Source organism: Bactrocera dorsalis, chromosome 4, assembly GCF_023373825.1.
Source record: "Bactrocera dorsalis isolate Fly_Bdor chromosome 4, ASM2337382v1, whole genome shotgun sequence".
Taxonomy (NCBI): domain Eukaryota; kingdom Metazoa; phylum Arthropoda; class Insecta; order Diptera; family Tephritidae; genus Bactrocera; species Bactrocera dorsalis.
In genome coordinates this window covers 14,964,603-15,538,415 of record NC_064306.1, presented here as the reverse complement: position 1 = coordinate 15,538,415, position 573,813 = coordinate 14,964,603, and the positions used below count along the sequence as shown (strand labels likewise).

At 36.3% G+C, this 573,813-nt stretch overlaps 36 protein-coding genes and 3 long non-coding RNA genes across 54 annotated transcripts; 31 read left to right on the top strand and 8 right to left on the bottom strand.

The window, feature by feature from the left end:
* Nucleotides 1-7,593: 7,593 nt before the first annotated feature.
* On the bottom strand, nucleotides 7,594-10,577 carry LOC105233478 (zinc finger protein 91). Its single transcript, XM_011215576.4, has 5 exons — nucleotides 9,773-10,577; nucleotides 9,620-9,715; nucleotides 9,309-9,559; nucleotides 8,408-9,254; nucleotides 7,594-8,330 (listed from the first exon to the last, which is right to left on the bottom strand). The coding sequence occupies exons 1-5, from the start codon at nucleotides 10,420-10,422 to the stop codon at nucleotides 7,862-7,864; spliced, it is 2,313 nt and encodes a 770-aa protein (XP_011213878.2). The 5' UTR covers nucleotides 10,423-10,577; the 3' UTR covers nucleotides 7,594-7,861.
* A 205-nt stretch (nucleotides 10,578-10,782) lies between these two features.
* On the top strand, nucleotides 10,783-11,500 carry LOC105233472 (39S ribosomal protein L14, mitochondrial). The gene has a single exon (XM_011215569.4). The coding sequence runs from the start codon at nucleotides 10,934-10,936 to the stop codon at nucleotides 11,453-11,455; it is 522 nt and encodes a 173-aa protein (XP_011213871.2). The 5' UTR covers nucleotides 10,783-10,933; the 3' UTR covers nucleotides 11,456-11,500.
* Nucleotides 11,501-11,503: 3 nt separating this feature from the next.
* Nucleotides 11,504-12,473, bottom strand: LOC105233473 (DNA replication complex GINS protein PSF3). The gene is made up of 3 exons (XM_011215570.4): nucleotides 12,294-12,473; nucleotides 11,839-12,233; nucleotides 11,504-11,779 (listed from the first exon to the last, which is right to left on the bottom strand). Exons 1-3 carry the CDS (start codon nucleotides 12,394-12,396, stop codon nucleotides 11,633-11,635), a joined length of 645 nt encoding a protein of 214 aa, XP_011213872.2. The 5' UTR covers nucleotides 12,397-12,473; the 3' UTR covers nucleotides 11,504-11,632.
* LOC105233476 (uncharacterized) lies at nucleotides 12,409-41,552 on the top strand. Of its 6 annotated transcripts, none has more exons than XM_011215572.4 (5): nucleotides 12,409-12,536; nucleotides 18,559-19,012; nucleotides 34,221-34,332; nucleotides 35,162-38,634; nucleotides 38,699-41,552. In XM_011215572.4, exons 2-5 carry the CDS (start codon nucleotides 18,868-18,870, stop codon nucleotides 39,226-39,228), a joined length of 4,260 nt encoding a protein of 1,419 aa, XP_011213874.2. In that variant the 5' UTR covers nucleotides 12,409-12,536; nucleotides 18,559-18,867; the 3' UTR covers nucleotides 39,229-41,552. The 6 variants fall into 6 exon arrangements, with proteins under 6 accessions (XP_011213874.2, XP_049311628.1, XP_049311625.1 ...); XM_049455671.1 differs by lacking the exon at nucleotides 12,409-12,536 and adding an exon at nucleotides 17,871-18,076; XM_049455670.1 differs by lacking the exon at nucleotides 12,409-12,536 and adding an exon at nucleotides 17,872-18,035.
* A 25-nt stretch (nucleotides 41,553-41,577) lies between these two features.
* LOC125778391 (uncharacterized) lies at nucleotides 41,578-43,434 on the top strand. Its single transcript, XR_007422677.1, has 2 exons — nucleotides 41,578-42,703; nucleotides 42,968-43,434. It is a non-coding gene; the product is annotated as an uncharacterized LOC125778391 (long non-coding RNA).
* Nucleotides 43,435-62,746: 19,312 nt separating this feature from the next.
* LOC105233477 (uncharacterized) lies at nucleotides 62,747-75,367 on the top strand. Its single transcript, XM_011215575.3, has 5 exons — nucleotides 62,747-63,977; nucleotides 66,248-66,589; nucleotides 69,481-70,758; nucleotides 70,836-70,965; nucleotides 71,054-75,367. The coding sequence occupies exons 1-5, from the start codon at nucleotides 63,825-63,827 to the stop codon at nucleotides 71,413-71,415; spliced, it is 2,265 nt and encodes a 754-aa protein (XP_011213877.2). The 5' UTR covers nucleotides 62,747-63,824; the 3' UTR covers nucleotides 71,416-75,367.
* Nucleotides 75,368-91,451: 16,084 nt separating this feature from the next.
* LOC105233471 (alpha-tocopherol transfer protein-like) lies at nucleotides 91,452-99,004 on the top strand. The gene is made up of 6 exons (XM_049455707.1): nucleotides 91,452-91,719; nucleotides 95,174-95,333; nucleotides 96,319-96,400; nucleotides 96,462-96,842; nucleotides 98,430-98,566; nucleotides 98,633-99,004. Exons 1-6 carry the CDS (start codon nucleotides 91,638-91,640, stop codon nucleotides 98,703-98,705), a joined length of 915 nt encoding a protein of 304 aa, XP_049311664.1. The 5' UTR covers nucleotides 91,452-91,637; the 3' UTR covers nucleotides 98,706-99,004.
* Nucleotides 99,005-102,676: 3,672 nt separating this feature from the next.
* On the top strand, nucleotides 102,677-107,869 carry LOC105233470 (alpha-tocopherol transfer protein). The gene is made up of 6 exons (XM_011215567.4): nucleotides 102,677-103,007; nucleotides 105,624-105,783; nucleotides 106,588-106,669; nucleotides 106,739-107,053; nucleotides 107,126-107,262; nucleotides 107,339-107,869. The coding sequence occupies exons 1-6, from the start codon at nucleotides 102,923-102,925 to the stop codon at nucleotides 107,421-107,423; spliced, it is 864 nt and encodes a 287-aa protein (XP_011213869.2). The 5' UTR covers nucleotides 102,677-102,922; the 3' UTR covers nucleotides 107,424-107,869.
* Nucleotides 107,870-110,918: 3,049 nt separating this feature from the next.
* LOC125778380 (52 kDa repressor of the inhibitor of the protein kinase-like) lies at nucleotides 110,919-112,693 on the bottom strand. 2 transcript variants are annotated; one of them, XM_049455710.1, is made up of 4 exons: nucleotides 111,981-112,693; nucleotides 111,671-111,923; nucleotides 111,428-111,600; nucleotides 110,919-111,365 (listed from the first exon to the last, which is right to left on the bottom strand). In XM_049455710.1, exons 1-4 carry the CDS (start codon nucleotides 112,189-112,191, stop codon nucleotides 111,325-111,327), a joined length of 678 nt encoding a protein of 225 aa, XP_049311667.1. In that variant the 5' UTR covers nucleotides 112,192-112,693; the 3' UTR covers nucleotides 110,919-111,324. The 2 variants fall into 2 exon arrangements, with proteins under 2 accessions (XP_049311667.1, XP_049311666.1); XM_049455709.1 differs by having other exon boundaries at nucleotides 110,959-111,379; nucleotides 111,450-111,600.
* Nucleotides 112,694-112,832: 139 nt separating this feature from the next.
* LOC105233469 (NADH dehydrogenase [ubiquinone] 1 beta subcomplex subunit 8, mitochondrial) lies at nucleotides 112,833-113,827 on the top strand. Its single transcript, XM_011215566.4, has 3 exons — nucleotides 112,833-112,999; nucleotides 113,136-113,365; nucleotides 113,432-113,827. Exons 1-3 carry the CDS (start codon nucleotides 112,915-112,917, stop codon nucleotides 113,645-113,647), a joined length of 531 nt encoding a protein of 176 aa, XP_011213868.1. The 5' UTR covers nucleotides 112,833-112,914; the 3' UTR covers nucleotides 113,648-113,827.
* A 1,003-nt stretch (nucleotides 113,828-114,830) lies between these two features.
* On the bottom strand, nucleotides 114,831-131,984 carry LOC105233468 (CCR4-NOT transcription complex subunit 9). Of its 3 annotated transcripts, none has more exons than XM_011215563.4 (6): nucleotides 131,801-131,984; nucleotides 131,267-131,381; nucleotides 120,612-120,992; nucleotides 120,332-120,526; nucleotides 120,174-120,265; nucleotides 114,831-118,969 (listed from the first exon to the last, which is right to left on the bottom strand). In XM_011215563.4, the coding sequence occupies exons 2-6, from the start codon at nucleotides 131,318-131,320 to the stop codon at nucleotides 118,789-118,791; spliced, it is 903 nt and encodes a 300-aa protein (XP_011213865.1). In that variant the 5' UTR covers nucleotides 131,321-131,381; nucleotides 131,801-131,984; the 3' UTR covers nucleotides 114,831-118,788. The 3 variants fall into 3 exon arrangements, with proteins under 3 accessions (XP_011213865.1, XP_011213866.1, XP_011213867.1); XM_011215564.4 differs by lacking the exon at nucleotides 131,801-131,984 and adding an exon at nucleotides 131,584-131,770; XM_011215565.4 differs by lacking the exon at nucleotides 131,801-131,984 and adding an exon at nucleotides 131,596-131,770.
* A 1,608-nt stretch (nucleotides 131,985-133,592) lies between these two features.
* LOC105233467 (protein DDI1 homolog 2) lies at nucleotides 133,593-137,504 on the top strand. Its single transcript, XM_011215561.4, has 6 exons — nucleotides 133,593-134,213; nucleotides 134,982-135,411; nucleotides 135,473-135,595; nucleotides 136,150-136,312; nucleotides 136,382-136,583; nucleotides 136,652-137,504. The coding sequence occupies exons 1-6, from the start codon at nucleotides 133,952-133,954 to the stop codon at nucleotides 136,843-136,845; spliced, it is 1,374 nt and encodes a 457-aa protein (XP_011213863.2). The 5' UTR covers nucleotides 133,593-133,951; the 3' UTR covers nucleotides 136,846-137,504.
* Nucleotides 137,505-138,328: 824 nt separating this feature from the next.
* LOC105233466 (eukaryotic translation initiation factor 2 subunit 1) lies at nucleotides 138,329-139,770 on the bottom strand. Its single transcript, XM_011215560.4, has 2 exons — nucleotides 138,937-139,770; nucleotides 138,329-138,879 (listed from the first exon to the last, which is right to left on the bottom strand). The coding sequence occupies exons 1-2, from the start codon at nucleotides 139,629-139,631 to the stop codon at nucleotides 138,549-138,551; spliced, it is 1,026 nt and encodes a 341-aa protein (XP_011213862.1). The 5' UTR covers nucleotides 139,632-139,770; the 3' UTR covers nucleotides 138,329-138,548.
* A 74-nt stretch (nucleotides 139,771-139,844) lies between these two features.
* Nucleotides 139,845-140,383, top strand: LOC125778390 (uncharacterized). The gene is made up of 4 exons (XR_007422676.1): nucleotides 139,845-139,966; nucleotides 140,032-140,099; nucleotides 140,181-140,212; nucleotides 140,267-140,383. It is a non-coding gene; the product is annotated as an uncharacterized LOC125778390 (long non-coding RNA).
* Nucleotides 140,384-141,332: 949 nt separating this feature from the next.
* LOC105233464 (eukaryotic translation initiation factor 4H) lies at nucleotides 141,333-149,696 on the top strand. Of its 2 annotated transcripts, none has more exons than XM_011215558.4 (5): nucleotides 141,333-142,185; nucleotides 143,202-143,501; nucleotides 143,561-143,805; nucleotides 144,176-144,409; nucleotides 147,149-149,696. In XM_011215558.4, exons 1-5 carry the CDS (start codon nucleotides 142,154-142,156, stop codon nucleotides 147,319-147,321), a joined length of 984 nt encoding a protein of 327 aa, XP_011213860.1. In that variant the 5' UTR covers nucleotides 141,333-142,153; the 3' UTR covers nucleotides 147,322-149,696. The 2 variants fall into 2 exon arrangements, with proteins under 2 accessions (XP_011213860.1, XP_011213861.1); XM_011215559.4 differs by having other exon boundaries at nucleotides 141,365-142,185; nucleotides 143,561-143,706.
* Nucleotides 149,697-158,491: 8,795 nt separating this feature from the next.
* On the bottom strand, nucleotides 158,492-510,285 carry LOC105233463 (flotillin-2). 3 transcript variants are annotated; one of them, XM_049455699.1, is made up of 7 exons: nucleotides 510,126-510,285; nucleotides 509,226-509,446; nucleotides 209,060-209,247; nucleotides 199,871-199,979; nucleotides 163,269-163,836; nucleotides 163,015-163,198; nucleotides 158,492-162,236 (listed from the first exon to the last, which is right to left on the bottom strand). In XM_049455699.1, exons 2-7 carry the CDS (start codon nucleotides 509,272-509,274, stop codon nucleotides 162,057-162,059), a joined length of 1,278 nt encoding a protein of 425 aa, XP_049311656.1. In that variant the 5' UTR covers nucleotides 509,275-509,446; nucleotides 510,126-510,285; the 3' UTR covers nucleotides 158,492-162,056. The 3 variants fall into 3 exon arrangements, with proteins under 3 accessions (XP_049311656.1, XP_049311655.1, XP_049311657.1); XM_049455698.1 differs by having other exon boundaries at nucleotides 199,871-200,009; nucleotides 510,126-510,283; XM_049455700.1 differs by lacking the exons at nucleotides 199,871-199,979; nucleotides 209,060-209,247; nucleotides 509,226-509,446; nucleotides 510,126-510,285 and adding an exon at nucleotides 168,350-168,710.
* LOC125778385 (uncharacterized) lies at nucleotides 165,435-166,681 on the top strand. Its single transcript, XM_049455723.1, has 2 exons — nucleotides 165,435-165,840; nucleotides 165,900-166,681. Exons 1-2 carry the CDS (start codon nucleotides 165,807-165,809, stop codon nucleotides 166,250-166,252), a joined length of 387 nt encoding a protein of 128 aa, XP_049311680.1. The 5' UTR covers nucleotides 165,435-165,806; the 3' UTR covers nucleotides 166,253-166,681.
* On the top strand, nucleotides 211,060-226,395 carry LOC105233462 (glucose dehydrogenase [FAD, quinone]). The gene is made up of 3 exons (XM_011215556.4): nucleotides 211,060-212,589; nucleotides 224,087-224,535; nucleotides 224,599-226,395. Exons 2-3 carry the CDS (start codon nucleotides 224,157-224,159, stop codon nucleotides 226,095-226,097), a joined length of 1,878 nt encoding a protein of 625 aa, XP_011213858.2. The 5' UTR covers nucleotides 211,060-212,589; nucleotides 224,087-224,156; the 3' UTR covers nucleotides 226,098-226,395.
* LOC105233461 (glucose dehydrogenase [FAD, quinone]) lies at nucleotides 234,155-237,410 on the top strand. Of its 3 annotated transcripts, none has more exons than XM_011215555.3 (3): nucleotides 234,155-234,403; nucleotides 234,490-234,869; nucleotides 235,772-237,410. In XM_011215555.3, the coding sequence occupies exons 1-3, from the start codon at nucleotides 234,355-234,357 to the stop codon at nucleotides 237,335-237,337; spliced, it is 1,995 nt and encodes a 664-aa protein (XP_011213857.2). In that variant the 5' UTR covers nucleotides 234,155-234,354; the 3' UTR covers nucleotides 237,338-237,410. The 3 variants fall into 3 exon arrangements, with proteins under 3 accessions (XP_011213857.2, XP_019848461.2, XP_011213856.2); XM_019992902.3 differs by having other exon boundaries at nucleotides 234,466-234,869; XM_011215554.3 differs by having other exon boundaries at nucleotides 234,157-234,403; nucleotides 234,484-234,869.
* On the top strand, nucleotides 243,521-246,075 carry LOC105233460 (glucose dehydrogenase [FAD, quinone]). Its single transcript, XM_011215553.3, has 3 exons — nucleotides 243,521-244,615; nucleotides 244,673-245,515; nucleotides 245,583-246,075. Exons 1-3 carry the CDS (start codon nucleotides 243,938-243,940, stop codon nucleotides 245,961-245,963), a joined length of 1,902 nt encoding a protein of 633 aa, XP_011213855.2. The 5' UTR covers nucleotides 243,521-243,937; the 3' UTR covers nucleotides 245,964-246,075.
* LOC105233459 (uncharacterized) lies at nucleotides 251,850-252,946 on the top strand. Its single transcript, XM_011215552.4, has 2 exons — nucleotides 251,850-252,567; nucleotides 252,636-252,946. The coding sequence occupies exons 1-2, from the start codon at nucleotides 252,279-252,281 to the stop codon at nucleotides 252,740-252,742; spliced, it is 396 nt and encodes a 131-aa protein (XP_011213854.2). The 5' UTR covers nucleotides 251,850-252,278; the 3' UTR covers nucleotides 252,743-252,946.
* On the top strand, nucleotides 256,039-259,032 carry LOC105233458 (glucose dehydrogenase [FAD, quinone]). The gene is made up of 2 exons (XM_049455676.1): nucleotides 256,039-257,224; nucleotides 257,285-259,032. Exons 1-2 carry the CDS (start codon nucleotides 256,889-256,891, stop codon nucleotides 258,863-258,865), a joined length of 1,917 nt encoding a protein of 638 aa, XP_049311633.1. The 5' UTR covers nucleotides 256,039-256,888; the 3' UTR covers nucleotides 258,866-259,032.
* On the top strand, nucleotides 263,184-265,194 carry LOC105233487 (glucose dehydrogenase [FAD, quinone]). Its single transcript, XM_029553486.2, has 2 exons — nucleotides 263,184-263,480; nucleotides 263,538-265,194. The coding sequence occupies exons 1-2, from the start codon at nucleotides 263,184-263,186 to the stop codon at nucleotides 265,104-265,106; spliced, it is 1,866 nt and encodes a 621-aa protein (XP_029409346.2). The 3' UTR covers nucleotides 265,107-265,194.
* LOC105229646 (glucose dehydrogenase [FAD, quinone]) lies at nucleotides 274,205-280,380 on the top strand. The gene is made up of 4 exons (XM_049455685.1): nucleotides 274,205-274,420; nucleotides 278,409-278,542; nucleotides 278,621-279,299; nucleotides 279,367-280,380. Exons 1-4 carry the CDS (start codon nucleotides 274,267-274,269, stop codon nucleotides 280,260-280,262), a joined length of 1,863 nt encoding a protein of 620 aa, XP_049311642.1. The 5' UTR covers nucleotides 274,205-274,266; the 3' UTR covers nucleotides 280,263-280,380.
* Nucleotides 297,810-330,440, top strand: LOC105229638 (glucose dehydrogenase [FAD, quinone]). Its single transcript, XM_049455728.1, has 3 exons — nucleotides 297,810-299,174; nucleotides 328,194-328,444; nucleotides 328,510-330,440. Exons 1-3 carry the CDS (start codon nucleotides 298,729-298,731, stop codon nucleotides 329,880-329,882), a joined length of 2,070 nt encoding a protein of 689 aa, XP_049311685.1. The 5' UTR covers nucleotides 297,810-298,728; the 3' UTR covers nucleotides 329,883-330,440.
* Nucleotides 353,031-376,451, top strand: LOC105229615 (uncharacterized). Of its 2 annotated transcripts, none has more exons than XM_011210024.4 (2): nucleotides 353,031-353,637; nucleotides 375,562-376,451. In XM_011210024.4, exon 2 carries the CDS (start codon nucleotides 375,588-375,590, stop codon nucleotides 376,449-376,451), a length of 864 nt encoding a protein of 287 aa, XP_011208326.2. In that variant the 5' UTR covers nucleotides 353,031-353,637; nucleotides 375,562-375,587. The 2 variants fall into 2 exon arrangements, with proteins under 2 accessions (XP_011208326.2, XP_011208335.2); XM_011210033.4 differs by lacking the exon at nucleotides 353,031-353,637 and adding an exon at nucleotides 363,421-363,569.
* Nucleotides 376,441-378,770, top strand: LOC105229628 (glucose dehydrogenase [FAD, quinone]). Its single transcript, XM_011210045.4, has 2 exons — nucleotides 376,441-376,581; nucleotides 376,655-378,770. Exons 1-2 carry the CDS (start codon nucleotides 376,465-376,467, stop codon nucleotides 378,377-378,379), a joined length of 1,842 nt encoding a protein of 613 aa, XP_011208347.1. The 5' UTR covers nucleotides 376,441-376,464; the 3' UTR covers nucleotides 378,380-378,770.
* On the top strand, nucleotides 404,592-440,829 carry LOC105231591 (glucose dehydrogenase [FAD, quinone]). Its single transcript, XM_049455677.1, has 3 exons — nucleotides 404,592-405,616; nucleotides 408,640-409,064; nucleotides 437,963-440,829. The coding sequence occupies exon 3, from the start codon at nucleotides 438,154-438,156 to the stop codon at nucleotides 440,044-440,046; it is 1,893 nt and encodes a 630-aa protein (XP_049311634.1). The 5' UTR covers nucleotides 404,592-405,616; nucleotides 408,640-409,064; nucleotides 437,963-438,153; the 3' UTR covers nucleotides 440,047-440,829.
* On the bottom strand, nucleotides 418,466-422,004 carry LOC125778386 (glucose dehydrogenase [FAD, quinone]-like). The gene is made up of 2 exons (XM_049455729.1): nucleotides 421,571-422,004; nucleotides 418,466-420,581 (listed from the first exon to the last, which is right to left on the bottom strand). The coding sequence occupies exons 1-2, from the start codon at nucleotides 421,865-421,867 to the stop codon at nucleotides 419,013-419,015; spliced, it is 1,866 nt and encodes a 621-aa protein (XP_049311686.1). The 5' UTR covers nucleotides 421,868-422,004; the 3' UTR covers nucleotides 418,466-419,012.
* Nucleotides 434,111-484,530, bottom strand: LOC125778392 (uncharacterized). The gene is made up of 2 exons (XR_007422678.1): nucleotides 484,402-484,530; nucleotides 434,111-434,163 (listed from the first exon to the last, which is right to left on the bottom strand). It is a non-coding gene; the product is annotated as an uncharacterized LOC125778392 (long non-coding RNA).
* LOC105231600 (glucose dehydrogenase [FAD, quinone]) lies at nucleotides 459,834-461,675 on the top strand. Its single transcript, XM_011212996.4, has one exon. It carries the CDS (start codon nucleotides 459,834-459,836, stop codon nucleotides 461,673-461,675), a length of 1,842 nt encoding a protein of 613 aa, XP_011211298.2.
* On the top strand, nucleotides 461,932-465,109 carry LOC105231608 (glucose dehydrogenase [FAD, quinone]). The gene has a single exon (XM_011213008.4). The coding sequence runs from the start codon at nucleotides 462,903-462,905 to the stop codon at nucleotides 464,763-464,765; it is 1,863 nt and encodes a 620-aa protein (XP_011211310.1). The 5' UTR covers nucleotides 461,932-462,902; the 3' UTR covers nucleotides 464,766-465,109.
* Nucleotides 486,814-490,124, top strand: LOC105231617 (glucose dehydrogenase [FAD, quinone]). The gene is made up of 2 exons (XM_011213021.3): nucleotides 486,814-487,812; nucleotides 487,875-490,124. The coding sequence occupies exons 1-2, from the start codon at nucleotides 487,659-487,661 to the stop codon at nucleotides 489,593-489,595; spliced, it is 1,875 nt and encodes a 624-aa protein (XP_011211323.2). The 5' UTR covers nucleotides 486,814-487,658; the 3' UTR covers nucleotides 489,596-490,124.
* LOC105231670 (glucose dehydrogenase [FAD, quinone]) lies at nucleotides 493,591-496,774 on the top strand. The gene is made up of 2 exons (XM_011213094.4): nucleotides 493,591-494,442; nucleotides 494,504-496,774. The coding sequence occupies exons 1-2, from the start codon at nucleotides 494,316-494,318 to the stop codon at nucleotides 496,246-496,248; spliced, it is 1,872 nt and encodes a 623-aa protein (XP_011211396.2). The 5' UTR covers nucleotides 493,591-494,315; the 3' UTR covers nucleotides 496,249-496,774.
* Nucleotides 510,286-512,011: 1,726 nt separating the features above from the next.
* Nucleotides 512,012-515,048, top strand: LOC105231626 (serine/threonine-protein phosphatase 4 catalytic subunit). Of its 2 annotated transcripts, none has more exons than XM_029553172.2 (3): nucleotides 512,012-512,285; nucleotides 512,686-513,740; nucleotides 514,383-515,048. In XM_029553172.2, the coding sequence occupies exons 2-3, from the start codon at nucleotides 512,947-512,949 to the stop codon at nucleotides 514,510-514,512; spliced, it is 924 nt and encodes a 307-aa protein (XP_029409032.1). In that variant the 5' UTR covers nucleotides 512,012-512,285; nucleotides 512,686-512,946; the 3' UTR covers nucleotides 514,513-515,048. The 2 variants fall into 2 exon arrangements, with proteins under 2 accessions (XP_029409032.1, XP_011211335.1); XM_011213033.4 differs by having other exon boundaries at nucleotides 512,683-513,740.
* A 9,883-nt stretch (nucleotides 515,049-524,931) lies between these two features.
* On the top strand, nucleotides 524,932-527,211 carry LOC105231635 (general odorant-binding protein 19d). Its single transcript, XM_011213044.4, has 5 exons — nucleotides 524,932-525,207; nucleotides 526,533-526,602; nucleotides 526,661-526,749; nucleotides 526,811-526,947; nucleotides 527,012-527,211. Exons 1-5 carry the CDS (start codon nucleotides 525,151-525,153, stop codon nucleotides 527,091-527,093), a joined length of 435 nt encoding a protein of 144 aa, XP_011211346.2. The 5' UTR covers nucleotides 524,932-525,150; the 3' UTR covers nucleotides 527,094-527,211.
* A 3,756-nt stretch (nucleotides 527,212-530,967) lies between these two features.
* Nucleotides 530,968-532,670, top strand: LOC105231644 (general odorant-binding protein 19d). The gene is made up of 5 exons (XM_011213059.4): nucleotides 530,968-531,192; nucleotides 531,920-531,983; nucleotides 532,044-532,132; nucleotides 532,213-532,349; nucleotides 532,420-532,670. The coding sequence occupies exons 1-5, from the start codon at nucleotides 531,136-531,138 to the stop codon at nucleotides 532,496-532,498; spliced, it is 426 nt and encodes a 141-aa protein (XP_011211361.2). The 5' UTR covers nucleotides 530,968-531,135; the 3' UTR covers nucleotides 532,499-532,670.
* A 3,687-nt stretch (nucleotides 532,671-536,357) lies between these two features.
* Nucleotides 536,358-543,212, top strand: LOC105231649 (general odorant-binding protein 19d). Its single transcript, XM_011213071.3, has 5 exons — nucleotides 536,358-536,503; nucleotides 536,570-536,695; nucleotides 536,761-536,852; nucleotides 538,503-538,636; nucleotides 538,688-543,212. Exons 1-5 carry the CDS (start codon nucleotides 536,455-536,457, stop codon nucleotides 538,758-538,760), a joined length of 474 nt encoding a protein of 157 aa, XP_011211373.2. The 5' UTR covers nucleotides 536,358-536,454; the 3' UTR covers nucleotides 538,761-543,212.
* Nucleotides 543,213-568,645: 25,433 nt separating this feature from the next.
* On the top strand, nucleotides 568,646-570,728 carry LOC105231660 (uncharacterized). Its single transcript, XM_011213082.4, has 2 exons — nucleotides 568,646-568,795; nucleotides 568,901-570,728. Exons 1-2 carry the CDS (start codon nucleotides 568,778-568,780, stop codon nucleotides 570,323-570,325), a joined length of 1,443 nt encoding a protein of 480 aa, XP_011211384.2. The 5' UTR covers nucleotides 568,646-568,777; the 3' UTR covers nucleotides 570,326-570,728.
* The last annotated feature ends 3,085 nt before the right edge of the window (nucleotides 570,729-573,813 follow it).

Sequence of the window (573,813 nt, the reverse complement as noted above, 5' to 3'; positions counted from 1 at the left end):
CTTTGTTAGGTTCGTATCCTGGATTGACAAATAAAATCAACACTGTTTAATTTAATTCAACAACTCTTTATTTCACAAACTCGTCTACACTATAGCAGTTTACTCTTAGCACTGATCGATTACGTTGGCGCTGCCACGGCTTATATAGCCACGCAATTCTCGCTGATGCCGACGTGTCCTTCTAGAATATCGCGTCTGGAAATTACCAGAACATACGGCTATACGGCGCCAGACGCAAGCAGACAGTCGCTTCGCCAGACGCTGCAATTGTTCAAGCAGAAGGCTGTGGCGCCAGATGTCTATTGTTTCGACAAGCAGACAGTCGCGGCGCCAGATGTCTAGGTTTCTCAAGCAGACAGCCGTGGCGCCAGATGTCTACAACAAGACAAATGATATTCCATATACCTACAGCTATTGTTCATAATCAGGGATGCATATAGTAATACAAATACAACTTAATATATTTTAACACAACTTAATACTACTTTTGTAACACGGCCCTCCACTAAAGCCTAATATCCGGATTAGGCACAAATCCTCTTGAACCAAATGGGGCGAGCCTCTCCAAATGTACTACTTTCATTTTACATCGTGCTTTTCCCTTTCTTTGTATGCGGTATACAACGTCATTTAAGTAGTTTCATCACCATTATAGGGTCCTTCCCAGGCTGTCTGTAGATCGGGGAAAAGCCTTTCTTTGTAAGTGGATTGGTACAAACAGGGACCAGATATCACCTTCTTCGAAAAACTTTTGAATTTGCCGCTTGCTCGAACCGGTCCTTCATCCTATTGCTCATCAGATGCGTATGCTGTCTTACCATTAGATGCAATTCATTCATTTCTTCCTTTAAGGCAGAACAATAATCTCCATCATTTCTTACAGCTGTAGGATTCGTTCCATAATTAAGATCAGCAGGGAGTCGCAGATCAGATCCGAAAATAATCTTTGCTGGCGTGTAACCAGTTGTCTCGTGCTTCGCTGAACGATAACGCCAGCAGGAACATCTGGATGCAACTTGTCCCAATTCCGTTGATCTTTATCAACGATTTTCCGCAGATGTTCTTCGAGCGTCGTTGGAATCTCTCCACCATTCAATACTGATTGTGGATGTAACGCTGTTGTCCGTGTCTTGTGGATGCCCATAATGTACAGACTTCTTGGAAAATGGAAGATTCGAAATTCATGCCTTGATCTGAGTGTAATTCGACGGGCACTCCGAACCTTGGATCCAATCTTTCTACAAACGCTTCGGAATACTGTCTTCGCTTCTAGGTTTGGTAAAGGCATATACTTCTGGCCATTTACTGAGATAGTCCATGACAACCAAGTAGATACTTGTTTCCGGCCCCGTACTGGTGGGAACGGACCTGACAATATCACATTTGGCGAACTCGTTCAACTGGTGATCCCACGTTTGTACTGTTGATAGGGCCCCTACCGCGACTTTTGGCTTTAGGACCTTTAGCTGCAATGCAATCTACGCAATTACTTACCCATTCTTCTATTGAATCTCGACAAGCGATCCAGCGTATACCGTTTGTTTAATCTTCTCTATAGTTTTTGTAATCCCAAGGTGGCCCCTCCACTAGGTCCATTGTGATATTCTTTCAATTACTTTCGGGATCATGGACTTCGGTTACTATGATACAGCAGACGAGGACTGTTTGCCATCTTCACTTTCCCTGGTACGATGAATTGTATCCCTTAACGAGGTTTATGCTGTTTCCATTGGGGCCCAATATGCTTTTGCAGTTGGACTCTCGCTACAGTCTTTGTTCCTTTGGTGGTCGTACCCCATTTTCTTTGGCTATAATCAGCTTTGCAAGAATCAGGAAGTCCTCCAGCTGATTGATTCTGAGCGGGTGAGGAGTCCAAGTCATCTTCAGGTTCTCTATTCAGTGATCGCACGTCGATTATACCTTCTTTTCTCTCTGATTGTTAGAGACCAATGTTTAAATTCCAGTGGACAAGGGCGATGTGATAATGCATCCGCATTTTTTGTGGTGAATCCTCCATTCTGTGTTCTGTTGGTTTGTTTCACATTTTGATGTGTTTTACTTTTATCTTCGCAAATTCGGGCAAAGTGACCCGCTTTTCTACAGTTTGAAACATACTGCTTGTTGTATTTGACTCGCTGTGCAGCAAGTTGTCTTCAGAAGTCTTCAATATTTCTTCACCATCAGCGCCGGTGGTTCCCTTTCAATCCTTTGTACTAGTTTGTGTGGCTGGTTTACTTAGTAGGGAAGGCTGTTTCCCCTGTGTGAGGGCGTGCGAAACCGTTTCAGTCAAACGTTCTTTTTGGCATTGCATATGTGGCGGCGCGTTTTGGTGTCCACATCACGAATTCCATTTATGAAACATTGGAATTTTACCCTCTCAATGTAATCCACAGGTGCATTCTGCATTGTGCCAAATGAGCCAGGTCGTTCTATTTCCAGTTTGCGAAACTCTTTGCAATGACTCGTTTTCATCTTCTGACCCTATTTTGCAGGTTCGATCTAGGTATATGCTTGGTTTCCGGTGCCGCAACAATACCCAATATCGGTCCTTTCTATCGCACTCATCAATGCCTCATAGGTTTTGTCCCGTTCACCAAGTCTGGAATAGGTCTGAAGGATTTCTGCCGCAAGGTCCTTTCAATGATACAAACAAGGACGCAACTTTGTCCGCTGCATTCCAATTATTGGCCTGTTGCTGTCTTTTCAAACTGAAGTTTGCAAAATTTGAAATGGAATACTCCCATCGAATGTGGGTGCCTTTCAATCTTTGATTATTTGTTGATGGTGCAGGGCCATGTAGTTGCAGTTCTCGCACACGATTACTTAATTGCAGAACTTCTGATTTTTAGAATTTTCTTTCGCCATTTTTTTAAAGTGCTTAATTCGTCTTCAAATTTGAAAATGTCTCTCTGCACCTTGTGTATTGTAGTTGGTAGTGTAGTATTTTCCTAATCTGTTGCTGTAAGGCGAAGACTCTAACTGTGATGTATTTTCAAGCTATTTGCGTTATTTGCTGTCGCCAGAACTATTTTCTGTTTGCACTACAATTTTCTGCTATTTGCTGTGCCAGACGATTTTTCCTGTTTGCACTGCATTTTCTGCTATTTTCGCTATTTTGCTTAATAGCCCACTAACAGTATGTTCGTGTCTACGCTTGATGATGTTCGTTGTTCTTCTACTTTTTCTTCTACCTTTGTAGAAGTTTCTGGGCCATCAAATTCGAATTCGGTCGACATTAATTCCATCCGCTTCCCATTGCTTCACGTAATCGTGCCTGCCAGATCCGCCTTTTGCCCGCTTAATCGGCAAATTACGCTCCTCCAGTTCCTTTTTTAATTGCTGACTTCCTCAATTCCTCTGCGAATTTAACCATCTTGAATTTGGATTATTTGACAATCCCACTTCGGCCACCCAATTGTTACGAATTTAACTCGTAGCTAGCTGACTTTGTTAGGTTCGTTATCTCTGGCGATTGACAAATAAAATTAAACACTTGTTTAATTTAATTCAACAACTCTTTATTTTCACAACTCGTCTACACTATACGCAGTTTACCTCTTAGCACTGATCGATTTACGTTGGCGCTTTGCCAACGGCTTAATATTAGCCACGCACTTCTCGCTGATGCCGACGTGTCCTTCTAGAATATCGCGTCTGGAAATTACCAGAAACATACTGCTATACGGCGCCAGACCGCAAGCCAGGACAGTCCGCGGCGCCAGACTCTGCAAATTGTTCAAGCAGACGGCTTGTGGCGCCAGCAGATGTTCTATTGTTTCGACAAGCGGACAGTGCGGGCGCCAGATGTATATTGTTTCTCAAGCAGACAGACGTCATGGCGCCAGGATGGTCTTACAACAAGACAAATGCCTATATCCATATCCCTACAGCTATTGTTATGCATAAGACATAGGTAAGCTATGCACTAACAAAAGTATTTGTTACCCTGACTGTAAAGAGATTTGATAACAAATGTATGTAATTATGTTACAACAAGACAGCATACCATATTTGCCATTGGTTAGAGCGAGAAAATCATTGAACATCAAAAAAAGGGAAACAAGCGTATGCCTTAAAGGGCTTACGGATGGCTGTGCTGCCTCTGAACTACCGGCGGAGACACTGGGGGCAGAGGAGCTTACCGATCTGCAGGAGCTCCTCATGGAAGAGGTGGTTAGGGGGTGTGAGGATCCGGTATCCTTCCATGGGGTTACATAGCGCTTATGCACTACATGACGGTCTTCCTCCCAAGAAATGCGGGATAACCGAACGAGTTTGCTCTGGAGTTCGTTATAAATCAGAACAGAGGGATTAATACCTCGACCTGGCGTATGGTATAGAGCAAAGAGAGGAATTCCGGACGAAAAGATGCAGGTAGACGAGGTGGCTACTCGTTCCCTGCAAAAGTGCGGCTGAGCAGGCTGCAACTGCGGAGGCCACACGCAAGAGCTTCTAGAGGGACTTTAAGACCTGGATGTCGGTGCGAGGGCCGGTGCAGATGAGAACCAGTTCCTCATAGAACCGATCGCAAGTGAACCTGTATCATACGACGTCAGCATCCGCTTTCATCGCGAGCAGGTTCTCGTCGGAACCTGGGCGTCCTGATAATACAAAGCCATGGGTCCACAAAGGAGAGGTCAGGGGCCGAATCTTGGACTCCAATAAGGTAATCTGGAATCTCTCTAGTGGGAGGCCCCAAAGATCTATAGTAGTTAGAAAAAATATTTATTACTTCTGTATTTCAGAGTTCTCTGATCCTGGGGTGTGATGCCAACGGACTGCAATTCACGAGTTGAGTATCTAATAGATTTTATTTTTAGTATAATAATAATCAAAGTATTAAGAATGTAGGGTGCGAACCCACATTAGGAAGTGCTGTACATCACCCTGAGTAACGACTGACATCAATGTGGAGAGTGTCGTCAGAACCTTCATTGTCGAATCACAGGATCATGAGATTCGGACTAGGGGTAGAGGTGCACTGATGATGTGCAATTGGTGGGGTTAAATCCTGAGGGTGTAAGCCAAGGATTATCAGATGGTTGTACACCATGATAATGCAACCAATTCGAATCTGCAACTTACCCCGCTACACCTGGTTATCGGTCATGTCGCCAAACACATTCTGCTCTAAAATGACAGCAGAAAGGTTTGGCAAAGGTAAGGTAATGTCTTCTCAACGTTTGAATGAGCTAAATGGCGTAATAACATTGTCACCTCTCTCTAGGGATAGCATTACCAAAACGGTTAACTTCGCTAGGAAGTTTAAGATTACTCTCAGCAGTAAGGCCGAATGAAGCGATTTCGCTCTCGAGCCACTGCCTAGGGACAGTATAATCAAGTGATGTTGATTCGAAAATGTCGAATATTCCAAGGTCTATAAGTCGGTGTGTAGAGTTAAACCTCCGAAGCAATTATCGCAATGAACGTATAGCCAAGCGGCACTCAATATAGAACGACTGAATAGTCTATCAGAATGTAACTAAGTGCACGTCATTTAAGTGCCAGATCACAAAGGTATAGCTAGGAATGAAGCTTTCCCGCTCTACAGCATGCACTAAAATGGTAGGACCGGAACCTTTGTTTGCGGTTGGTCCTTCCACCTTAAAGGAGATGCTCCGCAATAATGAAGCAGAGGTAGTAATGGTTGGTTACAACCTCAAAAGGTTTAATATGTAATTGACCATTGTAGCCTTAAGAAGCACTTATTTAACATGGGCTTAGCTTCCGGTGCAAATTGTCGGTTCTGCGATTTAGAGTCTGAAACACCAGAACACCTACTAATGGAGTACACAGCATTGGAACTTATCAATTTGCTGGGGCTAGTTGAGACGTTGCGACACAATAGACCCTAGTTCGCGGTGCAATCCTCACTTACTTATCTAATCTAATTAGTGCAGGTAAGAGTGGTCCCTTGGGGAGCATACCAGCAGGTAAAGATAACTGCGAACGGAAAAGGTGGCGCGAATCCCTCAACAACTCCTTCCAGTTGGTAAACTAATCGGAATTGGAATTGAATCAATATTTTTATGTTTTAGTTATCGTTTTGGCTCTATGGCTAGATCATCCTGAAAATAAACATTTTGATGTGCTCAAATAGCTGCCTTTTTTTTTAAATCCCAATGTATTTTTCGAAAACTTTGCCCTTTTTTGAGACATTGAATTAAAATTCGTATAATTTTTAATTATATTGTGCCCACTTCAATAACTCATGCTCAATTTACAAGCTATTTGACGTTTGGATAATTTATTTTTATATAATTAAAGCTACGATTTCTGATTTCTTTTCTCGTGACAACACCATGTTCACTTTATTTTCTTCACGTTTTATTCAAAAGAAAACGGATGAAATCAAATGAAAACACCGCTCACTCCCCATATAACGGTACTATTAAAAACTACAAAAACGCGATTAATCAATAACTAAGAGCGCCAGAGATGGTATGAGTGGGTATTATATGGACCGCCCACTTTTTGGTGATATCCCATATCTCGGGACCCGACTGACTGATTTCGACAAAATTTGGTATATGGTATTTTTTTTCATATTTTTATGTCACATTGTTAAAATGGGCGAAGTCGGATAATAACCACACCTATTTCCTATATAGCTGAATTTTAAATTCCACTTGATTCGTTTAGTCTGCTGTACACAAATCAAGAAGCAATTACTATAACAAGATAAAACTTTGCACCAAAAATTGTTTAGATCCAACAAAAACCGTTCAAGCCCCTAGGTACCGAATATTTGGACCCCAGTACCTATAGTTGACTTTTGTTCGAAAATATCACTCAATATGTGATATATATAATTGAAATTCAGGAATAGTACTTCTATGACAATGGTATGTCAGTATGTCAAAAATTCGTTGAATCAGGCCAATACTTTACTTAGTCCCCATATACCTAATATAAAGATAATCGAACTTCATATATCGGCTAACGTGCAAGTTAGTGGTTGGATTTGGTTGGTTTTTGATTGGTTGAAAATTGCCAATTTGACATTAAAAAAACGACCATTTTTTAATTCAAAAAAAAAACGACCATTTTTTAATTCAAAAAAAAAAAAAACGATTTTTTTCTAAATAACGTCATTTTGATATTTTTCAAAGATCGTAGGTCATTGTATAGGAAATATGTTTAAGTTTAATAAACTTTTTAAATTTTTTTGTTTCAGCTACTCATTCGGCCGGAATCATGCCAACAGTTGGTGCACTTTTTTGGCACCTCCGAAGACAGCCCATAACTCCGTTATTTTCCAACATTTTTGTAAAAAAAAAAAAATCTTAAAATATACATAGCTGAAAATATACCTTATTACGTTCAAAGAAGTTCGAAATATTCAATCGCATACTTTCTCTTAAAAAAATTCACGCGAATCGCCTAATTTTTCATGCGTCACGCTGGTATAGTCCCTTAAGCCCTTGAAGTCGGTAAATTATGTTCGTTATTTCTAACTAGAATAGTAATAATATTGTTTGTAAATTTCAATGATGTGCAGAAGTAATCAACTGCATGCGAAGGCCTTACCATGAATAGTAACGCAGATAGTTAAAAATTTGTTGATCCGCTATGAATTAACATAATGTATAATAAAGATTAAGATAATTTCGAAATGTTTATTAGTCCATTCATTACAAATCTAAAGCCCAAGTTGGACCTATCCCTATTGCACTTAAAATTATATTTAAAGCAGTAATTATTAATTTTACGTATACACTACTTATGTTGTTTGTGTTTGTTTTAATAGCACGGAATGTGCTGACGTGACTATTCTACCGTTGGATCTGCTTTAAGATCCACATTTTTTGTAGTTTAACTTCTCAAAAATCATGGCTCGAGCGTGGTCAAAATATTGATCTTACTCTGATGATTGAACTGGTTGTAGAAGAGAACTACTTGCATTTTCTGCTTGCGCTATTTGCTGATGAGGTTGGTGTTGCATAATTTCTACATGATCACCAGTTGGTTCTACCAAATTGTTGGCAGGAATTCCTCCTACAACTAGTGCCGGCACTTCACTAGTAGCGAATCTCTGTAAACGACCCGTTGCAGGCTCCATGTATATACCATGAGCTGCAAGTGCATGTTGCCGAAGTGCATACATTTGTAGGAACCCTGCATCACATTCAGGGCATTTGAAACGTTCACCTGTATGTCGTCGTATATGTGCTTTTAAATCATTGCTTTGAGCAAATCCACGGCCACATTCCTCGCATTTGAAAGGTCGTTCTCCAGTATGAGTACGCATATGAATGGTGAGATTGTAAGCACGATGGAAACCCTTGCCACATAGGTTACATAAGTTTGGTTTGGTACCCGTATGATATCTAAAATGTATTCAATCAAAAGAATAAGCGAAAATATTAATAAATTTTCTAAAGTGATCAAAATATTTAAAAATTACCTTTCATGTATTTTAACATCAGTGGCACGTGGAAAACCTTTTCCACAATATTGACATTTATATGGCTTTTCGCCATTATGACGTCGCATATGTACACGCAGATAATCATTGCGTACAAAACTTTCGCCGCATACTGAACAAAGGAAATTTCTTCGATCACTATGATGACCCTTCTCATGTTCACGCAAAGCTTTACGTTCCTTAAAAGTGTCCTCGCAAAATTTGCAAGCAAATACGCGGTCCGTATGCATCAGTACATGTTTTCGAAGGTAAGTTCGGCTTGTAAATTTTTTTCCACAATATTCACAATTGTGAATCTTATGAGCCTGAGGATCGTTACCATGACGGGTTTCTATATGCTTCGCCAGATCTACAGAACGTGCAAATGCGCTGTTACATTGATCACATTTGAATTCTTTCGTATGATGCAAGTTTATAATATGTTTTTTTAAGTGATCACTACGCGCGAATCGCTTTGGACAATAGCTACATGCGTGCGCTTTTTCTTCGACATGGGTCAACATATGTCGTCGTAGATGACAATGACGCGAAAAAGTTCGCTGGCACTTGGTGCATCGATTTTCAGAATTTGCTGTTTGATCCACAGCAGAATTTTGGGCAAGAAATTCATCAACTACTTCTGTAATACGGCGTCGCTCTGCGACATCAGTTTCTGGCTCTTCACTTCTGTTTAACTTTCGTTTCCCGACACTCAAATTCTGCATATCTCCATCATTTGAAAATTCGGCTTCTTTTTTAATGCCATCTTGTGATCTGCTCTGGTCCCAATCAGGAGACATGCGTATAATGTCGAAATCATCCACTGATCCGTCTAGTTCACATTTTACTAAAAACAAAAATTATTCAATACAAATGTTTATAGTATTATATTCTTTCAAACCTTTGATACCAGCTTCATGTTCTAATTTCAATTGAGGTAATATATCTTCCGAAAATTCTCCACTATTCTGCGCTTCGTCATCACTTGATATAGGGTTGGTATCCATATTAATATCGCTTTCGATATCATCAGATGGATTTTGCCCACATTCCAAAAAATGAGATGGACCGACAAAGTTATCGTTGTCAATGGCATTAAACATTTTCTCGGACTTCAGGAAAATTTCAGGCTTCTGTGTATCTATAGGCGAACTATGTAAATTTAATTATAATAATTATTTTAAAGTGGTCATAACAGAAGAATAAAGTTACCTTTTTGTGTCAACATCTTTGAAATCGTTTTGTTCATTATTTTTGCCTACATGACTTGAAAGCTCTATTTCCGGTTCCTTTAGAGAAACCCTAGGACTGTTTAAGAAAAAATATTAATAACTTAAACCTAAAGTATCATAATAAAAATATTACCTTGACGATTCTTCAGGTTGATGGTGTACATTTCGCATATGACGATTTAAATGTTCTCTTCGAGAAAAACGCTTGCGACATATTGTGCATTGTATATCTAATGCAATTCCAACACTGGGGTGCTTGTGAACTAAATGACTTCGCAATTGCCTAATGCGTTCAAAGCGCACACCACATATACGACATTGTAATTTACTGTTGTGATGAACTTGCTTTCGATGCTGCCGCAGTTCCATCAAATCGAAAAATTTCATTTCGCACATTTCACATGGATGTAAACTCAGCTTATCAGTCTGTGTACCAAAATCCCTTCGTTCACTAAAAACAGTATTAGGGAGTTTTGTTTTGCCTTCACTTCGAAAAATACTATTTTCTAAGCCTTTTAGTGAAATATAAGCCTTTTCGACTCGTTGTTTAAAGTCATAAGCATCCCGAGCATTTTCCATGCAGAAGGAGCAAATTGTTTGTGGTAATATGTTATCAGTTGATATGACAGGAAATCGCGAACACTCGGATAATATATGCGCTATAGTTACACCACTTTTATGTGTTTCTTGAAAAATAGAAAACAATTCAATATTTTCTTGTAAACATATTCGACAAATATGGTTTGAGTTGACAGCAGTGTGCCATATATTTATAGTTTCCATTATATTTTATTATTATTTAAATCACAAGAGGTGGGATCATATTAATTCTCAACTATTTATTTCCTAAAAAATTAGTGCCGCTGATTAAATTTTAGTTTCATTTCGACTAATTATGTACTCAAGTGTAAATTAACAAAGTAAATTTTTATCGATAACTCTTTGCAAGTGATGTGTAATTATGAATTATCATTGTTTATTAAGGATTAAAACGTGAGGGTGTGATGTGGTAGATCACAATGCGACCTATTAAAATACTGTCATACTAAAAACTAAGCACTCGTCTTTTCAAGTTGTAAATTATAAATAATAAAACTGTCGGCAAAAACTTGAAATTATAATTTTAATAGCACGTAAAACTTCAATTGATGTAACCACTCTGTACACGAAAATGTTTTGTGGAACAAAACTCAGCTGTTTTGACATCTTCAATTAGACAATATTTTATTTTATAATAAATAGAGCAAATTTGTGAATTACTTGAATAACTAAATAAACTCTAATTTATTTCAAAATGTCGCGGTTATTGTTGACAAATTTGAAGACTTGCCCAACCACACATTTACTTTCTACGATAAGTACAAATACATCATACTTTACTCCAGGTCTGAATCATGTGGAGCGCCGGCAGGAGATTCATCTTACGTCAACATGTAGTGAAATACGAAAATTAGCACGGTTGCGTGTAGTAGATAATAGTGAAATTGGAAAACGGGCCATGGCAGAAGGAAAACCACCAAGATGTATTCATGTATATAATAAGCGCTCTGTGGGTTATATTGGTGACAAAGTGCTTGTAGCCATTAAAGGTCAAATGAAGAAGGGAATATTGGTTGGATTAAAGCAAAACCAGAAACTAAAGATCCCGAAGTTTGACAGCAACAATATTGTACTAATCGATGACAATGGCAGCCCTCTAGGTACACGCATTCATGTACCCATTCCAACAGTTCTTCGTACCATACTCAAAGAAAAAACACAAGCGAAAGGAGCGGATTATACAAAAGTTCTGGCTATAGCAAGCAGATTTGTTTAAAAATGTGTCAATAAATTTAACCTACCTTCTTGTTAATGAACAAAAGTCTTTGATTTAATTTAATAAAGAACTTAGGAATGTGTAGTTATATCTGGCACAATATTAAGTAACATTATCTATGGAAGTTTTAAGATCTAAGTCAATTGATCTATCTTCAAATTGTTTAATAGTGGGTAATTAAATAGTAGGTCTCTTTCGCAGTTGTTCTGGTGATATACTTCCTCCGTCAAAATGTATTTGATTACGTTTTCGTTTCTTGCTATGCTCATGTACTAATTCACTTACGCGTATTTTATTAGATTTCATTTGAAGCCAATTCGTGAACTACATAATAAAAAAATAGAACGTTAAGAAATGTTTTGAAATCGAATTTGTCAATTTACCATTGCATTTGTTTTCACACCAGAATCATATAGCTTTTGTTCAATGTCGTCCAAGCGATGTTCCGGTTTTCCATCCTCTGTTGTATGCTTAGAAATATCAAGTAAATGACGCACACGTTGCCGCATTGTTTCAAACACAATTCGACCAACGACATGATTGCGATCATAAGGAGTCAAGTAACGACCATATTCATAAAAATACGGATGCAATTTACCAAGTTCAATATGTGTGGTTTCCGCTTCACAGACAGCCTTATGTACATTTTTATAGATGTCTGGAACATTTACAGTAAAATATGGATTGTTAACCTTCAATTCTTTTATGTACCATAATGGCAGATTCACTGTGCGACCAGAATTTAAATCATCTGTCTCTGCACCTGGATCAAGGAAACCTTTGCAACAAAAGTCAAATGATAAAACTTTTCAATGCAGTCTACTTTGTATGAACTTACCCATTTTTAATAGTTTCGTGTTCACTTTGCATTCGACCTTCTCTTGTGTAACAAATATGTCTTCAACAGCATAGTAATTTGGAAAATAGCTTTGATTGTCCATTTCGGTTAATACTAATTTTGCTAATTGCCAAAACTTCGTACACTTTGCGCGCTTTAACTTAAATTATAGTAACTTCCAATTGTATTTGTGGAACTGAAACAGATGTTTAAACGAAATACATATTTGCGGACATTTTTAAGGTAAGTTATATATCGCATTGGAACGTATTTTTACAGTTATCGATTTTTGTATTCTAGAAATTTAAACTACTGTGTATAAAACTACTATTTATTATGGTTTTTACTACTGTTGTGCGCCCCATTTAGAAATTAATGTTTTTGATACAATTATTTTCCACTATTGGCATTGGAAATAAAATCCATGGATTAATTCGAAAAGTCACCCTTTTCAGAAAATAGAAGAGGCAGTACAAATAAGTCCCTGTATAATTAGCTGTAATATGATAAAGGGAAATTCCTTGTAGGGGTAAATTTTAAAATAGTATCCCCCGATTTCGATGTTAAAATGGGTATGTACGGATAGAGGAGGTCCTCCAGATCAAGAAAATATATATATTTATATATGTATATGTATACATATACGTATATATTTATATACATACTATATATACTGACTTATGGTTTTTGAGATATTTGCTTTTAAAGTTCAAGAATTTAACTATTTTAAATGCGTGTTTCTCCGATTTTAAACGTATTTTAAGCTTATATTTTTAACTTTTATATCCACTAGCACTTCACTAATTCGATTCTACCCATTTATTTTATATTAAATAGTGCAAAAATAACTTTAATTTAATGTTTAACTTTTGTTCAATTCTTTTTGTTTACACAATAACGAAAGGGTTGCTTACTAACCAATAATCAGTGTTACCTTATATACATATTTTACAAAAAAAAAACAAAAAAATAAAGAAAACAAATAATACCTCAATGGCAGGAAATAAATAATACAATAATAATTAATACAAACTCTGAAAGATTTTACATTGCTCATTACACGATAATGAATTTTGTATTTACGGCATAATCTGTATTTTTTTCCTTACTTTTATTTTTTTTTTTGCTTGCTGCAATCATTTTCTTATTGTATGAATAAGTGGGTTTCAAGGAAAGTTGAAAATGGAATCAGATTTATTTTTGCACTATTTAATACAAAACAAATGAGTAGAACCGAATTAGTGAAGTGTTAGTGTTAGTTAGTAGATATTAAAGTTTAAAATATAGGTGCAAAATTAATAATAAATTGAAGTAACACGCATTTTAAATAGTCCAATTTTTGAATTTTAAATGCAAATATCTCAAATATCATAAATCAGAGGCAACTATTTCCTTGAAAATCACAGCCCATCCCTCTAATAGGTTGAACGCACTTATCTAATTGGAGTTATTTAAATCAAATACTAAACTCTTTATTATAATACATAATATTAAACCTAACGGTTGTTCCCTTCTTCCCGCCACGAAACCCTTTCATATAACGGCATTTAACGGTACGTTAAAGAAAGATGTAAGAAACTAGAAGTTGTGATAGTCACAATTGAATGGAGATTTCTTTATTAAAACAAATCCTATCCTAATAAAAAATACTACAACTTTGAGGCTCTTTCATGGCAGTGTGGAAAATAAAAAACTCTATTATAATATGTTCTAATAAAATAATGTTTTCTTAAGATGTTCTATGGAGTTATGACTTAATGAAATTTAAAATTTTAGTACAACTGTTAAATAAATTTCTTCTCACTAAGGCTACATTTCCGATAAATTAATTCTTCATTTTTATACTCTTGAATATTGCTACAAAGTATAAAAGTTTTGTTCATCTAAGGGTTGGTTAGATCAACTAAAAATAATAATTAGATGTAGGGTTATATAAACATACATACATACTTATATAAATGATCAGGCTGATGAGGCCGACCGACCGACCTCTGTGTATGCTCGACACAATGGGTAAAGTGTACGAAAGTATAATACGAAACCGCCTGGAGTTAGCAATCCAGAAAGCCGGCGGATTATCAGAGAGACAATACGGCTTTATAAAGAAGAGATCCACTATTGACGCACTACGAGAAGTCGTCGATACTGCGAGATGTGCAGTAAGTGGCAAAGATGGTAAGGTGGCACAAAAAAGTACTGCGCACTGATTACCCTGGATGTCAAAAATGCGTTCAACTCAGCAAAATGGGCACACATAATCAAAGCCCTGGATGAAATACGGTTCCCTGAATACCTCATAAACATAATAACGAGTTATTTTAAAAACAGGAGGCTGATTTTTGAGACGGACGATGGCACCAAGAGCTATTCTATCTCGAGTGGTGTACCCCAAGGCTCAGTGTTAGGCCCACTATTATGGAATCTTATGCACGATGGGGTGCTAAAAAGACAGCAACCAACAGATATTAAACTAGTAGCTTATGCGGATGATCTCATGGTGGTAGCAGTAGCCAAACAATTAGCCGACCTGAGAAATAAATGTAATGAATGCATAAATGGTCTACGCCAATGGTTCTCTTCTGTGAGTCTGAAACTGGCGGAGGAAAAAACAGAAGTTTTACTCATAAGTACTAGGAAGATAGAAGAACGAATAGAGCTCACTATAGGGGAGTGCGAGATTACCTCGCAGCCGCAACTGAAGTATCTGGGAGTAATTAAATTACCAAATATCCAAATTAAAATTTAAAGAACACCTGGAGTATTCTTCCGCGAAGGCAAACAAAATCTATAATGCCCTATCGAGAATGATGACCAATAGAGGCTGTGTGCGTTCCAGCCGGCGATTCTTAATAGCGAAAGCAATGAGTTCCGTAATACTGTATGCGGCACCAGCTTGGATACAGGCAATGGATATAAAAGCGTATGCTAAACAAATAATTGCAGTGCATAGGCTTTCTGCAATTCGAGTAATAAGTGCTTTCCGGACTGTATCAACCGACGCTGCTGAAGTATTAGCCAGCATGCCGCCCATTGACATCCAGGGTGATGAACTCGAGTGTTTATATCATTTATCAGCGCCTAAAACAGTATCGGTAAAGACAGAGGAGAGGAACAATAGCATTAAAATGTGGCAGGAGCGGTGGAATTCCTCATCCAAAGGCTAAAAACCACACTCGGTGGTAGTTTTACAGTCGATAATTTAACGACACTCATGTGTCAGTCGACCGATAAATGGAAAGCTGTCAGCAAAGCGTCAGCATCCATAATGACAAAACTGAGACTTTTTGAACAATTTAGGCGTCCGTCAGTCCGCACGATAGAGGAGACTTAAATGTCTTGTCCCTCCCACGAAGTAATACTTAACCGGTGGTTCCGTGGGAGAGTTTTGAGGTGGGAGTAGGTTAGGTTTAGCGGATTAAAGTTCCGCACTCCGGCTTTCGATGCTTTCCCCTACTATAAAAAAAAGGCTGATGAGGCGAGTTGAAATCCGAGAGGCTGTTTGTCTGTCTGTGCAGGCGATAATTTGAGCAAAAAAATGAGGTCGAATTCGTAAATGGGTGTGATCGGACCACTGTCATGCCCACAAAACGCCACTAAACGAAAATCTGAAAACTAAGTATTTAATTAAGGTATAAAACATAGGGAATTGCAGTAGCTATGAGAACCTGTGGGCTTAAAATTAAACAATAAAAATGGGCGGGCCCCGCTCTCTAGAAGCTTTAATGTACATCTCCTAAGCTATAATATTACTTGATCACCCCAACTACACTGTAAAATTGGATGAAATCTGGTTATAACCCCGCCCCTTCCCACACTAAAAGAGCGATAAATCAATAACTAAATGGTTCATAGACAATAATTTTAATACCTGTGATTAATACAAGAGGGAACGTTTTTAAAGAAAAAACACGGAAACTTGAAATTTAATGGGAAATGTTTATTATCATACGAAACAAGATTTATTCGTATTTATTTTTCGAAGATTTGCCGCTGCTACGTCTCAGATGGCCCATTCGTTGAGTCCAATTTTCGATGACTCATTCAGCATTTCGACAGGTAACTGGCGAACGACACGCGTGATGGCCTGAACCGAAGCGGGGTTGTCCGCATAGACTTACATATCTCCTCAGGAAAAAGTTTTACGATGTGATATCACATGATCTTGGTGGCCAAAATTTGGCTCTAAAAGTCGGATCTTCTTGGAACTTTTCAATAGCCTATAGAGCGAAGCGATGTCGCTTGGGAAGGTCGAGTGGCTTCAGATCCTGCACAAGCTTTACGAGTATCTTATACGCTTTCAATTATACGCCGAATCGACTATCTACGGTCTTCGTGTACACTCTCAGCTACGATATTTCCTTCACTGCGTGCTGGACGTCGCCTATTCGGTCGAATATTATCCAATAAAGAATGCTCAGTCTCAAGATGGGTGAAGGTGTTGCGAATAGTACGCTCAGTACTAGTGGTCTGATTATATTGACCATTCTTTGGCGTTAATAATGCCAAACAATACTGAACAAATATAACATGGCAACAAAACGACTATTGGAAAACGTACTTCTACTTGGATTAACCGTTATTTTAGTAATGTGGAGAAACTCCTTTCTTAAGAATAGTAAGCCTGAATGTTAAAAATGGGTTAAATCGTATACGTAATAGAAAGATTTTCGAAATTCCAGTATATATATCGGCAAATGTGTAAGTTATTTTAATAAAATTGAGAGACAGGTTTTCTTAAAAATTATTTATATTAGTGTTTTTAATATAAGTAGTTTTAGCTGAAGCGAACTAAAATAAGTTTAATGCTTTCCCAACTATGTTAAAATTTTAACATAAAGTTTTACCACCACCGGAAGGATTTTAACGGACTTTGATTCCTGCAAGTTACAGGTTACACCCGAATTTAGCCCTTTCTAACTTGTTTATTATTAATTATAAAAAATTTTAACCTTTCACTAATTAATATTATTTTTTTTTGCAATAGCACTCAATACTAATTAAAATATCTTTTTACTCAAATTAATGCTTGCATAGGTGGACGTTTAGACAGTCACCCGGATTTGAATTCGGCTCGCCATCCTAATGATTTCTATGTATACCACCTTTATATCTACGTGCATTAGTGTTAAGAGATATTAACAACCTCTAGGTGAGCAAAGCTACTATATTCTGTTGGAACATTTTGCCAGAGTATAAAAAGCGTAATACAAGTGTAATGGTTAATCCATAAATTCCCAACTAGCGACTTTGCGGCTGCAGCCGAACCAATTAATATGTACGTTCGTATAACAACAAGCCTGTCAGTGTCGGCGCTTACATATTTACGTATGTTTGTATGTATGTATATAAGACTTTAATTTTAACTAAATCACTAGACAGCGATGTGAATGAAAACTGAATGAAAACAAAAATAGAGTCAAATGTAAAGAAAGGAAAACCATATGACTGCAAACGAATACAACCCTCACGAGACATGCGCAAAGCTTTCGACGAAAGGACGTTTTCGAAAATGTTTACATATATACAAGTGCACACATTTATGTATGTATATACCTTTATATTGACAGTGCTTTCTAATAGAAGAGTGAAAGCGGCTCAAACGATAATTGCACATTTTCGAAAAATCAGTATAGCTTAAGAGGTTTGAGAAGAATAGACGTTATTTCCAGAAAGCGGTGAAAATATTTCTTCGATTGAAAATTAAAGTTGACAGCAGTCAATGAAGTAATACTGAGTTTATAAGTAAAAATCTGTTGAAAATCATAAAAATTGTTTAAAATTATGTACATACGTGCTTAAATAATTTAGTGTGCCTAATAATATCAACTTTGAGTTAAGAAACCAAGCAGTCAAGTGTTGGGTTTTACGGAAAATCAATAACCGTTTTTAGCACATATTTCAAGGAATTTTAGCAGTTTTTCAAATATTATAGTAATTATTTTAAACATACATATGTTTTTGCATACATACAATTGCAAATAAAGTAAAATACAAATAATTAAAAAGTTTAAAGCATATTTACCAAAATTATTGTCAAGTGTGGGTGAAATTCTGTATCTCATATGTATATGCATTGATGTTCTTGTTTTTCTGGGGGTGTACAGTAGCTACCATAGCCCTTCCAATCACAACACAATTTGGGTAAAGCACACCGAGCAACAACGGTGACATTAACAACGTAAATGAACTAATGCATACATATGTACATATGTACACTCATAAATGCTCAATATTTCGTAACCACCCATTGTGCCCCCCTTTTTAGGTCATCGGTGCATTGTTCGTGACTCGTCTTCAAAATTCCAATACACTGGCAGACGTATGTATATATTGGCGAAGGTAAAGGCAAAGAAGGAATAAATGTAAGTGCATGGGAAAAGTCGCATAAAATCTATCCTCGAAACCTTCGCAACGATTAAGTTCTGGTACGTGCATATGCACTTGTGGTGCAGCATCATCATAAAAGTGTAATCTAAAAGTGTGCATAACTGAAGTTATAGTGAGAAAGTACAGTGAAAATCGATTTGCCATTCTGTTGTGGTTTGTGAACATTTAAAACGGATACTTAAACGCAATGGCGACATCAACATCGGTATCGGCATCAGGTTCGGCATCGGCATCCACATCAGCATCGACCTCTGGAAATACGGGCATCGGCTCCCCCTCTACATCGGTTATATGTGAAGAGGTCTTTGATGAGACTGAACCCAGTGCTGAAGGTAAGTTAAGAAATACACACATATCATCTATTTATATAATTTTTAATTCATATAGAAAATGTCTTATAATAGAGCTAACATCTCTGAACGGGTTTCAGACAGGTTTAACTTTAACACGTTACGTTTTACGATTTGTAAGCAACAAAAATCGAAAACAGTTTCTGGAAAGATTTATTATGGTAATAGAAGAAGAAAAAAGCAATAAAAATATTGTTGTAAAATAATTTTGAAGTGATGGTAAATATTTCATCAAAAATTTACAAAGAATAATCTTCATCGCCAGAGTGATTTAATCAGTCTTTAATGCTAGCTGCACTCACATGTTATCATCTTCTAATTTTGATTTACGAAAAATAAAAATTATCAAAATGTCTAAATAATAATAATTGAATATTACAGAAAAAATATCAATAACAACATTATTTAAAAATATTTTTTCACATAGTCGGTTCGCGAAGTCTAACTTGCTTTAGTCATTTACTTATGCTACATTTACATTTTCAAATTTTTTACAAGGAAAGTTTCGGTGCTAAGGTAGTTAAAAGAATGCAGAACAATTAAAGAATTCATGAAGAGATGGTAATGCTGCATTAAAAAGCCTAGGGTATTTATCAGATTTTACTCTGCCGAGCAATGAGAGATCTATCTAGGCTGAGTTTCAGCTTCATGAAACGTAAATGTCTAAGGCTGGAGCATCACTTGTAGAATCAGAGGCGGGTAAAATACAGTGGCTATATAGAAGTTCAAAAAGATGAAGTGTTGTAGTAGAGCCGCAAGACTATCGATAGTCGGACCGGGAAATTAATATTGAAGATAAGATTAGTAAAAGTCATTATCAGACATTACACTGCAGAGCAATGGGAGATCTATAAAGCTTGACGTATAGGATATAAAAAATAAATTATAAAGGATAACATCAGAGGCGGTGGAAATGCGGTGCCTATATAGAAATTCAAAAATATGAAGCGTTGTAGTCGAACCACTTGATAGTTTCGATAGTTTAAAAAATTAGCATGATAGTTTTTCCCCTTGAAATCTACTTTGGATCAATAAGTCCCGGGACTGACGCATAGCTGACGTTGCCAACAAAAGTTCCGTATGATTTTTCATAAGTACCAACCTTCAATAGTTACAGTGATTCAAGTGACGCTTGTCTTGAAATTCTCAAAACAATGGATTCGAAACAGATTCATGTGTTGATTTATCATTGCTTTTTGATAAAGAAAAACACAGTGCAAGCTCAGCAATGGCTTGAAAAGTGCTACGGGAAATCGGTATGCTGGCTTTAAACGTGGTCTTACAGACACTGAAGATGCTGAACACTCTGGCCGGCCAAATGAGGCAATCACACCGGACACCGAAAAAAATCCACCAATCATTTTTGAAAACCGTAAATTGAAATTGCGTGAAATAGCTGACACCTTAAAGATATTATACGGCAGTGTGTACACTATTTTGCATGAACATTTGTCTATGAGGAAGCTGTTGTCAAAGTGGGTGCCGCGTTTGCTCACTTCTTCTTCTTAATTGGCGTAGACACCGCTTACGCGATTATAGCCGAGTAAACAACAGCGCGCCAGTCGTTTCTTCTCTTCGCTACGTGGCGCCAATTGGATATTCCAAGCGAAGCCAGGTCCTTCTCCACTTGGTCCTTCCAACGGAGTGGAGGTCTTCCTCTTCCTCTGCTTCCCCCGGCGGGTACAGCGTCGAATACTTTCAGAGCTGGAGTGTTTTCGTCCATTCGGACAACATGACCTAGCCAGCGTAGCCGCTGTCTTTTAATTCGCTGAACTATGTCAATGTCGTCGTATATCTCGTACAGCTCATCGTTCCATCGAATGCGATATTCGCCGTGGCCAACGCGCAAAGGACCATAAATCTTTCGCAGAACTTTTCTCTCGAAAACTCGCAACGTCGGCTCATCAGATGTTGTCATCGTCCAAGCCTCTGCACCATATAGCAGGACGGGAATTATGAGTGACTTATAGAGTTTGGTTTTTGTTCGTCGAGAGAGGACTTTGCTTCTCAATTGCCTACTCAGTCCGAAGTAGCACCTGTTGGCAAGAGTTATCCTGCGTTGGATTTCTAAGCTGACATTGTTGGTGGTGTTTACGCTGGTTCCAAGATAGACGAAATTATCTACAACTTCAAAGTTATGACTGTCAACAGTGACGTGAGTGCCAAGTCGCGAGTGCGACGAGTGTTTGTTTTATGACAGGAGATATTTCGTCTTGCCCTCGTTCACTGCCAGACCCATTTGCGTTGCTTCCTTATTCAGTCTGGAGAAAGCAGAACTAACGGCGCGGGTGTTGAGACCGATGATATCAATATCATCGGCATACGCCAGCAGCTGTACACTCTTATAAAAGATTGTACCTGCTCGATTAAGTTCTGCAGCTCGAACTATTTTCTCCAGCAGCATATTGAAGAAATCGCACGATAGGGAGTCGCCTTGTCTGAAACCTCGTTTGGTATCGAACGGCTCGGAGAGGTCCTCCCCGATCCTGACGGAGCTTTTCGTGTTGCTCAACGTCAGTTTACACAGCCGTATTAGTTTTGCGGGGATACCAAATTCAGACATTGCGGCATAAAGGCAGCTCCTTTTCGTACTGTCGAAAGCAGCTTTGAAATCGACGAAGAGGTGATGTGTGTCGATTCTCCTTTCACGGGTCTTTTCCAAGATTTGGCGCATGGTGAATATCTGGTCAGTTGTTGATTTACCAGGTCTAAAGCCACACTGATAAGGTCCAATTAGTTTGTTGACAGTGGGCTTTAATCTTTCACACAATACGCTCGATAGAACCTTATACGCGATATTAAGGAGGCTAATCTCACGGTAGTTGGCGCAGATTGTGGGGTCTCCTTTTTTATGGATTGGGCATAGCACACTTAAATTCCAATCGTTGGGCATGCTTTCGTCCGACCATATTTTACAAAGAAGCTGATGCATGCTCCTTATCAGTTCTTCGCCGCCGTGTTTGAATAGCTCGGCTGGCAATCCATCCGCCCGGGTAATTGGTATTCGAACTTCTTCTTGGTCGAGCAATGGAGCGTCTTCTCCATCGTCATCGATTGGGGAATCGGGTTGGTCTTCTCCTGGCGTTGTGTGTTCACTGCCATTCAGCAGGCTGGAGAAGTGTTCCCTCCATAATTTAAGTATGCTCTGGGCATCCGGTCTTGAAACCTTCTGTAAGCCGTCGCATCTTTTCGTACAATTTTCGAGCATTACCCCTGTCGGCCAGCTTATCAAGCTCTTCGTACTCACGTATTTCGGCCTCTTTCTTTTTCTGTCTATAAATGCGTCTCGCTTCCCTCTTCAACTCTCGGTATCTATCCCATCCCGCACGTGTTGTGGTCGATCGTAACGTTGCGAGGTACGCAGCCTGTTTTCTCTCCGCTGAGACACGGCACTTCTCGTCGTATGAGCTGTTCTTTTGCACTTTCCGAAAACCAATGGTTTCGGTTGCAGCTGTACGTAAGGAGTTTGAAATGTCGTCCCACAGTTCCCTTATACCGAGTTGTTGACGAGTGCTCTCAGAGAGCGGGAGTGCAAGCCGAGTAGAAAATCGCTCGGTGATTGCAGCTTCTCGACGTCGAACCTTCCTTGTGTTTGTTGGCGTGCGTTTTTTGCTGTACCGAGGCGGGTGCGAATCTTAGCTGCAACAAGATAGTGGTCCGAGTCGATGTTAGGACCTCGGAGCGCACGCACATCTAAAACACTGGAGACGTGTCTTCCGTCTATCACAACATGATCGATCTGGTTGGTGGTTTTTCGATCCGGAGACAGCCAGGTAGCTTGATGAATCTTCTTATGCTGGAATCTAGTACTACAGATAACCATATTTCGGGCGAAGTCGATCAGCCTCAACCCACTTGGGGATGTTTCCTCGTGGAGGCTGAATTTACCGACCGTAGTGCCAAAGATACCTTCTTTGCCCACCCTGGCGTTGAAGTCGCCAAGCACGATTTTGACATAGTGGCGGGGGCATCTCTCATAAATGCGCTCCAAGCACTCATAAAAGGCATCTTTGGTCACATCGTCCTTCTTTTCCATCGGGGCGTGGGCGCAAATAGCGATATGTTGAAGAACCTCGCTTTGATGCGGATTGTGGCTAGACGTTCATTCTCCGGAGTGAATGATAGTACTCGGCGACGGAGTCTCTCTCCCACCACGAATCCCACACCAAACTTGCGCTCCTTTATATGGCCACTGTAGTAAATGCCACAAGGACCTACTCGTCTTTGTCCTTGTCCCGTCCATCGCTTTTCTTGGACGGCGGTGATGTCAGCCTTTATTTTCACGAGGACATCAACCAGCTGGGCAGCGGCACCTTCCCAATTAAGGGACCGGACATTCCAGGTGCATGCCCTCAATTCGTAGTCCTTATTTCGTTTTCCATGGCCGTCATCAAAAGGGGGGTATCTCATCCGAGGCTGGTTGTTACTATTCGCTGGGGTTGTTTTTTTACGTGGCGGGTCCCAAACCGAGCGCACAACCCTATGTAGGGGATATTTCGCCTTCTCACTTTAGCTCGCCTTCAAACGGATGTTCTTAGGCTACCCAGAGGATACTTGGTCAAAGACCGGAAGTCGTGAGCTGCTTGAGTCATATGTAAAAGAATCGTTTCTGGCCACTCCCAAGTGAATGGCAATCAGAGAACTTTCCTCACTTGCGTGAACTTCTACACATGACTCCATCCTGCTCACGGTGGATCAAAAACGACACCGTGTCGTTGATTCTGAGCGCTGTTTGAGGCTGTTTCGCCGAAACAAACCGACTTCGAATTGCTTCCGCACCCACCATATTAACGGAACTGGCTCCCAGCGACTACTACCAGTTTTCATACCTCAAAAAAATGCTCCAAGGAAAGAGATTCTACTTCTACGAGGAAGTCATCGCCGAAACGAACGCTTATTTCGAGGCCAAAGATAAATCGTTCTATAAGAAAGATATTGAAATGTTAGAGAAGCGCTGGACTGATTGTGTTGCTCTTAAAGGAGACTATGTTGATGAATAAAGTCAAGTTTTGCCAAAAAAATGTGTTTTTCTTATTTAGTCCCGGGACTTATTGTTATTTTATAGAGTGTCATTCACATATCTCCCTATTATAATCGATTGTGGATTTTTTGATGTTTTCATCTATAGAATCATCCGTTTGACATGTCAGTAGACATTATCGTTAAGGTCTTCGGTACAAAGAATGTATATACATATGTACATATTTCTGTAATTTATTTTTGAATAAATGTACTTACTCAAGTTACTAACAGGCATAAAATATTTGGGTGGTGGATACGAACTCGTTTCCAGAGTTTTTATTTAATTTGCGACTGGCCAAGCAGTAAAATTTTGTTTAGACTTCAATATGAACCTTAGGGTGGTCGTTGCCTTCCACCCTGATGTGTTGATATATATAAGAGCATATATGGATATGTATGGTATATAGATATATTTATACATATATAATTTATATTTACAGTTGCCTGGTGCTTACTTGTAGGTTAGTAACACTGCACATTTATGCTTATATGTACATAAATACATACTTGTATACTATATATTATACATTATAACATTAAGTACTCGGGCGCAAATACGATTATATGTGTACATATTCTACTTTTTGCCGCCTTTAATTTTATTAGTAACAATTTGCTAACAATTTTAAACTTCCTGCTTTTAACCTTAGTCTCTTTTGTTTCGTGTACTTTTTAACAACTAAGCCAAGCTGACTTTATGTAGCAGCGTCCAGTCCTTCACTTCTGCATGCTTAAGGGTCTGAAGTGGATCGATAGACGCGCCGAGTGTATTGTCAGGTGTTGAATCTTAAACAAGCAAAATTTTGTTTTCGTATCGACCGATGACACGGCGCATTATCGTGCAACAGGCGCCAGTACCCTGCCTCACGGTATTGTGGTCGAGCACGTCGAATGTGTGACAAAAGACGGTTCATAACACCAAGGTAAAACACAGCATTAATCGTTTGGCCAGGTGGGACGAACTCTCGGTGTAGAATACCCTCGGAATCGTAAAAACAAATCAGCATTGTCTTTATTTTTGACTTCTGAAGACGACTTTTTTTCGGTGATGGCTCTCATCCTCACGACCTTCTTGGAATCGCTTAAACCACTCATACACATTACTACGGGATAGGCACTGATCACCATAAACTTCTTTCATCATTTGAAATGTTTCAGTAAATGTTTTCCCAAGTTTAAAACAAAATTTAATATTTACTCTTTATTCAAAATGCATTTTACGACCGATGACCAAAAGCTGCTGTCACTTTTTGATCGATAACATCAATTGTCTTAAAATTTTTACGAAATGTCAACAAGAGATCAAACTTTTTATTTCATATGCCCACCAATAGGTGGCGCCACCAGAAACAGTTATATTTAAAAAGTTCTGTTTCTTTTGCGACAGACCTTGTATTTCAAAAACAGAGTGTGGGCCACAATTTCTTTGACCAACGAAATCATTATTTAATCATAAATTTTAAGTTATTCCAAGTTTTTTAAAAGTTATTTAAACTGACATAAAAAACAATTGACATTCAAATCGCTGACTGAGACTTGAAGCTGAAAATGTTAAAGAAAATATTAATTATTTTTTGTGCGAGATACGATTGACAACTTAGAAGAGAATATTCGGCGTGTTATTAACGATATACAATGCAAATTGCTGCAAAAAGTAGTTGACAATTGAGCCTCTCGACTGAAATTTGTTCGAGTCAGGCACGGCGGTCACTTGCCCTTTTTATTATTACTTTTTAAGATATAATGGCAAACGCTTATAATAGAGCTAAATATTGGGCCAGAGCGTAAAATTATAAGTGTTTGATTTCTTTTTGAAAATCTTAAAAAGTTGTTCGTTAAACCGAGTTCTGACAAATCCCCCCTGTTCGTTCTTTAAGATACTCAAGTAAAAAACTCAAACTCAAATAAAAAATTTATAAGCAGTTAGCAATATGCGACGGTGCATTGTCGTGGTGCAAAACCAAGAGTTCTCGACCCATAATTCCGACCTCTTTTACAAATAGCTTTGCGCAAAAGACACATAACACTCAAATAGTGTTCCTTCTTGACAGTTTGGCTGGCCGGAATTCGGAGTGCACCATACCCCGATAATCGAAGAAAACTGGCAACATAACCTTGTTTTTTGGCCTGCTTTAACTTGTTTTTTTCGGCTTCGCCTCAACTTTACCACGATATTCGGCTATTGATTATTTCTGGGTCGTAAGCATAGATCCAAGACGCATCGTCAGTAATAATACGTTCAATGACATCCTGGTAATCGGAAAGCAGACGTTAACGCGTCACAATTTTTCGAACAATTTAGTGATTTTGGAACCGCACGTATTTAACTTTCCTTTAGCCCAAAAATTAAAAAAAAACACTAATGATTGTTAAAAAAACTAGCAACACGTTCCGTTGAATGAAAAACGTTGGCCGGTAATGTTTTCAGGTTTAGTTATAAAAACATACCTATGTAACTATATAGCTGCAATAAGAAATGGACTTGTGAAGCTATAATTGTAGTTGTTATTGCTTCGGTAGAGCAAACGACATAGCATTAAATATTCTATTTGCGGAGTAAACATCTGTAAGGTGCAATGAAAGGAACAGTATCAGACAAAAAGTAAGTTATTAGCCGATTATGCGGTATAAAGTCACCTGGAAATTCGAAAATTGTACCACAAAGACATAGTGCTATCAGGATTATTATCTTTAAATTTCAATTATAAATCTCGACTGAAATTTGTCCGAGTCAGGCACGGCGGTCACTTGCCCTTTTTACTTTTTAAGACATAATGGCAAACCCTTATAATAGAGCTAAATATTGGGCCAGAACGTAAAATTATAAGTGTTTGGTTTCTTTTTGAAAATCTTAAAAAGTTGTTCGTTAAACCGAGTTCTGAAAACTCAAACTCAATAAAAAAATTTATAAGCAGTTTCCATTAAAATAAATATGCATTATTTCGGAATACTGCTGTTCATTTTGCTTAAATTTTTAATAGCTATCGTAATCTACACAAAACCGTGGAGTGCATATTTACGAGTATTATTCGATTCACCTCTCTTAAGCTCTCTAAACTTTTTGTACTCTGAACTTTGAAGTGAGCGTCGGAGACTTTACAAACAGTGTACCCTTGTTATAAATGATATCCTACTATGAGTAAAAAATTATTAGTCTTTGTTCATAATTTTAAAATTCTTATTTTATAATCCAAAAACTCTTTGAGAGCGACGACTCTCAAAGTAATATCCCTTGTCTATAATACACTTGTGCCAACGTTTTATCTAATCCTTGAAACAGTTAAGTCAGACGAATACTATGGTTGCAGCAATATGCGACGGTGCATTGTCGTGGTGCAAAACCAAGAGTTCTCGACCCATAATTCCGACCTCTTTTACGAAAACTTTGCGCAAAAGACACATAACACTCAAATAGTGTTCCTTCTTGACAGTTTATCTGGCCGGAATTCGGAGTGCACCACACCTCGATAATCGAAGAGAACTGTCAACATAACCTTAAGTTTTGACCTGCTTTAACTTGTTTTTTTTCAGTTCTGCCTCACCTTTTCCACGATATTCGGCTATTGATTATTTCCGTTGGCCGGTAATGTTTTTCAGGTTTTAATTATAAAAACATACCTATATATGTAACTGTATAGTTGCGTCATTTTTGCCGGGTATCTGATACCCGAGCGATTTTAAAATTGATTGATCTCAGAATAAATAGTTTTTAATTTAATTAAGTTTAATTATTATAAGTAATATGTATTATTAGCCAATTAGCATACTAGTATTGACATAACATTGATTCAGTGTTCAGCAATGTCCACGGGTAAAATACACCCGGCCCCAACGGACAAGTTCTATTTAGTAGCCACAATGACGCCGGGTTAAATATTCTATCTGCAGAGTAAACATCTGTAAGGTGTAATGAAAGGAACGGTATCAGACAAAAAGTCAGTAAATACTTATTAACCGATTATGAGGTATAAACTCACCTGGAAATTCGTGACGTGAGAGCCAAGTCGCGAGTGCGACTACTATTTGTTTGATGACAGGAGATATTTCGCCTTGCCCTCGTTCACTGCCAAACCCATCTGCTTCGCTTCCATTACCAGTTTGGAGAAAGCAGAACTAACGGCGAGGGTGTTGAGGCCAATGATATCAATATCAGCGGCGTACGCCAGCAGCTGTACGCTCATATAGAAGATTGTACATGCTCAATTAAGCTCTGCAGCACGAATTATTTTCTCCAGCAGCATTTGTATCGAAGGGCTCGGAGAGGTTCTTTCCGATCCTAATGGTGCTTTTGTTATTGCTCAACTTCAGTTTACATATCCATATTAGTTTTGCGGGGATACCAAATTTAGACATCGCAGCATAAAGGCAGCTCATTTTCGTGCTGTCAAAAGCAGCTTTGAAATAGACGAAGAACCTTTCGTGGGTTCCAAAATTTGGCGCATGGTGAAAATCTGATCGGTTGTTGATTTTCCAGGTCTAAAGCCACACTGATAACGTCCTATCAGTGTGTTGACGGTGGGATTTAATCTTTCACACAATACGCGCGATAGAACCTTATAAACGATGTTGAGGAGACCCACGGTAATTGGCGCAGATTGTGGGGTTTTCGTTTTTGTGGATTGGGCAGAGCATACTTAAATTCTAATCATCGTGCATGCTTTCGTCCGACCATATGCTGCAAAGAAGCTGATGCATGCTCCTTATCAGTTCTTCGCCGCCGTGTTTGAATAGCTCGGCTCGGCCGACAATCTATCGACTTCCGCCGCTTTGTTGTTCTTCAGACGGGTAATTGCTATTCGAATTTCTTCATGGTCGGGCGATGGAACGTTTGCTCCATCGCCATCGATTGGAGAATCGGGTTCGCCATCTCCTGCCGTTGTACCTTCCTTGCCATTCAGTAGGCTGGAGAAGTGTTCCCTCCACAATTTAAGTATGCTCTGGGCATCGTTTACTAGATCACCTCGTTGGGTTCTACAAGAGTATGCTCCGGTTTTGAAACCTTCTGTTAGTCGTTACATCTTTTCGTAAAGTTTTCGAGCATTATCCCTGTCGGCCAGCTTATCAAGTTCATCAAACTCACGCCCTTCGGCCTCTTTCTTTTCTCTCTGCAAATGCGTCTCGTTTCCCTCTTCAACTCTCGGCATCTATCCCATCCCGCACGTGTTGTGCTCGATCGTAACGTTCCGATGTAGGCAATCTGTTTTCTCTCCGCTGCGACACGGCACTCCTCGTCGTACCAGCTGTTTTGCATTTTCCGAAAATCAATGGTTTCGGTTGCAGCTGTACGTAAGGAGTTTGAAATGCCGTTCCACAGTTCCCTTATACCGAGTTGTTCACGAGTGGTCTCAGAGAGCAGGAGTGCTAGTCGAGTAGAAAATCGTTCGGCTGTCTGATATGTTTGCAGCTTCTCGTCGTCAAACCTTCCTTGCGTTTGTTTACGTGCCTTTTTTGCTGCGAATTTTGGCTGCAACAAGATAGTGGTTCGAGTCGATGTTAGGACCTCGGAGCGTACGCAAGTCTAAAACACTGGAGACGTGTCTTCCGTCTACCATGGTCGTCATCAAAAGGGGGGTCACTCATCCGATGCTTGTTGTTTCTTTTCATTGGTATGATTTTTTACGTGGCGGATCGCAAACCCAACGCACAACCCTGCGGTGGGGATGTTTCGCCTTCTCACTTTAGCTCGCCTTCAAACGGATGTTCTTAGGCTACCCAGAGGATACTTGGTCAAAGACCGGAAGTCGTGAGCTGCTTGAGTCATATGTAAAATAATCGTTTCTGGCCACTCCCAAGTGAATGGCGATCAGAGAACTTTCCTCACTTGCGTGAACTTCTACACATGACTCCATCCTCCATTTTATATATACATATACAAAATATACTGACAGACACATACGGTTTGTTAGAAAAACGAAAACCATTATGTTGCATCCCAATAGCATATACATCCCAATAGTATGTTTTTCCCAATACCACATACCATTAACATGTCACATACTAAAAATCTAATCATATAGAGTAAAGTTAGCCGGATGTTAGTTATGTGGGGGGTAAGTCAAGTTTTCGCTCAAATTTATTTAGTTTAGGCACTGTCATGAGTACAACACACTAGCTCATTTTCATTGCGATAACTCACATGTTGGCCGATACATGCGGTATAGAGTCACCCGGAAGTCCGATTATCTTTATATTAGGTACTAGCAGCCCGCCCTGGCTTGACACGGGTATTAAACAATCATTTCAAAAGTTATAATTTTGTACACACCCATCCATACTTTCTCTATTTTATGGCAGCAACATAAATTGATTTTAGAGACCTTCGTCCTGGGATAGACCAACATACAGTTGGCAATGAGTAAAACATTCTTTTCGTAGGTCAATCCCTTGGTCCTGGTCTGGCCTTGGGACTTGTTTGTAATTAGAGCGAAAGATGTTTTTACTGGCAATAGATGCCGTTTAAATGGTATTGGCAGATTACTTGGAATCATCGGATTCGTCGATAGATGAGCTAGTTGACCAGCTGCTGGGCCGGTGATAATGGTTGCGTCCCGTTGTACATGCTTGGACGACTTAAATTCCTCAAAAGCATAATTGGAATTCTAATTTCTTAAGCCAATTCATGTGGTGGCAATCTAGAAGGGTTTAATGAATTCAAAAACTCCTGAGGACAATGGACTGTGTTTTCGATATTAGCTAGGGTGTCTATCGATGGGTATTTTTCTATTTCTTTCTAATTAGATCGTTTATTTCGTTACACTATCATCTCTGGGTGACTCTATTGCCCTAGGACACAAGCACTGAAATTCCTGTTCGTCCAGTTTCTCGATGTCAGGGTATACTGCATCTATTAAAATTTCTAAAATATGGACTATTTGGCCTATAGACTCATCCAGAAGAATATTACAATTACTGCTTAAATTTGGAGTGGGAAAAATTCCTTCCCCAAGTTTTAGCAGCTGCTGTGGAAAATCACCATCAGTGATTCCATGAAGATAAGGTATGCTTTGATGATATCTGCTCGCGTACCTATGTTAATGGCATGAAGAATCTGTCGGAAATCTTCAGCAAATACAAAAGTTCTCGCCCATGAGAGCAGAGAAGTTTCTTTTAATAGTCTGTCCACGGCCTCTATATGTGCTTTATGGCTCATGGTGCATTCATCCCACATAATCAATGAGGCGTCTTGCAATAGTTAACCAAGAGACCCATTTTTGCAGATAGAACATATTGATTGTTGTTCAAGATTTATGGATAACGGAAGTTTAAAAGATAAATGAGCAGTTTTTCCATACGTCAGAAAAGTTGCATCAATTCCTGACGAAACAGCTGCTATTGCTATCTTTTCGGATTTTGTTATATTAGCAAGTTTTAAATTTGCAGGAAACTTCTTGTCAGTGCCTTGGCGCATCCAAAAATAAATGTTGTTTTTGTTATTATTCACGCTATAACTTGCCTCTTGTGCTTAGCTAAATGTTATATAACATTCTCTGTCTAAATTTAACATTCTCTGTTATAAATAGGTAATGATTTTTTTTTTATGAATTTACGCTTGTAAGTCGGTTAAAAATGAACACTTTCTGACAGCCGAAGGCCTCTGCTGCTAGTGCTGCTAGATATTTATTTGTAGAATATTAAGTATTGTACAAATAATTTATAAAATAAAAAAATAAAAAATAATAAAAATAATATTTTCTGAATTTTTTTTATAAACCATCCTCATTGGAACACCTTAAAAGTGGTTCAGGCTATTTTTCATTTCATGCAATGGTTTAGCGAGAGACAAAAGTCCAACTTATTTTTATATATAAGATATGTGGGCTAACATACAGACATACCATTGTTAGAGAAGTACTATCCCTTAATTTCAATTATAAAGTATATCTCACACATTGTCCGATAGTTTCGATCAAAAATCAACTATAGGTACTTGGGGTCCAAATATTTGGTACCTAGGGGCTTGAAAAGTTATTATTGGATTTGAACAATTTTTGTTCATAAAGTGGCATACACTAAAGCCATTATTCGTGCAAAGTTTAGTCCCGTTGTATTAATTGCTTTTTGATTTGTATACTGGAAAATTAAGAATCAAGTGGAATTTAAAATTGTGCTATATGGGAAATAGGCGTGGTTGTTGTCCGATTTCGTCCACTTTCACAATGTGACATAGGAATACAAAAAATATCACATACCCAATTTTATGGAAAGCGGTGAGTCGGGTCCCGAAATATGCGATTTCACCAAAAAGCGGTCGTGCCACGCTCATCGTCCAATTTTTATCCCAACCCCCTTAAAGCTTTGTCATCCCATCCCGGCGTAAAATTTTTGCGTCTCTGGCGCATTTAGTTATTGGTTTATCGCATTTTTAATAGTTTTCAGAAGTACCGTTATATGGGGAGTCAACGGAGTTTTTATCCGATTTTGTCCACACTATAGGTAGGAGTTATTGTAGTATTTGCGCTGGGCGAATTTTGTTGTTGTAGCTTTAGTGGATTAGGATATATATACATTATACTTATAAGAGAGCGGGGCCACGCCCATTTTTTCAAAAATTTTTCCCACAGATGCCGCTGGCTAAATTACAACTTTATATTTTAATTTAGCCCTTAGTTATGACACTTTACATGTTTTCGGTTAATGTTGAAGTTTTTTTGTACATACCAAGTTTCATCAATATTTCTCGGACAGACAGTCAACCGACTTTTCTCATCACCCTTATTATTCATATACACATAACTCTATATCTATCTCGATGAGTTTTGGTTGATACGTACAACCGTTAGGTGAACAAAACTAAAATACTCTGTAGCAACTGATTGTAAGAGTATAATAACAACACAAAGCTAATAAGGGAGAACACTAATTTTCGTATACATGCATACTTAGTATATGAGTTATATTGATTGTAGCTCCTGAACCAGGCAGTTTTTTTGGGGACGAACCCGTCAGATATTTATAATATCACAACAAAAAATGACATTGACATTTTCGTCCTCAAAGCATCGCGACAGGGAGCAGTGCAATATTTAAACTGATCCTTCGTCTAAAATAATTCAATTGCTAAATGTGGGGAATGATAGAATAGAACTGCAACCAAATACAAAGTGCAATGGATCATAAATGGCTCAGTAATCAGTCGATATTATAACAAAAGACTGATACCATAACCTTGCCAGCCGACTTTATGAGCTTGCGCGGCATCCAAATTGCACAGAGCTTTTGCTGCATTAGGGAGTCCGCTGCCTTCATTGTCCTTAGTGCTCATTTTGTCTCTTTCCAACTTGGCAAATCATTTTTCAACGGTTGATTTCCCTAGAGCCCAAATTTAACAGTATTTGTGACAGCATTTTTCCCCAAAAAGCAGTGCTTTGTTAACACTCGAAATGCTGGTCTTAAAAATAAGTCAAAAATTGCTTTAATTCTGTGGAAGAAAACAATTTCAGTTTATTTTGAGTCCTTCCTATTCCTATTTTGGATGATGAAAAATTGGTTAGTAATTTTTTAACTTTACATCTAACCCAAAGTTACTTTTCATTCATCTACATTAATGTTCAAAATAGCATTTGATATAATGGTCTAATTATGCCAGCGCTTCTTCCGATCGTCGAAACATTTCTTAAAATCGATTAGTGGAGCAAAAAATTCAGCGCAAAAATTCTGCACCGAAGCCGTGGTTGGTCGACATTTAGTTCAAATCATAAATGGCATAAAATTATCCGCATAACAAAAAAAAAAAACATTTTGATCAGATTTGAGTGTTTTATTTCTTTTTAATGTCGGCATTGTTGGTAGACCTTTTCTATCAAGACAATATAAAACAATTGGACTGCATATCCGAGAAATTTAAAAATTGTCGTTATTTTCTGAGCTTCATATTCATTCGATATTTCACTGTATTTAACGGATCTTTGATTAAGTATTTTGTCAACACATTTAAAGATTGTGTTAATTTATTTGAATGATAAATGTACGCAAGGGATCGCAAATTTTTTGAATTAAAGGTGTGAACCAGCCTTTAAGTTACTACTTTGCTCATCAGATATACGTATAACACAATACGCTTCAAAAAATTTGACTTTATATATGAGAATATATTATATGTATTCATATTACTACATTATCTAAGTTTTTGAATATAAAAATACAACAAATAAATATTTTTTCTTTCCAGAAATCCATGATTATGCTTTGATGGTTGGCATTGATCCAGTTAAAGAACCTCACTTACTATATTTGGCCAAAGAAGGCTTGATGCAGGCATTGCCAACCGATTGGAAAATATGGTATGTTTGTATGTACCCTCTGCGCTGAATTTAATTGCTATAAAATATATAACTATATAACAACGAAAGTACGAATCGTAACATAACTTATGAGCCGACTGTCATTATTCTAAACAAGCAACTGGTAATTTTACGTTATGTCAATTGTCAGATATCGACAGATACATATAAGCTAATTTCATTTTACTACAAAAAAGATACATAACAGTTTTTTCTCAATTTATAAGCTGAGGAACAATACTAATTTAGATTTTGTTCCGGTTGTCTGTAAAAAAATATAGATTCGTTGTTGTGACTATGCTCTCTTCCTGACCCAACTATTCAAAGCATTGGCGTAGTCCAGCAATGACCAACGTCAATGTTACAATTTTGTTTGTTCTAGACACGCGGCGTTGATACTTCGGCAGTAGTATTTTATAGTTACGTTTCGATTGTGAAAATAACTGTAAAATCCAAATAGAAATTGCCTGCCAGACTGTCCCATATTTTTTAATGAATTCCCACCAGAACAAAGTAAAAACATTTTATTTTCCTTTCATTGTTAAATGTTTTGAGCCTCGGTAGTAGCTCTGTGATTGGTGATCGCAAGAAGTGAGATCAGCGACAGCTGAACGATGTGTTACATGTGAAAGCAGAGAAGTTCGGTTTTAACGCAAGCTCATTGTGTAAAAAGATTAGATTATTAGTTAATGTTATATGTATATTTTCTTATTATACATATTTTCATTTAATACGAGTTCTCTTGTGCGAAGTTATGACGGTTGGCTCCTCTGCACAGTGTTATAATTTCATAAATTTTCCTAAAACCACTCAAGCTCATTTTTTTCAGTTATTCCGAGGAGAAATGTGGACACTATTATTACAATATTAAAACGAAACAATCACAATGGGACCACCCGCTCGATGCGGTCTACCGAGAATTAGTTGAACAGGCGCGGCAAAAGCACACAGCAATAGCGGCCACACCTGTCATCGACAACTCAGACGATGTGTCGCAACTGGACTCAGGCATACGCAGCCTACAAGGTAATGATGAATGCGACAACACCAACAATACAAATGAAATGTCTTCACCGGTAAGCAATGTAAATACCAATTGCACTGTAAGGTCTGTGAATAAAACAGTAGCTGCTGCAACTGGTATAGGAGCCAACGCTGCGGGTATTGCTGGCATTGGATTAACAAATAATTCAGGTTCGACTTCGAATAGTACAAGCACAAGTGGGTTTAGCGGTGGAGTTAGTCGTTTCTTAGAATCCAGAAGTAAAAATTTTGGTTTAAACTTTCAACCCGTGAAAGGATCTCGTTTCGAGGTATCGAAAACAAACCCTCAAATAACTTTAGCAATGAAATTTGGCGGAGAAGGTTTTTCTTCGAAGTTGGCAGCGAACAAAGTTGAAACCGACAGTGGTGCTACAGGTGGTGTAGATAAGCGAGCTTTTGTGTTGTCCGGTACTGGTGCGATGTTCCTAAAATCGCGCAAGCAAATGGAAACTGGGTTGAATCAAGCCACTACTTCTATGTTACTGAACTCCAACTCAAATAATATAATTATTGAGAGTACTGCTGGCACGCCACCTGGCGTTAAGGGCATATTGCGCGATTCAAGCTTAACAGATATGCGACGACGATTCGAAAAGGATGATGCAGAAAATCAGGTTATGGAGGATAAGAAAAGTGTACGTTTCAATTTAGACGAGACGAAAATACGAGGGTCTCCGGAGGAGGACCAAAGCAGTTCGCGTAAAATAACTCAAAGCCCAGAAGCATCAATGTATTCAGATGACGATGATGTAGAAGATGATGATCCTTGGGATGATGATAATGACGATGGCAATGAAGGCTGCGTTGGGTACGATGTACTTGGCGCTGAAGGTGGTCTTCCGCGTAGTCTTAACCCATTCCTAATGAATGATGAAGCAAAAAGAAAGGAAATACAAATTATATCGGTACCTAAGGCACAAACAATACAAATGCTAAAGGCACAAAGCTTTTCTATGGATCTGCCTGAACGTGATCGTGCCAAACTTTCAGAGTTAGCCCGCTCACAAAGTACTGAATCCGGGAGCATACCGCAACCAGTTTCTGTAGTAAGCTACCTCGAAAAATTGAAAGACAATTCTACAACGATTAAACCAATGTACGAGGACACAGATTCGGAATCAAAAGGCAGTTCCGTACGAAGTTTTATTATAAACAAATCCGAACAGGATTCTGTGAATTCAATTGTGCCTGCCGTTACTCCGTTTGAAAGTGATGAAAATGTTACTAAAAATAATCGTGAGCTGGAGCAAACCGAGACCAAACCCGGAACGGAGAAACCCGTTTTGCGTACATTAAAGGTGGCGTCTAAACTTGTTAGCTTCCTGAAAAAAGATACTGATAAAGCCGAGCAAGAAACTTGTGTTCAAACGCTAAATGACCGAGAAAATGACAAAGACTACGAAATTCAAAAACAAAAGGCTGAAAAAGAAAAGGAGGCATTACTTAAAGAGGAACGTGAACGTTTAGAGGACCAACTTCAAAGAGAAATCGATGCCATCAAGATTGACCATGAACACAAGCTTGAAAGTATTCGGCAAGAATATGATTCTCGTTTGACATCACACCGACAGGAAATGGAACAAACATTTCAAACACGCTTGAATGAGTATCGGGCGCAGTTGGAGGAAGAGTTGAACACAAAACGAAAAATGGTTGTAGATGAACATAAAGCTCATATGGTTACGCTACAAAAAAATCACACCGAAATTTTACAAGATCTAGAGAGAGACTTGAAAAGCGAAGAGGAAATCATCAAAAAGGAACATACACGTAAACATTCTGAGATGCGTGACAAATTGGGGCACGAATTAGAGTTGGAACGTCAGCGTATGCGTGAAACAGGTGAAGATAGATTGTATGAAAAGGTGCGTTGCGAAAAGCGTTTATTAGAAGATAAGTATCGCTGTTTAAAGGAGAAATATGTGCGTTTAAAAACTGATGTTAAACTATCATTGGAACGTCGCAATCGACGACGCGAGGCCCAAGCGCTACATCAACAAAGTCTCCATACAAATACTACTACTACAGGTTCAGAGACGGAAAGGTCTATATCAAACAAGCCATCTATCGGTAACAGCGAGAATCGTTCACTTTCTTTGTCGACTTCTTGCCAAGAGCACGGTGGTGTTGGTAGTATCAGTGCAGTCCCTCATACACTATTGGGCAGTAAAAGCCCAAAACCACCAGTGCCACCTAAAACTCATCTAACGCCTGTCACCGGCAGCAAAGAGCATTTAAATTCTGTGGTCCGTGAGCGTTCAAATGAACGTGGACAGCTATCAATAACACGGAAGCCGGGCATCGCTTCAAAATATATTAAGCACTTGCAAGTTCAAGATGACACAACTACTTCGATTAGCCAATCAGACACGACTATATCGAACAATTACAGCAAGGGGCGTTACCTACCAGCACCACTATTGAGCGATAATGGAAACTCCGATTCAGAGGCTGCTTTCCAATGCAATCAAGAGAACAATAATAACGGACGTGGTAATAGCCAACGTAAGAAAATATTTTCCCGTTTGAAGTCCGCTTCTACATCACGTTTAAATTCGGACAATTACAAAAACGACCGACCTTGCACACCGGTTGAGAATTTGCGTCATCAGCTACAGAAGCTAGAAGATTTAGAAGATCAATTCCCTGACAATACACTGGACACCACTTATCATTTACGCTACCCATTCTCCGATATATCCAACGATCGTGCCGGTGCTGGCAATAGTTCAGAGCTTGAGTTTTTTAAACACCGCATACATTTGGAGCGAGATAGTGTGCGACGTGCCAAGGAATCATTACGCACACAGCGTACTAATTTTCGTTCACGACAACGTGAGATCAAACAGCGTCATAAGGCTTCCACAACACGTCATTCATTGGACCAGCTTATACAAGAGGAAAAGGAATTGACTGAAATGGAAGTAAATTTGCACCGCACACGTGCGCTACTCGGCGAAAAGGTTATACGCTTACGTCACTTGGAACAAAGCCTTTTAAGAATTTACGAAAAGGAGAAACCCAACATGGATTTGCTGGGCATAGAGCAGAAAGACGATGCCACGCTAAGCGATCTTTCATCACATTCAAGCTCAGGTTTTAGCAGCACAGATTTCGCCAGTGGTGCCGATACACACAATTTGCACAAACGAAAAGAGAATTATCATCAGGAATCAACAGAATGTATACAAAATCTAGAAATTCTCAATGCGGAGATTCGGGAAATTCTCGATATACTTGGAAAAAGTCAACACGGAGGTAATAAAATTTAATTGACTTTACAATTGAGGGTTCTAATTTGTTTACGTTGAATTATTTATAGGAATACCCATGATTTCACCCTCCGAGTTGAATTGGTCACACATGCTATCAACCGGTATGAATTCAGCTCCCACACCACCAACAAATCTTCAAAATGCTGGCGCAACCGCTACGCTTATGCATGCACCACAATCCATACCAACACTAGCTGATCGCTTGGAGACATATCGTCAACTTGCTACTGGGCGCATGCAAAATTCAATGGGCGGCGCTATACTCGCGGCAAATACAATAGTTTCGCAAAGTCCACGTGCCGTCAACTATACGACCAGTCTAGTGGAGCGCACCAGAGATCTACGCAATTGGCTGCGACAAGCCAAAACAGAACATGAATTACTAACGGGCGGTAGCAATATTGTGCTACCAATGCAGCATAGTGGCTTAGGTTTAACAGGCAGTGCCTTGGGTGTGAATACGGTGAGCATTCTTAATGCTAGGGAATGTGGTGGCAATGTTAATGGCGCTGTCGGTGTTGGAACAACAGCCACAACTGGAGGAGGCGGCGGTACGGGTACACAGACTAATCTATAATTAGGATACAATGTTTTCTGCTGCTGGCGCAGTTAGGAACTCAAGGAATGAGATGTAGGCATGTGTGTCTGAGAATAGTGTGGTAGATGTACAGCTAAATATAGCTAAATTCGAGAATTTTCATGATTGTTCGGCCTGCTCTAGTTGCTCTAGAAATGTGAGTATAAGGAAAGTCTAGTTGCAAAGATCAAACTACTTTATTATAGAAACTATATAAAGTTTTATCGGATCTCTATTCAAAACCAAAGATAATCGTTATTGAAACTAAAAGATTGAATATAATAGTTGTATTTGTAATAAAATCATACTGAAGTTATATAATAAATAAAAAAGTATAGTTCTGGTGCCAAAGAAATGTATTTGCATGTGAAGGGAAAGATAATGTAGTGGACATATAGTTAAAGTTAGAGAATTTTGGCAGAAACTCATTTTATTTAGTAAATATTAGCGAAATTCCAATTTAAAAAAGTCATCACAACAATAATTAAATACTTATAAAATTTAAATATAAACGAGTGATGTTATTTTAGCTGTTAGTAAAGCCAAGCCATTTCTTTGCATATTATGTATATTAACTATTTATTTGAAGAAATAATCTAAATATCTGAATGTAATATTTATATACATAAATCCAACGACTTAATAGTTATAGTCAGAATTGATCATAAAGTAAAATCCACATGAATTTGAAAATTGTCCTTAAAACTAAACTATAAATTTGTTATACGTTACAATAACGATTTCTTTTATAACTATTGAAGATGGTTAGTACTTGTACTCAAAATATTTCGAATATGTAAACACAACATTTTCATTAACTCATAAATCGGTACTACTGATCTAGTCACAGATAGCACAAAATATTTGACTCTTCATATGATTAACGTTATGATTATTCTTAACCTTTTTTAAGTTATGCTGAATTTATATAAAGTGAGTAAAATAATATTGAATTTACACATCTGTTGCCGAATTTTACATTCCATATTTAAGGACCAACTTAATGTGCATACAAAAAGGCTAAATTTGTTATTGATAATCAGTCGTGGATTGCATCGTGCTTTTGCAAAGTAAATAAATTGATTGATATAAATATTGAATATATTTATTATTTGTATGTAAATAAAAAATTGTTTACTCCGAAGCTTTCGAAATCTATTACAAAATTTAAAATTTTCCTTTAGGGATCATACTAAAGTTGGACACTGTCTTTCGACTAAAGCAGCACTGAGTGGCTGATACTTATGAAATACTATAAGTTACAGAAACTCATTTTCTACATTTAAGGACCAAGTTAATGTGCAAGTAAAGTGCTTAATTTTTGAAATGCATTGAAAATATTACTTAATTATCTGCATAGGGAATTTGCTTTTTTTTGTTTGCCGAAGTAATAATAATTTTTATTGGTTCGTTTTCAAGGAAAATGCCATTTGATGATTTTAAAGACAATGGTTTCAAGCAAATTATTGTATGGAATCCCCGTGAACTGGTACCGGTTAGACTGATGCATGAAATTTATGTACGTACTCATACTTAATACTTTAACACTTTCAAGCTTTGAATATTAAGAAATAAAAATATATAACGTATGGGCAATATATGTCATATATTTGTATGTATATCTGATAAAATCTAATATCACACACAAATGTACTTCTTATACTCATTTTTAGTAACTACATACATCTAGATTGTATACATATTTATGTATATGCATGATACTTAAAAAAAACTAAACAAAGTCTTCTTAGAACCTATACAGATTGAGGGAATATTTTTTTCGTAAAAAATTATTACCACTTCTACGAAGCAGATCAAAATAACATATTCTTCAACAAAGAAGCGTAGTAAAATTTAAAAGCTGTGAAGCAACGAAGATCGAAATACAAAGGTGAAGCACAAATTTATTGTCGGCTTGTGGAGTTATATTTATAAATCAATAGTAAAATGAATTAGTAATAAGTGTAAGTTGGTGTTACAAATTACAAAAATTTAATATTTGAAATTATTAAATGTAAAAAAATAAAGCAGTTTGATGAAATCTTGCGAAAAACAATGTGGAATGGCAAGATATCCAAGTTAAGTACTATTACGTACCAGCAACAAATATTAAACAAAATATAAAGAATTCATCCTTATAACTTTTTATGATTATAAAACCTCAAACATTGTTTTAAAACAATAATTATAATTATATAATTTAATTTTAAAACTAACTTTAAGTTAAACAAAACGTACCAAATAACGGTTATAAAATATTTTAATCTCTATGGTAGCAGTATGATTAATATTATTTAAATAATATATTTAAATATATTATTTATTATAATATTAATATATTTAAATATATTTAAATATATTATTTATTATAATTAAATAAATTATTTATTGAATTTATATATAGTACTTATATACTCATATTAACAATACTAAAGCTTTCAGCAAATATATTTGAATACCTCATGTTTAACAGCGATACATATTTAACATAATAATTATACACAAAAATAAAAGCTTAATTAATTTATTTATGTCAGATTAGGTGAATTTGAAGTTGAAAACAGGTTTTACTGTTTTTAAATCTGTTTATTCAAATATTGTCTTACGAATCCCAGAAATTTATTTTATATCATGTTCGGCTTAAATTTATAACTATCTAACTCCTTGACTCTTCCAATTTTTATTTTAATTAAATTATAATATGTTTTATTGTGTACAAATATTAAGGATAGTAAATAATTTATAGCAAACATTATAGAAATATGACAGAAATGTACAATTTTGTATGTGTGATGAACGGAAGAAGACACCCTTATTTATAGTTACTATGAAAGCTTGATAGTTATCTCTAATATTATTGAAGTGTTATGGTATACTTCCTTTTATTTATAGGAGTTAATATTAAAAAAAATGTAAATTGGAAACCGGTGTCCTCGATTGTAATAATGAATTGGACGATAAAATGAAGACAATCTATTTTTTTGCTGTCATCTTCCATTCCACTTCATTTTGAATAATTTTAATACACCACAAAAAAAATGGCTTTGGGTCAGCTGATTAATTTTTTTAATGGATTTGGAATCCAATTTTTAACATTATGTCGATTTTTATATCTTTATATTGTTCTCAACTTATCCTTTTTGACTCATTCTAAAAATGTATATTGACAGCGATGTCTCGAGCATAATAACTACATATTTTTTATTATCGTTTACTATATTATTACGGAATTTCGCTGCTATGTACTTCTACATACATAAGAAACCGTTCAAAAACAACGAGTATGACGTATTAAGTACATGTGTGCGTAAAGCGATTATTCGCCGTCCTTTAAGGGGTAGCCTGCTTTTGAAGCTTCAAAAAACCGATTTTTTTTTGCTTAAATCTCTTTAAAAATAATCTAAGAATATTTCCCCAAAGTTATAGATGGGAATTCGAAATATTTTCGAAACTAGAGCGGAAATAGTGACCGAGCGTCTAGCAGATACATATATCGCTCATTTACTGCAAGACCGGCATAAGTCAAAAAAATCGATTCTCCAGAAAATGCGTTTAAAGTTTTCAACTGACTACACGGTGAATCCAACCTTACACCTCTTCTCAAGTGGAGCATATAAGAGGTATTCATATGAATTTTTCACTCAACATGAAGTGTGATATAACGAACAATTCTGCAGCATTAACTTAAAAATCACATTTTATGATTTATGCCGGTCTTGCAGCAAATGAGTGATATAAGCGCTTGGGCAGAAAGCGAAAACTTTGACGCGCGATTTCTCGGTTTTTAATTTTTACGATTTTTCTTAATTGGCGGGCAGGATAGGAAAAAAACTAAACATCGTATGGAATTGGGGCAAAGTTTATTATCTATGGTATTAAATTATATTTTATTTAAACTAAAAAAAAGAAAAGAAAAGTCAATTTTGAACATATTTTTAACAACATAAAGTCAAATTTTGTGGTCAAAACCCACTTTTTTCTATTTATAAAAAAAACGTAAAATTTTACAATTTTTGTGGAAATTTTTTTTAGTTTACCTAGAAGATAAATTATTAAATCTCTTGAATTTTTTGTTTCCGACAGAAATTGCGACCTGCATCCTGCCCGCCGTCCGACAAATGCACATACGAGATATATCGGACAATTGCTTCCCAAAGGCAAAATATCAAAGATTTCGTATCCAAAAAATTTATGAATGATGTTTAACACATTGTATAACTAAAAACCCTAGAAATTTCGTTTTATTCAATTATTTCTTTCCCTCCCAAAAAACTCCTCAAAAAAATAGAATTTTTTAAGCCTCTAAAGCAGGCTCCCCCTTTAAATCGCTGTTTCGTTTATGTTTTATAAGTATCTATAGTTATGTGTATGTGTTTATTGCTTAAAAATGTGATATTTCGAAAAAATTAAGTATGTCAGTAAGTACTTGTGGGTAAAATCTCGCGTCGTAATAAGTTTTCATTTTAACTGTCTATGTACAACAATTATTATAAGTATGTGCATAAATGTATGTATTTGTATAGTAGCAAAATGAAAAATTAACTCATAAAGATAAACTTTTCTTGCCTTATTTGTGCTGCACTGTTATTTTAAATATATATTTTAAATTATATAAATATGAACTTAGGAACTTTACAAAATATTGCTTTTCTGGCATGATGAAATTAAATTTGGAATGTATTGCGTAATACATTACGATAGATTAAAAGTAATGCATATTAAATATATTTAGAAATGAAGCCAATCAATCAAATTCCGATGGCCAGCAAAAATCACGTACACATATGCATACATATATATTCTACAATGAATTAAAATTATATTGAAGAATAATAGTTTTGAAAATCACACCTAGCATGAAATATATGTATGTGAATGTTTTTGCTGCAACAATATATACATACCAATACACAATATAAACATATGTGTATGTATTAGAAAATATTAAAACAAAAATATGTTAGTTTATATTAAAACACAGAACTTGAAGCAAGTATGTTACCCTAAAGAGTTTAGAGTGTTCGAGTTAAAGTCGAATTCGAATTCGTGTGGTCTCAAAAAAGTTCTGGTTAATAAAATAAATATTATTCTGAGCAGGCGTTTGAACAGTGTTCACAGACACAGATTGGTATGGCGAAAAGTGTATGGACAAGTCATACACATATTTTAATGTGAATTAGCAAATACACTATATAATAATGAAATATCGATAATTAAACCAATTAGTAAAAATTGATGAAAAATGTTTACTCAAATTAATAAAATTTAATAAAAATTCATGAGCACAAAACCATGTTGAGTTTTTAATAATTATATATTTCAGATATTAAATACCTATCTGCTACTATATTATAAATATTCAGAGATTATATAATTTCATTATAAATAATAACTTTTAACAGGTACAGGAATGCCTTTATAAACAAATATGGAAGGGATAGAACATTTCATACTTTCGTAAATTTGAAAAAAAAAAACAAAGGCGGCTACACCGAAGCTAAAGTACCCTTCACAGCTGCATCTTTTATAGCATAAAGAGGTATAAAAGATCTTTATCTTGTTTTTGATCGGTCAGTTTATATGGCAGCTAGATGCTACAGTCGTCCGATCTGAAGAAGTTTTTCGGAGATTACATATAGCGATGCAGAGAATATCAATCTGCGCCAAGATACGAGAGTGGTGAGTCAGTTTGGATGACATCTATATATTGTAGTTTTCCGATCCGAACGATTTGACTATTCCGAACACCATATATATATTATACGTTTAAAATAAATAGATTAGACCCTAAAAACTTTCAATTTTTGTCTTCAAGTAACGTACAACACAAAATGTAATTTCTAACACAAAAGCATTCATAATGACAAAAAAATTCTGCAGGGCTATTTCCCTTAGCGACATACATGAAGGTATACATATGTAAGTCGAGGTGCAACCGAAAATTTTATACTCTTGCAACTTTCAGGAGTCAAAGCCGGAAAATACCTTAAGGTGCAAAATTTCAATGGGAGCACCGGAATCCAAGGAATTTTATATTTATGTACATATACTATATATAACTCATAATCTGGCCGACAAATTCGGTATGAGGCAAAAAATTAATATTTTTCAAAAGTTATATTTTTTATTCAAAGTAATTTCCTTGTGCTTCGATACAGCGTTTAGCCCGGTCAATTAGCATTTCAAATTAGTGTTTAAGGTAATTTTTCGGAATGTTCTTGAGAATATCGGTCGTCGCCTTTTGGATAGCTGAAATGTCCTGAAACCAGTGTCCTTTCATGGGCAAATGAAGTTTTCCAAATAAGTAAAAATCACAGGGTGCCAGATCAGGTGAGTAGCGTGAGTGATTAATGGTTAATATGGAGATTTTTGTCAAAAAATCAGTGACAAGCGTCGACCGATGACACCGCGCATTATCGTGCAACAGGTGCCAGTACCCTGCCTCACGGTATTGTGGTCGAGCACGACGAATGCGTGACAAAAGGCGCTTCATAATACCAAGGTAAAACACAGCAATAATCGTTTGGCCAGGTGGGACGAACTCTCGGTGTACAATACCCTCGGAATCGTAAAAACAAATCAGCATTGTCTTTATTTTTGACTTCTGAAGACGACTTTTTTTGGCCCGACTTCTGATCGTCACAGAGGTCCTCACGACCTTCTTGGAATCGCTTAAACCACTCATGCACATTACTACGGGATAGGCACTGATCACCATAAACTTTTTTCATCATTTGAAAAGCTTCAGTAAACGTTTTCCCATGTTTAAAACAAAATTTAATATTTGCCTTTTGTTCAAAATGCATTTTACGGCCGATGACCAAAAGCTGCTGTCACTTTTTGATCGATAACATCGATTGCAGTTATCGAATTGTCTTATAATTTTTACGAAATGTCAACAAGAGATCAAACTTTTTATTTCATATACGCCAGCAGAAACAGTTATATTTAAAAAGTTCTGTTTCTTTTGCGACAGACCTTGTATGTAACATCGAGTATCGGGATGGTATCGACAAAACTATAGCTGTTAACTGTTACGTACAATAATCTTTTTAGAGGACGGGGCCAAGCCCACTTTTCAAAATTGTTTGCCCATAGGTGCCCGTTGTTACTGTGGCCTCCTGTGCGAAATTACAGTTCTATATCTTAATTTAGTGCTTAGTTGTGCATTTGTGTTAGTTATAGATTTTTGGTTAATGGCGTTTGATGGACGCGGCAGTGGTCCGATTACGATCATGTACGAACTCGTATATATACATATGTATATGTATTAGGGTGTTTAAAAAAATTTTTTTTCTCGTTTGGTACTTGGAAAAATAGGTTCCTAGACAGCTCTAAGAAAGTCTCTCCAAGCATGAGTTCTTATTTGTAACGGGAAGGTCCTCCTACATACAGTGTTCTATTTTTTCTTATTATCAGACAGAAAAATGTATATCTTGCTTCCAACTACTTTAAAAAATATCGTATTCCTTAGATTTTGTAGAAATTTGAATGCTCTACAAAAAAGGTCTGTTACGATTTTTTCGTAAACCCAACCGTTTAAAAGTTATTAACGGTTGAAGTTTGTTATTTTTGGGAAAATTTTTTATTTCTTATAAATTTTATAACTCCATGAAAAAATCATAATATATATGCTATAGTTACCGATATAACCTATTTCTTCATATATTACATTATTATCTAAGAAAATAAGCTGTGCCAACTTTTGTGAAGATACATTGTCAAATGTAAAAGTTTTCCATACAAGAACTTGAATCCGATTGTTCAGTTTATATGGCAGCTATATGTTATAGTGGTCCGATATCGGCAGTTCCGACAAATGAACAGCTTCTTGAAGAGAAAATGACTTTTGCAAAATTTCAAAACGATATCTTAAAAACTGAGGGACTAGTTCGTATATATACAGACGGACATGGCTAAATTGACTCAGCTCAACATACCGGTCTCCGACGCTTTCTTCTGGGTGTTACAAACTTCGTGGCAAACTTAATACACCCTGTTCAGGGTATAAAAAAGTTCGAGTTCGTAGATGGGCGTAATCGGATCACTGCCACGCCAACAAATAACTAAGCACAAAATTAACACATAAAACTCATATCACAGTACAACAGCTAATCTGACGGCTATAGACGCAAGTGTCCGTCAACGTGTTAAGATATAAAACTCATATTTGGCACAGGAAATCGCAGTAGCCAGGGGCACCTGTGAAAAAAAAATTTAAAAAGTGGGAGTGACCCCGCCCTCTAATAAGTTAATTGTATATAACTCCTAACCAATAAAGCTACAACAACCAAATTCGCTCAGCACGAATATTATAAGAACTCCTACCTATAGTGTGAAAATGGACGAAATCGGATGAAAACTCCATTCACTCCCTATATAAGTGTACTGTTCAAAACTACTAATAGTGCCATAAATCAATAACCAAATGCGCCAGAGACGTTAAAATATATCATTTTCGAAGAAAAATGGGCCGATGATTCCACCAGACCAAAATCCTCACCATAGTTATTCGTGCTGGGTGCATTGGCTTCTCGACGATTACGTGCGGTTTTCTGTGCCCCAAATGCGACAATTCTGCTTGTTAACGTAACCATCGAGGTGAAAATGAGCCTCGACCGAAAAGATGATTTTTCGGTAAAATTGACCATCCTCGGTCAAACGATCTTCTTCCTAATCTGCGAACTGTAGAATAGTGAATTGCGACCCATTTCTTAAATTTTAGACTTTTTACTGAATATCTTTCCGAATGGTATTTGACGTTTCCAATGTGGAAATATAGATAATTCAAATTTAAAACGTTGGATTGCCCACCCTATATATCGCCGGCCGATGATAAGACTTTATAGGAGCCGTGGTAAAAATTGGACATTGGGCGTGGCATCGCCTTCTTTTGGGTGAAATCCCATAACTCAGTACCCGACTGACCGATTTCGACATAATTTGGTATGTTGTATTCTTTTCATAATTCTATGTCAGGTATGGTATCAGCAAAATCGGCCAAATACTTCCCTTAGCTCCCATATACCTAATATAAAGACTTTCGAACTTCGTGGTGCCTTTTTACCGCATATATCGGGCAATATGTGAGTTATAAAAGATTGTATTTTATTCATAACAATGTATCTTTGTGCCAAAAATTGAAAAATTTTAGCGAAAATTGGCCTAGCCCCTATATAATTAATATCAGCATTTTCGAACATCCGGGTGACTTAACTCTATAAGATTAGTTTTACAACTTAAAGTATTTCCCTGGCTTTGGTTTTTGCAAGTTGCAAGAGTATAAAATGTTCCATTGCACCCGAACTTAGCCCTTCCTTACTTGTTTTTAACATGCAGTACCAAACATAGTGCACTATTTCAAAGAAATTATATGTATATGATGGCTAAGTCATAAAATGAAAAAAAAATCTCTGTTTAAATAAAAAGATAAAAGAGAAAAGAACACTCGTTTAAGAGAATTTATTGAGGAATACCTTGGAGTGGAAGAGAAATCTTTTGAGCTGTCGAGATTTTAATGAATGAATTTGGTCACCATGTTGCTGGGCGTCAAAAATGCAAGAACAAGCGTAAGTGGGGCAAATATAGAAAAACAGCTCTTAAGAGAGCTACAAACGAGATTTAATAATAATTATTTATGCCCTTCGTTTTTTATGATTTTATTCAATTACGATTGTGGCTATTGTTGTAAGTAAAAATTGGAGAAATCTTTTGATATCACAGGTTATCGCTATTTATTAGTACAAATCAGTGATGTAGCGTACAGCCTTATCTACAAGTATAATGTTAGATAAAATTGTTGAACCTTTGTGAACACTTTAATTATGGTGACATTTATTGTGATCGTTAATTTCAGCTATTCAGTTTTAAAAAGTTTTAATTTTTATTTAACAAGTCTTATTTTTGCAGGAATTGCATAGATTTGCAGTTGTCTTGATTATTTTTTTTTTTTTTACATTAGAATGACCTAAAGATAAAATTATTACAAATATTCCCATTAAAGTAGTTTGCTGTATGTCTATTAGTAACAGTCGTAAATTAATTAATTATAATAATATTTTATAAATATATACCTAATTACTGGATTCTACATCAGGCTTTTCCTGTGGCAACTACGATATACCACTCATACGCCTGCGCGTACTTATTTCATACAAACAGGAGAGTAATGCAAGGATATTTTCTTTGCTTTGTTGAGACATTTCAATTGAATCTGTTTCAGTTCGTTTTTTCAACCCGCCTACTTTATCACGGTCTGGACCAGTGAAGAAATAATTAATATAAATATGCAGTGCAATGTGGGAATGAAATGAGAAAAAAATTAATGTGTGTTAAAGTTTAGTGGACAAAGGTGAAAAGAAATTTAAAAGATAATACCATTAGAAAAAATTATACGGATTAATAAATGAAATTAATTAAATGCTTTTGCCTCACAGAAAAGTTAAGATGATTCTTCTTTACTGCGTTGTGCCAAATCCATAAAAAGAGTTCAATATACATACCTACATATATAGATAGGTATGTGAAAATCCATTAAGCTTATATTTAACTGAGAAACTTTTATATGATATTGGCTTAACATGAACTCGCTTGCAGACGGTCGCCAAAGGTCGCGACAGCATCAAATATCGACGGCTATTTTCGATGGCTATTTGCAATGTAAGACACAAAGAAATCTACTAGCCACATATATATTTGCTCTACACATACAATTTTATGTACATATGTAAGTATGTATTTACGTATTAACGAAAAGGGACATGTTGTGTGACTACTGTGGGTGCTCCCAGCCCCGCATGTTTGCTGTAATGTTTTTTGCGAGTCTGCACACCAGGGCGTCGTACGTAGAAAAATCAGGAGCAGGAACAGCCTTCACTGGATGGTGGTTGTGTTATAGTAGGATTATGAGTCTTTAAGATTTCATAGATGCACACAGACAATATATGATTGGGTGTAAAAGTCGTTTGCAATCTGGCGATAACTAAATAATTAAAAAGTAAACGAGAAGGTGAGAAACTAAATTGTAACAAAAGTGGTGGTGCAGATGAAAGATTTTATTATTGAGTAATTTTATTATATATGTGCTATATAAGATTGTAAATTCTATGAACATATCAAAATATAAAACAAATTTTCATCAATATCCAAAAGAACAAAAGCGTAAACAATTGTTTATGTAAATATTATATTATGTGCCACCCATAAAAATCCGATAGGAATTTTTGAATTCATGCAAGCAAAGTTCTTTCATTGCCATTCACTTGGGAGTGGCCAGAAAAAATATTTTACAAATAGCTCAAGAAGCTCCCGACTTTCGGTCTTTGACCAAGTATCCTCTGGGTAGCTGGAAAACATCCCTTTGAAGTGGAGCTAAAGTGAGAAGGCGAAACATCCCCTCCACAGAGTTGTGCCTGGTTTTGGAACCCGCCACGTAAAAAAACACCCCCAATGAAAAGAAACAACAAGCCTCGGATGAGCAACCCCCCATTTGATGGCGACCATGGCAAACCAATTATAGACTATGATTTGAGGGCATGCACCTGGAATGTCCGGTCCCTTAATTGGGAAGGTGCCGCTGCCCAGATGGTTGATGTCCTCGTGAAAATAAAGATTAACATCAGCATGATTCTAGAAATGCGATGGACGAGACAAGGACTGAGGCGAGTCGGGCCTTGTAGCATTTACTACAGTGTCCTAAATTGAAATGGAATTGTCAGCATAGACTTTATACTTTACATATCGCCACAGGAAAAAGTCTAACGGTGTGATAAAACACGATCTTGATAACCAGTAGACGGGTCCAAAATGTGAAAGTTTCTGCTCATCGAAGCGTTCTCTACATAAATCCATTGATTGCTGATGCGATGTGTGAGAAGTGGCGACGTTTTGATTTCAACAATTGACGCCTAGATCACGTAATGAATGTACGTATATGTATACATGCATATGTATATGTATATGCGTCAAAGATAATGTAGAGTTGGAGAATTCGGTTTATTTGTTATAAAGATATAACTTAAAGGAGACGAAACCCTACTAACTTTCCCCAAATTGTAAGATTCATGTTTGTAATGATTATCACTTTAAGGCTTCTTTTGGGTTTGCTTTTGTAGTTATGGTATACACATGTTTGTAACATGCGTTTATACAAAGTTCAAATGAATTTAACATTTCGTCCTATTCAGTAAACATATGCATGTGTGTATATACATACATATATACAAATACTTTCCCATTTATGTAAACGAAGCAGCGCATAATATAAATTACATGTTGCACCATTGTCATACTGTTTAATACTTATGACTAGTTCCAGATTTAAAAGTAAATCTGTGTTTGAAAAATCACCCAACAAAAAACAAATATTTGTCTGAAATGTATAGCATGAACTTTTGACTGAAATAGGGTAACATATAATTATCTCCACCAGTTCTTATCCCAGTTCCTAACTAGATGTACCGAATGTACAAACTGAAGGATTTATTTAGTATAGTTAGAATGATTCGGTATATATAAATGTAGGTCAAATATGTACCGTTCTGTTCGATAATTTCATAATGTCGAATTTCTATCGATTTGTGTGGCATTGTCCTGATGGAACACAATTCCTCTCCTATGAGTCAAAGATGGCCTCTGGATTATCGCTTACATCACATATTCTAATTGTTTACAGTACAGATTCGAGTTAAGAGTTTGGGGTTATGGGAGCTAAATAAGTAAGAAAGAGCTGAGTTCGGGTGTAGCTGTATATTTCGCACTCTTGCACCGGGGAGATAAGTATTTTCGTATATTTTAATTAAGATAACTTATGTATACATTGTCCGATAAATGGAATATAAACTCAGACGGAAGTTTATTTTAGGTATACGGGGACTAAGAGAAATATTAAACCGATTCAATCTATTTTTGGCATATAGACCTACTATGATCAGGAAGGGATTCTCTCCTAATTTCAATTATACTATGTATCTAAGTCAGTCTCATGGTTTGGGGTTCACATTTATAATATCTAGGGGGAGGAATAGTTTTGATCCGATTTGAACATTTTGTAGTCATAAGGTGGCACACCACAACGGCGCTATTTAGGGAAAGTTTTGTCCGGATATATTGGTTCGTTTTGGAACTTAAAATTATCCCTCCCTCTCGTACCATTTCGGTTGTAAAGCTTAATGTCTCTGACGAAGTTACTTATAGATTTGTCGTATTTTTAGTCGTTTTTAACAAACCATTATATAGGAAGTAAGCGCAATTATCATCCAATTTCACCTATTTCATGCTGTTGCAAGAAGTATTGATTTTATTGTCCCTGTCCGCTTTTCAAACATTTTCAAACCACGGGTGTCCCGAACCATTGAAATCTGCAGGACCAAATTATAATTGAATCTCAATTTGGAGCTTAGATTTAGCGCTTTATAAGTTCTCGGTTAATAAAATAAAATATATAAATGCGTCATAGAAAAAGCAGTGGAAGCAAATGTTACAGACTTTTTACATTCTTATAATTTAGAATGTGTATACTTCCAAAAAAATCACTCTTGTTGGCTTGACAAGTCAGATACTGTTAGGAAAGATCTTTATATGTACTTATATAAGAATCTGTTACACTACACAACTGCATATACGTAGGTTGCCTTTATATTTCGGAATTTGCCAGGCCTCGTTTTGCAATCTGGGAACTCACAACTTTATCGTCAAGTTTAACATTTTTGATTTTAAGTATGCGCGTTATTTGTGTTGTTTACGTGAACTTAAAATATTCCTCTGGACAAAAAAACCATTACGCGTGATTATTTTTTGGAACATTCGACATGGATTAACTCTGCAACAGTGCCACGATGAACTTAATCATATTTTTGACAATGAAGCTTCATCAAGAGCCAGTGTTTATCGGTGGTATGTTGAATTAATCGAGGGCGTTGGTCACTCCAAGACGATATTGCATAAACATTTGACTGTACCATAAAATATGTTCACATTATTTGTCAATCGCTCAAAACAGGCTTGTTTAGTTTTGTCGAGAAAAATTATTATTCCGATAGCAGTGCTTTGAAACCCATCTATATTTGACATTGTAACAGGTGATGAATCCTGTATTTACACGAATGAGAATGAAAGTAAACAGCAGTCAGCTATATTGGTGTTTTTAGATAAGCCGAATCCAGCAAAAGTTGTACGGGCATTAAGCATGGTTAATCAAAAATCGACTGAAACCACTGTATCTTTGAGCTCACAAAAAAATCGATTTGATTAGTCATACACCGAACAGTCCTGACTTGGCACCGAAAGAAATCATTTTATTCCCGTACGGAAAAAATAAACAAGAAGGTCAATATTAAAAATAATATTTTAAGCCTCAGTAGCTAGTGCTTCTTTCCAATCAAAATGTAAAATAATAATTGTATTACTATTTCACACAAAATAATAATAAATTTAATAAAAATAATATTTTTTGAAGAAATTTATCTTGATTTTGGGGAGTCAGTTTGAATGGTACCTATGTATTTGCTCTAGTGTTCCGATTTAAGCAATATGTTTGGTGATTGTAGCGACTCTTGAACAATAATTTATGAAATGGAAATGACTAAATTGACCCAGCTCGTCCCGCGGATCAGTTATACAAATGTTTTATAGAATCTCCTACATTTCCTACTAGGTGTTACAAACTTCGTGACAAACTTAATACCCCCCTGCCCAGGGTATAAAAATCTTTTTTAATTGGGTCGTTTATACCAGAAACCACTAAAAATATAGCTATGGTAGTGACTAATCGAGCCTGAAGAATTACAGAGATTGTAATAATACTATATAAGCTTTTATAGTAAAGTACATTAACATAGGCAATATATGAATATGTACATATTTACAAACACTATATTCCTACATATACCATATCTAAATTGATGTATGCATATGCATAATAAATACAAATTGTTGAACTACTTAAGTGTGTATGAATGCAATATTCATGCCATATATGTATATATGTACTCCTGTAGAGACATGTAATTTGCAGTCCTTTAAAACAAAATAATAAAATTTCGCGTTCCAGCTCTTCAGATACGTTAACAACAGGTCAAATAATATTATAGCGTATATGGAATGTCACAAATCCTGTAGAAACTTTTCATTTATGCTTGCGTCCACTGACCTTTTGTTTCTCCATGTCAATAGCAATCGCCTAAATAACTACTAACTAATTTCCATGAGAAATTGCAACAAATGCCAGGGACCATATTTTTAATGAGTTGAACTTTTAGGCACCAAAGCATATGAAAAATAGGCTACGTTATTGATATGTATGTATGAAGTTTGTGTCACGTTAATAAATTCGGCGATAGCGAGAAACCTCGTGCAGAGTTGGTCGAGAATAATGATTTCCATAAGACTTTTTAATAAGTATTGATGGCATTGCGCAAGAAATCGCGTACTAATAAATTTGAAATATTGGTGATTATGACAAAAACAATATTTTTTTTACCTTAATGCCTCTAAAAAGAACTTCCTTTATTTATGCATGAATAGAAAGAATGAAAATAACTCGAGGGTGGAATGAGTGGCAAACCGCGATGCAGAAAATTGCACTAATCATGCTATACTATGCTGTAACTTATATATACACATACATATATACCAATATAATATTATGTAATGTCATTCTGAGTTCTGGTATAAATAGTAGGTTTAACATATGCACAGCAACGCCCATCAGTTCACCATCGTTGCCGCTATTTTGTAAAACACATGCATATGTATGTAAGTATGTATGTATGTACGCAAATTATACCTTACTGATGCTGCTGCCACAGAACGTTTAAGTCAAACGAAAAACTCACGAGATAATCTACAAATGAAAATATGAGGCATTAAGCGCAGTTTGAGGGACCAATGTGTGCTAAACATGAATAACGACGTAAATACATACATATAAGAAATGGTTTATACGAACAAACTAATAGATATAAATATGTTAATATATGTATGTAAAACTCATATTTTCACAATCTGTATAAGATTTACTCAGAGGGTTGCGCGGTTACCATGGCATTCTAGTATTATAAGAGTCCTTCTGGTCTCTTTAGCTGTTTTGCTTCATTTGAATACATGCAAATATATTGCGTGCTTTGTATATGAAATAAAACTCGTTAACAGTTTGCGTACTGTAATTTATTTTCACTTACGACACAACACAACTCCTACAGTGATATAATTATGTTAAAAAACGGATTACAAAAATATTTAAATAACGAAATTAATTGTGCATCAAAAAGTGAACAAATATTAATAACAGTCTTTGAAGTCGGCAACGGTACTTGAAACACTAAGTTTTTGTTGCCCGAAACTCCTTAAACTGTGGAATATTTTAAATTTTCCATCCATAATGAACTTTAGCTAAGCTTTTCATTAAAAATAATTTTTAAATACAGTTTTCCTTACAGTCGTAAACCACTAAGCAGTTCCTTAAATCATAAATCTTTATTCATCAAAATTAAACTTACCATGTCCAACTTGGGACGCTTAAAATTGCGAAGAATATACAATCCGCAATTTCAGATTTATCATAGAATGATGAACACTGTTTATCGGATCGGATTCTATGCCTCAGAGAGGTTGCTGAGAGATTTGTTATATTTACGTAAAACCGACCGACACTTAATCACACGATTTCGGCTAGTGGTTTATCCCACTAAACTTATAAATTTATCAAGATTTCGCCATACAAAAATGATAGTTCAAAAGCACTTTATCGGAGTGATTTGAAACTGATCCACGCTAAATCTCTCTCTGCGACTCTGATTACTTACTGATACTTGTCAGCATTGCAAATCTATTACATTATCACAGCTTTTTTAGACATTACAAAGGGAAAAAAATGTAAACAAACAAATTTTTTTCCAGCAATGAATCTAATTTCACCTGAAAATCAACTTCCCAAATGAAAAAAATGCGTCCATTATTTCCATTATATGGAAAATATTTAAAAGAAGGCGGCTTTTATTTAAAAATACTATATGAAAATCCTTTCTTTTGATAAATATTAAGTGATGTGAATTCTTGAATGGCAAAAACAGCTGTTTTTTCATCTTTCCAACGGCAGTGAGAACGGGCTGATTAGTGAATGGAATTAAATGTAAGCTAATCCCCATAAATTTTCGGTCTGAACATGGTATAAGATTAAATGCATAGTTTCCTACTACTGTTTTAGAGCGTTTCATAGAAATTAGTATAAGATGCCAGAAACAAAATGAGGAGAAAACTTTGTTTGCAATTCCTATTTAAATTTGACTTGACTTTTCACAATCCTGCCTCTATTATTCTTGTTTACGAAATAACATATCCATCACAAACTTAATATTCGTAATAAAAATACATGCTATTAAATAACTTTTGTGTGGAAGACGATACACGATTGTTCATTGGTTTTTATAGAAAACTAGAGGACCCGCCCAAGTTTCAAGATACTGCGATGGTAGCGCCATCCATCGGTCAAACATTTAAAATTAGCAATTAATTACAAATGAAAAATTAATTTAAAAAAAACATATTCCAGTGGACCAAATTGTAAATCTAAACCATTCTCGAATCTCCTTGAACATACACACAAAATTTCATCAAAATCGGTCCATCCGTTTAGGAGCAGTTCAAATGCAAACACACGGTCAGAAGATTTATATATATAAAGATATAATGTACTAACTCTCGTGCTTGCTACACAATAAATTTGAGTAAAGTTTATGGTATGTCTCAAACCCCTTTTTTTAACGTTATTAAAGAGAACGTCAATTCCAAAGGAGTATTTTGGAAATAGCAGCGCTTCGGATAAAAACTATACGACTTAGGGTCTTTCATTTATGGAAAGATCGAAATACACGTACAAATCTCAGACATACTTGTAATATCAAATATTACATGCATATGGATATATGTATAAGTTTAATATTAGCTGTATTCGATAGAGAGCGTTGCTCTCTAGCGAACCGAATAAACTAAATGACCAAACAAACAGACAGGCAGAAAGCCTGCGGTATCTATAGTAACATACATATGTATGTACGTATGTAAATGCAAAAGTGTTATGATTTTTAAAAAGTGTTGTAGTCACTCTTTACTTTTTTATAAATGACTATAATTAATTTTAAGTCTTAAATTTAAAAATATACGAGATAAAAAAGAAGTTTGTCTTTTCATTCATATTCTGAACTATTTATAATAGTAAAACTGATCTAGAATATGAAAACAATACTTGGTATTGAAATAGCTTCTATACCACTTTAATAGAATATCCGTATACTCTCTTGCACTAATTTAACTTGTTAACTCTGTTGTTGCTTTTAAAAGTAACTTTTTTACAAAAGAGCAGAATCGGGCAGAGAAATGGCGAATCGATACGAATAAATATGATTTACTTTCAAGTTCAACCTTTTTTACACTGAAAACTAATCGAGAGTACTTCTACCTTCAAAGCCCGTAATTTTTAATTATATTTAGTAAAATGCAGATTTAAGCCTTTAAAATTAAATAATTTTTAATAATGGTTGCTCCACTGCAAGTGAGAGTATTTTGCATGTCAGCTATTTACTACTCAGCATCATTATCTGGCTAAAAGCTGTTTCTGCTTTCAATGGAGTTAAAGTAGAGAGAGTACCACACTTTGGTTTTGTAATTTTGATGACTGGTGATGCTCATATTACGAGTCAAAGTATAAGCTAAGACAAGTCAAGTTGGTTGCAATAATTGCGGGTTAAAACCTTTCCATTCTCTAATAATATTTCATTTCATTGTTGTGTAAGAGCAAATTAGTTTAAGTTTTGAAATACTTATGTATGTATGTATGTATTTATATCAAAAAATCATAATGATTTCTAAAACTAATATGAGAACCATACGCAAATGTTTTGTCCGTGGAAAGTACAATAAGTAATACTCGTATACGTATGTACATATAAGCATACGATTTATGATAAGAATGTTGGGTAATGTAAAGAACTTTCTGAAACTGTCAGGGTCTTTCGTTCCTTAAGCGAATATCTTTTTATAAGATCTTGACAGAGTGTCAAAGCTGCTTTAAGTTGGTATTCGAATTTCAGGAATTGTAAAATTTGCAGGGGACTCATTATAAATCAATCTACGGCTTTTTCATTTTATGAACTAAAGTACGTTTGGTTATTACCTATTTAAGTTTTTACATACACACATTCTACGTAGTATAAAGTAATATTAATTGATATAAAAGAAATTCGATGCCTAATTCATGAAATTTTGCTTTATAATATGCGGAATCGGTCGCCATCTTATCAGTATCACTTATCTGCCTTCAACTGCATTTTACGGGTATATAATTTTTTTTAATATCCAGTGTCTTTTAGGCGAACTTCTCATATGGCTGTTTGGAATCTAAAAAGCTATTTACTTACTTATAATACTCAAGCCCTCTATTGGTCAGAAATGTGTACCAATTTTCAATAGACTAAAACTTGCATCTCTCTATCATATCATATCTGACGAACATTTTGTTTAGCTCTGAAATTCGTAAATGTGTCTTTTGCAGATAAGGAGTGACTACTACTGACCATATGACTTCAATTCGGGGAGCTCCCTCCCATCTATAAATGGCACTTAAATAAATTTAGCATACGTTTTAATTATGTATAGTATGTTTGTAAATGGAATTTGTTTTAGTTTCGTTTGAAAAGTACTAAGTAAGTTTAAACTAAAATAAAAATAAACAAATAAGAAAGAGCTAAGTTCGGGTGCAACCGAACATTTTATACTCTTGCAAGAATGAAAGCCAGGGAAATACTTTAAGGTGTAAAACCCTTCTGACCAAATAGAGTAAAGTTAGCAGGATGTACGAAAATTTTTATATTGGGTATATTAGGGCTAAGGGAATTATTGGTCCAATTCAACCCGTTTTTGACAAACAGACATACCATTGTAAGAGAAGAATAATCCCTTAATTTCAGTTATATATATCTCACATTGACTGACATTTTCGATCAAAATTCTAGGGGCTTAAGTAGTTTTAATTGGATTTGAACAAGTTTTAGTCATGAGTTGGCACATTCTAAAGACATTATTCGAGCAAAGTTCAACAAAAAGTGGGCGTGCCACACCCAAAATACAATTTTCATACCAGCTCCCATAAAGCTCTCTCATACCATATGATGGTAAGATTTAATTTTACTGGCATATTTAGTTATTGATTTATCGCGCTTTTAGTAGTTTTTAAAAGTATCATTATAAGGGGAGTGAGTGGGGTTATCCTCCAATTTCTTCCATTTTCACACTGTTGCTAGTTCTTATAAGATTTGTACTTAGAATTTTTTGTTGTTGTAGATTAACAGATTAAACTTGTTAGAGAGCGTGGCTATGCCCACTTTTTCAAAAAAGTGTACCCACAAGTGCCCCTTGCTACTGTGAACTACAAGTACAAGTATGTACATACATAAGTATGTAAGCGTAGGCAGTAGTAGGCGTATTTCAGAAACTACTGATACTGTTTAAGAATGCCTTGAGGTAATATTAAAGTAATAACTGAATATTAGCAAAATGGCATTAACATACATATCATCAAAGCTTTACATTTCTTTTATTGAATTTTTCCATCAAAGCTATTGACTTGATAGTATATAGCATATAGAAGACTTTAAAGAGGGCTTTATGTTAAAAAAATAGTAAAAATGTATTTTTCCAACCTTTGGGTAGCTGAAAAAAGCTTTCATATTCAATATGACCTTAAATGTACGGAAAAGAACAACATTTTAATAATACGACAGGGAAAACAACAAAATTTCTAATAACAGCATTGACGAAAGATTTTAAAATTTTATTGCCTCATGATACAATGTCTCTTGTTTATATACGCTTCATTGCGTTCAACTTGAGCTTTTGTTATTAGATTGTCGGCATATGTGCGCCATATGCTGAACTTCAATTTGCGTATACATCAATACATACATACATATGTACACACAAAAACTCTAACATTTTAACATTCCTCACTGTTATTGCAAAAAAATTTGTGATTTCATCAAAAGCTGCCAACCAGAACATGTTGCTAAACATACTTTTAGGCACTTCGACTCCAAGTTTTTATGTGTTTTCTTAAGAAGGTTTAATTGGTTTTCGAACACATACTGGTGTTATTGTTTACATTTTTTCTGCCTTCTTTTGTTTTAAATTTAGGACCACTTTAGAAATGGTTGAGCTGAATTAGAAAGTTACTCTTATTCATTGGAAATATGTACATATACTATATATTGTTTATGGTTTGGTAATACTTTATTTTTATTAGCAACTACAGTAGAATCCCGATTATCCGAACATCGATTATCCGAATATCCGATTATCCGGACTCATTTGTCTCAGCTCTAGTTGTCAATCGGATCCCATTCAGTTGTTACAACTGAAACGCATCAGGGACTTGGCCGCAATGAAACGATGTGATTCTTTATGTCAAAGACCAATAACAAGTTATTTCCAACCAAAATTTTAAATTATATAGGCATTATGTAATACATTATTTATCGTTATAGCTCGGTTTATATATATTGTACATATTATCTAAACTACACTTGTAAAACTTATTACATAATAAAACTTTATTATATGTAATTTAAATATTGTTTGATTTGAAATCTATTATCCGGATTTTCGATTATGCGGAATACCCCTGGTTTTATTTGATCCGGATAATCGGGATTCTACTGTATACTTTATTTCAGTGGCGTAGCTAGGGAGGGAGCGAAGGGGTCGTCGCACCGGGCGCAACGTCTTGAGGGCGGCAAAATGATCTTCGCTGTTTTTTAATATTCAGAAAAATACTTTAACAAATTTTTAAAATCTCCAAATCGGGCAAAAATTTCTGCAAATTGTGTCAAAAGTGTACAAGATATAGGGCGAAAATGGTTTTTTTCTATGGCTTTTAAGAAGATGTCTTATAAATTTACTATCAATTTCAAAAACCGTATAGTGAGAATTTTGGAACTTCAGAATTTGTGTGGCTTCTAGTTCCTAAATTTTATATACTTAATACAGAAGATATTTTGTAAAAATTCACTTTTATTCGAACCAGGTTATATATTGCGTTATATAAATGTGTTTGGGGCTATATGATATGGGTCAAAGAGGAATACTTGCAAATGGTGAATACGGGCAAAGGGTAAAAATTTTCTAGTTTTTCTTCGATAGATGTGAAAACGCAAGCCAGATGGCTGAAATTTCCTTATATTATAATATCGGTTTCGTTGATTCCGTTCCTCTAATTTTGATGTCAAGCATGCACCATGCTTTGGGAGGTGAATGTCGAAAACATCGATATAATAATAGAAATCAGAAATCACAAAAAACTGTTCTGAACCACTCACTACAAAATGTGAACACAACAAAAAATCGTGGAGCGATTTTCATCTGTGAATCGTGAATAGAATTTTCATGGATGTATGTATTAAAAAAATTATGAAAATTGCATACAGCCTTACTTAAAAAGCCGAATATCTTGAGAAGTATTAATGATAGCGATTTTGACCACGAACCTTTTTTATAGCACATCAAATTTCCTACAAATTTGGCAGGTACATATTTTATAGCTCTTGTCATTTACAAGATATATACAAAAAAATCAAAAAAAAAATTTTATTTCCAAAATTATAGTTGTTTGTGTTAAACCTGTTCCAAAAAAGAGACTTGCGGTGACAACCATATATCCTTGGCAATTCACCACAAATCAATCGGACAAAAATAATTAGTTTTATAAATAGATAATCCTGGGCCTGATCGAAGAATTTTTTTTTTCAAAATTAACAAAATGGCGGCCTCAGGAAATTTTTTTCTAAATTTTTGCGACAAAATCAACAATCGAAATTTTTGAAAAAAAAATCCTTCGATCAGGCCCGAGTTTATTATGTATTCTAAAAGCTGTATAAAATTTCATTAAAATCTACTGAGCGGTTTTCGAGTTACAGTTGTCACCAGTTCAAAAAACATAGTTTTGAGAAAAACGCGGTTAAAGTTTCACGCTACCGCTTTGAAGTGAAGTGCCCGAGCAGAGAATATTTTTAAGATATTAACGAAAATGTAAAAAAAAAATTATTTTTTGAAAATTCTGACTACCCCTAACCCCTTAAATAATAATAATTGGATCAGAAAAGTTTATACAATTCATGAATATTTAATTGATGAAAACATATTAAAAACAAAACCAAAATAAATAAAATGTCATAAAGTTTGATATATATTAGGAAGTAATTACTTAATCATGTTAACAATAACCTCAGAAACGAAATAAAAATTCCGATCGCTAATGCAAAAGGGTAGACTTTTTTGGCACAATGCGAAAATGGGCGAAATCGAACTACTACCACTCCTACTTCCAATATAACAAAACTGAAAACTTTTTACATCAAAAACACTATGGTTTTTATTTGCTTTTTTCTTCTAATAATTTATCAAGTATTATTAAAAACATTGAAAATTCAATAAACTGTTACTTTTTAATAAAAAAAGAAATTATTTCCCCTAAATTATTGCATTAATATTTAAATTATTTAGTACTATGCCACATAACGATTATTAAAGCATACCACAATCGTAATAATGTTCTTTTTTGTGTTTCAGAAGCTCAACAAAAGACAAAACAGTAATATCGCGTAAATTTAAAGAATTCATAACGGGTATAAATAGGGCGACGCCTTGCGGCAGTACCTAATATCATTATGTATACTATCCACGAATGTTCTCATGACAATACCAACCGATAAAACGACAAGATTACCAATTAATGAATATAACTCTTACTATAACAACAAAGTGTGTACTGAGGACATATTTTGAATTCACATTAATTTAGACCCAACTAACCGCATCAACGGCACCCAGTCAAGCGCAACCACACGCGCCAAGAGTGTGCAGAGTGTCCGATGCAAAGCAGATTGTTGGCAAAAGCAATTGCAAACTAATAACTACTTAGATACATATGTATGTATGTACACACATAAGTACATACATTTGTGACATTCATATAAAATAAGTGCGGAAAAATAACAATAATACAATAATACATATTTACAAAGTTTAACATATAAAAATATTGAGTAAAGCTACAAAGAAATTTTTAAATGATGCACACGAAATGTGTAAAGTAAAAACCAAGTTATTATCCCAAATAGCCCAATTTTATGTGTATGTACCATTAGCGCCGCGAAGCTGAAGCCAGCTGGAATAACAGAATATACCGTAGCCACCATCGGCTGCTCTAGGCAACCAAAACAAGCTAGAAACATTTAATTAATTTTTTTTTACCTAACAGTAGCATAAATGCAAAATATGGAAAATACGCATACTGGATCCATGAAGCAGTAAATAAACAAATACAAAGAGCAAAACGCTATAATCTACAATTAAAAAAACTCTGCGCGTTTTCTGAACGTAAGTGTACAGTACCAATATTTACATAAAGTCGCGTATATACCGAGACACACACATGCTTAGTTGTATTGGTTAGCGTGCGTTTGGGGTCGTATTTGACGCTACGCTTCCCACAGCTGAGCAATAACGGTATATTAAGCATCCTTGGTCTTAATTTTTGAACGCCAGCCAACATGGGTAGCTTACCGAATTTGCACGAGTTGGAGGAAATAGAGCGCCGACGTGAAAAACGCCGTGAACGTGAGCAACGTGAGCAATTGCGAGAGCAACGAGCACGTGATTCAAGTCGTGAGCGTGAGCGAATGGCGTTATTTGCACAGCGCAAGGTAAATGAGATACACAGAGCTTACTCTTTCTTATAGAAATAAATTGTAAACAAATCATTTATTTCATAACATTCCATAACTAGATAACCAGAATATTATTAAATATTTGACAGTCATCCTTCGTCAAAATGACTACGAACTATTTTATTTTCATTGTAAATATGTTTTTAATTGTTCGTGTTGATCTCCGCTTTCGTACAGCGACATAAGTTTTCCTTTTTATTTTTCACTTGTATTTATTAATAATGAAATAAATAAATAAAAAAAAATAAAACGCGTTCATTATTTCGACTCACACCCTACTGAAAATGGATTTAAAATAAGTCGTCGTCATATTGACGAAGGATGACGTTAATGTACAAAAAATAAGGATGACCGTCCAGGGTTAAGATGTACATATATTTTAAGACAATTTACTTATGATGAGATCACTCAATTTAAACTGCTCCTTACCTAAAATTTATTAACCCTTTCAGCCCCGAAGTTGCTTATAAGCAACTTCTACATATGTTAGACATCGTTTAAAAAGTCCTTTGGGGCTGAAAGGGTTAAAATAAAGAATGCAAAGATTACTCAAACAAAAATGCGTTAAACAGTTTATATTCGACTTAGAGAAGAGAACTGTTAACTGTGTTCAGTTTATGAGCGGGTTTATATCAAAAGACTGAGAAATTGTAGCACCATGTAGATATCTAAAACGTAAATGAATTTATAATTGGATTATTTGAGCTCGGCATTATTCTAGTAAAAATACTCAGGATTTTTTAATTGTTTAGTATGGTAACGTTCTTTCAATATCATAGCTATCGGTAATATTGACTCAAATATATTTGTATAATTTGTGCCTGATTTGAAGAATGATAGCAAAAGTACAAGACAGCGTTATCCGGGAAGATGCGGATTACAATAATAATTTGATTGAGGCGGTTAATCTCAATCCAAACCTAGAGTTCGCCGAAACCGAAACCTAGAAAGTCCCTAGTTGATTTCACCTCCCAATACAGCTTTGATAAAAAAGAGACCTACTAAAAATTGTGAGTTTGTCAGTGTAATTTGACATGATCGGACACAGTTCATGTAGATGGGACCAACCAACTGCATGATACCTTTATCTCACGCTGAAACTGTGCAGTTATACAACAACTTGCTTTATCCAGCCGAAGACCCTGACACACTCATCAAATAGAAATTAATATTCAAGCCTTGAGCAGGATCGACCGGACGGGCTGATCGAAGCTTCTTGGCTGTTTGGTTATAAATTGGTTATACTTATATTGATTATCATACACTCACATTAAAAAAAATTTTGAGTTTTGGTTATAAAATGGTTTTATATTGGTTATTACTACTGCCACCAAATTGAAAGGTGAATTTAGTCTTCATCTACTTCAAAATAATCCCCTCCCGCTGCAATACACTTATGCCTACTAATTTTTAAGTCATCATAGCACTTCGAAAAATCCTCTGTCGTGATGGCCAAAGCCTTTCTTTGTTCAATAAATGCAGGCATAGTAAAAATCGAAGAATTCGCTTCGAAAAGGCTCTCGAAACTCACAAAACGACGCGTATCTCAAATACTAATGAATATTTTGACTTGAAATTTAAGATAGATGTCACTAACCCTACTACCAACTTACAGAAAAATTCGAATAACGCGCGAAGAATAAATTAAAAATTCACCTTTCAATTTGACATTCTACATTGTTTTGCATTTTAGGTGACAATATACTAAATCATAAGACTCTTACCCTAACCACAACATAAAATTAGAAAAAAACCAAAAATTCTGTGCTTTGAAAACAGTAATAAAAATTTCCTAAAGAGTCAAACTTGAAAACTACAAAAAAAAAAAAAATACTTTCTCAAAGTATGATAAAAGAAGTAAAGTTAATCTGATTATTAATAAATTATGGAAAACACTATAATATGTTTTGATGATATCACCAATTGTAACTAAGAATTTTCGTCTTTCGAAGCGGAAGGTATGACTTAAAGATAAGTAGTTGACACTAACTTTATGTGAAAATTTCTTTGCTGTCCGCATTTCACAATGTTACGCTCTTTCAACTTAGTTCAACATCAAAATTAAGAGAAATTATTTTTTGATTGTCCTTATATTGTTTCGCACCTCTTAAACTGCACCAAAGCTTCTCTCGTGTTCATTCATTCTTCATTTTTTAATATATTTCTGAATTCATATATTATATATGTATGTATGTACTTGCTCATACTTTTATATACATACATTTATGGTTTATTTACTTCTGCAGCAAAATTCCTACAATGCCTATCTAATGGCTGGTTTGGGAATGGGTGGTGGCACACTTGGTATGGCTGCAGCCGTCGGAGCTTCCCACATAACAGGCACAGCCGCAGCAACTGGTGTTCTCGGCGTTAGCGCCAATACCCCAGCCACGACGGCTACGACTACTTTGAGTGGGTTTGCTGTAGGCGGCGCAGCACTGCTCGGCTTAGGCACGCCGGCATTACTAACGAAACACCATCATCAACACCATCAACATCATCGACATTCGCTGACAACACGACATCGAGTGTTGCGCACAAGAAGTTCGGGAGCGACACACAATATTTGGGATGAACAATTTTTGGAGGTAAGGTCGTTTAGGCTGTACATATTTACATACATATGTGTGTAGGACCAGACAATATTACTCTATTACTTAAGTGACGGATTTAAAATTGTGTCGAAACCTACATTTTAACAATGACCACAGTAAACAGTAATTGATGCGAAATTGTGTCAATTTACGAGGGAGAGAATGCGAGATGATAATGCTAACACCCACTCTCCTACCTACAAAGTTTGCAATAACTTCTTCAAAAAACATAAATAAGCAAAGAACCTACCCTTATTTCCTTATTCCCACCCGCATAAACTCTGCACAATGAGCACCTTTGTTTTCGTTTCATCGTGTTTCTGGCTTTGCTTTGTTGCCATGGTAGCTTGCTGTTGAGGGCAGAGCACTGAGCAGTTGAGGCAATAACTAGCCGGCAATGATATGACGATAATTGAATGAAAATAAGAGCATTACTCAATTAATAAGATTATGATTTTGACCTTGAAATATAAGTATCCTTCAAGGAATTTTATGACTACTTTTGGTAGAGGAAATATCAGACGTCATTACTTTGTCAAATTAAAGGGTAACAAACACTTTTATTATAAGAGCTGTCTTTATATTTTGAAATTAGAGAACAACAACAAATATTAATCATCGAAAACCGCTTTCTTGTTGTTCAAAATATTCTTCTTTAAGATATATTCATTTTTGTATGCATTTGAATCAATTGTCGAACTACTTTTGCACTCTGGTTGAGGTTTTCCCAAAACGTATGTATGTATGTATGTACATACGTTCTGAGTGCATCAACCGCCTCTTCAGGTGTCGAAAAGCGTTGTATTCGATACCAAATCAGGACTATACGGAACAACATTGTTTGGATTCGGCTCATCTAGAAACAGTCATTATTGGTGGTTTTCACCTTGCGTTTGGTGATATACTCACATGCACTTTTCTTTGTAAAACCTTTTGTAAATTTTTGTAAAACCTTTTGATTCGCTTTATTTCGGATTTATAATTCGTACTTTACTTTTTGGTTTTTAATACTTTTATTAGCTTCACTTGTATGTTTGCTTGCATTTTGTTTATTATCAATAATTCACTTTATTTAATTAATCTCCTCCTCCGTGTCGTAAACCAGCTACCACAACGTGAGGACAGTCACAGAAGAAATCGAAACAGGGGTCCATCCCCGACGAAGTGATCCTTTTTGATCGGTTGGATGGTGGATAATCATGAGCTGGAGAGTTGGTGTCTAGTGTGGTTGTATTATATATTTGTATGATATGTTGTGTCTGTTTTTGATGGGTGATATGATCTGTTGTATTGTGCTATGTGGTTGTGAGTTGTGTGCGATGCGTGCTGCGTAGAGAAATGGTCGGGAAGTACCGTGTGATCAGAGGTCGCATGAACACTCATGTAATCGCGTAAATCCACGATTCATATGGCGATGCCATAGGCGTGTTTCAAAGCACCGTTATCGTATTTTTAATTTTTCTCGACTAAACGACGAGTTTTTTTGAGCGATTGACAAATTGATGGGGATCCAACGTGGACAACTTTTTTTACAATCAAACATTCATGCCATATTGATTGTGCTCTGGTCCCACTAATGCTTATAGTTGTCTTAATTCCCTAAACTTACGATAAAGTTGTGAGTTGCCAGTTTGCCACACTATGTAGTGTTGCCAAATCAAAAACAAAGAGATTAATTACATGACACCCAAACTAAAATAAAAACTTAGAAGTGGATGTTTTGTTTGCTGGGCTAGAGATATGACCACAATAAGGTATATAAAGTTTCCTTCGAAGTTTACAATACCCATCCTTATGGGACGCTTCCTTCAGAGTCGGAGACCATATTAAAAACATACATACTTGTATATGTATAAATGATCAACACGACCAGCTGAGTTGAAGTGCCGTACCCCTTTGTCTGCATAAACCCGAACTGAGGGACTAGTTTTTGAGATACCGACATGAAATTGTACTTACATCTTTTTCTCCCTAAGAAACTGCTCATTTGCCGGAATCGCCGATATCGGACCACTATAGTATATAACTGCCATAAAAACTGAACGATCGGAATTAAGTGCTTGTATTGAAAACTTTTTATTTGACGATATATCTTCAAGAAATTTTGCATGGGTTATTGTTTAATAACACTTTGCACACATTTTTCCCTTACACGAAATTTTCAAATAACACAGAGTCCAATCTCATATTCTTATTGAGATTACTAGCTGCACTCTGTAATATGCGTTTCTGTCGCATTTGTTCTCGCTTATCAATCCTTAGCATAGAGCTTTGTGTTTCACACTGAGACGCACGCAAATCTAACAGCATACTATATATATATCAAATTGTTGCATGGTATTCGTAGGATAACTGCATCTTTAAGCTTTACTTACCGAACTAGCCTCTGAATATGTTGGAGGCAAATTTAAGTTTAGATGATTGAAGGCTTCTACAACTGGTCCCATGAGGCTCTGGGCAATTTCGCAATTGGACAAAGATTGCCAGTGCAAGATATTAGCTTTACCGAGGACATAAATATGTGTGGCTGAATGAAATTTCAATAATATATTTAATGCTTTGTCTCCCAATTATTCAATTTTTTTCTGAAAATATTCTAATTAAAAAATTTTAATAAAATATTATAAACTTACTTACGCTCATAAAATGTCAAAACAAAAAGTTAGATATGGATATGTAGTAGTATAAGAGGAATAACCTTACAAATGTATTTGTGAATTTGTTACCTCCATCTTGCAGGGTTATTTGTTTACCTCCGTTCCTAAGACATTTTGTTCTACACCACCATTACGGAACCGTATTTTTTCGGACAATGACTAGCCGAATTTATGTTTCATACTACTAATTGAAAAAACATTTAACTTATTTATAATTTCTTCCAATAGCACCTTGCTGCATACTCACCAATTTCCACACGTTCACATCGTATCAATCCGGTCTCTTCATATCAGGTGCAAGCCGCATTGGCCGCCTCTCGTCGACGTGAGTCTATCAACAGTTCCATTGGTGCTGCATCGATACGACGCCTTATTACGCTTAATAACCGCAACTGCCGCCATAAGATACCGCCACACGTGCGACATAAGGTGTGTCAGAGCTTCATCTGCATAGCGGTGGCACACGGTTTAATTTGCGGTGTATTATTGCCGCTATTCGCGCTACAAGGTTCCAACTCCGTGTGGCATCAACGCGAACAGTGGTTACATGTGGGACCCAACATCGGCTCACTTCTATTAAGCGGTTGCTTTTTGATCTCCGCCATTATGTGCCTATTTACCAAACGCCTTATACAGAAATTTGGTCATACAACAGTGATTGGCGCCAGTTACGTAGCGGCGAGTATCTTTCTCCTATGTCATCTTTTTCCCTCCATCTTTACGCTACTGCCGGCATATATACTGCTCGGTGTCACATACAGCCCTTCATGGATTAGCAAAATAGCATTGGTGGTGCACTTTGGTAGCAAGTTGAGCTGTTCCCAGCATGAGTGCATGCTGAGTTCGTCGCATAATACGGATGTGATGGATGAGCATAAACTCTTCTGTAACCGCGATCAAAAGGTGCGCCGTTTGGCGCGCTGGTTTCAGGTGGCACAAGATCTGGGTATCATACTGGGCACACTATTGGCATCATTCACTTTGGCTTGTAGTTCTAGCGATTGGAATTGCTTCGATAGTAGCGAAACAGTGGCAATGGAGACACAAGCAACTTTACTGCCCAGTGAAAATCTGACAGAAAATATGGTGAAGGCAGTGGCACTGCGTTCACATTCTTACAGTATGACTGGTTTTTTACCCAATATACCGGGGTATTTCGATGATTTTTACTATCACAATGAGCATGGTGAAAGAATTTGTGGTGCCGATATGTGCCCCGTTTGGCATCAAGATAACACATTTGACGATACGAGCAACGGTACCAACGAAACGATTTACACGCAATTCATTAATGAGAGATCGACTGGCGGCGGTATTACGTTGATAAGCACCTATTTCTTATTCACATTAGCTGCGGCGGCTTTATCCTTCTTTGGTGGGCGCATTCAATGCACATTCCGTCGCGAGGTGCATATAAAAGGCGTAACGGACACGATATTGTTCGCCGGACCGATGGCGTATTTCGTGGGAACTGAACAGGCCTATATGTTGGGCGACTTTCTGCGGGTAAATAATCTGAGAAATCAGTGATCTGATATTTTGAGTAGCACATTAAAATAATCTTCTTTTTCTCGCATTTACAGGCATTCGTCTCTTGCTCCTTGGGTATTAGCATGGTGGCTGGTGCTTTAGTCGGCATGGGTCTTATGCAATGCATAGTTTCCTGCACATTAAGCATGCTACTACGTCACACCAAACGAATCGTGGTCATCTGTAAGTAAAGTTAACTTTAATTCATAGATTTCATAGATTCATTGGCAATCATTCATTGATTTCATATTTTCTCACTTTCTCCTGACAGTGGCCGGTTTCTTCTTCCAATCATGTCTACTACTTGCTTTATCCAGCTGGAAGCCATCGAGCGATGACATGGCACTTTTCTATGTGCTGGCTGCCTCATGGGGCGCATGTAACGGTATGTGGGAAACGCTTTTAATGGCCTTAATCACGCTGAATCACGCCAACCACGTTACGGATGTCACCAGTCCTTTGCAGGGACTACGTTTTCTCGGCCTAGGTATCACGTTCGCAGCGCATGGTTTGATGTGTGAAACGCCGAAGATTATCACCATGGTTATAATGCTAGTGTTGAGCTTGCCGGCGTATACAATGCTAGAAATAAGACTAGAGGCGCAACGTAAATCGCAATTGATCAATTTATGACGTAGCGTCTTTAGTTAGTCAAAAAGGCAAGACGCCATGGCACGAACTCATACAATGTAATCGAGTTCGGAAACATGTCATGGGGGTCAATGGATGTATAGCAAAAGTTAAACAGTATTATTTTTAAACCTGCAAAAGGTAAATAAACAAATATTTTATACAAGTTATATGCAGCACACGGAGTTTTGAGGTTATCGAGATAGCCTATACCGTTCGAAATATTAAAGTTAGAGTAATTAATAGTTAACTACATATGTATGTATATCTAGGTACATTGTATTTGGTTAAGACTCCGTCAGAAAAAAAACGCTCAGCAAACGGTCTTCCATCTCAGCTCCCATTATCATTATCGCAATATCTCAAGAACTATTAAAATCTCCATAAATGTTTTCAAATGCAAGGTGAACTTATAAGGAATTCATATTTGCTTAGTAGACTTAATTTTTTTTTCATAAATTGAGAGACCATTTGCAAATCGATTTTCTTCTAACGTAGTCTTACGCACATGAATTGTAGATAGGTAACCCCTAATATAAGTCATAAGCATATTTGTATCTGCCGTTTTATTATGAAACATGGCAACTCTTACTCGAAGATCAAGTTTGTAAGCCTGACTGTGTTGTTTGATTCGCCGAATAATCAGACAATTGTTTTTTATTCGTCAGATAGTATGTGTTAGCACATACCATTTATATATAAATTTACATACATACATACTACACACGCACATATACACTACATACATATGATATTGTATAATGTATGAATATTTACATTTTTATATTGGCTAATTAAATCGGACGTTAACAAACGTTTGCACAAAAATTAAAAATAATAAATGACAACATCAAAAAAGTACACTGAAAAAATAATTATTAAACAAAATAAAAATAACAATATAAATTCTACTGGACAACACTAATTTGGTGATTTTTATGCTTAAAGCAACACATCTAGTATATCAAGAGCGTATTATATTTCAAAGAACTTCTTACTTTTGAAAGTATCTTCATCAGATAGTCAAAAGTATCAGAAGTCTAAAAAGTTTTGTTTTTGAAATAAAGGGGAAATACTCGTTCCCCTGGGCAATTTGTCGCTAGGAGTAGGTGTGGACAGATTATAATTTTTTTTTATATTAAAGATAAGCCTACTCAAGAAAATATTTCAATCCAATTAATTTAAGGCGTTTTACGCATTGACCCCGAAAATATATAGTCCGATTTCGACCATCTTAAGGGGGTATTCTAGTCTAGAAATTAAAAAAAAAATTATTTTTTTTTTTCAAAGGGTAACTATTCCAGAATATGTGTACAAGAGGATTTTTCAAAATTCAAATTATTTTCGGAGATATAGGCATTTTTCTGACCCGGCATCCAAACTGGTTCGGCCAGAACGCGAAACTTTAAACCCGATTTTCTCAAAACCGACTTTTTCAGAACGATACCCACGATTTCTCAGGTTCTACTGGACCGATTTACTTGAATTTCTTATAGAATCTTCTTTATAGGCTTGTCTATTGTCCCCAAATTTTTATTTTTATTATTAAAAAAAAAAAATTGAAATAGTCAGAAAAAGTGATCCAAAAAAAAGTTTTTTTTAGGCAGTCGCCATTTTGGGAAATTTTTTTTCCCACTTTTCCGTAGTTCCGGCCATTGCGACATTATTCAAGATTAATAATCTTTTTTTCTTTTTGGTTTCAGATACCTAGGAGGGTTGAAATCATGGGTATGGTCATGTGGAAATTTTTAGAGACCCCCCCCCCCCCTTCGTCAGCTCATAACTTTTGAAATTTTTTACTTCTTTTAATTTTTTCTCTACTCTTCTAAAATTAACAAATAACTAATAAAAAAAATGGATAGTAAAAATGTTAATTGCCTTTTTTTACGACACTTTAAAAATTACTTGAAATTCATGCTTCTAGACTAGAATACCCCCTTAAGGTAAGAGGTTCAACATCTTTGAACTCTTATATTCGCTTTGGTATATTCAAATATTTCCATTGATATCCTCGTCACAGTGCTAAAAACTACATGAACCACGATCTTTTCAGATTTTTTAATTTTTTCTCGAAGTTATCGCTTGCATAGTTAGACAGACAGATAGACATTCAGAGAATGATTCGGAAAACGAAAAATCCGTGGAAATGCTTGTGCATAACCTTAAGACAAAGAGTTTTGTTTTTTTAAGATTTTTCAGTTACTTTTTACTACGGTACTTTTCACCCCATTGGTAGTTATCCATAAAATCCAGCTCTCAAGTAAATGCTCAAAAAAAAAATCCTTATTTCTGGAGCTGTAGTCAAGTAATTTTGACAGCAGGTTACCGCATTGTGAATGATGCACATTAGAAAAGCAAGAGAAAATAAACAAAGAAAATATACTTATGTGCGTAAGTATACAAATATTTTCATTGCGACTTAAGGAATGTGGTTGATGATTGGTAAGTTTTATACAACATTTCAAAATGAACTATAGCTCATAACAATGATTTTAACTAATTTACGATTAATTTAACGATTACTTTGAATTTCCTTCAAAAACAATTGTTGATTTCATGTTTCTTCGCAAAACCAGCGTATCCATATTCGCATTTTATTGAGAAAATGTATTAAAAATTAGTACTAGATGTCTTCAGAGCATACTAGCACTAGAAAATTTACCGCAGGAAAATTTATTGACCATTCCTTAACCGTTTTTTATATGAAGTTTTTACACTTCTTGAGAACTGGAAACTACCCTTTAGGATAAACACCTAAGTTCTGAACTTATGAAGATAAGTTCCCGAAAATGTCAGCCTTCTAACATAGACACCTAATAGGCATGCTGTCAATTAAAACGCTATATACCAAAATCTTTTAAATCATTATTAATTTGGCATGATAACAACGACATATCTATGTTGAGATTAACTAAACAATCGTAAAAAAAACGTTATAAAAATAATATATTAAACAAAATGGAATAATTAAGATTATATAAATTGTAGGAGCTATGGTAGCTTTACTGTAATTAATGTATTTAACATAAAAACCAATACTAAGATATCTCAAAGTTGCACTAAGATGTTATTAAAAAATTAAAATTATGAACTAAATATTATAAATGTCATAAAATGTTCAATAAAAAAAATAACTAAATGGATCCAGTAAATTAAAGCACATCCAACCGAAGAAATAATTAATAATTTTAAAATAATAGTATAAAACTCATTCGATTACATGACATTAGGTAATTAAACAATTATTTCTATAAGCATTTTTTAATAACATGTTTACACGCAATGATTTTAGGCATTCTGTATTATTTACTGAGACACATACATATGTACTCAGCACTCATACATATGTATATGTATTTGCGTCTATTCCACATTATAAATTTTTTCCATATCTTCCTCAAACGTTATTCCATTTAGATAATCCACAATGAAATGGAAATATTGTTCAACTTGAAAGTTTATAATTATTAAGAAGGGATAAAAACCCTTTCCCTAATATATAACAGATCAGTTGAAAAGTCCGGTCTGGCACATAGATGGCGCTACTAAAATTAAATCCTTATGATTTTTAGTTAGCCCTAACCTTCAATAGGCGCATTGACAGCTATCGGATCTTTAGTTTGTGAATTATAAATCATAACTATTTTGAGTGAAGCAGCTTTTGTTAGCATAAAAAATGGAAAAATGGAATTTAGCGTGTTGATAAAATATTGCTTTTTGAAGAGAAAAAATACAGTTGAAGCAAAAACTTGGCTTGATGTCGAATTACCGAACACTGCCCGAGGAAAAACAACTTATTGATTGGTATACTAAGTTTAGACGTGATGAAATAAGCACCAAAGACAGTGAACACAGTGGACTCTCAAAAGAGGTTGTTACCGATGAAAACATCAAAAAAGTCCCGAAAATAAATTTGGATGATCGTGAAGTAAAGTTGTTCAAGATAGCAAGCACTCTAACGAAATCAACTGAACGGCTACATCATATCATTCACGAATATTTGGGTATGAGAAAGCTCTGGGCAAAGTAGGTGACGAGCGAGCTAACTTTTTACTAAAATCAACTAACTATGTACAAGTTGATGATTCCAAACAGTATTTGAAGATGTTCAAGCGTAATAAATCACAGGCGGCAAGCTCATGGCGTATATATTTTGGGAGTAAGCATGGAATAATTTTTAAGTTTTACTATGGTAGGCCAGGGACTTCTTAATTGACCTGTTAGATTTTCAAGTTCGTCGAGTTCTTTTGATTTATTTTACTTTTACCTACTTGATCATTTTGCCTTAAAGCAGTTTACATATAGTAATAATTTTTTCTATGAAAGTAGGAAAGTAGGAAAGTAGTATATATAGATTTGAAATCTTCTAATTTTTACATATATCGGTAATTTATGTACATATATTATTCGAGGTTTTGGCGAAATTTCGATTATTTTCCGTTTTATTACAGCTGTGTCGTGACCATTTTGGGCGACGAAGTACATATTAAATGTATCTTTATCGAAACTACTTTTTTCCATGCGATCATTACGATATCTCAAATTCTAATCAGACGATTTACTTGAAATTCGACTTGCGTATTTTGTAAATATGTATGGTATATGTCTATAGATGAAGCAACAAAAAGTTATAATTTCTAATAAGTGAAAATTTCGACTATTTTTGTTGGTTCATACGATTCCAAATGTAATGGACATTGTTATATGTATGTTTTGGATAACGAGATGTGTACAAATTGTGACGACGAGGATGTGACCTTTCTTCACATCCACTTTAAGGTCGCATGAGTGTATGTAATTTTTATTTTTATTTTTTTAATTGTATGAAAGAATGTATAGTAAAAACGCCAATTGACAAAAACACCGAATTATTACTTTATATTTACATGTAAGTCAGTTTTCTCAGTTAACCATAGAGTAGTAATGATCGTTCATTATACGACTGCTACTCTCATTTTACTCAATTTTACTACACTGTGTGGTGCGGTGATTTACAGCCGTTTCTTACTGTTTGGACGAAAAAATCCTGTACATGCATTTTTGCTCGTCAAGTTCGTGGACCAACTCGTATTTCCAAAAATGGCACGGATCCCCTTCAGTGCTTCAACTTGTTCATAAGAGGTGAAATATTGAACGAACTCGTCAAATGGACTAATGCCGCGAAAGACATAATATCTCGATATAAGTAAGTTAATACAACAGAAAAAATATCGACTGAAAATGAAATAATAATAGTTCTCTCAGAAGAATTATTTCATAGCTCTTATTTTGGACCTCAATACGCTGCCGCTATGAGCAAAGAGCGGTTTCTTTTTTACAAACGAGTTTACAGTTTGATGATAAGTCACAGCGCCTTCGAAGAATAACTGACAAATCTTATGTTTAATATACTATACATACATTTATGAAAAGGCGACGGACTTCTAAACAATCCATTTCAAGGTTCCACACTTAAAAAAAACACAGAAATTTCAAATGTAATTACTATCTCTTTCAAATGTTTGATGCGGCTACATCTCAGATGGTCCATCCGTCGAGTCCAATTATCGATGACTCATTTGAGCATTTCGACCGGTACCTGGCGAATGACAAGGGTGATGCTTCGCTCTAAGGCTTGAATCGAAGCAGAATTGTTCGCATATAGTTTAGAATTTACTTATCTCCACAAGAACAATTCTAACGGTGGGATATCACACGATCTTGGTGGCTAATCGACCGACCCAAAAATTAAAATTAATTTCAGGCATCAAGTAGTTAGTTATTATGTCGCGATAAGGGTCGCCATTGACGGTTACGTTCTCACTGGCATCATCTGCGCACAAACATACCAACCGTTGTTTTTCTGGATGAAATGACAGCTCTTGAATCTCTTCAGATTGCATTCGTCCCAATTACGGAAACTTTGATTGTTTACATACCCATTGAGCGAAAAATGGGCCTGAACGCTGAACAAAATTTGGCTTGAAAATGTCGGATCTTCCCGGAACTTCTCGCTTGGGAAGGTCGAACGACTTCAGTATTTTGTACGCTTTCAATTTAAGATCTCCTTTCATACGTCAGTCTGAGTTGGTGCGGAAGGCGCTGAATCGATTCTCCACTGTCTTTATGTAAACTCTCAGCTACGGCCGCTATGTTTTCTGCACTACGTGTTGCACTTAGTCTATTCGGTCGAATATTATCCAATCATGAATGCTGGGTCTCATATGGGCGATAGTGTTGCAAATAGTACGCTCAGTAGGCCGATTATATTGACCATAAGTTGGGCGAAGCGTGAAAACGTGAATTTTCGTAATAAAGTTGAAGGCGTAAGTCGATCCATGATGAAATGTCAAACAAAAATAACGGGACAGCTTGACACGATCTGTCAAAACCAACTGTGTGAAAATAGGAGCTCTACTGGGATCACCCGTTATAAAAGCATTTACTATTTTCATTAAAATTTTAAATTTTTTGTAAACATATTTTTAAGAAATGTCTAAATTTGCCTTTTTACTTTGCGTTAACCAGTACAATTCACATTGCAATAAAATTAGTGTTTTAGTTATAACTGCAGTTTCAATTTTTTTTATATATGTATGTATGAATAATGTATGTATCTACATATGTAGATACATACATATACTATGTAATATGGCGGGTTTTCGTAAATGCAATTTTTGAATGATTCGTTATTTTGCATTTGAAGTGACGATATACTCATACACCCAACTCTTTTTTTACACGGTTCCTTTTTACACGGATTTAAAGTTACGCGGTTTTTTGTAAAAAAAATGTAATCTAGTACGGTTTTAAAATCACTGTTTGGTAATTATGTTTGTTTTTACCACACTTTTCAACATTGCTGAAATGAACATACATAATCGTAACTGGGAAATGCCCTTATTCGATAACTCTTACCTAAACATTTTGTTCGCACGATAATTATGTACATTGCTGAAATGGATATCTGCAGTGATGATACCGACTTTAGTCCAAAGAATTGCGCTTGTTATCAAGTAGCGACGAATAATTATGTAACTAAGTAAATATTTTTTCCATATTTCTGTTCCAATTTTTCTGTTTTTAATTCTGAATTAACAGATTTCTTTTGTTTTTTGCTTGCTCTACCCATTATTCACCTGTATGAATAATGTATTTTAAGTTTTAATGCTCAATAAAATGCCATTTGAACATACAATTTGTATTCATATCTGAAATTTTATAGTTTTCAACATTTTTTACACGATTTTTCGAAGTAAATATACAGTATGTCAACTATTTGATCACACCTGGGTATCAGAAAAAGGTTTTTGTTTGCAGCTTTATTATTTGTAATGGCAATCCAATTTTATTTTATATACAAAACAACTAAAAATAATAAAATATAATTAACACATTTGTTTTTCAAATACTTGCTAGATTTTATAGAATTTTAAAAAATGTCTCCGCTGCATATTTGATCAATTGGATGACATAAACGATTTTTTTGACTTAATATTTAATATGACCCCCTTTTGCTTTGATTACTGCCTCAATTTGTTTGGGCATGGACTCGGCCACCTTCCTACAGAAATCTCCGCTAATATTTTGCCAGGAATTGTTAGCCTTCTGCCATAAATCGTCAAGATTCTGACATTCACCTTGGACATCAGAAATCGCACGCTTAACCTCAACCCAAGCATGTTCGATTGGGTTGAGGTCTGTCGATTGAGGGGGCCAGTTGAGTACTTCAAAACTGTTGTTTTGAAGCCAAGCTTTAGCTACACAAGAAGTGTGTTTCGGATCATTATCTTGCTGGAAGATGACGTCCGACACATTCTTGCCCCACACTTCCAGACTCTTGCACAAACCTTGTTGAAGAATATCGACATATTGGCTGACATCAATTTGTCCGGCAACTCTTACGCACTCTCATACCTCCTCTATCCTCATACACTCCCACATCATTACATTACCGCCTCCAAACTTGACCGTTGGTTGAACAATACGGCTAGTCAAAGGTTCTCGGGGTTTCCTCCAAATTCATTGACGCCCATCTGTTCCCAGGCGGTTTATTTTTGCATCGTCGGACCATATGACTTGCATCCAGTCATTTTGGGTATAGGTTTTATATTTTTTTCAATTTACGGTGTCGTTTTGTCAAGAGTGGTTTTTTTACTTTGGTATGACCGTGGAATCCGTTTTTCCGCAATTTTTTCCTAATAGCTTCACTTGTTACACTTACTTCATCCCTATGGGAGAGATCCCGCATTCTCATGTACATCAAACTTTATCTGCCTAACAATGCGCCTTTCCAGGGTGGCATTCAAAATTGGCTTTCGTCCAGGAGTGTTTTTTACACATAAAGGGCTCATTGATTGTCTTATTTTTGAAATTACGCCTACTGAAACACCAACGAGCCTTGCAACTTCCCTATGCGTTGTGTTTAATGAATAAGCCTTTTGATTTCGTCCATTTTTGTTGCACTTAGTTTTTTCATCTATTTGACTTAAGAAAATAACAAAGAAAAACAATAAAAAAATACTCACCTTTTACTAAAAACAAGAATCTAACAATTCCACAACTATTAATTAAAGAGTCAAAAGAAATACTTGAATCTGAGAGCAATATTACGGCGATCATTAACCCTTTAGTTCACAAAGTCAACTAATCGATCACATGCCTTTGTCTACATTTGTAAATATTATCTGAAAAGTAACGGCATATTTTGGGTAATTCTCTCCTGTCCTTACATAGGCCTACTTAGTGAACTTTTCCCTTTTATTAAAAAGTGTATTTAAATAAAAAAGAACAAAATAGAATATTTTTGGAAATGTATGTGATCAAATAGTTGACATACTGAAGTACTTTATTTCATCTTACACGGTTTTCAGATAACATCGTGCGGATCGAACGTATCCCTCTTTTTACTATGGGAAACGTCTGTTTTTTACACGGTTTCTTTTTACACGGATTTCTGAGGAATGTATCTACCGTGTAAAAAAAGAGTTGGGTGTATATTTCTCTGAGTGAATTTGATCTCAATTTACACGGTGACTCAGACGCAGTAAAGAAAAAGTTCTTTGTGTAAAATTTTGAATACAAATATGTTACAGAAGATTTTACATTTTGCGCATGCATTTTGTTTATAACCATTTTCTTTGTCTTAATCTGTGGGTTTTTAATTCTTATCTTCAGACAAATTTACAAAAATAAAAATGCAAATTAAAGAGATATTTATGAATACATTTATAAATAAAATAGCCAGTTGGTGAAATAAAATAAAGATTTTAATACACACCCTTTACACGGATTACAGTAATGTACATTTATAGATATATAAGACTAAAGGAATTAGCATAATTTTTGTACACTTGGCCAAACGATTACACGTGTACACCAAAATAGCACAATAATTGTAAATGTTATTCCAATAATTTAAATGGAAATAAATAAAAAGTTATTTTAAGAATATTCAAAAAGTCTAATGGCAATGTTAACATTTTGTGCAAAAATTATAGCAAACAAATAAGTTTAACTAGTAAATAAGGTTATAGGCAGTTACTCATAAGAAATACATATGTACGTAATTGCGTAAGAATGTGCGCGTATTGCTGTAAATGTATTTAACGGGTGATTTTTTTGAGGTTAGGATTTTCATGCATTAGTATTTGACAGATCACGTGGGATTTCAGACATGGTGTCAAAGAGAAAGATGCTCAGTATGCTTTGACATTTCATCATGAATAGACTTACTAACGAGCAACGCTTGCAAATCATTGAATTTTATTACCAAAATCAGTGTTCGGTTCGAAATGTGTTTATCGACAAATTTTGTTCAGCGATGAGGCTCATTTCTGGTTGAATGGCTACGTAAATAAGCAAAATTGCCGCATTTGGGGTGAAGAGCAACCAGAAGCCGTTCAAGAACTGCCCATGCATCCCGAAAAATGCACTGTTTGGTGTGGTTTGTACGCTGGTGGAATCATTGGACCGTATTTTTTCAAAGATGCTGTTGGACGCAACGTTACGGTGAATGGCGATCGCTATCGTTCGATGCTAACAAACTTTTTGTTGCCAAAAATGGAAGAACTGAACTTGGTTGACATGTGGTTTCAACAAGATGGCGCTACATGCCACACAGCTCGCGATTCTATGGCCATTTTGAGGGAAAACTTCGGACAACAATTCATCTCAAGAAATGGACCCGTAAGTTGGCCACCAAGATCATGCGATTTAACGCCTTTAGACTATTTTTTGTGGGGCTACGTCAAGTCTAAAGTCTACAGAAATAAGCCAGCAACTATTCCAGCTTTGGAAGACAACATTTCCGAAGAAATTCGGGCTATTCCGGCCGAAATGCTCGAAAAAGTTGCCCAAAATTGGACTTTCCGAATGGACCACCTAAGACGCAGCCGCGGTCAACATTTAAATGAAATTATCTTCAAAAAGTAAATGTCATGAACCAATCTAACGTTTCAAATAAAGAACCGATGAGATTTTGCAAATTTTATGCGTTTTTTTTTTAAAAAAAAGTTATCGAGCTCTTAAAAAATCACCCTATACAATGACATATAAAAATATGTGTAGGAATTTTATAAACATTAAGTACTTATATATGTATGTATGTATATGCAGGTAATTTAATAGCCCGTCGTATGCATATGTATATACATATGTACATACATACATAGAATAGAATTGAAGCAAAACCACATTACATGCTATATATGTATGTATGTAAGTGCATAAGTGTGCTTGCAAGTAACTTGAAAAAGGCCACAAAAGCGTGTCTTTATTAAATTAATATATGCTAGTGAAATTCTGTTCTACCGCCACTGTTCCTTAGAGACTAATTGTAACACATACTATTACATATTATGTAATCAGTATATACCAATGTACTTGCATAGACTATTTAAAATCAAAAATAAAAGTCATAAAACAATAATAATCGTGAGTTTCTTTTTAAAGTCGAGCTCCAATTTTTGTATATAAGAGTGGCTTATATAAAGAAGAACTTTAATATAGTGTTATGTATAGTATAATTTCAGTATATAAACAGCGAATAACATTGACATCTGCTAAACCAGTAAATTTTAACTACAAATTCGAGTATACCGAAACAACATAGAGAAATTGAGAGCCTTTACATAAAAAATAACCGTACATAAGAATCAAAACTAGCGTATTTGAGCAAGATTCAGTAAACGCCTTTACATTTACCAGTGTGACACTTTCAAAAAAATTTTTTTTTCTTTTTCGATAGTTTATGTTTTCAAAAATATCCTGTGAAATCGGCAAGGTCGTATCTTGAATAGTTTTCGGATGGCAGCGTTCTAAAGGGCGCCCGCTCGCAGGTATAATCATATATGAGTGAAATTTTAAACGCGTTTTTTCTCGAAACGACATTTTTCAAAATTGCTGACATCATCACTCAACGAGAAATTAACCGATCGACTTGAAATTAAAACTGAGTAGTGTTGAATACATTTACTATATAATGACCTACGAAATTTTTGATTGCTTTAAAATTGTCAATTTGGCATTAAAAAACGATTTCTTTTTTTAATTACGCCATTTTGTTAATTTCTGGTATTTTGAAAAAGATCGAAGCTCATTGTATAGGAAATATCCTAAAGTTTAATAAACTTTTTGAATTTTTTTGTTTCAGCTACTCATTCGGCCGGAATCATGTCAGCAGTTGGGGCACTTTTTTTTTGCACCTCCGACAGCCCATAACTCCGTTATTTTTCAACATTTTTGTAAACAAAAATCTTAAAATATAGCTGAAATAATACCTTATTACGGTCGAAGAAGTTCCAAATATTCAATCGCGCACTTTCTTTTAAAAAAATTCACGAAAATCGCCTAATTTTTCATGCGTTACACTGGTATAGTCCCTTAAGGTGACCCTGGTCGTCTGATATTAAAAGAGGTGACATTGACTGATCATCGAGATTTCCAGATTTGTCTGATATGAAAAGAGCTGATATTGATTGATCGTCGAGATTTCCAAATTCGACTCCCTCATTATTTTTTTGGCAAGATTATTTCAAAAGCAAGAAGTCCCTGTTTCGATACGCTTCGCAATACTCGATATGCTTGAAAAAGCTAGAGAAAAGTCAAAGCAAAAGAACCATATTCAATAAATCTGCTAAGAATGCGATAACTTTAACTGCCCATATGCCTAAAGGAAAAATCAAGAAAGTCAACTTTTGTATAAACTTTTTTGGCCAATTTTTGTCATCGAAACTAGAAAATTATTTGCCGCTGATACATATCGTTTAACAACCATTATCACTCATACGTATTACATACATACATATTATTCAAAATTGCTAATATGACATATATAACTCGCTTAAGAATGCCAAAAACTTAGAATTCAATGGTAAGGTTGATATAATAGGCTCACACTTGCATTCGTTAGAAATGCGTAATGCTACCGCAATAATATACTACTGTGCCCAAAAAATAAGGACATTTGAATTTAAACTGCGCGCGTCGAGGGATTTGGAGATTTTTTTTTTAGGTTGGTAGTGCTGTCAGTCACATTTATGTCAAATTTCATGTCAAAATATTCATTAGTGTTTGAGATACGAGTACGTGTCGTTTTGTGAGCTGCTAAAAGTGAGTTTTTCGTTTTTTGCGATGTCGAAATTTGTTGAGCAAAAATTTTGCATTAAATTTTGTTTACGGAATCAATTTTCTGCTGCGGCTACGTTGAGGATGGTGCAGAAAGCCTTTGGTGATGAGGCTATGTCTAAAAAAAAATGTTTACAAGTGGTATAGTGAGTTCCAAGCCGGCCGTGAAAGTGTCGAAGGCGAAGAGCGTCCAGGGCGACCATCAACCTCAACCGACGAAGCTCACGTTCAACAAATCAAAAATTTGGTGTTGAAAAACTGTCGATTAACATTTAAAGACCTTGCTGATGAAGTTGTCATATCGAAAGGCTCAGCCAATACCATTTTGTAGGATGTTTTGGACCTCAAGCGCGTCAAATCTCGACTGGTACCGAAAACATTGAATTTTTTGGAAAAAAGACGTCGCGTTGAAGTATGTGAAACGATGCTTTCCGACTACCAGGGTGTCATGAAATGCATTATAACTGACGATGAGACTTGGATCTATGCTTACGACCTCGAAACAACCGATCAATCGAGCGAATATCGTGCCAAAAGAGAGCCGAGACCAAAAAAAATTGCGCCAAAGTCGCTCAAAAATCAAGTTTTCTTCGATTATCGTGGTGTTGTGCATTATGAATTCCTTCCAACCGGTCAAAGAGTCAACAAGGAATATTATTTGAACGTTATGCGTCATTTGCGTAACGCTATCCACCTAAAAAGGCCGGAATTGTCGAAAGACAGTTCTTGGTTTTTCACCACGATAATGCACCTTCCCACACTGTCCTCGTAATTCGTGATAATTTCGCCAAAAACTCAACCCATATCGTTCCGAAACCACCGTATTCACCTGATCTGGCGCAGTGCGATTTCTGGCTGTCCACCAAGCTCAAAAGACCACTCCGGGGACACCGTTTTTATACGATAGAGGAGATTCAAGCTGCAGCGAAGACGGAACTGAAGGCCATTCCGGAAAGTGACTACAACCAGTGTTTCGAAGATTGGAAAATTCGTTGGCATAAGTGCATTGCATCGGGAGGGGAATACTTTGAAGAGGATGAAATTGATTTGGAAGAATAAATAAAGAATTTTCAAAATAAATACAATGTCACCTTATTTTTTGGGCACAGTAGTATCACACAAACCACTTGACTGATTTAAGCCAAAAATGTCTCACATTCTTATAACACCCTCTTAAAGCTTGTACAATGCTGCGCAAATTAGTTTATAACTTAAAAGCAATATCGATACTATTGTAGAACCCCCAAAGGTGATCTAGTTACCGATGCCCAGAGCATACTTAAATTATGGAGGGAACACTTCTCCAGCCTGCTGAATGGCAGTGAAAGCACAACACCGGGAGAAGGCGAACCCGATTCCCCAATCGATGACAATGGAGCAGACGTTCCATTACCCGACCATGAAGAAGTTCGAATAGCAATTACCCGCCTGAAGAACAACAAAGCGGCAGGGGCCGATGGACTGCCGGCCGAGCTATTCAAACACGGCGGCAAAGAACTGATAAGGAGCATGCATCAGCTTCTTTGTAAAATATGGTCGAACGAAAGCATGCCCAACGACTGAAATTTAAGTGTGCTATGCCCAATCCATAAAAAAGGAGACCCCACAATCTGCGCCAACTACCGTGGGATTAGCCTCCTCAACATCGCATATAAGGTTCTATCGAGCGTATTGTGTGAAAGATTAAAGCCCACCGTCAACGAACTGATTGGACCTTATCAGAGTGGCTTTAGACCTGGCAAATCAACCAGCGACCAGATATTCACCATTCGCCAAATCTTGGAAAAGACCCGTGAAAGGAGAATCGACACACACCACCTCTTCGTCGATTTCAAAGCTGCTTTTGACAGCACGAAAAGGAGCTGCCTTTATGCCGCGATGTCTGAATTTGGTATCCCCGCAAAACTGATACGGCTGTGTAAACTGACGTTGAGCGGCACCAAAAGCTCCGTTAGGATCGGGAAGAACCTCTCCGAGCCGTTCGATACCAAACGAGGTTTCAGACAAGGCGACTCCCTATCGTGCGACTTTTTCAATCTGCTGCTGGAGAAAATAGTTCGAGCTGCAGAACTTAATCGAGCAGGTACAATCTTCTATAAGAGTGTACAGCTGCTGGCGTATGCCGATGATATTGATATCATCGGCCTCAACACCCGCGCCGTTAGTTCTGCTTTCTCCAGACTGGACAAGGAAGCAAAACGAATGGGTCTGGCAGTGAACGAGGGCAAGACGAAATATCTCCTGTCATCAAACAAACAGTCGTCGCACTCGCGACTTGGCACTCACGTCACTGTTGACAGTCATAACTTTGAAGTTGTAGATAATTTCGTCTATCTTGGAACCAGCGTAAACACCACCAACAATGTCAGCCTAGAAATCCAACGCAGGATAACTCTTGCCAACAGGTGCTACTTCGGACTGAGTAGGCAATTGAGAAGCAAAGTCCTCTCTCGACAGACAAAAACCAAACTCTATAAGTCACTCATAATTCCCGTCCTGCTATATGGTGCAGAGGCTTGGACGATGTCAACAGTGGATGAGTCGACGTTGCGAGTTTTCGAGAGAAAAATTCTGCGAAAGATTTATGGTCCTTTGCGCGTTGGCCACGGCGAATATCGCATTCGATGGAACGATGAGCTGTACGAGATATACGACGACATTGACATAGTTCAGCGAATTAAAAGACAGCGGCTACGCTGGCTAGGTTATGTTGTCCGGATGGATGAAAACACTCCAGCTCTGAAAGTATTCGACGCAGTACCCGCCGGGGGAAGCAGAGGAAGAGGAAGACCTCCACTCCGTTGGAAGGACCAAGTGGAGAAGGACCTGGCTTCGCTTGGAATATCCAATTGGCGCCACGTAGCGAAAAGAAGAAACGGCTGGCGCGGTTGTTAACTCGGCTATAATCGCGTAAGCGGTGTCTACGCCAATTAAGAAGAAGAAGAATATCGATTTTGATTATAGACGTTTATATATAGGCAGAATAAAGTGCATGAAACATGAAATTGATTAAGCCATATAGTATATTTTTGGATTTATGAATAATAATATAACTTAAATTTAATCTCTTGCGGAGAGCAGTAAAAACTGAAAACTGGTGATTTCACCTTTAAAATAATGTTTTTCTTTTGCCATAGGTCAATAAAGCTATGTATGTTTATTATAGCATTTTTAATTACATTAATTGTTTTATTTTGCAAATTACAATTTTAAATGTATGATAATTTGTTATTCTGCCCATACAGTCCAAAAAGTGCTGAAGTAAGAATGTAATGGTGTCTCGAAATTGGCTTTTGGATTATAATCACTCCAAATGCAAATAAGCAGTTTCTATAAGAGAAAATGGCATTTTTTGGGATAAAAAAAAACAAACTTAGTCAATCAATCGTTTTAAAATTTTGAGGGTATATTTTAAGAGTACACAAAAAAAAAGTTTGAAAGAAAATATTAAATATTTTTGAAATGACAAGCGATCTCCGGCGGCGCCAAAAAAAAACAAAGGTCCTCCACTGCTGCCATGATTGCAGCCTTCTCTGTTGATGAAACCTAAAAAAAAAATTCTCGTTAAACTAAAACATATTGTCTGTACGATGACTGTGCGAGCTAATAAAAAAATCAAAAATTGACAATATGGCGGCGTTTTAAAAATACTCGTAGACGAATTTTACCCAAAATTTTGGTCGTTTTTGGCCTACCAAAATTCGATTTTTTGATCAGATTAAAAAGCGATAGGTCATTGTACGGAGAACTATATATAGAACATGTCAAAAAAATTCAATAGTGATCGGATCATTTGTTTTTGAGTAATCACTGCAGCGAAAAATGCTGTTTCGAGAAAAACGCGTTTAAAGTTCCAATGCAACTATCTAACTGCCGAGCGGCTACTCTTTTAAATGGCTGTAACTCAAAAACTGTGTCAGATATCGATTTGAAATTTTATTATGTTATTTTTAAAGGTATAACCAATCGAAATATGAAAAAATTGAATTTTTGAGAATTTCACACTAGGTGTGCCCCTTAAAAACTGACAGACAGGCAGAGGGACATGGCTAAATCCACTCAGCTCAACATACTCATCATTTATATACATATATACTTTATAGGGTCTCCGACGTTTCTTTCTGGGTGTTACAAACTTCGTGGCAAACTTAATATACCCTGTACAGGGTATACAAAATTATTTTGCTAAGTAGGTAATTGCTATGCCAAATATAAGCGCGATCTGTCAACCAGTTTGTTTACGGGAGCTTGTCAACTCGGTACACCTCAGTGTTGCGATTTTTATACTGGATAAAAGTATCGAATAAAGAATTTGTCTCTTTTGTAACTCTAACCAAATTTCGTATGCGAAATCGTTGCGAATATTGGAAAAGGCTTACGGTGATTCAGTTTTATCAAAAACACAAGCTAGAAAGCCTTCAATGACAATCGATAGATCGTTGAAGACATACCTTATTCTGGAAGACCTCTTTAACTAATGAAAATATTAAAAAAGTGCTTGAGAATCGTCAAACAAATGTTAGAGAGATGGCTAGAGAGCTCGACATCTCGCGCGAGTTCATTCAAATCATTTTGATGTAAATTTTGAGTATGAAACGCGTTCTTGTTCGACTCGTCCAGGTAAAGCTGATAAAGCTCCAGATAAAGCTGATGTACCGTAAACAGGTCTCTTTATTCCAAAAACGCGATGAATACCGTCGACCATCCACCGTTTTCACGAGCTTTTGCTCCGTGTGATGTTTTCTTTGCCTTTAGGAAGCATTGTTTACCATAACATGAAATCACTACATTTCCATGTAAACTAGCAAAAATCGTCACTTTCAGAAAAATAACTTGAGAACGATTGAATGAAATAGCGAGAAACTTTGACAGTATTCTAGTTAGGGTTAGTACCCGAAGAAAGTTTAAGAGATTTTTTACTTTTCAGCCCATGTAGTACAAAAATAGAAATAATGTTATAATTGAAATTATATTAAAGATATTACATGCATACTATTCATTAAGTATAACGGCAGATTAGTTATAGTTTTTGAAAAATATTTTAAATATAGATTTGTCAATTGTTCTTATATCTATTTGGTTGTAGTTCCAAGTTATATGTTTTAATGTTTATCTAATAGAATTGTACTTGAAATACATTTATTGCAACAATCACTATCGTTTTATGGCTGTCATTACAGTCCTTTGCCATATATTCAGACGCAGCGACTGTGTACACTTTCTTCCGATGATGAACATTGAATGAAACAAATTTTCTCATCGGCTATGAAGAATATTTATTTGAGTTCATAACAATACATTTTTAAAAGAATATGTTTCAATTATAAAAATCGTAAATTTTTTGTGCAACCTCAATATTTGCCTTTAAGCAATCGACGAATTAATACTCGTTTAAATAACAGATAATCCACACAAACCGACCCTTTAAGACTAGACGTATGTACATTATCCACGGACACATCATCAGTCACCCGGATTTCACCTTACCTCGGCATCCCCCTCATTTATACACTTACATTTTAAAGGGTGATTTTTTAAGAGCTTGATAACTTTTTTAAAAAAAAAAACGCATAAAATTTGCAAAATCTCATCGGTTCTTTATTTGAAACGTTAGATTGGTTCATGACATTTACTTTTTGAAGATAATTTCATTTAAATGTTGACCGCGGCTGCGTCTTAGGTGGTCCATTCGGAAAGTCCAATTTTGGGCAACTTTTTCGAGCATTTCGGCCGGAATAGCCCGAATTTCTTCGGAAATGTTGTCTTCCAAAGCTGGAATAGTTGCTGGCTTATTTCTGTAGACTTTAGACTTGACGTAGCCCCACAAAAAATAGTCTAAAGGCGTTAAATCGCATGATCTTGGTGGCCAACTTACGGGTCCATTTCTTGAGATGAATTGTTGTCCGAAGTTTTCCCTCAAAATGGCCATAGAATCGCGAGCTGTGTGGCATGTAGCGCCATCTTGTTGAAACCACATGTCAACCAAGTTCAGTTCTTCCATTTTTGGCAGCAAAAAGTTTGTTAGCATCGAACGATAGCGATCGCCATTCACCGTAACGTTGCGTCCAACAGCATCTTTGAAAAAATACGGTCCAATGATTCCACCAGCGTACAAACCACACCAAACAGTGCATTTTTCGGGATGCATGGGCAGTTCTTGAACGGCTTCTGGTTGCTCTTCACCCCAAATGCGGCAATTTTGCTTATTTACGTAGCCATTCAACCAGAAATGAGCCTCATCGCTGAACAAAACACGCGCGCGAAACACATTTCGAACCGAACACTGATTTTGGTAATAAAATTCAATGATTTGCAAGCGTTGCTCGTTAGTAAGTCTATTCATGATGAAATGTCAAAGCATACTGAGCATCTTTCTCTTTGACACCATGTCTGAAATCCCACGTGATCTGTCAAATACTAATGCATGAAAATCCTAACCTCAAAAAAATCACCCGTTATTTATAACATCATATCTATATCGATTAGTTTTATGAGTTACGAACAATCATTGGGTGACCTGTGAAACAGCATATTGCAGGAGTGTAAACTTAAATAATACTCTTTGCTTGAAGATCCTATATAGTTTTGTTTATATTATTTTTAACATAAATGATGAATTTAAAAACATACATAAATTAAAAAAATAAATAAAATTTTAATTAAGCGAAACAGCGACGATAACTGGTTCTCTCTCAAAACATCTGTAGTTTTTCGTTTAAAGCTGAGAAAAGCTGTTTTCACTTTGCCAATCTTTTGAATTATGAACAGCTATCTTTTGAATTTTTTTATTTATACTTATTTATACATTGGGGTGGGTCAAAAAACGAATGTTGGTAGACACCTCTTAAAAAGTATGAGCTCTTAATTGTAATCGAAATGTTCGGCGTCTAACGGTTTTCTTTTTTTCTCATTATCGGATAGAAAAATTCATATCTCGCTTCCAACTATTTACATACTAGAAAACCCATCTTGCTTAATAGATTTTGTATGAAATTAAATGCCCTACAAAAGGGTGTCTTACGATTTTTTCGTAAACCTATCGGTTTAAAAGATATTAACGATTGGAGTTTGGCTATTTTAGGGCAAATTTATTTTTTTCTTTTTGCTTTTAAAAAAACATAATCAAAAATTATAAAGCTTATAATCACGTGGGGAATTTCCTGTTTTACATGGGGAATTTCCTGTTTAGCATAGAGCATAGTACTAGTACTCTAATATTTATACTAACACATGTAGATATTTGTGCATACTTTACATGTGATGTCAATAATAAGGCCGGCGACTGTATAAGTAACTCATACTACGTGGTTTAATGCGAATATGATTTCTCCTTACCTATAATTTATGAATGTATGTACATATGTATATACAATCGCATGCTTAATCACACCGCTGAGCGAACCGCATCGTGAATTTGAACGGTAGTTGGGAATCAGCGTAAAAATCAGCTGTAAATTCAAATGTGAGCGTTATCTGGTCAGTTGCAAAAGTGACAGCGTCCGAGAAAGTGGTCTTTGTGCAAGCTTTTAGCGCGGCGTAAATCTGTAAACATCTATTAAAAATATAATCCAAGTCTATAAATATAAAGAAAGCGATAGCGAGTGTTTGTAAAATAAAATATGGTTTCGCAGCAACTGAATAAAAAATTGGATGAATTGGAACAATGGTTCAAAGAAAATCCAAAATTACCGGAAGAAATTGGTATGTGTGTCAAAATAACATGATTGAAATATGGAAATAACGCAATGAACGTTAAAGATCGATATGCAAATATTAAAAAATGTAAAAACCAATATTGCAACCGTTTTAAAACAAATTATCAACAAATTATGATAATGAAATATTTTAAATGCATATATAGTATTATATATGTATATGTATGTATATATAACAGGTCGAGCGTCCAAGCTTTTGTGTTTTGAAAAAAAAGAGATATTAAGTAACTTGTAAGACATATCAATCAATTCAAAACCGGATTTTTTACAACGATTAATAGCTAGTGCGGTTGACATTTATCGGTGTAAATGAACTGAAACATGGAAAGATGGTAGTTAACTTTTACTCATAGTTACGTCTGATTCTGAAAGAAAGAATGGAAGTAGAACAAAGTGTTTCATTAAGCCAATGCATCGTATCGCAACTCAATGATAAACGATGGCAAAACTATTTGAATTTACTGCGAGTCACTACCGCATCCAATGCGTTCTCCCGATATTGCCCTCTGCGAGCTTTACTCCCTTCAATACCTCAAGAAAATATTCATTGGAAAAAAATTATATGATAATAAAGTGGTAATCGCTGAGATGGAGGACGATTTTGAAGCATATCACAATTCCTACCTCAGAAATGTTATCGAAAAGTTGATCGATTGCAACCACTAAATAGCAAAACAAATTTTGATAACAAAAACAAAACTTTCAACTTGCCTAGTATGTTCTTACATATGTATATGGAATCAACAAACATAACAAATCATAAATGCATGGCTGCAAAACTTGAGTGCAAACCGCAAAACGTAATCAAGCGGCGAAATAATTTTAAATTGTACGCATACATTTGTATGTTTGTATGTGATATAATCAAGAGTGTGGTGAAGCGTTTATAAATGCAAAAAATTAAGTCGTTATGATTATAATCGTGTACATATGTAATGCTATGTATAATCGAGAGATTTTTTATCAATTTCTAGATGGAATGCACGAGTAAGCAAGCACTTAAATATGATACGTAATTACGTTTTGAATATGTTCTTACGGAATTTTGTATTCAAAAATAAAAACTAATCTAAAATTAATCGATATAGATATAGAGTTATATAAATATATATAAATGCTCAATACAACGAGAATAATTGAAATCCCTGTGACTATCTGTCTGCAGGTCCGTCTGCCCGTGCAAGCCGTAATTTGAGTAAAAATTGAGATATTTTGATGGCACTTGGTACGCGCGTTCCATAGTATAAAAATTACTGTCCGTAGATTAGCATAATCGGAGCACTGCCACGCCCATAAAACGGCATTAACCGAAAACTTTTAAAGAAAGATGCAACTGTGGGCAATAACTTTTGAAAAAGTGGCCGTGATCCTGTCTCTAATAAGTTTAAAGTACATACATATCTCCTAAATCACTAAAGCTACAACAACCAAATTTACCCAGCCGAAATATTATAAAAATTTCTACCGACTCAATAATTAAATACACAGGAGACATTAAATATAGTACATATTACACCCGAGCTGGTGAGAAAAAAATTTATGGGAACCGTTTTGAAATTTGGGCGATTGGCGTGGCGCCATCCATTTTTTTGGTGAATTCATATATCCTGAGACCCGAGCTATTCCTTTGACATTTCAATGTCACAGTGCGAAAATGGACAAAATCGGACTGCAACTACGCCTACTTCTCATAAAACACAGTTTAAAATTCCACTGGAATCTTTCTCATTCCAGTGTACAAATCAATAAGTAATTAATATTATATAACGGGATAAAATTGGCACACATTTTTTTAAGTCAAAATTTCCCCAATCCAACCAAATCTGTTCAAGCCCCCAAATACCGGAAATGTGGTCTACAGAATCTAATGTTGACTTTTGACCAAAAATATTCGGTAAAAGTATGGGATATGCAATCGAAATTCAGTGAGAATCCTTTTCTCGCAATAGTGTCTATGTGTATCACAAATGGGTTGAATAGGGTCAATACTTCCCTGGCCCCCATTATACCTAATATTGTATATGATTCTCAACTTCCGGCCGCATATATCGGCCAATGTGTGCGTTATCTTAATGAAAATGAGAGCGTGTTTTATTCATATCCGTCAAAACTTATATAGGGTGATTTTTTAAGAGCTTGATAACTTTTTTTTAAAAAAAAACGCATAAAATTTGCAAAATCTCATCGGTTCTTTATTTGAAACGTTAGATTGGTTCATGACATTTACTTTTTGAAGATAATTTCATTTAAATGTTGACCGCGGCTGCGTCTTAGGTGGTCCATTCGGAAAGTCCAATTTTGGGCAACTTTTTCGAGCATTTCGGCCGGAATAGCCCGAATTTCTTCGGAAATGTTGTCTTCCAAAGCTGGAATAGTTGCTGGCTTATTTCTGTAGACTTTAGACTTGACGTAGCCCCACAAAAAATAGTCTAAAGGCGTTAAATCGCATGATCTTGGTGGCCAACTTACGGGTCCATTTCTTGAGATGAATTGTTGTCCGAAGTTTTCCCTCAAAATGGCCATAGAATCGCGAGCTGTGTGGCATGTAGCGCCATCTTGTTGAAACCACATGTCAACCAAGTTCAGTTCTTCCATTTTTGGCAACAAAAAGTTTGTTAGCATCGAACGATAGCGATCGCCATTCACCGTAACGTTGCGTCCAACAGCATCTTTGAAAAAATACGGTCCAATGATTCCACCAGCGTACAAACCACACCAAACAGTGCATTTTTCGGGATGCATGGGCAGTTCTTGAACGGCTTCTGGTTGCTCTTCACCCCAAATGCGGCAATTTTGCTTATTTACGTAGCCATTCAACCAGAAATGAGCCTCATCGCTGAACAAAACACGCGCGCGAAACACATTTCGAACCGAACACTGATTTTGGTAATAAAATTCAATGATTTGCAAGCGTTGCTCGTTAGTAAGTCTATTCATGATGAAATGTCAAAGCATACTGAGCATCTTTCTCTTTGACACCATGTCTGAAATCCCACGTGATCTGTCAAATACTAATGCATGAAAATCCTAACCTCAAAAAAATCACCCGTTATAAATAAAATTGGGCGAAAACTTAACCCACCCGCCATATAACTAATATCAGGTTTTCGAACATCCAGCTCACTTTACTTCATATGATTGGTGATTGTATGAACGGTATCTTAAAGAAGCCCAGGGTACATTTTTTAGTATTGTATAGAAAAGTGTATTTGTTTATTTCCTTTCTATAACTGAGCGGTGGGTTAAACCAAGCGGGAATAGTTTAAGCCAACAACTGTGTACCCGAACAGCTAAATCAACAGCAACGACGTGCAATTTTTCGCTTTCAATTTAATTGAACTCAAATATAAGCTTTAGATCCTTCTTTATTTACTAGTTAACAGTTTTAAGTCACATACATACATATATATGTATTTACAATATTTTTTATTATATTACAGATCGCATTCTTTTACGGCGCTTTCTTAAATGTATGTACAACAATGTGGAGGAAACCAAAAAAATTATTGAATTAAATTTTTCAATACGAAATAAGAACCAACATATATTTCTTCACCGTGATCCCGACGATGAAGCTGTCAAAGCCATACGAGATGTAGTGTAAGTAAATTTTTGTCCAATGAATGATGAGGATCAATAAGTAATTAACAACATGCCATTTTCGAGACACTTGGACATAGTTCTTCAAAGCTGAAAAGCGAATATATTGAAACTCGTTAAATGAATTTTAATCGGTCGCCATCAACGGAGAAGATTAACCGTAGAGATAGGCAAGCTCTTTCTAAAAACAAATTCTTTTTCGGTCGATATTACTCTCTTTCCATGGAGATGACCGCTTAAGATGTGGCCAAAACAAAACAGTTTCCAAGATAACGTACTACACGATCGCCTTTTCACATGGGATAATGCCTCCAATCAGCCATGGGACTTAGTACATATTGAACCGTTCCTGCAAAATTAAATTTAAAATTAAGGGTCTTTCATTAAGTGCTCAAATAGCAATTCGGCAGAAATGTTTTTAGCTTTTTTATTAGAGACCTAATTCTCAAAATGGTAATTCATAGTAGCATTTGGAGTGGCACAATTTGATAAATAGATAAAATGAGCATCGAATACGGAGAACAGCAGGTCAACGTGTATAGCCTTGAACTTACTGGCCCTATACCCGGGTTTTACGAGTGCTAGTTCGGTGACAGTCCGTAGTAGAATCATCATCAGAAACCCCAAGAATGTTAAGCTTGCAAATATACTTCAGTTTCAGTAGAATGGGAACAGAATATGGTACCATTATGTTCTTGCGATTTGCTACTAATGATTTGACTTCACGTGAATATCCTTCTGGCTCAAATTCACCTTTTCTTAGTTGTAGGGACACGAGGTTAGATAAAAACTCCAGTGGTAGAGGTGACTTTATGATCTCATGACAATGTTTACGATTACTACGACAATTTAATATGTTTCCTCGTACAATTGAATTATTGCAAATCTTTGAAATCCGACATTCTCTCTTTGGTAATAAAAATGTTTTTCTTTCTTTAATTATTTGTTAAAAAATTAACTACATTATATTCCCTGTTCTTTACAGAGAAATGGTACCACTACCGGGTCTGACACCAGAAGGTTATAAGTTATTATTATTTAGGCTAGCAGATATAGATCCGAAAAAGGTATCAAAAATGTAGATTAATACTTCGAATATTACTTTAACTCTAACTAATATAATTTTAGTTAAATAGCACCATCGAGTGTAAAGCCTTTTTCATGCTAGCTGACTGTCGTTATTCTGAGCTCGACATCGAGAAACCGCAAACACAAAAGACAGAGAAATCGAAAGATGATACTCAGACGGAGGAAACAAGTGAAATTGAAGATGACTCGCTGCAAGATGATTCAATATCAAATGGTGAAATACAGATATGTGATATAGGTGATTACACTTTATCGCACATGGCGCGCATTTCCTTTACGACATTGCGTATGTATATGAATTTTCTTCAAGAGGCGTATCCAGTACGTTTACGCGCAATGCATATCATAAATTGTCCGCCATTTTTAAACAAAATGGTGTCTATTGTAAAGCCTTTTATTCACGAGGATGTCTTTAAAATGGTAATTATATAATATTTGCCGTATCCGACTAAATAGGATTTTCTAATTTTTACACTCGCTAATAATGTACCTAACGGTTATTTGTAACACCAAGAACATTTGTACGAGGGCTGCTATATATATTTCTGGCCTAATAATGAAAATAGGCATATTTATCAACGAAAATGTTTTTTTTTCGTTGGATTTGTCTCGTCTTGAAAGACCCTCACGGTCGATTGCTGTTTTGTTTCGGGCTCATACGTATAGATCCATGATTCGTCACCTGTGACGATCTTATAAACGTCTTTTGAAGCACCGCGATCGTATTTTTTCAGCATTTCTTTACACCAATCCACACGAGCCTTTTTTTCAGCGATTGTCAAATTGTGCGGGATCCAACGAGAACAAACCTTTTTTACGGCCAGGTGTTCATGGAATATCGAATGTATGCTGGTGGGAGAAATGCATAGGCATGCCTCTATCTGAAGGTATGTTACATGACGGTCTTGCATTATTAGTTCACGTACGGCGTCGATGTTTTCTGGCACAACGGCTGTTTTTGAACGACCTTCACGGAATTCGTTTTTGAGCGAGCGTCGGCCACGATTGAATTCGTTGTACCAGTTTTTCACAGTGCTATAGGATGGTGCTTCATAGCCATACGAAGATTTTAGTTCATCGATGCACTCTTGTCGTGATAATCCACGTCGAAAGTTGTAAAAAATGATCGCACGAAAATGTTCACGAGTTAATTCCATTTTTTGGCCGAGATGAATTTTTTAATTCCCTGTAAATAAAACAATTCACGATTAAATGATAAAACGTTCTGAGTGATGTTATGCTAAAAGATGTCAAACTTTCCAATGGAAATGTCAGATTGCACCTGGCAACACTTAGTGTTGCCTAGTCCAGAAATATACATATATAGCAGCCTACGTAGTTTGGAAATGTTTTCAAAATTGGATATGAACCCACCGTCTATAATAAGTTAAATATATACAGAGCTATGTCAACTAAAGTCTTTCAGAATATTTCGTATGACCATTACATACCACAGTGCGAAAATTGAGAAAAATTCAAAAATTTGTACACATATTATGGTATCTTTCAACTATATTTTAAGACTTAGTATCTTCGGGAGCTCTTCTAAAAAAAAAAACGTTTTACTATGACACTATATCTCTGAACTGGATTCTCTGAAAAGCCAAAAAGATTTCCTTAAAGTAATGTTAAGGCTAGTAAATAATTTTTTTTTGACAAAATGGTGGTTTTAAAAAAAAAATCATTTTTGACCAACATTTCGGTGAGAAAAAGTCTTCGATTAATTACCAAAAATTATATTTAAGAAGCGCGGGTTACCAACTTTGAAAACACTATTCTGAGAAAAATGCGTTTAAAGTTTGGAATGCACTTCCAAGCACTCTGGAACACCTTTTCAAATTTGCATGTAACTTCGAAAATATTCACCAAAACGTTATGAAATTTTGTGTGTGTATTCTTAAATATATTCATATTAAAAACAAGTTCAATTTTTTGAAAATTCTAACTGTATATAACTTTATTTTTATGTACAAACTATATAAACTATTAAAATGCTTTAACCAACAGATACATTTTCACACCGAAGGCATGGACAGTTTGTATGAAAAAGTGCCGCGTCATATGTTACCGAACGAATATGGCGGCAATGCCGGTGATATAACGGATCTGAAGAAAATATGGACAGATAAATTAAAAGTTAAAAGGCAAGCTATTAATTATTAATAAGCTTCAAACGTCAATTCACTATTTATTTGTTAATCGTCTTACAGAGATTACCTAATGGATGAAAGGCATTGGAAAATGGATCCAGCACAGAATTCGCGACGTTGGTATTTGTTTTGAAAATTTTCAAATCCACAAAATCATTATTATCTAAAACTCTTTGGAGAGTGTTTTCCGATTTATAGCCATTTGGTGTGATATGTTGTAAAAATGGAAATGCTTAGGTAAATTTATATGGGAGAATGCAGAGTAAATTGTATAAGGACTTTTTTACTGTTGTATGTACATACAAATATAACCAATGTATATATCTATATATGTATATGTATAATTACGTGTCCGGGCTAAATTCCTAAACTATTGATCCAACTTAAAGATAGGATAGTTTACTTATGTGTATTAAAAATTATACTTTATATAAAAAGAATATGCTTAAAATCAATTAAATGAAAAGCATTTGTTAAAAATCAAATAAATAAATAAAATAAATAAGGAAGGTTAGCTTTATTAATATATTTTAGTTCGCGTCAGCTTAAATTATATAATATTAAACAAGTAAGTAAGTTGGCCGATATGTGCGGTACAAAGTCACACCGAATTTCGAAAATCTTTCTATTAAGTATACGGGGGCTAAGAATAGTATTTGTCCAATTCAACCCATTTTTAACATACAGATAAGAATTATCCCTTAATTTCAGTTATATATGTATATCACACATTGGCCGACATTTTCGATCAGAAGTCAACTATAAGTCAACTAGGGGCTCTATTGAATTTAAACAATTTATAGTCGTAAGGTGGCACACACTAAAGACATTATACGTGCAAAGTTTTATCGCGTTATATTAATTGCTTCTTGATTTGTATAGTGGAAACTGAACGAAACAAGTGGAACTTAAAATTGTGCTATACGGAAAGTAGGCGTTATTGTTGTCCGATTTCGTCCATTTTCACAAGTGACATAATAATGTCGAAATCGGTTGGACGGGTCTCGAGACAGTGTTTTAATCTTTCACACAATACGCTCGATAGAACCTCATATGCGATGTTTAGGAGACTTATCCCACGGTAGTTGGCGCAGATTGTGGGATCTCCCTTTTTGTGGATTGGGTAGAGCACACTTAAACTCCAATCGTTGGGCATGCTTTGTCCGACCATATTTTGCAAAGAAGCTGATGCATGCTCCTTATCAGTTCTTTTCCGCCGTGTTTGAAAAGCTCGCTCAACAATCCATCGGCCGCCGCCACTTTGTTGTTCTTCAGACGGGTAATTGCTATACGAACTTCTTCATTAAACCGATTACAAAAATATAATTTAATGGCGTGGCCGAAGTCTTCTATTACTTATAATAAATACCATAATATAGTATATAATATGTACTTTGTTTACGCATATGATATTATCGCAACTTTGTAACTGAGAGTGTATATTTGTTAGATTATGAAAAAAAAAATTTAAATGATATGTTGAAAAAATTTTAGCTTCGGTGCAGTCTTCACAGGTGAGCTTCTTTACCAACTATTTGTATAACTATTTTTGAAAATGTAATCGGCCAACGATTTCCATCCAAAAAAAAATTTTGCTAGTTCTTTCTACCCGACATTGAGGTTATCAGTCAGTTTGAATGACATCTATAGTATTTGCTATTGTGGTGATTAAGTTTCTATATTTCTATAAAATAACTTAATTGTAATGGATCAGTTTGTATGTACCTATACATATATTATAGTGGTCTTATCTAAACTATAAAGAAAAACGCTATGGACTAAATTGAGTCGAAATCGATCCAGCGAGTCCCGAAATATGAGATTTCACCATCGTCCAATTTTTACACCGGCTTCCATGAAGCCGTCTCATACCATTTTGGGTGCAAAATTTTATGTCTTTTACGTATTTAGTTATTGATTAATCAGAGTATAAAAAGAGTCTACAACCAAAAAAATGTCGTATTTTCCTTAATAACCCATTACTTTTCAAGCCAATTCCAACATTTTCCAAAAATCCGTCAAAAAAGTATTTAATTTACGTCATTAACGTCAGCTGCACCGAAGCTATAATACCCTTCACAGGTTCAAGTTTTCTTACAATAATTTGAATTTGGTCGGCCTGTTGTATGTTTGCAATATGGTATATTGATACGTTCTGAACAATTACTTCATATATTATACAGTTATCTTGAACAATATGCATGCCAAATTTCGTAAAGACACCCTGTCAAATAAAAAAGTCTTCCACACATGAACTTGATTTTAATCGATCAGTACGTATGACAGCTTTTTGTGTGCTTTTGTGGTCCGACGTCGACAGTTTAAACAAATGAGTAGTATGAGAAAATGTGTGCGAAATTTCGGATCGATATCTCAAAAACCGTAAAAAAGTAAAATCCAAAAGAACAAGAGATATAAAAAACTAGAGAAGCCTCAACAGAAGAATATCCTGCTTTTACTGTGAAATATATGTACATATATTTTATTTATATATACACACATACGTATTTTATTATCTAATATTTTGGTGGAATAATAATTACAAGGTCTGTCGCAAAAGAAATAGAACTTTTTAAATATAACTATTTCTGGTGGCGCCACCTATTGGTGGGTATATGAAATAAAAAGTTTGATCTCTTGTTGACATTTCATGAAAATTTTAAGACAATCAGATTACTACAATCGATGTTATCGATCAAAAAGTGACAGCAGCTTTTGGTCATCGGTCGTAAAATGCATTTTGAACAAATATTAAATTTTGTTTTAAACTTGGGAAAACGTTTACTGAAACATATCAAATGATGAAAAAAGTTTATGGTGATCAGTGCCTATCCCGTAGGAATGTGCATGAGTGGTTTAAGCGATTCCAAGAAGGTCGTGAGGACCTCTGTGACGATCAGAAGTCGGTCGTCTTCAGAAGTCAAAAATAAAGACAATGCTGATTTGTTTTTACGATTCCGAGGGTATTGTACACCGAGAGTACGTTCCACCTAGCCAAACGATTAATGCTGTGTTTTCCTTGGTGTTATGAAGCGTCTTTTGTCACGCATTCGTCGTGCTCGACCACAATACCGTGAGACAGGGTCCTGGCGCCTGTTGCACGATAATGCGCCGTGTCATCAGTCGATGCTTGTCACTGATTTTTTGACAAAAAACTCCATATTAACCATTAATCACCCTACTCACCTGATCTGGCACCCTGTGATTTTTACCTATTTGGAAAACTTCATTTGCTCATGAAAGGACACTGGTTTCAGGACATTTCAGCTATCCAAAAGGCGACGACCGATATTCTCAAGAGCATTCCGAAAAATTACCTTAAAGACTCATTTGAAATGCTAATTGACCGGGCTAAACGCTGTATCGAAGCACAAGGAAACTACTTTGAATGAAAAAATATAACTTTTGAAAAATATTAATTTTTTGTTGTTTTTTTAACAGTGTTTCTGTTTCCTGTTTCTTTTGCGACAAACCTTGTATATATATATAGTATTATTATGTGCTGTCGAACAGGATATATAATCAGAGAGAATTCTGGTAGAGATTCAAAACGATAGTTTGCAACTAGCAATGGGAAAATTCGAATTCGAAATTCTAAACTATCATGATTGAGAATAACTCTTAAAAATATATCTGAGAATTTATCTGGGGGACACTACAGAAATCTATTTTGCACAATCTATGTATATCTACTTGAGTGAAATTAGGATAATATGAAATAACGAATCGTAAAATAACATGTGTTCTAAAATACCTAATTTACTTTGTTTTGCTAAAATCTTAAAACTATTTAGGAATTTATACCGATATGCTTAATATATTGTATGTACCATAAAAATTCATTAGCTCAAAAGTTTAAGAAATACTGGCGCTGTATAACGGCCGTTGCACCGAATTTTACGCGCACAGCAACTCAAGCTGAACAACGCAAGCGTTTTTTTCGTAAAGCGCCAAGCATTGATTCCACAATTGTACCATGGAACGCAACAAACAAGCACAAAACGGAAAGGCGGCGTAGGTACATTGAAATTGCACACATTTATTTATAATCATATACAGGCGACTATAAATCAGTAGCGAGTAGCGAAAACATAAATAGAAAATAAACGCAAACGAATAATAATAATAATTTGCAGCTTGTGCAATCCAGCTCAGTAGGAGACTGACTTCACAGCTCTCCAATACAGCGAACGAAAGTGAAAATATTTACGCGGAACTGAAAGTTACAAAATCAAGGATTTTTGATATGCTATAAATGATAACTACATATATAAAGTATAAGAATTAAGCAATTTGTCTTAACTAAAGAAAATATTAATTTTTAAAGTTTGAAAATCAGTTATTAACAAAATGAAATTTGACGCGGCCGAAGAAGCTGAAATTGATGAATTGTATGAGTGGTTTAAACAAAATCCAAAATTACCTAAGGAAATTGGTGAGTGCTGGGGCTTACGGCAGAGCTAATTAATGTCCACCCATTAACAGATATACATATCTAAACATTCTTTTTTATTAAAGTTATATAAATTGTAATTTCTAACGCATACCTGAAAGTGAATTCCATAAATTCACAGAATTGTTTTCAGAAATTTTGTTAAAAAGTGGAAGTGATTTAAGTATTCTCGCTATTCGAACTGAATAACAAAATTCTTACGCATATCCGTCAATCGTAATAACATCATTACGAGTACGTTTACTATAGAACGTTCCATATTTGAAATTAACTGTTAACTACCGTTACGTGTTCTGTCAACGTAATTGCTATATTATTTTGACTTATCATTCACAGTTAAGCCGTATAAGGGGTGCCTAAGTCAAAGTAAATACATATTATGAGCATATTTTATTTCGGTTTTGAAAATAATAAAACGATCAATTTACATATGGACGTAAAGTAAAGAAAAAACCTCGCTACAATACCCTGCATAAAAAATAAATGAGTGCTTCTTGATGAGAAGAGGACGTGTGCAAAAACAGACCGAAATCTCAAAAACTGAGACACTAGTTCGCGTCTATACGTACGAATAGACAGAACTTGGGTAAATACTCGTAGACACAGCTCTTCACATTGATCATTTCAATATATAATTTAATGGTTTTCCGACGTTTCCTTTTGGGTGTTACAAACATAGTGGCAAACTGACTGTGAGACAGGAATTTTCAAACACCAATTCTTTTATTTTATTGACGTGTTGATCATCAGTTGATGTTGGTGGCCGTCCTGGACGTAGTTCGTCCTTAACGCGTTCGCGGCCCTCTTTGAATAATTTGTACCAACCAAAAACACGACAAACAATTATCACTTAACGCCTTTTCCAACATTCTGAACGTTTCGGCACCAGATATTTTATTCCGTACACAAAATTTAATGGAACATCTTTGTTGAATAAATTCGGCAATAACAAAAACACTGCTTTATTTTTTATAGGTTTAAGTACCTAATTATAAGATGGGTTCCAAAGTAAACAGGACTTAAAAAAAAACAGAACAAATGGTTTTTTCGGCAAAATCCATTTATTTTATTTAAAATAGTCTCCTTCTGCTTCAATACAGCTTTTTGCAAGGTCCAAAAGCATATCGAACGAGTGTTTTAGATAGTTGGCCGGTATATCCACCAGTTCGTCGGTGCAAGCCATTTGAATGGCCTCTACGTCTGCATAACGCTTTCCTTTCATGGGCAAATGCATTTTTCCGAAAAGAAAGAAGTCGCACGGTGCCATATCAGGTGAATACGGGAAGTGGTTAATGGTTAAAACGTGATTTTTGGTCAAATAATCGTCCTTCGAATGTTGGATTCTGAGCAATTTTCAGTCAGTCAGTCAATTTGTGCGGAACAAACCGTGCACACACGTTTCGTAAGCCCAAACTTAATTTCCACAAATTTAATGATGATTTCGGCTGATTTTTGATGAATTCACTAACAGTTTCGATGAAATTTTCGGTGATCACGGATTTCGATTGGCCCATATGTTGATCGTCATTTATGTCCTCACGACCGCTTTGAAAACGTCGAAACCACTCGTGCACTCTGCTACGAGATAGGCAATCATCGTCATAATCTTGTTTCATCAATTGAAACGTTTCGGTAAAAGTTTTACCAAATTTAAAACAAAATTTAATGTTGGCTCTTTGTTCGGAGCTCATTTTCGCACCGATAACACAAACATACTGACACTTAAAAGGCAATAACTTCACTTCCAATCAATGAAATGACATGAAATTCTCACTGGATAATCGATAAAGATTCTAACGCACCAGTTGACATATAGATGGCACCACCAGGGGGCGCTAGATTCAGATAGTTCTGTTTACAATGGAACCAGCTTGTAAATCATTAAAATTTCATAGTTGATAAGACGTGGTATTTCTGGTTCAGATTCCAAAACAAATTCCGAGCTTCACATACACCAACTTTATATACATAGGCACGAAAATCAAAAATGATTTAATCTATAACCAGAATTCTTATATTAAGTGAGGTTCTCAGTTCCGTTGCAGCCAAACATCATAACACACATACCAGATTTTGTTTTGCAGCTTCCTCAATGGATTACCTGAGAGCACTATTTTTTCAGAAATTTTGATAGAGTATTGAAATAAACAAATAAGAATTAATTTTAAATGAACTGTCTTTACGATTTTTGAAATCCAACTGGAAACAAACCAGCATACCGTTAAAATTATTAATTTGGGGTACTCACAACCCTGTCGTAAAGCATCGTAAAATCGTAAAGTTATAAATTTTTACACTTGTTTAAAAAAATTGTTGTTGGATTTCATACAAAAATGAGTTTACACGTTTACAATTTTCAGTGCTATGTTTTCGAATCGTTATAACTTATAACTTTACGATACTTGTGAATTGCACAATTGTTAAAATCTTTTTTTTTTTTCATTTATTACGACATAAACTAAGATAGTTTTCTGTCAGAGAGAATATGAAACAAAAGTTTTTATGAAACTTGGGGGTATTGTATTTATAAAAGACATGTAATTTGATGTAAAGGAAAAAACTGATTTTAAATTGTCAAAATATTTTAACTATTTTCAGATCGCATACTTTTGAAACGCTTCTATAGATGCATGTATGGTGACTTAAAAGCTACCAAAAAGCTCATACAAATTAACTACAGTTTGCGGAATAAACACCCACACATTTTCCTCGAACGTGACCCAACCGATGCGGATAGCAAGCAAACATTCGACTATGCGTTAGTACCATTAAATATATATATATATACTACATATAATTGATAATAGAAACATAATTTTGACACACCATAAACGAAACGATTTATCAAACTTTAATAGTAATTATAAAAAAAGCTTTGCCATCCTTGTTTAGTTCAATATAAAACATACTCGTATTATTATACTCGTATGTATGTATATTCGATTGGTAAATTTGTATGACAGATATACGCTATAGTGACTCGATCTGAACAATTTACTGTTGCCTTGGACACTAACCCATGCCACATTTTTTGAAGATACATATCTCGTCAAATGAAAAAGCTTTCCTTACAAGCACTTGATTCCGATCGTTCAGTTTGTATCGCGTTGGTTTGCTACGGTGATCCGAATAGAACAATTTATGCGCCCATTGCAACACTATATTACGAAATAATTGAAGCCAGATTTCATGAAGACATCTCGTCAAATGAAAGAGCTATACATTCCGTTCGTTCAGTTTGTATGGCAGCTATATGCTATAGTGGTCCGATATCTGCGGTTCCAACAAATGTGCAACTTCTTGGTGAGAAAATTAAATACAGATGGGCTTGGCTCAATCAGCTTAGCTCGCCATGTTGATCACTGATATGCATTCGTATATATTTTATAGGGTCTCAGACGTTTCCTTACTGGAGTTAAAAACATCGTAGCAATCTTTATATGCCCATTTCAGGGTATAAAATTGTAGCGATACGAATTTTTCGTGATTCTACCGTTCTTGTTTCATACTATATTTATGTATATGCTCTCACTTTCCATGATTTTTTTCGCTTATTTGACAGAGATTTGGTGCCACTTCCTGGACTTACGTCAGAGGGCTACAAAGTGAGCTGTTATCGCATGGTTGATATGGATCCCGGAAAGGTGAGTGAGACAATATTACATATTCTAAAGAATATTTTGAGGATATTTTGTATATTTGTATTATGGTAGGTCAATCACAACGCCGATACTAAAGCATTTTTCATGGTCTCTGATTGTCGGTTCAATATGTATGATGGTGATGTTTCCATCGAGGGACATTTAGAAACATTTGCCAGCGGTGAAGTGCAAATATTCGACATGAACGGCTACACATTGAAACATCTGAGTAAGATGACCTTCAGCACACTGCGTATTTACATGGCGTTCCTACAAGAGGCACTACCCGTGCACCTAAAAGCTATACATATCATTAACTGTCCATCCTACTTGGATAAAGTAGTGAGCATCTTGAAACCGTTTATCAGTCGTGAAGTCTTCAAATTGGTAAATTACTGAAATTGGAATTAGCTTCCTTTTAAAATGTAGCTATAACCATAATAATTATCATCCGAAAAGATTCATTTCCATACCGAAAACTTGGACAGTCTGTATGAGCATGTGCCTCGTAGCATATTGCCAGAGGAATATGGCGGAGATGGTGGCAAATTGGCGGATCTAAAGGCACAACTTCTGACGGAATTATCTCGCAAGCGGTAAGTCCATTAAGTCCAAGCTAAAATTAATATGTACAAAATACATATGTATATAACACTATATATTTCACTAAAGCGAGTATCTGATGGACCCAAATCATTGGAAGATCGATAAAGAGAAGGAAAACGCAGAACGTCGCCGTTGGCCATTTAAATCATAAATACTCAAGTTCAAGTTAAAACACTTTCCGTTGTGTGCATATATTTTTAACCTTGTATAGAGATACTTACGTGGACTACATATTTATACTCTCATATACACATTTCCATAACAAATGTCCGAATATTCTCCATGTAGATACATACATACATATATTTATATTATTTTAACTTCAATGTACATATCTGTATTCGCTTGTATGTTTATATATAAAAGTATAATTTACTTACTTTATGTACTTATTACTACTCAAATAGTAAATTGTTACTCACATTAAAAAATATTCCAACTAATTATATGATTTTATTATATCCATAAATTTGTCTGAATTAGTAATAGCTAGGCGGAAATGTATACGTATATTACAAATGTGACAAAAAGAGCAGTCCGTATATATTATATAACTCTTCTTAATAAAATGTCATAAAATTTCGACATCATGATGAACTCGGTCTTACTCAAATCAGGTTAGTGCTTATAATATTTTGGTTTCATTTCAGAATATTTTAATTTGATAATAAAATACTTATTTATTTTGGCAATATTATTTTCTCCTGATTCAAAACCCAATTAATAATGTCAGGATTTAAATTATCTATAACAAACGCACCTACTGTCAACGGATTATCTCACTTGAGTCTGAGTTTGTGACAAAGATATTAAATGTTAATGTATTCAAACGCCTATAACGGTTTACAACTCGACTAAGTTGAATTGCAATTGAAACAACTCCACTTTAACACTTTTTTTGCATTGCGAATATTTTTAAAATTTTACACGATTTTATTCGATTTAGCACAATTCAATATGTTTTCGGTTAATTTTTTTTGTCAGTTTTATATCTTGCGATGTATGACATAACATAAATTTAGGGTAGTATTCCCTACTGAGGCTGAACGACTTCGCCGGGGCCCGACATATGGTTATCTGTACTACTAGATTCCTACATATGAAAATTCATTAAGCCGATCGAAAAACCATCAACCAGATCGATCATGTTGTGATAGACGGAAGACACATCTGCAGTGTTTCAAATGTGCGTACGCTCCAAGATCCTAACATCGACTCGGACCACTATCCTGTTGCAGCCAAGATACGCACCCGCCTCTGTGCAGCAAAAAAACGTACGACAACAAACACGAAGAAGGTTCAGACAGCCGAACGATTTTCTACTCGGCTTGCACTTCTGCTTTCTGAGAGTACTCGTCAACACATCGGTATAAGGAAACTGTGGGATGGCATTTCAAGCTCCTTATGTACAGCTGCAACCGAAACCATTGGTTTTCGGAAAATGCAAAAGAACAGCTGGTACGACGAGGAGTGCCATATCGCAGCGGAGAGAAAACAGGCTGCCTACCTTGCAACGTTACGGTCGACCACATGGGATAGATATCGAGAGTTTAAGAGCGAATCAAGACGCATTTGCAGACAAAGAAACGAGAGGCCGAAATGCGTGAGTATGAAGAGCTTAACAAATTGGCCCACAGGGGTAATGCTCGAAAATTCTACGAAAAAATGCGATGGCTAACAGAAGATTTCAAGACCGGAGCATACTCTTGTAGAACCCCCGGAGGTAATCTAGTGACCGATGCCCAGAGAATACTAAAATTATGGAGGGAACACTTCCCCAGTCTACTGAATGGTAGTGAAAGTATAACGCCAGGAGAAAGCAAACCCGATTCCCCAATCGATTACGATGGACGTTTCATTGCGTCTGAAGAACAACAAAGCGGCAGTGGCTGATGGATTGCCGGCCGAGCTATTCAAACACGGTGGTAAAGAACTGACAACAAGCATGCATCAGCTTCTTTGATTGGAATTAAAGTGTGCTCTATAATATAATTCGAGCTGCAGAACTTAATCGGGCAGGTACAATCTTCTTTAAGAGTGTACAGCTGCTGGGGTACGCCGATGATATTGAACCTATCTTGGAGCCGGTATCAACACAACCAACAATGTCAGCCTGGATATCCAACGCAGAATAACTCTTGCTAACAGGTGCTACTTCAACTGAGTAGGCAATTGAAAAGTAAAGTCCTCTCTCGATGAGTCTATAAGTCATTCATTATTCCCGACCTGCTATAAGGTGCAGAGGTCCATGCCATGACGACAACATCTAATGAGTCTACGTTACGAGTTTTCGAGAGAAAGGTTTTGCGAAAGATTTATGGTCCTTTACGCGTTGGCCCGGCGAATATCGCATTCGATGGAACGGTGAGCTGTATGAGATACTACTGCGATGAAATTGAAAGTCGAATTTTTAATTTATACTTCACATTTTTTTCGAACCGGTAATTTTTTTTCTGTAGTTTGATAGTACTGTTAGTGATATCTAAGCTAAATTTCAAAATAACCATTACTATTTGAGATACGCGTCGTTTTGTGATGCTCTAAAAGTGAATTCGTCGATTTTTACTACGTCTGAATTTATAGAACAAAGAAGTGCGATAATGTACCATCTCATACTGAATTCAACAAATATCGTTCCGCAACCATTATATTCGTCTGATTTAGCTCCGTTGGACTTCTGGCTACTCAGCAAGCCCAAACGACCGCTCCGGAGAAACCATTTTGAGGCAATTAAGGATATAAAAGCTGAATCGGAGAAGACTCTGATGGTCATCACGACGGAAGATTTTTTCAAGTGTTATGATGGCTGGAAAATTCGTTGGCATAAGCGTATTACAGCGGGAGAGGATTTCTTTGAAGGAGGTGAAATGGACAAAATTCACCTTTCAATTTGATCACGGAGTATAGGACGATTCAGCGAATTAAAAGGCAGCGGCTACACTGGCTGGGTCATGTTGTCCGAATGGACGAAAACACTCCAGCTCTGAAAGTATTCGACGCTGTACCCGCCGAGGGAAGCAGAGGAAGAGGAAGACCCCCATTCCGTTGGGAAGACCAGGTGGAGAAGGACCTGGCTTCGCTTGGAATCTCCAACAGCCGCCACGTAGCGAAAAGAAGAAACGACTGACGGGATGTTGTTAACGCGGCTATAATCGCGTAAGCAGTGTCTAAGCCAGTAAAGAAGAAGAATTATATCGCTTTAGCCGTAGCGTCTAAAAGCCACCATTTCGTTTTTGATAGCTTTTTATGTTGTGATACACGATGGCTGTAGACCCAAGTGTCCATCAAAATAATGCTGTATTGCCTATTTATAAGTTAGTCTCGTTTTGGACGGATATTGCCATCAATCTATATGGTGAACTTTGATTAACAGCTATAGACCCAATTATCCATCAAAATAATACAATGTACATATATTACATTTATCATATACTATCTCAGTTATTTTAACGATTTAGGTATAATCACCAGAATAAGAAAGAATGATAGAAAAAAAGATTGCGCAATGATGAGTTCAAATTTTGTTCGTTCTGCGCATCTACGTCACGGTTGACCAACGTACAATCAGCTGATTTTCAGTTGTTTGTTTTTCTTTGCAATAAGAAGCAATTTTGTATTGCAGGCATACAAAAACATGAATATAAGTGAATATTTTATAGTGAACATTTACCTACATATTCATTTAATTGAATTTTCATTGTATTATTTAATTTTGTCTCTTTACTGTATTTGTTTCAACCATATACATTTATGTAAATAAAAAGATTGAATATTTTATAACCAAGTATCAATTTATAGTCTTATTTAATTTTCTTTTTTTGCTTTACATATGTTCTATTAAGTTTTTAATTAAGGAACGAATCCTAAAATACATTCTAGCTCTGAAAAACAATTATTTTACTTTCGAGCTATAATCGGCTCTATGACACCTGGAGCTACGTCAATTTTCTTTGCCCACCATTGCAGAGTTCGCACACCTGGTAGAGGAAAGTTGTTTCTCCTTAAAAGTTTATACGCTTTCGGGCTTGTTGAGTATAGCGTGATCGACTTAGCTATGTCTTCTTCTTTCCAATGACGCCGTTTATTTCCATCCCTTAATTTTTCAATCTATGTAGTAAGAGTAATGAACTTTAATATAAGTATTTTGCAACATACTTTTTAGAATTTGGGCACTTACCTGGCCCTTGGTGAAAATGCAGCTAAGTTTTTGCTCCAAATTATTTCTGTGGAATTCCGCGGATTTAATGGAAATCCTAAGGCGTTTAATTTCTGCTAACTGCTCGTTTTTGCACTTTTTCAAAGTTCTAACAACACTATTCAGCCTTTGTCTAAAAATAATAAGAAATACACATACTTATGTAAGAAAAAGATACTTCATCAATATCAATTAGGACTAACATTTCTGTTTCCAAATGCAGTATTTTCTCGTCTTTCTCATCGATGATCTCCTCTCCTGCAGTTTGAGTTGCCTCTCCAATCTCGTCTGCTTGAATTACTTCAACAGGAGGGGTATTCTTCAACAATGTTGTTAACATCTCTTTTTTGGAACGAGACTTCATCCTTTTCTGCCGTTCATTAGCCTCTGCAGGAGCAGTTGTTAACGTGGGAAAAGCGCTAGGTAGCAACTTAGTTGGATTCCGCGAACTTAAACCTGCAAGAGTGTTTGGTTATAAAAATAAAATTATTGTAATCAAAATGCTATAATTACCCATTTCAAACTGCAAGTTTCTTTCGAAGGCTTCTGACGCGAAGTGCACTTCACAAATGCATGCATTTTTAACATTAATTTTGTCCGTACGACGACAAAAATGAATCCATTGTTTTAGTACTGTTTTATCTTTAGGGAAATGGAAAAATCTCCATTTCGTAGCACAATTTTTACCATTATTATTATTGCATCCGAACACTGCGCAACGCATTTTAAAAAATATAAAATTTCACAAATAATACAACACTTGAAAACTCACATTCAAAAGCGCGGGCGAATAATAAGTCAACCGTGATGTCAGCAAGAACAGCTGACTGAAAGCAAACATGCGCATTGCGTAAGCTATGAGATATGGTCGTTTCGGAATAAGAGAGAGATTGCAAGAGGTTTACGTTTTTCTTTACACAATTGGAATGGGTGATTGTTGCACGGAGCGTATGCGTTAATTACCGTACTAATTCTTCCAATTTATTGGAATTTAAGTAGCCATGACTTTTTGAATAACTTATTAAATAGACAGACTGCAGTTACCATTGCAATTACCGATCCAAACCAACTGCCATTAAGGTGCGGATGGTTTTGTCATTAAAAAAATAAGCATATTTATTTCGGTAACCTAAAGCAAATTATTACTTTTAGGGCAGCTTTCTCAATGTAAGATTAGTAGCCATCTGCAAGATCTGATATAGAAAAAACGGCCCTAACAGTATATTCATATTAATTTGCAATAAGGTTAAATAATTTTGTTTTTCATTACTCGGTATGGATAGATTGATTGGTAAACGTTTTGTAAAAGTAAATTCAAATTGGCAATACCACAAGTAAGAATTGCTTTAAAAGAAAACGTCAATTAAACTGACAATTGAAACATCTGATTCTTAACAACTACTGTACTATTGGAAAAACACAGAAGTCCAGGAAGCATTTCCAAATAATGTCCGCAATATTTAATGGACTTAAGGCCGCACAGAGGCTTCAAGCTGCAAACCCCATGCTATTCCAGCATGTGGCGAGAGGCAGTAAGTGGTTATTAAATTTGACAGCTTGATAAAATAGTGCTACACTATTCAGTTCATTTCGTTTATTTTGTTTACGTAACGCTAAAAATTATCCTTTTTATGTATGTAAACCTTTAACAATTTTCAATAATTATAGTGGCTGGTTGGAATAAGGATTACAAACCTGCTCAGATTCCAAAAAACGAAAAGGAGTGTACTGCGGCTGCAAAAAAATACTACCTACTGCCAGAGGAATATCGTCCATATGCCGACAACGGTCTAGGCTATGGTGATTACCCTGATTTGGGTAAAGGTTTAGGTATAGAATCGAAAGACCCCTACTATCCATACGATTTTCCGGAGCATAAGCGCAATCTCCATGAGACGGTAAACTTTGTTTCAAGCACTTTCCGAACAAAAAGTATGACTTTAATTTAATGTTTTGGTTTGTAGTTGCATGCTGACATTGATTTATACGGAGAAGATCGCTACTCGCAGGCGGAGAAACCAAGATTTACAAATTCTCAATATTGGCTGAGCTTTGTAGGTGTAATGTCTGGTTGCCTTGCTCTTTATTATTGGTTGGAAAACTACCGTATGTATCGCCCAGTGGCTGTAAAGCAATACCCAGGAGATGGCAGAAAACACTACACATTCGAAAGTGAATAAACGTAATAAAATTTAATATAAAAAGAAAATATATGTTCTTGCTATTTCTAAAATATTATATTTTGGTGTTTTGTTACTAGCGATTTAGCTGGCTAATGCAAATAAAGTACGAATACTGTTAAGAACAATTCTCATATGAATACTTATAGTAAATAAAACAATTTTGTTTAAGTTTCCTAAGTTTTGTAATCTTACTAAAAATATTTTGTTACATATTTACAGCGATATGTTTTAGATATATAAATTATTCGGGCAATTCTCAGAAACATAACCTAAAAAATTTGGTATATTCTCCTTCTAAACTGATATTTTATTCCAAATGCGCACATTTGAATATAAAATAATTATAGTCGGCTTTTTAAGTAGTGGCTACCGAAACTGAAACTCAGTTCAATAAAATGCAAATGAAAATTTTAATTTTAACGAAGATCCAATTATACGTGGTCGAAATATAGGAAGAGCATTATCCGAAATGGTTTAAGAGAAAATACAAAAAGGTGCTCAGTGCTTAACGATACATATCAAGCCCAGATAATAATTTCTTTTTTTCCGTTACGACAGTCGTAATGTAATCGAAACAAATCGAGACCTTTATCGAGCCAAGTACCGCCAAATTGGATTCCTTATAAAACAAAAAAATTACCACTGTCCTAAACCGCCAATTGAAAATACTATCCATTATCCCGTTCCCACAATAGCCAGGTCTAAATAACCGTAATGGATCCGGGTTTTACCGAGTCAAGGTTTCGGCACCTTTCCTCAAAATTACTATAGGAATGTTTCCTACCAATTTCTTATAAGCAATATCTGTTTAACGTAAATGAAACCGATCTGTACTTTTCACCGAGAAAGCTACTGTTTTTAGCTGTAAGTTTAGTAAACCAAACCTGTCAAAATATTAAAACACACAACTTTTTATAGATAAATTTAATAATTCTCATTTATTCAACATAGTTTAAAAACGGTCATCTATTTCTCTTTATACGTTTAGCCATACGATAATCCATCCATTTTTGTGATTATATATATGTATGTATATATGTATGTTTTATATGTAATGCACTCAGGCACCATCAACACCGATCGCAATCTGAGTTTGATTTTTAGAAAACACACACTCTTAGCTAAAGGGCAGCTGATGGAGGAGAAAAACTGTATTACCAAAACAAAACACAACTGAAAATTTAAAACTTCGGCAAATCGCACGATTAATCTTTAATACAAACATTTAAAATAAATATAAATGTGACATGAATATGTAGTTATATAATAAGTAGTAATTCAAACTTTATGTAAAATAGTTAATTATGTATACAAATACAAACTAAATTAGGTAATAATTTTAGGAAAAATAAGAATATTTAAAGTATATGTTACATTTTCGATTTAGTTATGAAGGTAAAATTAGATAAATGGCTAAAACAACCTCAAGTAATATGTCAACATACACAATAGTAGCTTTGTGTGCTTTCAAATAGCCCAGTTATGCGAAAAATATTTATATATATTAAACTTAACTTAGTTAGGATGCTGGTTTCTAATAACAATTTACAAAGAATGATATAAGTTTACATTTTAAGTTGTGATTACACCTATCCTACAATAGGTTACAATATAACCCAAGTCATATTCAGGCATACATAAACACCACTATACAGATTAGTTCGTATATTTAACGTTCAAATATAAGTAGACAAGTTCATTTTTAAGGAGATTATAAACTTTTTTCTTTCGACTAAACAGAATTTCTATAATATTAAACGAACTATCAAAAGTAAATTTAAAGTTTAAAAATTATTCAATTATATTACAATGTTTTGCAGCTAAAAGTGTTGAATGCGTTGTGCGCAACAGTGCGTTTGCCGCCAAGCAAAGAATTGTTTACTTAGTATGTTACAAATAATAATGAATAACAAGGATACACAAATTTATTACACAAAAAAAAAATTTAATTAGCATTAAGGTCAATACTTATAATTAAATCACATACGAAATTAATATGATGCGAAGTTGTGGGATGTAGGTTTTAAGTTTTCGAATTTATGAAATTCGACAGCTAAAACTTTACACTGTACACATATAACTAGTTCAATGATGTTTTTGCGGCAGTTGAAACGTTTTATTCAGTTGTAGTGGCATACGCTTCTTCATCAAATAGTTTAAAAATCTGTGTATAAAACTTGTAATTAACTCTCAAAAATGCTTCTATTCAACATGTAGGCTTCCAATAATTTTTTAAAATTCAGATTTAGCCTTATAAGTTTTGTTTGTCGCACTCTGCCAAGCTCATGGAAGTGAAAAAATGCGTGTCGCACAAGTTTGTGTAGAGCTTTTGAGCAGAACAGCATCAATCAACACCACATAGATACTGTACAAAAATTAAGAAAAATCACAATATGTATCAGTTACAGTTAGGTTTTTTCCACATCATTTCATTTATAGTACTTTATTCTAAATACGATTTTACTTTAGCAAAGACATGTGAAGTATCTTATTTCTCTTTAATTACTCACATACATAAATACTCTTATATTTGCTATGCATTTTCATATCTATTTTCGTAAACTCAAATATTTTATTTATATTTAATTGTTACCCAGTAATATTTAGAACTGTGCTTTTATTAATTATTACAACAGACATGCTGGCACTCACAAATAATATCTTTCAATTGACTTTACGGTTGATCTCTAATAGAAAGTGGTTAATTTTAGAAAGTATTCGTTGGTAATGTGCTTATAATGTTTTAATGCTCACGCACCTTTCATTAACAAACAAATATTTGAAAAATATTTCTGCATTTTCGTGGTAGAAAAACAATTACTGGTACTGGTGCCCAAAAGTATTATAAATATAATTCTCAAATGTATTATAATTTACTTGCATTTTTGAATTACAATTAGTTTAGAATGTAAAATGTAAGCAATTCAAATGCAGAATGCGTGAAAATGAATGGAAATGTCGTTGCTTCTTTTATTAAATAAGGTGTTGATATTCTTTCAAGTATTTAATGTTATAATCTTACCCGCCACAACAATGTGGAAGGAAAGCCAAGCAGTATTGATGTGCCGAAAAAAATAATATATGTATGTAATTTGCAAGTTTTAGCAACTTTTATTTTCAATGTTCAAATTAAATATTTCAAAGCACTTTTGTAAGTATAATTTTGTTCTAATTCGATGAAGTTAAAATTATGTGTATATTTTTCTCGGAATGTGGTAGTAAAACTGCAAACAAGTTTTAGGTTTACTGGACTGGAAATGCAATCCACTACCTTCATTCACATACTGATAGCAAAGCAAAATGAGTTTTTTGAATTTTCATATATTTTGAATATTGCGTTTACAGCTAAATTTTATTTTTTGGCAAACATTTTAAGCTAAAACTTTTTATACAATTTAAATATATTAATGCTCGTAATGTACAAATAGTGGCGGCTTTACATATTAAAAAATATCAAATTGCTTAATTCTATATTTTTTACAAATGATATCAACATTTCATAATCAAAATGATCCCTGTAAAGTGGGCTTATTTAAGTCTCAAGAGATTATTGAGAAATCATACACAAATGGTGGAGTACAATGCAGTATATATGTATGTATATGGATGTATGCCGAACTTAATACAATTGCTGTTATATGCACTAGTTATAGGGGCATAGTGATCCATAGGTTAGCTTAAGATTATAAGAAATTATATTAAACAAGTGGCTTTCCAATTATATAACGTTGTTGCTGTGTGAGTTCTTTGCAAAAAAAAAACTTGAGATATATACCTTATAGCATAATTAATATAGCGATTAGTGAATTACTGTTCCAATATTCCGGTGACACGTTTTAATCACACTTTTTGTCATTTGCAGACAAAATTTTTAAGGCATTCAGACGAAAATGTATGCTTCGCGCTTAAAGTTCTTGCAGTTGTATGGTTAAAAGATAAATTACTGAAATTACAAAGCCTATAATTCATTCGTTTATGTTACGCTTTATGCATGAGCCCGCGCATTCATTAATGTTTTAGTTCACAGTTATTGCCTAAATATACACAAAGTTCATTTAAAAACATAAATTTCGATAATTTCTAGACTGTGGTGTCAAACTCCTCAATATAAAATATAAGAAGTTATTGTTGCAAACTTAAATTAAAATACAGGTTCCGCTGCTTTTGCCCTTTACTTAAGTCAACCACGCAAGTTTAAGCTAACTTTGAAAACGAAAACTATTTTCGTATTTATATTTAATATTCGTTCAATACTATTGCAACTACGTGTAAGTATGTATCTGCATGCAGTATACACATCTGAGTAGATCTGCTTAACAGCCAATTTTATGATTATTATTACATTAAATAGAAAAGCAATTAATTTGACTTTCTTATCTAATCTCAGAGAGAGTACATTCGCCTGCAATTACATGTGGCTGAAAGCAATGAAATCAGCATTTTTGTTACAGCAGAATTCCAAGTTATAGCTATATGAGTAATGCATATAAATTAGATACTTATTTATTACTTTCGATTTTAATTTTTTAGGTACCGCCATTCCTTAATTATTACATAATTTAGTTAATATTCACTCATTTTCTACATAAATTTCCTTATTATTTTCATCAGTAATTATTTATTTTCGCTCTTTTTTTGGGCTTTTTCTTTAAACCCGTATTTTAGTTTTTGTTTGTGTTTTTTTATCATATAAACAGTCTCCATTTTATATATTTTATCCTTATTATCATAATTATTATTTATTTATTTTATAATGCATTCGTATTGTTGCAATTTCTATCACGACTTTTAAGTATTTGTTTTTCTCTTGTAGATGTAGTATATATGTGTGTGTGTGTTGTGTATTTAAGTATTTAGATATTCCCTTGTTATATTGTGTGTAATTTGATTTGTTTTGCTTTTAATGGGTATTACAATTTTTTAAGTAAAAAGTTATATTATTTGTAACTTGCGTATTCACTATTTTAAACTATTATAGTTAGTTGGGGCTGTAGTCTCTGTTGTATACTTGGCTGGGTTGTTTGGACTGCTACGCTGCGCGTACAATTCTTATCATACAACAACAGCACTTTTAGCTGCACTTCATATGTAGTTACATGTACTTTAGACGGCGCGTTTTCTGCTGTTGCTGCTGATGTTTATGACGTCAATGGTGACATACCGATTTGACGCGGGTCTGTTGGTGCGACGACACCCAGCTCTAAATTTTTAATTAGTAAATGTAGCCAGTGTTTGGTGGATTTGTCATCCTGGAGACATACTGAAAATGTCGCATCGCGTAGTTGATCTGGAAGACATTGTCGCAAAGCCTCACGTGCTCTACAGAATAAATAATAATGTATATAATAAATTTTTACTTTAAAAACATTTTAAAACAAGACGATTTCATTGTTAAACCAACTTGAGCATACAGTATTTAGAAAATATATTAACAAATTTCACGTTCTACAACAAGATGTAGAGGTTGGTAGGATGTAAACAAATAAAGAGATATTTTTTCAATGACAGTGCATTAAATAACATTTCATGTACATATGTATGTAGTATACACAGAGCAATTTATGAGTTCAAATAACTCAGCTAAATATACTATTATTTGCAATTAAATTAAATATATAATATAATAATAATAAAGGTTTTCAATGGGATTGAGGTCAAGAGGCCGAGCCGACTAGTCCATAACCTCAATTCCATTGACCCGAAACCATTCTTGTTCCAACCTATTGGTGTGTTATTGAGTTACTGTCTTGGAGAAACACCCATTTTAGCGGCATGTTATTTTCTGCAAATGGTAGCATAACATTTTGCAGTATAATGGCATATGCAATGCATGCTGATCCATGAAATTGAATTGAAATTCGAAGGATCGAACCAACGTTCCTAAACGGGAAACATCTCCATACCATTATACTTGCCGCACTTTGTTTTAAATTTTTTGTGGTGTATCTTAGGTCATACTCTTGTATTGTTATCTCAAAATCCTTTCCCCCTATAAAGAATAATTTTCACTGTTCAGTCCAAATTACGTTCCTACCTTTTTCTATAGGCCTGATCAGATATTTCTGAGCAAATTTAAGACGTCGTGCTGTGTGATTTATTTTCTAATAAAGGAGCTTTACGAGGTATGCGAGCAAAAATTATTGGTCGAGTTTGTATAAGGTTTCTAAACAATTTTCGCTTTTCCTCACTTCAATGTTTCGCGCTTTTCATTAAAGGAGACAAACATAATATTTTTTTCTTCAGTTTAAAAAATAAAGAAAACTTGTAAAACTTCTTATTTATGTTATGAGTGCAATAGGGACGTTACATATTACAGAACCATATTTTAAAAGCAAATGATATCTTTATCTTGTGTGGTGCCAAAAACATGACAAAATTATTAAACGAAAGTCCAATACTATATCATTACTCGCCTGTGTAAAATATATTTCTTTTCTAAGCAGTATTTTGCTACTTTGAATTCACTTACTTTAGACTCAATTATTAGAGGTATTTTGTCATTTCTTAATTATCGCGAACTTACCTGGGATTGTCAGAAAGACGTAAATAGCATCGTACGACATGCTTCAGCAAACGTGCAGAGGGCTCCTTGGCAAGTTGTATTACCATTTTGCCCTGCAATCAAAATCAAACAAAACTAAGTAAACTTTTTACATGGAAAGCACCTAATTGAAAATTTACCAAAATAATAGCAACATGTGAAAAACGTTCATACGTTTGACAAATATACGAGAGACCACTTTCGTCCAATAAAATCTTTTGCAGAATAAACGTAGCTACAGTTTTACTCAGTTCTGAACCGGTTTCCATTATTCGCAGACACAGTGGAATGATTTCAGTAGCTAAAAGGAAAGTTATCACTTCTTGCTCATCAGCCTGGTGAGTATAGGAAATATAATGAGTAAATGGCTAACATCAACAATTTAGTTGGTTTATAATATTTTTACAAAACGCAGCTCACCTTAACTAATGCACCAATTACGCCTAAACTTGTTAGTCGAAGGTATTCGAATGGCCGAGTTTTGGATGTTGTTTGCAAGAATGGATACAGGAACAATGGTATTTGCGCCTGCAGGAATACTGTACGCGTCTCCGGATGCGATGCGACGCATTGCAGTAGGGATAGCGCGCTGCAGACGCGATTTGATTGATGCGCAGTGAGTGTGGCAGGATTAATCGATGGATAAATATTAATTATCTCCTGTAAAAGGGCGGCGGTAGTTCCAAAGCTATGCCATAGCATTGGCGCGAGATCTGTCACTGTTTCACGTTTCTTACTCAACTCGAGTAAAGCTGTTTCACGACTCTCCGGATGTGCCAATTCGTTGATCCATTGAAATACCTAAAAAAAGAGTAAGAAAAATAAACGGAAAAATATAGTATATTTGTTGTGTGCTAAAAAGTTGCATATACAGTGTCGGACCAAACTATTATAAATAAAAAATTATAAACCATTTTGAAAACGGTGAATCAGTAACCAATATTTTAAAAAAGTTCACAATTAATCACAGCATTTTGTTCTTCGGGCTCCGTAACCACAATTCATGGAGATGGCCATAAAATCAGCTTCGTCATGCTGAAAAGGAAATGCTGTAAGGAAATGTGTGAAGGATTGGTCTATTTCCAATAAAATAGTTTAATATAGTAATACGTTAAATTTCGTGCTTTAGTTTTGTCCGACTCTGTATATTCCATCAAACGATATTTTTAACATGAAAAACTTATGACATTCATAAATAAATAATGATAAGTTAATATTAATTATATTAAGAAATTAGAGCAATTGTTGTTGTTGTAGCGGCAAAATTCTGCCGAGTTGACAGTCTTTGCCCGGATAAAAGTCCGGGTCTGTTCCGGCTACGTAAACACGACTGTCGTGGGAACGGGAAATTAGAGCTCGACATCAACTGACAGAATATCCTGAATACTAGATGTTTTGATCATATGAAGACAGGAGTTAAATGATACCTCGCGCAACTTCGTTCCGAATACTTCAATAAGCTATATTCCTACTTATTTACAATCGACTCTGACATATTAAACAGGCTTCCTGAATGCAAGTAGTCTCCAGATGACGCTTATCCCTTCTTTCCACGCCATATCAAACCAAATACCTAACACCCCTCTCTCTTGTATTGTATCAAAAAATTTTTAATAAAAAAATTTGCAATCCTGGCTCCCAAAGTATTCGCTTCTAAACCAAATATTATTGAAATAAGAATATTACCAAAAGTTCGTAGAATCCTCCTAGCGTACCAACACAAAGCTGTATGAAGAAAGACTTTTTATGGTAATAATAATTTAAATTTCTCCTCTTTTGCATCAGGTTTATAAATCTAATAAATTGAGCGTCTGATTGTTTACAATTAAATGAATTAAAATCGTAAATATTTATCCATATTAAAAAATTTAGCACTTATTTTGCTATTTTGCTACTTTATGACACATCCACGCATACTCAAGGTAATACATATGTATGTACCGGACGACGTGTGGGTACAAACAAAGACTACTTGGTACTTCACCATTATATAATAATTGTTATTTTTTAGATACATTTCTCGTTTTGATGTTTTCCAAAAATAAAGCACTTACAAAATAATTAACTTCCAAATACACAGAAGCGGTACTATCTTACATATATTGAAATATTTGCTGCTATTGGACTAATTTAATTCACGCGAAAACAAATAAAACATTTTTTGTACACTTTTTTATAGTGCTTATATGCTCAAAAGCAAACGAAATTTAAGAATTTTGTCAGTGCGTATTGCTTGTTTGTGAGCCCAACTGTCTGAATCATGTGAAGTCAACAAAAATAAGTAAATAATAACGACTAGTTGTGTTCTTGTTGGTAAAAGGAAGCATATTACTTTTACTGTTGACGTTTCTCTGTTGTTTACAATCTAGGGGCATTTTCACGCTGATAATTTATATATGTACATACTTATTTTTATAATAATAATCGTTACCGCTACACTAGCCTGCTGTAAACCATAATGTATAGAAAATAGTTAATCTAAACAGTAGGTTGAATTTTGAAGGAACAAAGCTAAATATGTGACAATCCAGCAAATTGTCGCACCTACTTGAAGATGATATGTATTGGTGATAGAAGACTAGAAAGTGACTTAGGAAAGTGGAGAATCTCGTGCAATTTGGGAAATCACATTAAACCTTATATCAATACTTAGTCCCTATGTCCATTTGTATGCTTAAATCTTTAAAACTAAGCAACGGTTTTTGATACAGATTTTTTTTTTAATATTTTGTTACGATTAAAGAGCACTCAAACACTTCTCTGAATCAGCAATTCGTTGTTTTTGCTAGATTATGGACTTGCGAGGCACCCACTTTGCACATACAGTGTTAGAGAAATAGCTCGCAACATATTTTTGCAGATAAAACTGCTACTAGTCGCCTTGGTATAGAGGCGACAAGTTTTTGACAAAATTCTGGTGGTATTGTGTTCCAAGCCTCCAAAATAGACCTTTTGAGCCCAGCAACATTGGAATACTGTCTTTAGTACACTTTTCGACTGACTTCTTGTCATACGTGCTCAATAACGTTCAGATCTGGGGATTGGGCAGGTGACCCCAGGACATGAGGGCAATTGTATATTACCCAAATACGAGCAATCTCGTAAATTGTCTTTAATTCCCAATGTGACACATGACTGCTTTAAAATTTCCTTTAAAATGTCGACATATTGGAAACCATACATAATACCTTGCACAAAATGCAGGTTGCCCCTTCCTTTAGCCGATATGCATCCTAAAACCATTACTGGCCCACCACCGTGCTTAAGTGTTGCCCTAGTATGTTTTGGCAAGTAAGCTTCGTTGGGACGAACTTCACATCAGATCCCTGCAAGTTAAACTTGCTTTCGTGTGTGAAAAGAACCTTGAAAAAGAAGTAATTTTGTCAAAACTCATCAAGCTCGTGTAACAACTGCTGTACCATGTAAATCGAAACTTCTAAGTGTGCGGCGAATTGCTTCAGCTGAAACCTTTTTCCCTTTTTCATTTTCCAATATGTTTCTTACATTTTCCGCCGAGGAAAATGGATTTTTTTCAACAATTTTCAGTGTAAACTTTTCTTCGGCTTGTGTTAGCTTCTTTCCTTGACCAGCTCTACTAATATTATTGATCCTATTTTCCTTCTCAAACTTTTTTATAATATCGAAGACAGTTGAATTAACTCTTTTCACAATCTCCGAAATATCTTTAATGGTTTTTCTTTCTTCCCATAACTGAATAATTAGCTTCAGAATTTCGATACAAGAATGAGCACGTGGGGGTGTCATATTGTTGTGTGGCTTACTCACAGACTTACCGGTAACTACTAATATGCTGCACAACGATCAGAAGTATCGTAGAAGGTTTACGCAGTGAAAATTAAAATAGAAGATTTTTCCTTTAATTTGATGTATCATATGTATCATTTTTAAAATGTTCACTATATGATTGGAGGGTGCCATCATTGACAATGCACGCGTCCGGTTAGACGTGTAAGTCACTGTAGCTTTCGCATTTTTAGGGCGTCAATGTCCTCGATGCTCATTTTGCTTCTTTCCAACTTAGCAAACCTCTTTTCTGCGGTTGATTTCCCTGGTACAAAGCAAAAATTCAACAGTGTTTTCCCACATAAAGCAATGCTTTATTAACACACAAAACTAACGCAGTAACTAATATAGTCTAATTAATAGAAATCATAAAGATGGTAGTAGTTGTATTATGTATCTATGAGTCAGCCACAATAAAGCGTGTACGGTTCTTCTAGTCTTATATATTAAAAAACTAACAAAAAAAAAATGGTTTCTAGCAGCTATTGGATGGAGAAACTCCTTAAGGAGTAATTAAAACATGCCCATATACTGTGTAATCGATGATAAACTGCTTTAGATATTGTATGTATGTAAATCCTATTAAATAATGTAGAATTTTATTCATTGTTGCGTAAATGTATTTTTCTCGATACAAATAATTCAATACTTCACTGTACATTTTTTTCCTTTCTTATTGCGTACATACATACATACATACGTATGTAAATTTGACTGTACAATCAACAACTTCAACTATCTATAAAAAAAGAGCTGAACACATATTTATTGAAGCGATAAAAACAGCAGTTCTTGTGTTTTCGCGAAATTCATTTAGAACGCAATTTATACCTGAAACCATTTGCCTACATGATAGATTACACCTTCATACATACAAAAATATAAATATGTACATACATATGTATGTATGTATGTATGTATGTACATTTACAGACGCTTATTTGTGCATGTTAGACAAGTTGAGTTATACATATACATATACATAAAAGGTTAATAATAACAAAAACGCTTAATTTTATTGGTAAACAAAATCTCGTTGGAGGCCTTTCATTTTTCACATTTGCAATGTTAAAAGTTGTGTGTATGTACACATATAGTAAATTTATTTTTGTACCTTTTTTTTGAAGATATACTCAATATAAACTCGTTTGTCAAAAGCACGACGAGATTGGTATAGTCAGATAATTACATTAAATCATTCATAAAACCAATCAAGCTTGTTCCAGAAAGAATATGGGGATTCTCTTGCTCTTGCAAAGATTGCTGATTGCAAAAATCCTATACCGAAATATACAAGGGCACGAGAGCACCCATTCCTGATCTAGTGATATACTTATGAACGGCTGAATCGGTCAATTTATTGTAAATGACTATTGTGCATGGCCATTGTGAATTGACGCACCTTCTGCATTCATTCTTAATAAAAAAACTGTAACAAATCTTTATAATTTATATAGAAATTATAAAATCTATTTAAAATTCAACAATTTAACGACAAAATATGTATTTAAGTAAAATGACATCTGGCACAGGGTTGCAATTATTTTTTTTTTTCGTGTCATTGCACGAAAATAAACATGGGTTTTGGTCTGACATACATATTTTACAGCTATTGCAAATAATTTTCTGCGTGTGTTTGTTGTTATGCCGTTGCACCAAGAGGAAAATTCTGCAATTCTTGCACCGTGCAAGGGTTTTGCAAGAGCAAGAGAATCCTCCTGCTTTTGTTCAATATTTTTTATTAGCTCCTAAAGAGTATCGAAATTATGCAAAAGTATGAACATATATAAGCAAATTTATCATATACTTAAATGCATAGGATATTACTACCGAGTTACAACCTTAATCTAACAAAAGCTGAACAGTGCAAAATTTATCTCGTGAGACTATTAAGACAGTATTCAACGAGAACTCGTTTCATTGCGGTGAGATGAATCTAGCAAGAGCTAAACTAGTAATTCCATAGACCTCCTACGTTCCACTTTGATCCAGAAAAATTCTGTTTCCAGTCATGCCGCTATAACCAGGCACCAAAGTGTGTCCGTTCTGCTGTCGGATTGAATACACACCCTTCTGAATGAAGCTGCACTTCGAAGCAGTGCTTATATGCAAAAATAATTGCAACCAAATTTGATTTTGAAAATCAAAGACAGTCACTTATTCTGCCGTCAGTGATTGTATACAAAGGTACATTTAGTTGGCAATAGTTCTATAATTTTTTCCCCCATGGAGTTTTAAATATTTATAAACCAGATTGAACTAAAAGTTAATAAAACAAATAGTCAATGAAATAAAATTGTAAATAAAAACAAATTAGCTAACAGCGTCAGTTCACGCTGCGAAAATGCGAATTAGTTATACAGTGGACTAATAAAGTTTACAAGTTCTATTTATTTAGTTTAGTTTAGTTCTATTAAATTACTGCACGTTTATTTGTTATAAAATGAATCAATTTTGTGGTTTTTTCTATCCATTTCAAAAGATGTATATTCAACATTAATTTAGCATATCAAAATATTTTTTTTTACACAAATAAAAAAAAAGTAATGCTAAAGCTTAAAATGCGCCTAATTCATATAAAAAAGTTTACGTACACTAATGATTATTTATATAAATCAAAAGTAATTACAATAGGTTTAGCAGTTTTTGGCCTACAATTTGTTGCTATTATTATCCCAAGACATCGATGTATGCTCCCTACTCAATTTCTAGTATTATTTCCGGATATTTTGTCCCACTAAGTCCATGATCCAGCTTTTTGGCCTTATTTTGAGGAAATTCGATGTTTTCGAATACGATTTTCCAAAAAGTTCCAGATATTTTGAATAGGACTAATGTATGGTGATTGCGGGACCTATGAAGTTATTTTTAATTCCATAACAACCCTGCACGTACAAGATGAGACGAGTGTTTTGGGTCGTTATCTTGTTATACTCGTAAATAGAATTGTCTGCTTTTAACAGCCGATAATAGAACTAGGTGTATGTAAACTTTATTGGTCCACTGTATATTTGATTATTTTTCAAATGAGAATGACGCACTAGTTTCGTGTATACATTTCCATTTCATAATACCTGATCGTATTGGGGGGAATATACGAATCACTGTAGTGTACTGATAATTGATAAAGAAGAATGTTGACCTTGAACTTGGAACAAATAAAATTACACAAAAGTTTCATAAAACATTTCTGGGATATTTCATTTCAACAATTTCATATTTTTTCGAAAAACAATAAAAGTTAATATACTAAAATTTATTAGTATAAATCCATAACGGAGAGTAGAATAAAGATCTTTCCATCTATCTGAGGGGTGAGTATTATTTATTTATTAAATAAAAGCAAAATATCTCAAAAAAGTTTGTTCTAATGAAAGTGTTGGTTCAAAAGAGACGCGCGTAAGCGTCAGAACCCAGCCGACCGAGCTAGACCATCCTTAGGCCCATTATAATCCCGGCTGGTAACCGGTTTAAGTCTTATCCAATAACTCAGAGGATTTGGTAAATAAGTAAATAACTCGATTCATTTCCAACCAATCTGCCCAATGTCTCTTAAGTTGGAGTATTGGGAGCCGTGGGATATGCCCCTTCTCAAGCGGCTAAATGTTGGGCTGATTGTAAATAAATTAAAAAGATGCTACTCTTAGGCCAAAGGAGCTTAGCGACTATTATCGGCTATTCTAAATCGCAGATATTGTTTTTATATCATAAGAAAATCATGCACATAATATGTATGTAGTAGATATGCACCATACATTGTACTATACATATATTATTGCACATAAATATGTATAGAATATTGCGTGTGCATGAATTCCGTTGTTGATTGCAATTTGGTGGTTCAGTGGTTTTTTGTGTTCTCGCGATAGTTTGTATATGTATGCATATACATATGTACGCTCATATGCCCATATGAATGTCAAACTATGTGTTGTGGGCCAATGTACGGCCTTGCCGCATGTCATCAAACAACTAAGCTGCCAACTGAGTAATCGTGTTCATTTACGTAGATATGGTACTTACAGACGTACATATCTATATATATATATATACATATGAACAGAAGGTATTAGAACTTTCAATGCAGTAAAAATAAATAATGTCCTTCTGTTGTCGCGAATATTTCCATTAAACAATTGCAACCATACATCTACTTACTTTTTGATGCATGACTTTTTAGTGTTTAAGCGGAATTCATTAAAAAATAATGAGATTGTCCTCGTATTTAGAATGCTTAGGGTCATTATACAGCAAAAATATGGATCTTCCCTCTAAATTTATTTCTTGTACACTTGGAAGATAACTGTATTTTAAAATCTGGGCTGGGATTTAGAATAGCATCCCCCGATTTCGTGTTTATAACGGGTATTACGGATAGAAAAGGTCCTCCAGAGCAAGAAAATATATAAGTAGTCGCTGACTTATGGTTTTTGAGATATTTGCTTTCAAAGTTAAAAAATTCAACTAAAAAAAAACAAATCTACAAAATTCTTCGAATGTCATTCTTCAATTCGCTGGATTCCACGTTGAGATGGAAGCAGCATGTTGACCTGAACATGGTCAAAGCCACAAAGGCACTGATGGTGTGCAATCGGCTGGCTGGTAAATTCTGGGGGTGTAAACCAATGATTATCAGATGGTTATACACTATGATAGTGCGACCAATTATCACTTATGGAGCGGTGGTCTGGGCTCCGAAAGCATCGCAAACGACAGTAGGACTTAAACTATCGAAACTGCAAAGGCTCGCCGACGTCTGTATGTCAGGAGCTATGCGCACCCGACAGCGCCACTCGAGGCCTTGCCCCGCTACACCTAGTAATTGGTCAAGTCGCCAAGCACACTCTGCTTCAAATGACAGCAGAGGGGGCTGGCAAAGGTCCCCACACCATAAACGAACAGCTCCGCAAGGATGAAGCGGTGGGTAGGGAGAGACATTGGCAACAACTTCCGGGCTTGCGCCACGCAAAGTTGCTAATGAATGATTACAACCTCAAATGTTTAAATATATAATCTATCTCCCAAGGGATAAAGTCAAGCTACTGGTCGCCTTCTACACTGCCCATTGCAAACTCAAGAAGCACTTATTCAACATGGGCCTAGCTTCTTGTGCAAATTGCGGGTTCTGCGACTTGGAATCTGAAACTCCAGAACATCTGCTAACGGATTGCACAGCAGTCTGTAGACGCAGGTCTAAGGCCCTTGGATCCATATTTCTAAATAGGGATCAGATCGCCTCATTAGCACCTAGCAGTATATCGGAATTCATCAATTTGCTGGAGATAGTTGAGACGTTGTGAGATAGGAGAGGGCACAATAGACCCTAGGTCGTGGTGCAATGTATTTTCTATTTTCATAATATGCTCATCGAATTCATTAAATTGTTGTTCAATTTTAATTTTGCTCCTTGTTATAGATATAATAAATGTAGAGTATTTATAGTTAAATATAACAACAAAATGCATGGTAAACTCAAGAAACTGGTAAAACTAAGCAAATTTCGGCACGATTCCGATTACTTTGGCGGCGGGGTAAAAAAACCGAATTTCCGTATAAATGGGGTATGTACGGATAGGGGGGCTTCTATAGAGGTGGAATATCCAAAAATCATGTGAAAATAGCTAATATTTTTAAAAATATTCACGTTTAAAAAATCAAAAATTCGCACTAAGAACACATGTTATTTCTCCATGTTTCACAGAATTTTTCACGTTTTTCTTTCACTATAATTAAATATACACTCTTAACATTGAAATCAGTTCGATTTTCACTTTCATTTCTTAATTTTTCAGCCAAATTTAGTAATTTAAAATCACATATAAAATTTATGGCTGAAAAGTTTAGAGTGTTCATATTTACGAGGAAAACCAGCGTTGCCACACCTTAAAAACCAAAAGTGAAGAATTTTTTAGCGTTTCACAGCGTTTTTATATCGATATTCGCAATATACGAGTCTGATCGTGAATTGGCAAAAATGAGAAATACATAATAGGAAAATTTATAATTAATTATTATTGCAGAAAGAAGAAGAATAAATTTTCCTATTATGTATTTCTCATTTTTGCCAATTCACGATCAGACTCGTATATTACGAATATCGATATTTTTATTTCTTTTTATTTTTCCAATTATTATTATTTTTATAATATGTATTTCTCATTTTTACAAATTTTCTTTCTGACTCGAATATTGAGAATATCGATATTTTAATTTCTTTTTATTTTTCCAATTAATAACATAAAATTAAATAACGCGTCATACACATTCGTGAATCGGAATTAAAAATGAATTTTTTAAGACAATTCCCGTGAAAATTGGTGCACGTTTTCGGAAAAGCCGCTCTGCTGAACATTTACCGTATATAATATTGCTTATTTGCTTAATAAATTTATACAAGAAAATATCCATATGCATGAATAGAGGAATTTTGCGAAAAAAGAGGAATTTCACGAATTGCCTTATCATCACATGGCAGCGCTCCATTTCGTCGTAATTTTTGGTAAACAAATGAGGTTCAAACAAGCGTAAAATGTAATTTTTAAAATAAAGATTTTTTAGGTAAAAAACCTGTTAAATGTGTAAAATGTGGTTTTATTTAAAAGTTAATAGTGTAAATTAATTAATTTGAAGTGAAAAATGTGAAAAAAGTGCGTTTAATGTGGTGAAATAGCGTCTTGAAATGGTCCAATTTTGCGATTTTTCGGACTTTAAGGTCGAATATCTCGTAAACTAAGCGTTTGCGGACCCTATAACCCTATATATTTTTTAATCAGGAGGACTTCCTCTTTCCAACGGTACCTTCAGATCGCGGCGCCAAAGTAATCGGAATTGTGCCCAAATTTCCATATACACAAAGTAAATATTTCTAAAAAAAAAACATATACATACATATATGCATATATATACATGGTTATATTAAAGGTAACTATTAGAAACATAAGCACAATAGAATATAATTAAGAAAATGTGGACGCAAACCATTGAAGTACGTGCAAACAGCAGAGACACCTGGTAACGAAATTGTCAAACAAGTAAAGTAATTCAATAATATCGGTTGAAGGTAAATGCATATATGTACATATATGTTATGTATGTACACAAATATGTTTGTAAATGTTTACCACTGTTATATATGTATATGTTATACGTGCGTATATAGGCATACCAACTGGTTATATATTTTGTAAGGAAATGTTTTGAAAGAATTAATGTTTGTACGTGTAAAATATTTTACGACTGTTATACATACATATTTACTACTTGGTACTTACTCTTTCCTGTTCGGTTGAAGGAGTCATGCAGGCGGGACTAGGCTGAGCACTCATTATAATTTTTAGATTCGTTAATCGATTCCACGTTGAAGAATTATTCACTGGCGGAGTATTGCTGTAAAAATTTGCAAATGAATAACTTGCTTTATTATTTGCTTTTCTCTTTTATGAAATATGCTGAGCAATCGGCTATGTTCGCTTTCAAACGCGAAACTGTTCACAAAAATGGCGGCGACACCCGAATTGTAAGAAATTATTTATTGGAAAATACAGCACGTTTTTAATGAGCAGTTGAATGTATTTATACAAAAACTTACAACCAAAATTACCAAAATTGTTTAATAAATAGAGATTTTTCTATTTCCCAAAGGTAAAAATTTTGCTTCGTCAAATAATTGGCCTTCTGTTTTATTCCATTTCTTTCTTTCTCGACCACTTGCTTTATCACACTTCGCAATCACGTAACACACACACAAAACCACTAAGTGACCAAACGAAAAATTTTATTTTCACCAATTAGTTTCAGTAACTTACTTGTACTTATTAAATTTTTAATATATATCACTTATTTGAACAAATTTGTAATTTTCTAGTCTTGTTTCGTACTGAACTTTGTGAAAACAGAGCAATTTATGAAAGCGAAAAAATCAGGTTCTCAAATACACGACCAACACTTTGTGACAATAATGCCAACCCTCGAATTAGCTCGGCAATTGTTGGAGGATTTTATAACAGTATGGCTTTTCGCATCACTTCGTTTATATTTTACCATTGTCAATTTCTCTACCGGTGGCTTCACGCACCATAAATTATAATATACTAATATCAGATAACGTTAATGCGCATTGAAATTTTATGGTGATAGACGGCAGACTTGTGCATTTAGGCAGCTGATTGTGAAATTTGTTTATTTATTAAAAAAAAAGTGAAAAAAAAGAATAAGAGAAATCATTAATAGAAATTTTGGTATTTTTGGAAATTCAATATAAATTTAACGAAAAAAATCGTTAAGAAATTAACTACGTTCAAAGGTAATAGAGTGAAATTAAAAACAATAATTGAATTGAAAAAGTTAAGAACATTGGAAAAATGGATAGCAATCTGTGCGTTGCTTTTTTCTGCCATCTAAAAACATTTTTTTTGTTAATATACCTACACATAATTTAATTTGCAATATAAAACCGCTTACCCTGATGCTGTAAACACAAAGGAGGCGGCAGACTTCCAGCGACATCTTTCAAAATATAGCAAAAATCGCCCATTTTTGAGCAGTGTTGCCTACTCAATTTGGTAAATTCAGCTAAATACACGAAATTCCTGTGCATTACAAAATTGCATTATAGCCCTGACAGACGAGCAAAATTAATGCGCCTTAAGCAAAGCTAATGCGAATTAAAATTTTATGGTGACAGACGGCAGGCTTGTGCATTTAGACAGCTGATAGTGAAATTTGTTTATTTATTAAAAAAAAGTGAAATAAAAATGAATAAGATAAATTATTAAAAGAAATTTGGTAATTTTGGAAAATCAATATGCATGGGTCAAATGCGCAAATAAATGTAAATTAAGCCCGCTAATGCACATTAGCGCTGTCGTCTGTCAAGGCTATAACATAGTTAAATTTTGTAAGGTGCAGCTTGTACTCCATTACAGTCGTAATATTGGTAAATTTTTGCTTGCTTGCCATCGGTATTTTCAAGTAAACTGCTCATTTGAAAGAATTTGCAACGAATAGCACAAACTTGACTTAATCACATGAATTCTGGCTTTTCCTGGTACCGGCTGTCCTGGAGATTGGTTTGCTTTTATTATATGACGCGAATATCCCACATTCATTTAATATTTTACTGCCAGCCCTAGATAAAAGTGGCATCGGCAAATTACTGTCAAAAATTCCTTACGCCCATAGATTTTGTATTGCGCATACCTAAATAAACGCGGTGGAAAAGCTGACGGTTGAAAAATTCGATTTTGACACCGCGTTAAGAAGAAATTTTTGTAATTGAAAATGTGAATAAATGGTCGGTTAAGTCCTGGTTAAAAAAATGGTATACCATATATGGGTTTTCGGTTTGAATGCATCTGAATCAATAATACCATTTCATGACGCTTCGAAATAATTGTAAAAAATATGATCCAAAACATTTGAAAAATTTGAACGACTAGTATAGTGTTGTTTTTAATTACAACTAAATTCTTGTAGGACAAAAGTAAGTATTTTAGAATAATTCATTTAATCTATTGTGAATTAAGGTTTATCTATGCGGTTGTCGTGCTTTGCTTCGCCATTGTTGAAAAGTTTAGTTAAAACGCAAATGACGATAAACTCAACACATAAAATGAAGATGCCGAACGGACGAAAAACAGAAACAAAGTGAATGTAGATAGAGGTAAACCACGATAACTCTGGAAAAAATATAAAAAACGACATCAAAGCGAGAATCTCCTGTTTTTGGTGACGAATCATATATAGAACGCATTACTTCTCATTGTTTGCGATTGCATTGAGATTAAATGAGCAGCAAAGTGATTTTCAGTAAATATTAAGACTACATCACAAAAGGAACATTTCAGTGAAATAAATACGTGAAAAGTCATTGTGCTGTTGATCAGTAAAGAAGCAAGAAAGTTACTGGTAAAGAAAAGTATAAAGTTCATCAAAAAAAAAAACATAGAAATATAAATATGAAGATAACGGTAACTACCTTGACGGATAGCGTGTTTTTCTTGGATGTTTCCGAAGATCTAGAGCTGGAAAACTTCAAGGCATTTTGTGAAGTAGAGTCTGGAACACCCATATCTCAGATAGTTATCCTCTTCAATGGTGCTCCATTGCTAGATGACAAAAAACCGCTAAAATATTTCGGTATCAGAGATGGTGACTGTGTAATATTACAAAGTTTGCCAGTCGGTCGCAGTATAGGTGCTCCAGCGACCGGTGGTCTAGGTAAGAAAATTGCATTCATTTATATAAAAATATATAATTGTAGTTCTATATATTATGAAATAGAATGATACGTATTAAGCTGTTTCAAGGCTTTTTATTGTTCTGAAACATAAGTGGGTCAATGCGCTTAAGATTTCATGGCGCTAATGCTTTAAATGCAATCAGAGAAAGAAAAAAATACGTGTATTTAGATTGGTTGTGGCATATTTGGTAGCGTATATTTACTTGTATATATGTTGATCTTTGTCAACATACATGGCTGCATATAAGACATATATATGTGTTAAGGAGGCCTCGTTAATATAAAATTATTTGTTTAAAGCAAGAGTGCAATGGACAAATTTTCTCACAATCAAAGAACGATATTTAAAATTCCAAAATTCAAGGGCATTTAAAATATTTATCATGCATGACATTTGGTTTTGACAACTAAAAAAATATATATTTTAAAAGGTGTACACTGTCCTCATTTAGAAGCACATACTTATGAGGCCCCGTATCTACATTTTAATCTACGCCTTATATATATATATTTTATGTAATGTTAAATTATTTTTTCTTGAAAGCTTTTCCTCATTTTAACGTATCTATGTTTAACCTTTTGTTATTCTTTATTTGTTATTTTTGTATTATAGAAGGTGTATATTAAAAAATAAATTACAGTAAGGAATTTTTCAGCTAGAAACACCGATATATTTATCAATACGTTCATATTTTGAAAATAAGTATATTGACAAATTTTCAATCTTTTCTTTTAACAACTGCTAGGTAATGTTCTAGGAACTGGTGTTGGTGGTGGCAGTAATTCGGCGTTAGTACCAGGATATCGCCCTTCACCTAGCGACATGGATTACTCTGATTCCGATGAATTTAATGTCAACTACGATGACGACCCAGCTGCAGTGCGTACAATGCTTCTTTCAAATCCGGAATCGCTGTCCCTATTGAAACAAAATAATCCGAAATTGGCCGATGCATTATTATCGGGTAATTTGGAAACATTCTCTAAGGTATTGCGAGAGCAAATTGATCTTAGAAAACAACGCCAGTTGCAACGTTTACGCATGTTGAATGCTGATCCGTTTGATGAAGAGGCTCAACGACTTATTGCTGAAGAGATTAAACAAAAAAACATTCAAGATAATATGGCAGCAGCTATTGAATACAACCCAGAAATCTTTGGAACGGTGACTATGTTGTAAGTGATTAGTATTCTAAATTTAAAGGCATATTTAAAATGAGCTTTAACATTTTTTCAGATACATTAATTGCAAAGTAAATGGTGTCTCAGTAAAAGCGTTCGTTGATTCTGGTGCTCAAACTACAATTATGAGTGCAGCATGCGCTGAGCGCTGCAATTTAAATCGACTTATCGATACTAGGTAGGTAATACTTCTATTTCTTACCAATCCAACCGGGGGTTGATTTTCGATAATCAACCTTTGGTCATATAAAATCCGGATCGTTTCCGATAAGGTAGAACCGGCTGTTGTGATACATCCGTGCACACGACAGTCAGATCTAAGTAACATCAACGGACCCGCATTTTTATCGGGTCAAAGACTCAACTTAAATTACTTCAGGAATGTTCTCTGTCGCTACAATAACAACACATATGAAATATAAACTTGAACTTGGTTTGCAAATAAAGCATTAAAAAACAATTTCATGAACGTTTAAATACATTTTTTTGTTTTGTAATTCAAAATGACTAAAAATAAATTTTTAATGTCAAATAATAAAAAAAAATTAATTTACTTTTTGCTTAGTTCGTGCTCTACTTCAATACACTAGAGCAGTTTTCGGCAATCTTACATTCTTTCGATTATATATGTATATCAATACTTATTAATTCTGATTTTGGGATTACAAATTAAATTTTCAATTTTCGAAATGTCAATTTGTCATCTAGTTATTAATCCAAATTTTCTTGCAGGTGGAATGGAGTGGCTAAAGGTGTTGGCACTCAACGTATTATTGGTCGGATACATATGGTTCAGTTGCAGATAGGAAACGATCATCTAACATCGAGCTTTTCAGTTTTGGAAAAACAAGGAATGGATATGTTGCTTGGCCTTGATATGCTGAAACGTCATCAGGTAATGACACATAAAATTTCTACAAAAAAATTGTTATAATAAACATTTTGTGCGCTCGTTATCTTCTAGTGCAACATTGATTTGCAGCGAAATGTACTGCGCATTGGTACAACTGGCACAGAAACGCCATTCTTACCCGAAAACGAGCTGCCTGATTGCGCACGTCTCACCGGTAATTCAGAGGACGAATTAAAGTTGTTGGAACAATCAGCAAGCGAAGCTGAGTCACGCGCCATACAACAAGCTATCGAACAAAGCAAACAAGATGCTGGTAGATTTAATTGATCTTATTATAAATCGTACATATTTAAAAAGTATTTACTTCGTATTTGTTAATAGCTTCAACTTCGAAGAGATCTCAAGGTGGTGCAGCTAATGATGTTTCGTCCACTGACAGTTTCACCGAGAGCGACGTCACCGATTTGGTGAAACTTGGATACAATCGTACAGATGTGATTGCTGAGTTGCGTCGTCATAGCGGTAACAAAACGCAAGCAACTGCCGCGCTCATTGCCAAGTCATTGAGATTTTGAGAAGACGATGGCGTCGTCACCACTGTCGCCGCCCTGAAACACTAATAGAGGAAGGACCAATAAAATTAAACAATATACGTCTAAGAAAAAAATAGATAAGAAAAAAAATAGCGATTTATTCATGCCACAATTTTCCACATACATATTATACTTACATATTTATGTGTAAGTTTTTGCGCAAAATTATCGTCAACTGTTGGAATAACGATACGAATAACAAACAGCGACAACAATTAAAAATAAGGCGTAAGCTTTAATAATGAATTAAGCCTACCATAACATTCAAACTACCTCAGGCTACAGCATTTCTTATTTTATACACACCGCAACGGACAAAGAATGTGGCTGATTTGTGGGCAAACATCATCATTATAAAAGTAAAAAAAACCCACACACAGGAAAAACAACAGTGAAGGTCGATTTCATTGAAATTTTATGTGAATGTAAAATATCAACGACAAAATTTGTTTACTAATGGACTGGATCATACTTTTATAACTTAAATTTTTGGGGACTAGTTTCATAAGATAATCGGATTTTTCCGTTACAATTTATGGTGTACGAAAAGGGTTTGTAAAGGTAAAAGTAGCACTGCAATAAGTAATATAAAATTACTTAATAATAAAAATAATAAATAGATGAAAATTGATCAAACCAAATTTTTAAAAATTGTATTTTAAATCGTCGCACGATTTAATCAAAGATAATTGGTAATTCCGTTAATTTTCGCTGCCCTAGATGTATTATCACAGGCGAATTTCTTATAGCAAAAATATGTGTAATATATATATATAAATAAAACTAAACTCGTTAACGTAACCACTGTTGAATGATATAAACAACCTTCAAGCCGCCAACTTACTGAGATATTGATGAGATTGCATAACTTCGATCTGGATATTGCAGTAGGTTAAATTCCTACTTGTCCAGAATTTACCCCGATATGCCAAACATATTCCCTGTGTGTAATTGCAGGCACGTCGATGCAGCATGTTTCCTTGGTCTGCCGTTAGATGTTTTCGATTAAAGCCAACTTGAACATTAGGATGATTGGACAACTTTTATATACAATATTTGGCGTATATAACATTCAGATGGACGAACATGTCTAAATCGACTCAGGTTTTCAAGCGGATTATTTATATACATATATAATTTGTAAGGCCTCATACATGTTGAAAAGGTAGCTCCCATAAGTTTTCAAATGTATCTGAACGGCTAAAAATATTTTACATTTGACATTGCACCCCGAAAGCATGCAGTGTATTTATATTGGTTGGAAGCTGTTAGTTAACTAATTTATTGTAATTACAGCGTAAAATATTTACGAAATGTTTCATAGACACGGTCCTCACCCGGGGGAGAATTTTCTACAAAAATAATTAAGATATTTTACGCAGCTACAAAAATGAGAAACCTATTTTAAAATAAGTATATATAGGATATTGTATAATCATATTTTGAACAAAAATTAACGTTTCCATTTGTTTGTTCTTGTGTGATTTATTTATAAAATATTCCATATTCTTTAAACGTTTTAATAATTGCATAAACTATATTTTATTATCAAAACTGCCTTTTCGGTTGTAAAAGAATGATGGTTTTCGTTTATATACTGCTCCCGACAAACTTGTGAATATTTTTTGGATAAAAAAACCAAGTGGTATCTAACCGCAACTGGAAATAACTGTAATAGTATCTCTCTACTCTTCCTCATCGTCTTCTTCATTATCATTTTGACCAGCGGCACGTTCACCTCTGTGATTGAATTCCTTTTCTGGATCGAATTGCATGCCCTCTTGGTCACCGTCTGCATCCTCATCATCGTCTCCACCCACTTCTTGATTTTCAGCTTCTGCTCTCTCCAAGCGACGAGCCAAATCGGCTTCATCAATAGCCGTAACCAGTTTCGGTGGCATTATTACTTTGAATTCTCCTTCCGATTCAATAATCTTATTGCGAATATTTTCGATTGCTGTCTCCAGAGCTTTTAATCCTTCAGCTTTTTTAGTTGTAGATGTCGTCATTACATACCTTAATTAAATAAATTTAAAAGTTTTGTATACCGTTTTTGCATTTTAAATTACTTACAAAGGAGGAGCAATCAAATTGATGCGTACAGGTAATTCTTCTGTACTTAAATCCAGACCTGTCTTTAATGCAGCTTTAACAGCGTCTATTCCCTCATAGCCATAACAAGAGCATTCAATATCAGCACGAATTTTCACAGTAGGCGAAACAAGCTTACGCTTAATGTTGTTCAAGAGTACTTCTTTAGTGTGTTCATCTAAACCACATTCGTCGAATACAGATGGATCTGTCACAGATTGTTTGAAGATGTCATACGCGACGGTTTTGTTATTATATTTTTTCTCAAAGTGCCAAGCAGTTTTCAAGTACAGCTCCTCTAGTTTTTCACTAGAGTCATATTCTAGAATATCAGCTACGTGTCTTAGTAGCGAATTCACGGCTTTTGCTTTCGCGAAACGTTCAGAGCATTTCTCTACATCTTCTGCCGATACGCGACGCTTGGACAAGTCAATATAACCCTTCTCTTTGTCTACACGTATCACTACCACTGGTTCTGTTTTGCCAACGCGAATCAATTTATTAATGGAACGGATTCGACGACGAGACAACTCTGACAACAGAATCATGCCCTCTATATTGTTGTATTCTAGCAAATGGACGTAAGCACCCATTTCAGCTATGGATAACACATTCACCATAACTACATCCTCGACCTCGGGATATTTTTCGCTATAAAAACGTGACGTCAACGCCATTTTTGCAATATGGTTAATATTTTAGATGTTTCCACAGAAAGTTGACTAAACTAAAGCACAAATTTCGATTTTTGTGAAATTTGCCGTAAAAACGTGTACACTTTTAGAGCAATAGGTGTGCAAAAGAAAAATGTCAAAAAATCGGTACCTGCATTTGACATTTATCAAATACATTTTATTCTCCGCTCTCCAAAGGAACCCATATCAATTTATTTTTATGATTGAGTTTTCCCTGCAAGACGGAGGTAACAGATTGCACAAACACATTGAAACATTTTCAGCTGTTCACTAACACTGTTACATTTTCTGGAATTTTCAATGGAATGGGAGAATACGTAAGTGAGATAGAGAAAAACTATCGACATTATAAACATATTGTAATGTTAACTTGTTAGAATAGGAGAGGCGAATACCCAATATTTCAAGAAGAATAAACGAAAAGCGCAGTTTATTTTGGATTTTAAAGAGGTAAGTTCGCTATTTGATAATATGATATTTTAAAATTAATTTCTAATTTATATATATATATTATTAATTTCTTTTATATAGAGAAAACGAAAGAGGTTAACAAGGAGAAAAAGGTAAGCATTGTGAATTTAATGTTGTGTGTATAATTTAAAATTTTAATATTACAGAAATCGTTTGGACCATTGGTAAAATTCAAATCTATTGCGTGCAGCAACCAAATAATGGAGTATGTTTTGAATTATTAAAGTTAAATAGTGTATATTTAATTCAAATATTTGTTATAGATTGTGCATTTTATTTTGATTTTATTATTAAATAAAGAGAAATAATAAAAAAAACTGAGTTTTATTTAAAAGAATTTAATTTGCTAGAAGTAACAAATGGGTAACAGATAATTTTGTTACTGCTTGTTCTTCCTAACATGCTTATATGTTAAAGGTAACAAACTGATAACCAAAATAATAACACTAACAGATATTCGGGTAACAAATACTTTTTGTTATCCATAACACATGGGTAAGCTAAGCGCTAACAAAATAATTTGTTACCCGTAACATACTGTGAAGAGATTTGCTAACAAATGTGTGTATTCTGTTAGAACAAGGCAGCATGCGATATTTGCCATTGGTTAGAGCGAGATAACCATTGAACATCAAATAGCTATGTGTTACTTTTTTCCCACTCTCTGAACAAAAGTAACAAATATTTTAACGAATGCAAAAGTGAACAATAACAATTCGCTTACACGTTTGCTAACAGCTACCCGTCTTGCAGGGTTGTTTCTACAAGTGTTTGTAGAGTTTATTCAAATAACTTATTTAATCAACAAAAGTGTATTTTTTTTATTTAGGTAGAAATATTTTGCAATAAAACTCTAATTAAATTAAAAAAATTATAGGTTGATAAAAAATAAATTCATTTTACAAGTATTACAAAGCGCAATTTCATTTCGTTGACTAAAAAATCTAAAATATCATAAAATTTACGGAATTATTTAAACTTTTCGACATTGAGTTATTTTTTTATGTAAAATTTAAAAGAATGCCGAAAAAGGATTTAGCGCTTAGTACCAAATAGTTTTAGTGACACCTGCAGTTATGTCAGGGACTTATTAATTTATTTTAAGAATTTCAGTCTGGCATCTTTGGTAATGCCGATGGCATGCGATAATTTTGCAGTGTCTTTCCGTTTTTATGTCGACATTCGGGATTTCAGGCCGACTGTCATTGGAATTTTATGTAGCGTCTCTGGTTTAATGCTATATTTGTTTCGTAGTATCGACAAGAGAAGTAAAAACAACAGTATATACATACATATATAGAAAAACACTTTTCGTTTATAAAAATACGTCAAAATCAAAGCAACGATCAATAAAATCGGCATATTGAATTACTTCAGACGTACCTAATTCCATATATAGTATATTTTCACATCAAAAATCTATTCAATTATTTCCATAGCAGTACCGCGGTAAAATCAGCAAAATTTCGTAGAAACAAACGAAAAAATTGACGTGCGCTTTGCGCGAGTGCAGTGAATGAGAGTGGGGCGCAGAGATTGGCAAATATAAACCCGGAAAAGTGAAAAATTTCAGTACAACAAAAGTTTTTGTAAAGACAAGGTGAACGAAGGCAGTTGTTCGTAAACAAAAAGTATATTGGCTACAGTTTACTTAGTGCATTCACGTAATTTGAATTAATTGTACCATAGTCAGTGCAGAGAACTTAAAACATATTTGTTTTTACATTCTCTGGGGCAGCGGCCGGTGTAAGCAAACGTGTTGCATAGATAAATATTGTCATCTCTGTTGCTCAAGAGCGTTGGAGTGGCGAAAATACTTTTCAGGCGAACAAAAGTTTAGAAGAGTAACACCGATCAATTCGTTTTGTTTTGATAGTTCGTTGAACGGTGGTCACGAAAGTGCAAAAGAGATATCAAGTCTGCTTTGGGCGCATTCTTTGACAGCGAAACAGTGGAAACGTACAAGGTAGAAAAGAAATTCGCCTTACCTGGGACGGACATATTTCGCTTAGACCATTTTGAAAAAATAAAACATGGCTGTAAGAGGTGGTTTTGATCACGCTAGGTAAATATTTTAAAAAACATATATTTATAAACACTTTCGTGTGTTTAAATAAAAAAATAGTTTTATAGTTTGTAATTTGTACAATATATATTAAATTAAGTTAGAAAGTGGTAAAATAATGGTAAAAACCGGAAAGTAGAAATGATATCTTTTCACATTGACCACGGACAGAAAGAAGTAGAGAAAAGGCGACGACTTTGACGAGCACACACGGCGAGTAATTGAATGGTGATTTATAATCGACTAAATCAAGAAGCATAGAGGAGTTAATTGGACATAAAAATATTAATTAAAATGCGCGGGGAATTAAAAAGAATAATTGCTTGCAGAAAAGCGACTATATATCGGTGAAAGTAATTCCAAGTTGAATTCGATATAATTTGAAATGATGATGGAGCATGTGCAAAACAGTGAACGCAATAAGTGTCAAAAAAAAAAACGCGCATCTCAGTCGGCATTTGGCCGACGTCACCGCAGCAATGTTTAGGCTGGTCTAAAGGTTTAGAGGTGGGTTAGGTGACGTCGTTGGCTGAGGTAATGGTGACGCCGATTTGACTATATCACATCAAATCCTTGAATTATATGCATATATATTTATATATTATAAGTTAAGTATATATGAGTTGTTGTAGCTCAACAGATCCAGTTAAGATATTTGCAATAAAACGTGCTCAATCGTTATCATTGCCTATTAACTATTACGCTTGACAGAAAATATGCCGGTTTTCATAATTAAATTAGTAATTTATAAAAATGGAAAAAATATCTTTCTCATAATAATCACATTTAAAGAACTATTTTATCTATTACATAATATAATGCACAAACTTTCTTATATGTATTATAAATATGTATATTTAAATATAAAACACCAGCTGGATAACATTAACATATATACAGATGTGTTGATTAAGGTATAAATAATTTGTTGTAGAGATTTCCTTAAAAAGTTTTCTGGTAGAGTGTTATTATGCGCAGATGGTATTTATTACACGCCTTTTTATTTCCTTCTAAAGAAACTATGGAGACCGTCCGGGGAAGCAGTTACCAACGGAACCTCCATTTATAGCGTACGTCGGAAACTTGCCACAAGGGCTGGTCCAAGGAGATGTAATAAAAATATTTCAAGATTTTGAAGTAAAAAATGTCCGTTTGGTTAAGGACCGGGAAACGGACCAATTCAAAGGTTTTTGCTATGTCGAGTTTGAAACTTTAGATAATTTGGAACGCGCTTTGGAATGCGATGGGCGGATCAAATTGGACGACTTATCGGCGCCGCTTAGGATTGATATAGCTGATCGTAGGAAAAACGAACGGTTAGACAATCCCTCAGTCTGATTATATGATTATTATATTGAATTTTGTGTGTTTACAGAGGAGGAGCTGGTGGCGGTGGAGGCTTTAATAAACGTGGCCCGCCAAGACAAGGAGGCTCTTCTGGAGGCGGTGCTGGTGGTGGTAATCATCAATTTAATCGCGGAGGTGGTGGTGCTGGGGGTGGTAATCGTGGCGAAAATAGAGGTTCGTACAATGATAATTATGGTCACAACGATAGAAATCGCGGCGGAGGCGGCGGCAGCGGTGGTGGTGGTGGCGGCGGAATGAATAGAGGATACAACGGTAAATAAAGTCTGTAGGAAATAAAGAATGGAACAACTTACTACATTTTCAAGTCTTAATGTAGAATACCAATAATGCAGAAATGACAACCACCCTACATATGCCTACATTCTTTATATTATAACATTTTCACTTATTAATTTTATTCAGAACCTTGTTCCAGCTATGCCCCACAACCAACAACTATTCGTACAACACCCGTAGTTGCCTCTTCCAAATCCACTACTTGTATGCGTATTTCGTTTGAAATTTTGAACAAAAATCACCGCATGTGAAATTTAAAATTTTTAGTTTTAAACACTATTGCTTAACATTTTATATTTGGATTGTTCGTAATTGTTTATTGACTTTTAAATACGTGATATTTTAGATCGTCCAGCGAATAGAGGCCGGTACGGAAATTTCAACAATGATGATCGTTTTGAGCGAAATCATGATCGCAATCATCGCGAAGGAAGTTTTGGCGCTCAAAGTAGGGATGGAGGAAACGACCGTTATAATAATTTCAGTAGGAATAGAGGGGAACGTGATCGCGAACGTTCAAACTTCAATCCCAGTCATAATGACAGACCCGCTCCGGCTGCTGCCCCGTTAGGCAGTATAGGTAAGTGCAAAGCTTGACTAGTTTTCATTTGCGATCATGGTCATAAAAATGTTTTTAGTAGTGGATAACTTGTATACTGCTAAAAGTTTTAAGAGAATGGCACAATATTATTCATATCATATTGTCATTTCAAAAACTTAAACTAATTAGAATAGAGAGAATGCCACCTAATTATTATTTTAAGGTGGGGTTACTCCCAATAATAATTAAATTTATTAGAAACAAATTTTCAGAAATTAAGTAAATAGGAATCAAATTTCCAGGCATCGCATATTCCCTTAATTGATGCTATTTTGCAAGAGTAACACTTTCAAATATGTACGAATTAAGGGACACACCTGGGGTTACCGACTTAAAATAGGTGATTTTTCGGAGTTAAAAAAGCTTCTGCATTAATTATTATTATTATTTTGTATTTTTGAATGTTGAGCACATGCTTATGGTTAGAAATACATTTTTTTTTGTGAATTATTTTTAGTTTTAATATAATTGAGATATAAACTATCCTATAAAATTGGTTCAAACGGCACACTGGACAACACCGGACAAACAATCTCATATACTATATATAGAAGAAGGTAGACAGAAGATACGTGGTAGTCCGCACAGTCGAAATAGGTGATGATATTATCAAAAGTGCCATCCGGCTGCCTATCGAACTCGTACCGGAAATACAAAAGCCGCTAAAAGCGATATATAATGAAATTTCCAAGGGGGCTTACAGACGGTTCAGGGTGAAATCGAAGAAAACGCGCCCGATGTTTACTTTAGCCGCATTGGCATCAGTAAGGATGGCACATGCAGAAAGTGCAGGGAAGTAGAAATTAGAGAGTTACTGGGGCAGGTGTTCCTCTAGGCTTCATAATTAAAGGTCCTGTATGACGAATAAGTATTCGTCTGAACTCCATCTGGCATTACGAAAGACTAGTAAGCCTAAGTTAGTAAGTCCGTCCAAACTTTAAAGTGCGTAAAAATTGAGATATCTTAATGAAACTTGGTACGTAGGTTCCTTAGTACAAAAAAAATCGAGTTCGTAGATGGGCGTAATTGGACTACTGCCACGCCCACAAATCGCCATTTACCGAAAACATATAAAGTACCACAATAAGATATTAAACTGTAATTTGGTACAGAGGACTTCAGTAGCAAAAGGCACAAGCTTGATTTCGATTTCGGATTAAAAAGCAAGTTATTAGGAGCACTGCAACCCATTGTGCCGATTACCATATTTTTATACTTAGAACAGAGTATATTAAGTTTGCCACGATGTTTTTTTTAGCAGACAGAAGGAAACGTCGGAGACCTTATAAAAAATACACATAAATGATCAGCGTGACAAGCTGTGTCCTTCAGTTTTAGAGATATCGATATGAAAATTTTCACGTATGTGTTTCTCCTTATAAAGCATTTATCAGAACCACGAATATCGGATCACTATATGTAGCATTTAGCTATCATACAAACTGAACGATCGGATGCATGGAGAAAATTTATTATTTAACGAGAGAGAATTTTTGCATGAAATTACCTAAGGGTATTATATAAATAAAGGGTGATCCATTTCGACGTTCACTACCTTATTAAAGAACAACATTGAAACTTCAAATTTAATGTGGAATATTTATTATCTTTTCAAAGAACAGTCTTTGGCCTTTATTTTTGTAAGATTATTACTTTATGTTGGCCGCAGCTACGTCTCAGATGATCCATCCGTTGAGTCTAATTTTCGATAACTCCTTGTAGCATTTCGACTGGCAAAAGTCTAATGGCGTGATATCACACGATCTTGGTGGTTAATCGCCCGGCCCAAAACGTCAAATTATCTGCTCACCGAAGTGTTCTCTTAACTAATCCATTGGTTGATGCGATGTGTTGGAAGTGGCGCCGTTTTGTTGAAATTTTCAGGCATCAAATCACCGGGATCATTTTTGAAGAAATATGAATCCATCGGCCCACAAACAACACCAAACCGTGTTTTTTTCTGGATGAAAAGGCAGCTCTTGAACCTTTTCAGGTTCCCAAATGCGCCAATTTTGCTTGTTACATACCCATTGAGCCAGAAATGGGCATCATCCCTGAACAAAATTTGACTTGAAAAGGTCGGATCTTCTTGGATCATTTCATTTCATAGAGAGAAGACGAATATTATTCAAAAATAATGGGTGATGGTGTTGGGAAAAGTACACTCACTAAGCCTATTATGTTGATCATAAGTTGAGAGAAGCATGCGAAACACATTCTTTACAGAACGTGAATTTTCGTAATCAAGTTTAACGATTTGTAAAGGTTGTTCAGTCTTAAGTCTTTCCGTGATAAAATGCCAAACAATACTGTACAAAAATAACGACAGTTTAACACGACTTACGCGTGCTCTGTAAAAAAAGCTATTGAGAAAAGTACAACTACTTGGATCACACGTTAGCTTCGATTTAACCGACGTTAACGTTTTTTTTTTAATATTTATTTTTTCGGAGATGCAAAAAAACATAATTTTATACCAGGTGTATCTCTTAATTTTATGGGCAGCACTTTTATATAAGAAAGACAATAAGAGGTTTCGGCACCATTAGTATTTACATACTTTTATATATTGATTAGGAAAGTATTGGAAATCTATGTTCATCGAAGTTACGTACTCAACGCATTCAGCAACGTATTCAACTACAGCACACATTGCTAAAATACTTAAAAAAAAATTCTATTCTATGTTTATACAATTTTCTTTTTATTATTTTGCAGATGATAGCGAGAGGCCACGGCTAAATCTAAAGCCACGGACCATACAAGCGCCAATCAATGCACTGGCAGAGACTAAACAGTCCGCTGCGATCTTTGGTAATGCCAAACCTCGTGAAGAAAAATTAAAAGAATTACAGAATGATACTAAGGAGCATGAGGAGGCAGACGACTAAAGAAACAGTAGAAGAGAATTGTTTTTTCATATAAATGCAAATAGAAAGAAAATATAAAGCGGCAAACCATAAGGCAAGCAGACAAAGAAATAAACTTCAATATACATCGCTAAGATTAGCGTAAAAACTTTATATGATAAAACTATAAAAACAGCGACAACAGCAAACGTAAAAATCCAAAATAGAACATTTAATTTTTTTCTTAAGTGACATTTTTTGCGGAAATGGAAGTGAAAATAAAAAGGAAAAAGTATATTTGATAACAAGCAGACAAGGAGAAAAATCGTGCGAATTGAAAATAAAGAAACATTTGAACGAAAAGTAATTGTGCAAAAGGAGAAAAACTCTCAAATAAATAATTAAAATAAATTTACTAAAACATAAGTTGAACTAATGCGTTAATGAAAGGATTCGGCAGCGACTGAGAGTAAAAGTAAAGTTGATTATACAAGAGTGGTTACAAGGCAACGCAAACGGGCGCGAGTGAGTTTATAAAAGGACTTGTATTGCAAATAGCTAGCAGGCCTAGTAAAGTCTGGTGGATTTGATAATAGAGAAACTGAAGTGGCGCGTGGTTCGTGGCGACAGCGGATATAACAGCAAATTTATAGAACTTGTGACGGCAAAAGCGAATGACGACGTGTATGAAAATAAAAAGGCGTTGATTTAAAATCGAAATTACATGGAATTAAACACTAGATATTTTAAAATAAAAAGGCGTGAAGCAACAAAAACTGATTAATTTAAAAATTAATACAAAGCAAGCCTATTTTAAGAATATATTTAAAATAAACTAACTAATACTTATACTTATATATTATAGAACTGTAGACTACCGCAGACAACTAAAAAAGCGAAAGCAAAAATAAGCAAAAGCAATACGAAGGAAACATTTGCGTAAAATTATAAATTTAAAATTACGGGGTAGAAAGAACAAAGTAAAAATAAATATAAACCTCTTCCCTCCTCAGATTAGAAAAAGAATAAAGACAAGGTAATAATAAAGCGCAACACATATTAAACAATAAACACACGCATACAAAAAAAAATTATATTAACTAAAATACCATAATATTATACCTTCAGCAAACATACACGATCGTGACACATTTTATATGCGAAAACTTACATGCACATATAATTGGTATTAAGCGTTAGTAATAAAACAAAGTAATAGAGTTCTCAAGAAAATTTGTCCAAAAAGCGATATATAAGCTGTGAGAAGTTGCTTGCAAAGTACAGCAAAGCGAAACAAGCTGAAGAGAAAAGTTTGAATAACAAAAACTAATTTATAAAGTATAGCTTGCTAATTTCAGCTTGCTTGCAAAGTTGAAAAAATCATATTTCCCACACCATAATATACATTGAGATTTTTAAGCTACCAAAGTATAGTACGTTTGCCAATAATAAATAATAATACTTTCTACAATATCGAATACATTCGTGCGCCTCCGAGGATAACGAAAATTGCCCTTCAACTGCTTTTGCCAAATTCAACACAACTCAAAACAACTGAAACTGAAGAGACACATATGTATTTCGACAGCCAATATACAACACGAACCATATATCAACATATTTTCCGCATTTTACTAAGCCTATGATTTATACACAACCGTCTACTTGCTTTTATTTGAATAATTATAAGGGCATAAAACTCGTATCAGCGTATCAATTATAAGAAATCGTTTATTTTAAGTTTATCATATAACCGACTAGACAACCGATTTCCGATTTGAAATTTGTATACTCTTCCGCATATTCGATCCAAAAAATCCTTCGAAACCTTGCGCCCCACTCTATTTATATCGAAAAATCCGTTCCACTTTTTGCGACTGTCCCTTTTATTTATCTAATCATCGATTTTGCACTATTGTTATCTCTGAATTATTATTTACATACATATATATAAATATATGTAACATATATATTTTTTTTAACTTTATATCTACTTATTTATGCATGTTTGCATAACGTTTTTGTTATAATAAAAACAATTCTGCTTTGTTATTTTCTTTTTTAATTTCATCCAAATTAGAGGCAATGAATAAACAATTGATTAATTGAAAAACTTGCAAATTTCTTAAGCAAAGTAAATAATATAAACAAAATATATAAAAGTAAAAATTGAAGAAAAGTATAAAATAAACAAAAAATCATATTAATACATAAAGAAAAATTTTGTACACAAACCAAAAAAAGCGATAAAGCAGAAGGTAAATCAGCATAAAAGCATACAATTTAATTACAATATATAAAATTTAATACTTAATTATTATTAATTATGATAATTAATGGTAAAAAATTAAAGTAAAGTAAATTAAAGTGAAGAAAGAAAAAAATTAAAAAACACAACAAAAAACACAAAAAATTAAGCAAAGTTAATAAAATAACAATACAAGAAACTATATTGAATAGTTACTTTTATATAAGTATATTTAAATATACAAAAGAATGCATACAATTATTAATTTTATGTTTACTAAATTAATAAATACCATAATTCAAAATAAAACAAATACATTATTGTTTTCAATATGCATGTGGGAAATTAAGTAGGATTTTACGGCTACTGCTTGTCTTTTCATCCAGCATGAGTAGGACTGGGGAGAGACTAGCATGTGCTAAAGGAGCGTATGTCATCGTTACGGATAATACGTTACGGGTACATAGTCTCCGATAGGATGGTAAGGGTTAGCTAAATTATCGTCGACGTCATCTAACGGAAGACCCGAGAAACGTGCTGTTTCGACGGGGTCGGACAAAAGGCAGAGGTATGTTAGATGAGTGGGGTTGGTGTGGCAAGCAAAGAGGTGGTCACAGTCATGCGTAGACTCATTGCACGCAGGACATACATATATTGGATATTACGGGGTCTATTCTGGATAAGTAGGAGTTTAACCTGCTACAGTATCCAAAACGAAGCTGCGTATTGGACACTCGTTTCTCGTGGAAACTCGAACTCTTCGTTTGAGATGGGTGTTGGTTTGATTCCGAGTACACCATTCGCTGGAAGAGGGTCGGTGAAGGTGTTGATGGCACCACTATGAATGGCGGTCAGTGCTTGTCAGAAGTTAGAAGTTTGTTGCGTCCGAAATCTGCTCTGCGTACTGTCTAATGTCATCGACGTAATTGAGGAATGCCCTCTTGATGTTCCTAGGAGGGGGTTCCGCTCCAAGCAGTGACTGCAGGGGTGATTTCTGCGAAAGCATCCCAGCAGGAACGGCTTATAGAGTAGTTCATTATGCTTTATAACTGGGAGCATATGGGCCTCACTACGTAGGTGTTCATCAGAAGATATCAAAGAGGCATCCTGTCGTAGCCCGGAGTGTAGTGTTCTGACAATTCTGAAGCTTCTAGCGTTCCACTGCATTCAGACGACGATGCGACGTAGTTAAGGACTGGTCGGTCGATTGCCGTTTTTTGTCCTTTCCCCAAGTGCTGCCGGCTACCAACTTGAGGATTTTGTTGCGGCTCTGTACTTTGGCGATTATCGCGGTCGTATGAATAGTGAAGAAGCATTAACTATCATACACCTAAAATCTTAGGATTATTGACAGTCGCAATCTTGACGCCATCGACTGCAATATTAAGTTCAAGTTTATACTCCTCCGGGCCCGGGTTGAACTCAATCCCAGCAAGAGTCAGGAGGATACGGAACAACCCTGCTGCAAGGCGTTGCTCCAGGGACGACAAGACTAAACTAAGATTTACCGATCTAAACGGGGTTAGATCACCGAAATAATAGCCTTTGGCCGTATAAAATCCGGGTCGATTCCGGTGCGTAGAACCGGCTATTGTGGGAATTGAAATATATCTTCTTCTTCTTTGACGGCGTAGACACCGCTTAACGATTATAGCCGAGTTAACAACAGCGTGCCAGTCGTTTCTTCTTTTCGTTACGTGGCGACAATTGGATATTCCAAGCGAAGCCAGGTCCATATCCACCTGTTTCTTCCAACGGAGTAGAGGTCTTCCTCTTCCTCTGCTTCCGCCGGCGGGTACTGCGTCGAGTACTTTCAGAGCAGGAGCGCTTTCGTCCATCCGGACAACATGACATAGCCACCGTAGCCGCTGTCTTTGAATTCGCTGAACTATGTTAATATCGTCGTATATCTGGTACAGCTCATTGTTCCATCGAATGCGATATTCGGCCTACGCGCAAAGGACCATAAATCTTTCGCAGAACTTTTCTCTCGAAAACTCGCAACGTCGACTATATTACGCAGGCAGAGCTCTTGTTATACCGAGAAACTAAGTCGAAATTTTGTTCTGGATACTTTAGAAATGTCTGAAGAATACTCAAAACTAGTGGTCAAAGCAGCTCTTGAACATTTCCCGAAGTGCCGTTGACTGCAAACTAATTCCTTAACAGGGTATGCACTACCCATGGATCTACCATTTGGTCAAAACAAAATTACTCTTCCGAATCAACCGAACTGTTAACAGTCGGTGTCTAAGAGAATGTATTATACGATTGTAAACAAAATACTGTTCAAGCAAGGTGTGAATTATGAGATGTGAAGGGTGAGATGTTTTGATCGAATGCCAAGGCCGAAATTGGTTTGCAAAATTTCGTTCCGGCAATTTCGATCTTGAGGATGCACCACGTCCTGGAAGGCTTCTTGAAGCCGATGTGTATAAAGTAAAGTCTTGGTTGATCGTCGAATTATAACTTGAGAGATTGCTGAAAGATTAAATTTGTCTAACGCGACCCTTCACAAGCACACGAAACGCCTAGCATTAATTTCGAAGCTTGACATATGGGTTCCTCATGTTCTAAAAGAACAAAAGCTACTTTGTCACCTCAACGACTGTAATTTGCTTATCGAACGTCAAAGAAACGTACATTTTTGAAACGGACTGTTATAAGAATGCAAAGCGGAAGAGATCATGGTCTAAAAAGGATGAACTAGCTCAAACCATCTTTTACTTTGAGCTTTTGCCTCAGAATACCAAAGAATGAAGCGTATTGTGATCAGCTGGATAAATTGAACAGAAGAATCCTGAAATGATCTATAAAAAAGGTGTATTGTTCTACCAAGATATTAGGAGAGATCATACAAGTTTGATGACACGCCAAAGGCTTTTTCAGCTTGAATGGGACGTGTTACCACAACCAGTATATTCCGGGAACTTTTGGTCCCTGCAAAATTTGTTGGATGGGACAATTTTCACCTTAAAACGGGTCGTCAAAAACCACTTGGACCAGCCTGCAAGGATCAAACATATTATGAGCGAGGAATCAATCTCTTGCCCGAAGGATGGCAAAGGATATTGGATCAAAATGGAGAACATATAAGTTCATAAAATGTTTTACAAAATCAATAAATCGTGTTTAAATTGTACCAAAAAAATCGAGATTACTTACTTTTTTTATATTTTGTTTATACAAATACAATATAAAGAAGAGGGCCCAACACACAACCTTGTGGAACTCCTGCTTTTATTTCCCAAACAATAGAATATTTGTCTCCTTGTTTAACGCGAAAGCCAGCCCTCTGGAAATAAGGAAATTCTTTAAATACATCGCCAAGAACACAGATTTATCACTGACTGAATCTTTTGAAACTCTTATACACAACTCAGCTCAAACCTATAACAGTCGTACGCAACTACAATAGACGGTGACTGAAAACTTATCGAAAGTCCTACTTAAGCGTTGTACAGATCTCCATCTTGATATGGCGAAGTTGGTTGGACAGAGATATGACGGAGCAGCAAACATGTCAGTGCATTTAAGTGGAGTGCAAACCAGGATAAGACAACTGTATCCAAAAGCACGATATGTTCATTGCGGTAGTCACCGATTGAACCTTGCGCTTTCTAATACTATGTCATTACCTTCAATACGGAGCTGCCTTGGTATTGTCAATGAAATAGCAAATTTATTTAGAAACCATTCAAATGCAAACACAACTTTCCAGGACGTTATACAGAAGCACGCACCAGAAAGCAAAAAAAGACGACTTGTTCGCCTTTGTGAAACAAGGTTTATAGAAAGGCATGAAAGCCTTATAAGCTTTGTGGAGCTTTTCAAATTCATTGTACTAAGTTTGGAAATAATTTCGAGTAAGACATGGTCCATTTCGACTAAAGCATCAGCCTTCTTACCAGCGGTAGAGAAAAGCGATTTTTTGCTTAGTCTATTCGTCTGTGAGCAATTGTTCAGCTTAACGCTGCCACTGTCTGTGCAACTCCAAGAAAAATCTATGGATTTTGTATCAGCAATGAACCGAGCCAAAGAATTAATAAGAACTCTGCACCAGATAAGAGAAACAGCGGATGGTTTTTTCAACGGTATTTTCCAAACAGTCTAAAGATCTTTTTGACATAGATCTTGTAGTGCCTAGAGTGACTTCGCGTCAAACTACTAGTGCTAATCCACCTTGCACAACCCCTGAAAGCCACTTCAGAGTTACAATATTTATTCCATGCGTTGATGCTCTGATTCAAAACATGACAGAACGTTTATTAGTGAATGAGGATATACTCTCGTCATTTCAAATTCTACTCCCAGGTTTTGCTGCAATTGATAATGCCAAAGAATTAAAAAATTTAACTATTTTCTTCGAGGAGCAAATATCAATAACAGCATTAAAATCAGAGTATCGATTGTGGTGTTGCAGCTTATCAACAATAGATCCAACCATAGAAGTGTTGAAATTACTGCAACATTGCGATGCAACGTATTTTAAAAATATTCACTACCTGCTTACAATTTTACCAACTCTTCCAGTGACGACCGCTTCCTTCGAAAGAACTTCTTCAACCTTAAAAAGAATAAAAACTTTACCACGCAGTGTGATGGGCAATGAGCGGCTGAGTGCACTTGCTGTTATTGCAGTGCACTGGGATATTAAAATACATCCAGATGAAGTAATTAATGATATGGCAAGCAAGAAGAAAAGAAAAATATTACTTATTTAAGTTACAACTACCAAATAATTTAAATAATATGTATATAAATTTATATTGTTTTTTTTAATAAACAGAAAATTTAAAGTTTATATATGTTTTTACTTCAGCCCCCCCCGAAATGAAAAGCTGGCTACGGGCCTGTGTTTCGGTAAAATCAATTTCAATTTCAAAAGCAGTCCCTTTTGACAAGTTTTACTGAATGCTTCTGCAACATCTAAAAACACGGTAGATCAGAATTTTTTTCCTCAAAGGCTCTTTCAATAATGTGTGTAACTCTGTGGATTTTATTAATCGTAGAATGGTTAGCTCGAAACCCAAACTAATGCGCTGGAATTATGGTTTTTCATTATATGATTTTATTGAGACGTTTTATGGGAATTTTCTCAATAAGCTTCGATACTAACGGTAGAAGTGATATGAGCCTCTAAGAAGATACATCATATCCTGCTTTTTCTAGCTTTTGAATCATGTACAGTAAAGTAAGTTCAGTAATTTTCCAATAAGTTGGCGTAGTTAAGATGAAAAGCCGCGTTAATAATGTTGTATATCTATTTGAGGAAGCGTTTTTGGATCAGTAATCAGACGTAACCGGGAGATTTTTTATTTTTCAGATCTTTAATTTTCTCACTTAGCGCACTGCTTGTGCAACTTGAGATTTCTTCGCTTACTTGACTAGACCGGTAGGTTAATCTACGTGTGTTTCATTGCGGCATAAAGGCAGCTCGTTTTCGTGCTGTCGTAAGCAGCTTTTAAATCGACGAAGAGGTGGTCTGTGTCGATTCTTTCAGACGTATTTTCCAAAATTTGGTGTATGGTGAGTATCTGGTGGGTTATTGATTTACCAGGTCTAAAGTCACACAGATAAGGTCCAATCAGTTTTACATATTTTACAAAGAAGCTGATGCATGCTCCTTATCAGTTGTTGTTCTTCATACCGATATTTGCTACTCGAACTTCTTCATGGTCGGACAATGGAACGTGTGCTCCATCGTCTTCGATTGGGGAATCGGATTCGCCTTCTTCTGGCGTTGTACGTTCACTGTCATTCAGCAGGCTGGAGAAGTTTTCCCTCCATAATTTAAGTATGCTCTGGGCATCGGTCACTAGATCGCCTTTGGGGGTTCTGCAAGAGTAAGGTCTTGAAACCTTCTGTAATCCGTCGCATTTTTTCGTAGAATTTTCGAGAATTTCCCCTGTCGGTCAGCTTATCAAGTTCTTCATACTTACGCATTTTAGCCTCTCTTTCTCTGTCTGCAAATGGTATTTTTTCCGCTGCGACACGGCACTCGTCGTGGTACCAGCTGTTGTGCTGCGTTTTCCGGAAACCAATGGTTTCGGCAAGAAGTTTGAAATGCCATCTCACAGTTCTCTCATACCGAGTTTTTGACGAGTGCTCTCAGAGAGCAGGAGTGCAAGCCGAGTAGAAAATCATTCTGCTGTCTGTTGTGATTGCAGCTTCTCGACGTCGAAACTTCCTTGTGTTTGTTGACGTGCGTTTTTGCTGCACAGAGGCGGGTGCGTATTTTGGCTGCAACAAAGTAGTGGTCCCAGTCGATGCACATCTAAAACACTGGAGACGTAACTTCCGTCTATCATAACTTGATCGATCTGGTTGGTGGTTTTTCGATCCGGAGACAGCCAGGTAGCTTGATGAATTTTCTTATGCTGGAATCTGGTGCTACAGATAACTATATTTCCGGCCCCGGCGAAGTCGATCAGCCTCTATCCATTAGGGGATGTTTCGGCATAGATGCTGAATTTACCGACCGTAGTGCCAAATATACCTTCTTTGCCCACCCTGGCGTTAAAGTCGCCAAGCACAATTTTGATATCGTGACGGGGGCAGCTCTCATAGGTGCGCTTCAAGCGCTCATAGAAGGCATCTTTGGTCACATCGTCCTTCTCTTTCGTCGGGGCGTGCGCGCAAATCAGCGATATGTTGAAGAATTTCGCTTTGATGCGGATTGTGGCTAGACGTTCATTCTCCGGAGTGAATGATAGTACTCGGCGACGGAGTCTCTCTCTCACCACGAATCCAACACCAAACTTGCGCTCCTTTATATGGCCACTGTAGTAAATGTCACAAGGACCTACCCGTATCTGTCCTTGTCCCGTCCATCGCATTTCTTGGACGCCGGTAATGTCAGCCTTCACTCTAACGAGGACATCAACCAGCTGGGCAGCGGCACCTTCCCAATTAAGGGACCGGACATTCCAGGTGCATGCCCTTAAATCGTAGTCCTTATTTCGTTTGCCATGGTCGTCATCAAAAGGGGGATCTCTCATCCGAGGTTGTTTTGTCTTTTGGCGGGTCCCAAACCCAGCGCACAACCGTTCTCACTTTAGTTCCACTTCAAAGGCATGTTTTCCAGCTACCCAGAGGATACTTGGTCAAAGACCGGAAGTCGTGAGCTGCTTGAGCCATATGTAAAAGAATCGTTTCTGGCCACTCCCAAGTGAATGGCGATCAGAGAATTTTCCTCACTTGTCTGAACTTCTACACATGACTCCATCCTCCACTCTCAGCAACGGTTGCTATATTTTTCTCACTCCGTGCGGGAATGCAATTGGCTTGCCCAAATGTAAAAAAGAATTAGAGACCTTACTCCATGTTGAAGACAAAGAAATATTTGCCTTATATTCGAACCCAATTTTACTATTGAGACTTTCGTTAAATTCAAAAACTACAAGACGTATTGCTCGAACCACCCAAATATCTATATATTGAGAAATTAACGAAAACAAAAATACAAAATATTCCCTTTGGAAAGCTGTAAAAAATGTTAGGAAACCAATATTGCCGACTACATCCCTCAGAAAGCCAAACAGATCCAGGGCCAAAAGCGACGAAGAAAAAAATCTAACGTGAAAAGCAATAGCAAAGCTTACGACGATAATAAATGCTTGCTTAAATCTGAGGTCCCACTGTCATGGAAAGTATCTGAAATCATTATGGTACAAAAACCTGGCAAAAGCGCGCATGAGGCATTGGACAAGACAACGTCCAATCTCACTGTTGTCTATTTTGTCCAAACTACAGAACATAATTGAAGTTTTTGGATTCTCAACATTCTACAATAGATCAAGAGTTCATCGAATAACGAGAATAATCGAAGCTGCGATGGAAAAAAGCACAATTGCACAGCTGTTTTTTTTAACGTATTCCAGGCGTTTCCACAGTATCTTACCGACCTAGTTGACTCTTACCTGAGCAACCGCTACTTCAGAATCAAGCAGGGATAATCATATACTACATTACAGCCGATAAAAACAGTTGTACCCCAAGGACATACGGAATTCAACTGTGGGGATGGCTGCACCGTTATACAATGAAGCGGTGTAAATATTCCAAAACAAAGCTCTGCGAAAAATTGTAAATGTCCCGTGGTACATACGCAATTCGGATCTGCATCGTGATCTTCATTTAAAAATGGTTCGGGAAGTCATTTAAGGCATCGAAACATGCAAAAAGGTTACAAAATCATGTAAACACTGAAGCTCGACAACTAGGAGAGACTAGAAATAGCAAGCACAGACTGAAAAGAACAACGTTTCATGATCTCTTAAGAATCTAAGAAAACAAAAAATATCATAATACTTAATTAAGTTTAGTTTAAAAAAAAAGTTTGTTATTACAGCTTTATTGTTTTACTTTATAAATTGAGAAGAATATTGATTGTTAGTTTATATTTATCACTAGTTGCAATTACAATGAAGTGCAAAATTGTCGCTTTATCTGTCTGTTCAGTCGAATATTATCCAATAATGAATGCTGGGTCTTAAGATGGGTGATAATGTTGCGAATAGTGCGCTTAGTATGTAGGTCGATTACCATAAGTTGAGCGAAGCGCGCGAAACTCATTCTTTACAGAATGTGAATTTTCTTAAGAAAGTTGAATGATTTGTAAATGTTGTTCAGGCGTAAGTCTTTCCATGATGAAATGCCAAACAATGTCGAACAAAAATAGCATGACAGCTTGACAATGAGTTGTGTATCTAAAAATTCTATTGAAAAAAAATACCTCTACTTGGATCCCACATTATTACCTTTTTGCCAATTTCTATCAAGTCAAGTCGAAACCTTATTTAATATGCAATGTTTTTAGTTTTATAAAATAAACTAATATACTGGCCAAAGAGTTATTTAAAATTGTAATTTATGACTATACCCAAACTCTTTAACAAGCAGATGGAATAAATAAAGAAATGTTAAAACAAACAAAAAAAAATACAAATGAAAACAAATAAATTGCGTTAATTTTATTATCAATACACAAAAGTACAATTTATTTAAATCTTCATTCAAGGTGTACGGTTTTTACAAAATATTATATTACAATCTAAACTCCTTTTATGTATATTTTAGCCATTTTGTTCTTTTACAATTGTTGACTGTGGCTAATGCTTTATAAATATACATATGTATGTATGTATAAGTAAATATATTGTATTTCCGATTGAACATTATTGAGTGTGTGTGTTCCAGCATATTTTGCATGAATTTGAAAATGCTTCGCAGTATTTGTGTGGCGTTTACATGGCGTGACTGTATAACTGTAAAGCACTTTACTCATTTACGCTGAAGTTAAGTTAACATTATATTTATCATCATTTTAATTTGCAATTTTTTTAAACTAAATAAATTTCCAAAAAGTAAATACTTACAAATATCAATAGTTTATCAGATAGACAATTTAAATGCTCTAAAATTGTTATAGTTTTGTTCCTTAGGCTTGTATACACTCGATTTTGTGTTTGATTGTTTGATATAAAGGTAATAATTTTAAAAAAATTTGCAGTAATTTCAATAAAATATGGTACAGTTAAGAAATATTTGTTATATGCTTATATACGATGTATACTTTATTTATATTGCGATAAACCATAGTATATAATCTGTGTATATATGTATATATACTCGTGTTATTGTGTTTGTGAACTCAAAACAACAAATAAAAAGAAGAAGAATATGCCTAGCAAATGTATGGTTTTTTTTTAATGATTACGTAATAACATATACGGAACAAACAAACTTTAATAATAATAACAAAAATTAACAGTACGTATTTATATATTTTTTTAATTTATAGAAATCAACAATCGTAATAAATTCCCAATACTCGATTTGATATGGCAAATGATATTTCGTTATTTTCAACTAAATTTAATGTGAAATATTTTCAATAAAAACTAATTTTCGAAACGATATGTCTAATATGCACATATAAAACTCTTACTTAAGTCTTTACACAATTGTACGTGACTGAAAATTTGGCAAAAGAATTTAACTTAAGTGAGTAATTCTCTCAAGTTCTATTAATTAATTATTATTATTTTTTTTCTAATTAAATTAATATGCAAATCCTTGAAATTATATGTACCAAAATGAAAAAAAATTTTTGGTCAAAAATACACAGATATTTGCCTACTGCATACTACTCGTACATACCATAACTACATACATATGCCTTTGGATTGTGCGGTAGTAACATGTAAAGAAATTGAAAAGGTAAAAAAAATTTCGCTTGAAAAATTGTATGCAAAACTTTCCAAATAGAGCACATACATATAAAGACTGGCAAATTTTAAGGGTTTCTACTATAAAAGTCGTAACATAAATTTGTTATTTTTTAGGGTTTAAATAATATTTTTAGTTTTATACATTGCTAAGAAGTAAAGAAATGTTGTAAATGCATGTTGTGTTGAGGAAAATTGTGGTATTTTTATCAAGTTTTATGAGAAATCGATACCGTAATCGAGTGTTAATACAGTGCATATAAACATGGAACACATTGTTCTATATTGGAAAAACTAAGTGAGGGTCACTTAATTTAAATAAATTCAATAATAAACTCATAGTCTTCTCCACTTTATTGAAAACTGATAAACTGTTTATTCGAACTTCATAATTAAAAAAAAAAAACAATAATGCAAGTTTGTTGCTCAAAATACGTATTTTTTGTTTGCTTCACGCATAGTTAAAAATATGTCACAACGAAATGGAAAAAGATATCATATTTTTTTAAATTATTATTCATCTATTGCATGACGTATGTAAGTTTTTTCGAATGTGATGCCTTCTAAATGTAATAAATTGATGTGCGAACTGATTTTGTAAATTTGTAGCTAAAGCTTAAATGTTAAACTGAATTTCCTTTATTGAGCATTTTTTGTAATTCCTACAAATAACTTGTATGATTTTCCAAGAAACGTTTATTTGCTTTCAACAGACAGTTCCAGCATACAATCGGTTTGATTTTTTTGTTCTAGCGATATTAACTGCAAAATGTCACCTAAAGTGTATTAATATAAATTCATATAAATTTGGTTGTCCAAATAAGCACTATTTTTTCTTACTAAATATACATTTCGCTATTGCAATATTTTTGATGTTCAATTTGGTGGAGAAGTCTGCGTCTACACAGCTTATCTTGTAATTAATAGCTTATGTGTTTTTGAAATTGAGCTATCGATTTCATTGCACAAGTTTAAGCCGCGTAAACTGTAAAAGAAAGCGTATCATTAAATTATTTTGATAAAGTATAGACTTATAATAAATGTGATGTTTCGAAACGCATATTCATTGTAGAACTGCTGCTTTCCTGTATTTTTTTTTCCAAATATATGTATATGTAATTTTTATAAACATATGCTTCGAGTGAACTTTCAGAAGACTATGTATTATATCTGCAGTGTGTATGTACTATATAAAATATCAAGCTGAACACCTGCTAATACAACAACTTTTTAATTTATTATTTTAATTATTATTATTTTTAATTGTAAATTTGAAAAATTTTAAAAAGTTATACATAGTGTAATGTAAGTCGAGAAAATTTTAACAATTTGGAAAATGGCAGCAGTTAATTGTTCAGAACTGGTTAAAGTGTTGTCATATAATTTTTTTTACTTTTGCTAAGTCAAACACTTTTTTCATTATTGTAAAATCAAAATTTACACATACAAAACTAAATTACAAAGAGTACATTGTTAACTTTGAATACTTTTAATTGAGAAAGTCGCTATACATATTTTATGTTCATATTTCTTTTGATTGGGAGACACTGAGACAAGAATATAGTTCATTTACAATGCATGTATGTGGCTATGAAACGGAAGAGAGTTATATAGATATATTTTTTTACCAGTCAGTTTTGTAAAAACTAATTTTAATTTATTTAGTTTCCTTCTTTACGCACTACTGTAGTTATAAAGGAAATTCGCGAACATTTGTAGAAACTTTATTGTAGTTACGTTTGTGCCTAGAACGTTTTTCTAAATAATTTAAATTCTTTTTAAATATACATATGTACATATAAAGATACTCTGTAAGATTGTATATGCTTGCTTGTATAAAAGTGTGTTGTACATTTATATTAAGGAGGCGAGTATATTTAGATTACTAATTCAATGCAAAATAGACGCTTAAGCCAGAGTTCGCTTTTAGTTTTGTGTATACTTTTTACTCTTTTATCCAATTTTTTATTTTCCTTTTGTGTTTTAATATTTATCTTTGCTTAGATTGAACTGTTACTTTGCTTTATTGATTTCTGAACATTGTGCTAAAATATAGCTTTCTTTTTGTTGTTTTTGTAATTCATTTTATATTATAATTCGTTTATGTTTAGCACTTTCTTCTTCTCCATTTTTCGTCATAATTTGTGTCATTTATTATTTTATCATAATATTTCGTTTGTTTTGTGTTTCAGTTATCATTTTCCAACTTGTTCCATTTCACGTTTTAATCTTTATGTCATCAACATCATCGTTCGGGCATCTTGAGGCGTTTGCATGCTTGAGTGTTGCATTGAATTTCACGCCTTGGCTCCGGGTATTTTGGATAATACTTTCGACAAATCGACGCCGGTGATTGCATTAATGGACGGTGGCAATTGTGCTACTAGACGTGTCACATCGTTGGTTATGTTATCGTTGCCGCCAATGAGTACGATCTCATCGGTCTTGGCGAGTGGGGCAGCTACTTCGGCAGCGATCTATAAAAAAAAAAACAAGAAAAAACGTTAACCTTGTTTGCAACGAAGCTATAATACTCTTCACAAATAAAATATTTTTCATACAAGAGCTTGATTTTGTCGTGCAGTTTGTATCGCAGCTATGTATATGCTATGCTATAGTGGTCCGAACTAAAAAATTTGTTCGAAAATTTTAGTATTGCTTTGCAATAATGCCCGCCGAATTCAGGGAAGACATCTTGTCAAACAAAAAAGTTTACCATCAAAGGCTTAATTTTGAGCGTTTAGCTTGTACGGTAGCTATCAGCTATAGTAGCCGGGTCTCAGCAATTTGTTCGGAGAAAGAAAGAAATATTTTATTTTTACAAAGAAACTGATATTTGTATAGAAAATTAAAACATTTCAACTATGGAAACTATTAACCTGTATAACCCTAGTTGATTAATGGTTCTCGGTGTGGAGTGAAATGTGTCTCATTGAGAAGCATCTCTTTGAACCGAAGGTCAAAGCAACAACCAAAATTTGTATATTCTATTTATAAAAGATGTTGAGTGCGTCTTTGAATTCTTTAATGCGTTGATAGTGAGGGCAATTTCTTGCTCACAAATTTTTTACGAATGGTATTATTTTAGAATTATTTATCTTTTAGGGCAATAAATCTATTAGAAGCATGCTATAGCAAGCAAGCTATAAATTTTCAATCCAAAAATTTCTTTCGATAGTAAAACTAGCATAAAAGGATGAGTCCAGTAAAATTTATGTAGATGCTATTTGGAACTAACTGTCCAGTATTACTCACCTTAGGCAGAGATTCGAGCACAATATTCATGATGGCAGCGTCGCCATACTGTTTGTAGACATGTGCCTTCATACGCATGCGTTCCGCCTCTGCTTTGCCGACAAGCTCAATGGCATGAGCTTCGGCTGAACCTATTTTACGTATCTTTTCGGCATCTGCGCGTGCCGCCTCAATTGTCTGACACCTGCGTAGGAAACACGAAGAATATTTCATTAAAAGCGTTACACTCGGAGTAATACTCGTATGATACTTACTGTTTACCCTGCGCAATTGTCTGCACACGATGTGACTCCGCTTCGGCTGGCAGTTTAACGGTAGCCATTAGTTCGCGCTCCTTGCGCTGCACTTCTTGCGCTTCGATTTCGATTTGCTTGCGACGTTCGACAACTTCGATTTGTATTTCTTCGTTACGTATTCTCTGTCGTATCTTTGCTGCTTGCAATTCGTAAGCCAGTTGCGATTCAGCTTTCGCTGTATTGATCTCTTGATCAAAGTTGGCCTTTTGCAATTTATACATACGCGAATTATCCTCGATTTTGGTGTCCGTGGAATACTTCACATCCATGGCGCTCTTCTCACATTCAGCTTCGCGTATGCCGGCATCTCGGTTGGCTTCGGCCACACCCGCATCAGCGTCACGCTTCACGCTCGCCGTTTGCGCTTTGCCCAACGATGCCAGATATTGCACATCATCGTAGACATCCTTGATGGTGAATGAGAGTATTTCAATGCCCATGCGGCCGACATCAGGTGCGGCTACCTCGCGTACCAGCGCAGCGAATTGGTCGCGATCTTTGTAAACCTCTTCTACTGTAAGCGTTCCTGTAATTAAACAAGAAAATATCATATTGTTAAAACAAATTTTGAGGAAAGCAGTTATTCTAAAATTTCCGGTCGACTTAAATGTTCATGACTATAATATCATTAAAACAAAGGACCTTTGCAGGAGTTAAACCAAAATAGAGCTTTAGTATATTATGACAGAAAATGTAATTTTTTAAGATTACGGATTTTTACAAACTCTACACAAGAGAAATCTTAACTTAATTACACATTTTGAACGTTTAAATTATATCATATATGTATGTATGTACATTTATTTGTTTAAATTTTCATTTGTAATTTTCCGAGATCAGTTCTACTTCGCATAATTAAACGAATGAACACCGATTCATACATAACTTTGAAAGCAGATTATACGAAAACAACTTAAATTTTGAGGAACCAAGGGGTGTTTTTTTAGACGTGTGGCTTTCAATGAGATAATTCTTATTTTCGGTGTTGACATTTTGACAGCTGTTACTTGATTTATTTTGATGTGGTTTGCCATTTCATAAAAAGCAAATTTACTCTGGAACAACTTTTACAAATCCTTAAAATTTATTACAAAATAATGGATCGGTTCGCGCACTCTCGTTTCTGTCGACATAATTGATCGCAGAGTCGATAATTTGAGCAACTAGTAGTTACTGAGCAATTAGTAGTTACTCTAGTGGATAGTGCGCGTTCTCAGAGATTGCATGCAGTGCGCAACGAAAACGTTATTGCCGCTATGGAGCAGAGTATCGAAGAAGAATCGAATGAGCCCATCCGTCATCGAAAGCAAAAGTGCAGTAATTGAAGCTGTGCCCATCCACTTTGCGGAATATTTTGCGAAAGGATCTTTGTTTGAGGGCTTACAAAATTCAACACTTGAATAATAATAGAAGTCGTCAAGAATTGGGTTATTTATAAAAAAGTTATAATAATTATAAAATATAATGTCAAACCCAATAACAATAAAGTTAAATTCTTCTTTTATTTCTTCTTGAAAACCACATGTCTAAAACCACACCCTTTTTAATTAAAATCCTTAACTTTTTCACATATATTTCAATTAAAAAATATTATTGATGTTCATAGACATTTACAAATTACCATTGACTTACACACTGCTATTAATTAAAAATCATGGAGACAAGAAGTGAGCATATTCATTTGCTATTTAAACATTTTGCCCCCTTAAACTACTTTTTCTGCGGTCACAAGTCAATAAATAATGCTGACAACGAAAACCAAGTTGAAAACTAACGTTCAACGCGTCATTAACGATTTCAGGTCTTATGAAAAAATAAAAAAGTGGCGCTAAACAGGGTTCAGGGTAATATCTTCGTTAGACACCTATTGTGCGAATAGCTTTTAAAACACCAGACATCAAAACAAATAAGTTTAAATCTTACGCATTACATTAGTTCAGTTGACCTCCAAAATGGTATTCTTATTCACCGCTGTTTGTCCAAATGTAAGGTATGCTTGAGACTCGATGAAGCCGCGCTTCTTATTGCATTGTGCATCAATTCAATGCATTTATGCTTCTTTCACTAACGGATGAACGCTGCAGTATTCATATTGTTCTTTGGTGCTTTGTTGTACCAATAATTGACAGGTTAGTATCGATCGAATTGTCGCACACCTCAACGTGGTTAACTTTTTTTATTATAAAATAACGGATTGAGTGCGTTTAATGTAACGGCTTTCGGCGACAAGTTCTTAAAGACTGAAATTTTAGTGCATTCGATGGTTGAAAGTTCTGAATGAGTGAAAACATATTTCTTTACGACCAGCTCATTCAACGGCATTTAAATTCTATTTTTTGTTTCTAGTAACGGACTGGCATTATCATACGGTAAAATTCACTTTCAGCAGTTGTATATAAATAGTGAGCGAATGTAGTTTGTCTCTCATAGTCAACTGAAATTCGAACGAGATATCATCGCTTTTGTAATTTTATTTGGAAAAATATAAAGTTTAGAATGAAGTGCAGTGGCCTCTTGACTACAATTTTCAGTAAGTGACATCTTAAAAACAAAACTAAGATATTTTGCTGATTACCAAATTTTTCACAGTTTCAGTGTGGACGGGCACTAGAGCATCGCTGATGAAATGTGCCTGTGAACCCGGAGCGCCGGGACCTATGGGGCCGCCTGGTCCCAGAGGAGAGCCTGGCTACGGTACGCCATCATATTATCCTCATGCACGCGGTCCTCCGGGACCGCCAGGACCACCTGGCATATGCGGCTGTCCTTTTTTGCCACAAAATTTCGGTGGAGGTTTCGGTTTTATTGGAGCAGGTGGTGGGGGTGGCGGAGGCGGTGGCGGTGGTGGTGGTAATGGTACCGGAGGAGGGGGAGGTGGAGGCGGTGGCGGAGGAGGAGGTGGTGGCGGTGGAGGAGCATTTGGAGGCGGAGGCGGTAAATAATTATTTTAGCGCTTACTATTTTTTGAACAACAAACTTTGTATTCCAACCAGGTGGTGGTGGCGGAGGTTTTCGCATTTTTCAAGGCGATTTACAAGATTTGCAAGGATTAATGGCAGAAAATCTGATTTTGGTGACAACACCGAATCCAATCAATCCCAATAGACTGTCAAGCCTTTTATCCACTACTTCTCGGCCAATTTCGAACGTCGGGAATAACGTTCAGTATCCACCGAATACATTAATAGTTGTTGGTGCGAATGGTGAATTTATACCGGTGAATAGTGTACGCGGCGGCATAAATGTTTCGCCAACGCCGAGCGCAGCTTCATTTGCTACATTTAATACAGGCCTTCAATCGCCTACTACGCAATCTTTGTCATTGGCTTCAATGCCTTCTGGTGGTCTATATTCAACGGCTTCGCGTCCTTTGAATTCCATGAATCAAGGTTTCACAGATTTTGCGCAGTATCGCCGCCAGGTTCTGCTTGGAGAGGCCAAGCGCAATGAATCAATTCAATCCTCCACCACTAGTACGGATGCCGATGACGCAGGAGAGGACAAGAATAGGGACGAGGGGTTTCAGTCTCAAGAAAATTCCCAGCATAATACGAACCAAGTTGCAGACAGCGTGGAAGAGTTCCAGCGAGCGGTGGAAGAACTACGTAAAAGGTTCGCACACTTGAATAAGCCTAGAAATGGACCAGGACAACAAATTGCGATTTTATTGTAATTAATATAGCTATGTTTTTAATACGGTGAAGGTTCCTTTTAATATAGAACTTAATTATAAGTAAGGAAAAAACGGGTTTTTGGTGTCGGGTAAAAATGAGAACTTAGAAAATTTGGGAATATACAAAATTATTAAATTTTTTTTAGGGAATACTGGTAGCTGATACTAGTTTGTATAAGAATGCTACTGAGTGCTTAAAAAGTTGAAGAATTCTACTGAACTATGTATATTAAAATTTAATTATTATATAATTGAATATTGTACTAAAATTACAAACTTCATAATGATTATTTACAAGCAAAATTCATTCTTCTCTGAAAATTTTTTTTTCTAGTCAAAAACTTACTTTTATCTTAATTTAATTAGTTGAGTTTAGAACCATTGAAGTAAATTAACTAAGAAATATATCAGGTTAGACAGAAACATTGAAAGTGTAACAGAACATTGGCAACAGAGTGGTTAATTACACTAATTGGCTGTAAACGGTTTACAGTGAAATATAGAATGCTGGGTTATAATATATAGACAGCTAAAATCTTTTAATAGCAATGCTTTCGCGGATCAGGTTTAATGATCAAATATAAATGAAATTTTTTTTTAATTATCTGAACAAACGAGTTTCTACACGATAACCCGAATAGAATCAAAAGTTACGACTATTCGAATTTCATGGTATTCAATGTTTGAACTGGATTTCAGGCAGATGACCGGAACAACTAAGTTTTATATACTATCAGTTCAATTTTGCATCACTTTTCCGGATGCCGATCTTATTTTCCTAATACCATATGAATGTCAGTTTCTGATTAGACATTTTTTCTTTATGAATATAGAATATAGATTTTACCTTGCTCCAGAAAAGTTGTCTAACACAGTGTTCAGACAAGGACCGGTTTGGGCGAAAACAGAGCCTTCTTTTGAACATATTCCGTTAGCTTTTATAGCTGTGGGAAACAGTTAACTCTAACAAATAACAAATGACAAATGATGGCAACATTTACCTATAACATTAATTAATTATGTGTTCTTTGAACCACCACACAGTAAGTTTGTTTATGATTTTGCGAGCATGGCGAGTCTCTTCACTATTGTTCCCTCAACAAATTCTGCAGTTTCTCTTATGTATGTAGCCATTAAAGCCAAAAAATAACACTTATTAAAATTTCAATTTATATGGATATATATATCGTAAAGCCTCCTTGGCTTTTCCATTATTGTAATGTTTTGTAGGAGTTCACTTCAACTTCAACTATTATGTTCACATTTCAAAATACAGTTAAATTAAAAAAAAATATGTTTTGAATTGTTGTAATAGTAATATTTTTTACTAGATATTAAAATATATGCTTAAGGTATACTCAATTACCTGGACACAACGAAATATGTACCGCCAATAATCAACGAAAGTTTTAGCATTCCCATCAACAGAAAAGTCATTGCACAGTTTGATGTGATTTTGTTGTCGTTGTTATTTTGGATCAACACTTTTAACAATGTAATTTAACTTTTCCAAACACAAAACTTATTAATAATTATTGCATAAAATAATTTATAAAAATTTACTGCAACAAATTTAGCAAATCTTCTTCGAGTTCAAACACCGACTAATTTCGCTTTTTCTCACTTATTGTCGGATGTCGCAGTAGTGGCGAATCTCGAACTCGTCTGAATTAAAAGTTTACACTTTGTTCACAACAGTTATATAAATCAATTGACTCCCAACGGCGAGTGATGAGCGTTTAATAGGGTGCTCTTGGTTATATTATATGTATATCTACGGAAAATTATTTAGATTTTTTTTAGCGAAAATGCTCATATCCAGTGGGTTTACAAGGCAAATAATTTGTCTTACTTCTTCCTTATACAATTGGGACAGTTGGAATGGAATAGTTTAAGGAATGCAACTCCTAATTGATCTGCCCATTATCATTTAGTAATGTCTTTAAATACCGATTTTTTATAATATCAATCAATAGTAAAAAAGGGTTATCTATAAACATTACCGCACGTCCTAGCAGAATGAAAAAATTAGAGAAAATTTGTTACTTATAACTAACTACCCTTTGCAACGCATAAAACATTTCGCCACCCTAATAACAATTCTATTCTAAAGCTAAAAATCTACACAGCGATAAGTTTGTGGCGAACTTGCAGAAATTATACGCTAATTGCGGTTCATTGAGTTTCATTGATTAGACAGTGACGTCAGATTGCGGTACGTACGATTAGGAATTGTGATAAAAATATACATAATACTAATTTACTACTTTAAAATATTTTGCCTTTGGAGATAACGCAACTATCGTTGTGACGATTTTGGATGAAGTAAAATACATATATGTATGTACATAAGTTTTGTATATCAAATAAATTTGTTATTATGAGCAATACATGAAGAAAATAATGGGTGCTTTTTTAGACGTGTGAGACAATACTTTTTTCGGAATTGGCCTTTTTGACAGCTGTTACTTGATTTATATACAGTATGGTTTGCCATTTTATCATGAATGAAATGATCCCAAACTTTCTCTCTTTGCTTGTTGAGAGAGCCTATATCTTAGTTTTCTTTGGCAGCACTGAAAGTTCATGGGCTACTGATCATATGGCAAGCAAAACAAGGAAGTACCATTAAGAACCGCGCACAAATTAATTGCGAAATCAGTGGGTAATTTGTGAAATCACATATTTACTATGAGTAAGTAAGACTTTCTTCATAACTTTAAAATTCTTATTTTATTCTTCAACATTTTTTGTCATCCCCCTCAAAGTAATCCCTCTTGACCGCAATACACTTGTGTCAACGTGCTTTCCAATGCTCGAAACAATTGTTAAAGCAAATTCCGGAATAGCCTTCTAAGCGAGTAGCGATTTATTTTTATAGTCTTCAATTGCCTCAAAACGAAGCGGTCGTTTGAGTACTGATTTCTTTATTTTATTGATGTGTTGATCATCAGTTGATGTTGATGGCCGTCCTGGACGTGGTTCGTCGTCAACACGTTCTCGCTCCTTTTCGAATAATTGGTACCAAATAAAAACACTTGCTCGCGACAAACAATAATCATCGAAGCCCTTTTCTGAACGTTTCGGCACCAGAAATTTGATTCCGCGCACAAAATTTAAAAGAACTTCCTATGTCGAATAATTTTAATCATCGTAAAAATCGCGGAATGAACTTTATGTACTTCAGAAAGGCAAGCGTATTCTAAGCACTAATGATTTTTTGACATTTGGCACAGATGTTGCTGACAGTCTTACTAGTTTAGCCCACAGTGTATAGTATACATGTATTATTCGAAAGAACTAACCCGTATCTAGCTATTTATAACTCAAAAATGACTGGATCAATTTTGAAGATTTCGGATTTGTTAAATTCGCCTCCACGCCGAATAGTAGTGTAAATATTAAATTATCGAAATATTATAAAAAGATATACTACGAAGTTAACCTAATACTTAATAAAAACTAAGAAGAAAAAATGCAAACAAGTATACGAGGTTTGACAATTAAGTAATGAGACTGATTTTATTGCCGCGCTTGTGGTAAACTTGTGACCTTGAAATTCCTTTTCTCTTTTTCCGGCATCCCCCCCCTCTCCAGTGATATATGTACCATCGCTCTAACTTGTTTAGTTCGCCTGCTGCGTCAAGTTGAGTAGACGTGTGTTTGTAGTGCTCGTTACGAAAATGGAAAAACGAAATCAAGAGCAACGCGTCGCCATAAAATTTTGCGCCAGATTGAGCGGAATAGCTTCGGAAACATACGCTAAAATTGTAAGAGTGTATGGAGGATGGAGTCATGTGTAGAAGTTCACGCAAGTGAGGAAAGTTCTCTGATTGCCATTCACTTGGGAGTGGCCAGAAACGATTCTTTTACATGTGACTCAAGCAGCTCACGACTTCCGGTCTTTGACCAAGTATCCTCTGGGTAGCCTAAGAACATCCGTTTGAAGGCGAGCTAACGTGAGAAGGCGAAGCATCCCCTGCATAGGGTTGTGCGCTGGGTTTGGGACCCGCCACGTAAAAAAACACCCCCAGTGAATAGTCATAACCAGCCTCGGATGAGAGACCCCCCTTTTGATGACGACCATGGCAAACGAAATAAGGACTACGAATTGAGGGCATGCACCTGGAATGTCCGGTCCCTTAATTGGAAAGGTGCCGCTGCCCAGCTGGTTGATGTCCTCGTGAAAACAAAGGCTGACATCACCGCCGTCCAAGAAATGCGATGGACGGGACAAGGACAGAGACGAGTAGGTCCTTGTGACATTTACTACAGTGGCCATATAAAGGAGCGCAGGTTTGGTGTGGGATTCGTGGTGGGAGAGAGACTCCGTCGCCGAGTACTATCATTCACTGCGGTGAATGAACGTCTAGCCACAATCCGCATCAAAGCGAGGTTCTTCAACATATCGCTGATTTGCGCCCACGCCCCGACGGAAGAGAAGGACGATGTGACCAAAGATGCCTTTTATGAGTGCTTGGAGCGCACTTATGTGAAATGCCCCCGTCACGATGTAAAAATCGTGCTTGGCGACTTCAACGCCAGGGTGGGCAAAGAAGGTATCTTTGGTACTACGGTCGGTAAATTCAGCCTCCACGACGAAACTTCCCCAAATGGGTTGAGGCTGATCGACTTCGCCGGGGCCCGAAATATGGTTATCTGTAGTACTAGATTCCAGCATAAGAAAATCCATCAAGCTACCTGGCTGTCTCCGGATCGAAAAACTACCAACCAGATCGATCATGTTGTGATAGACGGAAGACACGTCTCCAGTGTTTTAGATGTGCGTGCGCTCCGAGGTCCTAACATCGACTCGGACCACTATCTTGTTGCAGCTAAGATTCGCACCCGCCTCTGTGCAGCAAAAAACGCACGCCAACAAACACAAGGAAGGTTCGACGTCGAGAAGCTGCAATCACAACATACAGCCGAACGATTCGCTACTCGGCTTGCACTCCTGCTCTCTGAGAGCACTCGTCAACAACTCGGTATAAGGGAACTGTGGGACGGCATTTCAAACTCTTTACGTAAAGCTGCAACCGAAACCATAGGTTTTCGGAAAGTGCAAAAGAACAGCTGGTACGACGAGGAGTGCCGTGTCGCAGCGGAGAGAAAACAGGCTGCCTACCTCGCAACGTTACGATCGACCACAACACGTGCGGGATGGGATAGATACCGAGAGTTGAAGAGGGAAGCGAGACGCATTTGCAGACAGAAGAAGAAAGAGGCCGAAATGCGTGAGTACGAACAGCTCGATAAGCTGGCCGACAGGGGTAATGCTCGAAAATTCTACGAAAAGATGCGGCGACTTACAGAAGGTTTCAAGACCGGAGCATACTCCTGTAGAACCCCCCAAGGTGATCTAGTTACCGATGCCCAGAGCATACTTAAATTATGGAGGGAACACTTCTCCAACCTGCTGAATGGCAGTGATAGCACAACACCGGGAGAAGGCGAACCCGATTCCCCAATCGATGACGATGGAGCAGACGTTCCATTGCCCGATCATGAAGAAGTTCGAATAGCAATTGCCCGCCTGAAAAACAACAAAGCGGCAGGGGCCGATGGATTGCCGGCCGAGCTATTCAAACACGGCGGCGAAGAACTGATAAGGAGCATGCATCAACTTCTTTGTACAATATGGTCGGACGAAAGCATCCCCACGATTGGAATCTAAGTGTGCTCTGCCCAATCCATAAAAAAGGAGACCCCACAATCTGCGCCAACTACCGTGGGATAAGCCTCCTCAACATCGCATATAAGGTTCTGTCGAGCGTATTGTGTGAAAGATTAAAGCCCACCGTCAACAAACTGATTGGACCTTATCAGTGTGGCTTCAGACCTGGTAAATCAACAACCGACCAGATATTCACCATGCGCCAAATCTTGGAAAAGACCCGTGAAAGGAGAATCGACACTCACCACCTATTCGTCGATTTCAAAGCTGCTTTCGACAGCACGAAAAGGAGCTGCCTTTATGCCGCGATGTCTGAATTTGGTATCCCCGCAAAACTAATACGGCTGTGTAAACTGACGTTGAGCAACACGAAAAGCTCCGTCAGGATCGGGAAGGACCTCTCCGAGCCGTTCGATACCAAACGAGGTTTCAGACAAGGTGATTCCCTATCGTGCGACTTTTTCAACCTGCTTCTGGAGAAAATAGTTCGAGCTGCAGAACTCAACAGAGAAGGTACCATCTTCTATAAGAGTGTACAACTGCTGGCGTATGCCGATGATATTGATATCATAGGCCTCAACACCCGCGCCGTTAGTTCTGCTTTCTCCAGACTGGACAAGGAAGCAAAAGAAATGGGTCTGGCAGTGAACGAGGGCAAGACGAAATATCTCCTGTCATCAAACAAACAGTCGTCGCACTCGCGACTTGGCACTCACGTCACTGTTGACAGTCATAACTTTGAAGTTGTAGATAATTTCGTCTATCTTGGAACCAGCGTAAACACCACCAACAACGTCAGCCTAGAAATCCAACGCAGGATAACTCTTGCCAACAGGTGCTACTTCGGACTAAGTAGGCAATTGAGAAGCAAAGTCCTCTCTCGACAAACAAAAACCAAACTCTATAAGTCACTCATAATTCCCGTCCTGCTATATGGTGCAGAGGCCTGGACGATGTCAACAACAGATGAGTCGACGTTGCGAGTTTTCGAGAGAAAAGTTCTGCGAAAGATTTATGGTCCTTTGCGCGTTGGCCACGGCGAATATCGCATTCGATGGAACGATGAGCTGTACGAGATATACGACGACATCGACATAGTTCAGCGAATTAAAAGACAGCGGCTACGCTGGCTAGGTCATGTTGTCCGGATGGACGAAAACACTCCAGCTCTGAAAGTATTCGACGCCGTACCCGCCGCGGGAAGCAGAGGAAGAGGAAGACCTCCACTCCGGTGGAAGGACCAAGTGGAGAAGGACCTGGCCTCGCTTGGAATATCCAATTGGCGCCACGTAGCGAAAAGAAGAAACGACTGGCGCGCTGTTGTTGACTCGGCTATAATCGCATAAGCGGTGTCTACGCCAATTAAGAAGAAGAAGTATGGTGATAGTGCTCTACGACCCGGAAACCAAACGCCAAAACTCACAATGGTTGTCTCCGCGCACCCCCCGCCAGAAAAATAATAATAATAATAATTTATATATACAGGGTTTGACCGGAAAGTAAAAGTACTGATTTTCTTCCGCCGCGACTGTACTTCGAAGTTGTGTGTTTCGGTGGCACCAGGCCTTTTTGGCGGGCCAGAAGAGGTCGCTGATGAAAGAGCAAATCCAAAGTGTTTGTTCATTGTCTTTTTTGACATTAAAGGCATCGCCCACCATGAATTTGTTCCTCCTGGACAAACCGTCAACGCCAAGTTTTAAGTGGAAATCCTCAAGAGACTCAAACGAAGGGTCAATCGGGACCGACAGGACATCGCAGAAAATTGGAAGTTGCATCACGACAACACACCGGCTTTCTTGTGAACAGCTACCTAACCAAGTCCGGCATTCTAACGCTTTCGCAGCCGCCCTACAGCCCAGATGTGGCCCGGACATTTTTTGCCTGAAAAGGCAAAAAAAAGGCAAGCATTTTAAGACAACAGAGACGATCCAAGTAGCATGCATCTAAGGTCTCAAGGCTACTCAGGAGAATGCTGTCCATGACGCCTTCAATGCTTGGAAATCGCGCTGGCAGCGCTGCATCGACGCAGAAGGAGCCTATTTTATAAGTTTTTAAATAATTGTGACGATTGGGTGTATCATTTTTTTTAATCGACTCAGTCTTATTACTTTCCGGACAAACTCTGTATGTATATGTATATTTCTCATTGGCGTCATAGTCCTTATACTCAAACTGTTTTATATTATCCAAAGCTAACAATGCGAAACTTTTAGTATTTACACCTGTTTTATTCGAGTTTACTTGTCAACAACTTTAATCATTAAAATGATATATTTCCATGATAAATCACATTTAGATGAATTAACACCATTGAGAAGCTGACATTGGCCTCTGTATTTGGCTGTAACTTACTTAAATGCTAGTATGGTTGCGTAAAATACATCTATATACAAATATGATTTATAACGCAGATGAAAGCATCTCAATATTTCGGCATTGACTGCTCAGAGCTTATGTAAAGCGACTTTTGTCTACTATTGAAGCACATTTTGTCATTAACCAGGAGGATGAATGCCGCCTAAAACATATTTAACACGAATCCGACCATAGAGTGAGGAGTTCCACCCATTTTGCTGCTTAAAACGCCGTAACTTGTTGTATGCAATTGGTAACTTATTTTGAAAGATACGGTGCGGTTGTTTATGTCACTCGTATTAGAAAGCCTTAGAGATAGAAGTTAACAGCGGTTGGAACGCAACAAGATATATACATATGTGTAAGGCGACTATTTTAGTATTTGGTGTGGCCTCTGTTACATCACTTAATACATACTCGTACATCCTGGCATGAATGTTATCGCGAGTATATTTCATTTGTTTTCAGAAGATTGTTTTTATTATTTTTATTCATTCGTTCGCAGAAAATATTTATCTTGTAATTCACCTCCTCCTTGAAATTCAGGCTACGCCACTGTTTGGCGCCCATCGGAAAAGCGGACGTATTGCATGCGTGTGAGTGTTGTTCAAATTTAATTTGACGCATAAAATGTTTCATTAATGTCAGCGGTTGAGAATACGACTCGCAGTTTAACTGAGTTCTCGTGTTGTTGTTTATTTACAAACAAATACATACATATTACACATTTACATACGTGTGCGCAAATTATGTTCCTGTATGTGCCTTTCACCAACTTCCCAACTTCTGCGGAAACCTGATAAGATATAACTAGATGGCAATTGGCGCTCTTGAGTGGAGTGGGAAACAACTTTACAAATCTTACAGTGATTGTTTTAGTGTAAGTGTGTTCGTATTAGTATAGCTTACCGTCGTGTGTAACGGTAATGCGAACGTGCTGTAACATATTGGTTTTCAACAAAGTCTGGCTTAGATTTTCATGCGGTAATTAATATTAAATGAAATTTTTAGGGAACCTTTAAAGGATGCTGAATGAAAAAATAATACAGTTCTGCAAAACAAAAAAATGTTGCCCAGGCTATGTTAGCAAATTTTGATGTTTTCAAAAGCCGAAATTAAAAATTTGTTCATGAAAGTATTGAATATACGTTTGTTTTTAAGATTATTGGATATCTTATATTTTTATTAATTGTCGACTTGTTAGTAGTAAACTTTAGTACTTTCTCCAGTAATGATCAGATTAAATATGCGAAAAGCACTGCGGAAGGTTTTAATAAAAATATCAATTGCAAATATCGACACTTATAGTGCACAAAATGTTTTGTTTTACTCAATGAAAATTTTTCTTTCGTTTCAAAAATTATTTCCATTTCGACAGAAACAATGATGAACAAGATGGTGTCAAATTCCAAGCAACCACCAGTCTACCAAAGTTATTTTTTCAAAATCAAGGATATTATTTGAATTATATTTGCAGAAAACTTTCGAAGTTTAGTATGGAAACGTAGAAAGTTTGAATACTTGATACAAAATTAATTAAAGACACAGATTTATCATAGTTATGACTATTCTAGAAAGTGAATCGTGATAAAGTTTTGTCTTGATAGTCGTTAATTTTCAAGGTAACCATAATGTTAAAGTCTCTTTAATTTTTGCTGTACTGTATATAAACGTCATAGCAAAAGCTGCTAATGAAATTTCATATTTTTGAATTCAGAATCTAAAAGTAATTGAACACAAATGACTTAATTACTTTGTGGAACTCAGAAATAAAAAATAATAGCCACTGTCGGCATAATATCACAACAACCACAAAACTTTTCGACCATATTCAAAAGCGCGTTCGCATAAATCACAGACTATTTGCTCGAAATTCCTTATCAGACAATGACACTCGCATTTAATTTTGCTCGACTGACTTGTCAATTTGATGGACAATGAAATTTAAAGTTTGGTGCTCATATTTGCTTTTACAAACACATACATTTAAGTACATATGTACTTATGCGCACGTGTATGCTTAATTAATAGTTTACTCCATTCAACTTTATGGTAACCACAATAGCAACCGGCACTAACTTTTATTGCTCATGCGCCATGGGCGCTCACTGTGGCAACATCTCGGTTTGACAGTTCTGTGCCAAGAACTTTAAATCTTTTGTAGGTCAAGTGTTTCATAAAAGTAAAGGACTGTATAAAATTACTTCAAATATAATACTTGGAGTCGGAGGTCTACATTATTTCAAATAACATTTTATGGTCGCAAAAATTAAATTACTATGCCCGCAAAATTGCTTATACACACATATACGTCCATATGTTTCTGTTTATACGCTACGTACTTCAATATTTGACTTTATTAGAACATTCGTGTGCGCGCACATCATTGCTAAGCATCTATGTACGCCAAGTTTTGGAAGTTTCTAAAGCTTCTCACACAAACAATTACAGAAGCCAACTATTTTTATTATTAAAAATAGCATGCACGACGCAATTTTCATAATAACTAAGGAATTGCACCAGAACTTACTAAATGTGATAAAAAATATAACATTCGTGCACACTATATACGTAACAACAACAAAAAAAAAATAAATCTATGCACGAGAGACTGAGATTAGAATGGGAAATAAGGTAGGTAATAATAATACAAGAGAAAGTAAAAGCCCAAAAAATAAGGTGACAGGCGCGCGCCGAAGGATTTGGAGAATTTTTTGTTTTTGGTTGATAGTACTGTCAGTCACATTTATGTCAAATTTCATGTCAAAATATTCATTAGTGTTTGAGATACGTGTCGTCTTGTGAGCTGCTAAAAGTGAGTTTTTCGTTTTTTGCGATGTCGAAATTTGTTGAGCAAAGAATTTGCATTAAATTTTGTTTACGGAATCAATTTTCTGCTGCGGATACGTTGAGGATGGTGCAGAAAGCCTTTGGTGATGAGGCTATGTCTAAAAAAATGTTTACAAGTGGTATAGTGAGTTCCAAGGCCGTGAACGTGTCGAAGACGAAGAGCGTCCAGGTCGACCATCAACCAATTCAAAGATTTGGTGTTGAAAAACCGTCGATTACCTTGCTGATGAAGTTAGCTTATCGAAAGGCTCAGCCAATACCATTTTGAAGGATGTTTTGGGCCTCAAGCGCGTCAAATCTCGACTGGTACCGAAAACATTGAATTTTTTGGAAAAAAGGCGTTGCGTTGAAGTGTGTGAAACGATGCTTTCCGACTACCAGGGTGTCATGAAATGCATTATAACTGGCGACGAGACTTGGATCTATGCTTACGACTCCAAAATAACCGATCAATCGAGCGAATATCGTGCCAAAAGAGGGCCGAGACCAAAAAAATCGCGCCAAAGTCGCTCAAAAATCAAGGTCATATTGACTGTTTTCTTCGATTATCGTTGCGTTGTGCATCATGAATTCAAGGAATATTATTTGAACGTTATGCGTCGTTTGCGTAACGCTATCCGCCTAATAAGGCCGGAATTGTGGAAAGCCCTCGTAATTCGTGATCATTTCGCCAAAAACTCAACCCATATCGTTCCGCAACTACCGTATTCTGATCTGGCGCCGTGCGACTTCTGGCTGTTCACCAAGCTCAAAAGACCGCTCCGGGGACACCGTTTTTATACGATAGAGTAGATTCAAGGCGAAGCGAAGACGGAACTGAAGGCCATCCCGGAAAGTGACTGCAACCAATTTTTCAAAGATTGGAAAATCCGTTGGCATAAGTGCATTGCATCGGGAGGGGATTACTTTGAAGGGAACGAAATTGATTTTTAAGAATAAATAAAGAATTTTAAAAATAAATACAATGTCACCTTATTTTTTGGGTACAGTTCACAGATTTAAGTTTCCTTTCAAGAACTTAATTTTGATTGGCTTGTTTGTGTGACAGCTATATGCTGTAGAAGCCCGATCTGAACCACTTTTTTTTATATCGTGTTGGACAATATTCCATGCCCAATTTCGTGAATATATCTTGTCAAATAAAAATACAAGGACATGCTTTTGGTCGTTCAGTTTGTATGGCAGCAGTATTCCAATATGGGTGGTTCCGGAAAGGACTTCGTACATGTCCTTTGCAGATCAATATCTTAAAAATTGAGAGAGAGACATGGTCAAATCGACTCAGCTCGTCGCGCTGATTATTTATATGTATGTATTTCATAGGGTCTCCTACGTTTCCTTTTGCGTGTTACAAACTTAACGTTGTTGATGTACCCTGTTTTGTTTACAAAAGTGCAAAATACTGCAAATAAATACAGTTCCTCTGAAAATTAATCACGATTCACGTTTGACCTAACATTTTGAAAATCTTGACGAGACTTTAATAATACTTTTACTTTTTTAAATAAATTTTATTATAAGTTATTCTTGAACAAGCCGTGAAAGCAATTTTCGAAATCATTCAGTTGTTTGGAAACTGTTAAAGCTGGTAAGATATCTACAGTAAGATATACACCATACCATTATCGGCATCTAAATTGTATGGTTTATAGTGTTTGAATAGAATTTCGGACCTACAAGCTTCCCATCCTGGTTGCCCTATTTTGTATTACATTTGCGACTGTTGCATTTTATATGCTGGGATTAGAGAATGGATACTTATATTAATAATCAAAAATAGTTGTATTGTTTTTCAAAATATTCTTTATTAAGATCTTGCTTGAAAGTACTTAGTGTGTGAATCACTTTTGTTCGAATCATCTAGAAGTACCCATACAACTGTCGAGAGTGTTTTACCAGTCGACTGCTGTTTACTTTCGGGTTCACACGCGTAAATCCACGATTCACCACCTTTCAGATGTACTTGACGTGTTTCGAAGCACCGCTTGCGTATTTTTTTTTTAAGATTTCTATCGATCAATTGACAAATTCAAATCAAAATTCAGTCAAATGTTCATGCAATATTGAATGTATGCTGTTTGCGCACAGCATCAATTGTTTCCGGAAAAACAACTGATTTTGGACGACCTAAATATAACATCGAAAATGCTAAAATCTGCAATAAAGTTGCGAGTTGCCAGATTGAAACAATAGGGTTGTCAATTCCCGAATTAATAAATGCACCCTACGTACCAACATAACCATAAGCTTCGTCGCCTAAAGCCCGCTGAGAGATTTTCAATTGAAAGAATGTTTGATAAGCATAGATCGCTACCATAAAAATGAATCCAATGGGAATCCAGAGCGTTGTATTATGTGCCTGAGTATGAGTTCATCATTCACGGCTCCATAAATTTCAAAACCATTTGTTTATTGCGACAACTGTTTGAAAAATAATTTTACAAGTTGTCGAACTTTTAACTTTGGTTTGGGTCTTATAGTATTTTTTAACTTTTCCCTTGTACCTCTTATAACTTTTTGTTTGAGCTCAAATTTATTATTTTCACAGATTTGAATCAAATTTGATCTTTGCCATTTTCGTTACGTTCTCTTCGCATAATATCGAAAGAAACGAAATCGGTCTTAAACTACGCCACACTCCCATAGAACGTCATTCTGAAATCCATCAGCCACTTGTACGATTCAATAGAAAGAAAACTCTAGTACGAATGAAGTTGTAAACAGAAACTTAGTATAGCTTAAGCAATTCTGAACTAAACTTAGTCATAGTAGATCGAAATTGTTCCTGCTCTCAAATACAGAAAATTAAAGTTTTCATACTTATTTTTGTCTTTTTAGTTGTTGTGTTAAGTCAAAATAACAAAATTGCAAAGCAATATAAATGTCAATCAAGTTTATTAATTTCAAAAATTTTATGATGATAAGTATAGTAAAATAGAATTCCCATAAGCAGTATAAATAGATTTGATTTCAAAATAGCGCATCATCCATATTAACATTTGTATGTAAATATACATAGTATAGAGTTGACGAGTTTATATTTTTGCATGAGACATGCGATTTTGCAGTTTTACATCCAATTAAAAATATCAATATATACACCGATATCTTTGTGGGAATGTTACTTGCACGTCTAATAATTTTTAATACAGTAGTTAGATGGAATCATGGCCGTTATTGTAGTGTATTGACAGCTTTCCAAGTACATGCTGACAGTGTTACGATTTAGCCATATCCAACTGCCAGTCACTGCTATTTTTTCGAAATTCGCACGAATTATTGTCTATCACCCCTGCCAAAGGAACAACATATTATGACGTACGACTGTCAGTGACATCTGTGCTAAATTTTACATTAAAATAATCGTTAGTGTTTAGTATAAGCTTGTCTTTCTGAAGTACATAAAGTTTACGATGAGTGAAATTATACAACAAAGAAGTTCAATTAAATTTTGTGTGCGGTATCAAATTTCTGGTTCTGGAGCCAAGGGGGATTACCTTCAGGAGGGCGACATACATTTTGAATGTTAAAATTATGAGCAAGATCTTACTATTTTTTACTAGTAATAGTTCTCCAAAGTGGTGTCGACAAGCCGGAAAATTGTTTTTCTTTAAAACGTTACGAATTTAGTACACGATATTTCGAGAAGGCGTTGGCATAAACTACAGTGATTTTCTTTATAAATCTAATAAAATAAATTATCAATTAAATGAAAAAAATATTTTTTTTTAATGGACATTCCCGAACTTTTGCTTAAATTGCTTTGATATAAAGTTTCCAAATCATTATACATTATTTATCGGCTATATTTTTCTTTAATTTATTATAGTGCTATTAATCTAAAGTTACTGTATTACTTTTTTTTTTGGTTATTAAAATTAACTCAAATACATTACAAGAAAAAATCTTGGAGAATCACTGACCAAATGACTTGATGTGTGAAAAATGCGACAAGCCTTGAAATTATTTTAAAAATTTGCATACATAAATTACAAACTAATGGATACAAGTAATACACCCGCAACTAAGAGCACGAGAATGCAACGTGCGGTATTTCTCAGAAGGCGAGACGTAGTTGTAATTTATTGATTGAAACGCAAAGTGAATTCAAAGTCTTGACAACGAAAATTATATTTTAACTTGTATACCAACTGATCAAAAGCATACACATACTTTATGCATTTCAAATGACATTAATTGAGATTTCAGGAGCGATAAGCCTCACGGGTGGCAATTGTTAATATTAGCATATCGTGAATACATACACACAAACTTATATAGATTTTCGAATCTCTATTGTTAATACCTTTTTAAGTGCGAATCCAGATTTATCATATACCGCTATGTAATAGATTGTTTGAAAAAGTGGGTGTGACCCTGCCTTCTAACAAGTTTAATGTACATATCTATTAAACCACTTAAGCTACAACAATTAAATTTGCCAAGTACAAATCTTATAAGAACTTCTACCGACAGGTGAAAATGGAAGAAATCAGAGGATAACGCCACTCACTCCCAATATAACGGTACAGTTAAAAACTACTAAAAGCGCGATAAATTAATAACTAAATATGACAGAGACATCAAATTTTACCATCGAGTTGATATGGCAGCTCTATGGGAGGCGGTGTGAAAATTGGACGATGAGCTTGGCACCGCCCACTTTTTAGTGAAATCACATATCTCGGGACCCGAACAACCGATTTCGATTAAATTTAGCACATGGCACTCTTGCACAGTGTGGGCGAAATCGGACTACAAACACGCCTACTTCCTATATAACACAATTTCAAATTTCACTTGATTCGTTTAGTTTCCAGTACACAAATCAAGAAGCAATTACTGTAACGGGATAAAATATTGCTCGAATAATGCCTTTACTATGTGCCACTTTACCAAAAATTGTTCAAACCCAATGAAAACTGTTTAAGCCCCTAGGTACCGAATCTTAAGACCCCGGTACCTATAGTTGACTTTTGATCGAAAATATCGGTCAATGCGTGATGTACATAACAAAAATTAAGAGATAATTCTTCTCTTATAATGGTATGACTCTATATTAAAAAATGGATTGAATCGAACCAATGATTTCCTTAGCCCCCATATACTTATTATAAAGATTTTCGAACTTTGGGGCGAACTTTCGAACTAAAGATTTTGGAAATGCGGTACTTATCGGCCAATATGTGAGTTATCCCAATGAAAATAAGAGAGCGTGTTTTACTCATAACACTGTATCGTTGTGCCTAAAATAGATAAATTTTAGCGAAAACTTGGCCTAGCCTCTATGTAACTTACATCGGGATTTACGAACATCCGACTGACTTTACTCTTTATGGTAAGAATGGTTTTACACCTTAAAGTATTTCCCTGGCTTTGATTCTTGCAAGTTGCAAGAGTATAAAATATTCGGTCGCACCCGAACTTAGCCCTTCCTTACTGGTGTTTATATTGCATTGTCAGTTTTTATATCAAAAAATGTATTTTTCACGCGTTTTCATTAATTTATCGGTTATAATTACTTTATCATGTTTGTTACCTTATGAAAGTAAACTTTTATAACTACATAAAATTTTTTCTAATATTTCATTTGCAGCAGAAAACTTTTGGCGCATACTTCCCGACAAATATGACAACACACAGAAGGTCGCTTATTAAATCAATAGCGTGTAAATAATTTAACAATTTTTCATAGATCTGCACATACTTAAGTCTATATGTTTTATTTTAATTCATTTATTTTGTCACACAACTTCCGTATTTGCCTCGTTATTTCAAACAAAACAATATTTAAATTCCTATAATACTCTAATTTAATAATGGCGAACACGTTTGTAGCGAATTGGAGGGAAATAACGCGCACGCGACAAAACAACCCACGTCTTCTAACGCCAAATGTAAACCGCAGACTGAAAACGGCGCGCAAATGTCAGCAACATTGCAGTGTACGGCTCATTGCTAATCAGCTGTGTGCTGGTTATTGTCGTCAGCATGTGAATTTTGTTTACATACCCGCACACACATATATTACATCAATTGAATTTATTTTTGTATGGTTTTATTCATTCGAATACAAAAAACACTGTGGGAAATGTCGCTAAACATTGCGTGTGGCGCTTGCAACATGTTGCCGTTGGCAAAGCACGAAGCGCTGACTAAACAAAATGTGTGTTCGCTTTTAAAATAAACCTCGTGGCGTTAGTGGGGTATGTTCTGCCGCTAAAACAGATATTCTATCCACTAAGCAGAGCTTATAATTCAAGTGAAACGCTTTATGAACTAGTTTATGTGCATACTTTGTAAGAGAATAGTTTTTTGTTCAGGAGACAGCTTTTGTGTACCGTCAACAATATACGATTTTATACGATTCTTCCAATAGTTGCCGCAAGTATGCGAGTACAGCTGTGTGTAATGATATCATATATGTAGATATATGAAAATGATGCGCTTTAGCTAATAACGAGCGCAAACAATTCACTATTTCTCCACTATTCTTTCGTTCTTTCCTTTCGCAGCTGCAGGCAAATGAGCCGCAATAAAGAATCTCTTTCTTTGCCTGCAGCTTCCTTTTCAGGGTGTACAAGTTGTGGACCATTCGTGGAGGATGCTGTTATTCGGTTTGTTGTTGATGCTGGTTGATAGTGGTGTATGCTGTGGCGTTCGTCTAGAGGTTAATGGTGTGCAATAAAATTGCGGTTCAGCCCACATTTTGCCTTTTAAGCACACATATTTCTTGGTTGGCGTAGCAGAGTGAATGCCTGGTCAAAAACATTCTTATTTATGTTTTTCAAAATTTGCGTTCTTGTAATATATACATATGTATGTAAGTACTAAGCTTTGGGAATAAAGAATACTTTGTTTGAGGTTGCGCATACGTCACGTAGAGCTGTCGGGCAGTAGCCTTAAGAGTCAACAACTTGTATACTTTCGCAACATGTTGCAATAAAGAGTTGTTGTAACACCTAAAACTAATCGAGATATATGTATTAAATATATACATATACATATATAAATGATCAGGCCCACGAGACGAAATCCGGTTGACTGTTGTCCGTCCGTCCGTGCAAGCGATAACTTGAGTAAAAATTGAGATATCTTAATAAAACTAGGTTTAGCATTCTTTAGTTCTCAAGAGAGGTTTGTATTGCAAATGGGTGTAATAGGATCCTTTCCATGCCCACAAAATACCGTTAATCGAAAGCGTAATGACCAAGCTTCGAATATAAAACTGTTATTCGGTACAGGTTTCCTTCGATAAATCGGATACAAGTCTTTCTCCAGGACCGCACCAAGTACCTTGGGGTAGTCTTGGACAGCAAACTGATGAGGAAGCTCAATGTGGTGGAAAGAGTGGGGTAGATATTATAAGATCAATTCTGCTCTACGGTGCAGCTGTATGGTGAACAGGCGTAACAGGAGCTTTAAGAACCAAATTCCAACGGCGGCTCTTGAACTGGTACTAAACCTGCCCCCTATAAATCTCTTCGCTACATTTATACGGATGGCTCGAAAATAGAGGATGGAGTTAGTGGCCTTTCAAGTTAACGGACCACTAAAGTAAAATAAAAAACAATGAAATAGTGGACGAGATTGCCAAGAATGGTGTACGGCTAATACCCGTAGCATGGTAAAGAAAATAAAAACATGATGGAACGAGCCACCTGTGTGCAACTGCAAAAGTTGTGTGCAAAACGGTAGACAAAATTCCTTTTGGCACTCGATAGAAGGTCACTGGTCACTGTCTGGTGGCGACACACGCGAGCCGAATGGTGCTAACAGATCGATAAGACTGCAAGAAATGTCTAGAGCAAGGCACTAGGGAAACATTGGAGCATCTCTTGTGCACTTGTCCCGCATTGACAAGACTACGCTGAAAGTTTCTGGAGTTCCCATGCTAAAGAGTGATTTTTTAAGAGCTTGATAACTTTTAAAAAAAAAAAAACGCATAAAATTTGCAAAATCTCATCGGTTCTTTATTTGAAACGTTAGATTGGTTCATGACATTTACTTTTTGAAGATAATTTCATTTAAATGTTGACCGCGGCTGCGTCTTAGGTGGTCCATTCGGAAAGTCCAATTTTGGGCAACTTTTTCGAGCATTTCGGCCGGAATAGCCCGAATTTCTTCGGAAATGTTGTCTTCCAAAGCTGGAATAGTTGCTGGCTTATTTCTGTAGACTTTAGACTTGACGTAGCCCCACAAAAAATAGTCTAAAGGCGTTAAATCGCATGATCTTGGTGGCCAACTTACGGGTCCATTTCTTGAGATGAATTGTTGTCCGAAGTTTTCCCTCAAAATGGCCATAGAATCGCGAGCTGTGTGGCATGTAGCGCCATCTTGTTGAAACCACATGTCAACCAAGTTCAGTTCTTCCATTTTTGGCAACAAAAAGTTTGTTAGCATCGAACGATAGCGATCGCCATTCACCGTAACGTTGCGTCCAACAGCATCTTTGAAAAAATACGGTCCAATGATTCCACCAGCGTACAAACCACATCAAACAGTGCATTTTTCGGGATGCATGGGCAGTTCTTGAACGGCTTCTGGTGGCTCTTCACCCCAAATGCGGCAATTTTGCTTATTTACGTAGCCATTCAACCAGAAATGAGCCTCATCGCTGAACAAAATTTGTCGATAAAACACATTTCGAACCGAACACTGATTTTGGTAATAAAATTCAATGATTTGCAAGCGTTGCTCGTTAGTAAGTCTATTCATGATGAAATGTCAAAGCATACTGAGCATCTTTCTCTTTGACACCATGTCTGAAATCCCACGTGATCTGTCAAATACTAATGCATGAAAATCCTAACCTCAAAAAAATCACCCGTTATGATACACTGGAGGAGGTATCGATAGTAAGGCCACATAGTCTGTTAAAATTTGCGTCAAACGCAGGTTGTTGGCCTATCAGACTAACCTAAACTATTCGGTACAGTTATTAAAGTGAAGGATTTGCGGTTTAAAAACATTAGGTATAATAAAAGATTATGCTGAAAACTACTTGTAGTGCGTTAATTAGTAAATGCGTTATAGACAGTATTTAAGTTCTATACCCGAGATCATATGGAAGCCGGATCAAAATTGTACAAGAGAATCCTATATTTCAGAAAATATTGGCCCGATTTCAACGATTTTTTCTATTTCTATAAGTAAGATCTAATAGCCCTCTATGTACCTATTGATTTATTTCTGTTAATATAATTTTTAAAAGGTCCACGATCAAATACTGGCTTCTTGAGTGTTTTTATGTCGGCAATAAATATATTTGGATGTTTGACAATGTTACCGTGAGATGAATACTTTTATTTTTAGAAATATATTAAATATATAATAATACTTTTATAATTCGTACATGGTTTCTCGACTGATTTTACGGAACATGGTTTATGGAGTGGATGCCATGTTAACAGCTTACTTGGTTTATGCGGTGCTATGGAGCATTTGTGATAAAATTGTTGTAGGAAATTGACAAAAATTACCTTCTGTGTACTAATTATGTGCATGTGTTTTCACTTCCTCATTTTTTCTATATTCTATTTAGTCAACAATAATAGAGTAGAGAGAGCAATAAACGCGGCGACGGTCACGGTCAAACGCAGATGTACTCAATTACAATACCTCCAGCTGCTAACCTCACAACCGCTGGCAATGATAAAGTAATTTCCATCGTTGTACTGTCTCGTATCTTCTGGGTTGTAAACAAATTGTCTGCGATTCTGATGATGATAATATGTATGTAACTATTACCGGGAGCAATCAGTAAATATTTTTACGAGTCTCTTTATGAACTAAGTTTTGTTTTATTTGAATTGAGTAGCGAGGTCACAGTAATAAAAATATAAAAAATTTAACTAACAGTGTGCATTTTTGGTCAACAACACTATTCAGTTTAGGGTTATTAAACATGATCAATTAAGACTGAACAGAATACATCTTCTTTTACGTCTTCTTAATTGGATACCTACACATAGATGGAAGCGCGATCCTCCTAAGTGAGTGCGAAAAGAAGGAGGTTTAGAATTGCTCTAAAGGTTTTGGCGATTTGTTACGACACACTGCATCCAAAATTCAAATTTTGTTTCATTTTAGATGTCGATATATGCTATATGTAAGCACTGTATTAAAGATCGAAGAATAACAAATGTTACCTTCGGCTTAACCGAAGCTATAATATTTTATATTTGTGGGAGGATGGAGTCATATGTAGAAGTTCACGCAAGTGAGGAAAGTTCTCTGATCGCCATTCACTTGGGAGTGGCCAGAAACGATTCTTTTACATATGACTCAAGCAGCTCACGACTTTGACCAAGTATCCTCTGGGTAGCCTAAGAACATCCGTTTGAAGGCGAGCTAACGTGAGAAGGCGAAATATCCCCTACATAGGGTTGTGCGCTGGGTTTGGGACCCGCCACGTAAAAAAAACAACCCCAGCGAATAGCAACAACCAGCCTCGGATGAGAGACCCCCCTTTTGATGACGACCATGGAAAACGAAATAAGGACTACGAATTGAGGGCATGCACCTGGAATGTCCGGTCCCTTAATTGGGAAGGTGCCGCTGCCCAGCTGGTTGATGTCCTCGTGAAAATAAAGGCTGACATCACCGCCGTCCAAGAAATGCGATGGACGGGACAAGGACAAAGACGAGTAGGTCCTTGTGGCATTTACTACAGTGGCCATATAAAGGAGCGCAAGTTTGGTGTTGGATTCGTGGTGGGAGAGAGACTCCATCGCCGAGTACTATCATTCACTCCGGTGAATGAACGTCTAGCCACAATCCGCATCAAAGCGAGGTTCTTCAACATATCGCTGATTTGCGCCCACGCCCCGACGGAAGAGAAGGACGATGTGACCAAAGATGACTTTTATGAGCGCTTGGAGCTCGCTTATGAGAGCTGCCCCCGCCACGATGTCAAAATCGTGCTTGGCGACTTCAACGCCAGGGTGGGCAAAGAAGGTATCTTTGGCACTACGGTCGGTAAATTCAGCCTCCACGAGGAAACATCCCCAAATGGGTTGAGGCTGATCGACTTCGCCGGGGCCCGAAATATGGTTATCTGTAGTACTAGATTCCAGCATAAGAAGATTCATCAAGCTACCTGGCTGTCTCCGGATCGAAAAACTACCAACCAGATCGATCATGTTGTGATAGACGGAAGACACGTCTCCAGTGTTTTAGATGTGCGTGCGCTCCGAGGTCCTAACATCGACTCGGACCACTATCTTGTTGCAGCTAAGATTCGCACCCGCCTCTGTGCAGCAAAAAACGCACGCCAACAAACACAAGGAAGGTTCGACGTCGAGAAGCTGCAATCACAACAGACAGCCGAGCGATTTTCTACTCGGCTTGCACTCCTGCTCTCTGAGAGCACTCGTCAACAACTCGGTATAAGGGAACTGTGGGACGGCATTTCACACTCCTTACGTACAGCTGCAACCGAAACCATTGGTTTTCGGAAGGTGCAAAAGAACAGCTGGTACGACGAGGAGTGCCGTGTCGCAGCGGAGAGAAAACAGGCTGCCTACCTCGCAACGTTACGATCGACCACAACACGTGCGGGATGGGATAGATACCGAGAGCTGAAGAGGGAAGCGAGACGCATTTGTAGACAGAAAAAGAAAGAGGCCGAAATGCGTGAGTACGAAGAGCTTGATAAGCTGGCCGACAGGGGTAATGCTCGAAAATTCTACCAAAAGATGCGGCGGCTTACAGAAGGTTTCAAGACCGGAGCATACTCCTGTAGAACCCCCCAAGGTGATCTAGTCACCGATGCCCAGAGCATACTTAAATTATGGAGGGAACACTTCTCCAGCCTGCTGAATGGCAGTGAACACACAAGGACAGGAGAAGACGAACCCGATTCCCCAATCGATGACGATGGAAAAGACGTTCCATTGCCCGACCAAGAAGAAGTTCGAATAGCAATTACCCGCCTGAAGAACAACAAAGCGGCGGGGGCGGATGGATTGCCAGCCGAGCTATTCAAACACGGCGGCGAAGAACTGATAAGGAGCATGCATCAGCTTCTTTGTAAAATATGGTCGGACGAAAGCATGCCCAACGATTGGAATTTAAGTGTGCTATTCCCAATCCATAAAAAAGGAGACCCCACAATCTGCGCCAACTACCGCGGGATTAGCCTCCTTAATATCGCGTATAAGGTTCTATCGAGCGTATTGTGTGAAAGATTAAAGCCCACCGTCAACAAACTGATTGGACCTTATCAGTGTGGCTTCAGACCTGGTAAATCAACAACCGACCAGATATTCACCATGCGCCAAATCTTGGAAAAGACCCGTGAAAGGAGAATCGACACACATCACCTCTTCGTCGATTTTAAAGCTGCTTTCGACAGTACGAAAAGGAGCTGCCTTTATGCCGCAATGTCTGAATTTGGTATCCCCGCAAAACTAATACGGCTGTGTAAACTGACATTGAGCGGGACCAAAAGCTCCGTCAGGATCGGGAAGGATCCAAATTCGATACCAAACGAGGTTTCAGACAAGGCGACTCCCTATCGTGCGATTTCTTCAATCTGCTGCTGGAGAAAATAGTTCGAGCTGCAGAACTTAATCGAGCAGGTACAATCTTTTATAAGAGTGTACAGCTGCTGGCGTATGCCGATGATATTGATACGCTGGCTAGGTCATGTTGTCCGAATGGACGAAAACACTCCAGCTCTGAAAGTATTCGACGCTGTACCCGCCGGGGGAAGCAGAGGAAGAAGAAGACCTCCACTCCGTTGGAAGGACCAAGTGGAGAAGGACCTGGCTTCGCTTGGAATATCCAATTGGCGCCACGTAGCGAAGAGAAGAAACGACTGGCGCGCTGTTGTTGACTCGGCTATAATCGCGTAAGCGGTGTCTACGCCAGTAAAGAAGAAGATAATATTTTTCACAGTTACATTTTTATAGTAACAACGGGTATAAAAAGATATTTATTCTGATTTTGATCGGCCATTTGGATGGAAGCTATAAGCCTTGTAGCGATGTCTTGAAAAATAATCTTTGGCAAATTTCGTGAAGATAAATAAAAAGGTTGTCAAACAAAAAACATTTTCCATACAGACCGTTAATGAAAAGCTGAGAGACTAATACAAGTGCATATATAATATACGAGTATTGTACAAACGGACATGACTAAACGACTCAGCTGTCACGTTGACCACGTATATACTATATATCATGTCATAAACATCATGACAAACTTAATAAGCCCTGTATAATTATTAAGTAACGGAATCATGTGTAAAATTTGCAAAAAAAACGATGTACATTGCGCCTTTGTGAAAAAATAAACACATAAATGAGTTCTTAAATGCTCTTTTGGAAGTTACAGCTAAAGAACAGAATTTTGAGCAAAGTTGGCTGAGGTCCTTTGAATATGCCATATCAGAATGCTAATGTTTTAAGAGAAAAGAAAGAAAGAGTTTAAAAATTGAGCTCTATTTTTAATTAAATTTATTTTTCTTCAGTTGAACCAACTTCTTGCAGAAAAAACGCTTCTCTAATGTATTCCACAACCGTTTTCAAAGTTGTATTATATGCCCAGCCGTCATTCATATGAAATATTTGCAAGTAGGGAAAAATAGGTTCGCGTGTTGCCGAACATTCAATATGTACTCTCACAATTTTCAAAGGTCAAAGCCGTGGGAATATTTTTAGGTATTGGCGAAACTTTACATCTAAAAGTGTGACGAAAGAGTTAAATATTGTATTTATTATTCGAGGAAAGCGTGAAAGGATTATAATCATATTTGGTATCTAACCTACGTTATAGGCCGTATAATCACTTAGCCTGATATTAAATTTTAAATTCATTAAAATTAATCTCACTAACACAAATTCTTGCTTAATTTAACTGAGATATCTTCTATTGAGATCCATCTTCCAAAGTGATGAAATTTAAAATATTGAGTATAAGATGAAAAAGTAAATGCTTTTAAATGTTTATATTAATGGTTTCCGTTTAAATTGATTTCATTCATATTCAGCAAATTGTAATAAAGTTCTTCAGTTAAAGGTTCAGCTACAGTTCAGATTAAAATAACATTAAACTTCATTGACATTTATTACTTGAAAATTATCTTCGGTACTTGTTCAATTTGTTGAGTGTTTGGCCAAAATTTAACACAAATGCGTTAAAATTTTTGTAAAATAAAACACTACTGAGGTCGACTGATAAAAACAGCTGCTGTAAACACACTGGCTGACAGATCGGGCTAATTTTTGGCATCATAATTAAGTTATACCAACCCAGAAAAAAATATTTACCTGTCTTTTCCATGTAAGGGGGAGGGGGGGGATGAGAGGGGGGAAATTCCCGATACTTTTTTGAAAGAATGTATTTGGTCACCGTAGTGTTCTTTAAATAAATCCATTGATTGATGCGATGTGTGAGAAATGGCGTCATCTTGTTAAAACCAAATGTTTGATGTTTAGGCATCAAAAAGTGGGTTATCAAGGCGCGATAACGGTTGCCATTGAGGGTTATGTTCTCACCGGCTTCATTTTTCAAGAAATACCACCAAATCGTTGTTTTTTCTGGATGAAATAGCAACTCTTGAATATCTACAGGTTGCTCTCTGTCGAAAATGCAGCATTTTTGCATGTTTACATAACCAATGAGTCAGAAATGGGCCTCATCCCTGAACAAAATTTTGCTCGAAAACGTCGGATCTTCTGGAACTTTTCAAGAACACATAGGCGAAGCAATGTGGCTTGGGAAGGTTAAGTGGCTTGGTAAGGTTAAGTGGCATCAGTTCTTGCACAAAATGTATTTTGTACGCTTTCAATTTAAGATCTCGACGTAAAATGGGTCAAGTCGTTCCATACGTCAATCCGAGATGCTGCGAACGGCGCCGAATCGACCCTCTACGGTCTTCGTATACACTCTCAGCTACGGCTGTTATATTTTCTTCACTCCGTGCTGAACGTTAACTATTCGGTCGAATGTTATCCAATATACTGGGTCTCAAGACGCCAATTACGTTGAACGTAAATTTTCGTAATTAAGTTGAACGATTTGTAACGTTTTTCAGGCGAGAGTCTTTAACTGACGAAATGATCTGACGAGAACTGTCAAAAAAGGCTATTGAGAAAAGTTCTTATACTTGGATCGCCCATTATATCTCAAACAGAGACCTGTATTTAGGGTATAAAGTCGGATTTAAGACTTGTGGTATTCAGTATCGGAGGGCTTGGGAGTTTATTATCCGACTTCAGCCATTACTTTTTTGATGTCTTAGTTAGAGTTTTTTATATGTACAGGATTACTAACAACCATGTAATAAATATCCTAGAAAAACTTTAGTTTACCTAACCGCGGCTAAATGTCAGCTAGTCAGTAATTATATCATGCACACCTGGCGAGTTACCACAATAACTAGCATTGTCATTGTTTTATTCAGTGACAACTTAGCACACTAGTGACCTACTCCTTCCTTAGGCAATGAAGAAAATCAATAGCAGTTTTTCTTAAGGGTGCCGCCGGGTAGATCTATATATGACATTGATTTTTGTTGTTTTGTAGGTGTATAAATTATAAACTACTAAAAGCGTTATAAATGATGATAATATAGTATATATACAAATATCGATTACATACATTTTTAAATGTGTATGGAGTAGTAAGGATACAGTTCTCATATAAAATATAATAAATATTTATGTTGTGAAATATATTCTAAGAAGAAACAATAACACAAATAATCGATCTTCAACCGATTTTTTATAACTTTTTTCATTAATAGAAATGCTGTTGTTAACTCGCCTATAATCGCATAAGCGGTGTCTACGTCAGTAAAGAAAAAGAATGGAAATATTAAAAGGGATCCATAAAAGTTACGCGAGTTTAGAATAGTATAAATATAGATTACATAAACCGATTTTTTTGTTCACTAAACTATTTATATCGTCCTACGAGTTTCATTGTAAGTAATGGTCGCGACCTTATACTTTCCTTATCCCTATGTACACAACAATTTGTCTAGCTTGTGACATGTGAGTTGGCGTCATCGTCATGTTTACATTTCAATCGATACTATTCTATTAGACTTATTGTAGCACATCGAGAAGACACAAAACAGAATTTATAACAATTTATTTATTAATGTACGTCAATGACTTTGCCATAAAACAATCACCTTTTGGATACTCAAAGGTACTTATGTTCTTTAAGGACATTTATGGCTGAAATTTATAGCAACGCTGTGGGAAACAGAGGCAGAAAAAGACCTCTACTCCGTTGGAAAGACTAGGTGAAGAAGGGCCTGACCTCACTTGGAATCTCCAACTGTCTGTATGCCGTTGGTAAAACGCCTTTTTTCATTGCTACAAAATATGAAATGCAAAAAAGCACAATTTCGCGAATAATAAGAAAATCGTTACAACAAAAGAAGTTTTTGTTATACACCGAGATGGTCGCGTACGCAAAACGAGCCAAAGGACAGACAATTCAATAGTTCAACTGGCGAAAAAAATCCTGAAATTTAATCATTACAAATAATTAAAGATTTAAATATGCAAATATCCATAAAGAGTAAAAGCTTCCCTAAGAGGTGGTCGTCTCTCGTACAAACCGATAGTTTCGGTAAAAAATAAGGCAAGCGTTTGGAATTCGCTAAAGAGCATCTAAGTTGCCCAATTAGTAAATGGAAAACGGTTCTTTTCAGTCATGAGTCAAAGTTTAACTTAATAGGCAGTGATGGAATGTCTTATGTGCGAAGGCCAGTAAATAAAAGATATAATCCCCGTTATTGCAAGAAAGCAGTTAAGCATAGTGGAGGTCATATAATGATGTAGGGCTGCTTTTCTGCTAACGGAATTGAGCCATTATATAAGATTAATGGGATTATGGATCAATACGACTTCAATTGTATTTTAGAGAGTGTAATGTTGCCCTATGTTTGGTGGGAAATGCCATGCTGTTGAGATTTCCAACTGGACAATGACCTAAAGCACACGGCTAAAGTAGTATCAAGTTTTGGTTTGAACCAAACAGCGTTAAAGTTATGGAAAGGCCAACACAGCCCTCAGATCTCAACCCTATTAAGAACTTAACGGAACTGGTTAACAGGTGTTTAGATTGGACTGAACTTTTTAAAAGACTTCAAGTAGCTTGGAAATCGATTCTGATGAAAATCATAAATAATTTCATTGCCTCAATGCCGAGATGTGCGGAAGTGATAAAAAATTATGGATTTGGAACAAAATATTAGTAAAACCTATTATTTACCTTTGTTTTCAAGAAGTTGCCTATGTTTTGTCCACGTAAGTTAAGAGCGGAAATCAAAATGGTATTCTTATTTCTTTTTTTATGAATGAAAATTTTTGATCAAAAACGTTAAATAAAAGTAAAAATACCAAATTTTAATAATTTCATATTCAATCGGCAGTCTACAAACGTTATTGGTAAAATATATACACTTTTTCTAAACTAATGTATTAGTTACATATGTTATGGCCACCACTGTATATATACATATATAATCAGGAAGACAATGCGAGTTCAAGTCTGGGTGAGTGTCTGTCTGTCCGTCCGCGCAAGCTGTAACTTGATTAAAAATGAAGACTTCTTGATCATCCTTGGAAAAAAAATTAAAGCATGTTCGTAATCGGACCACTGCCCGCCCATAAAACGCCATTAACCGATAATTTATAAAGTGCCATAAATAAGGACTAAAATATGTAAGTATAAAAGTCTAAAGCCACAATAGCTAAATTACTTAAGCACTCCTACCGATACTGAAAAAATTGTTGACATCAGACATCAAATTTTACACCCGAGATGGACGGGAAGCGCGGTAAAAATGGACGATGGGATTGACACTGCCCCCTTTTTGGTGAAATCATACATCTGACCGACCGATTTCGACTACATTTAGTACGTGGTATTCTTCTCAGATTCCTATATGACAGTGCCAAAATGCGCGAAATCGGACTAAAACCTCGCCAGCTTTTGACATAGCACAATTTTAAATTCCACTTGATTCTTTCACTTTCCACACATAGAAATAAGCAATTGATATAACTGGATAAAACTTTGCACTAATACTTAATTCTTTTGAAGTGTCCCACCTTGTGAGCAAAACTTGTCCACATGCAAACAAGACTATTCAAGCCCTCAAATAAAATGGATGAAATCAAGGCAATGTTTCCACCAGTCCCCATATATCAAATATGTGGATTTACAAACATTCCCTTGTCTTTCCATCTTATATATTGGTCAATGTAAGAGTTTTCTACCTAAGCTTTCTCAAAATCTTTAGATCTTATATTATGACTAATATAAATCTTCTTCATTCCATTCCCTTGTCATTTAAATGTGTGGCACTAAAAATAAAACCCTATTATTAAGGAAATTAAATATTTCTGAACTCATTTACTTTCCTGAAGCACTTGTCCATTTAGCTAATTCCTTTTCGCTGCCGTTCTCTAACGCCATTATTGTATGTCAGCGCTGCTCAAATCAAATCTTAGCATTGTAATTAAATTCCATTGTGTTGCGGGAAGACTTGGTTCATTCGCCTGGATAGCATGAAATCGCTTTGGGTTGCTCGTACAATAACACGAGAACAAGCAAGGAAAAAATAATAAAAGTACTTTTATTCGTATATTCAGTCTTTTCTAACTTTGCCTTCCTTCATTGACTGTGCGCCTTTTCTACTTTTATTCTTCGCAATTTTTTTCATCGTCCTGTACGTATTCATATCACCGAACACTCGAATTACATGTATGACCTCCACGCTTTTATCGCCCCGTTTTGTTTCGTTTAATGTTACCCATTTACTTATGGTGTGTGGCTCTTCAACTCGAGTGTTCTTATTCGCAAGTATGTATCTGTTATATCTGTACAGTCGTCTCCACCCCCACCTTTTCTGCTCACATTTAGGTAGGTGCTTATCCTACTTGTATGAATATTGGTCAATCCCGCTTCATTAGTAAGCGCTAATAAATAGTTGCTTAGCGCTACCAGACATTTTGCGGTATTTCATTTAAATGTCTTGTGAAGTTTTAATTAACTTTTGTAACGCAAAAACTCATTTTAGATTTTGTTATTACCGTTAGTACGTGTAGCTTATGAGTATAAATATGTAAGAATATGGTCAAAACATTAAACAATCCTTATAAAAAAATGAAACTATAGTTATTTTTGTGATTCGTTTTTTGTGAGGCTGTTATTTTAATCCAGTTGTATAGGGCCTGATCTTTACGTAATAATCACTTGCCCGGTCTAAAAAGCCTGACTAGTGATGGAATCTTCGAGGGTCATCGATCTCGTAACAAATTTGATGACTGAAGCCTAACTTTGGCGATGAAAAAGGCATCTGCGAAAATAAAAAATAATGACTTATATACAATACTCTAAAATTGTTAAATGAAGCGGCTTTTCAAAGTTGAACTCTTAATTACGCTGAATAGGGGAACACGGAAATTGTTAATACGTTTAGGTTAGATTATGATATCGAATATATATCTAACTTGAACAGCTTAGAACGCCGGTTTATTGTGGTACCTAAAACTCGTAGATCATAATACCATCACAAATCGACAAAGCGCTTTGAGTCTTGAGGCCGGGATCCAACTCGGTCCCATTCTGATGTGAGTGGGGCAAGTGTTACCCTTCTTGGCCGCACATCGGCTTTTGGGAGGGAAAGAAATAATTGATTCAAGCGAAATTTCTAGGGTTTTTGTTGCGTATGTATATTAAACATCATTCACAAATTTTTTGGATACGAAACTTTTGACATTCTGCCTTTGGGAAGCAATTGCCCGATGCATTTCGCATGTGCATTTTTTCGGACGGCGGGCAGGATGCAGGTCGCAATTTCTATCGGAAAAAAAAATTCAAAGAGATTCATATTTTTAAATAATTTATCTTCCAGTTAAACTAAGAACATTCCAAAAAACAATGTAAAATTTTACAAATTTATTAAAAATTGAAAAAAATCAATTTATTTTATTCAAAATAATCTCATTCTGTTTCAATACAGCTTTTTGCAAGATGCAAAAGCATGCTGAACGAGTGTCTTATCTCGTTGGCCGGTATGGCCGCCAGTATGCCGGTGCAAGCCTTTTGAATGGCCTCTACGTCTGCATAACGCTTTCCTTTCATGGGAAAATGCAGTTTTTCGAAAAGGAAAAAGTCGCACGGTGCCATATCAGGTGAATACGGGGAGTGGTTAATGGTTAAAATGTGATTTTTGGCCAAATAATCGGTCACAAGCGCCGATCGATGAGACGGCGCATTATCGTGCAACAAATACCAACTTTAATCTTCGCGATATTTGGGCCGAACACGTCGAATACGGTGCACCAAATGCGATAAATCGATGTTTTGGAGATGTTCAATTCCATTTCCATGAATTTCAATGACGATTTCGGCTGATGTTTGATGAATTCACGCACAGTTTTGATGGAATTTCCGGTGATCACGGACTTTGATTGGCCTACATGTTGATCGTCATTTACGAGTATGTCCTCACGACTTATTTGATAACGTTCAAACCACTTGCGCACTCTGCTACGGGATAAGCAATTATCGTCATAAACTTGAAACGTTTTGGTAAAAGTTTTTCCAATTTTAAAATAAAATTTAACGTTGGCTCTTTGTTCGAACCTCATTTTTGCATCAATAACACAAACACACTGATACTTAAAACGCAATAACTTTACTTCCAATCATGAAATGTCATGAAATTCTCATTGGACAATCGACGAAGAAGAAGATTGAAGATTCTAACGCATAGATGGCGCCACAAGGAGCACTAGGTTCGAAAAGTCCTGTTTACTTTGGAATGCTCCTTGTGTGTTGCACATAACGTTGCCATATATCATAATAAAATGTTATAGAAGTTAAGCATTGACTGTGAAACGCAAACGACTACTATTAGTACTATTATCGATACGTTTTGTTTACTTCAATGGGTATAGTTATAACGGTAGATCCAAGAAAAGGTTCTTTTTTCAATAGCCTTCTTTGGCAGATCAGGCGTGAGACATGTTGAATCATGTCATGTTTTTTTGTTGAGCATTGTTCAGCATTTGATCATGGAAGGACTTACGCTTGAACAACGTTTACAAATCGTTCAACTTTATAACGAAAATTAACGTTCTGTAAGGAATGTGTTTCACGGTCTTCGCAAAACTTATAGTCAACAAAATCAGTCTACTGGGCGTACTATTCCCAAAACCATCACCCTTATTGAAACCAAGCACTCACTATAAGTGAAGCCTTCCTAAGAGACTTTACTTCGCTCCTTGACTGTTTGAGAAGTTCTAAGAAGATCTGATGAGGTCCATTTCTGGCTCAATAGGTAGATAAACAAGCATTTTCGACGAAGAGCTACCTGAAGTGATCCAAAAGCTGTCATATCATTCAGAAAAACAGGGGTTTGGTGTGGTTTGAGAGCCGGTGGAATCATCGATTCATATTTCTTAAAAAAAGAAGCCGGTGAGACCATAACTGTCAATGGAAACCGTTAGCGCGCCTTGATAACCGCCTATTTGATGCCTGAAATCGAAGCTTGTGATCTCGGCGATATTTGTATTTTTCCTGTGGGGATGTAAAGTCTAAAGTCTAATCGGATTAAGACCTTGGAGAAAAACATCACCCGTGTCATTCGCCAGTTACCAGTCGAAATGCTCTAGCCGTGGAATTTGAGGCGTAGCCGGGGCCAACATTTGGAAGGGCTAACCTTCAAAAAATAAATGCCAAAGAATGTTCTTTCGAATGATAATAAATATTCCCCATTAAATTTTAAGTTCATGTGTGTTTTCTTTAAAAAAGTAGGGAATCTCGAAATGGATCACCCTCTTTATCGAAACTTTTTCTAATATAAGTACGTATCGTTAGTAATATTTATTGAAAGTACCAATTCCGAGCACTATTATCTATATGAATTTGGCTTTTAACTTTAACTCAAAATATTGTGATATCTGAGTATGTACCGTTATAGTTAAGTGTTATTTTCAAAATAAGAATTGTTTAATCTAAACTCACCGAGAATGGCACGCAAATGTCCCTCCAATGTTTGCAATATCGTCTGCTTGATCTCCTTAACGCTCTTGCCCAGAAACTGTTCGCTGGCGGTGCCCAATAATTCGTCAGCCTGATGGTGAAAATAATACACGTTCATCATCTGCGCGCAGGCAGAATGTTGTTGTTGTTGATGTTGAAAGGAGATATGTGGATGAGTAAGGGTGTTGGTTGGTTTTTGGTTGTTTGATTGATTGGTATTTGTTGTTGGTTTTGTTGGTTGGTGGTGGTTTATGATGAAGTTTTTAGATGGTTGAATACGTTTTTGTTTTTTTTTTTTGGTTTTTATTTTTGATTATAATTTTGTTGGTAACAGCAAAAGAGAGAGAAGAAAAAAGAAAAGAACATTTAAAAGCTGAACAACGGTAATTTTAAAAGTAAAACAACAAATTACTATACAACAATTTATTACTATAAGTTAATATAGAACTATAAATACACAAAATTAGATTGATTACGTAACAATTTTAGTATCGAATGACAAATGTGAGTATTTTTTTTCTAAATGAGAAGCACCAATTGAACGACGCAATGAGACTTTTACAAATGACCTTTATGAATGGATATACAAAAAAAAACAGCCATTTCGTCATAAATGACAACAATAACAATTTATTATTACCATATTTACATACAATAACAACAATGCATAGAGATATATGAATTATATTAAATGTGATTTGGATTTTTACAAATGCAGATGAGATTGCCAATAATATTCGATGCAGTTGGCGGCAAGCATCCTTACAGCATATACACTAGGCATCAAATGAAAGTAACTATAAATGAAATATGTATATACTGGCAACCTCAGATCATTCATTTACTTCCTACATTCTCGCTTGAGAATAAATTCATAAAGCATTTTATGTAGATGTACCGTTATGTAAATAAAAGGTTGGAGTAATATTTGTACTTATTATTTAGACGCAAATAATACTCGTATTTACTCCATCGAGAGTGATTAGTCTTCGCTGGAGTGCCTATGAGTGCACTTCAAATGAAAGTATAATTTTAGTTTCGGTTCATTTCTTCCAAGGTAAAACTGAATTTTACTACAGATTTAATACATTTGTATTTATTAAGGGAATCTCTGTTATGGTGAAAAAATATAAAAAATATAAAAAAATTGAAGAGAATCGGATCTTAATTGTAGAAGATGGGTGAAACTTATCAAAACATATATGAAAAATATTCCATTTCTATCAGAGAGGCAAGAAGAAAGATTTTTGAATACTCCAAGAGAAGGAAGACACGCAAGACTCAATACGGTGGAGGTACAAAGTCCAAAATTTCTACACACGCTGAACGACTTGTACGAAGAAAAGCTCCTGAAAACCCTGAAATTTCATAGAGGGAGTTGATTGGAAGTTTTGGTTTGTATGTTTTCATTAGTACAATGAAAAGAAAACTACAAACATTTGGTTTTAAAAACTCTGTCGCAAAAAATGACCTATGTTTTCCATTCCGAGTAGGAAAAAAGGACTAGAATTTGCAAAATAATATCCAAATGTGGCAACTATATTTTGATATAAAGTAATTCAAATTCGAGCTAAGGAATTAAACAACATGCAAGGAAATGTGGTGTAAACCTTCTGATCGCTTAAAACCACAGTGCATACAATCATCAGTTAAGCATGGAGTGTGTTCTGTCATGGTTTGGGGCTATTTCTCACAATTTGGTGTAGGTAGTGTATTTAAAATCGATGAACGAATGACGGGTGCTGAAATTTTGAAAATAAATGCGGAACAAGTGAACTTGTGGTCGTTTATCTTCCAATAAGATAACGACCCTCAACGCACATTTCGCCTGACTACTCGCTTTTTTTGAAGAATGCTTAAAGAAAAACTGGCCTGGCCATCGTATTTAAATCCAAATATGTGGTTTATTTTTCATTCCAAAATACCAAAAAGCAGCTGTACAAACTTGGAATAATTTTTCTTAGAGACGTAGCGTCAACTTGACATTATTCCAATCAAAATATATGAAAATTTGGTTCGAGGCATGCCAAAACGTCTTCGTGCAGGAATTCAAAATAAAGAAGGCAATATTAATTACTAAATTTACTTTTATACCAAACGTTTTGTTTTCAAAATTTAAACTTTCATTTGACCACTTTTGTTTAAGAGTCCTTTTTTAAAGTATAACAAAATGTTTTTCTTTCTATTCCGGGGAAAAAATATATTAATTTATAATTTTTTACTTAAATACCTATGTAAATGTCATATTAATGTATGAATTATTAATTGTTTATTTTAATAAAACTGCATTGAAATAACGTCTGTGAAATTTATACTTTCATTTGATGCCTAGTGTAGTGTAGCTAGACATAGCATGTTTGCAATTCTCAGCGAGCAGTGCGCAATATTTATTAGTTGTAAATTATTGTCTATGTAGGGAAGAAGTGTAAAACGCTCCTCTAATACAGAGGCGTTGGCCGGTTCTGCTACAATGGTACTGCTCAATTCAATCTTCTGACCTCAACCCTATTGAAAACCTTTGGACTCATATAAAAAAATGTAGAATGGAACACCCAATGGAACTGTGAACAAAAATAGTAAGACTTTTTATTTTAATTTTGTCGAAATATTTTTTTTAGGTTGGTATGACTGTCACTGACATTTGTGCTAAATGTCACATCAAAAGAATCATTAGTGTTTAGTATTGGCCTTCGTGTATAATGATTTGTCGTGAGCAAGTGTTGATTATTCAAAGACGATCGAGAATGCTTTGAAGACGAAACATGACCAGGACGGTCATCAACATCAACTGAAGATCAACACGTCAATAAATTAAAGGAATTGATGATGGAAAATCGTTGATTAACAGGTCAGAAATCTTACTGGTATCGTTGGAATATCGGAAGGATCATAATTTTGAACCACCATTTTGAAAGATCATTTGGGACTAAGAAAAGTGAAACCACGATTGGTTCCAAAATCACGAAATTTTTTCGAAAAACAACGTCGTGTTAACGTCTGTGAAACAATGCTTTCCGACTACCAGGATGCCATGAAATAACCGATTTGGAAGGTCGAGCGGTCCCAGTACTTGCATTAGCTGTATTTTGTACTCTTTGAACTTGAGATCTCGACATAAAATACGCTAAGTCGTTCCATAAGTCAGTCCGAGTTGCTGCGAACGACGCCGAATACACTCTTCCCGGTGTTCTTGCACACTCTCAGCTACGGCTGCTATTTCTATTTTCTTCACCGCGTGCTAGACGTAGACTATTCGGTCGAATATTATCCAATAATTAATTTTGGGTGATGGTGTTACGAATAGTCCGCTCAGTAGACCGTTTATGTTGACCATAAGTTGAACAAGCGCTTGAAACACTTTTTTTTACAAAACTTGAATTTTTGTAATAAAGTTGAATGATTTTTAAACGTTGTTCAGACGAAGTACCAAACAATACTGAACATAAGTAACATGACAGCTCAACACGAATCACGTGATATTCTCTAAAAATGCTTTTGAAAAAAGTACCTCTACTTAGATCAACCGTTATCTTTTTATACCTTCCTTTTTTTAGAAATGCACCTGTGAAGGGTATTATAGCTTCTGTGCAGTCGAAATTAACGTGTATTCTTTTTATTATGTGATTATGTATTCGTTTGAATAATTTTTCTAGTTTCTTTGTCCGGTTTGTTTAACAAATTATCTAAAGATCCATTTAATAAGCTGTTGGTTGCCAATCAGTCACCTCTACAATGTGCCCTACAGAAATGTTGTTTTTCGTTTGATCTCTCGCCATAAACTTGAAAGAGTTAAACTATGACTTAGACATTTTTAAATTTGAGCTTAACGTACAAATTGAGCCCTATAGTAGTAGAATTCAGCGCAGTAGGCGGATTTTGTTTTGTTCTAAGCAAAATTGTAAATCTTCAGACAAACAAGTTTCATACTCTGGTTTTTGTTCAATTTCCCAGACGGGATAAGTTTACTTAAATATTGATTTAGCTATGTGAAACATCGTTAAATTTATGTAATTATTTGGTACTGAAATTATGCGACAGCGTTTTTTTAAGGGGTCAGTAGGGTAATCTTTAAAAAAAAAAGGCCCATAAATAATAATATGCTCGCCGTTCGGAGCGCTCGTAGTGCACACCTCAAACTTTAAACGCGATTTTTTCAAAACTGGCGGACTTTTTTAAACTAGCGGACATGATTCCGGTCGAACTACTCAACCGATTTGCTTTTTTTTTCTTTTAATGTTCTCAAAACGCTTAGCCATCGTTCCTACTAGATTCATAATTTTTTATAATTTATTGACAATGTTATGACAAAAATTATGTAAAAAACATGGAAAAAAATTTAAAAAAAACGTTAATTACTTTTTTATTTATCAACATTTTTTCATGATTCTAGTAGGGACTATAACCATTCACGTATATTTTAAGAATAAATTGGGTTTTTGGGTTTGAGATGACCCAAATATGAGAAATCGTAACTGCCAGTGAAAAAAAACGCATCTCATTCACCCAGACATTTCTCCGACAGATGTCATCAAAAAATTCCGAAAAAATTTGTTTATACACTCCACGATATACCTCATGATATGTGAAAAAAGTTCTATTGTAGAATAAAAATTTCTATGAAAAAAATGTCAAAAAAACAGGCCAGATTACCCTACTGACCCCTTAATATACCTAAATGTTGAATTTTGAAATGGCGCTTTGTGCACGAAATAATTTTGTATGGGCGTAATCTTATGGCTCCCCCCATTGGTAGTTAAACACAATTTCTTTAAGATTAAGTAATAAAATAATGCATTATGAATGTGAACATGTTTATGTGATGATCTCAGAATAATTTACAACATTTTAATACAAAAATGTGCACAAATACATACAGAGCACGCAAGGATAACAAAAACAAAAAACGTTTCCTTCCAATTTCACATTAAAGTTTTAAAGCTGCATGAATCAGAAAACACATATATATATATATACATAATATGTTCAAAATAAATTATTAGAATAAAAATAAAATTGAAAAGAAAAGAAAATAGACATACCTTAATCAATTGAATTTTCATTAGCGCTCATTTGCTTTTTACTTGGAAATCAAAACACTCCAACGCTCATTTACCGATATGAAAATTAAAAATATAAATAAAATTAAAGTAAAAACTCTTTACTTGGAATGTGTATTTATTTAACGCAAAATAGATTAAGTAATTATTTTAAATATAAAATAAATATTTAGGGATAAACAAAATATTATCTTAAATAAATAGTATATCCAAATAGTATATATGAGTAGGTGTAGTATGTAGTATGTATTTAAGTATGTATATAATAATTGATTCTTTCAGAAGATGAGATTGATATTAGAAAAATGTACTTTGAGAAAGATATGGGAAAGTTCCGGACTACTTTTCAGTTCAAATATGAACCCTCATAAAGCGGAACAGCTGATCTTAGTTCGAAAATTCGAAATTACTTTGACCTTATTTACTTCATTGGTGGAGACTCTAATAGTGAAGTTTTAGAATTTTTTTATAATGGTATGAAAGATCTAATTTATACAACTTACCAAAAAGCAAAACGACTTACATTGAAAAAGAAAAATAAATCAATTTTTGGATCATAATGATGAAAGATTTAATTGACATTATAATGGTATAATACTGAACATTCTCGGCGCTTTATACAATTTTAAGCACACTTTGCCTTGATTTATAGCAAGGGGAATATATAAACATGTTCATAAAATAGCGGTCAGGGAAATGCTACCAATAGAACTTTTCTGGGCGTAAAGCACGAAATAAACTTTTTATAAAATAATATTAGGGGTATTCTCTTGCTCTTGCAAGATTGCAGATTGCAAAAATACTACACCGAAATATACAAGGGCACGAGAGCACCCATTGCAGAATCTAGTGATACATGAGCGACTGATTCAGTCAATTTATTGTAAATGACTATTGTGCATGCCTATTGTGAATTGGCGCACCTTCTGCATACATTTTTAACAAAGAAACTGTAACAAATCTTTGCAATTTAAATAAAAATTATAAAATCTATTTAAAACTTACGTTCCCCAACAATTTAACGTCAAAATATGACTTTATGTAAAATGGCAACTACAACAGGGTTGCAATTTTATTTTTGCGTGACATTGCACGCTAATATACACGGGTTTTGGTCTGACATATTTCACAGCCCTTGCAAATATTTTTCTGCGTGTGTTTGTTGTTGTGCCGTTGTAAATTTGCAATGCTTGCACCGTGCACCGGGTTTTGCAAGAGCAAGAGAATACCCCTATTGTTATAACTGATGATATTTATGAATAAAACTAAAATACCCCAATTTCATCTTCCCTCACTAAATGGTACAAGAATTTCTCTGTTTCTATCTATCTACTGGTTTCGAAAATTGAACTGGAAAATAAATATTCAAGCGAATTAAAGAGAAAAGCTACCCGTAGACAAACGTTAATGGCAGGAATGTAGGAAGGCTCTTTAAGCTCACTAGCAGGTCAACTTCAATTGTTCACAAATACGGTTCCCGGTCGCAGGAGCATTTTCAGCACAGAAAAAGCAGACGAGTTCGCCAAGGAGCCTCTATATGAATTCGAGGCAGAAATGAAAAAGTGCTAAATGCAAGAAGCAAAACAGATAAGCTCAAAATATGACAGGACAAACCTAATCTAACCCTAATGGAGTCCGTAGGGGCGGCACTCTTTCCTACCTACTTGGTAAAAAGAAGTATCATGTAAGGTTTGCAATTCTCAAGTAAAAAAAACTTTTTACACATTGCGAGAAAACTAAACTTAACTTCAGTAATTTAAATTTTTAACGCAACCCAATATCTAACATAAAGTTCCTTTAAAAATAATTACATTTATTCTAAGTCTACTGACTGGAGCAATATATAGAGTTTGGACAGATGGAACACCACAACGAAGTACGCTCTTTACGAAGAGCTGTAACTGGAGGTAAGAAAACTTAAACCAAATAAGTTATATGGACCAGACGGCAGACGCACTAAAGGTAATAGCCGAAAACTGCCCAAATGTTTAGCACCAGCCTCAAAGCCGGCTTTTTCAAGAAAAGTAGGAAAAGACATCATATCATATGAGGACTATAACAGAGACTCTGAAAACACAAACGATTATCAATTACCCCGCTGTAAGCTTTGACACCAAGCTTACCTACTGGGCACAAGTTCATAATTCGATATTTAAGATATATAAAAATATCACCCTAAAAATATTTTTCAAAATTCAAATTATTTTCGAAGTTATAGCCGTTTTAGTGTCGTGGCAATCGGATTGGTTTATCAGAAGACGAATCTTCAAAAGAGCTTTTCTCGAAACTACTTTTTTTGATGTGGTGGACATGACATCTTTAGTTCTACTTATCTGATTCCTTTGATCTTTGTTAAAAAATCTTTGTTATACTTGTCTTTATCTCTGCATCTCAAAAAATTGAGTACATTTTTTTTTAAGTCGACGCCATTTTGTGAATTTTTTTTTTCTTTCGCAAAGGCCAATTCGATAGCGACGTCTTTAAAAACTGGAGGGTAAAAATGTTTTTTACTTTTTATCATAGTTCGAAAAATGTTTTAATTTTAATTTAGACGTTTAGACCAAAAAACACCACTGAGGAAAAATAAAAGACGTCCATCGACTGACTAGTATTCAACAGAAAGAAAATGTGGAATGTTGAGGAAACAAGGAACAAGGAAAGATTGAATGAAAGGTTGGAGCGTGGCGAACTCGTTGGGAGTAGGGAGGTCATAGCACATGTACATCAAAAATATAATATAAAATAGTAATTCAGCAGGAATATTCTTAAAAGCCGTCATGTATAGACAACGACGCAGTGAGGACGACGCTGATCACACGTTTTTTAAATGCATACACTGGCAAACAGGGCGAAATAGACTATGTACACACTTTGGTCAGCCCCCTCAATGCTTCAAAATTAGAAAAAACTGGAAGAACGTGAAAAATTAGATTGAAATTGTTGTACGATAAAAAAGCGGCATCTGGATGCAGGTAAGGGCAGGTAAGTCTCAAGCCGCGAGATATGGAACGCCTCTTAGAAGAAATGTGGAAGCATATCATTGCTGTGACAACATATGATGATGCGAAAGGCATTTTTCTATTCCTCATTTGGAACAAATATACAAAAAAAATAGCTAATGGTAACTTTGATATGACCACTACTGTATACACCATAGAGGAGCAGTTTAGAAAAAAGCAATTATTAAGCTTTAAACAATATCAGTCCTAATATTATTTTTTTAGAAAATGATTTCTTGTGACGACTTATGAAAAATACACACAAAAAGTAAATGATACTCGTAATAATAATAATAAAAATAAACATTTAAATAAATATAAAATTGTAATAGGTTATATAGCCATTACACTTCAACTTATTAACTTCTAAGCAAAAGCATAGTTAGCTATACTTAGTAACTAGTACAGTAATTGAACAAAGTACGAATCATGATGAGAAAATTTAGACTTGCGTGAGTGAGACACAATGAACCGTAAATTTACTGAAACATTTAATAGATATGTATATTAAATAGAAAAATTAAATAAAAAAATTTCAACTTACTTTGTAATTTCTATTTTTTCTAGGCTTTTTACGCTACATAGATTTAAATTTTTAATCATTATATTTTATTGTTGTTGTACAAATAATAATGAAGAAGAATTTATTAATAAAATACGGGATAAATCAATAATATTTTATTAAATATACACAAATAACTGTTTTTAGCTAAAGTAAATAAATTCGTAAAAAAATTAATACACGCTCATTTTTGATAATTTACGATACTTAGAAGATATGCATATGTTTAGATTAATTCTAGCATGCCGTTTTCTGTATCAAGCCTCTCAGTTATATAATACCCAGCAGACGACTAGAGAAAATATTATATATGTATAAAGTATTTATTTCACTAAGTTCTCAGCTTAACAGTAAATCAAAACATAACTGTTCAATTTCATTTACCAAATCGGAAATCTAAGCTAAAAAGCGCTACATATCTTTAAGAAATTATACAAAAATAATATTAAAGTGAAATAATGTAAATTAATATAATTCTTATATTCCTTCGAAGCATATTCGAATTGTTGTTGGCAAATTAGAGCGAGCGATGCGTGATATTTCTTCAACATACCTTCATGATTTTGCATTGAGCGACACCGGTTACAGTTAATGGCACACCCTGTGCCGTCTCGACATTCTCGCACATGGGGTTGAGTGTCATCACCTCGAGCGACAGGCGTTGCACGTCTGTGACCAGCCACCAGGCCCATGCCCAACCACCGACAATAGTGCGCTTTTTGGTGGAACCACAGCAACCACCTGCGGGGAGAAAATTTGTTATTGTAGCAATTCCATTTTGTTATCGATAAATTATAATAAATTTGGAAAACTAACTTATATATAACTTAAATATTTGAAGTTAATGATTTGAAGCAACTCGATATGGATTGCTAAATGTGTATACATATATACAAGGAGATTTCCAAAGTAGACAAGACTTAAAAAAAAAAACAGAACAAATGGTTTTTTCGGCAAAATCAATTTATTTTATTCAAAACAGTCTTCTTTTGCTTCAATACAGCTTTTTGCATGGTCCAAAAGCATGTCGAACGAGCGTTTTAGCTCGTTGGCCTGTAAGGCCGCCAGTATGCCGGTGCAAGCCTTTTATATGGCCTCTAAGTCTGCATAACGCTTTCCTTTCATGAGCAAATGCATTTTTCTGAAAGAAGGAAGTCACACGTTGCCATATCAGGTGAATACGGAGAGTGGTTAATGATTAAAATGTGATTTTTGGTCAAATAATCGTCCTTCGAATGTTGGATTCTGAGTAATTCTTGGTCGTCAGTCAATTTGTGCGGAACAAACCGTGCACACACCTTTCGTAAGCCCAAATATTTGGCCAAAATGCGATAAATCGAAGTTTTGGAGATGTTCAATTCCATTTTCATGAATTTCAATGGTGATTTCGGCTGAATTCACGCACAATTTCGATGGAATTTCCGGTGATCACGAATTTTGATTGGCCCACATGTTGATCGTCATTTATGTCCACACGACCACTTTGAAAACGTTGAAACCACTCGTGGACTCTGCTACGGGATAGGCAGTCATCACCATAAACTTGTTTCACCAATTGAAACGTTTCGGTAAAAGTTTTACAAGTTTTAAAACAAAATTTAATGTTGGCTTTAATTTCGAAGCTCGTTTTCGCACCGATAACACAAACATAAAGACACTTAAAACGCAATAACTTCACTTCCAATCGATGAAATGTCATAAATTCTCACTGAACAATCGATAAAGTCGACATATAGTTGGCGCCAGCAGGGGGCACTAGATTCAAAAAGTCCTGTTTACTTTGGAATACACCTTGTAAATTGGAAATTTACTCACTTAACAAGAAAGTACTCATGGTAAAAATTTATCGATAAATATGACAACTTATGGATTTTTTTCTATAAACAAATAATACAATAGACTTATAGACTGTAGTTGTTATCGACAAAGTAGTTGAAAATTATTCATTGATGGCAAATTTATTCTCCCGAGGAAAAGTTACTCATAGAAAAATATTTATAATAAAAATGGAAAAATTGACGAAAAATTAATCGATAAATATGCCAACTTCTCGTTTTTTTCAAACATAGATTACCAAATTAATCAATAGACCACGATTTATCTATTATTTTTGAAATGCTTTTGATTATTGAATTAATATGTAGTTATTATCATATATTACATTTCTAATCCTGCAATAAGTATTATAGTTTCAATCACACATTAAAGTTAGTATATCTTTTATTACAATACGTACGTATAATAAGAGAGAAATGCCGCTATTTTGGGTGAAACTCAAGTTCAAGGGCTCAATCAACATCGACAATCTTTTGAAGCGCTTTTTAAAGTATAAAGTCGGGTCTAATCACGTCTAATTATCACATTTCACAGGAAATGCTTATGATCAGCATAATTCTAATATGAAATATTTTGCTGTCTTTAGCTAAAATTAATACGACGTCTGCTGTTTGCATGACTATATCGAAAAAAATTATCGATAATTTTTAAAAATTATTAATATATTTATTTGATTACTACTACTACTTAATTTTATCGGTTAATGTTTTTTGTTGTGGTCTTAAATTTATTTTACAAATCGCAAATGAGAATTGATCGAAAATTTTTAATTCGCTTACTTCGATTATGTGAGCACGAATTAATTTTATCGGTTATAATACTTCCTCATATTTAACTAAAATTAAATTAAGATATCTGGGATTTACCTCACTATATCGAAAATAATTCGCTATATCTGGCTGTGATTAATATTTTTCTAACATTTTTTGTGAAGTGTTTTGTCCCTAACATTTTTAAAAGCTATCTAAGTAATAAACTTACAAACAAGTCTCTCTTTTGAATTTAAGTCGTTGAAATTTCCGAAATAATTAAGAAATATTTATTTGGCTACGAAAAGGTTCTGAAAAAGCCATCAATTCAGAGTAACCAGTATTTCTTCAAGTTACGAAATAGACAATTTCATTTAGGCAGAGCACAATTCGATTGAGAGCGTATGACAGTCACTCAGCACGAATGCAAGTCACTTGACGACACTGATAACATTTTTCAACTATCGACACTTGACAATTGTAAACCAAATGTCATGATCAAGCAGACGTTCAACAATAATGGACAATGAAAACAGAAATGGATATGAAAGAACGTGATTATGATTGATGGAGAAAGCGATGAAAAGCGCAAAACCAAATTTGTGGCTTTTCGCACACGACCTGCAAACATACTATACGTGCGCGCCACCACGTCGGGTGGCGCTCGTTATTTATGCATAGAAAAATAGTAAATTGTGAAAGAACTGATATGAAGGCAAAAGTGTTGAAATTCATAACGGAGGAAGTGTGTATGAGTAGTAGAAAAATGGCTAGCACGAGTAGGCTCACAAATGATTGGGCAATTACTGACATGATTAGGAAATTTCAGACTTGATAATTAAATAATTTGAACGAATGTCAGTGTTTCTAACAAAGCGTCAAAGTTGGACAAACGCTTAAATAAATTAACCGAAAAATGACAGAGAGAGCCGGCGGAAAAATGGCTATGACTGAAGAGTGACTTCTTTGCTGCTCATTTCGTCTCAAAGCTCAGCTTTATTTGGTCGTTATGTACTTACGTTGTTAAGAAAGAATGTGTAAAGAGAAATTGGAAAGAAAAGGTAGCTTTGGTGGCAATGAAGGTATGAACTTAGCGAACGTACCAGCAGTCGTCGCGCATGCGTCAAGCGGCCTAGAAAGACTTGTGTTGTGAATTGTAAATGCTCGAAGCGAAAGGCATAGTACAGCGAATGCGCAGCAGAAAAGAAAGTGCACAAGATATGTGGTGGCTTTGTTAAAGGCGAAAAGCAATAAAAATCAAGCGATTTATTAAATTTATTTCATATAAGTTCATTTGTTCCAAAAAAGTGAGCAGAATATTACGAGTATAGTAGATTTGTGGTTTAAAGTGTTAACTATACTTGTGTCATTATAAGTGAGAGGTTTCTGAAAGCAGCTCACAACTAGAACATTCACTGCAACTAAAAGTGTAATAACAAAAGATAAGACATCCAAGAGTTACTTTTGAAACAGTTCAACGAACGAAAAGATCGGAAGTGTAAGTACCTGTTTAATGTAGTTATGGTAAAATGATAACAAAAAGTGTAGAGAATCTATAGAAATATAGAAACTCAGAGTAGTTAGTGTAATAAAGTATAAATTGCTCATAAAATATACTTAAAGAAATAAATCACCAAATGAAAGCAAAATACTAATGATTACATGAAGTTCTCCTCACTCGATATGTGAAAGAGCCTATTTTTTGGAGCGCCCACTGCGTGTATCATCCAAGGTGCTTATTTCCTCGGGTTTAAACTTAGTAAACCACTTTTCACCGGTTGATTTTTCTGGTGCAGAGAATGACTAATGATCATCAAGTCGAGCCCTGGCTTCAACAGAATTTTCTTCGTCCAAAAAACATGCATTGTTAACACACAAAATTACTTCTTTTCAGCCCACCTATTCTACCTATAAGTTCTAAAATTTTTAGCAGACATTTTGTGTTTTAGGGTCAGAAGCGTGGACTTAGTATTGACATAAGTTCTGTTACAAATGCCCAGAAAAAAGTACCGTTATTTCTATTATAATTTATGTACAGTGTATACTCATACATAATCGGTCAACTGGTTGTCTTTTGATAATTCCCTTGAAGTCAATTAGGCTCAACAGATGGAAATGTGTTCAGCGGCACGCGGTAAACTACCATAAAAGTATCCATTTTATAAATGAAAAAGTTTCATTATTGAAGAAGGTTTTAATAAGCAACATGATAAGATCTACTCAAAAACTCAATAGTTATTATTCCAAGGGTTCAACGTGGTCACCATTCAGCTGCTGTAATGGTTTGGTATAGAGTCTTCTATAAAGGCGTTCAGCTTTTTCACTTCTGTGAAAAATTAGATAAAACTCTGGCAAAAGTGTACTAACGGGATGTGTAAGAAGGCGTGGTCATGGAGTAAAGCAATTCTTTCCTCAATGGAGAGAATGGTATTTTCCAGAAAGATTTTGTTCCAGTACACCAGACAAAACCCATACAGCAGTGGCTTATAGGCAGTATTCCTGCTTTTAAAACTAGAGAATAGCCAAATTTGAATCCACTAGACTACAATTTGCCACCTGTGGTCTTCAGAATATTGCCTGTCGAAGAACGCACAGAAAGTATCAAAAAATCGTTGATTCCTGTAGCGTAGTTTATCCCAATAGAAACTGTGCATGCTGCTATTGAGCGAATGACCGTATCGGTTGGGGACTAGAATGAGAGCAAAAAAAATTGACTTTGCTAAAAAATGTGCCATACATAGTTTTATTCTAGCGGTCTGAACTTGTAACAGAACTTATGGCAGGACATAAAAGGTTGAAAACAAAAATGTTTATATCGATTTGTATTACAGTTTATTCGCGCCATTAGGTTTTTTTTAACATCCTCTATGGAGGTCCACCAAATTGTGAATTCTTCATTCGACATTTATCTTCTGCTCTATATTTCTCATACATTTAAGCGAGATGGACTTATCTTATTGAAATATGATTCCATTTTCAGAGATGGTTGTTTTTCACAGTTATTTCTGTCTGTTTAGAAAGCAGCAATTTCTGATTCTAACTTTTTCAAGATTTCATCGTAAGTTAACACCATTTAGACCCTAAAAGTCGTCGTACGGCATACAGTACTAACACTGACATGTGTACGAGTCTATATGTCTATAGTTTCGGCAAAAAAGTTTCAAAGTCAGTAAATGCTTCTGACGCTCATTATGCTATATACATATGCGCTATTTTTCAAGATGAATTATGCCTCAATTTCAGTTATGTACATCACACATTGACTGACATTTTCGATAAGAAGTCAACTTAGGTACCGGGGTCTAAATATTCGGTACCTAGAGGCCTGAACAGGTTAAATGTAATGTCTGTATGTCAAAAATGGGTTGAATCGGCCCAATGAAGTAATGACGCCCCCATATATGTAACGGGTGATTTTTTTGAGGTTAGGATTTTCATGCATTAGTATTTGACAGATCACGTGGGATTTCAGACATGGTGTCAAAGAGAAAGATGCTCAGTATGCTTTGACATTTCATCATGAATAGACTTACTAACGAGCAACGCTTGCAAATCATTGAATTTTATTACCAAAATCAGTGTTCGGTTTTTTTTTTTTTCGGACAAATTTTGTTCAGCGATGAGGCTCATTTCTGGTTGAATGGCTACGTAAATAAGCAAAATTGCCGCATTTGGGGTGAAGAGCAACCAGAAGCCGTTCAAGAACTGCCCATGCATCCCGAAAAATGCACTGTTTGGTGTGGTTTGTACGCTGGTGGAATCATTGGACCGTATTTTTTCAAAGATGCTGTTGGACGCAACGTTACGGTGAATGGCGATCGCTATCGTTCGATGCTAACAAACTTTTTGTTGCCAAAAATGGAAGAACTGAACTTGGTTGACATGTGGTTTCAACAAGATGGCGCTACATGCCACACAGCTCGCGATTCTATGGCCATTTTGAGGGAAAACTTCGGACAACAATTCATCTCAAGAAATGGACCCGTAAGTTGGCCACCAAGATCATGCGATTTAACGCCTTTAGACTATTTTTTGTGGGGCTACGTCAAGTCTAAAGTCTACAGAAATAAGCCAGCAACTATTCCAGCTTTGGAAGACAACATTTCCGAAGAAATTCGGGCTATTCCGGCCGAAATGCTCGAAAAAGTTGCCCAAAATTGGACTTTCCGAATGGACCACCTAAGACGCAGCCGCGGTCAACATTTAAATGAAATTATCTTCAAAAAGTAAATGTCATGAACCAATCTAACGTTTCAAATAAAGAACCGATGAGATTTTGCAAATTTTATGCGTTTTTTTTTTAAAAAAAGTTATCAAGCTTTTAAAAAATCACCCTTTACATAATATAAAGATTTTCGTACTTCGGGGTGACTTTGTACCGCATATATCGAGCAATATGTGAGTTATCCCAGTGAAAATAAGAGACTTACCCCCGATATAGTTAACACCCTCGATATAGCTAATATCAGGGTTTTCGAAAATCCGGCTGACTGGGGTTTTACACCTTAAAGTATTTCCCTGGCTTCGAATCTTGCAAGTTGCAAGTGTATAAAATGTTTGGTTGCACCCGAACTTAGGCCTTCCTTACTTGTTTCGTTTAAAATTCTTAAAGTGACACCAGTTTTCAATTATCTTTTTTTATTTGGAAAAATGTGGCAAGAAAGAGCTTTAATTGGGTCGCACTACCCACTGATGCAACAAAATTTTATTGTTGTTTCTGTAAAATTACAGTTAATTTACAGTTACCACACAGCGGGGGAGGTGGAGCCTTGAACTTGACTCGCAACTTAGTTTGTTGTAGCTTCACGGTAGCATAGCCGCTATTCGCTTGACAGCTGGTTGGTTGGTCATTATGTGCAGTCGAGATAATCCAACAACGGTGCGTTGCTCATACAAAGCCAAACAGAAGCACCGATAAAAACAAAACACGAGTTAGAAATAAGAGTTGAAATGTGTGGAAATGTGGAAACCAGTTATGTTGTTTGTTTGCCTGTGCTGCAAGCAAATGCAGTATATTTTGCAACAAAGTAAAACGTCAAAATAAATGTTTAAAGCAAGTGGAAATGACAGCAAGGTACAAAATGTGTAAGAAAGGCAGAGAAATTAATAATGAAATGAAGAGAAAACCAGAGAGATTGCAATGTTGCATATTGCATGCCGTTACTTAAGTAACTAACATGCACATCTGTATGCACAGCAATGCAAGAATATGTACAAACGTAGACAAATACTACCACATACGAGTATAAAAGCTCTCACATTTGCTTAGATCAATTTGTGTTATTTGCTCTTGTTGTTAATCAGTTTTATTCATTCGTCGAAATTGCGCTAAATTTCACTTTCAAATATTAATTCACTTACGTTACATATGTATATAGGGGTATGACTTTCATAAAAAGTATTTTTTTATTAAAAAATTTTAAAGATTTTAGTAATTAATCACAGAACGAAAATGAGCTTTATATTAAATTTATTATATAATGTTCTGCTGTGTTGGTGATTTTGAACTAAATTTTTACTAGTTTCGAACAGCAATGTGTTTGAATCAAATAATTTTCGGTCATATTCGTTTTCATTTTCATCAATCATGGAAATCATTTTCATCACATCAAAATATGTTTAATATTTTTAAATTTCGATACAGATTTTTTTTTAATTTTTAATTGATATTTTTAAATTGGTAGCTGAAAGTACTATAATTGTTTAAAAAAAAGATTTACATTTTAAAGTTTTGGCAAGTTATTATAGTAGTTGTAAACCTTTCATATTATAATGTTCCGATTTCATATGTTTGAAAGCTTTAATATCTTGTGTGCTTATTATGATAATAAAAGTGACTAATTTGTGAATAATTATAAGTACGTTTTTATTTTATTTCGATTGTATGTGCTGTTAAATAGAGGTGTTTTTTACTAAAAAAATACAGGGTTTAAACAAAATATTTTATTTTCCGATATATTATAATATTTTTTTTTAACGTGTAACATCCATACTGTTGTCTAGTAGTGTTCATTATTAGAAAGTTACTTATATACCAAGGAGCACTGACAGTGCTTCTTAAAGTCTTAGATTGATATCTTTGGAGGATTTCAATGTTGGATGTAATCGCCGTACCCCATAACTGCATTGCATACGTTCATACTGGTTTAATGATTAAATAAAAATATGTAATTTTATATCTCTATTTAGAAAGACAGAGGAAAACATTTTAATCAAAAACTAATTTTACACGAATATTCATTCGGATGTTCAGGTTCTTCGAAAAGAATACCCTTTTATGAAACCTGGAATTAAGGGGTAAGGGGTAGTTATAATTTTCAAAAAATTATTATTTTTTTGCATTTTCGTTAAGTGTAATATTCTCTGAAAATTTCACGTTGATCCGATAATTAGTTTTTGAGTTATTCGACAAATAGCAAGGAGAGCTCGGGCACTTCAGAGCGCTAGTGTGAAACTTAAAACGCGTTTTTCTCAAAACTATGTTTTTTGAACTGGTGACAACTGTAACTCGAAAACCGCTCAGTAGATTTTAATGAAATTTATACAGCTTTTTGAATACATAATAAACTCGGGCCTTGGAGATTCATCTAAAATCAATCGGACAAAAAAATTAGTTTTATAAATAGATAATCCCGGTCCTGATCGAAGGATTTTTATTTTTTCGAAAATTTCGATCTTTTAAGACCAAATAACTGTTGATTTTTTCGCAAAAATTTAGAAAAAAATTTCCTGAGACCGCCATTCCGTTAATTTTGAAAACAAAAAATAAAATCCTTCGATCAGGACCGGGATTATCTATTTATAAAACTAATTTTTTTTGTGCGATTGATTTTAGATGAATCTCCAAGGACTTATGGTTGTCACCGCAAGTACCTTTTTTTGGAACTGGGTCAACACAAACAACTATAACTTTGCAAATTAATTTTTTTTTTTGAAATTTCGTGACTTCAAGTCAACACATTATATATTAATGCCATATTACTACTTTTGTAAAATCAGACGATTTAATAGCAAAAAAAATTCTGAAAATTCTCATTTTTTCGTGCCTCCGACTACCCCTAACCCCTTAAGGGGGGAGCCTGCTTTAGGAGGCCTAAAAAAGGCAGTTTTTCGAGATTTTTTTTTGTATAGAAAAAAACAAGCAAATGTAATGAAATTTTTACATCATTTTATTACATATTTACACTTACAAAAAAACATTTTTTAAAATTTAAAATATCGAAATACAGCCCACTTTCATCTACTTTTGTGCACCACCGCGCAATTGAAGTGTCCAATTGGCGGGCAAAATGTAGGTCGCAATTTTTGTCTGAAACAAAAAAATCAAATGGATAATTAATTTTCATTAGTCCTTCTTCTATGTGAACCTAAAAAAACCCGAAAAAACACGAAAATCAAAGTTTTTTTAGATTTGAAAAAAAAGTTGCATTTTTCACCAAAAAACCTAACTTCAATTTACTAAAAAATAGTTTAGAATTTTGTTTTCAAAAACTTTTCAGGTTCACAGAGGAGGTAATAAGATGCTGAATCTAATAAGCTTTGGTTTTATACGATTGGTTGAATACTTTTTTTGTAATTTTTCCCGCCAATTTTGGAAAATCCCAAAAATGAAAAACCGAGAAATCGCGCGTCAAAGTTTTCGCTTTCTGGCCAATCGCTCATATATCCGCTAGACACTCGTTCACTATTTCCCTTCTAGCTTCGCAAATATTTCGAATTCCACTTTAAAACTTTGTGGGCATATTTTTAGATTATTTTTAAAGAGATTTAAGCAAAAAAAAATCGATTTTTTGAAGCTTCTAAAGCAGGCTCCCCCTTAAGTAGTCCACAATCAATTGAAGATAAATTTGATAAAAAAAATTACCTTGTGCTCTAAATCGACACAAAACTATATTAGTAAAACTAGTATTTTATCCCAAATTACTTTTCTACATATTTTTTTATTAATTTTGCAATATGTAAATTTTCACATTGTAAAGCAAGAAATATACTTATTTGAGATGAGCTAAAAACTGGATACATTTTCATGTTTTTCAACCTAAATTTATGTTCAGCTTGAATAATGTAACATAACTTATTTTTGTTTTGTTGATATTATATATTATCAGTATATATATTTAAATATTTACGCGCATATATATATAATTAGTCTAACTTTTTAGCTGTTTTCACATATATTTATATTTATATGTATAAACTGTGTAATATTTGTATATATTTATATTTTTAATCTACATTCTTCCAAACAAGTAAACATTCCTTCTTTTCCATATTTTATTATTTTTTAAATTTAAAAGTCATACCCCTAATTTTTGTCCATATACACGTTTATATATGAATGCGGTATGTGCGAGAGCAAGTATAACGTAACATATCTTTATGCATCATTTGTTTGGGTGCATTGGCCGCCAGATAAACGGAAGTATTGGTTTAATTACATAATTATGATTGCGGTAAAATTTTATTTTAACACGAATAATTTTGTCGATTTAAGAAAAAAATATTTTTTGATTAATTATAGTTGTAAAAAGCTTGATAAAAAATTGCATTTATGTACACATCTAATTATACCCTTAGTTGATTTAGCCATGTTCGTGTGTCCGTCTGTTTTTATATACGCGAACCAGTTTCTCAGTTTTTGAGATATTGCTCTGAAATTTTGTACACGTTCTTTTTCCCCTAAAGTGATGCTATGCTAATTTTTCGGAACCACAGATATCGAACAACTATAGCATATAGCTGCCATACAAATTGAACTATCAAAATTAAGTTCTTGTATTAATGACAAAGACACCGCTAAAAGATCCGAGGAAATATTTCTGATCGGATCACTATAGCATACATTTCATACAAAGAGAACGATCGAAATCAAGTTCTTATATGGTCTTTAATTGTGAATTTGTTTTTTCTTGTTTTCATATAGCATTTCGGCTCAAAGCTACTAAGTTCCTACGTTTTACCAAAAGGTGTCATTGCTTTACTCTGATTTGACTCTTTTAAGCAAGGTCTTTTTGGCACGCTATTTATTTGCATATAATTAACCCATTTTCAGTTATTTTTCTTTGTTTGGTTTCAACTTTATTTGCGCTTAACATTTTTTGTTGACTTTTCATACACTTCTGCGTTCCATATTTACTATTTTTGTCTTCAACTACTTCCTTTGAGACTCTATTGAAAAGTGAAACTTGGTAAAATTTACACACTCGTACATACATTTACACCTTCTTATAAGATGTGTCAGATGGAGAATGGTGGACTATTCAAAGAAAACTGAACAAAGTTAGGTTTACGGGATTATATGAAACTGAAGTTGCTGAAAGAGTGGATGATATGTCAAGCGTTACTACGCTCACAGAAAGTACGACCGGAATTTTTGAAATATTTTGCTTTTTACGAAATATATTTGTCAATCGGCAAAATATTCATAAAACTTACAACGATTTCGATCTTTCATCCAATACTATATTTCTAACCAATATCCAAAGCCAGTTAATCAAAGCGACTAACTGACAGTCGGGGTTAATGCCAACACTAGCGCCTTTTATTTTGATAATCACCGATACGAAAATTAGGTCTTTGTTGAACCGGTGCCGGTTAATATCGGTGTAGAGTCGAAGGGAGTTAAATGAACTAGAGGCTGAATATTCCTAGTCTTGGCAATGAGTAAAAGTTCGTGTCTCTTAAATACCTAATATTGGCCTTAAACAATGTTGTTAAAGAGGTTGGATCTGAACAATTTCCTCGGAGATTACAATAGTGTCTCAGGAAATAATATAATAATCTTGAAGAAATCGCGATAAGTTAAGTCATCGAGGTCATCCTGTGCTGTTTGGACGGGGTCGGAACATGGTGATTTTATCTGCCCAAGGGCTGTACTGTCGGAGATCTAACCTGTTTCGGATCGGCAAGTTTTAGATTGCTATAGAGGTTCGATTTCGGTGGTTCCAGGTAGCTTCTTGAGAAGAAAAGAACCTGTGAAAAATGTCAGATCGATATCTCAGAAACTTAGGGACTTATTCGCGTATATGCAGACAGACGGACGGACGAATAGTCAGATATAGCTAAATCAACTCAGCTCGTCTCAGTGATCATTTATGTATATCTACAACGTTTCCTTCTTAGTATTACAAACTTTATGGCAAACTTAATATACAATGGTCAGGGTATAAAGGAGGAGAAACTTAATTGCAAATCCAGGTGCAGCTGTATTGCACTAAGTTCCTAATTAAAATTATTTTATTAATTAAACACCTGCAACATGACACAAAAAGTGTGTTACATTCTTGTTCATGTTATAAACAAAACACCCAAACAGCTATATCCTACAGAAGTATTTTCACCCATTTTCTGCTTGCCAAATTTTATGTCGGCCTCCTTTACGAGTACAATTATATCTACATGCACAAATATACTGATATATAGGTAGTTATTTGGCGTCTTCGCGGAAGCATTTTGGGAGCACGCAGTCATCGCGGACACTATGCGCATAGCAATTAACTGACGAGTCTTGGCAAGGTGGCCGACATTGCACGCAAACCTTCGCATTTCGATTTCAATGCGGTGTTTTTCAAAATATGGTTTTAGATTATATATGTATATGTATAAATTTATATTTTTGAGCTTCTCAGTATTTTGGACTTTAATACTATTTTTCGTAAAATTCGTGGAGCTGCAGTTGGCAAATGAAATCGAAAGAAATTAAAGCTGCGTTTGATATCTGGCAGTAAATTTCTTTGTGCAGGTGTCTACCTAGGGAATTGTGCACGCAATACGTGTACATGTATCATGAACTATTACGAAATTTGATTGTATATCTGTATGTACGCATTGAATGGATGTATTTAAAATTCACAAAGCAATTCGGTAGTGTATTGTCCAACCTTACTTCGTTAACTAATAATTTTGGTATACATTTTCTATGACCATAACAAATCCAACAAAGTATCTGAAATTGGTAATAGTAGAACAAACTACATTCTTTTGAAATTCTCATGAATTTCGAATATATTTAATTATAGAAAGTAAGAAACAAAAAAGTCAGAATGCTCTTTGGCCCACGTTTTGTTCAGCCGGGATATACATTTTTCGATTCAACGCTTCGGTTTAAAATTTGAAATAACGAAGCAAGTATATTTCAAACTATAATTCCTTCGCTTTTCTGATGTTTGATCCAAGTCTTTTTTTGACAGAACGCGCGTGAGTCGTGTTAATTTGTCATATAATATTTTAGTTTTGTTTTGACTTATGCCTGAATAACGTTTACAAATAGTTCAACTTTATTATGAAAATTGATGTTGGCGCTTCGCTCAACTTATGGTCAACATAATCGTCCTACTGAGCGTACTATTCGCAAACCAATCACAATCACATTCATTATTGGATAATATTCGACCGAATAGACAACGCCCAGCACGCAGTGAAGAAAATATAGCAGCCGTAGCTGAGGCTGTACACAAAGACCGTGGAGAGTCGATTCGGTGCCGTTCGCAGCAACTTGGCCTGACGTATGGAACGACTTGGCGCATTTTACGCAGAGATCTTAAATTCAAAGCGTACAGAACAGCGCAAGAACTGAAGCCCTTCGATCTTTCTAAGTGACATTTCGCCGTTCTCTAAGTTCTAAGAAGTTCCGAAGTTTTCGAACCAAATTTTATTCAGCGATAAGGCCCATTTTTGGCTCAATGGGTATGCGAGCAAACAAAATTGCCGCATTTAGGACGAAGAGCAACCTGAAGAGATTTAATATCTGCAATTTCATTCAGAAAAAACCACGGTTTGGCGCGTGTTTCTCCAACAATGATGCCAGTGAGAACGTAACCGACAATGGCGACCGCTATCGCGCCATGATAACCGACTATTTGATGTCGGCACGATTTGATTTCCACAAGACGGCGCCACTTCCCAGACATCGCATCAATAAATGGATTTTTTGTGAAAACACTTTGGTGAACAGATAATTTGACGTTTTGGGGGGTCGATTGACCATCAAGATCGTGTGATATCACACTGTCAAACTTTTTCCTATGGGGGTATGTGAAGTCTAAGGTCCTGCTTCGATTCAAGGCTGTCATTCTCCAGTTACCAGTTGAAATGCTTGAAGGAGTCATCTAAAATTGGACTCAACGGATGGACCATCTGAGACGTAGGCGCGACCAACATTTGGAAGAGATTATCTTCAAAAAAAAAATGTAAACGTATGTTCTTTCGAATTATAATAAACATTCATCATTAATATTGAAGTTACTGTGTTTCTTTAAAAAAAAAATAGGGAAATGGATCAACTTTCTTCATACATATAAAAAGAACCAGCTCTTATTTTATCCAGCATCTCTCCCATGCCCAGCATCCTGCACATTCCGAAGGTATCATCATTACCGGCTCGCCCGTGATGCCACTAGATTATGTGACGTGCCAATAGGCTAATAGCCGTCCTGCAGTATTTTCGAGATCGTATGAGTAAAAAGTAAAAATCATGCGTGTTTTTATTACACATCATCTTGGCGATCCTGCATGTCCTTAAGATCTCTATCTCACCCTGATCCGTTCGTTACTTTCTGAAATTTCATTGGGTTAAGACTTATGTTTTTCCTATACTGGCTCAGTAGCCAGACGGATGGCACTTTTCGCAATATCATCAGGAATTTCATTTCCCGGTATTCCTTTGTACCCAAAGCTTATCTAAATATCTATTTTTCGAGCTTGCAGAAACTATCCATGAAACAAGAATTATAGAATGCAAGATTGATAAACCTTGCGTTATAGAGATAAAAATGTCACGAACTTGACCTCGTGAAAGAGTTAATGAAGGTATAGGCGATGAAATTAAATAGTGCAAATATGTAGTGAGTACACACTTCTGAATTTATTAATGCATGAATAGTAAGTTTACAAAGTCCATTCTTAATCAGAAAATTAATTTCTTCATAATGTTCCAGTCTTCATTTAAACTATGACATTTATGCATTTTCATTTAATTTTGTTTTTACTTTTTGCAGTTAACTTCGCCGATGCTCTTGGGAAGAATAATTTACACCAAAAAAGTAGTTTCCTTCTAATTCCCCCAAAATGAGCGCAATTGTGGGCGCAGCCACGGCGATAGGTGGCGCAGTAACAGCCGCTACCAGCAATAGCTGGTTTATACCGATGTTGGTGGCCGCTATTGCCTACTTTCAGTACGAAGAGATTATGGATCCAGAATCTCGGGCAGAAGATTTGTCCACCGATGACATATTAGAACGATATGATTTTATAGTGATAGGGGCGGGGTCAGCGGGTGCAGTTGTGGCTAATCGACTGACAGAGGTGGAAAATTGGAATGTCCTGTTATTGGAGGCTGGCGGCGATGAGACTGAAATATCGGATGTGCCACTCATGGCAGGCTATCTACAGTTGAGCAAAATGGATTGGAAATATAAGACGGAACCGTCAGGCAAATTCTGTTTGGGTGAGCGTGTGAATATAACTTTTTGTTTTCTATGGAAGTAATGACATATTTTTCCTTTTAAAGCCATGAACAATGGACGTTGTAATTGGCCGCGCGGTAAGGTGCTCGGCGGCTCAAGTGTGCTAAACTATATGTTGTATTTACGCGGCAGTAAAATCGACTATGATAATTGGGAGGCCGCCGGCAATCCGGGTTGGGGTTATCGCGATGCTTTGTACTATTTCAAAAAATCTGAGGATAACACAAACCCATATTTATCCAGTACACCTTATCACTCCACTGGCGGCTATCTGACTGTCGGTGAGGCGCCTTATCACACACCGTTAGCGGCAAGTTTCGTTGAAGCCGGAGTTGAAATGGGCTACGATAACCGCGATCTGAATGGCGAGAAACAAGCTGGGTTTATGATCGCGCAAGGCACAACGCGACGTGGTAGTCGCTGCAGCAGCGCGAAAGCTTTTCTGCGGCCGGCCCGTTTGCGTCCTAATCTGCACATATCTATGCACTCGCATGCTACACGTATAATGATCGACCCAGTGACGAAATTGGCTTTCGGTGTTGAATTTGTTAAGAATCAACGCATATATCGTATACGCGCGACAAAAGAGGTCATTCTCTCGGGTGGCTCTGTCAATTCGCCACAATTATTGATGTTATCTGGAATTGGACCACGTAAAGAGCTGGCTAAACATCGTATACCGGTTATCAAAGAGCTCAACGTTGGCGAAAATATGCAAGATCACATTGGCTTAGGCGGTCTCACGTTTCTGGTTAATCAACCGGTTTCTATTGTGGAGAGTCGCTTCCACTCCATGTCGACAGTGCTGCAGTACGCTGTTTTCGGACAAGGTCCACTCACCATACTTGGCGGCGTTGAGGGTCTCGCTTTCGTGAATACAAAATATGCGAATACTTCGCTCGATTGGCCCGATATTGAATTTCATTTTGTTTCCGGCTCTACGAATTCAGATGGCGGTTCTCAGTTGCGCAAAGCACATGGACTTACAGATGCCTTCTATCGAGCAGTATTCGAAAAGATTAACAATCGCGATGCCTGGAGCATAATACCGATGTTGTTGCGTCCTCGTAGCATTGGCTCGATTAAGTTGCGCAGCAATAATCCATTCGATTATCCGTATATTTACCCGAACTATTTAAGTGACGAACTCGATACAAAGACACTGATTGAGGGCGCCAAGATCGCTGTAGCGCTTTCTCGCACGAAAGCTATGCAACGCTTCGGCTCACGCATCTCATCTATCAAATGGCCTGGCTGTCAGCATCTGCAGATGTTCACCGATCCCTACTGGGAGTGTATGATACGTCACTACACCGTGACGATCTATCACCCGGTGGGCACATGCAAAATGGGTCCCTATTGGGATCCCGAAGCGGTGGTCGATCCGCAATTACGTGTGTACGGCATACGCGGCCTGCGTGTAATAGACGCGAGTATTATGCCCAAGTTGGTGAGCGCTAACACAAATGCACCGGTGATAATGATCGCGGAGAAGGGTTCAGATATGATCAAGGAGTTCTGGATAAAGAACACGATAATCTAGTTATGCGGTTTGGGTTGGGTTAGGGTCTACGCTGCTAGGTGGGGTATATGCTTTCTTCAGTTTTATGCATGGGAAAACTTAGACATTTTGTTATTTATTTATTTTTATTTTTTGTATTTAATCCAAAAAAGCAGAGTTTATGTGTCATGTAAATAGAAATTAAGTGGAAATACGAATTTTTAAATTATACAAAATATTATTTGTAATGTGTGTATGATCGAAAAAATATATTATTTTTAAACCATACTTAAAAAGCAATTTTAATAGCAGGCTTCAACAAAATTGATCAATGCGCCCTATCAACCATACCAAATTATTAGGAAAGATCATTAAAAAATAAATATATCTATATATTATTGAAAATTTTAAGTTAAATGGTTATGGCATTGAAAGCAGAGTTTAAAATGGGTCTGAATTTTAGTAGTTTAATAATGTTTATTGATGAATAGATCTCAACGGAAACGGGAGCCTTTTTCGAAATTAGAACGTTGAAAACTCTTTTTTCTCGGTTATACTTTGTTAAAAATTTTACATAAATATTTCCGGATTCCGATTTGTAAGAACACTATAATTAATGGTCTAACTTCAGGGCATTTACTGGACAATATTTTAGTGAAATATTTGCGAAAATCATTTATATCAAAATTCACCTAAAATCAGTATAGGAAAGATTCTTTGTTGATTACTCATCCTTTTCAGAGCTTCTGACATATTTATATTTTTTAAACGATAATTTTTGAATAGTTAATGTGAAGGTATTGTTCTCGCTCTGCTTGTATGATAAAATTGTTATATTTCAGATCCTAAGAGTCTTCAAATTAAGTGAAGAGAATAAATAACGAGCTTTGATCTAAAAATGACTAAGCGAACGCGTTGCTGACATCAGTTCTAGAAATTTCCGTTGTAAGATTGAGGAAATTTCGAATTCTAGACAAGTAAAAATATTCTCAATATTCAATACTTATAGGCATGTTGAAATTACTGTTTGAAGTTCAAAAATTTTTGCAATCACCTAGAAGAGGTTATTTTCAAACCCAATTTGCCAAAGACAAAAGCTAAAGAGAAAGCTTTAAAGCTGTCCAATCTCACCCACACATCTAAGACTCGCTTCTTTTAAGACTTCACCTCTGAAATTATTGGAATCATCAGAAGACTTAATCCAAAAATTCTAATTGAGTTACCAATTATTGCTGTAGAAGTGCTCTCTTTGCTCTTCAATGCAATCTTATTTTTCGGAATACTTCCAATTTCATGGAAAAAGTCGCAGATTATCGTGATAGATAAACCGGGAAAGACTTAAACCAAGCCGTCTTCATACAGACCAATCAGTCTTCTACCTTCTTTCTAAGTATTTGAAAAAAAAAAGTAGTACCTATCAAAGATGTCTCCTTCCTCCACTAACATCATACAATATCAATGCATTCATTTGGATTGTTGTGCGAAACATGGCGGCCATAGAGAAGTAATAGAATTACTAAATGAAATAAGAAAGCATTTGAGCCAGGGAGTACTGTTCAGCAATATTCTATATGTAGCTACGCGTTTGATAAGGTTTTGGGCTCGAATGTCCCTTTTATATAAGATTAAAAAATATTATCTTTAGAATTGTTATAAACTTTGGATCTTATTTAAACAATAGACAATTTATGGTGAAAGTAGGAGTTTTTATCGATGAAGACAGATAAGCCTGGGTACCACAGGGCAAGTTTTAGGCCCCAACTCTATACATCATATACCCATCAGATGTTCCAACTGCTAACATTATTAAATCAACTGTTGCGGATGAACAGCTACAGTGACCGTACGAATGCACGTTTAGCATCAAAAATATTAGCGTAGCATTTAAGTTCGTGTCGAAGATAGCTAGCGACTGGCGAATAATGTGAATGACAGAATTGTAAGCATCTTACTTTTCGCTACGACCAAAGATTTGCCGGCATTAAGTAACATATTTTAGTACCCCCAGCGAACGAAGTCAAATATCTTGTATTCATCTAGATGGAAGGCTCACGTGTAGAAAACACATCTCTGTAAAATAACCTGTATGAAGATTAAGCTCAATTTAAATTGGGCTTGGCCCAGACATAAAGTTCTTTTATCTAGGGTGATTTTAAGAGCTTGATAACTTTTAAAAAAAAAAAAAAAAACGCATAAAATTTGCAAAAAAATCTCATCGGTTCTTTTATTTGAAACGTTAGATTGGTTCAGACATTTACTTTTTGAAATAATTTCATTTAATGTGACCGCGGCTGCGTCTTAGGTGGTCCATTCGGAAGTCCAATTTTGGTTAAACAACTTTTTCGAGGCATTTCGGCCGAATAGCCACGAATTTTTCTTCGGAAATGTTGTCTGTCCAAAGCTGGAATGTTGCTGGCTTATTTCTGTAGACTTTAGACTTTACGTAGCCCCCAAAAATAGTCTAAAGGCGTTAAATCGCATGATCTTGGTGGCCACGTTACTGGTACATTTCTTGAGATGTTTGTTGTCCGAAGTTTTCCCTCAATAGGCCATAGAATCGCGAGCTGTGTGGCATTGCGCCATCTTGTTGAAACCACTGTCAACCAAGTTCGTTCTTCCTTTTGGGCAACAAAAAGTTTGTTAGCCATCGAACGAAGCGCTCGCCATTCACCGTAACGTTGCGTCCAACAGCAGCTTTGGAAAAAATAACGGTCCAATGCATCCCCAGCGTCAAACCATAACCAAACGTGCAGTTTTTTTCGGATGCATGGCATTTCTTGAACGCTTCTGGTTGCTCTTCACCCAAATGCGGCAATTTTTTGCTTATTTCCGGTACCATTCAACCAGAAATAGCCTCATCGCTGAACAAACAAGCGCGCGAAACACATTTCGAACCGAACACTGATTTTGGTAATAAAATTCATGATTTGCAAGCGTTGCTCAGTTTATTAAGTCTATCATGATGAAATGTCAAGCATCTGAGCAGCTTTCTCTTTGAACCCATTGTCTGACTCCCACGTGATCTTCAAATACTAATGCATGAAAATCCTACCTCAAAAAAATCCCCTTTATAATGCGGTCATAAGCTGATTTGGATGTATTCATTCAACTGTGGGGTACGAACTTTGCAACTAATATTGATCGATTACAAAGGTTCCAACAAAATGCTTAGAATAATCACTGTGTTCACGATCATGATGCATGCGTAAAATAGCCATAAAGATCTTGTTATTCCCTATGGTAAAAAAAGAAGTGAAGACAGCAGAATTAAAATATATATCTAAACTCCAAGATCACCCAAACCCTTGGGCTACTGCTTGGGCATTCCGCGATCAAACATGCGCTAAAAGAAGAGATTGCCCGCGTACTGAGGAGCAATGTATCACCAAAAACCGCTCAATGACTTGATTGAGCTGTCTAGTTTTTTAAAATGATTTTAAGATTTTAGAAATTATTTTGGGTTTTTAAGCTAAAAAAAAAAGCAGATTCAATAATAAAATTAAATAAATATTTTTGAGGCATTTTTTAGTTAATATTTTTATAATATATTACCAGAAATCATAAGAATATCTATATTACTCCCTAGTAGATTTTTTGACATATTTAGTTTTTCCGTATCATAGTTGACACCACTGATATGCGTTAGCATTTCCGATTCATGCGCTCTCGCTCTTTCATTACGCGCCGAGCTTGAAGTGGTGAGCTATTGCGTAACGAATTCGTTAACGCGTCGATGAAATACCGGAGTTTTCAACAGCACAGGAGCGAGTAACCATTAAATTTTGAAAGCATCTGGCAGCTTTTAACTCACCAGTCAAAAATACAGTGCAAAAATATTGGAATTATGGATTAATATTAATATATATTTTATAACGAGAATATAAGTACAGTGAACAAATATTCAAAATAAAAACGGCTTACAACCTGACACTGCAAGACAAAGGAAAGATTAAAAGTTTCATTGTTGAGACAACCTTAAAAACCTACGATTGTCCGCTAAAAAAATAGGAGGACCACATGAGAAAAAACGATTTTTTTAACTTTTCGTAACAAAAGATTTTTTTTTTCAAATTTTTAAAGAATTTAGTTACTAAGCTCTATTACTATTTCCACATCTAATATATTCATTAACATAAAACAAAGTTTTATATCGCAGTATATATTAATTTAACTATAAAAACTAGTTCCACAAAAAATAGGAGTATTTTATATAATAAAAGATATTCTAAAATTTTTAACTATATTGCATCAAAGTTCCACAGGATATAAAATTTTAATATTTCGTATGAATAACCTCGTTTCTGAACACAAGCATCACATCTCCGAGGCAATGGAGTCTAACGAGATCGCTTTCATTACTGCCATAAATTCTTGGTTGTTGTTGGTTTCTCGTCATGCTACCCTTCTTCTTAATATCGTCCACAGGTTTTCTATGGGTTTAAGGTTCAGGAGACGAGCAGACACCGCATCACCTCATCCGTTACACCTAAACCCTTCTTTTGCGCACAATGCTAAAGTATGTTGTTAGGGTCATTACCTGTTGAATGTACCCACTATCAATGGCATATTCCATGAGGCCATATGGTAACTTACTTCATCTAATAGTTGACATTGCCTTTGATCCATGATGCCTCAATTACGTGTATTGGACCAATTACCGCTAGAACATGAAAACAACCCCATACCATGATTTTAGCTCCGCCATGTTTACACGTTTTTTGTTGTAAACCGGGATTATTGCTGAGTTTTGGGGGCGCACGGACAAAGTTTCTAGAACCTGTCTACCACATAACTAAATTTTGGACTCGTCTGACCTAGTATTATATTTCGCCATTTAGCCAAGAGCCAGGAGCATGCTCCTTTTGCAAATTGAATGCGAGCTTCCACGTTGTTTTTCTTTGCGTACGGTACTTTCGTGACTTCTGGCAAATATTTGTTTTTGCACCAAAAACGTTCTACGATCATTTTTCAGTATTAACGACAAATTTAATTGTCCCAATGAATAAATAAAACAGTACTAGACTAAAATAGCTGCTAGATTATAGAACTGTACTTACTTTCTAATTTTGTGAAATTTTTTTATGTTATGACTATTTTGCAAACTGAATATTAACCCTCCGATTTTTGTGGCAAGCAATAACAGTGTCTCCGACGATTACAAGTAAAAGTGGAATAAGGATTAATCACAATAAATGTTGTTTCGTATTTTAAATGCTATCATTCCCGTAAGTGTCCTTTATTGAACCGCGTCATTTACATGTTATTTAAAACAAATTGTTTTATATTAGCACCTACTATTATTTTTGTGGACAACTGTATGTGAAAATCGAAATATTTGTAGTAGAATCACAGCTTACGCGATATTTTCACAAAATTTTCACATAATGGCGAATTATATTTTTTCTAAAATGCTTTCTCTTCCACAGCAACGGCTGCATCAACGACACAACGCTCTTGACAGCTCTCCTGCCATTTCCAGAAAAATTGAGTTTACATTACCCGAATGAACCTAAATTTGAAACCATGAACTATAGCTACTTTGTGGTGTCTGACGCTAAACTAAAGCCTGCCAAGCTGATCCGACAATACATAAAAAGATTCTTATCTTGATTTTCATCGATTACTTTGAATGGCAGTAAATGCTTTAGTGGTCCAATCTGAAAAATTTGTCCGGAGATTGTATCGTTGTCCTTGGTCAAAAAGATCTTTTACGCTGTTTTGAACTATAAAAAGTTCATCTATATTGTGCAATATTATAATAGCTACTCGCTAAAATTCAGAAATTTATCTTGCGCAATTGTCTGTTGGCAGCCTTTTTTTTGGAGTCTATTTCGGTGATTTTCCCCAAAATGGAAAAATTGAATATAGAGCTATAATTAATTTTTATTTTTGGAAGCAATACGCCTTCGACAAATCAACGATGAGTTGGACTCTGTGTATGGTGACTCTGCACCATCGTTTACCACCGTCAAATTTTGGCACTGAATTTAACTGGTCGCAGACCTTTGCAGATGATGACGTCCTGGGCGTCCAAAAACTGTAACCACTAACGTATAACCTCGATAAAGTTCATCAATTGGTGACTAGACGACCGCCGATTAAAATAGAATAGCTGAGATTATGAAGATGTCAAAAGAACTGTTTTTTCCCATATTAACCAAGATTTGGGCATGAGAAAGGCTGTCCGAGCGTTGGGTGCCGGCGGTTTGCTTACGCTAGACCACAAAACGTGCGCGCATGAACATTTCCAGCGCTCTGTGGCTCAGTTTAGAGGCAATAATACCGGAGTTTTGGCGCCGATTGATAACTGTAAAACGAAACTTGGATCCATCATTATACGCCCCGAAACAAAACCAATCTCAACAGTGGATTGAAAAGGGGGAACAGCCCCTAAAAAAACCTAAAGCTGTGTATTCGGCTGGGAAGTGATGGCGAGTGTTTTTGTGGGACAGCCCTGGAATTATTTTTATGGATCTATCTTGAAAAATGAGACTATAACAGGAGCATCTACGCATCATTATTGGCAAGCTAAAGAAGAAATTTCGAAAAATCGGCCACATTTGCAAAAAACAAAGTCTTGTTCCCAAGACAACCGCAATGTCCACTCACACCTAAACAGTCGCCATGGCGAACACCACGAACTTGCGGTTCGAACTGCTTGACCATACCACCTATTCACCGAATCTAGCATCAAGCTAACTTTTTTTTGTTTCTCAACTTAAAACTGCGCTCGCGGCCAGAGATTCGTCAAGGGAGGCAATCTCTTTCGTGAACTCGTATTTTGCAGACAATATACGCCAAGTCGATTTTGGAAGGGTTGCAGAGATGGGAGGCATCGCTGGGAGAATGTTTGGAGTTACAAGGAGACTATTGTAGAAGAAATAAAAAAAAAATTTTGAAAAAGTCCCGCGTGCATCATGGTGTTAGGTACGGTTATTATCGGACAGCCCCGTACATATATGATTTGCACGTTATATGCATGTCTTTTTTTTAATATTGTTGACTGTAAATTATTTAAAAAATGTTTGATAGACATATTTTTATCAAAAGATGCCGTTTTTTAAGTTTTGACGCTTTTTGAAATTTAAAAGTTGACAACGATGAACATCATTTCCAATTTACGTGCTCTCTTTCTCTCTCTCTCTCTCTTAATAAACGCTGAGCATGAAGTGGTGAATTTATTTTGTTTACTTAAGTTCGTTAACTGTTGAACTGGAATGCTGGAAATATGTTACCAACAACACACTGCGAGTTAATATTTAAATTTTGAAAACTGCCTTTAACCAAATATAAATGAGCAGCTTTTACTCACTACAATATGTGCTGTAAAATATAATACGAGTGGTATAATGCGAATACACTCACAACACGAAACAAAGATGTACTGTTTATTCAGCACGTTAAAAAGCAGCAACAATATATATATAGGTATATGTATGTGCATGTGTCTTACTGCTGCCGTCCAAACAGACTTACTGACATGTTATCTGTTTAAAAACAAGTGGGAGCATTGCGACGAAAAACAATAAAAGAAGTAGGAAGCGTCCAACTTCTAGTACACCTTTATTACTCTTGAAACTGGCAGGCTTCAAAGCAGGGATGGATATATCTTAGATCACAATGCCTATCCAACTCATATTGTCATAAAGAATTCAGTTAATTAGAGGCACAAATCGCCTAGATGGTTGTACCAAGGGTGTGGCACATGTCTAAAGATCTCTTTGCCTGCCTACCTAATTAAAATATCTACAGAGTAGCAAGTTAATTAGAGGCGTAAATCGTCTAGATAGTCTTACTAGGGGCATGGCAATCTCCAAAAACCGCTTTGCAGTGCAAACGTGTCACCCTTTGGTCTCCATTCGCGCCTAAACGGGTATCTTGGATAACTCCGCCTTGCATTTTTACCAAGGAACATGTGTGCCAAGTTTCACTTAGATATCTTAATTTTAACTCAAGTTACAGCTTGTACGGGCGGTCGCACAGACAGAGCGTTACTCGGATTTAAAATCGCCTCGTCATCCTGATCATTTACATATATGTATATATACAACCCTGTAGTTTTAGGTGATATATACAACCGTTAGGTGAATAAAGCCATTATACTCTGTAGCAACATGTTGTAAGAGTATAATAATTAAGGGTATTATTGTTATCACAATTGCCATAAAATACCGAGATAAAAGTAAACGCATATAATATAATTTAAATTTAAGATTTAATATTTCACACACTTTCAATTTCGCGCTGAAAAAGGTAAGCTTTTTAGTAGCAGTTCAGCGCCCTCGATAAGCACACAGCGATGTTCAATAGCTACTTGACGTGCACGAAATTCAGGTTTTTCATTTGGGGTAAACAAAATAGAATTATACATAAGTACAAGTATAACGGAAAATTGTATATTATTTCTAAGGCTTTTCCTCTTCCACAGCAACAGTTGCCTTGACGCTCGTGGTGTTTGCAGTGATCAGCGGCACAACGCTCGCGAACGTAATCAGTGACGCTAGCAAGCTTTTGATAGCAGCCAATGACACCACGGCGCACGCCAGCTGCGCGACCTCGTCCGTTGGTAGCGCTGAGGCTCTTGTCAGCAATCTTTTCGCCGCAATAAATACAGCAAAGTGTGAGTTGACAAACGCTAGCCAATGGCCTGCTGATTTTGCTGACGAAGCGCTGAGAGAAGGTCTGGAGAAGTATGACTTCGTCATTGTGGGCGCCGGTACGGCTGGTTCGGTGGTTGCCAGTCGTTTAACCGAAAACCCGCGTATCAAAGTGCTGCTGCTGGAGGCTGGCGAAGATCCGCCTATAGAATCTGAGGTGAGTTTTTAGATTCTCTATGAGGTGCCGAAAGCTACTGTTGGATTTCTTTTGGGACTTTTCAGTATTCAAAACCAATTGGGAAGCCATGATTCATAAGTGCAGTGCTCAACCTAAAGAATAAATAATGATTAAATAATGATTAATACATATGTATTATATATACGAATTGTTATATCGGTAACGGAAATTTGTATGCAGAACGGCTACATTAGGCATATACTGCACTTCAATAAATTTCAAAGTTGCAAATCGGACGTAGAGAGCTTCTGGATTCTTCTATCTGGAATGATTTGAGAGATATTCAGTCTACTCTACCTGCCTCCCACCTCTGGATAGAAATAGGCAACTGAAGATATATATAAATGTTCTTACTAAACGTTATTCCGACGGCATTTAGCATTCTTGTTTTTTGAGGTAATTCACTACAACTTGAGAAGTACTTAAAAACGCTTAATTACCCTTTATATTTCAATTGGGTCCACTTAATTTAAGTACAGAAATCCAGAGGTACAGCTCGCAGCGTAAGATAGAAAAGCTCAGTCAGTAGAGGCCGTATGGATCAAATCTTTTATCCTCTGTGGATCATATATAAATGCTACTCTTAAATCAAAAGACATAAATATAATAGTTTATGAGATTGCTGTCAATTCTCCATTTAGTAGAAGCAACTGATTGACCGCAGGTCGTAGGTGCATTAAAAATGCTAAAATTCTCTGCTAAGGAAAAATAAAGATTTCTGGCTAAACAACCCGGTTAACTGTTGTTCACAATATTATATACAATTGTATGAATATTATTTAGACCATAGAACCCCGAATTGAACGGATTATCCAAGTAAACCCTAGTTCGTTTGCGATACCAACCTTCTTGTTGTCTAACCTTTCCTTTAATCTTTTCAGATCTTCACACTAAGTTCCACGCTACATCACAGCCCCTACACCTGGACAGACTTTGGTGAACCGAATCCCAACTGTTGTCAAGGCATGCAGCAGCGTCGCTGTTATTGGCCGCGTGGCAAAATGGTAGGTGGCTCAAGCTCTATGAGTGGAAGCATTTTTTTGCTTGGTAATAAAGAGGATTTCGATCGATGGCGTCTATTGGGTTGCGATAAGTGGTCGTGGGAGGAAATGAAATTTTTGTATGAAAAGGCGCTGAAGGCCTCGCAGCACGAAGTCGTCGATAAACCGGTTGGCACCGTAGTACTGAACCAGTTTGACCATCTGGAGGAGCACAATGAACTAGCGCAACTTATGCTCAATGCTAGCAGCGAGCTAGGGTTGCGCTATATATCCGATTTATCAGATGGCACTATCGTTGGTTATACAGACGCAATACCCGCGAATATAGAAATGGGAAGGCGCATGAGCGTTGCGAAAACTTATTTGGGGCAAGTATCACGTACCCGACCTAATCTACATGTCATTAAAAAGGCAATGGTTACGAAAATACTCTTTTCTTCAGACAACAGTCGCGCTGTAGGTGTTGAATTCATCTTACGAAATCGCCATCGCTTAAAAGTTGCCACTATGAGCGAGGTGCTTCTTGCGGCAGGCGCCATAAATTCGCCAAAATTACTGTTACAATCGGGCATTGGTCCAAGTGAGCATTTGAAGGCGCTGCGCATAAACCAAATCGCAGATTTGCCTGTAGGCAATAATCTACATGATCACGGCATGCTGCCTTTGATACTCAAGTTTGGGCGCGAAATTAACCTGCCAAGCAGTATGGCCGAACCACAAAGCGTTGCAGATTATTTTTTGCGCCAAACCGGTCCACTTGCAGCCAGTATCAGCATTATGGGTTTCATTAACACCAATGCGAGCAGCAGCAGTCAGTATCCCGATCTGCACTTGGTGTCGCACACGATTGTACCGGCGGGTACTGCCGACAGCTTCAAATTTCTGCAGCTTCGCGATGAAATAGTCGCTGGGATTTCACGCGCGGCCGACAATAAAAGCCTCTTACAAATCTACGGATCGTTACTACGTCCGCTTTCAAGAGGCAAAGTGCGTCTTCGCTCGGCCGATCCTCAAGCGCCGCCGCTCATATACAACAACTATGCCACCGAGTCCGCTGATCAGCTCACATTGCTGAGATATGTGCGCTTCGTGCAGCGCATGTGCACCACTGCGGCGTTTAGAAACTATGGTTTACAGCTGTTGCATGTACCCATTGAGGAATGCGATCGCCTGCCGTATGATTCAGATGACTATTGGTTGTGTTACATAAAATACTTGTATATCGGTGCTTGGCATCCGGTGGGCACGTGTCGCATGGGCGCATACACCGATTCGCACGCTGTAGTAGATCAGCGTCTACGAGTGCGCGGCGTGAACGGATTGCGTGTGGTCGATGCGAGCATAATGCCAGAAATAACGAGCGGCAATACGAATGGGCCAACAACGCTAATTGCCGAAAAAGCAGCTGTGATGATTGAAGACGACTGGAAGGAGGAACTAACGTGATTGTTCACCTTACTGGTCTATATACTTGTTCTGAAGTTTAAGCCATGTCTTAGCATTAATTTATTTAATTATATTTATTTTTGAAAAAAATATATAAATAGCTGTATGCACTATCGTTAATTTGCAAAATTCGTTTGTTTTTATTCTACGTAATTTCTTTCAAAGGCAATGCAGTGATTATAGTCACCCTCCAACTTTTCGATACCATTTTTGTGGTACGATTTCATTCGACGAAAATTTCTCCCCAACGAGCATTATTTTGAGATCTGAGTAGGGGAAATAGTCGCTGGGGCCAGATCTGGAGAAAACGGTGGATGCGAAGCCAATTCGAATTCCCAATACATGTATTTTTACCATCGTTTTCACTGACTTGTGATGCGGTGCATTGTGTTCATCAAGCAGTGCAGTAACGCTATGTGTAATAGTCCCTGCTGACGGTCCTTCCTTTTTCAAGGTAGTCAATAAAAAGTATTCTAGACGCAACACAAAATACAAACGCCATAATTTTGCCAGCCGACTGTTGCGTTATTCCAAGCGTGTTACCGGGTTTAACGTGGGCAGTACACTCGGATAGCTGTCGATTGGACTTCGGAGTGAAATGATGGAGCTATGTTTCATCCATTGTCACATATCGACGCAAAAACTCATGTTTATTACGCTTCAACATTTCAAACACGCCATCGAATCATCAACTGGTCGTTTGTTTTTCGTCATCTGTGAGCTGGCGCGGCACCCGCTGCACAGAGCTTTCTCATACCCAAATATTTGTGAATGATATGATGTACATGTTCAGTTGATATCTTTGGAGTGCCTGCTATCTCGAACAAACTTCAGTTTAAGTTCATTCAAAATTATTTTGTGGACTTTTTTGATGTTTTCGTCGGTAACAACCAGTTTTAGGCGCCCACTGCCTTCGTCGTCCTCGGTGCTCATTTCGGTGCGTTCAAACTTTGCAAACTACTTTTCAACGTTCGATTTCCCTGATTCAGCGTCAAAATAATGTTAATCAATCTAAATATTGGCTTCAACAGTATTTATTAACACGCGAAATTCATTTTTATCCATTTTTTCACAATGAAGAGAGTTGTTGCACTTAAATAGATACGTAGGTTGCTATATGTATTTCTGGACTAGGCAACACTAAGTGTTGTCAGGTGCAATCTGACATTTCCATTTGAAAGTTTGACATTTTTTAGCATAACATCACTCAGAACGTTTTGTCATTTAATCGTGAATTGTTTTATTTACAGGGAATTAAAAAATTCATCTCGGCCAAAAAATGGAATTAACTGGTGAACATTTTCGTGCGATCATTTTTCACAACTTTCGACGTGGATTATCACGACAAGAGTGCATCGATGAACTAAAATCTTTGTATGGCTATGAAGCACCATCCTATAGCACTGTGAAAAACTGTTAAAACGAATTCAATCGTGGCCGACGCTCGCTCAAAGACGAATTCCGTGAAGGTCGTCCAAAAACTGCCGTTGTGCCAGAAAACATCGATGCCGTCAGTGAACTGATAATGCAAGACCGTCATGTAACATACCTTCAGATAGAGGCATGCCTATGCATTTCTCCCACCAACATACATTCGATATTGCATGAACACCTGGCCGTAAAAAAGGTTTGTTCCCGTTGGATCCCGCACAATTTGACAATCGCTCAAAAAAGGGCTCGTGTGGATTGGTGTAAAGAAATGCTGAAAAAATACGATCGCGGTGCTTTAAAAGACGTTTATAAGATCGCCACAGGTGACGAATCATGGATCTATGCGTATGAGCCCGAAACAAAACAGCAATCGACCGTGTGGGTCTTCCAAGACGAGCCAATTCCAACGAAAAAAAAGAAACATTTTCGTTGATAAATATGCCTATTTTCATTATTAGGCCAGAAATATATATAGCAGCCCTCGTATAATTCACAAACTAATGATCCGACAGCTGCCAAATTTATACATGCGCCTTTTGAAGTTTAAGGTTAACTAAAAATCATGTGGATTTAATTCTAGTAGCGCCATCTATGTGTCAGGCCGGGCACTTTTCAGTTGAGTTCAGTTTCTCAAACCAATAACAGTGTGAGTCAATTTTTTCAAGTTAACAATGGACATCTAAACGTTGAGTGATTTTTCGTCGAAAAAAGGCATGTTTTCGAGCTTTTTTTGTTGAAGATACAGTTTAAATCTCTTTTTAAGTATGACAATCGTATTATTTGCATACTTGTTACATTGATTTAAAGCACATCCAAAGAAAGTCCGAGACGTACATTACTGAAGAGGAAATATTGAATAATAATCGGTATATACATAGTACCGAGTGGTGTGAGTCATAATGACTTACATGTTGATTATTGCATAGATTAGCTCACCTAGAATAGAAGAAAAAAGAAAAGGAAAATGTTAGTTTCATATTAAGTTTGTTTTTTATTTTAATAACGAGTAGAGGAATTATAAAATAAAATCCAATTTATGCGATAATTGCTTATTGAAAGACTTATAACAAATGCATTAATATTATAAATTATTCACAATTTATTTGAACACCTGTTTAGGTAGGCTGCTTAGTATATCTAATTGTTCAAATATAATATAATATAACAGGCGTTTCGAACGGTCACTTGATGAAGTCAATTAGCAATTTGTTCGAAGCGTATCATTGTTAATTTATTAAATTAAGTGGCTGTCTGAAAAGCTGGAGGAAAAGTTTTATATAGTAGTTGTAGTACTTATCCGTTTTAATCTTTCCTAATTAAAATAATGTGCTCATCAGAAATATGCACCATAATTAGTCGAATAGTCGTTTCTGAGGCTAAACTAAAGCTTATCTTATTACAGTGGTAGACATTTCGTATAAGCACACAATGAAATTTTTCGAAAAAGCATATTTAAAGCAGATTATTTCGAAAAAAAGATTTTGATATGTCAATTACTGTAATGCTATATTGTATACCAATGACTGGCGTCAGTAAGTCGGCATGTAACGGTACTTGTTTAAGTAGGCAAATCACAATAAAAGAAGTATCGCAGTAGTAACGCGGACATTCGTATAAGCGCATGTTAGAAAAATACATATTTTTTAAAAGAGGAGCTGCAGCGTAAATTTTTTTTTTGCTTTTCATTAGACGAGATAATAAATAAAAGGTAAAGTAGGCTTTTTAGTGTAAAATTTTGTATTTACATGTATTTTATTGATAATTTAGATCATGCCTAAAGGATCCAACAAAAGGTAACCAAAAACTGACACTCCGTCAAAAAGGGCAAATACTCCATGAAGCAACAAAAAATAAACTACATTGCAGCCAAATTAAAGTAAAATTAGAGATCGACGTAACACCTCGTCAAATCGCCAGGGTGTTCAACACTTCCCCGAACGTTAAATGGACGTAATTGAAGAACAAGCCACGTTTAACAACACAGCACAAGCGAGAACGGTTAAGATTTGCCAAAAAATACATGTCCTGGAAAAAGGAGTGGCAAAGGGTTATTTTTTCGGATGAGAAAAAATTCAATTTAGACGGACCAGATTGCTATAGTTGTTACTGGCACGATCTAACCAAAGAAAATGTGGTGCGATCGAAGCGAAATTTCGGAGGCGGGAGCGTCATGGTTTGGGGAGCATTTTGCTATGATTCTAGGCTTAACCTGGTACCCATAACATGCCGCATGAATTCCACAGCGTACATAGATCTACTCCAACAAAACCTCATTCCATTTGTAAGGCAAGCAACGGAAATCGAATATGTATTCAAACAGGACAATGCCTCGATACATACTTCTCGGCAAACAAAGGCGTGGTTGGAGAGCCAAGAAGTGCCTTTACTTGATTGGCCGGCATGCAGTCCGGATTGTAACCCCATAGAAAATCTGTGGGGAGTAATGGCAGGGAAAGTTTACGGCAATGGGCGTCAATACAGCAAGGTCAATGAGCTTAAAACTTCAATTCTGCAATTTTGGCTTGATTTGAGCGGAGATTTGCTCAAAAATCTTGTTGAGTCTAAGCCAAGTCTCATTTTTGTTGTTATTGAAAACCGGGGTGGCCATACCAAGTACTAAGATTAAGTTAAAGTATCGAGTTTTATTTTATTTTCCAGAAGATGTGGAGTGCGCTTAAATGAATGTCTCCTTAAAAATCCAGATTTCTTTAAAATTATGTTAAGTTTTTACTAATTACTGTTGAATTGATAAAAATTTAAAATTAACAATATGTAAGACAATAAAATGAATAACTTTCAATATAATAATGCAACAATTGAAGCTTTTATTTATTAAAAACCCAAAACATATGTGTGCGCTTATACGAATGTCTACCACTTTATTTGTTATGACACCGTTCCCACGACGTTTGGTTTACGTATACGAAATGAACACGGATTTATATTCGGCTAAAATTATTCTACCCTTGTAGGGTTACTATAGACTAAACACCAGGGTACAAGTGATCAACTTTCTAGTTTTTCATTGCTGTCATCATAAAAACTATATTTCTGTCAGAGCAGACCAATGTAGAGAGAGTTGTAACCACGAATGTTTCCTATACGATTTCGAAGTCGTTCATGCATTTTCTTTTAAAGAAGTTCATTAGTTCATATTCAAGCGATCGTCGAAAGACCTCTGGATTAGTGGTATTTTATTAAGTAAGTATTATATATCTTGCTTGTTATGTGTATATTTGAACCAGAGACCTGCATTGGGTATGATCGATCCGGTTTGATCAGCCACGCTCAAAACGGTCACAACTCAGCACAGCGGTTCGCAACAAAATTGTTCGATTGAGTTTCGTGCTCAAAACGAAGGAGTTCGATCAGTTGATTGGATTGCTCTGCTTACTGATTGAAACTGATTGGTTGGTTCCGGTATGACGATTGGAAGTGATTGTACAGAAAAAGACGATCAAGTCCAACGATGCACGAAAACTCATAGGCTAGTTAGTGAAAAACGCTTCCTTCCTTCCTTCCTTTTCCTTCCTTATCGGCAAAATGAGTGCACAGTCAAGAACGTGGTAAAAACGCAGAAATCAGCCATCTTTGCTTTGCTTTCATTTGAACAATGTTGCCATTGCCCAATACGCATATATAGTTTTAAGCACATCTTTGTTTTCAATAACAATTTTTTACAATATAAAGTATCAAAACTGAAAACAAACTATTAAAAATAGTTTATATATTTATAAATAATAGCATTCGACTCTGATTTTGAGTTATTTTAAGAAAATTTCAAACATATTGAACAGATTGAATTATAAAAGTTGATAATTACTGCAGTATATCGATATTGGCAACCTTGCGTTGTGAGAGAGCAATCAGCTGAGACGTTTACGACGGCAAAAATCCAAATGTCGCAGATTCTCACGTCAACGTCACGTCAGAGTAGCGTTTTTCACTGTTCAGTTACATTGCGCGCCCATAAGATAGGTCGTCCCAGCTGACACGACCCACGATTCTGCGTTGTTCACTAACCAGCCTATCAGACATCGATCAAGTTGCGTTTGAATTGATTGTGATTAGACCAATCAGATCGAGAATTGCCCTGCAAATATGTATATACATAGTTTGTATGTACATATTTGTGTGTTTTAACGGAAACAAGTTGCGATGCATAAAATTAACCAAAACATTACTGCATATATTTCTTCATTTTTAACGCTTAAAACTAAAATTCAATTAATGCTTAAAATTAATAAATAAAGGTAATGCTTAAAATATTAGGGAACACAAATTTCAAATTTTTATCACTTCTTCATTGAGATCAACAAAAACTTAAAATTAAAAGAAGGTAATAAACTTGGTTTCTTAATCGCTAAAGCTTTAAAAAAAATGAATTTAAAAACAATAAATTATCAACTGAACATGGTCCGAGCCTATTTCTTTTTTAAGTTATAATATTTCCAGCTAAAGAAAAAGAACGCTCAGCGACTGCGCTGCTGGCAGGAACCAACCGGTATGACCAAACGGTATGATTGTGATCGATCGGAATGCAAGCAGCATTCTTTGCTGCTCACACAAGGCTTTCGATCGAGAAAAATCATTACGAAACAAGCAACAGTGATTGAAACTGATTGTTCGCTTCGAGCACGCTCGCTTACGATCATTCATTTTTGTTGAAGCAAAGTTTTCCGTCACAAAAAATCTGAGTCAATGATCGGGTATGATTGAAAAAATTGTGATCGTTGCAGCTCTCTGATTTGAACACATATTGCATATCATACACATGTATAGTACGTACCAAGAGCAATAAGTATTATGATAAAAGCACATTGAACCCAAAACTTAAATGAGTATTCAAAACTTTAACTGAGCCTTTTGATTTTAGACCTCCACCTCATAGTTTCTATAAAGCTCAAACTTTTGAGCATTTTTGCTCGTTTATACTTATGTTTTGTTTTTAATATTTTGTCTCGTCGTTGGAAGAATTCTGCTAGCACAGCGAATTGTGATTTTTGGGTCAACAAAGCACCGTCTGCCGAAGAAGCATAACACCAAGCTTAATGGCCTAGTCTATTTGCAATCACAGTGAAATTTTGTAAACGGTTGAAAACAGTTGAGCGCGCGTGAAATTTAACAACCAACAAAAAGAAGACTTCTCGTTGCGGTCAGTTTTGTGAAATGTTGGGTGGAGCTGGTCTTGTAACGCTGTGGCGCTTCGTGCTCACGGCTTTACCAAGCGCGACTATAATTATCATGCTCATCGATGGCATAAATATTTACCGACCGGACATAGTTGACGAGGATAATCGACTGAGCGCAACGAATATTTTGAATTTACGTGACTCGTATGACTTTGTTATTATCGGTGGCGGTTCGGCAGGTTGTGTGCTCGCATCGCGTCTGTCGGAGGTGCGTAACTGGAGTGTGTTACTGCTGGAAGCCGGCGGTGATGAACCCATGATATCGGATTTGCCAATGTTGTATCCAGTATTCCAGCGCACTCCATTTGATTGGGGTTATCGCACAGAGCCATCCGATCGCTACTGTCTCGCCATGCAAGGACAGAGTTGTTTCTGGCCGCGCGCTAAATTATTAGGCGGCTGTAGCTCAATAAATGCAATGATGCATATACGCGGTAATAGACGTGACTACGATCACTGGGCGGAATTGGGTAATGTTGGTTGGAATTATGACAGCATTTTGCACTATTTTAGAAAATTGGAGGATATGCGCGTGCCAGGCTTCGAGAACGATCGTTTCTATCACGGTTTCGGTGGACCGGTTACAATTGAAAATTATAGGTTTCCATCCCCATTATTGGACGTTTTCATGGAGGCAGCCACGGAGCTGAACTTTGTGTGTTGTTGCTATAAATATTTATCATAACTGTTTGACTAATTTTCTATTTTTCAGCTCAATCCATTTAACGACTTCAATGGGCGCAGTCAAACCGGCTTCGCTGTGCCGCATGGTACCATCCGCGATGGACTACGTTGTAGTGAGAATAAAGCATATATACGGCCAGTTTGGAAACGTCCGAACCTCGATATAGTGCTGCGCGCTTTTGTCAATCGCATAGTCGTCGACAAGGAGTCGAAAGTAGCGCGTGGTGTGCACTTTGAGCATTTAGGCTTCATGCATAAGGTTAGCGCACGTCGGGAAGTTATACTCTCAGCTGGCGCCATAGCCAGCCCACAATTGCTGATGACTTCGGGTATCGGGCCGGAGCGACAACTAATTCAACATGGCATACCAGTTATACAGCATTTGCCTGGCGTTGGTATCAATTTACAAGATCATATATCTACTGCCGGACCACAGTATCTCATTGACAACAGCGTTACGGGGCATCGCCTTTCGTTTATAGTGCCGGAAATGTTGAATGCACGCTCGGTGGACTCCTTTCTACATCATGCCGATGGATTTTTCTATGCCATGCCCATCAGCGAAGTTATGGGTTTCACGAGCACTAAATATCAAGACCCTAAACTGGATTGGCCTGACATACAAATCTTTATGGGCAGTTACGGTTATGGCGCTGACGGTGGCCTGATTGGCAGACGTGGTAGTGGAATATCTTTTGCTAATTACGAAAATATTTTTGAACACATGATTTACAAGGATGCCTTCACATTGACAATCTTATTAATGCGGCCGAAGAGTCGCGGCCGTCTCGAGTTAAGATCAAGCGATCCGCGTGTGCATCCACGTATCTATGCTAACTATTTCGATCATCCGTTGGATATGGCAGTACTGGTAAGTTAAGAAACAGACACTAACAATACATATGATTGAGTGCGACCTTTTAAATATTTCACCAAAGGTGGAAGGCGTAAAATTTGCGCACAGCTTAACACAAACCGCCATCATGCGGCGACTCAATGCCACGCTGAACATTTTCGAATGGCGCAATTGCCCCGAAGTGGAGTACCTGAGCGACGCTTTTTGGGAATGCATTGCCCGTTTCTACTCACAGACAATTTACCATCCGGTGGGCACTTGTAAAATGGGCGTGTATGACGATCCTTTTGCGGTAGTGGATCCACGTTTGCGTGTTTATGGCGTGCGCGGTTTGCGTGTGATCGATGCTAGTATTATGCCGACCATACCGACGGGCAATACGAATACGCCGACGATAATGATCGCCGAAAAGGCCGCGGATATGATTAAAGAGGACTGGCTCCGTTATGGAGGTGGGCAGTAAATGAAAAGAATATTCATATTTTTTAGTTTTTATATTTTTAAATAATTTAATTTATTTAAAATTCATTATAAAATTGTTATAAGATTTGGAGTAAAAACAAAATATAATACGAGATTGTGTTTTTATATTTTGAATATCTTACACAAAAAAAAAACACGATTACGTTGAATAATTAGCTTTTTACATGACTTTATTGAACGTGTAAATTGTTTTTGGTTTTTATCGTAAATTTGCTTACTAGCCATTTTTGTTCCTTTCTCGAGCGCAGACCTACTTTATTTCAAGTAAATATGTCGATTTTGCTGTTTCATTACACTGGAAGACTCTGTTTTGATTTAATTAAACAAATTTATTTTTGAAGTATACTTATATAGGAAATATAAATATTCGATGTACAATGAGAGGAAATTTTGGAAAAAAAATTAGTAGAAATGGGTCGACAAACAAGTGTGGAAATTAGACAGCAAATGATTGAACTGTACCAAGACGGTAAATCTCAAAGGGATATACATAGAAGAATATGTTAATAAAAGTCGGGGAACTGTGCAGCACATAATTCATCGTTTTGTTAGAAAAGAAAGAACTGCAACAGACAGAAAACGAGCAAAAAGCGTTTATAGGTATTTATCGTGCGAGAAACTAAACAAATCCTCATTGTAGTGCTCCAAAACCGGCCCATATAGTTTTCAGGAAGAATTGTTTTTTAATGGGCAGATATTTCGAAACAAACCATTTATTAATCAGAAAAACTGCATGGCAGTTGGTGAAACTGGAAATCTACATCATATTCCAGGCACAATGAACAAATTCGTTTATATAGACATTTTACGTCAAAACATCAACCTAAGTGTTGAAAAACTGGGGATCGTAGAAAATTTTTATTTGTATCAGGACAACGATCCCAAGCACAAATCTTTTGTTGTGCGGCAATGGTTATTATATACATATGTATCCACATGTATTGGAATCTCCGGACTTAAACATAATTGAAAATTTATGGGCCTCTCACGATCAAAATGTTCACAAAAATAGGGTTTCATCGAAAAGGACCTTTTGGATGGCTTACACACGGAGCGGCGCGGAATTCCTTTCACATATATATGCAAATTATTGGAATCGATGTCCAGACATCTACAAGGGTAATTTCTGTGAAAGGTGGTCCAACAAAATATTTACGTCTTATTTGTGTTATTTTTAATATATACATATAGCTCCCTTTTACTGTGAGCATTTTTAGCTTTAATAAATTTGTTTATACTCAAAATAGGCGCTGTTTAGATGCACATTGAACTACTACAAATGAAAATTCAGATGATAAAAGAATATAACGGGTGATTTTTTTGAGGTTAGGATTTTCATGCATTAGTATTTGACAGATCACGTGGGATTTCAGACATGGTGTCAAAGAGAAAGATGCTCAGTATGCTTTGACATTTCATCATGAATAGACTTACTAACGAGCAACGCTTGCAAATCTTTGAATTTTATTACCAAAATCAGTGTTCGGTTTTTTTTTTTTTTTCGGACAAATTTTGTTCAGCGATGAGGCTCATTTCTGGTTGAATGGCTACGCAAATAAGCAAAATTGCCGCATTTGGGGTGAAGAGCAACCAGAAGCCGTTCAAGAACTGCCCATGCATCCCGAAAAATGCACTGTTTGGTGTGGTTTGTACGCTGGTGGAATCATTGGACCGTATTTTTTCAAAGATGCTGTTGGACGCAACGTTACGGTGAATGGCGATCGCTATCGTTCGATGCTAACAAACTTTTTGTTGCCAAAAATGGAAGAACTGAACTTGGTTGACATGTGGTTTCAACAAGATGGCGCTACATGCCACACAGCTCGCGATTCTATGGCCATTTTGAGGGAAAACTTCGGACAACAATTCATCTCAAGAAATGGACCCGTAAGTTGGCCACCAAGATCATGCGATTTAACGCTTTTAGACTATTTTTTGTGGGGCTACGTCAAGTCTAAAGTCTACAGAAATAAGCCAGCAACTATTCCAGCTTTGGAAGACAACATTTCCGAAGAAATTCGGGCTATTCCGGCCGAAATGCTCGAAAAAGTTGCCCAAAATTGGACTTTCCGAATGGACCACCTAAGACGCAGCCGCGGTCAACATTTAAATGAAATTATATTCAAAAAGTAAATGTCATGAACCAATCTAACGTTTCAAATAAAGAACCGATGAGATTTTGCAAATTTTATGCGTTTTTTTTTAAAAAAAAAGTTATCAAGCTCTTAAAAAATCACCCTTTACAAGTTTTTTTAATAGCAGTTGGGTTTTAGTGTTAATAGATACAAATATTATGTGGCTCACTGTCGAACAGCAGGTTGCAGATTATAACGCTTAAAATGCTAATATATGTAAACAGGGTTTTGCCGAATTTGAGCGCAAGTATTTTGTAATCTCTCATATAAACACACTCCCCATATTATTTCTTAAGAAGTGCCACATTTCCTCACCCAAACCGATTATACGTAATCCAAAATTGTTCTATGGTTGCGTCAACTCCAAACGCAGGATTTCTAATTTTCCGTCCGCTATGAAATATAATTTTAGTATGTTTAGTGACAATCACACCATTGCTAATATGTTCGCTGAATTCTTTAAGTCCAATTACTCTCCAAAATCTCCAAAAAATGTTCCGCATCAGCACAAGTTATATCCGATTTCTGTCATTAATGCACCTACCATTTCCGAAGCAGACGTCTTATATCAGTTAAATATGTTAGAACAATCATATAATTATGGCTCAGATATGATTCCCTCATGCTTTCTTAAGAAATGTGCCAAATATACACTGGTCGGCATATATATTTTGTCATAGCATTCATTTGACCTTTAGACTCTTGAACTAAGTACCGGTGCATTATTAGAACCGAAAATGATGATGAAAGAGAAGTGCAAATTAATAACTGTAAATATGCGAAATATTTCGTCAATTGTCTTTTGTTTTTTCGTTCTGCTGATAAGAATGCCGGCAAGCAACGATTTTTGCAGCGGCATATATATTTTGTCATTGCGTAATTTAGTTGTTTCTAGGCAAGCTGAAAGTGTGGTTCAAGAATATTATTACAAGTTTTCATTAACATTGCATAAAGTTGATCTTTTAATATTTAAAATGGTTAAAACATCTGAGCTGAGCACCAAAATAAGATCAGAAATTGTGATCAAATACAGCTTGGGTTTTTCCGTAATAAACATCGCTAGGGAATATAATTTGTCTCGTCAGACCATTTACTATCAAATCAATAAATATAGAAAATGTAACGATGTCACCAATGTTCGCCGTAAAGGCAGAAATCGAAAGACAGGAGCTGATGCCGACCGTCTTATCGTCCGTGCTTTTAAGAAGGACCCTCTAAAAACACCAAAGGCTGTGTCCTTGGAATGGAATGAGACTGCATCCACTTCCATAAGTGAGAGAACAATACGCAGGCGTTTGATTGAAGCAGATATGAAAACATATATTGCAAAGCCAATACCTTTCATCACCCTAAAAAATAGACTAAAGCGTTTGGAGTTCGCGAAAAGGTACATCACCAAGTCCCCTTCATTTTGGTGTAAAATCCTGTGGACGGATGAGAGTAGTTTTGAATTCCACGCATCTCAAAAGAAAGTTTTTGTAAGAATTAACAAGAATTATCGTAAAAAAATTGCTTCTGTGTGTCAAAGAGTAAGCCATGGGGGTGGGAGCGTAATGTTCTGGGGCGCAGTTTCATACAATGGTGTGGGAGACTTGGTTCCCATAGACGGATCCATGAACCAGAACCGATATTTAGAAACCTTAAACAATTATGCACTTCCTTCCGGCGACAGATTAATAGGAAAAGAATTTATTCTCCAACAGGACAATGCTCCATGCCATAAGGTGAGATTAATTACTAGGTTTTTAAGAGATGTTGGGGTGGAAACCCTCGATTGGCCACCACAAAGTCCTGACTTAAACATTATTGAAAATGTGTGGTCGCTAATAAAGCGAAATAGAAGCACTGATCTGACCAGGACAAAACCAGAAACCATCACTGAGGTCACAATGAATTGGAAAGAGATTCCTTTGAAATACCTCCAAACCTTGGTCGAATCCGTCCCGAATCACCTCCAAAAGGTCATAGACACCAAAGGAGGTTATATTTTTTTATTAATTTCCAGTTTAAAATAGATTTATAAAACAAAATAGTGAATTAAGATAAAAAAAAATGTTTGTCAAAATACTTATGCCACCCATGAAAGTACTTTGTTTTTAGTTTTAATTAAATAAAAAATCTAAATCAATGTTAAACATGAAAAATTGTTATATTTATAATTTAATATATTGTAACTAAATGAACTATGTACAATCCATAAATACTTTTCTCTTTAAAATAAATAAAATTTCAAACCGAAACTGAGGCATCGCCATGTCAAAATATATATGCCGACCAGTGTATATACAAACCCCTAACAAAACTATTTAATTCATCTCTTATGCAAGGCTTATTTCCATTCATATGGAAAAAGTCATTTATAATTCCTTTACATAAGAGTGGATTTAGGTTATCTATTGAAAATTATAGGGGAATAGCAAATTTGTCGGCAATACCTAAACTTTTTGAAGCAATTATAACAGACGACATAACCTTCCGGATCTCTCCACTAATATCTTGTTATCAGTACGGTTATGGTAAAGGGAAATCTACAATAACTAATTTGTTTGAATTTGATGTTATATACCCAGATTTTAGTAAAGCTTTTGATAAAGTAAACCATTCAATTCTTTTGAATAAACTTGATCTTCTTGGTTTTCAACCAATACTTCTAAAATGGGTTGCTTCTTAGACCTAGATTCTCTAGAATTCAACAAGTCATATTTAACGATATTTTTTCTGACATAATCAATGTTCCTTCAGGCGTTCCACAAGGTACCAATCTTGGTCCAATTCTGTTCTTATTAATGACATATCATCTGTTGTTAAGTTTTCAAAAGTTTTATTATATGCTGACGATGTAAAACTTTTTAAAACGTATACTTCAAACAGCGAAAGATGTCAGTTGCAAACAGACTTAAACAACCTAGTTTCTTGGTGTGATAGAAGTGACATGCCATTGAACCGTAAAAAATGTAAAACGATGTGCTTGTCACGCAGATCTGTAGACCCTACTTCATACGCAATACAAAACTTTAGGTTGGAGAAAGTATGCAGTTTTGTTGACCTGGGAGTAACTATGGACCCCAAACTCAATTTTAATCTTCATGCAACTTCCACGGGTTTTAAAGCTAAAGGCGCTCATAGTTTTGTTAAACGTTGGTCTAAAGAATTTAGAGATCCGCTTACCACAAAAATTTTTTTTACATCTCTGGTGAGGGTTATATTAGAGTATGCTTCTGTGGTTTGGAACCCTAGTTACCAAGTCCATTCGGATAAGTTAGAGTCCGTTCAAAAACAATTTTTACTTTTTGCCTTAAATCATTTGCATTGGGATTCCAGTTTAAACCTTCCCCCTTAGACTAACCGTTTAAAACTTGAACTTGAAACTGAACAATCAATATTAAGTTTTTATATTGAGATGTCTTTACGAAATTTGGCAGAGATTATGCATTTTCCAAGGCAAAACTATAACACTGAAGAAATTTTTCTTTTTCTAAGCTGATTCTAGAAACGCCGTTCGTATTGAGTCAATCCGATCTAAAACACAAACAAACTTGCTCGTATACTCTCATTTCATATTTACAAGTAAATACATGTATATTTGAAAGCTATTGAAGGAGTTGCAATTTCAATAGCTGTCTGGGTTGTCTAGGACCACAGAATGTCGAAATTGAGTCACAATGTTATGAAGTTGCAGCTCAAACGATCTACTTTGAGTCTCACTATACTCTTTCAAGAGCTATATAAAAATACTAGGACCACAGAATCTCGAAATTGAGCCATAATCTTACGAAGTTGCAACTCAATTGATCTATTCGGAGCCTCACTATACAAAGCTCCTGAGTGTAAATGAAATAGTTTCCGTCTCGGCATTTGTTACACAATTTGAGAGCATACATGTGTGTCACAAAGGAGTATGTTGTTGGTGAGTCGTTGCGCATGCGCTAAATAGTGTACGCCACCAGCGCCTGAGTGACATGTTGCAGGTGCAAGTTTTGAGCAAGCATAGCCTTAAACGAGTACGTATTATGTTAATAAATATTTGCACATAACACAGCATGCAAGTGTATTTGAGCGTTTACATTTCATCGCCGAGCGTCACACACCGCACAACATCGTAAATAATATAAAGAATGAAGCGCTTGCGCGATCAGTAGTCAGTCGAATGTATAACGAGAATGTTGCCGTTAGCAAACAGTTTGTACTCTAAGCGCAAGCTTTGCTACTTAATGCTTGGCTGGATGTTGCTCGTAACGGTCGTAAGTGCGCAGGGTCAACGTGATCAGTTCATCATACGCGTTGCCGAACTACCCAATGACTTGCCCAACGAAGCGGACGGCACTGCAAGTGTGGGCGGTGGGCTCAATTTAAATTTAGGCGATTTCTCAAGCAATGCAGGTTTGGGTGGTTTGACGGTTGGCGATGCGTCGGCGCAACTACTGCAAGCGCCCGATGTGGTAGTGGAGGGTGAGTGCGCTCTAACGCAGATTTAATACTTGAAGTGTGTTGAAATGCATTTTAACCGTTTTTCATAGGTCTGAACTTGCTGCAGCGCAACAATTTGGTGGCCGCAGCTGGCAATGCGCAAGCGCCTGGACCACAACAACGCGTGCGTCTGAATAGCTATTTGCGGCGACGTTGAGTCGACCGTACAGACAATAGCAGAATTAACGAATAATGAATAAAAAATCAAATATTCTTATTATTATTATTATGCAGCAACTATGCGAATAACATAATTATTACTTGCCTTCAGAAGTTGCACTAACTATGCGCGCCAATTCAATGCAAACCTTTTTTTTTTCATATACTAAAGCTAAACTTAAGTGCGGCGCGCAATTGTGAATCAGTTGAAATTGATTTTTTGTACCTGAACGCGGTTAATTAATTGTATATTATCACAGGTGAATGCCGTTTTGTGCGAATAATTTGCTTGAAAGTGTGATTGTTTCAATTATTCTGATTTCATAGCACAAAATCCATAATTGTGCGGTTGCCATGACAGCCTTGAGTTTTTTTAGTAAAATAAAAGTGAGCATACTTTAATTGGCATTTTCTACTTTATAATCGCACATAATTATTTACATAGGATACCATAGTACTTCTGCTTACACTGAAAAAAATTGCGCATAATTATGGAAAATATACATAGAGCTGCATTTGTCAGATAGCGAATAACTAACGCAATGATTGGTGCGATATATAAAAATAAATATATATAAAAAGGTATAAATATTTGATTGCAATATGTACACATATGTGACCTGGTCTACGGAAAGGGGCTTAGGTGTCAAAAAATCAATTTTCACTTTTTAGTTGATTCGGATGGAAGATGAGATGCTTTTTCACGTCATAGAATCCAAAAAAAAAATCCACGTTAGCTCCCTTTTCGTAGACCAGGTCACATATACTAAGTTATTCTCAACATTGTCAACCATACAAAACCATTCACAAGCAATTTTAACAAAAAAGTACCGGAAATTGTAAATAAAACGCAAAATATTTAATTATTCATCAATGTTTATTCAGTCGCCTTCAAAGTCCAATAAAATTTTCAAGACAAGCCTTAGTTGGGGAGGGGCGGTAAAGTTTTTAAGAGAAAAGAAATGACTTTTTAAATTTATTTCTTAAATATGGATTGAGTAATTTGTTCGGACCTTCTGTATATTATTTACCATACTTTTGACAATCTAAGACAATTTTTTCATGCAGAAATATTGAAGCATGAGCCGGTAACAGAGCTTCTCGCAGAACGTCTTAAGGAAAAAAAAAAAAAACACTTTGCGGTGTTCACCACAACTCGACTGGAAATTATCCGAATATTAAAAACCAAGAAAAATTAGTCAAATTATAATCAAATCCTCCCCCCTCCCATCGTTCTCTGGTATTTTTTTTTCATTGAAAAATGTTTGCCGGCCCTTTAAAGTTAAAAAAAGACGATATTTTCCAACTAAAAAAAATCCTCCATTTTGTGGATGTTAAACACCCTTAATGTAAAACAAGAAAAAACGTTAACTTCGGCTGCACTGAAGCTAACATACCCTTCACAGGTGCATTTCTTTTAGTAACTATGTGTTCAGTTTGTATGGAAGCTATATGCTATACTAATCCGATTTGAAGATTTTTTTCGGAGATTATTTTGTTACTTTTGTTACAGTAATTCATGTCGAATTTTGTGAAGATACCACGTCAAATGCGAAAGTTTTCCATACAAGGCCTTGATTCCGATCCTTCGGTTTGTACGCCAGCTATAAGCCATAGTAAGGCGATCTGAACAATTTCTTTCGATATAACATTATTTCTATGAACAATAACTTATACCAAATTTCGTGAAGATATATCGTCAAATGTGGAAGTTTCCCAAGCAAGCATTTGATTCCTATCATTCAGTTTGTATGGCAGCTACAGTTATTGTGGTCCGCTATCGGCAGTTCCGACAAACAGCTTCTTGAAGAGAAAATGACGTTTGTAAAATTTCAAAACGATATCTTGAAAACTGAGGGACAAGTTCGTGTATATGCAGACAGACAGACAGACAGACAGACCTGGCTAAATCGACTCAGCTCAACGTACTGATCATTTAAATAGTACATTCATATATACTTTATAGGCGGTCTCAGACGCTTCCTTCTGGGTGTTACAAACTTCGTAACAAACTTAATATACCCTGTTCAGGGTATGAAATTAAAGTTAGAATAGGGGGCGTTATCTTGCTGACCCATTTTTTGTTTGAAATTTTTTGTATTGTTTTACTTTTTAATACTATAAAAAATTATATTGAATCGTATTGTTTATAGCTCATTTCGAGGTAAATTGAATAAAGAAAGTGGGAAAAAAAATTTATAACTGCGTGCTTAGGGAGCGTAATGTATATAATAAGTCCAGTTGTTGAATGGTATATGGTTATAATTTATCCTTAAAAATGGCTTTAACTCGTACATATGTTAAGCATAGAGGGATGTGGTACATGACTGAAAGAATAATGAAACCAAATGGACGATTTCGGATTATAAAAATAACAAAGATTCAAACTACTTCATTAACTTAACTGAACTTTTATATTATAAGTATGAACCCATTTACTTATATTCCAGTCAATTTACAATTCAAAATGTTTGCTTCGAGAATGTTTTCGTTTTTATAAACTTTTTAATGGCAACTCGTGTGTCATTGGGTAGCCAATTAGAGAGATAGAATAGGATCTCAACTTCTCTTGTGCATCGATTCAATCATTTTGGTTAATGAATCGGGTATAAAGTGCGTCATTGCTAGACTCGTACCAAAAGACCTGCATGCGCCGTCATATTTGATTGTGACTGACTTTTTGTCCAAACATGAAACTTAGCCACCGTAATCGCTAGATTTGGTTCGCTCTCACGGTTTTTTCGAAACTCAAAAAATCGCTCCGGGAAAGGCGCCATGAGCCCATTGACCGTCCATAAAACAATGGCCATACAACCTTTTGCCGTCGTGAACAAACATGGATCAAACACACACTAATTAACTTAAGAGGAACCTTAAAAACGGTTGAACCGATCCTTAGTATTTATAAGTAATGAGGACTAGAGGTATTATTGACGATTTTATCCTTTTTGGTCATATTTAACAGAAAAGGATTTTATCTGATTTATTTTAAGATATAGTGCCTCAGTCTCATTTCAATATGTCTATTCATTCTTTGTTTACAAGCCACTTAGTGTCGCGTGTCAGAGTATTTTTTTACAATGGAAAAAATTGAATATCGTGCAGTGATAAAAATCTTATTTTTGGAAGGTGGAGCACAAAAAGAAATCATGAACGAATGTTAAAATTGTGTAATGATTTTTCATCTACAATTAGAACAGCAGAAAAATAATTTTCTGAATTTAAACGCCTTCCAAGCCTTGAAGACGATCCACGTGAAGGACGTCGTAAATTCGTGAAAAAGACCCAGTTTGCAGAAGAAAAAAATTCTTTTTCATCAGGACAATGCACCGCGGTGCACCGTGTTACAAGAGTATTTTGACAATAGCTAAAACCCATGAATTAAAAATGCGAATTGTTAGAGCATCCACCGTATTCACCAGATTTGGCCCCAGCGACTTCCATTTGTTTCCAGAACTCAAAAAATTTATGCGTTGCAAGCATTTTTCAACCAAAGGAAGAGGTCGTAACGGCTGTTGAAGCGTATTTTGCAGATCTTCCGGATTCTCACTTCAGGGATAGGATCCACAGATTGGATGATCGTTGGAGTAAGTGTATTACAGTTCAGGGAGATTATACTGAATAATAAAGTGTATTCTGAATCATAAAATTCTGTTGTTCTTGTCAAACGACAAAACTTATTGAACAACCTGGTAATTATTATTGTTATGAGTTGTCTTTTTGTATTGCGTGTTGCGTTCTCCTCAATTAATAATTCTAATGAGATGCTGTGACCTTTAGACAGCATTGGCTGAAAACACCATTGAAGCTCACCGTTCTTAGATCATAATTATAGAACTTGTCTACGCCTTCTCCATTCATCGCCAGTCAGTTATACGCATAATTATCAATAAAATGTTAACAATATTAGTACTAAATGCATTAATTTGCATTGAAACAAGCATGAGAAACGCACTTACTCTAACCACTATTATAAAAATATGGTTCTTATGATCAGCTCAGTCAGTACTTAATACTGTGCCAAGTTGAACAAATCAATTCCTGAGACAAGCGCTACGAAAGCAATTTACAACAAGGACCAATATAATCCTCGATTCACTTCTTATAAAATATAGATTTTATATTAAAGGGTAAAGCTAAAAAGATGTTATATTTGAAGGAAGTGATGAGCACACACTACCTTTTCAGAGTCACAATGTCAAATCTACTGGGTAATCAATGCGCTGCACAAAGCGTCGGCACTTTCAACAACTTGGTGACCACGCTAATCCAGACTCTGTTGGTCGCACAGTGTGAAATCTCATCGCTGTGGCCAAAAGACTACGCAGTTCATGCATTGGAACATGGTTTGGACACGTATGATTTTGTGGTGGTAGGTGCCGGCTCAGCGGGTTCAGTGATGGCCAGTCGTCTGAGCGAGAATCCAAACTGGAAAGTTTTGGTGTTGGAGGCAGGTGGTGATCCGCCACAAGAGTCAGAGGTGGGCATGTCAACTTATTAGAATGAAACCATTCTCATAGCAATTCTCGCATTTCTACAGGTGCCAAACCTTTCCTTAGCCTTGCAGCATACAAATTATACTTGGAATTATTTGACTGAGTATAGCGACAATGCCTGCTGGGGATTTGTTGATCGGCGTTGCTATTTGCCACGCGGTAAAATGATTGGCGGCACAGGTGCTATTAATAACATGCTTTATGTGCGTGGAAACCGTCGTGATTACGACCGTTGGGCTAAAGCTGGCAATGAAGGCTGGGGTTGGGACGATGTGTTACCGTATTTTGAACGTTCCGTACGCAAAGTGGGTAGTGACAAACATCCCCAGGGTTATGTAACAGTCAACACTTTTCCAGTCACCGATCCGGAGTTAGAACAAATGATCTATGCAGGTAGTGCAGAGTTGGGCATACCCCGTGTTCACGTATTCACCGAAGGCAGTGAGACCGGGTATTCCAACATACCGGGCAATACTCGGAATGGACGGCGCACGAGCACCGGAAAGGGACATCTCGCTCAAGTCGCAAACCGACCCAACTTGCAAGTGATTAAAAATGCGCGAGTGACGAAGCTAAATTTCGATAAGACCGGCAAAAATGTACACTCAGTGAGCTTCGTACTGCAAGATAAATACAAACTGAAAGTTGACGTTAGCAAGGAGTTGGTGTTGTCGGCGGGTGCAATAGATTCACCAAAGCTGTTGATGTTGTCTGGTGTTGGACCAGCAAAACATTTGGCTGACTTGAATATACCGCTTATACATGATTTGCCCATTGGTGATAATCTGCAAGATCATGTTCATATTTTGACTTTCTTCAAATTAAATGAGAACAAATCGAGTGCGTGGACAAAGGAAGATTCCCTAAATAGCACTTTTAACTATCTCATTTATCGGAAAGGTCCGTTAAGCGCTCAGGGCAGCGCTTCGCTAACAGGTTTCGTAAATACGCTGAAAAATAGTCCCTATCCAGATATATCAGTCCACCACTATTTTTATAGACGTGGAAATTTTGCTGAACTACAGCTTTTGCTAAATGGTCCTGATTTTAACGACGTTTTCAAAAACACACTTCTCAAGGCATTAGAAACTGCTGACATTTTGATTGTGCTCAATATACTCTCCCATCCAAAGTCTAAGGGACAGATACGTCTGCGCAGCACCGATTACAAGGATACGCCTAAACTGATACCAAACTATTTCAGCGAACCTGAAGACATGAATACCTTACTGCGTGCTATGCGTTTCCAAGAGCAACTGTTGAAGACTTCAGCCTATAGGGCAATGAATGCCACTTTACTACTTCCGCCCATTGATGAATGTGATACCCACGAACCTCAAAGCGATGAATACTGGCGTTGCTATATGAAGTATTTCTCCTCTACTACTTATCACGTATCTGGTACGGTAAAAATGGCACCCGAAACGGATGAGACGAGTTGTGTGAATTCACGTTTGCTTTTGGACGGTTGTGGTAATGTGCGTGTAACCGATGCCAGCATCATACCACAAATTCCCAGCGCCAACATAAATGCCGCTACAATAATGATAGCTGAAAAGGCAGTTGATTTCATTCGAGAAGATTGGTTGGAAGAGGACTCAGTAGAGGAGCATTTCTGGTACTAGTAAAGTTCAGTAAAGCTTTGTTTTACATTTTTGATTGTCCGTATGTGATATAGGAAAATTCAACCAAAGAGGATAAAATTAATATAATGGGTATATGAGGAAAAAGCCAAGCCAAATGTGTAATCATTATATCTAAATTTTAGATCAAAGCCTGAACCGATTTTACTCATATTCAGCGCTAGACCACATTATGGTTAAGATATGCACATAATTTTATTAAAGCAAATAAATGGTTTAAAGTCAGATGTATATATTCTGTATATTTGTGCTAGCAGAATATCGGTATGGTTTGCATAAACAACCGAAAGTTTGAAATACCAATCGTAACACCCTAATGTGTATCCGCATTAAGCGTATTATTGACAGAAACTGATGGTCTCCAAGTTTCATTAAGATATCTAACAGAGTGACCGATATAATGCTTTTATATCATGTTTCAAAATCCTTACTTTAGGTATATGAGAGGTGCAGGGTAATGATACCCAGTTATGGGTGACCCTTTATGCTGACCTCCCAGATTGAACGATATTTTTGGTAAAAGTCAGCCATAGACGCTGTGGTCCACATATTCGTTACCTGGGTTATGTCTAAAGTTCTGAAATATGATGCTCCCATTTGGACAATTAGAATACCTTAAAAAAACTATCTGTGCCATGTTTTATTAACATTAATGACTCTTGATTTATGAAGAGCAAAATGAAAAAATCATAACGATTTATAATTGAGATTTATGGGAAGCATGTGTGGTTGTTGTTCGTATCCATCATATTTCATAATATAACCTAAGAATATAGGAATAATACTATGCACTAAATTGGGTTATGACTGGTCAAGCAATTTCGATGGAATATGGTTTCATCTAAAGGTGGGAGCGGTAAGGCAAATCTCTTCCGTTCCATATATGTAGGTACGCTATTACGTAGAGACTTGCCGCATTTTTAGTATTCTCCTAAATATACGCCGTGGCCGTTTGTCAAAGGTATGGATGAATGTGTAATTGTTGAAGCCCGTTTATGAACCACCCTCATTTGGGTCAAAAATTACACAAGTAAAAAACAAAGTTATTTAAAGTATCATTCAGTAACTATGTACAACCAGCCTTTTAGAAATGTCAGCATGATATAACTCCCCACGAGTTGAGTTTTTGTAATTCATACAGATTTTATTACTAGTTGTTATTGTTGTGAGTCGGTTTTATAGTATTGCATGTTGTATTCTCGCAATTGTATAAAAAATATTAATAAGTGGTTGACGCATTTAGTTGTATATTCTAAAATTATAATTGAAATTGAAGAATCGTGAGAAATCCAATTCTTATCTTCTTACACAGAAGATTATAAAAAGATGGATTTCTATGATCAGCTCAGTCAGTGTTTTATTGAACTGTGGCTAGTTTAAAATCCTCAGCAAAGCGCAACGAAGGTAGTCTTTAACAATGTATTGGTCCTAGTTAGAGACGCCTCGATTTATTTCAAATTAAATATATTATTTTGAAGGGCAAATCTAATAGGTCAATTACTGCAAATATTGGAGGTTAAACTACACACAAATAAAATAATGAGTACACACTATAATTATTTCAGCATTAATTCATCATAATGTCAGCCCTACTGAGTTCAACAACTTGGTGACCACGCTAATCCACGATTCACTTCATATAAAATATAGATATTATATTAAAGGGTAAAAGTAAAAAGATGTTATATTTGGAGGAAGTGATGAGCACACAGAGTCACCATGTCAAATCTACAGGGCAATCAATGCGCTGCACAAAGCGTCGGCACTTTCAACAACTTGGTGACCATGCTAATCCAGATTCTGTTGGTCGCACAGTGTGAAATCTCATTACCCAAGCTGTCGCCAAAAGACTGCGCAGTTCATGCATTGGAACATGGTTTGGACACGTATGATTTTATGGTGGTAGGTGCGGGCTCAGCGGGTTCAGTGATGGCCAGTCGGCTGAGCGAGAATCCAAACTGGAAAGTTTTGGCGTTGGAGACAGGCAGCGACAAGAGTCTGAAGTGGGTTTGTCAACTAATTTCAATGAAGCAGCTCTTTAATTTCACATTTTCATAGGGACCGTATATTATCTCGCTTTGCAGCACATAAATGCCACTTGGAACTATTTTACTGAATATAGGATAAGGCTTGCTTGGGCTTTTTTGAACAGCGTTGTTATTGGCCACGAGGTAAAATGATTGGCAGCTCAGGAGCTGTTAACGGCATGCTTTATGTTCGTGGCATTTGCCACGATTACGACCGTTGGGCTGGCAATGTAGGCTGAGGTTGGGACGATGTGTCGCCGCATTTTGAACGCTCAGTGCGTCCCGTTGGTAATGACACCCACTCACAGGGCTACGTAAAACTCAGTGCATTTCCAGTCACCGATCCGGAGTTAGAACAAATGATCTATGCAGGGAGTACAGAGTTGGGCATACCCCGCGTCCACTTATTCACTGAAGGCAGTGAGACCGGATATTTGAACCTATGATTTTACTCACAAAATTTTGGTTTAGAAGAATTGTTTGGAATGGAGTCTGTAACGATCTCAAATATATTTTTCTTATGCATATTGTCTTTTAAAATAGACATCTTAAGGAATATATTTTATTTATGAAACATTATCTATTTCGGTATGGGAATGAGTGCAGAAGATCCAACAGGACTGCGGTTCTGCTATTTATCTTGCAAATGTCTATTAGCTTAACTATGTATGTATATCGCGGGGCTTAAATGTAAGGTCTACCAGTTCAAGACTGTGGACATTTGTTACGTTATCCTCCGTGATTTACATTTTTTAAGTGAGTGTCGTAACCAAAAAACGACGTTGGATTCACTGTGCAACTTCTCTGCTCACAACAAGTATTGCGTCATCGACCGATATTAGCACAAAAACGCATTTCTCAAAGCAAGATGAGGAATTTTGCATACGACTTTTTATTAATTTTTAGCAAGGTCCATATGACCGCAATGTTAGGTGCCCTAATCGGATACTGTGCTATATCTAGACATTTTCACCTCCACTGTCCTGCTTTCACTAGACTAGAGAAAGACATCTCGGTTGCCATACTTTTTATGAACCCGACGAATTGGCTGAGTTAGATATTGTCTGGCTCAATATTTTTATGGCTGGTTCTTTGTGTTTCCCGATGGTCTTTTGATCCAGTTCTGGGCATCGCAATGAACAGGCGTGTGGTTAATGATTGGCCACATGCAAAATTACCCTATTATCTATAGTCGATTACTGCTACTTTTGCATTATAGTATCGGATAGTCCTCCAACCCAATGATAATGAATTCGTACTAGTGTATATATTATGACATAGTCAATCTAAAAAGTATGGCTATTCCTAAAAACTATACAATTTAACCTTAATTTGAGATACTGAAGCATTTTGCAAACTTTTGGACAAGATCATTAAGGGTTTGTAACTGTACTCATTAACGTTTGAGGGTTTGCATAAAAGAAGGATGTCATGAATAGCTTCTTAACCAGCTGAAGAGATTTCCAAAAAAAAATGTTTTGGGACTCTGGTCTTTTTTAATTACTGTCCTACCTCACTTGACAAAAGAGGACAATTTTAGCGGCACTAACTGCGGAGATCTCCTCAGTCATTAAAATAATTACTCACATATGTATCTATAAAAAACTTCAGTAGCTTTCGTTATCGAGAGAAACTCTAATAATATTGAAACATCACCAATGCTTCTTCTTTTATTTTTAGCACTTAAGTGTATTTATTACTAATAATAACACCAAAAGCCTTACATCCAAAGATCGGAAGGCAATTGCGAGATAAGCACTTTTAATGAATCTGCGCTATTTTCTTCAACTGCAACTCAACAAGCACTGTTTCAGTGTAAGGTTTTGTGCAAAAAATCTTAAAAAGGAAATTAATTAATGTAAGTAAGCAGGCATTGACACAAATTGCATTAAAGCAATGACTTGAAAAAAGGGCAATTAAAAGCTTGCACACGGGTCTGTTATATAAAGCGAAACGCATGTGATACGCTCCGCCAGTTTCCAAGCTAAATTGCCGCTGGATAAAACGAAAATATCTAAGAGTGTTTGAATACAAGCATAAGAAACTCATTTACATATAAAATTTTCACGCTTTAGCGAGTTTAAACAGCATCATTTAAGGCCGTTGCACTGCGGTGCCCCTCAGTAGTCTCCGGGTCAATGTGAGTGGGAAGATACGTATGATAACTTAATTAATTACGCAGCAACAGGTGTCTAAAAAGTGCTATTTATAAATCATTATTACGAATTACTTTGCTTATCAATCGTCTTAGTAAAACCGGTTGCTAGCGAAGAATGCCGCTGCCGCTGTTGGAAGCTCAGTGCGCCGCACAGAGTATTGGTCCCTTCAATACTATGGTCAGCGCGTTAATACAAGCGCTCCTCGCGGCCCAATGCGCTATCTCGCCGCCCGAGTTGTGGCCACCGGACTACGCTAATGCATTGCTGGGACGCACTGAGCCAGATGAGTATGATTTTGTGGTGGTTGGCGCAGGTTCGGCAGGCTCAGTAATAGCCAGTCGGTTAAGCGAGAATCCAGCGTGGAAAGTGTTGGTGTTGGAGGCAGGCGGTGATCCGCCGCAAGAATCTGAGGTGCGCATATACAAAAATTAGAATAGAACAGCTCTCTTATCGCCCACATTCCCATAGGTGCCCGGTGTTTTATTTTCTTTGGAGCACACAAATGCCACTTGGAATTACTTGACTGAATATAGCAACAAGGCTTGCTGGGGTTTGGTTGATCGGCGCTGTTATTGGCCGCGTGGTAAAATGATTGGTGGCTCGGGTGGTGTTAATGGTATGCTATATGTGCGTGGGCATCGCGGTGATTACGACAGCTGGGCTCAGGCCGGTAATATAGGTTGGGGTTGGAACGATGTGCTGCCATATTTTGAACGTTCAGTCGGTCCAGTAGGTAATAATACGCATCCGAAGGGCTATGTAACACTCAGTGCATTTCCAGTCAACGATCCGGATATAGAACAAATGATCTATGCAGGCACCGCAGAACTGGGCATACCACGTGTACACTTATTCGCCGATGGCAGTGAGACCGGGTACTCCAACTTACCGGGTACAATAATGAATGGGCGTCGCATGAGTCCAAGCAAGGGGCATTTGGCGAGTGCTGCTAAGCGCCCAAACTTGCAAGTGATTAAAAATGCACACGTGACCAAACTGAATTTCGACAAGAGTGGTAGAAATGTACGATCCGTTAGCTTCACTGTGCGAAATGAAAGAAAAATGCGCGTGAGTGTTGGTAAGGAGCTGGTTTTGTCGGCGGGTGCAATTGAATCACCAAAACTTTTAATGCTGTCTGGCGTTGGACCGGCAGCGCACTTAAAGACAATGCAGATACCACTCGTGCATGATTTGCCAATCGGTGATAATCTGAATGATCACGCACAGGTTGTGACTTTCTTAAAACTGAACGAAGGTGTAGCATATAAACTTACGCCTCAAGATAGCTTCGATAGCACTTACAATTATCTCATACATCGTAGCGGACCACTAACATCACACGGCACAGCCTCACTCACCGGTTTCATCAACACGCTTAAAAACAGCCCATATCCCGACGTGGAATTTCATCATTTCATTGTGCGTCGTGGCGATTTCGCTGGCCTGGAAATATTTCTTCATGGTCTTAGCATCAACGAGTACTTTAAAGCACAAATACGCATCGCTATAGAGGTTTCCGATATTTTGGGCATGTTTAATATACTCTCAACACCAAAATCCAGCGGAAATTTACGGCTGCGCAGCGTGGATTACAAGGATTCTCCAATATTAACACATAACTACTTCAATGATGCGGAAGATGTGGCCACGCTACTGCGCGCCATACGCTTCCAAGAGCAACTATTGAAGACCGCAGCCTATAGAGCAATGAATGCTAGCCTAGTACTGCCTACAATCGCTGAGTGCGACACTTTTGAGTTGCAGAGCGATGACTATTGGCGTTGTTACATAAAATATTTCTCTTCCACCACCTATCATCAGTCGGGCGCGGTGAAAATGGCGCCCGCAACCGATCACACCAGCTGTGTGGATCCACGTTTAAGTCTACGCGGTGTGAACAATTTGCGTGTGGTCGATGCTAGCATAATGCCCAAAGTGCCCAGCGCAAATACAAATGCGGCTACGATTATGATTGCCGAAAAGGCAGCCGACTTCATTCGAGAGGATTGGCGTGATGCGTGGCAGCCCTTCTACTAATCCCGTATTTTTATTTAAATAACAGGTGAGATGTGAAGATACCATAAAAAAATTTATAAAAAGTGAATGAAGACCATAGATAAAGCAAGGCATACAAAGCAAAACTTTAAATGATTTTATATAATCTTTTTCGGGTGAAAAATATGAGTAATATTAGATCTATTTAATAAATGACGAAATGAAAGTTGAGTTTTTTGATTTAAGTGAAACGTAGTTAAGCACTACTTAGGCTAAAATATATTTACTATAAGAAAAAGTCTTGGAAATTTTAGGAGGTTTGAAGGGTTGATGTATTTAATGTGACTTTTCTTTGGCTGCATGACTCCTCGGCGGAGGAGGCGGCAGCCTTCTTTTAGCCGCAGCATCCTATTCTAACATTATGTGCGCTTTTCCACACAGCTTACAGAAGCGACAAGTTTCGTCAAAGCTCATCTCTAAATTGTGCATAAATAGATAATAAATGGGGTTTGCATCGAGACTTAGAGTCTATTGTGCCCTCCCCTAAGTCAAAAAGATTCCCATAGCCCCGGAACAGTGATGGATTTCAATATACGGCTAAATGGTATTAAGGCGATCTGATCCCTATTAAGAAGCATGGATCCAAGGGCCTTAATCCTGTGCATTCTGTCACCAGTGTACTGTAAAAAATCCTGTTATTTTATACCATTTTTTAATCTTTTGGTGTTGTATATCATTATCTGTTTCTTATTTTCTTTTCCTCATGTTTCTCCTGTGGGCAAGTTTGCAAGTTTGTCTGCTATTTTCTTTAATATGTGTATGTCACAAAAACTAAAATAGCCGAACCTTGTTTCGTTCGCCTGAAAGTCGACGCAGTACCCGGCGGAGGAGGGAACAGAGGAAGAGGAAGATCTCCACTCCATTGAGAAGACCAGATGGAGAAGGATCTGGCTACGCTTGGGATCTCAAATTGGCACCAAGCAGCGAAAAAGAAGAAAGACTGGCGCGCTGTTGAAAACTCGGCTATAACCGCGTAGACACTGCTTACGTAGAAAATATTCGTTTGCCTACTGTAGACACATTCACACACCAAGTGCGATTTGATTGTGCTTGATAATCTTGCTACCAGTGCAGCTTGGCAAATTACTATAGACTGATTTATAGTCATTCGAAAATTATGCTATTGGTTTAAGATAGATTGAAGTTGAAACTAAATGAGCTTTCCTAAGGATTATTTAGTAAATAAACAAAATTGAGTAAGAGTTGGGTGAAGTGAAATCATTGAAATTAAGGATAAAATTCACACAGATAGACAATAGTTTTCCATTCAAAATGTAGTTGTTTATTTGGTAAAAATTCACTTGAAGTCGGTACATGGATGAAATGACTGAAATAACTGAAGGCTTTCCCAAATATCGAGTTTGGGCAGAGTTTCGAGGATTAGAAGAAGTGCAAGCAGGTCATGATATCGATTGTGGACTATTGACTTATGAAGGCGACAACATCAACGCAAAAGAATGAATAACTATTTTTCCAAAAGCGACACAATTGGTGTGTGATAAATTGGTGAAAAGTCACTTTCTACGATTAAGAGTGCTTAGATAATCCTTAAAAAAAGCCTGTAGAAGTATGGGAACCAGCAATCGCTGGCAATCAAACAAACCTCTTTGAGCTACTTGAGTTTGGAGTTGAATTAAATGATCTACGACTTCGCATGTCTAAAACTTCGCATATTTGTATTATAAAAATAATACGCGTATAGTAGGTTGTAATTAGTGCAAATATAGTGTGTAATTGAAGTAATATTTTTAAATTTTTTCTATACAATGTTCACATGTGTTGATTAAATTAGCACAGGAGTTATTTGAACAATTGCGGGCTTATCTTTAATCTAGCAGCCAGCTGTGCGGAAGGCAAAAACTGGTTTCTCAATTATAATTTTAATATACTAAATTAATTTGGCTATACGAAAATACATTAATGCTCCATATAATTGCTTTTGATTTATGCTAATCATGTTTGGCTTCGTGAACGAGCTATTTTAGCTGCAAAAAATATTGATATTCACCCTTTTAAACACAACGGTCATTGCCCGGCAATGAGAAATTGTTCAAATCGAATGACATTGTTACCGATCCTGACGAAGCAGTCAAACATTCTGTTGAATTTTTTGAAATCGCCGGCTTAACCTACGAATGCCACCACATAACTTGCGATTAAATATTGGCTCACCTATTGATTCTAAAAAATTGAGGATATTTCACATTAAAGAATAAGGAAATTGATTTAGTATTTGTGATTAAATAATGTGTTTAATATCCTAATAGCTTGAAATATCATGCAGAGCAACGTATAACTATACTCGTATATACTATATATATATTTTTTTTTGTAAACAGTGATAAGATTTAGTTCGTGAGATTGTATGAAATTTTCCATTAAGCCCTAGTATACCTGATGTCTTTATGAGTATTTAGATTAGATTAACCTAGGTTAGTAGTAGTACTACTGTTTTACTATACTTTTAAACTACACTGGTCTGCAAAGAAACCCTTCAACAAAAAATGGGCATAGGTACATACTTGTATGTTTGAACGGAGTTTACACTGAGATAAAATCCAAAACCTATGAACAAAGAGGTGCATTCTTTCGATATATGACTGATGTGGTTTTTAACTTAACGTTGAATAAAACAGAAAAAAGTAGCATGGCTTTAATAAAAATGATACTTTTCTCGGAAATGTAAAATCTAAAAACTGTCATGTAAACACTTCTCTCTGCTTTTAAAGATTGAAAAAGCTTAATATTAATTTTTTGGGCTCGCGCGTAAATTAAAAATGTCCATATAATGCAAATTAAAACAGTCTACAATGGGAAATGGTCAGCAGCAAAGCTTCTTAATTTTTGACGGTCGAAAAACTTGAGTAAAAATTATGATATCCTGATGAAACTTGGTGTTTTGGCACCACAAGTAGTTCGATACTGTAGATGGGTGTGGCACCACCCACACTTAAACAAAAACCCATACCTCGAGTCTTACTCGACCGATTTTACTGGATAGATTCTGAAATTCCTACATTACAGTGCGAAAATATGTAAAATAAGAACATAAAACAGGCCTCCTTCCCTGATTGAACAATTTTAAATTCCATCTGAATCTGTCACTTCCCAGTTTACAAATCGAGAATTAATCAATTATCAAGCTAAGAGTTTGCACAAATAGAGCCTTGAGGTGGGCCACCTTATGACCCAAAATTGTCCAAGTGGGATCAAAACCAGCCTCCAGATAACAAATATGTGGATCCTAGTTCCTATTGGGAACTCTTTATTGAAAGTATAGGTTAAGCTATAAGACATATTATAGAATTTCGGTGGGAATCTTTTTCTGATAGTATTATGCCTGTATGTCAAAAATTGGTTGAATCGGATCAATAATTCATTTATTTAATAAAAATATTTTTAAATTTTGTATGGACTTCACCCTATACATATATATATATCGGCAATTATGTAAGTTATCTTAATAAAATTGAATGATCGTGTTTTTCTAATAACCGGCGCAGTTTAATGCCTAAAATGGATACATTTTTCATAGCATACGTTTCCAATATATTCTATATAGTAATTTCCATGTTTCCAATATTTCCTTAACCTTTTCAGCCCCGAAGTTGCTTATAAGCAACTTCTATATATGTTTGACATCCTTTAAAAAGTCCTTTGGGGCTGAAAGGGTTAAACTGATGTTTTCGTAAAATTAAGTAGACAAGCTTTCTTGAAAATAATTTGGTTTAGCGTTTTATATGATTGGAATTAGTTTAGACCTTAGTCCATATTTCATATTCCTAAAATAATGAGTTTCAATCCTTTGTCCGACGTTTTTTGCATCAACCTAGTATAATAAATTTAGCCTCTTCGATTAAGTTTATGTAAGATATAACTTATTCAGGGTTGATTTTAATATAATGTTCGCTGACGGGAAGTAAAATATAGTCATAAAACTAATTGCGTCTACGAGCCTCGTTATAACTCAATTAAATACCAAATTTGATTGATATACCATTACGATTTTGTCGAATAATGAATGTTGAATTCTTTCACAACATTTTTTTATATAAAGTTTTGCCAACACCTGAAGGTATTTAGCCGGCTTTGATTCTTGCAAGCTGCAAGAGTAAAAAAAAAAGTGCGGTTTAAGTCGAAATTAGTCCTCCCCTTGCTTGTTTCCAATTTGTGTCATATAATGAGCTACTTCAGCTATATTTTCAACATTTACTTCGAAAATTAGTAGTCCACCTCTCCTCTTTACGGTTCCTACTTTTTTCTGGTGAATGCAGAATAAACCAAGTATCCCGCACTAATACAATATAATATATAATACATATTTTTTGTTTAAACACATGAATATGAATGTGAAAGTTATTGTATGAGATCAATAAAATGCAATTGATAAGCGCGTCAAAGTTCAGCGTGATTGCATAACTACGTCAATAACAAGCAAACGAAAAACTCAGTGTGAGGTGTGGGCTGACATATCACTTTAAATATTTCAAAATAATGTTTAATTATTTTTTATTATAATGACTTAATAAAATTAAGGTGAAAAAATTCTAATCTTAACTTATATTTATGGTCAGTCAGAGCCTTCTATAGAGTTTAAGAACTATAAGACGATGAGTGAGCTAGTTTAACAATATTATAATAGTTTGTTGGCGCCGATTATTGTTCCCAACAGGGTTGCGAATATTTATTTATTTTTAATTCCGACTTTGATTCGAAGTTCCAAATATATGGTAGTATAAAATTTTTGGGTATATTCATGTTTCTGGGTAAGCAGTTACAGTTTTAGGGCTATACTCAACTCCTACTCTTGGTTCCTCGCCGCGCACCATGGAAACGGAACTACTCCGACATATTCGGTTTATGGCTTCGCTGAAGTCAGCGTCTGTTCACCAGAGATGCGGCTGGGCCTCGGCCTTGAAGCAAGCGATTATCTTTATAAATGCATATAAAGCTCTATATTACTCGCCTCCTAGCGAGGTGGTGTGCTGGATTTGGAATTTGTCACGTAGAAAAAACCCTCAATAAAAAAGAAATAACAGCTTCGGATGAAAGACCTTATTTTGAAGGCGACCACAGCAAATGTAATAAGGGCTATGATTTAAGGGCATGTAACTGAATGTCCGTTCCCTAAATTGGGAAGGTGCCGAAGCTCTGCTGGTTAATGAACAAGGACGTAGACGAGTAGGCCTTTGTGACATTTATTCGTGATTCGTGGTGGGAGAAAGACTCAGTCGTCGAATCCTTGCATTCACTTCGGTGATGACCTGTGTAAAAATTGTGCTTGGCGATTTTAACACCAGGGTGGGCAAAGAAGACATTTTTGGTATAACAGTCGAAACACTCAGCCTCCATGGCGAAACCTCTTCGAATGGGTTGAGCTTGAAAGACTTCGTAGAAGCCCGATATATGGTTATAGTAGATTCCAGCACAAGAAAATTCATCAAGTTACTTGGTTGTCTCCGGATCGAAAAGTTCGAATCCATAACGATCATGTTGTGATAGACGCACGACATGTCTCTAATTAATTTTAATAAAAAGTTAAAATATAACTTAAAAGTGAATAAAAAGATATTTTTTCTTGATTTTGGTAGATCAGTTTGTATAGCAGTTGTTTGCATAATAGTGAATGTGAAAGTTTCTTCGAATATTGTGGCATATCCTGAGAAATATACCAAACTCCGCGAAGATTCCCTGTCATATAAAAAGTTTTGTATACAATGACTCGCCTTTAATCGGATAGTTTGTATGACAGCTATATACTATAGTTGTCCAATATCGTGGTCACAAATGAGCAACATTTTAAGAAAAAAATGACGTATGCAAAATTTCAGGTCAACATCTCAATAACCGAGGAACTAACTCGCGTCTACTCAGCTCGTCACTATGATTATTGATTTAATTAATTTCTAAATCCAGTAGTTCGGTATGGTATGGTTTAGGCAAATAGCAGAAAGCATCGGATTTTCGGTTCATAACTGGTGCCAGTTCAATACATTTTCGATCAATATGTTGACTAACTGTATTCCAAATGGAAAAGTACAGAAATATTAAGTATGCGACCGGTTAATCAGGTATACAAATGATAACAAATCGCTCGTGCAACAACATGTATGTACTACGTATTAATATGAATTATATGTATGTATGTGTGTACATATGTAAGCTTGTAGAGTAATACCCACCACGTATTATGTATGATATATATGTACGTAGATAAAATGCATTTGTACGTACAAGTGTATGTATGTATTGTATGTCAACATGTTTTAATTTTAGATTAGAATTTCGCATAACGATCAGCAAATATTATTATTTTCTTCTATCACCCTCTGTCTCCCCCTTATCGCTGTATGTGGAATAATTCAAAATTATATCGATCTTATTGAGATAGCGCCGCTTATGATCGCTTAGCATGAATTAACTATCATTTTCATATACGCATGTAGACATATGTTTCCGTAGATAAGCAATATCATTCATTCCCCACAGGAAAAAATTGGAAAAAAGAAAACGAGTGTCTTCATACTTCAAAAAAACCTCATATTTTTATATTCGAGAAGGAAATCATAATATTAATTAACAAATATCCGTTGTTGGATATTACCACGAGTTGAAAGTAAGCTCGAGAGCTTTACTGACAATCGTTGAGCGGCGAAGCATTTAGAGAGTTTTAGGCCGTAATGGAGAGAACCTTATGTTTCCAAAAAGGTAAATTAATTTAATAAAAATTTATTTATTATAAACAACAATGTGCTAATTAGTTGAACTACTAACCATGGATATGCTACTACCTATGGAACCAATCTGTTGAAAAATGGAGAGTAGTCAAAAAGTCGAGCAAGTCTAAATTTTTTGTAGCCTATAAGATATCTCATGATAGTCGTAAAATTGATTTTCGATTGGAATCTGTCATAACTAGTTTGAAGCGTAGTTGTAGTTCTATTTGAACTTTCGGCAGTTATTTCTCCTCAAACGAGAAATCCTCTCTTCCAAAACAACGAATTTGGGAACGATTTCAGTATTAATATATATGAGAAAGCATCAATCTGTTGGTTTGCTGGAAAAAAAGTTGAAATTAAAGGGTTTCTGGACAATATTTTATAGGCAAAAACTATACTTCCTGTACTTATGTACTTCAACAGAAGCGGTTCAGCGAAGAGGCAATAGAGTGAGGGAATATTAATCTCGGTGGTATCACAATGGGTCACCTCTAGCTACCTACCTACATAAGTTTATATCACTTGGCATTTTTTTAAACACTCCTTTCAATGCTTTTAAATTCGAAGAAGATCGCATTATCATGAAAAAATTCAAAACTGAGTAACTTCTTTGTTTTAAACATTTAAAAGGTACTGGTAACAATAAAAAAATATAAAAAATTTTCTCCAACTTTTATTCGATAACAGCTCAATTTAAAAGCCTACATATAATTTTTTTTTAACCGAAGTAGCTGTGGTGCCAATATCATGTGGGTGATTACTTCTTTCCCCCTTCATAATAACTTAAACAAATATAAATATTAAAACATTTCATGATTCCTACAGGAATGCATACATGCATACATACTATATATGAAAAATGAAAACAAAAGTTGCCCATGAGCACCACTTATCAGCACTCGTACTATCAAATGTGTGCTCGTAAATGTTTACCTGAGATGTCAAGTGTAAAATCATAACATAAATACATACTTATATATGTACATGTATGCAATAATGTCTATAATAGGTGTATCTATACATGCTTGAGAGCGCATTATCAAACACTCGTGGTACTACAGCTACCGGTGTGGTAAAGCAACAGAGCATTTAATCACTTAATAGTTCTCACTTTTGAGAACAAAAAATTCAAAACAAAAGTTAGCATGTACTACATGGATGCGCTGACGTTGCTTAGCGATAGAGGGGTGTGTACTATTTATAACAAGTAAGAAAGGGCTACGTTCGGATGGAACGAAACATTTTATACTCTTGCAACTTGCAAGAATTAAAGCATAGAAATACCTTAAGATGTATATAAAACGTCACACAGAGGATCGGAACCTAAGAAATTTTATATATATGTACATACTTGTATACTCTATATAACCCATACACTGGTCGACAAATTCGGCATAAGATTTCTTACAACAACGAAAGTACCTCACATACAATATGGTAGAGGTCATAAGCGGGTTGGGTCAAGTTTTCTCTCAAATCTATGTATTTTAGGCACAAAGATAAACTGTCATGATTAAAACACGCTCTCCCAATTTCATTAAGATAATTCGAATGTTGCCTGATATATCGCATAAAGTCACCTGGAAGTTCAAAAACTTTATATTATGGACGCTCAGGGAAATATTGGCCCGATTGGACCAATTTTTAACATGCAGACATAGCATTGTTAGAGAAGGATTATCCCTGAATTTATATTCTATATTTCACACATTGACCGATATTTTCGGTCAAAACTTAAATATAGATACTGGGGTCCACATATTCGGAATCTAGGGTCTTGAACAGTTTTGGTTGGATTTGGAAAATGTTTGGTCAAAAGGTGCTATACTTTAAGGGAATTATTACTGTCAAATTTTATTTCTGTTATATTAATAACTTATTGATTTGTGTACTGGAAAGTGAATAAATCAAATGGAATTTTAAATTGTGTTATATGGCAAGTAGGCGTGGTCACGCCCATCTTATAAAATTTTTTACCCACAGGTGCCCTTGCTACTGTGATGCCCTATGCCGAATTAAAATTTTATATCTTAATTTAGTTCTTAGTTATGACACCTTATAGGTTTTCGGTTAATGGTGATTTGTGGGCGTGGCAGTGGTCCGATTACGCCCATCTACGAACTCGACAGACAGATAGTCAACTTTTCTCGTCATTCTGATCATTTATGTATATATTTATAACCCTATATCTATCTCGCTTAGTTTTAGGTGATAAATACAACCGTTAGGTGAACAAAACGATAATACTCTGTAGTAACTGGTTGCAAGTGTATAAAAATGCAAATTTTTCATTTAGCTATTTCATCGTTATGTACTTCACGCGGCATCCTAAACGCCTAATGCAAAAAATACTGCGACTTAAGTCCGCCACCTTCTAACAGTTAGTCGCAAAACAGCCGGGTTAGTGGTCACACGGTTTAGCAATGGAGTTCCTGAGCACAGAATGTGCTGCGCGGTCGGCAGGACCTGCGAATACCCTAATGACTTTGCTGTTACAAACTTTGATAGCGAAATTTTGTGGATTAAGTGATCACAATCGATGGCCAGAGGATTATGGCGCGCGCATTGAGAGAGAAGGTGAGTAGCTGCTTTAAAAACTGAATATTTCGGTCAGGTAAAGTTTGAAAAAGTGCACAAATAGCTTAAAGGAGTTGAAGAGTGGTACGAGTAGAGCACTTGTGAGAACAAAAAAATTCGCAAACTTGTGCGACGAAAAGGAGAACCGGTTGTTAGTGTAACACATGAACTCATAATTACTGAAAAGTTCGCAAATATCCTTGAGATTTTAGGGAAGACATTTACAACGCTTCGTGTAAATACTTGTGATCAAGCAAATGTTATAAGAACATAAACATGAATAAAATTGGTTTAGATGCTACGAAATTGTGAAGGCATGGTCAAAAGCTTTCATTTTGAGTTAATTGAAGTGACTAAGTTCTGTATTAGATTCCCCCCAAAGCAGAAGATAGAGATCACTTAGAGGCCTTAAGTAGAAAGCACACTATTAATAAAAAGACAGAAAGAAAGAAATTTGTACCAAATTATTTGATTTCGAAAAAAAGAAAAGCTGGTGGAAATGGAGAGCCTAAAAAAGGCATTTTTCCACTAAAGCAAATAAGTAAAAACCACTTAAGAGTAAAGTTAATGGATTCAGAGCTAATATTAGAGATACATTATAAATAGTTTCGACGAAAGAGAAAAACAAAACAATTCTAGCTACGAATAGTTCGGCTAAAATTGTGCTACAAATTTGGTATTAAATAGTTTGGAGTAGAAAAGCCTATAAAGAAACCAACAAAAAAATGAGCATTAAAAAATTCTATGAATAAGAATTTCTGAAAACGTAAACGAATTAATTCGCACAAAAGTAACTTCTCCGAAAGCCTTTAGGAATACATACTGTACTGATGTACTTAGTCTTCAATATGAGATCTTGTAACGTCAAAGTTTATCGGTTTTTATACCCTGTTCAGGGTATGATCCACAAGTAAACGTCGGGGATCCTGTAAAAGCGAGCTGAGGCAATTTAGCTATATTGTTTGTCTGAACGGTCGAAATCAAGTGCTTTATTTCTAAAGGGTATTATACTTGCTTCTTTCTTGTTTTAGTAAATATAAATATACCAACTAACTACTTTTCTTATAAAAACTTTCTTTAAATGTGTTTGCATTATGGCACGTAGTTTGCTAATATATTGCAAAAAAATGCGTCATTACGGCTTGTTTTTCAATACTTTCCATTGTAAATATTCTCCTATGAGGAAACGCAATATACTTATTTGCATATTAATTTATTTATACTTGTATATAATGCATAGTTATATATGCTCAACTATGTGTGATAATATTGACAGCTTGTAATCAATGCCAGCAAAGTAAGCCCAGCTATAAATCGCATACAGTGTGCAAGATAAGTCAGTGGGCGAAAGGCTTTACGCAAAACATTGGCAGATTAAAAAGGATGGAGAAATTGTTGTAGGTGCGAATATTCAATATACATACAAATATGTTGAAAGTAGTTATCAATAAATAACAGAGAAGGGTAGGGCTTTTTTTACATTTTCTAAGAAAAATTTCTTTAATAACAGAGAAGGGTAGGGCTTTTTTTACATTTTCTAAGAAAAATTTCTTTTTTCTGAAAAAAATATTTACATTTTTTAGAGATTTCAACGAACATAAATCTGGTCATTTTAAAAATTTCTTTTATTTTCAATATTAAGTCAAAAGAAGGGCAATAAATAAATTACCTTATCTAAAACAAATGTAGAAGGGATAAGCTCGGGTGCAACCGAACATTTTATACTCTTGCAACTTGCAAGAATTAAAATTTCAGTTATATATACATATACACACAATGACCGACATTTTCAATCAAAAGTCAACTGTAGGTACCGGGGTCTTAAGATTCAGTACCTAGGGACTTAAACAGTTTTTTATTGAATTTAAACTGTTTTTGGTCAAAGGTGGCACACACTAAAGACATTATTCGTGCAAAGTTGTATCCTGTTATAATAATTGCTTATTGATTTGTGTACTGGAAACAGAACGAATCTAGTGGAATTTAAAATTATGCTATATGGGAAGTAGGCGTGGTTGTTGTCCGATGTCGTCGATTTTCACGTGATATAAGAATGTAAGAAGAATGCCACGTACTAAATTTTGTCGAAATCGGTTGGTCGGGTCGAGAGATATGGGATTTCACTAAAAAGTCCAATTTTCACACCGGCTGTCATAAAACTCTCTCATACCATTTCGGTGGTAAAATTTAGTGTCTCTGGCGTATTTAGTTATTGATTTATCACTTTTTTGAGCATGCCTATGAATAACGCGTCGGAGGCCGCAGTTCTTCCTATAGCACTTCGAATTTAACAGCGATCGGACGCGTTTATTATCCGAGCTCTCCAACGGGAAATATTTAAACGGAACACATGAAGTATATGCGTACAATTTCAAACTGATTCTTCCTCAAAAATAATACAATTGCTAAATATTTGGAATCGTAGAAAAGAACTGCAACCAAATACACAGTGCAATGGATTATAACTGGCTCAGTGAATATTATACCACATGCATTTCAAAAGACTGATGTCTTAACCTAACCAGCCAACATTTTCGTCTTGCCACGCTTGAAGACCGGTTCATCATACGCAGTCCACTATAATGCCTGCCAATTGGACTACAGTGTGAAATGATGGAGCCGTGTTTCTATTGTCACACACCGATGGAAAAATTCGGTTTAATTAGTATTATTAAAGAGCACTCAAACACTTCTCAGAATCAGTTATTCGTTGTTTTTGTTTGATTATGAACTTGCGAGACGCCCACTTTGCATAGAGCTTTTGCCTCTTTAGGGCGTCATTGTCCTCGGTGCTCATTTTGCCTGTTTCCAACTTAGCAAATCTCCTTTCAGCGGCAGATTTCCCTAAGCTTAGATTCAACAGTATTTACCCTCAAAAAGCAATGCTTTATTAACACACGAAATGCTTTATGATCCATTTTTTTTGTAAACTAACGCAAGTTGCTTCACAAAAATGCTATGTCTCATTAACTAATAGTTATAATCCAACTAATAGAAATCATATAGATGGTAGTAGTAGTATTATCTATGTGTCAGCCACAGTAAAGCGTGGACGGGTTCTCTAGTAAATTTATAATAATAAGTGATGAAGAATAAATACTTGAAAGTATTATAATAGCAAATGTATCTGCAAAGATGAAATGACTTGTGTGCTTTTTTCCATCATTCATTACCAACAAGACAGTTTACAATTTGGAAATTAGTCAGATGTATGGACCCATCTCCATATACGGAACCAACTCTCTCTGAAAAACAATCCACTATATGAATATTGAACACAATTATGGATTTTTATAGAATTTTTATATAATTTTTGCTCACTCTCAAGTTATTCTGTTATGGGTACAATCTAAGAATTGTGCCTATGATACTGAATGAAGATAAGACTATATTATTTAAAAATACTTTTCCATAACAAATCAGATTGAGATTTTATCAGACTATGATGAATTTCAGCAATATTGATAATACAAATTCTTGAAATTTTAGACTAATGATAGTCTAAAGACGTCTAGGTGTGTAAAGACATCTAGGAGACTTTAGACTATCATACCTTACTTACTTTCTTCTTCAAATTCTTTTAAGATTTAGTGCTGAACGACATGTGGGGTATCCCGAACCCCGAGAAGGAGATATTTGTATTTATGTTGATTCGGACTCTCCAACAAAATAATAAGTATTTACATATAAATATGTGGCCTACTTTGTTTGAATGGTTGCAATTTTTATTTGCAATGTTATGTACACCTTGTATAGATAAGAAAGTAGAAGCAATCTTACTTTTTATACTAACTAAAATCTTAATTAGCTGAGATAAAGACCGACAATAGTTGCACAAGTAAACAGCAAAATAATTTATTATTGAAAATACTGTAACAAAAACAAATGATAACCTCTGCGCTGAACTTGAAAGTCATTTAAGACATAAGCTCAATGAAATACCTGTGAACTTTCGACTACTTATTACAGTATACGCCCTTCATTGCAGGTCTTGATGATTATGACTTCATTGTGGTGGGCTCTGGCTCCGCAGGCGCGGTTGTTGCCGGCAGACTTAGTGAAAACCCTAACTGGAAGGTGCTTTTGCTAGAGGCGGGTGGCGATCCTCCCATTGAAACGGAGGTAATTTGCAATGTTAATATTAAAATGGTCTCAACCCCGGCTTACATAGATATTATACTTATTTGTTTTTGATTACAGTTTGTTGGCTGGCATATTACCACGCAGTTCACGAACTGGGATTGGCAGTATCATGCGGAACCGAATGGCAAGTCCTGCATGGCGATGGAGGGCGGCAAATGTCATTGGCCGCGTGGAAAGATGCTTGGCGGCACGAACGGCATGAATGCGATGATTTATGCGCGAGGCACACGCGCTGATTTCGACGACTGGCGCAATCGTGGCAATCCAACTTGGGGCTATGATGATGTGTTGCCATATTTCAGTAAAGCGGAAGACTTACGTTCAACCAGCGCTGACTTCAAAGAGGGTGATTTCGGTAAAGGTGGACCCATGGGCTTGAACCGTTATGTGTCGGACAACGAGTTCCGTAGTACGATACGTGATGGCATGGCGGAAATGGGTTACGGCAGTGCGCCGGCTTTTACCGAGGGCTCTTGGGTGGGTCAGATTGATATTTTGGGCACACAAGATGGCGGACGTCGCATAACGACGGCACATTCACATTTACCGAAAGATCGTAAAAATCTACATGTCGTGCGGTATGCGCATGTTAAACGCGTCAACTTTGATGAACATTTGCGTGCAACCGGCGTAACTTTTGTCCTAAACGGAACGACAGAGCATGTCGCAAAGGCTAAGAAGGAAGTGGTGCTGTCTGCTGGCTCGATCGGCACACCACAAATACTAATGCTTTCAGGTAAATCCTAAAATATAATAACGGCAGCAAATTGGAAGTATAAAAACTTCATTGGTATTTCTTACAGGTGTTGGACCCGAAGAGCACTTGAAGAAATTAGGCATACGGGTACTTTTGGATCTGCCGGTAGGTCAAAATCTTAAGGATCACGCCAGTTTGCCGGTAGTTTTCCAAATTGACAAGTCCGTTGCACGCAAGCCAACTGATGAAGAGCTCGTCGACGCCATGTACAATTTATTGATGGGGCGTTACAGCAAGCTGCTGCATCATGAAGCCACAGCGCTGACCGGTTTCATTAACACTACTTCATTGCATGGTCCCAACCCAGATATTCAAACCACAAACTTCTTCAGTTTAATGCAAAGTCCGGAACTTAAAGGTTATGTAGCTGCGACAGGATTCAATGAGCGCGTAGCGAAGTCTATACTTGCAGCTAATGAATTCACCAACACCTACATCACATATTTGTTGCACTTGAAACCTTACTCAGTGGGTCATCTGGAACTGCGCAGTGCCGACTACTTGGACAAACCGAAAATCTATCCAAATTACATGTCCGATGAGCGCGACGTCCATACATATATACGCGCATTGAACATCTACTCCAAACTACCAGAGACGGAAGCTTTCAAGAAGCGCGAAGCTGCGCTACATAAAATCGATTTGGATGCTTGCAACAATTTCGTCTACCAATCGGATGAATATTGGCGTTGCTATATTAATCACATGACCACAACAGTCTACCATCCCGTGGGCACGGCAAAAATGGGTGCTGAGGGAGATGCCACAGCGGTGGTGGACTGGCGCCTCCGTGTGCATGGTGCTAAGGGTTTGCGCGTGGTCGACGCCAGTATTATGCCAGACATCGTGGCCGCTAATACGAATGCGGCTATAATTATGATTGGCGAGAAGGGTGCCGACATGATCAAAGAAGACTGGACAGAAAAACACACTGAGTTGTAATGAGTCCTAATGGTGCGGATTAGTATATTTCTTATCTGTTAAGAATGTTTTGTTTATGTTTGTTTGTATATGTAAATATTTTTGTTAAATAAAGTAATTCTTATATAAATAAAAAAAAGCTGTTTCTGTACTTAAGAAAAAACATTTCAAGTTACCTGCATCATTAAGATTAATGACATGCTTTTAATAATTGCAGTTTAAAGTCAGTTGATGTTGGTCCGATAAGGAATTTTTTTCACAAACAAGTTTCAAAAATCCCCTTTTTTAGAGATATACTTTTATTTGAACCGGTAATGACGTTTTATACAACACTCGAATTTCTGCCACTTATCGACACACTTATTGGCTTTTATATTTATGTTTCTATGAACTGATAATATGAAACACGGGTGGCATAAACTGATAGCACATTCTAAAGATCTCAAAGCGCTAATATAATATAATAATGAAAGAAGGTGATAAAATAAGCAGAGAAATGGAAGAAAGGAAAATATCTAAACGTTCTTGATATTGCGGTTTCAGTACGTAAAACACTGAAATGCTTATATTATTTTAGGGATTGTGTTCCCAGCACTATCGACATACGAATTTTATTTTAGTTAAGGACAACGTCCAGCTTGGACGTAGAACCTTAAGCTCTTATAATAAAAATATTTAAAATGTTAATGTTTGATGATTGAAGAATTTTGCTTTTAATCCCAAAAGGGATAAGAAAATATCAAAGTTCAAAACATTATCAGTGACCAAAATACTTTACTGCCCACACAAAATAGTAAAAGAAAATAAATATTTAATAAAGGAAAATAAAGTTTTATATCGACTTTAGCTGCTGTGCCATAGATTAATATGTATCATTATACATATATATGTAAGTTATATACACAGTATGATAAATATCTACTTAAGAACAAAGTAAGGGACTGGAAGTTGTATATACTCAAACCTGCCGAGACGATAGCAGCAGGTTCTATTCGAAACTTAATGGGTTATGGTTATATGGGTTTCACGACATAAAAAAATTATTATTTTTCTATTGAAAATTTATGCAATCGAGTTCAGTTTTATAGTCACTTAACACTTTACATACATTTTTCTCCAAACTGTGTTTTCAAGTCGGTTGTCAAGATTTCTGGCGAATTATTCAAACGATCTAAATGAAATTTCGAGATAATTAATTAATTTACAAGGTCTTGAACGAAGTGTTGATTGTTCCATTACAACTATCGAGTTTGCCAATAGGGATGATATGATTTCTAAGTGTCGCTTCGGCCATTTTTACTTGACAATAAGACAAATAACTGCTCGAAGTAATAAAAATATTGCTGCCGTTTAGGCAAGTGTTGAGCAATGCGACTGTCTCAAACCACAACCTTCTGGTTTTTGAGAAGGGACTTGGGCTTGCATCCATATAAATTGTTCTCACTCAAGAACTGAGTAATTGACACCGTAAACGTCGTGAATTAGCTGATTTTGCTTTGGAGTAACTTGAAAATGAAAACGATTTTTTTTTTAAGAAAATTATCTTCTCCGATGAGGCTCACTCTCATCTGAGTGGTGCGGTAAATAAACAAAATTGTCGATTCTGGTGGGAAGAAAATCCACAAATTATTCATGAACAATAATTACATGCACCTAAATTCATAGTTTGATGTGGCATTTGGACTGGTGGAATCATCGATGCGTACTCTTTCCAAATAAAGCAGTTGACAATGGAAAACGAAAGAGTATAGAGCGTTGATAACCAATTTTTTATAGCCGCAATTGGAAGAAGTTTATCTTGACACCATTTGGTTCCAACAAGATGGAGCTCCAACCGAATCATTATGAGAAAAGTTTGGAGATTCGATTATTTCTAGAAATTGCGACATTGAATGGCCTCCACGAAATTGTGAGTTAACACCATTAGACTACTTCTTGTGGGGTTATTTGATGCCATTGGTCTTTAGAAATAAACTAGACTTTATTCAAGCTTTAGAAGTCAATAACGTGCTATTAAATAAAAAAAAAACATTTAAATTTTCTTAATATTATAATAGGTGTGTGTTTTGTTTTTGTTTTTGAAAGATACGAGTATAATATCACTCTTAATGGAAAACTTGATATTTAGAAAAATGTCCGCCAAAAAGACAGTTTTCACTTATTTATTTTATCCTTCGTCCAATACCTAGCTTGTGGTTTTAGTTAAAATATAATAAAAAAAAATTAAATAAATGTATGTATTTTTGCTTTTAATTCAAATGATGCTGTAGGAAGTTCTATTGCCAAGACGGAGCCACCGTTTTCTGGAGGAAGGACTGCCGCAAGTGACGTCGTAATGGTCGAGTTTTGAATATTCTCCTATGAAAATTTCACAATCTTTATATATATAAATCTTCTGACTGTGTGTTTGCATTTGAACTGCTCCTAAACGGATGGACCGATTTTGATGAAATTTTGTGTGTATGTTCAAGGAGATTCGTGAATGGTTTAGATTTACAATTTAGTCCACTGGAAAATGTTTTTTAAATAATTTTTTCATTTTAATCAATTGTTAATTTTGGAATGTTTGACCGATAGATGGCGCTACCATCGCAGTATCCAATATTCAAACCTTAAAATCTATGGGTAGCTATAACATTTTTTTCATACCTGCTAACTATTGGAGGGGGTATCTTGACAGGCAATTTAAAATTGCAAAAGGTCTGGCATAAAAAAATAGCGGCATTACTGAAGTGTTGATAAAAAATTTGAGATATACAGAAATTTTTTCGAAGCATTGCACAGAGCAATACAATATTTAAACGGGATCAACTGATCCTTCCTGAAAAATAGTAAAATTGCTAAATATTGGGAATGGTAGAATAGAACTGCAATCAAATACACAATGCAATGAATTAAAACTGGCTCATTTATCATTCGATGAATAATATACCACGGGCATCCCAAAAGACTGATGCCATAATCTTGCCAGCCGATTTTTTTGTCTTTCCACGCTTGAGAACCGTTTCTTAATATGCAGTCCACCAGGCTGACAATCGGCTGGACTCGATTGATTTCACTGATGCACAGCCCAAATTCAATAGTATTTTTACCCCAAAAACCAATTCTTTCTTAACGCACGAAATGCTTTTTGATTCATTTTTGTTGCTTCATCAAAAATGCGATTATTCCTTAACTAATACTTATAATCTAACTAATAGAAATCATATAGATGGTATTAGTAGTACTACCTATGTATCAGCCACAGTAAAACGTAGGCGGGTCCTCTAGTAGTCTTTGTAAAATATGAGTGCTTAGAAAAATAAACAGTTTGAATAAAATATTTAAACTTTTATATGAAACAAAAATTATAGAAAATAAGCTGATTTTTGCTCGATGAAACTCATAAACCCTGAATAAGTACATTTACAAATTTTCAACCAATGTTACGAAATATATTTTGATGAAAATGTTCATGCAAGTGTAAAATGCACCTAAGCGAATATGCAGTTAAGTGGAATACACATATATACTATAATATACATATACATATGTACATATGTAATCTGAGTACAAGTGATTTCGTTACAAATTTGAACAGCTACCGAAGAGGTTTTAACTTGTTTAAACTTGATTTATCACTTGCTTTAACTAAAGCAAATTTACTGATTTTTGTTCATAATTTAATTTGTATACGCAAATGTCGATTATTTCATTCAAATTACAACCCCATTCAAGTGCTCAACATGTTATAGTTTGAAAGCCAACGAATTAAAAACAAAAATGGTTTGCGCCTGAGCTATTAGTACAGCTTTTAACAAATGATACATGGGCTCTCAAAATATATAGCTGAGCTTTATATTTGGTTAGCAAGCTTATGTACATTATAAATATAATAACAGTAACGAGTGTTGTTTAAAAAAAATTACAATATTAGAGTACATTTAAATTAAAAATTAACGAAAATATAAAATTCTAATACTAAAATCAAAGGTTAAGCATTGTGTTTTTCTCCGGCCCTGGAGTTCTCGAAGCGGCCCGTTTTTCGTATTAAACTTGGCCGGCTGCTGTCTTCAAGCACACAACGCTGGCAAATACCGATATCCAAAATACCCAATTCACTTCGTTGTCTTTCTATTAGAAGGTGGTCTGACATTATCGATGTTGTCAAGCCCTTTGCGAAAATTCTTTCCGGATTGACACACACTTTGAAATAAGTTAAAAAAACTCAACCTTCGTTCAAAAAACCTTAAGTCACTCAATAAAAAAAAAACTTGGTTCTTCAATGCCACCATAAAAGTTAAAAATATAGAAGGCCTTCTTGCAATTTCTGCGTGGCCAGTGCAATTTATAATGAATGCAAACTTGTTGTAGAGAGTTTAGAGATTGTCGAGGCGATGTTATCATCATCAAGAAAAAAGCGGAAAGGACCTACATGAAGAAGTGGAATGAACCATTTTCCATTAATTCACGGGTTTTTCAATAGAGGTGCTACAAAAGTAGAGTGATAGGGACAGCAAACGACGCCATATTTTTCCCGCTCTTTTGATATTCAGTAAGGTTTACCATTTCATCAATGGAAAGATAAATACTCATGGAAAGATATACAAGGTGCCTTCCAAAGTAAACAGCACTTAAAACAAAAAAAAAAAACAAAACAAATATTTTTTTCGGCAAAATCAATTTATTTTATTCAAAATAGTCTCCTTCTGCTTCAATACAGCTTTTTGCACGGTCCAAAAGCATGGCGAACAAGCGTTTAGCTCGTTGGCCGGTATGGCCGCCAGTATACCAGTGCAAGCCTTTTGAATGGCCTCTACGTCTGCATAACGCTTTCCTTTCATGGGCAAATCCATTTTTCCGAAAAGGAAGAAGTCGCACGGTGCCATATCAGGTGAATACGGTGAGTGGTTAATGGTTAAAATGTGATTTTTGGTCAAATAATCGGTCACAATGATGTCCTTCGAACGTTGGATTCAGAGCAATTTTTGGTCGTCAGTCAATTTGTGCGGAACAAACCGTGTATACACCTTTCGTAAGCCCAAATGTTCGGTCAAAATGCGATAAATCGAAGTTTTGGACATGTTCAATTCCATTTCTATGAATTTCACTGATAATTTCGGCTGATTTTTGATGAATTCACGCACAGTTTCGATGAAATTTCCGGTAATCACGGATTTTCATTGGCCCAAAAAATGATCGTCATTTCCTCACAACCACTTTGAAAACGTTGAAAACACTCTGTTACGGGATAGGCAATCATCGCCATAAACTTGTTTCATCAATTGAAACGTTTCCTTAAAAGTTTTATCAATTTTAAAACAAAATTTAATGTTGGCTCTTTGTTCGAAGCTCATGATACCGATAACACAAACATACTGACACTTAAAACGCAATAACTTCATTCATTCATTCGATGAAAGGTCTTGAAATTCTTACTGGACAATCGCTAAAGATACCAGATTCTAACACACATGTCGACATATAGAAGTCGCCACCAGGGGGCGCTAGATTTAAAAAGTCCTGTTTACTTTGGAACGCACCTTGTACGATCCAACAACGAGTTGAAATTATTAAAATTAACTACCGAAATTCGAAGACAGTGACCTCAACTTCAAGAGCAGTTTTTTCAATAAAAACGCTACAAAGTTTGTTTTTAAATAAAACAAAAACGGTTTGAACTTTTGGTGAAGAGTGATCTGTTTTCAGTTTTTCTAAAAGAAACAGGCGTAAATCCACCATTCATCACCTTTTTTGATGTCACAGACGTCTTTAGAAACATCGCTATCGTATATCGTTAATATTTCTCTCGCCCAATCGACACGAGCATTTTTTTCAGCAATTTTTTTTTATAGTTGTCTCAATCTCACGATCGCTCATAAGACGTGGTGATGAATATGGCTTATTAGGGTATGGAGGATAATGCAAATAAATCGGTTTAGATCGGCCACAACTTAATCAACTGACACAGATCCGTCAATTCATTGAAGTCACTACTTTGAAACAACTGAAATTGGTAGAAAAGTTCACAAGTCCTGGAATATCACAGCTGCATAGGGCGAATTAGCAAATTGCTTTTGGAGGAGTGTTATTGGATGACTAAATTTCCTGAAATTCACTAAAGAACTCTTAGCAAAGAGAGCATACGAAATTGGACTAGTAAACGAAAATGAGCGATCTAGTTAATTACTAAACAACTAACGATCTAGTTAATCACTAAACAACTAACGATCCGATTATTAAAGTACTATTCAAAAGTTGCTCTTAAAGTGGGGCTGATAGTGGCCTGGCACCTCATTGATTTGATATATTAATGTTGATATTTAATGTCGAATAAATAAATCTTATAAAACCAAACTTAGACTTATTATTTAAAAATGATACAACTCAATATATAATATAATAAATACAATTCTTAAGATTCATATAATTTTGCAGACAATTAATTAATAAAATTGGCGATATTGGTTGAATACTGCTCCTATTTTGAGACATGAAAAAAAAAAACAATTAGTAAATCTAATTTTAAAGTCGAATGTAAATCTGTTTAACATTCGAGTGTCATTCATTATCACGTGTCCGCCAACCCGCATACTCGCATGCGCAATAGCGAAATAATTTGGACACTTTCACTATTACCAAATTTCGGGCGCTTCAAGTGCAAATTCGAACAAACTATGCACATAAATTTGAAATATAATTGTCTAAGAGTATTTGTTGTTGTTTACATTGCTGACATAAAGACCAAATACACAAACAACAATAATCAAGAGTAGAGAAATTGTATTAACAAATAAACTAACAGGAAGAAAGAGCGGAAAACTAACAAGTGAAGAAAATCAATTCGGCAATTCAAGCAACAAAACGACACCGATGATAGCAAAGCCGCAGAAGCCGGCATTTCGTTAAGTACACACATTGTAATTGCTGTTGATTTGCGCTTGCGCACCCTTTGTTTGCCAAATGTGTTTTCAATTACACGCATTAGCATTCACAAATGAAATTGGGTGGCTCAGTTGGAGATCATATAATGCGTTGATCACCGTTTAGGCAGCACGAATTTATCTCTTAGATCTATAAAATATATATAATAAAAAAATTTATAGTTGTTAGCGATGCTTGCAGTGTTGATTCCGCAAAATTTTCATAACCGAGTACATAAAGTACTTGAACTCTTGCGAAAAGGGAGAGAAAAGGGTTACGAAACGGGAAATTAAATAAATGTTTTCCTTATTGCTTTTTACAACTCACATATGCGAAACGCAGATCAGTAGATAATGATGCACTCTATACCATACATTAGTATCGAATAGGCTCTTGAATATAAGAACTCCCTTTTTGAGTTTTCCTGGACATTTCTGGAGCATTCAATAATATTTCTACAGCATCTATTCTAAAAAGTATCGAGCCTGTAGGTGTTGATGCTCCTATACAACATTAAATCAGAAGCCATTTGATCTCTAGAAGGATAAAAGCAAAATGGAACGACGCTAGAACGAGCAAGGAAGCTTGTAGAGGCACCCCTCAGGATGGTGTGCTATTTTCACTCCTATGGACATTAGTGGTGAATAAAGTATTTAGGAACTTACACGCCAAAGCTCCTACGATAGTGGCATATGCAGACGATATTACCATCTTAATAACGAGAAGTTGTTTACACACCGTTAGCAGTATTATGACCAGCACTTTCAAAACACTTCAGAATTGGGCATCGCAAGTGTTTCTGGGTTTAAATAGGGAGAAAATTGGTATGCTAGAGTTCACAAGAAAATACAAAATCCTCCAAGAAGGCTTTCGATAAATGTGACACATCTCCCTTTCTCTCTCTCAAGGACCGCACCAATTACCTTGGGGTAGTCTTGGACATCAACCTACTCTGGAAGAATGAGTGAAATAGTTCAGCAATGCTTTATTTGAAAAGACAACTGTTAGACTGTTACTAAACCTGGCACCTGCTTTGCTGAAAACTGCATTTTAAAATCAGAGGGCCAATAATGGTTGTAGGAGAATCTAACTATGGAACCTTCGAACATACTTAGATAGGTGGGTAATGGGTTTGGCAAGCACCATTTACATGATATTACTTTTTTACTTCATTGGCAAAAAGGCATAACAACTTCAAGCAGCCAGACCAATACAGTATATTTCAAGCAGAGATCTTTGCCATTGGGGAAGCCGCCGTGCTGGCCACAAATGATTCAATAAGGCAAATCCAGAGTTAACAACTACGTAGACAGCCAAACAGTAATCAAGGCAGTGACCTATTTGGGCATATCGACCAGATAAGTCTTGGGAAGCAGGGCATCAGTGGAGACTGACGCCAGGAACAAACGACTTCACTTCTACTGGATGCCATGCCATATTGATAATTGATGATATTAAGGTAGTGGACGAGATTGCCAAGGGTGGTTTAAGGTGGTCATCCGATATGGTGACCGATATTGCTAAACTTATGCATTGTTTTTACATATTCTGGACAAGGGCTTCACAAGAAAGGTTAGAATTCAATGGCATGAACTCTCGGGATTAAAAATGGCAAAAGTCATGTACAATGCGTTAGACCAAAAATACACAACGGGTCCTCTTCTTTATTGACGTAGACACCGCTTATGCGGTTATAGTCGAATTTACAACAGCGCGCTAGTCGTTCTTCCTTTTCGCTGTTTGTCGCCAACGGGAGATTCCAAGTGTAGCCAGGTCCATCTCCACCTGCGCTTTCCAACGGAGTGGAGGTCTTCCTCTTACTCTGCTTCCCCCGGTGAGTACTGCATCGAATGCTCTAAGAGCCAGCATCACGTTCCTGCCCACTCTTAATAGAAGAGACTGTAGGAATATATTGAAATATACACTGATCAGTCTTGTGGCGGCTGTGTGTAACGCCTGCCAAATGAGGCTGATAGATCGAAATGACTGCGGAAAATGCCAGGAGCGATTTGCGAAAAAAGCAATAGGAAGGTGCAGCAGTTTTGACGTATGAAGGGCACCGACTTTGAAAACTTAAGTTCTGGGGAAAAGGATTTAAAGTACTGAACATTATAAAAACTGATGTAAAAAGTTCATAGGACAGGTATAAAAATACTCGTAATTTCAAGTCAGTGTTGCTCCATTCGACTTGAATTTCATTTTATTCATGTACACCGTAAAATGATCGTTAAGCCGTTATCGCACATTATTTGCCTTTTACTGTCGCTTTCGGGTGATAAAGAACTACATACATATAATGGGTGATTTTTTTGAGGTTAGGATTTTCATGCATTAGTATTTGACAGATCACGTGGGATTTCAGACATGGTGTCAAAGGGAAAGATGCTCAGTATGCTTTGACATTTCATCATGAATAGACTTACTAACGAGCAACGCTTGCAAATCATTGAATTTTATTACCAAAATCAGTGTTCGGTTCGAAATGTGTTTCGCGCGCGTGTTTTGTTCAGCGATGAGGCTCATTTCTGGTTGAATGGCTACGTAAATAAGCAAAATTGCCGCATTTGGGGTGAAGAGCAACCAGAAGCCGTTCAAGAACTGCCCATGCATCCCGAAAAATGCACTGTTTGGTGTGGTTTGTACGCTGGTGGAATCATTGGACCGTATTTTTTCAAAGATGCTGTTGGACGCAACGTTACGGTGAATGGCGATCGCTATCGTTCGATGCTAACAAACTTTTTGTTGCCAAAAATGGAAGAACTGAACTTGGTTGACATGTGGTTTCAACAAGATGGCGCTACATGCCACACAGCTCGCGATTCTATGGCCATTTTGAGGGAAAACTTCGGACAACAATTCATCTCAAGAAATGGACCCGTAAGTTGGCCACCAAGATCATGCGATTTAACGCCTTTAGACTATTTTTTGTGGGGCTACGTCAAGTCTAAAGTCTACAGAAATAAGCCAGCAACTATTCCAGCTTTGGAAGACAACATTTCCGAAGAAATTCGGGCTATTCCGGCCGAAATGCTCGAAAAAGTTGCCCAAAATTGGACTTTCCGAATGGACCACCTAAGACGCAGCCGCGGTCAACATTTAAATGAAATTATCTTATTTTATGCGTTTTTTTTTTTTAAAAAGTTATCAAGCTCTTAAAAAATCACCCTTTATATGCTCAAATTTACTCGCATTTGTATGTATTTCCTTTGATTTTATGTGTGTTCACATCCGCAAATTACAGTGAAGAGTAAACGAAAAACACTTTACTTTGCCGAATCCAATCACTATTTTGTATCTACGACGAAGTCGACAGTGTTGTGATGACACGATTTTAAAAGCTCACCTGAAAAAAGAAAAAAAAAATGTTAGTTTTTTTATAGTTATTTGAAGTATTTAGTGATTACTTTGAGAGAAGTACAACCAAAAGCAATATGCGTAAATATCCGTTACCTAATGAGGAAATTAATTTTGTTTACAAACTTTTAGGCCGACATTAAAATGTCTGTTAGAGTTGTGTACTCATTAAGACTTTTCAGTCTTCCAAACCACTTATGTAAGAAATTAACACACGCTTTGATTAACGTTGCTAACTCAAAAATCATGAACTTGACGAAACTAATTATATAATTCTGGGAATGAGAATAGTTTATATGAAAACCACGCTATTGAAATTTATTACTACTGCAACCAAAAAGTAAAGTTAATTGTCATTTGGACATCAGGAAGAAACATTTTTTTTATTGGATGGTAAGGTTGTCCATAATATTTATTTGCCCAGCGCATGTTTGTCAAAATTCAAGTTATTCGTTATAGTTCTAACCCATCTGCAAATTTTTATCCATTGTCAATTATAACAGGTCTATTGAAAAGTCTACGGCCTGACACATAGATGGCGCTACTAGAATTAAATCCATATGATTTTTAGTTAGCCATAACTTTGGCGCGTGTATAATTTTGACAGCTGTCGGATCGTTAGTTTGTGAATTATATCATTTTGAGTGAATCAACTTCTGTTATTGTGAAAATAATCAATACGAGGGCTGCTATATATATTTCTGGCCTAATAATGAAAATAGGAATATTTATCAATGAAAATGGTTTTATTGTTTTTCAAAATATTCTCCATCAAGATTTATACACTTTTGCATGCACTCAAACCAATTTTCGAAGCACTTTTTCCACTCCGATTGAGACACCTCCAAAACATGGTTTTTGAATGCTTCAACAGCATCTTCTGGCGACGAAAATCGTTGACTACGCATTATTTTCTTGATGTGTGGGAATCAAAAGAAGTCATTGGGTGCCAAGTCAGGGCTGTACGGCGGATGACCCATCAATTCGACGTTTTGGCCGGTCAAAAAGGCGCTGGTTTGAGCCGATGTGTGAGAGCTCGCATTGTCATGGTGCACAATGATTCGTCTTCTTTTGTTCGTTTTTCGATTTTCTCCGAAGACTTCAGGCGAACAAATGGTGGTGTACCACTCAGAATTGGCCGTCCTACGTTGCTCAAGCGGAACAGTCGCCACATGACCAGTTTTGCCGAAGAAACAGGCGACCATTTGCCTCAAAGTGCTTCTTCCACGAACAACTTTCGTTGGATTGGGCTCGTCTTGGAAGACCCACACGGTCGATTGTTATTTTGTTTCGGGCTCATACGCATGTATCCATGATTCGTCACCTGTGACGATCTTATAAACGTGTTTTGAAGCACCCCGATCGTATTTTTTCAGCATTTCTTTACACCAATCTACACGAGCCTTTTTTTGAGCGATTGTCAAATTGTGCGGGATCCAACGAGAACAAACATTTTTTACGGCCAGGGGTTCATGCAATATCGAATGTATGCTGGTGGGAGAAATGCATAGGCATGCCTCTATTTGAAGGTATATTACATGATGGTCTTGCATTATCAGTTCACGTACGGCATCGATGTTTTCTGGCACAACGGCTGTTTTTGGACGACCTTCACGGAATTCGTCTTTGAGCGAGCGTCGGCCACGATTGAATTCGTTGTACCAGTTTTTCACAGTGCTATAGGATGGTGCTTCATAGCCATATAAAGATTTTAGTTCATCGATGCACTCTTGTCGTGATAATCCGCGTCGAAAGTTGTGAAAAATGATCGCACGAAAATGTTCACGAGTTGATTCCATTTTTTGGCAGAGATGAAATTTTTAATTCCCAGTAAATAAAACAATTCACGATTAAATGACAAAACGTTCTGAGTGATGTTATGCTAAAAAAATGCCAAACTTTCCAATGGAAATGTCAGATTGCACCTGGCAACACTTAGTGTTGCCTAGGCCAGAAATATATATAGCAGCCCTCGTAAAAAGGTATTTTGGGTATTGATAAAATATTGCTTTTTGAAGGGAAAAAATAGAGTTGAAGCAAAAACTTGGTTTGATGACGAGTTTCCGGATACTGCCCCAGGGAACCTAACCATCAGGGATTGGTATGCTAAGTTTAGACGCAGTGAAATGAGCACCGAAGACGGTGTACGCAGTAGACGACCAAAAGGGGACTTCTGGACTAAGTATTTTCTGGGTAGTCAAAAAATATCCGTTTGAAGGCGAGTTAAAGTGTGAAGGCGCGAAACATCCCTCTCCAGGGTGTGCTAGTGCCAATGAAAATAACATTCCTCTAATACAAAGTGCGTTCCAAAGTAAACAGGACTTAAAAAAAAACAGAAAAAATGGTTTTTTCGGCAAAATCAATTTATTTTATTCAAAATAGTATTCTTTTGCTTCAGTACAGCTCTTTGTAAGGTCCAAAACGTGTCGTACGAGTGATTTAGCTCGTTGGCCGGTATGGCCGCCAGTATGCTGGTGCAAGACTTTTGAATGGTCTCTACGTCTGCATAACGTTTTTTTTTCATGCAAATGCAAATACATTTTGCGAAAAGGAAGAAGTCGCACGGTGCCATATCAGGTGAATACGGGGAGTCGTTATTGGTTAAAATGTGATTTTTGGTCAAATAATCATCCTTCGAATGTTGGCTTCTGAGCAATTCTTGGTCGTCAGTCAATTTGTGCGGAACAAACCGTGCACACACCTTTCGTAAGCCCAAATGTTCGGTCAAAATGCGATAAATCGATGTTTTGGAGATGTTCAATCCATTTTCATGAATTTTAATGATGATTTCGGCTGTTTCTTGATGAATTCCCGCACAGTTTCGATGGAATTTCTATAGATCACGGATTTTGATTGGCCCACATGCTGATTGTCAATTATGTCCTCACGACCACTTTGAAAACGATGAAACCACTCGTGCACTCTGCTACAGGGGGCGCTAGATTCAAAAAGGCCTGTTTACTTTGGAACGGACCTTGTATACATAGTTCGACAAAAAATATTCCAAAGCTTATGAACCTTGGGCACCAAATATTGGGTTAGCTTTCATAATATTTTTTATTTAAAATTCATTAAAGTTGCATTATTAATATGAGGGAAGAATTTTTAATAAAACAGTTTTATGAGACTAAACTTTGTATTTTACGTATTTTTTGCGAGTTATTTCCACACTTACATAACTACCAGGAGTAGTTTAATTTAATATCTGCACTTGCGCTATTCGTTTTCTACCACTATGACCAAAAAGATGAAATGTGCTTGAGGCAGCGTAGCTCCTACAATTTAATATTAAAGTGCGCGCATGCGTGGTTTTGTTGTGTGGATGAGCGTTTAGAGCAGAGGAGCATGTAGTATATGTCGTTTAATTCAATGTTGAACAAATGTTAGAGCACATGTCGTACTCGATGCAGTTTACAAACAATGCCAACAATTAATTGTGTGTTATTATTATTGGGAAGATGAAAACGCGGTTACTTTTACGCATCTGCACATGAATTTTGAGTAAAACGCGGGCTGCGTAACTATCTACTTCGCAACTGTGAATGAGCAGGCATCTCCGTTTTTGCTAGAAATTTGCTTTTCGCCTGGCCTGTATTCATATCGCACACGCAGTAGCTTATATCTAGTTATGTAATATTTTTGTAGTTTTAATTTTTTTTTTCATTTGATTTTACAAATTTGACCTTCAACTCATTTCTCTTTTTAATTTCCTCGTTTCTCTTGATTTTCTTGCCATTTCAACGTATGTATGTGCCGCAAAAGCTTGAGACAGTGAACTGATTTTCCATCAGTCAGAAATCATATAATAGTGTTATATGTATATTATATCATACCCACTATGAGTTAGTTTATAAAGTAGGTAAATAACTGATACACTATTATATACTCGTCATGATAACGATTGTTACGGACATTAATTTAACAATATATAACCATTATGTATATAAGATATAATCAGTTATTTAAGCAAGTCAAAAAATAATAATTTGTAATTGGTTAAATTAAATTTAATTTAATTACCATAACCACATACCGTTTATAGTGACGGGACAACTTCTGGAATTCTATGTTGTATGGAATAGTTGAAGAATACCAGCACTGTCTTGCTAGTGCTTTATTTTCGCCCCATCCTTTTGTCGTTTTACATATATTATATTTTCTTGTCTAACTACAGTAAATCTTACAGTTATCAAACAGTTTATGATACTGTATTTCATAATGTTCGCCTTTCAAAACTGGCAACACTGTAATCAAACTATTTTCGGTCAAAATCAACTCTTGAAATTACTTTGGCAAAAAGCGTAAAAAACGTGATTATATCTTCGACCTTCTCAGTTTGCTTTATATTAAATCACAGGCCGCGCTTAATTTAATTAATGTAATTACCAAAAGTAAATAATGAAGACACACAAAACTATTAGAGGCCAGCTTACATACATATGTGGAGTCTTAGTTTAAATGTAAGCACAATCAGGCGTTCAAATGTTGCTATGAAGCACTCATAATTAGTTTACACAATTCGCCTGACCTAATGGGCCATTTGAGGGCAAATCTTATTTGTTATTTAATTTTTTTCTGTGTAACTGTAGTTTTGTACTAGCTTACGTGACTATTTGCATGGGATGTAATATAAAGATTTGCGACATATGCAATTTGGCAAATAAATGTTGTTTTTGCGTAGTAAAGTTGAGCATTTGAATTGGTATTGAAATAAATCTGTGGAATAAAGTGGAATGTGTGAAAATTGTTTAACGACGAAAAAGTGAAGAGAGTTTGAAAGAAAATAATTCATAAAGGTTATCAAATGAAGACACGATGTAAACCGCCATTATCACAACATAAGAAATGTTATGGATAGGAACCAGATATGAGCGTTTGAGCTTGAAGGGGGGAGCCTGCTTTAGAGGCTTCAAAAATCGATTTTTTTAGAATTTTTTTGGGAGCGAAAGAAATAATTTATTAAAGCCAAATTTCTAGGGTTTTTTGTTATATATTTAAACATCATTCACAAATTTTACTTGTACTTTATAGACTGGGTTCAAGTGCGGAAGGAACAACCATTTCAAAAATCGCAAGTTTGTTTGGAGTTAGCGACGGAGGAGTAATAAATGTGAGTTTTTCATAAAATTATGCAGGTATGCTTGATCTTATATTTCTTGATAACATAGGTCATAACCAATAGAGCATTTTGTGCAATTCTGAAGCTAAAGATAAGTTTATGTGCTGGCCAGATGCAGCAGAGCGCAGACTTTTAGTGGCTGAAACATTTCAAGAGCTTCCACAAGTGTTGGCACGGAAATAAAATTAGCTGAGAAACCTACTAAAGGCCCAGAAGCATATTTTTCCCGGAAACATGTATAGTCATTAAAGGCTTAATGTGTCTGTGACTACAATCTTCTGATTCGTCATATGGTGTTGGGGTATCCTGGCAACGTACATGACAAGAATATGTAATATTTGCGAGTTGTCCACAAAAGCTCCTGAACCATTGACAGGAACAGAGTGATTGGCAGGTGACAATGCTTATAAATTGACTGCGAGTCTTATAACATCCTTTAGAACAAATACAACGGAAGGCACTTTGCAACAAGGAAATCTGTTCAACAGAACTTTTAGCCAGTATCGAATTCGAATTGAACATTGCTTTGGTTTAATAAAAGTACGGTTCAACGGTTTAAAAGAACTGAAAATACAAATAAAAAACAACCGTTCACTGAAATTTGCATGTCGTTGGATATTAGTTTGTGGAATACTGCACAATATTCTACAGGTACAAATAGATAGAAGTTTTTACATTAATGAATGTACAGATGAAGAAGGTGAAACTGATGAATCTAACAACTAAACTTTATCTGCTAACGAGGGTGAATCAAAACGGCTCACTTTGCTATCACTAATACAAGATTTGAGTGCTTAAAATCTTGTTTGCAACTAAAACAAGGCGCATTCCAAAGTAAACAGGACTTAAAAAAAAAAACAGAACAAATGATTTTTTTCGGAAAAATCAATTTATTTAATTCAAAGTAGTTTCCTTCTGTTTTAATACAGCTTTTCGAACTGTCCAAAAACATGTCAAACGAGTGTTTTAGCTCGTTGGCCGGTATGGCCGCCAGTGTGCCGGTGCAAGCCTTTTGAATGGCCTCTACGTCTGCATAACGCTTTCCTTTCATGGGCAAATGCATTTTTCCAAAAAAGAAGAAGTCGCACGTTGCCATATCAGGTGAATACGGGGAGTGGTTAATGATTAAAATGCGATTTTTGGTCAAATAATCGTCCTTCGAATGCTGGATTCTGAGCAATTTTTGGTCGTCAGTCAATTTGTGCGAAACAACCCGTGCACACGCCTTCGTAAGCCCAAATGTTCGGTCAAAATGCGATAAATCAATGTTTTGGAGCTGTTTATTTGGATTTCAAATAATGCTAATATATCACAGAAAGTTACAAAGTATAGCAAAGTATGCAGATTAAATTGTTAATAAATCCAATCATCGTGGCCATCACGAGCAGGCTTGTAGAAGTCCAGACGCTAAACTTAATATTCGACGGTTTTCAAGCATAAATGGATAGAGACTGCTGCAATTTCACGTTCTATATTCATCCGTACAAAAGTCATCAATCGGCGCTGGCTTGTTGGCATAGACCATAGGCTTGACGTAGCCCCAGAAGAAGAAAACTTAGTTCAACGGTGTCAAATCGCATGACCGACGCGATCAATTGGCTGGACCAATTTGTGAGTTAACACATTCATAAAACTAGGTTTTCAATAAATCGATTGTGATATTCGCTGTGCGGCTTGTGGCGCCGTCTTGTTGAAATCATATATTGTCCAAGACCATATCATTCAATTCGGGCTAAAAATATTGGGTTACCATTGAGCTGTAGTGATTCCCATTCACAGTAACGTGCCGGTCTTGAGTATCATGGAAGAAGTACGGACCAACAACGCAGCCGATCCATAAACCACACCAAACCGTAATTTTTTCGGGATGGTGATTCATAGAGTATGTGTGGATGCTGCCTAACCAATAATGCATATTTTCCTTATTGACGAAGCCATTCAGCCAGAAATCGTTTCGACTCGCTGTTGGATCATATGTCTTTCCGCGGTTTATCCTCTAAGTTTTCCAACAAAGAAAAATTAGTAACTGAAAAAATAAGGAAACAACGATACTCATCGCAGCCGTGCAATTTAAAGTTATAATTGGGATTTTTTTCTATGTGATATTCTATCTCTAACTCAGTAAGTGCGATTCTTCAGATAGAATCGATACATGATACTAAACTGTATGAAGACTACTATATTTTGAGTTACACATACAAAGAAATGTAATTTGTCACTATTTATTGCACATCCTTGAGTATCAACCCTTAAGTTAATCAATACAGCATCGCAATAAATGAGCGCCAAACGGTTTTGTGCACTTGAACCGTTTCGTTGCAACGCCAAACCGGCTGGGAGCCAATGCGAGAGTGAGCGCATTGCGCACGCGCACAGACACCACAATCTTACCGGAGCGCTGAGCGCTAAGCCAAGTTACGAGTAATAAGCCAGGCAATATGTTTGTTAGGCATTTAAGCAAGCGCAGTGAGTTACCATGCATGACCGACACTTGTGCACCAGGCACAAGAGATACGACGACACAGAAGTAAAACGGCAGTGCGACACTGCAGACGTGTTTAACGGTGCAACGGTAAATTTAAGCAGAAATTTCTATGCGCAGAAAAAGAAAAAAGTGTTGTTTGTGTAAGTGAAGTGAAGAATTGAATTGAACGTGCGACACGGGACATTTGTGGCTGCGCATTGCACGACTCAAAGCATTTCGATTGTTGTTAACAAATTAACGGTTAAGTTGTAGTGGGCGCATGCGCCAACACAGCCGTAACAAACGAAGTGGCTTGCGCAGGAGAAATGCCTTAAACGCGCCAACGTGACGAAAATGTTTTAAGCTTGTGTATCAAGTAAATTCCAATATCACTTACCGCGCGTCACAACAAAAACAATGCACATATGTGCAGTGAAAATAAATTGAAAGTAAAAAATCCAAAGAAAGTGTGCATATTGCTAAGAAGCCAATAGCGTGTAAGTGCATGAGTGACGGTACAAGGCGCAGAACGTGTATATCTGCTTTTAAAACCGCCTAAATCACAACAACGACAACAACAACAACACGATTTTGTGATAATTATAGTAAAATATTTAGCCATAATCCCTTAACGCAAAATATTGAAAATGGTGCTTGGTCTTGGTCTTGGCGCCGCTGCCGGCGCCATATTCAAGGCAAGCGCGGGCTCAAAAGCCGCCGTCACTGCTGGCGCCGCTGCAGTGGGCGCCTCCAAATTGGGTATAGCTATTGCAGGTGCTATCAAAATCGCCACCACCATTATTGGTGTCAGCAAACTGGCCATCTTGCCCTTTTTAATAGCCGCCATTGCCTACTACAATTACGATCTTTTCGATCCGGAAAATCGTCCGTTCAATGTGCCTGAGGTCTCATTGGCCTATGATTTCATTATCGTGGGTGGCGGTTCGGCAGGTTGTGTGTTAGCTTCGCGGCTTTCCGAAGTGCCGCATTGGCGCATTTTGCTGCTCGAAGCGGGCGGTCAGGAAACAGAGATCTCGGATGTGCCGCTGCTGTCTTTGTACTTGCATAAAAGCAAACTGGACTGGAAATATCGGTAAGTGTTAGTCAAGAGTAGTTAGAAATTAAATAAACAGTCGAGAATGAAAAGAAAAAAAAGAAAAAGAGAAAAAAAAAAGAAAAAATTAAGTGTGAAGAAACCTGTATCAAGTGTGGGTGGGCTTTGAAGTAGAATTTAAACCACTTATAAAGATGATTTTTTCTAAATAGATGGTGTGTTGTGATGGTTAGGATTTGTATACCAACTGGTTGCTAGTTAAACATCTGGTTTATTATGAATAGCGTATTTTTAAAACAAAAGTGATGAGCCTTCCACATAGAATCACATCAGATCGGGCAACTATAGCATCTAGCTGCCATACAAACTGACCGATCACACAAATGTATGGAAACATTTTTTAGTTTACGAGATCTAAGGCATTGCTATAATATTCAGGAAAATTGTTTAGATCGGACAACTGTAGCATATTCGAGTTATGACAATTAAGTAATGAGACTGATTCCATAAAAACCGTATATTTGAAAATGATTCTACAAAGTAGTCCCCTTGGGCAGCTATACAGCGATTCTAGCGCGTTTCCCATGCTTCGTAACATTTCTGGAACGCTTCGACTGGGATGTCCGCGATTATCCTCGTCACGGCCGACTGGATGTCCGTATTCGAATCAAAATGGGATCCTTTGACCACCGATTATGTTTTAGGAAACAAAAAAGTCACAGGGTGACATATCGGGCGAATAAGACGGCTGTTGCAACGCGGCGATCCCTTTAGAGGCCAAATACTAGGACACGCTGAGGGCGGTGTGGCACGGCGCGTTGTCGTGATGAAGGATCCAGTTACGAGCGATGTCTGGGCGCACCCTGTTGAACGGATTCGGCGTACATTATTATTTCAGGCATTGCTCCAAAATCCAAGAAATTTGTTCAGATCGGACCACTATAGTATGTAGCTGCCTTATGAACTGGCCGATCAAATTCAAGTCCTTGAAAAGTAATAAAACCGCTTTTATTCCGGAAAATATATCAATCATATCATATCAATTCAGTAGAAAATAATTTTAGTCAATGTATGCCGTAAACCTTTAAACGCATTAGACATATTTTTGAAGAAAATTTACGACAAACGCGATGCAAAGTATTAAAAAAATTTCATTAATATGCGTATAATAAAATTTTTGTATCATATTTCTCAACTGATTAAAAAAATATTTTATACTTATATTCAACAAATTGAACAACGTAATATTTTGAAATTATCATCTCGCACGAAATGCCATTTAAATGCAATCAGCTACTTTTTCGTTGTCACAATTGAATTGAAAGTAAAAGCAAGCAGAGAAAATATTACGCCTGAGTTGAATTTTTTTTTTTATTTTAACTCTCGATTTCTAGCAGACACAGAAAGCTAATCTGCGCAAACGGCACATTTTTCGTTGATGCTTCGTACACGAGCGCAAAGCCAGACAAGATAAAGAAAGATAGAAAAAAGACAGCAGGCGGCCAAAGTGACACTAACGCGGCAAATCACAGTGCTGATAATAGTGATGATGTTGTTTTTGTTGTTATGAATATTAAATTTTATGCAGCACAAATTGAGCACTTTACCATAAAAACCAATCAACATTATAAAATAAAAGATTAGTGTGAAGATGACAAAACAAAACGAAAGTTGGTCAACAAAATAATAATAATAATAAAATATGTCAACTCACAATGACTTGAAGATTATATTTGTTAAAAAAAATATGTTGAATATTTAGTTTAGTAAACGAAGAGCGCTAATTGAAGTTCTACAGAGTTGCTTAGAATTAGATAAAAATTTGATAATGCCTTGCCAAACTTTCTTTACAATATTGTAGTAATCCTTTGTGAAGCCATTGAAAATCGAACTCCCATGTTCGGATTTAGATATCGGCAAACCGTTTAGTATCCAATACAAATTTGCAGAGGCGCTTAATTTCTATGCCCGCCAGGTCGGCGGGTAGCCTGAAGCTATATGCCCCCAAGTGCCTAAGTCTTGATCTCCCAAAATCTGGGCAGTCAAGAAGGAAGAGCCAGCTAGTTTCTACTACATCTTCTTCCAAGCAGCTTCTGCATGCGGCGTCCGGTAAGATTGCCAGTCTTACAGCATGTATGCTAATAGGGCAGTGGCCCATCAAGAGCCCCATCATTAATGAGAGGCTAGCCTTACTGAGGGCAAAGAGATCACTAGATCTTCTGCGATCTATCTTGGGCCAAAAGGCTTTTGCAACCGCTCAGGTACCAATGCTGGACCATCGCTGACCGAGCAGCCGCGAGGCCCAGCTATCCAGTAGTAGAGAACAAGAGGATGCAGGAGCACCTACCCGTTCCCATTCTACCGATAGCGATTCTAGGGTGCCTTTCCTTGCTAGCTCATCAGCCTTGCAGTTACCTGTGATTCCACTGTGGCCCGGCACCCATACAAGTCTTATAATAAAAACTCTCGCCGCCAGAGACAGTGACGCCAGACACTCTTCGACCAATCCTGAACGCACTGTGAATGAGTTCAAGACTAAATAAATGAAAAATCAATATATAAGTAAATGAATAAACAAATTTCGTCACATCAAAGCTGCTAACTCCACCCAAATGCCTACAATAAGTCAGAAATCATTTAGAGTTAATTTCGTATTTCAACCGTTTTGGTAACGATTTTGTTCCCCTAAACAACCAATGTAATAAGTTCATACTTCTGCATTACATTCCACATGCTTTTACAAAAACACAAATGCCAACAAAAATTTCAAATTTTTCTGGAAATTATAATAAGTCATTTGGTTAAACTCGAAATATTCAAAATAGTGTTTGTTATAAGGCTTTGGGTTTTATATGCAAGGCAAATGCGGACTTGGTTTATAGTGACCCACAAATATTTCTATTTACAACTTTCTTTATCTTTTTTATGTATTTTTTTATATTTTTCCCACCAAACTGGTCTCCAGCGTTATTTTGGTTGCCTAGTAGTATTGTTTCGCTCTTGACCTATAAATAATTATTTGTTGGCAGCTGTTGCACATACACACATGCGTATATGTATTTCCATTAATTATTATTTTGATATTTCCATTTAATTTTTTTTTTTCAATTTGTATTATTTCATCTTAATTTGCTAAGTTATGGTAGTCCTTTCGTATTTGTAATCAAACTTCAACTTATATTTTGATATTTATAATGTACTTTAATAAAACAAATAAAGGGTGATTTTTTAAGAGCTTGATAACTTTTTTTTAAAAAAAACGCATAAAATTTGCAAAATCTCATCGGTTCTTTATTTGAAACGTTAGATTGGTTCATGACATTTACTTTTTGAAGATAATTTCATTTAAATGTTGACCGCGGCTGCGTCTTAGGTGGTCCATTCGGAAAGTTCAATTTTGGGCAACTTTTTCGAGCATTTCGGCCGGAATAGCCCGAATTTCTTCGGAAATGTTGTCTTCCAAAGCTGGAATAGTTGCTGGCTTATTTCTGTAGACTTTAGACTTGACGTAGCCCCACAAAAAATAGTCTAAAGGCGTTAAATCGCATGATCTTGGTGGCCAACTTACGGGTCCATTTCTTGAGATGAATTGTTGTCCGAAGTTTTCCCTCAAAATGGCCATAGAATCGCGAGCTGTGTGGCATGTAGCGCCATCTTGTTGAAACCACATGTCAACCAAGTTCAGTTCTTCCATTTTTGGCAACAAAAAGTTTGTTAGCATCGAACGATAGCGATCGCCATTCACCGTAACGTTGCGTCCAACAGCATCTTTGAAAAAATACGGTCCAATGATTCCACCAGCGTACAAACCACACCAAACAGTGCATTTTTCGGGATGCATGGGCAGTTCTTGAACGGCTTCTGGTTGCTCTTCACCCCAAATGCGGCAATTTTGCTTATTTACGTAGCCATTCAACCAGAAATGAGCCTCATCGCTGAACAAAATTTGTCGATAAAAAAGCGGATTTTCACATTTCGAACCGAACACTGATTTTGGTAATAAAATTCAATGATTTGCAAGCGTTGCTCTCTTTGACACCATGTCTGAAATCCCACGTGATCTGTCAAATACTAATGCATGAAAATCCTAACCTCAAAAAAATCACCCGTTATGTAACATTTTAGTCTACCACTTGTCGCCAATTCTCCACTAGAGGCATTATTCCAGCAGTGTTAAACTTTTCTGGTTTCTCGGCGAAAAACTGCGACAAATAATTTTCACAAGCTTCTCTTGAAGCCAACTTTACTCCATTACTCGTATGCAAATTCTGCATTGGCCGAAACAGATGGTAGTCCGATAATGCAAGGTCAGGGCTATAAGGTGTCAGACAGCGTTGTCGTTGTCCTGATGGAAGACGAAGCCCTTTCTGTTGATCATTTCTGGCCATTTTTTTCAATTGCTTGCTTCAATCTAAATAGTTGTAAAATGTAGAATCAGTCGTTCGTCTAGGCTGGAGCAGCTCATAGTGGATGATTCCTTTCCAATCCCACCAAACACCCACATAACCTTTCGAGGCGTCAATCCTGACTTTATGATTATTTGTTGAGCTTCATCACGCTTGGACCATGAACTTTTTCGCACATTACATCCACTTTTCGTCTCCTATTACCATTCGAGCTACAGAAACGAGCGAACCATTGTTGGCTACACGAACTGACACAGCATCGTCTCCTTAAACTTCACAAATTTCATTGGTGGCTTTCGTGGTATTCTTCTTCTTCATAATTTTCACTCATTTTTGAACAGCTGGAACTTCTTTTCAACTTCCCCGAATTTAATTTATTTGGTTTAATGGAGCTTAAAATATCACCTTCCCAACACTATAAGATATGACACAATGTAATTGGCAGCACTGGAGATATACGACCGCAATCTATTGACTTAATAATTTAGTTTATTTCTATGCGTCTGTTATGATTCTATTTATATAGAATACGTCTAAATTTTATTTGTAATTTTGAATTAAAGGGGGAGCCTGATTTAGAAGCTTCAAAAAATCGATTTTTTTTTTGCTTAAATCTCTTTAAAAATAATCTATTTGAAATATTTTCGAGGCTGGAAGGAAAATAGTGTAGTAGTATGAGCGATTGGGCAGAAAGCGAAAACTTTGAAAAAGTCAAGTTTGAGCATATTTTTAAACAGCATAAACTATTTTTTTTTTTGGTAAAAAACCTCTTTTTTTAATTTTTAAAACATTTCTAAAATTTTACACTTTTTTGAATTTTTTTTTTAGTTTAACTAGAAGATAAATTATGAAACAAATATAAATCTTTTTGAATTTTTGGTTTCCGATAGAAATTGCGACCTGCCGACAAATGCACATGCGAGATGCATCGGGCAAATGATTCCCAAAGGCAGAATATCAAAGATTTCTTATCAAAAAAATTTGTGAATGGCGTTTAAATATATATGTACCAATTAGCCCTAGAAATTTTGCTTTCATAAATTATTTCTTTCCCTCCCAAAAAAATTCTCAAAAAAATCGATTTTTTGAAGCTTCTTTATCAGGCTTCCCCCTTAATTGCTTTATTAAATATTTTTGTAGGCTGCACTTTATTTACATAATTTTTCATTTTATTACGTTTATTTGCATTTATGTCACTTATTATAATTTATGATTAGCAAATTGGTAATTTCCGCTCGCCGGCGCCAAGCTGAAAGCATGCGCTTGCGTGACATAGCCAAAAAACTCTGCGCATTCCACAAAGGTTTTTTGGTTAGTTTTTGCATTACACATACAAAACGTGAGTAAGTATTTACTACAATGTGCACATTCTCTCGCTCTCCTATAATTAGCGCTCTTTTGTTGAGGCGTGTGTTTTTTCGTAATCATTCATATGATTGCAGAAGAGATCTTGTTCAACCGGCTTTTGAATGGCTACCGCTTCGTTGCTTCATGCATAGAAATTATGCTGTCGTTGTTTTTGTTGTGCTCATAACATCCAACTATACTACTTTGTGGTTGGGAAGTTTCTTAAACTCCTGGCTTACCGCATTACTGTTATCGTTCAAACCACTTGTTTAACTTGAGGCTAAACATTGTGATACGAAAACGTTGTTGTTGCAATGCATTGTTGCATGATTGTTGGTTTCAAATTTCGTAAAATTCACCACAATTTGGTTACTGCGATTACCGTTATTATATGTTGCCGATCTAATTGCATTCATGTGTGAAATGCGTTGAAAACTCAAGGTGATTTTGGATTACGAGAGCCGAATCAAGTGTTAATTAACGGGTGATTTTTTTGAGGTTAGGATTTTCATGCATTAGTATTTGACAGATCACGTGGGATTTCAGACATGGTGTCAAAGAGAAAGATGCTCAGTATGCTTTGACATTTCATCATGAATAGACTTACTAACGAGCAACGCTTGCAAATCATTGAATTTTATTACCAAAATCAGTGTTCGGTTCGAAATGTGAAAATCCGCTTTTTTATCGACAAATTTTGTTCAGCGATGAGGCTCATTTCTGGTTGAATGGCTACGTAAATAAGCAAAATTGCCGCATTTGGGGTGAAGAGCAACCAGAAGCCGTTCAAGAACTGCCCATGCATCCCGAAAAATGCACTGTTTGGTGTGGTTTGTACGCTGGTGGAATCATTGGACCGTATTTTTTCAAAGATGCTGTTGGACGCAACGTTACGGTGAATGGCGATCGCTATCGTTCGATGCTAACAAACTTTTTGTTGCCAAAAATGGAAGAACTGAACTTGGTTGACATGTGGTTTCAACAAGATGGCGCTACATGCCACACAGCTCGCGATTCTATGGCCATTTTGAGGGAAAACTTCGGACAACAATTCATCTCAAGAAATGGACCCGTAAGTTGGCCACCAAGATCATGCGATTTAACGCCTTTAGACTATTTTTTGTGGGGCTACGTCAAGTCTAAAGTCTACAGAAATAAGCCAGCAACTATTCCAGCTTTGGAAGACAACATTTCCGAAGAAATTCGGGCTATTCCGGCCGAAATGCTCGAAAAAGTTGCCCAAAATTGGACTTTCCGAATGGACCACCTAAGACGCAGCCGCGGTCAACATTTAAATGAAATTATCTTCAAAAAGTAAATGTCATGAACCAATCTAACGTTTCAAATAAAGAACCGATGAGATTTTGCAAATTTTATGCGTTTTTTTTTAAAAAAAAGTTATCAAGCTCTTAAAAAATCACCCTTTACTAGACATTTCTGCACCAACATCACATCTAATATATAATTTTATATAAAAAGAATATATAAGAAAAACTAAAGAACGTCGTAAATTTTTGCATAAATTGAGTGAAGAACTTGCTTTCACGAAGATTGCCATAGAGAATATTTTGGGCCATCCAGTAGGAACTTTTGCGCCGAGTCCTAGTTCAGCGGTTCAACTAGATAAAGCTGGAAGGAAAAAAGTCACAGGATCTTGCGTTATGTGAATACTGCACAATGCCTTAAATGTTATAATTAACATTATAGAATATATAATAAAAGTTAATTGTAGTATTTATTAATTCATTTTCAGTTCAGTTTCTATGCATACTACTGTGAGATCAGGGTACCGGGTTGCTATTTGGAAGATGGCCGAAGTTTAAGCTAATTTTAATAATATAATTAAAAAAAAAATTAAATCCACTCACAATTGGTTAGCATCCTAAGTAAATAACGACAAATCTAGAGCTTAAAATGAAATATAATTTTGTTTTGATGTTATTCACTTGAATAGATCGTGGTGGACACTCGGCTCATTAGCATAAGGATGCAAAGCAATACAATTATAATAATGCAAATATAATAATAATAGAAGAATTATAAATAAAGCACAAAAATGTTATAAAACGCAAAGAAAAAAATTAAATTGTCGAAAATAATACACTTGTTTATAAAATAAAATAAAAATTGAAATTAAATTCAAAGTAATAAGATAATTTATAAAAAATTAATGATAAAAAAAAAAATAAATTGAAAGTAACAAAACAATAATAATGATAAAAATCTAAATAAAATTCAAAAACTGAAATTTCTTAAAAAAATTATATGTATACTGAATCTAAATTGAAAGTATTAAAATACTACTAAAAATATATTTTTATTAAATTACAAAATAAATAATAATTATAAAAAAATAATACAAAAATACTGAAAATAAATTTAAAATAACAAAATAATATTAATAAAAAATTAGTAAATTAAATTAAAAAAAAACATATTTAATAAAAAAAATTAATTTCAATAGAAAGTAATTATATAATAATAAATCAAAATTTCAACAATAAATCAAATAAATTTTCAAATTATAAAACATAATAAAAAAAAAAAAGAATTTAAGTTGATTATAAAAATATACATAATATATAAATATAAAAAAGAAAATTCATAAAAAAAATATACAAAATTATAATTATTAATTTAAAGCAGACACATAAGAATAAAAAATGAAATGTTTCCAAAAAATTACGAAAAACTACAATTATCCTTTTGGAAATCATTTATTTAATATAATTTATTTTACTAAATTAAATGAGATCAATATGAACAAATAAATATATATAACACCAAACCCATAAGCAACTTTAATCAATCGACCGTAATTTAGCTGAAAGAGAAAACTGGGTCACCCGTTTATGAAGCTGAAGCAAGCGAATGCGAAGAAAAGCCACTTTGATATACACTTTCGATGCACAAATGTACATACATATATTAGTATGTATGTATGTATGTATGTATGTATTATACATATATACTTTTATTTTCATACAAGTGTTACATACATGCACACAACTGTGTTGTTGTTACAGCAACAATTGACATATTTGCCAATCAAACAGTATACCAGCAGTTTGACGGTTAAGTTGACTTCTCCCAGTTGCGGTGGATATGTTGCAAGCGCGTGGTGGCCTGTTTGCAGTCATAAATACATGTTTATTTTTGCATTTGTGGTGGCTGACCGCATGTTTCAAGCGCGGAGTTTTGAGGATGAAAACATATCGAGAGTAGTAGTTTTTTATTTAGTAGCGTTTGTGCGCGATTTTTAGAAAATTTCGCGCTAAAATCGGTCCATATATATTCGGTTTTTCCGTTTTATGAGCTTATACAATACATACAAGGTGCCTTCCAAAGTAAACAGCACTTTAAAAAAAAACAGAACAAATAGTTTTTTTCGGCAAAAACAATTTATTTTATTCAAAATAGTTTCCTTCTGTTTCAACACAGCTTTTTGCACGGTCCAAAAGCATTTCGAACGAGTGTTTTAGCTCGTTGGCCGGTATGGCCGCCACTATGCCGATGCAAGCCTTTTGAATGGCCTCTACGTCTGCATAACGCTTTCCTTTCATGGGCAAGTGCATTTTTCCGAAAAAGAAGAAGTCGCACGTTGCCATATCAGGTTAATATGGGGAATGGTTAATGATTAAAATTAGATTTTTGGGCAAATATTCGTTCTTCGAGTGTTGAATTCTGAGCAATTTTTGGTCGTCAGTCAATTTGTGCGGAACAAACCGTGCACACACCTTTCGTAAGCCCAAATGTTCGGTCAAAATGCGATAAATCGATGTTTTGGAGATGTTCAATTCCATTTTCATGAATTTCAATGATGTGATTTCGGCTGTGCTTTGATGAATTCACGCACAGTTTCGATGGAATTTCCGGTGATCACGGAGTTTGATTAGAGGCGCTAGATTCAAAAAGTCCTTTTTACTTTGGAACGCACCTTATATAATGAAATATTTTTGTTGAATCGATTTGTTGCACAAAATAAATGTAAATGCTCTTAAGGCAAGTGAAAAATAAAGTTGAAAGCGACTTTTGCCTGCTTTGAAGATATATACTGCGAGTATATATACATACATATATGGTATATAAAGGGTGATTTTTTAAGAGCTTGATAACTTTTTTAAAAAAAAAAACGCATAAAATTTGCAAAATCTCATCGGTTCTTTATTTGAAACGTTAGATTGGTTCATGACATTTACTTTTTGAAGATAATTTCATTTAAATGTTGACCGCGGCTGCGTCTTAGGTGGTCCATTCGGAAAGTCCAATTTTGGGCAACTTTTTCGAGCATTTCGGCCGGAATAGCCCGAATTTCTTCGGAAATGTTGTCTTCCAAAGCTGGAATAGTTGCTGGCTTATTTCTGTAGACTTTAGACTTGACGTAGCCCCACAAAAAATAGTCTAAAGGCGTTAAATCGCATGATCTTGGTGGCCAACTTACGGGTCCATTTCTTGAGATGAATTGTTGTCCGAAGTTTTCCCTCAAAATGGCCATAGAATCGCGAGCTGTGTGGCATGTAGCGCCATCTTGTTGAAACCACATGTCAACCAAGTTCAGTTCTTCCATTTTTGGCAACAAAAAGTTTGTTAGCATCGAACGATAGCGATCGCCATTCACCGTAACGTTGCGTCCAACAGCATCTTTGAAAAAATACGGTCCAATGATTCCACCAGCGTACAAACCACACCAAACAGTGCATTTTTCGGGATGCATGGGCAGTTCTTGAACGGCTTCTGGTTGCTCTTCACCCCAAATGCGGCAATTTTGCTTATTTACGTAGCCATTCAACCAGAAATGAGCCTCATCGCTGAACAAAATTTGTCGATAAAAAAGCGGATTTTCACATTTCGAACCGAACACTGATTTTGGTAATAAAATTCAATGATTTGCATGCGTTGCTCGTTAGTAAGTCTATTCATGATGAAATGTCAAAGCATACTGAGCATCTTTCTCTTTGACACCATGTCTGAAATCCCACGTGATCTGTCAAATACTAATGCATGAAAATCCTAACCTCAAAAAAATCACCCGTTACATATGTGCATTAGGGCGGCTTAATTTACAACCTCTTAGCCTTTTAATTAAAGGCAGGATGTATAACAGATATACATACTCGTACATATGTTGCAGTTGTTCGATCTGGTCGATTCCGAAAAATGATCAGTCGAATAAATACAAATAGCACAAATCCGAATCCAATATTACTTCTAATTTTTTTAATTATAAACTAGCTAAAAATATGGTACGTATCTACTTGCTACCGTTATTAAGCTTATTTCGCTGCTCAAAAATACCGTTTATTTTCTATTAAATTTTGTACACCGCAATTTTAGAAAGGGCTTATGTGGGACATGAGCAAAAAACGAAAAGCTCCTGCCGAAATTGCTGAAATAACGCATTGCTCTCGAAAAATAGTATATAATGATCTTCATACAACAAAAAAGGATCCATCTTGTGTCAAAAAAAATATGCCATTAAACCAAAGACCACGTAAAAATGATATTACTGTTGAGAAAACCATAGCACGGAAGAGCAAAGCCGATCCTTTTAAGTCAGCCAGAGAAATTATGAACGAAATTTATGGCGAATGTGACCTAAACGTGTTCAGAAAGCTTGTAGAAAGACAACTCAATGAAGCTCAACTTTTTGGACGAATAAGCAGGAAGAAACCACTTTTGCCAAAATGAAACAACAAAATTCGACTAAAATTGGCAAAGGTCCAGAGGACCAACCAGCACATTTTTGGAGGAACGTGCTTTGGTTGGCGACGAAACCAAGATAAATAGGATGGGTCCAGATGGACCGTTGTCCACAAGGTCAAAAAAAACTTTCAAGCCATTTATCTATTTTCCTTGCGTTATTCCCCCCAGAAACAATTGAAAACATACACACATATGCACATTACTCCAAACCTGCTTAATTACCGTTACGTTATACGTACATGTATCTAAGCATGAGTGTGGTTCGAAATTTTTCGTAATAATTTACGTTTTATTTGAAGTTTCTATTCGCGGCGATCACCTCTTTTGTTCAGACAAATATTTAACATCACTTGTCATTTCGCTGCGCAAGCACTTGGGAGCACAAACAGTGCTTACCATCACATGTCATGTCAACAACAAACACAGCTGCACAAAAACAACAAGGAATGGTTAAAAGCAGCACCTATAAATTATATGCCGTAAATTAATGAAAGTAAGGGTCCCGCCAGTGGGCAAGCTACTCAAATATATTTGTTTCCGCGATTTTATATACACATATATATATATTTTTTTTAATTTCATACTTATTTTGAATTTCTTACTTTTAACGCCAACTCGCTAAAAGTAAACAAAGGAACTTTCGCTGCTTGCAATGTTTTAAATGGCCCCTCTGTTGTTTAGGCCTACTCTATAACTCTGCCGCTCACTTGCCAGGCGCTTGTGTCTATCCAATTGTGGTGTGGTGCCGGTTACTCTTTGTTTTATTGTTATTTAACATATTAAATGCCGAATTTTATAATAAACTCTACTGACGGCACTTACTTCCGTTGTAAAAGCTGCTGTTTCTAAAGCGCAATACAATTTTCCCTTCGGTTTTTTCTCCAAAAAGTGCATAATTTGGGCGCAACTTTAACAGTTTTCTAATATTTTATGTCGTTTCTGTACTTCCTGCCTTTCACAATTCCTGTTTAACAACTCTATGGTTATTGTTAACAGTAAATTGTGACCTCTCCTCGTTAGTGCATTGCCTGCTTGTGATGTAATTATAGTTAAAATATTGTCCAACACACTCACTATAGGCAGAACTTGTTGCGAAATTATTTATTACTAGAGGACCCGCCTACGTTTTACTGTGGCTGTTACATAGGTAGTACTACTAATACCATCTATATGGTTTCTGTTAGTTAGATTATAAGTATTAGTTAAGGAATAATCGCATTTTTGATGAAGCAACAAAAATGAATCAAAAAGCATTTCGTGCGTTAAGAAAGAATTGGTTTTTGAGGTAAAAATACTATTGAATTTGGGCTGTGCATCAATGAAATCAATCGACCCCAATCGATTGTCAGCCTGGTGGACTTCATATTAAGAAATGGTTCTCAAGCGTGGAAAGACAAAAAAATCGGCTGGCAAGGTTATGGCATCAGTCTTTTGGGATGCCCGTGGTATATTATTCATCGAATGATAAATGAGCCAGTTTTAATTCATTGCATTGTGTATTTGATTGCAGTTCTATTCTACCATTCCCAATATTTAGCAATTTTATTATTTTTCAGGAAGGATCAGTTTGAAATTGTACACATATATGTATTCATCGTTTCCGTTTAAATATTGTATTGCTCTGTGCAATGCTTCGAAAAGATTTCTGTATATCTCAAATTTTTTATCAACACTTCAGTTATGCCGCTATTTTTTTATGCCAGACCTTTTGCAATTTTAAATTGCCTGTCAAGATACCCCCTCCAAGAGTTAGCAGGTATGAAAAAATGTTATAGCTACCCATAGATGTATTGAATCACCCAATTTATTACTTAAGAACGAACTCTGTCCACAATATAAAAACTTGATCCACAGATATCGCCTTTCACTTTGGCATCGTTTTGTTTAATGCACGTTTACGCCAATTTAAGGTTTGAATATTGGATACTGCGATGGTAGCGCCATCTAACGGTCAAACATTCCAAAATTAACAATTGATTAAAAATGAAAAAATAATTTAAAAAAACATTTTCCAGTGGACCAAATTGTAAATCTAAACCATTCTCGAATCTCCTTGAACATACACACAAAATTTCATCAAAATCGGTCCATCCGTTTAGGAGCAGTTCAAATGCAAACACACGGTCAGAAGATTTATATATATAAAGATTAATATCTTTTTTTAACTCAATTGTTACATCAATTACAATTGTTAATGAAACGTAAGTTCGTTATGCTTCCTAATCAATTTCATCCCCGTCTGATAAGAGGCACTTTTTTCACGCTTTTTCCAGTTCTCGAAACAGTCGAAATAGGCTTTTTCCGGCATCGCCTTCAAGACCTTCTTCGTTTGGGCTTTTAAATAATCAATCGTGTCATAATAGCATTTCCGCATTGGCATTAAGATTTTGCAGCCAGAAGTCGCATTGAAACCCTACAATTGACTTATATGATCAACCAAACCCATCTCTCAAGAGATATCCTTAGCAGGACGGCCCGTGGAAAACTTTTGACATCACACTTCCAAGATCTGAAAGTTTAAACTAGGAGTTCTACATAGATCCTTCCTTCCTAAACATATGGTTGGCAAGGCAAGCATACGGTTTTCCATGAACTTGACACACAAATGGTAATATCAAATGTATGTACAAACAACTAAATCCCGAATGAATGTTATGACTAAATACTTGTCTTAAGTTTGTTGTCGACTTTCTATATACTCCCACAAAAAGAAATTCACAGCAGTCAAATACGAAGATATTGACATTTCTTAAAATTACTAAAATGGAAATTAATAATATGAAATTACATTATTTATATTGAGTACCTCCTCACTGTCAAAAAAGGACAGTTTCAGTGCAAAAACCGGGACATAGTATGCAATATCAATCGAGTGATCTCTGGGCCCTCATACCGAAAATTTTGCTTCTTAGCGGTATCATTGATGGCAATATATACATATATATATTGTCTAACAACATTCCAGTTCCATCCCCACTCTCACTCTGCTTTAAAAACAAAACGTTACATGTGAAGCAAATTTCTATACAACGACTTGAGTTGGATAGGTCAGTAATATGGTATCTGTATACCATAGTGACCCGATACCGGCAGTTCCAACACATGAGCAGCAGCTTGATACGATAAGAAAAGGACGTGTGCAAAATTTCAGATCGACATCTCCAAAACTGAGGCACTGGTTCTCGTATATACAGAGCTAAATCGACTCAACTCGTCGTAATTTAAAGGTCTCCGATGTTAACTTTGTGATGTTACAAACATTGTAGTAAACTTATTATACACTGTTCAGGGAATAAAATATCGTTAGGCGCCACCAAGAAGCCGAACAAAAGGAGAGCGTGATCGATAAATGTTATGCTGCAACAAAAGACAAATCGGATTGCTCTCTGTGGCAACGGAAACAACAAAATTTAATTGCAGCAACTTGTTTTAATTCATTAGTTAAATATATGTACATATGTATGTATGTATGAACCATTTGTCCTCCTGAATTTGAAATAATTTATTACAGTAATTCATTTGCAAAATAACAATAAAAACTAATGAGTTTAGTGTGACATTTCGCACTTTTCACCTGCTGACTTATTACATAGTGGTGTTATTGCCACATACAACTATTAAGAGCAAATATAAATATGAACTGTACCTAAAAGTGTCATAATATTCAGGTAATAAGCAAACACTTGCAACATTTTTCATTTTCATGTTATATTTGCCGTTATTTTTTATAATGCTAATATTTCATAAAAAGTGTATACACTGGAGTTGACAAATTGATAAATAGTTCATTTTCAAAAGTGCAACAAAACTGTTACCAGAAATTTACACTTTCATTAAGGTACAGTTAGGTAGAGCAGATGACTGACGAAGCACCTAGGTCTCTGATAGGTTCATTTTGAAACCGGCGGGACTGAAATTACCTTAATCTAGTTTGCCCTCTCTGAACCACATTGTGCTCCTGATGAAGTTCATTAATACAAAAAGTTTTGTCTGAGCAAACACCGTTAAAAACAAACAAATGAAGATATTTTAAAGTCTATTTTTCTGCTACTTTTTGACAGCTTCTACAATTGTCATTGTCTCGGATTCAAAGTCTGCTGGGATGTCTGCTAAATAGACAGGTCTTATTAGCGCTCTCATGGGAGTTCTAATGATATTCCTTCCATATGCTTGATGACTAAATATATACAGGTACAAGTTACCAGTTACAATACAAGTATAACTTTTCTCTCTTACACTGTGTAATTTTAGGATGACTAGTTCATCTGCTTCCCAGTTACCAGGAAAATCGCTATGTTCTGGAACTCATTGCAGGTTTATCGTAAAATAGAATGTTACATAGCTTGCCTCTTATATGTATGAGGTTGTAGATCACTCACTCAGACATTTTCAAAATCTCTATCAATATTCTCATGCGCCCAAGCGAGTCGCTTTGTCACAAGTTTTTCAGTCAAACAGAGGCTTGTCCATTTCAGATCATGAGTATGAAGAAGGTTTCGGATAGTTTCGTAGGATATATCTAAAAACCTTTTGCCATTAATTTTGCTCGTCCTTGCCGAAGTGTTAAAGCAGGATTCCGCGAAAACTAATTCACTATTCTTTTTTCATCTTTTTTGTTCACTTTTCCTATCGAACCACGTTCTGGTAAATCATCGACATTTTTAGCCACTATACAAGTAAATCGCTGTAACCACTTCTGTACAAATGCTTTCGACTTTCTCATATATTTAGTAGCCGCTGATTGCGACATTTTGGGACGTTTCGGGTGGATGCAAAGGAACACAACTTCGTAGCGCGACGCGTACTTAGCACTCATTTCGTTTGACGTGATTCTCTTTCAAAAGATCAACGACAACTGAACCTTTGTTGACAATGCATCAAGGACAGCTTTCTCCTTTCCTCTATCGACTCGCGAAGGAATTAGAGCGAAATCTTTCATCAACTGTCGGTAAAGTCGACCACGCTCTTACTTAAAAGATTGTATAAGAATTTTCTCGAATTTAGTGTTTGCTTAAGAATAAATATGCAATCATAAAACTATTTGATATAAAAAATTGCTGGCAATGCACGCTTGGTGAAACAGTGCGCAACTAGCTTCAGACTGGTGCATTTCCTACAGGGTGTTACGCAAATGTAATGCCATTTGCTCGTAACACCGACTTTTCCATTTTGATGTTAACATGATTGAGTTACTTTACCGAAGCAAAATGTTACACGTTTCCCAAATTCGTAAGAGTTTGTTGACAAATTTGTAATTATGGCTAGGAAATAAGCCATGGAAACAGTCACTGCTGGAACTGTGCGTGACTATCAGTTCACACAAAACACAATCTTATATTTATAATGTGGAAACATTTGTCAAAAAAGACAAATGAACTAAATATTGAAAATAAAATAAGCAACAAAAAAATGTACTATAGAAAATATATATTTTGTGTGTCATCTTTTGTATGTTTATATATACGCGAACTAGTCCATCAGTTTTTGCGATACCGCTATGAAATTTTGCAAACGTCATTTCTCCTCAAGAATTTGCTCATTTGTCGAAACAACCGATATCGAACTATTACGAGGGCTGCTATATATATTTCTGGCCAAAAAATGGAATTAACTCGTGAACATTTTCGTGCGATCATTTTTCACAACTTTCGACGTGGATTATCACGACAAGAGTGCATCGATGAACTAAAATCTTTGTATGGCTATGAAGCACCATCCTATAGCACTGTGGAAAACTTTTACAACGAATTCAATCGTGGCCGACGCTGGCTCAAAGACGAATTCCGTGAAGGTCGTCCAAAAACAGCCGTTGTGCCAGAAAACATCGATGCCGTACGTGAACTGATAATGCAAGACCGTCATGTAACATACCTTCAGATAGAGGCATGCCTATGCATTTCTCCCACCAGCATACATTCGATATTGCAAGAACACCTGGCCGTAAAAAAGGTTTGTTCTCGTTGGATCCCGCGCAATTTGACAATCGCTCAAAAAAAGGCTCATGTGGATTGGTGTAAAGAAATGCTGAAAAAATACGATCGCGGTGCTTCAAAAAACGTTTATAAGATCGTCACAGGTGACGAATCATGGATCTATGCGTATGAGCCCGAAACAAAACAGCAATCGACCGTGTGGGTCTTCCAAAGCGAGCCAAATCCAACGAAAGTTGTTCGTGGAAGAAGCTCTTCGAAGCAAATGGTCGCCTGTTTCTTCGGCAAAACTGATCATGTGGTGACTGTTCCGCTTGAGCAATGTAGGACGGTCAATTTTGAGTGGTACACCACCATTTGTTTGCCTGAAGTCTTCGGAGAAATTCGAAAAACGAACAAGAGAAGACGAATCATTGTGCACCATGACAATGCGAGCTCTCACACATCGGCTCAAACCAGCGCCTTTTTGACCGGCCAAAACGTCGAATTGATGGGTCATCCGCCATACAGCCCTGACTTGGCACCCAATGACTTTCTTTTATTCCCACACATCAAGAAAATAATGCGTGGTCAACGATTTTTGTCCCTAGAAGATGCTGATGAAGCATTCAAAAACCATGTTTTGGAGATGTCTCAATCGGAGTGCAAAAGGTGCTTCGAAAATTGGTTTGAGCGCATGCAAGAGTGTATAAATCTTGATGGAGAATATTTTGAAAAACAATAAAACCATTTTCGTTGATAAATATTCCTATTTTCATTATTAGGACAGAGATATATATAGCAGCCCTCGTACCACACCCTTCTGATGCAACCAAACACAGAACACCGTAACGATCTGCTTTTGCAGTCGATGTTGATGGTTGCCCCGGATTAACCCATGATTTTCACCATTTGGGATTCTTAAAATAATTCCATTTTCCGCGTCAGTCACAACTCGATGCAAAACTGATTTTCGTACATTTTTTTCAAGCAAAATTTTACAAGTGATTCTTCGGTTTCCCATTTGTCTTTTATTCAATTCCTGTCACGCCCATTTTCCACACTTTTTGATCTTTTTGATAGCTTTCAAACAGTCTGAAATTGTATGTTGTACAACATTTGGCAAACATCTTCAGCCAATATTGCTTGCAGTTTAGCGTATTCAAACGCTATGTTGGTCTTCCCAGTTCCACATTTCTCACTTCAAAACCATTTTCTCAGTTGAACCGTTGAAACCATATTTTGCATGTTGCTTTTGATAGAGCATGATCACCATATACCTCGACAAGCATTCAATGCGGCTCTACAGCACTTTTCCTCAAATGGAAACAAGAAATTAATACTTTATGCAAATCATCACTTTTCGGTACAAAATTTGACACTTTCAACACAATGAAAAAATATGATGTTGTTTGTTCAATGACTGTAAGGTTATTGCATACGTTTGTTTAAGGCTCGTTCACAACAAATGTTCCCTACACTTGTATCTTAACGTTGACTTCATTCCGCTACAACTGGTATAGAAACTTTTTATTTACGAGGGCTGTCCGATAAATAACCGACCTCAACGTGAAGCTAGCAGCACATCTGAAAAAAAGTTTCTACTTCAAATTGTGCATATTATAATAGCTACTCGCCAAAATTTCAGAAATTTATCTTGCGCAATTATCTGTTGACAGTCGTTTTTGTGAGTCTATTTCGGTGATTTCCCCAAAATGGAAAAAATTGAATATCGAGCTGTAATTAAATTTTTATTTTTGAAAGGCTATACGCCTTCACAAATCAAAGATGAGTTGGACTCTGTGTATGGTGACTCTGCACCATCGTTTACCACCGTAAAATTTTGTGCGGCTGAATTTAAACGTGGTCGCAGGAGCTTGGAAGATGATGAACGTCCTGGGCGTCCAAAAACTGTAACCACTAACGATAACATCGCTAAAGTTCATCAAAGAATTATACTAGACGACCGCCGGATTAAAGATAGGGAAATAGCTGAGATTATGAAGATGTCAAAAGAAACTGTTTGTCACATATTAAACCAAGATTTGGGCATGAGAAAGCTGTCCGCGTGTTGGGTGCCGCGTTTGCTTACGCTAGACCACAAACGTGCGCGCATGAACATTTCCAGCGCTCTGTTGGCTCAGTTTAGAAGCAATAAGACCGAGTTTTGGCGCCGATTGATAACTGTAGACGAAACTTGGATTCATCATTATACGCCCGAAACAAAAATCCAATCTAAACAGTGGATTGAAAAGGGGGAACCAGCCCCAAAAAAACCTAAAGCTGTGTATTCGGCTGGGAAAGTGATGGCGAGTGTTTTTTGGGACAGCCATGGAAGAATTATTTTTATCGACTATCTTGAAAAAGGAAAAACTATAACAGGAGCATACCACGCATCGTTATTGGACAAGCTAAAGAAAGAAATTTCGAAAAATCGGCCACATTTGCAAAAAAAGAAAGTCTTGTTCCACCAAGACAACGCACCATCTCACACCTCAACAGTCGCCATGGCGAAAATCCACGAATTGCGGTTCGAACTGCTTGACCATCCACCTTATTCACCGGATCTAGCACCAAGCGACTTTTTTTTGTTTCCTCAACTTAAAACTGCGCTCGGCGGCCAGATATTTTCGTCAAATGAGGAGGCAATCTCTTTCGTGAACTCTTATTTTGCAGACAAATACGCCAAGTACTATTTGGAAGGGTTGCAGAGATGGGAGCATCGCTGGGAGAAGTGTGTGGAGTTACAAGGAGACTATGTAGAAAAAAAAAAAAAAAAATTTTGAAAAAGTGGCGTGCATCATGGTTAGGTCGGTTATTTATCGGACATCCCTCGTATGAAGGGTATTCCAGCTTCAATACAACTGAAGGAAACGATTAGTTTTCCTTTAAATTATGCTTTGATTCGAAAAAAATAATTTTAGAAAATTCTTCCGACTTTTAAATAATGAATTAGTTATTTTTCGATATTAATATATTCAAAGCAAAAATGACAATACTCTTTCTCTTTACATTTCATGCATCAAATTAGCGTGTTTAGTCTTCGCTCAAACGACCTTGCTTAAAGGCGGAATGCTCAGAGAAATATTACATAATGACAGCACTTCAAAGCTTTAATGTGTTATTAACTTTAATGGCATGTTGTAAGACAATATGGAAATAGTAGCAACAAAAAGTGGGCAACACTTAATTGTCTTGAACGATATAATAACAAAACAAAACTTTAAACTTGACTGGTCAACACCAAAGTCAACAATCGTCATTCTAGCGCACCAAAATAGGTTATAGACACATTCATCATTTGCCCGCTGGACATTAAAGAAGTGTCAAAAGAAAGCCAAAGCAACTATTTTTCAATGCCTTTCTCCCTCAGTGATTGGCAGTAGACGGGTAAATTTAGCTACCTTTTGGCGCGCACGTTGCCAGCGCCACAGCACAGCAGAAATCCCTACTGGTGATCAAACGCTAACTCCGTACGAAATGAGTGCACAAAAGACTTAAGAAACGAACTCGCTGCATGTGGGCCGCACAAAATACAAAAACGGCGTACGAAAATGACTGTCGGTGCGCTACCGGCGCTCTAGTGTGACGCTGAGTAGTTTTCAATGTTAATTGCAACAATAACGAAAACCACACAGCGTTGCTGATGGGCAAGTCATACGCGCAGTCGTAAGCGTGCTGTTGTTGTGCAGCCGCCTTAGCACAACAATTATGTAATTTCGCGGCAAACAGGAATGCTGCGTTGGGTTTTCTCCGTAGCATGTGTAATACAAACAAACATATGCGAGTATGTATGTTTATGCATTGTTGTATTTGTTTTTAATTGATTTTAAACTTACGAAAAAGGGCATAAATAAACTATTGTGTAAATAATATTTTCATTTTAATGCAGTGAGTGTTGAAAACAAAATTGATAACGCTGCTTGCTTCGTTAAATGTTGTTGGCGATTAAAACACAAGATTTTCATGCTTGTTGTTCCTGGCTAGTCTCAACATTTCACAATGAACATCATTACAACTGCGTAAATATTTATATGCTTAAGTACATGTGTGTGCATAAGTATTTGTTACACATAAATGTGTATCATTATTGATATCCGGTTCGTTGCGACAGCATATTTTGAACCAGGGGTTAAAATCGACACCAAATAATCAAATCAAAGCTATTAAGTTAAATGTAAGTTGTCGGAAATATGCGCTTTAATTATAGGCTAACATATACATACATATGTGGTTATGCATTTATTTAAAAGCTCAAATTCCAGTTGCCAGATTGTCGGTGCTGCACTTTTTTAAATTTTAAATGGCATTAAAAACATTTGAAAAACTGAAAGTAGGTCAATTGTTAGAAGATTTGATTAGATTTCTGTAAGAACATAATGGTTTCTTAGATAATGACTTAATCACATAACAAATTTTGAAACAGTTGACAAAAAACACAGAGGTACAAACTACACCACTTAAAGACATATTCAATAACAATATGCAACAATAAGTAGGGAAGGACTAAGTTAGCGTGTAACCGAATATTTTATACTCTTCTTCGGCTAAAAATCTTCAGGTGTTGACCAAACTTTTTATTAAAAAATTTTGTGAACGAATAGCATTTTATTGTTTGACGAAATCGTAAATGGATTGCAATCAAATTTGGTATTACGAGTATATAGTATTAACTTATCTTGAAGGTGATCGACTTATTTGGTTTTAGTACTACATTTTACTTCCTGTCACCGAAAATTATTTTGAAATATTCTTCTTATGAGATACAATATTTGTAATATAAACTTAACCGAAAAGGCTCAATTTAATATATCAAGTAACAAAAACGTCCCGCCAAAGGACCGAAATCCATTACATGAGAGATATGACGTTTAGAACAAGGCTAATTTCATTTATATCGTCCAATACCAAATTATTAATATAGCCTTTTAACCTTTATGAAAGTGTATCCACTTATTACAATTTCATTTTCATTTTGATCAAAGTACTCGGTGATCAATCTAGACTATATTGGGAGCACAGAAGGATCTGGGCTCGTATCAATGACCTTTGGCATTGCTCAGGTATACTCGAGTACATATTTCTAAGCAATTTATAAATAAATAACTCATACACCTTTCGACATATTCGGTGTAAAGTTTGTTAGAATAATGAATTCCCTTATTGTATAGTACATATGTATATATATATATTTTCCCGTAGTTCCTAGGTGGAACATAGGGCCTCAATAAACAAATTATAATTAATTTTATTTATAGCTAGAAATTTTATTTCTCTCCAAGAATAACCGCTTCTCTGTGCTTCTGCTTCCACTTCCCGTCTCCAGGTGTTGGCTGGTCTCCCGCGTCTTCGGCTCCCTTGCGGATTCCAATCTAGCGCTGTTCTGCTTATGTCGTCGTGAGGCTTTCGCAGAGTGTGGCCGATCCATTTCCATTTACGACGTCGAATTTCGATGTGAATCGGTAGCTGTTTGGTTACGGTCCAGAGGTTAGCATTGCTGATAACCTTAGGCCAGAATATCCGCAAAATTTTTCGAAGACATCGATTAAGAAAGGATTGCAGCGATTGCAAAACATTCGCTGCAATATTCCACGTCTCGCAGCCGTATAATACAACGGATTTCACGCTTGAATCGAATATTTTTAGCTTTGTACGTATGGATATATGTGTTGACCTCCATACTTTATCCAACATACCGAAGGCAGCGCGACCTTTCGATATACGGTTTCGTATATCGGCTGTTGACCCACCGTTTTTAGATATGATGCTACCTAAATAGCAAAACTCGTCGACTTCTTCGAGGCATGTTCCCGCGATCTGTAGATTTGGAGTTTCGGTTGTATTGATGCGCATGAATTTTGTCTTCGCTATATTAATTTTAAGTCCAGTTTGTGCAGCGATATCATATATGTATATGGAGACAGCGTAATTCGTAGACAAAATATTTTCGGGATAAAAATATAGTATATATGTATATTCTATGTACATTGTAAACTCCGTTATGTTTACTAAGACCGATATTGATCGATATGTACGGTGTAAAGCCAACAGGACGCTTTAAAATCTTATATTAGGTATACGGAAGATAGTTGTATTGATTTGATTTTATCTATTATTGCCATTACCAGACTTTATAAAACCAAAACATGGTCTCTGACATTAATTAAGGTATTTCAGATAGCATCATCAACATATAAAGAGTCAACCGGATGATTGAAAGTCCTCACATTAGTTGTGTAAATGCGAGTTAGAACAAGCTTTCATCCGATTTTATCCGTTTTATGCACAACAATAACACGCTATTTAAATTTCATTAATGCCGATACATGTACGTGAGTTAAAGGCAACTAAAAGTTCGAAAATCTGCATATTAGGTAAATGCCGCTAAAGGAAATATTCACTCCATTTAACTTATTCTTGCCATATAGGCTTACCATTGTACGCAAAGGTTTCTTTCCGAACTTCAATAAAATATCTTACATATTGGCCGATATTTTCGATAAAATGTACGCAGTGGGATCTGAGGTTAGGACAATTTTTGGTGATCAGGTGGCAAACCTTAAAGGTACTATTTCTGCAAAGTTTTAGCCAGATATATTAATTGTATTCATTGGTGCCTGGTTTGTGAAGAGGTAGTCAAAGATATTTACACAACGAACTTTTTTGTATACTCCACATAAATCGTTTTTTTGCTGTCTTTATTGTTGCTGTACAAACAAAAAATGTTTTGGGTGGTACAGAGAACGGTACCTAGGATCGAATATAGAGCAAGTTGTCTGTTGATTAACGGTAGTCAAAAGTATTTACAAAAAACTTAAACTTAAGTTCTTTGTATTTATTATCGATAATTTTTAAATTTTGTTGTTTAGCTTTACTTTACGGTTGTGAATTAATAAAGGCGATACCGCCTTTCGCATCAACAACTGTTTGTAATCTGCTTGAAGTTGATTCAAATAAATGGTGTGCAAAATCAACAGTCAATTTGGCCCTATTTTCGGATATTTCAGCAATTTGTCATTACGGTTTCGTCCCTTATTAACTGTCCTCTGACGTTGGATGAATGCCCAAATATTTGCAATAATGTTTAGGTCGGAGGCCATGGAAGTACAACTTGCTTTGTTTCATTTCAAAGTTTCATGGGTAGCCATCTTTTATGACATAAGCAGTTGACGTGCTGTAAAATCCAGTCGACAGTTAGAAAAAGCCGATTGCCCGACCTGCTTTAAAGTGTCCTCAATTGGTACCAAATCTCCAAAGTCGTAGTCAGACAAACATCCCAAAAAAATTACCGTACCACTGCCTATATAAAAGTGAAATTTTTGTCTAAGTTTTTAAAGTAATAATAAGTAATAAACAATTATATTAAAATAAATAAACTGTTCCACAACCCTCTCCTCTCCTGGTGTCCTTATTCCTTGACTCAGCAGCTTCTTTTGAGAGGTCTACAATTGAAACTAATGCATATTGAATACTAACGGGAGCGTGAATTAAAAATTCATGGACTCACGCTGGAAGATAATATCAGGTATACTTTGATGTTAATTCTCTTGCAGTATTTAGCGCCAAATTTCCTAATTTTTCCACATTAATATGAGAGTTGTAGTAATGTTTCAAAATTTTCAATCAATTGTTTTTCTATGCCTGTTATATTAGCAGATATAGGGACATTGTTGAAAAATTATCTAGCAGTGTTTCTATCGTTTGCAGATCCACTACCACCTGTTTTTGGGTTGTCGACTGTAAGTTCCATTCTTTTACGAAATTCGCACTGAATATTTTGGTTCCTTCACAGAAATCATTCTTTATCTTCTACATGCATTATTTGCCATTATCTGATTTCAAGTCTATAAGAAACTGGAAGAAAATATTCAAAAATGGAATGTAGTGATGTAATGGAGACAATCCAAATTCGTAGTGATCTGTTCGAACTTCTTTTTTCAAGTATTTGTCAATATCGTTCATCTGAGGGTTTGGCGTGACATACGTAGCATAGTGCAGATGAGGTTTCAGGTAAGGCATTGCATTTTTTGCTAGCGATCATTGTACGAGTAAAATGAAGAACGTGATCGACATAGAGTTTACGATTGGTAGCTATTTTGAATTCAATTGTTGAATTTTGTTTTAATAAATTAATTTTAAAATATAATTCTCACGTAGTGTTAATTGAACAGATTCCTTTTGAAATTGTGTTCGAACAGGGTAGCAATAGCGGGTGGACGAAGGTCGGGTTTTTTTCCAAATTAGTTTGTGCTCTTCATCATTGCGATTTTATTATCAGTTGTATAAGGACATATGATATGACAAATAAATTACTGTCTTCCAAATTATTATTTTCAAATTTCAGCTTATATTCGCTTTGCCCAGAACTGCTATCAAAACCTCATTTTCCTATTAATGCTATTTAATTAGAGGACTCATTGAGTTCATTAGTTACATCGCTTTGCAACTATAAAATTCGCTACGCAGTGTCGCTCAATAATTTCTGTAGCTCAACTTTAGCATCAGATTCTGAAACTTTGTTGCTAGTCATATTTTCTATGAGCTTTATTACCACTTTTTGGCCAAAAACTTGGCCCTACTTACTAAATTTCGTACCATCTAAGGAAAATATCACATGCTGAAGTTGAAGATTAAAGTCAACGAATTCAAATTTCAGCAAGAAGCAATCCGTATATATCCTTGCTTTGTTGTTTAATCTTCAGTTTTGGTTAAAAACTGTCTTATTTAAAAATGACAATAACTAAATTTGTTGCTATAAATAATGATGGTAAAGTTCAAGGAAAAATATTTCACAAAATTGAAGGTGAGATCAATTGAATCGTAAAGATTTCCAATGAGTGATGTCATATAAGTCTTCGGTATTGTTGATTATTGTCCAACAGTTGGATCGTAAGTACGCATGGATCTCCAACCGAGAGAGATAACTTCTTCAATAGCTCCTTTTATAATGGGCATTTTTAGGTCTCGATGGCGATCATCATTTCTAATGCAAAAAGGTGTGCTCACTATAGTGCAATCCGAATACGTGATTAAGAAGCTTCAGATGAGTAGCCACTACAGAACTTGACAATATACCTCTGATTATCTCAAAATGTTCGTAATCAAGTATAAGTATTAGGTAAATATAATACTTTAGTGATGCAAAATTAACCTAAGAAGATCCGCAATTGATTTCTATATTGGCTTTAGAGCCAAGTTTCGGACAATAACTCACAAAAAGTCCAGCGCAAAAAAAAACATAGTAAACTATAATAAAATAAAAAGACGAAAAGAGTTTATCAAAACATAACTGCTAAAGCTGTCGCTATTAACTGCACGCAAGCAAGTGGCGAAAAATTTTGAAACATTTCAAAAAACTTTGCGTTAATGCGTTCAAAACTAAAAATAACAACAAGTACATGAAACGCTACACATACTGATCGTTAGCTTTCATTTAAGTTCATTTTATTATACTTAATTTCTTCCTATTTTGTTGCACGCACAATGCTAACGAAGTTGTCGGTCTAACACGAACCTTTTTTACTATTATTTCTTCACATTTCCCAAATACAAGTTTCATTGAATAATTTTCGTAAACAATTTGAGATGATCACAATTTCATACGTGCTTAGGCAGACAGCACTTAAGCGGTTTAAATAGACGTTTCGGCGCCGTCGGAGGTATTTTGAATGACAGTTAACCCGACTAACTACTTTAGGCAAACATAAATGCATTTAATGAGTACTTATTAAGTACCGATTACAGTTATTTACCAAGGTCATGAGAAAATTGAGTCATTACGTATTCATTGACTGCTATTTGAAAACGATTTTTAGGCAATTTGTTGGGCGTTTATATTTTGATTCGACAATATTTGTGACTTTTAGATATTAAGAATTGTTATTTATTTTTAATTAATTATATTAATTATATAATTAAAAAATTTGTAAAATTAACAAAATAGACATTGACAAAAAAACAGTGACAACTAAAAATTTGTGAAAATTTGAAAAAGAAAAAAAGAAATTTAAAAAATACACCCACAAAATATTTCATTAAGCTTGATTGCAAAGATATTATTTTGCAGACTTGCCACCTGTTTTTAAAAGTAAATTGTTTATGAGAGAATATTAAACACAGTACAGATCTACTGTTCTGGTGTTTCAGGATCCTTGTTTCAGAACTGGCAATTTACGCCAGAAGCTAGGCACATGTTGTATAAGTGCTTCTTCAGCTAGCAGTGGCCAGTGTAGAGTTCGACAAGTAGTCTGCATTTGTCTCTAAGGAGGTTGATTCCATATTTAAACCTGTTGAGATTGTAACCCCCCATTAGCAACTTGGCATGACGCATGCCTTGGAGTTATTGCTAATACCTCACTCTGCCTACTTTTTCTTCCTTGCGGAGGAGCTTCTTTATGATATGGGGATCCACCGTGATCAAGGGTTCAGGTCCTATCATGTTAGTGGATGGTGCGGAGCGGGAGAGCTCATCAGCCAGTTCATTCCTGGCTATACCTTTGTGACCGGGGACCCAGATGAGGTGCACTTGGTTACGTTCCGCTAGGTTATGCAGCCGTTCTTTACACTTCTGCAACAGTAGCGATTTGATCTCATAGATAGAGTTTTCTTTAAATGCCGCTTGACTACAGCTAAGTATGGTAATACGTTCGTTGGGATAGTTGCATTGGAGGCTTATCTCTATGCATCGACTTATGGCAAAAACTTCTGCCTGAAAAATGCTCGGAAAACTTCCCACAGGTATGGAGAGTTTGGTGCGTGGTCCTGCGACTCTTGCACCAATTCCCTTTTACGTTTTCAAGTCGTCGGTGTGTCACTTGATTGTACTATCCCTAAGCAGTGGCTCTAGAGTGGAGTCATTTCATTCTGTATTGCTGCTAAGGGTAACTTTGAACTTCTTGGTGAAGTTTACGCTTTTTAATGCTGTCCCTTGGGAGAAGAGCCAATGGTATTACACCACTTAACTCTTTTATCCGCTGGCATGAGATTACCTTACTTCTGCCACGCCCTTCTGCTGTCATTTGTGGCAGTGTGTGCTTGGCTAACTGACCGATTACTAGGTGAAGTGGTGTGAGCTCAAGCATGACTTCAAGTGCTGCCGTCCGACAAGTGCGCAGTGCACCCGACATGCAGATGCATGCGAGTTGTTGCGGTTACGATATTTGGAGTTCCACCGAAGTCTGCGAGGCTTTTGAGTCCGAAGCCACCGCCCCATACATGATTGTTCGCACGATCATGGGGTAGAACACCCTAACATACTTTGCTTGGATTTACTAGCTAGTCGATTGTACACCACGGTTCGTCTCAGACACTAATTTTTTGAATCGTTCTCCGACTTTAGCCTTTTTTGATGGGTTTGAAAGATCAAAATGGTTCTTTTCAGACTTTAGCGCTTATATAATAGGGCTTAGTTTTTCCTACCTTGCCTGATCCAGGGATTTTCGCCGTATCTCACGCTTTAAGATCAGAGTTATAAGTATGTATTTTAAAACGCAACACTAAATGAAAGAAAAGAGTATTTTGACAAACTTTATTAAAAAAATTATATTTTACAGAGTTGCCACCTGCACGTTTCACAGCACAAAAATTTAAACTTCAATAGTTTAAGTGTGACATTACACACTCTTTATGTTCTTAACTCAAAATGCTTTTGAAAGGTTTACAATCAGTAATAAGCCGTCTATTTCTTTTTCCAGCACCCAACCACAGAATACAGCCTGTCAGGCGATGAAGGATCGACGCTGCTGTTGGACGCGTGGCAAAGTCATTGGCGGCAGTTCCGTACTCAATACTATGCTATACATACGTGGAAACCGGCGCGATTTCGATCAGTGGGCATCTTTTGGCAATCCCGGTTGGGGCTACGAAGATATACTGCCGTACTTCCGCAAGTCGGAAGATCAACGTAATCCTTACTTGGCGCGCAATAAACGTTACCATGGCACAGGCAAGTCAAAACAATAAAATCTATAAACTCAGCACTCATATAATTTTTTTTTTTTCTATTTCAAGGTGGTCTTTGGACTGTGCAAGACTCACCTTACAACACGCCATTGGGGCCTGCCTTTCTACAGGCCGGCGAGGAAATGGGCTATGATATTGTGGACGTGAATGGTGAGCAGCAAACAGGTTTCGCTTTCTATCAATTCAACATGCGACGCGGTTCTCGTGCCTCCACCTCTAAGAGTTTTCTACGCCCTGCGCGTTTGCGCAAGAACCTCGACGTGGCAATGTTTGCACACGTTACGAAGGTGCTGACGCACCCAGAAACCAAACGTGCCATCGGCGTGCAGTTCATACGCGATGGAAGCCTACAGACAGTCTATGCCACACGCGAGGTTATACTCTCGGCTGGCGCAATAAGCACACCTCATTTGATGATGCTGTCGGGTATTGGACCAGCGGATGAACTGCAACGCGTGGGCATACCACTGGTGCAGCATCTACCCGGTGTCGGTCAGAATTTGCAGGATCACATAGCTGTCGGCGGCATTGCATTCCTTATCGACTACCCCATTTCCATTGTGATGAAGCGTATGGTTAACATAAATACCGCCTTGCGTTACGCCATTACGGAGGATGGACCACTCACATCTAGCGTGGGTTTGGAGGCAGTAGCTTTCATTAATACCAAATATGCCAATGCAAGCGACGACTGGCCCGACATGAGCTTTATGATGACCTCAGCATCGGTCATGTCGGATGGTGGTTCGCAAGTAAAAACTGCGCATGGTTTATCAGACGAGTTCTACCAAGAGGTATACAGCGAGGTGAACGACCGTGATGTTTTCGGCATCTTTCCCATGATGTTGCGGCCCAAAAGTCGTGGCTTTATTAAACTCGCATCCAAAAATCCGCTTCGCTACCCTTTACTCTATCACAACTACCTCACACATCCGGACGATGTGAATGTGCTGCGCGAAGGCGTCAAAACAGCGGTAGCCATGGGCGAAACCCAAGCTCTGAAACGTTTTGGCGCACGCTTCTGGAGCAAACCCTTGCCGAACTGCAAGCACTTGCCGCAGTTCACCGATGAATATTGGGACTGCGCCATACGCCAATACACCATGACTATCTACCATATGTCAGGCACAGCTAAAATGGGTCCACCCAGCGATCCGTGGGCGGTGGTCGATCCGCAATTGCGCGTGTACGGTGTGCCGGGACTGCGTGTAATTGATGCCAGCATTATGCCCACCATCACTAACGGTAACATACATGCGCCGGTGGTTATGATCGCCGAAAAGGGCGCAGATATGATTAAGGAGCTGTGGCTTAGCAGCACGCAGTGGCGTACGAAGCGTGCGCGATCAGATTTGGAGCCCATTTGTAATGTAACGGAGGTTGCGGAGAATACGTTAAAGGACGGTTCAACGGGCTCCTAGCGTATTAGCAAAGAGAGGAAATAGCATTTGACATTAACAACTTTTAAGTCATACATATCAAGCCTCTCAAAATACCGCTCACCGTCATAAGTTGCACTTCAAGCAATTAGTTAATAAGTGTTACTTTTTAATTAATTTTAATTAATATAATTTATATTTATAAAGTATATCTGTATTTTTAAATTAATTTTTAGTAGACACTCCTTTCAGCTTCATCGCAGTGCTGCCAAGTCTTAAAGTATAATTTATATGTATTAACTGTTATGTATAGATTACGCCAGAGGACTATACAAAGTTTATCTCATAAGCCATGTTTTGCATTGTAAATACATATCGAGTCACGGTTCCGATAGTTTTAGGTAACTATATATTAAATTCTGATTTAATACTTGACGATTTGTTATTTAATAAATAAATAAATTAAAATTTGTCAAACGTTGTTTCGTTCTGGAATAATATGGAAGTCGTATAGGTAAGAAGTAAGCACTCTTCCCAAGCAGAGTGATCCCGTGATCTGCGCTATTTCTGTCGGGACCAGCCTTCTTAACATAGCTTTTAAGTTTCCTTCGACCGTATTGTGCAAAAGACTTAAGGGGTTATACTAGTGTCATATTTTCAAAAATTTTTTTTTGACTTTTACGATAGTTTATATTTCCAAAAAATATACTGTGAAATCGGCAAGGTCGTATCTTGAATAGTTTTTGGATGGTAGCGTTCTAAAGAGCAAACATATATTGCATAAGTGAAACTTTAAACGCCTTTTTCTCGAAACGACATTTTTCAATATTTTCCAAAAAAAATTCTTGAAATATAGCCGAAAATATACCTTTTTACGTCTAAGGAAGTTCGAAACATTCAATCGCAAACTTTCTTTAAAAAAATATTCACGAAAATGGCCTAATTGTTCATGTGTTTCACAAGTATAGCGCCTCAATCCCATTGTATGTAAATAAACCGATTTGGCGTAAGTCCTTATACAAAATTCACAACGCGTCAAATGCTGGAAAGTACCACCACAAATAGATCGATAAGATTTCAAGACCACTTTCCACAGCACATTGAAGGATCAAGTTCATAGTGACCTGGTACAACTGGTGTAAACTTGCTAAGGATAGAAGCACTGTCAGAAACTGTGTATGTAACCAGAATATGATGAAATTGCCCTTAATATAAGGGGCCATCCATAAATTACGTCACACCTTGAAGGGGGTGGGGAGGGTATCATTCAGAAGTGACATTGTATGACAAGGGGCAGGGGGGAGGTCAAAAGCTTCGTGACATCACATTTCAAAATTAAGGCAATATCGTTTCCCGCTCTGCTGCGCTCCTGGGTGCTACACGACTGGCTTCTCTGTACCACGCCGATCACGCGCGGCTATTAAATAAAAATCAAATAAAATTGACGAAAAAAAGCGACTCTCTTGAGTTTATTTTCAAAAAATCCATCTTCGTCAAAATCATTGGCAGTAGTAAAGCCACAGGAAAGTAAAGTAAGTTTAAAATTTATTATTAAAACTAGCTGACCCCGCAGCCGTTGTCCTGCGTGAGATTATATATTTTGAAATGAAAAGAAAGTTAAATTTATCATTTAATTTTTTTTTCAATGTAACGCAGCTTTATAAACAACGTTCCACGTTCCAACGTCCAACTCGTGATCACGCCACGGCCGTGTGAAAAACATAGCATTTCCTTATTTATGCCGTGTTATGTTTGAACTGAAATGGAAAATCGTAATTTGGCCAATGCCCGAACATTTGTGATGAGTTCCTCTTTCGTGAATTGATAAAGGGAAGATGGAATTGATATCGAACCACCGGAAGTATCAACCGAAATTGTACCATTTCCAAGTTTTAGCGAAAAAGATGTAAAATGTCTTTGGCAATGTCGATGTTTATATCGAAAAGTATGCGAACTTCATTTTCATTCCAGTGATTAACGTGTTCTAGCAAATGTAATTGCTGGCTTATTTCTCCAAAACTTGCACATATCGAACCATTCACAGTAAGCAATGACTCAAATATAGTTGAACCGCGTACATTAATCAATAGCAACCGAAGGTAGAAACAATCGTCGTTTTTCGGGTGGATTGTGTAAATTCGTCCTAAGTCAGTAGACACCTTGATGTCAATTTACTGGTTGGCCTTGCTTTCTGCGTAACTATTTCTTCGACGATGCATTCCATGTATGATATCAAGTTATTTTCGAATAGAGCAATGTTCTCACAAACGGATCACTGACGAAAGTTGAGAAAAAACTCGACAATGTCAATTTTGTTGCTGGCGATGTTTCCACTGGCTATACTGTATTCTCTGGGTTGAAATACACCTTTTGCCCATTCTCCAAATTAACTGCGAGACGCACAAGATTCGGAAAACGTTCATGAATTGCAAAAGTAAATGTCCTACAAAGCGCTTTATTGCAGTTCACGTATCGACCGTAAGACTAATAATCGCCATGTTGCTTCATTTGGTGCCGCACTTACAAACGTATTTTATCGATTACACCAAACTGCAATACTAAACACTGATATGAGTTTTGAATATGATTTAGACAATAATGGTGAATATAGTACGGTCCATGTGTTGTCAACTTCGATATTCACTTTTCTAAGTTGAACGCTGAATGTTCTGTTATCTGGTGCGCGACGCCGATAGAGTTGATATCCATCATTTCCAGTTTGTGTTTCCGAAAGAAAAGCACGTGGATACTGTTTCGTGCATTTATTGTCAGACCTACAAACCGAAAAGGGATTGTAGTGTCCGCAAGGTCCATGAACCATATTGGTTTCCACCACTTCATATAATACTGGATCTTTCTCTACATCTGGAATTTCCGCATGATTGAGTGATTTCATCAATTTGATCTGGTGTAACCATCATCCACCATCCAAAGAAGAATGTGTGCGTGCCGAAAACCTCTATTTTGCCACTCAACAGAGTACATCTAGCATCCAACAGCACCACATATAAGTACGTTGCTTCAAGGTAAAGGCAATCAAACATCGCAACTGTTGTTTGAAAAGTCGTGCTGTGATGATCGCTTGCTGATTGACCGCGATCCATAATTCCGCACGTATGACACCGCATCCTGGGAGTACTTCTTGCCTTTCCTTGCCTTGGGCTGCCATAGATTGATGGCAAAACGAACGCCGACCGATATTAGGGCGACCTCTTCGTGGCTTCGTAACAAATTTCAATCTGCAATTGAACTCTTTGTGTAAAACACACGTAAAGTTTTCTCTGACTAATTTTCAATAATTTTTCTTTTGAATAGCCGGAATAAAAAAGCAAGCGACCGAAATTAAACTATTCAAATAATTTACAAATCAAAATATTGAAAAACAAAACAAACAAAAATTAAAAAAAAAAATTGTATGCAAAAAAGTTACTATTTGGAATTATCCAATTTTATAGACTTTTCATTGTTTTTAATATGTATTCTGCTATTCGGGGTGGAGACAAATCCAACGAATCAATAACCATGAAAATTGGTTCAGCAGATCTCGAGTTATACTTAAGTGTTCGAACAAACCTCTTTGTTTTATATACATACATATATGTACATATACTCGTATGTAGATATATAGATGTGAGGTTTTTTTTATTGTTTTTATTATCGTTTTTTTTTTTTTAAGAAATGAAATATTCAAATATTCCTACAAACACGAATTTTGAACAAATGCTTATGATTTGAAATATAAATTTTGTATTTATGAATTGTATTAAATTTTGACATAAAGAGATAAACGGTATCCTATGTCCTTACCCTGGTTTTAAGCTACCTCTCCACCAATTTTCAGCTAAATCGGTTCAACCGATCTTGAGTTATAAATGGTGTAACTAACATTAACTTTCTTTTATATATATAGATAACTAAACTCAATCAGTGTGACATGTATAACTTAGTTAGTTATAAATTAAACGATTACCACATCTTTCTGTGTTTGTTTGTTCGAGGTCTTGTTCTTGGTTAATTTTTATGTATTATATGTTAATTTTAAGGGGTTATCGAAGAGAGTGAATCAGAAGAAACTAAAGATGTTATGATTGAATTAAAAGGATGTCAGTCTATTCAAACAGTTTCTAAACTTACACCGAGTCAATATGCCTCTAAGAATAGAATTTTTGTACTTGAATCTGAGCTTAATTGTTTAGTTCGCGTTGCCGGTATAGGAACAGATGATGCTACGAAAAAAATAATGTCATTAAAAAAAGATATTGAAGCAGAAAAGACTGTATTGAAGAGAAAAATTGGTACAACGGGAATCCAAAAAAAAGCCGTGATTCTAAAAAAGAAAAACTTTTAGAATTGAGTAAATGTAATCCTGAATTAGCAACTGCTTTAAAACTTTGAAATACTGTTGGTCGGCCTAGAATAGAAGAAAATCAATCCGGTTTACTTGATGTAATAAAATCAATTGCACTCTTTGTTGGTGCAGCTTCCCAAGAGAGCTAATACAGAGCAAGATAAAAGACACGTCGTCACTGTTCCAGTCAAGTTGTGTAAGCCAGACTCTACACTGCACTCAAAGGAAGGATGGAAAATTGTGTACAGCTACTATACGAAATCTCGAATCTGTGGCTTCATTTTAGGTCCAGAGTATTTTTTTATCAATGGATGATAAGGCACGTGTACCTTTAGGCATTACAGCAGCAAATGCTCAAGCGCCAATATTAATGCACCTTGATTACCGTGTTCAATTGCCGGACATTATTTTGTCGTCGCTGAAAACATAACCTTATTCAATCGGTGTACGCGGGAATTCTAATTAAAAAAGATGGTGAAGGATTACCTGAAGCTGTAACATACTCGGGGCCTCCATACATATGTAGCTATTCGTAGTGGAAAACATTCATCTTCCAATACAGTGACTCATGCCACTGACGTTCACAAGCTTACCGAATTACCGATCTTTGAAAACATGATCCGAACTAGAGAAGGTTTTGTAAAACCGGTTTTTGTTTTTACATGCGATGGTGGACCGGATGAAAATCCACGGTACGAGCGGGTTATAGTTTCAGCTTTACAACATTTTAAAGATTTTCATTTAGATGCAATTTATATAGCTACAAATGCCCTAGGAAGGAGTGCATTTAACAGAGTTGAACGACGCATGGCACCTCTCAGTCGCGAACTTACTGGTGTACTATTAAAACATGATGCTTTTGGGTCACATCTTGATTCAATTAATCGAACTACTGACTTAGATCTAGAAAAACGAAACTTTGAAAGTGCGGGCAATGTGTGGCTGAGATTTGGGGCAAGTTAGTCATTGATAATTTTCCAGTCGTTGCTTAATATGTTGCACCAACTGTTACTGGACTGTATATTGAACAGGCTATGATGTTGAAAAATAATGCTACTTGGTATGCTAAACATGTACGTGAGTCACAATAAATTTTACAAATAGTTAAATGTGAAACTATTGCTTGTTGCGGTGTAAGACGTTGTAGTCTTTGGAAATTATTAAAAGAAGCATTTTTACTATCTAAACCAACTTAAACAAGTTCCATATGATAGTTAATGCCCTTGTGTCGAAACATACTTATTTTAAAGATCGTGTAGCATATGTGGCCTATATTTTTCTTCATATAAAGCCACCAATCAACATAAACAATCACATAAAAAACAAGAGCTGTTACCTATCGCGAAAATTCGTCCCCAAAGAATTGCGGCTAGACGAGCCCAAGAGATTTTCTGTTTAATGAATGATGACGATGCTTTATGGATGTAAGAAGAAGATGTTGATACGAAAGATGTTCCTGACAATACAGAACGAAAATGAAGTGCCTGATTTACCAATAATAAATGATACTCGTATAAAGGAGTGGGTCAAAAGTCCATGGACACAAGATGATTAAGTTTTGTATTTTTAATTAGCAATAATTAAGTATCTATTATTTCTTGACTAGTCATTCGTTGTCTCTGTACTTTAATATTTAACTAAATGTTGATTTTATGAAAGATTATTCAATAAATATAAGAATAAATAAAATAACCTGTTTTTTTTCTTTTTTGATAAATCCATAAAATTGGAAAATGTGTGACATCACGACAGGGGGAGGGGGGTAAGTTCAAAATGTGACAGCTTGTGACAAGGAGGGGTTAAAAAGTCCTTAAATTCGTGTGACGTAATTTACGGATGGCCCCTAAAAGGTTTTTAGTTCATTTTACTTAGAAACCGGAAGAAATGCGAATATGACTAGCAAGTGAAATTTCAGTAACTGTAGTGAATATTTCACAAGAGAGTGACGCATTCACTTCAAAAATGAGGCAGAAGACTCGATAACAAATGTAAAGCGGATTTTATCTGTCTTCATAGCAAACTTAATAAAACCTGTCCACGATATAAAAAAAAAATGTAATATACATATATATAAGATAATAAACACTTTTAAGAATGTAAATATTTTTATTAAAGTTAATACGTTAAACGAGTTAATACATAGCATCAAAATAAAGCAAGACAATAAGGCAACTATAAGACAATATTTTTTGTTTAAAAATGTCTTAAGCACAAAATAAATTGTGTAGTGTTGATTCGGTTTGAAACATTTACTCTGCTTGCGAGTGATTAAATTAAACGAATTTAGTTAGCAACCGATTGAACTCAATTAAGTACTTCATAGATATGCATATGTATGTATGTACACATCATTAGAAAATAAATTTCACCATCCTTCGCATTACTAAATTTTTTTTTTAACTTTGAATTTTAGTTCTTAAGGAAACACTCTGTCTTTGTTTTTCCTAATTTTGTAGACATTTGTAACACTCTGTTAAGGCTTCTAGCGCGTACAGCAACCACCACCAACACAACAAAGTTTAATACATTGTTGTGGGGAATTGCAATTTCAACTCGCTTTGGTGAAAGATACAGAAGGTGAAGGTAAATATGTTTGTATGGAGCATGTCTTCGCTAAGCATATTGCCACAAATTAGGTTTGCTATTGGACTAAAAATTTGAGCCCATACGAACAAATTTTGAATTTTCTTGTATGTAATTGTAAATATCTGCTTACATTTGTTTGATAATTGAAACAAATTACTCGAGTAACTCCACAAGTATTCAATGAGTTTTGCTAGAAGCTTACCTGTAAAGGAAATAAATAAAAATTAAATTAGTATCGATTGAAATAAATAGCTTTAAATCAAGTAACGGAAATATATGTATGTAAGTGGTACAGTAGCGACCAAAAAATGTAGTATATTATTTCGAGCAAAATGGAATTGAATGCTAATATTTTGTGGTGAAATCATTGCTTACAGTAACTGCTTTATGTGACCTCGTCATATTTACGGACAAAGGTTCTTCTGCTCTTCAGTACTTTTTAGAGAACCGAAAAATTGAGTATTTTGCGTACCAGTTCCAAAGAGTTTGCGCGAAAATGTACATGAAACAACAGCTTGTAGAGTTATGTAGAATGTAGAGTTATCCGATGTCTTCGAGCATACTGTTTTTTAAAGTAAGAATTTTGAAAGTTATACGCGAAAATGTTTTTGTTATTAACTTCTCTGGCCACCCAATATTGAGCACATGGAGTAATAAAAATGAAGAAACATTTGCTAAAAATTCTTGAGGCATCAGCGGAGGGTTAGACATTTTTGGACCTCACTTCGTTCAGTTCACGACAATGTGCAATGAAAAAGGGATTATAAACTTAGCAAAATACTAAACTTAGTTTCATCTCGGCTGCTGCCGAGCTTCATTTGATTCATATGTGAGATCATTTGGATAGCTAAACCACAACGCTCTGTTGTGAACTGAATAGATTAAGACGACTGGACCCGCTAACTGCAACTGTGTTAGAGTTTATGCTAACAACATGTTCATCTGGATTAACTGATACCGCTCTACCATCCTTATTGCTATTGCGAATATTAAAACGTTGAGGAAGTGCGTTTACGGTACCTTGTAAATTTTTTGAAAATATTAATTGTGGTATATTTGTAAAAGTTTCGTTAATAACACGCACTGACATGAGCATAAACATTAAAAGTGCGGTAAAATATGATTTCTGAAACACCGATCTTCAGCCAACCACTCCTGCATAGGTTCTTCCTTGCAATGAAATTTATGGTTGTATGCACGAGTCCGCCTATATACACATAATTAATTGGCAATAATGGAATGCTTCGGTGCGTTGCATTGCCACGCGCTTTGGTCAGCAATCGCCACTGACGCCTAAAATGATAAACGCGGGCGCGCACTCGCTCACTTAATTAGCTACCAACTCGGTAATTATGCGTATGTGTGTGACTGCGCACTTCACACTCTGCTACATGCCGAATTCCAACCACACACACACACATACAGACATGTGGCTACTTGCCATATTTATTGCGCATGCGCTACCTTAAATTGCATAAATATCAAAGAGATTTCAAAAATCACGCCTCTTGTAGCTGCAGCAAGGCTTTCAAGACCCAAGTAATGAATTGCAAATCGGTTGTTAACAAAATGGCAAACACGCGACCGCCTAGGCATCTCGTGTTTGTAGCCGTGTGTTGCGGGTGTCGGTGCAATTCGTGTTGTACGCGTAGCGGCATTGATATAATATTTTGTAATTATGCCCGAATTACAAACATCTCTCTACCAATTATTCATAATTTTAGCTGTATTGCGTTTAATTGAGGTTTTACAAGTTCCACAAGGCGCTAGTCGAATAAAGCCAAACCGCACGCATGCGCGGTGGTCTCGGCTGGTCAGCGTATTGAACAAACTAATCAGCTTACATAGAGAACGCAATTTAAAATTATTTTTCAAAAAAACTTTCCTTTTCAGTGCTGCATTCCACCGTAACCATCGAAAACATTTTGGTTTTGGCAAAATTCTTTATGCAACTCTAAAATATTCTGAAAGTTGAACCTCCACATAATAAATTTCTTAAGATCGAATATAATATAAATAAAATTCAAATTACTACGTCAAAAACTAAATGTACTGACAAACTTCCATAATAACTGTAATCAAGAAACTCTTCTCCTTTCAACTATTTTTTTAACAGTAACAGAACAGATCTGTAGTAATTTTAGTCCTAACATTCTTGCCTTATATTGTTGTAGAAGAACTATTGGGAAGTGCTGGAGTCTCTGACCAAAAGTTGTAATTTGGCTTACCGTATACTATTCTATGTTGTTTTTGTATGGTGGACAGCGCTCTATAAAGCCACATTCTCTAAACAGCTAGAACGAGTTCAACCAGTTACTCTTATTAGTGCTGTTACTACGTACAACCCCATCGATGGCACTTCGATTGCAACCTGATAAATTGGATCACCGCGTCGCTGAGCCTACCCCTAGTAACATCTTCTTTGCGCAGTTATCACCGAGGGATACGTAAGTGGAGCGAAGTCGCAGTAGTACAGGTGCAGTGAGCTTTCAACTCGGTGAGCAATGAGAGCATGACTTCACCAGCAGTAGCAGTCTGGGTGCCTCGCCAGAGTGGAATGCATTGCTACAGGAAGAACTCAAGGATGTTTTTGAATCGATTTCACTTTGGTGGAGCAATTTCTTACTCTAAAATTCGAGTAAACGCTTTAATAATACAAATTTTTTATCAAAATTCGATATTTTTTTCGAAACTGCCATTTTGTCAAAAAATTTATTTTGGTATTCCTTCTATTAATTACTTGATTGAACATTACTTTAACGCAAAACGTATTTTTTCAGAGGAGCTCTCGGAGATCAGCTGTAGTTCCTTTCCAAATATAAAATACTAGCTTTTTACCCGCGGCTTCGCCCGCAATGGAGCCATTAAATAAGTATGAGAGCTAAAGAGTAAGAGTATAATAATAGAAATAGGTGAATATGATAACTAAATTTTATTGCTTGGCTGAGATCAACAATTTTTAAAAATTACTACAGACAATGAAGTTTCAGCACCTTAAAATATGCGTATTGAAATGCAACAACAAATGTTAAAATATATTTCACCGTAACAAAAATAAATAATTCTGAATTCTAACAATTTAAAAAAAGCAAATACAAAGTATTAATCTAGGATATTTTTGTAGACAATATTATAAGTTTTCCCGTCGGGTGCAAATATATGTAAATTCCGGGCATTAGATACACGTGAACAGGCTACATAAAGTTGACCATGAGAGAAGCATGGGTTTTCTAAATGCACTCCTGCTACCTGTAATGTTTGTCCTTGCGCCCTGTTTATAGTAACAGCAAAGCTAAGCTTGACGGGAAACTGAACCCTTTTAAATTGGAATGGAAGGTCATTTGGAATAATTGATATCCGAGGTATTATAACACTATTTCCCTTACCGACACCTGTTAAAATAGTATAAGCAAGTATGTTCTGTCCCAATTTTGTTATTCGAAGCTTTGTTCCATTACATAGCCGAGGGGCATCTAGGTTTCGCATAAGCATTGCTGGTACATTTAGTTTCAATTGAAGTTTATGTGACGGTACCCCCCATAGTTCAAGTGAATTCCACAGGATATGAAGTACTTAGTTCCGTATCTATAATTGTATCCATTGACAAATGTTCCTTCATTTCACCTATAAAGTATACCTGCAGAAATTTATGCTGATCATCATCTTCTGGAAATTGTGATCCAATTTGATGATATATCTGTTCTTGTTCAATAAAAGTTGGTGAAAACCCGCGCATTCTTATCACTTTATCAACTCCAAAGGATGTCATTTGAAAGCAAGAGTTATACTTTCTTATTTTGCTTAGAAATTGCTTTGACTCATCTGTAACATTTAATAATAAAGTTTTCAAAGGCTCTTTTGGTTCTTTTGGAAGTGAAACTTTACCACCGGAACAGCACATTCCACCAGTTTCATCCTTCCATTTGAAAGCATCGCAGTACTGATATTTTTTATTCATTGAGCCAATAACAATCAATGGATGATTATGATATTCAATTGAAGGATCATATTGAAACCCAGTACCATTAAACACAGCCAAATCATTACGCATGAAATTTCGGCGGCGCGTGGTCTGCATGTCTGCATTATGAATTCTTCTCGCCTGTGATTGTTCTGGTGTTTCTATCGCTCTTCTAAGTAGTTGTCTGCAGTGCAGCTTGTCTTTCTAAACGAACTCGTGCCTGAAGAGACATTTCAGCTGCTCTCAAAACTCTTTGTCGCTCTGCTTGTTGTTGTCTTCTCAGCTCTGCGTGAGCCGAAGTTTCTTGATTTCGTGCAACTTTTGCGGCACGGGCCCGCGATGAATTAGATACGTCAGATTTCCGCTTCCGAGGCATTTTCAAAGAAAAGCAAAGTAAGAATTAACATCAGATTACGGATTACCTCAAAAATTTTAATAGTTTTTATACTGCATGTGACGACAGAAGAAAATAACAATAAATATAGAAAAATTAGAAACAGTTGAAACTATGTATGTATATTCAATTGAATTAGATATTGTCATCACCGCCGGTGGGACGGTATTACAGTATTCATGGTTGAAACTTCATTACTGTTATGCTGGATGGCGTTGAAGTAGCTAAATTTGACGATTTTTTGACAAACAATTTTTTTATCTTTCGTAATTTTTAATATAAAGTACCTTATCTTACTTCTAATACCTTTAAGAGAATATATACAAAGTTCCATGATGTAGTTTTTGCGTGAAAGCGTAACAAAGAAAATTACATTCGCATTTATAATATTAGTATGATGTGTACAAATTTTTGGATCAATAAACTTGAAAGTTTTCTCAGAAAAAATAGCCTTTTTTCGACCTAAGTGTATATAAAATCTTAAAAACAAAGCCAGGAATCATTTTAAAGTCAGTGATGATTTTCGTGTAGCTTTGAATAGTCGCGGTACATTGAATTACAATTTATTATGAAGCCATTTTATTTTGAATAAATAGAATTCACAACAAACCAGAAGTTTATTTTTTTAATTTGCTCTAAAAGCATTAAAGCGAATTAAAAAAAAAATAAATACATTTAAAATGTATGTTTAAATTGTTAAAATAGTTTTCATATTAGGAGTTATCTGCAAATCGAATTTGACTTTAGACTGTTTAGACTTATCATAATTTCACCTATTACCGTAATTAAGCATGGCTTCGTCACGTCATACAAGGATTATTTAATCTTAATGGCAGTACCTCAAGTGTATACAATTCCAATAGTCGCTGCAACCAGTTATATCGGTGTCAAAGTCACGAGCAAGCAAAAATGATTGATAACTACCAATACGAACAGCTGGCACATGACATGTTGTTATCATATGGTAGACCAGGGATGCCATTTTATATTTATTTTCTATAAATTAATTTGAAGTTTTTATTGTTAAAAATTGAATTTTCATTTGACAATTGGTGCATTCACAATAGTAAAAGTGATCTATTCAGAAGAAAACTTGGTAACGAGATGGATGCTGTACCATTTTAAAGAGGTATACGCATACTCTCTTGTCCGAAGAACCGAGCAGAGAAATAGTGAATCCAAAACATCTACTATATAGTATGTCTCATATAATATATATTTCTTGAATTGATTTCTTTTATAGTTATTATTTATACATTTTATTAAACACTTTACGATAATGTTTTCGGTTTGAAATTGAACCATTTCTTTACAAGTAAATCGAATGTAGATTAAGTTGTAGTTTCTTATTTTGTTTCAAAAGGACGACGGCCAAGAATCAAGGTAGGGACCTGCGAAAGGTGATCCCGAAGTTTGGACCATTAACCGACAATAAATTGAAATATTAATGTAAACATTATTTCCACAATAATTCACCAATGTTAAGCTTTTTGCACGTTGCTGGGCTAACTTTTTACCTTAAATACCACTTAATTTTTATTTATTGAAAATGGCATATACAAATAAATTAATCGTTGGCAACTCTGCTTTGGAAGCTGACAAATTTACATAACACGTGAGCCATTCATAACGAGTTCGAGTGCAGTTTTCCAATTTGCCAGACGACGGAAATGACGTTGATAGTTTTGTCTTCATACAAAAATACTAGCTTATGTCAAACCGGTCGCAATGTTAGTGAAGTATCCCACAAAATTATTGATATTAAAATCGCAAATGTCAATTTTTACGATTTTTAAATGCATTTTATGTTTTTGTTTTCAATTTTTAAAGCGATGTTCAGAGCGTTTGTGTGAGCTTATGCTGTGCGCGGAAGCCACAATTTGTCTGTGTTTTAAATGGTTAAAAGCGCTTTGGAATTTCAAAATTTGGTGTTGTCAGAAAATAGGCGTCTTTTCGTACAAACACAAGTTAATTAACACATACATAAAGAAAATTACTAATATTTCAGTTACTGAGTATATTTTCAAGGTTAAAACTAAAACTAAATTGTTTGGTGGATAATTGTATACTATTCTGTTTAATGAGTTTGAAGAAAAACTTTAGTAAATGTAATTTGTATTTTAACTGTAATATTTTCTGTGTTCAAATATTATGTAGGAAATAAGGGTGTTCAACACTAAAACAGATAAGTATTTTAAATTGCCATAGAGGGTTAAAATCAGAATTTTTAAAAATCAGCTTTTTGCATTTTTTTTTTAAGTATGATACCTTAGAAATATTCTCTGCAAATTTGAAGTAAAACTGACAACTAATTTTCTAGTTATGCGATAATTAGCAAAGGGTTCGATTTCGATAAAACAACAAAACGTTTCCATTAGGCACTAGACTATCTATTAATGAAACTATTTATTTTTGTCTGATTGATTTTAGTTGAATCTCCAGGAACTAGAGCTGGTTACCGCAAGTAGCTTCGGTTGGAACTGGATCAACACAAAAAACCTTTAATAATGTTTAATGATGATGTGTTTTTACTTAAAAAAAATAAAAATTTTTACTGGCAAACAAAAAATATTTAAAATTAGTTTGCTCTTCAAGTACCTGACACTATAAAGCAAAGCAGTGCCACCAAGATAGACGAAATTATCTATGACTTCAAAGTTATGACTGTCAACAGTGATGTGAGAGTCAAGTCGCGAGTGCGACGACTGCTTGTTTGACGACAGGAGATATTTCGTCTTGCCCTCGTTGCCAGACCCATTTGCTTTGCTTTCTTGTCCAGTCTGGAGAAAACAGAACTAACGGCACGGGTGTTGAGGCCGATGATATCAATATCAATTAAATTGGTCATAGGTACGTTTCAAAACCGCGACACATCAGCATAATGTGCCACTTACCGGCTTAAAAGGAATAACTCGCATGTTCCTTACTATCATAATACAAAAAATGTCAAATAAATGAGTTTGCTCGTATTGTTATTGGTATATAACTACAAAATGGGTGATTCAAGTAGATGTACTTTTGTCAATAGTCTTATTTTGTCAAACCACGCGTGAGTCGTGTCAAGCTGTTATGGTATTTTTGTTTAGTATTTTTTGCCACTTTATTATGGAAAGACTTACGCCTGGACAACGTTTACAAATCGTTAACTTTATGAAAATTCATGTTCTGTTGAAATGCTCGAACGACTCGTCGCAAATTGGACTCAACGGATGGACCATCTTAGACGAAGACTCTGACTACAATTGAAAGAGATAATCTTCAAAAAAATAAATGCCAAAGAATGTTCTCTCGAATGATAATAAAAATTCCTCATTAGATTTGAAGTTTCTGGGTTTTTGTTTTTTTTTTAAGTAGAAAACCTCGAAATGGATCACCCTTAATATTCGTGCGATTTTTTTTTTCAAAATGTTAACGTTTAAAAACATGTACCAATTGAAGCTATAACCCTCAAGAAATTTATGAATTTCAGCCCGAAAGAGCTGAAGCAACTACTATTGCCTCGTCTCTAGGCGCAAATTCCAGTTTTTTACGGCAATTTAAAGAGTTGTCATCGGTAGCGTTAATATTAGGTCTACAACTTTGCTTCCACCGTTTTCCAATAGATGTCTCTAGGGTCAAGCACTGGTCGATTAAATCGTTTTATATCGATCTTGGACATTTGTGTCAACATTAACCCAAAATATTTTTATAGATCTGTTTGCATCCAAAATTTATTCTCAGCTGAAAATGTCACTTTTTGAGCCGAATTCTAGACATTTGCGGGAAATTTTGCTTTTATTTTTTAATTCCAAGAAAAGAGCGGCTGAGGCTCATCGAATGCTTTCGGATACGTACGATGAGGCTGCCCTAAGTGAAAGAACATGTCGGGAATGGTTTCAACGTTTTAAGAATGGTGATTATGAAGTCGAAGACCGGCATGGTGGTGGAAGGGAGAAGATTTTCGAAGACGCTGAATTGGAAGCATTACTCGACCAAGATGCGTTTCAAATCCAAGAGGAATTGGCCAAATCGTTGCAAGTGACACAGAAGGCCGTATCAAAACGCCTCAAAGCCATGAGGATGATTCAGAAACAAGGAAACTGGGTTCCTTACGACATGAAACCAAGAGATGTCGAACGGCGTTTCTTTGCATGTGAACAGCTGCTTCAAAGGCATTTTTACATCGCATTGTAACTGGCGACGAAAAATGGGTCCACTACGATAATTCTAAGCGAAGAAAGTCCACGTCGAAGGGCAAACCCGAACATTCACGGCGCCAAGGTCATGCTCTGCATTTGGTGGGACCAGCTGGGGGTGATATATTATGAGCTGCTAAAGCCAAGTGAAACCATTACAGGAGATCGATACCGAACGCAATTGATGCGTTTGAGCCGAGCACTAAAAGAAAAATGGCCACAGTACGAGGAAAGACACGAAAAAGTCATTCTCTAGCATGACAATGCTCGGCCTCACGTCGCAAAAGTGGTCAAAAAATATTTGGAGACGCTGAAATGGGATATCTTACCCCACCCGCCGTATTCTCCAGATGTTGCTTCATCTGCCTACCACTTGTTCCGATCGATGGCACACGGTCGAGCTAACGGGCACTTCAGTTCTTATGAAGAAGTCAAAAATTGGATTGATACTTGGATCGACTCGAAAGATGAGGAGTTTACGGAATACGCATGCTGCCAGAAAGATGGTCAAAAGTAGTAGCTCGCGACGGCCAATATTTCGAATAACATTTTTGTAATCGTTTTTATACAATAAAGCCTTAAATTTACAAAAAAAAAACGCCGGAAGCAAAGTTGTATGTAACAATATAATCTCCGAAAAAATTGTTCAGATCGGATTACTATAGCATATAGTTTCCATACAAACGGAACACAAAGTTACTAAAAGAAATGCACCGGCAAAGGGTATATTTGCTTCGGTGCAGGCGAAGTTATGTTTTTTCTTGTTTTAATAATCCTCAAAATATTAATTTTGATGAGTCTGGTAGGCTCGAGAGCCACGCATAGGCCAATTTTCGTCCTTTGTAAAGCATCTTATTTCAATCATGAAATTATATTATCTGTTGATCGTTGAAATAGTATATCCAAAGTTTATTACATGTTTTCGACAGTGCAGTGTTGCTCACTGTATCAAAAAAACGATCAGCTGACTTGACAAACTAATATTGTAAATCATGTCTGTAACACAGTAAACTTGTCTCATTTTCGTGATTTGTTATGGTTCACTGCAACAAGAGTAATAGATACGTAAGCATATACAAATGTATGAATGGAAAATGAAAATAAGTTGATAAATCAGTAACATAAAGCACTTTTAAACGCCAGCCGGTCGAAGCGCCGCCAGACAACGGATAATGCTTTTTATCATTTATTTATTAGGTGGGAAAGCCAGTAAATAACGGCACGTATGCAAATTTGTTGCCAAGTAGGCGTCTGTGCTGAGTTTTGGAGGTTGCACCGAGAGACGCTTGATATTTGCACGCAATAAGTGTAAATTTCCACTTTTAACACCGATATCATTTATAGTCCTGGGCGCTGTAACAAACTGGCTCCTTTGTGATTTAGTGAAATGTGTGAAAAACTTGCTCAAATTAGTTACGCCAAATTCATTATTAAAATATAACGCTAATTGGCGTTGTTCGTACAATCTTATTAACGCTCGAATTTGATGTGCTTACCACATAAATGTCAACATTTTCATTTTGGCGCTATATTAGTTTATTTTGACTTGTGTTCGGCCAATACCACTAACATTAAATACAGGTATATTCAGTGTAAGCAAAGATATGTTTGAATTTTGAAAATAAAGTATGTTGAACTCAATATAAACTGAAATGCATTGTAACACACATTAGTTAATAAAAACGAAGCGTCAGAAGCTAGAGCTTTTCACCAAAAAACATATTGCAAAAATCACTTTATCAAAGCTGTTGCTAAGGGGTTAGTGGTAGTCTGAATTAAAATACAAATTTTTTTTTGACATTGGAGTTTCGTTTGGAACTGACTCAAGACAAAGTCATTACTTTCGAAATTAATATATATTTTTTCAAATCCGTCAAGTTTAGAATTTTTATAGATGATATGTATTAAAAAATCTATAAAAATGGCATACAGCCTTACTTAAAAAGCTGAATATCTCGAGAAGTATTAATGATAGCGATTTTAACCTCGAACCTTTTTTATAGCAAATAAAATTTCATACAAATTTGTCATGTACGTTTTTTCTATAGCTCCTGTCATTTACGAGATATATACAAAAAAATGCAAAATTCTTGGAAAAATCGGGTTTAGAGCCCCGTACTATCTCGCCGGTGCGAGTTACGACTTTGTTGCACTGGGCACTTATGTAGAGTGAACAATTTTGAGAAATATGTGTCTTAAGTCAAAGCGATGCCATAAAATACCTCTGATCTGTAGGAATTTAAAGATAAAAACTCACGATTGTAGTGTATTTTTTATGGAAAATTTTTACAGGCCTTGGTCCAGTTCTTAATGTTAATATTAAGGACTAAAATTTTCAGGAAATTTTTTTTAGAGTATTTCCAAGGAAATTCCGTGACTGGACTGAAAAAAATTAATAGTTCAAACAAAAAAACAAAAAAACACCCTAGTAAATATATTTGATATATATAGACTCATATACATATGTGGGAGAATTAATTTGAAGAAAATTGAAGTCAATATAATTGTGTTATAAGCCGCGCACAGGGTTGATATAGAGCACCTTCGGTAAATTTTGGAAGAAGCCCGTGGTGGAATGCCTGATATTGTTATATTTCTGAAATATCAATCTCTTCTCAAATTTTTATAAGTACGTCATAATTTGTAATACTTAATTGGTAATAATTATACATATATGAGCTTTTCTTTCGTTATTTGGTGCTTAATAGTGGCAGAACTATTGTACTCTCGAATTCAGTCAACTATCGGCGATTATTTAGATAGAAAAAATAGGTTGGACAAAACACATTTAGGACAGGGATTCCAAAGCTCTATGAATCTGTAACTCCTGCAAAAGGGCCACTGTCTCAAAATGGGATTTAATGGCTCTCTTTAAACTAACTGACTAAAGTTCAGTCATTCAGGCCGAAATTGTTCGCATAACAGGTACCGAGTGGGCTTCTGTTCCAACCAGCATGTTCATAAGCTTTCTAGTGAATACACAAGCGCCAATTAAAGCAATCCGTAGAGCAAATACTATGTCTCATTGCGTAAGCGATAACTACACTCTCAGTAAGTAACTCGGTAAATATCATCTGGTTACCCAGTCATAAGGAAATGAAAAAGTAGAGGAGCACCTGCAAACCAGGTGAAAACACAACTCCCTAAGCTGGCCCAGGCTATTTAGCTCCGTCAAGGGTTGTTGGAAGCAATGGATTCTAGAAGAACAAATCGGGTCTTGGAACACTAGTAATACAGCATACCACAAAGTGACTTTGGGTAGTGTTGATTGTGGGCAGGGCAAAAAGTAATTTTGTATAAGTTACCACAGCGCAACTACCTTTCAGATCCCACCTTCACAAAATTGGAAAAGGGGATTCGGTAGATTGCAGAGCATGCGCGGAGGATGATGAGACGCTGGTACAATTTTTATGAGAGTGCCCAGTCTTCAGCAGGATGATACGAGATATGTTTCATGGCTCCCAATGCTCCACCAACTTAAGAGATATTAAGAGAAAGGTTGGAAAAGGTGTTTTACCAAATCCATTGAGTTGCTGGATAGGGCTTAATTTGGTTGCCCGGTGCACAATGGGCGGTCATCTGCCATCTGGCACTTATATGTAATAATAGTTAAGAGAGCAAAATTATAGTTCTCTCTAGTATAACTAGAACAAAAGGAAATTGAGAAACGTAATATAATTCATTTAAATAGGAGAGGCTAATGATAAGAATTGTAAGCTTTGCCATCTCATATACAAATTAAATTAAAAGTTTTTCACGATCAACTATGCTAAATAACAGTGCTGCACAGTCCCAGCTTAAAAAAGTGAAAATGAACATTAACTTATAGTAAATCTATTTATTCGTTGGTCCACAAAGTCACGTAGTCACTTCTCAGCCGATGCAGAGTGCCTTCCAGCACTATGAAGAAATCGTCACCACAAATGAAGAAATCGTTAGCGCTCGTTACTTCTGTCGTCACTTGGATCGGTGCAATTGAGCAATTCGCAAATTTTTAGAGTAAGCTAATAGTAATTTAAAGTGGAATCAATGGAAAATGGTAAGCAATTTAACAATGCAGACGAGAGTGAGAAATGAAAATAATAAAAATCGAGTCATTAATTTACACTACAGCTATGCTGCTTCTGTTTTGTTCGGTTTCTTCACACGTAGCGCCGAGTGTATTTATTTAACCCACTCGTTACTGCTGTTGTTTGATTTAGCTGTGAAGCTGGGCAGGTGGATTAGCCAACGAAAGTGAAATAATATTTGTTAACCGCAAAGGCACGCATTTGCAGAAGGGTGGTCCAGTAAAAGTGCGAATACGACAAAATAGCTGCCTTCGATTAGCCAGCATTTGGATGAAATTGACCAGAGAAAGAATATCACGCTGAAACCATTGCTGTTGTGACCTGCCGCGGTATTTTTGTCAAGAAGAGCGAAAATACATAAAAATATAGTTATGTAAAAGAAATGTATTTCCTTTTAATATAGCACCCTTTATCTGAACTTATACTTAAAGATATGTGTTCAAGCAAATAGTGAACGAAATTGAAATAAAACACATAGTACATTTAAACAAAACAAAACAAAATGAATATTAAATTTTTGAGACATATATGTATATATATCAGACATATAGTATCTGCAAATGGTAAAAGTATAGTTTGTACATAGAGCATTTCCATTTTATAAGTAAAACAAGGAAAAAACGGTAACTTTGGTTGTATCGAAGCTATAATACTATGCACAAATAAACAATCATCCGGTAAGGCACTCGAAAAGCCATAAATTCGGTTTAGAAAATTATTTTTATTCATTTTAAAGTACAAAATGTGTGAAAATAATCATAAATTCAGGACCAATTCACTTTTGCTCGATATGACCACCTTTTGCCTTAACTATGACCTTGAGACGGTCAAAAAACGAATCGCAAGCTGCCCGAATGTGAAAATGTGACTTGCCGGTATTTTGGCTCACTCACGGACAATGGCTTTCTTCGGCATCTCGAGACTGGTGTATTTTTTACTTCAGACCTTGCTTGCCAAAATGGCCTAGATAGAATAATCTATTGGAATCGCATCTGGTGAATTCGAGAGCCATTGTATGGTCGTAATGAAGTTCGGAACGTTGTTTTTCAGCCATTCTTGGTTCACTCGCGCTTTGTGAGACGGTGCTGAGTCTTGTTGAAACGTCCATGGTTTGCGACCGAAATGTTTGCCCACGGCTTCAAAGCAGCCTCCAGAACACTTTCACGATAATATGTCGCATTTACTTTGACGCTAGGCTCCAGAAAACAATTGGAGAGCGCCCATCTGCGGTGACAGCGGCAAAACCGATGACTTAAATTCTCGTATGAACGGTCGATGGGTTTTGAGAGTTTACAACTTGCTCAATTGGAAAAATGTTTTCGTCAAAAAGCACATTTTGAATTTTGACCGCTGTCGGCCAAGCGAAGCTTCGCTCTCTCAAGTTTTACTTGTTGCTGCTTCGGTGTGAGATCATGGGCCTTTTGGAACTTGTAAGGCTTGATCTTGAGCTCATTTTTCAATATGCGTCGGATGCTGCAATCGGATATTTTCAGTTCTTTAGCCATTTGATTGGTACTTCGTCGTGGATTTCGCTCAAGTCGCTTCATCACTTTCCGAACCATCTCACGTGACGTTGCAGTCTTTTGATGACCACCTCCATGGCCAGTGCTACCAGTATCATTGTAACGAGTGATGGATGGTGCGATAAACAAAAACTTTATTCACATTAAGGTATTTGAGCACACGAACAATTGCTGGCTGTGATTTTCCAGCTAAATATAAAGCAATCACACTATTGAATTCCATCGCTGATCACTTTTTTTGCGTTCACTTTTGGCAAAACGCTTTTGTACACTTCTGAGCAATAATCCGAACTGTCATTCAGCTGATTCCAGTGCGACAGCTGCTCGAACGGTCTGAAGTTGCACTTCTACTGATTCTGAATAAAAGCCATATGAAATAGTGGTTCGATCTGAAAAATTTGTTCAGACATTTTAGACTTGCCTTGAACGTCAATCCTTGCTAAATTTTGTGAAGATATATCCTATTTCCAAAACACTCTACCAAGTTTCATAAAGAGATTTAATTTTTACTCAAGTTACAACTTACACGAAAGTACGGACGGACGGAAAGGCAGACATTCACCCGGATTTTAACTAGCCTCGTCATCCTAATCGTTTATACATATATAGCCCTATATCTATCTCGATTAGTTTTAGGCGATATGTACAACTGCTGGGTTAGCAAAACTATTATACTCTGTATCTATTCTTGACCTCTTTTTCAATTTATAATATTTGGATTACGGCAACACATTTTTCATGCAGTAGTGAATTCCTGATATTTCAGCTATAGGAATCTTTCACCGCGTAACACGTTAAAAGATTACAGAGAGAAAAACTCAGGGTTTTAGTGAGAGCAATGGACAATTCAGCATGTTTTAGAAAGTCTATCTGAATTTATTATAGTCAAGAAAGAATAACAGGAAAGTAACATGCTCAGTGCAGCGATACTTTTGTATGAAAGTATAGCATACAAAGGCACCTACTGGAGCTGAAATCCATTTTCAAAGAATTTATTATTTTTGCAACGAAATACTAGTCTCGTGTAAAGTAGTAAGAACTGTGGAAAGGAGCAGACATTTTAGATTAGTGTTCAAAGCAATCTAAGCTTCATTATTATCTAATTGGTATAAGGGACAATACTACTTTTAACAGTCAATCAATAGTCCGCTCAGTGCTGCTGAGATGAAACACGAATTGATTTTGAGGATAAGGAAACATCAGGAGAAAATTTTGATACACTAATTTTTGAGATCCAACCAGGTTGAAATCGCATAAATGGTTTTAAAGACACCATGATTAAAAATGGTCTAAGTTTTATGAAAAATGTTTGTTATTTTATAATATAAAATTAAAATTTTATTACTTATGATGCATTTGTAAATATATTTTTTCTGTCTTTCCCTGGTTTATTGATTATTATGCACTTGGTCTACAATTACATAGGGTTTAATTGATAATTCAGGTGTTGAAGTGCGTTGACGAGCATTTAGACGCTTATTAAACACAGTTAAGTGACCATTTAAAAATTGCCGAAACCAAAAAACTCACACAATTTTTAATTTGCTCTTGTCCTCAGTTCCGCATATCGCTATGCCCTAACAAAACTTCAGCAAAATGTTATTCCAGCTATGCGACTTCGTAAGTATGGATTTCGTTTTACTTTAAACTTGATTTGGTGCCTGAACGAAAAATACAAATTCAAAATGAAAATTCCAAATCAGCCTTTCCATTTTGACCACGAAAGCTACACGAAGAAACCGGAATGCCAGTACACGTATGTATGTGTGTACTTGGCAGACGTGAGCCAACACCGGCCAGCTCATTATTGCCAATGTAAAGCAGCAAGAGCCAAAGCAAAACATAAACACGGATTAAAAGTGAGAGTGAGAGTGGGAGCGTCTGGTGAAGTATGTGAGTGAAGGCGAAAAGCTTTCGCCAGTACGTCGGTTGCTGGCTGCGTGTTGGACGAGTCGATGATGGCCGTAACGATGACTCTGCAGTGCTTAGGAAATGCAGCCAAAGAAGAGTTTTGAAATTACCGATCATTGGCCAAAGTGCAGCCGAGAAGTAAACACGCGCGGGTGGCGTTGTAAACAGAGAAGTGGCGTGTGCTAAATAAATCGAAATAAGTATAAGAAACAGCAAGAAAAGAAAGATATATAGTGAACATATGATATTGAGTTTAAAAACAGCGTAAAATTTTAATTGAGATTAAACGTAAGCGTAAAGAGAGGCGTAGTGCGAGTGATGATAAAAAGTAACAACAGCAACAAAGTGCAGTGCTCTGCGCACAAAGTAAACATAAAAAAAAACTAACGGAAACTTTTTAAGTTTCGGCAACATATTTCGAAAAAAAAAATCGTAAATTTAACTCAAAATCACTTTTGAATATCACGTGCAAAATTTTACTTCCTTTCGAAAAGCCTTTATTTAACAGTAATTTGGTGTTTTCGCGAAATCTCTCAAATTTAAATACTAAAATTTTCGGTGTTACGTCGCTTGCGCATCGTGTGCGTGACCAAATCGTGGTAGGCCTAACAAGCGCACACCCCAAAAATAGAAATTGTCAACCATTAAACGGTTTCAATTTAACGGCGAGTTACCGCAACACGGAAGGAAAAACCGTTTAACGGCGCGACAAAGCAGGTGGTGATATTGAAATATTTGTTTGTATACATACGTGAATACCTTGTTTTGGCGCAAAATCAAAAGCTATGGACGGAGGTGCTGCTCAATACTTTTAGCTCGAATTAAGCAGGTAAGTTGGTGTGGTCTCTAAAATGAGGACTGAACTAATCTAAGATTTGACTAGTACATCTACATAGCTTAACGTTACCAAATCAGGAAACAGTCTGCAAAGTTTTTGGGCTGATATAAATCAGTGTCCGTTCCGTGAGAATACTAACTAATAAGTAAATAGTTTTTGGTTAATTTTAGAATTAAATATTAATTTACCCCTCAAGTTATTTTTGTTGTTAGATTAGTCTCTGTACTAGCTTAGTATATGAAGGTGCCCTAACAGCGGCATGTTGAAATGCCCTCCTCTTCCTTCAATTGCATCGCTGAAAACTAGTACCACTTCGTCGCAGAGGATACTCCTGGTGGCTGTTTCTCAGCTCACATACAGAATAGTGATATGTGGACGGGGAGAAGTCAAGTGATAAGAGGCACAATGAGCTTGTTCACGAATGAGTTGAAACTAGGATAAAAGGTCGGAGGGGGTGTCCTCTGAAAGGAGATTTCTGTCAAGTTCATTTGGATGACTGGTCATAGCGGAATCACTAGAAAAGCTAGCTAGTCTTGTAATTTTTTAAACCTTTTTGGTTTTTGGGCTTGCTCCTACAACATTTTTCTGCGATTTTGCCCACACAAATCCATTTAAGTAATCCTGAATATACCATAAATCTTGACTAAAACGCTTTATTGAGAATTAAAATGATGAAATTTCACCTTATTATTTACTGATACTAGAGGACCCGCCTACGTTTTACTGTGGCTGATACATAGGTAGTACTACTAATACCATCTATATGATTTCTGTTAGTTAGTTTATAAGTATTAGTTAAGGAATAATCGCATTTTTGATGAAGCAACAAAAATGAACCAAAAAGCATTTCGTGCGTTAAGAAAGAATTGGTTTTTGGGATAAAAATACTATTGAATTTGGGCTGTGCATCAGTGAAATCAATCGAGTCCAATCGATTGTCAGCCTGGTGGACTGCATATTAAGAAACGGTTCTCAAGCGTGGAAAGACAAAAAATCGGCTGGCAAGGTTATGGCATCAGTCTTTTGGGATGCCCGTGGTATGTTATTCATCGAATGATAAATGAGCCACTTTTAATTCATTGCATTGTGTATTTGATTGCAGTTCTATTCTACCATTCCCAATATTTAGCAATTTTATTATTTTTCAGGAAGGATCAGCTTGAAATTGTACGCATATATGTATTCATCGTTGCCGTTTAGATATTGTATTGCTCTGTGCAATGCTTCGAATAGATTTCTGTATATCTCAGATTTTTTATCAACACTTCAGTTATGCCGCTTTTTTTTTATGCCAGACCTTTCGCAATTTTAAATTGCCTGTCAAGATACCCCCTCCAATAGTTAACAGGTATGAAAAAAATGTTATAGCTACCCATAGATGTATTGAATCACCCAATTTATTACTTAAGACCGAACTCTGTCCACAATATAAAAACTTGATCCACAGATGTCGCCTTTCACTTTGGCATCGTTTTGTTTAATGCACGTTTACGCCAATTTAAGGTTTGAATATTGGATACTGCGATGGTAGCGCCATCTATCGGTCAAACATTCCAAAATTAACAATTGATTAAAATAATTTAAAAAACATTTTCCAGTGGATCAAATTGTAAATCTAAACCATTCTCGAATCTCCTTGAACATACACACAAAGTTTCATCAAAATCGGTCCATCCGTTTAGGAGCAGTTCAAATGCAAACACACGGTCAGAAGATTTATATATATAAAAATTTATAAAAATCATTTACAAATTATTGTCGCTTAAGAAATTATTAAAAAGGCTTCATTTTGCAAGCGAAACAAAAGCTACCATGCATATACATAAGTATATGAGTTTGTAAGTGATTTAAGGAAGATACTATCTTTCTTCCGAAATCTCTAGCACAATATAACGTATCTGCATAGAAAAAAAAACACACCAACAACCGCATTGTTCCTTCCGCTTTGTCTTCAGAGCTTCAGAGACAAGTTCAATGTACTTGCGTAACGATATATCTCGTATCTGTTTTGGTATTACAGCATGTAAATTCAAATGTGTGACGGTTGGTGTGCAAAACTATCATTGCGGCACTGTAAGCGCCTCTCCCAGCTGTACGCAAAGACATACTTACATATGTATATACATAATGTAAGTATATAGACACAATTATACGAATAAATATATATATTTGAGCAACAAATGCAGAGGAAGTGCAATTGCATATCGAAACAATGTTGAAATTCGCGAGAAATTATTAGCAAAACAATACAAAACACATGCAATCTATGAGCAATGCCGCGCATGCGTAACTGCACAAACACGTTTAAGCACAATGCGAGTGCATTTAATGATATAATTTAACGTAACTAAACAGCTAATTTAAATGCAAATAACTTACTAAGTAGCTTTAGCGTATTTAACGCAACTCTGGCAACCCCATAGTTTTGCTCAAAGGAGTGCACTCGTTTACGCACTGTTTTGACAGTGCTTGCAGGCAGTCGAGTGAATCATTGCTTTAGCCGATGCTTTGTATGCAAAATGCAGCTAACGGGAAGTAAGTGCAGGCAATTAAAGCTAAGCCATAAGAGTAGTGCGTGATTTGGGTGGGTGAAAGCGTGCTCAATTGATATTTCATATATTTTTTGTATTGCAAGGCTGATCAATACTAAAAGTGAAAAATATATTAAAAAAAACAATGGAGTTGAAATGATAAACCCAAAATTTAATTACCATTCTAGCGCCGCAACACAGCAAACATTCCAAATATTTACTGAATTATTCACCACACACAATGCTTGTCTCGCTTTCTAAGGTATTTTATCGGCACTGCCTACTCGACGCAAATCATATTTACCTGCTTTTTATTCAAATCGCACCTTATTTGTGCGGCAAAGTGTAAATTGCGCGTTCATCACACTTTCATATAAACATTATTTTCTGCTATAAAATTTCTTTATGACCACGCAAACGTTAAATTATAATGGCCTCGGCATAACCGCCCAAGAGGTCGGGTCTGACGGCGTGCCGGCCACACAAACGTAAAAAAACACAGTTCATCTCCACTAAATACTTCGCTTTCGGCATAAAAATATTAATAAATGTATTGAAGTGTCTATTGCTTTTATGACATCAATTATTGTCTGGTTGAATTTTGATGTTGCATAATGAAATACCAACAACAAAGATAAATGTATGCTAAATATAATAACAATGGCTGGCAAACATAGGTTGTCAGCGAAATAATGTCAAGTGTTGTATGGCTTCAAAACCGAGAAAGAGAGAGGCGGAGCAAAAGCACACAATGAGTATTTGAATTAGAGTTGCCATATTTTAGCATTGAGAAACAAATCAAGATAAGAGGTTAACTTCGAATGCACCGAAGTTATAAAATACTCCTCACAAATACAAAAGATTCCATACAAGCACCCTCCATCTATAAAAATTCTATAAAGCCTTACCTTAAAAGCCGAATATCTCGAGAAGTATTAATGACAGCGATTTTGACCTCGGATCTTTTTTATAGCAAATAAAATTTCCTACAAATTTGTCACGTACATTTTTTCTACAGCTCCTGTCATTTACGAGATATATACAAAAAAATGCGAAAGTCTTGGAAAAATCGGGTTTAGAGCCCCGTACTACCTCGCCGGTGTGAGTTACTGGGCACTTTGGTAGAGTGAACTATTCTGAGAAATATGCGTATAAAGTCAAAGCGATGCCATAAAATACCTCTGATCTGTAGGAATTTAAAGATAAAAACTCACGATTGTAGTGTATTTTCTATGGAAAATTTGATCAGCCCTTTGTCCAGTTCTTAATGTTAATATTAAAAGCTAAAATTTTCAGAGAATTTTTTTAGGGTGTTTCCAAGAAAATTTCGTGACGGAACTGAAAAAAATTAATAGCTAAAAAAACACCCTAATATACATATATGTTTTTAGGGTCTCCGAGGGTATAAATATATTATCGTTGGTGACAATATATATTTCCGGTAATGCCATCACTACATCACTAAGTTAAGCTTTATTAACTTAAAAAAAGTAAAAGCAAACACATTTTTTGTTAGGTTATGCTAGTTATTATCACCAAATAACATCAATTATGTTTGATTGGTATCCCCGCAAAGCTAATACGGCTATGTAAGCTGACGTTGAACAACACCAAAGGCTCAGAGATCGAGAAGAACCTCTATGAGCCGTTCGATTCCAAGCGAGTTTTCAGACAAGGAGACTTCTTATTGTGCGACTTCTTCAATCTATTGCTGGAGAAATACGATAAAACAATGATATTGATATCATTGGCCTCAATAACTGCGCCGTAAGTTCTCTTTTCTCCATTCTCGATAAGGAAGCGAGGCGTATGGGTCTGGTTGTGAACAAGGATAACAAGAGATTTCTCTTGTAATCAAAAAAACAGTCATCGCACTCGCGATGCAGAGACATGGACGATGACAACAACTGATGAGTCGGCGTTACGTGTATTCGAGAGAAAAGTTTTGAGGAAGATTTATGGTCCTTTGCGCATTTGGCAAAAAAACTATTTCGGCATATCAGTTTAACCTTATATCTAGATGAGATTTGCCAAGAGATTTTAAATCTTCAGAGAGTAAAGTCATCTAAAGTATGCATTAAATAAAGTAATGTGTGAAAATAAGCAAATGCATTGCTTGTCTTTATAGCGAGCTCTTGTTAAGGGTTTGTTGTTGCGTCGAAGATCCTTTACTGGGTCTTTAAAACTAAAAAAAATATTTTCTTAAATATTTCTGAAATACTTTGAATTCCTTTACTTTCGGATTACCTCGCATGAATTCCCAATCACATGAGTACATAGAAGTCTTATGGAATATAAATAGCATGCAATAAAAATTTCATGACATTATATGTACGTACCACTAATACACCTGTACAAATAGTACAAACAACATAAATTAAAATATGAGTTTAAAATTCATTCAATGAGTGTCGTGGGAATAAGATGAATGTGGACTTTGTACATAAATGCAATTGTTGTTGCATACAAATGCAAATGCATACTAAAACTGTGCAGCTATAAACGCTGTTGGAAATGCATATACAATAAACCGTTAAGTAAATTTTATGTCGACGAATCACTATAAAAACAGCTGGATAGCTGTTAAAGATGAAACGTCAAAATGTTTACAACATAACTGCGTGTGAGTTGTCACAAAGCGGGGAGGTGAATTTCATTCATTTTATAGTATTCAGGGTGTTGAAGTTCAACAAACTGGTGGCTGCTTGGCTTTTTGTTATGCAAATAAAGAAATATAAAGGAATTAAGAGAAAAAAATATCAATGAATAAAATAATACCAATAAAACCTTGACTTCGGTTGCACAGCAGTTAGAATACCCTTCACAAATAAAGAAGTTTCAATACATTAACTTGACTTTGATCGTTCGGTTTGTATGGTAGCTGTATGATATAGTGTTTCGATGCGGTAAATTTTTTCAGATATTATAGCTTCTCCTTAGACAATACTTCTTCTTCTTTACTGGCGTAGACACCGCTTACGCGATTATAGCCGAGTCAACAACAGCGCGCCAGTCATTTCTTCTCTTCGCTACGTGGCGCCAATTGGATATTCCAAGCGAGGCCAGGTCCTTCTCCACTTGGTCCTTCCAACGGAGTGGAGGTCTTCCTCTTCCTCTGCTTCCCGCAACGGGTACTGCGTCGAATACTTTCAGAGCTGGAGTGTTTTCATCCATCCGGACAACATGACCTAGCCAGCGTGGCCGATGTCTTTTAATTCGCTGAACTATGTCAATGTCGCCGTATATCTCGTACAGCTCATCGTTCCAACGAATGCGATATTCGCCGTGGCCAATGCGCAAAGGATCATAAATCTTTCGCAGAACTTTTCTCTCGAAAACTCGCAACGTCGACTCATCCGTTGTTGTCATCGTCCAAGCTTCTGCACCATATAACAGGACGGGAATTATGATCGACTTATAGAGTTTGGTTTTTATTTGTCGAAAGAGGACTTTGCTTCTCAATTGCCTACACAGTCCAAAGTAGCACCTGTTGGCAAGAGTTATCCTGCGTTGGATTTCCAGGCTGACATTGTTGGTGGTGTTAATACTGGTTCCTAAATAGACGAAATTATCTACAACTTCAAAGTTATGACTGTCAACAGTGACGTGAGTGCCAAGTCGCGAGTGCGACGACTGTTTGTTTGATGACAGGAGATATTTCGTCTTGCCCTCGTTCACTGCCAGACCCATTTGCCTTGCTTCCTTGTTCAGTCTGGAGAAAGCAGAATAAAAGATTGTACCTGCTCGATTAAGTTCTGCAGCTCGAATAATTTTCTCCAGCAGCAGATTGAAGAAATCGCACGATAGGGAGTCGCCTTGTCTGAAACCTCGTTTGGTATCGAACGGCTCGGAGAGGTCCTTCCTGATCCTGACGGAGCTTTTCGTGTTGCTCAACGTCAGCTTACGCAGCCGTATTAGTTTTGCGGGGATACCAAATTCAGACATCGCGGCATGAAGGCAGCTCCTTTTCGTGCTGTCGACAGCAGCTTTGAAATCGACGAATAGGTGGTGAGTGTCGATTCTCCTTTCACGGGTCTTTTCCAAGATTTGGCGCATGGTGAATATCTGGTCGGTTGTTGATTTGCCAGGTTTGAAGCCACACTGATCAGGTCCAATCAGTTTGTTGACAGTGGGCTTTAATCTTTCACACAATACGCTCGATAGAACCTTGTACGCGATGTTGAGGAGGCTAATCCCACGGTAGTTGGCGCAGATTGTGGGGTCTCCTTTTTTATGGATTGGGCATAGCACACTTAAATTCCAATCGTTGGGCATACTTTCATCCGACCATATTTTGCAAAGAATCTGATGCATGCACCTTATCAGCTCTTCGCCGCCGTGTTTGAATAGCTCGGCCGGCAATCCATCGGCCCCTGCCGCTTTGTTGTTTTTCAGGCGGGCAATTGCTATTCGAACTTCTTCATGGTCGGGCAATGGAACGTCTGCTCCATCGTCATCGATTGGGGTATCGGATTCGTCTTCTCCTGGTGTTGTACGTTCACTGCCATTCGTGAGTATGCCAAATTTCGTGAGTATATCATGTCAGAGTTTTTAATACAGGAAATTAATTCTGATCGTTCAGTTTGTATGGCGCTATTTAATATAGTGGTCTGATATTGGCAGTGGCATCGTTGTTCTTATTTGAAGGATTGCCATTCTGATGATGAGATGATGACTATGGTAATAGCCATTTTACCTTCATTGCTTTCCTTCCCGTTCGTCCGCAAAACGTCATTCAAAGAACGAGCTTCAGTCCTTGACCATTCGCGAGTTACGCGTATCTTCATGCGCGTCGTCTGCTCGAGGATACTAGTTGCGAAAGAGCCAAAAACGTTCTATTAACTCCTAAATATTTGTGATAAAAAGTTCTACGCAATTGTGCATCGAAAGCTGCAGAACGTTGCAACTCTAGCGAATCTTTGCAGACTGAAAACTTACTTGCGGAATGCGACTAATGAAGACTGATTGAATGACTTTGCTCTTCTCAATACCAATAGAGATGTTGATATTTCGAGTTTAATCATGGCTTACAGCCCGGAAAACTGGATATCGTTTTATAAACACTTTTTGTATTTTCGAAAAATTTTGATCAGTTTGAAGTTATTATAATTTATTTAACGAATTTAATTTTATTTTCAGCGTTTGTTGAGAACTACATATAGAGAACATATAATAGTATAAAACTTAAAGAATTAATACGTTCGAAAACTGAGCTTGGCCAGAAACACACATTAACCTAGTAGACTTCTATACAAAAGCTTTCCGGCACCGCTTCTATAACACTTTTGTAAAATTATTATCAACTTTGGTTTGTTCTTGGTGGATGCATAAAAAGAAGTTTCCTAAAAGAATTGTAGGTCATCCCGATTGAGGTCTATAAAAAGTGTAGTCTTTAGGACTAAATATGAGGGATATCAAAAGTGTTAAAGAAAAGTAGATCGAACCTTGCGAAGCTTATACTGACTTAAAAAAAGGGAAAATTTAATGCATTATCGCTGATCCTATGTAAACAAGGGACAGGTCTTTACTATACATACATATATTGTCCTTAAGGAAGACAGCTGGGTTTTTCACACGGACGAGCCAATTCTTTTAAATATGCATGTTTTTTATATTGTTGTGACGACAGAAAATATTCCGCTAATAATTTTGAAGAAAGCTGTCGAATTAACAAGCTTTGGCCGGTTAAAGACTCGTGTGCATTACGGTTACGTGGAGTCTTGGGAACGTCCTGAAATGTCTTTATTCTTTATTTGAGTCTTTTACAGAAGGTGTTTCGTGAGTTGACATAGAGACAGTTAATAAGTCCCCTCTCCTTATATTTTATATACATTTTGAGAAAGGAAACTACGTTCCAAATGACTCAGAAATAGTTCTCGCTCAGATAGGTTCATTCTTTAAAATATTTAGGTTTATCTGTTGTAGTTGCCGATAATATATTTCGCACAACATATCTAAATGAAACTATTCGGCGGTTTAAGAACTCGGATCCATTCTGATGACGGCACAGTTAAAATAACAAATGTCCGTTCGAAGTCAGCTTTGTTTATCTGGCAGATAACTGTTTTGATATGTGTCAAGTATACGTCCGGTAACAAACGTTCGTCCAAAGTTAGTATTGTTTATTTAGTGATCTAGCAGATAACTGCTTAGATAAGAATCAAATATCTTTCAAGATCTAAGGCTAGTATGAGTGCAGTTCCTTCGTACTCAATCCAAACCTAAGACTTTATCAACCATATTTGCACTTTTTAGTAGTATCTGAACGGTTTCTGGACTTTAAGAGTGGATTTTCTTTGGTAGGAATGCATTCAGACCAGTCTTTAGACAACTCGGTGTCTGTATCGAAGGCGATCTTTATTAAGTGTTACTTAGCTTCCTCAGCTAAAGTGACCACTGCGGCTGTAAAGTTAATCGTTAGCTATATATCATCACTTCGGTTCTCTTTCCGGCACCAAACTGATTTACGCTGACATAATTTATGTTAAGTAAGTGCACAACACAGCTTCCTAACCTCAACGCTTGGCTTGTATTTTGATTACAAAATTCGCAAATCTCGAACACCTGCTCAACAGCGGAAGTGTTGCAATTTAACAGTCTAAAAATCAAATGATATTATATACAAAAGAGTAACCTTAAAGAGCGGTCTTAAAAATGAAAGTTTAACAACGTTGTTGAGTGGGAAAAAACCTCGATTCCGTTTGATATTTGCAATGCGTTAAACAAATATATATTTTATTGCAAAATTAACAATTTAGCTCAACCAAAGTAATTAATTCAGTACAAATATACGTGTATGTAGCCGAGCGCTAGGTGCCGCGGCGCACAACAACATGGCTAAAAGCCACAAGTGGGCAGCCAAAGTTGCGGCAACATTGCCTACACGACTCTATAGACGCAAAAATGGTATGTGGCAGCAATTATCACACACTATGCGCCGATATGGTGGCCGCGCATCCGCTGCGTCGTCGCCGACTTGGCGTTAAACGAATGCGCCTGCCACACGCGGCGATCAAACAAAGTAGCAAATAAAATAAAAGCAGCGAAATAAAAGCAAAAAACCTGTCAAAGATATAGACAGTTGCTGCTGCTGCTTGCCTGCAGCGCTTTCATGTGAAGACATCGGTTCTTCGACGCGGCGTAGCTTTGCACGTCTGCTACTGCGACGTCGAAATCGTTGGGTCATTTTTTAGCCGCATTGTCTGCGGCTTTACCAGCTAAATACCCGCTTACTTGCTGTTGCTACTGCAGCGGCAATCGTTGGTGTTAGCGGCGCTCAGTTTCAATTGAGACGTTTTGGCGTGCAGGTCGTATACGTAACCCGAAGCGTTTGAAGCTTGCGCAAATTGCAATACACACTAATTGTACACAAGTTTTTCGAAAATATTTCGGGTAATAAAAAATAATAATGAAATGCATTGAAAATAATTCAATTAAAAATAAGATTTATAACAGTTTGATAAGAAGTCGAGTGTGTGTCTTGTTTAGGCGCTTAATGCGCGCTTATAATTTTCAACTGTGCGTTAAATTTACATTAATAAAAGCGAATTCACTTGAAGTTTATGCGTTTTTCTTATTTGTGAAGTGAAATATTTGGTTTTGCGGCGATAACTGTTAAATGTGTGCGCAATTAAAGTCGCCGATTTCGTCGGTGCAGTGAAATTGAAAGTTTTAAATAAAAATTTACTGAAAGCATTAGTGGCAATCATAAAATATTGAAAGCAATTTGATTATCAACTCGAGTTTGTTGAATTTATTGATGTTTTTCGGACTATATATCTAAATGGCTTAATACAAAAATTAAAAATACTTAGTTGTTGACAAGTTGTTTTTAAACATAAAACAAGAAAAAAAAAGTTAACCGAAGCTTCTTTGATTTTTTTTGATTTCGATCGTTCGGTTTGCAAAGCAGCTATAAGCTATAGTGGTGCGGTGTGAACAATTTTTTCGGAGATTGCATTGTTGCCTTGGAGTATAATCCATGGTATAAAAAATATATACATTACAGCTCCAAATTTTTGCAGAAAATGCGAAAAAATAGTTAATCATTGTTTTGATAAAATTTCGTGAATTCTAGTTTTGTTTTGTATTCTTAAAATTTTAATATATAGGCAAAACAATCCCTAGATCCATAATGCTTTAAAGATATTAAACTTCTGAGTTTTATTTTATTTATTTTTTTATTTATTTAAGTCTATGAACATCAATTCTTACAGACTAATGGAGAATTAAATTACAGTTAAATAGGCAGAAATAGGTAGATAACTTAAACCAAAAAACAGAATTGATGGTATTAGTGAAGGATACCCTAGAGTGAGAAAAATCTAGAAGAACTTTCTCGGAAATCGAATTAAACTCCCGCATAGCACGCTTGAGAGGAGCATATCCAGCAAAATTAGTACTTTCCTTTTTATAATAAAATGGGGAAACAGATCTGAGACAACGCTGCGGAGTATTAAAGCTAATTTTCCCTAGTAAATAGGGACAGTCAATATCTCCATTAATTACATTGTAAACAAATGAAAGGCAGAGAATGGACCGTCGGTTGTCCAGAAATTTAAGATGTAACATGTGTTTATTGGCAACAACTAACCATCTAAAGCCACTTGCGAACAATTTTTGTGCTTGAGGGTATATACTACTTGTAGGGACTTTTCGGTGTTGATGCCGTCATTGTGGAGTCAGTGTTGATCACTGTAAGGTTTGCAAGTAACACAGCAGAGCAGTATTTATTATTTTCCGTTATATCAGTTATAAAGTGTTCTATTACATTGTTCAATTGTGTCATGATGTTTACTGAAGCTTAACTGATGATTTGGAATAAGCTGTTTGTCTTCCAGCACCGGCAAAAGCCTTCGAAAAAATATTCTTTCGAATACTACTTTCGAGATTATTACCAGTAGACACATTTTTATATATACATTTTTTGATTACATGAAAAGGAAAGGAATTTCAAAGGAGTTTGCACTAGTTTAACAGAACAAAAATTTTAAAATACTTTTTAGACCAAGGAAAGAAACCAATTTTTATGTTAAGCAGAGAATAACTGGTGAATAACAGAATAATGACTATTACGTTTGAGAATAACCTCAAATTCCCGAAATTATTTTTAGGCTTCTAAAAAAAAAAGCAGATGATGATTTTGCATTAAGAAGGGAGCCTGATTTAGAGGCTTCAAAAAATCGATTTTTTGAAAATTTTTTTGGGAGGGAAAGAAATAAGTGATTAAAGCAAAATTTCTAGGGTTTATAGTTATATATTTAAACATCATTCACAATTTTTTTTTTTTGAAGACGAAATCTTTGATATTCTGACTTTGAGAAGCAATTGCTCGATGCATTTCGCATGTGCATTTGTCGGACGGCGGGCAGGATGCAGGTCGCAATTTCTATCGGAAACAAAAATTCAAAAAAATTCATATTTTTTTTATAATTTTTCTTCTAGTTAAACTAAAAAAATTCCAAAAAAAAGGGGTAAAATTTTAAAAAATTTAAAAATTTAAAAAAGTGGTTTTTGACCAAAAAAACAATTTTACTTTATGTTGTTCAAAAATATGTTCAAACTTGACTTTTCTTAGTTTTTTTTTAGTTTAAGTAGAATATAGTTTAATGCCAAAGATAATATATAATACTTTGCTCCAATTCCACACGACGTTTAGTTTTTTTTTCTATCCTGCTCGCCAATTAAGAAAAATCGTAAAAATGAAAAACCGAAAAATCACTCGTCAAAGTTTTCGCTTTCTGCCCAATCGCTGATATATCTGCTAGACGGTCGGTTACTACGAGGGCTGCTATATATATTTCTGGCCTAATAATGAAAATAGGCATAATTATCAACGAAAATGGTTTTTTTTTTCTTTGGATTTGGCTCGTCTTGGAAGACCCACACGGTCGATTGCTGTTTTGTTTCGGGCTCATACGCATAGATCCATGATTCGTCACCTGTGACGATCTTATAAACGTCTTTTGAAGCACCGCGATCATATTTTTTCAGCATTTCTTTACACCCAACGAGAACAAACCTTTTTTACGGCCAGGTGTTCATGCAATATCGAATGTATGCTGGTGGGAGAAATGCATAGGCATGCCTCTATCTGAAGGTATGTTACATGACGGTCTTGCATTATCAGTTCACGTACGGAATCGATGTTTTCTGGCACAACGGCTGTTTTTGGACGACCTACATGGAATTCGTCTTTGAGCGAGCGTCGGCCACGATTGAATTCGTTGTACCAGTGTATACCAGCCATACAAAGATTTTAGTTCTTCGATGCACTCTTGTCGTGATATTCCACGTCGAAGGTTGTGAAAAATGATCGCACGAAAATGTTCACGAGTTAATTCCATTTTTTGGCCGAGATGAATTTTTTAATTCCCTGTAAATAAAACAATTCACGATTAAATGACAAAACGTTCTGAGTGATGTTATGTTAAAAAATGTCAAACTTTCCAATGGGAATATCAGATTGCACCTGGGAATCTTAGATTATTTTAAAAGAGATTTAAGCAAAAAAAAAAAAAAAACGATTTTTTGAAGCTTCTAACTCAGCCTCCCCCCTTAATATAGTTTTCAAAAAAAAAAAAATAATAATATAGGCTAGCATAGAAATTTTTTTTTTTATAAATTTTGGTTTTATTATTCAAAAAGTCTTTTCGTATTTCTAATCAAATTTCAACTTATTTTTTTTATATTTATACCAATAAATATATAAACAAATATGTACCATTTTGGTAGACCAATTTTTGCCAATTTTCCTGAACGGCAGCGAGCGAACCATCGTTGTGCTACACGAACTGATACATCATTGGTGGCTTGCGAGGCATTCTCCCTTTTTTATACAAAAATTTCAAAATATAGCGAATTTCTTCATTATTTCTACTCAGTTTTGAACAGCTGTAACTTTTTTCAACTTCCCCGAATTATTTTTGTTTTTGTCAAATAAAGCACAACGTTTCTAACACTCTATAACACAATGTGATTGGTAGTACTGAGATATACGAATGCAACGACATCTATTGACAAGATCCGAAAAGACTTTTTCGACTACTCAATAGTTATCTTCGAGAAAAGTTCAAAGATTATAGCGATGATAAAAAGTTCAAACTGTCGATTGCACTCCGGTATAAAATGATGGAGCCATGTTTCATCCATTGTCCCGTATCTACGCAAAGACGCAGATTTATTACGCGGATTCATTCGTTGTAGTCTTTAAGGGAACCAGAGCTCGCTCAGCACCCACTTTTCACAGAGCTTTCTCACACCAAAATATTCATTTACTATATATCCAAAAGTTCTTTTGATATCTTTAGATTCTCAGCTATCTCGAACAGCTTCACTTTACGGTCATCCAAAATCTTTTTGTGCACTTTTTTGAAGTTTTCATCGGTATCAGCTTATTTATAGCGTCCACTGCTGTCTCAGCAATATTGTGGTGTTATAACATTTTGTTTCTCAGATATATTTATTGATTATTCGCCAAGAAGTGTTTACTCCATATGTGGTACTTTTGCAATTCTCAACAGGCTTATGCAAACATTGAAAATAACGGGTGATTTTTTTGAGGTTAGGATTTTCATGCATTAGTATTTGACAGATCACGTGGGATTTCAGACATGGTGTCAAAGAGAAAGATGCTCAGTATGCTTTGACATTTCATCATGAATAGACTTACTAACGAGCAACGCTTGCAAATCATTGAATTTTATTACCAAAATCAGTGTTCGGTTCGAAATGTGTTTCGTTTCGTTTTTATCGACAAATTTTGTTCAGCGATGAGGCTCATTTCTGGTTGAATGGCTACGTAAATAAGCAAAATTGCCGCATTTGGGGTGAAGAGCAACCAGAAGCCGTTCAAGAACTGCCCATGCATCCCGAAAAATGCACTGTTTGGTGTGGTTTGTACGCTGGTGGAATCATTGGACCGTATTTTTTCAAAGATGCTGTTGGACGCAACGTTACGGTGAATGGCGATCGCTATCGTTCGATGCTAACAAACTTTTTGTTGCCAAAAATGGAAGAACTGAACTTGGTTGACATGTGGTTTCAACAAGATGGCGCTACATGCCACACAGCTCGCGATTCTATGGCCATTTTGAGGGAAAACTTCGGACAACAATTCATCTCAAGAAATGGACCCGTAAGTTGGCCACCAAGATCATGCGATTTAACGCCTTTAGACTATTTTTTGTGGGGCTACGTCAAGTCTAAAGTCTACAGAAATAAGCCAGCAACTATTCCAGCTTTGGAAGACAACATTTCCGAAGAAATTCGGGCTATTCCGGCCGAAATGCTCGAAAAAGTTGCCCAAAATTGGACTTTCCGAATGGACCACCTAAGACGCAGCCGCGGTCAACATTTAAATGAAATTATCTTCAAAAAGTAAATGTCATGAACCAATCTAACGTCTCAAATAAAGAACCGATGAGATTTTGCAAATTTTATGCGTTTTTTTTTTTAAAAAAGTTATCAAGCTCTTAAAAAATCACCCTTTATATAGTGTTAAATTCCAAACTTTTTAAAAGGCAACTCAACTTTACTGCAAAAGTATCAGAAATGTATATACGAGTATAAAGACTTGACAAGTCCGCGATTTATGGCGCACAAAATAAAGCTACTCAATAGATGAATACGCGCTTCGCTCAACCAAAGACTACTCCACTTAAACGATAGCAATTCGATATGCAATAATACTATTAAAAACTAAAGCAACGCATTGACGCTGAATCATTTTGGGGCAAGTGACTTAGTTTGCCTAAAAGAGCGTCCGTCCAGCCATTTACGGATGCGATTGCGTCAAAAGATGTCGTTCGCATGTTTCACCATACAAAGGAAATTTCAATGCGATTTTGTAACTTGCTGCAACACAGTTGTCATGCTGTAATGTTGTGAAGATCGAGAGTAAGAGTTAGCAGCCAATGGAAATAAATATTTAATTCGTATTTTCCCAACACCGGCAATAAATAGTGGAAAACTGCAAAGCTAACGAAAAAGAAAAAAGAAAAGCGAAAATGCACCACGTAAAATTATTTAGCTGGTAATCTTGGTATTGCAGTGAGCTGTTGACAGCGCGCTTTTCCGCATGCGCAGGCGCATAGCACACATGCGCATAGGTATGTAAACATGTGCGCTCAGCTTGGAGACACGGGTACAGGAAATTCGAGCACAACCAGCAGTCAACGAGCTGGACAAACGAACGGACACGCTGTGGCAGTGAACTTGAAAGACGTGCTCCTACAGCGAAATTTCACAATAAAACAGAAGATATTTGACAAACATAAAAATAACGGTACCCAAGCGGCATGTTGAAATAAAAAAGTATTCGAAATTAATATTCAGTATATAAATAAAATTTTATCTCTCATGAGGAAAAGTAAAAAATTAAGAAATTGTAAAAATAATATTAAACAGGTAAGGAAGCGCTATGCACGGGTCTGACCGAATGTAGTGTAAAGAAACATTAAGTTTGGTTACAAATACAAAAGTTTTCTTAAAAGAGTTTGATTTTGAAAGGTCAGTTTGTATGGCAACTATATGCTATAGTGGTTCAATCTGAACAATTTCTCCAAAGATTGCTTTGAAAATAATAAATGCCAAATGTCGTAAAGATATCTTGTTGAATAAAAAAGTTTTCCATACAGGGACTTGTGGTTGATCAGATTATATGGCAGCTATATCCTACAGGGTCCGGCACTCGAACTTCAAACTTGCTTTATATTTAGCTGGAAAATCACAGCCAGCAATTGTTCGTGAGCTCAAACACCTTAAGGTGAATAAAATTTTTGTTTATCGCACCATCACTCGTTACAATTATACTGGTAGCACCGCAAAACGCCATGGAGATGGTCATCAAAAGATTGTAACGTCACGTGAGACGGTTCGGAAAGTGAAGAAGCGACTTGAGCGAAATTCACGACGAAGTGCCAATCAAATGGCTAAAGAACTGAAAATATCCTTTCGCAGCATCCGACGCATATTGAAAAATGAGCTCAAGATCAAGCCTTACAAGTTCCAAAAGGCACATGATCTCATACCGAAGCAGCAACAAGTAAAACTTGAGAGAGCGAAGCAGTTGCTTCGCTTGGCCGAAAGCGATCAAATTACGAACATTGTGTTTTCTGACGAAAAAAATTTTTCCAATTGAGCAATTTGTAAACTCTCAAAACGATAAGGTTTACTTGACCGACCGTTCATACGAGAATCTAAGTCATCGGTTGGCCATCAGGAGGCAGCACCCGCCACAAATAATGGTTTGGGCTGCTGTCACCGCAGATGGGGGCTCTTCAATTGTTTTCATCGAGCCTGGCGTCAAGGTAAATGCGACATATTATCGGGAAAGTGTTGTGGAGGCTGTTTTGAAGCCGTGTGCAAACAAACATTTCGGTCTCGAACCATGGACGTTACAACAAGGCTCAGCACCGTTTTACAAAGCGCGAGTGAACCAAGAATGGCTGAAAAACAACGTTCTGAGCTTCATAACGACCACACAATGTCTCTCAAATTCACCAGATGCGATTCCAATGGATTATTCGCTCTGGGCCATTTTGGAGAGCAAGGTCCGAAGTAAAAAATGCACCAGTCTCGAGATGGTGAAGAAAGCCGTTGTCCGGGAGTGGGCCAAAATACCGGCAAGTCACATTCGGGCAGCATGCGATTCGTTTTTTGACCGTCTCAAGGCCATAGTTAAGACAAAAGGTGATCATATCGAGCAAAAGTGAATTGGTCCTGAATTTATGATTATTTTCACATATTTTGTACTTTAAAATAAATAAAAATTATTTTCCAAACCGATTTTTTGGCTTTGTTAATTGGTTACACTTCGAGTGCCGGACCCATTATGGTGATTCAATATCGACGGTTCTTACAAATGAGCAGGGAGAGATGAACATGTTCAAAATTTCAGATTGATATCTAAAAAATTTAGGGCGTGGTTCGCATTTATACAGGCGGTAATGCAAAATCGGATATATAGCCTCCCTCATACAAATTGTATTGTCATCATGATCATTTATATATATATAACTATATCAGTATCGATTACTTTTAAGCGTTAGCAACCATTGTTAGAAGCACAAAACTATTATACTCTCTGTTGTAAAATGTTGCGAGAGCATAAAAATAAGACAAATATATTTCTCAATGAAAATGAAATTTCAGCTGGGGCGCGTGCATGTAGGAAAGCAAAAATAAAGCGCGCTAAATGAGACCACGCACACAGCGTGCGCCAGTTTACAACAAGTTCGTTGCTTAAGTCTTTTGTTTACCAAGCGCTGCGCGAAGTTGACGTTGGCGGTGGCTTGCGCGCTCATAACGCGTACAAATGAGGCAATCGATAACGCTGCTGTTAGCACCGTTAGTGTGGCTATTGCCGCAAGCAACCAAATGACAATTATTGCTGTGTTTATTGTATTTTTCTTTGTTGCTGTTGTTGATCCTCTTTAACCATTTTTTATGATTTTACAACTACTGATTGTTTGCTTGAAAGGCAGTGCAAAACGCTGATTGCCGAAATTAACATAAGCTTATTGAAATGATGCTAGCTTTGTTATATTTCATTCAACACTCGATGCTGCTGCTGCTGCTGCGCGCTGTTGACAAATAACCACTAAAGTCAACTCAGCACATCGACAACCCAATGTGCCCGCGCGCACAGTTGCTCATAAACAATACATACATACATATATGCGAAGAGAAAAAAAGTATACCTTGCTTGGCCCATTTCTGGTTTATGAGTTTCTAATGAGGAAACGTGGTGGCTTCAATAATTTCGCTGCCTATTGCATAAGAGGCCCAGTTTGCAGCTCGTTCGCGCGCTTTAATGAAATTCAAATTGATTTTACTCATGCGATGTTGTTGTGGTGTTGGGTAAAAACAAAACAAAAAACAAATTATAAAATTATAAAAATAAAAAGAAAACTCCACAGGAGTTTCGCGAAATTGTTGGCGTGCATCTGTTGTATTTTTTATTAAGTATTGCTCGGGTGGCTAGGGAAGTCGGCACTTTTGTCTTTGTTTCAGCGCTGGCGGTAATTTTGTTTTTGTTGGCTTGTTGCACGCAATTAAAATAAGATTGGCACTTAACAAACATTCCAATCAGATATGTAAATAGAGAATTTGCGGAAATACAAATACAACTACTTATGTGTATTTGTTGCAAATGTTGCAGAAAGCACAAGTGGATTTTTATGTTAAACGATTTTCCTCAGATTACATAAGCTGTTAATGAGTAACATACAGTTACATTTTGACTATTATGCAGTGAGTGCTGCATTTTTATAACGTAAGCCTAATATTTCATTGCTATTTTGTAGGCTGCTAGTATATAGTTGCTGGTCTACTTGCGCTGGCTACTATAACAAGACTTTGTATTGCGTATGGCTACTGTTGTCAATACACATGCACCGTACAAATACCATAAATACTACATTTTTGAGCAACGCTGTATTACGTATTTTCACAAAAATACATATAATAATGAAACAAAGCGAAAGAAAAGAACAACTCTTTTTTTTGGAAATTTATTCGATTGGAAAGGTTCTTAATTAAACACGTTAAAACCCTTTGCAGGTGCATTTTTACAACATTAAACAGTATAATGAGGTCTTTATTCTGATTTCGATCAGTCAGTTTCAATGGTAGGTGTATTCTATATGTTAGTAGTCCCACCTAAACAATTTATTTGAAGAAACTTTCCCAAATAAAAAAGATTTCCATACAAGGACTTGAGTTTGAATGTCGGCTATATGCTATAATTGTCCGATATGGGTGACCCCGAAAAATGAGTAACTCTTTGGTTAGAAACGTATGCAAAATTTTAGATCGATATGTCAAACGCCGAGGGAGTAAGACCCGATTTTACCAACTTCGTGGCTAACTTAATGTTCAGGGCTATAAATAACAATTTTGAAGGTATCCCAAAGGTCATAAAATATTGTAAGCAACTGGTCTTGACCAGTTATCTGATGTTAACATTTCTGTATACTATAAAATGAGCTGATAGTGATAGATAATAAGCAAATAAGGGCGACTGGCTACTTAGATCAGCAATCGATAGCCAATAATCTCCGTTGAACGTGCTCAAATACAGATAACTTTTCCAATATACGGCATAAAGCAATCATTTGCCTGAAAAGTTTTTATATTTTTAACTAAATTTTTTAAATTCATTATTATTATATATTACATAATTGCCATCGAAAGTAATATGTACAGCGAATATAAGGATCTTGAAATTTTCAATATAATTTTTTAGTAGTATTTGACTTTTAAAGAGGCCACTCAGTTTCTTTGTATGTCTTTCTAGTGCTCATGCTCTAAATATGGTCTCTAGGTCTAACATAGGAACCAGTCACCTGTGGTTAGTTCTGGAAAATATGGATGTGATTTGAAATACAATTTTCAATCTATAAAATTCTATATATTTAGGTAAGTGGTGTTTTAAACAACCGTTATGGGTCATTTCGAAAATCTTTATACTTGAAACGACGTGTTTTTGTCAACTATTTAGAGTTTATTTTGAATTAATCATTCAAAAATTCTTTCTCGGCATTTCTCTACACGACAAATTAAACCAATAAGGGTTGAGGAATTTCGAACCCTATATGGATGATTTCCGTACATATAAGAAATAAGTTATTCAATATCCGTCAACTTCTTTGAATTGAGACTACTCGATAGGGAACGTCTTTGCAAAACTGTTTGTAAAGTAAATTAACCAAATTTTTATTTGATAGTTTAGCCGAAGGAGGAGAAAGGGCCTGGATATTTCCACATCACCTTTTTTCAAACAACTTCGGCAATTTGATTCTTTTAGAATTTTATCCTTACAGTAAGAACTCCTACGTTTACAGCCAGTTGACCTTTGCTAAGGACAAGTAGCTCAGTATATCTCCTACGTAATACTCTAAGTCAGAAGGATCTTGCAGTAGTGCAGAGGCTAGTGATCGAAAAAAGCCTGCTAAGCACACGAGAGGTGATCCAGTTCTAGAACGCAAGATAACAACGGAGATCTAACTCGTTCAACCTCTTGCTTCCCCATCGGCTCTGCAATTTCTAGGATTCCGCTATGATTAGGCACTCCAATGGGTCTGATAATGAAGTGGCGTAATGCTTTATCTAGTAAGGATAGACATTCCTTGACCAACTTTGAGTACACCGCTTTCGAGTTCAACGCTAGTTTTGTCACTTTGCTGTTTTTCTGAGCAGGAAGTGGATGGTTACCTTAATAGCAATCACTTCTGGCAGAAAAACACTACAGTAGTCCGGTAGCCTAAAAAACCTTGACGAAGTGGTTTTTACAGAAGTTTCCCCTTCAACCTACGACCCATCGTAAAATCGCTTACTGCGTCTTTTCACCACCCACATATCTCTCGTCGCTATGTGAGCAGAGAAACAGCCGCCACTAGTGGCTTCTGCGACGTAGTGATCCAAGTTTTTAGGAATGAATTTGAAGAAGGAGATAATTTAGACGTGTTCTTGTTCGGATCCCTTCATATGCACAGCTTTCCTGAGGTACACTTCGTAGCAATACACCAGCCGACAATGTCCCTGGATGCTATGCTTAAAATGGCATTTAGTGCTACTGATGTGTAGTCCACAGCGCACCGGAGATGCCGATGTGAGACGCTCATTGGTCACGTTAAAGCTTTATAGCAAGTTTAGCTTTTTCGAGCGCCCTCAACCAAACGAACACCGTAGAGCAGTATCGGTTTGAATACGCTTTCGTCCCCGATCTTTACCTTACAGCTCCTCTACAAGGCCTTACCTTACCTCTCTTCAATATTTGGCCTCCATGATATCTTTCAGTCAAGGGTACGTCCTAGATATTTCACCTTATCAATATGTTGAATGCATGAACCTCCGAATAAGGGAAAAGGAAGTCTTACGGAAGACTCCGGAAAGTGTTTGCCTCAAGACCTCCTAAAACACCGTTAACAAAGTCAATGATCTTGAGAAGAATTTATAGGACCTGTATTTCAAACATCTTATGATAAGCAGATAAAATATAATTTTTTAAGAAATGGGCTGAAAATTTAGGAGATCAAAAAGAGCTATCAGATTTTAAATAACTAAAAGCTTAAATCTCTTCTCTGTTTAAGAATTTCTAGAAGAAAAACTAACTGGTATGGTCAACTAAATAGAGATTAACAGCTAAATTTGTCAATCTCTGGTGAACTGAACGTAAAATGTGGCACATCCAGTTTGAAATGGGGAAACAAGCACTTTATTAGTTTACTAAACGAGGGTTTCAGAACTAAAACCTTACTGAAACTTTTGGTTGTCAGCATATAAAAAAAAATATTTCTAAGTTAATTATGCGAAAAGAATTAATCCTTATCTACATACTTTACTTTACTTTAAACAAAAATTTATTTTATTTTCATTGTAGCTCCCTATATTCCATCTAAATAAAATATGGGACAGGAGATATCTCAGCAAAAGAAATGCAGCATTATTAGTCGACACAAAACACACCAACAAGCACCACAATCTTTTCAACCACACCCGATACGAGACGCAACAAAAAATCCCAAACCTTCTACTACTTTCACAACGTCCAACGGCAAATACACTAGACACTCACAAGAATTCCAAAGCGTCTACGCACCTTCCTCGAGCATCTCGACGACCTCTTCCAGCTCAACCGACGACGAGCACTATCGCCTAAGACAGAAATACAATCTGAATAAGCAAACTTATGAGAAATTCCGAGCGTCGAAGAAACTCAGTCTCATCAGCAGTACCACCGATCAGAGTACTAGCACCAGCAATTCCGCGTCGACCAATAGCAGCTCATCTACATATCAAAATTCGAAATCCACTGAACCAACGTATAACAACATCGTGCGCAAACCGTCACAATATAAGCGCAAAAGTTCTTCGAGCACCGATAGTGGCATCTACTACGCCTCCTGCCATTGCGCCTCTTCCTTTTTGTCTTCATCAGCTACATCCTCTTCTTCGCTGTGCTCCACAAGCGCCTGTGGCTGCTCCACTTCTGTGGCATCTTCATCCAATCAATCGCGCAGCTCACTCGATCAAAAGAAAAACTATCTCTGTAGACATTTGTACATAAAATCTTATCTAGATATTTTGGAGGAAGACGAGAAGGCGCGCGCTCACTTCAAATCTGCTAAACCGGGCGGCATACGCAATTACAAACCGAAGATTTTGAGCGATAGCGCGCTGTCAACCAGTGCACCACAGAGCACAGGATTTAGTATCAGTAGCAACAACTTGAAGCTGCGTGAGAAGTGTAAGGAGGATCCGTGGATTTGACAATTACTGAAAAATGGCGTTTGGCACAATGACATCTTTGCTTGGAATGATTCCCCTGTTAGCGATCGGCATGAACTACTATCGTTATCAAAGTATCGATCCGGAGAACAAAGTGCAGGAGCCGCAAATGGTGAGTAAGCGCCCATTCACGTACCCCGAAATCTATTCTAACATGTAATATTTCACACTCTCACTCTCAATAGACGCGTCGCCAATATGACTTCATAGTTGTTGGCGGCGGTTCAGCTGGCGCAGTCATAGCCAATCGCCTATCGGAAGTACGTAACTGGACGGTTCTATTGTTGGAAGCTGGCGGTGATGAGACCGAGATATCAGATGTACCCGCGCTTGCTGGCTATCTACAGCTCACCGATTTAGACTGGAAGTATACGACCACACCTTCACCTACGCGTCAATATTGCCAAGCGATGAAAGGCGACCGCTGCTTTTGGCCGCGTGGCAAAGTGCTTGGTGGTTCCAGTGTGCTTAATGCTATGGTTTATGTGCGCGGTTCCAGAAATGACTACAATCACTGGGAAGCACTCGGTAATCCCGGTTGGGGCTATGAAAATGTGCTTAAATACTTTCTAAAATCCGAAGATGTGCGCAATCCCTATCTAGCCAAAACCGCATATCACGAAACCGGCGGTTATCTAACCGTGCAAGAGTCACCTTGGCGCACACCGCTCTCTATCGCCTTTCTGCAAGCCGGCATGGAAATGGGTTATGAGGTGCGAGATATAAATGGAGAGCAGCAGACCGGTTTCATGCTGACACAGAGCACCATACGCAGAGGTTCGCGTTGTAGCACTGGCAAGGCCTTTATAAGGCCCGTGCGTTTGCGTAAGAATCTTGATGTGCTGTTACACGCACACGCCACAAAAGTGCTCATCGATAAAAACAAGCGTGCCATTGGTGTAGAGTTCTTAAAGAAAGGGCAAAAGAACGTAGTTTTTGTACGACGTGAGGTGATATTATCCGCCGGCGCTTTGAACTCACCACAACTGCTGATGTTATCAGGCATCGGACCTGCCGATCATCTGCAAGAGCATGGCATAAATGTAATATCCGATTTACCTGTGGGTGATAACTTGCAAGATCATGTCGGCTTGGGTGGCCTAACCTTTGTGGTAGATGCGCCACTCACGGTCACACGCTCACGCTTTCAAACTATACCAGTCGCTATGGAGTACATTTTGCGGGAGCGCGGTCCCATGACATTCTCCGGTGTGGAAGGTGTTGCCTTTCTCAATTCAAAATACCAAGATCCGTCAGTTGACTGGCCAGACATACAATTTCATTTTCTACCCAGCTCCATAAATTCAGACGGTGGTGAACAAATACGTAAAATTTTAAATCTACGTGATGGTTTCTATAACACCGTCTACAAACCACTACACAGCTCTGAGACCTGGTCTATCTTGCCGTTGCTACTGCGTCCAAAGAGCACCGGCTGGGTGCGCCTCAATTCACGCAACCCGCTGCAGCAGCCCAAACTGATACCCAACTATTTTGCTCACCAGGAAGACATTGATGTGCTTGTCGAAGGGATTAAACTGGCCATAAATGTCTCGAATACACAAGCCTTTCAACGTTTCGGTTCACGACCACACAACATACCATTACCGGGCTGTCGCCACTACGAGTTCATGTCCGACGCCTACTGGGGCTGTGCCATTAAACAGTTCACTTTCACCATATACCATCCGGCGGGTACGTGTAAAATGGGTCCCAGCTGGGATGTCACCGCTGTCGTAGATCCACGCTTGCGAGTTTATGGCGTGTCCGGTATCCGTGTAGCGGACGCAAGCATCATGCCAACCATCATGAATGGCAATCCCAATGCACCGGTCATTATGATTGGTGAAAAGGCGTCTGACCTCATAAAGGAGGATTGGGGTGCGCGGCCGACACGGCAGTATGGCTAAGCCACTCAGCATGAATGTAGCCATGAGTGCTTTAATTAACCCTAACAAATTAACCCTTTCGTTGTCCCATTTTGTGTTTCTTTAATGCTTTTGCAAACTATGTGACTAGTCAATTTTTCTAACATTTTTGGTTCTACTTTCATATTCGTTCGCTTCGACAGAGAAATTATGATTTTTGTAATTTTTATTTTAATTTTGCTTATTTTATTTAGTTTTGCTTGTTTATAATCATTGATCTGCTCGTTGTAAATTCATCGCTGCCTACTTAGGTTCGTCCATATTTTTAAGGCTTACGCACGTAAGATATAAAAAAAAAACTTGTGTAATATAGCTGTATATTTATTTATTTAGTTTACAAATAAAATTAACATTGTAAGATATAAATACTTGAAAAAACATTATTTGGAGAATTTTAACTGAAGGTCTGGGTATAAGCAGGACAAGTGCGCGTTTTGTTTCACATGCGTGATTTTTTTTTTTTAATATGTATTTATTTGTAATGTATCAATTGACAATCAGCAAATTTTTTAAATACATTAATAGTAACAGGATTGATTGTTCTCCATTGAGACTAATCAATATATTCTTAAATTATTTTATTTGCTTGAACTTCTTAAAACTACATAAAATCTATCTGGAAGATCTAAAATGTGAGTTCGTTTTAAGCGTCTAACATCCATATTGTTGTCTAGTAAATTTATTGCCAGTAAGTTTTCATGACTAGACAATCTATCTAAATACTTTCGACAAGATTTGCTGATTTCGTCTTTAACAAAAGGTATATTCAAGTCTTTGTGGATTTCGAAGTTACTCACATACCAAGGAGCACTTACAATGCTTCTTAAAGTTTTCGATTGATATCTTTGGAGGATTTCAATGTTGGATATACTCGCCGTACCCCATAACTGTATTGCATACGTCCATACTGGCTTAAGTATTGACTTGTAAAGTCGTACTTTAATTTCAAGGCTAAGTTGTGATCGCTGACCTAAAAGCCAGTACATTTTTTTAGTTTTAAATTTGAGCTGCTTCGTTTTTTCTTTTATGTGAATCTTCCAAGTGAGTCGTCTGTCCAAATAAAGACCAAGGTATTTCACAGTTTCACTCTCAGGTATTATGGAGCCATTTAATATTACGGGGGGACATTTCTCAGTCCTTAACGTAAACGTTATTTGAACAGATTTCTGTGTATTTACTTCTATCTTCCAATTTCTTTCTAAGTGAAGCATCACTAGGATTAAAACTGGTGGCAATAAATGCCGTATCATCAGCATAAGTTGCTACCTCTAAGCCATTAGCGATCGGTAGGTCAGCTGTAAATATTGTATATAATACGGACGCTCCCTTGAGAAACTCAAGCGTCAATCGAATAAAGCTCAGAAAATGCATCTTTTTCCTGGACATAGAACGTACGATTGCTTAAAAATGATTTTATATGTAGGTAGTAAGGCGCTGGAAACCATTTCTTTATTTTATAAAGTAACCCTGGGTGCCATACTTTATCAAACGCTTGTTTAACATCTAAAAAGACCCCTGCGCAGTATTGCTTACATTCGAAAGCACTCGTGAAAATTTTAACAATTCGATGACATTGCTCAGGAGTTCCATGCCCCCTTCTAAACCCAAACTGGTTTTCAGGTAATATGTTTTGGTCCTCTAAAACAGGTAACATTCTCTTTAAAAATATCTTTTCAAATATCTTAGGGTAGGTCGCCAGTAAACTAATTGGACGGTATGAAGAAGGGCAGTGCTCCGGTTTATTGGGTTTTGGAATCATTATTATTTCATCGCATTTCCATTGACTTGGATAGTGGTCGAGTCTGAGCATAGCATTGTAGATGTAAGTAAATAGTCTGATACATTTTTGGGGCAGGAGTCTAACAGTGAGACCATCAATTTTATCAAAACTAGGCGATTTTTTAAGTTTAATTTTCTTCAGACCTTTTCTATGACCTTTTAAATTTTTTCCTTATCTCGATGTTGTAACATTTTGGCAAAAACGTAGTTTGACATAACTCGCGAACCACTTGTCCGATTTTGATGAAACAAATTTAGAAAAATTAAGAATTACAATTTTTTTTTTTTTGAATGCGATGCCACTAGTCCCGAACAACCACCATCGAAAAAGTCTAGGCAATATTTATTAAAATAATTAAAAATAAATAAATAAAATAATAATAAAAAATTATAAAAATGTTTACTTTATTTTTTTAGTAGTTTATGGCCAGAAGTCTGGAGTTATTGGGGAAAGTTTATTTATTTATTTTTATTTTATTTTTTTTTTGCCAAAATGTTACAACTAAGCGAAAAAACATCAAGATAAGGAAAAAATGTAAAAGGTCATAAAAAAACTGACACATACGAACGCCAAACCCTTTGAGGGTTTTACTATACTGACCTAGTACCATCACTCTGACTTGGAATTTCTCACCCCCCAGACAATAATCCCCAAAAATGTTCTACAGTGTTTAATACATACAATGATTTTTAGTCAGCCTCAACGTTTGAAAGATACGAGTACAAATTTGGCAGTTGTCGAACTGTAGTTTATGAGATATGGCATTTGGAGTTAAGCAACTTGTGCTGGTTTAAAAAAGGGATTAAAACAAATTTCATGTGTTAATACAACACTGCTTTTTAAGGGAAAAATACTGTTGAAATCAAAGTTTGGATTGATCAATAATATTTGGACGCTGCTGTAGGAAAATCCACCGCTGAGAAGTGCTTTGCTAAGTTCGAACGAGGCGGAATGAGCAACGAGAACGATGAAAGCAGTGGACGCACTAAAAAGGCCGTTGCCGACAAAAACATCAAAAAAGATCCAAAATATTTTCAGATGACCGTAAAGTAAAGTTGTTCGAGATAGCAGGCACTCTAAACATATCAACTGAACGTGTGCAACATATCAATCACGAAAATTTGGGTATGAGAAAGCTCTATGCAAAGTGGGTGCCGCGAGAGCTGACTTTTGAATAAAAACAACGACGGGTTCATGATTCGGAGAAATGTTTGGAGATGTTCAAGCATAATAATCCTGAATTTTTGCATCGACATGTGACAATAGATGAAACATGGCTCTATCATTTCACTACGATGTCTAACCAACAGTCATCCGAGTGGACTGCACACGACGAACCCGCTCCAAAGCGTGGAAAAATGCAACAGTCGGAGAGCAAGTTTATGCCGTTTGTATTTTGGGATGCGCATGGCTTATTTTTTATTCACTATCTTGAAACAGGAAGAACCATCAACACCCACTATTACATATGGTAATTGGAGCATTGGAAAGAAGAAATCTCGAGAAACGGCATTAATTGAAAATGAAAAAAATATTGTTTCAACAAGATAACGTACCGTGTCACGATATTGATTTGCGACGCCTTCAAAATTGGGCCTTTAAAAGCTTCCGAAATCTTAGTATTGTCCAGATCTGGTCCCCTGTGACTATTTCCTGTTCTCAGACCACAAAAGAATGCTCGCTGGGGAGAAATTTACTGAAATTGAAGAGGTAATCGCAGAAACTGAAGCTTATTTTGAAGCTTAAGACAAATGTATTATAAAAATATTTGCCCGCTATAATCGTTGTATTAGCCCCGACAATAACTATATAGAATAATAATTTCATCAAAAAAAATATCTATGTTAGCCTACGAACTTTTCAGCCTCCCCCGTTTAGAAATATTGAATTTGGAAATAATATACTCGTATTGTCTTTTTTACACGTAAGTATGGCTTACAATCGTAGGCTTTTTGACAGCTGTTACTTAATTTGCACTCAGTTTCACTTACTCCGCGAAAACGCTTGAATGTTCGGTGAATGGGCCCAAGACAACATGGCCACTAAACTCCGATTTTCACAAGAAAGTTTTGTTTAATGAAGAAGCTCATTTTTTGGCCGAATGAGAACTATTTAGAGCCATGATTAAGGACATTTTCGTGCCGGAATTGAAGGGTGTTGATGTGCAGCATCATGATCATGCAGCCAACGAAACTATTAATTTATAAAAATAAACTTTTAGTGAGCGCGTTAACTTGGGTCATGAGCCTGTGGCGTGCCTTGGATTTTGTGGGATTGGATGAAGTCGCTTGCCTGCGCAGATAACCCGAAACTGTTGACGTCTAGTAGGAGAATATGCGGCGCATTATTGCTGACAAAAATTCCTGCAAAAATTGGTCAAAAATTAGGCCTCTCGACTGTAATTTACCCGAGCAAGCCACGGTGGTCATTTGCTTGAAATCATCTTTAAAACATAATGGCAAACCTTTATCTTTATAATATAGCTAAGTTCTTGACTATAATAATTAATTTTATGTTTTTTATTTCTTCTCGAAAACTAAATATCTAATTCCCCTAATAATACATAATTTTAAAACATTTAATGTTAAAGTGTTAATCTGAAATTATTGTTTTTTTATTAAAAAATATATATGTACATATGTACAACAATACAATCGGTTGCACCGAAGTTAAAATACAATATCCTTCACAAATGCAAAATATTTCTTACAAGGACTTGATTCCAAACGTTCACTTTGTATGTCAGCTATATGCTATAGTTGTTCGATCTGAAAACTTTTTCCGTACATTGCAGCGATGCCTTGGATAATAATACATGTCTAATTTCGTGACAACAATTTTTCAAATAAAAAAGTTTTCCATACAAGGACTTGAGTTCGATTGGCCAGTTTGTATGGCAGCTCAAACTTAATACAGCCTGTTCAAGATATAAAAAATTAAATTCTTGGAATTACACTGACAACTTTATTAGCGTAAACAGAATATAAATATTCTCAACTAATAAGGGTAATGGAATTTCTGCAAATTTGAATATTGACTTCCTTTCAGAGCTACAGAAAAAATTATATAAAATACTATTTAATTTTTTTTTTTTAATTAAAAAAAAATATGACAAAAACATTGTTTTGATCTTTATAATAGCGGAACAATTTACGTTTTTATGCCTTCTTTTCAAATTAACTTCTTATATTAAAGGTTTCATGTGTATACATCAACTAACAATAACGCCTAAAAGTAGGCAATGACTAAAAGAAGCTGACAAAAGACAGTGCTGTAGTTAGAATATATGCACTTAGGAGTCTAATTTTGAATTTTTTAAAACTCCACAAGTTTTTTCTTGTTTTACCTATTTTTGCTAACTACTTCTAGCCTTACTTTGAAAACAAATATGTATTTACTACAATACTAATATCTTAATAGTACTAATGAATAAAAAAAATGAAAAAAATTCAAATTTGCATCTTTCATCAGGGTATTTTCTCAGGGAAGTGTAGTGAAAGTGTTGAATAACAAAGTTGTGTGACTTACTTACTTACAGCCATTGCTCTCATGCACACCTTCAGCAAAGCGACACCCAGCATTTTAGCGACGGTCGCAAACCACGACTGACTAAGTGCCGAACGTTGTCGTAAGCACGTAAATAATATGGAAATACCCTCTTACCCACCATACACCGTACCTTTGTGACATACAAATTTATAGCTTATTCAATTAGGAGAAGCTTTGGACATGCTTAAAGCTTCAGTGATGAGTGTTGATGAGTGCATTAGCCTAACAATGAGTGATGAGTGAATATGACATTTAATGTTTTCTTTTCAGCACATGTCATAAGTCCATAACGGTAATTAGCTAAGACGCTTTAGTATTCGCAGCGTGACGGCAGAGCGACTCATTCTCTACAATATTTGTATGTGGCGACGGCGTCAACAATTAGGTGTTGCTCACGTTACTCCCGCTTTTTCGAGCGTATTCACCTTGACGCGCCTATATGTGACAGTTGTACGCGCTGTCAAATTATGACATATTTACAATTTTTTTCGCTGGGTTGCATAACTTGGGAAGGGGCTGGAATTCACACATTTTGTTGTAGTTCGAATTTCAAGTGGCGCGTCGATTAAGGCACCAAAGATGGCGGTATTTCTTAAAAGTTGCGAAGTCTTACCTGTAAATACAAAGAAAAAAGAAATTTTATTTAAACAAGAAAACATTTATCTATAGAAATAAATATATTTACAACTAAATATAAGGGGTCTTAAATTTTACTTTATGCATTTAATTTTAATGTGCTCCTCCTCTACTTTACCAACTACCGCGTGTAATACACTTCCGCAAAATTTCGCTTGGCTCCCATTTTGCAGCCAGTCAACAATTTTATGTAAGTAGAAGTCAAGAGTCAAGCTATTTTCTGCCGCTTATGGGCTAAGTCCAGCGTACGCGCAAATCAGTCAAACATCTTTAGTACCTCACGTTGCAGCACTAATCGTGGCCGATTACTGTCCACAGACGAAGTAGTGCAACTGCGAAGACGTCATAGCAGTCGTTGAATGACCGTTAACCAACGGCGCGCGGACAGCTGATCGCAGGCATCTTTTGAAGCAGTTAAAAGCGTTGCCGGATAATTGGTTGCGCGCCAGTTAATGAATCACGAATCAATCAAGCATTGAATTTAATGATATTATTACCGGTTCAAATGCTGCACACACTCATTCACCCAGCAAGGGACCAAGCAGAAAATTTGCGTTAAATTGAAGTAGTGTCTACATGAATTTATCAATTTAAGGCCGGCAACAGTTGTAGGTGGGCGCATAGTTAGTGGTAATTTGTAAATTTATGGTAAAGGTCTGTGGTAGTAATGGTTGTAAGGAGAAGCGGAGAATGAGCCAGTAAAAGGAAATAGATGCATAAACAATAAACTCAAGGATAGGTGGTCAAATAAGTCGAGATGTAAAATATTTAATTTTTATTTTAAACTTGGTAGTAAAAATTTAACCCTTTTAGGAAAAAGTGATTCCCTTTGGTGCTGTTCGAAATACATATGTAATTCATCATCCCAAAACACTGGATCAATCGTATTCAGTACAAAGCCGTGAAAATTAAAAAAAAAAAAAAAAAAAAAAATTAAAAAAAAAAAAAAACACGTTAACTTCAGCTGCTCCGAAGCTAAGGTACTCACAGGTGTATTTTTTATAGCTTAAAAGGGCACAAATAAAGATCTTTATCTCGATTTTTTTTTTACATAGATTTTACTGAAAGCTTCCTGGAAAATTACTTGGCACTTTCAGCCAATTTTTAGTAAAAGCTTTGCATTGAAGCTTTTCATAAAATCGATTAAATTTTTTACCATGAAAGCTTTTTGAAAAATTGCACACCACAGATGTCAAAATACATTACATTTTATATTAAAAATTTCTCGAGATTTACTTTGTGCTTTCAACCATTTTTAGTGCAAGCTTTGCTTTGAAGCTTTTCATAAAATCGATTAATGCTTGAAAATTTAAGATTATTAAAACATAATGAAACTTTAGACCACTTTTTACGGAAAGTTTATATTGAAGCTTTCCATAAGATCTAGTACATAGGCTGCTATATATGTATGTATATGTATTTCTGGACTAGGCAACACTAAGTGTTGCCAGGTGCAATCTGACATTTCCACTGGAAAGTTTGACATTTTTTAGCATAACATCACTCAGAACGTTTTGTCATTTAATCGTGAATTGTTTTATTTATAGGGAATTAAAAAATTCATCTCGGCCAAAAAATGGAATTAACTCCTGAACATTTTCGTGCGATCATTTTTCACAACTTTCGACGTGGATTATCATGACAAGAGTGCTTTGTATGGCTATGAAGCACCATCCTATAGCACTGTGAAAAACTGTTACAACGAATTCAATCGTGGCCGACGCTCGCTCAAAGACGAATTCCGTGAAGGTCGTGCAAAAACAGCCGTTGTGCCAGAAAACATCGATGCCGTACGTGAACTGATAGTGCAAGACCGTCATGTAACATACCTTCAGATAGAGGCATGCCTATGCATTTCTCCCACCAGCATACATTCGATATTGCATGAACACCTGGCCGTAAAAAAGGTTTGTTCTCGTTGGATCCCGCACAATTTGACAATCGCTCAAAAAAAGGCTCGTGTGGATTAGTGTAAAGAAATGCTGAAAAAATACGATCGCGGTGCTTCAAAAGACGTTTATAAGATCATGTATCTATGCGTATGAGCCCGAAACAAAACAACAACAATCGACAAAACAATCGACCGTGTGGGTCTTCCTAGACGAGCCAAATCCAACGAAAAAAAAAAAAAAACATTTTCGTTGATAAATATGCTTATTTTCATTATTAGGCCAGAAATATATAGAGCAGCCCTCGTATACAGCTTTCAGAATACATACTAAGCTCGGGCCTGATCGAAGGATTTTTTTTTTTCAAAAGCTGTATTCACTGACTACCCCTAACCCCTTCAATTAAAATAAATGTTTTTGTAATCTGTAAAGCTTATAGTTATTAATTTCATTTTTATATTCACAATTTGCTTATGTAATTTTATACTATTTTTCAGATTCAAATTTTTTAATAATCTCTGGCAACGATACATGATATTGTTATGTTTACGATTTATTGTTACATCAATAACTGCCGGAGCACTAGCTGAGATTTAATGAAGAGACAGGAAAAAATAGTAAAGAGCGGTACATATATGTTAATAAGTACATACACACATATATTTATACATACATATGTACAAGTATCTACACAAGTGTGCGAATTTGACGTAATCGAAATGTTCAGGGAACTGTGTATTAAAGATGAAAAAGAAGACCACGGAACAGAAAGCACCAAAGTAAAGCGTTGTCAATATGTTGAGAATCAAAACAAAGGAAATCCACATACACATAAGTATATCATCATACGCCATTGTTGCTGCACAAGTCGCTTTACCTGTTGTCTGCACATCCCGCTGCCTGGGAATTTGGGTCATTAAAAGACAACATCTGTCGTCTACCAAATAACTGTGTACGAACACAGCATCGCCGTTAACTCCACAATGTAAGCGATACAACGACGTAATGACAACAACAGCAATAAACCCAACAACTATAACAATACGCAATGCAAACAATAATCATGCATATTGTCGCGCAATCAGTGAGCTGCTAAGCAAATGATTGCAACAACAGCAATACTCACGCACACATATACATATGTGTAGCATGGAAGATTTACGTACGTGCATTCACTCACATACCACATTGACAGCAGATAACCAAAAGCCAACGAAACCGAAATTATTCGTAATACCGGCCGATGGGGGGGTACGAAGCCATAGCGGCTGCCAACGAAAAGCTGCTGAATAACCAAGTGTCTATGCAGGTAAGTATGTAATGACATGACGAAAATAACGCGCCAATTCGTATAAGTATGCTCTGTGACCCAGATAGCCGATTGCGGGTGCTGACTTCAACGCATCCATAAGTATTGTCTCGGCGAAAAGCCGGTTCAATGCAGCACCACCATACATACGCATGGACTTGCGAAAATACATATTTATTTACATACATGCATACATATGTGTATGTATAACTCTAACTAACATTTGGTAAAATACGTGGGTTACCGAATAGATATTGGTTTCATTTTATATTTATAAAATTATTGAAAAATATCTAATAAATAAAAGAAGTATAGATCTTATTTTATTAGTGTAACACAGAAAAAAGTTTGTATGGCAGCTATATGCTATAGTGGACCGATCTGAACGGTTTCTACGGAAACTTTTGCATTGCTTTAGAAAATAATCCGTGGCAACTTTCGTGACGATTTTTCGTCAAATAAAAACATATTCCATATATAGACTGGGTTTTGAACTGATCTGATGTAAACAATTTGTTTGGAGATTGCATCGTTGCTTTGGACAATAATCCATGCCAAATTTCTTGCAGATATTTCGACAAATAATAAATAAGTTTCGCATACAAGAGCACGATTTTGACGATCACTTTGCATGAGATGCTATAGTGGTATTTCGGCGGTTCCGATAAATGCGCAGTTTCTTGGCAAGGAAATAACGTGTGTTAAATTTCAGATCGACATCTCACAAACTGAGGAATTAGTTCGCGTATATACAAACAGGCAGACAGGTCGACTTAGCTCGTCTTGCTGATCATTTATGGTATATATGTACATATGTATATACTATGTGGGGTCTCCGACGTTTCCTTTTGGGTGTTACAAACTTCGTGGCAAATTTATATATATATGTATGTATATACCTGTTTTGGGTATAAAAATAGCCGAAATCTACTTGTTAGTACATAAAAAATTTTATACACCCAACTCTTTTTTTACACGGTTTTCTTTTACACGGATTTGAAGTTACACGGTTGAGAAAATAATTTTTTTTGTAAAAAATTTGTAATCTACTACCGTTTCAAAATCATTGTCTTGTAATTATATTTGTTTTTACCACACTTATTCCATAACTCTTTCCTACGACGAATAATTATGTAGCAATGTAAATATTTTTTTCTTATTTATATTCTAACTTTTCAGTTCTTAGTACTGGATTAACAGATTTCTTTTGTTTTTTGCTTAATCTACCAATTTTTCACCTGTATGAGTTGTGTATTTTAAGTTTTTATGTTCAATAAAATGCCATATGAACATACAATTTGTATGCATATCTGGAATTTTATAATATTCAACTTTTTTACACGGTTTTTCGAAGTAAATTTAGTTCTTTATTTAATCTTACACGGTTTTCAGATTACATGGAACGTATCCCCCCTTTTTCTATAGGAAACGCCTCTTTTTTTACACGGTTTTTTTTACACGGATTTCTGAGGAACGTATCTACCGTGTACAAAAAGAGTTGGGTGTATTTCGAAGATAGGGCGTAAAAGATTGAGTGTAGCGTTTGCTGTATGGCAGGTAGCGCCGTCCTGCTGGAACCAAGTCCAAGTCTTCCTCTTCAATTTGCTTGAAGAAAAATTCCGTTAACATTGCGCGATATCGCTCACCATTGATGGTTACGGTTCCTTCTTCATTTTCGAAGAAACATGGGCCGATGATTCCACCAGACCAAAATCCGCACCATACAGTGATTCGTGCTGGGTGCATTGGCTTCTCGACGATTACGTGCGGGTTTTCTGTGCCCCAAATGCGACAATTCTGCTTGTTAACGTAACCATCGAGGTGGAAATGAGCCTCGTCCGAAAAGATGATTTTTCGGTAAAATTGACCATCCTCGGTCAAACGATCTTCTGCCCAATCTGCGAACTATAGAGTAGTGAATAGCGACACATTTCGTAAATTTTAGACTCCGAATGATATTTGACGTTTCCAATGTCGAAATATAGATAATTCAAATTTAAAACGTTAGATGGCCCACACGTTATTACAGAGACAGCAGTGGTTCACCTCAACATGGTACGAAGTATAACGCCATTAAGTCGATTACATGGCTCAAAAAGGCAACATTTTCTCACAAAAAAATAAGTACATGGGAGCTAGCTTCTTTACCAAATACGCTTCCCTTTAACAGGTAATACTGTTCCCGAAGCTTAAATATCCAACCCATCAAGCAAGTGAGACACAATGAAAAGACCTATTTTTGTTGCAATTAATGCCTTCAGTTGAAGTACCACATGGTCCAGTTACTCAAATATAAGATCAAACAACATATGTGAGATTCAATTGAATTTTAGATAAAATAATTTGTTAGTTATAATGTATTTGAAGTTTGAATCAAATATATTATTTCCAAGTAAAGAAATTCATAAAAGTATAAATTCAGTAATTTGTGTATAATCAGCAATAACCCTTGTACGATAAGTTGGCATGTTGTGTGGTATTTGGTACGGTTTAAAGTAATGTACTAGAGGGTGGAATGGTTATGATGATTTTTGCTCGTAAAAATAATAGTAACGAAGTCAAAATTTAAATTAAATTTTTAAAGGATGTCAAAATAGAATTTTATCGCTAAAAACAACAACAATTATTCCTTAAAAATACCATAAGAATTCGTAGAAGTATTACCCTTTCCATCATAATATAATAATTATTTATTATAATTATTTTAGTAGTCTAGTAGTTTGAGCATTTTTTATTGGTTTTCTATATTTTTTATTATTTTTGTTGTAAAATAGTTACATTTTTTCTTCAGCCGTACATATTCCCAATATTCTTCACTGGGTTATTATTAACAATCTTTCCCCTCTCTCTTATTAATTTCATTTGTTGGATTTTTTAGCTCTGGCTTACACACGAGTAATTGAGTGCAGTATGTCCGTCGTTAATCAATAAACCAAATTACACATTACATCAAGCAATTTGATTTGCGACAGTTGTGTGACTAAAGTAATGTTTGCTCAGCGCTTTTCGGCTGTAAATATATTTGATTTTTTATTTATGGCTTGTAATGTGGTGTTGAAAATAATGCAGAACTCGATTACCGAAATAGAAAAGCGTGCCAGTGGCGACAACTTGTAATCTTGACCAATAAATGGGTAAAATGTATGTTATGTTGGAAAATATGGTGCAAGTTGAAATTTAGTTTGCCTACAGGCCTAGAACGCTATTGGCAGTTAATGGTTAAAATAAATAACGGACGGTTACAATCTTGTTAAAAAAAAGAAAGTATGTAATAATTTGTATATAGGATTTTAGTGAATATATTCTTTTTTGGAAATGTTGCTGCGAAACATCTGGAAAATACTTTGTTTTTCAAATCATACAAAATAAAAAATAAATAAAAATTGAGAATTAAACGATGTTTTAACAGTTTTATTGACTTATCATATCTGTACAAATTTTAATTATTTTCGCTTAACTAATTATTTCCAAATAATTCAGAAGACAATGTATGTTCATTAGTCCTAAGCAACATATTAAAAAACAAAATTATAATAGACTTTTAAGTTTTTTTGTTCGTTTAATAAAGGCTTACGTTTGCATTTCAAAACGAATGGAGCAGAGTTTTCTAATATTTTGCGCTTTACCTATAATAACATTTATAAAGAAATAGAATACTCTTCAAACAAAACAACAAATTTACAAGTAAAAATATTCGCAGCTTTTGTTAATGAAAATTGGCAACATTGCTTCAAATTCAATTTAAATGATTGGCAGACCTAACTGAAATATTATAAGATGAGCTTAACGACGCAAATTCATCGTTATTCATAATATGTCGCAAGAGAACTGAGTGTGAACCGGTTTATATGTTATAGAATCGAAAGAGGTTAAAAGTGAAAATCTTGTTTAAAGCAATATTCACCTGCTTTTAAGCTAACTAGGCTATTACTAAGTTCAAATATTCGACTACGGATCTCTCAGCCGGCGGAGTGATTCACAATATGACAAGTTTAAGACAAAACAGCTATGAAACATCAAAAGCATTGTAACCGCTTTCAGCGGAGGAGACAATAAAATTAATAAAATAAACAGTAAATGTAACTTTAAAAAGGAAGGAAAGGGTAAGTTTCGGTGCAACCGAACGTTTTATACTATTGCAAACTTTGAGGAATCAAATCAAGGAAAATAAGGTATTTTATGGTGTAAAACGTTAACCTGAGGATCGAAATTTAAGCAATTTTATATACTAAAAAGTATACATACTATATATAACTCCTATACTGACAGACACATAAGGTTTGTTAGCAAAACGAAAAGTAGTATACGGAAGTTGGGGATACCACATAACATACTAAACATGTAACATACTAAAAAATTATTAATTTAGAGTAAAGTCGAAAATCCTGATATTAATTATATGGGGGGTAAGTCAAGTATTCGCTCAAATTAATCTATTTTAGCGAGATGTGCTTTTCGTGTCTAATTATAAGATCAAAATTTTCGCAAAGACTGTCATGTGAAGCACCCATCATTCGTCCATTGATCTTAGCAAAACTACCTATACCAAACTTTGAGAAACAGCCCCAAAACCTCAGAGGAGCTCCTACATGCTTCACTGATAATCGTATGCATTGTGGTTTTAAGCGATCAAAAGGTTTACACCACACTCGCTTACGTTTTTTTCGTACTCCTTAGCTCGAATTTGGATTCATTGGACCTAATTATTTCATCCCAAAATGTGGTTGGTATATTTAGATATTGTTTTGCAAGCTCCAGTCTAGTTTAGTTTTTCCTATTCGCAATGGATATCATAGGTAGTTTTTTGCGAAATAGTTTTTCAATTCAAGAATTCTTTCGTTCTTCCACTTGACTGTTTAATATACCGATTATTTATTGGATTACAGTAACCAACTTCATTTGTGTTGAGTAATTTTAAGTGCCGCCAATTCCAGGTTCAAGTAGGCTTACCTTATATAAAATTCCAATTTTCTACATACACACACTTCGCGTTCGTTCCTAACTATATTGAGCTATATACCATACTATACGTTATTTTCCCTTTTTTATGCTTTCTTACTCGTATGTTCCCTATCGTGGTAATTTTATCATTCGAAAACCGATCATAATACCAATCGCATTTCCTATATTATTCAAACTTCACTCCGCTTTTTTACTCTCTTTTTCATGAGCTTACTTATTTTGTTATGCTCGGGTTAAATAACGATAAAATACGACTTGCAAATTTCCGTTATGTCATTACTGCCATATTTTTTATGATTTATCGACATATTGAAAATATTTGTATTGCTTTGATGAATCAAATCTAATTAGAGTTGTTGGTTTTCGCAATAATTAGAGTTGATAACTGGAGTACCGTTACATCCGCATGTGTGTAGTTAGATATGTACATACTTATATACATATATGTATGCATAATTGGTAATATGTAAAGGTAATATGAAAATGTGTATTCTTATATGTAAAGCATTTTTCACGATCGATGGACCTTTTTGGTTTTTTTTATTCAAATTATGAAGCAGTTAAGCAAGTAACTTCACTTCTCCTGGGCGCCAGGCCACAAAGCACCGAGGGTAATGAAATAGTAGACGAGATTGCTAAGAATGGTGTACGGCTAACACCCGAAAACGTGATAAACATTGGGAAACCCATGTATTGTCGATAGAAGAGACTGTAGGAACATGATCGGAATACAAACCGGTCGCTGTCTGGTAACGACACATCCCGGCGTTAGAAACGTGGAATAACTCAAATTCTCTCGAAGTCTTAGTTTAGTTGATTTAGAAAACGTTTTCCAGATCAAATATATTTCTCAAAAAGTTTACAATAACTTCACCTACAATCGATGAAATGTCATTAAATTCGCTCTGGACAATCGATAAAAATCTACCAGTAGATGTCATCAGTGGGCACTAGATTCAAAAAGTCCTGTTTACTTTGGAACGCATCTTGTATTAGGTCGGCACTTAAGTTGAAGGCAAGGGTCTTTGTCTTATTAACAATTATTACATATACAAGCAAATTCGCACTAAGTCACACAAATCGCCACAAAGACTGGAAAGAAAGAGAAATCGACCTTGAAATGACCATTGAGGAAAATTAGAAGTAAATAAAATAATCAACCGCTTTTATTTGTTTATTGTCCCCTTGAAATTCGTAAACACATATGCATGTAAATTTGCAATATTTTCATAACATTGATCTTCGAATTCTTGCAGGCACTTGGACCCAGCGCTAATTGCATTTTCACGAACGTAAAACCATTATGTGTGGATACATTAGGAAAACGCTTACGAAATTCGATAACATATCGGCACCTGAAGCGCAGTTAGCCATAATCACTTTGGTTTTATTAACACAACCTTGACACATATTCACCATAACCAAAAACACAAGCATTAGAGCATATGTGTGTTGTTGTAGGTGCGAGCATTTGTTAAGCAGCAGTTAATGGCCGGCGACACGGTGGCCCGAAATGGGCGAAATGCCAAATGTTACTGACCAACAAACAACGAAAAGCGAAAAAGCAAACAGACAGCTAAAAAGTAAATAAACGATGAAAACATAATGAAATGAAATAAATAAAAAACACTGATTTACAAACAAACAAACCAAATCTAGTGGCTGACGAATGCCGGACAGGTTGCACATTGTTTGTGGGATTTGTAAAGTGCGCCGACGTGATGTCGAGTGTGTAAGATGCGTTCAAATTCAGTTTTAAATGTTTACCTGCATGCACAAACATGCACACACGTGTGTATGCGGGAATTAGAAGAGGCGACTCGTCATACAGTAACTGCAATGGCAACCCCAAGCTGTAAGCGGCGGTCTTTGGTAATATAATTGGATTTCGTAATAAAACTATTTTAAAAGTCAGGTGCGCGTGCGTATGCTCTTCTCTTTGCTTTTTGTTGAGCGCTGTGAATTACATTAGCGGCGGTTAGCAATAAAGAAGCGGCATAAAAAGGGTTACAGCAAACGTTGTTGTGGTCGCTTTAGGTGCTAAATGTCAAATGAGTGTAATTAAGCCAGCTTAAGGTGTGTATACTTAGGTGTAATGGACATTTTAACTATGCTTTAACTATACCATTCGCAAATTTACAATCAGATGATAAAAGTGTGTGAATAGGAGAACTCTGGTTTTACCATTACTTTCAATAAACTATTTACGTTTCAGAGATTTCAAACAAATCACGCAAATAATATAATTTATATATAGAGTTTAAGCGATATCGATAATATCTCATGGGGATTACTTTGAAGGGGACAAAATAGATATTCATGAATAAATAAATAATTTTTGAAAAAACACAAAATTCGCGATACTTTTTGAACACACCTCGTATGTTGCGATACCTTCCTGTTCATACGGATAGAATTCGAAAAATAGCGATTTTCGCTTGAAGTATGATATGCATAAATGTTCAACGGAGGGATGCCATAGAATTTTATTAAAAAGTACAAAAATCAAGCAAAAACAGTAACATCGTTTGTACCGAAGCTACCCAAAACAAATAAACAACTTCTACATATAAAAACTTGATTTTGATCAATATAAAACAAATTTATGGCTTCTAATTCTACGCTCCAAAATCTCCCAGACATGTTCAATAAAATTCATATTTGGACTTTGAGGTGGTGTATTTAATTGCCTTGGAGTATAATAAAGCAACAAGTCCTTAACAATTTGCGCCGCATGCATCGAATCGTTATCTTGTTGAAATATCCAACCTGAATCGTGCCCTAAATTATCCACCAAAGGCTTCAAACTATGTTCCAACAGAGACTTATTATAAGAATCCGTCCATTTCACCTTCAATAAAGTCCAACTTTCTAACTCCAGAGGCCGCAACAGCTCCCCAAACCATTACGCTGCCGCCACCGAGCTTCACAATTGATACTACGTTCTTCGGTTCAAGCGTAGCGTTAGTTTTCCTTTAAATTTTAGCCCTTTCATCATTACCAAAAAGGGTGAATTTAGAATCATCTGTAAATAAAACTTTTTTCCAAAAATCCATTTCCTTTTCTTTGTGTTTTTGGCGAACTTTATAACGAAGTTTCCGGTTTTTTCAGAAATAAAAGGTTTCTTCCGTGGTGTTCTACTGTGGAATCCGTTATCGTTTAGAGTTTTTTTTATTGCTCTTGGATGGATACTCGTTTTTGACGTACTTGCTATGCGTTCGGCTAAATTTGGAGCATTTACTTTTGGATTTTGCTCTACTTCGTTGAGAATCAGGCTGACGTCTCTACGAGATAGTTTTTTTGGGCGTCCACTGCGCGGTTTATTTTCGTTGGAACCATTATTTTTAAAGTTTTTTAGAATTGTCTGCACTGTTGCTCGACTCAAGTTTAAAATTTTCGAAATTTCACCATATGATTTTTTTTCTTTTCTTTCTTTTATCACCAAATTTCTTACATCAATTGATATTTCATTTCGCGGAGCCATTATAGCTATTGAAGTGTTTAAACCACAACTAAATTCAATAAATGTCAAACAATAAACATATTGAAATAAAAGAAAAAGGCTAACGGTACCTTACTGTCAATATAACAATGTACAAAGTATGAGATTCGAACTGTATGTAGACTTTTGTCAAAGCAATTTTTGAGTTTTTCTTCCATAAATTTGTTGTTTTATGTTAAATAATGGATTTTTTTAGTTAATTGCTAATATCAATGAAAATAGAGGGTGTATGTAGACTTCAACTTAGTTACGCTGATCATTTATGTACATACAGGGTAGGCCATATAAAATTTTAAATTTAAAAATTCAATAAAAAAAACGGCCTGATATTTTCTAACATTTATTAAAAAGGTTGTTTTATGAAATTTATTTGTGGAAAACAATTTCGGACAAATGACCACCACGGCTGAGTTTACAGTAGCTTATCCGATCCACGCAATTTTGGAGTACTTTCTCGATGGTTTCAGGCCTTATGGCAGCTACAGCAGCTTGAATCTCATACTTTAGATCTTAAATTGTTTCTGGAAGGTTGGCTTAACATTTATCTTTAACAGCTCCCTACAGGAAATAGTCCAACGGAGTTAAATCGCAGCTTCTGGGAGGCCAATTCACATCACCTCTTTTGCTGATTATGGGATTTCTGAAGATAGGGCATAAAAGATTGAGCGTAGCGCCGTCCTGCTGGAACCAAATATTGTCCAAGTCTTCCTCTTCAATTTGCATGAAGAAAAATTCGGTTAATGGTTACGGTTCCTTCTTCATTTTCGAAGAAAAATGGGCCGATGTTTCCACCAGACCAAAATCCGCACCATACAGTGATTCCTGCTGGGTGCATTGGCTTCTCGACGATTACGTGCGGGTTTTCTGTGCCCCAAATGCGACAATTCTGCTTGTTAACGTAACCATCGAGGTGGAAATGAGCCTCGTCCGAAAAGATGATTTTTCGGTAAAATTGATCATCCTCATGACTCACCACTTTGGAAAAAAGTTTTCAATATTTCCCAGTTTTCTTCTAGTGAATAGTGACCCATTTCGTAAATTTTAGACTTTTTACTGAATATCTGTCACTTTCCGAGTGGTATTAGGTATAGTTCCAAAACGGCTATTATAAAAGCGCACATCCCAAAAGGCTTGGTGGATCATATCCTGTTTTAAACATCAGGCGCCAGAAAACTGTCGGCACATGGGTGCCCCGTCGGTTCATTCCGTACTGTACGAGGGCTAAAGGGACTCCATGTTGAAAAATTAATCGTTGTTTTTATTTTTTATATTTGCTTTTCTTTTGAAAGTTAAATAGTTATCGAATCGTCTTTTTATTTTTCTTTCTATTGGGCTCAATCATTTAAGTGCTTCATCAGCGTAACTTAATCAGCTACAAAAAAAAAAAAAAAAAAGAAATAATAACAAAAATTGCACGTGCTTTTTAAGCTGTCATTTCTTTTAAATTGTGTGCGACAAGTGGTGAAGATGAAAACGGTTGAAATGTCATTTCGTTTAATTATTGAAAGAAATGAACGAAGTAAAAATCATTAACGCAGCAATTTTCGGCGCACTTCGAATAGCAGGGGCGGAGCTAGGTTTTAAATGACCGTCCGAGATGCGCAATCATTAAATATATGAATATAAATTAACATAAAAAACTAACGCCATTAACTAAAGTAACTTATGTGAAAGTATAATTTATATTATAAAAATATATTAAAGAAAAAAGGAAACACATTAACTTGGGCTGCAGCGAAGTTATAAGGCCCTTCACCACTAAAAAAAATTTCATTGAAGAATTTTGATCTTTTTATATGACAGCTATGCGCAGTAGTTATTCGATCTGAACAATTTCGAAAATTGTAGCCTTGCTTTTGGCAATAATACCTGCCTAATTTAATCAATAAAATAAAAAGTTATATACTATAGTAATCCGATATCGACGGTGAAGAGAAAAGGTGATGTGCAAAATTTCAGATCGATTTCTCAAACACTGGACATACCCATATATGTATGTATGCGCACATACAGACCGGCATTGCTGAATCAAGCTCCCTATACAACTACTTATTAGTAAAAATAGCAAGACTTCGTTCATAATTTTAAAATTCTTAATTTATTTTTCAAAATCTATGTCGTCTCCATCAAAGTAATCCCCTTGGCCCCAATACACTTGTGTCAACGCTTTTTCCAATCCTCGAAACAGTTGTTAAAGTCAAAGTAAATAAGTCAATAAGAACAGAATTCAATGCGCGTAGCTACTCACGTTAGGGTTTTCTATTGCCTCAAAATAGTTTCACAGCGGACGTTTGTTTTTCCAAAAAAATGTTTGATTTTGGAACCAATCGTGCTTTCACTTTTTTTAAGTCCAAATGATCTTTCAGAATGGTTTTAACTGATCCTCCCGACATTCTAACGATGCTAGTAAAATCTTTGACTGTTAATTGTTGATTCTCAAGCACCAATTTCTTTATCTTATTGACGTGTTGATCATCGGTTGATGTCGATGGCCGTCCTGGACGTGGTTCGTCGTCAACGCGTTCTCGACCTTCTCAGAATAATTTGTAGCAATCAAAAACATTTGTTCCCGACAAACAACAAACTTGTCCAACACTCTGAACGTTTCAGTTGCATAAATTTGATTTCGCACACAAAATTTAATGGAACTTCTTTGTTGAATAATTTCACTTATCGTAAAAATCACCGAATACACTTTATGGGAAACTTAATGCTCCCAACTAACCCCTCCACCTACCTCGTTTTATTGTTCACACAGAGCTAACTCATAAGCATATAATTTAATGAAATAAAAGCACGGTTATACACATATTATAATTAATAACGTCTGCCTTTTCAATGGAGTAACTCGAGATAGCTCTGCTGGGTCTTCTTTGCCACCGAATAAAGCAAGTCTACATTTGCGATTTTTGCCTTAATTTTGCATGCTTCGTAAGCATGTGTATTTTATACAAGTATGTGTGTGACTTTTACTTTCAATTTCCATTTACATTTTAATGTTATGACTGTTGCACTTTATTGCCGGCTTTATACTGTAGACAGCACAGGTACGCAACCCCGCTGTGAGCACAGACTTCTTTGTTTGTTTTACCAACTTTGGTTGATTTTTCTTCTTTGGTTTTCTTACGATCTTCTCTTCACTTTGTTTATGTACTTAATACAAGGCATATTGGTTGTTGTTGCCTACTGTTATGCCAACGAAATTACATTGTTTGCATTGTCGTAAAGCCAGGAATAAAAACATATGAAGAATATGCATTTCTGGTACACGAGATAAATAGATTTTGGAAAACACCGAAATTGGGAAAAAATTTCTACCAAAGTTCTTATGCGGGGTTTGGGTGTCATTCTTGGATAAAAGGAAAATCATCCTTTAATATAACTGTTATGCTTTGCAGTTTTGGGTCTGATGAAATTCCGGGTTCGTTCCGGTTACGTAGACCCGTCTGTCATGGGAACGGGATTCTTTGTGTACTGATAGGTATACATATCGCTCATTTGCTGCAACGTCGTCATAACTCAAAAAAATCGATTCGCCAGAAAACGCGTTTAAAGTTTTCAACTTACTACAACCTTACACGGTGACTCCAACCTTACACCTCTTCTCAAGCGGAGCATATAAGAGGTATTCATATGAATTTTTCACTCAATATGAAGTATGATATAACGAACAATTCTGCAGCATTAACTCAAAAATCACGTTTTTTGAGTTATGACGACGTTGCAGCAAATGAGCGATATATATTTACCTCTAAGATAATTATAGAGTTCTCGACCGCACACTTTATAGTCTCAAAAATACCTGTTTTGAAGATGATCGCAGTCAGTAGAGTTTATTAACCGATATTTTTGCGTCCAAAATACTGGTTTCTAATTATTAAGTATGATCTCCCGACTAGGTACGACTGATTCCTAGCCAAACCAACAACCATTTGCTGTGCCCAAATAAGGTGACATTGTATTTATATTGAAAATTCTTTATTTATTCTTCCAAATCAATTTCATCCCTTTCAAAGTAATCCCCTCCTGATGCAATGCACTTATGCCAACGGATTTTTCAATCTTCGAAACACTGGTTGTCGTCACTTTCCGGGAAGGCCTTCAGTTCCGTCTTCGCTGCGGCTTGAATCTCCTCTATCGTATAAAAACGGTGTCCCCGGAGCGGTCTTTTGAGCTTGGTGAACAGCCAGAAGTCGCCAGATCAGGTGAATACGGTGGTTGCGGAACGATATGGGTTGAGTTTTTGGCGAAATGATCACGAATTACGAGGGCAGTATGGGATGGTGCATTATCGTGGTGTAAAAACCAAGAATTGTCTTTCCACAATTCCGGCCTTTTTAGGCGGATAGCGTTACGCAAACGACGCATAACGCTCAAATAATATTCCTTGTTGACTGTTTGACCGGTTGGAAGGAATTCATAATGCACAACACCACGATAATCGAAGAAAAGAGTCAATGACCTTGAATACCGAAGGCTTTCTGCACCATCCTCAACGTATCCGCAGCAAAAAATTGATTTCGTAAACAAAATTTAATGCAAATTCTTTGCTCAACAAATTTCGACATCGCAAAAAACGAAAAACTCACTTTTAGCAGCTCACAAAATGACACGTATCTCAAACACTAAGGAATAGTTTGACATGAAATTTGACATAAACGTGACTGACAGTACTAGCAACCTAAAACAAAAAAAAAAAATTCTCAAAATCCTTCGACGCGCGCAGTTTAAATTCAAATTTCACCTGCATGCCTTTTTGGGCACAGTACATAGTATAACTAAATATTATACAAGGAGTTTAAAACGGGTCGAGAACGGGTTAAAAACGAAGCGTTCTATGGACGACTATCAACCTCTAGGGATGATGACCACGTTCAAAAAATCAAGGATTTAAAGATTGAAAACCTTCGTTTGAAAATTAGAGACCTCGCTGATAGTATTGGTATATCACTGGGCTCAGTCCAAACCATTTTGAAGAATATTTTGTGTTTCAAATGCGTCAAGTCTCGATTGGTGCCAAAATACTTGAATTTACGCATATATAACTCAAAAACTACCAGCCAATCCAGCGAATATCCTGTAATAGACGAAACATGACCGAAAAGATCACGGAACAGTCGATCAAAAATCAAGGTTGTGTTGACAATTTTCTTTGATTACCGTGGTGTACTGTACTATGTATTACCTCTGCAGGACCAAACTGTTAACATTTTGTATTAAGGGTCCTTTGCATCATGTTATTCAACTGGAATGGCTTGAATTATGGACATGTTCCTTCATCACGATAATGCACCATGCTTGAGGGGGCAAAACCCGATTCGAAGAAGCTCTTGAAGGCTTTTACCGGAAAAAAATATTCCGACTGTCTCGACGATTTGCAAGAATAAAAAAATTCATTCCTATATGGTTTCAAATTATGTACTTATGTAATTTTATATGCACTAAAATTTAAAGTCAATAAACGCTCATTTACTCTTAGATAGCTCAACAAGAAACAACAATCTCTTGCACTCGTTGAGTAATTTGCCGCCAGTAATGTCAGCACTTGATGCGTTTGCACCTAACTACTTGAACATATTCACGTACGCATTTATAAGCCATAAAACCGTGCTACTCACTTATGTACGTGAAAAGTAATCGAAGTTGCGAAAAGCCACACGCTCGTAAATTAATGCGCATACAAAGCGAACATTGTTTGAGACCAAAGTGGGTCACATTGGATAGGTTTCGTTCGATGAGTTTGCGTTTGCAAGACTACCTGGGAGATTCGCTAATTTTGAGAATATATATGTATGTAGTTACGAGTATATACCATATTGACGTACGTTATGTATTTCTATGTTATTTTCTATGAAATTAAGCTGCGTTATAGTTTGGGAAGTGCCTCGGCTACGATGACGCTTTATTATTTGCGATGTCAAAAATTTTAAAAATAATCAAAAAAGGGCAAAATGGATTGCTTGTGTTTATGCGACGGTCTTATTTCCTTTAAAATATCTCAAAAATGCCGAAGTAGTTACTTTAATAAAAGAAACATTGCGGTTGATCGTAGTCACTCGCGGTTATGGCGACCTGGCTACGTTAGCACAGCTAACGCTGCATAAACATAACCGACATAGCGAGACAAAACACTATATACTTAGTTATGCTGTTTATTCGTAGCCGACAGCTACAATCTGTGACGTAATCAAAGGTCGGTCGTTGCAGTTGCGCGGGTTTCTCATGCCGAGAAAAGTAAAAAACTTCAACAATTTTTCTTTGGAAAAGCGACGACGCGCAGCTGCAGCTGCTATTTGTGGGTAATTTAATGTGGCCGACGTTCGTATTTTAAAATTATTACAAGAGCTAATTTTGCTAATTACATATTAACGCTACGTAAAAATATCTGTCAGTTGACTATGCGAGTTGCCTGCTGGACTTGCCGTTTTATTGTGCACAAAGAAACTCTCCGAGTTATGAATGGAGACTTTACTCTCTAATTAGTGTCATTGCTTCTTTGTTATGAGTAGAATGCCAGTAAAAGTGCTCAGCGTGAGATTATTTATAATTTTGAAGTAGCAAAAGATTTATAATGTTGTTCATATGTACATATGTATTTTGGTTCTCAATTGAGCTCAAATTTTAATCAGCTGTTCACTCGAGGATACTACGTTAATTTTTATAGGATTGGCAACTCTACTTAACTTTGTTCTAGGACCTGTCAAAATATTGTAACTATATTTTATCAGCAGTGTTGTTGTTTTCTCCACATAAGCAAACAAGATAAACACTCGCCTGGTCGGTAAATCTTGGGGCTGAAAGCCAAGGCTTATCAGGCGGACAAGGAGAAATCAATCAAACAGCATAAAACAATGCTTCACATTGTCAGCAGCAGAAGGTTATGGCAGTGGGAATGTAATTTAGGCCCAACAAATGAAGACCTTAAGCGATGAAACACCACTGGCTCTTCTTCTGAGTGGTAAAATACCAAACTTCACAGGAAGATCACACACAAAGAAGTTTAGAGTTACGCTGAGCGGTAAGACTGAATAGAGCATCTCCAAGTTTGACCTACCACTAAGAGATAGAACTAAGAAGAAACTGAAAACTGAAAGCTCGAAAACGTCTGAAAACATTTGTGAAGGTGTCACAGAACCGCTTACCACACTTAAGAGACGTTTTCCTATCATTTTCCAAGCAGAAGTACAATATTTGCTGTAGAAATAAGTCTCCAAAGCAACTGTGCCAATGAAAGTATATCCATACCCAGCGATACTGGGACTTAAAGCGATCTCAGGACAATTCGCAACTAAATGCAACTCGTTTGGATACCAGATCACAAGAGGTCACCAGGTAAGAAGAGGGTAGAGAGACAAATTTCGGATATTTGTGGCATTTTAGACTGGACACTGTAGACTCAAGAAGTATCTATTTACCATAGGTATAGCTCCTCTCGCAAATTTTAGCATATCTCATATCGAAATTGCTTGAAATGATTAGCTAAAGTAAGCTCTTCGGTTGTATCATCAACAACGATATATGTACGAGGGCTGCTATATATATTTCTGGCCTAATAATGAAAATAGGCATATTTATCAACGAAAATGTTTTTTTTTTCGTTGGATTTGGCTCGTCTTGGAAGACCCACACGGTCGATTGCTGTTTTGTTTCGGGCTCATATGCATAGATCCATGATTCGTCACCTGTGACAACCTTATAAACGTCTTTTGAAGCATCGCGATCGTATTTTTTCAGCATTTCTTTACACCAATCCACACGAGCCTTTTTTTGAGCGATTGTCAAATTGTGCGGGATCCAACGAGAACAAACCTTTTTTACGGCCAGGTGTTCATGCAATATCGAATGTATGCTGGTGGGAGAAATGCATAGGTATGCCTCTATCTGAAGGTATGTTACATGACGGTCTTGCATTATCAGTTCACGTACGGCATCGATGTTTTCTGGCACAACGGCTGTTTTTGGACGACCTTTACGGAATTCGTCTTTGAGCGAGCGTCGGCCACGATTGAATTCGTGTACCAGTTTTTCACAGTGCTATAGGATGGTAGCCATACAAAGATTTTAGTTCATCGATGCACTCTTGTCGTGATAATCCGAAATCGAAAGTTGTGAAAAATGATCGCACGAAAATGTTCACGAGTTAATTCCATTTTTTGGCCGAGATGAATTTTTTAATTCCCCGTAAATAAAACAATTCACGATTAAATGACAAAACATTCTGAGTGATGTTATGCTAAAAATTTCAAACTTTCCAATGGAGATGTCAGATTGCACCTGGCAACACTTAGTGTTGCCTAGGCCTGAAATGTATATAGCAACCTACGTAGATACCTCATGATATGTGAAAAATATTCAATTGTAGAATAAAAATTTCTATGAAAAAAAAATTCAAAAAAACAAGCCGGATTACCCTACTGACCCCTTAAATACAGAAAAATCTATTTTTAATTGTTATTTGATCCATTCACAATAGTAAAACTGATCTAAAATATGTAAAAGAAAACTCGACTACATTGAAGACAGCGGCTATACTACTTTAATGATGTACATATCTGCATACTCTCTTGCACAAATTCAACTCCATAACTCTGCTATTGCTTTTACATGTAATTAATTGACTAAAAAGCAGAAGCGAGTAGAGAAATGGCGAATCGAAGACAGTTATTATTTCGTAAAATATTCAAAGAATGCTCAAACATATACAAATGAAAACAATAATTACCCAAGTACATCAGGAATGTATGTAAATAAAGCAAAGCAAAAAAAATAATAATTTACTAAGACGAAATGAATTTAGTCCGGAATGTAGTGAAACGAGTTGCTCAATAGGATCGCACAAAGCAACTTACAGTGTACATATGTAAGTATGCAATATGAATATGTGTGTATAGAGCGAACGATATGATCGCGATTTTCGTGTCGTCAATGATCACCTGAAAAAAATGAAGCAATATTTCAAAAAACAACAACAACACAGCGACTGAGGCAGCGTGCATGAAACGCAAAGCAAAAATGCCGTCGCCAAATTCCACGCAACTCCGCCAGCAAATAGTATATTGCAGACTTTGAACGCAAATCACTATTTTTCCAATTTTTCTCCACACTTTCGGCTTTTTCCCTCAGCAGTGTGCCATGCGAAGCGAAGCCGAAGCAGCAGAAGTGTTTTGTAAACTATCTATGCCAAAAGCCAAACAAGCAGTATACCACTACACACATATTGCAAACATACACACATGCACATAAGCACATATTCACTTTTATGCATGCAATGCTTCAAACAAGTTGGCAACGCGCAATTTCGGCGGGAGCCGCCATCGAACAAACACCGCTCTTGCTTAGCGGCATGCATTTGCTGCTGTCTGCCATTGCACACCTTTTGTTTAGGCGCAGGTTCGCTGGTGCGCATGCGCGATCAGCTGTTTGTTGTCGACGCGCGGCTTTAGCTGTCTAAGTCTAAGTTGGAACGTTAAAGCTGCGCGCTGCAGACAGTTCGTAACGAACAGGCGCGCGTTGATGGTCTGAACGCGGACGACGCTACGCAAGCGAAAACGGATTTAGCGGTGAACATCAGCCAATTTGTGTATCAGTTGCTGTAAGTGCTAAGGATTTGTGGGCGAATTATAGTTGTGATGTTTAACTATTTACATTTGTGTATGTGATGCAGTGTTCGACTAATTTATAATCTAATTTTGAAGAGTGTACTTAATAGAAATTTGTGCCCTAAAAAAAAGCTGTGGTTAATACTTTTTTGTTTTTGGATGTGAAGTGAATGTATATGACCCTTTACTAAGGCATTAACCCTTTAAAAATTAGTTATTAAAATTTTTAGCTTAAATTCTTAAATATATAATATAAAAATTTAAAATATAAAAGTAAAAAGTCAAATTTATTATAAAATATACATAAAAAATGTATTATATTTTATGATAATATACAGTAATTAATATACACGAAATAATAAAAAAATTATATAAAAATAAATAATTTACGAATATATTAATATAATATTTAGTTCTAAAAAAAAGCACAATAAGTAAAAAGTTAAATTAAATGTATTTTGTTTTTATCACATTAAATTGTAATATTTTTTTTATAATATTTTTAAATAATAATATTAATAAATAAAGGAGTATTATTAAAAAAAAAAACTAATTAACATTGAAATAACAGCAAACTAAAAATTACAACGAACAAAATACAACAACTAAAAAACAAAAAAAAACACGAAAGTTTAAATTTATGTGGGACGTGAACGAATATAAGGCATATAAAACATATTAAAAACCTTAATAATAAATGTTATAATTAATAAATAACACGTTAAAATTAAGTAAATTAAAAAAAAATAAATATGATATAAAAAAAATTAAAAAAAAACATCTAATGTTCGTACAAACTTGAATAAAAAATTAAATTTAAAAAATTTCAATACGATACCTATTATTATTTATAAAAAAAAATGTTAATAAAAGTAAAACCTAAGTGAACCAACTAAATATACATTATTTATTAATTAAACAAAAAAATAAAAAATTAAAAAAAAATTAAAAAATTAAAAAAAATATTAAAAAATTAAAATTATTAAATTAAATTAAAAATTAAAATGTAAAACATATTAAAAACCTTAAAAATAAATCTTATAATTAATAAATAACACGCTAAAATTAAGTAAATTAAAAAAATAAATATATAAGATATAAACAAAAAAAAAGAAAAAAATATATCTAATGTTCACACAAACTTAAATAAAAAAAATTAATTTAAAAAAACTTCAATAACACATTATTATTTATAAAAAAAATTAATAAAAGTAAAACCTAAGTGAACCAACTAAATATACATTATTTATTATTTAAACAAAAAGAAATAAAAAATTAAAAAAAATTATTAAAAAATTAAAATTATTAAATTAAATTAAAAATTAAAATGTAAAACATATTAAAAACCTTAAAAATAAATCTTATAATTAATAAAAAACACGTTAAAATTAAATAAAATAAAAAAATAAATATATAAATAAATATAATATATAAATATGTAAAAAAATTAGTTAACAAAAAATTCAATACCACATTATTTTTTATAAAAAAAAAATTAATAAAAGTAAAACCTAAGTGAACCAACTAAATATACATTATTTATTAAATAAACAAAAAAAAATTATTAAAATTAACTTAATTATAATATAAAAAATAAAAAACAATTATATTAAAAAATAAACTATGTATTAAATAATTATGAAATTAAAACCATCAACCATTAAAAATTAATTTAATAAGATATTATAAAAGCATTATGATTTTAACAACTAACAGCAAAAAAATCAATGAAAAATAAAAAAAAAAAACAAATAAGATAAATAAAAAAAATAAAAAATATGAATTATTCATTAAAATTATGGTGATTCGACTTACGAAGATTGTACCACTATCTTGGTCAATAATTTATGTCAAATTTTGTGCATATGTCTCATCAAATAAAAGAGTTTTCCAAATGAGGCCATGATTCGGATCTTTCAATTCGTATGACAGCTATAAGCCACATTGACCCGATCTAAACAATTTCTTCGGAGATTTTACCACAGCCTTAGAGAATAACCCATGCCAAATTTCGTGAAGATATCTGGTCAAATTAATAAGTTTCTATACAAATAGTTGATTCCGATTGTTCGGTTTGTAAGACGATTATATAACGGGTGATTTTTTTGAGGTTAGGATTTTCATGCATTAGTATTTGACAGATCACGTGGGATTGGTCAAAATGGTGTCAATGACAAATTTCGTAAAAATATCTCCTCAAATGACAAAGTCTTTCATACAAGCAGCTGATTCCGATCAATCAGAGTGTATGGCAACTATATGCTAAAATGATCCGAAATGAATAATTTCTACAGAGATTGCACCATTGCTCTAGACAATAATCCATGCCAAGTTTTCCATACAAGCATTTTAATTCGATCGTTAAGTTATTATGGCGACTATATGCTATAGAAGTTCCGACATATATATGAGCAGTTTCTTGCTGAGAAAAAGGCGTGTGGAAAAATTCAGGCTGATAACTCAAAAAAAAAAAAAAATAAAAGCTTTCATAGCGCGATAGCGAATGACGATAATATGCTCTCTCTAAATTGGAGTTAGATATCTTCAAACTCTTCGTTTGAAAATGGAAACCGTTTTGAAAAACACCATTCTGAGTAAAGCGCGTTCAAAGATTGAAGTCGTTATGTTCCCCACTCTGTTCCCTTTCTACACATCGAAATAATTCGAATTTCGATTTCAAATTTTGAGAGAATGTTTATTAGCGTATACTATACTCCAATAATGCAAGAAAAAAAATTCGAAATTTCACACTGTGAAATTTCACACTGAGACGATTCTAATATACCCCATACACCCCAGGATGAGGATAATAATATTAATTATATAATGATAGTAAAATTATAAACAATAAATATATAATAAATAATTATAGCAAAATTTCTTTTACAGCTATTATATAGCGCTATAAATGTAAAAGGTTTAGCAAAGCAATATTTTTCAAAAAAAAAGTGCTTAAGAATCCTTCAATTTTATTTATTTTTTGCTATTTTTTCTTTAATATTTCGACATGATTCAGTGCTTAAAGCAACAAAATATTGCAAAAGTGAAATTCCACAGCTTTTAACAAAAAATACAGTGCAAATATTAAAAACTTAAAATAAGTCAAAAACAACAACAACATAAGCAAATTCTGCAAAAATACATACATATATAAGTGTGACCTACATAAACCAATACAACAATTCTCGCTCAACGGCCATCTTCGGTGTTGAACTCGTTTGTACAACAAAAAAAAAACACACACACGCGCTTGACAGGACGAGTTTTGCTGTGCGACTTACTTGCATTTGTCTCTTTCTGCTTGTAAAACTTGGCAAGTACACTGTGTGGCGATAATAACGAAAAGAAAATAAACAATAAATGTGTTAAACGAAACAAACAACAAAGAAGTAGCGGCGACAACTGTAGCAACATCAACAAAAACAACTGCGAACGCGATCGGTAAGTCACCAGCGCTAATTTAGGCTTAATATAAACGCAAACTAAGTCATCTATGGTAATATTTATGTGTTTGTGTACGTGTGCCGTTGCATTGTAAAATTAGGCTTGTGTTTTGAAAAAAAAAAAAAAATTAAAAAGAATATATTAAAAACAAAAAATGTTGGTAAACTCCCATGAATGTGCAATTTTGTAATTTTTCCCATAGACACGCGAAATTTCGCATGCCTAGGTGTTGCTGCAAGCGGCATTTTTGGTTGCTGTAGTTAATTTTAGTTTTGCCTTTTCGACATGCCTGCGTTAGCCCACAGCAATGGCAATATTTGGGTGCAACATTAACTTGCCACAAGACAAATAATACAACAAATTTGCAGATTTTGTAATGGTAGTGCAAATTTTAAGATTTTTTTTGTTGACAAATCGATTAGTACTATTATTATTTCCTTTGCATTTGAATCTTTTAACATTTTTGCATCATTTTCCGCGCTTTTGTTGCGGCTAGCGCAACTATTGAGCGCATAAAACGTAAATATGGGAGGACGAAATATCAAAGCTAAGCCTAGATCTTGCTTTTGTAATTTTTCTGCTTTAATAAAAAACTATTTTGCAATCAATTTCACACACATGCAACCACAAATATGCATATTTACATATGTATGTGTGTATATACTCAGTTAAGTTATAACAATACATTCCTGCATTGCATCGGGCTTAACCGACACACTTGCCTCGACCAACACAGCTGCAGCGATCTATCGATCGGCATAATAGCCATATTTGTCATGTAATATCGCTTTATTTGCGCCAATTTGCATAGATTGTTCAAATTGCACGCCATCGAATGAATGGCGCCAAAAGCAAGCGGCGAAAAACTTAATCACCCAACAGTCGTAAAGTGAAAATGAAAGGAAATTATGTATTTGTAATTTCAGCGAAGGCAAACAAACGTAACTAATAATGTGCTTTTCCAAAACCCCCCAAAAAAATGGAACAATAATAAGAGAAACAAAAATTAAACTCAAAGTTGGAATTTTTTTTCGATTTTTTTTTACTTTTTTCCACCAAAAATAAAAATAAATATATTAAAATTTTTTTTGTAATTTTCTTTTACATTTTCTTGCTACTTGCTTTTCTTTCTATTGTGTACATAGAAAATGAGCAATTTGAATAGTTTTATTTGATTGCAAAGTAGTGCAAGTTAGAAAACACCACTGTGCAAAAAATAGAGCAGTGCAAATAATCCTAAAAAATTTTACCTCGTTTCTTTGCAAAAAAAATACATAATAAACATATTCTAAAATGGGTAAAATATCATTTAACATGGCTAAAAGAGGAAACATGTAAACTTAGGCTGCACTGAAGCTATAATATCTTTCACAGCTGCATTTTTATAGCACAAAAGTGTATAAAAAGATATTTTTCATAGTTTTGATCGATCAGTTTATATGGCAACTATATGCTATAGAGGGCAGATCTGAACAATTTCTTCGCAGATTTAAGCGTTGTCTTAGAAAATAATTCATGTCGAATTTCGTGACGATACCTTGTCAAATAAAAAAGTTTACCATTCAAGAACTTGATTTTGATAGTGCGCGCCGGAGAAACGGACAGACAGTCATAGCTAAATCGACTAATCTCGTCACACGGATCATATACGAGGGCTGTCCGATAAATAAACCGGACCTAACCATGATGCACGCGACTTTTTCAAAATTTTTGATTTTTTATTTTTCTAATTAGTCTCCTTGTAACTCCACACACTTCTCCCAGCGGGTGCTGCCCATCTCTGCAACCCTTCCCAAATAGTACTTGGCGTCTTTGTCTGCCCCCAAAAATACGATGTTCACGAAAGAGATTGCCTCATCATTTGGACGGAAAAAAATCTCTGGCCGGCCCGAGCGCAGTTTTAAGTTTGAGGAAACAAAAAAAAAAAAGTCGCTTGGTTGCTCAGATCCGGTATCGTGAAAAAACAAATTAAAAAAAAATAAATAAAAAATATTTAAAAAAATTAAAAAAAAGAAAAAAAAAAAAAATAATTATAATAAAAGCAATAGAAAAAAAAATAAAGGAATTAACCCCATTAAGAACAAAAAAATAAAAAAAAAAAAACAAATAATAAAAAATAAAAAAAAAAAAAAATAAAAAAAAATTAAAAATTTTTTGAAAAAGAAAAACAATAAATAAAAAAAATTATAAAGAAAATATAAAAAAATTTAATAAAAAAAAAAAACAAATTAATCTAAAATAAAAAAAAAAAAACAAAAATACAAACAAAAATAAAATTAAAATTTGAAAAAAGAAAAAAAAAAAAATTTAAAATAAAAAAAAAAATGTGAAATCTATTTTGAATAAATAAAATCAAAAATTACAATAAAGCACCTTAACGTAGGTGGCATGGTCAAGCAGTTGCGAAAGCGCAATCGTGGATTTTCGCTAATGGTGACTGTTGGAGGTGTGGAGATGGTGCGTTGTGTTGGTGGAGCAAGACCTTTCTTTTTTTGCAAATGTGGCCGGATTTTTTCGGAAATCTTTCCTCATTTAGGCATTGGTCCAATAATGATGCGTAGTATGCTCCTGTTATATTTTTTCCTTTTTCAAGATCCTTAGTCGATAAAAATAATTTCCATGGGCTGTCCCAAAAAACACAATTCGCCATCACTTTCCAACCGATACACAGCTTTAGGTTTTTTTGGGGCTGGTTCCCCCCTTTTCAATCCGACTGTTTAGATCGGATTTTTGTTTTTTTCTTTCGGGCGTATAATCGATGAATCCAAAAGTTTCGTTCTACAGTTATCAATCCGGGCGCCAAAACTCGGTCTTATTGACTCTAAACTGAAGCCAAACCAGGAGCGCTGGGAAATGTTCATGCGCGCACGTTTGTGGTCTAGCGTAAGCAAACGCGGCACCCAAACCGCGCGGACAGCTTTTCTCATGCCCAAATCTTGAGTTTAATATTGTGACAAACAGTTCTTTTGACATCTTCATAATCTCAGCTATTTCCCATAAACTTTAATTCCGGCGGTTTCGTTCTAGTACCAATTGATGAACTTTAGCGATGTTATCGGTTTAGTGGGGTTACAGTTTTTGGACGCCCAGGGCGTTCATCATTCTTCCAAGCTCCTTGCGACCACGTTTTTTAAAATTCAGCTTCTGACCCAAAATTTTACGGTGGTAAACGATGTGGTGCAGAGTCTCCATACACAGAAGTCCAACCATCTTTGGATTTGTGGAAGGCGTATTGGCCTTTTCCAAAAATAAAATTTAATACAGCTAGATATTCAATTTTTTTTCCATTTTGGGGAAATCACCGAAATAGTACTCACAAAAAACGACTGTCAACAGATAACTTGCGGCCAGATAAAATTTCTCGAAATTTTGGCGAGTAGCTATTATAATATGGCACAATTTGACGTAGAAATTTTATCTTTAGATCGTGCCGCTAGCTTCATGTTGAGGTCGGTTATTTATCGGACAGCCCTCGTATGTACATATGGTATATACAGCCTATGGACACATAAATAGCAAAAACTTGCGTCATCAAAAAAGATGATTTAAAGGGAATACGTTTTATTTTAAAAAAGTTATTCACTTTAATATAAACTATAACACTAAAACAATAAACAGTTTATTAATCGCCAAAAAAGACGAAAAACATCAATACTCCCTATATGACAGCTGGGACACATAAATAGCACAATACTGAAAAGGGGTACAAAAAATTTATAAAAATTATTAAAAAAATTGCAAAAGATTTTCGTTCATTCCGTTAGTATTTTGTACACAATATCCATCATTTTTTTAAGCCACCCGCTCACATCTTTGACTGCCATGCTGTCCACCCAGTTATTGATATCGTTTCTTTTGGGATTGAATGAACCACAAGCTCCTCAACTTCCATGCCCATGCCCATATAAATTCATCAAAAAATTTTTCAAATTTTTGGCTTGCTATTTTGAAAACTTCTATAATCTTCACCATAAATTTTTTATCGGTTTCAGATCTTGGGCTTTGCACAGGCCACTCATATATTCTAAATTTTTGCCAGAGACCATACTTTACTACCTTTGCGGTGTGCTTCGGATCATTTGTCTTGCAGAAATGTCCAGTTTTATGGGACATGGATTGAAACACATTTTATTTTTCAGTATATCCAAATACTTAAAACTGGTCCATTTTACCATTATATTCGAACAACTGGGCACGATGGCCATGCCATGAAAACACGCCCCAGGCCATCGATACTTCCATAGCGTGCTTAATGGTTTTTTTTTGGTATACCTAGGTTTAAGGGATTGACCTTGTGGACGACGTAAAAAATTTTGATTTTACAACTGGAACCTTCTTACTTATCTTGGTTTTGTCGCTCAAAAAACACGTTCTTCCAAAAATTGTGTTGGTTTGTCTTTCTGTCGGGCCCTTTCCAAAACTGCCAGTCGAATTTTGATGTGGCGTTTTGACAGGACGTGGTTTCTTGCTGGTAAATTTGTTCAAAAAGTTATAAGATAAGTTGAGTCGTCTTCCTACAAACGCTTTCTGGACACGTCCACACCATATTCGTCCATTAATTTCGATCATAATTTCTCTGGTTGACTTAAAAGGATCCGCTTTGCTCTACCGTACTATGTTATTTGTCAAACACTAATATCGGTTTTACGTGGTCCTGGGTTTTTCTTGGTACTCGTATCTTTTTATTGGCAACAAGATGTGTGGTCTGTTTTGTTGCATAAAGAAGCATTTTATAACATTTTGGAAGAAATGGTATTATTTTAGCCAATTTTGGCAGGATCTTTTTCCTTTTTTTGCTCATATTAGGATCTTATAAGGCACTCCCATTTTTACGGCGTGGAATGTTTTTTCCTTCTCATTTTAACGGAAATATCGATGAAATAATTATATATGTTCGCAGAATTAAATTAAACAATATGCTGAGAACCCTTAGGATTAAAAAAAATTAGAATTAATATGGGATTCAGATGTGTGCTATTTATATGTCCATGGGCCGTTATGTACATATATGTGTATGTATATACTTTAAAAAGGCTCCGACGTTTACTTTCAGGTGTTGCCACTTTGTGGCAAACTCAAATACCCTATTCTGGGTATAATGAATAAAGTCAATGACAATTAAATTAGAGCAATAAAACAGCTGTTGTACTTAAATCGCCTGACAGCAAATGCCTTTGCATGGCGTACATGTGACCCAGTGTATGGTAAATGTCAATGACGTGCTGACGCAAGAAAATTGCTGTGCTGGCGATTACCTTCCATTGACTTCGGCAATTGAGGGTTCAAGTTGAATGTTAAAAGCCATGACAGTCGGTGGCACTTAGTTCAACCAAAGCACATTTGAGTGAATATATATATATGTATATATCACCTGTATACACGTATGCATATATATTTACTTTCCTACGCATTTAATGAAAATGTGTGTTATTAAAGTAAACATTTGTTTGCTGTGCATTTGTGATTGTTCAATTGTCACAAAAATGGTTTTTGTTCAACACATATACATATACTTATGTGGTTGTATTATATACTTATACAATCTTCATATAATTACAGACAATTATATGCCATATATGGTTTTGTTTAATTAAATATATCCAAATGGCAACATATTTTGGCAAAGAACAACAAAAATGTGCAATATGAAGTCAGTGATTTCGGGTTTTCTTTAAACAAATTTTTTTCAACCTTAAAACTCGAAACGCTAGACTGGTTGTTTCGAATAATTAATTAATCATAATTTGTAAAAATTAAATAAATTCCTTAGAACTTGACTTTATATTGCTTTTTAGTAGGAGAAAGTAATTTTCTGGTCAATAACCACTAATTATTTATTGTAATAATGCTTAGTTTATAGTTTATTGAGAAACAAGAGGAAACATTAACTTCGGTTGCACCTAAGATAGAATATCCTTCAGAAATAAACAAGTTTATTCAAAAGAACTTGATTTTGATCCTTAATTTTGTATGAAAGTTGTATGATATAGTGGTGCAAACTGGAACTGGAAAAGTCTTCAATGCGCGTAGCGATTCACGTTTAATGCCTTCTATTGACCCAAAACGGTTCCCCGGAACTAAATCAGGCGAATTCGGTGATTACGGCACAATATTGCTTGAAAATTTGGCGAAAAACTCACGAAGAATCAATACAGTATGCGACGGTGCAATATCGTGGTGCAAAAACCAAAAGTTGTCAGCCCATCATTCCGACCTCTTTTTCCGAGTACCTTCGCCTAAACGACGCACAACACTCAAATAGTGTTTCTTGTTGACTGGTCAGAAGAAGTTCGGAGTACACCACAACTCGATAATCGAAGAAAACTGGCAACATAGCTTTATTTTTTATAACTGTTTTGACGTTGATTTCTGCCTCGGCTCACGATATTTCGCCGATTGATCGTATGTTTCTGGATAAGCAGAGATCCAAGAGTAATCGCCAGTAATAATAGGTTTAATAACATCTTGGCAGTCAAAGCATTATTTCTCAGTTGTTAACATTACGCTGTTCTTCGAAGAAATTGTGTGATTTTGTAACCAATCGTGCTTTCACTTTTTTATGCCCGAATACTCGCTCTTTTGAAATGATTTTTACTGATTTTTACGATATTACAACGATGCCAGTAAGATTTCTGAGTGTTAATCGTCGATTCTCAAGCACCAATTTTTTTATTTTAGTGACGTGTTGATCATCAATTGATGTCTGTGGTCATCCTGGACGTGGTTCGTCGTCAACACGTTCTCGATCCTCTTCGGATGATTTGCACCAATCAAAAATACTTGCTCGCAACAAAAATTCTCACCGAAGGCCTTTCCCTACAACCTGAGCGTTTCGACATCAGAACTTTGATAACCTACACAAACTTTAATGGAACTTCTTTATTGAATAATTTCACTTACGAGGAGTGTTCTTTGCGAGGAACGCTTCCATGTAGTCAGTCCTTGCTTGGTATATGTACTTCTATATGCTGACCAATCAGCAAAGAGTATGAATTCGCGGAGTAAAATTCAACTAGTCGCAAAAGTTCCAATTTGTAACTCGAAATTCTTGGCTAAAATTGAGTTGCATAGAAAACAACAGATTGATGTTTTGAAAGTTAGCTTAGCAGTAGATCATTCTTACATCGGCTAACCTATATTACTGCATTAAAGACATGAAAGAAAAAAATCTAATTGAATATGTTATTAATATGTAAATTGAACTACACAGCTATGTATCAATTTGAAACTAGTACGAGACTAGACGTCAGAACGAAATCTCGTTATTGACATTGCGTAGCACTTGTAGACGTAAACATATCAGTTGCTGGTATGAAAAAATTACAGTTGGCTGACTAGTTGGTTTTGTAGTAAATACTAGTCCGAAAGTAGTTAATTAGTAACTATTTGCTCAATCGAAATACTTATGTATGTATATGCAAACGTATTTAAATTTTTATCTAATATTTCTAATTAATTAATGGCGCGAAAAAGTAGGACACAAATAAAAAAAGGTGTGTGGTACTACATTTACATGCTCTCAATTTTATTATAATCATATTTCTCATTTGCATTTCATTTGCCTTTATGGGCTAGTTACAAGTGTAACCGAACACCACCAGCTTTACGGACATGGAAATGTGTTTGCGACACGCGAAATGCGCCACGCACATATTTACATATTCACTGACACATGCGCAAATGAACACACCTCCGCACACATGACAATAAATACGCATCACGCCAATGAACGGCCAAAACGACCTTGACAGACTGACCAAAACAACAGCGAAGAAAGATATGTGAAGTATACGCACATATACACACGCATACTCGCATACGCACTAATACCAATAAAAGCACAAATAAAAATCATTTTACTGTCGATTGTCGATGACATAACTGTGCGCTACTTAGCGTTGTGGGGGGCAGAGACACGTTTTGGAACGCTTGACAGCTGTCACCAACTACAAAGCAGCGCTCACAGGTCGCTCAACATAACTTTTGTCTCCTAAAAATAGCGGAAAGCATTGCTAAATAGATTACGTTAACGGTTATCCCAAAAACATTTACGAAATTTTAACCAAATGAACCGTTAGTCGTTAAAATGAACTATTTAAATAAAGGGCAATTTTGGCTTCGCTCACAAAGTGAAATGGAATGCGTTGGTCGAACGGGAATTTGGCAATAAGACAAAATAATTATAAACAAAAAGGGAAGATGTAGAAGAAGTAAGGTAGAGAAACTTGTGTAAAGCAAAAATGAGATGAATTTTGGTAAAGTGAATGGAGGAAGGTAGCGAAAGAGTGAGAGGAATAAAGTGAAGGAAAGAGCGCAGCACAAAACGCGCTGGGAAAACTCAAGAAGCACTAAACTGCTCAAAGTTATTGACACGCAATGCGTTACAATGACAGTTGTTGTTGTTTTAATTGTCAATGTGGCACTCATGAGTGGAAGTGGGTCAAAAAGCCGGTTCATTGCTACAAGTTTTTAGGGGCATGTGTTTTACATGAATGTATACAACGAAATGCCACTTAATGGAGTATTTAAGCAAATATTTATTTAAAAATAATATAATATATGAAATTTAAAATGTTAAATAAAAATAAATAAACATGAAAATAATACAATCACAACAAAAAAAAAACGTTAACTTCGGCTGCACCGAAGCTAATATACTCTTCACAGGTGCATCTCTTTTAGTAACTATGTGTTCAGTTTGTATGGCAGCTATATGCTATAGTTAAAGGATCTGAACAATTTCTTCGGGGATTACATTGTTGCCCTAGAAAATAATCTATACTGAATTTTGTGAATATATCTTGTCAAATGCAAAAGCTTTCGATACAAGAACTGTTTTCCGATCGTTCAGTTTGTATGGCAGCTATATGATATAGTAAGCCGATCTGAACAATTTTTTCGGAGATTACATTGTTGCCTTAGAAAATAATCTATACCAAATTTTGTGAATATATCTTGTCAAATGCAAAAGTTTTCCATACAAGAACTTTTTTTCCGATCGTTCAGTTTGTATGGCAGCTATATGCTATACTTAAAGGATCTGAACAATTTCTTCAGGGGTTACATTGTTGCCTTAGAAAATAATCTATACCAAACTTCGTGAATATATCTGGACAAATGCAAAAGTTTTCCATACAAGAATTTTTTCCGATCGTTCTGTTTGTATGGCAGCTATATGTTATAGTGGTCCGATATCGGCAGTTCCGACAAATGAGCAGCTTCTTGAAGAGAAAATGACGTTAGCAAAATTTCAAAACGATATCTTAAAAACTGAGGGACTAGTTCGTATATATGCTGACAGACAGACAGACAGACGGACGGACGGACATGGCTAAATCGACTCAGCTCAACATTATGATCATTTATATATATAGTTACTTTATAGGGTCTCAGACGCTTCCTTCTGGATGTTACAAACTTCGTGACAAACTTAATATACCCTGCTCAGGGTATAATTATGAAGAAAGTCTAACCAATTTTTGCTCATAGTAGTATAAATGAACAGGATGAAGAAACGAGTTGAACTCCGTGTGACTGTCTGTCATCAACCCTTCATGCCTTCTAAATTTTCTAAGGGCTTTAGGATTGAACGAAACAATGTGAAAGAATCAGTGGGCACAATAGAACAAAGGTCGCGGTGCATACCCTCCCAATCTATGTAACTATCTACAGCCTTTTTCTAAAATTTTCAAACCCTTTTTCTTATAGTATATGTATTTTAGACTAAGTAATGTTTAGCTACGTTTCATTTAAATCAAACAAAGTATCTTTTTTCCAGAACTTACCTTCATTTCGCCATTTAATAGTCCTGGTATTAAAGGTTATGTAAAATTATTTAGAGTTCTGCCTTGTGTGCTTTGTTTTATCTATGGTCTTCATACCCTTTTTCGCAATGTTTGTATGGTATGATCAGAACTTGCTTGTCATTTAAATAATAATGCGAGATTAGTAGACTGGCTGCCACGCATCTCGCCAGTCTTGCCGTATGAAATCAGCTGCCTTTTCGGCAATCATAATCGTAGCCGCATTTGTATTTGCGCTAGGCACTTTGGGCATTATGCTAGCATCGACCACACGCAAATTGTTCACACCGCGTAGACTTAAACGTGGATCCACACAGCTGGTGTCATCGGTTGCGGGCGCCATTTTCACCGTGCCCGACTGATGATAGGTGGTGGCAGAGAAATATTTTATGTAACAACGCCAATAGCCATCGCTCTGCAATTCAAAAGTGTCGCACTCGTCGATTGTAGGCAGTACTAGGCTAGCATTCATTGCTCTATAAGCTGCGGTCTTCAATAGTTGCTCTTGGAAGCGTATGGTGCGCAGTAACGTGGCCATATCTTCCGCATTATTGAAGTAGTTGTGTGTTAATAGTGGAGAATCCTTGTAATCCGCGCTGCGCAAACGTAAATTTCCGCTGGATTTTGGTGTTGAGAGTATATTAAACATGCCCAAAATATCGGAAACCTCTATAGCGATGCGTATTTGTGCTTTAAAGTACTCGTTGATGCTAAGACCATGAAGAAATATTTCCAGGCCAGCGAAATCGCCACGACGCACAATGAAATGATGAAATTCCACGTCGGGATATGGGCTGTTTTTAAGCGTGTTGATGAAGCCGGTGAGCGAACCTGCGCCGTGTGATGTTAGTGGTCCGCTACGATGTATGAGATAATTGAAAGTGCTATCGAAGCTATCTTGAGGCGTAAGTTTATATGCTACACCTTCGTTCAGTTTTAAGAAAGTCACAACCTGTGCGTGATCGTACAGATTATCACCGATTGGCAAATCATGCACGAGTGGTATCTGCATTGTCTTTAAGTGCGCTGCCGGTCCAACGCCAGACAGCATTAAAAGTTTTGGTGATTCAATTGCACCCGCTGACAAAACCAACTCCTTACCAACATTCACGCGCATTTTTCTCTCATTTCGCACAGTGAAGCTAACGGAGCGTACATTTCTACCACTCTTGTCGAAATTCAGTTTGGTCACGTGTGCATTTTTAATCACTTGCAAGTTTGGGCGCTTAGCAGCACTCGCCAGATGTCCCTTGCCAGGACTCATGCGACGCCCATTCATTATCGTACCCGGTAAGTTGGAATACCCGGTCTCACTGCCGTCGGTGAATAAGTGTACACGTGGTATGCCCAGTTCTGCGGTGCCTGCATAGATCATTTGTTCTATATCCGGATCGTTAACTGGAAATGCATTGAGTGTTACATAACCCCGAGGATGCGTATTATTGCCCACTGGGTGCACGGAACGTTCAAAATACGGCAGCACATCGTTCCAACCCCAACCTACATTACCGGCCTGAGCCCAGCTGTCGTAATCACCACGATGCCCACGCACATATAGCATACCATTAACACCACCCGAACCACCAATCATTTTACCACGCGGCCAATAACAGCGCTGATCAACCAAACCCCAGCAGGCCTTGTCGCTATACTCCGTTAAATAATTCCAAGTCGTATTTGTACGCTTCAATGAAAAATAAATGCCAGGCACCTATGAAAATGTGGTCAATAAGAGAGCTGTTCTATTCTAATTTTTGTAACGGGTGATTTTTTTGAGGTTAGGATTTTTCATGCATTAGTATTTGACAGATCACGTGGGATTTCAGACATGGTGTCAAAGAGAAAGATGCTCAGTATGCTTTGACATTTCATCATGAATAGACTTACTAACGAGCAACGCTTGCAAATCATTGAATTTTATTACCAAAATCAGTGTTCGGTTCGAAATGTGTTTATCGACAAATTTTGTTCAGCGATGAGGCTCATTTCTGGTTGAATGGCTACGTAAGCAAAATTGCCGCATTTGGGGTGAAGAGCAACCAGAAGCCGTTCAAGAACTGCCCATGCATCCCGAAAAATGCACTGTTTGGTGTGGTTTGTACGCTGGTGGAATCATTGGACCGTATTTTTTCAAAGATGCTGTTGGACGCAACGTTACGGTGAATGGCGATCGCTATCGTTTCGATGCTAACAAACTTTTTGTTGCCAAAAATGGAAGAACTGAACTTGGTTGACATGTGGTTTCAACAAGATGGCGCTACATGCCACACAGCTCGCGATTCTATGGCCATTTTGAGGGAAAACTTCGGACAACAATTCATCTCAAGAAATGGACCCGTAAGTTGGCCACCAAGATCATGCGATTTAACGCCTTTAGACTATTTTTTGTGGGGCTACGTCAAGTCTAAAGTCTACAGAAATAAGCCAGCAACTATTCCAGCTTTGGAAGACAACATTTCCGAAGAAATTCGGGCTATTCCGGCCGAAATGCTCGAAAGTTGCCCAAAATTGGACTTTCCGAATGGACCACCTAAGACGCAGCCGCGGTCAACATTTAAATGAAATTATCTTCAAAAAGTAAATGTCATGAACCAATCTAACGTTTCAAATAAAGAACCGATGAGATTTTGCAAATTTTATGCGTTTTTTTTTTTAAAAAAAGTTATCAAGCTCTTAAAAAATCACCCTATATATGCGCACCTCAGATTCTTGCGGCGGATCACCGCCTGCCTCCAACACCAACACTTTCCACGCTGGATTCTCGCTTAACCGACTGGCTATTACTGAGCCCGCCGAACCTGCGCCAACCACCACAAAATCATACTCGTCTGGCTCAGTGCGGCCCAGCAATGCATTAGCGTAGTCGGGTGGCCACAACTCGGGCGTCGAGATAGCGCATTGGGCCGCGAGGAGCGCTTGTATTAACGCGCTGACCATAGTATTGAAGGGACCAATGCTCTGTGCGGCGCATTGAGCTTCCAACAGCGGCAGCGGCATTGCGAAGCTGGTGTTACTCAGACGCTTGATATGAAAAGTAATTCGTATATACTATTTATTTATAAATAGCACAAAATCTCGGCACCTATCGCAGCGTAATTAATTAATTTATCAATCGTATCTTCCCACTCAGATTCAGACTTTTCTAACTTCTTTCCGCAGTGCAACGGCTTTAAATGATTCAGTTTTTACGCGCCAAAGCGCGAAAATTGTATCCGTAAATGATTTTCCTACGCTTGTATCCAAACACTATAGATATTTTCGTTTTATCCCGTGGCAATTTAGCTTGGAAACTGGCGGAGCGCATCACAAGGGTTTATCTTTATATAACATACGCATGCGCAAGCTTTTATTTGCCGTTTTTCAAGTTACCGCTTTAATGAAATTTGTGTCAATGCCTGCTTACTTACATTAATTAATTTTATTTTATTTTTAATATTTTTTGCACAAAACTTTACACGAAGACAAGGCTTGTTGAATTGCAGTTGAAAAAAGTAGCGCACGTTCATTAAAACCGTTTATCTCCGATTGTGTTCAGATCTTTGGATGTAATTATTTTGATGTAATTAATTATTAGCAATAAATACACTTAAGTGCCATAAAAGAGGAAGAATTGTTAATGCTTCAATATTTTTAGAGCTTATCTCGATAACAAAAGCTTCTGTAATTTCTTTTGGGAATGTGAATAAGTTTTTCATGGTAGAGAAGTTCTCCGCGGTTTGTCGTGCTGAAATTCTCTTCTTTTGTTTTAAGTGAGGTAATACACAAACAAAAAAAGGTCAGACTCTCACACATTTTTTTGTCAACATACTCAAACCACCCATTTTATTTAGTAGATTACAGCTTTTGACTTTTAACAGGAGCAATCGGAGCTATAACTTCTGTCTCAAGACTAGCAAAATGATTGCACCAATATGATATTTCATTATTTATCCTGTTATATTATGACTATTTTAACGATGCGATATCCAGTACTTGATCAGAAGACCATCGCAGAACACCTAGAGCCAGCCACAAAGTTATTGAGCCGGCTATTATCTAACTCAGCCAATTCGTCGGGTTCATAGAAAGTATGTCAACCCAGATAAGTTGAAGTATCTGCTGAAACCAGTACAATGGAGGTGAAAATGTCTAGATATTTCTACCTCACTTCCCTCCCTGCAACTTTGAAAAGTTACGTTCTCTAAACTCTGCAGCCTTTACGCATGAAAGCCAATAAGACAGTATCTGGTTAGGACACCTATCTTTGCGGCCATGTAAACCTTGCTAAGAGCTAGTAGTCCCATGGACCTTTTATATTCCACTCTGAGTCAGACGGCTTTCGCAAACCCACAAGTGCTGATTGCTGTTAAACGTTATTGAACTCGCCCATAGCACCACCGCCCGAGTACAGAAAAGGGGAAAATCTGCTCGTGCCCATCTTGATGGGATTGTGATTTTTTCTATTATTATAACCGGAATTTAACTTGTAAGAAGTCCTGAACACTAAAACTTGAGTCGAGAATTCATTAAACAGAACTATGCTTAAAAAACTTCGCATGTGAATTCACAACCACGTTTTGAGAAATGGGATTTTATTTACTACAGAAGTTAGTATTGCCATTGTGCTAATATCAGTTGATATTCGATAATTGTTCACGGCAGGGAAATCGCGCAGTGAATTCAACGTGTTGGTAAATCGATTTTTGGTAAACGATACTCACTTGTCCTAAAAATGTAAACCTTTTTCGTATGTCCGCGCATTACGCCCGAACCACAGCACGGAAAGACGTGAAAATTTGCAAGAGCATATTTTTAGTCCTAGATAAGGTCCTAACGGCGGCTTTTTTTTTTTGCAAAATCACCCTCGCAACTTATGTCTATATTATAACTCAAGAACGGCTGAACCGACTTGACTGAAAATTGGTGATGAGGTAGCTTGGAACCTCGGGACGGGTATGGGCTATTTTTTTTAGTTTTATGTTAAGGGGTCAGTAAAGTAATCTGGCCTGTTTTTTAACAATTTTTTTCATCGAAATTTTTATTCTACAGTAGAACATTTTTCACATATCATGAGGTATATCGTGCAGTGTACATTTGAAATGCTAATTGACCGGGCTAAACGCTGTATCGAAGCACAAGGAAACTACTTTGAATAAAAAAATATAACTTTTGAAAAATATTAATTTGTTGTTGTTTTTTTTTTAACAGTCCTGTTTCTTTTGCAACAGACCTTGTATAAACAAATTGTTTCGGAATTTTTTGAGGACGTCTGTCGGAGAAATGGCTGGGTGAATGAGATGCCTTTTTTCACCGGCAGATACGATCTCTTATGTTTGGATCATCTGAAACACAAAAACCCAATTAATTCTTAAAAAGTACCTAAATGACTATCGCCCCTACTAGAAACATGAAAAAATGTTGATAAATAAAAAATAGTATAATAAAAGTTTTTTTTTATTTTTCCACATGAAATTTCGCAAACATTTTGTCATAACATTGTCAACAAATTATAAAAAAGTAGGAATCGTGTAGGGTCGATAGACAGGCGTTTTGTGAACATTAAAAAAAATGAAGCAAATCGGTCAGTAGTTCGACCGGAATCATGTCCGCCAGTTTAAAAAAGTGTGTTTTGAGAAAACGCGTTTAAAGTTTGAGGTACTGGTGTACTGTACCAGGTTTGCACTCCGAACATCGAGCGGTATTGTTATTTTGGGCCTTTCGAAACCTTCCAATGGTAAAGTGGGTTTCTACATTAATTATAAGGGGACAGAAATTGCAAAAAAATTATTTAAAAAAAATTTAAAAAAAATTAAAAAAAAAATAAAAAAAAAAAATAAAAAAAAATATAAAAAAATATAATAAAAAAATATAAAAAAAAAATTAAAAAAAGATTACCCTACTGACCCCTTTGTCGAAAAATTGAACTGTCCAGCTCAGTCATTTGCATCCGCACAAACTTGCAATAATTTTCTTTGGAGATGAAGCGTCAATAGGATAATACTCCAATAAAAATATTAGAAAATTTGGTTCGAGGCATGCCAGAACGAGGCCACGACAAAACGTAATTCAGAAAAAAGATGGGAGTACTAATTACTAAATTTGCTTTTAAACCAAGTGTTTTGTATTTACTCGTATTTCAAAGTTTTTACTATAATTTGCTAAGAATCCTTATTTTAAAGTAAAACAAAAGTTTTCCTCTCCATTTCGGGAAAAAGATATATATTTTTATAATTTTAGTTAAATATCTATGTAAATATATTATTAGTATGTGAATTAGTAATTTTTTATTTTAATAATTCTGCATTGAAATAATGTCTGTGAAATTTATACTTTCATTGGATACCTATTGTTAATATTAAAACTACATCGATCTATGTTAAAAGTTTAAAAAATATTCAATTTCCCTAAGAAGCTGACATTTACTGCTTGAGTGTTGAATATGCACTTATCCACCACAGCCATGCAAAAAGAAATCAGACGCCTATAACTATGCTACATACATTTAAGCTTGCAAAATTATCTCAATGATGGTAAAAGCATTGCATACTTTTAGGCACATGAGTTCAATTAGTCTAGTTATTCACGCGCATTTTGTCAATAGAAATCGCAGTGAGCTTGAAACATTTGCATTAGTTATGTTATTATGCATATAAACAACAAATGCATATTTAACCCTGGACGGTCATCCTTTTTTTTGTACATTAATATGACCACGACTTATTTCAAATCCATTTTCAGTAGGGTGTGAGTCGAAATAATGAACGCGTTTTATTTTTTTTTATTTATTTATTTCATTATTAATAAATACAAGTCAAAAATAAAGAGGAAAACTTATATCGCTGTACGAAAGCGGAGATCAACACGAACAATTAAAAACATATTTACAATGAAAATAAAATAGTTCGTAGTCATTTTGACGAAGGATGACCGTCTAGGGTTAAGAAATTTATAAAAAAAATCTGCAAAATTGTTTAATTTATTATATATGCATACTAGGGTGATTAAAAAAAAAAAAATTTTTTTCGATTGGTACTCGGAAAAATAAGTTCCTAGACGCCTCTAAGAAAGCCTCTCCAAATATAGGTTTTTAATTGTAACGGGAAGGTCCTCCTACATACAGTTTTCTATTTTTTCTTATTATAAGATAGAAAAATTTATATCTCGCTTCCAACTACTTGAAAAAATATTTTGTTCATTAGATTTTGTAGGAAATTGAATGCTCTACAAAAAAGGTCTGCCATGATTTTTTCGTAAACCCAACCGTTTAAAAGATATTAACAGTCAAAGTTTGATTATTTTTGGGAAATTTTTTTATTTCTTATGGATTTTATAACTCAATGAAAAAAAAATTATTATGAATGATGAATTTAATTTAATTTAAATGTTGCTCGGTGAATTTTTTCAAACATTTTTTTATATACTTCTTAAATAAAATTCAAACATTTTTCTTAATAAAGCAAACAAAAAATATTTACAAAAGCTTGACAGCTTGTAGCTTTGGCTAAAACAACATAAAATATTTAACCTTTCAGCTGATATTTCACTTTAATTTTTATAATGAATTTTTCTTTATTAAAAAAATTTCGAGATATCCAATTTTGTGTGATTTCTCATTATATGAAAAACGAGTTGCATATCAGCGATTTTCGGACTCTTCGATCAATTTAACATTGAAATCTTAAGATCTGGTTCTTGTCGATAATATACTCGTATACATATAACCTCTCTCTGAACTTTTTGTGGATTAGTCGCGCAGAAATACTCTCGGCTGCGCCGTGAAGCAAAAAGGTTTCAATTTAAATTTATAAATTTGAAATAACAGCAGCGATTAGCAAGCCAATACTTCTTGCTGTCATTGATAAGTGTCTATGTATGTATGTAGGCACAGTAATACAATATACTTGAACTTGACTTTGATATGAACAAATCTTTAAACAAATTAACCAGTATGCAGATTTTGCTAATAAAATTAATTTTTGGCAATGCTATAAATTATAATATCAAAATCAAAATGTGTGTACACTGCATGAGTGGTAACTGTAAACTCGAATGTATGGGTGAAGCAAGTAGGGAAGGGCTAAGTGCGAGTGCCAAGGATCATTTTAAACTCTTGCAAGATTTAAATCCAGGGAAATTGTTTATGTAAGGTGCAAAATGTAAACCAGAGGCTGGGAATCCAAGCCATTTATGTATAAATATATCTACATAACTCATGCACTGAAAGACATATCGGCATAAGGTTTATTAGAAAAACGAAACATTCATATGTAGTATGTGGAAGTTGGTTAGTATCGATCCGATTTTACACATTTTTGACAACCCTACATACTATTAACATGCCGCATACTAAAAAAATGTTTCCTGGGCTTCATTAAGGTACCTCACATACCATCACCAATCATATGTAGTAAAGTCGCCTGGAAGTTCGAAAATTCTGATATTAGTTATATGAGGGGCTGGATCAAGTTGTTGCACAATTTTATTAATTTTCGACACTAAAATACACTGTTATGAGTAAAATACGCTCTCTCATTTTCGTTGAGATGTTGAACGATGTATGCAGCATAAAGTCATCCGGAAGTTCGAAAATCTTTATATTGGGCATTTGGGGGATCAGTGAAGTATAGACCCGACTCAACCCATTTTTGATACACAGAGTTTAGCATGAGGGAAAAATTATTTCTGAATTGCAATTGCATATCCCATGCATTGACCGAGATTTTCGGTCAAAAGTCAACTATATGTAGATACTGGAGTCGGCATATTCGGTACCTAGGGGCTTAAACAATTTTGGTTGGATTTGGACAATTTTTGATTACTTTAACGGAGTTATTAGTGTAAAATTTTATGCCGTTATAATAACAGCTTCTTGATTTGTGTACTGGAAAGTGACTGATAAATATGTGTTATATAGGGAGTAGGCGTGGTTGTAGTCCAATTTCGCTCATTTTCACACTGTGATGTAAGAATGGTACCGAATTTGGTTGAAATCGGTCGAGCAGATTTTGAGATATTTTGTAGATTTTGGCTGCTGATTTATCGCACTTTTTACAGCTTTTAACAGTACCATTAGAGGGCGCCTACTTTTAGAAACTTTTTAGTCCATAGGTACTCCGTGCTACTGCGATCCTCTATATCAAATTACAGTTCTATATCTTATGTTATTTTATATGTTTTTCTTTAATGCCGTTTTGTGGCCGCGGCAACAAGGAACATGTGTACCAAGTTTCATCGAAATATCTCAATTTTTACTCAAGTTACATCCTGCACAGACAGACAGAGAGTCTCTCGAATTTCAGCTCGTCTTGTCATCCTGCTCCTTTACATATACATATATAACTTCATATCCATCGCGCTTAGCTTTAGGTAATACATAGAGATTAGATAAAATAAAACAATTATACTCTCGAGCAAAATGTTGCAAGAGTATAAAAAATAAAATATTAACGCCAAACAGACTGTAATTATTTAAAAACCAAAGCAAAAAATCAAAAAATGAACAAAACAAAGAAGGCAAACCAAAACATAAACAGACTTAAAAAAAAAATATTTTAAAATAATTATAAAGTATATTAAAAACAAATTATGCTATGAAAAGAACAGTACACAACTGTAAAAAAATTAAAATTAAATAATAACAAAAATCATAGCCAAATACCACAACGCATTCTTAACACTTTTTTTTAACTAAACAATAAAAAAGAAGAAATAAACACAATTGACCTTGCCAAGTGATTTCAGCTACACGGAAACGGAAGTTAACACCGCTTAGCACAACATACACACACACACACACGACCACAACTAACCGAGAGCTATGAAAATGCTAATTTGTCGATACCGAGTATCATGCTGTCACGAATGGCGACTTCTGCAGGCGAATAATATGGCCTTTTACCACTAAATTTGTTTTCTTTCTTTTTGACTGCTAATTCTTAAGCGACAGCAACACACAAACCTACGCTGGCTAATACACTTTTATAAATCAGCCTCTTAATAAAACTAATTTGAACTTGAGACGCGTGAATTTTAAGCAATTCATTGTTGCCAATCAAGCCATTTATAAACACATACTTAAGGGGTGTGTGGGGTATAAAAGATATTGGAAATTTTTCGCTTGGCTAATCGAAACAGAAAACTTGATTCTTACGCAAAAATATTTTGACTTAATAAATGAGCACAAGTTCAAGGTGAGCTTAAATACAATAGAATTCATTCTTCATGTTTTAGAACGTTTCGTATTAGACAAAGCTACGCCACAAATATCAGATTTATATAAGTTTTAATATATGCATAAAATACATGTTATAGAACTAGTCATACGACAGAGAAATAGAAATTTTGAGCGGATGTTTTTGTCGCTTTTATTTTCATATAATATAATTACGTCGGGTTTATAAGAATGTATGGGCGTTTCTTATTCACAAAAATAAATTTAATATTCTTTGTTTACTCTCGGTTTTAGTAATTTTGGAATCATATATTCTTTATGCCGGATTTTCCAATAAAACTGATATGATTGCTAAATGTATAAATTTTATGGTAGCAATTGGAAAAGGCTGCTCTTGACAACAAATGGTTCCAACAAGATGGTGCTACGTGCAACACAGCACGTACAGCAACTGAATTATTGCGAGAAAAGTTTGAAGTTTCGAATATTTCAGGATATCGTGAATGACCTCTAAGAAATTGTGTTTTAACACCATTAGACTGCTAGTTGTGGAATTATTTGTAGTCATTGGAAAAGGCTGATCTTGACAACAAATGGTTCCAACAAGATGGTGCTACATGCAACACAGCACGTACAGCAACTGAATTATTGCGAGAAAAGTTTGAAGTTTCGATTATTTCAAAATATTGTGAATGACCTCTAAGAAATTGTGTTTTAACACCATTAGACTACTAGTTGTGGGATTATTTGTAGCCATTGGTCTTTAGCAATAAAAAAGCAGACGTTCAGATGACCATTGCTAAGTCGACTCAGATCCATACAACACTGTCAAGAAAAAAAGCGAATTTGAACCATATAATAAGGTAAAATAATTGACAATGATTACCATTTAAATGACAATAAATGATAGAAGGGCAGCAAAATGAGAGAAAGAGCCAAGCACTTAACTAATTACCTAATTATTATTTAATTATGAATAACTTAAATGATTAACAATGATTACCATTTCATTAAGAATAAATTAAAATATTAAATTAAAATGTTCTGATGCAACACGACCAAGTGAGTTCAATGAGCGAGAGCTGGATAGCACAATGTGAGAGAAGATTAGACAAAAATTCATCAAAAAAAACAGTAATTCAAAAGGATTCTTGAAATGTCCGCATATACTATAGTGTTTTGGTACAAAAAAAAAATTAATTTATATAGAAGGGTTCAACATACAGTATCTGTTATCAATTAAGAAAAAAAAAAATCATAGCTTCGCAAGTTTTCAAAAACAAAGTTTAAACACTATTTAGACAGCTCTAATATAATAATTTTTAAACTCTCACTCAATTACACTCAAAAAACTTACATACAGTCTGTCAAGTAAGGGCGTGATCGTGTTAATTTATAAAAAAAATTATTTTATGAAACTTTCATATTATATATACATTGTATACATTACAACAATAATGCAACTTGGTCAATAATAATGCCTGGCATCTGCGAGACATGCTTTCTATTAATTCGACGACGTATTCTAGTGGCAAGGATCTCCAGAACCGAGGAATTTCGTAAGACAACTGCTTCAAAGTGTATGTGCGTCTTCCACGAAGCTTCTGTTTAATATATGCCCACACATTTTCAATCGGGTTTGCATCGGGAGACTGCGACTGCCAATCCAATGTAACGATGTCAGATTAAGTTTTCCACTGAGTACAGAGCTTGCTGCGGTGTTTAGGATCGCTGTCCTCCAGCAGAATCCAATCTTCGTTTTTTCTGGTGAACCATCGTTTGGCAGATATCAGTAAAGCCTTTTTGTAGATTTTTATCATTTTCTCGGCATTTGGGTTGTCAGTAAAGAGGTACAAAGTGCCGAATCTCTGCTTTGAGAAGCAGGCCCAAAGATGTACCTTCATTCCATGTTTTAAGGTCCGCTGAATAAGCCTATTAGTGGAAGCTGATCAGGCTCGCATGAGAATAGAACATGCCCATATAGAACATTCATCAGTAAAAATGACATTTTCAAAATCTCTATCAATATTCTCATGCGCCCAAGCGAGTCCCTTTGTCACAAGTTTTTCAGTCAACAGAGGCTTCTTCATTGTGTTGCGCCATTTCAGATCATAAGTATGAGGAAGGGTTCGGATTTGGGGATATATCTAAATCTTTTGCCATTCATTTTGCTTGTCCTTGCCGCAGAGTTAAAGCAGAATTCCGCGAAAACGGATTCACTATTCTTTTTTCATCTTTTTTGTTCACTTTTCCTATCGAACCACGTTCTGGTAAATCATCGACATTTTTAGCCACTATATATCGCTGTATCCACTTCTGTACAAATGCCTTCGACTTTCTCATATATTTAGCAGCCGCTGATTGCGACATTGTGGGACCTTTCGGGTGGATGCAAAGGTAGCGCGACGCGTACTTAACACACAGGGCATTTAACGTGATTCTATTTCAAAGGATCAACGACAACTGAACCTTTGTTGACACTGCATCAAGGACAAAACTTCCCCCTATCGGCTCGCGAAGGAATTAGAGCGAAATCTTTCATTAACTGTTGGTGAAGTCGACCACGCTCTTACTTGACAGACTATTAATTACTGTGACTAATTGCTCCAAACATGGTTTAAGAATACTTACAAGATATTAATGAAATAACATTTAAAGCCCATCTTTATTTCAATATTTGTCGGATCGGACTACTAAATTACATGGCTGCCTTACAAACTGAATGATCAAAAACAAGTTCTTGTGTGAAAATACACATCCATATTTGTGAAGGGGTTTCTAGCTTTGTTGCAACAGAAATTAACGGGTTTTCTTGTTTTCTACTCAGATATCACTTTAATATTACATACAGGGTTTGTCCGAAGAGTAATAGGACTGAGTCGATTTAAAAAAATTTATAGAACCAATCATTCAAATTCTTTAAACACTTTCAAAATAGGCTCTTTCTGCGTCGATGCAGCGCTCCCAGCGCGATTTCCAACCATTGAAGGCGTCACGGAAGGCATTTTCCGGAATAGCCGAGGTGCATGCTACTTGGATCCCCTTTCATCGGCCTTTTCAGGCAAGGAAACAACAAAAAAAGTACGGGGGAGGGCACATCTGGGCTGTAGGGGGTTGCGGAAGCAGTCAGGGTGTTGTGGGGGTGCAACTTCCAATCGGCTGCCATCTCTTGTCGGAGACAATTGACCAGCCGCTCGTTCGTTAGCTAGGAATGCTCTTTACCGGATCCAGCCAGTGGGCGCACAATCCGAAGTACCGTCGCGGCGGAAGGAAATCAGTCTTATTACTTTCCGTACAAACCCTGTATAACTTTCTGATTAGCACCAAATGGATACTATTAACTATTCGCTGTACTTTTACGTTTTTTGGCGTCAACTTACTTTGCCAACTATGGCCAAGGCCAACGATGGCGTTCTTATAATTTTACTAATTTGCTTGCGTTTTTACACAAAATATTTAACTTTCAGCAAAGTCAAAAATTAAAACATAAGCAAAATGCTCGAAATTGTCTTTCTAGATATTTCTAACGCGAAATTCCTTGAAATAACCGCTTATGTATGTATGTGTTCAATTATGAACGCATGCAGAATATAGAAAAGCATTAAGCTAGTCAAATACAGTTATTGAAACGAATTCGATTGGTCACCGCTAATAACTGTTTTCAAAGAGGCGCACTCAAACAATAGCAAAGCGCGAACAAGTAAAACGTTTCAGACCAGCGATGAGCAAACTTAATTTAATATCAACAAAAAGTCAAAAGCAAATAAAAATAAATAAATTTCAAAAGCAATTCTACACAAATCACTGCGAAAACTGACGGCGGCTACGTGACTGCAGCTGTGTGGTGCTGCAAATTTATTTCCTTTGCACGGCTAATAAATCTTAGTAAATGTATTTATTTATGTATAAATCTATGCATGTGTGACTTTTCGCTCGAAAGTCAAAGAAATATGCTGAAAATATTTAGTAGACAACACTAATTACGTTATGTAAATTTACATTGAGTAAATAGTGTGGCAGCTTGTGACTTAACAGAATTGTCAAGTAATTGTTGACTACACAGAAGTAAAGAAAACCAACAAAAGAAGCAAGAACATACCTATTATGTATGTATGTACATATTTCCAACTTTTTATTACTTAACGGCTTTATATCCTCGATTTTGTTTTCATTTATGTATTCGATTTCCTATTTGTCAAGTGTTGCTTCTTTAGGCAGTAACTGGGTCAATGACTATCGGTAATGTAAAGCAAAAAATCATGAAAATAAATTAAAAATCGCGTTGTTGAAAAACAAAAGACTCAAGCCACGAACTTGGTATTGGCGAACGCTTCCGATTGTGTGCTAAATTGATTTTATTTAAATTTAGGCGCATGCATTGCTAACAGTGAGTGAATTGACTTGAAGAAGTCGCTTTAAATACAAAAAGTTATTGATAGCAAGGCATTTGACATGCAACATGTGTGGGGCGAATGCTAGCAAAAGCAAAAAAAATAGTAATACGAGGGCTGCTATATATATTTCTGGCCTAATAATGAAAATAGGAATATTTATCAACGAAAATGGTTTTATTGTTTTTCAAAATATTCTCCATCAAGATTTATACACTTGCATGCGCTCAAACCAATTTTCGAAGCACTTTTTCCACTCCGATTGAGACATCTCCAAAACATGGTTTTTGAATGCTTCAACAGCATCTTCTGGCGACGAAAATCGTTGACCACGCATTATTTTCTTGATGTGTGGGAATAAAAAGAAGTCATTGGCTGCCAATCAGGGCTGTACGGCGGATGACCCATCAATTCGACGTTTTGGCCGGTCAAAAAGGCGCTGGTTTGAGCCGATGTGTGAGAGCTCACATTGTCATGGTGCACAATGATTCGTCTTCTCTTGTTCGTTTTTCGAATTCCCCCGAAGACTTCAGGCAAACAAATGGTGGTGTACCACTCAGAATTGACCGTCCAACGTTGCTCAAGCGGAACAGTCGCCACATGACCAGTTTTGCCGAAGAAACAGGCGACCATTTGCTCCGAAGTGCTTCTTCCACGAACAACTTTCGTTGGATTTGGCTCGTCTTGGAAGACCCACACGGTCGATTGCTGTTTTGTTTCGGGCTCATACGCATAGATCCATGATTCGTCACCTGTGACGATCTTATAAACGTCTTTTGAAGCACCACAATCGTATTTTTCAGCATTTCTTTACACCAATCCACACGAGCCTTTTTTTGAGCGATTGTCAAATTGTGCGGTCCAACGAGAACAAACCTTTTTTTACAGCCAGGTGTTCATGCAATATCGAATGTATGCTGGTGGGAGAAATGCATAGGCATGCCTCTATCTGAAGGTATGTTACATGACGGTCTTGCATTATCAGTTCACGTACGGCATCGATGTTTTCTGGCACAACGGCTGTTTTTGGACGACCTTCACGGAATTCGTCTTTAAGCGAGCGTCGGCCACGATTGAATTCGTTGTAAAAGTTTTTCACAGTGCTATAGGATGGTGCTTCATAGCCATACAAAGATTTTAGTTCATCGATGCACTCTTGTCGTGATAATCCACGTCGAAAGTTGTGAAAAATGATCGCACAAAAATGTTCACGAGTTAATTCCATTTTTTGGCCGAGATAAATTTTTTAATTCCCTGTAAATAAAACAATTCACGATTAAATGACAAAACGTTCGGAGTGATGTTATGCTAAAAAATGTCAAACTTTCCAATGGAAATGTCAGATTGCACCTGGCAACACTTAGTGTTGCCTAGTCCAGAAATATATATAGCAACCTACGTAAAATGCCTTATCACACTTGCAGCTATTCGGTAGAAACAATTTCACTGCACAATGCTTTTCAACAAATAAACGATATTACAATGTAGTTAAGATGCAGCTTTTATGATTTCATAATAAAGGGTGATCCAAGTAGAAGTTCTTTCTTCAATAGACTGTTATTAACAAATCATTTGTTAGGCTTTTTATCATAGAAAGACTTACGCCTGAGCACGTTTACAAATCGTTCAACTATACGAAAATTCACGTTCTGTAAAGGATGTGTTTCGCGAGCTTCGCTCAACTTATGGGCAACAAGATCAGCCTACTGAGCATGCTATAAACAAAATCTTTACCCATCTTGTGAGACAGCATTTATTATTGGATAATATTCCACCGAATAGACCACCTCCAGCAGTGATGAAAATATAGCAGCTGTAGCTGAGAGTGTACACGAAGACCGTGGAGAGTCGATTCGGCGCCGTTCGCAGCAACTCGGACTAATGTATGGAACAACTTGGCGCATTTTCTGTAGCGATCTTAAATTGAAGCGTACAAAATGCAGCTTGCCCAAGAACTGAAGCCGCTCGAACTTCTCAAGCGACATCGCTTCGCTCCAGGGGCTCTTAAAAAGTTCGAAGAATATCCAACGTTTTCGCGCCAAATTATGTTCAGCAATGAACCTTATTTCTGGCTCAATTGGTATGCAAACAATGAAAATTGCAGTATTTGGGACCAAGAGCAACTTTCATTCAGAAAAAAAAACAACGGTTTGGTATGGTTTGTGGGGCGGTAGAATCATCGGTCCATATTTCTTCAAAAATGTTGAAAACCGACTATTTGTTGCCTGTAATTGAAGCTCAGGACGGCAACACTTCCTACACATCGTATCAATAAATGGATTTATTGAAAAAACACTACAGCAAGCAGATAATTTCATGTTTTGGGCCAGTTGATTGGCCACCAAGATCGTGCGATACTACACCGTTAAACTTTTTCTTGTGGGGATAAAGTCTATGCGAACAACCCTGTCACGATTCAGGTCTCGAAGCAAAGCATCACGCGTGCCATTCACCAGTTACCAGTCGAAATGCTCAAAGGAGTCATCGAAAATTGGATTCAATGAAAGAAAAAATGAAAGAAAAAATCTTCAAGAAACTTATTTTTTTCTGTTTTAAGTAAGAAACATCGAAATGGATTACCCTTTACTATTACTTTTTAATTATAACGCATTACATTTTCTAGACTTTGACGCTTTAAACCAATTGTGCCATTAAAGCTTGTGATATCATTTCTTTGTTACATAAACAGCATTTAAGCAAAGCTAATGATATTATTAATATTTTACTTACTATTTTCTAGTAATTAAGCCTCAAACTAGGCATTTACGCGGACAGTAACCTGCCTTCCAATTATCTAGTACACTATATGGTCTTTAATTTGTTGCAATTGATAATGCCATCTGAGCAATGCAGTCGAGCAAAATAACTGTATAATGCACGGCAGTAAAAACAAAATTAATTACAATTAATTGTATATTCGGCGCAACAATTCTTCGAAATCAATCAAAATATTAATCATCAGCACGTGCCTAGAGCTTGGGAGAAGATTGCGATGATGTATTGATTATTTTCATCGTCTTAAAAAATTCCAAAAGTGCTCATCAAATCTGTTGATGTCTTATTGATCTATGATATTAATTGTAATATATACTACTTATTACCGCTTACACCGCAAAAACGTGATTATTTTCGGCTTCTTCTTGATTGTCATCAGATTCAAGTGATTAGGTTCAAGTTTGCGTCAGTCATTTCAGATTGATGATGATTGGGGATGATTATAATATGTATTTATTATATTCTTTATTTCAAAAAATCCCTGAAGTGCTCATCAAATGTGGTAATATTTAGCTTTTGCTTAGAAAGCCGCCAGTAACATTTTCCCCAAATAAAACCCAATTAATATTAATGTTAAAATATACTAATTGTTAATATATTAATTATTAATACTATCGTTAGTTATGCTTATGACATAATACGAGGGTTGCTATATATATTTCAGGCCTAATAATGTAAATAGGCATATTTATCAACGAAAATGGTTTTTTTTTCTTTGGATTCGGCTCGTCTTGGAAGACCCATACGGTCGATTGCTGTTTTGTTTCGGGCTCATACGCATAGATCCATGATTCGTCACCTGTGACGACCTTATAAACGTCTTTTGAAGCACCGCGATCGTATTTTTTCAGCATTTATTTACATCAATCCACACGAGCCTTTTTTGAGCGATTGTCAAATTGTGCGGGATCCAACGAGAACAAACCTTTTTTACGGCCAGGTGTTCATGGAATATCAAATTTATGCTGGTGGGAGAAATGCATAGGCATGCCTCTATCTGAAGGTATGTTACATGACGGTCTTGCATTATCAGTTCACGTACGGCATCGATGTTTTCTGGCACAACGGCTGTTTTTGGGCGACCATCACGGAATTCGTCTTTGAGCGAGCGCCGGCCACGATTGAATTCGTTGTAACAGTTTTTCACAGTGCTATAGGATGGTGCTTCATAGCCATACAAAGATTTTAGTTCATCGATGCACTCTTGTCGTGATAATCCACGTCGAAAGTTGTGAAAAATGATCGCACGAAAATGTTCACGAGTTAATTCTATTTTTTGGCCGAGATGAATTTTTTAATTTCCTGTAAATAAAACAATTCACGATTAAATGACAAAACGTTCTGAGTGATGTTATGCTAAAAATGTCAAACTTTCCAATGGAAATGTCAGATTGCACCTGGCAACACTAAGTGTTGCCTACGTCAAAGATATATTAGCAGCCTACGTATTATTAAATTCAAACCACTTTCATTTGAATGTTTTATAAAACTTACTGTTATATATCGAACTCATTGAGAAGTCACTTCTTAATAGTTAATGTTGACTCACCTGAAACAAAACAAATAAAAATAATTAGAAACTATTTTCTAAATATCAAATAAAGTTGTATAAACATACAGCTAATTTATTTAAATAACCATAATCGTAAATATTTAATGAAAACAAAATAATTCATTAAAGTTTTGCATAATTATGCCACGAGCCTTTTATTTTTTTTTATTATTTGTTTAAACATAAAAAACTTTATTTAATTTGTTTTCCTTTTGTATTTACAGTAACGCCGTCGGACTTCGTATCGTCAACATCACAGCACATTTTACAATGAGCAAGCGGAAAAAGTTGCTGCAAAGGTTCATAGCGTGATAACAGTTATTCAAAGTACTACTCAACACGCCAAAAACAAATAAAGCAATAAAATCAACTCATCGAAATCAAAGTACTGCACAGCATTCGATATCCAAAGACAATGGTACTCAATCTACTTTTCATAACGACTGTGATAAAATCTACGTTCGGCGTAGTCACCACCGGCCTTTGGCTTATACCGTTACTGCTCGCCGCCATTACATACTACCGTTACGATAGCGTCGATCCAGAGGCGCGACCTATCGATCAAGTGAATCTGTATCCCGAGTATGATTTCATAGTGGTGGGCGCTGGTTCGGCCGGAGCGGTTGTGGCCAATCGACTCACGGAAATGCGTAAATGGAAGGTGTTACTCATCGAAGCGGGTCCAGATGAAAATGAGATATCGGATGTGCCCTCATTGGCTGCTTACCTGCAGTTGAGCAAACTTGACTGGCAGTATAAGACACAGCCATCCAACAAAGCCTGCCTTGGTATGAAAAATAATCAGTGCAATTGGCCGCGCGGTAAGGTGCTCGGCGGCTCGAGTGTGCTCAACTATATGTTGTATGTGCGTGGTAATCGACATGACTATGATCATTGGGAATCGCTAGGTAACACCGGTTGGGGGTATAATAATGTGCTGCATTACTTCAAGAAATCGGAAGATAACCGTAACCCCTACTTAGCTAACAACCCTTATCATGGACGCGGTGGTCTAATGACGGTGCAGGAATCACCTTGGCACTCACCATTGGTTGCCGCTTTCGTGGAAGCGGGACGCGAGATTGGTTATGAGAATCGTGACATCAATGGTGAGAAGCAGGCTGGTTTTATGATTGCACAGGGCACTATTCGTCGTGGCTCGCGGTGCAGCACGGCAAAGGCTTTCTTACGTCCAATTAGATTGCGTAAGAATTTTCATCTCTCCATGAACTCGCATGTCACCAAAGTAATCATAGAGCCAAGCACAATGCGCGCTCATACAGTGGAGTTTGTTAAGAACGGCAAGGTATTTCGCATACGCGCCAAACGTGAGATCATTTTGTCGGCTGGTGCCATTAATACACCACAGATAATGATGCTATCGGGCATTGGACCAAAAACGCATCTGGAGAAACATGGCATACGCGTGTTGCAGGACTTGCCGGTTGGCGAGAATCTGCAGGATCACGTTGGTATGGGTGGTCTTTCGTTTTTGGTTGACAAACCTGTTGCTATAATACAAGATCGCTTCAATCCCACGGCACTCACCATGCAGTATGTGCTGCGAGAACGTGGACCGATGACAACGCTCGGTGGTGTTGAGGGATTGGCCTTTGTGCACACACCTTACTCGAACAACTCTATCGATTGGCCTGATATACAATTTCATATGGCACCGGCCTCCATTAACTCGGACAATGGCGCACGCGTGAAACAAGTATTGGGTCTTAAAGAGTCACTCTACCAGGATGTTTTTAAACCGATTGCCAACAAAGACACCTGGACGATCATGCCATTACTGTTGCGTCCACGCTCACGTGGTTGGGTGCGTCTGAGTTCCTCAAATCCTTTCCACTATCCGCTTATTAACGCTAACTATTTCGATGATCCGTTTGATGTCAAAACTCTGGTGGAAGGAGCAAAGATTGCGCTACGCGTAGCAAACGCCAAAGTCTTCAAACAGTTTGGTTCGCGCGTATACCAACGACCAATGCCAAATTGTAAGAAATACAAAATATACTCGGACGACTACTTGGAGTGCCAAGCGCGTACGATCTCTATGACGATTTATCATCCTTGCGGCACTGCCAAAATGGGACCGGCTTGGGATCCGGAAGCGGTGGTCGATCCACGGTTACGTGTTTACGGCGTGCGTGGACTGCGTGTAATCGATGCCAGTATTATGCCGACAATCAGTAGCGGCAATACAAATGCGCCGGTCATTATGATAGGCGAGAAAGGTGCTGACCTCATCAAGGAGGATTGGTTAAAAAATCCGGAATATCGCGCAGCTGCGCCAAAGAGTTAGCCAACTATGACATAGCCTTGGTTAAGTGAGTATTAAGGGAAGCTTTTTTGGGAACTTTTTGGCTGTTATGCCGTCAGTGCATGTGGGCGATCATAAATCAGGGGCGTACGTGAGCTTTATACCGTAAGCGGTGCCATCGAGCGGATGGTGTTTCAAAACACCATCTCACATAGAAAATAAATTAACTGTAGACGTTCTTTAATTAAGTTCCATAGGAACTGCTAATTCCATTCGAGTCATATATCTTTATTTTAAAAGAGTTTTTGCTGTCTAAGCTCTTCCTACATACTTATTTCACACATTTATCATTACTATATGATAATTTATCTTTATTTAATAGTGCATCATTACATGTAATTTATTGCTGCACTCATGTTATTCGCAAACATTTATCGACTACGTCATCACCATTCGCAATAAAAATTATATAATAATGATAATGTAAATATCGTTTTAAGTTATTTAAAATTATAATTTTACATAAAAATTAAACTTAATTGTTAAACTGAATAAACGAAATATGTTATGCTCTTTGGAAATTTGTTTTATTTGGAAAATTTATTATATTATTTGAGGTTATATTAGGGCACAGGTGATGTTGTAACACTAAAGGCGATGTATGAACCGGCTGAACGGCTCAATAGACAATAATCACTCAAATCGTTTAGGATTTGAAGACCATTAATCGTGTTCGTAATATTCACCTTGCCTGCATCGTCGCTAGAGGTTGAAAGATCAACGTGAGTCTTGCACTAATGATAGGTTAAAAAGAGCTTGATTTTTTTCACCCCATCAGCCCAATGTCTCATAAGTTATATCCCGTCTATTCCGGTTGAAGGCTGTGCATTTGCAAAGACAATGTTCCATCAGCAGAGACTCTATTTCCCCCTCATTCAACCTTCCATTTTCTGAAGGTGGGTTCTTAAGAGTAGGTGCTCAGTGACGACTCCTACAATATTACTGAGTTCCCTTTATCTGAAGAAGTGGAAGTTTTTTGGGCTGCTCACCATCAACATTACCCGAAAGTAACTTTGTGGTATGCCTAATGCCTAGCCTGTTGCTAGTGCTCCAATACCTGAGATGTTCTTCTAGGGTTCATTGCTTGAAGGAACTGAATGGTCTGGAACAGCTTAAGGGAGTTGTATTGCTAGTTACACCCGAGCGGGCCAACTTGGCCGAAAAGGCAGCCTTCTTCATTTTATTTCTATATGACTGAGTACCCAGATGATACTAACCGAGTTACCTACTAAGAGTATAATTTTTACTTCCCGGTTAAGGCAGCAGTCCACTTGGCACCTTCTGTTATGCCAGTAACTTCGGTTTGAAAGGCTGAATGGTAGTGATTTTGTACTTTGAAGTCACCTTTTGCGTATGTATTACTGCAGAAGAAGCCCGCTCCTGTTCCTGCTTCAACTTTTTATCCGTCAAAGAAGATGTAGATTTTGTCATTGGTCCTGAATTTGAAGCAGTGGCTCTTCTTCAGGAGTTCCAGATTCGAGAGCTCGAAAATAAAATAGTTCTTCCCCATAAAGAGAGGATTGCGAAATTCGTGTGAAGATGTTAAGCGCCCCCCTGCAAGGAGCCCCGCTTTTAAATAAACTTAGTCAAAAAGTTTCGAAACAACCAAAACAAACAAAATCGATCGATTTGCACATATCTTGAGAAAATAAACTGGGAATTTAGAGCAGGTACGAATAATACTTGCTTAAGCCAGGGAGCCAGTGACTGTTCTCCGAATCATTGTCGAAAAATGGTATAATTATTTCAGATTTTCTGAACGACTGTCAAGCGGTTAGTTCGGTTAGGATTGAGACATTGATAAAAATTAACAAGTCGCAACGAAAATAACGGTAAAAATGATCATCAGTGTATACATGAGTGAAGAAAATCAGTTGTGACATTTTCAAGCGGTAGATTCTGCGTATTTGATGATTTCAAAGTAAAAAATGAAACTCGCAGCTTTTCGCTGTTTTCTGATCAAAATCGAAGAAACAGGTCAGCGTATCTGATTTTATTAATAAATTCTGACAACTCTGAAGTCCACTCTCACCAAGACAAATCGAGGTAAACATCTGAAGTGCGACCGTGAATTCACGCATGTTACGCCTAATTTGATGGTTCGAGTATTTATTAAATCTAATAATCGTATAATGCAATATAAAACTATAAACTGCTAAAGCATTTATAATAATTACTCAATAAACAATTTCATTTACAAATAGTTACAATTATTACACTATGCAACAATAAGCAACTGTGTCAAGAAAACTAGAGTGCACTTTTTTTAAAATATTCCAAGAATAAGAATTCGCTGAAATTACTTAATGAACAAAGGTTTCGTGAATATTAGATATCATTATCGAAGAGTACAGTACGACTTCCGATCGCAGATAATATAAGACTTCCGTAGACTTCCTTCTCCATTGTCCAGCCTTTGCAAGACTGAAATTGAAACATCTTGGCAGTCTTACCTTCGGCGAACCCAAAGACATAACCGAATCTAATTTTAGCTGACAAACTTAATGAATTTGTGGCAGGCTCAGAGCGCTTTGTCGATTTGTAATTTATATTAAACAAGTATAAGTGTTTTAGATACAACAACGGACCTGTGTTCTCAGCTGTCCAAGTGAGATTCCTGTTAGATTCAACCTCATAGCCTAACCTAAATTTGGTTACATTGTACATATAATGTTCTTATATATATATAATACAAGTATTATCACTGAATAATTGGTATGGCAAAGGCAAAGGGTTTTTGTAACCTAAAAATCTTTCATATTGCTACGATTAAAGGCCTGAAAACTATTAAATCACAATATATTTTCTCCTGGATATTGATTAGAATAATTAGCTAAGCTTAAGACTGATGTTTCAAAGGAAGCTCGTTTAATTAAAAAAAATATAATTATCATTGAAAATTATAGAAAAGAATGTTAAACATACTATACAGGGTGCGTCATCTTTTATGTTGGTATAAAAACATTATAACGGGTGGGCCATCTAACATTTTAAATTTGAATTATCTATATTTCGACATTGGAAACGTCAAATACCATTCGGAAAGTGACAGATATTCAGTAAAAAGTCTAAAATTTACGAAATGGGTCGTTATTCACTATTCTACAGTTCGCAGATTGGGCAGACGATCGTTTGACCGAGGATGATCAATTTTACCGAAAAATCATCTCTTCGAACGAGGCTCATTTCCACCTCGATGGTTACGTTAACAAGCAGAATTGTCGCATTTGGGGCACAGAAAACCCGCACGTAATCGTCGAGAAGCCAATGCACCCAGCACGAATCACTGTATGGTGCGGATTTTGGTCTGGTGGAATCATCGGCCAATTTTTCTTCGAAAATGAAGAAGGAACCGTAACCATCAATGGTGAGCGATATCGGCAAAATTAACCGAATTTTTCTTCAAGCAAATGGAAGAGGAAGACTTAGACAACATTTGGTTCCAGCAGGACGGCGCTACGTGCCATAGAGCAAACGCTACACTCAATCTTTTACGCCCTATCTTCTAAATTTAAAATTTTATATGGACCACCCTATGTAATTTTGACAAATAAATAGCATTTAGGTGTGAGACCTTTTTATTAATTTTGAGACTTTAAAATGCAATTGCATTATTTTTTTAAACAAAGACTTTCTGGGGCCAAAATTGGTTGTTTTTGCTCGGTTTCGGATTACTTTTTTTTTGGAAATTCTGTGTTTTACAACGAGGATTCAGGCATAAATGTTTAACTGTTGGCGGAAAGTGGTCCAAAGATTGCTGGTATGCACTTAAATTTTAAAATAATTCCACCAAAAAGAAAGCAGGAGAGTCAAATACTAAGATAAAGTTGTGCAAGTGAGTGTCACTTTTCGTTAATGTCAGGCGTGCAGCGACTTTTTCTAGGAAGAAGTGAATAAATTGATTGGCAGTGTGAGTAAACTTTCCACTTCTCTTAGCGCTCCTGGCTTGTATTTATCTCATTCTCTTACTTATCTGTATAACAAAGCACATAGTAAGTAAACAGACAGAGTTCATGACTTCATCATGACATTACGAGCACGTTATGATTACTTGTAATTCATGTATTTAAATTTGCAACGAATGACAATTACGGCATTTGGAATTCTTATGATTTAAACTTACATTTTAATTGTTTACAACAGACTTTAATTTGAGTTGTCAAAAAGATAAGCCTAAATACATACAATACAATTGGCAACAAGGCAGTGTTTTGTAATTACTTTAATTTATCGCTGCTTGAATGCTCAGCAGTTTTATAGAATTTAATGCGCTTGCTTGATTCGGTGGGAAATCCACAATAGCCACAATGGCAGCTCATTAAGTACACCCGCCTTCAGCAAGTCATTTGTATTTAACACTTTTAAAGCAAAAAGACAAAGCAAAATAAAATAAAATATTATAAAAGAAATCAAAATCTACATATAGAGAATTGTAAGACGCCACTTGAGACAGGAAATGTTTGTCTAGATAATCACTCTATTGAAGTCACACTCATTTTTCATAAATGACAACAAAAAAAATTAATAAAAATAGATACAAATTCTTATAATCACCATTTACAGCAATCAGCTAGATACTTAAGCTCGATAAAAACGACAAACACACTTAAGAATCTACTGAACTCATACATTTGTGTGTAGGTAACTACTTCCTGGTAAGCGAGTGTTTTGTTTGCTTGCATTTTTCTTGCGCGGAATGCAGAAGAATGGCGGCATTTAAACTAAGAAGTTAAAAGGTATATTAAGAAAGGTAAGAAAAATAATTAAATAAAGAATTCTTACAAAATTACCGCCATTTAAAAAATAAAATTTGTTTCTATTTTTATTTTTGTTTACTTCCCTTTTCGCTGCCTAACTTCATTTGCTATACGTTCAATGGCCACTGAAGAAGTTGTTTATTTTTTCGTTCGCAAAGTTAAGCCAACGCATTTAAAGTGAATGAACCAACCGCCTTGCATATTTTACTTTTTTTATTTGATTTTTTTTTGCCATTTGTAGTAAGCGAAAATCTTGTAATGAATACTTTAAATATTATAAAACACTTGAAATGTCATTGCATGCCGAGCACACCGCTTACGAAAATTACAAAAACAAGAAAACACCTTAACTTCGGATAAACCGAAGCTATAATACTTTTGATAAATGATTTTGTAGCATAAAAGGGTATAAAAAATAAAAAGATTTTTATTGTGATTTCAAGTGGTCAGATTGTAAAACACCTGTGATATATATGTATATACATTAGGTTTGTTTTTTTTTTTGGACTATTAATTTTTTTTGTCCCGTCACGAAATTTCCTTGGAAATACCCTAACCAAAATTTTAGCCCTTAATATTAACATTAAGATCTGGACCAAGGCCTGTAAAAATTGTCCATAGAAAATACACTACAATCGTCATTTTTTATCTTTAAATCCCTACAGATTAAAGGTATTTTATGGCATCGCTTTGACTTTAGCCGCATACATATTTCTCTGAATTGTTCACTCTACAAAAGTGCCCAGTGCAACAAAGTCGTAACTCACACCGGAGAGGTAGTACGGGGCTCTAAGCCCGATTTTTACAAGAATTTCACATTTTTTGTATATATCTCGTAAACGACAGGAGCTATAGAAAAAATATACATGACAAATTTGTAGGAAATTTTATTTGCTATAAAAAAGGTTTGAGGTCAAAATCACTATCATTAATACTTCTCGAGATATTCGGCTTTTTAAGTAAGGCTTTATAGAATTTTTATAGATTCGTCAAAAATCGTAAAGAAAAATTGGACAACGATTTCAAAAATAAATATAAAAAAATCAAAATTGAAAGTCATGATGATATTAAAATTAAAAAATTTTAAAAACAAAATATTTAATATAAATTTAATACAAAAAAAATTGAAGTTATGCAATCAAAAATTCGTACTTTCGGCAGCTTCAGCTCCAACCAAATTTTGATTATTTTCCACTCACTTTTAACTGTGAGAACAGGTTTTTGGTTCTAAACTGGCCTTGATTACGCATTCTGGCTCACACCAAATTAGACTCGCTTGCTGTTAGTTGCTTATAGGATTAATGTATTCTCAGCTTAATGCCATAACTATTGAGAAACGCAAGCAAAACCACAGTGACTTGCTATTTAAGTACAAATATTATCGAATAAATTTTGAACGTAATGAGAAGCTGGCGATATAAACAACAAATTTTAAAAGAGCATTTATGTAAAAGGTAGTTCATTGGTGTTACAAGTTTTAATTAAACTTTTTACAGCTTCCTAGAATTGCGGAAGGGCATTAATATTAAACCTAATGCAGCATAATGGACAGATTTTAACCTAAAAAGGTTTGTAGTCAAGTACGAAGTAAGATGATCCGTTTAAATAATTATGACCCAAATAACAAGATTAATATTTCCAATAACATGACTATACTAGACGTGTTATAAACCCCTGCACAAATTCTAATAACACACAATAACTGGTAAATAGAAAATAAAGAAATATTTCATAAAACAGATACCTGGCAAATTTATTGAAAATTCAGAAAAAAATACTTTATAAATCATTTTATATTCAACATAAAAAATTTGAAATTTTCAAAAATAGATATTACAAAATATCTTCAAAATACTCAAAACCCGGGTGTTTTTAATACAGTTAAAGTAACAAATGTGTAAAAGTAAACAATTCAAAATTTTCGGAAAACGGATATTACAAAATTTTTTAAAAATTCGAAAAAAAATTAAAAATTTTCGAAAAACTGATATTGAAAAATATTTTAAAAATTCGAAAAAAAATTAAAAATTTTCGAAAAACGGATATTAAAAAATATTTTAAAAATTCGAAAAAAACTTAAAAATTTTCGAAAAACGGATATTACAAAATATTTTAAAAATTCGAAAAAAAATTAAAAATTTTCGAAAAACGGATATTACAAAATATTTAAAAAATTCGAAAAAAAATTAAAAATTTTCGAAAAACGGATATTAAAAAATATTTAAAAAATTCGAAAAAAAAACTATTTTATTTTAAAATTTTCAAAACCAAATATAAAAAAAAAAAATTTGAAAATAAATAATCAAATATATCGGTATTTCTAAAAAATATTCAACACATTCAAATTCTAAATTTTCAAATAACGAATTTACAATATGTTGTTGAAATTCTCAAAAAAAACGGGTGTTTTAAAAACCATGTTTTATACCGTCAAAACAAAAAAAAAATTAATTTTCAATAAACAAATATTACAAAATATTATGAATATTCTCAAAAAACGAAGGGTTTTAAAAATTTCAAAAAAAAAAGTGTTTTTAAAAAATTTATAGCAGAGTCAGATTCAAAATTTTCAAATAACAGCTATAACAATATATTTTTCAAACTCTCAAAAAAGGGTAAAACTTCCCAAAAACAAATATTTAAAACCATCAATTTCAAACTTATCACAAAAAACAAATATTTCGACATATTTTGAAAACTCTTAAAAAAAAGTATGGTTTAAAAACAATACTCAATACCGTCAAATTGAAAAATTTCAAAATATAAAAATTTTCAAAAAATGTTTTTAAAAATTTCCAAAAAAAAGGGTTTTTAAAAAATGTATAGCAGAGTCAGATTCAAAATTTTCAAATAATAAATATTACAATATATTTTTCAAACTCTCAAAAAATGGTAAGACTTCCCAAAAACAAATATTTAAAACCGTCAATTTTAAACTTATCACAAAAAAACAAATATTTCGACATATTTTGAAAATTATTAAAAAAAATAAAATGGTTTAAAAACAATGTTTAATACCGTCAAATTCAAAAAGTTCAAAATATTATGAAAATTCTCAAAAACCGAATGTATTTAAAAATTTCCAAAAAAAACAGTGTTTTTAAAAAATGTATAGCAGAGTCAGATTCAAAATTTTTAAATAACAGATATTACAATATATTTTTCAAACAAATATTTCGACATATGTATTTTGAAAATCCTTGAAAATTGGATATTTTTAAAAAATATTTAATGCAGTCAGAATAAAAAATGTCAAATTTTCAAAAAACGGATACTATTAAAAAAAATGTAAAACTCACAAAAAAACACAACTTTATTAAATATTTAATGCAATTAAGGAAAAAATCAAAAAATTCGTAAAAACAGATATTAGAAAATATTTTGATAATTCTCAAAAAAAAAACATGTTTACCAAAAATATTTTATAAACGACAAAATTTGAAATTCTTTTCTTTATTTTTTTTTGAGAACAGCAACCCAACTGCTACAGTTATTTATTTTATTTTTCCAAATATTTCAACTGAGAACAAGTTTCCGTTCTAAATGGACACTGATTATCTGTCTACCACAAAATTTACTGTATTTAGGCGCATACACAATTCGGCACGCTTGGTGTTAAACGCTTTTATGATTATTGTGTTCAAGCTTAAAGTCGTCAATACTAAGAAAACGCTAGTAAGATAAAAATGATTCGCGATATGTTAAACACTAATTATAAAATTACCAAAAAATTTGTAATACTTCCAATTAAGATAAAAGAACAAAGCATTAAAAATCTTGATTCGATAAGTTAAGCGCTGCGGGAGTTCATTGAATTGGATCTATATCTACCCAATCAATGCAGAGGTTGACTTTGCGAATGAAATTCTCACAAAAATTTTAATTTAATAATAAAACTCATTTCAGCGACCACGAAAATCGACCGCCTCGTCCCTGTAACCTCAGTCAATAACTTTATGCCAAAAAAAATAGTCACAATTTAGCCAAACGTTAAGTTGGCATGCTAAGGCAAGGTAAAATCAATACCAATAACCACGAACAGCAGGCAGGTAGCTAGAAGCAGACACCGAAGCACAAAAACTACAAGCAGGGGCGCGTACTAGCGCTGCCGCTGTCAGCATTGCAACCAGAAAATTGCTAAAAACTCGGTCAAAGCCAACAACATAGCAGTCAGTCGGCAAAGATATCTGTACAAGATTCTTTGCGAATTTTCAGCAACGCACATGTTCTTAATGCACAAGCGTTTCGCTAAAGTTTGTTTTTGTTTTACACTTTCAATAACCACTAACCGAAAACTTAATGTACCGTATATTTGGAGCTTTGGGTCGTTGCCTGCCTGCAGAACGACAAATTTACGACGCGCAGGCGTTCGCAGCCAGCGAAAAATTCTCAATTTTCAAGTTTTAATGTCAGCTTTTGGCACCGTTAGTTGTTGCCTTGACTATTGTGCGCTGACGCATACAACCACTGCTGCCTGCCGTGACTAAGAATTCAAGAAAATAACGTTGTAATGCTAAGCTGTAGAAATCACACAAGCCGTTGACGAAGACGCCAAATTATAATTATCCATATGTCATTTTAAGAAACTTTTATAACTTAAAAAAAAAAAATAGTTTTTTTTTAATAATTTTTATTTGTAGAGCTTGCATTTTACTGCCACAATAATTTTTATCAAATTTCAATTTTACAAATATAAGAAAAAAAATGTATTGTTTGGAATATGCAAATTTGGAAAAAGGCACCTATAAATATTAAAATTAGGAGCTCAAATATGTAGAAGCTTGTTTTGTAGCTAAAACTTGCCTAAAAATGACACAATCTAATACATATGTACATATATACATTAGAGCTGGCCGTTTTTTTAGTTTAAAAAATTTGAGTAATCAGTTGTATCGGAGATATATTCTTAAAACATGACGAACGAATTTTTATAATCCCAAAAAACTTCGCCTTACAATCTCGGCTCGAACCCGATTTTCGACCTATATTCTCTTGGGTAAAGTTGTTCAAAATGTTCCGCAGAAGAATCCGTAATTTCCTAAACACATGATTTTTTTATTTTTTTGGCACCTTGCGAATTCGCCAGCTCTAATATATACACATATACAAATAGTTTTCATATGCAAATGAGATCAGCTGACAAATATGTAAATCCCAACTACAAAATTGATGTTTTATGAGGTTTTTTTATTGGATCATAACTGTGTTGTCCACATTTTCCAAAGTTCATAAGTACGTAATTTTTGTTTTTGCTTTTGTCCAATATAACTGTCATCAACAGCAATACATATGGCTGACACTCTCGTAATCAAGTAATCTTTAGTACCAGCTAATGGTAGTCATACAAGTGTAAGTGTAAGACTATTAAGCCAGACGATTTTTAAGGAGTCCATTTATGAATGACTCCCCAACATTCCAACCGAAGTTGATGAACAAAGTGGACGCCCAAAAGAGGTTGTAATGGACGAAAATATTTAAAAGTTCAAGGTTTCAAGGTTTGGCGTTCTTTGTTGGGTTTGTGATAAAGCTGGGAACGAACTCACAGAAAGTGTTAAACTATTTCTTTATTCCCTTCAAGTTTGTATCTGCAGAAAAAATTTTGTGATAGACTATTCCCAATGCCTCGTTATGGTAGCTGTAAGTATAATTTTGCCTGATGGCAATATTGTCCGCAGTTTATGAGGTGACGGAAATTCCCTCTGACGATGAGCGTAGAGAAGACTCCACCCTGTGAAATCCCTATTTAATTTTTCTTAACTTAATGTTCTGCCCTCGAAATGGTACAGATGATTGTCGACCGCTCAGGGAGGTATATTAGCGTATACCTTGGATTTCAAATAACCCCACAAATAAAAGTCTGGTGGCGTCAAATCTGGTGATCTCGGTGGCCAGTCAACATCACCATTTTTCGATATCAATCGCCCGGGGAAAAATGGTCGCAATAAATTGATTGTTGGTCGAACTGTATGGCATGTAGCCCCGTCCTGTTGAAACCAGAAGTTATCCATGTCATTTTCGCGAATAATGGGTATCACAAAATCCGTTATCATGGCTCGATAACGCTCACCATTGACTGTTGTCGTGGCTCCATCATCGTCTTCGAAAAAATACGGTCCGATGATCATATTCGCGCAAACACCGCACCAAACTGTTACTTTTTGGTCGTAAAGAGGCTGTTCTTCAATTAATTGAGGATTTTCGGTGGCATAAAATCGGCAATTTTGCTTGTTTACGCCTCCATTCAACGAGAAATGTGCCTCGTCTGACATGATGAGTTTTCGCCAAAAGTCAAGTTCGTTTTCAGCCATTTCGATGGCCCATTTGCCAAAATTAAGGCGTCGCGGATAATCAGCTGGGTTTAGTTTTTGTGCCATTTGAATTTTATATGGAAACATCTTCAAATCTTTATGAATTATGCGTCGGAGAGTGGTGCGAGAGATGTCTAATTCCTGAGAGCGGCGATAACTCGATGTCGATGGAGTCTCCTCAATACTGGCTCGTACAGCTTCGATATTTTCATCAGAACGTCTTGTGCGTTGTCTGGATGCATGACTGGCATTACTGAGATTACCGGTGTTCACAAATTTTGCGTACAAAGACTTAATTGTGTTCTTAACTGGAGCACTTTTCACTTTATTTTTTTTGCGAAACGCACGTTGAGTTAACACAATTGAAAAGTTATTTTGAATATAAAGCTGAACAATTTCAGCGCGTTCTTTTGGAGTGTACTGTTCCATGGTATAAATTGTCTTCGAATGACGCTTCTAACGCGGTATGACATTAGCCGATTTGTCAGCGCTGTTAAAAGTTACAGCGTTGCCAGATGGGTCAACTTTAAATGGCCTACCCTGTATAATTGACTATGTCAAAGGCTTTGGCAAATCCAATGATGCACGCAGGGTGGTTTCTGATTTAGACCACGAAGAATTTGCGTGTTTATGCCGTAAGTGCTGTGCACTTTTCGAAAGTCTGCTAGACTCAGGTGTTTAGTGAACGTCGTTAGTAACAAGGCCTCAAGTGTCTCCAGTATTGGGGAAAGGGGAGTTATCGAACGATAAGACTCTCTTTGATTGGCAAATTTTCCAGGTTTCAGGAGCGGGAGCACTCATCCGACCAGGTGTTTTAGCGTTAACATATTTATTCCGTCTGTGGCAAGGGATTTGGATACGAATGGTATCACTCAACTTCCTCATCGGTGAAAGTAAGTGGCGCGTCAAGCTGCTAATGGGAGGTTACCACCTGAAAAGGTTCAAAATGGTAATAAACCTCCCCTGAAACAAACTCAGGCTGCTAGTCGCATGGTACACTGGTCACTGCAAGCTAAACAGGCATCTGCATAGCATGGGCCTATCAGCTTGCGCCAGCTGCTGTGTCTGGGACATGGAGCCTGAAACCCCGGAGCATCTGCAGTCTGTAGACGCAGATCTAAGGCCCTTGGAGTACTGTTTCCGGATAGGGATCGCATTGCCTCGCTACCTGGAAGTCTACTGGACTTTATTAATGGGCTGGGTCTAGGCGAGTCAATGTGAGTAAGGAGAGGGCACAATAGACCAAAGGTCGCAGTGCATTCCTCATCATTCATGTGGCTCGTAGTCTCGTGACATCTTGCACAGCCATTCTTCACATAACTTTTTTAAGTTCGAACAGATTTGAGTTACAAATTTTTCAAATATGGAATGTCAACACACTAAACTCACGCTTTAAGGGAGTATGGGAAATATTTCATCACTCAACATATTTATTTGTATGCGAAACTTCATTTTGACATTATGAGCAAATAAGATAAATATTTAAGTATATTTTATACGATATTCTGTCTACTGTATTGCGTTATAGTTCTGAAATTTGCATACTAATTCTAGCTGTGCTGAAGCAGAACGCAAAAACTATGTATTTGACTACTTTATTTCGAAATTTCCTTGTCATTCAACGTTGAGTTAATCAATAATTCCATGCATGCATGTGGCACATTAGTGTCCGTACATAGTGGTTTACTCTAAGTCATTGTAAATGAAACGGCAAATGTATAATTATTGTGCACACTGTGCTACCACAAGCCAGTGGGGGGAGGAAATTTTGTGTGGCATTAAACTTAATTGCATGCGGGCATTTGTATTTATGTGGGTGCTGACGCACACATATGCGAGCACCCTGTAAGCTTCATCCGCTAGTCAAATCACAGAATGACTACTGAGAATTCGCCATTATTTTGACATTTGTATGCACATGTATGACAGATTATTGTAATTGCAAAATTCTGCAAGTTGGTCACGAACAACTATTTCGTTCGCCCAACAGTCGGACCGCATGGCCTATGTAATTAAAACGCGCAAATGACATGCAAAACAATTAAAAACTTCACCGAAAGGTTCAGTTGAAGTTTAAGCATCATTCATATTCGCTAGATTTCGTATTTTGTTTCAGCAATCGGTTCAAAAATTAGGGAAAATCTGAAATGTAGGAACCACAAAAGTGTATTAGAAACTGTTACGATGAATGAAGCCCGAAAAAGAGTAAGAAAACGAGGGTATACTTCTGGAAATACCAGTTTATATTATCAACATTTCGTAAAATAAACAGAAAGTTTTCCGTCTGGATATGCAGAATTAGCAGAACTTAACTTACAGAAAAACCACGCTCCTGTTCCTGTTTCACCCTTTGATCTGTCATTGAATATATAGATTTCACCATATATTATTTATTATCAGCTTCTAATTTTGCTAAGCCGGAACAAAAGTCAAATAGCAAGGCTATAAAAATACTTTTCATATTTCTTAAAAGTTGTGAATTTAGCTCATTTATTAATATAAAACTGATGTAGATGTAGGTATATGTACTTTATACCAAATTTATGTATCTAATTTGGAGCTTCGTTCTCATTTCCATTAGTTGTTTGTTCGCATTTTTGTTGTGTTATGTCACAGGTTCAACTTTAATTAAGCTGTTATATTTGATATTTGGGAGTGTTCTCTGAATTCGTGTGCCTTATATTCTACTTTATACTATCTTCCTTATTCATCATACAGGGTGCCCAACTTTTACGTTCATTTATCTAGAATGAAGACGTTTTTCTTACATAAAACGACTGAGTTGGGCAGAGACGACATCTAACGTCGAGACGACTATAATCCTGAACTGCATCACTTAGAAGAGCATCGCAACAAATTAGTGAGCCTTTACTTGCTGATTTTTGCTAATAACTTTTTTGAGCCACTGGGCTATTTTTTGCTTTGGGCAGAAAATCGATTTGAAATCCCTGAAAGTCTATTTGAAGATCCAAAAACAAAAAGAAATAAGAAAAAGAAATATCTATGGATATTGGCTTATTGTGGTTGCGTAAGATGGTATGGACGATTCTGGACACCAGCCATTCCGCATTCGAATTAAACTCTTTTCTTTGCAACAAAAATAATTTATCGCCTGATAGAGCGGGTACTGGCAGATCATCCAAATCTCCAAATCTCCATCTCCTGATTTCTTTTTGTGAAACCATTTGAAAATCCATATACCAGCTTGAGTGCTTGATAAACTCAAGGCGAAAAATCATCGCATACTACCGGAGTTGTTCTATAAAGGAGACCAGTAAAAATTGTAAAATTTTCATGAGGGCAAAAAAGGCAGCAACTTGATTGCTGTTATATACAAAAAAGTCAAAATTCATTCTAAAGAAAGGCGGTTTACCTTTCAGTGTTTACATAACGAGATGAGAGTCATCTTCCAAGCGGCAGTACTAGGTGTAGAGAAGACCTGTGAAGTTCTACTAAACAACCCTCAGAAAGCTAACATATACATTGCCAAAAAAAAGGATTCCAACGCAGTCAAAAAATGTAGGAAAAGCTTAAGCTCAACTCCAGTTGTCCATGATTTCGGTACCCTTTCATAGGAACATTTTCGGCAACGAAAACACTGAGGCGTTAGCGCAGTCTAAAGTGTACACGAACAACGTCTTTAGACGTATCCGAGGCAGAGATAATACCGTCCTACTACGAACAATCAAGAGCTAGCTCAATAAACAAATGTATATCTTAACCAAATACAAGATATCAAAGCAGTTATGGCCAAAATAAGACAAGACAAAAACTAATGGCTTATCAAATTCAGTAAAAGTATTTACAGACTTACAGCTACCATAACGGGCATTGGCCATTTGAAGAACATGTGTTAAAAATGGGAATACCCTATACCAATATTTGCAATAGTACCTTTGAGCACCTTGATAGCGCTATCACAAACTCGACTCAGAACACTTGGGAGTTCTGAATGTGTATATGCAAAAAGCATAACGGATATACACCCAACTCTTTTTTTACGCGGTTTCTTTTTACACGGATTTGAAGTTACACTGTTGAAAAAAAAATCTAAAAAAATTTCCGGTGACCCCTCGGAAAAAAGATTCGCCAGCGTCCGCGGGATAACTCCTTACAGGATCATCTAAAGTGAAAAAACGGCTTTTAGTTAAAACCTTAAGTTAGAACTAGAACGAAGGAAAAAAACTGAAAATTGGATCTTTGGCAGGCATTAAAAAAATGAAAATTTCCTTCGTCCAAGTCTTTAAGAATTGTATCTCAAAGACCTGTGTAAACTTTCATGAAGATCGGTTGAGTAGTTCTCGAGAACTCTTGCCAACCGACTTCAAAAACACAGTTCCGAGAAATACGAATTTAAAGACGGCGCACTTAGCCGATCTAGCCTCGAGCGCACAAGTTCTCAAGGCTGTATTGTCGAAACTATTACACAGATCAACTTGAATTTGGACAATTTTCTAGAGTTGTGTTACAATTTAATAAGACAATAAAAAATCAGATTTTTTGAAACCAGTGAACCTATGGAAACCCTTAAGCAAAATTTCTAGGGTTTATAGTTATATATTTAAACATCATTCACAAATTTTTTGGATACGAAGTCTTTGATATTCTGCCTTTGGGAAGCATTTGTTCGATGCTTCTTCCATGTGCATTTGTCGGACGGCGGGGAGGATGCATTTCTAACGGAAACAAAAAATTCAAAGAGCTTCATATTTTTTAATAATTTATCGTCCAGTTAAACTAAAAAAATTCCAAAAAAAAAGTGTAAAAAATTAGAAATTTTTTAAAAATTGGAAAAAAGTGGTTTTTGATCAAAAAAATTTTACTTTATGTTGTTTAAAAATATGTTCAAACTTGACTTTTCTTAGTTTTTTTAGTTTAACAAGAAGATAATTTAATGGCAAAGATAATAAACTTTGCCCCAAAAAAATCGTAAAAATGAAAAACCGAGAAGTGGCGCGTCAAAGTTTTCGCTTTCTGCCCAATCGCTCATATACATATCCGCTAGACGCTCGGTCACTATTTTCCTTCTAGCTTCGAAAATATTTCAAATTCCCATCTAAAACTTTGGAGAGATATTCTTAGATTATTTTTAAAAAGATTTAAGCAAAAAAAATATATATTTTTTGAAGCTTCTAAATCAGGCTCCCCCCTTAAGGCACTAACAATAGAGTACCAAATAACGGTTAGATCTAATTAAGCACGAACATACAAATGGCACATCCTGAATTTCAGTTTAATTCCTTGTCCACGTTTTTGTAATGAGCACTATCAAGCGCTGTATCCATTATAAACTCACGTAACAGATGGCCCACCCTGTATGCACACCTACTTACATGCATATTTGTGAAGCCATTTACGTAATTTGTCGCCAGTTGACTGTCCGTTGCGTAGTAATTATCTTTTATGATAATGTTAATGGTAAATTGCGAACGGCCAAATAGTTTTTAGGTTGGTCGCAAGATCGATGAGATCCTACATGTGACAGACAAATGTGCTCGAATGCAGATTTGTGTATTGCGATAAAAAGAATGAGTAAATAGCGAATATACATTAATATCTGGATAAATATAAGAATTCACTCAACATGGATAATGATTCCCCAAAGAAACATCACCAGGCTCAAGGCCAACACATTAAGAAGTCCGAACAGTAAGAACTTTTGCACGAATTATGCATAGACAGATTTAACACTCCTTAATGGAAGAATATTTATATAAAAATCAAACTAGATTTAGAATGAAAGCTGACATTTACGAACACTCGGGCACACAAATAAATAAGACCGCATGAAATTCATTTTTAATCAAGCTGTGCATACAAATTAAGCGTATAAGCGGATGCTTTTTAAGCTGCTAAAACACGTCTCGCACTAGCGTCCGCAACAACAAGCAGTAACTGGCAGCTGCCGCAGCGTTAGCGGTGATCTGAGTGCTGACCATGACATTGACACTCGTGAAATCAAAAGTAGCAAAACAAAGCTAACGTTCGTTGTTGGTATTGTTATTATTTTGTGTTTTTGCTTTTGCTGAGAGCATGTAAACGAGAGAAAAAGAGTGTAACATAAATGTGTTAAAACAGTAAACAGGGGTAAAGGTAAGTGCTTTCTTCTTGCTGCACAGTGGTTAAGAGTGGCATAATAGTTGGACAAAAGAATTTTAAAACAAAAGGTGTGCTGTGAAAAATACACACTTGCTATATTCTTAATAGAACATTGTGAGAATTTTTGATAAATTGTTATTTCTCTTACTCCCGGCCTCACGACTTTTTGTTACAGCTCTTCATCGAAGCATTTTTTTTAAACCTATATTAACATCAACAACAACGTCGTAAAGAGATCTCTCGAGAAACAAAGACGAAATTCTCATTAACTCATTATTTCCGTTCTGACAACATCTGATGAGTCGGCGTTACGAGTTTTCGAGAGAAAGATTCTGCGGAAGATATATGGTCCTTTGCGTATTAGCAACGGCGCATACCACAGTGGATGGAACGATTTGCTGTACGAATTATACATACGGCGAAACTGACATAGTTAAGCGAATTAAAAAATAGTGTATACAATGGCTAGATTATGTCGCCCGAATAGGTGAAAACATAATAGGTGGATATGATCGACGCTCTGAAAAAAGCTTTAAAATCCCCGACTCTAACAGAAAACTGCTATACTAAACTAGAGAGGAATCACGACAGATAGCGGTCATGCCAGGAGTAACACAAGGGTCCATTTTAAAGCCAGACTTGTAGAACGTCAGCTAAGATACTACACTAAAACTCTAAATGCCAGACGAATTGTAATTAATTGGCTCCGCGGACACTATTGCTGCAGTAATTACAGTACGAAACTCAGAAGAACCGCGAAGAAAGCTTAATTAGCTCATGATATGGAAATAAACATGGCTCGACGCACACAACGTCCAGCACATACCCTTCGTAATATGTACTATATGCAAACGACTACGGATATTATTAGGACACATAAAGCAGTAGACTCCCTAGGCGTAATACTGGACCACAGACTAAACTTCTAGATACAAATCCAGCACGCCGCAGGAAAAGCAACGAAAACCACTTCCCAACTTAGAAGACCAATAGCCAACCATGGAGAGAAAAAGCTGTTAATATCGACGACAACCTACGTCCCATTATACGGCTCTGAGACCTGGGCAGATGTGTTAAAAAAGGAAAATCGGCCAGAGTGCACCGCACCGCAACCCTCAGAGTGGCATCAGCAATATAATTTATACAGTAATACCCAAATTGACCTTCTGGCATTCGAAAGGAAAAAAACTGTGCGAGTAAAGAAAACATCCGAAAATAAAAAGAGCGTAATAGAACAAATAAAGAAAGATACAATAAGAACATGGCAACGAAGATGGTAAAATGAGAGTCGCAGCAGATGAATGGCCAGAGTAATAAAAGACCTAAGCTTATGGACAAGCCGTAAATTTGGAGCAGTCGACTTTTACACATCGCAGCTGATATCTGGTCACGGATACTTTAAAAAGTACCTCCACAGAATGAGAAAAGTCGAAGAGCCGCCATGTCTATACAACGACGCGAAAAAGACGATGCTGAACACAAATTCTTTCAATGTGTGCGATGGCAACGAGAACGCACCGCCGCAGAAGATCTAGTTGGCCCAATACCTGTAAACGCAGACAATTTAACCAGCGTCATGCTCGTGAAGCAAACTGGGAGATTATCCAGAAAACAGTAAAAATTTTGCTACGCAGCAAAAAACGGGACTCGAACGCAGGTGCGCAGATGTAAATTTCTCAATGAGCAAAATGGAAATGTAATAAGTCTATTACTAAACTGTATTAGAAGAAAAATATGTTGCAAAAATCAGGTTTGGAATATAAAAATAATAATCAAAATATTTTGAATTTTTCTACAAATACTACAAATATCTAATCTTCTTAAATTTTTCAAATTATTTACACACATACATATATTATTGTTTATTTTTCTAAACAAGAATTTAATTGTTAGTTACAAATGAGAAAAAATATTTTCGGAATTAAATTATTATTTTTTTATTTCATAAGAAAATTATTGTTTATTTTTCTAAACCAAAATTTTAGAATTAATTGGTTAATTAAAAATATTTTCCGAATTAAATTAAAATACTACAAAAAAGGTCTACGTATTTTTATGTTTTCAATTTTCATTAAGAAAATATTTATTTATGTGTGATTTTATCAATCTCATAACACTGTGCCAGCTAATCCTTTACTAAATGTTGATTTCAAAAGCTATATGTTTCACAATTAAACATTCGCTGGAAGTTAAGAGAATAAATATTACGTTCAATGAACCGTAACAAGATAGAGCGCTAGTAAACGAGCTCTCCCTGATGAGCATGACAATACAAACCCGCATATTTACATAGGTAAATGCCTACAACAAGATTGTACATCTGTATTTTGAAGCGCTTTCGATTCTTCTCAGATACTCTAATCAACTTAATGACATTAGAATCTTTATATGGAATCACCGGCCGGTTAGATGGCACAGAACTTCGCGGAACAGTGGCGGATCCACACACGGTTTACAGAACATTTCAAGACGCGTATGCGCTGCGCTGCATATACGAATGATCAAAATCGGTGTATGACAAATACGGTGCTGTGTGACCCATATAAATTGCGCTTAATGAATTTAATAAATTTCACAAACAATAGAAAAATAAAAGCAGACTACGATGTGGACGCGACTAGTTTTAATTGTTCTTTTACTCACAACTTTCAGTCGCGTTTCGCATGCGCAACGTGGTAATATCATAACAACTTTATTCGAATTTTTGCGACGTGGTCAAAATGATCTGAATATTGAACATGTGGATGATAATGTACAACTCTTGAATGAGTATGATTTTATCGTCGTCGGTGCGGGCACAGCGGGTTGTACGTTAGCGGCGCGTTTGGCCGAAAATCCCGCTTGGAAGGTGCTGCTGATCGAAGCTGGCGGCCCCGAAAATATGGCTATGGATATACCAATTCTGGCGCATTTCCTACAGCTCACAGAAATAAATTGGAACTATCGCACGCAGCCGTCGGATAAGTATTGCCTGGCCATGAACAATCGCCGTTGTAATTGGCCGCGCGGCAAAGTTATGGGCGGCTCGTCGGTGCTCAACTACATGATGTACACACGTGGCAATCGTCGCGACTATGATCGCTGGGCAGCGCTGGGCAATGAGGGTTGGAGCTACCGCGAAGTATTGCCATATTTTCGAAAATACGAAGGCTCCGAAATACCGAACGCTGAACGTGACTATGTGGGGCGTCAAGGACCTGTGAAAATCGGCTATCCGGGCTGGCGTTCGCAGATCTCAGCGGCTTTTGTGCAAGCCGCACAGGAAGACGGCTTGAAGTACCGTGACTACAATGGGCGCATACAAACCGGCGTGTCCTATTTACAGGCCACAATACATAATGGTATGCGCTGGAGTTCTAATCGCGCCTACCTTTATCCGCATAAAGGCAAACGTTCCAATTTGCATGTGAAAAAGAATACGTTAGTTACTAAAGTGTTGATAGAACCGCGTACAAAGACCGCGTACGGTGTGATACTAAGCACTGGCGGTCAGTCCTACCAGGTGCGCGCAAGACGCGAGGTAATACTAAGTGCAGGCGCTATTAACACACCACAGCTGCTAATGCTCTCCGGCATTGGACCGGCGAAGCATTTGCGCGACGTAGGCATCAAGCCAATTGCAGATTTGGCCGTCGGCTACAATCTACAAGATCATATTGCGCCAGCAGTCTCGTTCACCGCCAACGTTAGCTCCATCAGAACTACAGATTACTTCGATACTAGCAATATAATGAAATACATAGATGGCAAGGGAGTATTCGGCTTACCCGGCGCTGTAGAAGCGATCGCGTTCTGGGATTTGGGGCAGCCGTGGCTAGAGGATGGTTGGCCTGATTTGGAAATGTTTCAATTAGCCGGCTCTTTCGATGAGAACCCGGCGACGCTACGCGCCTTTGGCTTACAACCGGACATCTATAACACCATGTTCGGTAATGTGAAAAGCGACGGTTTCATGATATTTCCCATGATACTGCGTCCCAAAAGCCGTGGACGAGTCTTGCTTAAGAGCAGTGATCCCTTCAAATACCCGCTTTTGTATGCAAACTACTTTGCGCATCCCGACGATTTGGATATAGCAGTGCGCGGTGTGCTAAAGACAATTAGTTTGATAGAAAAACCTGCATTTAAGGCGATTAATGCGCGCATGTTAGAGCGCGTTATGCCCGGTTGTGCCAAAGTGCCATATAAATCGCGCGCCTACTGGGAGTGCTACGTGCGACATTTCACTTTTACCATCTACCACTACTCCGGCACAGCGAAAATGGGACCGGTCACAGATCCAACGGCTGTGGTTGATCCAAGATTGCGCGTCTATGGCGTCAACCAATTGCGTGTGGTGGATGCCAGCATAATGCCGGAAATTATAGCGGGACACCCTAATGGACCGGTGTTCATGATAGCAGAGAAAGCAGCCGATATGATTAAGCAGGACTACAACTATATTTGAGGCGTTGTAAGTGCTATTAAAAGCAAACAACTTCTGTCATAGTTAACGAGTTATTAGCAAATTTTTCTCAGGTATTTAAGAGGTGCTGTTGTTAGGGAAATTAATTTACTTTAAGTTATAAGATCTGTTATCGCAACGTTAATTGCTTAAGCCAGCGCGCTATTGTGTTCAGAGTACTTCAGCACTTCAGCATTGTCACTCGCATATTATTTCTGTTGTCGAGGTCAAAAAAGCGCAACGCAAGTTCAGTAACCAATTAAAATAGTCGACTGCCGCGCAACGACACAGCGCATGGTGTGTGGCGCGTTGCGCTTAACGTGTCCATCGTCAGGTAGCGTCAGCACAACGGCATGAAAGCGAAAACGCAAAAGAACAAAATTTGCCATGCTTTACACGCAACAGCGCTTAGAAAATCATCGACCGTTTGCACTACACTTTCCATAGACCAGAAGAAGCACACACCAGCGCACATACACAAAGCGCGCGCATGTGTGCGCAATGCCAGTGGCTATGGCGCGCCGAGCGTAGGGAGCGACAAGCGCATGAGTTTGCAAGTTCAACAACGTTGTCGCTGCTGGCGCAGCTTAATTCACTACAAAAACCTTTGCGTCATTACCAGCGACGAAGCCAGCGCTAACGTGTTAGCCGTCGACGCGCAGGTTGAAGCTGTTGGACAACCTGTTCGATGTTGGCGCTTATTTGCATTGAACTATTTAGTTTTGCTTTTTGTGCTTATCAAGCATATCGATGAAGAAGCTGACTGCCGAAGAGTAGGCACTATCGTCGTCTATTCACTACGATTATTAAAACCACATACAACAGCCGAGCGGCAAGCATTCCAAGTTACGTTTCCTCGGCGTTAAGACGCGTGCTACCGAGAACACGCTAAACTGCAGACGGGGCAGACAACGGGCGCGCGGTTCTAACAACACCAAACATAAGCAAGTGGCTAGAACGCGGTGGCAGCGTTAAGAAACTGTTGAAAAGGCATACGAAATCAGTTATATTCGCCTAGAAAAATACATATAAATCAGTGCAAAGTGCAAATAAAAACATTGAAAATAAGAAAAAAAATATTGGAATTGAATTTTATGAAGTAAGAACTATAGAACTTTGAAACTTTTGTGTGCGCGCAGACGTAAAAGTGTAGCGAATTTTCGGAGCGCAGTAAAAAAATATGTGCGATTGTCTATAAAATCTGAATAATATAAAATTGTGTGCGCGAAAATGTTTTTCTTACTGCAACCACGTTTGCTACTACCTGTGCTAGTATGCCTGCTGTGCGCCTTTACTTGGGCGCAGGAGCGCAATGTAATACTAGAGACCTTTGACTTTCTGCGTCGCGGCCAGATAGACGCAAATTTAGAAAATTACGACAATAACCTGCAAATGGAGAAGGAATATGATTTTATTGTTGTCGGCGCGGGTACAGCGGGTTGTGCAATAGCGGCGCGCTTGTCAGAGAATCCAAAATGGAAGGTGCTGCTGCTCGAAGCTGGCGGCCCAGAGAGTCTCATAATGGATGTGCCCATAGTAGCACATTTTTTGCAACTGGGCGAAATGAATTGGAAGTATCGCACGCAACCTTCGGATCGCGCTTGCTTAGCTATGAACAACAATCGTTGCAATTGGCCGCGCGGCAAGGTTATGGGCGGCTCGTCTGTGCTTAACTATATGATGTATACGCGCGGTAACCGACGTGACTACGATCGCTGGGCAGAGTTGGGTAATGTTGGCTGGGGTTGGCGTGATGTGTTGCCATATTTCAAGAAATATGAAGGCTCCAATGTGCCAGATGCTGATGAGGATTTAGTGGGACGCAATGGTCCAGTTAAAGTGTCGTATGTGAATTGGCGTTCAAAGATTGCCGACGCCTTTTTGGAGGCGGTGCAGCAAGATGGTTTGCAACATCGCGATTACAATGGACACATTCAAAATGGTGTCAACTACTTGCATACGACCACACGCAACTCAACGCGTTGGAGTTCAAATCGTGCTTATTTGTATCCGCTCAAGGGTAAACGCCGTAATTTGCACGTGAAGAAATTCGCTTTAGTCACAAAAGTGCTCATCGATCCAACTACAAAAACCGCTTACGGCATAATGGTGCGCACCGACGGACGCGAGCACAAAATACTCGCGCGCCGAGAGGTGATCGTTAGCGCTGGCGCCATAAACACACCGCAACTGCTCATGCTCTCAGGTGTTGGGCCAGCGCAGCATTTGCGTGAGGTGGGCATTAAGCCGATTGTGGACTTGGCCGTAGGCTTTAATCTGCAAGATCATACAGCGCCTGCGGTAACGTTCACGACCAATGCAACATCGTTACATTTTGAAGATTTCGCCGATCCGACACTGGTGAATCGCTTTAATCGTCAAGAGGGTCCCTACGGTTCACCCGGCGGCTGTGAGGCTATGGCTTTCTGGGACTTGGACCACCCACAACTGAAGGATGGTTGGCCAGATATTGAACTGTTCTTGGTAGGCGGCTCAATGTCCTCAAATCCGGCGATATCGCGTGCCTTTGGTCTCAAAAAAATCATCTACGATTCCATGTTTGCGGAAATCGAAGACAAAGAACTCAATGCATTCATGATATTCCCCATGATATTGCGTCCTAAGAGCCGCGGACGCATCATGCTCAAAAGCACAGATCCGCAAAAATACCCACTTATCTACTCAAACTACTACGCGCATCCCTATGATGTCGACATCTCTGTGCGTGGCGTGCAGAAGGCGATCAGTCTGATCAACTATCCGGGCTTCAAGAAGATCAACGCCAAAGTATGGAATCGCAGAATACCCACATGTAAGGGTATCGAATTCGGTACACGCGACTACTGGGAATGTCATGTGCGCCATTTCACTTTCACCATCTACCACTACTCAGGCACAGCAAAAATGGGCCCGGCAACCGATCCGGCGGCTGTGGTGGATCCCCGTCTGCGTGTCTATGGCATTAAAAATCTGCGTGTGGCCGATGCGAGCATCATGCCAGAGATCATGTCCGGACATCCGAACGGGCCAGTCTTCATGATAGCCGAGAAGGCGGCGGATATGATCAAAGAGGATCACGGCTTCAAGCAATAACGCGGCGCCATTGTAGAAGTATTTTTAAGTAGAACATAAACTGTATTTATATGCCAAGCTTTCCAAAAGGGGACAACAGTAGCTTGTAAGACAGGGTGGTACTAAGTCTAAGCCAGCATTAAGTATAAATAAGTTTAATTAAGTTTTTAGTTTTAAGTATGCAAAAATGTGTTGCCAAGTAGGTTAATTCCAAATTTAAACCTTTAGATTACTATAGAGCATCAATGAAGCATTCTAAGTCTAAATATTTACAGTTACTTTTAGTGAAATAGAAAAATCAGTGCACTGAAAATTAATACTTAAGTTTTAAAGTGAAAATAAATATGTTTGTAAGCATGTGTCAATTGTGTTTGTAACATTGTCATTGACTGCTGTCTGTCCGTTGCCTTCGGCGTGTGCTATTATTATTAACGACGCTGCTATTCGTCGGCTTTGTGAGTCAGTTTTCGAAGCGAATTCGATTTGAAAATCAGATTTCGGTCATTCACTTGTTTTCGCGTCTGCAAATTGGTTTTCATTCAACTTCGGCGTTTCGCCGATTGACCACGACTTTTTGTCACTTTTCGCTTTGCGGCTTCTCGCCAAATTTTATTTGAAGATTATGAAATTGTGTAGTAAATTTATGCGTAATTTTTGCTGAACGGGTTTTTTCGAGGGTGTTCGCATAAAATGTCAAACTTAAAAAAGGCATAGGGTGAGTGAGCATGCGTAAAAACGTACTGAGTCACGTAGATGGCAATAAAAGCGACTTCAAGTGTATCAAAATTAATTGCAGTACAAAGGAAATTACTACAAAAAAATATAAATAAATAAATAAGAAATAAAATATTTGTGGAATTTTATTAAAAAAATACGCAAGTTTTTGACAATATATACAGGGTGACTTTAGTGCTTGGAATTTATTTAGCTACAAATTAGTGGCGAGGAGCCACGAACAATTTTTTTTTTTAATTATGTTTGGGTTTTTAAGAATTTCAAGAGTTTAATTGAGTAGTTTACAGGGTTTGTCCGGAAAGTAATAGAAATGCTTTTCTTCCGTCGCAACTGTACTTCGGAGCGAGCGTGGATTCGGTATAGGGGGTTCCTAGCTAACGACCAAGCGACTGGAGGATCAAACATTTTCGCGCGACGTTTTCTGTGCCCAGATATTAAATTTATCAAACTCTGTGATTCATGTCATTGTGGCGGAACACTTGAACATGCGCAAGGTGTGCGCGAAATGATCCCAAAAGTTCTCACTGAGGACCAGAAATTCCGGCGAGTGGAAGTATGCCAAGAAAATTTGAACATGTATGAAAGTGACCCCCGATTTTTGAAAAACGTAATCACAGGTGACGAGTCATGGATCTTTGAGTATGATTTCCGATGAAAATGCTTTTCGCTTCCCTAGAGAGCTTCATCTCGCTGCAAGCGGTTTCTGAATTGCTAAGAACTTGTAAACTTTTCAAAAGCTAGCTGAAACTAATGCTGATTAGTTAATTGAGTAGTTAAAAGAGTGGTTAAAAAAGTTGCTAAAAAAGTTGTTAAAAAATTACTATTTTCCTAAATGGCATCTGATAAATAAAAAATGATGTTGCCATATCAAAGACGCATACAAATATTACATAATAAATGTTGATGATCTTCATGAGAATAGTTTCTTATAATTTGAGTCGAGTTGTGAGGTGAGCTCATAATTAACTGAGTCAATTGAGTCTAAATGTGTCAATTAAGACTGGACCAGTATGCCGCCATTACTAAAGGGCTTGTATTGAAAACTTTTTTTTTGACAAGATGTCGTCACGATATTTGGCACAGCATATTTTCCAAGGCCAGATTATAATAGCCGAATGAATTGTTTAAGTCGGACCACTAAAACATATGGCTGTCATACAAACTGACCGATCAAAATCGAGATAAAGCTCGGTGCAACCGAAGTTTACGCTTTTCTTGTTTAAGCTGTTATTATTATTTTCCTTTTTTTATACTCTCGCAACAAAGTTGCTAAGGAGAGTATTATAGTTTTGTTTACATAACGGTTGTTTGTAAGTCCTAAAACTAAAAGAGTCAGATATAGGGTTATATATACCAAAGTGATCAGGGTGACGAGTAGAGTTGAAATCCGGATGTCTGTCTGTCCGTCCGTGCAAGCTATAACTTGAGTAAAAATTGAGATATCATGATTGGTACACGTATTTCTTGGCTCCATAAGAAGGTTAAGTTCGAAGATGGGCAAAATCGGCCCACTGCCACGCCCACAAAATGGCGAAAACCGAAAACCTATAAAGTGTTATAACTAAGCCATAAATAAAGATATTAAAGTGAAATTTGGCACAAAGGATTAGGGAGGGGCATATTTGGACGTAATTTTTTTGGAAAAGTGGGCGTGGCCCCGCCCCCTACAAAGTTTTTTGTACATATCTCGGAAACTACTATAGCTATGTCAACCAAACTCTACAGAGTCATTTCCTTCAGGCATTTCCATATACAGTTCAAAAATGGAAGAAATCGGATAATAACCACGCCCACCTCCCATACAAAGGTTATGTTGAAAATCACTAAAAGTGCGTTAACCGACTAACTAAAAACGTCAAAAACACTAAATTTTACGGAAGAAATGGCAGAAGGAAGCTGCACCCAGGCTTTTTTTAAATTGAAAGAGGGCGTGGCGTCGCCCACTTATGGACCAAAAACCATATCTCAGGAACTATTCGACCGATTTCAATGAAATTCGGTACATAATATTTTCTTAACACCCTGATGACATGTACGAAAAATCGGTTCACAACCACGCCTATTTTGAATTCCATCTGATGTCTTCCTGTATAATATATACATTAGGAACCAATGATGATAGCGGAATAAAACTTTACACAAATACGGTATTTGAGCTGAGGTATCACTTGTGGAAAAATTGTCGTGATCGGACTTTTCAAGGTCCCTGATATCGAACACGAAGAACTCAGTGCCTAACCTAACCTAACCTAATTTTTCACCGAAAATATCGGTCAATCTCTCAGAATTTTATTCTAATTAATTTTACAGCAAAATAAAAAAATATGTAAATGGCGGATAATGAAATCTCGATTATCACTTTATCATGCGTGAGTATAAAATGTTCGGTGACACCCGAACTTAGCCCTTCCTTACTTGTTTTTTTTTTTAGATTTTTTCATCGTTTATACCGGCAAATGACTTGCACTTTGATATCATTGTTCAAACACGTTTCTATACTTCGCTGGTTTTCAAACTGTTGAAAATCAATTAACATATTAACATTAATTGATGATTTCAAAGATGATTAAATTGTCAGTTGACACTTGCTGTTGAGCACACATATTAGCGAAAAGAGGAAATTTATTGTAGATATATTTAAAAAAAAAACTCTCTTTAAGATGTTATATGTACATATGTACATATATAGAATATTAATGAGACAGCGTGCGAGCGTAGTGCAGCAAAAACAAAAAAAACAGGAAAAGGTCCAAGTTGAGTTGAAGAAATAGTTTCGCCGGCACTTCGACACGATCTGTTGCACAAACAATACGGGCACACAACGGCATGCAGACGATGCATAATTTAAGTGCTTAAGTTGGTATGTACGGTGTGTGCAGGTCAGCAGCAGTGTGGAGGTGTGCGGTAAACAATTTTTTCCTTTACCGTATGACATTGACTTTGAAATAATATTATTCGAGCGTTCGTGTTATTGCCATTTAATTGCTTCATTTCATTTTACTTTTCGGTTTTTCGCCGCTTCGCCCTTTTTTGGTCATAAATATTTACATAGTTTTGTTTATTTTTTACTTTTCCTCTCATTTTCACGGCGTATTCTGTCGTTGTGATCTGCTCCTGCTTAAATTATCACAAACTGTCTTTTTGTTTTTCTTATGGTTGTTGTTTGTCGTATGTAATTATGATTTCAAGCCAATCGGACAAGTTTTTTCAAACAATTTGCGCATGCGGAAATGAATTTCTGATTCGTATTAAAGAACTGTATAGTTAATTTGGCAGCTACACTCTGAACAATTTATAAGGAAGTGTAAAAAAGCTCAGGGATTGCGCAAATATATACAAAAACGATTAACGCATACTTTTTTGTTGATTTAAGAAGCTGTAGTTCAAATAGTTTTGGTATTTGTTCGTTATTAGGCAAGCAACGAGTTCGAAACACAAAGGCTTTTCAATGTTCATAAATCGCAACAAATATATATATACTCAAAAAGCAGCGTAATTAATATATAATAGTAAAATTAAGATTGTCTTACAAGCATATAAAAATATTCCAAGAGAAACTCATCACTTATACGAAGAAGGTGGCAGAAGCAAGGCCCAATATCTGTCAATATTAAATAGCACAACTATGAAACTGCTTTGACTAACAAGTGGCCCTTATGTTTAGCAATAACCAGTTGGTGTCAGCCGCGGTTGTCTGGCAAATTTATTGATTCACTTGTTCTACAAAGAATGCTTGTCAGAATTATTTATTACAATCGGAAGAAGTGACTCATGCAACTAAGATTACCGAATTTAAATTTTCCTTCACTGACTTGGAAGCTTTACTAAGATAGTTTCTTTGTTATCGATTACTATAAATTTTGCTTGCTTCATTAATAAATATTGAGCGCTTTAAAAATTGTGCTTCTGCGGGTGTGACGTAAACACTGAATACAATTAAAGATATTACATTAAGAATTAAAATTTCAAAAACTATTGAAAGTATTAAATAACAAGTAAGGAAGGGTTAAGTTCGGGTGTCACCGAACATTTTATACTCTCGCAAGATAAAGTGATAATCGAGATTTCATTATCCGTCATTTACCTATCATCATTGGTTCCTAATGTACATATATATTATACAGAGAAGGCATCAGATGGAATTCAAAATAGCGTTATATTGGAAGAAGGCGTGGTTGTGAACCGATTTTTCGTACATGTCATCAGGGTGTTAAGAAAATATTATATACCGAATTTCATTGAAATCGATCGAATAGTTCCTGAGATATGGTTTTTGGTCCATAAGTGGGCGACGCCACGCCTGGGTGCAGCTTCCTTCTGCCATTTCTTCCGTAAAATTTAGTGTTTCTGACGTTTTTTGTTAGTCGGTTAACGCACTTTTAGTGATTTTCAACATAACCTTTGTATGGGAGGTGGGTGTGGTTATTATCCGATTTCTTCCATTTTTCAACTGTATATGGAAATGCCTGAAGGAAACGACTCTATAGAATTTGGTTGACATAGCTATAGTAGTTTCCGAGAAATGTACAAAAAACTTAATAGGGGGCGGGGCCACGCCTACTTTTCCAAAAAAATTACGTCCAAACATGCCCCTCTCTAATGCGATCCTTTGTGCCAAATTTCACTTTAATATCTTTATTTATGGCTTAGTTATGAGACTTTATAGGTTTTCGGTTTTCGCCATTTTGTGGGCGTGGCAGTGGCCGATTTTGCCCATTTTCGAACTTAACCTTCTTATGGAGCCAAGAAATACGTGTACTAAGTTTCATCATGATATCTCAATTTTTACTCAAGTTACAGCTTGCACGGGCGGACAGACAGACGGACGGACGGACAGGCAGACATCCGGATTTCAACTCTACTCGTCACCCTGATCACTTTGGTATATATAACCCTATATCCGACTCTTTTAGTTTTAGGACTTACAAACAACCGTTATGTGAACAAAACTATAATACTCTCCTTAGCAACTTTGTAGCGGGAGTATAAAAAATGTCTCATACATGTACTATATATAGATAAATAGATAGATAGATTTTCAAAAATATTTTGTAGTGTAAGCTTTATTAAGTCTCCTTGAAGTAGTAAATCGTTTTCTTACCAGCTACACTAAACAAAATAATTTCCAATATTCTTGAACAGCTTCATTATTTAATAGTTTCGTTTAAATTTTTATTTTCATGCAGGTAAAAATGTTTTCAAATATAAGTCCTCATACATTTTTTCAGGTTATTAAAAATTTTATTAGCGCCAAACATTTTTAATGGGTGGCAAACCGCAAAAAAAACTTTCAAATGTTTCTTTTAACATAAAACTACAAAAAATTTATCCACCATATTGTGTTACGCCGTTCGTATATTTCTTGGCGCAATTCAAGATACATTATTCAACAGATTTAGACTGCACTTTGATGACATTTTATTTACAGCGAACGTGACAGAATTTTGTACGTTACAACGTTATGTTGCCGCCGACACATTTTGTTACCGAAAACAATATTAAGTCAAAAAATATAAAATCATTTCAACTCTATATCAAGACTTTAGTTAGGTTGTGAGTTTTTTCTTTCAGTTCAATCTTTGTTCGTTCAATAAAATTCAGTAAATGATGTTCCTTTCATCGAAATTTTGTAAAAATACTGTATAAAACACAAGGAAGTCTGTGTATGTAGCTAAACTCCTCTCCATAATAAATATGACAATGTTTGTTCCTTCATTTATACAACTGTTAGGGTCTTTTGAAAAACCGAAACCGTTATATAATGGGGTTGTGCATACAAATACATATACATGCATATAAAGTAATTAACTGCTTTAAATGTTATACCTAAAAAAGTGTTAGATATACCTTGAAAATAACAGTTTAACTGTTATACGCAATTTAATATTATTTTAAGCCTAAAAATATGCAACGGTTTGTTAAATTTATTATAACTGCACGTTTTATATGCATATGTACATTGACACTCAAACTATAAATATACCTTGAACAGGGCATTTGCTCCGAAGTTTGTAACACCCAGAAGAAAACGTCGGATACACTATAAAATATTTATGTACAGTTGTAGCGAAAAAACAGTAGTGATCACAAGAGAAAAACGAATATTTTCATTTTTATTATAAAAATGTTTTTTTTTTTTTGTTTTTTTTTTGTTTTTTTTTTTTTTAGTGTCATTTACTAAAGATCTATTCATATTTCCACATTTCATATATTTCAATCAAACAAAATAACAAAAAAAAAACAAAATTTTACAATTTTTACAAACATCAAATAAACTAAAAAAAAAAACTAGTTCTACATAAAAATAGGAGTATTTAAGTAAAACGAGACCGTTCTACAATTTAAACTTATTATGCTTCCAAGGTTTCACAGAATAATAAAATAATTAATATTTTGTTGAATCCTCGACTTTTTAACACAGTATTATAAGTATCTTCGGGACATGGAGTCTATGAGATCCTGACAACGTTTTATTGCCTATTCCTTTCCAAGCCTCTTTCACTACCTGCCATAAATCTCTCGAATCGGTTGATTTCTCTTCAGCTACTCTTTTCTTGATATCGATTCACATGTTTTCTAGGGGGTTGCGGTCAAGTGACTGAGCAGGCCACCGCATAACCTTAGCCCCGTTGACCACAAACCATTATTTTGAGCACCTGTTAGTACATATGTATGTTTAAGGTATGCTACTTATATACCCATATCAATAGTAAGAGGGCTGTCCGATAAATAACCAACCTAACCATGATGCACGCGACTTTTTCAAATTTTTTTTTTTTAATTTTTCTACATAGTCTCCTTGTAACTCCACACACTTCTCCCAGCGATGCTCCCATCTCTGCAACCCTTCCAAATAGTACTTGGCGTCTTTGTCTGCAAAACACGAGTTCACGAAAGAGATTGCCTCCTCATTTGACGAAAATCTCTGGCCGCCGAGCGCAGCTTTAAGTTGAGGAAACAAAAAAAAGTCGCTTGGTGCTAGATCCGGTGAATAAGGTCAAGCAGTTCGAACCGCAATTCGTGGATTTTCGTCATGGCGACTGTTGAGGTGTGAGATGGTGCGTTGTCTTGGTGGAACAAGACTTTCTTTTTTTGCAAATGTGGCCGATTTTTCGAAATTTCTTCCTTTAGCTTGTCCAATATTGATGCGTAGTATGCTCCTGTTATAGTTTTTCCTTTTTCAAGATAGTCGATAAAAATAATTCCATGGCTGTCCCAAAAAACACTCGCCATCACTTTCCCAGCCGAATACACAGCTTTAGGTTTTTTTGGGGCTGGTTCCCCCTTGGATTTTTGTTTCGGGCGTATAATGATGAATCCAAGTTTCGTCTACAGTTATCAATCGGCGCCAAAACTCGGTCTTATTGCCTCTAAACTGAGCCAACAGAGCGCTGGAAATGTTCACGCGTGCACGTTTGTGGTCTAGCGTAAGCAAACGCGGCACCCAACGCGCGGACAGCTTTCTCATGCCCAAATCTTGGTTTAATATGTGACAAACAGTTTCTTTTGACATCTTCATAATCTCAGCTATTTCCCTAACTTTAATCCGGCGGTCGTCTAGTACCAATTGATGAACTTTAGCGATGTTATCGTTAGTGGTTACAGTTTTTGGACGCCCAGGACGTTCATCATCTTTCAAGCTCCTGCGACCACGTTTAAATTCAGCTGCCCAAAATTTTACGGTGGTAAACGATGGTGCAGAGTCACCATACACAGAGTCCAACTCATCTTTGATTTGTGAAGGCGTATTGCCTTTCAAAAATAAAAATTTAATTACAGCTCGATATTCAATTTTTTCCATTTTGGGGAAATCACCGAAATAGACTCACAAAAACGACTATCAACAGATAATTGCGCAAGATAAATTTCTGAAACTTTGGCGAGTAGCTATTATAATATGCACAATTTGAAGTAGAAACTTTTTTTTCAGATGTGCCGCTAGCTTCACGTTGAGGTCGGTTATTTATCGGACAGCCCTCGTATGTTTCGTCACTTGCCACGGGCCAGGAGCCATGCTCTTTTTCAAATTGTATACGGTCTCTTTACTGGTACCTTTCGTGGACTTGTGGCAAATAATTTGTTCTACAGCAAACACCTACGAGCAATTTCAGGGATCGTATCAGTGTGAAATTTTCGAAAAACGGATATTATCCGTTATATTTTTAAATGCCTTTTTCTCAGAATGGTGTTTTTCATGGCGCTATGAAAGCTTTTTTTGAAATCTTCCTATTTGTTTTTACGAAAAACTTTCGAAAAACGGGGCTAAATTCGGTACTTTTTGTTCAAACTATTGCCATTTTATCAAATTTCAAAAGAAAAGAAGCGCTATAGCTACTTTCCCACAGAATAATAATCTTTTTGAAATTTTTATTTTGGATCAAAATTGCGGCCGCAATCGTAGACATCGTACAGGATCTTTTTCTTAAGTGGCATTTCAACAATTTATTTAACTATTATACACCCAATAAATAAACATAAAAAAATCATTTTGCATTCGTCATAAATGTATTTATTTACAAAAAAACGGAACGTTTAGTTAATTGCATCATTAAGGAAGTATTCTACTCTAGAATTTTGAAAAATTCGATTTTTTTTTCATATATTTAAAGTTTAGACCCTGAAGAACATATCCTCCAAAGGATTTTTAAAAATTAAAATTATTTTAAGAGCTACAGTTACTTTAGTGCCGCAGAACCTAGCCCGGTAAGTAGGTAGACTCACTTTTTAAACGCGTTTTTCTCGAAACTACTTTTTTCCACACGGTACCGGCATTATCTCAAGTTCTATACAACCGATTTACTTGAAATTCTGTGTGAAGCTTCTTTATATAATCCTTAAGCCTTTGTTTTTAATATTTAAAAAAAATTCAGGAATTTCAAAGAAAAACGTGGAAAAATGATTTTTATTTTTAGGCAGTCGCCATTTTTCAAAATTTTTTTTTCGTGTTTCCTGAGGTAGGGACTATCACAGCATCCTTACTGATTAAAAATTTCTTTTGATTTGAGACCACCAGGAGAGTCAGGATCAATGTCACCAGGAAGCGCCATTTTTTTTACACCTGTCTCTACTACCCCCCTTCAAATTATGTATTTTAATTTTTTTAATATTTTTTTGTAAATTTCTTTTTTTGTATTCTTAAGATATCAATAAAAACACCATAAAAAAATGGATGGTAAAAATATTTTTGGTTTTTTTTTTAAATAAAATTCAAAAAACTGCCCAAAATTTGATTTCTAGAGTAGAATACCACCTTAAAAAAGTCTCGAAAATCGCTGATTTTTTTGGAAATTCAAACAGAGACAATCTTAAGACATCTTTGCGATATTTTACATAGATATTGTCTAAGACAGCGCTACAATAACTGAGGACTCCATTTTCAGATGGCACCACTATATCATTTAGTTGTCATAAAACTGAATGATCAAACTAAAGTTATTGTTTGGAAACTTTTTCGCTTGTGAAGGGTATTCTAGCTTCTGGTATTTATTTGAAATTGTGCAAAAAAAGTTAATTACTATATTTACATATTTGTAAAAAAATTTCATTACTTAATATTATTGTTGCGGATATTCAAAAGAATTACATTTATAAAATTGTGACATGATAATCAATGAATATCAGAGGCCTTTTCAATGCATTGAATCCCAACTCCTTATATCATATGCTCATATGCATATAAATGCTAACGCATAGACATACTAATCTACTACACCGTACTCTCCGCCGCAAACATCATTTGTCAATGCAACTCCCTGGTGAGCATTTAAATGCCGTGCCATTTACATACATTTCAAGCCAACAATGCGCAACGAATTCAACGCCCAACAAGTTGTGAAATTAATGCAAACAAAAAAAGGACTTCATTTTACGCAAAAAGGAAGCCACACATTCATTTGTTCAAGTGGTACTTTTGTCGAAAATGGGAAATCGTTAATTAAAAACCACAGCGAGGCGTACGACAAATTTCAATAAACAAAGGAAACGCTTAAGGAATCGCCTACAATTGCAATGGCGGTAGGTGGGAGAGTTGATGCAGTGCATTATAAAGTGGCAGGCGATGGAAAACAAAATGTGTACAAAAAGTGCAAGCCTTAAATGGATGGAGGGAAAGAGTATACAAGTATTATGAAGAAAGAAACTAGGAGTTAGTAGAAGTTCATAGAAATGGAGTTGTACTTGATGGCTTCAAATAAATGTTGTACACAACTTAAAAACACATATTTATATGTATATATTTATAATATAATATATGTATATTAGGATGTATGTATATGCGTACCAAACCAACCATGTAAGTGCGCATTAGGGTGTTCTGTTAAGAGTATTTTAATTTTATTTTCAATCAGAGTGTAAAAAGCTATAAAAATGTGCTACAGAGCATTAAGAAGTTCTTTAGCTGTCGGTAGCCACTTTATGCTTTAAACATTCATAAAAAATTAGAAGTTCAATCTTTATATTTTTCTCCCCAACAACAATTTCTATCCGCATCGTATTCAACTAGAACAAAACTCCATTTTTTTTTTCAATTTTATATATAAAAAGCTAGAGAAAGGCGTGGCAATTTTCTTTTTTTGGTAAACAATGCGTACTCAAAAATATACCAAAGCACAAAAATAAAAAAAATGTTATAAAACAGAACAAAAAACTTAACATCGACTTAAGAGAAGCAAATTTCGTCAAAATATTTTGTCAAATAAAAAAGCCTTTCATACAAAAACTTGATTGTGGTGTATAAGTTTGTATGGTAGTTGTATTGTAGCATGTCCAAAGAGCCCTATTTACGATACCCTTTTTGAAAATATTCACCAAAATCAGTCGAACGGATTCGCGAGAGATGTCGAACTCTCTTGCCATCTCTCTAACACTTGCTTTAGATTTTCAAGCACCAGATCCTTCACTTTTTTAATTTTTCATCAGTTGAAGAGGTCGAAAGTCGTCTAGAACAAGGCATGTCTTCAACAATCTCTCGGACGTCTGTGTGCCATTCGTAGGAGGTTTTGATAAAACCTCCTCACCGTAAGCCTTTTCCAACATTCGCAACAATTCCATGCACCAAATTTGGTTAGAAATATAAAATTTGAGACAAATTCTTTGTTCGATATTTTTATCCATTGTAAAAATCCCAACGCACTACTGAGGTGCACCGACTTAAACAGCTGCTATACCCAAACTGGTTGACAGATCGCGCTCATATTTGGCATAGTAATAAAGACAGTAATACCAACTTAGCAAAATATATCGTCGATTATTTTTTTTACTGTTATACATATATACTTTTTAAGACGTTCCGTTGTCCTCTTGCATTTGAGCGCTGAACCTCCAATAAACGCTGTTCAACAACAAGAACTTGAGCGACTATGAGGATTCTTCTAGCCCAAAGTTAAAGTGAGAGATCCTCGCCGCAATTTAGGTGTTCTGGCTAGACACTGTTCAATATGTTCACATGCGGTGCAGCTAAATATTTTGGTCGAACGCTCTTCGCCAGTGCAATATGGAGGCAGGCGAAATGGAATCATATTAGCACTTTCTCCTCCGGCTTTTGTCAAACTGAGACTGACACAGCTGTGGCAAACCCAGCGAAGTTCTAAAAAGGCTAAAACCTATCTTTGATGAAAAATTAATTGGGGTTAAAGCATCGGATGCTCTTGGTCGTGTCTATACCGTACATGTTACGAATTTTGAATGCTATTGTCTGCGCATGTTGTTGCATCATGTTAGAGGTCCAATTAGTTTTACAGAACTTAAAATTGTCAATGGTCAGAAATGTCAAACACACCGAGAAGCATTTTTTTAATATAAAGTGCCTTATGTTACTTCTAATACCTTCAAGAGTATATGTAGAAAGTTTCATGATGATCGGTTAAGTAGTTTTAATAGTAGCTATAGAAGCTTTAAACCGGACTCTCCAGGACTTGCGAGATAGTACAGATATAATGGGAGCCATGGTAGTTTTATTGGCTGGTGATTCCGTCAAATCCTCCCAGTGATTCAGAGGGGGACATCAGCAGATGAAATTCAAGCGTGCATTAAATCATCAAGCTTATGGTTGACAGTTGAAAAACTCCGCCTGAAAACGAATATGTGAGTGCACACCATGACGTGAAGGTGTTGAAACTTCATTGTCTGTACTAATTTTTAAAAATTGTTGATCTCAGCCAATAAAATTTATTCTAACATCAAATTCAACAAATTTTTAATAAAAAACAAACTATTTCCACATTTCGAAACATTTCCTTTGGCTCCTTAAGTATAACATTTTTCATTAGACAGAGTAAACCCTTACGGTTTAAAATTGAATCACGATGGAACTTAAAAACAAAAATATGAGTCACCCTAATTTCTAAGTATGTATACATATATATGAATTTTATAAGCAACATTGCATTCATGACTTTTCATAAATGCTCTAATTACCGTGCGCCTAAAATTATGCTTAACTATTTCACAAAATCGCTATTCGCTTCTTGGCTTGGGGAGAGTTTATCCATGGCTAAAAATTGATTTATTTATTTATTTTGAGATTAACGTGTTTGCAAATTGAACCATGACCTTTAGTGTTATAAAAATTCATATGTACATTTACATATATACATATTTCTGTGTTGCTGTGGTCAATGAAAAAATCGATTTTCACTTTGTCAACAAATTTTGAATTAACTTTCATCAAATAGATATAAGGGGCCATGCATAAATTACGTCACACGAATTTAAGGACTTTTTAACCCCTCCCCCCGTCCTTGTCACAAGTTGTCACATTTTGTACTAGCCCTCCCCCTTTCGTGACGTCACACTTTTTCCAATTTTATGGATTTATCAAAAAATAAAAAAAAACGGGTTATTCTATTTATTCTTATATTTATTGAATAATCTTTAATAGAATCAACATTTAGTTAAATGTTAAAGTCTAGACACAACGAATGGCTAGTCAAGCAATAATAGATACTTAATTATGCCAAAAAAATAAAATAATAAAAATACAAAACTGAATCATCTTGTGTCCATGGACTTTTGACCCACTCCTTTATATCAATTATTACTGGTAAATCAGGCACTTCATTTTCGTTCTGAAGTTGGATGTCAGGAACATCTTTCGTATCAATATCGTCTTCATACATCCATCTCGGGCACGTCTAGCCGCAATTCTTTGAGGACAAATTTTCTCAATAGGTACTCGTAACAGCTCTTGTTTTTTATATGATTGTTTGTGTTGATTGTTGGCTTTATAGGAAGAAAAATATAGGCCACATATGCTTCATGATCTTTTAAATAAGTATGACTCGACACTAAGGCAATAACTATCATATGGAACTTGATTCAGATGGGATGATGCTTGGAGATTTAATAATATCTGTAGTAATAATGGAGCAATCTTAGCGTCGTTGTCATCACTCCTTGTGACTCCATAACCTTCTGATGTCTGTTTATTTAACACAGGTGGTGGTAAAAATCCTTCTTTTAATAATTTCCAAAGACTAGAACGTCTTACACCGAAACATGTAATAGTTTCACATTTAACTATTTGTAAAAAATATTGTGGCTCACGTACATGATTAGCGTACCAAGTAGCATTATTTTTCAACATCATAGCCTGTTTAATATCCAGTCCAGTGACAGTTGGTGCAACACATTCAGCAACGACTGGAAAATTATCAATGACTAACTTGCTCCAAATGTCAGCCAACACATTGCTCGCACTTTCGAAGTTTCGTTTTTCTAGATCTAAGTCAGCAGTTCGATTATTTGAATCAAGATGTGACCCAAAATCATCATGATTTAATAGTACACCAGTAAGTTTGCGACTGAGAGGTGCCATGCGTCGCGAGGCATTTGTAGCTATATAAATTGCATCTAAATGAAAATCTTTGAAATGTTGTAAAGCTGAAATTATAACGCGGGAGACAATTTTGTAAGTTTGATTAAAATTATAATATAAAATAAAGTACGATTCGCAGAAGAGCCCCAATGTTAATACCAAAGCTTCGTTACAACTTAAGTACTCGTATTAAAAAACAAAGATTGTGTTTACAAATGTTTAATATTTTTTGTTTACCTATAAATATTACGTTTGTACATCACAAATTTTGAAATGTGATGTCACAAAGCTTTTGACCCCCCCTGCCCCTTGTCACACAATGTCACTTCCGAATGATACCCTCCCCCCCCTTCAAGGTGTGACGTAATTTATGGATGGCCCCTAAACTCAAGCAAATGATAATGAAAAATTGGAATGTTATCGCGCATGTGGAAAGATAAAAAGCAGCCCTCATCAAAATGAATATGCAACATTTCAACTCGCGCCCGCTTTCAACACAAAAATAAAAAAGTAATGCACGAGAAAAGCACCCTTAAAATACATAAAAATTTCACCACAAAATTCACTTTGTTTTTGCAGACGAGTGAACAAACAAACGAGTCGTGCTGGATGCCCGTATGGCTTTCCCGTGACCAAAGTGCAAATGCCAGAAAAATGCAACACAACCACAGTGAGCCGAGTCGGGTGGTGAGGCGATTACGTGAATTGCATTACCTAAGGGGATAAATTTCATGCGATTAATGTCGAGTGAAAGTGGTGGCTGGCGTCATGGGAACAACGGCGCTGACGACGGCGGCTATTTGAATAACCTGTACAATAGTAGATATGTAGAGGAAAACAAGAACCAAAACAAAAAATAAAAATGAGAAAGAGTGAAGAAAGTGGATTTTACAATATGTACACCCTAAAGTCCAGTGTCGCTAAGCAATGTAGGCAGTACAAGGGGTTGGTTTATTAAAACCGGAATACTGGTTTATTTCCAAATGTGTTCTGATTTCGTTGCTCAAAAACAGTGGTGGTACAGTAACATGTTTTCTATTTACTCCTTACATTTACATATACAAAAGTAACATTGCAGCACCACCAATATGTAGCGGTGCATTTCTACTGTATAGAAGCATACATATTTATGTGGTTTCTGAAGTCTATAATTTATAACTCCATCTCTTTTTGGCACGTTTCTACGACAAACAAGTGAAACGAATTAAAACTGTAAAATTTATAAGGTGAGGCATAGATTTAGGCGAAAAGGCGTTAACCGGTAATTACAGTCCGGCGTTGAATTGATTCGTTAACGGTAAAAGCCTGTGACAGCGGTTAATGAAGCCTTCACTGCTCATGCAAACATATGAAATGTGTTTTTCTTTTATTTTTAAATTAAAATAGAACATAAAAGAAAGAAAAAAACAAATTAATTAATTTTTTTTAATAATAAATTAATTAATTTTTTTTAATAATAAATAAGAACAGCATTCGAGTAAAAATAAATATGTAAATAAAATAAAAAATTAAAAACAAATTAATAATTTTTTTATTAAAAAAATAATAAAGAAATATTGTTTAAACATTTTTGAAACCTACGTAGGTTGCCTTTCATATTTCGGGATTTGGCAACATTAGTGTTTCAATCTGGAAACTCATAAGTTTATCGAAAAGTTTGACATTTTTCATGGTGTGCATACTCAGAATGCTAGTTGTGTTGTTTATAGTAACTTAAAATATTCTTCTCGACCAAAAAATGGAATTAAATTTCGAACATTTTTGCGCGATTATTTTTTACAACTTTCGACATGGATTAACTAATGAAGAGTGCATAGATGAAATTAATTTTTGACGATGAAGCTCCTTCAAAGACCAGTGTTTATCGATGGTATGGTGAATTCAATCGAAGTCGTAGATCACTCCGAGACCACTTTCAGTAAGGTCATCCACAATAAGTTGTTTCGGAACTTATTGATGTTTGACCGTAAAAAAAGTTGTTCAGGTTGGATCCCACACAATTTGTCAATCAAAAAACGGCTTGTGTCGATTGGTCGGTGGAAATGCTAAAATAATACGCTGCTTCCAAAGACTTCTGTGAAATCGTGAGAGATGATGGATTTACTTTTATGAGCCCGAAAGTAAAGATCAGTCGACTGTATGGGTGTTTCAAGATGAGTCGAATTCGACATAAGTTGTTGGCGCACGAAGAATTTCAAAGCAAATATTTGCTTCTTTTTTTAGAACAACTGAATATCGTCACCTAAAATGCAAATTAACGTAACAACATTTACAGAAATTTACAGTGGCATGAATGAAACACGAAATAAAATCGAACATGAGTGAAACAAAATATTAATATTGGTTAAGACTGGTTTATATATGACCGCAGAACCAGAAAATGTTGAACATATTTAATATTATGTATATAATTTGAAGTAGTGAAGCGTAATCAATAAGACACTCAATTTCGAATTTTTTGATGATACGTTATTTTGCATTTCAGGTGACGATATATTAAAACCATACTACTAGAAAAACGCAGTACAGAAAACCAGTTGTCTTTCAAGAAATCAGAAAAGCCAACTGCCGAAGACTTATCACTCTACATCACGCCAATGTAAACTTCTCACGCAGCGGCTGAGGCATCTGCATTTTTGAGTACTCAAATCATATATTTGATTAGTCATCCTCCATATAAACCTGATTTGGCCTCGATTGCCTTTTTTCCGTCTGTAAAAAATAAACTAAGAGGCCAACGCTTTTCGACGCCTGAAGAGGCGGTTAGAGTCATATTTTAGAGATACCGCAATCAGAATGGCAAAAGTACTTCGTAGATTGTTGCAAACACATACACAAGTATATAAATAGATCTTAATTGAAAATTTCGAAATTTGAAATTCGTTTTTATTTTCTCGTATCCCGAAATATAAAAGGCAATCTACGTATGAGGAATAAGCACGAGCTGATTTACTCGATTTTTTTGAAGTGTGGGTTTAGCGAAATTTTCTCTGAACTCAACAGCTTCTATGAGCATGACATATCGATAATGCTACATGTTTCATAATTTTTACACCATATATTGAAATTATGCTTGTGTAATCCAGCACTTGAGTATACTTAATCCAATATAAGTTCATCATCAAGTTATTCCCTACTGATTGCTTCGGGCAGAAGCCACTGCAATAGACTAGTAGTAGACGTACTTCTATGAAGTGCTAGCCTCTCCCAGGAAGGTGTTAATTCATACCAAAAGCAGAACCGCAATACTAGCGCTAAGCTCGCTAAACAGAATAGGAACGAGTCTGATCTTCTTTACAATGTTGCGTTCTAGCACTGGATCAATGGATCTCGTTTGTGCTTGTCGGGCGTTGGTCGACGACCCAAGCCATCCAAGCAAGCCTGAAATAGGAGCATCTCCGCAGTCTTACCTTAGACGAAACAGATTATAGCCGAAACTGACATTTGGTGTCTCAACAAAAAATAGACTCAAAACGCTTTGTCAAATGTTGAGGGTTTTATGATCAATTATATAGGAGTTTTAGGTAAAGATTTTCTAAATTTCCGGGCACTTGATTTTAGATTATTGATTAAGGGGAGGGGAGAAAAAACCTTAAGTCAAATAAATTATATTTTGTTCTATTTTATTCTATGGATAACCGTTAATTGTAGCGATGGATTTTCTAATGTTTTTGATATTTTTTCATTCTCTCGAAGTTCGTTTTATTTTTAGTTTAGTCTCGAAAAAACTTTGTTTCAATATATAGGTTAAAAAACATGTTTCAATAAAATATTATGATGAGAAATATCAGCATAAACTTTTCTCAACCTTATCTTCTGCCATTTTTAGTTTCGTTGTCTATTTGCCTCATTATTCTGAGATGCTTCATACAAAGTGTATGTGTTTATCAAAAGTAATATATAAATATCTACAAATAATTGTATACAGTAGGTGCTGACGTGTTTAATACGATATTGCAGTATTTAATTTTCATATGTATTTAGTTTTCTTAAGTAATCTACTTAATTTTGATAAGAGTTAAGGTCACACAAGTTAGCAATATTTTCTCACCTCATTGTTTAAGTTAAAGAAATTTACAGTGGAAACATACCTGAAAAATAAATTTAAAAATATTAAATAAATTTTGTTTATCAACGATAAGATGGATTCAAAAGCTATGTGCGTGTTCCCCTAAGTTTTGTGCGATTGCAATTTTCGAGAAATACTGAGAAGTGTTGCCATATACTCGTATATCGTTTACGAATTGAAAAATGTTTCTTTGGGCAATCTACTCAACATTACTAATGTTTTAACTTCGAATATTCTGTTTAGAAATATGTACATATTTTTATTTATAATTTATTTTTCTATTTTTAACACAATTTAGATATAAACTATCTTATCTTTCAAGTTGGTTCAAACTCAACACAGCGTGCTAATTTTTACTAAAATCGGTTCAGTGGTTTAGAAGTTTACCCTGAACAAAACGTTATATATGTAATTTTTATTATATGTGACCTGGTCTACGGAAAAGAGGCTTAGGTGTCACAAAATCAATTTTCACTTTTTAGTTGATTCGGATGGAAGATGAGATGCTTTTTTTTCCCAGAAAACTTGTTTTCGTACGTTATATTATATTCAAATGTTTAGAGAAATTCCAAAGAAGCACTAAAATTTCACTCAATAGCCTTTTCCTGTAAATATTTTTTTTTATAGCTAGTAAACCCTCCTCCAAAATATATTCTTATACAAGAGAAGTATTTTAAAATAGTTTCGAAATGAGTTGTAAAGTGGTTAGTTGTTAAGGGTTTGCTTTTCTTCTATGGAATAGACCATTCAGCAGAGTTCAATTCGAAATACTCCTATAGTTACGAGTAGCCAAAGCGCATATCACTCATTTTCATAGGTGTTTTATTTCTGATCCCGCTAAATTACACAGATCTGAACTAGTGATACGAGGGCTGCTATATATATTTTTTGTCTAATAATGAAAATAGGAATATTTATCAACGAAAATGTTTTTTTTTATTGTTTTTTTTTTCTTCGTTGGATTTGGCTCGTCTTGAAGACCCAGACGGTCGATTGCTGTTTTGTTTCGGGCTCATACGCATAGATACATGATTCGTCACCTGTGACGATCTTATAAACGTCTTTTGAAGCACCGCGATCGTATTTTTTCAGCATTTCTTTACACCAATCCACACGAGCCTTTTTTTGAGCGATTGTCAAATTGTGCGGGATCCAACGAGAACAAACCTTTTTTACGGCCAGGTGTTCATGCAATATCGAATGTATACTGGTGGGAGAAATGCATAGGCATGCCTCTATCTGAAGGTATGTTACATGACGGTCTTGCATTACAAGTTCACGTACGGCATCGATGTTTTCTGGCACAACGGCTGTTTTTGGACGACCTTCACGGAATTCGTCTCTGAGCAAGCGTCGGCCACGATTGAATTCGTTGTACCAGTTTTTCACAGTGCTACAGGATGGTGCTTCATAGCCATACAAAGATTTTAGTTCTTCGATGCACTCTTGTCGTGATAATCCACGTCAAAAGTTGTGAAAAATGATCGCACGAAAATGTTCACGAGTTAATTCCATTTTTTGGCCGAGATGAATTTTTTAATTCCCTGTAAATAAAACAATTCACGATTAAATGACAAAACGTTCTGAGTGATGTTATGCTAAAAAATGTCAAACTTTCCAATGGAAATGTCAGATTGCACCTGGCAACACTTAGTGTTGCCTACGTCAGAGATATATATAGCAGCCTACGTATTACTTTTTAAGGAGCTACATACACTAATTCATTGACCTCAGATGATAAAGCAGCTATGACTGACCATTTTCGAGGAATAAGCGACTATGGGAAAAAGCGGTACAAATTTGGATCGGTATCTTTATAAAGCGCAGTTGCGGAAGTTATGGACACGAAAATCGATTCAAGCAATATGAATACTAAAAAGCTAATAAATATATTTGAAATTTTATTTCTATGTTAAAAAGCACCCTTTACATTTTTAAATATTTAACTTTAGAAAAGTGTCCACGAATACTGGGTATTTTCTCGTTTTTGGCTTTAAATTCGGCCACAATCGTGGCTTGATGGGATGGTGCATTATTATCGACGGATGTTCCCATGCAAAGGCCTTAATACGGCAAAATAGAACTCCTTATCGATCGGAACAAATCCATGATGCACCAAACCACGAATATAGGAAAAAACAATGAGCATCACCTTGGTTTTTTTGGTTTCGGTTTGCTTTTTCCCTCCATTCCGATAATTGTTGACTTGTTTGAATGTGAAACTCATAAACCCATGTTTCACCGGCAGTTATGCACTGCAAGAATGTAGGATCGGAATTCGCACAATCAAGCATCTGTAAGATCTTTTTACGAAAGTCTTTTTTGAAAAAAGAGTAAGAATGCGTTTCATACCCAAAATATCCAGCAAAATCATTCAAACGGATTCGCTAGAGATGTCGAGCTCTCTTGTCATCTCCCTATTTCACCTTTTTAATATTTTCATTAGTTGAAGAGGTCGAAGGTCGTCCAGAACGAGGCTTGTTTTCAACGATCTCTTCATCGCCTTTGAAGGCTAGGTATCACTCGTACGCTTGTGAATCACCGTAAGCCCTTTTCAACACTCGCAACGATTCCACACACCAAATGGGGTTAGAAATACAAAATTTAAGATTTCCATATTTTGTGCGGACTTAAGCAACTGCTGTAAACAAACTGGTTGACTGATCACGCTCATATTTGACGTAGTAATAGCCCTACCAACTTAGAAAAATACATTTGTTTGAAATATCATTTACCCGGGAGCTTAATTACAATTTCCGCGTGCTTTTTTATCCCAATTATGTTTAGATATGTACATAGTTCACACAACGTTGTCAATCATTTGATAATCCAGCAAATTAATTATGGCGATGACTATCAGATTGTCAGCAATAAGACGTTCCTAAAAGACCTGATAAAGCCTATTTTTGTCAAACGAAACCATTGACTGTCACCACACACTAAAACACATACATTTTAATACCCCGAACAGGGTATATTAAGTGTGTCACGAAACTCATGGACATTTTTTCTACTTCTCAAGAAACTGCTCAATTATATGAAGCGCCGATATCAGACTACTATAGCATATAAGTAGCTGCCACACAAATTGAACTATCAAACTCAAGTTCTTGTATGGAAACTTCTTATATTGTGAAGTTTCGATGCAGCCGGAGTTAACGTTTTTTCTTGTTGTAATTGTAATGCGCATTAGTGCGAGTACAATGCGGCGGCAAATTACTCTTAAATTCAAGATCACTTCATGGACATACGGTAGGTCGGCGTCGAAAACAACAAAAGCTGCACCAACTGGCTTCACATACAAACAACGTTAGCAAACAAGTGCAGCATTGCAAGTCGGGAGGGGTGGAAGAAACAGAAGTAATCAAATGAGCTATCGATGGTTGTCACATATTTACGAGCCATGAGAAATCGCACAACCGGTTTGGAAGGCGCGTCGTTGGACCACGATGGACAGGTGGGCAATCAGCAGCTAGATGGACAGGCCAACAAAAATGCGGTATGTAGTGTTGTGGTGCCACATATACCGGTAAATAAATAACGTTGGCATGAATTAACACAAAAAATTAAATGGAATGGTTAAGACTTTTGGATTTTTTTAATTATGTTTGTTTGCATGTGTGTGCATGTAAATATAAAATATAACTTGTTTGCTTAAGGGCAACAAACACGCGTACATGTGCGTACCGCAGCATGCAGTGTACGATCTTGGCCGTATGTAAGCGAAAGGCCAGCACTACTTGAACCAAGCAACGGTGGTTTTATTACCAAAAGTGCGTTCGAGGAGTACGGGAGCGTGCGCGTTCGTTGCCAACGTTAAGAATTTCGCGTTTAGGGCGTTGAACTACGTAGCAAACGCATTGAACTGTAGAAAGATGCAGAAGAAATGGCACGGAAACAATAGCAAAGCATAAAGCTACAAATACAACGGAGCAAAAGAAAGAATCTCAAAAGCCGCAGTTGTAACGCGGCGCACGCAGTCCAAACATAGACGGCAAGTTGGCTGGACGTAACAGCACGCGGATGCGGAACTGAACAATATATAAAGTAATAATAAAGTCAATCGTTAAGGAGCGGAAAGAAAATTTAAGTCAAAATTCAAAGCGCGTGTATCAGATTAGCCTCAAATAGTTTTTAAACGTTACAAGTTGGACATAAATTTAGTTAGTGAAGCTTAAGTCAAAATATAACTCAAAATTCGAAGCGCGTGTGTCAAATTTGCACAAATAGAGTTTCGACTTTAACGGCTGAGAACGCGTGTGCTGCGTAACAATATTTAACACTTACAGATTGCAAAATGCACGAGCTCTGCAATTGGTTGTTGAGGTTTTTAATCTTAGCGGCAGCGCTGGTTGCAACGAGTTGCGCGCAGTCTTCGCAAACACAGCATTTACAGCAAGTGCTTGGCATCGGCTTGGAAAATCTAATTTTATCTACGCTCTATAATGACGGTATGACGCCTAGCCTTAAACTAGAATGCAAAATTGTTTATGTATTACTTCTTTCCACACAGCGCCGCGTCAAAATGCCAGCTACGACTTCATTATAGTTGGCGCCGGGCCAGCTGGTTGTGTGCTCGCCAATCGTCTGTCCGAAAATCCTAACTGGACGGTTTACTTGATCGAGGCGGGCGGTGTAGAGGGCATGTTTCATCAGATGCCCGTGCTCGCTGCGTATCTGCAGGGCACACATTCCAATTGGGGCTACAAGTCGACACCGCAGAAACGCGCTTGCTTTGGCATGTATAATAATGAGTGCTTCTTGCCGCGCGGCAAGGTGTTGGGCGGCACCAGTTCCATCAACTATATGATCTACAATCGCGGCAATAAACGTGACTTTGATCGTTGGGCTGCTGCAGGCAATAAAGGTTGGTCATATGCGGAAGTCTTGCCGTATTTTCTTAAATCGGAAGCCGCAAACCTGGCTGGTTTGGAGGACTCACCATATCACAATCGTACAGGACCGCTGAGCGTGGAGGATGTGCAGTATCGCACACCAGCAGTGCATGCTTATTTGAAGGGCGCGCAGCAAGCTGGACATCCACGCACAGACTACAATGGTGAGTCGCAAATAGGGGCGTCCTATGTGCAAGCCAATACGCTGCGCGGTCGACGTCATAGCGCATATCGCGCTTACATTGAGCCGATACGTTATCAAAGAAAAAATCTACATATTGTAACAATGACGCGCGTCACGCGTGTGTTAATAGATCCCGTTACAAAACGTGCGACCGGCGTAGAACTCATGTACCGCAATAAGTACTATAAGGTGCGCGCACGCAAAGAGGTCATACTCTCAGCAGGCGCCTTCAATTCACCACAACTTTTGATGTTATCCGGCGTAGGACCCGCAGACAATCTAAAAGCTATCGGTGTACCCATAGTGAAGGAACTACCGGTGGGTAAACTACTCTATGATCACATGTGTCACTTTGGACCCACCTTTACAGTCAATACAGATAGACAACTGCTCAACATAGCGCATCTCAATTCCACAGTAGTGAAGTCATTTCTGCTCGGCAATCCCACCACTATGCTATCTTCGATTGGTGGCGTAGAGGCGCTCACATTTTTCAAGGTGCCCAGCTCTAAGGAACCCGCAGATATGCCTGATATGGAGATAATCACAGTAGCCGGTAGCTTAGCCGCCGATCAAGGCACTGCCCTCAAACAGGGCGCAAACTTCAAAGACGAACTCTACGACAAAGTTTATCGTCCACTACAAGTCTCACGACAGGATCATTTCAGTTTTCTTATCATGCAGTTCCATCCGAAATCTGTGGGCCGTATGTGGCTACACAACCGTAATCCTTTCGAGTGGCCACGCATAAACCCTAAATACTTCCGCAACGAGGATGATGTACAGTTCATGTTGGAGGGTATTAAGGAGGCCATACGCATTACGCAAACACCAGCAATGCAAGCATTGGGCACACGCATACACGATATACCGTTACCCGGCTGCGAACAGCATAACTTCGGCACTGACGACTACTGGCGCTGTTCCATCCGCACGCTCTCCTACACACTGCATCACCAAGTGGCCACATGTAGAATGGGCCCCGAAAGTGATCCCAGCACTGTTGTCAATGCCGAGTTGAAAGTGCACGGCATAAAGCATTTGCGTGTAGTCGATACCAGCATCATACCTTTCCCGCCCACGGCGCACACCAACGCGGCGTCGTATATGATCGGAGAGAAAGCAGCCGATATGATACGCGGCGACTGGCAGTGAATATCGGAGAAGATGTAAAAGTGAGATTTAGCTAATAAACTTGTATCATAATTTGTAACTTTAATTGACGTGAAGTCTTCTTATAAGATTTAGGTTAAGTGTCACCCAATTTGCGGGGACAAACACAAAGTGAAACGTGTTCTAGTGAATTAGATATGTAAATATTAATAGCGAATAAAATATATGTATGAAAACCGGAATTTGAGTTCGAAATTATGCATCGTAAAAGAAACTAGAAGTGAAACGCATATAAGCCTTTGGGCGTCATCAGCAAACGATCATGTGCGTATAAGTTTGTTAATTTGTCTTCAGGCGAAGTTATTTTAAAGTGACAATTAATTGGTGCCCATCTGAGGATATGGAAAAAATATAGGGTCAATTTAGATCAATTTTGACAAAGATGCTTGTTGGTTGACGTCAGAATTGTATCGAATTGGTAACGTCTAAAGAATTTCAAAAGAGTTGAATGAAAGACAGTGCGATATTATATTTATGTTAATGTATAATTGATAAGAGATTATTGAAATAATCAATATATGGATGGACTAATAGAAATATATATTTCAGGGAATATTAAATTTAATTATTAATAATAGGTCACGTCCAACATTTAATTATTATTTAAATTTAATATTTTCCTTTGATAATTAATATTTTATCTTTATTTTCCAAGCATCCATGGTCTATAACGTATGAATGAATTTCAGAATGTTAATATAACGGGTGTTTCAAGTAGAGGTACTTTTTTCAATAGCCTTTTGTGACAGGTAACTCGTGAGTTGTGAAGCTGTCATGTTATTTTTGTTCAGTATTGTTTGGCTTTTCATGATGGAGAGACTTACATACGTCTGAACAATGTTTACAAATCGTTTAACTGTATTACGAAAATTCACGTAAAATTATGTTATGGTCAACATAATCGGCCTACTGAGCTTAGTATTCGCAACACCATCGCACATATTGAGACCCAGCATTCATTTTTGGATTATACTCGATCGATTAGGTCACGTCCAACATACAATGAAGAAAATATAGCAGCCGTAGCTGAGAATGTTCACGAAGACCGTGGAGAGGTGATTCGGCGACGTTCGCAACATTGGCGCATTTTTCGTCGATATCTTAAATTGAAAGCGTACAAAATACAGCTTGTGCAAGAACTGAAGCCGCTCGACTTCCCAAGCGACATCACTTCGCTCTATGGGCTCTTGAGAAGTTCAAAAAAAAATCCGACGATTTCGAGCCAAATTTTGTTCAGAGATGAGGCCCATTTCTGGCTCAATGGGTATGTAAACAAGCAAAAATGACGCAAAGCAACATGAAGATATTCAAGAGCTGCCAATTTATCCAGAAAAAAACAGTTTGTTGTGGTTTGTGGACCAGTAGAAACATAGGCAATCAATGGATTTAAGAGAACACTTCGGTGAGCAGATAATTTCACGTTTTAGGCTAGTCGCCTGGCCACCAAGTTCGTGTGATATCATATCGTTAGACTTCTGTAGGGATTCCACATCGGACGTGTCATTCGCCAGTTACCAGTTGAAATGCTCGAAAGAGTCATCGAAAATTGGGATAAACAGACGATCCATCTGAGACGTAGCCGCGGTCAACATTTGAAAGATCATTAATGAGTGCGGAATATTTGCATAAACTAGTTTGAAAACTGCTAAGCAATTAAAAGTCTTGATTCTTTGACCTTTTGGACTAGATGGACAGTTCTCATAAAAAAGAAAACATCAAGCAACAAAATATATGCCCAGCAAAATAACTTAAATTGTATAAAAATAAAGGTCAATCGTCTTTGATTCGTTCATTCAAGCTATGAAATGACCTTTCCTTTCTAAATCTATTAGAATAGGTCCCAGGTCTATGTGTTGTACTGCATATTATGTTATTGCATAATAATAATTATCAAGTCTTTAGCATAAAAATTATTCAGATTTTTCTTTCAAAGGATTATTCGTGACTATTAAGAATTTAATCACAAATTATAGTATCATCATGATTTACATAACTTTGTGGAAACATATTTACTAGTTGTTCGGTCGAGAGTTCTCTTTCGTCATGAAGCGTTCAGCTAAAAGATTATTATGGAGTCGTTAACCGAGGCAACATTTTCGGAATTGTGGTGACTAAGTGACCAACTTTTCCTTGGAGAGGCTTAATTGATAATGCAGCTTAAAGCTTTTGTCACGCTAACGGGTGGTAAATCCGCTGTGACTATATTTTCTGTAATTGTATCGTGACTTCGATGGTTGGAACTAAAGTTATTGAAGAGTTTCCGACAAAAAACACGAAAAATATTCACCCAATACTTTGAATCAACTAAATTAAATGCACATTTAACAGTTACTCCCCATTATTGCTATGGTAGCATTATTGATGTCAGTATGGTTTCACCAATATACTTTTTTCGTTGAAAATTTCAATATTTTACCAATGGCACCTACACAGCTGTCAACGAAGGTTAAGACATAAAGATTGCTCGAAACAAATGTTAGAGCAATAACAATATTTAAAACCCTACTCTTGGACTATTGTCTTCCATCATCCCTATGTAGGTATTGCACGGAACCCATTTAATAAGTCCTTAATTATTGCCTTGTCATATTTTGATCATATCTGCTTCGCTATCTCGCATTTGGTTACAGATTTCCTCAGAACAAAATAGATATTTGATCAAATTATGTTTTGAGCTCCCTTTTGATCGTTCCTACCGGACACGGTATTATCTTTCTATCAGATTCATCTAGAGAGACTCTTGACTTGGGCAACTCGTCTGTTTTTCGTTGCTGAAAATATTCCTGTGCCCTAGAGCCCAAATTATGAACAAATGAAGTTGACCAGCCAGTGAGCTTAGGGCATTCCTACCTTTTTTGACAACTTTTTATTTAACCTTTGGCGACAACAGGGATAGCAGTGCCGCCGTTGATGTGGTAGCTATCTGAACGCTCCAGTAGTTAATCAGCGGAACTCTACAGACCTTCTATATCGCATGTCTAGAAGATGTCAGAAGAATTTGGTGACGGATAGAGAAAGGAATATCAAGAATTTTCCAGTATACGCCCGATCTGTCGATATGGACTGAGATAGTATCTACCTCTAGGGGATATTCTTACCTAAAAGTAACTATTGACATCTAACCTTGAGAAGAGATAGTCTGATTTTTAGTTTTGTTTTGAGCTGGTTCAGAAGACCACTAGGCCCATAACTCTCCCCATTCCAACCAACTGATTCCTTAATTCTTAGAGCAGAAAATGCTGCTACTTTCCCTATTAAACTTGGATGCTTTGTAGCTCCGGTTATTATTGCACAGGCTGTCCTCAGTATTCCATTTAATTTTCTGATATCATATTGTATTTTTAATCCTGACCACTAAAAATGTTCCACACGTAAGAATTGGTATAAAAACGCCCACATATAGTGGACTATATTCGGTTTAGGCCCCAGTTCCAGCTGAATATTATCTTGTACGTGTACGCAATATAAAGCTTTTAGTATCACCAAGTGAAGGATGTTGAAATTGAGGTCCGAGTTCCGTCTTACTAGGGTTAGCACCTAGTCCGTTATTCGCGGACACATGTGTAACCTTCGTAAGACTCGTTCCATAAACTCGCGGTTTGTGGATTTCTGATACCATCAATTCTCTGTCGTCTGTACATGCTACAGCTTTCACTGCTTCTCCATCGAATTTAAGTATATCCACTCAGAACCGGTTAAGGACATTTGCTTGAAGAGTCCATCTGCTCAGCTCTCAGTGTTTTAGAGGTCTAAGTTCGGCCGATTAATACGTAGTTATGTACACATAAACAGGTCAAACCAAAATCAATCGAAAAAAGATTGATCAACGATGGCATCAGATCGAATAGAATACTGCTCATCACAATGAGTATTAAGAAAAGTACAACATGAGACAAAAGTGGAAATCAATAACTCTATCCAACGATTGTTTGGAAAAGTATTAAATATACCGTTGTATACTTAACAATCCAAAAATGAGTGATAAAAGAAAAGTGTGCTACAGAATATTTGTAAGAAAAAAGATATGTGTTTGTAAACAAATACTCAAAAAGTAAATAAAAATGAAGATGTGTGAAGAAAATATTTGAATGCACAAGTGTTTGAACAGGTTTTCTAGACGGTGGAAACAAAACGAACAGACGGGCCGGCAGACTGGGCGCATTGTTGATCAACAAACTTGTACTAGCTAGGCGAGTAGGCAAGGTCTGCAGCTGTTACATATTTGTGTAATAGTAAACAAGTGCAATTTTGCCGGTCTCACGAGACTTTAACACATTTGCTTTGCTGTATGGTCTTCCGCTTGACCACTCTCGCGCTCTCGCTGTGTTTATTTTACGCTCACCTACTCGCGCTGCGAACAGCTGATCGCTGTAATGTAAACAGACTGTTAACAGTCAAAAGAGCCGCAGCATTAGGTACTGTTCACGATTAACCTATGTAACCTAACAGCGCTGACTGGTTTAGCAGCATTGTTTATTACATTCTAACATTATAAGCTAATTCAAATAAGTTTGCGTACGCTAACCTCATACGCGACAGATTCCTTGATGAACTTATAAATTAAGATGATGCGCAATGCTGACCCCATACGTTAATAAGCGCCAGACGAGCGTGTTTATACAGCAAGCGTTACACAATTTACGCAAACTTTTAAAATATAAAAATAAAAAAAAAAAATAGAAAATTGGTTTTGTAATTTTCAATGGAATTTGTAAGCTTAGCGCTGACTTTTGTTGCCCTATGGTTGAGCTCAACGGCTGCCAACACGATTTTAGATAACATTTTTCAATTGGGACTCGCGAATGTAATTGAACAATTCAATACGCCAAGTAAGTTGTCTTCAACGCTTTCATGCACGATTGATTAAAGTGCGCCTTTTTCATTTGACAGCACCCCAACACAATGCCGCTTACGACTTTATAATAGTGGGTGGTGGCGCCGCTGGCTGCACGCTAGCCAACAGGCTCTCTGAGAATCCGAACTGGTCGGTGGTTTTACTTGAGGCAGGCGGCGTCGAAAACATTGCACATCGTATTCCCATAACGGCAGGTTTTCTGCAAGGCACACACTCAAATTGGGGCTACAAATCGGTTCCACAGAAACTCGCTTGCTTCGGCATGAACAACAACGAGTGTGCATTGCCACGTGGCAAGATTTTGGGCGGCACAAGTTCCATCAATTATATGATCTATAATCGAGGTAACAGACGCGATTATGACGGCTGGGCGGCTGCAGGCAGTAAAGGCTGGTCATATGACGAGGTGTTACCGTATTTTCTCAAATCGGAGAATGCACAGTTGTCCGGCTTGGAATGGTCGCCCTACCACAATCACTCGGGACCATTGAATGTTGAAGATGTCGGTTATCGCACACAGTTTTCGCACGCCTTTGTGCTTGGTGCGCAACAAGCCGGACATCCACACACCGATTATAATGGCGAATCGCAAGTGGGCGTGTCATATGTGCAGGCGACAACACAGAATGGACGGCGACACAGCGCATATCGTGCTTTTATCAGACCAGTGCGACGTTTGCGTCGGAATTTGAGTATTTTTACTTTCGCTCAGGTTTTGCGTGTGCTCGTGGATCCACAGACGAAGGTGGCGTATGGCGTGGAGTTTCTGCATCAGAAAAAACAGTACATTTTCAAAGCGCACAAGGAAGTTATATTGTCCGCGGGCGCCTTTAACTCGCCGCAACTTTTGATGTTGTCCGGCATAGGACCTGCGGATAATCTAAACGCTATTGGCATTCCCGTAATACAAGAACTGCCTGTAGGCAAGCGCATGTATGATCACATGTCGCACATAGGTCCTGTGTTTCTTACCAACACGACCGGACAAACGACATATCCGACCAGCATTACATTAAGCGATATCAAACGTTTCTTCTTATTCGGCGATCGAAACACGCGTCTCTCCAGCATAGGCGGTGTGGAATGTCTGGCTTTCGTTAAAATACCCAGCTCGCAAAGACCACCCGATTGGCCTGATGTGGAGCTGATAACAGTATTAGGTGGCATGGCTTCCGACGATGGTACAGGTCTCAAGGAAGGCGGCAACATACGTCAAGATCTTTACGATCAACTCTATTTGCCGCTACAACTCGCACGCCAAGAACATTTTACCGTGCTCATCATGGACTTTCATCCGCGTTCAGTGGGACGCTTGTGGTTACACAATCGCGATCCCCTGCGGTGGCCAATCATCGATCCGAAGTACTTTTCCAACGAAGAAGATATCGAACACCTTTTGGAAGGTATCAAGGCCGCCATACGCATAGGCGAAACACCAGCTATGAAGAGTATTGGCGCGCGTTTGTATGACAAACCGGTGCCCGGTTGTGAAAATTATCTTTTTGGCAGTGACGACTATTGGCGTTGTTCTATACGCACTTTGTCATATACGCTGCATCATCAGGTGGCCACCTGCCGCATGGGTTCACCAACGGATAAGACTACAGTTGTGGATCCGCAGTTAAAGGTGCACGGCATACGCAAATTACGCGTCGTGGACACGAGCATTATACCCTTCCCGCCAACGGCACATACGAATGCGCCGGCGTTTATGATTGGTGAGAAGGCGGCAGATTTAATACGCGGTGAGTGGGAAGCTAATTTCTGGTTGCAGAAGTGAGATCTTCAAATGCGCAAAACAATTTCGGCATTTGACAAATATGAGTTTATAAAGACACACGAAGTGAAAGATGAAGATAACGTGTTAAAAGTCATTTGTATGTTTTAATTAATATTTAAAGCAACTTGAGGTGTTGAATGGACAATAACCTGTTCGGCAAGAATTTTATTATGGCAAATAATTGCTGCTTTTTTTCAGTTTGGAACGAAGTTTCATGTTTAGAATAATAAATTCATACATTAAAGGAAAAATTGCAAAGAGTGAGTAACCGACAAATGTCGACAAACGAAGATTGTGAAAGGAACCCACAATGGCTCGTAATGAAAAATAAATGTATTAAAATTAAATTAGCTCATTAATTTGTACAAAGCAAGAAATGTAATTAGATGTTGGTTTTACAAAAAGCAAGAGAGATCAAAACTTAAGTTCACCAAAAAACATTCATTAAAATTATTCTATGTTAAGTTGTTAAGAGAAGTTTCGAGTAGTATCTAGATTTAAGAACATTTTAATTACACCAAATATATGTAAGAAGATCATCATCAAAAAATAAACAAGAACAAGTGTTAACTTCGGTTACATTAAAGCTATAACACACTTCATGAATAATCTTTAAGAACTGTGATCAGTCAGTTTGTATGGCAACTATGGCAACTATGCTATGTATTCCAAGGATAAAGGAAAAAATAAAGCCGAAATCAAATCGAAATATTTTTTATTAACAAAAGGGGAGGTTAAGGGGAGTGAAACAACACAAAGATAAAGCCATTCGATCATTAATTTGAGTTTGACCTCAGAACGGCTCTTATTCTGGTAGGCATGTTGCTTATTAATTTCTATTGTGATTTTGTTCCAGTGCCCTGTCACTTATTGGCAAAGGTCGTCAAGGTTTCGGAGAACTGAATCACTACTTGCCAAGGGCGTTTTGAGTTCTGCCCAAAGGTGTTCTATTGGGTTGAGGTCCGGTGACTGCGTGGACCAATCGAGAACTTTAATTTGTTTAACATTGACTCAAGCTTCCTGAGAGGTTTTTATCCAAAATATGAATATAAATGGAAACGGTCATTCCTCCTAGAATTCTGTGACATTTTCCGACCCCATTCCAATTCAAACAACCACAGGCATCAACGAACCGCCACAACATTTAAGGTCTCAACGATAGTGGTTCACCTTTCCGGACCAGATCACTTTCTTTCAATCCTCGATTGTGAAATTTGTATACTTTTCTGCGAAACTTAGCCTCAATTTTTTATGGCGCTTGTTGAAAGAGGTTTCTTAACCATGGGACGACCCTCCAAGCCATTTTCCCGTAAGACGTTTCGGACATTTTCGTCATGGTGACCGCTTTTTTGGCAAATTTTCCATTTTGTTACGTTTTATGCTGGTGGTGGATGTAGAGCAATGAACCCTGCGTACGAATTGTTGCAAAATTAGAACAAATGTAAAACAGCTAAAAACATCAGAAGCGAAGTTCAGGAATTAAACGGAACCGAAATCAGTACGTGAACAATACGACGGCGCTTCCGAGAAGCCGAACTAACTGCTGTCGAGCTGGCGAATAACCACAATTGACGGTAAAAATGCGACAAAAACGCCTTCAATGGGCGAAACTCTACAAAAAGTCATATTTTCATATGAGTCCAAAATTAATCGGATGATTTGGGGATGTTTTTCCTATCATGGATTCATGGAAATATTAACGCCATTAAATACCAACAGATCTTACAGGAAAATCTCTTCCGTTAAATGGAAGAGCGCATTTCCTATATGAACAACATACATTTTCAGGATGATTCTGCGTTATGCCTTCGAGCCAAATCGGTAAGTAACATTTTCTTTTATTACATAACATTATAAATATTTCAGTTCAACAAAGACATGGTTAATACACATTTTATTTTTTTCAGTTAAATTTTTTTTAGCAGAATTGGGTGTTTATCACTGGACTGGCCTGGGAACAGTTCTGATATAAACTTCATAGAAAACCTTTGGCATATTATGAAAGCACGGATAACCAAGAAGAGGAGACAAAGTCTTGATTCTACTGTCTGAAGTAAGTAATCGCTTAGAAGTGGCTATCTTTGGCCAACAGGAGAAGAATTATGTGTCATCAAGACAATGCCAGGGCATACACAGCCGTGACACACCAGAAGCTACCACAGCTTGACTGGAAGGTTCTTATAGATCCACGTCACACTTCGGATCTTGTAGCAAGTGAATACCTGTTTCTGTCTATGGCGAATGAATCGAATCATTCTATCTTAAAAAAAACTTAAATTTCATTTTAGTCTCAATCTAACTTGCGTGGAGGGATATAGGGATATTCAGAGTGTTTAACATAGACAAACCGCCGTTATAATAGAGACTCGCTACCGCAAAATTCACTCTGAAGGAAAATCAAAAGTTTTTTCGACCATATAAATAATATTGTTTATTATCTTCAAAATCCCTAAGTAGTTTTTAAGCGAAAAATTCAGAAAATTAAGGATGAACAAATTTTTGGATTATAGTAACGTTCGCTTCTCTCCATTTGGTTTGTTTTTGTGTTAGGCGAAGTAGGCTGCGCTGGTTGGAATATTGTCTAGTGTTTTTCAAAAGTCACTCCATAGCACTCTTTTTAGCTTGTCAATACTTCGTTTTCGATAAAGTAATAGTGTAGGTGGGTGATACACTTGTAAAAAAAAAGAATAAACAAGCCTCTTATTATCGTCGTTTACCTAGATATCTCATTACATTTAATATTTTCTTATTGTGTTTAATAATGGTCTAAAAGTACATTACACTAGAGCGGTTAAAACAATGACTTTGTCAATAAAAATGTACATTTACATTAATAAATGGGGATTGTCAAATAGAAACATCAGAGCAAACGATAAAAAGACATCAAAACTCTAAACGGAGCCAAACAAAATACAACTGCTCTAAATTTGCACAATAATATTCAACGCTTACATTTATGTTTATTTAAGTGCGAAGATTACGCAAAGGTCGTCTACAAATTCGACTTACCTCAATTATAAAATAACTATACGCAGATGCTCAGCGTATCAATGTTAAGAGCATTATGTAACAACGATAATAAATGTTATATTAGAAAATGCTAAGCTTAACAGCGCTGTAAAGTGAATTGATGATTTGCGCTGTTGTCAAGGGATTAGCTAGAAGCGTAGATCTGAAACTTTTAAGTCAGTTGAGTTTAATTTTTTACACGCTTGTAATATCTTGCTACAGAGAACAATAGTTTTTTTTTTGTTTGCTGAATGAAAAGGCTGCGTTTAAAAGTTATATGATTTTGTAGAGGGATAAATGCCACAGGCGGTTTTAACAAAACATTTAAATACCTCGCAAATACTTGCACCATACAAAAAATTGATACATATTTAAAAAATGCGACCGAAAATGACGACAAAAAATACACAAAGGTCTTATCAGCAAAATAGGAAATAACAAGTAAAGCAGTAGCAAGTCTTCCGGTTATATTCGGGTGTTGGAGAACATTTTATGATCTTGCAATTTGCAAGGTTCAAAGCTATAGAAAAACCTACAGATGTGGGCAATATTTTATATTAAAAAATGTTGCGAAAGAAATCAACTTCGCGAAATCATGAATTTATGCAATCAAATTCGAAATTTTATTAATTTAGTCCTGTAGTAACTTAATTTTTATTGAGACCTGTGTGATATAAACTCAACGAAGAGGCTAAATTTAACATATTGCGTTGATATGGATATCCTCAACCAGAAAATTGAATTTTTTTTATATTAGGGATATGAGGTTAAGACCAATTCTATTCATATTTAGTAGTAAACCACATAATTTTCAAGGATACTTGTCCATTCTGTTTCAGAGAGGCTTGATTTTTCTAACGAGCATTTCTCCGGTATAAATATTTAAGTCATAAACTTATCGACATATTCAGCAGAGTGTATGTTATAATAACGAAAATCATTAAATGTAGTATATTGGGTTTTGGGTAATTATTATTGACCGATATATACGGCATAAATCTAACCGGAAGTTTGAAAATCTTATATTAGGTTTTTGAGAGATAAGAGGTAGTATTAAACTACCTTTATTTATTTTTGCCATTACCATTTATTATTAACAGAAAAACATGAGATCTGAGTTTCATATAGGTACCTCACATACCATAAAGAGTATAGTTAACCGGAGATCAATCCTGATATTAGTTGTATGAGACTTGTGCAAGTTTTCACCGAATTTTATTCATTTTAGGCACAAAATGCATCGTTATTTTAAAAACAGGCCTATTCAATTACATATATTCAGATAACTCAGGTATTGGCGAAATATGCAGTACAAAGTCAACCGGAGTTTCGAAAATCTTTCTGTTAGGTATATGGGAGCTAATGGAAGTATTGACCCGTTTCCGCGATCTACATGTTCGGTGTAGGGGGAGCTTGAAAAGTTATGGTCCGATTTTGACAATTTTTTGACTTAAAGTGGCATATCTGAAAAGCACTATTTTTTCAAAGTTTTAGACTGATATATAACGGGTGATTTTTTTGAGGTTAGGATTTTCATGCATTAGTATTTGACAGATCACGTGGGATTTCAGACATGGTGTCAAAGAGAAAGATGCTCAGTATGCTTTGACATTTCATCATGAATAGACTTACTAACGAGCAACGCTTGCAAATCATTGAATTTTATTACCAAAATCAGTGTTCGGTTCGAAATGTGTTTCGCGCGCGTGTTTTGTTCAGCGATGAGGCTCATTTCTGGTTGAATGGCTACGTAAATAAGCAAAATTGCCGCATTTGGGGTGAAGAGCAACCAGAAGCCGTTCAAGAACTGCCCATGCATCCCGAAAAATGCACTGTTTGGTGTGGTTTGTACGCTGGTGGAATCATTGGACCGTATTTTTTCAAAGATGCTGTTGGACGCAACGTTACGGTGAATGGCGATCGCTATCGTTCGATGCTAACAAACTTTTTGTTGCCAAAAATGGAAGAACTGAACTTGGTTGACATGTGGTTTCAACAAGATGGCGCTACATGCCACACAGCTCGCGATTCTATGGCCATTTTGAGGGAAAACTTCGGACAACAATTCATCTCAAGAAATGGACCCGTAAGTTGGCCACCAAGATCATGCGATTTAACGCCTTTAGACTATTTTTTGTGGGGCTACGTCAAGTCTAAAGTCTACAGAAATAAGCCAGCAACTATTCCAGCTTTGGAAGACAACATTTCCGAAGAAATTCGGGCTATTCCGGCCGAAATGCTCGAAAAAGTTGCCCAAAATTGGACTTTCCGAATGGACCACCTAAGACGCAGCCGCGGTCAACATTTAAATGAAATTATCTTCAAAAAGTAAATGTCATGAACCAATCTAACGTTTCAAATAAAGAACCGATGAGATTTTGCAAATTTTATGCGTTTTTTTTTAAAAAAAAGTTATCAAGCTCTTAAAAAATCACCCTTTACTTTAGTGCTTGATTTTTATACTTAAAAGTGAAAGAATCGTATGGCATATGGGAATGTCAGGATTATGTTGCCCGCCGTATTTGATTAAAATTGGTCGAATAGGTCCGGAGGTACATATGTACATATGTTAATTTCCTAAAGGTGGTGGAGTCACCCAAATTGTCTAATTTTACACCGGCTCCTATAAAGCTGCCTTGTGTTATTTTGTGTGTAAAATTTGATGTCTCTAAGGCATTTAGTTACTGATTTATCGCTTTTGAAGTAGTTTTTTTAACAAAAACCGTTATACGAGGAGTGGGCGGGTTATTTTCCGATTTCATCCATACTGTCGTAAGAGCTGTTTGAAGGATTTTTCCTTTGCAAATTTGCGTCATGTAGCTTAAATGGTTTGGGAGATATGTATATTAAACCTATTAGTGGATGAGGCAATGCCAAAAATGTTTAACCCATATGTGCCGCTCACTCTCGATTACTTTTAGGTGTTACAATCAACTGTTTGGTGAATATATAGTATTTAGAATTAATAGTTCTTATAAAAACAATATGAAAAAATAAGAGTGAATAAAGGAATACGACTGTCAAATGTAAGTGATCCTCGAAAAGGAGTGATAAGTAGTTTTTAGAAAAGACTTGCTGATTAGAAAAAATTTACCTTTAAATCTAAAAACAACAATATGATAAAAAATAGACGTAATCGACATGTTGATGCTAAAACATCTAGGCTCGATGGGAGTCTCGCTCACCACACTTCAAATATGTGAAAAATCGAAAGAGTGGACCTATTGCTGTGATCTGGGAAAACCCGCCAACCAAGGGGAGTTTAACGTCCGATAACTATTCTTTCTCCAGTAGTGAAGATACTGGAAAACTTGTTACTCCCGACATTCAATCATTTCCTAAGTCTAGCAGACTTCCGCACAGTGCACAGCCCCACAGTTCGTGGGCTAGTTCAGCGCTAAAAAGGTGGACCATAAACTATCTGAACGGTCAGCAATCATCCGTATAGTTTCGAATACAAAACACCATAGCAAAGAAGAACTAAACAGGAGTATCCGCAAAGTCGTGTTTCGAAACTCCATTAACCACCAGAGGGAATTTCCATCACCTCATACGCAGCTGATTGTACGATATTTACGTCAGGCAATGAAATCGATGACATGTCTTCGAAAGCAAAACAGCTATCTTTCCTATCTTCCTCTTTACTTTTCTGCAAGGAGCTTCATACTCTCTCCCTCTAAATCTACAAATTTTAATATCACAGTCAATGGCGTTAACATTCCGACTGATTTTAGGTGTTACACTCGACAGTCTGTGCTCCTTCACTTCTCACGTGCGCGCAAAGTATAAAGCCAGAACAAAATTTTCAATTCTTTAGCCGCCAGCTCCTCGGGACAGGACAAAGAAACGTTGTTGGCAACATGCACTGCCTACGCTGCCCTGATATGGTCGCCTGGATGTCTCCTATTGAACACTTACATAGTGAGGCCCGCATGCTTCCGGTCAAGGAACATAATACACTCCGCTCCAGGTAGTTTCTGCAGGGATGTTTCCGCAGATCGCTGCGAATCCCTGCAGTCATCTATTTGAAGCGCAAAACAAACATACGTAAAGCGGGCAATGAGTCCCCCGATTACTCTAACCAGCTCTTTGCAAGCGCGGCAAACCCACTCATCTAGCAGCACCTAAGCGGGGACTAGTTAGCCGCTACAACAAAATATAGATAGAGGTCAGTTTTCCTTCAAGTTGACCAACGGAGTGGAGGTCTTCCTCTTCCTCTGCTTCCCCCGGCGGGTACTACGTCGGGTACTTTCAGAGCAGGTGATTTTCGACCATTAGGATGACATGACCTAACTAGCAGAGCCGCTGTCTTTTAATTTGCTGAATTATGTCAATGCTCATCGTTCCATCGAATACGATATTCGCCGTGGCCAACGCACAAAGAACCATATATCTTCCGCAAAACATTTTTCTCGAAAACGTGTAACGTCGATCAACAGTGACGTGGGAGTCAAGTGGCGAGTGCGACGACAGGAGATATTTCGTCTTGCTCTCGTTTACTACCAGACCCATTTGCTTCGTTTCCGTACTCAATCTGGAGAGAGCAGAACTAACGGCGCGGATGTTGAGGCCAATGATATCAATCTCAGCAGCTGTACACTCTTATATAAGATTGTAGGGGCTATATTATATATCTTTGCAGCTCGAATTATTTTCTCTAGCAGTAGATTGTAGAAGTCGCATGATAGGGAGTCGCTATGTCTGAAATCTTGTTTAGTATCGAACGGCTCGGAGAGGTCCTGTCGAAGATTTTGGTATTGCTCAACGTCAGTTTACACAGACGTATTAGTTTTGCGGGGATACTAAATTTAGATATAGCGGCATAAAGGCAGCTCCTTTTTATGCTGTCAAAAGCAGCTTTGAAATCGACGAAGAGGTGGTGTGTGTCGATCGTCTTTTCATGGGTCTTTTCCAAGATTTGGCGCATGGTGAATATCTGGTCGGTTGTTGATTTGCCAGGTCTAAAGCCACACTGATAAGGTCCAATAATTTTGTTGACGGTGGGCTTTAACTTTTCACACAATACACTCGATAGAACCTTATGTGCGAAGTTGAGGAGGCTTATCCCACGGTAGTTAGCGCAGATTGCGGGGTCTTCCGTTATGTGGACTGGACAGAGCACACTTAAACTTTAATCGTCGCGCATGCTTTCGTCCATCCATATTCTACAAAGAAGCTGATGCATGCTCCTTATCAGTTCTTCGCCGCCGTATTTGAACAGCTCGGCCAGCAATTCATCGGACCAGCCGCTTTGTTCCTCTTCAAAAGGTTAATTGCTATTCGAACTTCTTCATGATCGGGATCAGCATCTCCTGATGCTTAAAATATTTGCGACATTATCAGATTACAATCTGCATTTGTTTTGCTCAAGACTGGATACTTTACAATTTGTATTTCAATCATGTCTGTAGAGATGATTATGACTTCAAATTCAGATATAATTAAACATATGGATATTGCATGGAGATGAATGGTAAAATTGTCAAAAATATAAATGATGTCAACGGTTAGTTGACAATTGAGTTGTCGTGAGTATTAAATTTCACAAAAGCATCAACTCGAAGCCTCACTCCATTCATAAATATTATTAGCTCGTGTTATTGATATCATATTCCTTAAAAAAGACAGGCCTTTGCAATTCACCAAAGCAGCTTCCGCAACCCTTGCATTGTAATATTGATCTATGACACAGCCTCGTTGAGGATATCACTTAGTTCATATTTCTCGCCAGACAGTAGGCATATTGATAATGAGCAGCCATGATGAGCATTATCTGCACTGGCCATCGAACGCATGGAGACCAGACAACCCACAAAAAAGAAATTAGCAAACCACCCCACTGCAAGCACAACCACGACGAGCAACGTTTGTGGCGCCATAGGCCGGCAGAGAAAGTTACTCACATTTCGCCTTACAATATCGGGTATTTTTGTTTACAAAATAGCAAATCATATTCGAAAGCACCGCACTGACTTGTTCTGTGTCTTTGTCTTATTGTAGCTGTGTGATTTTTTGCTGCATTATCTGCGAAGGAACCCTCCGCTTTCGTAGCAGCGCTTTCCTTGACTTCAAAAGTTTTTCAACCCCTGTTGTCGTGTGCTAGTTAGTTGCAGCCACCGGCGTATTTTAGGTGAATGCACTGTTATATAGAGTGGTGTTGTTGTGAATCCTTATTGTATGTACAAAATCGTATGACCCTTCTAACTTTGTAGCTGTTATTGTAATATTTCATGGCTGTACCTTGGCAAATTCGTGCGGCATTGAGCCTATTCGGCAGTTTTCTGCTTTTAACATGTGGCGGTAAGTTTCCGAAGACTATAATAGAGGGCATTGCTTTTGACAAGCACCGTTAGGTATTTAATTATAGAAATGTGTTTTGATAACTTTGTTGAAAATATTGAAAGAATTTAATAAATAGTAATTACTTAGTGAAGCAATGAACATAACCTTAAAAAAATCGAAAGGAGAATTTTGCAAACAAAACTTTCTTTGGAGTACCTTCTGAACACTAAGTTACATCTTTACTTTCTAACAAGTTCTTTGATTACAAATTCTTTAAGAAATGCTTTAAAATATTAAATCATTATTTAGTACTAACACAGAAGAAGCAATGGGTTCTCAGATGTAATTGAAAGGAAGAGCGCCTAAAATTAGCAGCTTACTCACAATTGAAAACGCTGAGCAATTCCCGCAGCAATCAGTTCTACGTTTCCGGAATTTACCAGGATTTTATCCGGCCAAAGGCAGTTAATTCGAGGATCTAACCCGGTTTGAATCGGCATAACAACGGACCTTTACGGTCCCAAAAAGTTCCACTAGGCAGCATGACTCCCAATCTCTGTTTAATTTCTATATCTCGAAACTTCCCCAACCACCAGAGGGGGTTTCCATAACCTCGTACGCAGATGACTGCACGATATTGACGTCGGGCAATGGAATCGATGGCATGTGTTCGAAAATAAACAGCTACCTCTCCGACCTTTCTCGCTTCCTCACCGCACGAAACCTCCAACTTTCACCCACCAAATCCACAGCGACCTTATTCACAAACTGGACGAAGGAGTACAGACTTGAACTTAATATTGCAGTCGATGGCGTCAAAATTCCGACTGTCAATAACCCTAAGATTTTAGGCGTAACCCTCGATAGTCTGTGCTCCTTCTCTCCCCATACGACCGCGATTGTCGCCAAGGTACAGAGCCGCAACAAAATCCTCAAGTCGCTAGCCGGCAGCACATGGGGAAAAGACAAAGAAACGTTGCTGGCAACATACAAGGCAATCGGCCGGCCGGCCCTCAACTATGCAGCACCAATATGGTCGCCTGGATGCAGTGGTATGCAGATGAGGAAGGTCCAGACCTGTCTAAATACAGCACTCCGGACCACGACGGGATGCCTCTTGATGTCTCCCATTGAACACCTCCACAGTGAGACGCGTATGCTACCGGTAAAGGAGCATAACCTACTCCTCTCCAGACAGTTCCTGCTGGGTTGTTTCCGTAGGAATCACCCTTGCACCCACCTGCTTGGAGCAGAACCGCCTCCCAGGAGCATCAAGAGGTCATTCCTTGACTATGTCGATGACATTGAACAGTACGCCGACCAGACTTCGGACGCAACAAACTTTCGACAGGCACTGACCGCCATTTACAGTGGAGCCATCAACACCTTCACCGACTCCCTTCCCGTGAATGGCGTTCTTGGAGTCAAATCACCACCTATTGCAGACGAAGAGCTCCAGTTGCCGCGAGAAACGCGAGTGACCCCAGCGCAACTTCGTTCTGGATACTGTAGCAGGTTAAACTCCTACTTATCCAGAATCGACCCCGACATACCCAATGTATGTCCTGCATGCAACGAGTCCCCGCATGACACTAGCCACTTCTTTGCATGCCCCACAAACCCTTCCCATCTAACTCCTTCCTCCCTTTGGTCCGACCCCGTCGAAACAGCACGTTTCCTGGGCCTACCGTTAGATGACCTCAACGACAACACAAACAACCCTTACCATCCTAACGGGGATTAGCTAACCGTTAACAACAACAACAACAACTCCCAATCTCATCAGCCCAACTCAACTTGTGCGCTCGAGACTAGATAGGCTAAGTGTTCAGTCTTTAAATGCATTTTTCTCGAAATTGTGTTTTTGAATACGGTTGGCAAGATTTCTCGAGAACTTCTCAATCGATCTTCATGAAATTTTATAAAGGTCTTTGAGAGACAACGCTTAAAGACTTAAATTTTAATTTTTTTTTTGTAAAAATGTCTGCCAAAAATCCAATTCCCAGTTGTTTTCCCGTTGTGCAAGTTCTAAGTTATGATTTTAACTAAAAAAAGTATTTTTTCACTTTAGATGGTATTGTAAGGTCCTGCTAAATTCTAATAAAATATTTTATTTCTTATATGAGAAAAAAATTGTTGAAAAAGGCTGCTTTTCCCCCGACGAAACCAACGTAACTCCTTAAGTGCACAGTACCACACCAATACTTTATGTCATAAATGCCCAGATAACACCCGATCTTAATTAAAAACCACTCTGTAAGATCATAGTAGCGTTGAACTGGTCAAAAGCTTTTTACACTTTTAATCAAACAACGATACTAGAACACATTGAAAAATCTACGCTTTCTCTAGGGAGATCAAAATTCCAGGAATTCATTTATTAATGTATTATATTCTTATACATTATACTTATAAAATTGCGTAGATATGTCTTGAAAACATATGGTATGTATGCAAGTGCATTGTGTTGACTTGACTTCTCAATCAGTATAAATCATAAATGTTATAAGCATGAAATAAATTACAAGTGGCAATTAAGACTTGTGCAAATGAAATCTGGATTACCCCGTTGAGTATACAATAGATTATTTATAGTTTTATTGATATAACCGTACAGAGAATGCCCAACCATTGTACATAAATTAGTACTCTGATAAGATAAGCGGCGTTAAGTGGTTAACATATCATATTCAAACGCTATAAAACAAATAATGTGCACAAACAGATATGAATATGTATGTTTTGGTAGCGGGTGCTTAGCATTTGTTAAACTGTGACCCCCCATTGGGTCAAATTTTGCAGGTTTTACTATAGTTGCTTACAGTTTTTGTTATTCATAGAAAAATCCCCGCCCAAGTTTCAAGTAAGAAATAATTATAAATTTTATCGCATATAATGTCACAAACATATGTACATACATATGTATGTATATGAACAACATATGTATGCATATATGTAAAACCCTATATCTAACGATTGTTAGTTGAACAAAACTACTCCGTAGCAACATGTTACAAGAGTATAAACTAGGATTTTCTTGCAACCAAAGTCAGTTTACGGAACATTCCTAGGAACTAAAAATATCAAATAAAATGGGGTTGTGTTTATCTTAAATGCTGACGGACGGTAATTCGAGAAATGAATTAAAATTCGCATTAGCAATGTGGTTTTGTAGAACTTGCTACTAAATTAACACACATTAAATAAACTAAATATTTGTATTAAATTCTTATTCGTCCTAATATGCATTAACATGTAAGAATTGACCAAACGGTTGAAGTTATAAAGTAAGCAGCAAACGAGAAATGATAAGAAAAGTTTTGCGGCATTCTATAGATTTTTTTTTTTGCATAAATATTATATATGTATATTATACATGTGCATATGTATGCATACATAGATATGTATATATGTATAGTAAAGCCGGCTCCATCCGTTTTGTTATATGTGCATGCATTGCCAAACTGACCGCACCACACATTTCCGTTTGCTGGCACGTTTTTTTTTAAATTGCATATACGATATAATTATTTACATACATATGTACATTCCGTTAAGGAAGAAAGAACTTTTGTACACGTAATCCTAGCGAAAAGGCTGGTATCATCTCAGAACAATTCACCAAAGATTAAGTTCGTGTTATTATAAACTTTGTTGAATTATGATATGAATGTTGTTGCACTCACCTGAAACAATTAACGCCTCATTTGGTCCAGTCGTATGAATGTTACCCATCTTAGCTTATTCCTTATTATTGAATCTCTCTAGGTGTTGGTAGATTTAAATTATACTGTATTTTTAGTTGAAGATCGTTTTAATTTTTAAATTAAATTGCACAGAAATACTTTTCTATTAATTCACTGACACTATTTCACAATGATTATATACGGTGGGACAAAAGGGAAACCTAAATATAAAATTATAAAAAAGAAATGCAAAAATAATAAATATATGTATATAACCAAAATATCTACATACTATAAGTATTTATATTTTATTTGCTTTTATTAGCACAAAAGCACACAGAAAAAAGTATTTTTGACAAAATGCACTAACACATGCAATATCAAGTTATCGCTGTAGAAACCGCATTAAGTTGTTTTAATAAAAAATTCTCAGAGGCACTTAAAAAATTAAACACATATGTACATACATATGTATGTATATCTCGCAGGCAGCAGCGCTACACAAGAACAACAAATACAATATGTGGGGTGTTGGGTGTTCGATGATTTAGAACTACGTCATCCTATGCATTGAAACGCCATGCCTTTGGCAATATGTATCAATTGGAACATATTAACTGATGGTCACACAAAATTTCAATTAAGAATTGCAAATTAACGCTACATATGTATCTACTACTTATTAAAGTCATTTGCTCATTTGATCTGTCTAAAATTACAAATAAAAGTACTCATTTTGCGAAGGAAATAAGAAAAAACACCTTCCTTAAAAAATCTAATTGGAATTCGGAAAATTCAACGACTTTGCGTTTGTTTTGTTTTTATTCTTCTTTCTTTTGATGCTCTGCTAGCGTCTACGATTTTCTTATCACATTCAGTTTATAAACCGGTAACACTTACTTTTTCAGCTATTTTCACAAGTTCACTTTTTTCTTAACTATTTTGATACGTTTTTTTTTTACTTTTGCTTTTTAACCAACAATTGACACTCTCAGCACACAAATATACGTAAAACACGACCGTACTATCTCAACACTCGACTGCTACTCACACAGGCGCGTTTGTGGATGGCGCGCCTGAGAAAAATAACCGCTCCGTCCATGACGTCATCGAATACAATCCACACAACAGGCTGCCAACTTTACACACTAGTTTTATTAGATTTCTCTGCTGTTAGAATAATGTAAGCCTATTTAAAAAATTAATATGAAAACTGAATTCAATAAATATTTATTTGAAATTATTTCTGCTGTTGATTTATAATGCAAAGTTTTTTATGCAATTGATATGTTATATTCCACTAGAAACGGGTTGTTTGTGGGTTGCACGAAGTTAAAATAGCAATGAATTTGAACGTCTGCTATCAATCTTTGAAATATAACGTGAGAAATTATCTAGACTGAAATCTTAGGTTAAGTTGAGAATTTATACCATACAATAGTTATAGTCAGTTCTTTGTAATCAGTGACTCCTATGCACTTATGAAATCACTTAGCCGTGGTTATCTACGGAAGTAGGTGCGCAAGAGCTTTCCACAAAACAATTTCCCGAACAAAATTAGGTGACCTATTATTACAGTAAATTTTACCGCAAAAAAAGAATGAAAAGTCTCTAATGTTCTTGCCAACATCATTGATTTGTTGCTAGAACTGAATTAAAAAATTAGATAAGATGACATTCTGGGAGCCAAAGAGAACAGATCGAATGCGATATTTTGTTATTGCAAATCATACATTTCGTTCGTTTTCTCTTGTGGCGACGAAACTAGGTAAGTCTTTATGAAAAAATACATATTTCTTAGCAGTTGACAGACAAACTAAAATCGAACAGTCCTATCAGCAGGTTTCTTAACGTTTTGGTATTACTCTCTCATTCTAATGACTAGTTTACATCAAATCTTCCACGTTTTTCATGACAGTTCATATTTTAACAACGAAAAATGACAAAATGACCTCCTTGCTTTCCGTGACTCTCCCTTCTAAAACAGCGACCACTTCTTGGCAAAGCCGTTTTGCTCTTTGATGCGTCTATAAATTTCTGTCTGTCCTGTTTCAGGAAACAAAATGCAAATAACATTCTGAGTTTCTATACAATACATTTTAAATAACATATTTTGACGCAGTAAATATTTTCAAAAGGTTTCAGGAATCGTCTCAGTGTGATCTTCCGAAAATCACTCATTTTCGTAATTTTTTTTTCATGTTAAAATTAACGAATTGTTTCGGTTTTTTCATAAATAAATAAATTAATGACGAATAAAAATAAATATTTTTGTTTATTTATTGGATGTATAACAGTTAAATAAATTGTTGAAATGACACTTAAAAAAGATTATGTACGATGTCCACGATCGCGGCCGCAATTTTGATCTAAAACAAAAATTTTAAAAAGATTTATAATCTGTAGGAAAGTCGCTATCGCGTTATGGAACATTTTATATTTTTATTCACCAACAATAAATGTTGGTGTTTTGCTACTTAACAAACTGGTTCCACACTAATTATTCTTCCTTATACATGTGGCAACATAAAAATGATAGTATGATTTTCGATATCGAAAAATGCGAAAACAAAGGTAGGAAAAAATTAAATGTTGTTACCGTATCTCCTTTTATTATTAATTTTATGACTCAATATTTCACCAATTTAACAACAACAGTAATATTTAATGGTTTATTTGCGTGGTATTAAATTAATTCATTATCGGACATTTGTGTACACTCGACGTTATATTAATATAACAAAAAAGAGTTGAAATATTCACATAACTTGTTATAGCTATGAACTATCTGGCAGCATTTGTTTGGCGAAAGAAGCCAACAAGCGCGGTGATTTTTCATGATTGTGCTCTGATATTAAACACATTCTGATTGCAATTACAATAATAAAGTAATAAATAAATAATAAAAAGTATTAAAAACATTAAAGAGCAGCAGTCAAATTTTGCTGCATTGTTTGCGTTTTGGGTGGAGGTTGTAGGATTGTGTGCAGCTAATCTTGTTCCACCAAGGAAAATCGGTGTAAAACGTGAGACAACCGCTGCAAAATATACCAAAAAGAGGTAAGTAGTAAATGTAAATTAAGAAAACACAAATGGGCTCACGGACTTATGTTGCTACCGAGGTCGGTGTAAGTACGTCCAAGTGGTTTAAATGTTTAATGTATTGTAATTGTGCTAATAACAAACTTGGTTAGGTTTTATAATAAAAGTTATTGCAACAAAGAACACGTACAGTATTTTCCTGCAACTAAGTATTCTTATATTTTTTTGGTAATGTTCATTACATTAATGTTTCTTAAATGCAGTTGGAAATTCGTAAAATTAATTAAATTATTAAGTGAAGAATTCAGTTTTAAATTCATTCCTTATACTATTTACTCTAGTTACAAATGCATTTAACTTTCACTTAACGTCTCTATGTGCTTAGTTGTATGACTAACAATATTGTTTCTAACAGAAGTTGCTTAACCACGAGCAGCTGCATATCTTTTGGAACACATGATTACTGCCCAACTTTGAGAATCAACGCAACCAATACCTAACCACTTCAAATTTTTCGAACTTGCTACAACAAAAACGCCACAAGATCACCATCAAAACTCCGCAACACTTGACAGACTCCTCAGCCGCCTTGAGCAGTCGTAACAACAACAACCGCAGTTCCAGTTCCTCTCCTGCCACAGCAACACATTTCTCATTTTCAGCATCGAGCAGCAACAGTATGACCGATTATAGCGATTTGGATCGCCAGATTGAGCAGCTGAAACGCTGTGAAATAATCAGAGAAAATGAAGTAAAGGCACTATGTGCCAAGGCCCGCGAAATACTCGTTGAAGAGGGAAATGTGCAGCGTGTTGATTCGCCAGTCACAGTGTGTGGTGATATTCACGGACAGTTTTATGATCTTAAAGAATTATTTAAAGTTGGTGGTGACGTACCCGAAAAGAATTATCTATTCATGGGAGATTTTGTCGACCGGGGTTACTATAGTGTCGAAACATTTCTACTGTTATTAGCACTCAAAGTACGTTATCCAGATCGCATCACATTGATACGTGGCAACCACGAATCACGGCAAATCACACAAGTTTACGGATTCTACGACGAATGTTTGCGTAAATATGGATCTACGGCTGTTTGGCGCTATTGTACCGAAATCTTTGACTATCTCAGTCTTTCGGCTATCATTGACGGAAAGATATTCTGCGTGCATGGTGGCCTGTCGCCTTCAATACAGTATTTAGATCAAATAAGAACGATTGATCGCAAGCAAGAGGTACCTCATGATGGACCCATGTGTGATTTATTATGGAGTGACCCTGAAGATCAGACGGGTTGGGGCGTGTCACCACGAGGAGCTGGCTATTTATTTGGTTCAGATGTTGTGTCGCAATTTAACCGCACCAACGACATTGATATGATCTGCCGCGCCCATCAATTGGTCATGGAAGGATTCAAATGGCATTTTAATGAGACTGTACTAACGGTTTGGTCGGCGCCGAACTACTGTTATAGGTAAGTCAGATACAAGGGGTTAGGTGTAGTCAGGGGCAGGAAAAAATGACAATTTTAAATAATATTTGTTTTGCCAGAAAATGTTTGTATATTATAAAAGTAAAAACATAGCATCATTAAAGGTTTTGTGTTGACTTTATCAATTGAAAAAAGAAAAAAATTTCGTTAAACCAATTCCAACCTAAACTAGTTGCGGTGACCATAATTGATCTTTGGAAATTCATCTAAAATCAATCCGATAAAATAAAATTAATGTTGTTATTAAACAATCTGGTGCCTGATCTATTTTTTTTTTAATTAAAAAGGCGCCCTCAGCAATTTTTTTGTATTTATGTTTTAAAATGATCGATATTACAAAAATTATTATAGTGGCAATCAGTTTAAAAAATATTGATCTGAAAAAAACTCATTTGAAGTTTTACACGAACGTTCCAGAGCACACGAGAATCCTAAATATCAAATAACTCGAAAAGTATCCTCAGATTTTTTCAGTTTTCTAAGAATATTTCCAATTTATACACATAACACTTTAAAAAATGCAAAAACACCGATATTTTGAAAATTCTGACAACCCCGAACACCAAAACTACGATAAGTGAAATTATGTCAAGTCATTTGTTAATTATACATTTAATTTTGCAGATGTGGAAATGTGGCAGCAATTTTGGAATTAAATGAGTACCTGCATCGAGACTTCGTCATTTTCGAAGCCGCGCCTCAAGAAAGCAGGGGTATACCATCTAAAAAACCGCAAGCCGATTATTTCCTCTAAAAAGCACTGGCAATCTGATCAAATTACTGGACATCAACTCAAATTGACATTTTGCGGACTAACTAATGCAGAGAAACGTTAATACGATATTGCACTGGAGGGAATATCAAATTTCCGGACCTGTTTAGAAAACAACTAGCAACATTTTGTTAGTATTTTTACTTCTCTTAGCCTATTTTACTTTAAGTTATTTGAGCGTACTTCCTATGTTAGAACAAAAATCCTCTTTTATTTGTCAACACACACTTACCTCTGGATCATTCATTTATACAACAAATTCAACCTACTGCCCGTGTTATGCTTTAGTATCAAAGTTTTCAAACAAATCGAAAATAACGTTGGCGCCCACGGTTAGTTAAAGCGGTGTAAGTTTCCGATTACTCAGTAGTATATACATACATAAACAAATTGTGCGCAATTTATACAAAGTTCCATGATATTGAAATATGTATTGCTGAAAATCGTACCATAATAATAGTAATTTCATATACCGATATCATTTTTTAAATAAGAATTAAAACGTATAGAAAGTAAAACCTTAAATGTATTGTAAATTGAAAGAACAATATCGAGAAATTACGTCACATGAGTAGTGCAAGGAGATGAAGCTAAATTTAGTCATATGTAACTGCCACAGCTCGTAATTTGTCTCACTTTTTACTGAAAAGGCGTTTTTTCCATTCAGCGCCAGAGACGCCAAAAATAAAAGAAGTGAAATCTGGTGTAAAAATTGTAGTTTTGTATAAATAAAACACACAGAAACAAAACCAAAATTACAAAGAACTATAAATGCAGGAAATATTTTACAATTTTGTTATATGAGTCTTACAAATGACGCACTGTAGTTTGTGATTTATCAGAAAACAACTAGCGGTCCTGTCAGTGGCGTGACACTCTTATGATGCTAACTGACGACGTTCCGTAAATAACACAATATTTTTCAATTAAATGTATCAAGACTCGAGGATTGTAATTATAGTGTTGATTATTATATTGTGAACACGATGAACTAAAGTAAACGCAAGCCGTAAAATTATATGAAATAAATTTAAATAAGCATAAGGACTAAAATAAAAAATATTGTTTCTATTTAATTGCCAAGTACTGTATTTGGTTGACATTTTGTCGTCGTGTAAGCGATATGCAAACAAGCTCATATTAAGGATCGCGATCGTACTTTTATATTCGTTCTCAACTCCATTAAGGAAGGACCTTCGTTGCTTGATTTAATTTTCGTGAGAATAAAATTTTTTTAATCATTCTTAATGTGATAAAAAATTTGAAATTTCATAGTTGCCGTGTTTCTAGCAACAGACTTACGTATTATTATTTTTCAAATGCTAATATTACGCACTTAGCGAACTGATTGCATCATCTTTTTGCATCATCAGCAACACCTCCGCGACCGCGTTGTACATTTTTATAAAAAACATGAAACCGCTGGAAGAAAGTTTATGTGTGTGCATTTTATTGAGGAAGGCTTCTCCAGAAGAACAATATACTCAATATTAAGTACTTTAAAAATAGAAAGGCAACCAGGTTTTGGAAGAAAGCCGACTGTTATGACGCCCCAAAACATTCGGAAGCTGATGGCAACGTTCAGCATTAAGGATTGTATAAGTAAATGAAGCCGCACCAAAATTCGATTGCTCACAGACATACTTACATATATGTACAGTTAGTCACTTAAGTAAGTATACACCGTCTTTATTTTTGAAGATAATTAAAATTAAAGTGTTTCCCAATATGCTAATGGCACGTTTTTACACAAAGCATGTGTGCATTGGCACTCGCTTTAACATCAACAGAAATATAGCTGTAAAATGTTGATACCGTTAGACACACATCGCTTATTAGTTGATCCGAGTGAAAATAATATCACAAAAGTTAGTATACATCGTACAATTGTTTGGTGAACATAACGCGATAGCATAATTTTAAATTTAAAAAGTTCAATCAATTTAAACAAAAAGGACACTGTTAAGAATATTATTAAAGAATTCCACATTTTTCTTTAAATTACTGAACAATTTGCGGCAATGGCACGAAGAGGAAAAGAGCTCTCTGATGACTTAAAAAATTAATTATAAAATACCACAAAGAGAATAAATCTTTGCATGAAATCGCTCGTATAGTTGATAAAAGTGTTGCTACAATTCAAAAGATTGTAAACAAGTACAAAAGTACTGGCAAAACAAATAATAAGCCTCGCTCTGGACGCCCACGGGTATTCAGTGACAGGGAAAGTAGCCTGATTGTTCGTAAAATCAAAGAAAATCCCCAAAAAAGTGCCCCAAAATTAAAAGCTGAAGTCGAAAAAGAATATAGGAAGCAGTGTAGTACTCAAACTATTCGCCGAGTCCTGTATAATGCTGGTTACCATGAACGTAATGTTAGGAAGAAGCCCTTCGTGAGCAGGGTCAATCGATGTAAACGGATATCATTGTCAAAAAATCATTAAAAGTGTGACCAAATGTTTTGGAACAACGTTATATTTTCAGATGAGTCCAAATTTTGTATAAGTGGATCCGATGGTCGCGAAAAAGTATGGAGGAAAGCTAACACAGAGCTGAATCCTATTAATATGACCGGCACGGTTAAGCATGGTGGTGGCTCGGTGATGGTTTGGGGATGTATGGCGGCAAATGGGGTATGCAATCTGGTGTTTATCGAAAATATTATGGACCGATACGGTTACCTTAACATTTAAAAAAATAATTTGAAGCAAAGCGCGATTAAATTGGGGCTGGAGGAGTCATTCATCTTCCAGCAGGATACTGATCCCAAGCACACGTCCAAAGTTGTGCGGGTATGGCTCTTATACAATGTGAAAAAAACAGCTTAAAACACCACCCCAATCACCGGATACAAACCCCATGGAACATTTATGGGAACATCTAATGCGGCAAATAAGTAAATATTAGATACGAAGCAAGGAACAATTAAAAAGTGCGCTCCAGGAAGAATGGAATAAAATACCGCATGCAGTAACCACAAATTTGGTGAAATCAATGCATTCACGTCTTAAAGCCATTATTAAGTCAAATGGTTATCCAACCAAATACTAGAAGTCGACTTTTCAAATAATATTTTTATAATTAATTCAATATTTGTGCCTTTGTATACTTACTTTTGTGATATGAATTTATACCAATTTTTTTTTAATTGGTAAAATGTTTATATTTTCACCATTTTGTATGCGTTTTTGAATTGAGTATTATATTTATGTTTCATTCAAGTGAATGAAATACATTTTTTTATAAATTGTGTTATTTAAGAAATCTAGTGTAAAAATAATGCAGATATATGTAGTAAAACATTAAATAGGCTTAACATTAAAGCCAGAAAAAAACAGCGTTATTCAGGGTACACCGAAGAGCAGATAAGTTAAGTAAAATCACAATGTCAGTGGATGTGCAAGAATTTGAGTGGAAAATCATCCATTTTGGATGACAAAAGCTACTTTTCACTGAGCGGGCCACAAATGTCGGACAATGATGTTTATTACACATACGATATGTCCATAACGCCTCCCGAGATAAAGTACAAATTTAAAAAAAAATTTGATCCAAGGTTATGCTCTACATAACAGTTTCCCCTATCAGTATTGCTGAGCCATACTTTAAACCAAAAGCCTGGCAATAAATCATGAAAATGATGAGATTTTGATTTATCCAATACATAAACACCTTAAAAATCATGAAATCTTATTTTGGCAAAGCCTCTTCTTATTATGCAAATGCGACATTGGAGTTCCTGGTCAATAAAAACATCTACTTTCTGCCTAAAGAAAAGAACCTGACAAACTTAACACAATGCCGACCGATTGAGGATTTTTTTTGGAGAAGTCAAAGCTTTAGTGTACAAAAATGGTTGGAAGGCTTAAAATTCAAAGCAGCTGACACTTCGCATCAGGATACTAACGGTGTACAACGTGCTTGCTCAAGTATCCTGACTAAACTAAGACTGGTTGCTGACAATGGCACGTATTTTGAAGTTCGTTATTTTTTTAATTTTTAAAATAATATAATTATACTACTTGGAATAGCTTGCCTTTCTGTTAATAGTATCTTCTGAGTTACGCTGAAATAAAATTAATGCAGATTTTTAGTTATAACCCGTTAGTACATTTGAAATTCTATGCAACAAAGTGTTGTTAAGTTTTTGCGATTAATGCGAACTTTGGCATGAACTGAACTCTGGCCGTTCGTAGATGAATATAATAGATTTCTCCTCTGGTGAAAGTTACTTTCTTCAGGAAGAAGAAATATAAAGTCAGAAGAATAATAAAGAAATTAATTTAAAATTACACTGGATCATCATCAATTGCAGATCAAGAGCTTCAGCTGTCTCTAGAGACTTGGATCGGAGTCGTTCTATTAATTAATTAATTCAACTGTCATAAACTAGTTTTATCATAATTGGTGTGGATTTCTGCAGGTTAAATTTGTATTTGTACAAGCTTAATTTCGACAAATCAAACAATTCTTCCGCATGACCTTAACCACATCTTTGCATGGCGACTCGTCTAATACCCCTCCCTCAGATATGATATCCTCCGTAGAAGATTCTCCCACTAAGGATGCTGCCTATGTTCTTTATCAATATATTGGTTCCTTGGAACAGAGATCCTCATCACTTTGACGGAAATTGATCGCCTTGGTAACTCGCAATTTGTTGTTAGCTAATACCCGCTTAGGTGGTAAGGTTCAAGTTGGTTGCTATCGAAATCACCTAACGACCGGCTCAGAAAGCGTGATACTTGGACTTAAAGCACCAACCATAACATGACTCGAGTTGCATCGAAGAACTAGAGTGACCCTTGGGCTACTTTGTTCTTGATATTGTAGCAGGTTAAACTCCTACTTATCCCGAATTGACATCGGCATAAAAAATATACATATGTCCTGCGTGCAAAGAGTCTCCGCATGACTCTAACTACCTCTTTGCATTTCAGTTCCTGGAACACCAAAAATAATTTACAATATATTGAATTAATGAATCGAATGTTTAATTTTTATTAGAAGTAATAGTAGTAATAGAAATATTATTTTGGGACGAGTTCACCTGCACCTGCATCTCTTCTAATTGCTATTTATATACCTTGAATAGGGTTGCGAGCTAGTCCCTCTGTTTTGAATTACCAATTTAAAATTTTTTCACACGTCCTTTTATCGCTAAAAAAGCTGTTCGCTTGTTAAACCGCCGATATCGGAACACCATAACATGTAGAAAAGGTTTTTATTTGACAATGTGTCTTTACAAAATTTGGCATGATTTATTGTTCGAGGGAACGTTACAATGTCCGAAGAAATGGTTCAGATCGGGTAGCTCTAGCATATGGGTGCCGCTGTATCAGGTGATAAAACAAGCAGCAAAACATACCATGCTGCAAATGTCAGCAGAAGGCTGCGAAAGAGGGAAGATAATGTCCTCTGGACAGATGGACGTACTAGCGGAAAGCACACCGCTGGCCCTCCTCCCAAAGAACGGCACCACGAAGAAAATAAACCTAAAAAATAATTTCAAAGTTACTATAGGCAGTAAGACGGAGCGGAGCGATTCCACGCTGGAAAGGCTGCTGGATGACAGTACCATTCAGTGGTACACTGATGGCTCAAAAACACCGGAGGGTATTGGAGCAGGAATTGCCGGACCGCGTACTAAGCTGTCCAAACCAATGGGATGCTTGCCAAGTATCTTCCAGGCTGAAGTTTTTGCCATATGTCAGTGCGCTGAAGTCAACCTCAGCCGCAACTATCGCAAGCAGGGTATAGCTATTCTCAGTGATAGTCAAGGCACTAAAGGCGATCTCATCATATGAGACCAAATCGCTTTTAGTCAAGGAATGCATAGAAAGGCTAAATCGCCTATCCTTGTGCAACCGGATGCACCTAATTTGGGTGCCAGGGCACAAGAGAATAGAAGGAAACGAGAAGGCCGACGAACTGGCCCGCGCTGCGGCAGCGTCCAAGGTGATGGGACCAGAACCATACATAGCGGTAGGATCCCACACTTTTAAGGAGCTGCTCCGCACGGGGGAGAGAGTGGAGAGAGAACGGCATTGGCAACAGGCAGCAAGTATGCGCCACGCCAAGCTGATTCTAGGCGGGTACAATCTCTCCAGGTTCAAGGAACTAATTCGCCTCCCCTGTGACAAATTCCGTCTTCTCGTCGCGATCTACACAGGGCACTGCAGGCTCAGGAAACACCTGTACAATAAGGGCATATTCTCCTGTGCTAATTGCCGGTTCTGCGGCCTGGAACAGGAAACACCAGCACACCTAATCCTGGACTGTACAGCAATCTGTGGAAAAAGGCTTAAGGCCCTGGATTCTATTTACATCAGCAGGGATCACATCACCTCAGTAGCACCCGCCAAACTCCTGGAACTATTCAGGCTTCTGAGACTCTGGGAAGACATGTGATATAGGAGAGGGCACAATAGACCCTGGGTCGCGGTGCATTACCTCATAATACTATCTAGCTATCTATCTATGGTTGTCAGACAAACTGGTTGAACAAAATCAAGTTCTTACTAGGAAAACTTGAACTTGTAGGGAATTATGGCTTCGATGCAACCGAAGTTTTTTCTTGTTTTGTTATTTTATAAACATACTCAAAGCTTTGTTGGTAATGCAATTCGATTATTGTAGGTAGATTTATGCACATGTAACTAAATAAAATATATTCAAGTAATTAGCAATATATAAAATTAATCATAACAGTGTCACTTTTTCTACAACAGTTTAGTTGTAGGTGCAAGTTTTCAAGTTCAAGATATCATACTAATCTGGTCGAGTAGTTAGTGGCGTCTTGAAGTAGTCGGCATTAACAATCTCTGCCTTGAACTTTTCTCTTTCATCATATAACGGGTGATTTTTTTGAGGTTAGGATTTTCATGCATTAGTATTTGACAGATCACGTGGGATTTCAGACATGGTGTCAAAGAGAAAGATGCTCAGTATGCTTTGACATTTCATCATGAATAGACTTACTAACGAGCAACGCTTGCAAATCATTGAATTTTATTACCAAAATCAGTGTTCGGTTCGAAATGTGTTTCGCGACAAATTTTGTTCCGCGATGAGGCTCATTTCTGGTTGAATGGCTACGTAAATAAGCAAAATTGCCGCATTTGGGGTGAAGAGCAACCAGAAGCCGTTCAAGAACTGCCCATGCATCCCGAAAAATGCACTGTTTGGTGTGGTTTGTACGCTGGTGGAATCATTGGACCGTATTTTTTCAAAGATGCTGTTGGACGCAACGTTACGGTGAATGGCGATCGCTATCGTTCGATGCTAACAAACTTTTTGTTGCCAAAAATGGAAGAACTGAACTTGGTTGACATGTGGTTTCAACAAGATGGCGCTACATGCCACACAGCTCGCGATTCTATGGCCATTTTGAGGGAAAACTTCGGACAACAATTCATCTCAAGAAATGGACCCGTAAGTTGGCCACCAAGATCATGCGATTTAACGCCTTTAGACTATTTTTTGTGGGGCTACGTCAAGTCTAAAGTCTACAGAAATAAGCCAGCAACTATTCCAGCTTTGGAAGACAACATTTCCGAAGAAATTCGGGCTATTCCGGCCGAAATGCTCGAAAAAGTTGCCCAAAATTGGACTTTCCGAATGGACCACCTAAGACGCAGCCGCGGTCAACATTTAAATGAAATTATCTTCAAAAAGTAAATGTCATGAACCAATCTAACGTTTCAAATAAAGAACCGATGAGATTTTGCAAATTTTATGCGTTTTTTTTTTTTTAAAAGTTATCAAGCTCTTAAAAAATCACCCTTTACAACTGCTACCTTGATAGAAATGGAATAAGAAAATTTCAACCTTTAACTTCTATTGTAGTACATTTGTCAGCAAAATGCGTAAGTTCGTGAATCATGTCTCCATCTTCGTATTTAGTTTATAAATAGAACATCTTGCTATACTTACTATACTATATAATAATTATTCCTAGAGAGACTTAGTAGGTCAAGCTACGAAGAGCGGTGTTCTTGTCCTTGTCATGTGACCGTACCAATACAGTCGAGTAAATTTTTAAGAACACCATTTCAAATACCGTAATTATTTAGGTGAGTTATTTTAGTCCTGCGTTCCCCTTACGAAGCCATGTTGATCGCTTCAAATATGACCCAACTTTAAGTACGATTTCAAGAGGTTTAAAGTGAAAGTACCAATTACTAATGTTGGTTTTAAATGGATGATATGTCTTATAAAATAGTTGAGATGACTCGATTGGAATTATTTGGTGCTGATTGCTCGGTATGACACTTTCTAAAGACATACAATGTGCTTACCTTGTGTTGCATGAACTTACAAATATCCCCTCGTAAATATAACATTAAGCATATTAATATTAAATGTAATTAAATTATATAATTCCTGTTCCAATTAAAAAATAATTAATTATTAATTGTGTATAAATATAGTAGTATGTGGGGTTAGAATTAGGTCACTAAGGGCTGGGGTAATTACAGTAAGTAATTGTCGAGTTGAAAGTCTGTAAATTAATTTTTGTTACATAGGCGTTTAACACTAAATCTTCATAATTTATCGGGTATTTATCTACCCACCCAGCACAGGCTACTGCCATTAAGGTAGTCGTAGATTTACTGCTCCGGATTGCAGCCTCCTTAAGAGAAGTAGATAGATAGATAGATAAATAATTGAGGAATGCACCGTGACCTTAGGTCTATTGTGCCCTCTCCTAACTCACAGGGACTCACTTAGCCCCAGCATATTGATAAAGTCTAATATCATGCTGGGCGCTAGTGAGGCGATGTGATAACTATCCGGAAATATGGATCGGATCCGGAAATATGGATCGGCCCCTGCGTCTGCAGACTGCGATGCAGTCGATTAGCAGGTGCTCCATGTTGCAAAACCGGCAGTTAGCGCAAGAGGTTAGTCCCATGTTAAATAAGTGCCTTTTCAACTTGCAGCGGCCGGTGTAGAATGCGACCAGAAGCCTGAGTTTATCCCTTGGGAGGTTAATTATTGATTTAAATCTGTTCTGGCTGTACCCCCCAATTGGCAACGCATACCATGCACCCGTTGCCAATGCCTTGGGGCACCAACTCAGTGAATGGTTCTGGGCCTACCATATTTGTGGAGGCTGCGGAGCGGGCGAGCTTATCAGCCAGTTCGTTACCGGCTATACCTCTATGACCAGGCACCCAGATTAGGTGCACCTGGTTCCTTTCAGCTAGGCTGTTCAGCCGTTATCTACACTCCTGCACTAGTAGCGATTTCATCTCGTACGAGGAGATCGCTTTCAGTGCCGCTTGACTATCGCTGAGTATGGTTATTCACTCATTGCGATAGTTGCGATGGAGGTTTATCTCTATACACCGACTTATGGCCAAGACTTCGGCCTGAAAGATGCTCGGAAAGCTACCCATCGGTATGGAGAGCTTGGTGCGTGGCCCTGCGTTCCCTGCACCAATTCCTTCCGATGTTTTAAGAGAAGTGACTATCAACTCTGATATCTTGGCGGCGTTATTGTCCTTGAGCTCACTAACTCTCCGAGACGAGGTGGAAACATCTCAACACTTTCTTCTTGGTTGTTCCCAGAGCTCACACTTTCAGATATCCCATCGAGCTGATCACTTTAAAAATATAACGTAGATGCAGTGCAATCTCTGTACCACGAACTCTGAAACAGACACCTAATAAAATTAAACGGGTGTCGTCTAAAAGTAGAAAAGTAAATTGTTCACATAAAATCTGTATATAGATATAAAATACATAACATATTTCCAGTAGCTGATTAGAACTTTTATGTACTATTCTGGGTAGAAAAAATCACGGTTAAGTCCCTACAGAAAAAATATTTGTTTCTTAATGAGTTTTCTTTTGAATTCCTTATAGACTCTAAATTTTTTATTAATTAAATTTTTGTACTATAACTATAATTAAATATTGTTGTACTTCCGTAAATATTTTCCATCGATTTGACACATTTCTTTATCAATACTGTTATCTCTCGTATCTATATGTAAAAAATCTTGCCGAGACTCTTCTGTAATACACAATTTCTCTCCATAGGTTTGGATTTTTAGTAATTTTAACTACTATGAAATTGTTTCGATGCTCACTTATTTAATTAGTTAGAATTATATTGTTTATTAATTACAACTAGCAGGTTCACAGAAAGAGAAAAGCAAAACGCGAAACGTCACGAGCTGCATCATAAAACTATCATAAAAACTGGGGATGAATTTCAAAAATATTTATAACACCGGAACACTTAATTTACCCAAAGCAAAACTAACATCAGAATAGTTTGAACAATTAAAGGGTATAAAATATAATTATTGAACTTCGTGAGTTTTTGCATGCTAAACAATGTGTAAGTATTTAATTGTACTCGTACTGATGTATATTCTATTCTATGTTTTATTTTCAACGCGATTATCCGCTCATTAAAATTCATATATCAAGAGTTGAATGCATTAAGCAGCTAATATCTATATGAGGGCTATCGGCAAGATATGCGAAGTTTTCAGCTGATATAAAAGTACAACGGCGCTGTGAGATAAATTTAGAGGGCATTTCGTGTTCGAATCTAGTGGTTTTACCTGCGCGTGCGTAAAAGTTTAAGTGTAAATTGTTTAAAATGAAGTGTTTCGTAGTCTTCCTGGCTATCTGCAGCTTTGCTATCTCCTTTAGTGAGGTACAGAAATGGGGATCATATTAAAAACAAAAAAAAAAAACAAAAAAAAAGTTTGATGATTGTATGCTGATTTTTAAAATTAGTACGTGGGAATAAATCCTAAAAGTAGCGTGAGTGGTTACAAACAGATCCAGCCTTGTAGTTTGTGTTTTGAACTGAATTTGTACATCGTCGTGCATCTATCAGCTACTGCGCAGCCTCCTATAGAGAAGTGACTATCCACTCGGATAGCTGGTCGGCGTTTCTGGCTTTGAGCTCACTAACCTTGTGTTCAAGGCTGGTTAAGGAATGCCAAACCTCGTTACCAGTAACATCAAGTCACTCTGTGATAAGACTAGTATGTGTGTCAGGCCACACCCGAATCTACTATAAGTAGGTTGGGAACGGGTAGATGCTCCACTCTTCTCAAGTGCTCTACTAGTGGATAGTTGAGCCTCGCCAAAGTTTGGCCAACGCTGAGCCGCCATCGGTTCATGCGCAAGATTTCATGTCGCAAGATTGATCGTAAGACATCCAATGAGCTCTTTGTCCATAGCAAGGTTCTTATTTGAACTGAATGTGGACATCTACCAGCTACTTTTTCCTTTAAAATAAAAAATATTTATACCAAATTTCCTAGATCCAATCCCATAAATAATAAGTCCTATGTCGGATTTCAAATAAACATCATAAGATGCGTCATATTCATATGTGGTTGTTGAAACTCTATGAGGTTAATAAGCAAAGCTCAGATCTCTGCGCATATCTTTGCGTCAATTTTATTTGTAATCACTGAATTAAAGCTTTGATAATCTACCTTTAGAAATCTTTATTTTTCAGTTTTTCCGCTCAGAACTAATTTCGGATAAAATATCTACACAGTTTGGAAAGAAAAATTTTTGATGTTGGAATGTGTTATTTTAGTGTAAATATGCTAAAACAGAACATTGTAGACAGAAGTAGGCTCTCGGTAGTTCGTGAATACCTACGAAAAAATGACTTCCTTGGGTTGTCACCAGAAACAAACTTAAACCTTAAAAGTATTCCTGACTTGAAAGCTTCCGCTTAAAACTTGTCTTTAGTTTTTAAGACTCTTCACTTGTTAGAATACAGTTTTTATACATATATCATCGTAGTTATCAGTACAATTTTTCGAACATAATTAGACTGTTACCACAACGGTTAGTACTGATTCAAGTAACAGGGCAAACGAAATCTTATATTGTAAGCACTCAGAGCTTCTACATATAGTATGTGGTATTACGAATTGTGGTCTCATAATTATTTATTTTAAATCTCTGGGCAATGAATTTTAGGCAATGATTAATATTCTTTTTAAAATTTAGGCAGACGAATTTGGGGAAAAAGTTAAGAAAATCGCTGAAGAATGTAAAGGGCAAGTTGGTGCAAGTGATGGTATGCATCATAGAAATGAAAATAAATAAAATATTTTAATTTTACATTAATATTGCAGACGATGTAGCACGATTGTTCAAATATGAGCCCGCCGCTAATGACAAAGCAAAGTGTCTTACTGCTTGCACTATGAAAAAACTCGGCACTGTGAGTATGAAATTTGAAGATTTTTCGAAACATTAAAAATCAAATATTGTTATTTGAATAGATGGATGAAAATAACAAAGTGGTCGAAGCTGGAGCTATAGCTTACATAAAGCAGCTCTCCGGTGGCGATGCAGAGTTTGAGAAGTTGAGCTTGGAGACTTATAACGAATGCAAGAGCACTCCGGAAAGTAGCAATGAGTATGTGACAATGACATTAATCTTTTCGAACATTTAAGCATTTTATTGTTGCCTAAATTTGCAGATGTGAGTACGCTGAAGCTTTTCGTCAATGCGTTCTCGAGAGTGCGAAGTCCAAAGGCCTTAAGATTTTACCTCAAGTCTAATTTGTTGCTGATCAGCTGATACTTGAAATACAGAAAATGAGTAGCTTTTGTTGAGAAAACAAAAAATAAATATGATATATGTAAATACAACAATAAATATATAAATGCAAATGTAAAAGTGTAAGTAAATATTAATTTCTGGAGAGTTTGGAGAGAGCTTTCGTCTACTATAATTGATAAACTTTTTAGAAATATTTTCTTGAAATAACGAGGCTAAGCCGGGAAATTAAAAATATATACTTTATCTATACCGACTTTATACAAGTCGGAGCCGAGCACTTCCTTATGACATATTCTTTAAACCAAATTTTGCGTTTTAAATCAGATATCTGAATTCGGAAACGGATTGTTTATTTCGGAAAGATTAGTGGATGAATTTGGTGTCAATGTACTAAGGTATATTAGTATAGGTGTAACCAAAAGATTTATTTCCGGAGCCAAACGACAACAGCCGATTGATTTTGTAGGGAGTCAAATGAGCTATATCGTGAGTAGCCCTACTTTAGTCAATTCCGTTTGAGAAAAAGTATTTTACCGCTACCAATAATCATTAGAACAGCCAAAAGAACGAAGTATGTTTGAGGAGACCCTTCCATTTCGGTCTTGTGCCTCTTGATTTGACTCCAACTTTTTTGGATTTATTTGGATGTCCGAATTCTTTCTCCATGTTAGTAGGAATCGATATTTTCGTCGGCTGCCTTGTGAATTTCAGTCGATGGCGTTTCGGTTGATTGCGATTTGGCTATAAGAAGTGTAGACTTAACATTCGAGTTGAATATTTTTATTTTGGTACGTCGGGTAATGACCAAGCAGCTTTATACATACGAGGTATAACAATTAAGTAATGAGACTGATTCCATAAAAACCGTATTTTTGAAAATTATTCTACAACTCTGCCATCCCCTTCAAAGTAGTCCCAGTCCTATACAGCGATTCCAGCGCGTTTTCCATGCTTCGTAACATTTTTGGAACGTATCGACTGGGATGTCCGCGAGTACCCTCCTCACGGTCGCCAGGATGTCCGTAATCGACTCAAAATGGGTTTCTTTGACCACCGATTTTGTTTTAGGAAACAAAAAAGTCACAGAGTAACATGTCGAGCGAATAAGGCGGCTCTTGCAACACGGCGATCCCTTTAGAGGCCAAATACTGGGACACGCTGAGGGCGGTGTGGCACGGCGCGTTGTCGTGATGAAGGATCCAGTTACGAGCGATGTCTGGGCGCATCCTGTTGACTCGTTTTCGCAATCTTTCGAGCACTTGGCAATTGTAGACTCAATTCACAGTTTTCCCCAGTGGAACGAATTCTTTGTGGACGATTCCACGTGTATAAAAAAAGGCAATAATCATCGTTTTCACCTTCGACTTGCTCATGCGAGCTTTTTTCGGGCGGGGGGCGCGCGGAGACAACCATTGTGAGCTTTGGCGTTTGGTTTCCGGGTCTAAGAGCACTATTACCATACACTCTTACAATTTTAGCGTACGTTTCCGAAGCTGTTTCGCCCAATCGGACGCAAAATTTTATCGCGACGCGTTGCTCTTGATTTCGTTTTTCCATTTTCGTGACGAGCACTACAAACACACGTCTACTCAACTTGACGCAGCAGACGAACTAAACAAGCTAGAGCGATGGTAGATATATCAGTGGAGAGGGGAGGGATGCCGGAAAAAGAGAAAGGGAATTTCAAGGTCACAGGTTTACCACAAGCGCGGCAATAAATCTCATTACTTAATCTCATTACTTAATTGTTAATCTTCGTAGTAGGACTTTTATCCATGACTGTATGGATCGCAATGAAATAAAGAACTATTCCACACTTCCTTTGGGCCTTAGTGTTTGAAAAGCTCTATTAGCGCCATCTTTCTTGTCGACTTGTAAACATCGCAGACCTTTGAAATAACAAACCGCTTTTTATATTTGTAATATATACTAGGTATAAAAAGTCTGTGTACAAGGTAAAATACTTGTTGAAAAAAGGCTCTTATATATTTTTTATAAAATGCGAGGAATGTTTGTTATTTTATAAAACGGACAACTTGAAATTCCATTAGAAAAAGTCTGTGTACATACAAGGTACATAAATCTAATAAACGTTTTCTTCTTAAAAATTAATGGGAAGTAGGTTATACCCTACTTTTTAAAACATCTTCTTTGGATTTTTGTATGGAATTGAACAGTTTAGAGTTTTTTATCGAAGGGATTTGAAACCACTCTCCGTGCAGCACATCTTTGGGCATAACATTCAAATCTGTCAGAAAAATCTGCAGTCACTTTCCAGACCCAATTCTTCCACTTGTGGTCATCAGAAAAATTAACTCTCAGAGTTTGTTTGAGTGCTTGACAGAGGAATCGATAGAGTGAGGGAACTTTAGTTCCAGTGGTATCACAATGGGCCTCCTAAAGTTCGAAGACTCTACCTACCTACTCCTTTCTTTTATAAAAAATTGTTTTTCCAACAATTTGACCGATTTTACAGCATGTTTTTCAATATTCTCAAAATTTAACCATTATTTTCCTTTCAGAGGAGCTTATTTCTTACACAAGCAAACCTATAACCAAACCACTTGTACGCAGACTTTTTCTGCCAAGTGTACATGCTACTATGAGCAAATAATAATAAGAATTTGTTCATAATTTTAAAATTCTTAATTTATTTTTCAAAATCTATGTCGCCCCCTTAAAGTAATTGCCCCCAATTGCTTTTCCAATTCTCGAAACAGTTGTAAAAGTCAATTTCTGGAATAGGTTTCAATATGCGTAGCGATTCACGTTTAATGCCTTCAATTGATTCAAAATGGTTTTCTCGAAATTGTTGAGTTTGCTGTATAGCCTGAAGTCACATCGACCCAAATTAGGCAAATATGGTGGTTGCGGCACAAAGAATCAATGCAGCGTGCGGCCGTGCATTATCGTGGTGCAAAAGCAAATAATTTCCGTTCCTTAATTGCGGCCTCTTTTTACGAATAGATTCGCGCAAATGACGCATAACACTGAAATAGTATTCCTTGTTGACAGTTTGGACGGTCGGAAGGAATTCGGTGTGCACTACACCTCTATAATCGAAGAAAACTGTCAACATATCCTTGAATTTTGACCTGTTTTGAGGTGGTTTTTTCGACTTCAGCTCATCTTTGCAACGATGTTCGGAAGATTGATCATCTGTTTCCGGGCCGTAAGAATAGATCCAATGCTCATCGTCAGTAATAATACTCTTCGTAGTCGGAAAGCGTTGTTCAACAGACGTTAATGCGACGCTGATTTTCGACAAAATTTTGGTGATTTTGGAATCAATTGTGCTTTCACTTTTCTTATGTCCAAACGATCTTTAAAAATGGTTTTCAGTGATCCTACCGATATTTCAACGATGCCAGTAAGATCTCTGTTTGTTAACAGTAAAAGTGATGTAATTATAGGTAAATTGTCACCTTGTCGAGCATTTCGATGGTGTAATGTTGGCTTCGACATGTATGTTTGCCTTGAGCTCGTCCATAGTATTTGAGATATTTTCATTCATTTCCCAGTAGATCTAATAAGTTGACTTCAATCGGTTTCGATTTCGTTTCATGTTGTTTAAAAAAGTAAGATTGCATGAGGGCCACGCTGACTCACATCTATCAGCTGTCAGTAATTACAAACATCCAATTTGATCCATAATTTCCCAGCCGTAAAACTTTAATCGATCGCACTCGCATTGTCAATTGTCTTTCTTTAATTGATCGCTATTTTATTGTGTGAAAATCTTGAATGATTTGCTGCCCACAACTCGTTAAACGTTAATGATTGGAGCAACCAATTCGCAAGGCAAATGTCATTTTAATTGCTCAAAAACAAATTTATACACATGTGTAAAAATTAATTTTAGTTTGCACGCAACTTTGATTAGTTTTTATAAGTTTTTAGTCTTTTGCTAACATCCTCACATGACTTATAGCATATAAAAGCACAGCAAACGCTCTGAAGAAGACAATATTAGAATTGTTGACACCCAGTTTGAACGGTCGAAGTTTCTTATTTAAAAAATAACGTGTGGATAATTAAAAAATGAAGATCCTTAATATTTGCTTGATTGTTTGTGTAGCGCTTATATCAAACGCTAAGGTATTCTCGTATTAAAAGTGTAGTTGAAAGACTGGGCAAAATTTTAAAATGAAGAGCACATAAGAGAGTTTTTCAATATGACATAAACGGCGAGTAGAGGTCTTTAATACATATACCACCGTCCCATTATAAATTCTTTCTGGGAGAATAAAGATAATATTTGACATTTTTCCAAGCGCATATTCCAAAAAAAGTTCAATAAGTCACATAATTAAACACGAGTGAGTGCCAGTGTTACATATCAGAAAAAAAGGAAATGTCCTACATTTCAGAGAACAGTTCGAAAGTAAATGAACTTTGCTAAAAATTTGAAACCCAAAACATTTGGAAAATCAATTATATACCAGTAAGAACGGATTACGAAGAAAGTTTGCTCTATAAATAAATACAGCTAAATACCTCGTGTCAGAAAACTATCTCTACATACGGAAAATGGAGCCCTCTATAAATATAATCTATCAAGACATCTGAACTAACAGTAAAGCTCAAATTATTAAAAGTGAAATAGATTTCACAAAACAAAGCGAAGTGAAGTTGGTTGCTCTTGTCACTTTTCCTTAAGGTTTTATCAACCCTTTGCATAAATTCTTTAGCTGTCCCCGTATTAACCTATTAATTAGACACCTGTGGAAATTATGTGAAAAATTCTTAACAAATAATGCTTGCATTTAGCAGATGGATATATTTCCTATGCATATAAGAATAATTAATTTTTCTTCCAAAACAGTGCAATTACGAAGAGGCGAAAGCAGTTGCAAATGAGTGTAAGGGAGAAGTTGGTGCAACAGATGGTAATTGAGATCCGCTGTTTAAACGAAAAGATTCAATTATTATTGCGAAACAAATTACAGATGAGCTTGAGACGATTTTGAAGATGGAAGCAGCTGAGACTACGACGGAAAAATGTCTGGGTGCATGCGTCATGAAAAGATTCGGTGCGGTGAGTTGAGTTTTTTTTGATTACATGCCACAAATCATGAAATGTATGTGATTATTGATTTTTGCTGTTATTTCTATAAGATGAATGGTGATGGTAAGTTTGATAGAGAAAAAGCCATGGAGATTTTGGCAATTATCGCCGACGGCAATGAGGAGCAACATGCCTTGGGCGTGGAAGTTCTAGACGCATGTGCTGATATTGACGTAAACGAGGATCAGTAAGTGTTTAATGCTTATAATTTTGAAGATTTGTATGGAAAATAATGAATTGGTATCTTACATTTGCAGTTGTGAAGCAGCTGAGGAATATCGCACTTGCATGCACGCCAAAGCAAAGGAAATTGGCTTTGTAGTGGGGCGTGTTTAAATTTGCTTAAATTGAAGGACAAACTTGGATATACGTGATGACGATTTTGGCTTAAAAATTATTATTCATTAACCATATTTTAAGTTCAGCTGTTTCTCTGTACTCTCTGTTTTAAAATTGTAAAAAATATGTTACGCTTTAGTAAATAAATAATTATACTAGAATGCTTGAAGTACGAGTTGTACTATAATGCCAATGATTTTGGATTAGAAGCAAGAATTGATCTGTTTCAGATACCGTCTAAGAAAAATATCGAGCTTTTATGGTGAAGCTGCTTTCTCAGCTTTTTCATTGGTACTAAATATGTCAATACTCATAAAACCATGGCTCATCGGCAATTTTAATCCACTCCATAAATGTGGGATCGGAGTTTGCATGATCAAAGATGTCCAAGGAGACCTATACGAGTACGTGTACTTTTCAGCTTTATCGGGACGATTAGAGCAAAAACTCGCTTCATACCCAAAATATGCACCGAAATCATTTAAACGGACTCGCAAGAGATACCGTGCTTTCTTGTCGTCTCTATAACACTTCTCTGACGATTTTCATCATTTGAAGAGGTCGAATGTCGTCCAGAGCGAGGTACGTCTTCAACGATCTGCCGACCGTCTTTCAAAACTAAAACTCAATCGAAAAATTCCTACAAAATTGTGGAATACGAAAACTAAAAGAGCAATAATTTAATATTTGTGTTCAAAATTGAACATGTTCGTTGCTGCCAAAAGCACGGACAACAATATTATATTTAAACCTTTTATATATTATGTTAAATAAGATAAGAAATAATCTTACTATTGATACAGTCCACTAATATTAGATATTTATGTTCAAATATATTGAACATACACACATATACATAAAAATACTTAAAATGCATTGTCATGCAAAACAATAGCATTCAACAAACACAAATATTACTAAGGATAAGATGTTTACATATGATAACCCATGGGTTCTTAGAATACATTTTAGCAACTGCTTGTAAATGTACTCACATTAAAACAACCCAAGGTCACACAACATGTACCCTTGAAAACAATACACTACCAGGTAGCATAAACAATGTGCTGCATACACATGAACACACACACATACATATATATTTAGTTATTTAGGATACTTTGAAAAATAGTATATAAGGTTTCCAAATTACTAAATAAAACTAGAATGAAATATTCTCAGCTCGACTAAAGACGTTTTTTAATTCCCCCCACCAGTGGTAAGGATTACTAAAATCTTTGTTGAGTTTAAGTTTGATCTTACAAATCAAACAGTTTGATATATAATTTCAAACAACTTGTATAAACATTACTTCCGGGTTTGTATGCCACGCAATGGAATGTAATAACCTATCATAGGGTCTAACAAACAATTTCAAACCGACTATATTAGACGACTACTATATACCCATGGAAAGACTTACATATAACAGAACAAATTTTAAAAACTCGCAACCTTCTTTTTCTTTATTGGCGTAGAAACAGAAAACGATTATAGCCGAGTTAACAACAGCGCACCAGTCGTTTCTTCCTTTCGCAACGTGGCACCAATTGGCGATTCCAAGCGAATGCAGATCCTTCTCCACCTGGTCGTTCCAACGGAGTTGAGGTCTTCCTCTTCCTCTGCTTCCCCGGGTTGTGCGCTAGGTTTGAGACTCGTCACGTAAAGAACACTACTAATGAAAGCTAAAAACTCGCAACCAGTCGGTATAATTAAACGAAAATTGTGTTATTAAACTGTAATTTCGTCTGTATACCAGTGTATTTTTATTAAGAACCGTTACGTTCCTAAGTTTCAATTGATTAGTACACTTGAATTCATTTCACAGAGATTTTATCACGAGTTCAATACTTTTGACTACAAAGCCTTTATTTCTCACGAATATATTTTGTAATAGAGTACATTATTAAATGTTATACATGTATTAGTATGTTTGCTTATGAAAAGATTGTTTAACAACCAACCCTCTAGAAACTAGCAAACAAATGGTTGTATACCACTCAGAATTCACTGTTCGGCGTGGTTCTATTCTTAGGGTTGCGATATGTCTGATTTTTCCAAAAAACATGCAACTATTTGTTTCGAAGTGTCCTATGCAAGAACAACTTTTGTTGGATTCAACTCATCTGGAAACATCAATACAGTAGACTGCTGTTTACTTTTGAGCTCATACGCGTAAGTCCAAAATTCATCACCTGTTAGGATGACATAGACGTTTTTCGAAGCAACGCTATTGTATTTTGTTAACATTTCTCTTGACTAATTAGACAAATTGTGTGGGGTCCACCGTGAACTAAATTTTTTACAGTCAAATGTTCATGCCCGTAGTTGTCTCAATCTCATGATTTGTCACATGACGAGCTTGTCATATCAGTTTACGCACTGCATCAATATGATAGTTTCCGGAACAAAAACTGATTTTGGACAACCTTCCCGAAATACGTCTTGGAATCATATACCACCTCCACTAAATTTAGCTTACAGTCAATGAACACTGGTTCTTAACAAAACTTCATCGTCAAAAGTTGAACTAAGTTCATCCATGCACTGTTACTAAGTTAATCCGAGTTGAAACTTGTAAATGATATAAAATGAGTATTTCAAGTTACTGTAAATAACACAAGTAGGGATCTTTTGTCAAAACGTTCTTAATAAGTGTAATAGCAAAAATATCAAACTTTATGATAAAGTTGCCACTACATTAGAGTTGCCAAATCCTTAATTACAACCGGCGTATCCATAATAAACAATTTTTATTTAGACGAATAATTAACGCCTTTAACTTATATTGTTAAAAACATCCATAAAAATTATATTATAAAACAGGAGACCCTGAGACCTGTAAAATGGGGTAAGTTTTTATCCAATTTCACCCATTCTTCGCGTCCAAATTCTCTTTAGTAGTTTCGAAGAATACTATAATAAAAATTGGCATTTTTAACACCGACTATTTCATAACTTCAAAATGTGGTAGAATTTCGAGATCACGTGTTTTAACCGAGTGTATTTGATAAGCGCAAGTAGTGCACTAAAATATCAAGACAACTATTTGGTCCATAAATATATACTACTTGATGAAACTGAAGGTTGAATTTTGTCCATTTCATCTCCTTCAAAGTAATCCCCTCCTGTTACAATACACTTATGCCAATGAATTTTCCAGTCATCATAGCACGTGGAAAAATCCTTAGAGCCTTCTTCGATCCAGCTTTTATATCCTCAATTAAGTCAAAATGGTGTCCTCGGAGTGGTCATGTGAATTTGCTGAATAGCCAGAAGTTACACGAAGGTAAATCAGGCGAATGCGGTGGTTGCGGCACGATATTAGTTGAAAATGTGGCGAAATGATCACGAATAACCAATGCAGTATGCCTTGGTGCATTATCGCACTTCTTTGTTCAATAAATTCAGACATAGTAAAAATAGAAGAATTCAGTTTTAGAGCCTCTCAAAACGACGTGTATCTCAAATACTAATGAAAATTTTGAAGTGAAATGTTGCATAGATGTCACCAAGAGAACTACCAATTTACAGAAAAATTTACCGATCACAGTAATATCTTTACTTAAAGATCAATATTGAATTGTTTTTTATGCGAACATTGCTAACAAATTATTGTTGTTCTAGCGTTTTCGATGGATTTGTCCAATTCGTACCAGGTTTGCTTAGCTTTTGCGATTACAAAGGTATACGCCACTGTTTACTAAATTCAATGGGCCAAATCACAAAAATTTATTGTGGGAAAGTCTCTAAATTCACTTGAGTAATATATTATATTCATTCACCGTGAGATATTTTCTCATCCATTCTCATAGTCTATTAAATGTAAATTCATTGCAGAGAAGTGATATTTCAGAATAACTCATCTCACTCTCATTGAACTGAAATAATATTCAATTTTCAGTTGAATTTTAGTTCTGGTTTATAACACTTCGTTGGATTTAGAAGACATAATGGAAATTCTTATTGTGCTACAGATTTTAGCAGTGTCTTCAGTATTCAGTGGGTTTTGATTACCATAATAGTACATAGTTTGTTTCTTGAAGTTAATTTTCGACGAACTTATAGCAATAACAATAGCTGCTGCTGAATCTGAACCGCCACATTATAGTTCACTTCGAGTTATGGCCGAGGCTGCGATTGAAGATTGCTACGAGGATTCGGCTCAGAGTGTCAAAGTGCAGATAACCGATGGTAACTTAAGCATACTTTAAAATATAGACAAGCGTGTTGTTGAATTTTTCACTAATATCTTACAGAGAGTTTTGATGAAATATTGAAGGGTTCTCGCACTAATTTATCACACAGTGCGAAGTGTTTACGATACTGTATCATGCGCAAAAATGGCTTGGTGGGTATAACATTTTTTTATTTCTTTAATTAGTTGCAGAAGACCGCTTAGACTAGGTTCAGTAAAAAAATCGGGTTTCTGGAGTAAATCATTGTTAATTTAGAGAGCATTGTGGAAACAATTTAGCTTTTAAGTAGAAATTATGTTTGGAGAAGAAAACAATATTTTTGTTTCTCTAAACTGAAATTAGAAAAGTTTATTGGCTTTTATATATCAGCTAGATATTTCGTCCAACTTCTCCTTCTACGAGTATTTGTGATATCTGCCCTCATTTTATTTGTCTAAACTAAAACTCAAATAAGAAAGGTTTGTAGTCGACGTTTATAGTTTTTTCTTTGATGATATTCAGCAACTTTTGTTTTGAAATTTTGTACAAATGTCATATCAAAATAATCATTAGTGTTGAGTATGCACTTATCTTTCTTTCGTCGATTTTTACGATGAGTGAAATTATTTAACGAAGAAATTTGGTGTATGAAATCAAATTTCCGGTGCCGAAGCGTGCTGAATGTTGGAAAAGGTCTTCGGTGATAATTGTTGTTCGGGAGCAAGTCTTGTTTATTGGTACAAATCATTCAAAGAGAGTCGAAAACGACCATCAACTTCAACTGATGATCAACACGTTAATAAAAAATCAGAATTGGTGCTTGAGAATTGCCGATTTTACTGACATAGTTTGAATATCGGAAAGATACATTTCGAAAGATCATTTGGACCTAAAACAAATGAAAGCACGATTCGTTCCAAAATCTCTAAATTTTTTCGAAAAACAGCGTCGGGTTAACGCCTGTAAAACAATACTTTCCAACCACCAGGATGTCATGAAACGTATTATTACTGGCAATGAGTCTTGGATCTATGTTTACGACCTGGAAACAGACGCTCTATCGGCCGAATATCGTGGCAAAGGTGAGCCGAAAGCGAAAAAACCATGTCAAAGTCGGTCGAAAATTTTGGTTATGATGACAGTTTTCTTCGATTATCGAGAAGTGGTGCACTTCGAATTCCTTCCGACCCGCCAAACTGTCAATGAATATTATTTGAGTGTTATGCGTCGTTTGCGTGAATCTATTCGTTAAACGAGGCCGGAATTATATGTTTACAACTCTTCGTTTTTGCGCCGCGATAATGTACCGTCGCATACTGCATTGATTCTTCGGGAGTCTTTCGCCACATTTTCAACCAATATAGTGCCGCAAACCCCGTATTAGCCTGATTTAGCTACGAGTGACTTTTGGCTATTCAGCAAACTCAAACGAACGCTCTGGGGAAACCGTTTTGAGTAAATTGAAGACCTTTAAAAGTGAATCACTACGGCCATTGAAGGTTATTCCGGAAATTGACTTCAACAACTGTTTAGGTAGATTTCTTTGAATGGGACGACATAGATTTTGAAGCATAAATTAATCATTTTGAAATTATGAACAAAGTCTTACTAAATTTTGCTTATAGTAGTAGTATTTCTCTTTCCTGTTAGTCGATTTGGACCTCAATATTTGAATCTTTGATATTCGCAGTAGCTGTAGGAAAAAATAGCAAAAATATTAATGGATTATCTTTAGTTAAGTCTACGCCTCTTGATTTCATAGTCCTCTATGTTTCACTATATTTCATTTAAATATATAACAATATTATTTACTTTACCTTCAGTTAAGTATGGATAACTCAATCGACGAGGAAAACATTTTGCAAATATTTGAAATAATACATCCTCAAATTAAAAAGGATTCACTACTGGATGTGCTATATAAATGTGCGCGTGAAACGGATAAGCAAACTGATAAGTATTAACTGTAAATTTTGTAAAATTTTGCGTTTATATAATTTTATTTTAGTTGTGAGCGCGCTTTCGTGGCAACCAGTTGTATTCTCCGAGAGCTGCAAGCAGATGGTATAACCGATATTTAAAACAACACTTGAAGATGCCTTTTAAATATGTGTGCAATATAATTATAAATATTAAAGAAATTTTCAATGTTGTAAATATATGCGAATAACGCATTTACTTGTGTATTTCGATGCATACACTTCGAATATTATTTATTCAAAATTTTTCGCTTAATTTCAGTGGATCAAAATTTTATTTAACTTAATTAACTTTGGTTTGCGCTTAAACTCTAAATCACACTATAAAATACTTAATAAATTTTAAATAGTCCTCCAAGCGCTGCTCTTCAACTACGTCCAGCAGCAGTGATACACATGCGCTATACTCCAAAATGGCCTGCAGCAGCTCTAGCGATTCCATGTTGGCGCCAAACATCACTTACGAATTGTCAGTTTGAAAATGCACAATGGCATTGTTTATACATTGCGCAATATCACAATACTTATGTGTGCTTGTCAAGAAACGCATCCGCGCGCTCCAGCTGTTTTGATTGGACTACTTATTGTAATTGTTTAGTGAGGAGGAAAACACTAGTTGTTCGAAGTGTACGACAAGATTGCACAGTTAAAAGCGGTTGACCTTTGGCTGCATTCACGCATGCGCTTTCATTTCATTGCATGTGTGAAAGGTTGCTGACCAACTACATACAAATATTGCAATGCATGTGCCTTAAAAGATCTGTTTTTGCACTTACCCACATGTGCAAATACATATGTACGTCTACTATATACTTCATAGAAAATATGTTTACTTCTGGTTCGTTTTTTATTACGATGTGAGGTCAAATAGTACTTTGCAAATTACGTCAACTGCGTTTAACGGAGTTTGTAAAATTTAATAACTTTAGTCATCGATACGCAATTAAGTGCAGAGTTGCTTCAGTTTAAAAAATGTCGTTAATTTTTTAAACAATCTTATTAAAAAAGAAAAAAAAAAAACTTTACCTTCGGTATAATACCCTTCACAGATGTGTTACTTATGGCATAAAAGAGTGTAGAAGATCTTTACACTTAACACAATGCCTCGTACAATAATAAAGCCAAATTTCGAGAAGATACCTCAAAAGGTATTACCAGAAGTGCATATGCTAAAGTTAACCGAAATTGGTAATTGGTCTAACGACCGGTGGCTGCAAATATGAAATTATTTGCTCACCTAAGTGTTCTTTCAAAAAATCCATTGATTGATGCGATGTGCGGGAAGTGCCGCCGTCTTGTTGAAACCAAATGTCACCGAGTTCACGAGCTTCGATTTCAGACACCAAGGAGTCGGTTATCATGGCGTGAAAACGGTCGCCATTGACGGTTACCTTGTCATCGACTATATTTTTGTATAAATATGGACCAATGATTAAACCGGCGCACAAATTCCACCAAACCGTTGTTTCTTTTGGATGAAATGATGAGATGAAATCTTGAATCTCTTCAAGTCCTTGTCCCAAATGAGGCAATTTTGCTTGTTTACATACCCATTGGGCCAGAAATGGCTCTTATCGCTGAATAAAATTTGGCTCGAAAACGTTGGATCTTTTTGAATTTTCATCCGCTTTTTATATACTCCATAGTCCAGATATTTGTTTTTGAATTTCCAATTTGAACTTATTGAAAATAAAATTATTAACCTTTTTATGTCAGTATAAAAGTGGCCGTGGTTAAAAATATTTTGAGGACACAAGGTTTTTAGTCGAGCCTTGAATATTAGGGTAATTCAAAGAAAAAAATATTTTTTTTTTAGTTTTAACGGTAAGGTCCTTATTTTATTATCAGATAGAAAAATGTATATCTCGCTTCCAACTACTTGCAAAAATACCTTGCTCCTTAGATTTTGTAGGAAATTGAATGCTCTACAAAAAAGGTCTCCTATGATTTTTTCGTAAATCCAACCGTTTAAAAGATATTAACAGTTAAAGTTTGATTATTTTTGGGAAATTTTTTTATTTCTTATGAATTTTATAACTCAATGAAAAAAAATCATTATGAATGATGAAATCTATTTTTCTGAGTACCAAACGAAAAAATATATATATTTTTTTTGAATTACCCTATTGAATATGAACTTACTTGTATCTCTGCTGGTTTTAGCTTTGCTTATAAGCAACATTGTAACGTGGTTGTGGCTTTTTGATTTTATATATTACCTTTATTAATTTTCAATATATTTCATGTGAGATATGAAACTTTCCCTCTACAGCGTTGTGCGCTAGCTTTGGGACCCGCCACGTAAAAAACGCCTCCAATGAAAAGAAAGCAGTTGTTAACTCGGCTATAACCGCGTAAGCGGTTTCCACGCCAGTAAAGGAGAAGAACAGATATGGATTTCGGAATCCCGGTTTGACAAAGTCTTTACCTTCCTTTTCCTCCCAATTCTTCCTAACGATCATTTCGATCGAGAGGCATGGATTTTGGCGGTTCAGAAATGTACGATCGCTTTGATGATGACGTATATGAAACGTCTGGCACTGAAGATGATGCTGGAGACGCTTTTTGAATTATCGAAGCAATTGCTGATGAACGACCTTTTTTCCGTGGATTCATTTGTGTAATATTAGACGAGTGTAGAAACTCGTTTTTAATACATTAATTGTTTATTTGCCTCACCATTATTACGACCATAAAATGTCAAAGTGCACGAAGAAATTAAATAATTTGTAAAAGTTCTTCTTGAGTATATCTTCCCACTATAAAATTGTAAATATTATTGAATGCAATGTTAAAAAATACAGACAATGACATATTAAAACCATTAATTTTTGGTTTGGAACATTATCCAAGATAAAACATAAAAATATTAAAAGAAGAATTCTAAAAACAATTGTAATGTGACAGATATTGAGACTCTGAGATTCTAAAAATTAATTTTAAATGTGAGAGATTTTGCTCTAGTAAATTTCGAATTAGTTTTATGTAGTTCTATGTGAAGTATTTTCCAGTCTTATTATTTCCATTTTCTTGGGAGGATGTAACATATACTTATGTATATTTAAGATTCTTCAACTATTCCGTTTTCTATATTTTTTATGAGTAACTTCAAGCTATTATTATAAGTTCCCTTATCTCCATATCATTTAAGAAGTCGTAATCAAATTATTTATATGTTTATACAATAGGAAAACCTTTAACCACATTTTTTCGTAAGACAGGACTAGTCTTAAACTCGCTGGATACTGTCACGATAATATACCATACATTTTTTTATGGAATATTTCTTGAATTTTTGTAGAATAAATCAATGATAGACGGAGTGCCACATATTTCACAGATATGACCTTACGAGAAAATCTTTTAGTAGTATTGTCCAAAAGCTCAGCACTGCTAAACGAAGGTTCTCTTTTGTTATCAGATAATATTGTATGAAGGCATTCTACATATGTATGTACATAAATGAGATGAGAAACTACCATAGATCCTGCCAAAAGCCGCTTAAGATTTTCCTTGCTTAATAGTACATGTTATTTTTGATCAGTATTGTTTGGCATTTCATCGTGGAAAGACTTACGCCTAAACAACGCCTAACAACGCTTCGCTCAACTTATGGTCAGCATAATCGGCTTACTGAGCATACTTTTCGCAACATCATCACCCTTCTTGAGACCCAGCATTCATTATCAGATAATGTTCAACCGAATAGACTACCTATAGCATCCGTAGCTGAAAGTGTACACCAAGACTGTGGAGAGTCGACTCGACGCCGTTCGCAACAACTCGGACTGACGTATGAAAGGACTTTGATCTTAAATTGAAAGCGTGCGAAATACGGCATGTGCAAGAACTGAAGCCGCTATGGAATCTTGAAAAGTTCCAAGAAGATCCGACGTTTTTGAACCAAAACAAACAAAATTGCCGTATTTGTGACGAAGAGCAACCCGAAGAGAATCAAGAGCTGTCATTTTATCCAGAAAAAAACGGTTTGGTGTGTTTTGTAGGCCGGTGAAATCAGCGGTCCATATTTCTTCAAAAATGAAGCAGTTTGAGAACGTAACCGTTAATGACGACCGTAATGACGCCGACAATTTGATAAATTTTGAAATTAAAGCTCGTGATCTCGTCAACATTTGGTTTCAACAAGAGAGCGCCAAACCCCACACATCACATCAATCGAGTAATTTATTGAAAAAACACTTCGGTGAGCAGATTGGTCACCAAGGTCGCATGATAACACATTGTTAGACTTTTTCCTCTGGGAATATGTAAAGTCTAAAGTCTATGCGGATTCCTCAGTAAATTTGAAGTTTCTGTATTTTTTCTTTAAAGAAGTAAGGAACCTGAAAATGGATCACCCTTTATATATTTAGTTTCCGAACCGACACTAAACTTCTTCAATAAGAGCAAATTAAGGAATCTCATGCTAGTGAACTCACGTTTCACCGTTTAATTCACTTTTATTTATCGTATACAGGTTTACAGTTTGCTTAGATCCTTAACAGTTTGTGGGGAGTTGTGCTGCTCACTTGCCACCACCGCCACCACCTCCACCTCCACCGCCGCCGCCGCCGCCACCGCCACCTCCTCCGGGATAAGGTTCAGGATTTGGCAAAGGATTGGGATTGGCTGAAGATAAATATTTTTTAAGCATTATCAAGTATTAAACGATATATGAAATATATTTACCAAAAGCCACAGCGAGTAAAGCCAGCACGAAGCCGATGAGCAGTTGGAAATTCATATTGCAAGAGTTGCAAGTGCAATGGTTCACCTACCGTTTATGAGTGCTTTTTATACACTTGGCTAGGTTCTAGCTAGGAATATTCTTGATTTGTGCAATGAATATGAAAACGATTAACAAACTATTTACCATACTTCTTAAACGTTCCGTAATACGCATTTAAAACGAGTATTGGAAATAACAAACGGTTCTTCCCTTGACTATAAGTTAATAGGAAATATGTAAAAGTAGGTGTGTACAAATGTATATTTGTCGGTCAATAGCAGTATTTTAAATAAATTTCTAGTGATGGACACTTAATGTGCATATAATGAAATTTATTTAACTGTTAGTATGATTTAATAAAAGTTGCCGTTGCAATAAAAATGCTAAGCTTACGGTGGGCCGTTTGCATGCCAGATAATATGGCGAATGAAATGTCTTATTTTGAATGGACCATTTCTAATATTAGGCGTCCGCAATGGTATTGAAGATGGTTGAGCTTAAATGCTTTTGTGGGTCTTGAGTTCAATTCCAGTTTTTTTAAAAGTGGTTGATCGTAGACAGACTATGGCAAAGCTCAAGATTATTTATGCTATGAAAATGTTTCTCACAACACGAACAAAAACAATATTTTCTTGTTTGTGCTTTTTAAATGAAGAAGTTAGCTTGATATCTCTTCAGGACTTTACATTCATTTACTCGAATAATGTCCTTAGTGAGTGCCACTTAATGATCAAAATTTTTTAAATAAAAACTGTTCAAGCCCCTTGGTACCGAATATTTAGACCCCTGTTCCTATAGTTTACTTTTGATCGAAAATGTCGGTCAATGAGTGATATATGTATATAACTGAAATTAAGGGATAATCCTTCTCTTACAATGGTATGTCTGTATGTCAAAAATGGGTTGAATCGGACCAATACTTCCTTTACCCCCATGTAATATTTAATATAAATAATATTTAATATAAATAATATTGAATATAAATATTTTCGAACTTCCGAGTGACTTTGTACCGGATATATCAGCAAATATGTGAGTTATCTCAATGAAGGCAAGAGAACGTGTTTTACTCATAACAGTGTATCTTTGTGCCTAAAATAGATAAATTTGAACGAAATCTTCGCCTAACCCCTCTATAATTAATATCAGGATTTTCGAACACCCGGCTGACTTTACTCTATATGCTTGGTTTTACAGCTTAAAGTAGTTCTCTGGCGTTGATTCTTGCAAGTTGTAACATGCTCGGTTGCACCCGAACTTAGTCCTTCCTTACCTGTTGAAAAATATAAATTATATCATCTTTCGAAATTATCGAATTTTTATCGTTTAGAACCAATAGTTTTTTGTACGAGAAATGCTCGAAATTCGAAATTGTACGAGAAGCAGCTACTCTTGGGAGATTTTGTCTCAAATATTACAGTGTTGGAAAATAACATCGGCTATATATAATTCCCATGATCCATTGGTCAATTTATCGATAAATCCTCTACTGGAAATTATAGGAATGTATTATATTGGGTAGATATGTATATTAGACAGTCAGTTACTACTTACTGGAAAGGAGGATGTAGCGTGTCCATATCTTTATAATCGATTGTCACGTCTGATACTCTCTCTATACGAAGTCGCATGATGTACAAGTATTTCGAATCCTAATCGTCTAATTACATGAAAACATTTAAAAAATTACAACTTATTCTAAGGAAATATTTTATTTTTTCCTCCACCTTAATATCCAATACGTAGTACGTTTCTTATCGCTTTCTGCTGGAGATAAAAAAATAAACAAATTTACCTTTACAGTCTCAATTAAAATTTTATTATGTCGAACTGTACTTCTGTTCCACTGTAGCTTTATATTCGTAAACGTTGCTTCATTTCTGGTAAACAATAAACACTTTATCACAAAGGTAAATTACCTGTATTTCTACGAACATACATATGTACATATGCACCAGTATATATTCGCCATAAAATTTCTATGGAAATAATTACACAATAATACAGTATACTCTCGAAAAGTAAATTCTCAGAAAGTAAATAATCGCGGAAAAGTAAATCACCTTTAAGATTACACATGCACCTCGAAAAAGTAAATTTTTTAATTTACTTTTCAGAGAGTGTGATAAAAAATTCGAAACGAAGCAAGCAGCGTTTTTTACGATGTTGCAAAAACACTTACTCTCTTGTTTTTCGCGTCTGTTTAGTAAATAAACTTTGAGATATGTACATATGTAAATGACCAGAAAATATATTGCAAAAGAAAAAAACAAAAGAATATTCAAAATTTTTTCTCTTTATAATAAATACATATGTTTTTCATGTAAATCCATATGTTTTATTGAAGCAAATAAATGAATGAATTTTTTAAGTTTAAAAATGCATTTAATATTATAAAAACAGATAATTTATGTATATATTTGGAAAAGTAAATTATTCGAAAAAGTAAATTACCCAAAATACCAATCGATTTACTTTTCGAGAGTATACTGTATACATTTTATTACTTCTAAGTGTACTCATACGTATATTTGTTTTATAAACGTGAGCAAATTAATTACAATCACATAGACATGCAATAAATTGACATAAACATAATTTCAAAATGAGACAAAGTGGCGGTGATTGATTGTTGCAGTTTAATTTGCATTTATTGTAATTTCATTACTGAACTACAAACGCAAGTAAATACGTAATTAAATAAGTTTTGCAAATACTTGAGCCGCACGTGTAGTTTTTCTAAGAAACAAGAAAAAACATTAACTTCGGTTGCACCGAAGCTATAATACCTATAAAGTGTATTTTTTATAGCATAAAACGGTATAAAAAGATATTTTATTATTGCGTCTGTATGCTATAGTGCCTTCTGAACAATATGGTCGGGGATTGTGGCGATTTCTGTGATAATAATCAATGCTATATTTCATGAATATACTTTGTCAAATAAGAGACTTTTCATACAAGGACTCAAGGCCTTGAGTCCTGTCTGTCGATCGGTCATTTTGTACGGCAGCTATTTACTACAGTTATCCGATAAAAGTGGATCTGACAATTGAACAGCTTCTTGGTGAGAGAAAAACATGTGCAAAATTTGAGGTCCATATCTGAAAACTGAGGGACTAGTTCCCGTATATGCAGTTTATAGGGTCTGCGACGTTACCTTTTGGGTGCTACAAACATCAGGTTTACCCTGTTCAGGTTATAATATTTATAAGTAAATAAATGTGTATATAGTATATAGCGTACATACACATCTGTCTCGCTTCGCTGCTTTTCCTATCTGCGAGGAACGAGGTCATGGGAATTTCAACAAAATGTATAAAGTTCGAAACCTCTAAAGTATTAGCGGTTCCTGATTAGATATATCTCTATCTATTCATATTCAAATAACTCCACTCCACTCAAAGAGGTCACGGATTGTCAAGATGTATCAATTCCATTCCAACATTTTCATTGTAAACCGTTGCTACTGCAGAGTTTTGTAAAGAGTCGTGTAAACATGGAGTTCACTAACGCCGAAATTCGCGATATTTTAAAGTTTTCCTTCGTTAAAGGCAAATCCGCTAGAGAAACGTTCTGTGAGATTAATGTTGTTTTGGGGGATGGTACTCTATCACTTCGAACTGCGGACGAATGGTTTCGACGATTCAGAGTGGGTGAAAATGACACCATGGATAAGACAGCCGGCGGAAGACCTGTGACGACGAATACCGATCAAATTGGTACAAATGATTCATAGTTGAGTGTATTATACTTGTATATTTATCTTTAAGTTATTAAACCGACATAAATTATGTCTCACGTAGTATCCAATTTAATCGTTATTAGTGGCTTTTAGTTTGACAGACTTAGGGAGATGGTGACCGTTAGTAACGCTAAGAGAACGGCTGAACCAATATTGATGAAATTTTAAGATGTTGTTCGTCGTGGATCGGGAAAGGTTTAGAAATAAAGAACCTGTATGTCTTCCATGAGGAACAGTCGGAAAATTGAACAATTCCAAAAAGTTAATTTTTTCCATACAAATGTTTTTATTCAATTTTTTATACTCTCGCAACAAAGTTGCTAAAGAGAGTATTATAGTTTTGTTCACATAACGGTTGTTACGGTTATACATATATACCAAAGTGATCAGGGTGACGAGTAGAGTTGAAATCCGGATGCCTGTCTGTCCGTCCGTCCGTCCGTGCAAGCTGTAAAAAGTGAGATATCATGATGAAACTTGGTACACGTATTTCTTGGCTCCATAAGAAGGTTAAGTTCGAAGATGGGCAAAATCGGCCCACTGGCACGCCCACAAAATGGCGGAAGCCGAAAACCTAAAAAGTGTCATAACTAAGCCATAAATAAAGATTTTAAAATGAAATTTGGCACAAAGGATCGCATTAGGGAGGGGCATAGTTGGACGTAATTTTTTTGGAAAAGTGGGCGTGGTCCCGCCCCCTACTACGTTTTTTGTACATATCTCGTAAACTACTGTAGCTATGTCAACCAAACTCTATAGAGTCGTTTCCTTCAGGCATTTTCATATACAGTTCAAAAATTGAAGAAATCGGATGATAACCACGCCCACCTCCCATACAAAGGTTATGTTGAAAATCACTAAAAGTGCGTTAACCGACTAACAAAAAACGTCAGAAACACTAAACTTTACGGAAGAAATGGCAGAAGGAAGCTGCACCCAGGCTTTTTTTAAAAATTGAAAATGGGGGTGGCGTCGCCCACTTATGGACCAAAAACCATATCTCAGGAACTATTCGACCGATTTCAATGAAATTCGGTACATAATATTTTCTTCACACCCTAATAACATGTACGAAATATGGGTGAAATTGGTTCACAACCACGCCTTCTTCCAATATAACGCTATTTTGAATTCCATCTGATGCCTTCTCTGTATAATATATACATTAGGAACCAATGATGATAGCGGAATAAAACTTTACACAAATACGGTATTTGAGCTGAGGTATCCCTTGTGGAAAAATTGTCTTGATCGGACTATAACTTTTCAAGGACCCTGATATCGAACACGAAGTAGTCAGTGCCTAACCTAACCTAACCTAATTTTTCACCGAAAATATCGGTAAATCTCTCAGAATTTAATTCTAATTAATTTTACAGCAAAATTAAAAAATATGTAAATGACGGATAATGAAGTCTCGATTATCACTTTATCATGCGACAGTATAAAATGTTCGGTGACACCCAAACTTAGCCCTTCCTTACTTGTTTTGTTTTGCTTTTCAATTATTTAAATCTTTCAAATTTGGCGTTTGCTTCAAAAATTTTTGAAAATTATTCAGTGAAAATGTTATGTGTTGTTCACACAAAGTGATCAATTACAGATTGAAATTGGTCACGACGCCATGAAGAGGTCGCGCTTATATCGGTCGGCGTTCCTTTTGGCATCAACATACATTAGCAGGCCAAGCCACAGAAACGAGTACTCCCAGGATGCGGTGATATACGTGCGGTATTATGGGTCGCGATCAATCAGAAAGCGATCTTCACGATGTCACAGCAGGACTTTTCAAGCAACAGCTTCGATGGACATTATCTTGAAGCAACGAATATATGGTGCTGTTAGATGCTAGATGTACTCTCTTGGGTGGCAAAAGAGAGGTTTGCCGCACGCACACATTCTTCTTTGGATGGTGGAAGGTGGTTACACCAGATCAAATTGATGAAATCATTCAATAATGCGGCAATTCCTGATGCAAAGAAAGATCCAGTATTATACGAAGAAATCGGGAAATCTGGGAAATCTCTCCCAACACGAATCCCACACCAAACTTACGCTCCTTTATATGGCCACTGTAGTAAATGTCACAAGGACCTACTCGTCTCTGTCCTTGTCCCGTCCATCGCATTTCTTGGACGGCGGTGATGTCAGCCTTTGTTTTTACGAGGACATCAACCAGCTGGGCAGCGACACTTTCCCACTTAAGGGACCGGACATTCCACGTGCATGCCCTCAATTCGTAGTCCTTATCTCGTTTGCCATGGTCGTCATCAAAGGGGAGGTCTCTCATCCTAATCTGTTTACGCTTTTTCATTGGGAGTGTTTTTTTACGCGGCGGGTCCCAAACCCAGCGCACAACCCTATGCAGGGGATGTTTCGCCTTCTCACTTTAGCTCGCCTTCAAACGGATGTTCTTGGGCTACCCAGAGGATACTTGGTCAAAGACCGGAAGTCGTGAGCTGCTTGAGTCATATGTAAAAGAATCGTTTCTGGCCACTCCCAAGTGAATGGCGATCAGAGAACTTTCCTCACTTGCGTGAACTCCTACACATGACTCCATCCTCCATTCATTAATAAAAACTTCATTTATTGATAATAAATAAACAGCATTTTCGTGAATGAGTAGGACCTTATAAAATAAAGAAAAAAAAAACTAGTAAATGCGTTAACAAACAGACGGTCATGGCTAAATCCACTCAGTTCATCATTCTGATAATTCATTTATATATATTATAGGGTCTCCGACGTTTCCTTCTGGGTATTGAAAACTTCGTAAAAACCTTAGTAAACCCTTTTCAGGGTATAAAAATACAAAAATACACTTTGCATGGGAACTTGTCAGCATTATTGGTGCGGCGTTCGCTCATTCTGGATAACAAGCGTAGCCATGAGATCACTTCATAGCAGTATGTGACTCTGTTTAACTGCAATCCGAAGGCGTTTCTGCGTTCGTCGAAACATGGATTCACTGAGACACACCAAAGGTGTATTTGTGTATTTCATTGGCAAACCTGCTCAGAAGAGAATGAGGCGTTTTCAGGGTACTCTGAGAGAGACAAAACAGGTATCTACTATGGATCCATTCGACATCGAAACGGTGAATAAACGGTCCTACATCAGTTGAGATAGACTACAAATTGTTGACCTATCAATCGCATTCTTCAGATGATATCTGTCACGGATACTTACTTTGCGGACCGCCAGAAAACTTATCCTTCAGATGGTTCAAAGTAGTTGGAGTATCGCTGGTTCAGGTAATCGAGATAAAGAATACTAATGGAGTAATGACGGCAATAACCAAAATATGAAAAAAGTATGAACTACTTCTAAAAAAAAGAAAATAAAATTTTGTGTTATTTCTGGCATAAGCTCTTTAATCTCGCGTCTACGTCATGGCCTCGATTCGTTCAATTAAAGTGATAGTTATAAGAGCTTTTTGATCTCCTACGCTTTTGTTCAGCCCTATCTATAACTCGTCTTATAGTATACTTATCTAGTTCATGCAACTAGATGAAGTATCAAAATTTGATACCAAGGCGCTCTTAAAGTTCCTAAAAAGCGTTAAAGTCTAGTATGACGAATTCTTCAGCTTTAATTAATATATGTAGGTCCTTGTATGGTGTCACTGCTGACCAGTATAACCTAACATAACTGTACCTATTATTCTAAGATTAGTGTCGATATTATTTGTTTGCGACGATCTCTCGGTTAGGCCGAATACTTTTCAGTCATTGTAATGTAACAGTATTTATAGTACAAAAGTAGATGAAAATGCCAATTTATGTGATGAAAATGTGCACGCTGTGTACTATATATTACTATCGAAGTATTAAAAAATGCACTTGGTGAATGTTCAAAAATTTTTATAGCACTACATAAATTGTATGCTCAGGTGCAAGCTCACATAAAACTTTCACTTCATACTGAACACTTGTAAACTAAAATTGTAAATATTTATTAAAATGTCAAAATAATGTTGCTCGACATAAAAATTATAAGCAATTAAATGGAAACTGTTGAAAAGTGCTTGTTGTTTTCATGCCATGCTGCATCTTCTGGGTTGAGAGTACATATTTACACACATATATATTAACTGCAATATTGGTTGCACTTGTAACATATTGCCGTCCATTCACTTTGGTAGTCGATTTGTATGTTATGTATTTATTCATGTTCGACACTTTGCGCGCCAAAAATCAAAAACACAACATAACGGTCGTGTGAAGTTGCTCTACAAAGTTAATACCCATAAAAGAGTACTGTAAAAAGCGATATACTTGTACATGAGAGAAGACCAAATCTTATACCTACGTATATTATTTTTGTATTTTTGTAAGCATGTACATACTTATGTACGTATTTGTGTGTGATATAAAGTGTATGATTCCAGCCACCATAGTGTCTGCTACAGCTTCACTATTATTGGCAATTATGTAACAAGCTACACCAACAGGTTTTGACGCCCAGTTGCATTGCTGCGCCGTTGCAGATGTTGCACCGGCCTCAACGGTGACGCCATAAGCGGCGAACGCTGGTAACTCAGTCAGTGGTGAGGTAGGCAGTGCTTTTATTTTGTTAGCTGCATTAGCCTTTGTTACTTATACATACACAAGTAAAGCATCAGAGCCATGCGATTTTGTCCGCCAAATTTTCATTTGCCACGGCCACAGTCAATAGTCACGCGGACAGGTTTCTTTTCGCACGGCAACTTATTTTACGCAATTCAGTGGTGTGTCCAGCCCACTTGAAATCTTTGTCAGGAAATATCTATTAAATATGTACTGGTCATTACTGGCAATTTTTCGAAGCGAATGTACAAATATAAATTGACAGAATTTAGGTTTGGCCCTTTGTTATTTCTTATAAAATCGGAAAAACCGATTATTACCATTTATAGAAAATATGTAATTTAAAATAAAGGGTGATTTTTTAAGAGCTTGATAACTTTTTAAAAAAAAAAACGCATAAAATTTGCAAAATCTCATCGGTTCTTTATTTGAAACGTTAGATTGGTTCATGACATTTACTTTTTGAAGATAATTTCATTTAAATGTTGACCGCGGCTGCGTCTTAGGTGGTCCATTCGGAAAGTCCAATTTTGGGCAACTTTTTCGAGCATTTCGGCCGGAATAGCCCGAATTTCTTCGGAAATGTTGTCTTCCAAAGCTGGAATAGTTGCTGGCTTATTTCTGTAGACTTTAGACTTGACGTAGCCCCACAAAAAATAGTCTAAAGGCGTTAAATCGCATGATCTTGGTGGCCAACTTACGGGTCCATTTCTTGAGATGAATTGTTGTCCGAAGTTTTCCCTCAAAATGACCATAGAATCGCGAGCTGTGTGGCATGTAGCGCCATCTTGTTGAAACCACATGTCAACCAAGTTCAGTTCTTCCATTTTTGGCAACAAAAAGTTTGTTAGCATCGAACGATAGCGATCGCTATTCACCGTAACGTTGCGTCCAACAGCATCTTTGAAAAAATACGGTCCAATGATTCCACCAGCGTACAAACCACACCAAACAGTGCATTTTTCGGGATGCATGGGCAGTTCTTGAACGGCTTCTGGTTGCTCTTCACCCCAAATGCGGCAATTTTGCTTATTTACGTAGCCATTCAACCAGAAATGAGCTTCATCGCTGAACAAAATTTGTCGATAAACACATTTCGAACCGAACACTGATTTTGGTAATAAAATTCAATGATTTGCAAGCGTTGCTCGTTAGTAAGTCTATTCATGATGAAATGTCAAAGCATACTGAGCATCTTTCTCTTTGACACCATGTCTGAAATCCCACGTGATCTGTCAAATACTAATGCATGAAAATCCTAACCTCAAAAAAATCACCCGTTATTTGGCAAAAGTGAAACATTTAATTAAAATGCGAAGCTGATTGCAAGCGAAAATTTTTACCAGCAGAACTTGCTATAGTTCATCCAAAATTATGCCCTCAGCCAGTGGCAGAGGGGAGGGGAGGGGAGGTTTTTGGTGTTAAAACATCCCCTAAACTCAGAGAAAAATATATGTTTGTTGATATGGGTTTGGAATGAGGCTATTGATCAAAAAAATCACATAAAATTATAAGCAATTATAATAAGTTACGAGATTTTTGTTGTTATTCATATAATTCGAACTTTCTCTACATTTGTACAAGCAGTATCGTTGAAGCTCAGTGATTAATTTAGGATCACACGGGATCTCACATTCCATGTTATATTTTCCTTGGTTTTTTGAAAGAATTCTTCTAGTATTTCATCAACTGACAGATCAATATCCCTATGAATATTCATTGATGCTAGACCATTAAGCCTATCTTGACCTATCTTGAAACAGGCAGTAACATCAATATGCGTAAAATCTTGCAAACATTCCCAAAAGACGTTTTGTTCACTGCTTCTAAAGGTTCGAGAGCATTCCGAAAATGCTTGCCTGAAGTTCGCTGCTTCCATATTTTCATCTCCGCAAGAAAGTTTTGTTCTGAACAGTTGATCACCATTTCATAAAAAGAAAATATTTATAGAGCTTTTTTAGCGTCAAATTCGTACTTTGGGAAAAATACACAAACATTTTCTAACACTGATCTGTGGTCAAGAAAGCGGCTTTTCAAATGAGCAATGTAAGTATCAAGAAAGGGAATATAAAAAGCAATGCAATAGTATGCCTCAGCGTCGTTCGTTTTCAAATTGAAGCGATTCATTTGGCGACTACTGTAACGTGGTACCTTTATTTCTGTACATAGTTCGGTGCATACTTCTTCAACGTTATTAAAAATCAAAAAAAAAAATTTTTTCGGCATTTTGTCGCATTTCTTCGAACTCTTTTAAAGCGTCGTCCGCTATTCTAATGGCTTCTGCGAGATCTTCATCAGGCGATTGTAATTGCCGGCTGAGAGGTAGAACGACTGCATGTATGGATTGCATTATGAAGCAGGAAATTTGAAATTCTGCAGCAGAAATCGCAGCGACGAACTGAGAGGCCGTAGTTGAAGTCTCCGTATCCTTCCAAGTTACGATTCTTTCTAATGATTTAATCACGAACGGATGCAATTCGATGTATGTCGATACGGCTTCATGGCTTTCAGCCCATCTTGTTGGGCATACAGATTTCAGTTTTTGTTTTCGACATTCATTTCCAGACTTTGCATTATTATGCACCCATCCTGATATTAGGTTTATGATGGTTAAGGCAAGTTTTCAACCGTTTTTATTAGGCACAAAGATGCACCGTTGATAGAAGAAAACGCTCTATCCTTTTCATTAAGACAAGGCACATATTGATTGATATATGCGGACAAAGTCAGCTGGAAGTTCGAAAATCGTTGTATGATGTATGGGAGCTAAGAGAAATATTGATGCGAATTCAACTCCATTTTAATATGCAGACATACTATTACCAAAAAAGGTCTTTTTTCGAATTTTGGATGGATGGACCGATCCAAATACCGCAATAATGTTTTCGCCGATATTGTTAATAAAATTTTTAGTGCGTTGAATAGTCTATTAATTATAAAAGTATTTTTTGCATACCATAGCCACAGCAACGCGTGTCCGGATCTGCCAATATTCCATATATATGTGTCCATTTATAAATATGCGATTTTAAAAATTTGTGTAAAAAAAATTTAAAATATCTTTAATATAAATTATTCAGATATCCAATATACATACGTGTATTAATATGCATCTATAATTGTATATACCATACATACGTTGCTTCTAGCTATTTCATTATCACAAAAATGTGTAAATTTATACGCAACGGCACTCCTATGTTAATCCGGTTACATCATTTTTAAATAAATAGTAAATGTTAACTAATTTTCAAATGGTAAGGAGAGAGTGTCGAATGCATAAATATTTGAGCATGTATCCATGTTTATATATACTTAAGTATTTAAGTTTATGTATGGGTTTAAAAGCACGTGCTTTGGGAGCGCATAGGTAGTTTTTACATATTTGTTTACCTATTAAAAACAATTTGAATTCAATTTTATGGTTACCACAATAACAGAAATATATATGAAATGCTCATCTTTATTTTTTTTTTTAATAAAATCAAGTAAGAAAAAGCTAAGTTTGGGTGTAACCCTATATTTTATACTCTTGCAACTTGCAAGAATTAAAGCCATGGAAATACATTAAGATGTAAAACGTTAACCGTACACTGACTGACATATTCGGCATACAGTTTGTTAGAAAAACGAAAATCCTTATACATACGTAGCATATGGAAATTGGGTGTAGCGACTCAATTTTATAAACCATGATGATGCCACACACTAAAAAAATGTCCCTGGGTTTTGTTAAGGTACTCACATAGTCAGCCGGATATTCGAAAATCCTGATATTAGTTATATGAAGACCAAATAAAGTTTTAATCCAATTGTATTTATTTTAGGCACAAATATGTATAACTCAAATATTGGCCGATATATCCAGTATATGGAGGCTAAGGAGAGTTTAGACCACTTTCAACCCATTTTTGATACACAGAAATACTATTGTCAGGAAAGGTTTGCGTCTGAATCTCAATTGCATATCTCCGCATATTCGGTACCTAGAGGCTTGAACAGTTTTGCTAGGATTGAAACAATTTTTGGGTGTCATACTTAAAAGGAATTATAAGTGCAAAGAAAACAATCTATTCCAAATTTCGTGAATATATCTTGTCAAATGCAAAAGTTTTCCGTACCAGCACTAGATTTCGATCGTTCAGTTTGTATGGCAGCTATAAGTTACAGTGGTGCGACAAATGAGCAGCTTCTTGAAGAGAAAATGACGTTTGCAAAATTTCAAAACGATATTTTAAAAACTGAGGGACTAGTTCGTATATATACAGACAGACGGATAGACGGACATGGCTAAATCGACTCAGCTCAACATAATGATCATTTATATATATACTTTATAGGGTCTCCGACGCTTCCTTCTGGGTGTTAAAAACTTTGTGACAAACTTAATATACCCTGTTCAGGGTATAATAAATACACTCCACCTGCTTTATAAAACTGCCTTACATTAAATTGCATGAAATTTTTTTGTACAAGATAAACAAAAACAAAAATCCAAAAACTTGGATGTTTGAATTCACATAAAATTTGAGGTTATGTAAAACAGGTGTTACAACAAAAGTTGTAGATATTTTCTCTGACATAAAAATTTTTTCTATAAGACTCGTGGTCGCGGTCGCGGAAATCGAAGTAAACCATTTTTAATCCTTAAAAATTAATTAAATAAATATATCTTAATGAAAGATTGTTCGATATACTTATACATAACGTAGTCTATTAACTTTCTCGATACATAAGTGTATAATTTTCGCTTACATCTCTTACTGACATACGATAAGTATATATAATATGTAAGTATACGTGTCTAAAGATTATCTGAACCGCGCATTACATGAATTTATCTACATAAGTTTGCGTTACCAATATACACAGTGCCAGCCGAAGCAGTCGAAGTTCATAATTGATTTTAATTTGCATTTGGTATTTGCTTCGCTACCACTATTCGTGTTCAAGCTGACATGGAAACTTGTAACTTCAAATGCTTACATATCCAAACAAGCATAAATAAGCCTTGTTGACAGAGTTGGATTTTTTTATTCGGACCATATAGAGGTACGAAGATGGAACGACATGGTGGTTGAAAACCAAAACCATTATATTTACTGAAGCGCTATAGGCTTCCTTGAGTTAAACTAAAGAAACCTAATGAAATGTTGTCCTGAGCTGTTTATTGGTAAATATCGCCATAGGTAAATTGTACAAAAGAGCTCATCAGATAAATACGCAAATGAATGAATATTGTCATCATATCATTCAGTTACTAAAAAAATAAATATCTAGCATTACTTTCTTACTTGCTCCTTCGTCGGTTATAGCGAGTAATTCGCACTGTATCAAGTCACGGCTACGAATAAACCATTCTATTGTAAGAATCTCACATCAACTTTAGCATAACTATGTATGTATATGGTAGCGCTGTTGCGTAATTATCCGGCAATTTAACCGGTAGGTGACTTGTACGCTTAGAGTAATTTAAATGTTGGTTTAGCTGTCTTTAAAAATTCGACATTTTCTCTTGATAAATAATAACACCGACAACCTGATCGGAAGTTAGTACTGAAAACCGCTGTTAAGGTGGATTGAATGCCTACGAAGCCTTTCGAGTTAGTTAGATTAGGAACTGTATGAAACAACTTCTTTGATATTTCGGCAGTGTAGAAATATAATTTTAAATTTTTGATAATTTGTCAGATTTTATTATCTAGATTTTGTGAAATTTTACCGAACTCGAGTGCAAAAACTTTTTCCAGATTTTTAGTAATTTTTTTTATGATAAGTGAACCGGTTTAATATTGATTGCGTGTTAATTCTGCGCCCTATATTTTTATGTACTCGTATTAAGTGCATTCCCGTTGACAACTATGCCACTACCGGTGCGTGGGAGGCGTGGAAAATGCCTCATGTCTAGCAATGCGTCCCTACGTAATCAGTGGCACATGCAACGTGAATGAAATGCTTTGCGACGCGTTATATTTTACACAACCGAAAACAAATACCATAATGAAAGTCATAAATTTGGCACAGCCCAACTACGCGTTACACTTCGTGTCGACGTCAAACACGCTGCGCATCAGGCATGCATGGCCGTCGGCGATGCTAACTTTTTTTATGTATATTCGCGCGTACTCGCATCCAAGTCGCAATGTCTGCGCAACAGCTGCTTTGCTAATAAAAAATTACAACTTCTTCATTTTTTACTACCAACCGAGCCAAAGGCTTCCTCTTCATCTGAACCGGTTGCCAGATTACACAGCGGATTCACATGCATTGCTTCGCATGCCCCTTCTCGCTTCTGCCGTTAACGCTTATGATGCGTTGCAACTTGCCCAATTGAAATATTACATAATGAAAATGAAGACACGGAAGCAACGGTTCCAAGGTAAAATGTTCGTTTCTTGCAGTAACAGTAAAAATTTACAAAAAGATAAGCACTCCAACGACCACAACAACAACAATGTCATTAAAAAATCTTTGACTTTGCAATAAAATGAAGTTGAATATCACACTAAAAAGACAGAAAACCAAATGCCATTCCAGTTTGTGGGTCCTCCTCAGCTCCACAAGCAGCATCAGCGGCTTGCATTAAGAAAAACTTGTTCAATTGAACCCGTGTGATACTATCTCTTTGTGTAGGAAGAAATGGTTGTGAAGATGCTACAACGACTTTGTGTAGCGCCCGCAATCCAAGTTCAAGTATTGCGAACACTTTCATTTTCAATGCGAGTGTTTGGCTTTATACGGACATCGAGTGCAGAGAGTAGATAGTACTGGATTGTCTTTTAGACTATTTATTGAATTATCGGTGAATAAAATTTCCGGAAGATTTCTGATGGATGGGAAATATTTCATTTTTTACTGTTTCATGTCAGTTAAAATTAGCAGGAAGCCTTACATATGAGACGTGCAATAATCGCTGTAGCTTACATATAATAAGTTATTAATTGGTATGAGTCAATGAGTCGTTAATTGTGAAGAAAGGCTGAAACTGATTAAGTACTGTTAAGGAGTTGTTATCGAATGTTTTCTCTATCTCAGCTATCACTCCGATTTTTCTCGCTGCTTCTCTGCTATCCCCCACTAATTCCATAACGGCCATAAGCACTCGACGAAGGTGTACAGATAGGATTTTAACATCACAGTCGATGGCATTAAAATTTTGGCTGTCAACAACCCTAAGATTTTAGCCGTTACACTTGACATACTGTGATCATTCACTCCTAACTATGCCACGATTATTGGCAAAGTACAGAGCCGCAATAAAATCCTAAAGTCGCTACCCGGCTGCTGGGGAAACAAGAAGGAAATCGGCCGGCCGGGCGTCAACTAAGCAGTATCGCTAAGGTCGGCTGGATGTAGCGAAACTGAATGCTGCAGTCCGTCAATTACAGAATACCTCTGGATGTCTTATGTCGAACATCTTCCATGCTTCCGGTTAAGGAACACAATGCACTCATATTCAGCTTGAAGAGATAACTCAGTCTAGGGGCATAAATAAATCTCTTTCTGAGTATGTCCTTGACATCGAACAATATGTAGACCAGACTACGTACGCAACAATTTATATACACACATGCATTGACCGCCATTGATGATGGAGACATGAACCGACTCCCTCCTAGTGAATGGCGTACTTGGAGTCAAACAACCATCCATTGCAGACGAAGAGCTCGAGTTGTTCCGTGAATTTAGAGAGACCCTTGCGCTACTTCGTTCTGGTCTGGTCTGGTAAAATTGCTACTTATCCAGTATCGACTCCGACATAAAAAATATGGGCACAGAGTGCAATGAGTCCTTGCAGGACTCTAACCACCTCTTTGCATGTCCAGCGAACCGCACTCATCTAACACCGCTTTCCATATTGTCGGGCCCCGCACGTTTCCTGAGCCTACCGTTAGACAATTTCGATGACAATCAATTTGAACCTTACCACTCAACAACGAGTTTTCTTCTAAAAAAAAGGGCAGATTTAATATTTGAGAGAAATATTTACCGATACAATCGAGTAATTCATCATAATTCCGGTACAAAGTCACGCGAAAGTTCGATTATCTGTATATTAGGTATATGGGGGCTAAAGGAAGTATTTGTTCGATTCAACCCATTTTTAACATACAGACATACCATTGTCAGAGGAGTACTAATCCTGAATTTCAATTATACATCTCACACATTGACCGATATTTTCGAACAAAAATCAACTATAGAAAGTGGAATCCAAATATTCGGTACCTAGGAGCTTGAGCAGTTTTTGTTGGATTTGAACAGTTTTTCATCAAAAGGTGGCATACACTAAAGGAATTATTCGTGAAAAGTTTTATCTCGTTATATTATGCTTAGTTATGGCTGTTTATATGCATATTTTCGGTTAATGGCGATTTTTGGGCGTCTACGACTCGAACTTTTTTTGTACTAAGAAACCTACCTACAAACCAAGTTTCATCCAGTAACCAATATTCGCTTCTAAACATATGAAACATTTTGTTTTTGTTTTTGGAACCAATTTTTCTCCCCGAACTTCAAAACTGACTGAGCTCAATTCAGCGCCAAAGAAAAGGAAAATTGTTATTTTTTGACAACATATTGATTTAGCGGTGTTGTTAGCCTACACCAGTTACGGTAAATGAACTTCAATAAAAATTCCTCTCTGTCATTTTTTGATTTCCTTTTTCGATAATTTCACATAAGCAATTTTGCATATTCACGTTTGACCCATAAACACGATGATATAATTTATGCAGATTTATAGTTTATCCACTTACCTAGGTGCCTGCGTTTATGTATATTCATACCTATGAGTGTGGCTGCATGTTTGTATAATTAAATAACTTGCTCAAAATACATACTCACGTTCAAGTGTTCAAACGAAAATCGAGTTTTGGGTCAACAAGAAAATAAGATAATTATTACAAAATAACTTTTGTTAACACAATTCATCAAAGGCGGATACGGTTTACGGCCGTAGTTCACAACAAAACAACAATTAGTGCTACAAAACAAAACCCGATGAAATGTAGCGCTGGCAGGGAGCTGGCTTTCCGATAAAATCAATGAACTCACCTAATCTTCATTCACTTTTACAACGGTACACTCATCTGCATAAGGCTGCATACCCATATGTTTGTATGTATAGTATGTATGTGTGAATGGCTTAAAGTAGCGCTAACAAGGGAGTTCAGCAGATCACCAACTAACTGTAGCGTTGAGAGAGAGAGTAAAACCCGCGGTAAAACTTCAGTAGGAGCAGTAGTAGTCAGCCATAGAAATTCAGGTGAGAAACACCGCGAAGCATAATGAAAAACAAAATTCATGCATACTCCAGAAAATGGGGCCGAGAGCCAACAGCGTGCAGCAGCGCCATGATCTTAGCGGCACCCAACACAACGTTTAATTGGGCACAAATGCGACCATGACCTCGCCCATGATGCGCTGATGTGGTTTTTAATGATTGCCGAGCCAAACAAAATAATAACACTGCAGTTTAGAAAGCAAAAGCGGCAGAGAATGCGAAAGTGAAACAAAGAAAAATGAAATTTGCTTTTTAATTAATTAGTTAAATAACGGAATTACCATAAAAACGTTGTGTGTAAAAAATAGCTGAAACGGTGATGCCACAATATTGTTTAAAAACGATCTATACGATATTGATGACATTCTGAGGAATTCCAAAGATAAGTATGATTGTCAAATAAGTAAGTTTTTGAAATATGTGGGGACTTGAGTTAGATAGGCAGTTTGTATGGCACTTATAGAATATGCTATAGCGTTCCGATCTGACCGATTTCTTCGGAGATTATACCGTTGTTTTAAATAATAATGCATACCCAAATTTTTTGAAGATGCTTTGTCAAATAAAAAAGTATTCTTACAAGGACTCCTGTACAATTGTATAGTTTATGTGGCTGTTATATGCTATAGTGGTCCGATATCGGTTTCGACAAATGACAAATTTTCAGAGCGATATTTCAAATATTGCAGGGCGTATACATACATGGTCGGATCGACAGGAATGGTTAAATCGCTCGCTTAGCTCGTCACGCTAATCATTTATATACAAACTTTAGAGAGTATCCGGCGTTTCTTCAGGATACTACAAACTTCGAGGCAAATTTAATATTTCATATTCAGTATATAAATATAGTCTATATGTGCTATTAGTCTCCATAAATTACAAAAAAAAATCATATTCCTTATTTCATTTGATTCATATTTTAATTTCATATTATTCGCAGTAATATGATTTTCCTACAAAAAAACAAGATGAGGCGTGGCGCTTGGGACGAAGTAGGTTCTCTCAATAAATCCATTGATTGATGCAATGTGTGAAAAGTGGCGTCGTCTTGTGGAAACCAAATGCCGCCGAAATCACGAGCTTCAATTTCAGACATCAAAGAGTCGGTTATGACGGCGTGAAAACGTCTGCCATCAACGGTTACGTTCTCACTGGCATCATTTTTGAAGGAATGAGGAACGCGTCTTGAAACTTTTCAAGAGTCCATAGCGAGAAGCGATATCGCCTGGGAAGGTCGACCGGCTTCAGTTCTTACACAAGCTGTATTTTGCACGTTTTCAATTTAAGATCTCGACATAAAATGCGCCAAATCTGCCATACATCAATCTGAGTTTGTTGGGAACGGCGCCAATCGTCGCTCTACTATCATCGTGTACACTTTCAGCTACGGTTACTATATTTACTTTGCCTGCTGGACGTGGTCTATTCGTTCGAATATTGTTCAATAATGAACGCTGGGCCTCAAAATAGGTGATAGTGTTGCGAATAGCCTAATAGGCCGATTATGTTGACCATAAGTTGAGCGAAGCGCGCATTCTACAGCGTGGGCCCGAATAACTGTCGCACTTTTTCGAAGAAACGTTATGTTCGCGTAAGTGTACAGAATTTTGTTACCGTTACATTTTTGTGTTCCTTATTTTATTGTGAAATTAATTGAGTACTCTTTTGACCTGATCAGTAGTTCTTAAAATTTGCGAGTGATGGAAGCAAAAAGACACTTAGTGCAAAAATTACATTTGCAAGGCAAAACGACAGGCGAAATTGTTAAATTGCTGAAAGACATTGATGTAAACCGGAGATTTGTCCAACGCACTGTGGCTCGATTTAAGATAACTGGAAGTGTTAAAATATCCAAAAAACCTGGACGAAAAGGAAGTATAAGAACACCTGAGCTGGTGAAGAATGTGCGTGAAAGGATAAGGCGAAATTCTGCTAGATCAGCTCGAAATCTAGCCAAAGAGATGAAGGTGAGCCGGAAAACCATCCGAAATGTTTTAAAAGAGGACTTGGGACATAAACCTTACAAAAGGAAGAGGATTCATGGCCTTACGGAGCGTCAAAAGAAAATGCGACGGGAAAGAAGTGGTTTATTGCTTCAGCGGCATGCAAGTTGCAATATCGTGTTCTCTGATGAAAAACTATTCATATTGCAAAAAAGTCACAATCCCCAGAATGATCGCGTGTATGCAACAAGTATGCAGGATATCCCAACAGATAAATTAGCCGTTCAGAGATATCAAAACACAACGTCTGTCATGGTATGGGGGGCCATATCCAAAAAAGGCAAGCTCCCGCTCCTTTTTATTGAGAAAGGTGTCAAAATCAATGCACAATATTATTTGGATGAAGTGCTTGTCAATCATTTTTACCCTCATGCATCTGAGCTCTTCGGCAACGAACCATATTGCTTCCAGCAAGACTCTGCTCCGGCTCATAAAGCAAGAATTGTTCAGCGCTGGTGCAAGGATAATTTGCCATGTTTTATTCCGATTGATGAATGGGCTCCATCTTCTCCGGATCTGAATCCATTGGATTTCAGTATATGGGGATACATGCTTGACAAATTAAAAAATTTGAAAAACATAAGATTGGATCAATTCAAGCGTCTTTTAATCAAAATTTGGGACGAAATTCCAGATGAAGTGGTGCATGCCGCCTGCAATAGTTTTCAGAAACGTTTGAAGCTGGTAAAAAAAATCAAAGGTGAACGATTTGAACTTAAGCAGTCCTAATGTAAGCCAACAGTCTTTATAATAAATAAAATTGTTTAATTGCTCAAAACTTCAAAAAATAAACTTTTTCTACAAAAAATAAAGAGCGACAGTTATTTGGGCCCACCCTGTATACAGAACGTGAATTTTCGTAACAAAGTTGATGATCCTCTTTGGGTTTAGACCTAATTGCACAAATACTAGTTTACTAGACCGATTACAATCAAGATAAAGATTTCCTTAAAATGTCGTTTTTCTTTATTAAGTGAGCTCTGATTCGATTTGAATATTATTTAATCCAAATACCATAAGAACTAAGAAATCGTTTTCCCTTAGACCGTTAGCCGATTAATTTTGAGAAATAGTTATACCTGTAGTTACTATAAGAAATACACCTGTTGAGGTAAGTTAACTTTTTTTTGTTTCTATAACCGGTAATCTTCGACAAGCTTTATATATATTTTCCTAAATTTTATTTTTATATCTTTTATAAAATACTAGTTTAAATTCGCGGCTCCGCTCGTTCCCTGTTGTCAAGGATATCATTTATCGTAATATCAATATAATGGAATAGGTAAATTGGAAATCTACATATTTTATTGACTTCGTAAATTACTTAAGTGAGTGAAATTTTGTAGAAATAGATTTTATTTGTTGCATCATCTGATACTATACACTATAGTAAACATTCTTTCAAATTTTGAAATCGAAATTCAAATTATTACGGTCTCAGAATGGTGTTTTTCAAATCGGTTTCCACTCTCAAAGAAAGAGTTTTCTAGTTCCAATTTGGAGAGAACGTTTTTAACATGATTCGCTATCGCGCTATGAAAGCTTAAATTTTTTTTTGAAATCTTACAATATCGAAAAAAAGGCCTAAATTCGATACTTTTTTTTCAAACCACCGCCATTTTGTTATATTAAAAAAAAAAAAAAACAAAACAAGCTTCCATTGTGCGATAGCGACTTTCCCACAGATTAATAATCTTTTTGAAATTTTTGCTTTAGACTAAAAATGCGGCCGCAATCGTGGACATCGTACAGGACCTTTTTTTCAATAAATAAACATAGCCTATGCCCGTTCCAAGGTTCCGAGCTACCTCATCACCAATTTTCAGCCAAATCGGTTCAGCCATTCTTTAGTTAGAAATATAGACATAAATTGCGATAGGACCTTCTTCAGGACTAAAGGAATACCCGTGCACATTTTCACGTCTTTCCATGCTGTGTTTCGGGAGTAATGTGCGGACATACAAAAAAGGCGTTTCATTTTTATATAGCATAAGAAGAAGATTCGTGATGTATTGGAAGATTAGTTTTTGTTTTGTTATAACATTCAATAGAAAAAGAAAAAGTTGTGAAAAATACTAAAAAATCAGTATTTTTTAAAATTAGGGATTTATGGATCCGTATTATGTTTACAGAGATAACAAATTTTTTTCCAAAGATCACTCTTTGCAAAAAGTAGAAAAAAAAGTAGAAGGCTTTCACTTTAGATTCTAAAAAATAAAAAATAAAATCTTCTTTTTTTCCCGGAATTTGAAAATTCCTTTAAATAAATTAAGAAAGAGTATTTTGAAAGTTCTGGTATGTTGAGTGTCTAGAAAAGTATTTTTGCAGACCCCAAAAATAAAAAAGCTATCTGGGGCGGACTGTTTTTTACTATGCAACAGTCCTTAAGTCTTAAAGCAATGGTATGGAAACGACCTAACTTCGACAATTTGTAATGGGAGTAAGGAAAAAGGAATAGATTTGTTTTCCTTTAGGTTTTAATAAATATGTATCTTAGTGCATTTGTAAAAATTTCATGTTGATATGTACATATATTGATAGAAAATGATAGATATTGGTCCAATCTGGAATCAGTTTTAAAATAATTCTGTGGGCAACGATGATATTCGGAACTCGGGCTATCTGAAACAGAATAAACTAGTAAGAAAGTGCAATCGAGCGTTGTATACTCTTGCAACTTGCAAGAATCAAAGCCCGAGAAATACTCTAAGGTGCAAAGCGGAATCTAAGCAATTTTATATATACAAACGGAACGAACTCGACCCATTTTTTAAGCGTACGGTGACTGGCGATGATAAAAGGATCACATAAGACAATATCAAGCGAAAACGGTCGTGGTCGGAGGCCGGTGAATCGTCCCAAACAGTGGCCAAGCCGGGATTGACAGCCAGGAAGGTTTTTCTGTGTGTTAGGTGGAATTGGAAGGGAATCATGCACTATGAGCTGCTCCCATATGACCAGAGGCTTAATTCTACCATCTACTGCGAACAACTGGAGCGCTTGAAGCAGGAGATCGGCAAGAAACGTCCAGAATTGCCCAACAGGAAGGGAGTAGTGTTCCAACAGGATAATGCTAGACCACACACTTTGTTCATGACTCGTCAGAAGCTATGGAAGCTCTGATGGGAGGTTTTATCGCATCCACCATAAAGCCCGGATATAGCGCCAAGTGATTACCACCTGTTCCTGTCTATGGCGCCCTTGTTGGTGTAAAGTTGAACTCAAAAGAGGCCTGTGAAAAGTGGCTGTCCCAGTTCTTCGCAAATAAGAAGGGGGTATTTTGAAGTTGCCGTCTATATGGAAAAAGTTTAACGAACGAACGGCGCACATTTCAACTAAATCCGCGCCTGTGCCTGCTGGCAGACATAGTTGGTTTGTGCTTTGTGACAAATGCTGCTTTAGACTTAGGGATGCTTCACGCCGATAAGTGAGCAGCCACACTGGCATTGAGCTCGCTCGCTCAAAACTAGTTCCTTAGTAATACCATCAAAATTTTTCCACATTAGACTTGTAGAGCTGACCGGTCATAGCGGAATCGCTGGAAACTGCAAAGCTAACGAGTCTGTTGGCAAGCGCTGGTCAACAACTAGATCTTGTGCGACTGCGAAATTCCTGTGGCCCAGAGTTAACAATGAGAAGTTCTACGAACTAATTGCTCTCAGCAAAGTAAATTTCGCCGCAATTGTAGGTGTCCATTAGGTTTACACGCAGTGCGATTAAATAATGTGTCTCCAAATGAGATGCATCGATTAGAGCAAACTTTACGGCCCAATCGAACCTAATCTACATTTGTTTTTGCATTAAATTTGAATACAAGCGTTAGTCGTTACTTGAAGAACATCTTTACACTTTTATTTGTTGAATCTGATTGACCCGACCGCGCGACACTAGAGCGGATTGGATGGTACAACTTTTTTCACTATTCTATCAGATATATCAGAAAGGACCCTATTGACTCTGTTCAGAAATTCAAGAGTGTTGTGAATCCAAGCTGTGATATAAAATTTTGACGTAATTTTGCTGAAATTCATATACTTTATAACAATTATGCTCAGAAAGTCGTAAGCAAGGGCGACCACGCTCTCTGCTCTATTAAATCCATTTGCCACAGTCTTTTTTCCTCATGCATTAATGTTTGCCTCCAATTAAGTAACACACTCACTAATTCAGGTTTGACGAAGCAACAACTATTAACATATTGAACTAGTGTCAGCCGTAACGCATAATTCCGCAATAAAAGCAACAACAAGACAACAATGATCACTTCATATCTAACCAGTGGATGTTAATATTAGTCAAAAGCCAATAACAGCAGGCTAAAGATTAACGAACAGACGGCCGCCGCACGAATACCAAAACATAAGAAAGCAGTGAAAGAGTATGGAAACGGTGTCTCAGCTGTTGTTGGCTGATGAACGCACTTGTTGCTGGTCGTGTGCTTGATAATAAACGTACGAATATGTGTGTAGTAATGCGAATGATGATGAAGTTGAGTCGTCATTGGTATGTGGTATATCGGCTTTTGAAAGGTATATAATTATTGTTGTAATGTCATTTAGTTATTTCGGTTTATTTTGAAAAGTTGCAGTTTTATAACTTTGTTGTTATCTTTCCGTTAGCAAACATTAATGTAAAGCTTATGCAGACTCTTTATGTGGCTATTCCCCAGTCATCTTGACGATTATCAAGTTTTACTTATGGTTGCTTTTGTTGTAGCTAATGATTACATGTTTTAAGATTATGCTTTGTAATGTATGTAAATGAGGAAACGCTTCCGCCGGTCTCTCACTACACTGCTAAAGCAAAGAAATACCAAACCAACGTAAAAAAATATTTTTAATTTGACTGAAAATTTCCGACCCTTGAGCAGCCAATATTGAGCAAATATTTGCTATTCCTTTAAATGCGCTTAATGCCCGCTTATACCCACAAACCTAATTCATATACATATGTATGCACCGGCTATGAGGTTGGCCTTAAGCTTACGCTGTCGTTTCCTCTGCATTTCCTATATATTTTTTGACAATGTTGCACGTTCAGAGTGTGATTCAGGCGCGCCACGGAAGTGTTGGCGTGCCAAACTGACGCTGCTGTGTGGCTGGCGTCCGGGCGGCGCGCGCTTACCATGCCATGCGAAGTGCGCCAAAGGAGAGAGCAATAAAGCGCGCTGCGACGCGCGCAAAGGTCACCGCGCCAAAGCGATTGCGTGTAAGCCTTGCAACATGCTGCAGCTAAAGCAGCTGGCAAGCAGAAAGTACCTGTAAATTGCCGACTAGTAACTAGTAGGGACCATCAGCTGGTAGCTAGGTATCGGCTGCTGCGACGGCTTGGTCGCTCTAGGGAAGATTTTGTGCTGCGTCGGCGCCGGCGTTGGTTCGTCGTCGCTCGCTTTTATTATGCCATATTTTAGTTGAGTGTTTGTGTGCGATTTTTGGTCGCATTAGTGCGCCTCTCCACGATTTGTTGGTATTGTAGTTTCATTTAATGCTGGATTGTGTGCACGCTAGCGTTAGCATGGTCTCTGGACTGCCTTGCTGTCGCGCGCGTGGTGACTGCGCGCTTAAGCGGCCATGTGTTTATAGCTGAATATTGGTTGTTGGCTGCTGGCTGGCAGACTTACATAATAGCCAAATGTGGTGTATAAAACGCTGCACTGTGTCAGTTAGCGTATCATTTGCAGTTTAACATTCAACGATTTCACAGACCGGAAACGAGGCACACAGACGGTCTGCAGCTCCTGGCGTAGTTACAAGAAAGCGTGATTTTGATTTTTCCAGCAGACGAAATGGCCAAGTGGTTCATAGTGCGTATTCGATATTAGTGTTTTGTGCTATTTGTGGATTACAGTTACATTTGTGGATACGTTACTAATTTGTTTACTTCTTCCTTTTTCAACAAACTATTGCAGCTGAGCGTTCTGCTGTGCGCCGGTGGCATTGTACATGGCAAGCCCACCTTCGGCAAGGAACACGTGCATATTCGCATCCATCTGGCTGAGGATCATGGCGACCATGGTCATGGGGGTGGACATGGCGGTGGAGGGTTTGGTGGTCATGAAACAGTGATTATTGATGGCGGTGGACATGGTGGCGGACATGGCGGTGGCGGCTACGGTGGTGGTGGTGGTCATGGGCATGGTGGTGGCGATATCATTGGACCATTGACTGGCGGTTTGTTGGGCGGTGGTTTTATAAGTGGCGGACACGGTGGCGGTCACGATCACGGACATGGTGGTGGTCATGATCATGGACATGGTGGCGGCGGATACGGTGGTGGAGGTGGTGGTCATCATGAGACTATTATTTTGGATGCTGGCGGTCATGGTCATGGTGGCGGCGGTGGCGGCTATGGCGGTGGTCATGGTGGCGGATACGGCGGCGGTTATAGTGCAGGTGGACACGGTGGTAGCGCTGAAAGCCATACACTTATTATCTCAGACGCTGGCGGCCATGGTGGACACGGCGGTGGTGGTGGTGGTCATGGCGGCGGATACGGTGGCGGTCATGATGGTGGTCACGGCGGTGGTCATGGTGGCGGCGCTGAAGCACATACGCTTATCATCTCGGACGCTGGTGGTCATGGGGGACACGGCGGTGGTGGCGGCGGCGGCGGCTATGGTGGCGGTTATAGTTCAGGTGGACATGGCGGCGGTGGTGCTCAAGTAGATACCTATGCAATTATCAAGGAATCTGGCAGTGGTTACAGCGCCGGCGGTCATGGTGGACATGGCGGCGGCGGCGGCGGCGGTGGCTACAGCTACGGCGGTGGTCATGGTGGCAGCAGTGGCGGTGACTCACATTTGGCGAAAATCGCAGCCATAGCAGCAGCATCTAGTGGCTCACACAGCAGCGGCGGCGGTGGTTATGGTGGTGGTGGATATGGCGGTAGCGGAGGTGGTCATGATGACGCACACATAGCTGCAGCCGCAGCTGCGGCCAGTTCATCTTCGCATGGAAGCAGCGGCAGTTATAGCAGCGGTGGTGGCTACAGCAGTGGTGGCGACTCACATTCCATTGCTAATATAGCTGCCGTAGCAGCTGCTAGCGACTCACACAGCGGTGGTGGTGGTGGCTATGGCGGTGGCGGTTATGACGGTGGCAGTAGCTACAGCAGCGGTGGTGGTTATGGCGGTAGCGGCGGTCATCTCGATACTGCTGTTATTGCCGCAGCAGCCGGCTCACATGGAGATGCAAGTGCCGGTAGCGGCGGCGGCGGTGGTGGTGGCTACAACTATGCGCCAGCAAGCGGTGGGGGAGGCTGGCAATCGTCCGGCAGCGGTGGTTGGGCGGCCTCCGGCAGCGGCGGCGGCAGTGGTTGGTACAAACGAAAATGAGCGTCTGTCGTAGGCGCCACCAAAGTATAGTTTCTTAAGAAAATGCATAAATATGTTTTCTAATGCTGTTGTAAACGCACTTTAGATTAGGCATATTTATTCTAGTCCACTAAAGCAGAGAGGCGAAGCAGCTGAGCAGCTTTCATTGCAGAAACAAGTGCTTGGCGACATTTAAAGGTCAGTACATTGCTTGCCGCCCAAATCACCTCACGCCTTCATTTCACTTCGAAGTACATGCATATTCATATATACATACTTACATATACATATGTACCTATGTACAAAATACGCTCATTATAAATTATGTTTGACAATCATTTTGTTGTAAAAGATATTTTTATTTAAGATGTTACCATATTTTTAAAAGAAAAATGTGCTAAATAAAATTAATTTATATTATTAAGTTTGTGTGTTTCCTTAGAAAAAATAATCTTGAAAAGCACACGCCTACACTACATAGTCGTTACCTCAAGTGTTGCACGCAAATGTCGCATGTCCGTCATGCAATCGGAATTGTGTGAAATCCACTGCACTACATTTAATTGCTTGTCATAAAAGTATTCCTTAATTAAAATGTCTTACAGCAACAATTATGTCAATTTTCAAGCAACAAAAGTAATAATAAGATAATAAAGTAGACATTACAAAACCTATACAAATGAAAGAAGCCGACAAGGAGCGCTCATTAAAGCACAAGCCGTGCGCTTCAGCACTGCCCCGCTTATGATCTAATCATTAGCTCATATTTGCAGCGGTAAAAACAAAAGACAGCGCAATGTCGCAATTACCGCTATGATAGCGCTTGCTTTTCCTCGCATTTTGTTTAATTCGCACATCATAACAAAGTAAATGCCAGTCGGCGGCACGACAAAGGGCGGGCGCCGAATTGCGGGTATCAAAATCGTCGAAAGCAAAAGTGACGCCAAATAACAGCGGACCAGCGGACTAGAGCTTTGCGTGTCAATGACTTGTAGCGCACAGTGTGGCGGAAACATACAAAATATTTGCTGTTTGTATACAAATTAAATATTTGGAGCATTGCTACTCAAAATATTACTTGCCTTCGACTTTATTATGGGAAATTGGATGAAAACTCCGCTCCCCACCCATCGGTACCACCCAAACACCAGCAGTTGAATCGTAAATATATTTTCATGATGCTCTATTTCAGGAATACGAAAAAAATTTCAATTTTGATTATTTTTTTTGTCAATTAGTAAGCACCCTTCGTAGGGCTATACGCAAATCCTACTCTGGTGTGCTCGCCGGGTACCACAGAAACGTGAGCAACATTTGTGTAAGATGCGGTAGCCAAGGCGTCTGGAGTATGGAGCTACTCCGACATATTCGGTTTAAGGGTTCGCAGAAGTCTAATTGCAAAGTCTGTAGAGATGTGGCTGCGAGCGGCCGTCGATCTTCAAACAAGCGGCTCGCTATATAAATGTATAGACAGCTTTATACTATTCGCCTAGCGAGGTTGTGCGCTGTGTTTGGTGGAAACCACTCCTAATAAAAAGGAAGTATGAGCCTCGGATGATGACGCAAAGCAAACGTTATAAAGACTATGATTTAAGGGAAGGTGCCGATGCCCAGTTCATGTTCTAGTAAAAGTAAAGTTTGACATCACCAAGAAATACGATGAACGGGATAGGGACGGAGGCGAGTAGGTCCTTCTGACATTACTAAAACGACCTTATAAAATTTGGAAATGCACCAATTATTGTGAGATAAGCCTCCTTAAACTAATATACACTATTAAAGTAAGACCACCAACTCATTGCCAACTTCGAAAATACGAGTTTCGCCGCTTTGTCTGAACCTGATATCTCCACAAAGCTATTACGGCTGAATAAGCGGACGTTGAGCAACACTAAAAGCTATGTCAGGATCGAGAAGTTCCTCTCGGAACCGTTCGATACCAAGCGAGGTTTTAGACAAGGAGACTCTCTATCGTGTGACTTCTTAAATCTATTAATACAATCCTGGAGAAAATAATACTAGCTTCAGAGCTAAATAGAGAAGATACAATCTTCTAAAAGACTGTACCGCTGCTGGCATACACCGATGATATTGATATCTTTGGCCTCAACAACCGCGCCGTTGGTTCTGCTTTCTCCAGAATGGATAAGGAAGCGAAGCAAAAGCGTCTGGTAGTGAACAAGGGCAAGACGAAATATCTCCTGTCATCAAACATACAGTCGTCGAATTCGCGACTTGACTCACACGCCACTGTTGGCAGTCATAACTTTGAAATCGTAGATAATTTCGTCTATCTTGGAACCAGCATAAACACCACCAACCATGTCAGTATTGAAATCCTCTCATGAAGTAAAGAAGAACTCTGGTTGAGTGTACAACTTTGTAGTTGAAATATTGGCTTTGATACGGCCAAGCGAAAATTTGGCAAATACGGATGTTACAACAATGCATCTTGAAACGTTCGAAAAACGTCGGAGACCTAATAGATTTCATAGTTTTGCTATCCATCCTCTTTATTAGCATAGGTAATCAACAAATGGAAACCTGTATTCTTTGTTAGGAAATACTTGGAGTTACTTGACTACTATTGAGTGTGTAGATCTTTACATAATTGTGAAGGGTTATACTTGCATGGAGTTGTTTAGAGTGAGAAATATGATGTTTAAAAACGATCATGAATAGTATGGAATAAATAATTGAATATACCAAAATATAACTTGAGATGATCAGCAGATAATCTTAGCTTTATTGAGGGATTGTACTTTCAAGAGAACATGAAAATCGAAGCATACGGCCAATAGTGTTAAAGTATCTCACTAAAAATCTCTTTTCAAATGCATATACAAAAACAAAAACCAAAAATTTCAATAAAAAGTAGATTAAACAGAACTATGTTCCACATAATACCAATTGATTTCATTAACAATTTAATTTAATTAAAACGACTATTTTTTTGGCTTAATAAGTTTCTTATTTTGTTTCATATACCATACATGTGTCTCAAAATTATACTTTTTAGTGGCTATATACATTTTATTGGCAGCCTGTAAATACGACAAATTGAAACTCAGTGTTCCTGTTGGAGAACTCCATTAGCTTTAGAGGCACCTTGGATTTCGGCTGAATGAGATAACGTTTTAGGGTAATTCTGGTGGAATACCCGACACCCAGTATAACTATGTTACTTCCTCACGTAGTGTAAAGGATTCAATATCAATACTCCAATACCTTGGACGAAATTTCCAACTCTGCTGTTATCGAAGACAACAAGCACAGAACTACGTATAGCTTTAGAACTGAAAAATCGGCTACTTACTCTAAGTAAAGTCTTGGAAAAGTCGCGAATAGAACTGACCAGTATTCAGATTCCACCTTTATTTTGTTGAAAACTTCTGTGACAAATATGAAAACAGATGAGCAGCTCGCCACGAATGGCGTAATAATCTCCCAAAAGATTAAAAAAAATAGAAATTGTCTGGCTTAAAGTTCACTTTAGAGCCATAGACACA

What these genes read in the sequence shown, in the direction of transcription:
- LOC105233467 (XM_011215561.4), top strand. Translation starts at nt 133,952, where the DNA reads ATGAAGATAACGGTAACTACCTTGACGGATAGCGTGTTTTTCTTGGAT. An exon ending in TCCAGCGACCGGTGGTCTAG is followed by an intron (nt 134,214 to 134,981) that starts GTAAGAAAATTG and finishes AACAACTGCTAG; the next exon opens with GTAATGTTCTAGGAACTGGT. An exon ending in ACAAAGCAAACAAGATGCTG is followed by an intron (nt 136,584 to 136,651) that starts GTAGATTTAATT and finishes ATTTGTTAATAG; the next exon opens with CTTCAACTTCGAAGAGATCT.
- LOC105233471 (XM_049455707.1), top strand. Translation starts at nt 91,638, where the DNA reads ATGGTTTCGCAGCAACTGAATAAAAAATTGGATGAATTGGAACAATGG. An exon ending in ACGAGGATGTCTTTAAAATG is followed by an intron (nt 96,843 to 98,429) that starts GTAATTATATAA and finishes TTTAACCAACAG; the next exon opens with ATACATTTTCACACCGAAGG. An exon ending in GATAAATTAAAAGTTAAAAG is followed by an intron (nt 98,567 to 98,632) that starts GCAAGCTATTAA and finishes ATCGTCTTACAG; the next exon opens with AGATTACCTAATGGATGAAA.
- LOC105233477 (XM_011215575.3), top strand. Translation starts at nt 63,825, where the DNA reads ATGGGTAGCTTACCGAATTTGCACGAGTTGGAGGAAATAGAGCGCCGA. An exon ending in TGTTGGGCGACTTTCTGCGG is followed by an intron (nt 70,759 to 70,835) that starts GTAAATAATCTG and finishes TCGCATTTACAG; the next exon opens with GCATTCGTCTCTTGCTCCTT. An exon ending in CAAACGAATCGTGGTCATCT is followed by an intron (nt 70,966 to 71,053) that starts GTAAGTAAAGTT and finishes TTCTCCTGACAG; the next exon opens with TGGCCGGTTTCTTCTTCCAA.
- LOC125778385 (XM_049455723.1), top strand. Translation starts at nt 165,807, where the DNA reads ATGAAGTGCAGTGGCCTCTTGACTACAATTTTCA. An exon ending in CCTCTTGACTACAATTTTCA is followed by an intron (nt 165,841 to 165,899) that starts GTAAGTGACATC and finishes AATTTTTCACAG; the next exon opens with TTTCAGTGTGGACGGGCACT.
- LOC105233472 (XM_011215569.4), top strand. Translation starts at nt 10,934, where the DNA reads ATGTCGCGGTTATTGTTGACAAATTTGAAGACTTGCCCAACCACACAT.
- LOC105233487 (XM_029553486.2), top strand. Translation starts at nt 263,184, where the DNA reads ATGCCGCTGCCGCTGTTGGAAGCTCAGTGCGCCGCACAGAGTATTGGT. An exon ending in ATCCGCCGCAAGAATCTGAG is followed by an intron (nt 263,481 to 263,537) that starts GTGCGCATATAC and finishes ACATTCCCATAG; the next exon opens with GTGCCCGGTGTTTTATTTTC.
- LOC105229628 (XM_011210045.4), top strand. Translation starts at nt 376,465, where the DNA reads ATGGCGTTTGGCACAATGACATCTTTGCTTGGAATGATTCCCCTGTTA. An exon ending in AAGTGCAGGAGCCGCAAATG is followed by an intron (nt 376,582 to 376,654) that starts GTGAGTAAGCGC and finishes CACTCTCAATAG; the next exon opens with ACGCGTCGCCAATATGACTT.
- LOC105229646 (XM_049455685.1), top strand. Translation starts at nt 274,267, where the DNA reads ATGGAGTTCCTGAGCACAGAATGTGCTGCGCGGTCGGCAGGACCTGCG. An exon ending in CGCGCGCATTGAGAGAGAAG is followed by an intron (nt 274,421 to 278,408) that starts GTGAGTAGCTGC and finishes CCTTCATTGCAG; the next exon opens with GTCTTGATGATTATGACTTC. An exon ending in ATCCTCCCATTGAAACGGAG is followed by an intron (nt 278,543 to 278,620) that starts GTAATTTGCAAT and finishes TTTTGATTACAG; the next exon opens with TTTGTTGGCTGGCATATTAC.
- LOC105231617 (XM_011213021.3), top strand. Translation starts at nt 487,659, where the DNA reads ATGCACGAGCTCTGCAATTGGTTGTTGAGGTTTTTAATCTTAGCGGCA. An exon ending in ATCTACGCTCTATAATGACG is followed by an intron (nt 487,813 to 487,874) that starts GTATGACGCCTA and finishes CTTTCCACACAG; the next exon opens with CGCCGCGTCAAAATGCCAGC.
- LOC105233478 (XM_011215576.4), bottom strand. Translation starts at nt 10,422, where the DNA reads ATGGAAACTATAAATATATGGCACACTGCTGTCAACTCAAACCATATT. An exon ending in CAACCTGAAGAATCGTCAAG is followed by an intron (nt 9,716 to 9,772) that starts GTAATATTTTTA and finishes TTTCTTAAACAG; the next exon opens with TCCTAGGGTTTCTCTAAAGG. An exon ending in ACATGAAGCTGGTATCAAAG is followed by an intron (nt 9,255 to 9,308) that starts GTTTGAAAGAAT and finishes TTTTGTTTTTAG; the next exon opens with TAAAATGTGAACTAGACGGA.
- LOC105233476 (XM_011215572.4), top strand. Translation starts at nt 18,868, where the DNA reads ATGGCGACATCAACATCGGTATCGGCATCAGGTTCGGCATCGGCATCC. An exon ending in CCAACCGATTGGAAAATATG is followed by an intron (nt 34,333 to 35,161) that starts GTATGTTTGTAT and finishes CATTTTTTTCAG; the next exon opens with TTATTCCGAGGAGAAATGTG. An exon ending in TGGAAAAAGTCAACACGGAG is followed by an intron (nt 38,635 to 38,698) that starts GTAATAAAATTT and finishes AATTATTTATAG; the next exon opens with GAATACCCATGATTTCACCC.
- LOC125778380 (XM_049455709.1), bottom strand. Translation starts at nt 112,191, where the DNA reads ATGCGTTGCGCAGTGTTCGGATGCAATAATAATAATGGTAAAAATTGT. An exon ending in CTGCATTTGGAAACAGAAAT is followed by an intron (nt 111,601 to 111,670) that starts GTTAGTCCTAAT and finishes TATTATTTTTAG; the next exon opens with ACAAAGGCTGAATAGTGTTG. An exon ending in GCATTTTCACCAAGGGCCAG is followed by an intron (nt 111,380 to 111,449) that starts GTAAGTGCCCAA and finishes CTTACTACATAG; the next exon opens with ATTGAAAAATTAAGGGATGG.
- LOC105229638 (XM_049455728.1), top strand. Translation starts at nt 298,729, where the DNA reads ATGGTGCTTGGTCTTGGTCTTGGCGCCGCTGCCGGCGCCATATTCAAG. An exon ending in AAACTGGACTGGAAATATCG is followed by an intron (nt 299,175 to 328,193) that starts GTAAGTGTTAGT and finishes TTCTTTTTCCAG; the next exon opens with CACCCAACCACAGAATACAG. An exon ending in TAAACGTTACCATGGCACAG is followed by an intron (nt 328,445 to 328,509) that starts GCAAGTCAAAAC and finishes TTCTATTTCAAG; the next exon opens with GTGGTCTTTGGACTGTGCAA.
- LOC105233462 (XM_011215556.4), top strand. Translation starts at nt 224,157, where the DNA reads ATGAGCGCAATTGTGGGCGCAGCCACGGCGATAGGTGGCGCAGTAACA. An exon ending in GTCAGGCAAATTCTGTTTGG is followed by an intron (nt 224,536 to 224,598) that starts GTGAGCGTGTGA and finishes TTCCTTTTAAAG; the next exon opens with CCATGAACAATGGACGTTGT.
- LOC105233469 (XM_011215566.4), top strand. Translation starts at nt 112,915, where the DNA reads ATGTCCGCAATATTTAATGGACTTAAGGCCGCACAGAGGCTTCAAGCT. An exon ending in CCAGCATGTGGCGAGAGGCA is followed by an intron (nt 113,000 to 113,135) that starts GTAAGTGGTTAT and finishes CAATAATTATAG; the next exon opens with TGGCTGGTTGGAATAAGGAT. An exon ending in AGCGCAATCTCCATGAGACG is followed by an intron (nt 113,366 to 113,431) that starts GTAAACTTTGTT and finishes TTTGGTTTGTAG; the next exon opens with TTGCATGCTGACATTGATTT.
- LOC105233463 (XM_049455698.1), bottom strand. Translation starts at nt 509,274, where the DNA reads ATGGGTAACATTCATACGACTGGACCAAATGAGGCGTTAATTGTTTCA. An exon ending in TGAGGCGTTAATTGTTTCAG is followed by an intron (nt 209,248 to 509,225) that starts GTGAGTGCAACA and finishes TTCTCCCCGCAG; the next exon opens with GTGGTTGCTGTGGTTCCACC. An exon ending in ACATTTGCGTGCCATTCTCG is followed by an intron (nt 163,837 to 199,870) that starts GTGAGTTTAGAT and finishes GTTTAATTACAG; the next exon opens with GAACGCTTACAGTAGAAGAG.
- LOC105233458 (XM_049455676.1), top strand. Translation starts at nt 256,889, where the DNA reads ATGTTATATTTGAAGGAAGTGATGAGCACACACTACCTTTTCAGAGTC. An exon ending in ATCCGCCACAAGAGTCAGAG is followed by an intron (nt 257,225 to 257,284) that starts GTGGGCATGTCA and finishes GCATTTCTACAG; the next exon opens with GTGCCAAACCTTTCCTTAGC.
- LOC105231649 (XM_011213071.3), top strand. Translation starts at nt 536,455, where the DNA reads ATGGAAATTCTTATTGTGCTACAGATTTTAGCAGTGTCTTCAGTATTC. An exon ending in AGCAGTGTCTTCAGTATTCA is followed by an intron (nt 536,504 to 536,569) that starts GTGGGTTTTGAT and finishes ACGAACTTATAG; the next exon opens with CAATAACAATAGCTGCTGCT. An exon ending in ACGGATAAGCAAACTGATAA is followed by an intron (nt 538,637 to 538,687) that starts GTATTAACTGTA and finishes ATTTTATTTTAG; the next exon opens with TTGTGAGCGCGCTTTCGTGG.
- LOC105233464 (XM_011215558.4), top strand. Translation starts at nt 142,154, where the DNA reads ATGGCTGTAAGAGGTGGTTTTGATCACGCTAG. An exon ending in AATGAATAGAGGATACAACG is followed by an intron (nt 143,806 to 144,175) that starts GTAAATAAAGTC and finishes GTGATATTTTAG; the next exon opens with ATCGTCCAGCGAATAGAGGC. An exon ending in TGCCCCGTTAGGCAGTATAG is followed by an intron (nt 144,410 to 147,148) that starts GTAAGTGCAAAG and finishes ATTATTTTGCAG; the next exon opens with ATGATAGCGAGAGGCCACGG.
- LOC105233473 (XM_011215570.4), bottom strand. Translation starts at nt 12,396, where the DNA reads ATGGACAATCAAAGCTATTTTCCAAATTACTATGCTGTTGAAGACATA. An exon ending in CACGAAACTATTAAAAATGG is followed by an intron (nt 12,234 to 12,293) that starts GTAAGTTCATAC and finishes TTTGTTGCAAAG; the next exon opens with GTTTCCTTGATCCAGGTGCA. An exon ending in GTGTGAAAACAAATGCAATG is followed by an intron (nt 11,780 to 11,838) that starts GTAAATTGACAA and finishes TTTATTATGTAG; the next exon opens with TTCACGAATTGGCTTCAAAT.
- LOC125778386 (XM_049455729.1), bottom strand. Translation starts at nt 421,867, where the DNA reads ATGCCGCTGCCGCTGTTGGAAGCTCAATGCGCCGCACAGAGCATTGGT. An exon ending in ATCCGCCGCAAGAATCTGAG is followed by an intron (nt 420,582 to 421,570) that starts GTGCGCATATAT and finishes ACATTTTCATAG; the next exon opens with GTGCCTGGCATTTATTTTTC.
- LOC105231608 (XM_011213008.4), top strand. Translation starts at nt 462,903, where the DNA reads ATGTTTTTCTTACTGCAACCACGTTTGCTACTACCTGTGCTAGTATGC.
- LOC105233468 (XM_011215563.4), bottom strand. Translation starts at nt 131,320, where the DNA reads ATGAGTGCTCAGCCTAGTCCCGCCTGCATGACTCCTTCAACCGAACAG. An exon ending in CACATGTTGCTATTATTTTG is followed by an intron (nt 120,266 to 120,331) that starts GTAAATTTTCAA and finishes TTTTGATTGCAG; the next exon opens with GGCAAAATGGTAATACAACT. An exon ending in CGTCTTTCTGACAATCCCAG is followed by an intron (nt 118,970 to 120,173) that starts GTAAGTTCGCGA and finishes TTTATTCTGTAG; the next exon opens with AGCACGTGAGGCTTTGCGAC.
- LOC105231635 (XM_011213044.4), top strand. Translation starts at nt 525,151, where the DNA reads ATGAAGTGTTTCGTAGTCTTCCTGGCTATCTGCAGCTTTGCTATCTCC. An exon ending in GCAAGTTGGTGCAAGTGATG is followed by an intron (nt 526,603 to 526,660) that starts GTATGCATCATA and finishes TTAATATTGCAG; the next exon opens with ACGATGTAGCACGATTGTTC. An exon ending in CTATGAAAAAACTCGGCACT is followed by an intron (nt 526,750 to 526,810) that starts GTGAGTATGAAA and finishes TTATTTGAATAG; the next exon opens with ATGGATGAAAATAACAAAGT.
- LOC105231600 (XM_011212996.4), top strand. Translation starts at nt 459,834, where the DNA reads ATGTGGACGCGACTAGTTTTAATTGTTCTTTTACTCACAACTTTCAGT.
- LOC105233470 (XM_011215567.4), top strand. Translation starts at nt 102,923, where the DNA reads ATGAAATTTGACGCGGCCGAAGAAGCTGAAATTGATGAATTGTATGAG. An exon ending in AAAATTACCTAAGGAAATTG is followed by an intron (nt 103,008 to 105,623) that starts GTGAGTGCTGGG and finishes AACTATTTTCAG; the next exon opens with ATCGCATACTTTTGAAACGC. An exon ending in GTCGTGAAGTCTTCAAATTG is followed by an intron (nt 107,054 to 107,125) that starts GTAAATTACTGA and finishes TCATCCGAAAAG; the next exon opens with ATTCATTTCCATACCGAAAA.
- LOC105231591 (XM_049455677.1), top strand. Translation starts at nt 438,154, where the DNA reads ATGGTACTCAATCTACTTTTCATAACGACTGTGATAAAATCTACGTTC.
- LOC105231626 (XM_029553172.2), top strand. Translation starts at nt 512,947, where the DNA reads ATGACCGATTATAGCGATTTGGATCGCCAGATTGAGCAGCTGAAACGC. An exon ending in GCGCCGAACTACTGTTATAG is followed by an intron (nt 513,741 to 514,382) that starts GTAAGTCAGATA and finishes TTAATTTTGCAG; the next exon opens with ATGTGGAAATGTGGCAGCAA.
- LOC105233460 (XM_011215553.3), top strand. Translation starts at nt 243,938, where the DNA reads ATGTTGGGTGGAGCTGGTCTTGTAACGCTGTGGCGCTTCGTGCTCACG. An exon ending in CAGCCACGGAGCTGAACTTT is followed by an intron (nt 244,616 to 244,672) that starts GTGTGTTGTTGC and finishes TCTATTTTTCAG; the next exon opens with CTCAATCCATTTAACGACTT. An exon ending in CGTTGGATATGGCAGTACTG is followed by an intron (nt 245,516 to 245,582) that starts GTAAGTTAAGAA and finishes ATTTCACCAAAG; the next exon opens with GTGGAAGGCGTAAAATTTGC.
- LOC105233459 (XM_011215552.4), top strand. Translation starts at nt 252,279, where the DNA reads ATGTTGCCGTTAGCAAACAGTTTGTACTCTAAGCGCAAGCTTTGCTAC. An exon ending in GCCCGATGTGGTAGTGGAGG is followed by an intron (nt 252,568 to 252,635) that starts GTGAGTGCGCTC and finishes CGTTTTTCATAG; the next exon opens with GTCTGAACTTGCTGCAGCGC.
- LOC105231670 (XM_011213094.4), top strand. Translation starts at nt 494,316, where the DNA reads ATGGAATTTGTAAGCTTAGCGCTGACTTTTGTTGCCCTATGGTTGAGC. An exon ending in TGAACAATTCAATACGCCAA is followed by an intron (nt 494,443 to 494,503) that starts GTAAGTTGTCTT and finishes TTCATTTGACAG; the next exon opens with CACCCCAACACAATGCCGCT.
- LOC105233466 (XM_011215560.4), bottom strand. Translation starts at nt 139,631, where the DNA reads ATGGCGTTGACGTCACGTTTTTATAGCGAAAAATATCCCGAGGTCGAG. An exon ending in AATTTGATTGCTCCTCCTTT is followed by an intron (nt 138,880 to 138,936) that starts GTAAGTAATTTA and finishes TATTTAATTAAG; the next exon opens with GTATGTAATGACGACATCTA.
- LOC105231644 (XM_011213059.4), top strand. Translation starts at nt 531,136, where the DNA reads ATGAAGATCCTTAATATTTGCTTGATTGTTTGTGTAGCGCTTATATCA. An exon ending in AGAAGTTGGTGCAACAGATG is followed by an intron (nt 531,984 to 532,043) that starts GTAATTGAGATC and finishes AACAAATTACAG; the next exon opens with ATGAGCTTGAGACGATTTTG. An exon ending in TCATGAAAAGATTCGGTGCG is followed by an intron (nt 532,133 to 532,212) that starts GTGAGTTGAGTT and finishes TATTTCTATAAG; the next exon opens with ATGAATGGTGATGGTAAGTT.
- LOC105229615 (XM_011210024.4), top strand. Translation starts at nt 375,588, where the DNA reads ATGGGACAGGAGATATCTCAGCAAAAGAAATGCAGCATTATTAGTCGA.
- LOC105233461 (XM_019992902.3), top strand. Translation starts at nt 234,355, where the DNA reads ATGTTCAATAGCTACTTGACGTGCACGAAATTCAGGTTTTTCATTTGG. An exon ending in ATTCAGGTTTTTCATTTGGG is followed by an intron (nt 234,404 to 234,465) that starts GTAAACAAAATA and finishes ATTATTTCTAAG; the next exon opens with GCTTTTCCTCTTCCACAGCA. An exon ending in ATCCGCCTATAGAATCTGAG is followed by an intron (nt 234,870 to 235,771) that starts GTGAGTTTTTAG and finishes TAATCTTTTCAG; the next exon opens with ATCTTCACACTAAGTTCCAC.